The following is a 556,645-nucleotide window of genomic DNA, read 5'->3' as shown; positions in this document are numbered from 1 at the left end:
AACTGTCAGAAAACCAGGAATAGAATGGAACTCCTCAGTCTCATAAAGGGCATCTACAAAAAAATCTACAGACAACATCATACTTAGTGTGAAAGACTGATTGCTTTCCAGACTAAGATCAAGAAGACAAGGATGTCTATACATACCACTTCTATCCAGTATTGTACTGCAGGTACTAGCTAATGCAGTTAAGGCAAGAAAAAGAAAAAGCACACAGATTAGAAAGGGGGAAATACAATTTTCCTTATTTACAGGTGATACATCTATGTAGAAAGTCCTAAATAGTCAACAGAAAAAGCCACAGGACTAATAAGTGAGTTTAACAAAAGTTATAAGGAATATAAGGTCAAAAAACCAAAAAATTTTAAATTAAAAAATTAAAAAAATTTTTTTTTTGCTGCACCACATGGCTTGCAAGGATCTTAGTTCCCCAAGCAGGGATTGAACGCAGGCCCATGGCAGTGAAAGTCCTAACCACTGGACCACCAGGAATTTCAAACAAAAATCAATTTTATCTCTCTATATTAGCAGTGAACAATTGGAAACTCAAAATAGCATTTATGTAAAAATATGAAATAGAGATAAAGTTTATCAAGATATGTGTAATATTTGTACACAGAAAATTACAGAACTTTACCAAGGGAAATTGAAGAAGGCCTAAATACATTGAGAGATCTACAGTGTTTGTGAATTAGAGAACATGGTATCGTTAAAATAAAATGTCAGCTCTCCTCAAATTGATTTATGGATGGAAGGAAATGGAGCAGGCAGACTCTCTGAGCCAAGGAGAACTTCAATGGGAAAATCCTGAGACTGGCTCTGCATCTCTATCTCCAGTATCAGCCTCAGTCCATCAGCAAGCTACTCTTTAAGGCTTGGCTGTTCCCGATCTTGGGCAACCAGCACTCTTCAGGGGGAGGACAGTTCCCTGGTCACTGGACCCCACTGACCACTCAGACGTCCATTCAGTTTCTGTGCGCCTCCCAGCTCACTGGCCCTCAGGACATCCTTCAATTGTGGCTCAGGAGCTGCAGTCTTCTTGGACTTCTTCCCTGGACATTTTGGCCTTCAAAGGAATTCCTAAATTAATCTCCAGCATCCTTTTCCTAAAGTAGGAAGACGATGCTCCCCTCCAGACCTCTTCCTCTCTTTTCTCTGCCTCTGGGTCTCTGCTCCTCCGTGACTGGAATCTGTTGGGACATGACTTCACTCTCATTTCTGGGTCATGTCCTGCCATTATTTGACTTGGAGTGACTCCAGACTGCTTCTCTCATCCCCCGTACATTCCCACTCTGCCACAATTTGTCCATGATGATGGGTGTGAGAAGCTAAAAAGTTTGTTTGCTCTTCTCCTCAGACTTAAGGTCCTGTGTGGACCATGGCCAACATCTCAGGACCATCTGAGCTTCCTTGTTCACAGCTGAGCAACCGGGAGAGGACTGTCCAAGATGGGGGCTGAACTTTTGTGATCAGCTTGTCTCCTGACCTGCCAAGGGTTTCTCCCTCAGCTTAGCCATCCCTCATCCCATGGGTGGCTGAGAGAGAAAGGTGGGCTGAGGAAGAGGCCATGATTGAGTCTCTATTAACTAAATGGTTTATGGATTCAAGGAGCTTGAGAGGTAAGCCCTAACTTTGCTGTAGCCCAAACCGTGTAATCTGGGCTTCTGGTGCTTGTCTACCATCTGGATCAGGCAGGAAAACTTCCAAGAGGGTAATTCCCTGATGGTACAGTGGATAAGAATCCACCGGCCTATACAGGGGACATGGGTTTGATCCCTGGTCCAGAAACATTCCATGTGCTGCAGAGCAACTAAGCCTGTACTGCACAACTAATGAGCCAAGCTTTAGAGTCTTCAAGCTGCAACTCCTGAAGCCCATCTGCCTAGAGCCTGTGCTCTGCAACAAGAGATGCCACCACAATGAGAAGCCCATGCACTGCAGCAAAGAGCAGCCCCTGCTCACCACAGCTAAAGCCCCCACACAACAATGAAGACCCAGCACAAACAACAATAAAGAAATCATTTTTTTTTTCAAGTTTCCAAGAGGTATTCAGATGGTGCTCCTGACTCCCAGGAGGAGGCAGTGTACGGGTGGCCACACGCCATGAACTACACTCACCTATAGGGCTCCTGCCAGAGTCATCTACTCAACTTCTTGTCCAGGTGAATCTTCAGGCTGTTTTCCAGTTGCCTCTGATCTAATTTCTCCCTTGAATCCCCAGGTGACATACAAAGTCACTTCCTGTCTCCTCAGAGTCAGACCCCGTACTCCTCACAGGGTGGCTTTCTAAAAACCTAGGTTGTTTGAGAGCTCTTTCTCAGGCAACATGCCAGGGTTCTTGTGGGTCACTTTGCCAGCACTTTTACATGGAAATTCCCTGGTTCCCTCAGTGTCCTGTGGCCAAGATTCTCCCTTGCTGCTTTGGCCCCCCACAGAGGGCTCTGAAGGTTCATAATTCCCTGCCAGTTTGCCCCAAGGCTGTCTCTGTACCAGGCAGGCCCAGTGTTGGATGAAACTCTTTGAAAGGTGGTGCTCAAGCTACCAGCAGATCTCAATGCTAGTAGGAGATTCTCCAGCCAGTATGGAGCCTGGTACTTGGGGACAAAGAGGCCACGTTACACTGAGGAATATTGGGAGTGAGAGGATGAAAGTTTTCCTGAGATCTTTGGACCAAGAGTTCCAGCTGCTTATGCTGTAAGTCCTGCTCTGGGAGTTAGGCCTGAGAGACTGTACTTCATCCCGGGGTTCAGAGAAGGACACTAGGCAGGCCCTGTCTGGGGTGGCAGAGTAGGAGAGAGGTTGAATGTAGGCCTGAGTTAGGGGTGGGATTCAAGATCAGAGTGGACTGGGGCTACAGTGGGGATTCTTTAGCCTGAATATGGACTGGGAATGTACTGAATAAGACAAAAGGAGACCCTAGTGGGGACCAGCCACCCAAGGCCAGGACAGTAGCCCCAGGGACCCACTGTGCTGAGAGGGGAGACCCTGAAAGAGCTGGCTCCATTTCTGCTGCAAACAGTCCCTTTGAACTTCGGGACTTGGGAACTGCCCTGGCCTGCCGCCCCTGTGGTTTGTCTATGATGCTCTACAGGGCTTGGGAGTCTGTGGGTGTCCTGTGTGTCCACAAGAGACTCTGAAGTAGTCCTGGAAGATTTCCTTGGTAGTCTGCCTCAGTTGCTTGGTAAGTTGCTTCCTCCTTTTCTCTGTCCTCCATAATTTGGAAATGAGCTCTTTTTGTGACTTGTGTCTCCAGGAGCCCCTGGAGGTCAGGGCTGAGGAAGATAGGCTACCAGCTCAGCACACGTGCTGGCTGAGTTCCCCAGCGACAAGGAACCTCTGAGGGAGGGGAGGTCTCTGAACTGTGGAAGGCAAAGGAATGTGGAGGCCACTGCAACTTCCCAACCTCCCAGACATTGGAAGGTGACTGCTACAATCACCCTATCATGATGCTCCCAGCAGGGATCTTCCACAAACTGTCCTCATCAAGAAGCCTGCCCAGATGGCTGCACAAACAGGATGTATAAACTACGGCTGGGAGCAGGACGGGGATGTGAGGGCTCAGCAGGCTGGGCAGGAGCCACCTTCTCCATACCACTGACTCGAAGATGCTACTTTTATTCCTTGAGGGTTCCTCTCACATTCCCTTCCCTGTAGAATTACCCTCCCATGTCAACCATGGTTGCACGGGGGCCCTGCAATCACAGAATCCATGCTAGGAAGAGGGGGACAAGATAAGAGATTCGTCAATACCTGCTTTCCCAAAGAGCAAGCAGGTCCCATGTCATGCGCACTCCTTTCTGGAAAATTCTCCTAGGAAATCAGAAGACTTGGTCACATGTAGGGAAGGAAGGAGCAAAGAATCTTATAGGAGACTGAGCAAAACCAAATGAACCAGTCTTCTAGATAATTGGGGAAGCTTTTGATGCATCTTTGAATCTAGCACAGCTCTGTGCTCAGTGGCTTATGTATCGCAGATACTTGGTGTTTTTGTTAAAGGGAAAATTTTGTGTAAATGAACAAAGGAACAAAGAATAGATGAATAAATGATTAGGGGGAAAAAAAACTGCCCTCTGAGGGAGGCTCTTGGGAGACTAGACTTCAAGAGCCCCACGCATTAGCATGCAAGGTCAAACAGTGACAATAGACAGGCTCAAGTATGGGATAGATGTGAGGGATGAAGGCCAAGTGTATCTCGGAGGAATCTGAGCCTTAGAAAAGTTAAAACAATCTGTCCCAAATCAGGACCCCGAAGGTCTGCCTCCGGATATCCATTACACTGTGTCTCACACTGCCACCTGCTGGGCAAGACCCACCGGCCAGCTCCACCGTTCTTCCACGCCTAGGACGGACCTAGCAGGGAACCAGCGAAGTGCGGTAGGTTGTAACTCCTTCCTGTGACTCTCTCCGATGAGGGCTTTGCTTTCTAAGAGGATGAGCTCTAGCAGACTGTGGATGTCTACCTGGGTCTCAGGAAAAGGAGAGATTAAGGTTAACCCTGGAGTACTATGGACTGAATAGTCAGAACCTTACCTACCACATGCTCCCTCTTTGTTCCTCTTCCTCCCGCCACACTGATGCTGAAAAACAAGAAGAGAATGAGGGGCTTGGACTCAATTCTTATTCTCCCCTCTTTAGACAAATTATTATTCACAGATAAATCTTTCTACATTGCATTAACAGAGCTCTATGTTTCTATTTCATTCATATATAAAATGGATATATATATATATATATTTTGAAATCTCAAAAGTTGACTGTGTGGGGTTCCCAGTTGATTTTCTTCCATTGGTAGACCTCTCCTGAACAAAGGGACAAACTCTCAGACAGGATTTACTCCAGAAGGTGAGGTTCTGTGCCATGACAGCACTGTGGCTCCAGCGTCTGATTAGAGGCTCAGCATTGCTGTTTAGATCAGCTCTAACACAAAGGAAAGGCTTGGCCAAGACACCTGGATGCAGGGTTGGGGTGGGATATGACTGATGAACCAGTGTTGAGGACTGTTCTTCAGTTTTTCTGAACTCTCTTAATAATCCAATCCATGGCCCCTGAATTGCATGGTTGGGTTTTTTCCCAGAGCCAGTTACAACACCAAACAGATGGTCTGGGGTATTGGACAAAGGCCCCACTAGTCTCTATTCTAGCCTCTCTCTCTCCCACAAAGATGATAGTGTCTTCTTTCATGAGAGTTCTCATCTCAGTTGTTTCTCTGGGCCAACATAGTTAACTTAGAAAACTGGGAAGAGGGACAGGAAAGAAAAACCCTCGATTTCTGCTGGGGGCTCATTCTCAGTTTCTCTAGGGTGGTGGTTGGGGAGTAGGGGATAGCCTCTCAGCCTAGTAGTCCCTCAAGCTTTTCTAAATTCTTCCACTCTTCTCTTGGTCTTTTTTACTCTCCACTCCATATTTTCATGATATCATTTATCTTATGCTATTTCCTATTTCTTCCACCTAGAACTAGATATTAACCGGATCCTTCTTTACCCCTGGGAAATCTCAACTTGAGCTTCATCACTTCCATAGACTTTGAAGCTCTTTCAGTTCTGGAATTTTTTGCTCATTTCCAGGGATTTACACTGAAGTCTTTAGCTCCAGCATCTCCATGTAATCTGTTTTTGCCTTGCATCAACACAGACGCACAACTCATGCTTTGCTCCCTTCATTATTCTCAGAAAAATCCACTTACACATAAAAGAATTAGCAATGCAGCCCTTTTTAAAAGACGGTGTGGGAGTGACCAGAGGGAGACAGGCCCATAAACATATACCATAGTAAACAACTTAAAAATCCTCTCTGATGAATTCCCTTTCTTTCAAAATCCCTTTGCGTTAGTGTGCTTCCGAGGGCTCTCGGCTCTCCCTCCCTCACCCCTGCAGTGTCCACCTTGCTGGCCCCTCCCTCCTCTCTCCCAGGTGCCTCCCCTTTTCCCAGCATTATAATGCTTCTCCCTTACTACACAGAGCAGTTCCCCTCTCCTAAAGCCCTGCCCAAACCTGCACATGCAAACCCATCCTGATTTGAAGACTAGGTGAGGCCTTCTCTTTAAGCATTTCAACTTTTAAAGGCAGTAGTTGGAGTTACACATGAAAATATACTTCAGTAATTTTGAGTCAGGCTTCCCTTGTGGCTCAGCTGGTAAAGAATTCGCCTGTAATGCGGGAGACCTGGGTATGATTCCTGGGTTGGGAAGATCCCCTGAAGAAGAGAAAGGCTGCCCACTCCAGTATTCTGGCCTAGAGAATTCCATGGACTATGTAGTCCATGGGGTTGCAAAGAGTTGGACACAACTGAGCACTTCCACTTTCTTTCCATTTTGAATCATGCCTAAGGTTATTTCTTCCATGAAGGATTTCTTTATTTTTATCATCTATTTTTTATATTTTTACCACCTTCTCTATTGAAATAATCTCAACATTTTTTTCTTTTGAGATCATGCATTTCACATTGTCAAATTTTCTTTTTTAACAGATTTATGAGGCACAATTGTTTAAAACGTACAATTTGATGAGTTTTGACATAGGCATATACCAGTGAAACCACCACCACAATCAAGAAGATGAGATAATTAGTAAAACTAATTAGTAAAACAAGTTCCAATCAAGAAGTCCAACTGATAAACTGTAATATATATTCCCATACTGGTATCTTCATATGAGATTGAGCAGGCGTGACCCTGCAGAGCCCAGAGGTGTTGGGCTGGGAAGCACAAAGATGCATATAGTAGGACACTGGGACTAATGGTGGAGCCAGCGCTGCCTCCCAGGCCATCTGTCCTTCCTGATGGGGTGCACACACTATAGAGGTCTCTGATTTAATAAATGCACTGCATCCTGAAGAATGGCACTCTGTTCTTTCAGTGTGTTGCCTGGTATATCAGTTGTGCCTTTAGAAGGGCATTTCAGTATTCTGTGAGGCTGGCTGCCTCCAACTTCATTAGGTGATTATCAAGCTATTCATCCCATGACCACTGGCCATCCCCATACCACTTTTACAGGTATGACCCAGCACAGGTCATATGCTATGCTGGGTGGAATTCCATGCCTGTGGATTAGGCAATTCTTATGCCCATAGGTGGAGAAGGCAATGGCACCCCACTCCTTTACTCTTGCCTGGAAAATCCCATGGACAGAGGAGCCTGGTAGGCAGCAGTCTGTGGGGTCGTGAAGAGTCGGACACAACTGAGCGACTTCACTTTCACGCATTGGAGAAGGAAATGGCAACCCACTCCAGTGTTCTTGCCTGGAGAATCCCAGGGACAGGGGAGCCTGGTGGGCTGCCGTCTATGGGGTCGCACAGAGTTGGACAGGACTGAAGCAACTTAGCAGCAGCAGCATGCCCATAGGGGCTCAAAGTAATAGGATGAAGATAATGGGAAGCGTATTGAGAAAACAGCGGGTGTCGTGTATAATAATAGGCAAGATGAGCATCTATATAAAGCAAAGGGAAGGAAAAAGGATTCTGTAGAACCAGAAAGTTAACCCTGTTCTGTCAACTTGGATAGAAGCTAGCCACTTTCAAAGTCTGCCAGTTTTGGAAAATTCCTAAGAATCTTGTCTGTGGTCTGTGGTCCTAAGAAGGACTGGATGGTTGATAGTCGGGAGAAAGTGAGGCGTCTTTTCAGCTGGCAGACGTGTATCCAAGGATAACACATTGGAGGTTTATGCTGTCAGTTTAAAGTGGCTGATGAGACCCTCTCTTTCAAGGCTCAAGGGCAGTTTTCCTTTGATGTCTTTTCCAGAAACCAAATCTCCATATTTCAGATCATGCAGAGGTTGCTTGGAGAAGGCAATGGCACCCCACTCCATTACTCTTGCCTGGAAAATCCCATGGATGGAGAAGCCTGGTAGGCTGCAGTCCGTGGGGTCGCTAAGAGTCGGGCACGACTGAGCAACTTCACTTTCACTTTTCGCTTTCATGCATTGGAGAAGGAAATGGCAACCCACTCCAGTGTGCTTGCCTGGAGAATCCCAGGGACAGAGGAGCCTAGTGAGCTGCCCTCTATGGGGTCGCACAGAGTCGGACACGACTGAAGCGACTTAGCAGCAGCAGCAGAGGTTGCTTAGGTGGGTAGTTTGAAAATTTCTAAAAGCAAGACCAAAAAAAATTTTTTTTTGTTTTTTCCAGCCACCGTCTCGTCTCTTACACCCATTTCTTGTACGGCTCTCCCCAAGACGGGGAATGGGGGAAGTCATTTCTTAATCCTATCTGACTTCCTTCTTCTCCAGAGACCCACGCAGAGCGGGTGCAGGTAAATATTTAGAAAAAAAAAAAAAGTTGAACCGCATGGCATGGTGCCCGCTGTGCTCGCAGTGGGCTCGCTCTCTGCCAGCCGCCGCTCGTTCTCTCCGCGTGTCCAGCCCGGTGGATCTGTGCCGTGGCATGCACCGCCTCAGTCCTGAGAGCCTGGCCACCATCCAGGACAGGACTCACTGCTTGATGAAGCCAGAGGAATGCCTGCAGCGGATGAGCACATACCCAGCCCAGGTGCGAGCGGTAGTGAAATCACTGCAGCTTCCGGTGAGGAGTGGAGCTCCATGACCCCAACGGGAAGGTGGTCAGGGACACTTTAGTAGATTTTCCAGACTACAAAGCCCCTTGCATCTTACTCTATCCAGGGTCCTCACCATTGAAGAGTTGCTGTTTTCTCTTCTTTTGACTTCCAGTGTCATGAGATGGCATTTATAAGGGAAGGTTTATTCTTGTCTCACTTGCTCAACTGTGGAATGGGCTGCCGTGGGAAATTTGAGTTTCCTGCCTGGGGTGCTGGATACCATCTTGGCGGAGCCGTTGTGGTGGTGGGAAGAGAACTCGCTGCCCCGAGATGCTATGAGTCTTTGGTGCCCGTTGTCCCTATGACGCCGCCAGAGGTACGCAATCTGATGCGGATTTCGCAACTCAGCCTTGAGGTTAGTGATGCAAGTTCATTCAGGAGGAAACTGTGGCTGGTGAGTTGGACCCCTGGATGCTGCTGGGGCTCGGAGGGCCTGACTCACGCCTCACAGCCCCCGCCAGCGTTTCAGAGGGAAGCGATGTTGTCTCTTGTTCCTCTTCCTCCGCTCATCCCCTCAAGGTGGGCGGCTGGTCTTCAGCCTCCTCTGCATTCCACACAACACCTCCTGGGAAACCTCAGCCACACCCCTGGCTTCAATTCCTGTCTCTGTGATGATAAATTCTAACGTTGTGTCTCCAGCCTTGACCTCATCCTTTAGCAAACAGACCAGGTAGCCAGCAGTTTATTGGACATCATCATCTCATCAGCCCTGCATCTCAACACAATGTGTCCCAAACTAAGATGTTTTTCTCCTGCCTTCAACCTAACACCCCTCACCCAACCAGCCACCCCGTACAGGAACCTTTCTCTCTCTCTCTCTCTCTCAAGTACACTTCTCCCTTGCCTCCTCATCTGACATGTTCCACCCTATAGTGCCTTTTTATCAGCCTTTTTAAATGTCAGTTCTGTTGCAACTGATTTCATTATGCCTCCCCAGGGCTGTATTGCTTGGCCTCCTGGCTGGTTCCTGTGTGCCAGCTCCCCCTTTTCTAAGCACTACACTCTGTGTTAGGTGGGTGTGTAAATGGACAAAACAACTGTAGAAGACTAGTAGTATCTATTCAAGTAGACATATGTATACCCTATTCCGTGCTTAGTTACTTCAATCCTGTCCGACTCTTTGTGACCCTATGGACTGTCTACCCTGCCAGGCTCCTCTGTCCATGGGGATTCTCCAGGCAAGAATACTGGAGTGGGTTGCCATGCCCTCCTCCAGGGAATCTTCCCAACCCAGGGATCAAACTGGGACCTCCTGCATTGCAGGCGGATTCTTTTCCAGCTGAGCTACCTGGGAAGCCCATGCATACCCCATGACCCAGCAATTCCACTCCTAGATATGTACCAAACAGATGGACATCCATGAAAGTACCAGAAGTCAGATGCAAGAAGTTTTATAGCCCCAAACTGGAAACCAGGTGATGCTCATTAATATTAGTAATTGTCGTATCTTCATACAATGGGATATTAACATAAAGATGAAAAACAAACTACTTTTATATATGGCAACATGGATGAGTCTTGAAAACATTGTGTTCGGTGAAAGAAGCCAAATACAATAAAATACGGAAAACTATTTTATGGTGTTAAGATCAGGATACTGTTTTCTCTTGTGATTGGGTAGTTCCTGAAAGAGTGCTATTGGGTTTTTAGTAATTTCTTTCTTTCTTTAGCTGGATGCTGTTTACAGAGGTGTGGTCAGTTGGTGAAAATGTTTGCACTTCTCTGTATGTGTGCTATACTTCAATTAAAAGTTTACCAACACCCACCCACACACCAAAGCAAAATTCCTTCCATGTTCCTCATAACCAGCAGAAACATTTCCAAACCCTAGCAGTACACTCAGTGCCCTCTGTGATACGACCCAGGGCATCTCCCTCCCACCTATGGCGCGTGTGCCATCCACACTGAGTCACACCTGTTCTGCTGGCACATCTCTGGGCCCTTGCTTTTCTAGTTCCTCTCTCAATCTGTTTCTGTGCTGAAAATGCCACCTCCTCTATGAAGCCTCCCTTTATTTTTTAGGCCAAACAGATCTCTCCTGGGCTGTGTTCACATGGCATGCTGTTTTCCCCTCTCTCAGGGCCCTTAGCTCTCTCTGCTTACACGTGTTTCCTTGATTGGTGGTAAACTCTGCGGTGGCAGGAACAGTGTCTCATTCACCTTTGTAAAATCTCCTGGAGCCAGTGTTGTGGCTGCTATAGTGCTCGAGCTAATGAATATCTGACAAGTGATTGAATGCATGCTCTGAGTTAAGCCTCAGTCAGTACTGCCAAAAAGCCAAGACACCCAGCTTGCCTGCAGAAAGCTTTTGCTGAGAGCCAAGTCACTTTGGAAGGAAACACATCCTGCAGTCCTTTATTGGCTGTTGACAGCCAACCAAATGTAAATGTGTTGTGCAGCATTGTGGGCGTGTCCAGTTAGACTGAGCAGCCCCACTAACATGAATAAGCCGTGCAAATATGTGTTTAATGACCATGTTGCTCCGTGTCAAGTCTTAATCCCAGATAATTAGCAGATAGATAATTGGTAGAAGAATGGGAGGTGCCGATGGATATCCCATCACTTGGGTGAAGCTAGTGATCCTCTATGGATTAAGACCCACCCTCTGTAAGTGTTGATGGCTCCTATTTGAAATGCTCCTTTCGAAAGGGCCTAGGTCCAAGAAGTGTCAGGAGCTCCAGAATGGGGCGTTGGCATCAGCGCTAATTCCCTGGGCTGCTTCCATTCAAGGTGGGTGGATGGGCCCCACTGCCACCAGCTTAGTGCTGACAGCTCAGAGTCCTGTACTGCCACTGACCTGGTGGGTCGTCTTGAGTAGGTCCCGTCTCCTTTCTTGCCATTTGTCTACTGGCAAAGGGTAGAAGGAATGGGGTGGACATGCTGAGTTGAGAACCCATTGTAGACAAGATTTTCCCTACTCTGCTCCTTCCTGGTTTTGTCAGAGGCGTGGTTAGTTGGCCTGGATGTTGGGGTGCCTTGAAGAGGATGTTCTGGGAGTGAAAGCAGACATCTGAGGTGAGTGTTGACAGTATTGTATTATGTGCATGGTGACCCTGGAGTTGCACAGCCAGGCAGCACTGGATTGAATGACTTTCACCTGTCAATTTAACAAACTAGTCATGCTCAAGAGAATGGAACTTAAAAGCAGCTCTGCTGTGGATCTGGGTGTAGAGGAATGAGCACTTGACTACAAGTCAGGAGGCTAGTTTTGAGGCTGTTATCATAGGAAGTTTAGTGTGAACAGAGTCTTTATTTCTCTGGGATAAATGCCCCTGAGTGCAATTGCTGAGTTGTATGGTTGTTACCTATTTAACTTTATAAGAAACTGCTAAATTGTTTTCTAGAGCAGCAATACCATTTTACATACCCATCAGCATTGTATGACTGATCCAGTTTCTCTAACTCCCTACCAGCATTTGGTGTTGTCACTGTTTTTTTTTTTTTTTTTTTGTAGTCACTGTGATAGGTATGTAGCAATATTACATTGTGGTTTTAATTTGCATTTCCCTGTCGACTAATGATGTTGAACATCTTTTCATGTGCTTATTTGCCATCTGTGTATCCTCTTTGGTGCGATATCTCTTTTGTCCATTTTGTAGTTGGATTGTTTCCTTACTGGTGAGTTTGAGATTTGTCTATATATTCTAGATAGGAATCTTTTGTCAAATATGTGGTTTGAAAATACTTTCTTCTGGTTTGTGGTTTGTCTTTTCTTCCTTTTAACAGTCTTTCCTAGACAAATGTTTGTAATGTTAACAGTCCTATTTAACAATTTTTTTCTTCTATGCATTTGTGTCATTTCTAAGAACTTTTTGTTTGCCTAATTCTACATCCCAAAGATTTTCCTCCCATTTTTTTCTAAAAGTTATCTACTTTTACATTTTGTGTTTAAGTCCATTATCCACATAAGGTTAATTTTTGCATAAAGTATTAGATTTAGATTGAGGATCAAATTTCTTTCTTTCTTTCTTTTTTTTTGGCCTTTGGATGTCCTGTTGCTCCAGCACCATTTGTTGAAAAGGGTGTCTTTCCTTTGTTGGACTGCTTTTTCACCTTTGTCCCAAATCAGTTGGTTATTTATGTGTGGGTCTATTTTGGGGTTCAATGGCACCCCACTCCAGTACTCTTGCTTGGAAAACCCCATGGACGGAGGAGCCTGTTAGGCTGCAATCCATGGGGTCGCTAAGAGTCGGATACGACTGAGCGACTTCATTTTCACTTTTCACTTTCATGCATTGGAGAAGGAAATGGCAGCCCACTCCAGTGTTCTTGCCTGGAGAATCCCAGGGACGGGGGAGCCTGGTGGGCTGCCATCTATGGGGTCGCAGAGTCAGACATGACTGAAGTGACTTAGCATAGCATAGCATTCTTTTTCATGGATCTGTGTGTCTGTTCCTCTACCAATACCAATATGGTCTTGAATACTATAGGATATAAGAAGTGTTGAAATTGGTTAAATGATTCCTCTCCCTGAAATGGACTAAATATTCATGTCCCTTCAAATTTCAAATGTTGCAATCCTAATTCCCAATGTGAGAGTATTAGGAGATGGAGCCTTTTGGAGGTCATTAGGTCAGGGTAGCGCCCTCATGAATGAAATTAGTGTCCTTGTTTAAGGACCCCAGAGAGCTCTCTTGTCCTCTTTCCACCATGTGAGAATACAAAGAGAAGTCGGAAGTCTGCACCTGGAAGAGGGTTCTCACCGGAACTTGGCTATGCTGGCACTCTCCCAGGACTGTGAGAAATAATTTTTTTATTGTTTATAAGCCCCCCAAGTCTGGTACTTTGTTATAGCAGTCTAAACTGACTAAAAATATACTCTTTTTTCAAAATTGTTTTAACTATTCTAGTCCCATTGCCTTTACGTATATTTTAGAGTGATCCTGTCTGTATCAGTAAAAACTCTTGCTGAAATTTTGATAGGAATTACTTTAAACCTGTATGTCTACTTCGGGAAAAATCAACTTCTTCATATGTTGAGTTTTCCAACCGTGCATATGATCTGTCTGTTTGTTTAGACTTTCTTTGTTTTTTTTTCATCAGTATTTTATACTTTTCAACATACAAGCTCTGTACATGTTTTGTTAGATTTACCACCTGTTTTTTTGAGTGATTATAAATGGTATTATATTTTAAATTTTGGTATGCACACTTTCATTGTTACTACATAGAAATATAATTGTTTGATGTTTGTCTTATAGCTTCTAGACTTTTCTGGACTCACTTATTAGTTCTAGGAGTTTTGTTGTTGTTGTTTCTCCCTATGGAATCCCTTGGATTTTCACTGTAGACAGTCATGTCCTCTGAAAATAGAGACAGTTTTATTTCTTCTTTTCCATTCTATGTAACTCTTAATTTCTAGACTTTTTTTTTTTTTGGTACTGGGTAGAACTTCCAGTACTATGTTGAATAAGAGTGATGAGAATGGACATCTTGCCTTGAGCTTGATCTTTGGGAAAAATATTCAGTCCTAAGTATAATGTTAGCTGTAGATTTTTGGTACACATTCCTTGTCTAGTTGAGGAAGAACCCTTCTGTTCCTATATTTTTGAGAGTTTTTATCATGATAGGTATTAATTCTGTCAAATGCTTTTTATATAGTGATATGATTATGTGATTTTTCTCTTCTTTAGTCTATCAATATGGTGGCTTGTAGTAATTAATTTTTGCCTATTGAACTAGCCTCACATCCTCTGAAGTCAACTGTGTTTGGTTATGCTATATAATTATTTTCATATATCACTGAATTCTATTCACTAATATTTTATTGAAGACTTTTCTGTCATTTATGAGAAATACTGGTTTATGGTTGTTGTTTCATATGACCTTAATCTGATTTTGTCATCAGGTTAATACTAGCTTTATAGAAAATAAATTGGACGTATTTTTTCCTCTTCTATTTTTTGGAAGAGATTGTGTCATTGGTATTATTTCTTTAAAATTTTGATAGAATTTTCTAGTGAAATCATCTGGGCCTGGACATTTCTTTTGGGGAGTTTTAAAAAATTATGAATTCAATTTCCTTTATACTCAGAAGGCTATTCAACTTATCTATTTCATATTGAGTAAGTTGTGGTATTTTTTGGTTTTTTGACATTGGTCTATTTTATCTAAGTTGTCAAATTTATGTGTTTTTGGTTGTTTGTAGAATTCCCTTATTATACTTTGATATCTGCAGGGTAGTGGTGATAGCTTCCATTTCATTCCTAAAACTAGTGATTGCGTCTTTTTTCCTTAGTCAGTTTTGTCAGAGGTTTTTCCATTTTAATTCATCTTTTCAAAGAACTAGCTCTCTATTTCCTTGATTTTCTCTATTGTTTTTCCATCTTCAGTTTCAATGGTTTTGACTCTTTATTGCTCCCTCCCACCATTCCCTGATTCCTTCCTTCTTTCCTTCCAGCCTAATAGACCTACAACAGTATGTTAGTTCTAGGTATATAAGTGATTCAAGAGTTCTGTATGTTACAAAATAATGACCCTGATAAGTCTAGTGACCATCTGTCACCATACAGTTATAATATTACTGACTGGATTCTTTTTTTCTATTTTCTTGAGGTGGAGCTTAGGTTATTGATTTGAGATTTTCCATTTTTCACAATGTATGCCTTTAGTGCTATAAATTTCTCTCTTAGCATTTTATTTTTGCTATTTCCCACAACTTTGGGTATGCTGTATTTTCATTTTCATTCACTTCCATGTTTAATTTCTCCCCCAACTTCTAGACTTTCTCTTTTACCCATGGACTATTTAGAAACATATTGTGTACAATGTTTTCCATTCACTGATAAACTAAGTCAATTTCTGGATCTTTCTTTGTCTTGTATGCTTCATTTGTTTTATTGGCAAGCAAAGCCCTATAAGGGATGGCTTCCCTACTCTTCAGACTCATGTCCATCTTCATCTTGACTAATCTGGAAGTAATGAAGTTTATAAGTGTCCTTGTCAGATGCAACCCTTGAAGCCAGTCACCAAAATTGTTCTTTTTAAGATATTTCTTGGTAAGATATTTTAGATACCTTTTAGAGAACTGTTTCTCAGAAACAACCATGATTTTGAAGCATTCAGTGCAAACAACATTCCCAAGATTTGCAGGTTTTCCATTCATTTTAACCTTCTCACATAGAAATGGTTCAAAATTTCCAGAATCTTCTCCTGGATGATTAAGATCCAAATTAAACTTCCAGGTTGACTTCTTGGGCTTCCTTGTCTTTCTTCGGCACCATCTTGAAGGTTGGCCATGCAATCAGAGAGCAGCCCTGAGTCTTTTGACTTCTAGCCTAGTGCTCCTCTAACCCAGGAGCCTCATGATGCAAAGTATTATCACTTAGAAGTTCTGGTGCCCAAATGCCTGGCTTCAAACTGCTCCTCCTGTTCTACTTAACGGTCACTACCTTTCAGGGGAGTTTGTGGAGACTAAAAGCACTAGATAGTGCCCCCCACCCCCCCCCACCCCCGCTGCAGCTCACTGAATGTTAGCCATTGTGACTGGTATCAGAGACGGAAGGCATTGTTGTGCCCATTTTATTGTTGAGGAAGTTGAGGCTGAGACTTGCGCTGGTACTGGAGCCAGGATTTGAACCAGTGCATTTGTGACAAAGGTGGGCAACTGCTCAGAAAATAGGAAAGTACCGGTGTTCAGATTTGACCCTTACTAACAGTATATCAGACTCTAGATTCATTCCATGCATTTGTGTGTAGTGGGAGGAAGCCCAAGTTTCCTGAAGATAGATTCAGGAGGAAATCTTCAAACTGAGACCTGAAAGGGCTTACCTGGTGGCTCAGTGGTAAAGAATCCACTTGCCAATGCAGGGGACACAGGTTTGATCCCTCCGGAGTGATCCCACGTGATCTGGAGTGATGCCACGGAGCAATTAAGCCCATGCGCCACCCCTGTGCTCTAGAGCCTGGGAACCACGACTCCTGAGCCCTCATGCCCTAGAGCCCATACTCCGCAACAAGAGAAGCCACTGCAATGAGAAGCGTACGCACTGCAGCTAGAGAGTAGCCCCTGTTCACTGAAACTAGACAAAAGCCTCAACAGCAAGGAAGACCCAGCACAGCCAAAATAAATAAATACAATTTACAAAAAAAGAGAGAGAGAGATTTGAAAGCCACTTACTGAGAAGCGAGGTGTTTGCCAGGGCATGTAACTCACCAGCCAACCAACCTTGTAGTAGTGTTTCGGAAAAGTCATTTATGTTCATTATAGTTTGGGGTTTGGGTGGAAAGCCTGTTTCAGTTCTGGGGTTTTGCTTTCCTATCAGGCCGGCTGCAGGCCCAGACTGGCCCCTGTTGGAAGGAAGTCGGCCCTCCTCCCCTCAAGGAGGAAAGGCCCTCCCGTCTGTGGTCGCTGCATTGTACTTGCTGGATTCCAGGCTGTCAGTCTCATGGAGAGCTCCTGGGACGCTTAGCCTGCAGATTGTTTTGTTAGGTTTCTCCTACAATTAATTTGGAAATCACCCAGCTGCCCACAGCCTCTCCCAGGTGTTCTGTAAACCACAGGCCTGCTCCTGCAGCCTTTGCCTTGGTGGGACCATCGCTAGCTGAAGCTGGGTGGGTCAGGGTGGGGTGATAGGAGGGTGAAAAGAGGCCCATAATGGTAGAGCTCATTTAAAGCCACGTCCCCCTCAGCTTTGGCACTAACCGTCCTGCTTTGTAGGATCTGGAGCAAACAGATCCACACACTTTGCAAACTTTATCTTTAAGCCTCACACGCCCCAGGAGGTAAGTCAGGGGCGTGTGGAGGATCCACCCTACTTAACGAGAAAGGATTTCCCCCAAGCTGCAGTCAAACCAACACGCAAGCCTCCCGTTTCCCATATCCAAGGAGCACAAATCCTCACATGCTTGATTCATTTTACTGTGAACTTTGTTACACCTGGATTGAATCCCTTGCAGACAAAGGTCTGTGACCTTGCGCTTGCCCTCTTTTCTTGGACCTTACTTTTCTCATCTGAAAAAATGCACCTGAAAACTGCTACTTCCCAGGGCAGTTGTGAAGATCTAAAGGAGAGCATATGTGGAAGTTCTTAGTACAGCATGAACAAAGCCACTCATGGATAATGTGAGTTATGTTAGTCAGCTGTGCCATGGCTGAGCCACTTGAAGCTAGGGAAGAGCAATGGTGTGCTGAGAGCCCTGGACAAGGATCTAAGATGTTAGCTCCTTGTACAGCTGTGGAAAGTCACCTTCTTTATTTATGTGCTCAGTCGTGTCTGACTCTTTGTGACCCCATGGACTATAGTCCACCAGGCTTCTCTGTCTGTGGAATTTTCCAGGCAAGAATACTTGAGTGGGTGGTCATTTCCTTCTCTGGAGGATCTTCCCCTCCCAGGGTTGAACCCATATCTCCCGTGTCTCCTGCATTGCAGTGGGATTCTTTACCTGATGAGCCATTGGGAAAACCCAACCTTGTTTTTTCCTTCTATAAATCAAGGGGTAAGATTAGATTACCTTTTAGCTGTATGTTTGTTTTTTTGTTTTTGTTTTTTTAATATAAGAATGGCAAAGGAAATCTCAACGGGAAAACGAAGAATCAATTTTTTCCTGCCTCCAAAAGGGTCACCTTCTTTAGTTAGGATGTATTTGGCTGCAAGTAACAGAGAGACCAAAGATAAGAGGTTTAAATGGCAGGATGTTTGTTATCGCACACAGGTATAATGAATTGTTCCAGGGTTGGTTCTTTCAGTAGCTCAGCGATGTCATTAGGTACCCAGGTTATTCCCACCTTTTGGCTCTGCCATCCTCAGCAGGTTGGCTTGTTCTCTTAGGCTGGTACCCTCCGAGTCCAACATGTCTGTCACACTTGCAGGAGTCACACCCTAACAACATTAAGAGGAAGAAAATGGCTATTTATTTCCCCCTGTTGCTTTAAAAACAAGGAAATATTTCCCAAAAGTCTTGAGCAGACTTTTCTGGACATCTCACTGGCCCGAAAAGTATCCTGGGCCTGTTTCTCAATAATCACTGGCAGGAGTGATGGAATCATCACCATGTCTACCTTAGACAAGTCCAGATTGAGCCAGTGGGCACTCCAATGGGTGTAAGACATCCCCTACAACACATGACCAATTGCAACCTGAACAAAATCAGAGTCTTGTGAGCAGAGAGGGGGCAGAATGACAACTATCAGTATCTGGCACACCTTCTTCTTGAATAAGCCAGAAAGAGAGCGTATTGTTTTACTCCTGTCCAGGGTTGCCCACTGTTCAGTTGTCCTCAGTAGGCTGCATCTCAGCTCTACCATAAAGACCCCTTTGTCCAGTTCCCTTGATAGGACACTGTTCTTTCTTTTGAGCATCAGTACAGAGAAAACGTGAACACACCCCAATGTTGAGTAGTTGTATGAAGCTTGGATGAAATCTAGGATAGAAGCAAAGTGTTACATGGGAGGGGGAAATTTTGAAAATGCTCATATTAAGTATAATTTTCTCATAGTGGAAGAAACCCTTGGACTTCCCTGGTGGTACAGTGGATTAGAGTCTGATGCCAGTGCAGGGGACATGGGTTCAATCCCTGGTCCAGGAAGATTCCACATGCCTCAGAGCCTGCGTGTCACAACTACTGAAACCCATACACCTGTGCTCCACATCAAGCGAAGCCACTGCAATGAGAAGCCATTCCACTGCAATGAAGAGTAGCCCCGGCTTGCTGCAACTAGAGAAAGCCTGCTCTCAGTAACAAAGACCCTGCGTAACCAAAAATAAATAAGTAATTAAAAAAAAAAAAGACCCTTCACAGGGCTGCTCACGAACACACCATGCTTCTAATCTCATTCCCTTGTCCTGAGGTCTGGACCTCTGCAACAGAATAACATGATCCATTCGTATTTGAGCTGAGTTACATACTGGCTGCTGTGGGGAATGAGTGAGGAGAGCAGTGGAGGGATCAGGGAGCTCTGTGTGTGAGGCTGATGCTGTGATCCAGGAGAGGGATGATGGAGGCTCCTGCTAGGTTTTGTCCTTGGAGGTGCAAGATGGGATTAGGTGGTTCCTGGAGAGGTAATGATCAAAGCAAATTTGGGGTGACTGGAACACATAGGAGTGTCTAGGAACAGCAAGTGGGGTGTTGGCTGGAGCCTAGAGGTGTAGGAGGGCAACTGTGGGAGATGAGGCCAGGAAGAGGGTTGGCATAAGGATCATGGAGGGCCCCAAATGCCAGGTAAGGAGTTTGGGCTCTCTGGTACAGACAAAAGGGAGCCTGAGCCCACAGGACTGGAGCTCAGCTTCTGGAAGTGAGGCTGGCAGTGTGGGCAGAATGGGGGGTGGAGGTAACAGCATCCAGGGGCGGGCTTGGCTGGCTACAGGCGGCTGAGAGCGGTGGAGAGAGTTGGGCTGTATGAGGCTGTGCTTCTCATACTTCATCTCTGGTTGCTGATTGCCTCCATGCATGAAAAATCATAGCTGGGAAGCCGCTCCAAGTTCTCAGATAATGAGATAAGCCGATGTTCTGACCAGGGCAGAGATCCACCCTGATTCTGGCTCCCAGTCCCTTCCTCAACCTGGGAGGGGCTGACAGTTGATCCCCAGCGCCTCTCTGACTACTGCCTCTGCACCTGGTTAACCCTTCTGGGCTGAGCTGGAAATCCAAGCCTCAGCTCTCAGAAGAAGGGTTGTGGGGCTGGCAGAGGGGTATGGGGAGCTCCACAGGGAGCAGTCGTCCTTTCCATCCCAGGAGTTCTGCTAGCTTTGGCCTCTACCTGGAGAGAAGAGGGAGGGCCTCCCATCCTCTTCTGCCCTACCTGTCTGCCCTGCTTTTTCTTTAGTTCACTGCTCAGTTTGGGCTGAAAAGCACTAACCACACTGCCTTCCCTCTGGGTAGTTCTAAGCTATGTATTTAACTGATCCCAGGCTCGCTTTACCCATCCATAGAATGGAGGGCCCCCACCCAGTTGCACTCCTTCTCCATCCCTCAACCCCCACCTTCACAACCACCCCCATCTGATTACTTCCATTTCCACATTGCCTTTTATGAGGATGATAATCAAATGTAGTCTCCCTCGAGGGAGGCATAGGTTTTAGTCAGGCTTGGACACTTACAGCTATGAGTTAAGTCACGTGTCCCTTTAGCTCTGTCGAAGCTCTATACACACACATCGTATTCCTATTTATTCTTATTATTGAAAACTCATGTGAGCACTGAGATGAGAGTCCTGGTTCTTCCACCGAGCTGCTCTGTGATCCCGGGAAGAAAATCCAGTCTGGTACATGCCCCTTGTCTGAACAACTTTTCATCAGGGACCTTCCCCGCCCCCTCCAGTTATTCTGTCATGCCAGCCCCAGCAGTCAGCACTTCTCAGGAACAGGATGAGCACAGAAACTGAATTCTCTAGAAAGCTGTGTGTATTGGGGGTGGGAATAGGGGGACTGTGGGGATGGCGGGGGTGGGGGGGATTCATTAGGGCACTCATAATCTTGGGCTGTTCAAGGGACCCTTAAACTGCTTTACTGGAGGATCCTTCAGCTCTTCCTGCTGGCTATTGGGTCCTGAAAAGTGAGCTTTATTTTTCTCCTAAACCCTAACTAGCCCAGACTGGGGGTTAGAGTTGCCAAGCTTAATCCGTATTTAGGCAAATGACTGCTGCTTAGAGGATACAGAGACCAGAGCCCAAGGTCTCCAAAGTGGCTCAGCAGGGAGTCAGGAGCCTGGATTCCTGGCCAGGCTCTGACACCCCAGCTTTCAAGATGGTTTCAGATACACTCTCATTGAAGTCACTGTCACAGTCACACCCATCAGACAGGGAACATGAGATGAGATGCATTCGAAAGGTTAGGATTCCAAGACTGTAAAGTATACCCAAGGGTGGAGGTGAAGGGCTCTACCCCAGCCATCTCTCTCTGCAGCCATCTCTGGTTGGGGTTCTTGCCCAGAAACAGGAAGTTTCTGGAAGTTATTCTGGGGTCTCTGATCAACAACGTACGTAACACTTTACCCCTCACCGACACCCCGCCCCACACTTCTCTAAAGCTTTGCCTCTCTACGTAGGGCAGAGAAATGCTTCAGGTCTTGTTGAAATGCAGTTTGTGTTTCAGTGAATCTGGGTAGAGCTTGAGAGTCTGCATTTCTGTCGAGCTCCCAGGGATGCCCACGTTGGTAGTCTATAGCCCACACTTAGAGCTACAAGGCCTTTGTCTCCTGTGCAGGACAGCAGGGACAGCAAGCCTGCTCTCAGCCTTTCTACTGGCTCTTGGAGAACAGCATCCTGGATTCAGATGACCAAAAAAAGAGGAGTTCAAGAATGTGAGCATGAAAGGGGACCTGCCACCTAGGTTTGCAGATAGTGCAACATAGGCTGGTGCAAGTTCGATCAAGATCTCCAAGTATTTCAGTGACAAAGTTGGGACTCAGGCCTCTTGCAAAGGAAAAACAAAAACTAGAAAAGATACTCACTGAGGTGTTTTCTGTGCTTTCTCTGGGTGAATTAATGTTACCTTGACTCTTCTTTCTGTGGTTGTTGTCTTTTTTTTTTTTTACAATGAAAGTGTACCAATTTTGTAATAAAAATGTAATTTTAATGAAAACATTCTCACAAAGTTCTTAGTAAATGAGATTATGTTTATGAGTGTTCTGGATAAACTATAACTGTGTACAGCAGCTTCATGTCATGACTGTGGAATTCAGCCCAAACGCTCACGAGTTCATTTCAGCGAGGTTACCCTTACTCTTCCAGGTGCACGGGTCGTCGAGTTGAGGAAGCCGATGCCGTCACCATCCACAGCCGCCGAAAGCAACTTCCTACTCCCCCTTGGCCTCTGCTGTGGGAACGCTTCCCCTAGCGCTGCAGGAATCTTTCCCCTTAAACCGGGGAAGATTCCTTAATCCGTTTTCGTGGTAAACGACCTCGGGCCAAGACTCCTTTTGTTGCTGGTTTCTTAAACTTAATTGCAAGCAAAGTTAATTTGAAAGAAAATAAATGTTACAGCTCTGGGGCGAATTCTAACGAGCCTTGGGAAATTAGAGAAGAACGCATCTAATTACCCACAGCCCGGGGGGCGCCTGCACACTACGCTGGGGGTGCAGAGCCCAGATAGGGGCACACAATTTTTTTGGTTTCAAGATAGGAAGAAGAAAAAAGAAACACACCTCCCGACTCTGAGCCCCTAGACAGGGAGGTCCTGTTTCGCGGTTTGGGGGTTCGGAGAGTTGGACTGTCGCTAGACGCAGCAATGAATGCTCTCAAGGTCCTAGAATCGCGCGGACGGCTCGGCCGCGTGGAGGGTAGACTCGGCTCGGCCCGTCTGTGGTTGAAGCGCCCGGATGGCCCGCGAGCTTTGGGTGCCGCCGGCTGGCAGGAGGCCGAAAAGCGCCGACATTCTCCAAAACCTCGACAGTCCCGCTGTCTTTCCGGGCTCTCGCTGTGCGCACCCAGTTCCCAACTCGCAGCGTCCCCTCTCCCGTCACATACTCTGGCTTTTGGCGCCATCTCACCCGTCGTCCCAGTTTCCAGAGAGAGTTGGGAGTGAAGACGCGTGCACTTTGCCTCTCCATCTTTCTCGTTCACCCGGGTTTTACCTCGACGCTCCAGGAGGCTTCGGGATAAGCTGGCGCTTTTTAATTGTAAAGCCCTTCTTCCCTCGTGTGCCAAGCGCTTTACAGTTTACAGCGTATCTACCTCTCTTGATTCGTTTAACTTCAGGAGGACTCTGAGCGAGGGGTCACAAATTACTACTCACAAATGAGGACCCTAGAGAAGGGACTGGTTAATGGCGCTGTCAAAGCAATGGACTTGCTAAATAAAACACAGAGAAGGGTCAACCACCGCATTAACCGGGCACATAGACTGCCCTTTTCCAGCCCTAATCCCCTAGCTGGGCTTTAGGCAGCCAAGGACAAGACCCTGGCGTGGAAGCCTTTCAATTTCTGACTACTGCCAGCTAAGGAAATGGCAACCCACTCCAGTATTCTTGGCCTGGAGAATCCCAGGGACGGGGAGCCTGATGGGCTGCCGTCTATGGGGTCACACAGAGTCGGACACGACTGAAGAAACTTAGCAGCAGCAGCCAGCTAGGCAAGGCATCCTGATTTCTGCCTGGGAGAGCCAGACTGTCTAGCTGCACATGAGAACCTTTGAATTTCAACCTGCAAGGATCCATAGGGAGATAAGGGAGGCCTAACACCTAGGCATTTCCAAGGTCACAGGGCTAGGTCTGAAATCTGGACCTACTGGTCGTAGGGTCAGTGCTGCAGCTGCTCCCTGCCTCCAGGTGGTTCATTACTACCAGCAGAGTTCAGAAGGACCAGTGTCTAGACTCCTGCTAACACCATAGCCATCAACCACACACTGCTATTGAGCACTTGGCTTGTGGTTAGTCCAAACTTGAGCTCTAAGTGTAAAATACACTCCAGATTTTGAAGACTTAGTATGAAAAACATACACTACCTCAACAATTTTTACACTGATTATACCTTGAAATGATAGTTTGGACAAATTGTGTTAAATACAGTATATTATTAATCTATTTCACTTGTTTTTAAAATAAATGCAGCCACCAGAAAAATCTTAGTTACATGGGCAGCTTGCATGATATTTCTATTGGGCAGCACTTTTTAGACAGATACCCGTCTGGACTGAATCACATTCACATGTCTTTGTGAACAGGATAGAGCAATCCACGAAATTAAAAATTACCAGTGGTTTTCAGTCTTCTTTCCCACACTCCCCAACTCTTCCCTAGTAAATTAATTACACAGAAAGAGGCTGCCTTTCTCTTGCCAGAACTCACTTACTCAAAGATCTTTATTAGAAACAGTTCATATGAACACTCAAGTTTATCTGAAACTGCACAACGAGCTTCTGAAATATTTAATGCTTGAAAGTTTTGCTCCAGAATCAAAACTTACAAGATATCTCCTGAGAAAGGTGGGGAAATGGTTGGATTTATTATGTTTTTTCTGATCTTGGTCATCTTGTAGCTTAAAAGAAATAAATGGAAACAAAGTTAAATACCAGTTTCTTTCTAAGCCTGCCTAACTGCCCGGTTTTTCTTTCTTTTTTGCATGAAAAGATGCCAGGGATGGAAGGGCCAGCCCACAAAATGAAAGCCCTCACCAAGAGACTCAAGAGAGTTTTGTTATCTCTTTGACTTTTAACTCACCCATTGGGTCCAGGGCTTAATAAAAAGAAAGAGTGGGCAATGGACAAATGTATTTCTACCTGCCTCATTGGAAAACCACATTTATGACCCAGCAGTAATAGCTGCCGAATGATCAGCACATCATGCTGAAATTGTGACATAATTGGGGCCTGGAGCTAATCCAGAGTTGCTTGCCATGAGCTCTGTTCCCATTCCCTGGAGTAAGGTTAGGCCTTGGGTGGCCCATCCATGCTGCCAAATATGCAGGGCGGCAGCAGCCCTGATGGGCCCTTAAAGATCATATGGGGCACGGTTGGATTCTACAGCTCTCTTGTATATCACATGGGAACCCTGCAGGGTGTGAGTGATGGAACTGGGTCACACTGTGGCAACCCAGCACAGTCCGGATTCAGAGCCAGGTTTGCAGTTCTCAGAGGCTGGGAAAAGCAGGCCTCGGTCAAGCTAAACAGAGATCTTTCCCATTTTTTAAAAAAGTTACTTCTTTTGCAAATTTGTCCTCCTCATCTTATGTGGGAAGACGCTATAGGAGTCTTTTATTGTAATAAGACAGTCAAAGGCACAAGAGGTCGAACTGTGTAAAAAGAGCTTTGAAAAGTACAGGGAAGAGTGAAATCATGTGATTCTTCACCATTCCTCTAGACTCTGGAGTAGACGCTACCTTGTGCCCCGTTTAGAGCTAAGGGCCCTCCCCGGTTAGAATGTCCAAGGCAAGACCTTTGGAGCTGCGCCTCTATGAGGGTCTCTTGTCCCAGTCCATGGGCCTAGGACGCTTCTCCCCACCTCCCATTTTCAAAGCCGCCCGGTAGGCGCCCGGTGTACGCGGTGCACCGGGAGTCTGCCCCTGTCACGCCGGCTCGGTCCCTGCCACGTGGCTCTCAATTCGGCCCTCTGTCCAGTCCTGTCCTCAGGTTTCGTCGATACTTAGTTCGTAAGGACAGTCGAGGTATCTATGAATTTTCGCCTGTATGCTCCGCTCACATGGCGGACACGAACCGATCCACTGCGCCTGGATAGGCAGCCGCGTGGCGAGCGTGGTAGGCGCCTCCACTGCCCGCTCCGAGCTGCCCACCAGGATTGTAGCAGGGCCCCAGAGCTCCGAACTGGCCGGGCGATGTGCGCCCATAGAAGTCCACCGCAGTCTCGACGCCGCCGCTGCTGCCACCCGCGGGGGGCGAAGCGGGCCCGGCCAACCGGCCAGTCGCTGCGAAGAGGGCCCCGCCGGCCCCTTGCGAGTACGTGCCGTCGGGGCCAGCGTACGCGGCCGCATAGGCGGAAGTATTGGCGGGTCGGGCACCGGCGCAGCCGGCCGGCTGGTAAGCTGTGCTAGCGGCAGAGCCGCCGGCCGAGGCAAAGGAGCAGGAACCGGCGGGCCCCGATGGCGCGGGGCCCAGTTCTGGGCTGAGCGGCCGTTCAGGCACCAGGCCGAACACGCGGCACGGGCCTGGCGAAGCAGCCGGGTAGTACACCGGGGGCGGCGCGGCGAGCGACGGTGCGGCATAGCCTGCATAGACCGCGCCAGGGTAAGGAGGGCGCGCAGCAGGCACCCCACCCGGGAAGATGGCGGCAGCGGCGGCGGCCGCAGCGGCGGCGGCGGCGGCGGCCGCGTCGTGCATGTAAGCCGGGTAAGTGGACAGGTCAGAGCGCTTGAAACGCTTGCGGCGGCGCAGGAAGCTGCCGCTCTCGAACATGTCCTCGGCGTTGGGATCGAGCGCCCAGTAGTTGCCCTTGCCCGGGCGGCCGGCCTCGCGCGGGATCTTGAGGAAGCAGTCGTTGAGTGTGAGGTTGTGGCGGATGCTGTTCTGCCACTTTTTAGGGTTGTCGCGGTAGAAGGGGAAACGCTCGGTGATGAACTTATAGATGCCGCCCAGAGTGAGGCGGCGCTCCGGCGCGTGCGCTATGGCCATGGCAATGAGCGCGATGTAGCTGTAGGGCGGCTTGCCCCGCTGCAGGGGGCGCTTCCGCCGCCGCCCACCGGCGCCGCGACCCGCGGCCTCCGCTGGTACCCCGCCGGCCCCCGCCTCACCGCGCTCCTCCTTCACGGCCGCCAGCGCCTCCGGTTGCGGCGGCGGCCCGCTCTCGGCCGTCATGACGCAGCCGTCCCGCGTCCCCGAGGCGTCCCCGCTGCCTTCGAGGATCGGGCGGCGGCTTTGGGAGCTGCGGGGCCCGGGACACTGGGTCGCGGGGACCAACGCTGGTTCCCTTTGCAAAGAGCTGAGAGGGTCCTCGCAGCTGGCACCGGGAGCTTCCCTGGCAGGGGCTCGCAGGAGGCTTGGCGCCCGCGGTTTCCGGACTGGCGGTCTGCAGACAGAGGTTCAAGTGTCCGGCCTACCGACGGCTCTGCTCGTGTTCTGGACCTCGAAGCCAGGCGCCGGCAGCGACGCTGGTACTGAAACTAGACTCCTGTCTAGGGCTGAAGGGTCCTTTGCGCGCTGGTGCCAGGCGGTCAACGGGTCTGGAATTGGTCCTGGGGCTGAGGCGCTGGCATCAGTTCTGGGCTTCCCGCTGATTCTGAGGATAACCGTCGAGGTCGCGAGTGCAGAGGAGGTTGCGGGCCCAAAGGCCTGAAACGGTAGCAGTTAGTGCAGGCGTGGGCACTGTGTTGGGGGCGGCCTAGGCCGCGTCCCTGAGGCCGCAGCCGCTGAAAGCGCGGAGGGCAAGCAAGGAGTCGAGGCGACGGTAGCGAGGTCGCGGCGCGGGCCAGGCGCGGTGGCCGGCCACTGTTCCTCTCCGAAGGGTTGGCCTCCAGCCGCCAATACTTCTGGCGAGGCGCTCCCCTGCACACACCCGGACCGGCTCCTCCCTCCGCGGGTTTCTCCTCCTTAAAGGCGCCGGGAAGCTCGGGGCGGTGCCGGTTCCCCGCCCGCCCCCTACCCCCCGACTACCCGCCCCCTGGGCCCCGGCGCACCTCCCCAGGTAGGAGCAGCTGTGGCGGCGCGGCGGGAACCACACTATCGGAGCGCCGAAGGCGCTTGGAGATCTCCCCGGCCGGTTCTCTCTGCGCACCGACGGGGAGAAAGAGGCCGAGAGAGGCAGGGACTGTCGGCGCGCAAACTCGGCGCTTCCGGACTTTACCAGCCTGTATAGAAGGCTGGGACCCACAGGTGAAAGGAAGGGCTCGCTTCACTTTTTTGGCTGGAGAGGGTGAGAATTGACTGAGGGGGCTCTTGGTTCTTGTGGGTGGGGGCGAGGAAGGGAGAAAAAGTCCCAAGTGATTGGCTCCCAAGGTCTTTGGGATGATTCTCAAACCCTAAGTCAAGGCTTCCCTGGCCATTCTCCATCCAGTCCCTTGTCTTTCAGACAGAATTCCTAGGTCTTATAGAGGATGTAAGTTGCTACAGTTCCACCGCGACTTCGCGGATTAGCCACCTCACACCTGCCTACGTCTGTGTTAGTGCGTTTCCTCGCCATGTGCCAGAGGCAGCCACTTTACCTCTTTGGGTGCTAGGCTCCTCGACTGTACCGAGGTTTTGTATCTCATGTCCTTCCATTGCTGATATTTAGGGAAACACCGCACTACCCCCACCTCCAATCATTTATCTTTGGGTGGCTCGGGACCCCTCTCTATATGATGGGGAGTGAAGCACAGTTTAAAGAGGATGAAGGCTGGGCTTCTGCCCTCTCGTGGTGATCTCCTCCAGTTCTCTCAGGCCAAGAAGGCTCCAAGCAGCCGAGCCGCTCCATCCCGAAGCGGGGCGGAGGGCTGAGAGAAGTGGGGGCCGGGGGAGGGGGAGCTGTGGCCGTCCGCCGGCGCGTCTCCTTGGAAAGGGGCTGGCACGGGGGACCTGTTTGCTTCGAGGGTGTCTGGTTTCTGAGTTCGTTTTCTGCCACTCCCCAAGACCGAGCTCGGCCTCACCCAAGATTTCCTGCGTCGGTGGTCCCGCAGATCTGTATTCTTTTTATGATCTTTTGCAGGGAGACCTTGGGCCAGTCCCTTCCCACCCGCAAGCCCACAGTTTTCTTTTCTGAGAATTGAAGGAGGAAAAGCACGTGCAGATCTTGGAAGGATAAGGAGGAAGGCTTTTATCCTTAGGATTTCGAGACTCGGTGCCGACAGCCAGAGGCTCCGGCCGAGATGCAGCTTTCCAGCTGCGGATGCAGGGTTGGGGGAACGAGCCGCGAGAGCACGGGCGGCCAGCTTTCAAGGGTTTTAGTCGCGTTCTTCGTGGCAACGAGCTCCGGGCAGACCCAGCCCCACCAAGCACTGGGCAACTGCCTTCGGAAGCAGGAGGCAGAGAGTCCAAGTCCTCGCTCCGCGGATCCGGGTATGGAAGCCAATCGAACAATTTACATGAGGACCTTCCTCCGCGGATGCACACTCGAACGACTGGAGAGGCTTTTCACTTGCTCAAAACACTCCCAGCTTCCTTCTTCCAAAGTAACCACGCTTCGAAAATCCAGGTTTCATCCTATTTTTTTTTCAAAGGGGGAAAAGGTTTAAAGTTGTTAAATTTTAACCAGATTACATCCTAGCAGTCTTTTAATACTGAATTTTATGGTTCCAAGATTCAGATTTCCAAACGTTAAAATTTGGACTACTATCCTAGCATGAATCCCTAAATCAAATAATGTGTTTCTGTAATTCTAAGATTCTATGACCAGTGTCTAAATTCTTTGACTGTGATTATATCTCTATGACTTTAAACTTCTGTTCAGAGTGTAAAAGCATATTCCTTATATCTTAAGATGCTGGGAGTAAGATTTTGTGCCTGAAAATATGATGCCACTGTTGGCAGTTGTAACTTCTCTGTTTTAGACATTTTTGCAGCTCTAAGGTACATATTGCTTAATTTTAATTCCTGTCTAGGAATGTCTGATTGGAAGATTTGGGTCCTATAAATCCACATCTCTCTTATTTCATTCTAAGATATTAGTACTAGATCCACTATTCTATAACTCAAATAATCTAACAATTCTTATAATATTTGTGACCATATGCTTTAATGACTTTTTAAGCTCCAGTTACTATGGTTAGAAGCCTCCATGTCTCAGGATGTTTTGATTCTCATTGTTTTGTGACTGTGGACACACTTTTCTAGAAATCCGATTCGTTTTTCTCAAACTTTTCAGCTACTGAGCTCTGCCTATGCATCAGACCAAGCGTTAGCATCCTGAGATTAGAATTATTAAGACTGTGATTCTAGAATTTCATAAACAAAGAATCCTTAAAATGCTGTTCCATAAATGTTTTATTCTAATAACACATTTCAAAATTCTGTACTTTGAAGATGTAAAATTTGAATTAAAGGATTTGAGTGAACTGGGACAGTTAACCCGTTTGGATCAAAACTATACAGAAAGATCCGCTCAGTGCCAGGCCACTTCCTCAGTTTCCTCTCATCCAGTCTTCACCTCTTCTCTGGGGCAGTGCTCCTTAATATGTATAGGATTAACAGACCCATTGAGAACCATTTGAGAGCTACAGAGTTAGCTCTTGTCCCTTGGAAATCATTCTTTTAGTCCAGCTGGGGTGAGTTGATGTTGATATGAACAGATGCCGGGTGCTTTCCATCCTCTTCTGACTACCTACAGCCCTGAGTGTATCCTCAGCACCTTTTGGAAAAACCTTCCCCCTCACAGGCTATTTTACGTTAAATTCTGGGGGGAGAGGAGGAGTGCTGCTGATCTGTAGAAGATGCTAGAGCTCTTCCCCTGACTACCGAGTTTTGAAGTGCCCTCGGAGAGTTTCGTAAATATAAAGGAGGGGATTCTAGGAGTTATGGGAAATTCCTCCACATCTTTGGACCCAGATGCAGAGGTACCCTGCTCTTAAGGAAATCTTGGAAATTCAAGCTGGAAGGAAACCAGGCCCAGATTGTCAAAGGGGCTTGCTTAAAGTTGTGTAGAGGAGGTTCTACACTGAAAGGGAAACGCAGGTATTTGGGGCCTTACCTCCTGGGCCTGCAGCCTCTCTGTCTTTTCCTGAGTTCTCTGTCCTCACTTGTGCTTGAAGTCCTGGCCCTCACCAGTCTCCTTACAGGGGGACAATGGAAGCCCTAGGCCCAGATGCTTGCCAATCAGATCTAAGAATCTCGGGGCAGCTAGAATACAGGGACTTCTGGATTACTCTGGGACAGTCAGTCAGGGTCAGTGGGTTGTAGGTATGGCCTCAGAGTGCCACAAAGGCAGTCAGTCCTGTGTCACGCTCAGCCTAGCCGCTGGTTGCAGAAGTGGCACCGAGTGAGAGCTGTCACTCAGCCCAGCAGCTTTGAACTATTTGTTGTCCTTCTTAGGCCTCAGTTTCTCCATCTGGGAAGTGCCGGACTTCCTGTCATTTCATTTCCACGGAGTCAAGAGGATGAAGTGGGGCATATCGCCAACCCGTGATCATCTTGTCTTTTAAATTGTTTTCAAGACAAAAATGGTTGTTTAAAAAAAGGCTGCTGGGGAAAATTAAAGTCGTTCCCACTCATACGCGGGAATGAGATGCTGTCCTCAAAGAAGTAGTTTAAAGTAAATTAAATTGTTTTCTGCCCGCCTAGAAGGCAGTATGTGTGTAGGGAGAGTGTTGGAAGTTTAAGAGTTCGCAAGAGTGTGACCTTATTTTGCTCCACGGAGGCGCAGGGACCCCCGGAGCTTAGTCAGGACAACACGGTTTCTAACGCTTTCTCCTGCTGGTTCACTTAAATACCGTGGACAGAGAATTACCATCATCGGGGCAGAGAAACTGGGGCCCAGAGAGGCGAGCTTTCTGCTTCCCTGCTCCTAATCCCTGACTCAAAGCCCTCTCCCAGCGCTGCCCCCTGGTCTCGGAATGGGGAGTTCAGGAGCCGGCCGGGACAGCCCAGGAGCTCCGCGGCGGCTGCAGCGAAAAGGGCAAACCTTCCGGGGGACGCGGACCTGTCCCGCTGCGTACAGCGACTTGGGGTCTGAGTGGAGCCTGAGCAACCCCCGCCCCTAGGTTAGCTCCTCCGCCCTTTCCCAGCCGCTGTGAGCATTCCTGAGCCGAGGACAGAGGAGCTCAAGGTAGATTTTGCTCAGAACCAACGGGAGGGAGCTGGGCTGTGGCTGGGCCCTCTCCTAGGAAAGCTGTGCCCGCCCCCCCGCTACCCCCCCACGGCCGGAGGAGGAGGTGAGTTCTCAGTAGGCTCACGTCCTCCTTTGGGTTCGAGGGTCTGTGGGGCAGGAGTGGCTCTCCAGAATCATCTGGCATCCTGATGTCTTGGGTAATCTGAGCTCTACGTGTGGCCTTGGGACTCGAAGAAGCGGGGAAAATTGTGAATGTTCATTTCAGTGGACAGAGTTCCCGGTTTGCGGTACGATCTCAAAGGGCCGATGATTATCCTCTCCCTCTCAAAGCGGAAATGCACCAGACTGGGTTCAAGTATTGTCTGAGATACAGGAAGAAACAGTGATTTGACCTCCCTCTCTAGGCCAGGCTCAGCCCCAGGCCTTTGATTCTACTCCTTGAGGCCTCCTGCCCCGCTGTGACCATCAGGGCACTTCACCTTGAAGCTATCTCGGCTCCCAGGGTCGGGGCGGGATGCAGACCCAGAAGGTTAGAGCGTGGTGCAGTGCTCAGGCAAAGACCCAGCCCAGCTGCTGGTTGCAATGCCGCGGGGGCAATAGTGAGGGAGCCCAAAGACACTTGTCTGTGGATGCATGCGTGCATGGGTGGCCAAACTCGCCTCTGGCCTCTTTCCTTCGGGCTTTTTTGGCACTGTTTCTCTGTCTAGCCTGAGGGTGTATATCTTTCTTAGTCTTCTTTCCTTCGCTCAGTCGTGTCCGACTCTTTGCGACCCCATGGATAGTAGCCTACCAGGCTCCGCCGTCCATGGGATTTTCCAGGCAAGAATACTGGAGTGGGCTGCCATTTCCTTCTCCAGGGATCTTCCCAACCCAGGGATCGAACCTGGGTCTCCTGCATTGCAGACAGACGCTTTGCCGTCTGAGCCAGCTTCCGCCTTTCTTGCCTGTCTGTATGAACCGGCCTTCACATCCTCCCTTCCTGGATACCTTTCCCCAGAATCGCTTGGAAGAGAGCCTGCACACTTCAGCCAGGGTTGGGCTGCCCATACCAGCCCCTTCCCTCCCAGAGGATGGTGTAGACAGTATCAGGGCTGGGACAGACACAGGTTCTGTCCTGATCCTCAGCTTTTCTGCCCCGGCACCTTGGAAGCTCTCAGCTCCCTGAGCTCTGCTGAGCCTGGCTGGGGAAGAGGGGAACACAAAGTATTCAGACTTTGGAAATGTCGAGTTCCACATGCCAGCCTTTTGGAAAAACCTAGGAGTCCAAATAGTCCTCATTAGCACAGTTCTTCTGCTGATTGTCTCTGCACAAACTGGGCTACTTGGCTGCTCAAAGACCCTCAATGACTCCCCTCCTCCAGGGCAAGATCAAGTACACCTTCCCTGGCCTGGCAGGTCAGAGCCCTCCAGCACAATGCAGCCCCTTCCCACCCCTGCTGTCTCCCTTGGTCTTCTCTGTCCTTAGCTTCAGAGGACTCCCTGCCAAGTCTTCTTCCATTCTCTCACATAAGTTCTTGCCCTCAGCCTGGACCGGCCCCCCTCCACTCCCCCATCAGCCCAAATGGGCTGGGAGTCATTGAGGGCCTATTGAGCAGCCAAGTAGCCCAGTTTGTGCAGAGACAATCAGCAGAAGAACTGTGCTGATGAACTGTGCTGGGAAGTCCTCCCTGATCTGCCCAAGTCGAACACTCCCTCTTTCAGCCTGCCCCAGCATGATTGGATTTTGGCACTTGTCACACATTTTTATGGTGTAGTAATTTGATTATGTGACTGTTGTTGTTCTTCTCTGGGAGTTTCTTGATGGCAGGAAGTGTAGTTTCCTGCAACTGGGCACCTGGGTCATCGGCACAGAGCCTGGCCCAAGAAAAAAAATGTGGCCCTGCTGTGAGAGCCAGTTACTCAGAGTCACCCAGGCCTAGGTCAGTTCCTATGTTTACCTCTTCTCAGCTGTGTGACTTTTGGCCACTTATTCACTCAGAACCTCAGCTTTTTGATCTACAAAATGGAGATATACTAATGTCATAAGAGAGCTGTGAAGGTAGGTTTTATTAACTGCAAATACTTGCAAAACTCTTCTGTTTACAAATACGGTTTTAAGCAATTTTGTGCATGAAGTACACTAACATGCCAGGAGACCTGGCAGCAAGTCTCAGGCCTATGACTAACTGGGCACTGGGGGGACATCCAGGAGAACAGGCAGAGCGCTGGCTTTAGAAGGTATAATGACTTGATATGTCATCTAGGCAGGAGGACAGCTGCAAAAAAGCCCAAAAGCAGGGGTCTCACAGGTAGTAGACGGGGCCTAAGGGAAGGTTCAGATGCTGAACAGCATCTTCTGCCCTAGATTCAGGTATGGAGGCCCCTGGGATGAGCCTGGGGCTATCTGAGAGGCACAGTTGGTCCAGCTTGATCCTGCTGGACTGAAGTCTGAGAGTGTCATGGGGCAGCCTCTCCCTCTGGTGTCCTGGTAACTTAGGGCCTTGGATCTGTTATGCATCTCTGGTTTCTGTCTAGGCGGATCTGGCCCAACTTTTTGGCACAAGGGTTGAGGAGAGCTTCAGCATGGAGCTGGGTATATTCAGAGGCATATTCTTCAGTCCTGAAGACATGCCACCCAGTAGGGTAGGAGTCTGGGGGCCATGGGCTTACCCTCCTGATATGGATTTGGACGTTCACCAAGAGTAGGGAAGAGGTGAGAGACTGCTCCTGGGGTCCCTTTAGGGGTTCTCATCCTTAGTGAGTGTTATATGTGGCTCCTTGTCTTCCTTGAGTCCCGGCCAGGCCAAACTGACCCTAGGTGCTGGGACCAAATGGACTGCTGGAATTTAGCACTGGGTCAGTGCAATAATATAATAGCTTCTATCTACAGGCTTCTATCATTTTTTTCCCCCGCTAAGTTCTAACTTTCTCATATATAGCCTATATGTAGTTTGTGGAGCTGATTGTGGTGGCATTTGCTGGCCTGGGATCATTGATGCTTATTTTACTCAATGAGTGATTCATACAGTCCAAACTCAGGTAAGCATCTCTGCCTCCTTCTCAGGTTCACTTTGCTTCCCATCTCCTAGTCCTCTCCCTTGGGAACTGGCTTTTAGTCAAATATGGAATTGAAATAACATAAGCAGACCAACAGCAATGGAGGAAAAGAGTGTGCTCGTCACACCACACCATAGCTCTGTTCAGCATTTTATCAATGATACAGAAGAAGCCATAGAAGGGAAGCTGATTGGGCTTGTGGGCTGACCACACTGAGGTGCTGATGCTGGTAGCTGACAGATGCAAGACTCAGAATAATCACCAGGTTGGGAGACTGAGCCAAAACCAACAAGAAGACATTTAAAAAACTGTTATGAAAACATCATAACATTACAGAAGATAAAGCTGGAAGGAAAAAGTCACCCACATACCAATTACCTATCATTCATCTACTGAGGTTGTTATCTATGTTCTGTTTTTTTTTCTCCTTTGTGTCCTTATGCATCTATATATTTTTGCATAGGTGTAACGATAGAGTGTGTATAATTCTATAGTCTATACACAATTCATTTACAATATTTTGTAAACATAACTGCATGTTGCGCTTTACTTCCCATCTTTCATCTTTAGTTGGGAGTGACATGGTCTTGTGCTGATTTAACCCTTTTATGGTAGATAGGCAATTAGGTAGTCACCAATATCTCTGATACAGGCGATGTGGCTATGTGTTTGTATAAAGAACTTGGTGTTTACTTTGAACTGTCCTTAAGATAAATTCCTAAGAGTGAGATTTATGGAATAAAGAATATTTTTGTGTTTTTTAATATAGTTCTACCATGTTGTCTCCAGGACATCTTGCAACTCACCACAATCAAGATAATTAACATGTGCATCACCCCTAAACGTTTCCTTGTGCCCCATGTGATTGATTCATCCACCCCCCACCATTATCTGTAGGCAATCACTGATCTATTTATGTCACTACAGACTAGTTTGCATTTTATAGAACATTATATAAATGGAATAACAGTGTATTTTTTGTCTGTTTTCACTGAGCGTAATTATTTTGATATTCATCTATGTTATTATAATAATCAAATCCTTTTTTTTGCTAGATAATATTCCATTACATGGACATACCACAGTTTGTTTATCCATTCACTTGTTGCTAGACATTTGGGTTGTTTCCAATTTTGGCTCTTTTAAACAAGCTGCTATGAATAGTTTTGTATAAGTCTTTGTGTGGCTAAATACCCTCAATAAATACGTAGGAGAAGAATATCTGGGTCAGATGGTAGACATCTATCTACCATCTGACCAATTTCTTAAATTTTTAAGAAATTGCTAAACTTTTCACAAAGTGGCTGTATTTCTTTTATTTCTGTTAGCAGTAGGTGAGTTTGAATTACTTCATCTGTTCACCAAAACCTATTCGTACAATCTTTTAAATTTTACCCCTTTTAGTATATAGTGGTATCTCATTATAGCTTTAATTTGCATTTCCCTCAGGACTAATGATATGTTTATTATCTAGTGCTGTGTAACAAATTACCCCCCAAAATTAGTGGCGTAAAACAACAAATATTTATTCTTTCACAGTTTCTATGGATCAGGAATCTGGGTGTGGCTTAGCCAGGTGTAGTTAGCTGAACTGACCCATCTTAAAATGGGTCAAAGCTTTAGATTTAAAGCTGCTTTGAAATAGTGCTGGATTTGAGGAAATTGGGGAGAAGAAGAAATGAAAGAACAAAGCGTTGGAAAAATGGACAGAATTGTCATTTTTGACAATTTGACAAAATTGACAATTTGTCAGTTTTGACAGTTCTGGGGGAAAAAAAAGATTTGTCAAGCTGTAGTTTTCCTACTGGAGAGGAGTTTGAATTTTCCTAATGATTCTGTGAAACGGAACATTTGTTGAACAATGTACCTGTATCAGGCTTTGATGTAGTTCATTTAGTCAGTCCTCAGAACAGTCCCATTTTACAGATTTAGAAATTGAAATCTGGAAAGTTAAGTAAAACTCCACCAAGGCCATAAATCTAAGAAGGATTTGAACCCCCGCTCTATTTCCTATTGAAGCCCATAGACTTTCATTGTGGTACCCTAGTCTGTTCACATGCTATTACATTTTCAGCTCTGCCTCACAGTGTCCTTTGCCTCCAGGGCTCAGAAGACCTCTTGGAGTAAGTTCTAGTGGACAGTAAAATATGCAGGGCCTCTGATCACTCAGTTTTAGCTAACAGCCTGGGTTCTCCTTAGAGACTGAGCTGTGTTGCAAAACCTCCCTGTAGCCTCTACTCTAAAAGACCTGAGTGGCCTCTGTCAGGTTGACCTCCAACAGTGAAAGACAGTAAGTCTCTACTCTGGCTATCTTCATGAATGATATCTGCCTTATAATGGAAGAGTCACCTGTGGCCCAGCTTGAGATGTCTTCTGCCCAGTCAACACCTCCTATTTCAATGCCCCTAGATGCAACAAATTTTGGTTGTGAAACTGCTTCAAGTTTTAACTTCAAATAGTGAGTGGGTGTATGATCAGGCCATCCAGGATGGCTGTCCTCTCTCTCTACCTCCCCTGCTCAATCAGTCCCTGCCTCACCTATACTCTACTCATCTGACTGACCTTCCCTCTTGATCATAGAACCTAATCAGTAAATGCCTAGGTACTTGCCCGCTGGCCCCAGCTAGTGATTGTTCTAAACTTTAGATCAGAAGGTCTCCATTAGGACAGTTTATCAAAGGGTAGTGAGGGGCACGTGCCTCTGATCATTTCCCTGGTAACCAATGAACCAACCTGATGTCAGTTCCCTCCATAACTGGTAACCTCCCTCCCCCCACGGTAGCAAAGATGGCTGCCTGTTGTCCGCATCCACAAAGGAATGTCATTCCAGGACCATTTTGTGATGAGATCTTCTGTCCAATAAAGCATTGTGTCTCTGTCTCTGAGCTCTTTCTTCTGTCTTGTGGCTGAGCAAGTATAGGGCTTACAGGCCTGCAGGTGCAGCCCAACAGTGCGTTTGAGAAGGTTCTGTTTCCTCTCCAGGCTGCTTATTTAGTCATCGAATGGGAGGGGAAGATTTGGTTGGCTTAATCAATAGTTGTTCTTACCCCATGGAAGAGAAGAATGCAAAGTATGCTCCAGTCCACAAGATTACTAGGCATTGTCTATTGATTAAGTCATTCATAGGTCTTGCCTCTATATGTATGACTAGTTTTTAAGTGTCTGTAAAGTTTTGTCTTAAATAAAATACAAATCCATTTAAAGATGTTACTGAAATGTTGGTAATTTTTTGGACCTGAAATTTATCAATCAATGTTTACCAAAAAATATGTCTACCTTATATGTACATATGTCTACCTTATATGCATTTTGTGAGAACTGTGGAATTTATAGCTGTTAAAAAGTATTCTCACACTCAAAATAATTGAAAAGCACTAAAAGACTCCGTATAGTCTCTCTAGCCAGATGGAGTACTAGTAAACATATTTAACAAACAGTGTGTTGTTCAATGGGTATAAAATTACAGTTATACAAGGTGAATCAGTTGTAGAGATTTCCTGTAGGACATAGTACCTATAGTTGTGCACTTAAAATTTTGTTAAAAGGGTAGATTGCATGCTAAATTCTTATCACACACACAGAAATTAAGGGATATAATGAATCTTTCTGAGTTAACAGATATATCTGTCACTTTGAATATAGCGATAGTATCACAGATATATGCATATGTCCAAACTCATCAAAATAATGCATTAAACATGCACAGGTTTTTGTGTACTTATTGTAGCTCAATAAAACTGTTTAAAAAAAATCAGTAAGCGAGGGGTATTGACCAATTAGAGTAAATGTGCTGGACCAGGCCCAATCAGAATGGAAGCCTGCTAGGACAATAGCCACCCCCCTCTTCTTGCTGTTTCAGGCTTTAACCTTTTAGTTACAGAATCTTAGGGGCATTCCAGGGAATTACAGGGGAAGGACAGCTTGGGGTATGGAGGCTCAGCAGTGGCTGTTTATTTATGGGGCATCACAGCATTTCAGTATCTTAATCTCCAGCGGCTGCATGGAGATAGCATACAAAGCCTGGACGTGGGCTTGGACTCTTCCTTCCTACACAGCTGACTCTCTGTGGCCACAAGCCCACCTAGTATCAGTGCACTACACCCTTCTGCCCCCAATTTGACTTTAAAATGCTCCATCGTGCCAGGCAAGTTTTACACCCAGATGGTAAACTTGTGGATGGTAAACCCTCCAAATCTTGTTTTGGTTGATTGAGGTTGTCTCCTCACTTCCTGTGTACAAGTGAGCCCTGTGAAGGGAAGGAAGTAGACTTTGAGGTCAGGAATTGGTTCTGGGTTCATATCTCAATTCTACTACTTTTCCTCCTTATACCCCTGGGGGCAAGTCAATGAATGTGGTGGTGACATCTGCCCTGTCCCCTCATAAATCTGTGCTGAGGTTCGAATGAGAGAAGGGAGAGGAGGTGCTTTGCAAACTGTAAAGTATTGGGCATACATGAGTGAGTCTCTGTTCCGTAGACCAAAGGACCTGACTTAAGAATGTTGCTTGTCTGCTTCTGATTGAACCAGGGATTACAGATCTGCCATCTATTTAGAATGTTTCCTGACTAACCTCATTATGTGACTGTGGTATAGCTTTAGCTTTTAATGGACGGGGGAAGATCACTGCAGAAAGTGTGATCTTTCTTTCCTCTTAACCCTATAAAATCAGAGCTGATATGGGCTGCTGCTGCTGCTGCTAAGTCACTTCAGTCATGTCTGACTCTGTGCGACCCCATAGACAGCAGCCCACCAGGCTCCCCCATCCCTGGGATTCTCCAGGCAAGAACACTGGAGTGGGTTGCCATTTCCTTCTCCAGTGCATGAAAGTGAAAGTGAAAGTGAAGTCGCTCAGTCGTGTCCGACTGTTAGCGACCCCATGGAGTGCAGCCTACCAGGCTCCTCCATCCATGTGATTTTCCAGGCAAGAGTACTGGAGTGGGGTGCCATTGCCTTCTCCGGATGTGGGCTGCTAGAGAGTACCTAATTCGTTTTGTAAATGGGGTCACAGGTCCAGAGAGGGCCCAAAGCCACATAGTGAGTTAATGGCAAAGTCAGGACCAGGTGTTCTGTTGCCCAGCTCCTTTCATCACAATATGTGATATATCTCGTGGCAAACCATTCATTCATGTTTTTGATCACTCAGTTAAGTCATTAGTAAATGCTGGGCTCTGTGCTGACGATTTTGTGCATAGACAAGTTGGATGCAATTCTGTTCTCAAGGTGCTCATGACACTGGGCAGAGAATGTTTTTTCAGAATGCTGAGAGGGGACCAGTGAAAGTTATTTATGTAGGTCCAGTCCATTCTGAAGGAGATCAGCCCTGGGATTTCTTTGGAAGGAATGATGCTAAAGCTGAAAGTCCAGTACTTTGGCCACTTCATGCGAAGAGTTGACTCATTGGAAAAGACTCTGATGCTGGGAGGGATTGGGGGCAAGAGGAGAAGGGGACGACAGAGGATGAGATGGTTGGATGGCATCACTGACTCGATGGACGTGAGTCTCAGTGAACTCCGGGAGTTGGTGATGGACAGGGAGGCCTGGCGTGCTGGGATTCATGGGGTCGCAAGCGACTGATCTGATCTGATCTGGCCTATATATATATAACCCCCCCGCCCCCACCGCCCCAGGAATGGAGGTGGTTTTTTGAGAACAATCAATAAGTGTGATGAAGGAGTAAAAAGTGGGAAGGAGGTTCAAGAGGGAGAGCACATATGTATTCATATGGTTGATTCATGTTGATGTATGGCAGAAACAATATTGTAAAGCAATTATCCTTCAATTAAAAAAGAATAAAGACAACCACTGATTAAAAAGAAAAGTGTGATGAAGCCCAGAATCACTGACCCAACACCACTGAACAACTAAATATCCTCAACATCTATCTCATCCAGTATTCCCAAGAGCCTTACACTACAGATGGGGTTACTGAAGCCCCAAGTAGGGAAGGGATACAACCAGGAGCACAGGGCTAGAGAGTGCCAAAGCCGCTTTGATTGCAAACATGGTGTGAGTCCGGGGCCTGTGGGTCTTATGAACCAGCTTTTAGGTCGAAAGAACATACATCTTGGTGCTGAGGAGACCTGGGTTCAAATCCTAGGTGTACCATTTCCCAGCTGAATGATTTTGGGCAAGTTCCTCCTTGGGAGATTGTTTTCTCATGTGCAACATAGAGATAACTTAGCTTGTAGGGCTCCTGTGAGGGTGAAATCAGTGTCTGTGGGGGTGAAGCCGTTAGTGTCGGGCATGTGGTGGGCACTCAGTACCTGTTCCTTTGCTGCCTCCACTAGCCCCTGGTGTGGGCAGCTTGACCAGTAACCAAGGCCTCAAGTACTCCCGGCTCTTTACACCTGCATCCTGTGTCACATGACAAAGGCTTGGAATGTTTTCCTTGATTGAACAATAAAGAGGGCAGTGGTAAAGGTGAGGTTTGCTGCAGATTCAGGCCTGAAAATTGGGGCCTCTCTCCCAAAGCTCACTCTCTCTCCCTCCCTCATGGGTGGGGCCCAGTCAAAGCTCCTGAAGGCCCAGTTTGGATGCCGGAGACACCTGCCATGCCTGACTGCACGGGGTGTCAGTTCTGCCTTGTCCCTGCTGCATTCCGGCTTCATATGTCAGCACCTCATGAAAATCTTCCAGGCCCTGGCTTTGAATAGCCCCTTGGCTGCCTGGGAGTGAAGAGGCTGGCTCTGTTTTGCCTGTCAAATCATCTGCTTTGTCTGTCTACAGGCAGGTAAGCTGGGTCTCCTTACATAATACCGACTGGGCCATCACTGTCAGGGCTGATTCTGCCTGGCTCAGGCTGAACAAACAGCCATTCAGCCCCACCAGCTGAGGCCGAGGCTGTGCAGTGGCAGGAGCTGCTATTCTCGGGAGCAGTTTAATGACAATCTAAGCAGGTGCCATGCACTCTAGTGAGGAAGGGGCTAAGCTCCGACTTGCCTCACACGGCCAAGGCAAATCCTCCTTTCTCAGCTGAGTCAAACCTTCCAAAAGGACTCCCATTTTCAATTCTGGGTATGTGATATCACAAGTGGGCTAAGTGAAACAAGAGGTAGCCCCTGATATACAAAGAGCCCTCAATATATACAGAGAATCTGATATCCCTGCCACATTTCTTCTTTTGCCTTAACAGCTAGGAGACTTGGAACAAATTTAGTACTAGAGCAATAGTTAACTCATCCCAATTGCCTGGTAACATCCTCTGCTCCTTTTAATTGGTTTCCATCTTAGTCTTTAATCTTTTTTTTTTTTTGGCTGCACTGTAAGACAAACTGGATCTTAGTTCTCTCATTAGGGATCAAATTGTGAACCCTGCAGTGGAAGTGCCGGAGAAGGCAATGGCATCCCACTCCAGTACTCTTGCCTGGAAAATCACATGGACGGAGGAGCCTGGTAGGCTGCAGTCCATGGGGTCGCTGAGGGTCGGACACGACTGAGCGACTTCACTTTCACTTTTGACTTTCATGCATTGGAGAAGGAAATGGCAACCCATTCCAGTGTTCTTGCCTGGAGAATCCCAGGGACGGGGGAGCCTGGTGGGCTGCTGTCTATGGGGTCGCACAGAGTCAGACACGACTGAAGTGACTTAGCAGCAGCAGCAGCAGTGGAAGTGCAGATTCTTGACCAGTGGACTGCCAGGGAAGTCCCTTATCAGTCTTTATTTAATGTATTTTTTATTGTGATAAAATATATACAACATAGAATTTACCATTAGGGGCATTTATTACACTCACTGTGCTGTACAACCTTTGCCACTATCCAAGTTACAGAACATTTTCCTCACCCCACAACAGAAACTGCTTACTCATTAAGCTGTTATTCCCCATTCTTTAACTTTTAAGATATCAAACGATCCTTGTAAAGTGAGTAGAAGGTATGGATTTGAATAAATATAATAAAGAAATAAGCAATTCAAATTTCATGTATTAGCTAGACATATTCACTTTTTGTTTTATCATATTTTTCCACATTCACTTGTGTATCGTTCTCTTTGTTCGATTAGACATTGAGTTGTGGCTCATTTCTGTTCTGCATATGTCATTCCCTATTCCCTTCTTTCTTTTCCTCTCCTCCCCTATCTTCCATCCCTTTAGATTTTCAAATCAACTATTATCTACCAGTCTTCTATCTAGCAATAAAAATCTGTATGAATTATTTGTGACTTATCTATGAATTATCTGTCTATATATCTATCATTTGTCTATCTTTCTACTCTCCATCCATCCATCTGTGCTTCTCTTTGCAAATCTAGATCATTGGTTCTCAGCCCTGCATATTAGAATCACCTGTTAAGGTTTTAAAATCTACTGATGCATGATCCCATCTTGGTCCACTTAAAATGGATTTTTGTGGGACCTTGGCATCTGCATATTCTTTAAGTTCTCATAGGTGATTCTAGTGCATAGTGAAGATTAAGAATTACTCACCTAAATTAACTTCTCTTAATACTTAACCTTCTGTAGAAACTTATCTCAGTTCTGGTCCTCAGCTGGTCTATTTTTTACATAAATGCCATTGACTACACATAATGCTGTTTAATTGGCCTTTTAACAACATGTGTAAACAAGTTTCAACGTACTTAAATATTTTTCAGGAACATCATTTTAAAACCTGCTGAGGGTTTTATTAACACATATGTTACATTTATTTAATCAGTTTCAAAATTTTGATTAGGATTGTATTGAATCTATAAATGGATTAGAGAAATTCTGTGTATATTTGATATACATTTAATCTAAAATTAAAAACTTTGAACATATACAAAATAAATGATATGATGTACTCTCAAGTGCTCAATATTGCAGACACTGGTGCTCCAAAACCATCAGTTCTGTTCACTTCTGTCCCATCTGTATCCCTATCTTCCCCTACTATCACATTATTTTGGAACAAATTCCAGACCTCATATACACTCAGTGTAAGTAATTCAATATGTATTTGTAAAAGATAAAACCCCAATATCATTGTTGAACAACAACAACAAAAATACCCAAAAAAGAAAAGCCGTAATAATTCCTTAATATTATCAAGGGCAACTTGATGGCTTATTAAAAGTAAAGTTTCAGATTTCTGATTGCTCATGAACATAATTATGTTATTTTTATATTTTGGGGGGATTTAAACAATTTTTAAAATTGTGATAATACTTGGGATTAGTCTTGATTTGTCTTGTCTCATTTAATATAGAAATTTCCACTCTATCTTTAATTTTTTCCTTCGACTTTGTTGAAGAAACTGGATTGTTGGTTTTATAGTGTTTTTCATGTTTTGGATTGTGTTCTTATGGTATAATTTAACATGTTTTCTATCTTCTGTATATCCAATACATTGGTGACTAGGGCTAAAAGTTTACATGACGTTAAAACTTCCAATTTATGAACATGTTTTACTTATCATTTTAATTTAGATTTTCCTTGATGTCCATCAATGATATTTTCTATTTTTCTCCATAAAGATTATGCACATTTATTAAAATTATTTCTAATACTTTGTCTTGTTTGGATAAAATTGGATATGTTCAGTGTTCTTTTTTTTCCTCTCAGCTTTATTGAGATACAATTGACATGTAACATTATGTAAGTTTAAAGTGTACAGTGTGATGATTTGATACATGTGTATATTGCAAAATGTTTTTCACAAGAAAGTTAGTAAACACATCACATAATTACCATTTTTTGTTGTGTGGTGGTGGAGAAGGCAATGGCACCCCACTCCAGTACTCTTGCCTGGGAAATCCCATGGACAGAGGAGCCTGGTAGGCTGCAGTCCATGCGGTCACTAAGAGTCGGACAGGACTGAGCGACTTCACTTTCCCTTTTCACCTTCATGCATTGGAGAAGGAAATGGCAACCCACTCCAGTGTTCTTGCCTGGAGAATCCCAGGGACGGCGGAGGCTGGTGGGCTGCCGTCTATGGGGTCGCACAGAGTCGGACGTGACTGACGTGACTTAGCAGCAGCAGGTAGTAAGATCATTTAAGATCTACTCCCTTAGCAACTTTTAAGTGTACAATAACGCATTGTTAACTATGGTCACCATGCTGTATATTAGATCCCCAGAACTCACTCCTCTTATAAGCAGAAGTTTGTACCCTTTGACCAACATCTCCTCATTTCTCCCACCCCCCAGCCCCTGGCAACCACCAGTCTACTCTCTGTTTCTATGAGTTTAGCTTTTCTAGATTTCACATATAAGTGAGATCATACAGTATTTATCTTTGTTTGTCTGACTTAAGAAATGTTAGCTGTTTTTAAACTGCTTTTATCTACTTGTTTGTTACTGATGGATAGTAATACAACCTATTTTTTTTTTTAAAAGATTGATTTGTATCCAGTAACTGGTTCAATTCTTTTAAAAAATCTAATAATTTGTTCTCAACTTCTTTTCAATGTAGATAATCCTATAATCTGTGAGTAATGACACGTTTATTTCTTATTTTCAAATATATTAATATACATACATATATGAGATATGTATCACCAGGCTTCTCCTCCACCACATCTCCTTACTTGCCCTTTTTCCCAAAGCATCTCTCTGGCTTTTCTCTTACCTGGTTCTGACCTGCTCTCACCTCTCTGTCCCAACCATTCACCAGGTGGCTCCTCATGTGCCACCTCTTCAGGGAAGCTGTCCCCTTCTGGTACCAGATGATTGATTTGTTTTTCTGGACTCGACTAGAAGTTCCTTGGTGCCAGGAATGGGTCTGGGTTCACCACTGTGTCACCAGCACTTACTGCAGGGCCTGGCCCAAAGCAGCTGCTGGGTAAATGTTTGCTAAATTGTCAGATAATTGGATGAATGAAAAGGAATGGAGGACACTTGTTGATCACCTTGAATGAGGATTTGTTTGCAGATCAGCAGTCAAATTATTTAAAAACCCAGATCCACAGAGAGCTAGGGAAATGAAGCAAGAGTGACAGGGAAAATGGCTTCTAAAAATACCAGAGCCTCAGGGTCTTATTTTCACACCTGGCCTGGCTAGTTTTGTTTATTCACAATTTTCTTATTTCCATGTAAATCACATCCCTTGTATCAGTCTGGCTTTGACACTATGTCTTCCTGCCTTTGGGTTAAAAAACAAACACTATGGTTGGTGACCTTCTGTATTTAACATGCTGCTATGATTAAGAGCTACCATTTACTGGACCTTACTGTGTCAGGAAGTGTGTGGAGTGCCTGACATCTGATATCTAATTAAATCCTCACTGGTCAGTGCTATTTCCCTCATTTTGTAGGTGAGGAAATAAGTCCAGAGAGGTTAACGATTCATGGTCACCCGGGAACCGAACAGTGAAGCTGGGATTTGAACCCGTGTCAGACCCTTTAGTTCTTCAGTTCTTTTCTCCCCAGTTTACAGACTGGCTCCATGTTCATCATCTCAATGGATCCCTGAAGACTCTCATGAAGGAAGGAAGCAGGCCTCTCTAATCCCCTGTGGAAGGTGAGGGAGTTAACGACAAATTTAGAACTTCAGCTCGGTCCAGCAGACCCTGTGCTCAGCCTTTGGCAGGGCTGTGACTGTGGACAATGTGTTTTCCCTCTCCCAAGTCTCGGGATCTTCATCTGTAAAATGGGAATGAGGGTTTCTTTTTCTTCCCCTCACATCAAATATATGCTCTCTTTTCCAGTACTCCTTCTTCAGAAGAGCTCTCTGGCACCAACTACTTGTCCTGCAATTCAATTCAATTCCAACACTGACTACCTGGAGCCAGTGTCAGATTTCCCAGGCTAAAGGCTCAGTCCCAAGACTGCCCTCACTTTGCAAGTAGTGGGTTCCCAGGTTATGTGCCACATCACTTGGCTACAATGTCAGGGTTTCCCACAATTCCTCTCCTTGGGTTTAGTAATTTGCTAGAACAATTCACAGAACTCCAGAGAATGCTATACTTACAACTGCAGTTTATTAAGAAGCATATAAATGAACAGCCAAGTGAGAAAGTACACGGGATAATATCCCAGAGTCCAGAGTTGAGGTGATTCTTTCCCCATGGTGTGAGGGTGCACCACTGCCTGAGTGCCTTGATGTGTTCCTCAACTCAGAAGCTCTCCAGACTCATCTTTTGTTGTTGTTTTTTCCCTAAATAGAGGCTTAGCTTGGCTGGTAAACAATCTACCTGTAATGCAGGAGACCCCAGTTTGATTCTTGGATCAGGAAGATCCCCTGGAGAAGGGATAGGCTACCCACTCCAGTATTCTTGTGCTTCCCTGGTGTTTCAGATGGTAAAAAACAGAGGTTTTATTACATATAATTGATTGTATACACTCATACAAATCATTGACCAGTGATGATTGAACTCAATTTCCGGCCAATTGCCCCTCGCCCCCTCCCAGGTCAGGGGTGGGAAGGAAGGGCTGAAAGTTTCAACCTTCTCTAATCAACTCTCGTTCTTTTGGGTAACTAGCCTTCATCTGACGGAGAAGGCAATGGCACCCCACTCCAGTACTCTTGCCTGGAAAATCACATGGACAGAGGAGCCTGGAAGGCTGCAGTCCACGGGGTTGCTGAGGGTCGGTCACGACTGAGCGACTTCACTTCCACTTTTCACTTTCATGCATTGGAGAAGGAAATGGCAACCCACTCCAGTGTTCTTGCCTGGAGAATCCCAGGGATAGGGAACCCTGGTAGGTTGCCGTCTATGGGGTTGCACAGAGTCGGACATGACTGAAACGACTTAGCAGCAGCAGCAGCAGCAGCCTTCATCTGAAGCTATTTGGAAGTCTCAAGCATGACCTCATTAGCATATACTCAGTATGGTTGAAAGAAGTAACAAACAACTGCCGTGTCATCCCTATCACTCAGGAAATTCCAAAGGTTTGAGGTGCTCTGTGCCAGGAACTGGAGGCAAAGACCTATTTGGTCTTTACCAGTATATTTACCTTTATACTTAGGGAGTAATCATGCTCCCTACCTGCAGAGTTGCTGGAGGGATGAAATAATAGAGGTAAAGCAGCAAGCAGTCACGATGTGTCCCCAGGAAGCCCAAACCTTTCAGGCAAAGGGAGAGCAGACTGAAAACCACCGAGGTTGGCATGGGTGGGAATTGAGCTGGAGCGTAGGGCTAGCAGTGGGGTAGGACAGTGAGGATGGATGCTCCACAGGCTTATCCTCGATTTCAAGCTGAGATCCACACTGTTGGCTGAGAGAGGTTAGAGCTGAGAAAATGACTAAATCCAAACTGCTTGGATCTCAGCCTCTGAAAGGCTCCTGCCTCTTCCTTCTGCCTTGCTAGTCCCACCTACACATTCTCTCCTGGGACTCACACACTCTGTTTCAGGAACTAACCCATTACTTCTCCCAACAGTTAGCACTAGTAGCCTCCTAAGCAGCTCTCAGGATCACTTACCCATTCACTCGCTCATTCATTCATTCACCAAGCTCTTCCCAAGCTTTAGGTACCTTGTGCTGGCCTCACTGAACTGAACAAATTATGTTCCCCTTCCCACTAAAGGAGCTACCCATCAATCTAGCCAGCTCTCCGCTGTTAACCCTGTCTCCAAATATCCTTCTACCTTGCTGCCCTCATGAAATTCTATCATTGCCACCCTGTTTCTTATCCTTAAAATCTTTTAAAATTACTCTTCAAAGAATGTTGAATAATATTATTAAGATGGTACTGGCTTCCCCAGTGGCTCAGTGATAAAGAATCCACTTGCCAATGCAGGAGACATAGGTTCGATCCCTGGGTTGGGAAGATTCCCTCGAGAAGGAAGTGACAACACCCTTCAGTATTCTTGCCTGGGAAATCCTATGGAGAGAAGAGCCTGGTGGGCTACAGTCCATGGAGTTGAAAAAGAGTTAGCAACTCTTAGCAACTAAACAACAACATTACCTCTTTCCTGAACTTTCAGCTTTAATTTTCTCTGAGAATACTACTTACAGAGTTGGTTTTGCTAGAAGATGGTATAACAAAGTGGTTAAGGGCTTGGAGTTTGAGGCCACCATAGACCACCTGGGTATGGGTCATGCCTGTGTCTCTCACTATGAGACCTTGAGCATGGTACTTAACCTCTACAAACCTCTGTTTTCTTTTCTGTGAAAGTGGAATTATAATACCTAATCCAAAGAGTCATAAGAAGTAGGTGAGAAAATGTTTATATACTGCTTAGCATTTAATACACGTTGATAATTAGATCTGTAGTCAGAGTGTGTAACATCTCTATGACCTACTTTCTCTGCTTAACTTCAATTCATAAAACTTTTCTGTCTTGTTACTCATTGTTCATGCTCGTTATTTTGAATGGCTGCAGAATATTTCATCAAGCTTCATTGTAATTAATTCAGTCATTTTCTTATTGTTATTTAAATTACTTTCAGTTTTTCTCTAGTATAAAAATATGGTTAATATTTTGGAATATAAAATATTTTTTTTAAATAGCAAAACAATTTAGTTAAACAAAATCACTGCAGATGGTGATCGCAGCCATGAAATTAAAAGACGCTTACTCCTTGGAAGGAAAGTTATGACCAACCTAGATAGCATATTCAAAAGCAGAGACATTACTTTGCCAACAAAGGTCCGTCTATTCAAGGCTATGGTTTTTCCAGTGGTCATGTATGGATGTGAAAGTTGGACTGTGAAGAAAGCTGAGCGCCAAAGAATTGATGCTTTTGAACTGTGGTGTTGAAGAAGACTCTTGAGAGTCCCTTGGACTGCAAGGAGATCCAACCAGTCCATTCTAAAGATCAGTCCTGGGTGTTCTTTGGAAGGAATGATGATAAAGCTAAAACTCCAATATTTTGGCCACCTCCTGCGAAGAGTTGACTCATTGGAAAAGACTCTGATGCTGGGAGGGATTGGAGGCAGGAGGAGAAGGGGATGACAGAGGATGAGATGGCTGGATGGCATCACCGACTCAATGGACACGAGTTTGGGTGAACTCCGGGAGTTGGTGATGGACAGGGAGGCCTGGTGTGCTGCGATTCATGGGGTTGCAAAGTGTCGAACACGACTGAGCGACTGAACTGAACTGAACTGATTTATGTCTCAGTCTTGAGTAAAATTTTGTGATACATACCCTGGATACAAAGATGGTTCAGCCTTGGTCCCTTGCTTCGGGGAGCTCATGGTTCTGAGTGGAGAGACACCTCGGTTATATAAAGCAGGGAGTACTCAGTGCTGTTAGAGAGAGGAACAGAATACAGATGCATGAAATGAAAGGGAAACATTACTGTGCAGGAAGTATTTGTAGGTCTGGAAGCTCCAAGAAAGTTCAACTCATCCATTCAGTCGTGCACCCAGCACGTTAGGCACCTCTGCTAGTGGGGTTGCATCCTGCCCTCAGGAACTCATACACTGTTGGACTTTAAAACCGGGACCCTAATCCTAGATAGAAAGGCCACAGAGAGACTCTCAGCTCTTCTCAGAAGCAGAAGAACTGGAGGCAGCCTGCCTGGAGATAGAACTGGAGGTAGAGGAGGTCTTCTGAGAGCAGGGCTTTGGCCTCAGCTCTGAAAGAAGAAAAATGGAGTCCTGGAGGAATTTGCAGCTAGAAGAAGACTCAGGTGGGAGCCCCCTGGCGGGGAACATGTTGGGAGTGATGACAACTTGTTTCACTGCTGTGGTGCAATTGTTATGAGTTCAAGTCCCGATAGAGAGGGAGGAACTCCTATATGAGGACATTTTGCCTCCAGGGAACCTAAACCAACTACCAAGGCTGAGTGCTGACTCCCCAGTCACTTGCGCTCATCAAACCATGGCAGAACTGGACAGCAAGTGACTGCAGCTCTCCCTGAGTGCCAGGAATATAGAAAACTCCACATAACATAGATATACCACCTTACATGTGCAGTTCAGCAGTAAGTCTATTCACATTATTGTGCAATGTATCTCCAGAACTTTTTCATCTTGCACCTCTGAAACTATGTACCCATTAAACAACTCATCATTCCCCTCTTCTCCCAGACTCTGGGAACCACCATTCTCTTTTCTGTTTCTATGGATTTGACTTCTCTAGGAATCTCATATAAGAGGTATACCTTCTTTTTTTTTTTTAGCTTATTTTTTTGGCCACACTATGTAGCATGTGGGATCTTAGTTCCCTGACCAGAGAACTTAGATCCGTGTCCCCTGCAGTGGAAGCACAGGCGCCTTAACCACTGGACCGCTAGGGAAGTTCCTCATACAAGTGAAATCGTATTTGTCTTTTTGTGATTGGCTTATTTTGGTTAGCTTAATGTCCTCAAGTTTCATTTGTGTCATAGCCTGTGTCAGGATTTCTTTCTTTTTTTTTTTTTTTACCAGGTATACTTTGAGGCAAATTATGCACATTGCTTTATGCACATTATATCATGTAATCCTCACAATGGCCTTGTGAGGGAAGTACTAGCCTCACCTTCCCCACATTGAAGATGAGGATATCTGGGCACAGTGAGATTCTGTTAACTGTCTCACGGACCCCTAGCTGGTGGTGGAGCCAGGACTTAAACCCAGGCAGCCCGGCTCTAGAATCCACGCTGTTACCCACTCCTCTGGGTTACCTCTCTCACTGTCTCACTGGGGAGCACAGAGGTAATCAGAGATCAGTGCATCCCAACAGACAAGATACCTGTGTCATCAGCATCTTGTTAAAGGGAAAAGAGCCTTGGGTAAGGATTAGAAGCTTGGGGTGTGCGTCTGGTTTTTGCTCTTGATGTTCTGTGACTATGAATGAGCTTCCTCCCCACCCCTGTAGGGTGTCATTTTCCCCATTGGTAAAGTGAGGAGGTTGGGCAAGATCATTTGTAAGATGTTCTGTGGGCAAGTGAATCTGGGAAATCTGCTGAGGCTAAATATGTTTCCCTTTAAAAGAGAAAAGGGTGGTCATGGTGAATACATGGTTATTGCAGTTTTCTTTGAGAATCTTTCAGTGTGGGGGAGGAGAGGAAAGGGATTTAAAAATATATTAATTCATTTGGCTGTGTCAGGGGGGGTCTTCGTTGCAGTGCTAGGGTTCTCTAGTTGTGGCACATGGGCTCTAGGGCATATGAACTTAGTTGCCCCACAGCAGTGGGACTCTTAGTTCCTCCTAACCAGGGACTGAATTCGAGTTCTCTGAGTTGGAAGGCAGATTCTTAACCAATGGCTCACCAGGGCAGTCCCAAGGAGACTATTAAGGCACTTTTGGAGGAGCAGGAAGGCAAAGACCACACTCTTTTTCATAATGTGAAAGAGCATCTATTTTTTTTTTTTTTTTTTTTTGGCCCCTCCTGCGAGGCTTGCGGGATCTTTCCCAACCAGGGATTGAATCCAGGCCACCTCAGTGAAAGCCCAGAATCCTAACCTCTAGGCCACCAGGGAATCCCTGAAAGAGCATCTTGAGGGTGGGGTGCATGGGCAGTTCATCTCTGGATCCTCACTATCCTTGCAGCTTCCTCCGTGTAGCTGGTATCCAGAAAATATTTGAGTATGTCTGAGCAACTGTGTCCAGCTAATCTGAATGCATCCCTAACTTACACACCTTTGTCTCCAGGTGGGGCCTGGAGAGTATTCACAGAAAAGTGGAACTGGTGGGAGCGTAACTCAGGGGTATTGAGGAACTTCTCTGAGCTAGGTGCAGTGTTACACATTTATTTTTTTAAAAATATTTACTTAATTTTTGGTTGTGCTAGGTCTTTGTTTCTCTAGTTGTGGTGAGCTGGGGCTACGCTGTAGTTGCAGTGCCTGGGCTTCTCATTGCAGTGGCTTCTCTTGTTGAGGAGCATGGACTCTAGGCACTCGGGCTTCAGTAATTGTGGGGCCTGGACTTAGTTGCTCACCGGCACATGGAATCTTCCCGGACCAGGGATGGAACCTGTGTCCCCTGCATTGGCAGGCAGATTCCTATCCACCATACCACCAGGGAAGTCCCATGTTTATTTTTTAAAGAACAACTTTATTGAGCTATAATTCACATACCATAAAATTCATCCAGGTAAGGTACACTTCAGTGTTTTTGGTGTAGTCACAGAGTTGTGCAGGCATCCCTGCAGTCAATATGAGAACATTTTTATCACTTCACCTAAACCCTGTATGTATTAGCAGTCTCTCCCCATTCCTCCCCACCCCACCCACTTCTTCTACATCCCCATTCCTAAGTTTAGGCAACCACTAATCTTAACTAATAGATTTCTCTATTTTGGACATTTCTTAGAAATGAAGTCATACAATATATGGCCCTTTGTGAACTGCTTCTTTCATTTAGCATAAATGGATGCCTTTGAGATTCACCCATGTTATAGCATGAGTCAGCACTTAATTTCTTTTTATGGTTGAACAATATCCTATTGTATGGAAGTACCACATTTTATCCATCCATTCATTAGTTGATGGACATTTGGGTTCTTTCTACTTTTTGGCTATTATGAATAATGCTGCCATGAACATTCACGTACAGGTTTTTGTGTGGACATGCTTTCATTTCTCTTGGATTATATATGTATAAGTGAAATCATGGGATCACGTGGTAACTCTATGTTACCATCTGACTGCCAGACTATTCTCCAGAGTGTGTGTATCATCTTACATTCACATCAGCAGTATATGAGGGTTCTAATTTTTCCACATTTTTGCCAACAGGTTGGGTTGAAAGGGAGCCCCCTTTCAATCATGTCCATGTCCTAATCTCTGGAACTTGTGAATGTTGGAAAAAGGGTCTTTTCAGATATAATTAACTCCAAGATGTTGAGATCTTGGGTAGGCCCTAAATCCAATGACAAATGTCCTTATGAAAGAAACCCAGAGGAGAGACACGAAGAGAAGAGAAAGCCATGTGCAGAAGAAGGCACAGACTGGGGTGAGCAGCCCAGTTCAAGGAATACCTATGGCCAGCAGAAGAGGCCACGAGTGGACTCAGATTCCCCTCAAGCCTCTGGAGGGAGTGTTGCCAACACCTTGATTTTGGACTTCTAGTTTCGTGAATTGTAACCATCTACTTACTGGGCTCCTGTCTCCAGCCTCTGCCCCCTTAAGTCCACCCCCACATACCAGTTGCCAGAGGAGCTGTCCTAGAGCACAGCTCTGATTATGATACGTCCACCTCAAAAATGTGCAACGACTCCTATTACCCACATGACAAAGTGTAAACTGTAAGCCTGACATTCAAGGCCATCTCTCATCTGGCTCCTTTATCTCTCTCCAAACTCATTTCCTTCTTCCGTGCCCTTCACACATCTTTTGCTCCAGCCAAACAGAACTACTCACTCTTCCACAGATGGACATCTTGCCTTTGTTCTTTTTTTTTTTTTTGGCCAAGTAGCATGCGAGATCTTAGCTCTGCAAGGATTGGGGAAGATTGAACCCATGGCCCCTGCAGTGGAAGCACAGAGTCCTAACCACTGGACCACCAGGGAAGTCCCTACTTTTGCCCTTATTATGCCTTCTGCCTGGACTGCATCTTTGCATCTTTGTGGGCTGAAGTGTTTCTGCTCTTCATGGCTTGACTCAGATGTCATCCCTCCGTAAAGTCCTCTCTTTCCTCTCAGCTGGAAGTGATCTTTATTGCACTGTGTGTGTCAGTCCTTGATTTCCTCGCCTGCAGAGCCAGGGCTGCAGTAGTACACATCTCTGGACATGGGGATGAGGGCGTTCACTTCATGGTCTACGAGACTGGTTTTCCTTAGAGGTGTACAGGAAAAACCACCGGTACAGCTCTATGTGGTCATTCTGGGCAGGGCCACTTTATCTCCTGGAGTCCAGATGGATGGTCTTATGAGCTCTTCAAGCACTTTTGAAAAGTGTATTAGCTCCCAAACATAAAAAGAAAACTGCAAATATGAAATTAATAATAAGCTCTAAAAAATTACTTTATGCTGCTGCTGCTGCTAAGTTGCTTCAGTCGTGTCCAACTCTGTGCGACCCCATAGATGGCAGCCCACCAGGCTCCGCCGTCCCTGGGATTCTCCAGGCACGAACACTGGAGTGGGTTGCCATTTCCTTCTCCAATGCATGAAAGTGAAAAGTGAAAGGGAAGTCGCTCAGTCGTGTCCAACTCTTCGCAACACCACGGACTGCAGCCCACCAGGCTCCTCTGTCCATGGGATTCCCCAGGCAAAAGTACTGGAGTGGGTTGCCATTGCTTTCTCCAACTTACTTTATACTAAAACGTTTTTACACTAAAATGTAAAATGTTTATGCTAAATGTTTTTATAGTACAATATTTTAAAATTTAACTGGCAGGATAAAGGTTCCAAAGAAGTAATTAAGGTTGTTGGTGGTGATGATGTTGATGATTGATGATAGGTAACATTTACTGAGTGCTTATTGTACTAGGAGAGAAGGCAATGGCACCCCACCCCAGTACTCTTGCCTGGAAAATCCCATGGACGGAGGAGCCTGGAAGGCTGCAGTCCATGGGGTCGCTAAGAGTCGGACACAACTGAGCAACTTCCCTTTCACTTTTCACTTTTATGCATTGGAGAAGGAAATGGCAACCCACTCCAGTGTTCTTGCCTGGAGAATCCCAGGGACGGGGAGCCTGGTGGGCTGCCGTCTATGGGGTCACAGAGTCGGACACGACTGAAGCGACTTAGCTGCAGCAGCAGCAGCAACACTTATAGTAGTCCTGTGAGGTTGTGCTGTTCTCACCACTTCAAAGATTTGGAAATGTATAGCATGTCAACGTCTTAAAATGGCCCCTCTTGCCTGAATTGTCCTCTAAATCATAGAGTACAGGGGCCAAGAATGCCCCAGTGCTATGTCATCTCAGGCCATAACATAGAATAGGTGCTCAGGGGCTACGAAATAAAGGAATGAATGAATCACTTGAGTTGAAGGTCTTCCACAGCATATTAGATGTGCGATGTACATATTTATGGGATGCATTGCCTCCTACCTTATGGGTTTTTTTTTGTTGTTGTTCTTCTATTAGTAGGCTCTGATAATTCAACCACTTCAGGTGGTAAGAAGAGTTTAGGTTACTGCTTTGCTAGTAGACTATTGTGAAGATTCATAGGAAAGGAAAACAGAAACAGGAAACTTCTTAATGGTCACACCACCAAGACTTATGGAGACCTGGTGCCTCATTCTGGATACAACAGGTCTATTAGTTGTCCTGTGGAAGTGGGCATCTGATGTTTTTAACATAGTCTATGCAAATAATGAGCAAAAGAGCACTGGGATGGCTACAGTATTATTGAACAAAATAGATTAAAAATTTTTAAATAATTAAAAAAACTTTCACTAATGAAATATTGACTTTTTGTTTTTTTGCCGTGCAACACAGAATATAGGATCTTGGTTCCCTGGCCAGGGATCGAACCTGTGCACCCTGCATTGGAAGCAAGGAGTCTTAGCCACTGGACCACCAGGGAAGTCCCAGATCAAAATTTTTTAAACTTATTTTTTATAAATAAAATTATATATAAGGTCTACAACATGTTTCTTTCGTATATGTGTATACATATATACATGTAAACTAATTATCCCTATAAAATTAATTAACATATACATCACCTCCCATAGTTACCATTTTGTGTAGGATTTACTTTCTTAGGATTTACACTTGGGATTTACTTTATTAGCAAAATTCAAGTATATAATATGTTACTGTTAACTACAGACATTAGTTTTCTAGAACTTATTAGGCTTCTAGAATTTATTCATCTTGTAACTGAAAGTTTGTACCCTTTGATGGAAGTCTCTTCGCCATTCTACTCTCTGTTGCTATGAGTTCTGCTCTTTTTGTTTGTTTGTTTTTCAGATTCCACATATAAGTGAGATCATGTGATGTTTGTCTTTCTGTGTCTGGCTTATTTTACTTAGCTTGATCTTCTACAGGTTTATCCATGTTGTTGCAAGTGTCAGAATTTCCTTGTGTTTTAAGGCTGAAAAAATATGCCATGGTATGTATACACCACATTTCTTTACCGATTCCTCGGCTGATGGACTTCTGTTGTTTCCATGCCTCGGCTATTGAGAATAATGCTGCAGTGAACACTACAGTGCAGACATCTCCACAAGGCAGTGATTCTATTTCCTTCAGATGCACACCCTGAAGTGGGCTTGCTGGATTATATGATAGCTCTATTTTTAATTTTTTGAGGAACCTTCATACTGTTTTCCACAGTGGCTGCATCAATTTACATTCCTACCAACAGAGCACGAGAGTTCAGTTTCCTCCGCATCCTCACCAACACTTTTTATCTCTTGACTTAGATAATAGCCATCCTACAGGTGTGAGGTGTTAGCTCACTGTGGCTCTGATTTGCATTTCTGAGATGATTAGTGATGTGGTGCATCTTTCCATGTATCTGTTGGCCATCTGTATTCCTGTTTTGAAAAAGTGTCTATTCAGGTCCTTTGCCCATTAAAAAAATAGGGTTATTTGCTCTTTTGCTGTTGAATTGTATGAGTTCTTTATATACGTGGGGGTATTAACTCTTTATCAGATTTGTGTGTGCTCAATTGCTTAGTTGTGTCTGACTCTTTGCGACCCCATGAACTGTAGCCTGCCAGGCTCCTCTGTCCATGGGATTTCCCAGGCAAGAATGCAGGAGTGGTTTGCCATTTCCTCCTCCAGGGGATCTTCCTGATCCAGGGATGGAACTCACATCTCCTGTGTCTCCTGCATTGGCAGGTGGATTCTTTACCACTGAGCCACCTGGCAAGCCCTTATCAGATAAATGGTTTGCAAATATTTTCTCCCATACCACAGTTTGCCTCTTCATTTTGTTGATTGTTTCCTTTGCTGTGCGAAAATGTATTAGTTTGGGTCTCATTTGTTATTTTAGCTTTTGTTGCCTGTGCTTTTGGAGATAAAATAGGTTCAAGTAAGAAGTTTACAAGCGGTAAAGAAGGACAATACATGTTAATAAAAATGTAATCCATCAATAAGTATTAAATTAGGTAACAACTATAAACATGCATATACCTGCAAATAGAGTCCCCCAGTATATGAAGAATAATGGATAGACTAGAGGGGAGAGAAGGACAAGTCTATGGTAATAGTTGGAGACTATTTGTATTTGGAATATCATTTTTCTTCAACTAGTTCAGGCAATTCATTGTTGAAGAAAGAGAGTTAATTGCAGAGCAATGAGTCACCATGGTTTTCAGAAACAGGATGAGGGGGGAATAAGGGCAGAATAATTCAGAATAAGTAGATGGATTTGCAGCACACCTCTGAAGTTGAGAGCTGGTGTGCAGCTGGTGTACAATCATGGGTTTGATAACAAATTGCTGTATTCACATCATTGGCAGTGGGCATGGGGAATAGCACCTCAATCATCTCGCAGCTTGGGGATTGACTGGAATTTCTTTGGTTCATAGCTGCTCTCATTTTGGAAGGTCTTCTGGTCCCCATGTGAGAGTCCTCGGCCCTTTACTGTGTACCTACTATGTGCTGGGCTCCGGTAGGATACCAGGGATGTGAAATGAATGAGATAAAAGTACTGACACATGCCACAACATGGATGAATTTCCAAAAAAAAAAAAAAAAATCAAGGTAAGTAAAAGAAGCCAGACACAAAAGACCACATATCATATGATTCCACTTATATGAAGGGTCCAAGAAAAGCAAGTTTACAGATACAGAAAGCAGATTAGTGGTTGCCTGGGGCTGGGGCTGGGAATGGGGAGTGATGGGCATGAGGGAAATTAGGGGGATGATGGAAACATCCTTAAACTGGACTAGGTGGTAGTTGCACAGCTCTGTAGATTTATGTTGTAAGTCTTGAATTATGCACTTAGAATATATTAATTTAATGGTGCATAAATTATACTTCAATTCAGTTTAAAAAAAACTCATGAGGTCCCTGCCTCTTCTTCAGGAATATGGACCTTCCTCAGGAAGAGGAGCTGGCAGGCCACACACTGGACATCCTGAGGTGGAGCTGGCATGTATCAGACACAGAGCTGGGTGCTGAGAGGAGGAGGGGGCAGGCGGGAGATGTGTGCTTGACTCATTTTCACTTTGGGAAATATGTACTGCACAGTCTGCATGTTTTATCCTTCCCCCACCAGCAAATGTTTCATGCCTAGCCTGGGACAGGACCACTAGGACCCTACTTGTGTCTGCAGTGGTTGGTCTATGCTATCCTCATGGTTTTTTGATGGTCAGCCAAGGGTGGGAATTTCAACCCACTCCAGCCAGTCTCAGAACATGGAGGCCTAGAAGGGGAAAGGTCTGTGACTCTGGTTCAGACAGCAACTGGGTGAATTTAAACCCAGATCTCCAGCACCCTGTGCTCCTACTTCTTCCCAGCAGGTCTCTCTGGACTCCTGCATTGCAGGCTGTTTAGGACAAGGCTGGGAGGACCTGGACTTTCTCTTCTGAGATGGTGGAAATCTGGACTTGAGGTCAAGCTTTCTCTCGGGGACCAAGGATCTGTGTTTGCACAGTGGGTGTGAGATGAGGTGAGCTCTCCTGAACACTGATCTTTTTTGAATAAAGGCCTTACTCTAGGGAGCTTGGCAGTTCCAACCTGCCCAGGAGCTTGGGACATCCCAGCCCCTGGGCCAGCTCTTGGAGGTGAGTCACAGGGAAGGAGAAGATAATTCCATTATGGAAGGGGGCCACCCACTGGGGCTTTATTATCCAGCATAATAGAAAAGTAATTGCCTTCATTTATCCAGTGCCTAATATGAACCAGACACTGTGGTAGGTGCTTCCCTGGCTTTATCCCACTTAATCCTCACAGTAGCAGGCAAAAGGTAGGTGGTAGGATTTGTATTTTACTGAAGAGGAAACTGAGGCTCAGAGAGGTGAGGCAACCTAGTATGCACTCCCTGCCCACATCTGCCTGTTGAAATCTTACTCATGGCTTGAGACCCATCTCTGGTACCATAGCTCTCCTTGGAGCCACCTCATTACCTCCACTGTATCTCTCCCCCGTGGCACTCAGGCTGTCAGCTGTAGTTCTCTGAGTTTGTGTCCACTTGCCCCACACGACTGGGAGCTCCTGGAGGGCAGGAAGCTGGTCAACTGGGTTCTGTCTTCCCAGAGCCTGGCAAGGCCTTCTGGGAACATGGGTTGGATTGACTCTCAATATACAAATTGAGCCAAGATTTACAGGTTACAATAAGAAGGAAGAATACAAAGTCAGCAATGGTGAAAGTAAGTTGTAATCCTTTTATCCACCCTATGAAGTAGGAATAATGATCTTCATTAAAAAACAATAAGGATAGCATACCAGAGAGCCTGAATTAGTTGACTGAGGTCATGCTGCCAGCAAGTAGTGGGACTAGATTCAACCCCTGGCCTGTCTGACTCTGAAGCCTATGTTCTTTTCATTGTTCTGGGGAAGTTACTGGATTTTAGTCTTGTGTCCTCCTTTACAATTTGCACCATATCCATCAACCACCTGTGAGACTGCTTAATATTTGTTCTTTAAACCAATTCATTATTTAGGAGACACAAATTTATTCTAAAAAGAAAGTTAATCCATTGTATATTCTTGCCTCCTTTGTCGAAGATAAGGTGTCCATATGTGCGTGGATTTATCTCTGGGCTTTCTATTTTATTCCATTGATCAATATTTCTGTCTTTGTGCCAGTACCATACTGTCTTGATAACTGTGGCTTTGTAGTAGAGCCTGAAGTCAGGTAGGTTGATTCCTCCAGTTCCATTCTTCTTTCTCAAGATCGCTTTGGCTATTCGAGGTTTTTTGTATTTCCATACAAATTGTGAAATTATTTGTTCTAGCTCTGTGAAGAATACTGTTGGTAGCTTGATAGGGATTGCGTTGAATCTATAAATTGCTTTGGGTAGTATACTCATTTTCACTATATTGATTCTTCCAATCCATGAACATGGTATATTTCTCCATCTATTAGTGTCCTCTTTGATTTCTTTCACCAGTGTTTTATAGTTTTCTATATATAGGTCTTTAGTTTCTTTAGGTAGATATATTCCTAAGTATTTTATTCTTTCCGTTGCAATGGTGAATGGAATTGTTTCCTTAATTTCTCTTTCTGTTTTCTCATTATTAGTGTATAGGAATGCAAGGGATTTCTGTGTGTTGATTTTATATCCTGCAACTTTACTGTAGTCATTGATTATTTCTAGTAATTTTCTGGTGGACTCTTTAGGGTTTTCTATGTAGAGGATCATGTCATCTGCAAATAGTGAGAGTTTTACTTCTTCTTTTCCAATTTGGATTCCTTTTATTTCTTTTTCTGCTCTGATTGCTGTGGCCAAAACTTCCAAAACTATGTTGAATAGTAATGGTGAAAGTGGGCACCCTTGTCTTGTTCCTGACTCTAGAGGAAATGCTTTCAATTTTTCACCATTGAGGATAATGTTTGCAGTGGGTTTGTCATATATAGCTTTTATTATGTTGAGGTATGTTCCTTCTATTCCTGCTTTCTGGAGAGTTTTTATCATAAATGGATGTTGAATTTTGTCAAAGGCTTTCTCTGCATCTATTGAGATAATCATATGGTTTTTATTTTTCAATTTGTTAATGTGGTGTATTACATTGATTGATTTGCGGATATTGAAGAATCCTTGCATCCCTGGGATAAAGCCCACTTGATCATGGTGTATGATTGTTAATCTCTTTAACAAGTGGTGCTGGGAAATCTGGTCAACCACTTGTAAAAGAATGAAACTGGACCACTTTCTAACACCATACACAAAAATAAACTCAAAATGGATTAAAGATCTAAACGTAAGACCAGAAACTATAAAACTCCTAGAGGAGAACATAGGCAAAACACTCTCCGACATACATCACAGCAGGATCCTCTATGACCCACCTCCCAGAATATTGGAAATAAAAGCAAAAATAAACAAATGGGACCTAATTAACCTGAAAAGCTTCTGCACATCAAAGGAAACTATTAGCAAGGTGAAAAGACAGCCTTCAGAATGGGAGAAAATAATAGCAAATGAAGCAACCGACAAACAACTAATCTCAAAAATATACAAGCAACTCCTACAGCTCAACTCCAGAAAAATAAACGACCCAATCAAAAAATGGGCCAAAGAACTAAATAGACATTTCTCCAAAAAAGACATACAGATGGCTAACAAACACATGAAAAGATGCTCAACATCACTCATTATCAGAGAAATGCAAATCAAAACCACTATGAGGTACCATTTCACACCAGTCAGAATGGCTGCGATCCAAAAGTCTACAAATAATAAATGCTGGAGAGGGTGTGGAGAAAAGGGAACCCTCTTACACTGTTGGTGGGAATGCAAACTAGTACAGCCACTATGGAGAACAGTGTGGAGATTCCTTTAAAAACTGGAAATAGAACTGCCTTATGACCCAGCAACCCCACTGCTGGGCATACACACTGAGGAAACCAGAAGGGAAAGAGACACGTGTACCCCAATGTTCATCGCAGCACTGTTTATAATAGCCAAGACATGGAAGCAACCTAGATGTCCATCAGCAGATGAATGGATAAGAAAGCTGTGGTACATATACACAATGGAGTATTACTCAGCCATTAAAAAGAATACATTTGAATCAGTTCTAATGAGGTGGATGAAACTGGAGCCTATTATACAGAGTGAAGTAAGCCAGAAGGAAAAACATAAATACAGTATACTAACGCATATATATGGAATTTAGAAAGATGGTAACAATAACCCGGTGTACGAGACAGCAAAAGAGACACTGATGTATAGAACAGTCTTATGGACTCTGTGGGAGAGGGAGAGGGTGGGAAGATTTGGGAGAATGGCAATGAAACATGTAAAATATCATGTAGGAAACGAGTTGCCAGTCCAGGTTCGATGCATGATGCTGGATGCTTGGGGCTGGTGCACTGGGACGGCCCAGAGGGATGGTATGGGGAGGGAGGAGGGAGGAGGGTTCGGGATGGGGAACACATGTATACCTGTGGCAGATTCATTTTGATATTTGGCAAAACTAATACAATTATGTAAAGTTTAAAAATAAAATAAAATTGGAAGAATAAAAAAAAAATTAAAAAAAAAAATAAAAAGAAAGTTAGATGGAAGCCTAGTATCGTTTATGATAATTAAATTAATTAGTTATTATAAGTAAGTTCACCCCAGTTTCTCCTTTGCTGGTGTGTGCCTTGGCTCTGGGGAATCCAAATCACACCCCCTCTCCCATGTGTTTCACACTGTCCCCACAGTCCCTTTTAAATCTCTTCTCGCCTCCTCTCCTGTTTACTGTCCATTTTCTTACATGATGCTCAGAGTCCTGGAGAGTGAGTATTAGAAAGGACACGGAAAGTTTCATCGTGTCAGTGAGTCTGAACGAGCTTGTGACTTGCTCACAGGCACATGTGAATCAGTGGTCATGTGGCTAAGTTCAGGGGTTTTCACTGCTCACATTTCGTTGACCAGAAGTAGTCACATGATGCCACCTTACTGCAAGACAGCAGGAAGTGTAGACTCCCATGGAAGGAGAGGAGAATCAAATAATGGTGAGCATTAGTAATGCTCCTACAAATCACTCCTCATACATTCCTAAGGGAGGGGTGCCTGCGTACGTGCTAAGTCACTTCAGTCACGTCTGACTCTGTGCGTCCCTATGGACTGTAGCCTGCCAGGCCTCTCTGTCCATGGGATTCTCCAGGCAAGAATACTGGGGTAGGTTGCTGTGCCCTCCTCCAGGGGATCTTCCTGACCCAGGGATTGAACCTGTGTCTCTTATGTCTACCTGCATTGACAGATGGGTTCTTTACCACTAGCACCACCTGGGAAACCCAAGGGAGAGGTACTAAGTATTATTTCTCTCCTATTAATGAGGGAACTGAAGCCCAGCCAGAAGTTGACCAAAGCCACACAGATGTAAAAAGGTGAAGCCAGGATTTGAACCCGGGCAGTCTGGCTCATGTATAAAACCCACTTAGGTGACCTTAGACAGTTGTGCTTCATTATTCCATGTATTATGTTTGCACTGTAAAAATAAACTACTTGCTTAAGATATGACTGAGGAAAAAAACCAATTAATGCCTAACATATAACCAGTTATTCTATTTGTATAAGGTTCTTATGGCTCCTGAAACAAATCACCATAGGCTTGGTGGCTTAAAACAGTATGGATTAATTGTTGTATAGTTCTAGAGACCAGAAGTCAGAAATAGTTTCATTGGATTAATTTCAAGGTGTCAATAGGACTGGTTCTTCCGGGAGGGTCGCGTGGAGAATCCATTTCCTTTTATTTTCTATCTTCTGGAGGCAACCTGCATCCCCTCATTTTCGGCCCTTTCCTGGAAATATTCTAACCTTTTGCTTTCATCATTACTTCCTCTCGGTAGTCAAATCTCCCTCTTAACAAAAATACTTGTGTTTACATTTAGGGCCTTACATTAAAGTACATTATCTGTGTAATTTACTACAAAGATAATCCAGAAATATATCCCCATATTAAGATCCTTAACTTAAACACATCTGCAGAGATGTAAAATGATATTCACAGGTCACAGGGTTGGCATGTGGGCCTCTCTGAGGGCCATTATTCAGCCTGCCACACTCTCTGTGTGAGCTCTTAGTACTTGGATTTCAATTGTCATTGTTTTTTTTCTTGGGGCTGTGAGCACTTTCTACCTTCAGGATAGCAATCTGTCATTGCTGATTTCTTCTTCTGGAATTCATGCTTCCTGAGGGCAGGCCTGGGGCTGATTTACCTTCCTCTTTACAGAGTTGGACATATACAGATAATACAGAATTGTGGATGAAAGTGATTAAATTGAGTGCACTAAAAATTTCAGAAACAACTGTAGGGAAGGAGAAACCAGTGAATGGTGGTCCCCAATTAACCACCTTGTTTAGGGTGGAGAGAGGGTGACCCACGGTCTGCCAGGGCACACTGCTGCTTTGCCCTGTGCCACTGCCTCATACTGCAGGTTGAGGAGCTGATAGTCGAGGGGAAAGTTGGCTGTCATCTCACTAACACCTTCAACTCATTGACTCATTCAGCAAACGTTTATTGACTATCTTTACACATTAGTAGAGGAGGAGGCCTTACAAATAGCTGTGAAAAGAAGAGAAGCAAAAGGCAAAGGAGAAAAGCAAAGATATACCCATTTGAATGCAGAGTTCCAAAGAATAGCAAGGAGAGATAAGAAAGCCTTCCTCAGTGATCAGTGCAAAGAGATAGAGGAAAACAATAGAAGGGGAAAGACTAGAGATCTCTTCAAGAAAATTAGAGATACCAAGGGAACATTTCATGCAAAGATGGGCACAATAAAGGACAGAAATGGTATGGACCTAAAAGAAGCAGAAGATATTAAGAAGAGGTGGCAAGAATACACAGAAGAACTGTACAAAAAAGATCTTCATGACCCAAATAACCACAATGTTGTGATCACTCACCTAGAACCAGACATCCTGGAATGTGAAGTCAAGTGGGCCTTAGGAAGCATCCTTATGAACAAAGCTAGTGTTTTAATGCCATTCAGAAATGAATTGCCAGTCCAGGTTCGATGCAGGATACAGGAAGCTTGGGGATGGTGCACTGGGATGACCCAGAGGGATGGTATGGGGAGGGAGGTGGGAGGGGGGTTCAGGATGGGGAACATGTGTACACCTGTGGTGGATGCATGTTGATGTATGGCAAAACCAATACAATATTGTAAAGTAAGATAATAATAATAATAATAAATTAAAAAAAATAAAATTTGAACAAAGCTAGTGGAGTTGATGGAACTCCAGTTGAGCTATTTCAAATCCTAAAAGATGATGCTGTGAAAGTGCTGCACTCAATATGCCAGCAAATTTTGAAAACTCAGCAGTGGCCACAGGACTGGAAAAGGTCAGTTTTCATTCCAATCCCAAAGAAAAGCAATGCCAAAGAATATTCAAACTACTGCACAATTGCACTCATCTCACATGCTAGCAAAGTAATGCTCAAAATTCTCCAAGCCAGGCTTCAACAATACATGAACTGTGAACTTCCAGATGTTCAATCTGGTTTTAGAAAAGGCAGTGGAACCAGAGATCAAATTGCCAACATCTGCTGGATCATCGAAAAAGCAAGAGAGTTCTAGAAAAACATGTACTTCTGCTTTACTGAATCTGCCAAAGCCTTTGACTGTGTGGATCACAACAAACTGTGGAAAATTCTGAAAGAGATGGGAATACCAGACCACCTGACCTGCCTCCTGAGAAATCTGAATGCAAGTCAAGAAGCACCAGATAAAACTTGACATGGAACAACAGACTGGTTCCAACTTGGGAAAGGAGTATGTCAAGGCTGTATACTGTCACCCTGGTTATTTAACTTATATGCACAGTACATCTTGAGAAATGCTGGGCTGGATGAAACACATACTGGAATCAAGACTGCTGGAAGAAATATCAATAACCTTAGATATGCAGATGATACCACACTTATGGCAGAAAGCAAAGAAGAACTAAAGAGCCTCTTGATGAAAGTGAAAGAGAAGAGTGAGAAATTTGGCTTAAAACTCAACATTCAGAAAACTAAGATCGTGGCATCTGGTCCCATCAATTCACGGCAAATAGATGGGGAAACAATGGAAACAGTGACAGACTTTATTTTTGGGGGCTCCAAAATCACTGCAGATGGTAACTGCAGCCATGAAATTAAAAGACACTTGCTCCTTGGAAGAAAAGCTATGACCAACCTAGACAGCATATTAAAAAGCAGAGACCATCTAGTCAAAGTGATGGTTTTTCCAGTAGTCATGTATGGATGTGAGAGTTGGACTGTGAAGAAAGCTAAGCACTGAATAATTGATGCTTTTGAACTGTAGTGTTGGAGAAGACTCTTGAGAGTCCCTTGGACTGCAAGGAGATCCAACCAGTCCATCCTAAAGGAAATCAGTCCTGAATATTCATTGGAAGGACTGATGTTGAAGCTGAAACTCCAGCACTTTGGCCACCTGATGCAAAGAGCTGACTCATTTGAAATGACCCGGATGCTGGGAAAGATGGAAGGTGGGAGCAGAGGGGATGACAGGGGATGAGATGGTTGGATGGCATCACTGACTCAATGGACATGAGTTTGAGTAACCTCCAGGAGTTGGTGATGGACAGGAAAGCCTGGGGTCAGTGCATGGGGTCACAAAGAGTCAGACATAACTGAGAGACTGAACTGAACTGACATGTTAGTAAGATCTTCAGCTAAGGCAGTCATGGCCTTAGGAGTCTGTTTTTGGTGCCATGTGGAAAGACTTTGGGTCACACCTTTACGTGCCCTGGGCAAATTACCAGTGGATTAGGTGGGCTAGAGTCTTGGGATACCTGGGCTCAAGTCCTAACTGTGCTGCTCCCTTGGAAAGTCATACTCACCCTCAGTGTCCACACAAATCTATGCTACTGCATTTACACATTATTACACTGTAATTATATATGGTTTCTGCAGTCGCTTTCCTGTACTATGAGTTCCCTGAGGAGAAGACAGTGTCTATATCATCTTTGTTTTCCCATTCATTATCTTGTTGTCATACCTTGTGCATAGTAAACTCTTAGTAGTAGTAATAATGGTATAGTAATGATGATGGTAAAAGTTCTTCACTTACAGAGAGTTAACTGTGTGCCGAGCACTGTTTTATGTGCTTTTGTTGTAACTCATTTAATCCTTGTAACAAGTCTATTAATTAAACAGTATTATTATCTCTGCAGGCAAGAAATATGAAGCCCAGAGAGGTTAAGTAACTCACCCAAAGTCACACAGTAAGTGGCAGAGCCAGTTTAAGTTCCTCTGCCCCACAGTTCATGGTATAAACCATTCATACAACATGACCTGTTTGAAGAATGGAACAAACTGTGAAATGACGACCTCCAAGGTCTCTTAGCTCTGATTTCCCATGAGTCTGAAAGATGCCTCTCAGTAGACTACAAAAAGGGACACCTGCTCTCGTGTGGCAGTGCATACCAGGAAAGCGGGTCCACATTGGTACATGGCAGGTTCTATGCAGTGTAGGAGCTTGAAAGCCCTGAGATAGTTATTTAACCTCCTTGAATATCAGTTTCCTCACAGGGCAAAAGGACAATATTAGCTACATTGTAGCACTGTTGGAAGAATAAATTAAAAATACAAAAAACAAAAACAAAAACAAAAAAACCCCAAACAAACAAAACCCCAAAGAAAATATCTTATGGAAAGTGCTTAGCACAGAGGACTCTGTTTACAGAAAACTGTGGAGTTTGGAATGTAATTGTTACAGAGTTGGATATGCTTTAGAACAGAGCTTGGTGGGGGATTCAGATGGGTCAGCTTCTCAAAGATTAGTATGAGAGATCATAAAAAATTAAGTGAATTCAAGGGTGGTCTGCTTTCTGGATGTAAGGACTTTGGATGGAAATCCAGCAGGTTGCCTCGGTGTGGTGTGTGTATGTGTGGAGTATGTAGGGAGTCTTGGGGTCGATTGCCGGGAATGGGGTGGGAACATAACTTAGACTGAGCAGAGACCAGGGAGTGAGAAAACATATTCAAATTCCAGCCCTGCCACTACCCTCCTGTATGATGGAACAGGTTTGGAAAGTCACCAATCATTTTTGGATTTCCAGCTCCCCAGTTCCAAGATGAGGGGGTGGAATTTGAAGATCTCCATAATCTTAGTAAATACCACCAGTCTAGAAATTCCCAAGCCAAGTTCCTCAAATGAATGAAAATTCCTCTGGTATCCATTTCTACTGAAAGAGCAAGTGTTTTATCTTTCCATTGGCATTGCTATGTATTTAAATTGGATACAAAGAAGAATATAGGCATTTTAAAGGCTTTTGATATACATTTCCTTTTGTTTTCTAGAAAGCTGGTATCAAAACAAATTCACCATGAGATAAACTTTCATGTATTCCTACTTTAAGAGCAAATAGGAGGGGTCCCTAAGGTAGTTAGGGGTTTGAAGCGCAGGGGAAGCTATGCAAAGGAAGTGTCCAGGTGGAGATCTGTCGAACAAGTTAGACTGAGCCAAACGAAAAGGGAATGTCTGTCCTGACAGAGGGAACAGCATGTGAGAAGGCACAGAGGCATGGTAACCTGAGACCAGAAATAACTTCCGTGTGGTTAGAATCTTGAGAGAAGGTGAGTAACACATGGAGCAATATGGTAAGATTTGTATTTTAGTAAGGTCACTTTGGCTTCAGTGTAGAGGACTGAGTGGGGGCAAGACTACAGACAGAGTAACAAGTTAGGGGGCTGCTGCAGTCCCCCAAGTGAGCAATATAGCAGTTGCCAAGACTGGGACAGTGACAGTGAGAACGGAAAACAGACTGAAGGGACATTAAAGAGGCAGGAAGGACGGGACACAGGGATTGCTTGGATAGTAAGAGGATGGGAGAGATGGAAGCCTTAAGGGTGGTTTTCAGGTTCCTCACTGACCTGGGAAGAACAGAGAGCCTGGACATTGCCGTCTGATTTTGGGACAGGGAAATGATGTGTTTAGTTTGGAACATGCTGAATGTGAGGTTTCTGTGGTACCCATATGAGTGGAGGTGGCCTGTAAATATTGGGATCCATGGAAGAGAGGTCTGGCCTTCATGCAACTGCTGGGACCCGAGGTCTTGGAGGGGATTCAGTCACCAAGTCACCCCTCAACAAGGAACAGAGGGATGCCTAAGAGAGAACCCCAAGGCACACCAACTCCTAAGGGATTTGTAAGGGAGGAGGAGCCTGCAGTGTGACTGCGAAGGAGAAGCCAGAGAAATGGGAAGAAAACCTAGAGTGCCTGTTGTCATGGAAGTCAAGGGAAAAGAATTTTCCAAGGACAGTGGCTGGCAGAATCTGATATAGATAGGTATGACCCTCACACTTTTCAAGGGTCACCTCATTTAATTTTCCCATCAAATTGTCAAAGTGGGGACTTGCATCACGCTGTTTTCAAAGGGAAAACTGAAGAACAGAGAAAATAGGCAAATTTCCCAAGATCATCCAGCAAGCCAGTGGCAGACAAAATTTGATCCCAGGCCTTGATAGGCAGTGTGTGGGCCAAGCAGGAGAGGCTAGCATATAGAATTTTAGTGTGAGCTCCTGGAGTAGGTGATAGAAGTAATTAGTGGCCATCAATCACCATGTACACAGCGTGTGCTTGGCACTGCTCTAGGCCTCGCATGCACTGTCTCTTAGCCTCATTACCACAAGGAGAGGTAATGATTTTGCTTCTAGTGCACAGAGGAGCCTGGGGACCAGAAGCGAAGTGACTTATGCGAGATCACACACTGTGGCAGGTGGCAGGGCCGGGCTGGGAACCCAGGTCTTCCTTATTCCCAGTAAGGATCACAGCTGTTCTTTCCCGAGGAGCAAGGCAGAGTCTCCAGTGGGAACACCTGGAGGCGCCCCAGGGACCCCCGCCCATCCCTCGCCCCCGCGCGCATGCCTGGCCGCTGAGGCGTGAGAGCGGACGCCCGGGGCCCTCGCTCCTGCGGTCCTTGCACAACCTGCCCGGATAAGTGCTGCGTCTCTGGGCAATTATCGCCCTCCTGCCGCCGCCAGGACTGGCCCGGCAGAAGGCCAAAGGCTAAGGGACTCGCAGCCACCCAAGGAGAGCGGTACCCAGCGGTAGGGCCAGCCACCAGCTCTGCGCGCCGCGCGATTGCACAACACCGCCGGGCCTCGGGGACCGAAGGCGGGGAGGCGCGGTGATGTCACGTGGAGCAGCCCCGAAGCCAAGGCTCTCGCCCCTCGCCTCCCTTTCCCCACTCCCTCAGGTAGCAAGCCGTGTGGGGCGGTGTGTACACTGCCAGGTAATCTCCTGAAAGGCATTCTTTTCCTCCTTTTATCTTCATTTCTTCCCTTCTTTTCTTTATCATCCCTGCCATTCCTCCTCTTCCTCCTGCCTTCCTCTTACTTCTTTTCCTGTCCCGCTTCTTTCCTTCCTCCTTCCCTGCTCCCTTCTCCTTCCCTCCCTCTCTCCCTTCCTTTCCTTTCCTTCTTCCCTGCTTCTACTTGCTCCCCTTTTCATTTCTTCACTTTTGAAAATAATTTTTAATTTCTACCTATGTAAAAAAAAGTTGGAGAAGGAAATGGCAATCCACTCCAGTACTATTGCCTGGAAAATCCCATGGACAGAGGAGTTTGGTAGACTACAGTCCATGGGGTCGCAAAGAGTCGGACACGACTGAGTGACTTCACTTTCACTGTTAAAAGCACATAATATAAATTTACCATCATAACCATGTTTAAGTGTACAGTCAGTAGTGTTAAGGACTTTCATGTTGTGCAACCAATCTCCAGAACGATTTCATCTTGCAAAACTGAAACTCTAGATCCGTTGAATAACATCTCCCCATTCCCCCATCCCCCAGCTCCTGGTCATCACATTCTTCTTTCTTTTTCATTTCTTCCTTTTGTCTCTGTGTGCCCTTCTTTCTTTTCCCTTATCTCTCTTTTTTCTCCCCCCTCCTCTTTCCATCATTTCTCTCTCTCTTTCCTTAAAAACCTGGATGGCCCTGCTGCACCCTTGCCAGCCCTCGACATTCTCTGCCAGGGGCTGGGCCGCGAGCCCTGTCATCGAGGCTGTTAGAGGGCTGGTGACTCATCATTCCTCCCAGGGCCAGTGGGCGGCCCCTGGAAGCCTCACCTGGCTTTATGATGGTAGGCAAACATGTCCAGCAAGGAACTTTTGCCAGGAAGAGTTAATTAGAGAGAGGCTCTGACTCCAGGGTCAGGCTGGGAGCCCCTCTCTCCTCTCAGCCTTCCCCCAACCCTGGGGCTCCCCTTCTAGACAGTGCGAGACAGCCATGATGATGGTGATGGTGGTGATAAGTTGGCCTGACAAAAAGTTTACAAAGCAATTCCATAGACATGATCTCATTCTTGTTCTCACAACAATCCTGGGAGGTAAGCCTTACTATTCCATTTTCACAGGTGAGGAAACTGAGCCTCGGAAAGGCGAAGGGGTTTGCATATGGCCATGGAGCTGGTAAGTGACAGTATTGGTACTTAGTATCACAAAAACAGGAAAAGATGGGACAGGTCAGAGTTTAAAATATCTTTTAAAAAATTCGTTGCTTCCCCTTTTGTTCATGTAGCACCTTGTTTAGACTTCTTGAGGACAGGCCCCACCTGATGGGTTTCTTCAACACCTGAGTGTTAAGGAGCAGATACTGAAGGAGTGACTGGTGGAGGTATTTGATGGTATGCATAGCAAGTGTGAAAGAGGTGATATCTAGACAGCTAAGAGACTTTTAAAAGTGAAATAGAGTTGCCACCCAGCTGTCCCTGGGTTATCTGGAACTGTGGCTCTCCATCCAGGGAACATACTGAGAGAATAGAGGACTTCTAAGTGTTGATGGAGCCACAATTTCCCGCCTTTCCTGGGTGGAACCTCTGAACAGTTCATATTTTTTGAGTATGTTCCATTTCAGTCTTTTTGTCGTTTGGTGTGAAAATAATTTTGTGTTTTGGGTAATTGTGATAGATTATTAATGTTTACCAATATCCACTTCTCCCCTGTGTCATGCAATCTCCAATCTTCTTGAAAGAGTGGTCATGTGACTATTTTTGGCCAATAAATGCGATTGGAAGTGCTGTTCGTCACCTGTGGAATGGAACGTTGAGTTGCAGGTGCTTAACTCTTTAGTCCTGTCTTCCGCTGCATTGACTAAGGAGGTCACATTCTAGGACATTGGAACTTTATTGGCCTGGTTCATATCAACTGTTATGCATGCACAGAGCAAGTGAGAAATAAACCTCAGTGATATTAAGCCACTCAGATTTGAGCATTTCTGTTACTATAGCTTAATCTAGCCTATTCTGACCAATACAGTCATCAATACAGCAATCAATCTAACACACTGAATGCTTAGTCAATTTTTTAAACATAACTTTCAACTTTTGAAACAAGATTTATTTATTTAAAAATAGACTTACAGCTGCACAATCTAATAGAAAATACAAGCTTGATTTCCGTTTCTTCCTTATATATATCTTATCACATATATTTAAAAATGTTTTTAAGAGCTTCATTGAGATGTAATTAAAATATAAACTCCACATACTTAAAGTATATAGTTTGATAAGTATTGACATATGTATGTACCTGTGAAAACATTACTGCAGTCATGATAGTGAATATGTCCCTTTCCACAAAAGTTTTCTTGTGTCTTTCTCTGTCCTGTCTCTTCCCACCAGGCCCACCACTGAACTGCTTTTGTCACTAGAGCTTAATTTGCATTTCTTAGAATTTTAAATGGTATCATATAGTATGTGCTGATTTTTGTCTGTCTCCTTATAACTTAGTATAATCCTTTTGAGATTTTTCCAGATTGTCAATAACTCATTCTTTTTATATTGCTGAATACTATTCCATTGTATAGATAGACCACAATTTGTTTATACATCTTCTATTGATAGACTTTGGTTATTTCCAGTTTGGGGATGTTTAGAGTAAAATTATTGTGAACATCTATGTACAAGTCTTTGTATGGGCACGTGCTTCCATTTTTCTTGAAATACCTAGGAAAGGAATGTCTGGATCATATGGTAGCTTGTGTATGTTGAACATTCTGAGAAACTGTCGGACTGTTTTCCAAAGTGATTATAGCATACATTCCCACCAGTGGTATATGGAGAGTTCTGGTTCTTCCACATCCTTGCCAACACTTAGTATGATTAGTTCTTTGGTCTTTTGTGTGTCTTTTTTCTTTTGAACTTTTAATTTTGTATTGGGATATAGCTGATTAACAATGTTGTGATAGTTTCAGGTGAACAGCAAAGGGACTCAGCCATACATACACAGGTATTCATTCTCTGCAAACCTCCCTCCCATCCAGGCTGCCACATAAGTCCTTTGGTCTTTTTAACCTTAATCACTTTAATAGATGGGCAGTGTAGTTCATTGTGGTTTTTAAACTTGGGATAAAATACACAAAAAACATAAAATAACCATTTTAAAGTGTGCAATCCAGTGGTATTTAGTATATTCATAATATTATAAATCATTGTAGTTACAGAATATTTTCATTATCCCTAAAGGAAACTCCATATTCATTAAGTCACTCTCCAATCCCCTTTTCCCCAGCCCTAGGCAGCTACTAATCTGTTTATTGTCTCTGTAGATTTGTTTATTCTGGATAGTTCATGATGGAATATGAAATAAATGGTGGAAAAATGCAACATATAGTCCTTTATGTCTGGTTTCTTCCATTTAGCTTGTTTTTGAGGTTCATCATGTTGTAGCATGTATTAGAACTTGATTCCTTTCTGTGTCTGAATAATATTCCATTGCATGTGTATACTATATGTTGTTGTTTATCCATTCATTAGTCGATGGACATTTGGGCTTTTTCTACTTTTGGGGTATTGTGAATAGTGGCTACAAGCATTTGTGTATAGCTTTTAAAAATTGTTAAATTTTATTGTGATAACATTTAACGTGAGATCTACCTTTTAACAATTTAAAAAAATTACTTATTTATTTTTGACTGTGCTGGGTCCGTTGCTTTGTGCAGGTTTTCTCTAGTTGCAGGGAGGGGAGGCTGCTCTCTAGTTGCAGTATGTGAGCTTTAACAAAATTTTAAGTGTATAATACATTATTGTTGACTATAGATACTGTGTATAGGTTCACTTAACATGAGATCTGCCTTTCTAACACATTTAAAAATATATATATTTATCTGACTGTGCCAGGTCTCAGGTGTGGCACGTGGGCTCTTTAGTTGTGGCAGCGGAACTCTTAGTTGGAGCATGTGGGATCAAATTCCCTGACCAGATGTCAAAGCCAGGCTCCCTGAATTGGGAGCTCACAGTCTTAACCACTGGACCACCAGGGAAGTCCTCTAACAAATTTTTAAGTGTATAATAAACACATTTATTGTTGACTAGAGGTACTGTGTCTAGGTTTTTATTTGAACATCTACTAGATAATATTGTCATTTTATGTTAAATTTTTTTTAACACTTTTCCACAGTGGCTGTATCATTTTACATTCCTACCAGTGAGGCATCTGGTAGGGTTCTGCTTTCTCCATATCCTCACAAACACTTGCAATTTTCCTTTTTTTTTTTTTTTGGATAATAGCCATTTTAATGGGTATTAAGTGGCATCTCATTGTTTTGCCTGTTTTTGAAAGACAGTTTCCCTGCGTGTAGAATTCTGGATTGCCTGTGTTTTCTTTCAGATGTTAAAATATTTTGCTGTACTGTCTTCTAGCTTGCATTGCTTTCAACAACAATTTTGCTGTCATCTTTGTCTTTTTTTCCACTGAATATATTATGTATCATTATCAGAGTACTTTCAAGATTTTCTCTTTGTCTTGAACAACTGGGTTATGATATGCCTTTATGTAGTTTTCGTGTTTGTTCTATTTGGAATTTATTTGGCCTCATGGGTCTGTATATTTAGTTTTCAGTACAAATGATTGGAAAGTTTTGGGCCATTGTTTTTAAAACAGATTTATTGAGATAGAATTTGTGTAACATATAATTAAGCCATTTAAAGTGTACAAATAAATGTATGTTATTATCTATGTGTTTGATGCACATCCATCACTACAGGCAGTTTTAGAGCATTTTCATTATGCCAAAGAGAAGCCCTGTTTTTTAGCTGTCTGCTTCCAACTCCCTGGCCCCCCCTCACAACTACTCTGGTTTTTATCCCTGTGGGTTTACTTATTTTAGACATTTCATATAAATGGAATCATATAATATGTGGTCCTTGGCCATTATTTCTTTAAATATTTTTTCCTGTCCCTTACTCGTTCTTTCTCCTTCAGGTACTCCCATTTGTTTTAAAATTATATTTCAGTATAATTAGTTTCTGTTGTAATCCCAAATACATCATTCTAAGATGTCTGTTGGCTCTGCTAGACTGCTAGAGAGATCCTTGGCACAAAAATGTTGAATAAAGTATTTTTATTCTAGATAGCATTATACATGAGTGTTTTAACTTTGGTTTTTCAAAGAAAGCTATTCCTCAGGATATTACTAGTTCCTGCAGTAGAGGTATTCTTTACACAAATAAGCTTGGGAAACACGGGGTGAAATGACATTTGGTATATTTTTCTATTGGATTTCTCAGAGCCTTTTATTTGATAAAATGCCACGGATATATATGTGACATCATCCTGAATTCCCCCTCCCACCTCCCTCCTCATCCTGTCCCTCTGGGTTGTCCCAATGCACTGGCTTTGAGTGCCCAACTTCATGCATTGAACTTGCACTGGCCATCTATTTCACATATGGTAATATACATGTTTCAGTGCTATTCTCTCAAAGCATCCCACCCTTGCCTTCTCCCACAGAGTGGGACTGACCTTTTAAGGGGAAGGTTCTTTGGGCTCCATCTTGCCCATATTACTGTGTGTATGAAATGACTTAATTCTCCCACAACTTTCTCCATTTGAACTGCTGTAAGCTTATAGGCCTATGATATTTTAATCTTCAGTTAATACCTTGAGATTAGGCCTGCCTCTCTCTTCTCATTAACTGTTATAATTAAAATACCACTGCCTAGTTCCACTTCCCTCAAAAAGTGCACACGTGGGCACTGCAGTGGTTAATTTTACATGTTAACCGGACTGGCAGACATTATTCTGGTATTTCTGTGCTGGTGTTTTTGTAAGAGAGAAACATTTAAATGGATAGACTGAGTAGAGCAGATTGCCCTTCATAATGTGGATGGACCTCATCCACTCAGTTGTAGGCTTGCCTAGAATAAAAAGGCTGACCCTTTCCTGAGCAGGAGAGAATTCTTCCTGTCTGACTGCCTTTGAACTGGAACATTGGCTTTTCCCCTGAATCTCAAACCTGTAAGCCTTTAAACCAGAGCCACACCATCAGCTCTCTTGGTTCTTAGGCCTTTGGACTCGGACCAGAACTGAACCACTTGGCTCTGCTTCATCTCCAGCTTGGTGCCTCGCCTTGTAGATCTCTGGAGAACCCTGCCTGATACAAGCAACTGACATCATGTGGCAGGAGTCAGGGATAGGCTATAATTTTTTTGTAATAAGTATGTCCCATGCAATAGCTGGGAGACATTATACTAAGAAGTCATTTATCTGAAATTCAAGTTTATCTGTGTCTTGGGTTTCATCTAGTATCCCTGCCTCCAGATGAAACTGCCCACTGCGGCACTGCACGACCCAGGAGCAAAGTGACAGAACATGGACTTGTGCTCCAAATCTCCATTGCATTGAATCACCAGGGAGAAAAGTTGACCCTGAGGATCTGGTTTCAGGGCAGGTGGCCCCTCCCCAGGAGTCTTCACAAAGAACTCCAGTGCTGGCCACTTAAGAGAATAGTCCCCCGGGGGCTCGCTTTGTGGTTTCTGCCCCACTTGCTGGCACCGAAGAGAATTGTTGCCCACCGTGTCAAATCTGCCTTCCCCTAGGAGACCCTCAAGACTAATTCTGAGATGCTTGGAACACTGTTTAACCTCAGTCATCTTCAGAAACCCAAGCTCCTCAGGGCGATGGGACTCTAATCCCCATGGTACTCTGAACAGTCTCTAATCTGACTCAATTTCCCACCGCTTCTGGTATGCCCAGACCCTTCCTCTGTGGGTTTGGGAACTCATGGAGTCAGTTACACTCTCCAAAACCCTCAGCTTCTTTTTTGACTGTTCACTTCTGTTTCTGTATCAAATGAAAGCTGAGTGTCTACTTATGATTGTCTTCTCAGCCCTTCCCATTGGAGGGTGTTTTTCCTCTTAGATACTGGGTACTGAAGAAGAAGGAGAAGGCAATGGCACCCCACTCCAGTACTCTTGCCTGGAAAACCCCATGAATGGAAGAGCCTGGTAGGTTGCAGTCCATGGGGTTGCTTAGAGTCAGACATGACTGAGTGACTTCACTTTCACGTATTGGAGAAGGAAATGGCAACCCACTACAGTGTTCTTGCCTGGAGAATCCCAGGGATGGGGGAGCCTGGTGGGCTAGCAGCAGCAGAGGGCCTGGAGGTGACGTAGGTGGGGTAGGTGAGGTAAGAGTGGTGGATTAGGTAGGGCCACCTTGGTTTATGTTGTTGATTCTAAATCCAGTTCTTCTCCCTTTTCCTTTAAAACTACACTCCCTTGAAGTTCACATGAACCCACTCTTTATCCCCATTCACTAGTGTCTTTAGCAATGGCATGCTGTCTTCCTCTCTATCCTTTTTCCTGACATCATTACTGGTGACTTCCATATCTATGTGGGTGAGCCATCTAACATGTTGGCCTCTTGGTTTCATGCCTTTCTTTGATTTTTTTCCTTTGATCTGTCCCACCCTAGCTACGCATTCCTTTGTCACACTCATGACTATATCATCACCCGGAACCTAGACATCCTGCTCTCTGACCACCACCTCCTCTCATTCCAGCTCCCAGAGGGTAATGTTTCTACACTGTCTCATCAAGACTTCTAATGCACTCCCCCTCCCACTTTTCACATCTGTCATTTCCCTTAAGTTCTCTGTCTTCCTTAACCAGCAAGTATTTCTGCATTTGTTGCCATAACTATTCTTTTCAGTTCAGTTCAGTTGCTCAGTCGTGTCTGACTCTTTGCGATCCCATGAACTGCAGCATGCCAGGCCTCCCTGTCCATCACCAACTCCCGGAGTTCACCCAGACTCACGTCCATCGAGTCAGTGATGCCATCCAGCCATCTCATCTTCTGTCGTCCCCTTCTCATCCTGCCTTCAATCTTTCCCAACATCAGGGTCTTTTCAAATGAGTCAGCTCTTTGTATCAGGTGACCAAAGTATTGGAGTTTCAGCTTCAGCATCAGTCCTTCCAATGAATATTCAGGACTGATTTCCTTTAGGATTGACTGGTTGGATCTCCTTGCAGTCCAAGGGACTCTCAAGAGTCTTCTCCAACACCACAGTTCAAAAGCATCAATTCTTCTGTGCTCAGCTTTCTTTATAGTCCAACTCTCACATCCATACATGACTACTGGAAAAACCATAGCCTTGACTAGATGGACCTTTGTTGACCACTTCTTTTCAAACACTCCTAATTCCCTTATCACACCTTTCTTCATTCTTATTTACTCTCTTTAAAGCCTACATCTCTTCCTACTACATGCTGTAACTCAAGCATAAGAGAAAACACACACCCAAGCCAACTGGCCTCACTTTAAATTTATGACAACGAATCTCAAGTGATCATTCAATCCTGTTCAGCAATCCTACCACCCTTCTCTAGGTGTTCACTTCCCATCCTCAAAGACAGTTTTTTCACATCTTTACTTCCTTCTTGGTAGGAGCCACCCATTCCACACCCCTCTTCCATCTTTGTCTGATCACCTCATCTCCTATTTCATTGATAAAATAAGAAGCAGGTACAAAGGAACACCCTATCCTTCCATCACACCTCTTAATCCATCTGAATTTGTGTTTCTCGTTCCCTCCTGCCTTCATATTGCTATAGTTGAAGTTTCCTTACTTGTACTTGTGAGCGGAATCCTCTGGCCTCTAGTTTTTTTCAATTCTCCCATCTCTGCTGCATCCCCAGTTTCTTTCTCTCCACTCAGCATTTCCAACAAAATTCATAGCTGTTCCATCATTTCCACTCTCTGCAGAGCTGTTCCTTTACCCCGTCTTCCTTCAGCCGATGGCCTATTTCCCTGCTGTCCTTCACAGCAGCCTTTCCCATGGACTTGTCTCCTGTCTCTCCTTCCTCACTTCTGTTTTCTGCTCAGCCCGCTGTAGTGGGCTTATCTTCTCTCCAGTCCACTGTTTTTGATGAGGTCGCCAATAACCTCTGGTGGTCACTTCTCTGTCTTCACTTTCTTGAACTACTTTCTTTACTTGGTTACTGGAATATTGTATGCTTTTGGGTGCCCCTCTGTGGTCTGCTTAGCTGGTGATCTCATCTGCTGCTTGACTTCCAAGTGTCCGAGTGCTCAAAGTTTTGGCCATAGTCCTCTTCTCTAGCTACTACTTCTCCATTGGTGATCTCCTCTGGCCCAGACTTTGAAAACACTCTGTGCAGCCATGTCTCCCCAGACTCCATCTCCAGCTCTGTCTGCCTCTTGGAATGTGACTCAGAAGCATCCAGCCTCATATTGAGTGCCTCCACTTGGATGTTTAATAGGTGTCTCTATCCTGACTTGTCCCAAAGCAAACTCTTGGCTTGATACTCTGACGTGTATCTGTATGACCAAAACTGAGTCACTGAATAATGGTCCCACTGGGAACCAAAAATCATTGATGTGACCTGAGAGGGGTAAATGAGTGAATGAACACATGTAGAAACCACTTCAAGGTCTTCAGTCTCAGCCAGACTCTTAGTGCTACTTGTTAATCTTTGTACCCACTCCCCCCCAACTTCTTTCAACTTTTATTCATATCCCATTTTTAGTTTCCCATTTTCTCTGTGTGGTCTACTTCATGGAGAAATTGAGATCATCGAGTGTGATCGTTCCTGTCTTCCTAAGTTCCTGTTTTCACATCCAGCACTGCTCCCTTTATCTTATTCTCAGAGTATCCTTCCTTCTTTTCAAGCTAATGTGTCCCTCTATGTTCTGGACCTCTTCTATTCTAACTCTCTCTACAACCTTGTTCCAACAATTATCTCCTTTCTCTCCTGTATCTGCCTTTCAGCTGGTTTACGAGTCTTACCAAATTTCTTCAAAGAGTGGTCTAAAATCACTATTTCTACTTCTTCACTGCCTATTCACTCCTCAGCCCACTGTACCCTGTCTACTGCCCCTGCTCTAAGTTTCCCTAAGGATACCAAGAGCCCCTAGTAGCCAAACCCATTAGAAACTTTTCAGTTCTTATCTGATTCAACCTGTCTACTGCACTGGACAGTTGAGGAGTCTCTCCTTTTGGTACTATTCCTTTGGCACATACAACACTGAATTTTCCTGCTTCTACTCTTACTTGTCTGCTTTGTGGGCTCCTCCTCTGTCCTTTCCTTAAATTTTTTGTTCTTCAGGATCTGTTCTTGTCTTGTAGCTCTTGTCAGTCTACAGACTTTCTTTGGGCAATCTCACTCACTCCTGTGGTTTTAGCTACTGTCCATATGCTGAGGAGGCACTGGAGTACATTGGTAATCCTATGAGGTCAGTTGTGGCAGCAGTTGTGGCATTATTTCCATTTCAAAGGTGATACAGTTGAGGCTTAGAGAAGGGAAGAAGGAAGGTACGAGGTTAGAAGCAGAGCCGGGTCACAGGTTCTTTCCCCCACACCAGTTGTCTCCCTAGATAGGACATTCCTGGCTTTTCCAAGCACTGTAAGCAGAGGGCAGCCAGGAGCTTAGTCGTGCACACAGACTGAGATTCCCAGGGGCCCTTCTAGCACAGTCCTGACCAATCTTTCTGCGTGCTTGGTCTCCAAGCCCCTAGTTCCGCTGCTACCCTAACAGCAGCCCTCGATCTGCGCTGGTTTTCGGCTCTCCCTTTGTTCTGATCTTGGAAATACCCTTACTTTCCCGTGACACTTCCTATACATTTCTAATGGCTAAAGCAAACACTACCCGGCATTTCTGGATGTTTGGTAGCAGGGAGCTTTGAGAATATTTAATCTCCATCTTTGCCAGTGGCCCCTCTTCCCAGGCTTAGTCTTCATCTCCTCTGCTGCTTCTGCTCCATCTTGGTGTAGTTTCTCCACAGTGAAGGGCAGGTGTGCAGAGAAACCTAGAGGGTTGCCTCTCTTGACCCTAAGGTTGCTGCTGAAGCCATTATGGAAAGATTCAGTCTCAGGGCTGAGAAATTTATAGTTGGGGCTTTCCGAACCTGGGAGGGTGCTGGGCACTGTCCTGGGAGAGGGTGTGGGCAGGCCCTGGGAGGAGGGCCTCACCCCGGCTGGGTCCTCTCTCTAAGACTGCTCCAGGCCTTCAGCTCTTTACTGGCTACACACCCAAGCCCACTCCCCTTGGCCTGACCTAAGACCATTGCCTCCTGGCCCCAGTGACTCTCTAGCCTCACCTCCTGCTTCAACCGACCGTGTGGTCCGCCTGCTGTTACTGAGACACAGCCTACATTTCCTGCCTCCAGACTCTGCCTCTTGCTGTCTCCTCAGCCCAGATTACCCTTTCCCTAATGTCTTGCCCCCAGGTCTTCTCTGTCCTCCAAGGGTCAGGTTCAGTATCATCACCCAGGAAGGTGAGGGCGCTCTTTCTCTCCCCTGCTCCTCTTAGTCCATCTCTGAGCCTTCCTGTGGCCCTCTTGACCCTACTTAACTGTGGCTGGAGTCTGCATCTATATGGTCCTGGGCGACCCTGAACTTGATGGAAGGTGTCCCTTGAGACTGCCCTCCATTTTCTCATCCAGCACTGGGACTCAGGGCTCAGAGGCAGAGGAGGGAACACAGCTTTGCTCTGAATGGAGGAAAACTTAAGGCTTTCATGTTCTGGGTCCTGGGTGGAGGGAGACAAGATGAAGTGTCCTGAAAGACCCGTCAGCCACTGTCACGGCATGGCCCAGACCATGCTGCTCTTTTAACCAGCAGCATCTCTGACAGCACCTCTGAATAGAGGAGCAAATGATCGGGAGGTCCGTTGATGGTGGAGGAATTCTCAAGAGTAATTTTGAGTATGCAGAGTTTTTGCCTTATATGCTGGCTTTACCGCCCCCCCCCCAACTCCCATATCAGGGGTCTCCACCTTAGCACCAGCACCTGGTGTGGGACTTGGAAATAAATGGTTCTTGCATAAATGAATGAATCCTCAAACACTGGAATTAAGAGGAACCATAAGGATCTTTAGATCCATGTTTTATGGAGAAATAAATAATAGTAATAACCTTTTATTGAGAGCTGACTCAGTGGTAGGATCCACGCTGAGTCCTTCACATATATTTATTTTATCCTTTCAGGAGTAATGTGAGCTGAAAGTTATCATCCCTACTTTTTTTTTTTAAGGTTAAATTTTTTTTTTTTTTTGTACAAGGAGCTAGCATTGTTTTGTCAGGTAGGCGTCTTGGATAATCCATTCAACGAAGATCACTTAGTTCTACTTGATGATGCCTATATCCTTCGTGGGCTGATGGAAATACTGGTGGCCCATAGTTAGGCTGTATTTCCTGATCAGTCAGTGTCAGTTTGAGCAGATGCAGTAAGAGTTAGAACTCTGGTTGATTTTTGTGGGTGGCTCCAGAGGAGCTGCTGATGACCTGTGTAACTTTCAGGGGTGCAATAAGGTACATTTGCACAGCTGGTGACTTGCAGAACCAATTGTGTCCAGAGGCCACTGGCAGACCCTAGGCTATACTGCTTCTCATTGCATGTGCAGGAGGTAGAGACCCACAGAAAGACAGAAGCTTGACCTGTCCCCCCAGCCCCTAGAGCTACTTTATCCAAGGCGCCTTCTTTCCTAGTCTTTCCAAGAGCCCTGCCTGCAAGGACATTATGAAGAGGAAAAAAGAATTTGAAGTGCATTCTAAGAAGCCCCTCTGTTCTCTTGCTGTGGAGGGCAGGAGGGTGCACTCAAAGACTCAGCCAGGGAGAAAGACTTGATCTCCTGGGCAGGATCACTTCCCATGGCGACGCCTTCTTGAGTCGAAGCTCTGGTATGAAGTAAGACTCGTTTAAAGCAGTTAAAAGCAGCAATCCCCATTGTGTCGAGTGGTGACAGTATAATCCTCCTTAATGATTTCGTTCCCTCTCCAAACTCCCCTCCATTATGCATCCTTAAAATGTGACTTCAGATGCCTCTGTAGGTTTCTGTAAGTGCAGGGGGATTTGGTGAGAAGGGACGAGGTAAAGACCATCTCTGTTACACTCAAACCACTCAGAGGTGCATCACAGGAAACACTTTCCCCCACTTTTTTTTTTTGGCTAGAGCTATGTGTGTTAAATGAATTTTAAACGAAAATTTAAATTATATATAAAAAGTAGAGGTATTAGTATGGAATATATTACACCTCCATATCCCTATCACCTAGCTTTATTTATTTATTTTTAAAATATATCAATTATTTATTTTATTTTATTTTTTAATATAAATTTAATAATTTTAATTGGAGGTTAATTACTTTACAATATTGTATTGTTTTTGCCATACATCAACATGAATCCGCCACAGGTATACACATGTTCCCCATCCTGAACCCCCGTCCCTCCACCCTCCCCGTACCATCCCTCTGGGTCGTCCCAGTGCACCAGCCCCAAGCATCCAGTATCATGCATCGAACCTGGACTGGTGATTTGTTTCATATATGATATTATACATGTTTCAATGCCATCCTCCCAAATCATCCCACCCTCTTCCTCTCCCACAGAGTCCAAAGACTGTTCTATATATCTGTGTCTCTTTTGCTGTCTCGCTTACAGGGTTATCATTACCATCTTTTTAAATTCCATACATATGCGTTAGTATACTGTATTGGTGTTTTTCTTTCTGGCTTACTTCACTCTGTATAATAGGCTCCAGTTTCATCCACCTCTAGATGTCCATCAGCAGATGAATGGATAAGAAAGCTGTGGTATATATACACAATGGAGTATTACTCAGCTATTAAAAAGAATACATTTAAATCAGTTCACCTAGCTTTAAAATATCAATATATGGCCAATCATTTTTTTCCTTTCTTTCTTTATTTTTTTTAAATTTTATTTTATTTTTAAACTTTACAATATTGTATTGGTTTTGCCAAATATCGAAATGAATCCGCCACAGGTATACATGTGTTCCCCATCCTGAACCCTCCTCCCTCCTTCCTCCCCATACCATCCCTCTGGGTCGTCCCAGTGCACCAGCCCCAAGCATCCAGTATCGTGCATCGAACCTGGACTGGCGACTCGTTTCATATATGATATTATACGTATTTCCATGTATATGGCCAATCTTGCTTCATTTAGATCCTGTCCACTCTTACCTGCCCCACGCCCCCACTGGATTGTTTTGAAAAAAAAAAAAAAATCCCAGATATGTTGGAATACATGTATCTTTTATCTCTAAAACATAAAAGGTCTTTTAAAAATTATTTATAAAACCTATCACACCTAAAAGTTAAAAATGACTTAATATCAAATATCCAGTCAGTTATCATATATATATATATATATAAAATGTATATATTTCAAATGTATAAATGTTCATAGGGCTTCCTGGGTGGCTCAGTGGTAAGGAATCCACCTGCCAATGCAGGAGACACAGGCTGGATCCCAGGTCTGGGAAGATTCCATACTCCATGGGGCAACTAAGCCTGTGCACCACAACTACTGAGCCTGGGCTCTAGAGCCCGTGAGGTGCAGCTACTGAGCCCACGCATTGCAACTACTGAAGCCGTGCATCCTAGAGCCTGTGCTCTGCAACAAGAGAAGCCAGCTCAATGAGAAGCCTGTGCACTGCAACTAGACAAAAGCCCCTTTAGCAACGAACACCCAGCACACCAAAATAATAAATGAATATGTTCAAATAAATAGATATAAGAATCCAGAGATAGTCTGCACATTGAATTTGGTTGATATATCTCCTGAGTTTCTTCCAATAAATAGAGTCCCTTTCTTCCTCTATTTAAAAAAATTATATTTTGATGAAATTTAGTTGTTTGTCCTATAGAACTTTCCATGTTTTGGATTTTGTGGATTGCATTCTGAGGGGATTATGTATTGTGTTCCTCTGGTCCCTAGGATGAAATCTAGAAGTGTTATCAGGCTCAGGTTTGATTTGGGGACAAGTTTAAAGTTTGTGCCATACACTTCTCGACGCCTCACATCAGGAGGCACAGAGTGTTTAGGTTTCTCTCTTCTTGTCTATTAAGAAGATATTGATCAGCAGGTTGAGGTGTTTTTAGCCTAATCTGTTATAATGTTCCTTGTTGGGGTTTTGCCTAATGATTTTAGTAGTCACTGATGATTGCTGTTATTTAATCAGTGATTTCAAAATGGTGGTATTCTAATTCTGATATTCACTATTTATTAGCTATAATTATTTCATAAAGAAGAGCTTGATCTCATCAACTGTTTGGTTACACTGAAGTACAATTCATAAAGGAAAGGCAAGATAAATGTTTGTTTCTTTACCGTTACCTATTTCTGGAATTATGAGTTTATTTTTAAGCATCCTCCAAAGGTGATGCGCTACTTAGGTATTATTGTGTTTTAATTACCCTAAAACTTAGTGGCTTAAAACAACAACCATTCAGTTATGTCTCATTATTTTGGTCCAGGATTAGCTGATCGACTTGTCAGCTCCATATGGTACTGAAGTCACTTGGAGGCGGATTCAGCTCTTGGATGGGCTGGTCTGAAGGATGTGTGATGCCTTACTGGGAATGACTGAAAGGCTGAGCTTTGCTGGGATTGTCAACCAGGATACCTAAAAGTGACTTCTCTAAGATGGCAGTCATGCAGCTCCTTACATGGTGGCCTGTGACTTTCAGAGAGTGTTCCCAACAGAAGATTGAGAGTTTTTCCTAACCTAGTTTCAGAGGCACTTTTCTTAACCTAGTTTCAGAAGCTTCACTTCTGCCATATTCTGTAGTTACAAGTGAGTAAGTACTAGGGCCAGTCCAGGTCAAGAAGAGGGTACTGTACAAGCACATGAATACCATGAGACAGTTCATGAGACCCTTTTACAAATACAGGGAGTCCAGTGTCAGACACCCCTCCTCCCCCACCTGGTATCTTTGAATGCACTTGACTCCTCTCCAGGGAGTCTTGATTTTGGTTAGGAGCTGGCTGCAAGAGACACAGCCTTGCTCCAGGTGTCCATAGTCTCCCTCAAGGTCAGCAGAGTATGGACAGACTCATCATGAACAGAGTCAGTAGTAAGTTACTAAGCTCCTGAAATATTAGTATGCCCATTGCCATCACTGCTAGCATTGTGTAGGCCCTGGCTTTAGATGAACACTTTCATCAGTAACATCTTGGAAAACTTGGCCCTGAATGCTTGAGGACTTGAGAAGGGGTCTGTTCTGAGAGCTTGGACTTCCCTTGATAATGAAGAAGCTGTCAAGCAGGACTTACGAGGAATTTTTTTTTTCTTTGTACATATTTTACTGAAGTATGTGTATATGTGCTTAGTCTCTCAGTTGTGAATAGTTGACTTACAACGTTACAGGTGCACAGCAAAGTGATTCAGTTGTACATATACACATATATTGTCTTTTAAATTATTTTCCGTTATAGGTTATTACAAGATATTGACTATAGTTCCCTGTGCCAGACAGTAAACCTTTGTTGCTTGTTGCATATCTGTTTTTTACATTAGAAATTAGCATTCTATTCATACTGAGTCAAACAAGTGAAAGCAAAATGTCATCAATTTTTTAGTTGGGCAAAAATTCATAAGTTTTCTAAAATCACAGGAGTTTTGTGGGCAAGACTAAGAGTGCTGTGGCCATTCCTCCATAGAGATTGCTTTTAATGGTGTAAAATATTTCATCCCATGGATGCAAGATGCTTTACCAAATGGTTTCTCATTGTTGTAGTTGTTTGCGCTTTCTGATGATTTATGAGTAATACTATATGTTTTTGTGCACAAAACCTTATTATCCTATTAAATTCTTCCCTTAAGATAGATTTCCAGGAATAGAATTATTTTTAGCTCTTGATGTATTTTATCAATTTTATTTTCAAAGAAGTGAACATTTTACATTCTGACAGCAGTGTATGTGCCTATTGGCTCTTCTATAACCTCAACTGCATGGAGAATTATTTTAAAATGTTTTTTGTTAATTTAGTAAGTATAAAACTAAAGTTTTCTTTGAATATTTTCTTTTACTATTCTGTTCTAAATTGTTTTCCCTCTTTTGTCAATATTATAAAGGATTCATTTGTTTAATTTATGTCAATTTGGTATTAGTCACTTAAGTGAAATTTAGATTATTTTTATTAGTGCCTCCAGTACAGTGTTCTCTAAAACATTAAAAAAGATCAAAACATTTAACTTCTACTCTTTTCAGAGATGAGCAGCAGCAACATATTTCTTCTTGTATTCTGTACCTACAGGAAATTCCCAAGTAGGAGCAATACCTAATTATATTTAAAATAACCAGAGAAAATGCAAACAAAACAAAAACTCCAGAACGTTTAGCAGTAACTCTTTACATGTGTAGAACAACCCAGAGGTTATAAATAGCTTTCACATTTATTATCTCATTTGTTTTTTATATTCAATCCTGGAGGTAGACTGGGAGGAATTCACAGATGAGAACATTGAGACTCAGAACTTAAGTGCATGGTGACCCAACTAGTTAATGGCAGATCTGAATAGAAAGAATCCAGGCTTTCTGACTTCAAATGAATTTGTTCCTTCATTTGTTTAAAAAGTCATTAGTCATCAATTCAGTTCAGTTCAGTCGCTCAGTCGTGTCTGACTCTCTGCGACCCCATGAATTGCAGCACACCGGGCCTCCCTGTCCATCACCAACTCCCAAAGTTCACTCAAACTCATGTCCATTGAGTCAGTGATGCCATCCAGCCATCTCATCCTCTGTCGTCCCATTCTCCTCCTGCCCCCAATCCCTCCCAGCATCAGAGTCTTTTCCAATGAGTCAACTCTTCGCATGAGGTGGCCAAAGTACTGGAGTTTCAGCTTTAGCATCATGCCTTCCAAAGAAATCCCAGGGCTGATCTCCTTCAGAATGGACTGGTTGGATCTCCTTGCAGTCCATTAGTCATAACTTACCATATTTCAGGAAATAAGCTAGGAGCTGGGGATGCAGCCATAAACAAGAACTCACTCTCTTGAAATGTATAGTCTACTAGGAGAGAAGAGCAATTGTCATAAATTAGGAAGCACGGGAAACCTAAACTACCCAGAGAATGGACACTCAGCCCAACCTGGAGGGACAGGAATTAAGGTAGACATCCTAGAGGGGGTCAAGGTTAAAGTAAACCCTGAATAATGAGCTACCCAGGATATGAGGGATGGGGTAGGTTTGATTTAAAGGCCAAGGGAAGTAATGGATTTATCCAGGGGTGATGAACCTTGATTGGATGTGGGTGGTGAGAGAAAAGGATTCATTGAGGATGATGCCCAGGTGTTTAAACTGAGCAACTTGGAGAATGGGGGTAGGGGTGCCACTCACTGAGAAGGGGAGTTAGAGGAGAAAGAATTGGTCTGTGTGTATGTTGATCGTCAAGCTCCCCAAATCCTCAGGTATTAATAAAAGCCTTTTCTTAGAGGAATCTGTATTCCAATGAAAGAAGCAAAAACATAGAAAATATTTCTGACATAAAGTGAGAGGTGCTGAGTGGTAGAGATCCGTGTGAGGTTTGGGGACCACAGAGGAGGGCAGGGCTGTGGGGCAGGAGGAATCATTCAAGGACGTTTCCCAGAGGTAGTGATACAAATGTGGACAAGGCAGGAGGCTTCCATTTAGAAGAGATGTGAGAGAACTAGTGAATTTTGGAGGTAGCCGTCTGGCAGCTTCTGTTTGATGAGGTGTAGGTTATGAGTGGGAATTCTCTTGGAGCTGGAGAGGTTGGCACAGGACTGAGAGGTATGGACTTCATCTCACTGATGATGGGCTAGGATTTAAAAAATCCTTCTTCCGCCACTAGAATATAGCTATATCTATTAGACTGTGAGTTACACAGGGGCAGATTGTTCAATAGTGTCTGGCACATAGTAGGTACTCAGGAACTCTTTGTTGAATGAATGAGTGGTTGGAGATATTGAAATATTTGCCTCATCTTCCATATTGGTGGAAATTTCTGAACACCATCTATTTCTTTTGACTATATACATTTCAAAATAAGGATTAATATAAAATGTATATACCAAGTTGAAAGCAGATTTTATTCATATATATTTTTAATTTATTTAAAAATAAAGCACAAAAGAGTCAGACACTGGTTACTGACTGAACAACAAGACTATATTGTATCCTGAAAGCAGCAGTTTAAAAGCTAGGTAGGTTTAGTAAGTATTTTCAAGTGTCATTGTTGGAAACATGAATAATACTTAACAACCAATCAAAAGTTATCAACTATTTTCTTTGTACAGGTGAGAAACTGGGGCCCAGAGAGGGAAAGGGACTTGTCCAAGATCACATAGCAAGTTAGAGGCAAGCCACGAATAGTATACAGATGTTTGACTGTTAGTCCAGCATTTTATTATTCCATGCTGTAGTGGCTAGTGTTTTTCTCTATCCAGAACCTGCTTCCTCCACTTCAGGGAACAGATTTCATCCCTCTCTCCATAGGTGTAGGCATTGACCCAGGCAGGGTCAGTCATTGTAAAGAGCACTTCACCTTCTCTGGCCTTAGTTGGTTCAAGGGATGAGGATGTGATCCAAGTTTGATCAATCAGAATCCTTCCCTGGGATTTATGATTGTGGATCTGGGAAAGGAAAGGATCTTTTCCTTTCTGGAAGTTGTGAGGATATGAGCTCAAAACTAGGATGGATAAGCCTGTGTCATATCAAAAGAATGAAAACAGAAGGAAGACAGGAAGTAGAGGTAGTCCAGATGGGAGTTGAATTACTTATGCTGATTTCCAAAGTGTATCCATCCTGAATTTTTTCTTAGGTGTCTCTTTTTAAAAAAACAGTGATAACATTCTTCTAATAATTACCCTGCTTTTGTTTTTGTTCTTCTTCTTTTACTAAAGCAAGTTGGACTTGAGTTCCTGTCCCTTTCAGCCAAAGCGGCTAACCCAGAATTTTTCAGTAGCAGCAGTATTGGCATTTTGGACCAGATAATTCTGTGTTGGGAGGGGTGGCTCTGTGCATTCCAGGATGTTTAGCAGCACCCTGGACTCTACCCCACTAGATGCCAGCATCACTCCATCCCAACAGTGGCAACCAAAAGTGTCTCCAGTCATTACCAAATGGCCCCTAAGGGTTGGGGCAAAATTGCCCCTGGTTGAGAATCACTGGTGTAGTCTAATACTCATGGTGATTATTACTAAAACAAACAGACAAAAAACCCTAACCAACCAACTAAACAAACAAAGCAGATAGGGAAAACTGAAATTCAGTGAGCTGTGGGACTTTTTTCAAAGTGGCAAAGACAAGACTACTAAATCGGGCAAAACAGATCCAGGAAGTGATACTCCACGGAGATGTTGGTACATGCAAATGTTGGCTCTCATCACTGTTGGAATAATAACAAACTCCACAAAATGATTTGGGATTTTACACATGACACAGGCAGTAACTCTCTACCTAAGAATTCTCACGCACCTCATGAGATGGTGAGACAAAGTAATGCCAATTAGTTTTATTTCTGTTGTTTTAGATCTTTCTGGTGAATGACTTGGAGTTTGGGTTCAGTGAACTTTTTTTACTGGGTGTCTCCAGAAAGCTCACTGCATGCCATCCTAAAGCAGATATCCAGGAAGCCAAACATTGCTACAATTAAAATAATAATGCTTCATTGCACAATAATGATGTGTCTACTTGAGATCAGTAAAATACCATGAAGAATGAACTTCATTTTTGCTGAACTATTTTTTGAGGAAGTGCTCTTCAGAGGCAGGATTGTGAGGGAAAGATTACAGGAATCAAGATTACAGGAATCAAGAGGTCTGGAGGTGAGCCTGACTCTGCCTCTAATGCTGTGCAACCCTGTGCAAGTGTCTGCCTGTCTCTGGGCCTCAGTTTCCTTCTCTGTATATTGAGTAGTTGGATCAGACAAATGCTGAGGAACTTTCTAGCACTGAATTTCAATGATTCTTGTTGGCAGGCATTATGTCATATCCATTTTGGTTCCTTTATCCCCAACCCAGACCTGGTACAGCACCAGAAACAGGTACTAAGCAAATGCTAATTAAATACACAGATAAATGAATTAGGTATGAGATAAATGACAAGGACACCCCAGCTTCCACAGATGGCATGGAATTAGAAGGGATCTTAGAATTAAAAGGGATCCCTAAGCTTATTTAGTAAAGCCCAGCCAAAGCTAAAATTCTCTACCTTATTTCTGACAGATGGATATATCATTTCTGTTTAAATGCTTCTAATGACAGGGAATTCAGTATCTGCAGAGGTGCCGTTTTTTGGGTAGATCTAGATGGCTCAGACGGTAACAGCGTCTGCTTACAATGCGGGAGACCTGGTTCAATCCCTGTGTTGGGAAGATCCCCTGGAGAAGGAAATGGCAACCCACTCCAGTACTCTTGCCTGGAAAATCACATGGACAGAGGAGCCTGGTAGGCTACAGTCCATGGGGTCGCAAAGAGTCAGACACGACTGAGTGACTTCACTAAATATTAAAAAGTTCTTTCTTATCTGGAACCTAAATTAGTCTCCTTGTAGCTGTACTTGCTTCTTTTTTTAAAATTAAGTTTAATTTTAATCTAAGAATATATGCACACAACTTGAAAAGTAAAATAATACTAAAAGTCTTATTATAATAAATAAGAGTCATTTTTGACTCTTCTCCTCCTTTCTCATTCCCCAGGGCTGCCCCCTCCAACATCTTATACTCTCTTTTTTCTGTTACTTATATCTGCATTTCCCATTGGTATACTTATACTGTTATTTCTTGATGACATTGTTGATTTTCTGTTTTAAAGATGAGGATGTAGCCGTCTTAACTAACCTCCACTAACTCCCTCTCCCTTTATCCTCTTACTATACTATCACAATATTTGCTTCAATCAGTGTTCAGTGTTTTCAAAAGTGTGACTTCATAAATATTGTTTAATGCTAAGCCAAGTAAAATTCTGTTTCTCTTCTTTGTACTTAATTTTTCCTGCTTTGATTAGTTTTCTATGTACTTTTCTCTAGTGATTCTCTAATATTTCAACTGAACTGTAAAACAGCTATCAACACATAATTTTAAAAAGTTTTTATTTTTATCAAAGTTATACAGTTACAGGTTAAGAAATGGAAAGTCAGAGAGGGAAAGTGCCTTCCCTAAGGTCACACAGAAGCTAGAGGAGTAGAGCCGTTAATGCAGCTCAGCACTTTACCAACTACATTTGTGTTTGGAAATATCACTTTGAGTCCAAACTGGTCAGTGGCAGAATGTGTCCCAAAGATAAGGGGTTCCTGGGATGTGACTCATTTTTAATAGACAGGAATAAATCACTTCTCTGCAAAGCAGAGCTCAGCAACTGGCAGGACTGAGTGGGTTTGGCAGCCTCATTGTGAAAGGCCAAGAATGTCTCCACACCCTGTAATCCTGTAGAGGGTCTCTACTTTTTAAATTCCTAAACAGTGTTACACAAACCCTCCAGGGGCTTAAACTTGACATACAGACAGGTGAGCAGGGGCAGGTAGGTAATCTCCTCACACCACCTCCCTACCTGCTAGAGAATAGGATGGCCTTAATCCCCACCAGGCAGATCTCTTCTTGCTCCTGTTGAGAACCAGGAGGGAAGGAGTGAGAAATGGCCCCAGGCCTGAAGTCAGATCATTCTTATTTTGCAGAAGTAAGTTCTACAATATAGAAAGGAAGCCACTTTCAGAAACAAGTAGAGCAATCCCTGTACAATTAGCACTGTGGAGAGGGCCCCTTTGACGCATGACTGAAGGAGCTGCTTGGGAGCCACTCCTGAGTCCCTGGAGGTAGCAGGGTCTTCGGCTGTTTTTACCAGAAACAAGGCCGGAGGACTGGACTCCCTGGACCTGTAGGGCAGCACTGCCTGGCATGTGATGCTGCCCGTGCGGCCCCTGAGCTCCCTTACCCTGGTCTCCGCGTGCTCCCAGGCTTTGCAAGGCCCATGGTCTCATGATTTGCAGTCACTTGCAAACCTTTGGAATAGCACAGGATTGACTCAGCACCAGCTGTGGGGATGGACAGACTGCCTGCTTAGGGCACTCACACCCAGAACATCCCAGAGCAGGTGTGTGGAGCTGAGGGGGCGGCAAGCAGCCTGGCCTAGAAGGTGACAGAGGCTTCCAGCCCACTTTGCTGACTCTTGAGTCTACAGTTTCATTTAGGTTGGGAAAGGCTGGTGGTAGAGACCACTGAGCTCTGGAGTTAGAAATCTTTGTGATGTCTCATTAGAGAGAGAAGACTAGAAGCTTAGAGGGGTTAAGGGCCCTGCCTCGGGCTATCCAGTAGATCCAAAGCTAAGCACAGAGCAACCCATGCACTCTTTTGATCATCCCAGCAAGTCTATGAGTGGGGTACTATTGCTTGTTCTGTTTTTGATGCAGACTGAGGCTCAGAGTGGTGAAGTAACTTGCCAAAGCCATGGGGCTAGAATGAGGTGGAGACAGGACTTGAATCCAGGCCTCTCTGCCCCTGAAGCCTGCGCTGTGGACTCTAGTGAGATAACAGGCAGAAAGTATCTACTTTAGATAGAAAGTAGAGCATTCCATTTCCCTCTATTCCAGTGTTCACATGTTACTCACCTCTAATTAAAGGAAGAATCTGGGAGGCTGTGGTGGAGCGGGGAGTCAAAAGGTCTTGAGTTCCAAACTCCTGCCATGTGACTTGAAACAGTACCTTCCTTCCCCTCTCCAACCCTCAGTTTCTTCATCGTGGGGGCCATATCCTAAAAGTGCCTTCTGTGCTATAAACGGGGATGGCCATGTGTCGTGGACATACTCCTGTCCAGTCCTCAGTGGCAAAAGGGGAAGGGCCACCAGAGGAGATACTGAGTGGTGGCGCAAGGCCTGGCCTCCCCAGAGGCTAGGCTGCTTCTAGCCCACCAGCTAGGCCAACACAAAACCTCAGCTTTTGTTTGACTTGGCTTCTTGCATCTTGTTTAGTCTGCAGAGCAGGCTCTTTATCCTACTGCCTTTGTCACAGGCCATTACTACGCATATAATCCCTGGGGGCTTACTGCTTTCTCTAGGAATTCAGGGAGGGCCACAGAGGGAGCCCAACTCCTGAGAGCCATCTGTCACCCGCCCCGCCCCCGCCCCAGCCCCCTTCAGAGCAGCCTCAGCTGAGGACCCATGGAATAGTGTGCTCCTGGTCTGTGATTCTGGCTGACCTTGGGCCACTCTCTCTCCCTCTCTGGGCCTCCATCTACCCATCTGTGCACAGAGAGAACTGGTTCAGATGCCCTGGAAGGGACTTCAATTCCCTGAGGTTCAGAAGTACATTTCTATGTGGTTTTTCCCCTTTGAGGCCTCCCTCATCCCTCTGCTGAGCCTTCCCCCAATTCTGAAGCAATTTGTAGCATTTTCACTGATCCCATCCCTGCCCTGAGCCTGGGGCCAATCCCTCTCTCATTCAACCTCCTGCTTGTAAATTGGGGATAATAATACCTGATAACTCACCCTGCTGCTGCGGGGATTAAGTAATTAGTGGTTATTAAGGGATGGAGCAACACAGTGCACTGTTTCCATTTAGGGCAGTTTTCCTCCTCTGAGCTCCTGCTACAATCTCAGAGTTAGTTGAAAAACCCCAAGAGTCTGACTTTTTACTCCCGCTCTATGGATGGAGAAACTGAGGCCGAGGGGAAGGAGTAAGAGTGTATAGCCGCTCCGCAGGGCAGCGAGGACCAGAGCTCAGGGCTCTGGACATTTGTCCAGTGTGCCCCTGTCGCACACAGTGGTCATGGTCCCTCTCCTGGGATGGAAGGTGAACCAGAAGGCTGCCACACCTTTCACCTGGTTCACAGGGGTTCCGCAGCTGGGTATCAAGGAACAAAATTTGGCTTCAGCCAGTCCTGGGTACCATTCCTGGTATCTTGGCTTCCTGAGTGAGCTGGGGCGTGTCACCCCATTCACTCTGAACTGTCAGTTTCTTCATCTGTAAATGGGGATAATGACAACTTCCTCAGAGGTTGTGTCAGGATTGGCCCAGAGCAGGAATTCAGGAAATAAGTATTATGTTATTATGAGGTTGTTTTTGTTGACTGTGGTGATGGCCAGAGCTCACTAGACAGCTGTTTGGCGATACTTTAGGGGCAGACCCTCACTAGGTGCTCCCATGGGTGACACCCTGGCTGGGGGCTTCCATGTAAGCAGCTCCTTTGTCCTCACCCTAAGACAGCAAGAGTGTTGTTACCCCATTTGACAGAGTTGCACATGGAGCCTCAGGGAGGAAGAGAACTTGTCCAAAGTTGTGTTTGCTTTAGAAGTGAGATATCCTCATTTTTAGTCTCTCTTCTTGCCATGTCCAGTTCCTTATTTCCTGTGTGTTCTCCTGTCCTTTCAGTGGAGAAGTATAGGTGATGCCGGCTCATCTGAAGAGCAGCCCAGGCCCTCAGACCTCCTCATTCCCCATCCCCATCAGCACATCTGAACTCAGAGACCAGGCATTTTCTGGGAGACACAACAGGATACAAAAAGCCACTGGGTCTGACCAGACTCAGTGTGGGAGGGTAATACTGTGAGGTACATTTGACTTGGCCCTGGGTATGGTGTCTCCAGAAATAATATTGATGGTAATGGTATCAGCTCCCGTTGCTGAGAACTTACTTGGTGCCATGCACAGTGCTAAGCTTCACTGTATCCTTGAGCTCTGTGTCTCGTACTGCTGGAGAGCTGATGTGACCTTGCTCAAGGTCGTACAGCTGGTAAGAGGCTGTGTAAACCCAAATCTTTTGCCCCTATAGCCTGTGCACATTACTTTTGCACTCCTACCCTGCTTAGGGCCTGGGGACCTGGGACTGACTCAGACCCAAATCTGGGTCATCTCGGGTTAAATCCACCCTGCAATTGTCCTCTCACCTGGGGTGACAGACATATACACAGGCTGTCAATTCATCTTTGAAATGGGAATAGTAATGATCACCTTGCAGGGTTTTGGAGATGAAAGCAGAGCACTTTGAAAGTTGCCTGGTGTATGGTGAACACATAATAAATGGCAGTGATTATTATTATTGACATGATCTTGGCTTCCTACGGGGCCCATGGAATAAGGGGGTTGTTGGGGGTGCAGGGGTGGGGGGGTTCATGTGCTAATGAGAGAGGGAAGCCAGAGGAAGAGGTCATGTGCTAATAGAGGGGAGCATCCTGTCTCTGATGATGAGTATAGGTTGCAGTCAGGACAGAAGCAAAGTAGGGGGCATGGTCATTGTTTCTGAGGGGGTGCCCTGGGTAGAGAGAGCAGATACAGTCAGGGACTCAGAGGGCAAAGCCAGTGGGGAGAGCTGCAGGATTGAGGTTGGTCTTCAAAGGACCAAAGACGGGAGGGGTTTCCCTGAGTAGTGTTGAGCTCCCCAAAACTGGAGGTGTACAGGGAAGCTAACTGGTGTTGCAGAAGGCCTGTTAGTGGCTGTATCATGTGATTTCTAAGGTCTCAGGACAGAAAAGCTACAGGAAGTCTGATTTTGACTCAGCATAAGCAAGAGCTTTCCAGCAGCGCTATCTGAAGGTGGATGGCACTGCTTCAGCGGACGGTGGTGAGGATCACATCCTCGGGAGCACTTGAGCAGAAGCTGGGTAAACACTTGGAAGGAATGTTGTGGCGTGGGTTAGTGCCTCAGATGGCAGGTTAGATTAGGTGACTCCTTAGTGAGAGGTGATGTGACACTGGTGGAAAAGAAGGGGCCAGAGTCCAACCTGAGGTCTGTTCCAGATACCAGCATTCGCCAGCTGGGTGACCTTGGGCTAGAGTCTTCACCTCTCTGAACTTTTGCTTCCTTACCTATAAAATGAAAATTTTAATCTCTATCCTGCTTAGCTTCCAGGAATGGAGTGAAGGGTCAGAGATACACAGACAATAAAAAGGCTCTGAGAACTCTGAAGGCACTATGAATTATTCTTCTGAGCCCGTGGGGAGATAGGAAGATGGGTGGAGAGGGAAGAGAAATGAAGAGGTGTCTGGCTCGGTGCTGGGTGCTGGGTTGGAGGGGAAAGGAGTTTGTGGCAGATGGTCTGCTCCTCTCAGAGCCGCAGCAAGTTTGAATCTCTTAGAACAGTGTTGTCCACTAGAACTTTCTGTCCTGATGGAAATGTTCTGTATTCGCCCTATCTAATCAGTAGCTGCTGGCTACAACTAGCTATTGAATGCTTGAAAAGCAGCTAGTGTAACCGAGGAACTAAATTTTAAATTTTACTTGGCTACAGTATTGGACTGCTCAGCTCTAAAGGAACCTCCTTGCTTCCATCTTCTCTATTCTTTCATCCTAAGCAGGTGCTGTGGCCCTGCACTCCCTGGGCACTGCAGAGGCCACCAAGGTGAACAAGGCAGGGTCCTGCCCTGAAGAGCTCACATCTCCTCCTGGACAGATTGGCATGTACTGCAGACAGAAACTACAGCCCAGGGTGAGGCATATAGCTCTATGGCTGTGTGGGCCTAAAGGGAGGGAGCCACTCACTCAGGGGGTGCTCTAGAGACTGAATATGAAGGATGGCATGGGCATCGGGGCAGGAAAACTTTCCTGTGGAGGGAACAGCATTGGCAAGGGCTTGGAGGCAAGAAAGAGCACAGAATGTTCGGAGAGTGAAGGCTGGTATGAGGATGGAGGAGAGCGCATGTGGCAGGAGTCAAGCCCCAAATTCTCTGTTGCAGTCACCCAAGGTACCAGTGAGCTGATGGGTGGAGGCCGTCAGGGGCAGGCCTGGTGAGGGCCTGGCAGTATTCAGGACAAGTTAAGGAGGTGGCTTTGGAGGGGGTCCCCTCCCTCTGCACCTTACTCAGAGTCTCATCTCCCTGCCTGGCCTTGATGAAAGAGCTCAGGGTCCTGCTATTCACCTTTCACAGAATCCCTGAGAGTCCTCTTCTGAGAACACGCCCTTTTTGCCCTCACTCTACCCACCGAAAACTTGCTCATGACTCAGGCTTCTGCATTACCGGGCTGGCCCGTTTCCTCATTTCCCAGGTCCTGAGCCGACAGCCTGGCTGACTTCCTCACTGGAACTCTTGCCCCTAACATTGCCTCACCCCACTCCAACTTCTTGCAGAAACTAGTAGGAGAAAAGGATTAGCCGTGGCCCAAGTTTAAGGAAAGCTTCAGCGAGGGTAGCCTCTGGATGTAGGGCAGCACACATCACTGGCTGCCAGCCCAATACTTGCCTCTTCTTGCCCTCTCTCTCTCTCTTTTTTTTTTTTTTTCCAATTTTTATTGGAGTATAGTTGATCTACAATGTTGTGTTGGTCTCTGCAGTACTGTAAAGTTAATAACTTATACATATATATGTATATGGACTTCCCCGCTGGCTCAGACAATAAGGCGTCTGCCTACAATGCAGGAGACCCAGTTTCAATCCCTGGATGGAGAAGATCCCCTGGAGAAGGAAATGGCAACCCACTCCAGTATTCTTGCCTGGAAAACCCCATGGATGGAGGAGCCTGGTAGGCTACAGTCCGTGGTGTCGCAAAGAGTCAGACACGACTGAGCTACTTCACTTTCACTTTTCACACACACACACACACACACACACATACATATATGTATATATAAAACCACTCTTTTTAGATTCTTGACCCATATAGACTATAGATCATTATAGATATTGAATAGAATTTCCTATGCTCTACAGTAGGTCCTTATTAATTATCTATTTTTTCCTCTGGCTCCCTCTTAATAGAAGCCCCATCACACATACAAGGTCAAATCCATCTGCCCTTGGGAGACTCTGATCTACGCCTCATTCAGAGATGAACCTGATTGGTCTCAGAAAGACTCCATTTCACTTGCTATTGTCCCTGCCTCAACTTGTTGGTTGAGGAAAGGCATGAGATCCAGTTTTGGCCGGTGAAGCACAGAAAATACCTGCTGGAGACAGTTTCAGGAGAAACTTACCCCCACGGAAGAGATATAGTAAAAGTTGGTCCCTCTACTTCCTTGGGTTGATGTCATGTGGATGTGATATCTGAAATCAGATATCGTCACCTTGTTTCTGAGCAGAATGGGGAGTTTGAAAGAACCTGAAGACATCATTAAATCCTTGAATCAACTCACCCTGAAGTCCATCCCATGTGAGATAATACATTTCTGTTATTTGCAGCTAAAAGCTTCTTAATCATTTCAGAGAGATGAGGTACATTGGTCAGGACTCTTTCAGTTTCAGTTGATAGAAACTCAGTTCCAACTGACTTGAGCCAAAGAAGGGAAGTGGTACTGCTTTGCACGATAATATGAGATGGATCCCTATGTGGGCATAGAAATCCAGCAGATTACGTGAATTTAGAAAAATGACTTTCTTCTAATGGTCTAGAGCCTATAGTGACTTTGAGAATTACGATTTTTCTTTGGAAAATGGTGTGTATGTGTGTGTGTGTTCCAAGCATTACCATTTGGAGGATGATGGGAAGAATGAGTAGGCCTTTTTATCTCATTCTAGTGGAGACACATGGATGAGCATCATCCTTTGAGGGCCCAAGCCCACACCGTGTTTTGCTGGGCCCTACATGGTTATTCTAGATTCAGATTCTTGGAGAGATACTGTCAGAGGGTTACTACGTACTGTGGATCTCCTTGATTCTGTTAGTGCCATCCCTGTGATCAAGGTTGAGCTTTTCCTAGCCGCAGAGGCTCCCCTGGTGAAGGACTGACAAAGTAGTTCCTTTCTCAGACAAGGGAAAGGGAAGTGGTCTTCAAGGCAAGAAACACAAGGAGACCTCCTGTAGAGGGTTGATACTACTATGCTTTGGACTCTTGGAAGAGTTCTTTGAAGTTTTCTGGATGCAATTCCATTGTTCTTCCTGACCTTCAATAGAGGCTGGTAGACATGTACTTTGTGGGTAGGTTGTAGGGTGTCGAGGATGGGCTGGGGGTAGCTAGATGACTTTTTAACAGTTCTCATATGGTGAAGTCCTGCAGTGATAGGTGACCAGAGCAAAGCAAATAGAAGCCCAGCAAGATGCTGAGAGTAGTGGGAAATTGAGACCCTTTGAGATCCATTCCTCAGCCCCTAATAGGCCTCAAAATATTTCCCTTTTAGGCATCAGGGGTAGGGTGGGGCTTGAGGGTAGGCACAAGATCTAAGAAGACATACCTCCCCACCCAGCAGCTCCTCTGCCCTCTTACATCCTCCAAAGCCACTTCCCCCTTGGGATCTGAGCTGGGGCCCAGGGTCTCCACAAACTGGGATATCTGTCTTCCACAAGGGGCAGTGATGCCTGTTACTTCCCTTATGCCAAGAGGTTTAGGGACTTATATAACTGTTGAGAAACAAAGCTGATTAAATGATGAGCATTATATTTTGATCCACACCATGTATGTTTCCAAAATTCCCTTGTAGATACCATCAAGCAAAGTCTGGCAAGTATCTTTCTCATCCAAAGGTTGCTAAAATTGCTTGGTTAGATATGATACAAGAAACCATTTTCTTTCATGTTGTTGGGTTCCTCTCTAATCTTTGCCACTGAGGCCACCAGTTTGGAAGCTTTCTGGGTGCAAGAGGAGGGGGCTGCTCCTTGATCCTTCTGCCTTAGCCTGGTATTCAAGGCTCTTTTTCATAAACTGGCCTTCTTAGACTTAGCTCCAGCTACTCCCCAGCATGTGCTCTTTTTTGTTTTTTTTTGTTTTTGTTTTTGTTTTTTTTAAAAGCAAAGATGTTTTTATCTTTAAATCCAGAAACCCATAGTTACCCTCCTCCCAGTGCTATTCCTTTAATTTATTCCCTTCCACATCCCAACTTTCCCTTTTCATGTCCAAAGTCTAACAGCTTTTAAAGCCCAGTGGGAATACCGCCTGTACTACATAGCCCTGCCAGAGCAGGGACTGGAAACATCAGAGAGACCTCTGTTCAAATCTCAGCTCCACCATTGTTAACCATGTGACTCCAGACAAGTGCTTCCTCTCCCTGAACTTCATTTTCCTTGTCTGAAAAGTGGAGATATTTACCTCGTAATCTAATATCCACCCAGCAGCCAGAGGGGTCCCATGGAAATATAAGTCAAGTAATGTCACCTCTCTGCTCAAAATCCCCCTATGGCTCTCATTCACCTGGAGTAAAAGCCAAGTCCTTGCACCAGCCCTCCATGCTCTGACTCCCATCTCTGAATCCCTGACTCCTACTTTCCCACCCCAGATTCCTCACAGAGCCTCCAACATGCCTGGCATTTTCCTGCCTTAGGAACTTTGCACTAGCTCTTCCCTCTGCCTGAAACACTCCTCCCTGTGAGTGCTCTTGACCCTTTCTTCAGTTCCTTCATGTATTTGCCCAGATTTCACTTTCAGGGTAAAGCCTTCTCTGATCAGCCTATTTAAACTTATAAACTCTCCCCTTCTTGACTTCCCTTCTGATTCCCTTTGCTTGCTTTATTCTTCCCATACACATGTTACCTTCTAATACAGTGCATGATTGTCTTATTTGTTATGTCTCCTCCTACTAGAAAGTAATCTTAAGGAGGACAGAGAGTTTTGTCTGTTGAGTTTTCTGATGTATCCTCCAGTGCCCAGAACAGTGCCCTCATAGTATGGCACTCAATAAATATTTGTAGAAGGAACGAGCAAATGAGACAGTGACTGATCTCTGATGGCCTTTGAGCCCCATGAACCACTGAGAGCTGTCCCTGGTGCTGCCCTGGCCCAGCCCTTCCTGCAGTTCTGTGCTGACCTTAATTTGTCTGGTCATTCTCAGCTCTTCTGGCCCCATCTGTATTTACTTCCTCAGCTGCTGATCCAGACAGTCAGAGGGCAGAAGAGGAAAATGCAAGACATAAAATGAAGGGTTTGAGACCCTATGAATTCAGTTCCCAAGGACCCTCAGGATCAAGTCCAGACTCCTTGGCATTTGCTCCAAGGCTCCTCCCTCCTTCTTCAGCCCATCGTGTACTGCTTTCTTCTGGTGCCTGCACTCCCAGTTTCTTTTTGTTCCTTGAACTGTGTTCTGTTATGTTCCTTGACCACCTGTGGCTCCGGGTTTCATGTTGTTCCCACTCCTCCTGATCTTGTCTGCCTAACTCTCAGTCAGCCTTCAGATTTTATTGCAAAGACTACTTTCTCCTGAAGGCCTTGTTTGATTCCCAGATAAGGTTCACATTCCCATGAGGCTCTGATCCCCTACTTTGGCAGTAGTTGCTATGCATGTTATTATTCTTCACTGCTTTCCTTCCCAGTAGACTGTGAAGCTGTGAGGGAAGGCTCCAGGTCAGTTTTACTCCCAATGTATCTTTGGAGCTTAGCACAATGCCTGGTACATAGAAAGGGTTCAGTAAGCCATTGCTGAATGAAAGACTGAAGAGGAAGAAGGAAGCCATAGAGGGCAATCAAGAAAGAACACAGGCTCCCAGATGGCCTGGGTTCCAATCCCAGCCCTGTCACCCTCTGTCCGTGTGACTGTGGATAACTCACCACCCCTCTCTGACCCTCCATTTCCCATCTCTAAAAATATAGCTAATAAGAACATTGTCATTATGGTTGTAGGAAGAATTACATATGATACTGGATAGATACGTGGTACTTTGAAGATGCTGAATAAGTAGCCTTTACGTTAATGATGAAATTATGGACTTTGCCAACAAAGGTCCGTCTAGTCAAGGCTACGGTTTTTCCAGTGGTCATGTATGGATGTGAGAGCTGGACTGTGAAGAAAGCTTAACGCCGAAGAATTGATGCTTTTGAACTGTGGTGTTGGAGAAGACTCTTGAGAGTCCCTTGGACTGCAAGGAGGTCCAACCAGTCCATTCTGAAGATCAGCCCTGGGATTTCTTTGGAAGGAATGATGCTAAAGCTGAAACTCCAGTACTATGGCCACCTCATGCGAAGAGTTGACTCATTGGAAAAGACTCTGATGCTGGGAGGGATTGGGGGCAGGAGGAGAAGGGGACGACAGAGGATGAGATGGCTGGATGGCATCACTGACTCAATGGACATGAGTTTGAGTGAACTTTGGGAGTTGGCGATGGACAGGGAGGCCCGGTGTGCTGCAATTCATGGGGTCGCAGAGAGTCAGACATGACTGAGCGACTGAACTGAACTGAACTGAAATTATGAAACAGTAGTAATCATCTTCAGTTTCTGTCTGCAAAGTACTTACAAGCTGATTGTTTTGTTTCACTTTTAGATAGCTCTTGGAGAAAGGAAACTGAGATTAAGAGGTTAAGCAACTTGTTCAAGGTCACCCAGCATTGTGGGATTAGGTGGAGACTGGACTAGGCAGCGTGATTCTGGAGTCCCTCTTCTAGGACCCTGCCAGTTTCTGCTGTTTTTTTGTCTACTTGGGCCCAAATCTTGCTAAATTATAAAGAGCAAACATCATGCCCAGTTTACTACAGACTCCCTAGCCCCCTTGTGTAGAGTCTGACAGAAAGCAGGAAGTTGGTGAATATTTGTTGAGTAAGAAAATGCATGAGTTTATCCATGACTCTCTGCTCACCCAGACCCTTCTGGCTGCTTAGTTCAGGCAGGACCCCTCTCACTACCTCCCTCTGGATTCTTTTGGCAGGGACAAAGGCAGTGTGCCCTCAGAGGAAGCATCCATGGGTGTCACTGGAGCATGTACCTGGCTCCAGTGAGAGACAAGTCAAGTGTCCCCTGGAGCCCTGGCCACCTCTTTCCTAGCACCTGCTTGAGTACCCACTCACCTGTGACAACTGGTCAGGGGCAGTGCTAGAGAAGGCATTGTGTGCAGCCAAGTGCCCTGGGGTCCCCATGCTTGGCTCTACCCAGGGACTCTGGGGTTGAATGCCATTCCTGAGCCTCATGGGCAGAAGTGAGGTAGCCAGGCCAGCCCCCTGGGAGACATCTCAGCCTTGGGTCCTTTGTGGTGAGGAAAACCCTGGGCATCAGTGTGGCAGAGTCCTTGCCTGCGAAGGGGCAGAGTTTATAGTGGAAAGTGCATTAGACTTGGAGCCTGAGCAGCTGGATGTAGTCTCAGTCCACAGATGACTGTGTGAGCTTGGACAAGTCATTTAGTCTCTCACAAACCCCATTTTTCTCATCCGTGGAGGCACTGATGTGCAGTGGTTACATAGTCCCACATATGAAGACTTGGATTATTTGTACAGAGAAAGGACTCCATAAATGTTAGCCATTATCTGTAAGTGGGATGAAAGTTCCCACATGGCCACTGTCATGTGAGGAAAGATTGGATATCAATGTCCCTGGAAAGGGCCCAGTCCTCTTGCTTATAAATGGCAAAAGATAATTACAATTTACACTGTCCAAGCCTCAACTCTGCTTTAGGAGCAGAAGATTAAGGTGATCTCTGGAGATTTATTGGCAGCAGCTTTTGTGTAGTGAATCATCCATTCATTTCTATCCATGCTGTAAAGGACTATAGGAAATGATGTAGCCCTAGGGCCATACATTGTAATGATAATGATGATAATAATAATAATAATGAACATTCACTGAGCACTTATCTATGTCAGGGATTGTGCTGGGTATCATATTTGCTCATTTAATTGTCGTATCATCCCTGTGAGGTGGGCACTAACTCGATCCCTATTTCCAGGTAAGGAAGCGGAGGCACAAAAACATAAACAACTTGCTGTATCAGTCTCAATAGGAAACAGAATCAACCGGATGGTTCACAGAGAGACTTCAATAAAAGGGCTGCTTGCAAGGGGCCAGTGATAAGGGAATAAATAAGAGATGTTGAGGTACAGAGGCTGGCCACCATGGGGAGGGGCAAAGGGAGGACCTGGAGTTCATCATGCCCAGAGAGGGTTGGGGCTGTAGGGGAAGCTCCTCAGCAAGAGCAGTCAGTGGTCTTGGAGGGCTGCAGCCACTGCTGGACAGAAGGGGCCCAAGCTGTGGGGGGAGCATGACGGGAGTGTGCGTGGGCCCTCTCTCGTCTCATCTTCTGGTCTCCCGCCAGTTCTCCTGTAGCCAGACCCACTTGGAAGACAACCAGTAAGAGAACCTGGGAGACGCAGTCTATGCAGACCCCAGAGCAGGACAAAAAAACTGTAGAAATAGGATTAAGGGATAGGAAATGGTGCAAATAGAAAACAGTCAGTACATTTGCTTGAAGTCACTCTGCTAATAATATGAAAAAAATTCAGTCTAAATGCTCACCTGTTTTCCTGGTGGTCTAGTGGTTAGGATTTGGCATTTTCACTGCTGTGACCCAGGTCCATTCCCATGGTTTGGGAAATGAGGTCCCACAAGCTGCGTGCTGCAGCCAAAATTTTTGTAAAAATCGGATTGTTTAAAAATAGATAAATGCTTACCAGGAACTGGCAGGTCACATAAGGAAGGCAGGAGGTGACAGTAATGGGCAGGTCACCCATGCTTTATCCAAGAAGGCCTGATGCTATTCAGTTCAAGCCATTTTTTTGCCATCTGGAGAGATAGGCCCAGTGTTAAGGATCTTCCTGTTTTTAAGAGAAGCCGAAAATAGGGATTTCAGTTTAATGCCTTCCATTGTTAACTATTGGCAAATAATCCCAGCTGAAAATTATTCTGGTGAATGAATAAAGAAGCCGTGATACATGCATACAATGGAATATTATTCAGCAGTAAAAAGACATGATGGATGAAGCCATGAAAAGATATGGGGGGGGGGGGGAAGCAATGTATATTGCTAAATGAAAAAAGCCAGTTTTAAAAGGCTACATACTATATGGTTCCAAGCATATGACGTTCTAGAAGAGAGAAAACCACAGAGACAATGAAAAGATCAGCGGTTGCCAGGAGTTTGTGAGGAAAAAGTATGAATAGGTAAAATGTAAGGGATTTTAGGGCAGTGAAACTATTCTTATGCTGCTATAATAGGGAATGCATGACATTATATCTGTCACAACCCACAGAACCGTCCAACACAAAGAGTGAACCCTAATATAAATGATGGGCTTTGACAATAATATGTTGACTTATCAGTGGTAACAAATGTACCACATTGATGAAGATGTTGACAATAAAGGAAACTGGTGAACAGAAGATGGGGGTCGAAGAGGGGGCACATGGGAGCTCTCAACTTTCCACTCAATTTTCTGTAAACCTAAAGCTGCTGTAAAAGCAAGGGCTATTAATTAAAAAAAAATACTGAAAGAGCCCCATGGGCCAAGTATAACATGTGCCTGCTGGACCCAGCTACCAGCTTGGATGGCTGACCTAATCCAACACCCTCATTTGACAAATGAGAAAACTGAAGACCAGAGGCGGGAAGGGGGCCTGCCAGTCTGCAAAACACAATGCGAACAAAGATTCCCATCTCAGGATGCTGGGGATCTTCCCAACAAAGTGGGAGAGAGTCCCCCCCGACCCCCTTGGAAAGGTCTGCTGCTTGTGTAAGAAAAGGCAGCTGAGGAGAGAGAGGCCAGTGAAGCGCTCTGGCCAGGTGGTTGGGCTGAAACGCCCCAGCAGGTAGTGAGAGCCTCCAAGAGCCTCATTGCTCTCAGTGTTTGTTTAGCCAGAGACCAGTCTCCCTCCCAGCTTGGCCTGGATCAGACTCACTGAGTTGGATGCAGAAAAGAGTGGACACTTGTGACCCTTGTATGTGCCTTAGAGCAGGATAAGACTCAGGACAGGAGCTGCTATCTACAGGACCCAACCCTGGAGCGCAGTGACTGTGATGTTAAGATTACATCAAACATTTGAGGAGTGCGGGGCGATTTTCCTGAGCCCCTTTGTATGTTTTATCTCCTCTCGTTCTTCCCTCCCTATCAGGGCGATGAAGCAGATAGGCTATTATTTTGGTTTTATAGATGAGTACATAGAGATGAAAGTGATGTTAAGTATGTTCCTCACACTGACACAGTCAATGAGTGGCTGAGATGGGATTTGAATCCACACATTCTTTTTTTTTTTTTTAATTTATTTGGCTGCGCCATGTAGGATCTTTGATCTTTGTTCAACACGTGGGATCTTTTTTAGTTGCAATCTGCAGGATCTTTAGTTGCAGCACATGGGATTTAGTTCCCTGACCAGGGATCGAACCCTGCCCCCACATTAGGAGCTCAGAGTCCTAGCCACCAGGAAGTGCCCTGGGCATGCTTTTAAATATTAAAAATTGTGTTTGGGTAAAGACAAAAAGAATAGAAACACTGTACTCTAGTTGTTAAATGTATTTGTCATAGGAATAGAGGTTAGCATTCTGAAGCTACATGTATATGAGAGTTAAATAAGTGAATGAATTGTGGATAATGGGAGCTGGGTTTCTCACGTCAGAGGAAGAAGTCCCCCATGAGCATAGGGGAAAGACTAGAATGAACTCTGTGGGGATAGAGTTAGAAATCTCAGTATGAATTCATGTCTATTTTAATATATGTACAGATAGACACAGGAACAAATGTAGATACGTGTGTATGCATGGGTTAGCATACTTCAGCATTGCCTTGCTCTGGCTGCTGAGAAATAGATAGTGACACCCCAGAAGCGATGAACTCAGACCTTGGTTCCTAAGGGTCATTCTCCAGTGAAAGGAACCAACCGCCCCAAGGAGAAATGGCCAGTTACAGGACTAAGTCAGGGAAAGTACAAGGTAATTCTAATGCCTAAAGTAGTGTCATAAAGTAAGGAAGTGTGTGTGTGTGTATGTATATGTATGTGTGTGTGTGTGTGTGTGTGTGTATATATATATATATATATATAAAAGATGGAGTATGAAAAGAGGACATAGAAGTCAGCCTGAAAGAACTTCCAGTGGATTAAGTAAATAAATATAATACTAAGTTATAACCCAGATTATATTAAAGATCCATGAGTCTGTATTGATATAGACAAATAGTTAATAAATAAGGAAGAGGTGCCAAATCTTCACCATAGAAGAATTCCAGGTAATTAATATAGAAGGAATGAGGAAAGTAGAAAATCACTAGTAGACACCACAGTAGTAACTGCAAGAAACACTGAGTATGGTAAAATTGGTAGGCAAAACTTTAAGGAGAAACAGGACATTTGTATTGCCTCAAGGGGCCTTCCCCAAATGTGGTAGCTTTAACATATGTCCACAAATTCTTTGATATTCTTCTCCCAGAAGGTAGAACTTAATTTCTCACCCCTTGAACTGGGTGTGGAGTGTAGGTTGAACTCAGTCTTTCTCATCTCTGAGTAGGATATGGAAAGGGAAAAATTGTAATGTGGAGAAACCTGGCAGATTCCACCTTAACCAAGTGCTCAAGTTTAACATCACCATTTATAACATGTATATCATACCCTGATATGGGGCTTCCCTAATAGCTCAGTGGTAAAAGGATCCGCCTGCAATGCAGGAGACACAGGAGACTCAGGTTTGACTGTGGCTCAGGGAGATTCCTCGGAGGAGGAAACGGCAACCCATGCTAGCATCCTTGCCTGAGACATCCCATGGGCAGAGGAGCCGGGCGGGCTACAGTCCATGGGGTTGCAAAGAGTCGGACACAAAGTGATGCAATGAGAAGAAAGCTTCATCTTTGTGATATTCTTCCTAAAAACTCATTAGCTCTGTTGTATCCTGAGAAAACATCAAATGCTCCCAAATTCATGGCATTCTACAAAACACATGAGTGGTACTCTTCAAAAAATGTCAAGGTCATGAAAGAAAAAAAGAATCTGTCACAGATTGAGGAGACATGATGACTAAATGTGATGTGTTGCCGTGTATTGGATTTTGGAACAAAAAAGGGACACAAGTAGAAAAATTGGTAAAATCTCAATGAAGTCTGTAGTTATCAGTTTGATACTTTTGCAGTAGTTATGTAAGATATTAATATCAGGGAAAGATGCAGTTAATGATGAATGGTAACCCTCTGTTCTGTCTTTTGCAACTCTTACATGAAAGCTTTTCCAAAATAAAAACTTATAAAATATATTTGTTGCACAAAGAAGTTCATAGCCACCATCAAGGATATCTCGAAGCCAGTGAGAATGTGGAATGGCTTTATGGTTCTAACGCATCCGGTTCTAACACAACAGTACTCTAACACAATGCTGACAAACGTAAGCCTTCGTTTCTCAGATCTAGTTTATATTATTCCATGTTGATCTTTCTAACAGCCAAGAGAGTGAAGTCAGATGGCATAGATGAGGAAACCGAGACACACAAAATAGTTCCCACTTTCTCATTGAACAGATGAAGGGACTCTATCCCAGAAAAAGGGAAGGATTTGTCCCAGTCACAGAGCAGGTTAAAAGGCCAGTCCAGGAGTAAGATTTCTGGCTCCGCTTTCTTAAAACCATCTTGGCTGCTGTTTCAGGGCAGCTGTAGACAAAGCTTAAATGTGGACTCTTTGGGAAGGCAAAGCAGAGTAATTCTCATCTTGCCCCCACCCCCTTCTCACCTTTGAGTTAAGCAATAAAGCTGAAAAGATCCTTCAACAAACAAATCCCTCCTCATTATAGAATCCACAGGCACATCAGCTCTTAGGAAACCTGCAAGGCAAGCTCTTTAGGAGGGAGGGCTGTTCAAACATGCCTGTCTAGGTGCCCTCTTTCCTGTTCACTCTCAAGAAGACAGAATGTCTGTTTCAGGAGCAGCAGTTCAGTGGACATCTGGGCTCCCAAGCCCCTGTGGTGGACCTGGCTGGGGGCGGGGGCGGGGTAGGTGGAAGCAGTAGGCCTGCAAGGCCAGGATGCACCCTGGCCATGGCACAATCTACACTTTTCTATTCCAAAGTTGAATTCTTTCTCAATGTTGGAAAATGCTCCCAACTGTTGTTGATGGAGAAGGGCATTTGTGTAGAGTCAAGACTCACTGGGTGATCAGATAAAGATCATCCCCAGTTCAGAGGATGAGTCTAGAGAAGATGAGCCTCATTTCTTCAAAGCAAAAGTCAAGCCTCACTGTCCCTTTTAAACTCTGAGAAAACTGGATTAATAAGAAATGGTGTTCCTGAAATCGGGGTCAGGAACTCTGGGCAAGGCCTGGCTGCACCAAGAGGTGGAGTTGCTTTAGAGGAGAACGATGTTTGCTTAAGTCACAGAAAGACAGAGAAAAGACCTCAGTTGGGCATCTTATTTGAGAGATGGAGAATGGTTCCTCTATTTGCATAAACAAAATATTAAAGAAACCTATATCTCAGGGGAAAGGAATGTGATCATTCCAGTAATTAACAGTTCTCCCAAGAAGTGTGGTTTGCATCATACATGATCTTCTCATTTCGATCCTCTTGGTTCCTGGAAAACACAGTGTTTCTTCTGCAGGGCCCCATGGAGGAGAGATGGAGTTGACAAGAAGGCTCTGCATACCTATGATGTCAGAGTCCAAAGTTTCAACTCTTGGCTGATCAGCTTTTAAGATTAGAACATACATCGTGGCTCAGTGAAAGATTCTGGGTGTTGCTGTCTCACCAACCTGGGTTTGAATCCCAGTCCTACTTGGTAGCTGTGTGGCTGACCTTCAGAGAATTGGCTAGCCTCCCTGCGTCTTCAGTTTCTCCTCTTTCAATGGGGATAAAAGCTTCTGTTTAATAGTAATGTTGGGAAAGCCCCCTAGAGAGTTGCATCGTGTAGTAGGTGTTCAGGACACACTATCCTTGAGTATGTCTTGACTGTCTTCTCTCTAATTTACTCTTAAGTAGTCTTGTTATCTAGGAATATGCGTTAGTCAATGATTACTTTGTATTTCCCTCAGGTAAATAAGAACTTCTTTCTTCTTCCTTTTTTTAAAAAAATAACTGCCATATGGAACTATGGAAAATTTGATTTTAATGATGGCTTTCAAAACGTTCAGCAGATTAACTGATACTTTCTACTCTGAGCAAGCTAATCACACTCTCTACCTCTCCTTTGTAGCCATTACCATCATTTTAATTGGCTAATTAATTGTGAAATGAATTGTTGAATGATGATCTGTCTTATTAGAATGTCAGTTTTTAAAAAATATTTATTTTAAAATGTATCTGTTTATTTGCTGTGCCAGGTCTTGGTTGCAATATGTGAGATCTTTAGTTTTGGCATATGGAGTCTTAGTTATGGCATGTGGGATCTAGTTCCCTGACCAGGGATTGAACCCGGGCCCCCTGCATTGGGAGCACAGAGTCTTAGCCACTGGACCACCAGGGAAGCCCCAGAATGTAAGGTTTTTGAAGGCAAGGTTAGTAGGGACAATATCTGTCATGTTTATTATATCCCTCATAGCACATGCTGGCTGGTGTGCACGTGCGTGCATATGTGTGTATGTGTATATAATCCAATAAGCATTTGCATGAACAAACGAATGAATAACTTTGGAACAAAAGTAACAAACAAGAGGAAGATATTTCACAGGATATTATGGAAGATGATAATGCATTCGTTTTTACTTAAGTTTTGACTGAATTGTATATTGCGTTTTAGCCGTAAGTCATGAGATGACTCTGGGCATACCACTAGAACTGACTGCTTCAAATCCCAATTTTATCACTTCCTAGCTGTGTGGCTTTAGGCAAATAAGTCCTTTTATACCTCTGAGCCTCCAGTGTTCTAGATGCAAAATGGAAAATAACATTTATCTCTGGGCTTTGCTGTGAGCATTAATGCAAGTGATGCTTTAACATAGTACCTGGAGCATCTTATATGTATGATAAAGATAGGACCTTCGAGAGGTAGTGGTTTGTGTGTTAGAGTGCTCGGCTGGGTTCAAATCCTGATTCTATTATTTATTGGCTGTGTTACTCTACGCAAGTTACTTAACTTCTTCTGTCACATTTTTTCTTGCATACAAAATGGGGATGATAATTATATTGATAAAATACCTACCTTTTATGGTCACTGTGAGATTTAAATATAATTATTATAGGTAAAATTCTTAGGGTGGTGTTTCATGTGTATGTGTAGATGTGTGTGTATATACAAACATATATATTAGGCATACTACAGGTGTTGTTATTCTTTGGTAGAGTATGTTTACCCTTTGAGGGTACAGTCATTTTCAGAAGCAACCATTTAAGTGATAAAGCTGAGAAACAGAGTTTTGGGTAAAAATTTCTTTAGCCCTAAGTGTCAGGAGCCAGGAAGTCAGGCATGACTTGGACACTGTTTTGACTCTCGATGAGCCTCTGGCCAGGCTGAAGAGACAGACACACACATATCAGCATTTCAAGAAAGGCCAGCCAGGTGCTTGGAGCGGGAGGCAGGAAGCTTAAATTCTAGTTCCAGCTGTGCTTTGAACTTGCTGTGTGGCCCTGGACAAGTGCCTTTCCCTCTCTGGGCCTTTATGTTGGAAAAGTTAAGTTTGGTGTGATCTGCGGAGCTGTCCTGCTTTGTTGGTCCTTGGAACTTATGATTTTTATTCGTAAAGTTGGTGCTGCTTCCAACAGTTTCCATCTCCCGAAGCCTGTGCGGCCTCTGCAGGAAGGTGTGTGAATTCCACCTGCTGAGAGAATTCCAAACTGCAAGCCTCACCTGCCTGCCTTGAGTAAAGGCCTTTCTCGGGAGTCATAGACCTGTTCCCTCCCTCACTGACCGTGACAAGGGAGAGCCCGGGCCAGTGTATGGTCTTAGAACCCTATGTGTATAGTACAGAGCTGTGCCCAGAGGTCTGCGGGGCTCCTTCCTCCACCTGGTGCTCTCAGATTGTTAGGACAGAGCTGCAGTCTTCCAGTGCAGCATTTCCCAAGCTGAGTTTGCATTCTGTGGGATGTGAGTAGGATTCAGTAACATAAAAGGTGATGGTGAGGTTCCAGCCTCAAAGAGGGTGGCAGAATATTTCATTAAATTTAAATAAGGATCCTCAGGTCTTAGTTACATCTGGAATTTCCTCAAGGAACAGTACAGCAGATAAGACAAAGGTAGTCTCTCATAATAAGAGCACAGGCTGGGTTTTGGATCCTGGTTCTTCTCTTTCTAGCTTTTGTGACCACGGGAAAGCTCACTAGCCCTTCTGAGCTGCAGTTTCCTCATTTGTGGTTCAGAGGAAATAAAGTGGAGCCTACATTTCAGGATTGTTGTGAGGATAGAATGCAGCATTGTGTGCAAAAGACTCTGCACAGGGCCTGAGACACGAACACTCAGTACATCATTCCTGTTGTCTCGTTCAGGGGGCTCTTTGGTGGAAAAATAGTTCTGAGCGTCTCTCAGGATGTTGGTGTTCCGTGAACACAGTGTGGCAAATGCTGATTGATCTGCTTGTTTTGTGCTGCGCGGCTCTGTCACCCTGATGTGGGAGGACTCCTGTCAACATCTGCCCTACCTCTTCATCCAGTTGCACTGATCACATGATCAGTGGTAGGGACAGAGTCTGGGCACCCTGTACTGGGTTCTGAAAAGTCAGGTGAGCCCAGAGAAGGATGAGTAGGCAGGTGTGGTGGGAGCAGGGGCATGTGAGAGGGAATCGTAGAGGAAGAAGGTGGAGAGATGGGCTTGAGTGAAGACCTGATGCCGGGATGAGGAATGTGGATGTTGCCCTGGGCAGTGGGAAATTGTGCTGGGGTATTTGAGCACAGCTGCTTGCTCCAGTGTGCCCGGAGCACTGGCATCTGTCATGGCTCCTCTGCCCTGGGGCATCCAGGGTCTGTCTTGGAGGGCAGCAGCAGGAGCAGTGCACTGCATCAGGAGACAGGAGATATGGGGAGAGCGTTAGCCACCACTCAGTGCTGGGGGCTTGGAACCTGTTGCTTTACCTCTCCGTGTCTCAACCTCCATGTCTGTAAAATGGGAGGAACCATCATTCCTGAGCAGCCTAACCCACGGGGCTGCATACTTTCCTTGAGATAAAGTATTTCAACCATCCCACTAAGTGGCGATGCTACTGTATGCCAGGCCCTATGTTCAGGCCTGCAGAGGGTTAGATGAACAGCATTGATCCCTGCCCTTGGGTGCAGGGTGGGGGCTTACAGTGTGCTGGTTACCATGCAGTGAGATGTGACTATGGCCAAGTTAAACCCTCGAAAGGGCCCTTTGCCCAGTGTGGGGATTGGAAGGCTGTGGGAGGAGGAGGCGTTCACCAAGATTCCTCAGAGGAGGTAGCACCCCTAGTAGTCAGCGGGTAAAGAAGGAAGAAATGAACTTCTAGGCAGAGGAAACTGAATGAGCAAAGGTGAGGAGATACGATACGCCACAGTTTGTATGGGCAGACAAGTAGCAAGTGAAAATATCAGCACATTACGTTTAAAGTGTGGAAGGAGATTAATGGACACTGCTGACAGGAACAGTGCTTGCATTTAAACAGATGCATCACCTAAAGCTAAAGAAGTGAAGCTCAAATAGGATAATTTCAGGAATTAACTAGTATAACGCTTTTTTTTTTTTTTGGTCTCCCTTGAAATTGTAGCATGGTGCCTTTGGTCTCTATGATAGGTTACATCAGTGGTGGTGGGCAGACTGCAGGTCTTGAATGCCAGGCTGAGGGGTTTGCTCTGCAGTCTGTAGACTAATGGAAGAATTAGCCACAAAAGCCAGGGGATTTAGAATGGAATCCATGGCATTCTCTGCATGTGTAGGGCTGGCTAGGCAAGGAGGTTCCCAGAAGAAAAACAGAGAGACCTTTGCCCTCCTCTTGCACTTAGGCAAAAAAGTAGAATTAGGATAAGGTTGGCTGAGTGATCTGGCTATTGTGCCTGCCCTCTGGGTGTCAGCAGCCAATCTGCCATAGTGCTGGGGGCTTAAGGCTTGCTGCTCAGGAGGCGGCGTGGTGAGCCCCAGCCACTGCCTGGGCTTTGAGGAGCTCCTGCATGCAAATAAGCCTGAGCCAAGGAATTAGTCCTGTTGTTCCCTGGAGGAAAGGGCTTGAAGGTACCTCCCTAGCTGGGGATGCACACTTTCCAGCCTGCTGCCACTGGTGGAGAATCTCTCAGCCCGTTTGTCCGGGCTCTTCTGGAGCCTCTGAGCCTGACAATTGACACCTTCCATTGTGAGGTCCCTGGGGTGGAGAGAAGCAAGGGCTGGGGCCACGGGGCCTGGGCCAGGGCCTGGCTCTGCCTCTAGCCCGTTGTGACACCTTGGGCAAGTCTCTCCACCTCTGTGAGCCTCATTTCTAGGAGGACGAACATCCTCCAAGAGCACATATGAGCATTAAATAATGTGTTTGGAGAGCTTTACCGTGAAAGAGGTGTCATAATTTTATTATAAGAGGCAGAAGGGGAGAGCAGAGAAACATGACAATAGTTAGAAATGTGAACGCTCCCTTATTAATTTTTTTTTTTGAACTTATTTATTTATGGCATACTGGGTCTTCGTTGCTTCACAGGCTTTTCTCTAGTTGCAGCCAGTGGGGGCTACTCTCTAGTTACAGTGAGTGGGCTTCTCACTGCAGTGGCTTCTTTTGTTGTGGAGCGTGGGTTCTAGGCTCTTGGGCTTCAGTAGTCTTGGCTCCTGCACTCTAGAGTACAGGCCCAATAGTTATGGCACATGGGCTTAGTTGCTTTGTGGCATGTGGGATCCTCCTGGATCGGGGATCTAACCTGTGTCTCTTGCATTGGCAGGCAGATGCTTTTACCACTGAGCCACCAGGGAAGCCCACTGAGTGCTCCCTTACCATTTGATAATCTTAAATGGTAAAGTTTTTAGGAATAGTAAGTCTGTTTTCAGCAGGCTTCAACAGTATGTGAACCGTGAACTTCCAGATGTTCAAGCTGGATTTAGAAAAGGCAGAGGAACCAGAGATCAAATTGCCAACATCTGCTGGATCATTGAAAAAGCAAGAGAGTTCCAGAAAAACATCTACTTCTGCTTTATTAACTATTCCAAAGCCTTTGACTGTGTGGATCACCACAAACTTTGGAAAATTCTTGAAGAGATGGAAATACCAGACCATCTTACCTGCCTCCTGAGAAATCTATATGCAGGTCAAGAAGCAACAGTTAGAACTGGACACAGAACAACAGACTGGTTCCAAATCAGGAAAAGAGTAAGTCAAGGCTGTATATTGTCACCTTATTTAACTTATATGCAGAGTACATCATGAGAAATGCCAGGCTAGAAGAAGCACAAGCTGAAATCAATATTGCCGGGAGAAATATCAGTAACCTCAGATACACAGATGACACCACCCTTATAACAGAAAGCGAAGAAGAAAAAGAGCCTTTTGAGGAAAGTGAAAGAGGAGAGTGAAAAAGCTGGCTTAAAACTCCACATTCAGAAAACTGACATCATGGCATCTGTGCCCGTCACTTCATGGCAAACAGATGGAGAAACAATAGAAACTGAGAGACTTTATTTTTGGGGGTTCCAAAATCACTTCAGATGGTAACTGCAGCCATGAAATTAAAAGACGCTTGCTCCCTGGAAGAAAAGTTATGACCAACCTAGACAGCATATTAAAAAGCAGAGACATTACTTTGCCAACTAAGGTCCATCTAGTCAAAGCTATGGTTTTTCCAGTAGTCATGTATGCTGCTGCTGCTACTGCTAAGTCGCTTCAGTCGTGTCCAACTCTGTGCGACCCCACAGACAGCAGCCCACCAGGCTCCGCCATCCCTGGGATTCTCCAGGCAAGAACACTGGAGTGGGTTGCCATTTCCTTCTCCAATGCATCAAAGTGAAAGTGAAGTTGCTCAGTTGTGTCTGACTCTTAGCGACCCCATGGGCTGCAGCCCACCAGGCCCCTCCGTCCATGGGATTTTCCAGGCAAGAGTACTGGAGTGGGTTGCCATTGCCTTCTCCAAGTCATGTATAGATGGACAATAAAGAAAGCTGAGCACTGAAGAATTGATGCTTTTGAACTGTGGTGTTGGAGAAGACTCTTGAGAGTCCCTTGGACTGCAAGGAGATCCAACCAGTCCATCCTAAAGGAAATCAGTCCTGAATATTCATTGGAAGGACTGATGCTGAAACTGAAACTCCAATACTTTGGCTACCTGACTCGAATAACTGACTCATTTGAAAAGACCCTGATGCTGAGAAAGATTGAGGGCAGGAGGAAAAGGGGACGACAGAGGATGAGATGGTTGGATGGCATCTCCGATTTGATGGACATGAGTTTGAGCAAGCTCCAGGAGTTGGTGATGGACAGGGAAGCCTGGCGTACTGCAGTCCATAGGGTCGCAAAGAGTCAGACAGGACTGAGTGACTGAACTGAACTGAAGTATGTTTTGGTTATGTTTTTTAAATTAACTGTATCACTTAAAGGCCTACACTGAAATGTTTATGGACAAAAATATATGATATTTGAGATATGCTTCAAAATAAGGAAAGGAGAAGACTGAATTGCCAGAGCAATCTTAAGAAAAAAGAATGAAGTTGGAGGAACCATGGTCCCTGACTTTAGACTGTGATCCCACGAAGCTGCAGTAATCCAAACAACATGATACTGGCACAAAACATACACACAGATCACGGAGCAGGATAGAGAGCCTGGAAACAAACTCAAGCACCTACGGTCAAGTGAGCTATGACAGAGGAGGCAACAGTATGTAATGGGGAAAAGACAGTCTCTCAAAATAAGTGGTGCTGGGAAAATTGAACAGCTTCACATAAGAGAAAGAAATCAGAACATTTCTTCACACTGTATGTGAGTGAAAGCCAGACTCTTTGCAACCCCATGAACTATGCAGTCCATGGAATTCTCCAGGCCAGAATACTGGAGTGGGTTGGGTAGCCTTTCCCTTCTCCAGGGGATATTCTCAAGCCAGGGATTGAACCCAGGTCTCTCACATTAAAGGTGGATTCTTTACCAGCTGAGCACAAGGGAAGCCCTGGGAGCTCAGAGGGTAAAGCATCTGCCTACAATGTGGGAAACCTGGGTTCTATTCCTGGGTTGGGAGGATCCCCTGGAGAAGGAAATGGCAATCCACTCTGGTACTCTTCCCTGGAAAATCCCATGGACGGAGGAGCCTGGTAGGCTATAGTCCACAGGGTCGCAAAGAGTTGGATATGACTGAGCGACTTCACACTGTATACAAAAATAAACTCAATATGGTTTAAAAACCTAAATGTAAGAGCTGAAACCACAAAACTAGAAGGGAACATAGGCAGAATACTCTTTGATGTAAATCATAGCAAAATATATTGATCTGTCTCCTAAGGGAAAATAAAAGCAAAAATAAACAGATGGGACCTAATTAGACTTTAAAACTTTTTATTATGGTTTATTGCAGGATATTGGATATAGCTTCCTGTGCTATGTAGTTGGACCTTATTCTTTATCCAGCCTGTATATAATAGTTTACATCTGGTAGTCCCAAATTCCCGTCTCTCCCTCCCCTGCGCCCTGTCATGGCCATCACTGATCTCTTCTCTCTGTCTGTGAGTCTGTTTCTGTGTCATAAATAAGTTTATTTGTGTCATAGTTGAGATTTTACATATGAATGATATTGTATGGTATTGGTCTTTCTGACTTACGCCACTTAGTATGATAATCTTGAGGTCCATCCATGTAGCTGCAAGTGGCATTATTTCATTCTTTTTTATGGCTGAGTAATATTCCACTTGGAGAAGGCAATGGCACCCTACTCCAGTACTCTTGCCTGGAAAATCCCATGGACGGAGGAGCCTGGTAGGCTGCAGACCATGGGGTCACGAAGAGTCGGACACGACTGAGTGACTTCACTTTCACTTTTCCCTTTCATGCATTGGAGAAGGAAATGGCCACCCACTCCAGTGTTCTTGCCTGGAGAATCCCAGGACGGGGGAGCCTGGTGGGCTGCCGTCTATGGGGTCGCACAGAGTCGGACACGACTGAAGCGACTTAGCAGCAGCAGCAGCAATATTCCACTGTGTGGGTGTGTATACACACACACACATATAGATACATACACCACATCTTTATCCATTCATCTATCAATGGGCATTTAGGTTGTTTCAACGTCTTACCTATTGTAAATAGACCTGTATGAACATAGGGGTACATATAGCTTTTGAAATTATATTTTTGTCTAGATTTATGCCCAGTAGTAGAATTGCTGGGTCATATGGCAACTCTGGTGGACTTCCTTGGTGGTTCAGACGGTAAAGCGTCTGCCCAATGCGGGAAACCTGGGTTCTATTCCTGGGTCAGGAGGATCCCCTGGAGAAGGAAATGGGGACCCACTCCAGTACTCTTGCCTGGAGAATCCCATGCACAGAGGATCCTGGTAGGCTACAGTCCATGGGGTCGCAAAGAGTCAGACATGACTGAGTGACTTCGCTTTCACTTTTCACTTTCATGACAACTCTATTTTTAGTTTTATAAGGAATCTCCATACTTTTCTCCATAGTGGCTGCAATAATTTGCATTCCAACAACAGTGTATCAGGGTTCCCTTTTCTCTACACCCTCTCCAGCATTTGTTATTTGCAGACTTTTAAACCATGGCCATTCTGTCCAATGTGAAGTGGTACCTTATTGTAGGGGACCTAGTAAAGCTTTTGCAAAGCAAAGGAAACCACTGACAAAATGAAAAGACAGCCTACTGAAAGGGAGAAAATATTTGCAAAGTTATGATTGATAAGGGGTTAATATCCAAAATCTATAAACAGCTCATACAACTTGATATATAATGTCCCAATTAAAAATGAGCAGGAGACCCTGAACAGACATTTTTCCCAAGAGGTTATACAGGTGGCCAACAGGCACATGAAAAACTGCTTAACACTGCTAATCATCAGAGAAGTGCGAATCAAAACACAATGAGATATCATCTTCAGTTCAGTTCAGTCGCTCAGTCGTGTCTGACTCTGCGACCCCATGAATTGCAGCACACCAGGCCTCCCTGTCCATCACCAACTCCCCAAGTTCACTGAAACTCACGTCCATCGAGTCAGTGATGCCATCCAGCCATCTTATCCTCTGTCATCCCCTTCTCCTCCTGCCCCCAATCCCTCCCAGCATCAGAGTCTTTTCCAATGAGTCAACTCTTCGCATGAGGTGGCCAAAGTACTGGAGTTTCAGCTTTAGCATCATTCCTTCCAAAGAAATCCCAGGGCTGATCTCCTTCAGAATGGACTGGTTGGATCTCCTTGCAGTCCAAGGGACTCTCAAGAGTCTTCTCCAACACCACAGTTCAAAAGCATCAATTCTTCGGCTCTCAGCTTTCTTCACAGTCCAACTCTCACATCCATATATGACCACTGGAAAAACCATAGCCTTGAATAGACGGACCTTTGTTGACAAAGTAATGTCTCTGCTTTTGAATATGCTATCTAGGTTGGTCATAACTTTCCTTCCAAGGAATAAGCGTATTTTAATTTCATGGCTGTAATCACCATCTACAGTGATTTTGGAGTCCACAAAAATAAAGTCCGCCACTGTTTCCCCATCTATTTCCCATGAAGTGATGGGACCAGATGCCATGATCTTCGTTTTCTGAATGTTGAGCTTTAAGCCAACTTTTTCACTCTCCTCTTTCACTTTCGTCAAGAGGCTCTTTAGTTCCTCTTCACTTTCTGCCATAAGCGTGGTGTCATCTGCATATCTGAGGTTATTGATATTTCTCCTGGCAGTCTTGATTCCAGCTTGTGTTTCTTCCAGCCCAACGTTTCTCATGGTGTACTCTGCATATAAGTTAAATAAGCAGGGTGACAATATACAGCCTTGACGTACTCCTTTACCTATTTGGGCAAAGGCTAATAGAGTTTTGCCAAGAGAATGCACTGGTCATAGCAAACACCCTCTTCCAACAACACAAGAGAAGACTCTACACATGGACATCACCAGATGGTGAACACTGAAATCAGATTGATTATATTCTTCACAGCCAAAGATGGAGAAGCTCTATGCAGTCAGCAAAAACAAGACTAGGAGCTGACTGTGGCTCAGATCATGAACTCCTTATTGCCAAATTCAGACTTAAATTGAAGAAAGTAGGGAAAACCACTAGGCAATTCAGGTATGACCTAAGTCAAATCTCTTATGATTATACAGTGGAAGTGAGAAATAGATTTAAGGGACTAGATCTGATTGATAGAGTGCCTGATGAACTATGGACGGATGTTTGTGACATTGTACAGGAGACAGGGATCAAGACCATCTCCATGGAAAAGAAATGCAAAAAAGCAAAATGGCTGTCTGGGGAGGCCTTACAAGTAGCTGTGAAAAGAAGAGAAGCAAAAGCAAAGGAGAAAAGGAAAGATATAAGCATCTGAATGCAGAGTTCCAAAGAATAGCAAGAAGAGATAAGAAAGCCTTCCTCAGTGATCAATGCAAAGAAATAGAGGCAAACAACATAATGGGAAAGACTAGAGATCTCTTCAAGAAAATTAGAGATACAAAGGGAACATTTCATGCAAAGATGAGCTCGATGAAGGACAGAAATGGTATGGACCTAACAGAAGCAGAAGATATTAAGAAGAGGTGGCAAGAATACATAGAAGAACTGTACAAAAAAGATCTTCACAACCCAGATAATCATGATGGTGTGATCACTCACCTAGAGCCAGACATCCTGGAATGTGAAGTCAAGTGGGCCTTAGGAAGCATCTCTATGAACAAAGCTAGTGGAGGTGATGGAATTCCGGTTGAGTTATTTCAAATCCTGGAAGATGATGCTGTGAAAGTGCTGCACTCAATATGCCAGCAAATTTGGAAAACTCAGCAGTGGCCACAAGACTGGAAAAGGTCAGTTTTCATTCCAATCCCAAAGAAAGGCAATGCCAAAGAATGCTCAAACTACCGCACAATTGCACGCATCTCACATGCTACTAAAGTAATGCTCAAAATTCTCCAAGCCAGGCTTCAGCAATACGTGAACTATGAACTACCATATGTTCAAGCTGGTTTTAGAAAAGGCAGAGGAACCAGAGATCAAATTGCTAACATCAGCTGGATCATTGAAAAAGCAAGAGAGTTCCAGAAAAAACATCTATTTCTGCTTTATTGACTATGCCAAAGCCTTTGACTGTGTGGATCACAATAAACTGTGGAAAATTCTGAAAGAGATGGGAATACCAGACCACCTGACCTGCCTCTTGAGAAACCTATATGCAGGTCAGGAAGCAACAGTTAGAACTAGACACGGAACAACAGACTGGTTCCAAATAGGAAAAGGAGTACGTCAAGGCTGTGTATTGTCACCCTGCTTATTTAACTTATATGCAGAGTATATCATGAGAGATATCATCTTACACCTCTTAAAGTGTCTATCATTAAAAAGTCTAAAAATAACAAACATTGGCAAGGATGTAGAGAGAAGGGAACCATAGTACACTGTTGGTGAGATTGTAAATTGGTGCAGCCATTGTTTAAAACCGTATAGAACAACCGTATTTAGCAATTCCACTGCTGAGTATATATCCAAAGAAAATGAAAACACTAACTTGGAAAGGTATGTGCACCCCAGTGTTTATAGCAGCACTGTTTACAATGATGAGATATGGAAACAACCAAAGTGCCATCCAATGGATAAAGAATGTGTAGTATATATACATAAGAGGGGCCTTCCCAGGCAGCTCAGTGGCAAAGAATTGGCCTGCCAATGCAGAAGATGCAGGAGATGTGGGTTCCACCTCTGGATTGGGAAGATGCTCTGGAGAAGGAAATGACAACCCGCTCCAGTATTCTTGCCTGGAAAATCCCATGGACAGTGGAGCCTTGAGGGCTACAGTCCATGAAATTACAGAGAGTCAGGAACAACTGAGCATCTGAGCTTTAGTATACATAATAGAATATTACTCAGCCATTAAAAAGAATGAAATTATGCCACTTGCAACAATGTGGATGGACCAAGAAAGTAGTATACTTAGTGAAATAAGTAAAACAGAGAAATACAAATACTCTGTTGTCACTTATATGTGGAATCTAAAAAAATAAGAGAAGTGAATGTGTATAATAAAACAGAGACAAGCCCACAAATACAGAGAACAAACAAGTGGTTAGCAGTAAGGAGAGGGAAGTGGGAGGGGCGAGATAGTAGTTTGTGTCTCTTAAACCCATACCCCTATGTATAATATAAATAAGCAACAAGGGTACATTGTACAGCACAGGGAAATATAGCCATTATTTGGTAGTAACTTTAAAAGGTATATAGTCTATAAAAATTTTCAATCACTATGTCATAAACCTGAAACAAATATTATGAATCAATAAAAAAATAAAAAGGGAGGTAGGAAGAAACAGAGAAGAGGATAGGGATGAGGAAGGTGGAAAGAAAGTGGCTCCAGAGGAATGGGAAGGAGGCTGGAATGTGGTGAAGTACAGGAAGAAGATGAATCTAGGGAAAAAAGAGGCAGCAGAGGGCATGGGGTGGGGAGAAAGTGAGGACGAAGAGCAGAAGCAGTCAGCCCCACTTCTCTTTCTCTTCCTGGTCCCTAAGGGTCAAAATGTCTCCAGACACCTCAGTCGCTGGTTGTGGAAGGTTGGGAGATGGGGAGGCCAAACCCACCTCCCTGGGGTTCCCATCTTTTCCCAGCAACCAGAAGCAGGTCAGCACTGTGGGGTGGACAGCGCCTGACTGGGCGGGGCACTCACTCCTAGATCCCTCTGTGAGGTGCTGGGTTTGAGCCCCCCCAGTCCAATCTTTAACTCCTCCCTTTTTGGCAGCTTTCTCAGCTGGCTTGGGACCTGATCTAAAGGACCAGGCCAGGGTAGGGCTGGGGCATGGTTTCTCATGGGGCAGGGCCTGACACATGGAGGGACATCTTTCAGGACCACCCCAGGTACCAGGGGTTTCCTAAGAACTATGAGAGGAAGACCCTTCTTGCAAAGGCTCAGGGTGCTTGGAAAGATACAACAGATGGACATGAAACCCTTGGAGAACAGTAGGAGGGATGTAGACTAAGCTCCAGCATGCCTGGGGGTCTGTTCTTGGAATCTCACTGAAACGCAGCCCTGCCAGTCACAGCTATGTGACCCTCGGCACTTTCTTCACTTCTCTGGGCCTCAGTTTATACATCTGTAAAATGCACATTATACTCTCTGCCCTTCCTGGGCTCAGGAGCTTTTGAACACAGCTAGGATGGTGGATGTGGAAGCACTCTGTGAACTCTGGCACCCTCTATCCATGTGCACTCACACCCCTGGATTCCAGCCTGCGTGGCCAGGGTGTTGAACTGTGTTTTTCTGTTGGGCTGTAGTTTTTATCCAAGGATTACATGAGAAACCTCCACATGAGGGCAGTCTCTTGACCTTCTTAAGTTACTGTTGACATTTTATCTCTTGTTTTGTTCAGTGTATGAAGACATACTTGCTCTGTTATTTTTAGAATATAATATGAGGGAAACATGTGTTTTTCTTGAAGAACAGATTCCTTTATCAGAAAGTGAAAATTATGTAATCCATCCTTATTTTCTTTTAGTCTCAGCTACTAGGAAGATGAGAGTAAAATTTAAGCTCAGTAACAACAATATGGGGCTTCCTAGGTGGCTCAGTGGTAAAGAATCCACCTACCAATGCAGGAGACACAGGAGACATAAGTTCTATCCCTGGGCGAGGAAGATCCCCTGGAGAAGGAAATAGCAACCCATTCCAGTATTCTTGTCTGGAAAATCCCTTGGGCAGAGGAGCCTAGCAGGCTATAGTCCTTGGGGTTGCCAGTGAGTCAGACATAACTTAGCAACTAAACAGATAACAATATAGGTCATTTTTATACATTTTCTTCCATTTCTTTAAACCTGATTTTAATTTGCTGCTGCTGTTTCAGATTGAGTTGATGCCAAGCTGATCCAAAGATGAGAAGCATGCTAACAAACCAGAAACACTCCATTGCAGTCCTCAAGAGCAACACTGTTGAATAGGGAGATAGAACACATTTCACCATCTTGTATTAGTTTCCTGTGGCTGCTGTAACAAAGTACCACAAACTTGGTGGCTTAAAGCTGTAGAAATTTATTCTTTTATGGTTCTAGAGGCCAGAAGTTTCAAATCAAAGTGTCAGCATGGCTGTGCTTCCTCTGGAGGCCCTAGGAGAGAATTCATTCCTTGCCTCTTCCAGCTTCTGGTTGTTGCCAGCACTCCTTTGCTTGTGACTGCATCACTGCAACCTCTGCCTCTGTCTTCACATCACCTTTCTCTGTGTCTTCTCCTCTTCTGTCTGTATCAAAACTCCCTCTGCCTCTCAGGAGGATACATGTGTTTATGTGTAGGGTCTACATAGATAATCCAGGATTAAGCTCCTCCTCTCAACATCCTTAACTTAATCACATCTTTTGCCATGAAAGGTAGTAGTCATGGGAAATTAGGAAATGGACATATCTTTGGTGCACTCTTGAGCCCACCATTCCATCTGAGAACCCTAGATTCATGGGCTCATCCACTGCCTCTCATTCATTGTGTAACGCATTGGTTAGGAGAAAAAGCTCTGGGTTTTTGGGTTCCCATCATAGCTCTGTCATTGGCTGTGGGACTTTGGGAAAATTCCTTGATCTCTCAGCACCTCAGTTTTCTTGCCTGAAAAATTGTGGATAGTAGCTCTCTTGTAGGGTTTTTATAAGGATTAAACAAAATGCTCTGTAAAAACACACAGCAATAGCACCTGGCCCATGGTAATCACTCAATAAATGTTAACTACTATTACAGTTGATGGTTTTAGGATATGCCAGGGACGGGGGAGCCTGGTGGGCTGCCTTCTGTGGGGTCGCACAGAGTCAGATACGACTGAAGCGACTTAGCAGCAGCAGCAACAACTTCTTTAATATTCCTGCTTTCAAGAGGTGAGGCTTAATTCTCCTCTGGAGTATTGACTGGACCTAGTGCCTCACTGACAATGAAGAGAATAAAGCAGAAATAACAATGTGACTTCAAGATCTAGGTCATAAAAGATGCTGTGGCTTGGCCCTTTCTCCTTCAAATCACTCACTCTGGGGAAGCCAGCTTTTATGTCATAAGAACCTTGTGGGAAGGAACTGAGGTCTCCTGACATCAGCCCACAGTAAGTGATTTCAGAAGAGGATCCTCCAGTCCCAGCCCAGCTTTCAGATGACTGCAGCCCTGGTCCATACCTTGATTGCAATCTCACGAGGGACTCTGAGGCGGACTACCCAGCTCTTGGCTCTCTGACCCACAGAAACTCTGAGATAGCAAATGTTGTTTTAAGCCACTGAGCTTTAGGGTAATTTGTCATACAGCAGCAGCTAACTGATAAATTAGTTATTTATTATTTAATCTTTAAACATTACTTACCTATTGCATGCCAGGCAAGGGAGATTATACGGTTGGCAGAATATCTGCTTTTAAAGAACACTCAGTCTAGTGGGGATTGGAGGGAGGCATGGAATATAAAACAATGTTTGCAATGGAGTGTGAGACAATGCCTGTGTGGTCTGTAGCACAGACAAGGTAGAAAGATGCTTTCTTAAGACAGCATTCTATAGAGGGGGCTGCTGATCTGGTTAGGCCTGGCTGGAATATCAGAATATAGGCTGAAGTTCAGGCAGAATCCAGTCAGTGTAGGGATCTGTATCTAACTACCCGGAGGGACTTTGCGAAGGAAAAAAACCTCAGTAACTTATTAAAATCCCATACTAGAGCTAAATATACACCTATCCCATGATCCATAAATTCTACTCTTGAATATAAATCAAATAGAAATGTAGCTCACCCAAAGATGAGATGACTCATAGCAATGTTATTCATAATATCTGTAAACTGGAGGTGTCCTAGTGTCTATAAACAAATTTCAGTATGTTCACACCATGGAATGTTTCTCAGCAGTGGCAGAGAGCAAACAACTGGTATATACAATAATGTGAATGAATCTCAAAAATATGCTGAACAGAGAAGCCAGGAATATATCGTATTTAGAGGAATGTTGTTCAGTTACTCAGTCATGTCTGACTCTGTGCAACCCCATGGACCGCAGCCCTCCAGGCTTCCCTGTCCATCACCAACTCCCAGAGCTTGCTCAAACTTATGTCCATCGAGTCAGTGACGCCATCCAACCATCTCATTCCTTGTCATCCCCTTTTCCTCCTGCCTTCAATCTTTCCCAGCATCGGTCTTTTCTAATGAGTCTGCTCTTTGCATCAGGTGGCCAAAGTATTGGAGCTTCAGCATCAGTCCTTCCAATGAATTTTCAGGATTGATTTCCTTTAGGATGGACTGGTTTGATCTCCTTGCAGTCCACGGGACTCAAGAGTCTTCTCCAGCATCACAGTTCAAAAGCATCAATTCTTTAGCACTCAGCCTTCTTTATAGTCCAACTCTCACATCCATACATGACTACTGGAAAAACCATAGCTATGACTAGACGGACCTTTGTCGGCAAAGTAATCCCTGCTTTTTAATATGCTGTCTAGGTTGGTCATAGCTTTTCTTCCAAGGAGCAAGCAAGTGTCTTTTAATTTCATGGCTGCAGTCACCATCTACAGTGATTTTGGAGCCCAGGAAAATAAAGTCTCTCACTGTTTCCATTTTTTCCCCATCTATTTGCCATGAAGTGATGGGACCAGATGCCATGATCTTAGTTTTCTGAATGTGGAGTTTTAAGCCAACTTTTTCACTCTCCTCTTTCACTTTCATCAAGAGGCTCTTTAGTTCCTCTTCATTTTCTGCCATAAGGGTGGTGTCATCTGCATATCTGAGGTTATTGATATTTCTCCCAGCAATCTTGATTCCAGCTTGTGCTTCCTCCAGCCCAGCATTTCTCATGATGTACTCTGCATATAAGTTAAATAAGCAGGGTGACAATGTATAGCCTTGACGTACTTCTTTCCCAATTTGGAACCAGTCCATTGTTCCACGTCTGGTTCTAACTGTTGCTTCTTGACCTGCATGCAGGTTTCTCAGGAGGCAGGTAAGGTGGTCTGGTATTCCCATCTCTATAAGAATTTTCCAAAGTTTGTTGTGATTCACACAGTCAAAGGTTTTAGCATAGTCAATGAAGCAGAAGATGTTTCTCTGGAATTCTCTTGCTTTTTCTATGAACAGTTCTATGAAGACTTACATGACCTTCTAGGAAAAAAAGATGTTCTTTTCATCATAGGGGACTGGAATGTAAAAGTAGTTAGTCAAGAGATACCTGGAGTAACAGGCAAGTTTGGCCTTGGAGTACAATGTGGAGCAGGGCAAAGGCTAATAGAGTTTTGCTGAGACCACACTGGTCATAGCAAACACTCTCTTCCAACATTTATAGGAATATATAAGCATATACCAAAATCAAGATAAAAGACATTTGCAGTACTTTATGCATTTAATACCTTAAATAAATGGACTACTGAAAAAGAATGAAGCATATTATTAGGCAAGAATTACATGTATTTTAACATATTTATCATACATAAGAGTATATGCAGTATACTACAAATCGGTGATCTCTGACATAAATTTTCAGCTCCTTGTCAGAGGGTCTCATTGGCTTAACTGTATGGCTAAGACAGCAATTCCTAACTGGTGTACACTGGAGTACCACAAAGGTGTGAACTCAATTTCAGCTACAGTAATTCCAGATGTGGTTGGAATACTGAGCTGGAGAAATTATAGGATCAAGGGTAGCCGGAGTACAGCTCACTGGGAGTAAGAAGTAGGGTCACACACAAGAGCTCTTCTTTGTGGGTATGTAAGGGCTTACGGGGCTTCCTGGGTGGCGCAGTGGTAAAGAATCTGCTTGCCAATGTAGGAGGCACAAGAGATGCAGGTTTGATCCCTGGAGTAGGAAATGGCAACCCACTGCAGTATTTTTGCCTGGAAAATTCCATGGACAGAGGAGCCTGGTGGGCTATAGTCCATGGGGTTGTAAAAGTCAGACATGACTTAGTGACTGAGTGCACGCGCACACAAGGGCATACAGCCTGGGTAGCCATCAGTCCTGTTAAACAATGTCATGATGCTGAGAGACCAAAAAGTAAATGCTGCACCCCTGGGATACAGTATAATCCCTCAGCTATGCCTCTAGAAACCCTGTAGTTGAGAGTATGTCCCAGTCTCCAAAGATCAAGAACCACTTAACTATGGGAGGGCCTCCTTTTGAATCCGTTATGGGTCTGCCTTGTTCCACCTATCTTTCTCTGGACTCCTGTGCCACCTGCAAGTGGGGGATGTTTTCTTGTCTCGTGGCCTTATTAATATTTGAAGACCATCTTTAGGCTTATCTTATAAGAGCTTGTGACAAGTGCAAGCCTAGGGCAGTGTTCCTAGGGAAGTGTGTTTCCTCTGTTCATTCTTCAAATCCCGGCACCCTGCTCCATGCCCATATACTGGGTTATGGAATTCCCATTTATCCTGAGGTTTCTGGAGAGCCATGGAAAGAAAGCTTTTGAGCAGTAAAGAGACATGATTAGATTTGTATTCTTAGAAACTATCATGGCTGTCATTAATGGAGTGTTTCCTGTGTTCCAGGTGCTTTAGGTATGCATGGCCACAAGAGTGCTCTGGCTGCGGGGCGGACAGTGGATTGGAGGCAGTCAGGAGGTGCAGGCAGACCAGCCAGAGCTGCTGCTGGGTGAAAGTGGGTGAAAGCCTGAACCAAGGCAGTGGCCCCCCAGTTGGGAGAGGTGTTCAGGAGGCAGGATTGCCTGGGGACTACCTCAGAGGAGTGAGGAAGGAGAGAGAGTCTGGGAAGGACTCTTGAGGGTCTGGCTTAGGTGACTATGGAGAATTTTGGAATGAGTGGCATTGAGGATTCTCAGTATCCTATAAACCCAGTTCCCAAAAGTTGAAGGGGCCCTAGAGACTACCTAGTCTCATTCTATATCACTTATCTCTGATAATTCCCAAGCTGACTGTAGGTAGGCTATGGACATACCATTTCTTATGGTTTGGGAGACTATTTTTATTGTATTAGTAAACACTAGCCTGTGAGACCCATGATTTTATAGGTTTTATTGCTTAGCAAAAGGCTAAAGAAGCTATTTCAATTTAAAAAGTAAGTTTATAAAAGGAAGAATATTGTCAGTAACACCACACTTACAAGGTGGCACCAGTAGTAAAGAACCTGCCTGTCAATGCAGGAGACGTAAGAGACATGAGTTCAATCCCTGGGTTGGGAAGATCCTCTGGAGGAGGCCACAACAATCCACTTCAGTATTCTTGCCTGGAGAATCCCATGGACAGAGGAACCTGGCAGGCTACAGTCCATAGGGTCACACAGAGTTGGACATGCCTGAAGCAACTTAGCACGCACGCACAGAGATATGGCTGAAATTAGGCATGAGTGAAGTTCAGGGTACCTGCCACCACCTGGAGCACTAATCTCCATAGGATGCTATGTAGTGAATGCCCGTATTTCCCTGTGGGACCCACCTGAACGGAGCCTAGCTGTCCAATCAGCTCTGGCCGATCAGCCTAGGGGAACCCACAGAGACATCTCTGAAGTCGCCCTCAAAGGCAGATCCGGCTTCTCCTGGTTAAGGATTTGATGGCTGCTGTAAGAAGGCAGTGACGATGAACATGCTGTTCCCCAGAGGCCTTCAGGAGCCTCTGGCTCAGGGAGGTGAACTTGTCCTTACCCGCCTGCCCTTTGTGCCGGTCTCTGCCTCGTGCTCAGAAAAGACTGCTACACGCAGGCTGGAGCTTCACGTGAGGATGCAGGGACTTTGTCTCAGGAGGCGCTGTAAGGGATGGCACGCGTGGTGCTCCTGGGACCCCCGAACCACTCACTTGCAGGTGGAGGGCGGCCCTGGGCACCCTGGCCATTGGACAGTGCATTCTTGCCTAGATGAGGCCTTCCCTGATGGGCTGGGCCTCCCTTTGTGCCATTCCCCAGCACAATGCATGTAATCCTGCCGACCTGCCCAGCAGAGGCGGGCAGGCAGGAGCAGCTTGGTTTCCTGTCTTGTTGAATGGCTTGAATGGGTGCTGGGCCGACTCTTAATCCCCCAGTGGCTGACTGTGCTGGCAGCGGGGTAGAGGAGGAAGTAGAGGAGGACAGCCGCTCTCTTGTCTTCTTTCCAGGCAGGAGGCTGGCGTAGCCCTGCCCGGCACAGTTCCACCTACGTTTAAAGGCAAGATGTGAGACCAGCCGTCGGGCTGCTTGCCAGAGCCCGTTTAGAGCGCTCTGCCCTTCTCCAGCACTGTCCTTGGCCAGAGCTGGGTGAGCTAGGATTACAAGCAGGGAGCTCAGGGTGGAGGAAAGGAGCTTCAGGACCCTAGCATGTCAGAGCTGGAAGCAGCCTTAGGGATTCCACTCCACCCTCTCTTTTAGAGATGGGGAAACTGAGGCCCATACAGGTCAGGGACATGTTTAAGGTCACACAAGAAAGGGACAGTAGCTGACTTCAGCCGGGTGGCCTTTCCAGTGGACACCAGTTGTTTCCTAGGCTGCTTCTTGGAGCATCTGCAACTACTGGGAGACATTTAGTGCTCCTGACAAAGACTTATATGGTCAGATGTGCTGGGAGATGCTGCCTGGGGACCAAGTACATGGAGGAGTGGAGGGCATGACAGGTCCTGCAGGTCAATGTTAATGCCGCCCTTTCCAAATATACTTGGCAGTGCAGTTCTTTTTTTCAGGTGGCACCTTTTCTCACATAGAAGTAGTACCTATTCTAAAGCACACCATCTGGAAATTCTGCACTAGTCCATGCTACAGACTTTCCAGAAGTGATGATGAAGATGGTGAGGACACTTCTATTTAAACTCTGGAGTTTAACCCATGTGGGAGCCTGTACAATGGGAGGGATCGCCTCTTAGACTGAGACTCACCTGGTGTTGAGCATCTCTTATTAACCAGGTGCCTTCCACCTCCCTTATCTCTGCTGAGCCTCCCAATAACGCCTTTAGAAAGGTAATAGAATCTCGACTTTACGGTTGTGAAAACTGTGACACGTGAAACCAAGTTAGTTGCTTAAGGTCACACAGCCAGCAGTCAGTGAAAGCAGGTTTTAAGCCGAGGTCCGCCTGCCTTCAATTTAGTGCTCCCACTCTTTTGCTGTGCTCCCATCTCCTTTTCCCCTACAGTCTGATAGTGAGAAGCAAATACATCAGACTAAAAAAGAAAGGAAAAATGCCTAGGTTCATACCCTATTCCACTCTTGATGCATTGTGTGACCTTGGACAGACCTTGTCCCCCCACTGCTCCCCCCCCTCAGCCCCTCCCCTTACCAGTCCCTGGGACTCTCTCCTGCTTCGGCATTCCATGACCCATTCCATGACCCATTCCACGACTCTGGTCTCAGGCCCGCAAAGGTCATCCTGTGGGGGACAGTCAGTCCAGGAATGGGTGACATGAGGCTGAATTCATGTGAGTTCAGGCCAGGCCAGCCGCCTGCCTGAGAAGGCGGAGTGTGCCGACTCACTTCTGACAGCTTGTGAGAGCCATGGGAAACTGTCACCCAGGGCTCAGGGATGGAGTCAGCCCTGCATGATGCTGGTTCTCAGGAGCATGACCTGTGGCACTCTCACATGTAATGACCTCCTTAATGGGTGGTGGAGAAACTTGCAGGACTGGTGAGGGTGGGGCCGGGAAAGGGGCAGGCAGGCATTGTGGCATTCTAGACCTGACCTCAGCTCACTTCTTATAGTCTATATTTGTCACCACTTAACCAATTGGTCCACCTTCTTTTATTTTAAACTAAGGCGATTGTCTTAGTTTAGGTTATCTGAGAAGGAGACTCTAAAACAAAGATTTGACTTAGACTTTGTCAAGGCTTTGTCTAAGACTCTAAGGCAAGTGGTTTCTTTGGGATGGGATCCCAGGAAATGCTGCCAGGGAGCCTGAAAGTAACGCAGGGATGGAAATGACATAGTGAATGACATGCTCTCCAGCAAGTGGCCCCTGTGAGCAGCTGGAGCTTGACTGTCCTGCAGGCTCTGGGAATGAGTGTGTATGGCCTCGTGGTTGACCTGTCTGAGGGGCGAGACAGTACCCCCCAACTCGTGTCAGCCACCGATGGAGAACTGCTGCCAGGGAGGGACTGTCAATTCCCCAGCATATCTGGCCTGTGCTGGGAATGGCCAGTAGAGAAGAGCCCCCCGGCAGAGTGGCAGGAGCTGTGGGCACGTGGGCGGGGAACACAAAGGACTGGTAGGCCGAAGCTGTGACTCCTACACCAGAGAAGGGGTCTAAGTGCCTCCAGAGTTTGCTGGGGGGCAGGGGATGGGAGGATGCTGAGTAAGTCAGTTGTCCTCTTGGAGTTTCAGTCTTTTTGTCTAGCAGGTGAGAAGGGAGCCCCTGCCCTGCCTATCACACACAGGGCCAAATCATAAATTGTAAAAAGATGATGCATATTTATTGGCCTTAGCTTCACTTGGCTCAGCAGTAAAGAATCTACCTGCCAGTGCAGGAGACTTGGGTTCCATCCCTGGGTCAGGAACATCCCCTGGAGAAGGGAATGGCAACCCACTCTAGTATTCGTGCCTGAAGAATCCCATGGACAAAGGAGCCGGGTGAGGTATAGTCCATGGGGTCACAAAGAGTCAGACACAACTGAGTGACCAAATACCACCACCATCGTGTATTCACTTTGCTCCCTGTGTTTCTCATCATCTGCCTGTCCCCATTACCGCACACCAGTTCTCAGTCACTTCAACTGGGATTGTGAGCATTTTGGTCATTCCTACCCTTCCTCTCCCTTGGAAAGCATCTATCCTCTTTAGAAAGGGAAAGGACTTTAGATTTAGAAATTAAGATTTTAAGCTCAAGAGGAAGCAGAATAATATGGAATTAGGAGGCCAGAAATATTCCTTTATTGAAGACCTACCATATCCATAGGCTGAGGGTGCTCAATGATGACACAGTTCCCAAAGGAGCTCTGTGTCCATGGTAGAGGGGGCAAGCCCCTTGTCCTCCTGTGGCTTCAGTCTCCCCACCTGTAAAATGGGTCAGGCAGTTCCTGCAGTCCCTTCTAGTGCTATCATTTTTTACTTTAAGTAAAAAACCCCCAGTCTTCTCAAGATCTACAGCTTGGGGTCAGTGGAGGAACCAGAGGCCAGGGCCCCTCTGTGTCTGGAGGTGATGGGTGGAGGCAGGGAAAGATTCACTCTGAGCCCTCCAGGGAGACCGCCATCACGCCTGGGCTCCATCTGCCATGAGCACTGTGTAAGCTCTGCAAACAGCGGCTGAAGATGGTGGATTTGGGCAGCATTAAGCTGTATTAAGTTGAGCTGTTTCTACAAAGAGTACATTTTAGGATAAACATGGCACCAAAGATACGCTAAGAGGATGTAGCACTTGTATTAATAAGCAGTGGCTTCATGCCATGCGCAGCACCTGGTGCAGAGAACTGTTCCCTGACTCCACCCACCCACATGTTGGACTCTCGAAGGAAAAAATTGCACAGCATCTCCTTCCCCTGTTTCTTCTAGGATGAAACACCTCTTGAGGCCCTAGGCACATGATCCAGGCTGAGCCAATCAGAGGACTCCAACCTCCTGGCTACCATGATTGGGTCAGTGATGACCATGTGACCCAAACCAGGCAAATTAGAGTCCTTTTCTTGGAGTTTCTTTTAGCTAGTTGGAAAGAATTCTCTCCTGGTATGATGGAGATGTGAAATTAGAGCTTGTGGAAGCCATATCCTCACTCATGGTGAAGCCTGTCTGTGGCAGGATGGAATGAAGCCAACAGTTAGAGATGAGAAGCTGAGAAGACAGTGTCTTGGTGTCTGAGTCCCTGGTCCCAGACCTCCGAGGCCAGCTCTACCCTTGCCCTTATTGGTTACTTAAAACAATAAAATGCCTTCTCTACCTAAGCCTTCTTTGTTAAGAAACAAAACTTTACTTGAGCTTTATTTCTCTCACCCCTAGGCAAGAGAATCTGAAATGAGACCAGAACCTTCCGTTTATTGAGTTTATTGTGTGCCAGGAGCTTTTCACTGCATCCCCTTAGGTAATCCTGCACACAGCCACGTGGGCCATGATTATAATGCTCATTTCACAGATGAGGAAGCGGCGATGCAGAGGGTTGAGGGACTTACTGAAGGTCAATCAACTGTTAGTAAGTGGCCAAGCATGGATTCAGACCTAGGTCTGGCTAACACCAAAGGCTGTGTGCTTAGCCCTTTTGCCACAAAACTCTTTCACAACCTTAAGCCTCTCTGGTTTTCATCCTCTGGGCAGCCGCCTTCAGAACAGTTTCCTTGACTTGACATTTTGTGTCTTGGTTTGCTGGGTATGACTGAATTGCAAATAAAATTAGCACCGTAAGTAAACTTTTGGTATTGAGGTCTTATGATTGCCCTCGGCAGCTTAGAGTCAGCCTCCATGTTTGATTTCTGCTCACACTTTCACCAAGCTGAGCAAACGCTTTTTAATCAACATCCTTGGGAGTGTGACATTTCTGATCCTAGGAAATCCTAGTCTTAAGAACTGCAACCAGTGTTGTTCTCTCCAGAGGCTTAAAGACATAACTTGCCAAGGTTGCCCAGCTTGTCAGGGCAAAGCAGAAATTGGAGCCCAGTTCTGCATTTAGTTTATTCCTTTTCCAATAAATTTCTGAGTCCTTACAGCCCTCAGGCTTCCCCCTCTGCCACAAGACGCTTGTGTCCAGACCCAGGTGGCAGTGATACTGATGCTATCAGTGGTAGAGGGGGCTGCAGAAAGCCCCACCTCCTTGCTTTTAACCAGCGAGAGCTTGAGTTTCCCGCATTAAAACCTCCCATGGGACCTTAGACAAGCCTGTGGACAGGGAGTTGGGGCAGAGTAGCTGCCTTTCCTTCCAAAAACAGAGGGTTCCCTTGAAGCCAGTGTAGACTGGAGGCGATACAGGAGAGCTCAGGGCTAGCCTTGGCACTGGCAGTGACCTTGAATCTCTAAGTCCATCAAAAATAGCCACTCTTATCAAGCAGCTTTGAATGTGCAGATGTTCACAGCTGTTGAATGAAGTAGGTACTGTAGTCACCCCACCTGACAGTGAATCTGAGGCACAAGGCAATCAATAGCACATCCGAGTCAGTGCGACCCAACTAGCAAGTGACAGACTGCGAGTAGAAGCCAGGAAGTCTTATTCCAGAGTTCATTCTGTTAGCCACCCCACTGTTTCATCTCCCTTTTGAATTGTGAATCAGAGTGTTTGTTTAGTCTCTATGTCACATCTGATTCTTTGTGACCCCATGGGCTGCAGCATGCCAGGCCCCTCTGTCATACTCACCAAACAGTATGATTCTGAGGTTGAAATCACAAATTTTGTATTAAGATAAAACCAGAGTAAATTTATGTAGTCTCCTTCAAAGGAAGCTCGTGTGGCTTCTTTTGTAAGAAAAAGGAAAAAAGTCCCATTCTCTGCTATTCAATGGATGAGCATTATCTCAGCAGGGTCTTTCCCAGCTCATTACAGGTTGCAAAGTTAACTGCAGTATCTCTGAACTCAGAAGGTCCTCTGGCAAGGCAAAGAGAGTTCTCTCCCATTTTACTGATGAGAAAACTGAGACCAGAGTGGGGAAAAATAGTTGTGACATGCATGTGTGTATATATGTGTGTTTGTTCCTGCGTACATGTGTAAGAAGGGCCCTGGGTGCTCCCGCAGCCCTGGACCCCAGCTGTGAGAGGAACTCATAGCTGTGATGCTTGGAGGGAAACGTTCCAGCTCACTGCCCATGTATGGAGTCACTCAGACTTAGCTAAGTACACAGCAGTTAGGAGCCTGCGCTGCAGCAGTTGAAATCAGCGGGCAGGAGAAAAATGTGGGTGTAGCTCCCTTTCCGCTCCTCCCTTCCCCTCTTCTCCCCTACTTCTTTCTCACAGGGTGGAACTGCCTGGAACAGGCCTGGCCCAGCCCATGAGCCTGCACACGCAGCATCCAGGAATGACTGCAGGGAGCTCAGGGGCACATGTGGGAACATGCTTATTTACTTATGTATGTATGTATATATGTATGTATATACATGTGTGTACATACCCACATATGTGTGTACATGCACATGTGTACATACGTGACTTTCTAGAACGAGTACTCAGGAAAGGTCTGGGACTCTGGGTTCTGACTCAGCCTCTGAATCTCTGGTGACCTGTGAGCCTCGTCTCTCCATCTGTATAATGGGCACAATGATGTTTGCCTCCCAGGGCTGTTACAAGGATCTAAAAAAAGAAGGCACGTCTAAGAACTCAACCAGAAGGAGCCTGGGAGGCAATTAGCCTAATGCTCACATTTCAAGACAGAGCTGCTGAAGCCCAGAGAGGGACCTGGAGCAAATTAGACACAGATGGCTAGAACACAGGCCTCCTGACTCACCAAGCACAGCCCTGAAAAGAGCAAAGTGCTGTTTAAGGCGAGTTCTTGCTCTTGCATTTGAGCATCCACGTGGATGTGATTTTGAGACCAGAATGCTTTGTAAACAGCATTTATTAACACAAATTCGCATGTACTGTGCCAAGGTGGGGAGGGTCCTCTTTCTTTGTGAAATATTAGCTCAGATAGACATACAAAAGACTGTGAATCTGTGCTTAACATATTTGATCTGCTTTCTGCCTACAAGTTCGTACTAAGCCCTTGCATATCTGTCAGGCTTTTTATTGACAGTGTATCAATTCAGCTTTCCCTAAAAGATAAACTCCGAAATAGAGGCAAGGCAGCTGGGTTTTAGGGCCACTAGGAGTGTTTGCCTAAGACCCTGACCCTGGGCTTCCCCATTTGTAAACTGCCAGGCTTATGCTCATTGCTCTTCTTGGCTCCCACCTTCCCTGGCCCCTCAGGTCCGCCCCAGCCTCCACTTCCTCCCTCCAACTCTCAGTTTGCCCTCTTCCTGCAGCTTTCCATACACACGCCCAAATGTCTGTCAGCTTGGGTGCCCCTCCCAGCAGGAACCAAAACTCCAGTGCCCCTCACAGGACCCAGCCCGCAGTCACTGCTCAGGAAGTGGGAGGGATCCCAGGTAAACTTGGAGTTGAGGCATGCAGGTCACAGGAGGAAGGAAGATAGTATGTAAAGCCCTGGGAAAGCCAGCATTCCTTTGCCTCTCAGCTCCTGCCACCCAGCCTATGTAGCAGGTGGCAGAGTCTCCTACTAATGATCACACCTGTCTATTTCACATACCATGTGCCAGGCACTTCATATATGTTAATTCTAATAAAGATTGAAGGCAGGAGGAGAAGGGGATAACAGAGGATGAGCTGGTTGGGTTGCACCACCAACTCAATGGACATGACTTTGAGCAAGGTCCGGGAGATGATAAAGGACAGGGAAGCCTGGTGTGCTGCCGTCCATGGGGTCGCAAAGAGTCAGACACGACTGAGTGACTGAACAACAACAATCTTAATCAGCTCTAATCCCATTTTCAAGATGGAGACCTGAAGCTCAGAAACCTCCATTTATTTGCTTCAGGGAGAGGAAGTGGGATTGGACCTCAGGTCTATCTGATTCCCAAGGCCATGCTTATTCTGTGATAAGACAGACGTCTTCCTGATGCTCCCGGGAGACTTGGGACTAGGAGATCACCCTCTGCAGGGATTTTTTCTTATTATAGAGGTAGGGAGGAGAGGCTCTTCCCGGACCCTGCCTCTTCATGGGCTCTCCTTCATCCTCTGACCTCGGTTTTCCTATGAGTACAGTGAGGAAAGGGACCAGATCCACCAAAATTTATCAACAGTTCTGACAGATCATCCACTTTCACCACTCAAACTTTTAGGAGCACAGACAAGGAGGCAGTGGGGCAAAGGGAGGACCCAGTGGTAACAGCTGTCCTCAGAAGGGGACAGGGAAGGACTCAGGCTGCCTGGGATGGTGACAATTCACCTTTTTGGTCCATAGCCCATGGAAACTTGGAACCCAGGAAGGCTTGCACATCTGATGAGCTGCAGAATCACCAGGGATACTTGCTAAAATGCGGATTCCTGGGTTCTGCTCCTGGAGGATTGGGGTGATAGGTTTGGGGCAGGAGGAACAGGATTGTGCATTTTTTTCCTGATCATTTCTGTTTCTTTTTTAAAAAAATTTTATTGAAGTATAGTTATTTACAATATTTGTTAATTTCTGCTATATATGTGTACTCAGTTGTACACATATATATTCTTTTACATATTCTTTTCCATTATAGTTTATCACAGGATATTGAATATAGTTCCCTGTGCTATATATGGTAGGACCTTGTTTGCTGCTGCTGCTGCTAAGTCGCTTCAGTCATGTCCGACTCTGTGCGACCCCATAGACGGCAGCCCACCAGGCTCCCCCGTCCCTGGGATTCTCCAGTCAAGAACACTGGAGTGGGTTGCCATTTCCTTCTCCAATGCAAGAAAGTGAAAAGGGAAAGTGAAGTCACTCAGTCGTGTCCGACCTTCAGCGACCCCATGGACTGCAGCCTACCAGGCTCCTCCATCCAGGGGATTTTCCAGGCAAGAGTACTGGAGTGGGGTGCCATTGCCTTCTCCTAGGACCTTGTTTATCCATCCTATATATGCTAGTTTACATCTGCTAATCCCAAACGCCCAATCCTCCCCTCCCCTACCTCCTTCCCCCTGATAACCATAAGTCTTTTTTCTGTGTCAGTGAGTCTGTTTCTGTTTCATAGATATATTCATTTGTACCATATTTTATTTTTTAAAGTTTTGAAATATTTTTTAACATGGCAGTAAGTTTTTACCACAGAAAGGATACTTGTTTATTTGTTTATTTTTGGCCACACCATGCAGCATGTGGGATCTTAGTTCCCCAACTAGGGATCGAACCCACAGTCCCTGCACTGAAAGCACAGAGTCTTAACCACTAGACCATTAGGGAAGACTCCCATTTATGTCATAGTTTAGATTCCACATATAAGTGATGTCATATGGTGTTTGTCTTTCTCTTTCTGACTTACTTTGCTTTGTATGATAATCTCTAGGCTCATCCAAGTAATTGCAAATGACATTATTTCAGTCTTTTTATGGCTGAGTAGTATTCCATTGTGTGTGTGTGAGGGTGTGCCTCTTCTTTATCCTCTCGTCTGTCAATGGACATTTAGGTTGTTTGCATGTCATGGCTATTGTAAATAGTGCTGCTGTGGACATAGAGGTATATGTGTCTTTTCACATTGTAGTTTTGCCTGGGTATATGCCCAGGAATGAAATTGCTGGATCATATGGCAGCTCTGTTTTTAGTTTTCTGAGGAACCGCCATACGGTTCCATGATGGCTCTAATGTACATTCCTACCAACAGTGTGAAAGTGTTCCCTTTCCTCCACACTCTTTTCATCATTTATTATTTGTAGACTTTACTGATGGCCATTCTGACCAGTGTGAGATGGCACCTCACTGTAGTTTTAATTTGCATTTATCTAATAATTTGTGATAGTGAGCATCTTTTCATGTGTCTAGTGGCCATCTGTATGTCTTCTTTGGAGAAATGTCTGTTTAGGTCTTCTGCCCATGTTTTGATTAGATTGTTTGTTTTTGTTATTGAGTTGTATGAGCCCTTTGCATATTTTGGAAGTTAAGACCTTATTGGTTGCATCATTTGCAAATATTTTCTCCCAGTTTATAGGCTGTCTTTTTATTTTGTTTATGGTTGCTTTTGCTATACAAAAGCTTGTAAGTTTGATTAGGTCCCATTTGTTAATTTTTGCTTTTATTTCTATTGTCTTGTGGGACTTACCTAAGAAAACACTGGTATAAAAAAAACAACATTGGTATGATTTGTCAGAGACGGTTTTGCCTGTGTTCTCTTCTAGGAGTTTTGTGGTGTTATGTCTTATATTTATGTCTTTAAGTCATTTTTAGTTAATTTTTGTGTATGGTGTGATGGGGTAGTCTAGCTTAATTGATTTACATACTGATCCTAAAGCAGCCAGGTAAACCAGGAATTTTACAACAACTCTTTTAGAGAGAATAAAGGCAAATAAAAGAAAACAAGTCAACCCTAGATATATAAATACAAAAGAAAAGATATCAAGAAGCAAAAAGAATCATACATATATATTATATACATATATCATATCTTCTTTATCAATTCATCCGTTAATGGGCCTTTATGCTGCTTCCCTATCTTGGCTGTTGCAAATAATGTTGCTGTGAAATTGAGGTGCATGTATTTTTTCAAGTTAGTGTTTTCGGTTTTTTTGGATATATACCCAGGAGTAGAATTGCCAGATCATATAGTAGTTTTATTTTTAGTATTTGGAACTCTGAGGGGTATTAACTGGAAGGGGGCAAGTAGTCTTCTGTCGTCTAGGTAATAAGGCATAGACACAAGTATATATATTTGTGAAAACTCATCAAGCTGTACGCAAGTAATGCACTTTACTGAGAATGTATTATACATCAATTTTTTTGACATTAAAAAATAGTAAATAGTGGAAATCTCAATGAACTACAGAATGCTGCCATCAAGCAAACTGTATTCACTTACAGAATGCAAAACTAGAATTTTAGTTATTGACAGATAGCTCCTTCTTGCAATTCCATACTGCTGCTGCTGCTGCTAAGTTGCTTCAGTCATGTCCAACTCTGTGTGACCCCATAGACAGCAGCCCACCAGGCTCCCCTGTGCCTGGGATTCTCCAGGCAAGAACACTGGAGTGGGTTGCCATTTCCTTCTCCAATGCATGGAAGTGAAAAGTGAAAGTGAAGTCGCTCAGTCGTTTCCGACCCTCAGCGACCCCATGGACTGCAGCCTACCAGGCTCCTCCATCCATGGGATTTTCCGGGCAAGAGTACTGGAGTGGGTTTACACCTGGAAACAAAAAACCCTTATAAATAACTCTTAAGTTAAAGAGAAATCCAAGTGGAAATTATATTATTTAGAACTGTATGATAGGAGCACCATTTCTTAGTTCCTAGTACATAGAAGGAACTTAAATATTTGTTGAATGATCGGATATCAGATCTGTGAGATGTTGCCAAGGTAATACTCAGAAGGAAATTTATACCATTTACTGTCCTCACTATTAAAAGAGAAAACTTTAAGGAGTGGAATCACCAAACTTTCAATCCAAGAGGCTAGAAAAACAGTAAAATAAACCCAGAGAAGTGTAAGGACGAAACTGATAAAGTTAAAAGGAGAAATTATTGAAAAAGAAACAACTAAATCAAGCCAAAAAACCCAGTACAAATGATCAACAAAACAAAAGCCAGTTCTTTGAAAAGCTGATAAAATAGTTTGGTCTTAGGGATAACTAAGGGGGAAAAAAAACACAAACAACACCAAGAACAAAAATAAGGGCAGGGGTTAAAAGAAGATCTGACTATAGACATAGAAATTGAAAACTGTAGAAAACAAGCAGTGCGGTAACTACGGTTACCGCATAGGTAACTAAGGAACTTAAGGATGGGCATGTCCAGTGAGCTTCCTGGAGTTTCCTGTCTCACTGAGATTCAAAGTAATAATTGCAGGAGAGGGATGGGGGGCCGGGTGAAATAGGTGAAGGGGGTTAAGAGGAAAATTTCCAGTTATAAAATAAACAAGTCTTGGGAATGTAGTATACATAGGGAATTTAGTCAGTAACATTGTATGGTGCCAGAGGATTACTAGACTTACTGTGGCAATCAATTTGTTTTAGATATAAATGCCTAACCACTGTGTTGTACATTTGAAACTGATGTAATTTTGTATGTCAACTATACTTCAGGTATACAAAAACAAAAAGCAAAATACAAACTGGTTTGCATCAGATGAAGTTCCCTTTATCCACCCCCAATATTAAAAAAATCACAACAAAATGGTGGCAGAATCAGGCAAGAAAAGCAGTGCAGTCAGGGGTTACAGTGTGTGTCCTTGAAGGGCAGAAGCACAGGTCCCAGACAGGGTGTGCAGGGCCTCCTGGAGACAGCTCAGCCAGCCAGACCTCCCATCCCTGCACTTGTTTCCTCTTTGACCTAAGAGAGCTGGCACTCTGTGCAGAGATCTCTGGGCTGTCCTCGATCTGGCTGTTTCACCTCTAGGATGCTTTGGATGTGTAAGGTCCCTCTCTCCAGCTGCCCCAGGGCACTTACTCCCGGGGTGGTCGGGCTCACTCAGTGGGAGGTCGGGAGCCGCCACACCCAGGACCTCCTCCTTCCTCCTGGAAACTGTTTGGGCCAGGGACCCAGGCCAGAGGAATCTAGGGTGGTGAGGATTCTGGCCCTCAACTGTTGAGAGAGAGCAGCCACATCATCTCCCACAGTTTCGCTCTACTACAGAACCCATTGAACAATCCCTACTGTATGCCCTTCTCTACCCATGCCCGCCCTGTCTCTTCCTGACTGAGCCTTGCCAGTGGTATGTTAATAAATGTTTAACAAAAACTCTCTTAAAAAAAGATACTGCATAGATATCTGTGCATAAGTTTATATTTTCCCGATATAAAGGATGTATGGCATACAATTTACAAATAATAATATGAAATACTCTTTTTTTGTAAATTCCATGCACCTTAACTTTAGTGCTGCTCTTCCTTGGTGGCTCAGTTGGTAAAGAATCTGCCTGTAGTGTGGGAGACCTGAGTTTGATCCCTGGGTCAGGAAGATCCCCTGGAGAAGGGAATGGCAACCCACTCCAGTGTTCTTACCTGGAGAAGTCCATGACAGAGGAGCCTGACAGGCTGCAGTCTATGGGGTTGCAAAGAGTCAGACACGACTGAATAACTAACACTTTCACTTTCATTCCTTGTGAAATCCACTATTAGTGTGTACAACTCTATGAACAATAATAGTATCACAAAATCACACTATAAACAAATACTTGATTACCATAGGATTCAGCCAAGAAGTCACTCATGTCACAGAGTCAAGTTCTTTCATAAATGTTGGCTGGTATTTTCATTTATATTAATGAGTAAGACAAAAATGAAATAATGAAGAATAATTCATAGAACTCCACTTATTCATCAATGACAAATATTTTGCTGAATCAGATAATAGTTTGAGTATTAGAAGTATTTCCTCATATTTTGGTGCTATTCATAATGTTTAAAAAACCATAGACATGACTGTCTTTAAAGTTAATCTGCATTATTAATTTTTTCTCCATCACTTTTTAAAGTCCAGAGTCTAAACTCTAGAAAGCAACAGAGCGTTACACCAAGTCCTGATTTGGATTACTTGCCCATTTCCGTGGTGTAGACACTCCCACCACTGCCAGTTTCAGGCCGCAGACATGGTGTCGCTACAGCATGGAGTTGGGGGCAAATGTGTGGATGCAGACCATATGGTTAACAACAGATGAGAACAACCTCAGGGACATAGGTCACAGTGAAATAAAGTAAAATAATGTGGAAGTGATTAGTATCGAGTATTACCTTTGTTTCAAATCTTATTTATGAAATTACAGGTTCATATAATTTATTTTTAATAATGGCTATGTTTAGGCACCAACACTCGATATCCCTGAAAATCTAGCAGTCCGCTCTCACGAGCTGGCATGCACTGGCTCTGGCATGCCAGGTGTCCTCACTCTGATTCTGGGTCCAAACGCCACCTCCTCCTTGATGTCTTCCCTGATTAATTCAGGCAGAAGCCTTCTCTTTCTCCCAGTTGCTCTGAGGATGGGCACCAGGTCTGATTTACCTCTGTCCTTCAGGGCTTGGTATTGAGGAAGCATGTGCCAAGGCCACATGTTGAACCAGTCCTCTCCACCCCAGCTCCAGAGGCCTTCTATGACCTGACTCTCCTGGGCATGGTCAGCACTCCTTCACTCTGCCCCTTCAGCTGTCCCTGTAGGCCACATGGAAACTGTAGGGACAGGTTCTCAATGACAGGGCAGCCACTTGGCCTCAGTCTCCCTATATGTAAAGAGGGGATGGAAAGAAGGAAGCGCAGTGATATTCCTTCCAGTCTCTTTTTCTTAGGCATATAGTTATGGGCTGTTATTAATACATTCGGTCTGGGCATGCTATTTTTTTGTGTGTGTCTTATGGTTTCTCAAGTAGTATCATAAGCAATTTTCACATTCCTGTATAGTTTTCAAATTTTTCGCTATTCGTGAATGCATAATATCATATTTAATTAAAATTCACCTTACCTTTCCTTTGAGAAATTTATACAGTTTTTGTTTTCCGTGTAGAACCAGTTTTACCTGATCATCACCAGCATTGAGTGTTTTCATTTCATAAAATACATGCAAATTTAAACATCACAGACTTTATTATTGTTTAATGTGCTTTTGTTTTGGTTTCCAGTGTTGTTGGACATTTTTCTGTCAACTATCCCAGCACCCCTTTTTTGTCTTTTAAATTTTTATACAATTTTTAAGATTACAATCCATTAACAGTTATTGTAAAATCCTGCACTCTTAAATAGCACTGATCACAAAGCAACTTGATTCTTAGTGTCTTGTGTCATTACCAACACCAGGAGCTCTGGAATGTGTAGACTTCAATCCAGAGTGTGATTCTGAGTGAATACAGCTGTCATTTGTACTCTTTTGGACATTTCTCCTGTCAGGCTGTTAAATATTGCTTTTTCCTAGGGTCAGTAGGCCAGCTTCTTGAGTCTTTGTTTGCTTCTACTCTAAAAAGCCAGACACAATAAGGACGCTTGTTAGAACTGCCTAGAAGAGAATACCCTGGGCATTGGAGCCCAGTTGCTTCATTGTGAAGAAGGTGCCTGTCATGTGGTATAGCCGCCCAGAGGCCTTACAGGTTTATATCCTAACTCCTGGCTGGCGTCTGCGAGTCTGACGATGTTGGATCAATGATCCCAAGAAAGAGGAGTGACCGTGTTTGGTTTTGTAAAAAATCACACCGGGAGGACAAATGTGGATAGCAATATGTTTACATGTGCATTCAGCTTGACACTTTATGAAGCCCTTGAAACATGTCATAGATCCTCACAGCACCTGTATGGGGTAGTCATTGCTTTAACCCCTTTATGAACTAGGATGCTCAGGCCTGACGAGATTCTCTGACTTACCCGAGATCCCTCAGCTAGTTTGTGGGGGTTGGCCATGGACCTGGGGCTCCAGACCCTTTCTCCCTACCTAGATGCAAGGTCTGCGTGACTTGAGCTCCTGTGTGTCTGCTCCTTCACATGTTCGCTCATGTTCAGAGTGCAGGATGTGGGGAAATTGCTCTTAAGTATTAATACAACAAGGGAGAACCAAGCAGGTGAGCTCACTAGGTCTTTTGTTTGGGATGGTACCTGTTTATCTAACTGACTCTCCCCAAATCACTAACAATGTCTCTGCAGCCAGGAGACAGGCCACCCTGTACTTGAGACATGGGCGTCTCTTTTTGGAATTCATAAAGTCATGATTCAGTCCATCCTGGTGCCTTGTGTTGGACAAATTCTAGAAGAGAAGGGTTACTATGGGGAAAGAGTCACTAATGGCATCCTGGGACACACATAGTGACTGGGATTTCTGACGGCAGGGTGGTCTGTGAGCTTCTGTGGCACGTGAAGGATTCCCTGTTAAGTAGCCCTCTATAGGAAAGGCATTAGTCCCAGTGTAGTGAGGACACAGCATACAGTAGGGCATGTGGGCTGTGGTCACATCAGAGGGACTTCTCCCAGACAGCCCAAGACTGGAATCTTGCGTGATCACCTGTGTGACCCTGGGCAAGTCTCTCAACCTGTTTTGCCTGCACCCAGGAGACCCGGAAGTGACCAGGAGATTGCCCACCACCCACCTCTCCCCCATAACCAGGGGAAACCAGGGATACAGAGGTGTAAACACTCCAGCTCCTTACCCTTTACTAGGATGGCTCTGGGGTGTGACTTTCACCAGAATTCCCTTGAAGGGTGAGCCAATGATGTTTGATAATTACCTTTGCTGGGCCCCCTTTCCTCTCTGATCCTTCTTCCGCATGTCCTTATCAGTTTGCTCCAGATCTCTTCCTAGTAAATCACTTGCACATGACTTCTCCCACCAAGGTTGCTTTTACAGAACCTGATTTAAGGGGCAGCCGTGGAGATGCTGCTGTCTTGGCTGTAAGATAGAACTCAAGCAGGCTCACAGAGACTCCACTGTTTTTCTGTCACTCACTTTAAAAAGAAATCTGCTAGGGTTTTGAAGGGAGAAGGAATTGGAAAAGGTGTAAGCTTTCAGTTATAAGTAAGTACTAGGAATGTAATATATAGCATGATTAATTAATATTGCTGTGAAAAGAGTAAATCTTGAGTTCTCATCACAAGGAAAATTTTTTTCTTTTATTTTGTTTCTCCATGAGATGTTGAATAGTCACTAAACTGATTGTGGTAATCATTTCATTATATATGTATGTCAAATCATTACGCTGTATACCTTAAATTCATATAGTGCTGTAGATCAATTATATCGCAATAAAGCTGGAAGACAAATACCAAAAAAGGAAACTGCTAAAAGTTTAGCCTTTCAATAAAGCATTAAGCAAACTTTTTTTTTAAAGCTCTTAAAAAATTTACTTTTGTAGTGTTTTAAAGGATTTTTCACACACATGGTTTCATTTGAGCCTCATTACATTGCTGATAGAGGAAGAAATTAGTATATCTCCTTGCTCAGATGAGGAAATTGAGGCCCAAACTGATTAAGTGAATTGCCTGAAGTTACCCAGACATACAGGGCAGAATCAGGTGTAGCAGCCCAAGTTTTCTATGCCCTGGTGTGTGTGCCACAGGGCCTTGTTTTCAAAGAATTGTGGATGAATTGTTTTCACTGATTTTTAATAGAGTTTGTTTGCATACTTATAAATCCTTATGTAATGTTCCCAGAGGTTGGCTCAACCCATTATTTTTAAGAAAAAAACCCTTTTAACAAATTTTCCCATTAAAAACATAGTGTGTTCTCACTACATAAGATCTGGGATATGCAAAAAAAAAAGCAATATGAAAAAACTTTTCATAATCACTATAGAGTGTCTTTTAGTTTTCTAGCATTTTCTTCTATTCCTTTCTTTTTTCTATGCATAGTTATTTCTTTATGTGTTAAAAACTTAGAATAATTATTCTTGGTTACTACCATACTTTGCCAATGCACAATCATCTTTATTGATCTGTAAATGCCCCTTTCTCTTTTCCTAATCTCCATGCTTTTTTTCTACAAGATGAGCTTGGTATATCCGGTGCTAGAAAGTAAAGCAGTGCTCAAAAAAAAAAAAAAAAAAAAAAATGATGGGGGGAAGTCAAAAGGACACGGGAATCAGCTTGAAGAGGAGCCCGCCAGCCAATCTGGGATAATTTGAGCATCAAAATAATTAAGAAAATAAGGAACAATAAACCATTGAAAAATAGGATTCTGTGAATCTGTACTGATAATAAATAGATCAATAATAAATGGATGAACAAACAGAGAAGAGGAAAGGGCTCTCGCTTACAGTAAAATGCCAGCCAGTAAATGTGAAGAGAATGTTAGGGTTGGAAGATTTTTGTTTTGCAACCGTCATGGTCAAGCTTGATTGAAATAAGAATCATCATGCTGACACAAGTTCTTCAAGCTTAAATGAAAGGATGCTGCTTAGTAACGTGAAAACAAACGAAAGTATAAAACACACTGGTAGTTCCCAGGAGACCTCCCTATAGTTATCTTCATTCCGGACTTATCTAATCTGTTGTGAGTGAAAACTGATGGACTCTTTTAAATTCTACTGAGTTTAATTATCCATTTATTTCTGGCATCTCTAGCTATAAAATAAGGGAAACAGTGTTGGATCTCTCTAGTTGCTATAGGGTTGGGTGGCCAATCTCCTCTCTGCCCATTCCTGCTAATTCAAATACCACTCCCCTCACCCCCATCAATGTAAACAGCCTTGTTTTCCCAGATAGTATATTCTATTGTTTTATTTTGAATAATAGGTAAAAAGAGAGAACATATTTCATTTTGGATGGTGGTAAACATTTATTAGAAACTTCCCAAGTTATTTTTAAGTTTCATACAATTTGGAAAGAATCAAGTCCAAGTCAGGGAGACAGAGCTTTGAGAGCTGTGTGTGGGTTTAAAGAATGTTTACCCAGCCCAAGTAAGAATTATTTGACACTAAAAGATTCCCAGGAGTGGCCACAGGGTTGGAAAAGGTCAGTTTTCATTCCAATCCCAAAGAAAGGCAATGCCAAAGAATGCTCAAACTACTGCACAATTGCACTCATCTCACACGCTAGTAAAGTAATGCTCAAAATTCTCTAAGCCAGGCTTCAGCAATACGTGAACCATGAACTTCCAGATGTTCAAACTGGATTTAGAAGAGGCAGAGGAACCAGAGATCAAATTGCCAACATCCACTGGATCATTTAAAAAGCAAGAGAGTTCCAGAAAAACATCTATTTCTGCTTTATTGACTATGCCAAAGCCTTTTTCCACAATAAACTGTGGAAAATTCTTTAAGAGATGGGACTACCAGATCACCTGACCTGCCTCTTGAGAAACCTATATGCAAGTCAGGAAGCAACAGTTGGAACTGGACATGGAACAACACACTGGTTCCAAATAGGAAAAGGAGTACATCAAGGCTGTATACTGTCACTCTGCTTATTTAACTTATACGCAGAGTACATCATGAGAAATGCTGGGCTGGAAGAAGCACAAGCTGGAATCAGGATTGCTGGGAGTAATATCAATAACCTCAGATATGCAGATGACACCACCCTTATGGCAGAAAGTGAAGAGGAACTAAAAAGCCTCGTGATGAAAGTGAAAGAGGAGAGTGAAAAAGTTGGCTTAAAGCTCAACATTCAGAAAACTAAGATCATGGCATCCAGTCCCATCACTTCATGTGAAATAGATGGGGAAACAGTGGAAACAGTGACTGACTTTATTTTCTTGGGCTCCAAAATCACTGCAGATGGGGATTGCAGCCATGAAATTAAAAGACGCTTGCTCCTTGGAAGGAAAGTTATGACCAACCTAGACAGCATATTAAAAAGCAGAGATATTACTTTGTCAACAAAGGTCCGTCTAGTCAAGGCTATGGTTTTTCCTGTGGTCATGTATGGATGTGACAGTTAGACTATAAAGAAACTGAGTGCCGAAGAATTGATGCTTTTAAACTATGGTGTTGGAGAAGACTCTTGAGAGTCCCTTGGACAGCAAGGAGATCCAACCAGTCCATCCTAAAGGAGATCAGTCCTGAGTATTCATTGGAAGGACTGATGTTGAAGCTGAAACTCCAGTACTTTGGCTACCTGATGTGAAGAACTGACTCATTTGAAAAGACCCTGATGCTGGGAAAGATTGAGGATAGGAGGAGAAGGGGACGACAGAGGATGAGATGGCTGGATGGCATCACTGACTCAATGAACATGGGTTTGGGTCAACTCCAGGAGTTGATGATGGACAGGGAGGCCTGGCGTGCTGCAGTTTATGGGGTCGCAAAGAGTCGGACACGATTGAGTGACTGAACTGAACTGAAAAGATTCCCTGTGCCCTGTCTGCATCACCATGTCCTGCTGCAGAAGGTCAAGTGGCCTTGCACATAGGCGCATTCCCTGCATTCCTGATCCAGGGGCACACAGGTTGGGGAGTAGCCATTGGGAATTAGGACCAGAGGCTCATGGTTCTTGTCAGGGTAATTCATACTCCTCCTTAAAAGGCTGAAAAGCAGAAGATTGGGGCTTGCATCCATTTTGAATAGAGCTTTAGAAAAAGAAACAGGGAGGCCAAGGTCTAGCCATCCTTAACACCAGTGACCTCAAATGACATTTACATAGTATATGATGGTTTATCACCTATGTCTCATCAGTCTGCTAAAGAGAAAAGGGCTGTCTCTCGAAGGCCGAGTTTCAGCCTCATCTACGGACTCCTTGGGTAAACTTGGGCAAGTAATTTGTCTTTTTTTGGTCCCAATTTCCTCATCTGTAAAAGTAAATGGCGGCCTAGGTAATATCTAAGCTGGTCCCTGGCTCTTCCTTTGTAACCCACCTGACAACTCTAAGTAGATAGGGAAAAGAGCATTATTCCCATTTTATAGATTAAAATGACTGAGGCGCACCGAGTGGAAGCGTCCTGGCCAAAGCTGCAGTGTAAGCGGGTTTGAATTCTCTAACTCTTCTGTTGTTTCTATTATGCCGAAGACCCCAATGCAGAGTTGTGATTGGAATTTTTTGTACTCCTTCACCTGTACTCCTGCAAGTGAAGGAACAGTGTGGGTGAAGGCCCAGAATCCTGTCTGTGTAGCCCAGGCACATCTGCTTACCCCTCATGTTCCTCACTTTCTCTTTATGGTTTTAAGAGTTGGCTTATTGATGTTACATAACCCTGGTTTTCCAGCAACACTGAAAGAAGGGCCCACAGACAGACAGATCGTCAGAAATAACCCTGGAATGACAAGAATGCAGCCATCTCTCAGGCTTGTTGGCAAAAGATGTGCTGACTGATTCTAAGTGCTGAACTCAGAAGCCCCCCAACAGGCCAGGTAAACAGCAGCGACAGTACTTCACAAGATGGGAACTGTGCAGCCACACACCACTCTCTGCTGTGAGCTTCACCCACGTCATCTCATTTGATCCTCATCGCAGTCCTAGTCTCTACTTTACAGAGGAGAAGACAAGGTCTCTTCAAGTTGGGGAGCTTGTCCAGAGAGTCTCTGTATATGGGTTGGAATTGGGGTGGAATCTGAACCAGGTCCATCTGTCTGTCTGCAAGGATAAGGTCTATTTTTGTTACCCCATGACCACATGCTACCTTCCACAGAATATTTGCAAATCTGTAGGTGCACACACACAAGATTTAATGTTCATCTGATGAGGAAAATGGTAACTGGTGGGCATGGAAAAGAGGGAGATTTCCCTTCCAGTATTTATCCTTTACCCTTACAGTGTTGACCCTGTATGCATGCATTACCAATTCAAATGAATTCATTAAATTTAACAAAAAGTGATCTGTGTGTTAGTTTCTTGTGGCTGCTGTAACAAATTACCATTGCCTTGGTGGCTTAAAACAGCAGGAAGTCTGTAGTCAGGTGTTGCAAGGCCACACTCTTTTCTGAAGTTCTCGGGAGAATCCATGGCTTGCCTCTTCCAGCTTCTGGTGGCCCCAGGCCTTCCTTAACTCGTGGTCACATCGCACCAATCTCTGTGGTCACATTGCTTCTTCCTCCTTTTCTCTGTGTGTCTGTCTTATAAGGATGCATGTGATTGCATGTAGGGCTGTCTGAATAATCCAGGATAAATTCCACCTCTCAAGATCCTTAATTTATTCTTGTCTCTTGCTACACAAGAGGCACCAGGGATTAGCATGTGGACATATATTTGGGGGGTCAGCTTTCAATACTTAGGAATTAGGAAGTAAATCTTTAGCCCTTCCTGGCAGAGGTTATTTTCCCCTAGTGTATCCTTTTGGATAGGATGCTGGTGTCTAAACAGTCTAAGCAGTTGTTGATTTGAAGCTTATCTAGCGTGTTTCTGTGGCTTTCCTGGAGAGTTATATGCCCAAGCTTGGGAGTCAGCCTGGGTGGGTTCTGCTACCAGTGCCTCCATTTGCCACCTGGGGGGACCTTTAGGAAAACCACAGGCCCATTTTGCCAGATTCATATTCCTAAAGTACGATTCTGATGACAGTACATCTCTTCCTTCAGGCCTTCAGTGGCTCCTCAATACCTGCCAAATGAACTGCACACCCCTTGCCTTAGCATTCAAGGCCAGATCCCTCCTTCTACCACTCTTTGGCCCTCTGCATCCCTTGACTGTGTATATACCAGGCTTGGCTTTGAATCACAAGCCTCTCCACTGGTCTCATCCACCCCCAGTGAACAGTGGCTCCTTGTGGGTAGGAAACAAGCATCTTCTGCATGATCAAAGCCAGGAACAAGAAATGACCTAGGATAAGGGTTCAATGGTGTGTGTGAAGTTGAATTTATGTAAAAATAATAGAAACTATACTAGAAGGACCCTGAGTGGTTGTGTGTTCAAAGTCCTTCCATGTTATAGACAGGGGAACTAAGACCCAAACTAGGAAATTACATGTTCTAGCCCAGTCTTTCAGGAAAACTTGAAGGATTAGAATAAAAAATGGAAAGATTCCATTTGGGAAACTATTTATTTGTAATGATGTCAGATGGCAAAGAGCATGCATTTCATGGTCAGGTTTGTCTGTTTTAAAGAAAAATACAAACAATTTGGTTTCTTTCTTACTATTCTCTGGCCATCACCAGCAAATTTCAACCCTAGTCTTATACGTGTCCTGGTTAGACTTTTCTTTATACTTCACTCTAATTTTTTCCTAATGTTTTCTTACTAAATTTAGAGCCTGAACTGGCCCCCTCCCCCTGACTCAAAGTTTTGAAGCTATTTTTTTAAGAGTCCCACTTTCCCAGGGCAAACACAGGCAGGCAAATGAAAGCTGCCCCACAGAGCACATCCTCCTAGCTGGTAACACCTCAGAGTGGTAGACCAGTCTTCACCATCATCCGTGTCATTTGGCAAAGCGTATAAAGGGAGATGCAGCGAGGCAGAGCAGAACACCTGTGGCCATTGTGAAAGCCAAAGCCCCCTTCCAGTTCTGCATGCTTTTTATTCTGAATGTGCAGCATCTGTCAGCCACAGGTGGACACCCAACAACAGAGAGCCCAGCACTGGGGCTCAGACAAGCTGACTGAGGAATTACAAGGATTTTGTAATAAGAACCCATTCATTTTGTCAAGTTGAAAGAAAGAAAGAAAAGAAAGAAAGTGAAGTCGCTCAGTCGTGTCCAACTCTTTGTGACCCCATGGACTGTAGACTACCAGGCTCCTCCGTCCATGGAATTTTCCAGGCAAGGATACTGGAGTGGGTTGCCATTGCCTTCTCCAGGGGATCTTCCTGATCCAGGGATTGAACCCCAGTCTCCCGCGTTACAGGCAGATGCTTTACCACCTGAGCCACCAGTGATTTTTTGTCAGGTTGAAATATCTTCTAATGGCACACAGGCAAAGACAGCTGTACTTTGGTTTAACAATTTTTTTTAATGTGGGCCATTTTCTTAAGGTCTTTATTGCCTTTGTTACAACATTGTTTCTGTTTTATGTTTTGGTTCTTTTGGCCATGAGGCATGTGGGATCTTAGTTCCCAGACCAGGGGTTGAACCTGCACCCCCTGCACTGGATTGCCAGCGAAATCCCTGGTGTAGCATTTTATATGGCATTTATGCCTGCCTGAAAGCAGGGTGCAGGTCTGCACGGCGAGGGGCAGGGCCAGAGATTAGGATGCCAGAGTCCAGGGCTGGGATTCTGAGCTCTCACTTACCAACTTTAACTTTGGGGCCCACAAAGCAGAGTTCATCCCTCTCTGTTGTCATAGAGCTTCTATCTGAAGCTCAGGTGCATGTCACAATAGACCCCTGAATGTGTCATGTCCCCCAGGTCCCACATCGGGTTGAGTCTCATTCTGTCATTCCCTTGTGGAAGCTGGGCGCTGAGAAGACACCAGAAGACCAGAAGGGACTTGTGAGCTTCATCACATGTTACGTGCTTTGACGTCCTTTGTAAAACGGCTCAGGAATGACATGCACTTCTGAAACTCACCCCTCCCATCCCCCAACACACATACGCACACCCTTTGCTGGCATGCGAAGCGTGCTTAGAAAGGGGAAGAAAAACCCAAACCACAAAACTCCACATTCCTTTTGAGGGCTGTATGTGTACACACCCTAGACCTCTGACCCTCTTTGCCTGCTGAACGGGGGTTTTTGAGGCTTTAAGTCAGGAGTCCTGGACTGTTAAGATCCCACTTTACCAGGTCCCAGGCTTATGGTTTCAGCATTTCCCCTCTTGGGGGTTCTGTTTCTTCATCTGTGAAATGGGGCTAATAAACCCTGGTCCTGTCTAACCTCCCAGGATTGTAATAAGGATAAAACAGAATAAAAATGGGGTGAAAATTTGGAAGTATGAGGCTTCATTACACTGTTTCAAGTGGAAATAGTCTACTTTCTGTTTCTGAGGTGGTGGGTAGAATTAGGAAAAAACAGAGGACAGGCTGGAAAACCAACTGAATGTTCCCCAGAGACTCCCACCCTCCTCTTAGCCCTTGCTAATCCCTTCAGCACTCATCCAAACAACCTTTGTCTTCCTACCGAGCACAGGGTTTCCCTTCACTCTAAAGATGACGAAAGCAGGAAAAGACAGGACACACAAAATCAAGTGTGTCTAGAACACCATCCACATCCTTTTCTCCTCAGTTCTGATAAAATGTTTATACCGCTGAGAAATGCATTCAGATGAGCACTTTAAAAATCCTATGTCAGAAAGAAAAAAGACATATGGCTAGAATTATCTGAAACAACCATAAAAAAAAAAAAGAAAAGAGTCTAGTAACAATTCACCATACCTCCAAATCTGAGGGAAATTGCTGTTAATTATAAGGCAGACAGAACTGGATGAAGAAATCTATTAAAAAAAACAAAGAGTCTATTAAAAATGGCAGAGAGAGTAGGAAGGCCTGGCATTGTATAATGTAGATTCCAAGTGGTTGTTTAAAGTTTCTATTTACAAAAAGGAGAAACACAGAAGTACTAAAAGAATGAGTGTGTGTGAGTGTATAGGAGGCTATTTCTATAATTTTGGAATGGTGAAAGTCTTTCTAAGAATAACTCAAAGGCAAAAGCATAAAAGAAAACATAGATTTGACTTATTTTTCTATGTAAAATTAAAAATTTTAATTTATTAAAAAACCATAACATCTCATACATGGCTGGTGGAATTTTTAAATGATGTGGCCATTTTGGAAAATAGTCTAGCAGTTTTTAAATGTAGAATTATCATATGACCCAGAAATTACATTCCTAGGTATATACCCAAGATAAATGAAAATACACATCCCCACAAAAACTTGCTACTTGAATGTTCATAGCAGCATTATTCATAATAGCTAAAAAATGGAAACAACCCACTTGACTATCAACTGATATAAATCTGATCTGCCATACCATAGAAGGGGGTATTATTCTTCCATAAAAGGAATAAAATAGTGATACCTGGTACGACATGGATAAGCCCTGAAAACATGCTGATGTATACTAAACGCCACCAAAGTCTCTACTTTAAAAAGGGTGAATTTTATGGTATATGAATTTTCCTCAATAAAGCTATTATTTAAAAACAAACATAATGGCAAAGCTAATGACAAATAAAAAATTGTAACGTTTCACAGAGATGGGTAATATCTATAACACATGAGTGCTTACATACAAATTTGAAAATAAAAAGGCCATTAAAATTGGCAAGAACTAAGATATGCATTTCATAGGAGAAGCAACACTAAAGGCCAATAAGCATTTTAATATTTATGCTCATTTTGGAATTTTGATGTTACTGTGATTATTAGACCTGCTGCTAGATGTTATCATTTAGCATGTTAATAGTAAAGTCATATTTTACTATGTCATATTCGGAGAAGGGCTCCTCAAGCTTTGTCAGAACATCAGTGTGTCTATGGCCCAAAAAGAGTTAGGAATCCCTGTACTACAGGAAACAGGTAAAAGAAAGTATGGCATATTTGTATAAAATAGAAATGCTATATGGCCATTAAAACTGAGTTTGTAGGTGGAATGTAGAGGAGTTGGAACTCTCAGAAGTCAGGAGAGAGTTTAAATTGGGGTGACCATTTTGGAGACTTTTTTTCTTCAAATGCTGAATATGTGCATATCTATGACCTAGCAGTTACACTCCTAGCCATGTATGCATCAGAAATGCACACATATATTCACCAAAAGACATCTACAGAATGTTCATGAACAGCTACAACAGCCAAAACCTGAAAACATCCCCTGTGTCCATCAACAGCTGAATGGATAGATAAATTGTGATGTATTTATACAAAGGAATATTCTATGACAGTAAGTGTGAATGAAATGTTGCTGTATGCACTGACATGAATTAATCTCATTCATATACTGTGGAGTGAAAGAATACAGACCTAAGAATAAACACTGTGTAATTCTATTATTAGTATATAAATAACGTGTAAAGATTAAAAAAAAAAACAGGCAAAACTCACTAGAAATTAGAAGTCAGGATCACAGCTTCTTTTGCAGGAGAGGAGAGAGCGTTTAGGAGACACTGGGAGACAGTGAAAGGTTTTTGGAGTGCTGGTAGTGACCTGTTGCTTTATATTCAGTTCAGTTCAGTGGCTCAGTCATGTCCGATTTGTTGTGACCCCATGGACTGCAGTATGCCAGGCTTCCCTATCCGTCACCAACTCCTGGAGCTTGCTCAAACTCATGTCCATCAAGTCAGTGATGCCATCCAACCATCTCATCCAACCATCTCATCCTGTTGTCCCCTTCGCCTCCTGCTCTCAATCATTCCCACTATCAGGGTCTTTTCTAAGGAGTCAGTTCTTCACATCAGGTGGCCAAAGTATTGGAGCTCCAGCTTCAGCATCAGTCCTGCCAATGAATATTCAGGACTTATTTCCTTTAGGATGGATTGGTTTGATCTCCATGCAGTCCAAGGGACTCTGAAGAGTCTTCTCCAACACCACAGTTCCAAAGTATCAGTTCTTCAGTGCATAGCTTTCTTTATGGTCTAACTCTCACATCCATACATGACTACTGGAAAAATCATAGCTTTGACTAGATGGACCTTTGTCGGCAAAGTAATGTCTCTGCTTTTTAATATGCTATCTAGGTTGGTCATAGCTTTCCTCCAAGAAGCAAGTGTCTTTTAATTTCATGGCTGCAGTCACCATCTACAGTGATTTTGGAGCCCAGGAAAATAAAGTCTCTCACTGTGTCTATTGTTTCCCCATCTATTTGCCATGATGTGATGGGACCAGGTGCCATGATCTTAGCTTTCTGAATGTTGAGTTTTAAGCCAGCTTTTTCACTCTCTTCTTTCACTTTCATCAAGAGGCTCTTTAGTTCCTCTTCGCTTTCTGTCATAGGGTGGTGTCATCTGTATATCTGAGGTTATTGATATTAATCCCTGCAATCTTGATTCCAGCCTGTGCTTCATCCAGCCTGGCATTTTGCATGATGTACTCTGCATATAAGTTAAATAAGCAAGATGACAATATACAGACTTGACGTACTCCTTTCCCAATTTGGAACCAGTCTGTTGTTCCATGTCCAGTTCTAACTGTCGCTTCTTGACCTGCATACAGATTTCTCAGGAGGCAGGTATGGTGGTCTGGTATTCCCATCTCTTGAAGAATGTACAGTTTGTTGTGATCCACACAGTCAAAGGCTTTGGTGTAGTCAATAAAGCAGAAGTAGATGTTTTTCTGGAATTCTCTTGCTTTTTCTATGATCCAGTGGATGTTGGCAATTTGATCTCTGGTTCCTCTGCCTTTTCTAAATCCAGCTTGAACATCTGAAAATTCTTGGTTCATTGGTACTGGATATAAAAGTAGATTCAATATATGGAAACACTTTGAACTTTACACTTATAATTTTTGCATATTTTAGATTTTTATGTTCTACTTGAATCAAAAGTTGCTTAAAAATGACACTGTAGAAAATTTCAATAACATGGAAAGATATTCATGGGATATTATATTAAAATATAGATTAATACAGGTGAAAATTATATGTAGAGTATGCTACCATCTTTCCCTTCATGATCATCTCACATATATTTTTGTAAAAGCATAACATATCTCCAGGAGGATATACAAGTGAATGATGGGAGTAATTGCTTCTAGAGAGGAGACTGGGAAAGATTTATTTTTTACTTTATGCCCTTTTGTAATTATGTGCCTATGTTGGCTATTTAATGCAGAAATAAATTAATGATAATGCAGATTATTATTTCATTTCTGTGATAATAAAGGTCTGGCACTAGCCTTATCGAAATGATAACCATGTTTACCTCTGCGTGATGGGATTATGGATGGTTTATCTTTATTTTTTTTTTAAACATATCTGTATTTTCTCAGTCTTCTAATGTGAACATAGTTTTTTGGGTTTTTTTTTGGCTGTGCTGTGCATCTTGTATCTCAGTTCCCCTACAATGAAAGCCTGGAATCCTAACCACTAGGTCACCAGAGAACTCTCAACATGTATTTATTTTGATAATAAGAAAGTCATTAAACTTGTTTTTGTTTGTATTTTAACTGGACCATGTGGCTTGTGGGATCTTAGTTCCCCGATCAGGAATTGAACCCAGGCCCATAGCAGTAAAAAATGCTGAGTTGTAATCACTGGACTGCCAGGGAAGTCCCTAAACTTGTTTTTGCAGTTCAGTTTTTTAATCAGTGTTATTGAAATATAATTTGCAGACAATCAAACACAGTGATTTTATGTAAACAGTTCAGTTTTACAAAGGTGCACCTCCTCATCATCACTCAATTAAGACATAGAGTTTCCACCTCCTTGAAAGTGTCTCTCTGTCCCTTTGCAGTCAGCTTCTCCCCCTCTTAAGGAATCAGTCATTAATCTAATTTCTTGTACCATATAGCCAAGTTTTATCTTCTCTAGAAGGTCACAGAAATGGAATTATACAGTATGTAATCTTTTGTGTCTGGCTTCTTTCACTCTGTTTGAGGTTTGAGATTAATCCATGTTTTGTGTGTATCAATAATTCATTATAATTTTTTTAAATGAACAGTAATGTGCTAAGCACTTACTGCTTTCTGACCTGTAGAGTACAACCCCATCTACACAGGAAATAATCCTCCACAGCCTCTCCAGGCAGGGCTACTGCATGCCAGCTGCTGGCTTACACCCTCCACGTCCTGGAGCAGAGACAGCAGTAACCCCCCTTCCCCAGCCCCTCGGCAGCGCCAGTCTCAGGTGAGAGCCACCCTGCTCCTTGCTATTGTTTTGCAAGTGACAGCCTCCGGGGCAAATGGAAAACCATCAACCTGAAGGCTGTCAAGTGCAGACAAGAATTCCTTTCTTTGTCAGGCTGGGTGGTCTCTGTGGCTTCATCATCAGCCTGCACAAAAGATGATAAGCATCATGTGTGCTTGTAGAAAAACTTCGCCACCACCCAGCGACTCTAACCGCACTCCTTTGTGAGGCTAGGATTAGCCCGTGTGAGGCTTCCCGTGACTGTGTACAAATGTCAAATTGCAGCCGCAGGAGGGCATTCAGAGGTCGTTCAGTCCATTTCTCCCCATCGCAATCCCGACCACCTGCATGCTTCGTGAAATATATGTCCCAAAATCTTAGTCATAGACATCTAGAAGGTCCCTTAGAGATCAACTGGTTCAACCCTCTTGGGCTTCAAAAAAGGGTCCAGACTTTCCCAGGGCCACAGAGCACAGGACAAGAACCCCTGTCCTAGGATGGGTTTCCCTTCCTTCTGGGGTGCTCTTTCCATTACCCCAAGCTGCTTTTGTTAATAAATGAACCCCCTGCCCACCCTGCCCAATAGTACCATGTAAAGTGTAATTTCTAACTTTTCAACGAAGATGTGCATGAGTGTGTGTGTGTGTGTGTGTGCGCGTGTGTGTGTGTCTGTGTGTGTCCCACTGGCTTTGCATAGGTAAAGGCTTGCACCTGTGGTGAGTATGGCAGGCCAACCGCCAACCTCATTTACGGAGTAGTTTGGTGCCCTCTACTGGTTACCAGTTACATCACCACCAACAGCTTACCCTTTCCGGGGCGCTTACTGTGCAGGACATTCAGTGTGTGGCATTACTGCTAATTTCAAATTCAAAAAACAGGCCTCCACTAGGCAGTTCTATGCTTATTTTATAGATGAGGAAATAGAGGCTCTTAGAAGTCAGATATTCTGCCCAAAGTGTCTGAACCTGGATTCAAACCTAGCCTTGTGGGATCCCAAGTTCCTTCCATGCCTCTGTGTCAATACCATTTGTCGCAATCCTGACACTGTGTGTAGCACATTCCCATTAAAACAACCTGTATATCCCTCAAAATCTGCCAGGATGTGGATGTTAATGCCTGTTTACACAGTGGGGAGGCCTGGGCTGCAACATCAATGACATGTCCAGGGTTCATGTCCAGTAGACCCCGTAAACTCACTGCCAGGCTGCTGCCCAGGAGAAGCACACACAGGGTCCACAAGGGAACTTCTTCCCGGGGCAATCTTCATACAGGAGAGGGGTTGGGAGACCGTGTTTCCACCCAGGGAACCTATCTGTATTCCAGGCCCCAAGGGACTCAAAGGTAGAGAAAGCACATATTCAACTTGTGGGGAACCCTATCCACTGGATTCCAGAGCCCCTGGTGTGGTGTGTGTGTGTGTGTGTGTGTCTGTCTGTCTGTCTAGTGAGTGAATGGATAGACGGAGTGGCTGAGTGGCAGAGGCTATGCAGGTCAGGGGTGGTCAGGCCGGTGTATTGAACACTATAAAGAGATTGATTTCAGTTTAGTTTGAAGAATCTGTTCCTATCAGTTGCAGCAGTCTGCATACAGAGATGGCTAAATTCGTAGGCTTGGGGTCCAGTTCCCAGATATGCAAGCAGAAGAGTTAAGATGACCCCAGCAGAGATGTTGTAGGGATTTCCAGCCCCTGTATGATATTTTCTTTTTTAAATTAAAAACTATATATTTTAAAATTTACTTTTTAATTGAAGGATAATTGCTTTACAGAATTTTGTTGTTTTCTGTTAAACATCAACATGAATCAGCCATAGGTGTACATATGTCCCCTCCATCAGCATCAAGATTTAGAAATTGGATGATTTCACATAAAAATCCCAATTTTTAGCTCCTCTTTAACAGAGTGGGAGGCCTGGCTTCACTGGCCCTGCTGCACTCCTTTCACGGCTGTCCCCTCATTTCCCTGTTGTCACCCCAGAAATGAGGATGACTGGGATGCCATTTCTCATTGTACATTGCTGTTTTTTTAATTATAAAAATAAAACATTTTTTTTTAGTTCTTTCTGAAAAAAAGGAAAAATAAAAGACCAAGTCAGCCAGTCCAGGTTCGATGCAGGATACTGGATGCTTGGGGCTGGTGCACTGGGACAACCCAGAGGGATGGTATGAGGAGGGAGGAGGGAGGAGGGTTCAGGATGGGGAACACATGTATACCTGTGGTGGATCCATTTCGATATTTGGCAAAACTAATACAATATTGTAAAGTTTAAAAATAAAATAAAAAATTTTAAAAATGGAGCCCAATATATTTATCTGTGAAAGTGAAGAAACTTGTATACATTTAAAAGGCAGGTGTTCATTTTAAAGGTTTACATTTAAAAGGTTGGTTTTCCTTGCCAGCCTGGACCCCAGGACAATTTGTATTTGCTGCCCTAGAGTGTCTTTGGCGTCTCCTTGTTCCTGCTCTGTGGACCTCAGGTCAGATTCTCACCTGATTGCCATTTGGGTCTTCAGCTTCCAAGATGAGGGGCCATTGGAATTGCCATGAGTGTATTCCTGGGTCTCATGGTATATGGTAAGAAGAAATCCTGCCCAGTGAGCTGCTGTGAATTTCCAGTTAAGTGAGATGATAAAGGCCTGGCAGACCACATTGATGCCTCTGCCCAGGGAAACCCTCCAGAGATGTAGTGGCTTCATCACGACTTTTCTGAAGTGGCCATCCTCCCAGCACTTTCCTCCTAGCCCTTCCCTCCCCAACCCAGCCACATAGATGGTGCTCTGGTTCCTGGAGTGTTGTTCAGAAGTGGGAACATGCTTCGGGTCTGGTCTGAGCAGCTCAATCAGCAGGACAAACCTCTCCCTCAGTTCAGACACGCTGCTTTGATTCTTGTCATCTCAGATCACATCCACTCTTTTCATCAGTCACATCACATGCTGATCCCCACTGAGTCTGTGAGACACCAAGACTTTCAGATTGCTTTTTCATGAACCTTTGTCAAGAGAATTCTACCCCTACCTTAACTGAAAATCAAAGACAGTGAAGGTTGAGCCTGCAGGATATCATCTAATTTCAGCTCCCACTTATGCAGAAAAAGATCACTTCATCAAACATCCTGAGAAAATTGTTGAAATGAGGAAGTTCACACTAACACACTGAGTATTTTACCCATAGTTCTGCTCCTCCAAGAATGGATCTTGATTTTGTAAAACAAAAAACCCCAAGTACATTAACATTCTTCCTAATTTAATATCATTCATAAGTTTGATTAGTATGATTTCTACATTTTCATGCAGGTTAGTATCACATTTTAGATATTCTGCTTATTAGAGTCACTCATCATTGTAGAAAACTTAGAAAATACAAAAGCATAAGGGAAACAATTAGAAAACTGGGATATCTATGATATAAAAACTTACAATTCAATAATAAAAAGACAAATAATTCAACTTTAAAATGGGCAAAGATCTTGAATAGACATTTCTCCCAATAAGATATGCAAATAGCCAATATGCACATGAAAAGATACTCCACATAATTAATCTTTAAGGAAATGGAAATCAGTTTCTTGAGAGGAGCATCATTAATTTGTTGCTGTATTCCTGGTCCTCAGCATAAGACCTCGCTTGGAGCATGGGGTCTTAAATTTGCTGATTGAATGTATGAACAAATGCAAGAATGAGTGAGTGTATGAACAAAAGAATTGCAGGGAGGGAAATAGTCCAGAGGCAAGAGGAATGCAGGACCAGCCTAGAAGATAGGAAGACAGAGCATAAAGTTCAGTGAAAATTCATGGAGGGTGAGTACCCCCAAAGGCAGCTGGAACAGGTGATGGGGATTAACTGCAGGCTTGGTGTCAGATGCTGCAGTCCATGGAGTTGCAAAGAGTCAGACATGACTGAGCAGCTGAACTGAACTGGGGTCAAATGATTTTTGAGCAAACGGTTAAAGATGTACTCTTTTCTTGGGGAAGTGCCACACTGTGCAGCTTGTGGGGTCTTAGTTGCCTGACCAGGGATTGAACCCAGGCCCTTAGCAGTGAAAGCATATGGAGTCCTAAGCACTGGACCACCAGGAAATTCCCTAAAGCTGTACTTTAGAAAAATGAAACTGTAAGACCAAGTATAAGATGGGTCAGAAGGAGAGACTGGGAGACCAGCCTGGACGCTGTTCAGGCAAAAGGCAATGGGAGCTGAACTAGGCCTGCAGTCGGACCAGAGAAAGGATGGAAGCCAGAGACACTCATCCAATTTCCAAACATTATAAAAACTGTAAAAACAAGTGTGTCTCGTGACAAATAGTTCACTGTTCAGTGGGACTCCAACTATTAGAGGAAGTACTTGCCAATAAAATTTAAGTGGTTTGTGGTCTGAAGTTGCAACCACACTTTTTATAAAGGTAATTGAAAGGAAAACAAAAACTCCAATTGAGGGTAGTAAGAAAACAGGGAACCACAAGACTATCACCCTATTATGTGGATTGGAGTTCATCCACACAATGAAGGAGCCCTGGGTCACATTCATCCTCCTTTGGCCCTATTTAAGACTGGCAACAATAACTCTCAAACCAGGCTTCAAACAGAGACAGCCCTGTCTGTTTCAAGCCATGAAGGGCATTGCAGGGACTATGTATTAGGGTATTAGCCATGTAGAGTATTGCAAGGACCTGGTTTCTGATCCCAGCTGTGAATGAGTACTAGTGGAGAAGAGGAAGACATTGTGTTAATAATGTTGAGACTTAGAGTTTAGTGGTTGAGATTATTGATATCAGGGCTGGGCTGTGCCTGGTTGAACTCAGCTCTGTCACTAGATTATGACCTTGAATAAATTATTTAACATCTCTGTACCTTATAATCTCATCTATAAACTGGGATTAGTGAACACAATCATTGAGTAGCTACAAAAATTAATAAATTTTATTTTTTATTTTTTATTTTTTTTATTTTTTCTTTTTTTATTATTTTTTAATTTTTTTTTTACATACAAAAAGTAAGCCTTGAAGCTTAAAATTGTAATTATGTTTTTTGCTTTTTATCTATAAAGAATTTCTTTTTTTTTTCTTTTTTTTTTTTTTGTCTTTATTTTTATTTATTTATTTATTTATTTTTAAAGATTTTATTCAGATATACACATGCTCCCCATCCTGAACCCTCCTCCCTCCCCCCTCCCCATACCATCCACCTGGGCCTTCCCAGCGCACCAGCCCCAAGCATCCAGCATCGTGCACTGAACCTGGACTGGCATCTCGTTTCATACATGACATTTCACATGTTTCAATGCCATTCTCCCAAATCTTCCCACCCTCTCCCACAGAGTCCATAAGACTGTTCTATACATCAGTGTCTCTTTTGCTGTCTCATATACAGGGTTATCGTTACCATCTTTCTAAATTCCATATATATGCGTTAGTATACTGTATTTATGTTTTTCCTTCTGGCTTACTTCACTCTGTATGATAGGCTCCAGTTTCATCCACCTCATTAGAACTGATTCAAATGTATTCTTTTTAATGGCTGAGTAATACTCCATTGTGTATATGTACCACAGCTTTCTTATCCATTCATCTGCTGATGGACATCTAGGTTGCTTCCATGTCCTGGCTATTATAAACAGTGCTGCGATGAACATTGGGGTACATGTGTCTCTTTCCCTTCTGGTTTCCTCAGTGTGTATGCCCAGCAGTGGGATTGCTGGATCATAAGGCAGTTCTATTTCCAGTTTTTTAAGGAATCTCCACACTGTTCTCCATAGTGGCTGTACTAGTTTGCATTCCCACCAACAGTGTAAGAGAGTTCCCTTTTCTCCACACCCTCTCCAGCATTTATTATTTGTAGACTTTTGGATCGCAGCCATTCTGACTGGTGTGAAATGGTACCTCATAGTGGTTTTGATTTGCATTTCTCTGATAAAGAGTGATGTTGAGCATCTTTTCAAGTGTTTGTTAGCCATCTGTATGTCTTCTTTGGAGAAATGTCTATTTAGATCTTTGGCCCATTTTTTGATTGGGTCATTTATTTTTCTGGAATTGAGCTGTAGGAGTTGCTTGTATATTTTTGAGATTAGTTGTTTGTCGGTTGCTTCATTTGCTATTATTTTCTCCCATTCTGAAGGCTGTCTTTTCACCTTGCTAATAGTTTCCTTTGATGTGCAGAAGCTTTTAAGTTTAATTAGGTCCCATTTGTTTATTTTTGCTTTTATTTCCAATATTCTGGGAGGTGGGTCATAGAGGATCCTGCTGTGATGTATGTCGGAGAGTGTTTTGCCTATGTTCTCCTCTAGGAGTTTTATAGTTTCTGGTCTTATGTTGAGATCTTTAATCCATTTTGAGTTTATTTTTGTATATGGTGTTAGAAAGTGTTCTAATTTCATTCTTTTACAAGTGGTTGACCAGATTTCCCAGCACCACTTGTTAAAGAGATTGTCTTTAATCCACTGTATATTCTTGCCTCCTTTGTCAAAGATAAGGTGTCCATATGTGCGTGGATTTATCTCTGGGCTTTCTATTTTGTTCCATTGATCTATATTTCTGTCTTTGTGCCAGTACCATACTGTCTTGATAACTGTGGCTTTGTAGTAGAGCCTGAAGTCAGGTAGGTTGATTCCTCCAGTTCCATTTTTCTTTCTCAAGATCGCTTTGGCTATTCGAGGTTTTTTGTATTTCCATACAAATTGTGAAATTATTTGTTCTAGCTCTGTGAAGAATACTGTTGGTAGCTTGATAGGGATTGCATTGAATCTATAAATTGCTTTGGGTAGTATACTCATTTTCACTATATTGATTCTGCCAATCCATGAACATGGTATATTTCTCCATCTATTAGTGTCCTCTTTGATTTCTTTCACCAGTGTTTTATAGTTTTCTATATATAGGTCTTTAGTTTCTTTAGGTAGATATATTCCTAAGTATTTTATTCTTTTCGTTGCAATGGTGAATGGAATTGTTTCCTTAATTTCTCTTTCTGTTTTCTCATTATTAGTGTATAGGAATGCAAGGGATTTCTGTGTGTTGATTTTATATCCTGCAACTTTACTATAATCATTGATTAGTTCTAGTAATTTTCTGGTGGAGTCTTTAGGGTTTTCTATGTAGAGGATCATGTCATCTGCAAATAGTGAGAGTTTTACTTCTTCTTTTCCAATTTGGATTCCTTTTATTTCTTTTTCTGCTCTGATTGCTGTAGCCAAAACTTCCAAAACTATGTTGAATAGTAATGGTGAAAGTGGGCACCCTTGTCTTGTTCCTGACTTTAGAGGAAATGCTTTCAATTTTTCACCATTGAGGATAATGTTTGCTGTGGGTTTGTCATATATAGCTTTTATTATGTTGAGGTATGTTCCTTCTATTCCTGCTTTCTGGAGAGTTTTTATCATAAATGGGTGTTGAATTTTGTCAAAGGCTTTCTCTGCATCTATTGAGATAATCATATGGTTTTTGTTTTTCAATTTGTTGATGTGGTGTATTACATTGATTGATTTGCGGATATTGAAGAATCCTTGCATCCCTGGGATAAAGCCCACTTGGTCATGGTGTATGATCTTTTTAATGTGTTGTTGGATTCTGATTGCTAGAATTTTGTTTAGGATTTTTGCATCTATGTTCATCAGTGATATTGGCCTATAGTTTTCTTTTTTTGTGGCATCTTTGTCAGGTTTTGGTATTAGGGTGATGGTGGCCTCATAGAATGAGTTTGGAAGTTTACCTTCCTCTGCAATTTTCTGGAAGAGTTTGAGCAGGATAGGTGTTAGCTCTTCTCTAAATTTTTGGTAGAATTCAGCTGTGAAGCCGTCTGGACCTGGGCTTTTGTTTGCTGGAAGATTTTTGATTACAGTTTCAATTTCCGTGCTTGTGATGGGTCTGTTAAGGTTTTCTATTTCTTCCTGGTCGAGTTTTGGAAAGTTGTACTTTTCTAAGAATTTGTCCATTTCTTCCTCGTTGTCCATTTTATTGGCATATAATTGTTGATAATAGTCTCTTATGATCCTTTGTATTTCTATGTTGTCTGTTGTGATCTCTCCACTGTCATTTCTAATTTTATTGATTTGATTTTTCTCCCTTTGTTTCTTGATGAGTCTGGCTAATGGTTTGTCAATTTTATTTATCCTTTCAAAGAACCAGCTTTTGGCTTTGTTGATTTTTGCTATGGTCTCTTTTGTTTCTTTTGCATTTATTTCTGCTCTAATTTTTAAGATTTCTTTCCTTCTACTAACCCTGGGGTTCTTCATTTCTTCCTTTTCTAGTTGCTTTAGGTGTAGAGTTAGGTTATTTATTTGACTTTTTTCTTGTTTCTTGAGGTGTGCCTGTATTGCTATGAACTTTCCCCTTAGGACTGCTTTTACTGTGTCCCACAGGTTTTGGGTTGTTGTGTTTTCATTTTCATTCGTTTCTATGCAAATTTTGATTTCTTTTTTGATTTATTCTGTGATTTGTTGGTTATTCAGCAGCGTGTTGTTTAGCCTCCATATGTTGGAATTTTTAATAGTTTTTCTCCTGTAATTGAGATCTAATCTTACTGCATTGTGGTCAGAAAAGATGCTTGGAATGATTTCTATTTTTTTGAATTTACCAAGGCTAGCTTTATGGCCCAGGATGTGATCTATCCTGGAGAAGGTTCCATGTGCGCTTGAGAAAAAGGTGAAATTCATTGTTTTGGGATGAAATGTCCTATAGATATCAATTAGGCCTAACTGGTCTATTGTATCGTTTAAAGTTTGTGTTTCCTTGTTAATTTTCTGTTTAGTTGATCTATCCATAGGTGTGAGTGGGGTATTAAAGTCTCCCACTATTATTGTGTTATTGTTAATTTCTCCTTTCATACTTGTTAGCATTTGTCTTACATACTGCGGTGCTCCCGTGTTGGGTGCATATATATTTATAATTGTTATATCTTCTTCTTGGATTGATCCTTTGATCATTATGTAGTGACCTTCTTTGTCTCTTTTCACAGCCTTTGTTTTAAAGTCTATTGTATCTGATATGAGTATTGCTACTCCTGCTTTCTTTTGGTCCCTATTTGCATGGAAAATCTTTTTCCAGCCCTTCACTTTCAGTCTGTATGTGTCCCCTGTTTTGAGGTGGGTCTCCTGTAGACAACATATGTAGGGGTCTTGTTTTTGTATCCATTCAGCCAGTCTTTGTCTTTTGGTTGGGGCATTCAACCCATTTACGTTTAAGGTAATTACTAATAAGTATGATCCCGTTGCCATTTACTTTATTGTTTGGGGTTCGAATTTATACACCATTTTTGTGTTTCCTGTCTAGAGAATATCCTTTAGTATTTGTTGTAGAGCTGGTTTGGTGGTGCAGAATTCTCTCAGCTTTTGCTTGTCTGAGAAGCTTTTGATTTCTCCTTCATACTTGAATGAAATCCTTGCTGGGTACAATAATCTGGGCTGTAGGTTATTTTCTTTCATCATTTTAAGTATGTCTTGCCATTCCCTCCTGGCTTGAAGAGTTTCTATTGAAAGATCAGCTGTTATCCTTATGGGAATTCCCTTGTGTGTTATTTGTTGTTTTTCCCTTGCTGCTTTGAATATTTGTTCTTTGTGTTTGATCTTTGTTAATTTGATTAATATGTGTCTTGGGGTGTTTCGCCTTGGGTTTATCCTGTTTGGGATTCTCTGGGTTTCTTGGACTTGGGTGATTATTTCCTTCCCCAGTTTAGGGAAGTTTTCAACTATTATCTCCTCAAGTATTTTCTCATGGTCTTTCTTTTTGTCTTCTTCTTCTGGAACCCCTATGATTCGAATGTTGTAGTGTTTAATATTGTCCTGGAGGTCTCTGAGATTGTCCTCATTTCTTTTAATTCGTTTTTCTTTTATTCTCTCTGATTCATTTATTTCTACCATTCTATCTTCTAATTCACTAATCCTATCTTCTGCCTCTGTTATTCTATTATTTGTTGCCTCCAGAGTGTTTTTAATTTCATTTATTGCATTATTCATTGTATATTGACTCTTTTTTATTTCTTCTAGGTCCTTGTTAAACCTTTCTTGCATCTTCTCAATCCTTGTCTCCAAGCTATTTATCTGTGATTCCATTTTAATTTCAAGATTTTGGATCAATTTCACTATCATTATTCGGAATTCTTTATCAGGTAGATTCCCTATCTCTTCCTCTTTTGTTTGGTTTGGTGGGCATTTATCCTGTTCCTTTATCTGCTGGCTATTCCTCTGTCTCTTCATCTTGTTTAAATTGCTGAGTTTGGGGTGTCCTTTCTGTATTCTGGCAGTTTGTGGAGTTCTCTTTATTGTGGCTATTCCTCGCTGTGTGTGGGTTTGTACAGGTGGCTTGTCAAGGTTTCCTGGTTAGGGAAGCTTGTGTCAGTGTTCTGATGGGTGGAACTGTATTTCTTCTCTTTGTTCAGTCGCGCTGTGGGGAGGGAGGGAGGGATGCTGCAAGCAACTAACACTGGCGTGCGCTCGCAGTACCTCAGCCACACTGGGTCTGCCCCCGCTCACTGCGCGTGTAGCCTCTCTGCCCACACTGCTCGGGCTCTAGGTTGTTCCGCCGGGAACAATCCGAAGCTGGCCCTGGGTTGCATGTACCTCCCAGGTCCAAGCCGCTCAGGTTCAGGCACTCGGGTAGTCCTCAGAGGCGCAGACTCAGTTGGGCCTGAGTATTGTGCTCTTCCCAGGTCCGAGCAGCTCAAGTGATGAGGTGTTTGGCGAGCGCCAATGCTGCGACTTATCGCCTCCCCGCCACTCGGTTATCTGGGCACAAAACCGGCGCACCTTCTTAGGCAGATGTTAACCGTCCAGACCCCCAAGAAGTTTTAGTTAGCAAAGAAGCCTGCCTACAGTTTTATAGATAATGTCTCTCTGGGGCTGCGATTGCCCCCTTCCGGCTCTGGCTGCCTGTCACCGGAGGGGGAAGGTCTGCAGCAGGCTATCTCTGTTCAATTCTTTGTTCTGTGCGCGGGCCTGGCGGTGTCTTAGGTTGGGGCTGGCTTTTCGCGTGGTAGATATCCCACAGTCTGGTTTGTTAGCCCAAATTATTTCGCTCAGATAGTACTCAGGGTATTCAGGCCAGATTCTTACTCTAAGCGATGCAGCCCGCGCTGCGCCTCCCTGCCCAGCCCCCGCTTGTTAATCAATTAATAAATTTTAAATGCTTAGAAACACCTACTATATACTAAGCACCATAGAAGTGTTTACTGTTATTATTATTATTGCAAAAAATAATGGCCAAAACCAGGCAACAGTGGAGTGGGCTGTTCTGAAGTGGAGTGTTTCCTGTTTCCACAGGTGTATAAACACCAGGGCTGAGTTGGTTGTTGGGTTCTGCTTTGGACATTGAGTTTTCAGTGCTGGTGAGGTGAATAAACCTCTGAGTAGGTTTATTCAGCATTATTCATTCTGTTTATTTAATTCCACAAACATTTAATGAGCAGCTACTCTGCAGATGCTGTGCTGGCGATACTGGGATGAACCAGAGGGTCCCAATTCTCAAGGACCTGATAATTTAGTTAAGGAGGCAGGTAGGTATCACTTCTTATGTGGAGAAGCCACAATACCAGCACACATGAGGTTGACAGGAGCCCAAGGAAGGAGACAGGGCAAGTTTCCTGGAAAAGGCAGTAAGAAGCAAGGTCCCTTGGCCCACATTCAGGACCTGGGGAATGCAGAGTGGGAAAAGATCTGCCCTTGCTGGTCAGTGGGTGACTAGATTTTGGCTTTCAGCACTGATAATCATCTTTCCTAGTTCCTGTCTTTAGTTGAATTGTTTGGACCCTTCTACTTCTTATTGCTTCTGGAAAGAATATTGTTGTTAGTCTTTAAGATGTTTTCTAAATCCCTTTGCATATACATTTTATTGATCAAGGTTTCAATATGATGGTTTTGCCTCAATCGCTTTATCTTTTGGTTCAGGGAGGTTGAAATCTTAAGTTTTTCCAGAAGGGTGTCAGTTACAGACAAAGGAGACCGCGTTTCCTGGGTTACTAAAGCAATACAGCTTAGGTCTGTAGGATCAGGCTAATTTCTGTGTTCCTGTGTGCTCATCCCAGACAGTTACCCAACTTGGTGTGCTCCTTACCACGGATGTTCTACGATTATAAATTTATGCCAGTGATGTTCAAAGTGACCACATTAAGAGGTAAAGCCCAGCAATCAGGGGTAAAAATGCAAGTAAGAAAGAAAGCCACACACATGTACTATTTACTAGATGATACTGACAAATATGTTCACATCCTGTCCTCTCAGGCATGAATAACCCCAGTACTGCTCTCAGAGAGGAGGTCTACCAGGAAGTGCTGCCAAGGTTTTCATCCCCCTTGCTGGCTTCCATTCTTACCTGCCTGCTCCTTATCAAGCTCTGTTAGGGCTTTCAGTTCTTCCTGTGCTTTGTTCATAACTCCTCTTTCAGCCAGGATCACAGTTGGTCTGGGAGGTGAGAGGCACAAGCAGGAATACAGATGTAGTCATAGATTTCTCCTGACACTGAATGGGGTGAGGCAAGAACATATTTACTCTATTCTCCTGCTTGCTTTCCTTTTGTGCCCCCACCAAGATGACTCACGCTGTTGTGCTCTGGGCAGGCCCTGCAGCCTTTGTCACTGTGTGGGATGTGCAGATTGGGGCATGTACTCCTCTTTTCTCTTAAGGAGGAGCCTTGGTTTAGCTTGGTTGAGGCTTCAGCTAACAATTCAGACCCAGTTACACTAAACTTGCTAACAAAGGTCAGGAAGCCCAAGGAGAGGGAGCTACCAGTAAAAGGAAACCCAAAAGGTTGTCAAGAGTTAACGAAATACCAGGACTGGTACGGCATCTGAGCTATGGTCCATGTCTTTCAGCATTCAAGCTTGGAGTGCTTTCTTGGGGAGGAGGCTCTAGGGGCTAATTCTTCTCAAAAGGTTACCTTGGGAGAGAACAGTTATCTTGTCCCACACAGAAATATCGCAGTCTCAAAAGCTCTTTGTCTTTTTTGTTCAGTCGCTCAGTTGTGTCTGACTCTTTGCGACCCCATGGACTGCACCTCGCCAGGCTTCCCTGTCCTTTACCGTCTCCCGGAGTTTGCTCAAACTCATGTCTACTGAGGCTCTTACAGCTGCATAGTCTGCTGCTGCTGCTGCTAAGTCATTTTAGTCGTGTCTGACTCTGTGTAACCCCATAGACGGCAGCCCACCAGGCTCCCCCGTCCCTGGGATTCTCCAGGCAAGAACACTGGAGTGGGTTGCCATTTCCTTCTCCAGTGCATGAAAGTGAAAAGTGAAAGGGAAGTCGCTCAGTCATGTCCGACTCTTCGCGACCCCATGGACTGCAGCCCACTAGGCTCCTCCATCCATGGGATTTTCCAGGCAAGAGTACTGGAGTGGGGTGCCATTGCCTTCTCTGGCATAGAGTCTAGGGGGGGTCATTAGGGTGCTGACTCTCAAAATGTGCTGCCCATTAGAATCATAGGGGTGGGGGAGAGGGTGCTTTATAAAATCCTAATACCCAGATCCCACTCTTGACCAATGACATCAGACTGTGTTTTTCAAATTCCCCAGGTGCTTCCAGGGTGCAGCCAAGTTTGAAAACCTGTGGACCTGACCCTTACTATTAGACCTATGGTTGGTGGAGCTGCAACTCAATTAGGGAGCTCATTAGAAATGCATAGCTCGAGTCCCACCATGGATCTACTGAATCAGAATCCGCATTTTAAGTGGATCACCAGGTGACTTGTATGTGCTTTACAATTTGAGAAGCAGTTACCTCTCTTCAAACATTGGGCAGTTGGCAATAAGGGGCCCAAATTCTGTCTACTCACTGGAGCTACGCAGTAGCTTTTCCCTTAGGGGGCCCTCACATTCCACTTTACAGAGTGTGACACCTGGATGGATTCATTAACTTCATGACCTGCCTGGGCCCAGTCAGAATTTGAATTTTTAAAAAACTTGTTATGAAATTTACCATTAGTAACATGTAGTACATTCACAATGTTGTGAAACTGTCACAACAGAACATTTTCATTACCTCCAAAGGAAACCCCACACTACTTAAGCAGTCACTTCTCATCTCCTCCCCTCAGTCCCTGCCAACCACTAATGCTTTTTATGTTACTATGGGTTTGCTTATTCCAAATGTTTCATATAAAAGAAATGCATAATATTTTCAAGGTTCATTCGTGTTGTAGCATGTGTCAGTACTTCCTTTCTATGGCCGAATTATTTTCCTTGTATAGATATGCCACGTTTTGTTTATCTGTTTATCATTTTACGGACATTTGGGTAGTTTCAGTCTTTTGGTATTGTGAATAGTGCTGCTATGAGCACTTGTTTGCAAGATTTTGTGTAACACCTGTTTTCAGTCTTTGAGGACTTCAGTTCTTTCTATCCAGGAGTGAAATTGCTGACTTACGTGGTAATTCTCTGTGTTTAACTTTTTGAAGGATAGCCAAACCCTTTGCCACCAGCAACATTGTTTTACATTCCCACTAGGACAATGCCAATTTTTCTACATCCTTGCTAACACTTGTTATTTTGTTTTCTTTTTTCTCTTAATTCTAGTCATGTAATTGATGTGAAATGGTTTCTCACTTCACTTTTGACCTGATGCTTTTCCATTTCCATTTCACTAATAATATCTTTTCATTGTGCTTGTTTGGCCATTTGTAGAAAAATATCTACTTAAGTCCTTTGCTCATTTACAAACCATTGTCTTTTTGTTACTTAGTTGTAAGAATTCCCTTTTTAGATACAGGTATATCACTTGCTTTTCAAGTTTGCTTTATGTCATTTTGCACTTATGAAAGACCTTCACTAGTACCCATTTTTGCATTAAAAAAATTAACTTGTATTTGAGTATAATTGCTTTACAATGTTAGTTTCTGCAAAATGAATCAGCTATCCATATACATATATCCCATCTTTTTTGGGTTTCCTTCCCATTTAGGTCACAGCAGGCATAGAGTGGAGTTCCCTGTACTGTACAGTAGCTCGTTAGTTATCGTAAGTTATCTATTTTACACACAGTAGTCTATATTTGTCAATAGCAATCTCCCGGTTCATCCCTCCCTCTCCCCCCTTGGTATCCATTCCTTTGTTCTCTACATGTGTCATGTTTGGTTTGCAACGAGCCATTATAGAGGCAGCACACTTTGAGAGAGTGACACCAAGCAGCTCCTTCCCCTGGATCTACCCTGAGCACCTTGGCATCCAGTCACCGTAGCTGTGAACTGTCTCTGCGCATATGTGCTTTATCTTCACTTATTTTGTGCATACGCATTCATTAGCAAGATATGTTCTAAGCTAATTGCTTCTTTGCTTTGTGGCATTTTGGTTTACAACAGATTTCTTAGGAATGCTCTACTTTTGGATAGGGGACATGGAAACCTGTATATGATTTTCCAAGTATCTTCTCCCATTCTGTGAGTTGTCTTTTCACTTTCTTGACAGTGTCCTCTGATGAACAAAGATTTTTAATTTTGATGAAGTTAAATTTAACTGATTTTTCTTTTGCTGTTCATGCTTTTGGTGTCAAATAGAATTTGAGATTTTATCACCTGGACAAAATCAATGGCTAGGGAACAATCTGAGGGAAAGGCAGTAGTGATGGCTTGAGGTTTCTGTCTCCAGTTCAACCAGAAAATCTCAGCATTTATATGCTTTATATAAGGTCTTTCAGCTTGAATATACATATAATTGATAGAACCACTAACTTAACATTTCTCAAACTTTAATCATTGAATATTAAGGGAAACTGCAGTGTGCCAGCTTGCTCTAAAACCTAGTCCCAAATGGTATAGATAGTATTTAGAACTTAATGTTTGCTGGCTTTAGTTAAGTTTTATTTGTAATAAAGAAAGAGCATACATTTTAAGAAAATCATGCAATGTTTCTTTTGCTAAATTTTCCACACATTTGGGAAGTTAGGATTTGGCTCAAATTCCAAACCCTCTGTCTGCTTGGTGGCGGCTCATCCACACTGAAGAAATATTCTAGGAAAAGATAGCCGAGCTCATGCTTACCAGCGTTGGGTACCTGGTGATCTGCATGACGTCATACAGCAAGTGAAAACCCAGGTGTTCTTGGCTGTTTAAACCAAAATCTAAAAAGACCCCGTTCCCCTAGGCCAGGCATTTAATGTATTCAGACCAATCATCTATTGATCTCTCTTGAATTGGCACTACTGTTACTACTAGCTGCCATCATTTTGGAAACTTTCTGTGTGCCAGGGATTGTGCTAAAAGGCTACATCTAATCCTCCCAACAACCGTGGAAGTGGTTCTGTAATTATCCTCATTTTACTACTGGAGAAACTGAATTCAGGTTAAATAACTTGCTGAAGTTACGCTGACGGCAAGTGTCAGGGATAGGGTTTAACCCAAGTCTGACTCCAGTTCCAAAGAAAGGCAATGCCAAAGAATGTTCAAACTACAGCGAAATTGCACTCATCTCACACGCTAGCAAAGTAATGCCCAAAATTCTCCAAGCCAGACTCCAACAGTACGTGAACTGAGAACTTACAGATGTTCAAGCTGGATTTAGAAAAGGCAGAGGAACCAGAGATCAAATTGCCAACATCCACTGTATCATAGAAAAAGCAAGAGAGTTCCAGAAAAACATCTACTTCTATTTTATCGATTATGCTAAAGCCTTTGTGTGGATCACAACAAACTGTGGAACATTCATAAAAAGATGGGAACACCAGACCACCTGACCTGCCTCCTGAGAAATCTGTATGCAGGTCAAGGAGCAATAGTTAGAACCGGGCATGGAACAGTGGGCTGGTTCCAAATCGGGAAAGGATTATGTCAAGGCTGTATATTGTCACCTTGCTTATTTAACTTATATGCAGAGTGCATCATGCAAAATGCTGGGCTTGATGAAGCACAGACTGGAATCAAGATTGCAGGGATTAATATCAATAACCTCAGATACACAGATGACACCACCCTTATGGCAGAAAGCAAAGAGGAACTAAAGAGTTTCTTGATGAAAGTGAAAGAGGAGAGTGAAAAAGCTGGCTTAAAACTCAACATTCAGAAGACTAAGATCATGGCATCTGGTCCCATCACATCATGGCAAATAGATGGGGGAAACAATGGAAACAGTGACAGACTCTATTTTCTTGGGCTCCAAAATCACTGCAAATGGTGACTGCAGCCATGAAATCAAAAGACTCTTGTCTTGCTGCTTGGAAGAAAAGCTATGACCAACCTAGATAGCATATTAAAAAGCAGAGACATTATTTTGCCAACAAAGTCCGTCTAGTCAAAGCTATGGTTTTTCCAGTAGTCATGTATGGATATGAGAGTTGGACTATAAAGGCTGAGTGCTGAAGAATTGATGCTTTTGAACTGTGGTGTTGGAGAAGACTCTTGAGAGTCCCTTGGACTGCAAGGAGATCAAACAAGTCGATGCTGAAGGAAATCAGTCCCGAATATCATTGGAAGGACTGATGCTGAAATTGAAACTCCAATACTTTGGTGATCTAATGCGAAGAACCGACTCATCGGAAAAGACCCTGATGCTGGGAAATATTGAAAGCAGGAGGAGAAGGGAACGACAGAGGATGAGATGGTTGGATGGCATCACCGACTCGATGGACATGAGTTTGAGCAAGCTCTGGGAGTTGGTGATGGACAGGGAGGCCTGGAGTGCTGCAGTCCATGGGGTCACAAAGAGCCGGACACGACTGAGCGACTGAACTGAACTGACTGAACTACCAAGGGAAACTATTATTTTAGAGATGACCAGGTTCTGATCATTGATGTCTCACTGGCTCTTGCGCTGTATTATAAACCAGCAGGTAGCTTCCGCGCCAACGCGTGCGCAGACTTCACCCTCCGCCCTTTCCTTCCCCACTTCCTTCTCTAATTGCGCAGGTGCGCTCCCGATAGGAGGCGGTGCTGGCGACTCCGCGAAGGGGGGCCTTGGGCACGCTTTGGGCCAGCAGTGCGCGTGCGCGGGGCTAGAGCCACCGACCGTCACCGGCGGAGATGGCCGCCGCCGGGGAAGCTTCGTCGGAGCCGGCGGCTTCAGAACAACCAACGGAGCTGTCTGCCTCAGTGCGGGCGAGCATCGAGCGGAAGCGGCAGCGGGCGCTGATGCTGCGCCAGGCCCGGCTGGCGGCCCGGCCTTACCCGGCAACGGCAGCTGCAACTACTGGAGGTTTGGGCCCTTGGCGGCGCCTGCCTCTTCTCTTTTCTGGGGGACCGGGGGCCGCATCCTGGATGGGGCGTCCCTCTCGCGTCTGAGTGCGGACGCTTGTGCAGTCCCGGGTAGGGGCGGGTGGAGGGGGTAGCGGAGGGGGTAGGGAATCCGCTTGTCGGAGATTGTCACTGCGGACTGCCCAAGACCACAAGGCGACCCTGACTCCCAGCCCTGGCCTTTCCTCCCTGCCTTGGGTGGTCCAGCTACCGTCCTTAGTTTGGGGATACAGCCTCCCTCGCCGTCTGGAGGTGCCAGCCAGTGTCTTAGCTCTCCCTCTCTGCTCTCTTCCTGCAATTGCCACGGGTCCCAGGGGGTGGTCTTTGTGTAGAGCTTTTAGACCTTATAGCACATTTGAGTAGTAGTCCTGCACCAGCTCCTTCGTGCCTCCGTATAACACGGGCTGATACTCAGTGCTTGCTACGTGCTGGGGGCAGACAGACACTAGCTCCTGCCTTCCTGGGGGGAACAGAGTGGCACCTGTTGTGCTTCACGTTTTTCAGCTTGGCTAATTTGATTCAAACAGCTAACCTGGAATTATTTAGGGCAGGGCTTGTTATCCGTATTGTACTGAGATGATAATTGAGGATCAGTAAAGGAAAGGGGGTTTGCTCAGGTTCATCCCAGTAAGTGCAAAGGCTAATCAGGACTAGAACTCGGGTCTAATCTGACCCTGGATTCAGGGCCTTTCCTTGCTCACTAGTTGCCTCTGCTATACTAGGCATTTCTCTCACTCTTAGGATGAAGGGCTGTTATTCTTGCTTGGATTTCATCTTTTTTCTTAGAGCAGCACTTGGCTGCCTATTTCTTTGCCTATCATGTAATTCTCCAGTGGGGGTCAACTAATCATTTTCCCCAGAGAAATACAGTTTGGTTGACATGTGGTTCTTCAGCACTGCCTCTGTAATGTGAAGCACCTGTGTTCGTAAACCTGTGTCTAAACCTACTTGAGCAGTTGAGCTCGGTCAGAAGTGTGTCATCTACTCCCCCTTCTCATCAGCCAGAAGAAAGGCAGAGTGAAAACAGCTAGCTGCATGTCTATATTCATTCATACTGACACTGAATCTGCACATTTTGACCACTTTTAAGCATTCTAGGGTCAGGACAAAATGTTCTTCATCTGCATGGATTAATTCATGTTCATGATTCCATATAGATTTCTAAAATGTGTAAAATGGCTATGGAACAGGGGTGCAAAGTAGAGCATAAAGTGGTATTAAATGTCTGATAATGGAAAGCAAGGCAGCATGAATATCTTGTAAGATGTCTTGGGCATTTACCAAAGAACTGAATTGTGTTGTTGCATTGTAGACAACCTGTGCTTCGAGTTAGTTAGGTGCTGAGATTTTTGTTCTTTGTAATACTTTTATTTCCATATGTATAGTTTTCATACTCTGTGTGTGCTATGACATATGCCTTGAAAAAGACCGAGAACTTGCTTAGAATGTGTTGCTAAGAGTAGTGCTAAGGTCCTGGGGAAATACAGGGCATAGCAGTAGAGATAAATGGGGCTTTGTTTTTGGCATGATTTAGTATCGCTCAGGATCCTGCTCTAATTATAGTCTTAATAACTACAGCTTCCCTTCTTCTTATAACATTCATGAAATCAAAATCATATTCTGGTACATTTTCTATCCAGTCAGTAAATATTCATGGAATGCTAAACTATTTTTCAGAATGACAGAGATAAAAGTGCTCAGGCTGATGCAGGGATATAAGGAGATAAATGGGCAATATAGTAAAGTATGAAAATTGCTGTTAACTGTAGAAACAGGCTTATTATACTCTAATCCCTTTATATAATAGAAAAAGAAATTGAGGCCAGGGAAGGTGCGTGATTTAAGCAAAATAATACCTCTTTGTCGTAAAGAATTAGTTACACCATACATTAATGTAAAATGCACTTATCTGAATTTTACCTATGTGAGTGCTCATATCTAATACCACGGCATCAGTGTAGTGTACTGACACTTCCAGAACCTTAGGCGTTTCCCCACTGTCACTTCCTAGTCAGTTACTCACCCTCAGAAGTGACTACTCTTCTGACGATTTGATTAGTACCATCTGTTTTTGAACATTATATAAATGGAACCATACAGTATCTGGCTTCTTTTGCTCAAAGTAACACCTGAGAGCTTCATCCCTGCTGTTGCATGTGTTGGTAGTTTGTTCATTTGTATGTTCTATAGTACTCTTTTATGTTGTTACATTGTAGTTTTCCACTTCCTTTTGATGGAAATTTGGGTTCTTTCCAGTTTGGAGCTATTAAAAGGAAAACATTTGTGAGCATTTTGGTATATGTTTTATGGTGGACATATGCACACATTTCTATTGCGTATATACCTAGAAATGTAATCCTGGCTTCTAGGGGAAATGTATATTTAGCTTTAGTATATGCAGAATATATCATGAGAAACGCTGAGCTGGAAGAAGTACAAGCTGGAATCAAGATTGCCGGGAGAAATATCAATAACCTCAGATATGCAGATGACACCACCCTTATGGCAGAAGGTGAAGAAGAACTAAAGAGCCTCTTGATGAAAGTGAAAGAGGAAAGTAAAAAAGTTGGCTTAAAGCTCAACATTCAGAAAATTAAGATCATGGCATCCGGTCCCATGACTTTGTGGCAAATAGATGGGGAAACAGTGGAAACAGTGGCTGACTTTATTTTTTGGGGCTCCAAAATCACTGCAGATGGTGATTGCAGCCATGAAATTAAAAGACGCTTACTCCTTGGAAGGAAAGTTATGGCCAACCTAGGCAGTATATTAAAAAGCAGAGACATTACTTTGTCAACAAAGGTCTGTCTAGTCAAGGCTGTGGTTTTTCCAGTAGTCATGTATGGATGTGAGAGTTGGACTGTAAAGAAAGCTGAGCATTGAAGAATTGATGCTTTTGAACTGTAGTGTTGGAGAAGACTCTTGAGAGTCCCTTGGACTGCAAGGAGATCCAACCAGTCCATCCTAAAGGAGATCAGTCCTGGGTGTTCATTGGAAGGACTGATGTTGAAGCTGAAACTCCAACACTTTGGTCACCTGATGCGAAGAGCTGACTCATTTGAAAAGACCCTGATGCTGGGAAAGATTGAGGGCAGGAGGAGAAGGGGATGACAGAGGATGAGATGGTTGGATGGCATCACCGACTCAATGGACATGAGTTTGGGTAAACTCTGGGAGTTGGTGACGGACAGGGAGTACTGGCGTGCTGCAATCATGGGGTCGCAAAGAGTTGGACACGACTGAGGAACTGAACTGAACTGAGGCATTGTCAAACACTCATTATATCAATTTAGAATCTTACCAGCAATGTATGACAGTCTCAATACCACATCTTCATTTGGTATTGTCAGTCTTTTTCATTTTGAGTATTCTGGTGGGAGTGGTGGTATTTCATTATGGTTTTAATTTGTATTTTCCTAATTTCTAATGATAGACATTTTTCTTGTGGTTACTGGATATTTGCATGTTTTCATTTGTGAAGTTTCTCTTCAGGTCTTTTGCCTCTTTTTAAGGCTCTGTTTTTCTTTTACTGAAGTGAAAGTGTTAGTTGCTCAGTTGTGTCCAGCTCTTTGCGATCCCTTAACAGTCTGTCAGGCTTCTCTGTCCATGGGATTCTCTAGGCAAGAATACTGGAGTGGGTTGCCATTCCTCTTCTCCAGGGCATCTTCCTGACCCAGGGATCAAACCTGGGTCTCCTGCATTGCAGGAGGATTCTTTACCATCTGAGCCACCAGGAAAGCCTGTTTATAGGATTTCACTGTATATTCTGGATATGAGTCTTTTGTCAGATATACATATTGCAAATAGCTTCTGCCAATTTTCATCTTGTCTTTTTACTCTCATAATGGTGTCTTTTGATGAATAGAGGTTCTAATAGTTTTTTTTTCTTTATATATTTTATTGAAGTATAGTTGACTTACAATGAATGTTTCAGGTATACAGTGAGGTGGTTCAGTTATACATATACCCGTGTGTTATTTTTCAAGTTATTTCCATCATAGGTTATTACAAGGTATTGAGTATAGTTCTCTGTGCTGTACGGTAAACCTTTGTTGCTTGTTGAATATCTATTTTTTTTAAAATTAGAAATCTAGCATTCTGTTCATACTAAGACAAGCAAGTGGATTCAAACTGTCATAAACTTTTTAGTTAGGCAAAATTCATGTTTTCTAAAATTATTATACATACTGTTTATATATTTGTATATAAAAGCTTTTCTACTACACTTGATAAAGGCTTGAAAAAGAACATAAAAAAAAGATGGAGAAATTGGAAAATTAAATGAAATGGGAGCACCGAATATGAAATAGAAGTGTGAAACAAACTCGATAAAAGTAAAAGATCATCATTAGTCCAGTTGTTTTTAAACATGGCTGCTCATTAGAAACATATCTGGAGCTCTGGCAAAGAATAGCAATACCTGGGCATTTGTATTTTTCAAGAAATTCCAAGATAATTCTGATATATATCTGGATTTCAAAAAGTGATTACAGGTTTTTCTATTAAATGGTAGTTAGGGTGATATATGGAGAAGGCAATGGCAACCCGCTCCATTACTCTTGCCTGGAAAGTCCCATGGACAGAGGAGTCTGGTAGGCTGCAGTCCATGGGGTCACGAAGAGTCGGCCACGACTAAGTGACTTCACTTTCACTTTTCACTTTCATGCATTGGAGAAGGAAATGGCAACCCACTCCAGTGTTCTTGCCTGGAGAATCCCAGGGATGGGGTCTATGCGGTCGCACAGAGTTGGACATGACTGAAGTGACTTAGCAGCAGCAGCAGGGTGATATAGAATTCTATTATTTTTCTGTTGCCCAATCATGATACAACAGTATTGAGTAATAGTTACATAATCACAGTAGTAAGAGATGTTTGTCAGTTTTCACAGTCAATAGCCAGACAAAAAATAAAAAATAGTTACAGTTGCAAGCCATAATGGGAACAAGATTAACTTAACAATATAATTACATACAACTTGGGAGGTCAAGCAGAGTGATGTGGTAAGTGGAAGTGTGTACATGAACATTTTCATCTGCCTAACCAGTCTGTCTTTTGCTTGATGCATTTAATCCATTTACATTTAAGGGAATTATCAATATACATGATCCTATTACCATTTTCTTAATTGTTTTGGGTTTATCTTCTGTAGGTGTTTTCCTTCTCTTGTGTTTCCTGCCTAGAAAAGTTTTTTTAGCATTTGTTGTAAAGCTGGTTTGGTGGTGCTGATTTCTCTTAACTTTTGCTTGTTTGGAAAGCTTTTGATTTCTCCATCAAATTTGAATGAGAATCTTGGTGGGTAGAGTATTCTTGGTTGTAGGTTCTCCCCTTTCAACACTTGAAGTATATCGTGCGGTTCCCTCTAGTTTGTAGAGTTTCTGTTGAGAAATCAGCTGATAACCAGATGGGAGTTCCCTTGTATGTTATTGGTCACTTTTCCCTTGTTCCTTTTAATATTTTATCTTTGTCTTTCATTTTTGACATTTTGATTACTATGTGTCTTGGTGTGTTCCTCCTTGGGTTTATCCCGCCGAGGACTCTGTTTCCTGGACTTGGTTGACTATTTCGTTTCCTATGTTAGGGAAGTTTTCAACTATTATCTCTTCAGATAGTTTCTCTGGTCCTTTCTCTCTCTCTCTCTTCTCCTTCTGGGACCCCTATAATGCGGATGTTGGTGTGTTTAATGTCCCAGAGGTCTCTTAGGCTGTCTTCATTTTTTTTTTTTTTTTTTTTCCGTTCTGTTTTCTATATTCTGTTCTGCACCAGTGATTTCCACTATTCTGTCTTCCAGGTCACTTACCCATTCGTCTGTCTCAGTTATTCTGCTGTTGATTCCTTCTAGTGTATCGTTCATCTGTGTTCATTTATTTTTAGTACTTCTGACTCTTTGGTAAACCTTCCTTGCGTCTTCTCCATTCTTTTTCTGAGATCCTGGATCATCTTCACTATCATTCTGAATGCTTTTTCAGAAAGCTTGCCTGTCTCCACTTCATTTAGTTGTTTTTCAGGGGTTTTATATTGTCCCTTCACCTGGGACATAACTCTTTTTCATCCTGATTAACTTTTTGTCATGTGATTTTTGTTCTAGCCGCTGTGGGATTGTGGTTCTTCTTCTTCTGATGGTCTTATACATGTGTTCCCTGGAGAAGGAAATAGCAACCCACTCCAGAATTCTTGCCTAGAGAATTCAATGAACAGAGGAGCCTGGCAGGCTACAGTCCACGGGATTGCAAAGAGTCAGACATGACTGATTGATACTTTCACTTTCTGGTGAATGAGGCTAAGAGGCTTCTGTAAACGTCCGTCTCCTTGTGGCTTCTTTGTCTTTGGACATGTATTTTTTTTTGGTGGGTTCTAGTGTTCTCCTGTCCTAGTTGTTCAACAGCTAGTTGAGATTTCTGTGCTTTTGCAGGAGGAGATGAGTACACATCCTTCTACTCCACCATCTTGTTAAAATTTGAAGTTATAATAATTTTCAGTCAAGTTCAATTAAACAGTTTTTCTCTTATGGTTGATACGTGTATGTCATGTGTAAGAAGTTTTTGGCTACCTCAAGTTCATAAAGTTATTTTATGTTTTCTTCTAGAAGCTTTATTTTACCTTTTATGTTCAAGATTGTGATCCATTTCAAAATTGTTCTGTGTCTATTGTATGTGATAGAATCAAAGTTCATTTATTGGAATGACCATCTTTTCCTCACTGTTTTGTAGAAGTGCCTTAGTCATAAATTCTAGCATCATTTATTGAAAATACTATCTTTTTCTCACTGAATTGCCTTGGAGCCTTTGCTGTAAATACGTGTAGACCTATTACAGGACTCTATTATACTGGTCTCTTTGTCTTTGTTTCAGTACTACGCTGTCATAATTACTGAAGCTTTGTAGTAAATCTTTAAATCTGGGTAGTGTAAATGCTCTAGTTTTGTTCAGGATTATCTTGGCTATTCTGTGTTCTTTGTATTTACATATAAGCATTAGATCAGCTTGTCAGCTCCCATTATTCCTCCCCACCCACAACACACACATGCAAGCACCTACTAGGGTTTTGAGTGGGATCACATTGAATCTTTAGGTGAATCTGGGGAGAAGTGACTTTGATTTCTGTTAGTGGTGTTTTTGACGTTTTACACGTCTATTCCTAGGTATTATTTCTTGACTAATTGCAGATTCCTGTGGATGTCCTCTATTACACAATCACATCATCTGTGAGTAAATGCGGATTTACCCTTTCAGCCTTTACGCTTGTCTTGTTCTCTTGCCATATTACGGTGACTGGGGCCTCAGTATAACGTTGAATAGAAGTGATAATAGTGGACATCCTCGTCTTGTTTGATATATATTACATTTTTGAAAGTTCCTGTTTATACACAAGGGAGCATATGGGCTTACCTGGTTCATTTCTTGACCACTTCTTAACTTTTATAGGCATGGCTAATGTAAAAGCAGCCCCAAAGATAATTGACACAGGAGGAGGCTTCATCCTGGAAGAGGAGGAGGAGGAAGAACATACAGTTGGAAAAGTTGTTCATCAACCAGGTAAAGTGGGTTTTCAAAAAACAGATATCTAGATTGGTCATTTTGAATAACATGCGTGATTTTTTGCAAACTGATGTTAAAAAATGACACATTTAGTCAGTGAGCAAGTTGACTTTATAAGAATGATGAAATTTGGCAGTTTTGCTAGTAGATTAAAAATTAAACAAATTTGGCAGATTCATTTAAAAATGTGGTTTATATGCTTAGAGTTGATGCTCTCGGTCTTATAATAGACAGGTTGATAGAATAAATACTTAAAATTATCTTGATAGGTTGAAATGGGGGTCTTGAATGCAAGAGATAAAATTTAGCACATTCTTTCTTATGTTTAGAGGAAAAGTGGTTTCCCCATTTCTCAAATATTCTTTCAGGGCTTTCTTTTTAACGGCTACATAGTATTCCATTTGATGGCTGTACCATGGTTCATTGAAATGCAGCTCTTTTGTTTCTTTTCTCTATTCTAATAATTATTACTGCAGTGAATATATTTGGAGATAAACTTTTGTCCAACTCTCTGATTCACAGCAGTAGGGTAACTGACCCAAAAGTATGTATACTTCCAGTAAAGTTTACATATTTAAAAAAAAGTTAACATGTATAGAAGCAGTAAACAACCTAAAAGCAAATAAACAAATGGATGTATTTTTCCAAATGAATTAACACATATTGAAGAGGGGGAGGACAGAAGGAGCTAGTCCAAATGATTTATGAGCATAGCATTTGACAGTGTATCCTCAGTTTGAGATAGGTGGGGTAAGGGGAAAAACTACAACATTCCTGAACTCCTAGAGTGATATGAGGGAAGCAATTTTGAAATTATTTTAGACGTATTATTGGCTCAAATAGACGAATGTATTTCTTGATGTTGGGAGCCAGGGTTCTCATTGTGGAAGAAAGGACATACAAACGTAGAATGGGAGAAGGCAAGAAAGAACCCTATGGAAATGGATCAAAATTAGATAGATTAAAATCATGGGTATGAACTCACGATTTCTGAAACATGTATATCTGTATGTATAAACTAATAAATGTACTCAGTAAAGTTTCAGGAAACAAAATCAATACACTGAAATCTGTTGCATTTCTGTACATTACTAGTGAACTATCAGAAAGAGAAATTAGGAAAACAGTCCTATTTACAACTGCCTATTTATCAGAAATAATAAAATACCTAGGAATAAATTTAACCAAGGAGGTGAAATACTTGTACACTGAAAACTGTAAGACAAAAATGAAAGAAATGGAAGAAGACACAACTAAATTGAAAGACATTCTATACTCTTGGGTTGGAAGAGTTACTAATCTTAAAATGTCCATAGTACCTAAAGCAATGTACAGAATCAGTGCAGGCCCAGCCAAAATTCCAATAGCATTTTCCCACAGAAATAGAAAAAATTTTAAATTCATATGAATAATGAAAGACCCTGAATGGCCATTGAATCTTGAAAAAGAAGGACAGAACTGGAGACCTCATGCTCCCTGATTTCAAATTATATTTCAAAGCCATCATAATGACAATAAGTATGATATTGGCATAAAAACAGACACATAGATCAGTGGAACAGAAGAGAGAGCCCAGAAAAAACCTACACGGATGGTCAGTTAATTTATGATAAAGGAGCCAAGAATATACAATAGAGAAAGGACATTAATAAATGGAGTTGGGAAAACTGGACATTCACATGGAAAAGAATGAAACTAGGCCACTGTCTTACATCATACAGTATAACTCAAAATGGATTAAAGATTTAGATGTAAGACAGACCGTAAAACTCCTAGAAGAAAACATGAAAAGCCCCTTGACATTGCTCTTGCTAATGATATTTTTGGATATGACACCAAAAGCAGAGGTGATAAAGGCAGAACCTTCATAATTGAAAATCTTTAAATAAATTATAGCTGATATATTTTTAAAAAATTAAGGAAAAAACCCAGAACTGTTAAACAAGTGGGACTGCATCAAATTAAAAAGCTTCTACATAGCAAAGGAAACCTTCGAAAAGACCACCTACTGAAGGAGGGAAAATATTTGCAAATCATACATCTGATAACTTGGATTTTGTTAGGGTTTGGAGATTAGTGAGATTAAGAAGTGCTAGAATATTAATTGACCTTCTTGTATTGGAAGTAGGTAAGGAGAGGCAGTGATAGGAATATGTTGAATGAATTATGAACAAATGACAACTCCATTTTTCTTCCCACTGGGGTTAGTGGTAGTTCTCAGAGTTGGGGCTTGGCAGTGGCAGTCATCCTAAAGACTTATTAGTAAAACTTTCATATTTGCTGATAAAAAGAAAACAGTTCTATAGGATAAAGATCCTTAGCTAGGTATTTGAAATCTTTTAAAAAAATTCTGCTTTACTTTACCTGGAGTAGTTTCTGTAGTGGGTGTTGAGGTTGTATAGCTAAGTACAATCTCTACCCTTTAGAGATTTTCAATCTAGTAGTGGAGACAGATGAAGAGGAAGCCATTTACCCTGTTGGTAGGAGGTGGAATGGAGTTTCCCACTTGAAAGTGAATTCTGTATTGTCTCTCTTTTACTCTTGTTTTGCTCTTTACTGTTCTTTTCTGTGTTGTATGTTATGTCCCTTATGTGTAAGCAGCTCCCCCATCTTGCTTCCGCCTTGGGACTAATCTCTGTACTCTCAGCAGTACTGTGGTGGGCTGCATAATGGCCCCCAGCAATGTCCACATTCTAATCACCCTGGAATCTGTGAATTTACTACCTTACAGAGTGAAAGGCACTTTGCAGATAAAATTAAGGTTAAAGACCTTGAGGTGAGGAGCTTATTCTGGGTTATCCAGCTGTAATCACAAGCATCCTTAAAAGTAGGAGAGAGGCAGGAGAGAGTCTGGGGTGGTGTGATTATGGAAGAAGTCATAGTGATATAAGAAGCTACAGTTGCTGGCTTTGAAGATGGAGGAAGGGAGCCGTGAGTCAAGGAATGCAGGTGGCCTCTAACTGGAAATGGCAGGGTGGTAGATTGTCCCTCCAAAACCTCCAGAAAGGAGTGCAACTCTGCCAACAACTTGCCTCTAGCCCACTGAGACCTGTGTCAAATGTATAAACTACAGACTGGGATAAAATAAGTTTGTGTTATTTTAGCCACTAAATTTGTAGTAATTTGTTATAGCAGCAATACAGAAGTATTAATAATACAAGTACTTTACATGTGGTTTGTGTTCAACAATACTGAATGAGTTGATAATTTTTTCCTTTATATTATTTCCTTTCTCATTTCTTTTTTCCTTCAAAATTTTTTTTAATAAATGGGAGATTACTTAAAGTTTTATGTTGTCTTATGTAAATATTTGTATCAGTCATAAAATACATTTGTAAGCTAATACAAATAAAGGGAAATGTATTCTAATTACACAAAAAAAGGAAACTTAAGAATGAATTTTCCATTCTTTAGGACCTGTTATGGAATTTGATTATGTTATATGTGAAGAATGTGGTAAAGAGTTCATGGATTCTTACCTTATGAACCACTTTGATTTGGCAACTTGTGATAATTGCAGGTACTTATTTTTATTTCAGAGCATGTTCTAAATTACTAAAGTTTAACATTTGCATGTAGGTTTAGGGCAAAATAATGATTTGCTCCATTTGGATTCAGCATTTTCATAATAATTTTGTTTTTCGTTTTGGAAGTTTCCTAAAATTTCTGTGTTTTTCATTTTGCCAAAAAAATACAGGAAGCCTATGCTTAGCAGTCATGCCATATCAATAGGAAGGATGGCCCTGGGTCTGCCGTGGATACGTCCTTTTGCTTTTTTCTTTAACCATCTCCTAGTAGCAGGTTCCTAATCCTTCTCTTACCCCACCCCTAAGGATCCATTTGTTTTTTTCTTTCTTTGACCACCGTGTAACCACCTTGGTCAGAGGACTGGCACCTTCATTGAGAGGAGGAAAGTATAACCACTCTCCTGGTACGTAGAACACCTCTTTCCGTTCATTTTCTGTTCTTCTGAATTGGCAGGGAAGAGAATAGATGAGGAAAAATCAGATTCCTCTGTCATTCCCTTTTTTCTCCTAGCCTTTATTTCTTTTTTTATATCACCACAGATTATCCCTCACTACTCTACATGGTTCTGTCCCTACTGCTTACCTCCACAAGTCCTGCGTTGGTGTCTTTCACACCTGAAGATCCCACCTTGGATTCTCACTCAGCCTCTTATCTGCTCCCTGTGCCCACTTATATGTTCTGCCCCAGATCAGCTGCTCACATGCCTGGTGGACCTGCCCTTTCAGAGTCCCTGCTGCAGACATTGAGAGCTGGCACCATTGACTTGTTGCCAAGTAGAATCCTTAGAAGATAGAATGAGAGCTATTTCTGATCTCATGATCAGTGATGGGAAATGTTCTGGTATCCCTTGGAATTATGAATCATAAACTCTGTTCCCAGTGTTTATGCATAACAATGTCATCGATGCATACAGTGGTTAAGGTCCACAGTATTATCTCTTTAAAGTAGATAGCATTCAGGAACTAGGAAGAAAGTGAAATGAAGTCACTCAGTCCTGTCCAACTCTTTGTGACCCCATGGACTGCAGCCCACCAGGCTCCTCCGTCCATGGGATTCTCCAGGCAAGAGTACTGGAGTGGGTTGCCATTTCCTTCTCCAGGGGATCTTCCCAACCCAGGGATCGAACTCGGGTCTCCTGCATTCCAGGCAGACGCTTTAACCTCTGAGCCACCAGGGAGTTACCACATATAACCTTTTTCCATGAGAAAGTGGAAGCCAGTGATTATCAACTGAAAGTTATGTAGTAGTCTGCTGGAGCAGGAAACAGCAACCCACTCCAGTATTCTTGCCTGGAAAATTCCACGGACAGAGGAGCTTGGTGTGTTCCATGGGGTTGCAAAGGGTTGGATATGACTGAGTGACTGAGCACAGCACATGTAGTAGTCTGGAAAAATATTTGAAAAGGTTAAACATAATTAGGGATATAGCCATCCATTCTGTTTTTTTCCAACATCTTTGACAATTATAGAATTCATACAATGATAGTTTTCCTTCCTTTGGTTTATACTTCCAAATTGTTTGGTCATCTTAAAGTTATTCTTGATTATTAACTGTCCTCCCCCTCCCCTCTCCTGTCCTATACCTGCCTCTTCAGGATTCACTGTTGCAGTAAAGGGCAGCTTCACTCATTGGTTGTTTCTGTATTCCATGTTTAATTCCAGATCTATTTGTTTCTGTATTTAAGGTCTTAAACCATATCCTGAATCTGTTCATTTCTCATTCTCTGTACAGTTATGCCTTAGACTGGTCCCCTACCAGCTCTTACCTGGATCACCGCAGTGGTAGTCTTCTAACTGGCCTCTTCTCCCACTTTTGCACCATTAGTCTCTTCTCCTATAGCCTTTTACTCAAGGCTTTTTAACAGTTTCTAATTCATTCAGATTCAACAGTACATGAATCGTGAACTTGCAGATGTTCAAGCTGGATTTAGAAAAAGCAGAGGAATCTGTATGCAGGTCAAGAAGCAAGTTAGAACTAGACATGGAACAACAGACTGGTTCCAAATCGGGAAAGGAGTATGGCAAGGCTGTATATTGTGATCTTGCTTATTTAACTTATATGCAGAGTACATCATGCGAAATGCTGGGCTGGATGAAGCACAAGCTGGAATCAGGATTGCTGGGAGAAATATCAATAACCTCAGATATGCAGATGACACCACCCTTATGGCAGAAAGTGAAGAACTAAAGAGCCTCTTGATGAAAGTGAAAGAGGAGAGTGAGAAAGTTGGCTTAAAACTCAACATTCAGAAAGCTAAGAGCATGGCATCTGGTCCCATCATTTCATGGCAAACAGATGGGGAATCAATGGAAACAGTGACAGACTTTATTTTGGGGGGCTCCAAAATCACTGCAGATGGTGACTGCAGCCATGAAATCAAAAGACGCTTGCTCCTTGGAAGAAAAGCTATGACCAACCTAGACAGCATATTAAAAAGCAGAGAGATTACTTTGCCAGCAAAGGTCCATCTAGTCAAAGCTATGGTTTTTCCAGTGGTCATGTATGGCTATGAGAGTTGGACTATAAAGAAAGCTGAGCATTGAAGAATTGATGCTTTTGAACTGTGGTGTTGGAGAAGACTCTTGAGAGTCCCTTGGACTCAAGGAGATCCAACCAGTCCATCCTAAAGGAGATCAGTCCTGGATATTCATTAGAAGGCCTGATGCTGAAGCTGAAATTCCAATACTTTGGTCCCCTGATGCGAAGAGCTGACTCATTTGAAAAGACCCTGATGCTGGGAAATATTGAAGGCAGAAGGAGAAGGGGATGATAGGGGATGAGATGGTTGGATGGCGTCACTGACTCGATGGACATGAGTTTGAGCAAGCTCTGGGAGTTGGTGATGGACAGGGAAGCCTGGCGTGCTGCAGTCCATGGGTCACAAAGAGTCAGACATGACTGAGTGACTGAACTGAACTGCACTGAATCCATTCAGAATAAAATTGTCTTCACCATCGCTCACGAGACCCTTGCCTATCTCTGACTTTATCTCCCATCACTCCTCACCATCACTGAACTTCAAGCATTCTGATCACACTAGCCCTCTTGCTGTGAACTCTATTTGCAAAACATACTCCTATCCTAGAGCTTTTGCATTTACTCTTCTCTCTGCTAGAAATATTTTTTCTCTAGCTATTCGGAATGTTCTCTGACTTCTTAAAGGCCCTGCTCAAATGTTCCCTCACCAATGGCCTTCTCTGATTACCCAGTCTCTGGAAATTTCTATTCCTTTACCGTGCTTTGTGTTATAGTACTTTTATCTGTCGTCATGTTTGCTTATTGATTGTCTTTTCCTAAATAGAATGTAAGTTTCATGAAAACAAGGTTTTTTATTTCCTTTATTCTGAGTGCCTTAAACAGTACCCAGCATATAGATGGAGAACAAATGAATGTGAAGAGCTGTGTAATTGTCTGTGTCCCCATTTTCCCTGGGCTTTCAGAAAGAGCCAACTGGAAACTCATCTGTGCTTGGTGCAGTTGGACCTTGTGTCCTTGTGGAAAAGAGGAACTTAAGTAAAAAGAAATTCTTAAAAGGTTAAATAACATGGATCTGTTGCTGACACAGCTTCTCAGAATTAATATTTTCCTGTTGGAATTCTTATGCTGCTAATTTGACCATGAGAGTTTTAGGAAAAAGCATTTATATGTTTCTTTTGGCATGTATGCCCCTAGGTTTTGGGGCTACTTGAAAATTTATTTACTTTATGTAATGGATTTAATCTGTTTTCAGAGATGCTGATGATAAACACAAGCTTATAACTAAAACAGAAGCAAAACAAGAATACCTTCTGAAAGATTGTGATTTAGAAAAAAGAGAACCAGCGCTTAAATTTATTGTGAAGAAGAATCCTCATCATTCACAGTGGGGTGATATGAAACTCTACTTAAGATTGCAGGTCTCTAATAAGTTATATTCAGTCATTTAAAATCTTGGTTTAGGTGATGTTTTAACAACGAACTAGCTATTATTAGTTTAGTTTTTACTTACCGACTTAAAAAGATCCTGTTGTTTTATTGTTTTGCGTGAGTCATAGTCATACATAATGACATTAAATAACATGTTTACTTATTATGTTTTTTGATGTAGCACTTTGGAGCAAATATATTACTTTTGAGTCATGTTAGAAGTACAGTTTGGAAACTACAGAAAGCTTGAAGTAGAGATGTCAGCCCGTGTTTCCCTTGCCCACCCACCCCTCAAATAAAATCATAAAAAAAAAATTCAGGAATTTCCCAAATGCCTAGAATCTAACTCCAGTTTTCTTCATCTATCTCAGAATGGCACAGATACCATAATCCTCTTTTTCATGCCGTTATGTGAAAAATACCGGGAGGCATTGCTTTAGAGCATGGTTTGATTGGAATATACTAGAACATCCTGTGTGTTCTAATAACGAAGCCACGTGTAAAACCAAATGTATACTGAATTTTCACTAAGTATTAGACACTGTTGATTAAAAGATTCACTGTTATGTACCACTGAAAATGAAAAAAAAATACTGGTATTTAGACAAACCCAGTGGAGAAGGAAAGGGCAACCCACCCCAGTGTTCTTGCCTGGAGAATCCCAGGGACGGGGGAGCCTGGTGGGCTGTCATCTCTGGGGTCGCACAGAGTCGGACACGACTGAAGTGACTTAGCAGCAGTCCTCTCTTATCACTTGGTGCTTTTATTTTACTGAACTAATGTCATTAGACTTACTGTAGTTTTTTTTTTTCCCCTTTTGCTATAAGTCATGCTTGTGTGTACTTAAAAAGGAAAATGCAGCTACCACAGATTTATTAAGGTATTCCTAAACTTCCTTACATTCAGAGTCCAATTCTTCTGAACCACTTTTTGACTCAGTTGCTAAAATACCATTAAGTACATTAGTGATGCAGCATTTTCAGGGATGTTAAATTGTGGAAAATGTGATATTAGAATTTATGAAATAACAGTATATATCACTTTGTGTTAAGAAATTTCAGTTTGGCTTTATTGATGGACATTTTGGTCCCCTTAACATATTGAGAGAGATACCTTGAGCAAGTTCTCAGTGTGTATATTATTTCCCTAAATGTAAATAAATGTTTGCAAGGAGTATTTCTATGTATATACTCTTTATAATATTTAATATATTATGTATTATAGATATATAAAATTCAAAGGTTTTAAACTAGAATAAAGACTTTTTAGATCATTCAGCTACAAAAGTTTAAAAAAATTCATATTTTGAAGATCAAAAATTAGTTGAATGGATGTAAACTGTTATTGATTCAGAAGTAGAGTAGCATTGATTGATTTCCTATGATGGGAGATTTTTAGAGATGACCTCATATTTAGATCTGCTATGGCTAATTGGTTAGCAATTGTTTTTTTTGGTGATCCTGCCAAAATTCATCAAATTTTTGATTCATGTGAATACAAAAAAGCAATTGCACTCAGAGGGCAGCTTTATTTATATATACACAGGCATCCCTGGTTCTATTGTGCTTCACAAATACGTAATCTGATTCATCATTTATTTACTGAGGGTTTGATAAGTTTAGATATAGATATTATTAGAGTTTTTTTCTTATCAGTATTTAAGATCTTTTAAATTTCAAATAAATATTTATAAAGTTTCACTTGATTATTCTTTGAGACCTATGGATTTAATAATTATAACTATTTTACAGCAATGAATCACAACTAATTTAAATATGGATTCTGTATTTCAGATTGTGAAGAGGTCTCTTGAAGTTTGGGGTAGTCAGGAAGCATTAGAAGAAGCGAAAGAAGTTCGACAGAAAAATCGAGAAAAAATGAAACAGAAGAAGTTTGATAAAAAAGTAAAAGGTAAGTGGCTGCATTTACATCATGAAGGACTGTGCTCTACTGCTTTGCAAAAAGCCTTTAGCTAAGTTCTTCCAGTTTAAAGATATAATTGAATTTTATTTTTTTCCCCATAAATTTAAGAACAAAAGGCTTAAAGTTTGGGTAGGTTGGTGTTTGAGAGTCTTAAGTCCAAATTTCACAATACTGCGATTCTAAAAAAGCATGTAAGCCCTCATCTTAAAGTGAATCATAGTTTTGTATAGGAATGGTAGTAGGGTCAGGGATGTGCCTCTGGTTAAAGATTTGGCATTAGTTCAGTCTTGAATATGACCCGCAGGGTTATCCAAAGTGAGATTTCTACCAGGAAACCTCTCTAATTGCTTAACGTGAAGGAGCGATGTCTTTAAGTCTTAGTCATCTAACTTCACAACTAGAAGGTGCCTTCTAATGTCAGATAGTCTGTCTAATCATTTTTATTTTTATATGAAAAAAAGTTCTGGAAAGGTAGAGTGACTTGTTACATAGTTTCTGGAAAGTTGGGACTGGAGCCAAGATGTCATGACTGAGAGTCTGCATTCATTCCTCTGACCATACATCTGTCTATCTGTGTTACTCTCCATTCCTTTGTCCATCTGCCTCTGTATTTATTTGTCCATCCATCCATGCATATGTGCAGAAGTCTGTCTATCCATCTGTCCGCCAGTGTATCCAACAGTTACTATGTCCCAAGCACTGTGCTGATACAAATGCTGAAATCACAGGTTATCAGAGGAGAAAAACTGGTAAAGTCGTCATCATGTGGTAAATACTGTGACAGTGATGAGCATAAGCTGTTAGAGGAGCGCAAAGAGCACTTGTTGCTGTGGCACAGAAGCCCCAAAGAGAGTCTTAAGTAAGTAGGCATAAATGTTCTTCAGTAACCAGAGTCCCACTCTGGTGTCTAGTTTATATAGATAGCATGTATTCTGTGTATATACAGGGTTATACATATACTAAATCGATCCATTTAAAATGAGTATTTTAGCCATCATAAGTAATTTTGCTTATTTTTTAGGATTTAGAAGAGGTTTTGGAGGGTGAATGAAGATAGCTGAGATGTCTTAAAAACAAAAGAGCAAAAAAAAAATTGAATGTCAGCGTACTTTGTTTCTTCTTATTGTGAGGGACTGCTTTCCACCTTTTCAGTATAAGAGTAATTCATGTGCAGTACAGAGAAGTTAGAAAACTACAAAGAACTTATAGCCCATAATTATACTACCCAGAGACAGTCATCAGTAACAGTTTAATGTCTGTTTTTCCAGTTCTTTTTTATGCATAGGCCCTTACATTTTTTTTTTATAAAAATGGAAGCACCATTGGACATTTATGAAATTCATAAAGTTTATCGATCCTTTATCTCTGTATCTCAGTTTCTTCAACTATAAAAATGATGATAATACCACCCACCATATAAAAGTTTTTGTAAGGAATCAATGAGACATTATATGTAAGTTGCTTAGACAAGAACTAGGGCAGAGTGATATCCCGTAGGTAATATTACTGTGCGATATTATACCTGTTATAAGAACGTGGCAGCTCTGCATGTGCTGCTTTAGAAGAGCACTCTTTAGAGAAAAGTTTCATTTTTTCCCCCATAGATACGATATAATGGAGGCAGGTAAAAAATTCACTTATATATCCTTGGACTTGTTCATATATTTATCAGTTATTACTTTATTCTTTGATTATGGGATGGGAAGAAGAGTTAGGTGTGTTTCAGGTTTCCAATTTGACATTCTTAATTTTGATTACAAATGAAAATTTTGATATATAAATTGATTGACTTAACAGTGAAGAATAAAAATCAAAGTTGAATTTAAAAGAAGTTAAGACATAATCTCATGATAAATACATCTTTATATAAATTATAGTTACTTAACATACTTCCTAAATCAGAGAGTAAGCACATTTTTCTTTCTTTGTAGAGAGCTTTCCTATAGCATACTGTGCCATGTAAGAGGATTTCATTGAAGGATCATCCCCACATTGGCCACTGCTGTACCACCATCTTCCAAAATACCTGTGGGGCCAATTGAGAGGATTTGGAAAGGCTTCTTTTGAATTTGGTCCTTTTCTTTAATCTCTTCCATGTTTTACCCCAAGCCTTCCTCTCTTCCAGCATCAGGGAATCCCTTGATGGGAGGGGTAAGGTAACAGAAGGTACCTTAAGGGGTGTGAAAGAGGAGGGCATATTTATAGACTAATCATATATCAGCCTAAGGCTTTTGTTAACTCCAGCTCCTTGAATCTTTTCAGCTCTTCCCTTTCAGCTGCCTCTTTAAACCACTTCCCCATGGTCTTTTGGCATAGACAATAATATACAGATAAAGGAATTAGGAACTTGTACCTTCAGAGTAAAATACTTTTTGAAAAGGGTCTGTCTGTAATTTTACTTAGATACTGTTTCTGTAGTTTGGTCAAGATGTTCACTAAAGGCGGCTGAATTCTGATAATTTGACAACAAAAGGCATCTGTTTAATTTCTTTATTTTTTTAATAAAACAGTTCTATTAAGATATTCACACCTACTAAATACCATGATTAGAACATTTCTTTCAAGATTTACACAATTAGCCTAGATAATTTTTTTTAAAAGTATAAACTCAAATATAATTGGCTATATTTCTCACTATGTTAAATTTCTGCTATTAACCACCAGATGAAGTACTATGCATTTTCCTCATCCTTGAAGAGTTTGGATTTTCCCTGAAGTTTTTCCTGGAGCTCTTAAGACTGGTTTCTTTAGTTTATTCCTTGTTTGGATGAAGCATGTTTTTTGAGGAAATTTTTCCAAGTGGTTACTAGAGGGGTATATTTTCCAAGACCCTGTTAACAAATCTAAGAATGTTTTTCTGTTTCTCTTGCATTTGAAAACCTGAGTTCCCTCTGAGTTGTATAAGCATTGTTCCATTGTCTTCTGGTGTTTAATGTGCAGAGGTCAATGCCGTGCCTTCTTTAATTATGGCTTCTTCTTGTTGATTTGCTTTAGAAGTTGGTGGATATGTTCCTGTCCTCCTGACTAGGCCACAGAGGGCTGAGAGTGGAGTAGACACTGTAGAGATTAGAAACAAGGAGCTTACTATGCAGTTTGCTCAGAAGGCTCAGGACAGAGAGGAATAAAAGCAAGTCTAAAAGTTTTCTTAGTTGAAAGAATTGGAACCTGGTTCCTCTTGATCTTCTGATTTTGATCCACAAAGAAGCTGACACAAAGTTTACTTCTTTATAGAAAGGTAAGAGATTACATTTACCTGCTTTAGAATATGGTCTTCTACTTTAGCAATTTGAGAAAGAATTGATCTTAACTAGAGAAGAAAATTATAGATGGTATATAAGGGGGGTGTGTGTGTGTGTGTGTGTCTGTATAAATTTAGATAAAGTGAAAGAGAATTTTCTCATTGGCAAATTCAAATTGTTCAAATTCGCATTGACTCTCTTAGATCTGAGAAGGCAGAAGTAGAAATGATGGCATTACTGGTGCTTAGTTTAACTAGATTTTTATAAAGGCAATGTGTGTTGGCCTTGATATTGGATGGAAACTTTGGTGCAAATACACAGAACATTCTGGGTTTGGATGGCTCCTTTCCACAGATAAGGTGGCTGTAAAGTTTTTCTTTAAAGTTATACTCAGCTTTCTCTTAATACTGGTAGAGGTTCAGTTCAGTTCAGTTCAGTCGCTCAGTCGTGTCCGACTCTTTGCAATCCCATGAATTGCAGCACGCCAGGCTTCCCTGTCTATCACCAACTCCCGGAGTTCACTCAGACTCAGGTCCATTTAGTCTTCTTAAAAAAAAAAAAAAAAAAAAAGGATTAATTTTCATTGTTTGTTAGTGTGCACTTTTTTTCCCCAAAAGAAGTGGGTAAGAAAATCCCATGTGGGGCTCCTTCTCAGTTTGTGAAAAATACCTGGTGGCTCAGACGGTAAAGCGTCTGCCTGCAATGCGGGAGACCAGGGTTCGATCCCTGGGTCGGGAAGATCCCCCGGAGGAGGAAATGGCATCCCACTCCAGTACTTTTGCCTGGAAAATCTCATGGACAGAGGAGCCTGGTGGGCTCCAGTCCATGGGGTCGCAAAGAGTCGGACACGACTGAGCGACTTCACTTCCACTTTTTTCACTTTCTCACTTTCTCAGTTTGTGAACATTTTACGTTCTGGGCCTGTGGTTATATTTATGGATATTTTGGGGCTTCTCGGAAGAGTTTGAAAGACAGAGTTTCCTATCCTTGGTTTCTGGAGGACAAAGATCAAAGCTTCTTAAGTTTTGTTATTTCTTGGCGATTTTTCCCCCTCTAGTTACTGGTGGGCACCCTGTGTCAAAACTTCCTGCCCTCCCATCAGGTATTTAGCTGTACGTGGTCTCCCTCCACTAATTATTTTATTGTAAGTCTACCTCCTAAGCAGCTCTGGGCTTCTTTGAATACAGGCTGCCTCTTTTGCAAAATTAAGATATTAAGCTGGATGAAATACAAATTTTAGAGTGGTATAAAATATATTTTTCACTGAAACAAGCATTTAGGGGAAAATGCCTTTGGGTAAAAAATAGAAGCGGTCTCTGAAGCTAATCAGTAGTAGCAAGACTGATGGTTACCATGAACATTTTTGTAACCTTCCAAGAGAAGTAGTCCACAGTTTGCTGTGTTGTGAAATTCTAGGCCAGCAGGACCAGGAGGTGGCAACATGGCAAACTGCTGTTCTGTTCGCCAGTCTCAGGCTTTCAGGCCTGCTTGGCACATCCCTTTCCACCCCCAGGGTTTCCCTAGCTCTCCTGAGGCCTAGCAGACCTTTTCTCACTCTTCTGAAGTCTCTGACCTTACTACCCTCTTTTCAATCTCAGCAGTAGTAGTTGACCTCTACTTTCCTAAGTTTTAAGTTGCTTAAATGAAGTAATGTGAAAAGCTATTACTAATCTGTAATCAAACAAATGTTTTATTTCACCAGATGTTGACATTTTTCCACTTGCTTTTTTCTCTTTCGTTCACACACATATTTTGCTGAACCATTTAAGAGTTATTTGGAGACATTGTGATTCTTAATACTTCAGCATTTATCTACTATAAATGAGGACATTTTTCTACTGACTAGAAAATACCACACTCAAACTGTACATTAATACAACACTGTTACCCAGTATATAATCTACATTGTCTTTCCCCAAGTGTTCCAATGTCCTTTATAGCTTTTCAGTTGTTGGATCCAGGGGCCTGTCAAGGATGATGCATATCCAGAGTCTCTTTTTTTCCTCAGCCTTTTTCTTTTACAATTTTTGAAGAGTCCAGGCTACCCATTTTCCGAAATGTCCCTCCATTTTATTAGCAGCTTGTTTCCTCGTGATTGTATTTGGATCAGTCACCTCAGGAGATGCGTGGTATCACTGCAGTATCTGCCAGATTTCCCCATTATAAAGGTACCCTTTCCCCTTTATAATTAATAGGAAATCTGTGGGGTGACTCTTAACACTATGTGAATTTCTCATTCCTTAAGTTTCATTCAGTGGTTTTAGCACACAGGTTGAATCTTGTCTGAGTCAGTTATTATTAGGGTAAATATAAATGGTGACTTTCTATTTCTGTTATTTCTACAGTTCTTATTTGGTTTCTTTTGGAAAGAAGAGCTTTTTTTAGTAGCAGTTGGAACCAGGATTCTTATTCTCAAGTCAGTGGTACAGTGTGTCCACTCCTTGTTGTTTAGTCACTTAAGTTATGTCTGACTGCAACATCAGGGACCGCAGCACGCCAGGCTCCTCTGTCCTCCACGATCTCCAGGAGTTTGCTCAAGTTCGTGTCCATTCAGCCAGTGATGCTATCTAACCATCTTATCCTCTGCCAGCCCCTTCTCCTTTTGCCTTCAGTCTTTCCCAGTATTAGGGTCTTTTGCAATGAGCTGGCTCTTCATGTCGGGTGGCCAAAGTATTGCAGCTTCAGCAGTAATCCTTCCAGTGAATATTCAGGGTTGATATCCTTTAGGATTGATTGATTTGATCTCTTTACCATCCAAGGGACTCTCAAGAGTCTTCTCCAGCACCACAATTTGAAAGCATCAGTTCTTTGGTGCTCAGCCTTCTTTATGGTTCACTCTCACACCTGTACGCAATTACTGAAAAAACCATGGCTTTGACTATACGAACCTTTGTTGGCAAAATGATGTCGCTGCTTTTTAATATGCTGTATAGGTTTGTCTCCACCCACAGTGATTTTGGAACCCAAGAAACAAAATCTGTCATTTCTTCCACTGTTCTCCCTTCTGTTTGCCAAGAACTGATGGGACTGGATGCCATGATCTTTGTTTAACGTGTTTCAAGCCAGCTTTTTCACTCTTTCACCCTCAAGAGGCTGTTTAGTTCCTCTTCACATTCTGCAATTAGAGTGGTATCATCTGCCTATCTGAGGTCATTATTTCTCCTGGCAATCTTGATTCCAGCTTGTGATTCATCCAGCCTGGCATTTCACATGATGTACTCTGCGTATAAATTAAACAAGCAGGGTGACAGTATATGGCCTTGTTGTACTCCTTTCCATTATTCATCTTAATGCCCAAATTTTGCCAGTGGACGTCCCTTCAATGTAGCTCCTGTCTTTTAAAAAATGTTTTTATTTGGAAATGATTTCAAACTTACATAAAATTGCAAGGATAAGAATGGTACAAGGGACACCCATATATTCTTCACCTAGATTTACCTATTATTGACACTTCATGCCATTTGCATTCTCTCTGCACATTTCTTTTTCTGAACCGTTTAAGAGTAGGTTGTGTACATTGCCAGCCTTTTTTATCCCTAAATACTACAAATGCGAATTTCCTAAGAATAGAAAGATTGTCTTATGAAAGTATAGTATCTATATTTTTACTTAGTCATCCAATTATGTCCTGTGTAGTTTAATCAGTTTAGTATAAAATCTAGGCTAGGACCAGGTATTGGCTTTAGGTACCAAGTCTTTCTAAATTTCTTTATTCTGGAGTATTTTCATAGCCTTATCGTTTATGACACTGGCATTTTTGAAGAAGTCTTTCCCCTTCCTCTATCTTTTTTACAGTAGTATTTTCCATGTGGGGTTTTTCTGATGTTTCCTGATGGTCAGATTCAGGTTATTCATTTCAGGTTGGATAGTACACAACTGATGTGACTTTTCCAGGGTATCATGTCTGGAGGCATGTGATATCCATCTGCCCTTAGTGGTGATGTATTTATTTTTTATTAGATAGGCAAAAGTCCTGTAAGACCATGTAAGTGCCTGCTTCTGTTCAACACTCCCCTTAAGTTTAGCATCCATCCATGGGTGGTTCTTGCCTGAACCTAGGATGATGGTTGCAAAAACTGTTTTCTAACTTCAGCACTCATTCCACATTTAACAAGTTGGAAGTCAGCCCTGATAGCATCCTCTCCCCTACTTATTTTTTACTGGTATGGATTCATTAATTCCTGTTCTTCTCAGTGGCTTTTGGTTAATTTCTGTCCTCAATTATTTTGGTGGTCAAATTGCCTCAGATTTGGGCCAACAGAAATATCTCCAGACTAGCTCTTGTGTCCTTTTGGCATGTCTTCATCATTCTTTGAGCACATCTTTCTAGCTCAAAATACACATATATGTATCAGTTCAGTTGAGTCACTCCGTTGTGTCTGAGTCTTTGCAGTGTCCATCGAGTCAGTTATGCCATCCAACCATCTCATCCTCTGTCATCCCCTTTTCCTCCTGCCTTCAATCTTTCCCTCCTGCCTTCAATCTTTCCCAGCATCAGGGTCTTCTCCAATGAATCAGCTCTTCACATCAGGTGGCCAATATATATACATTATATATCTATAATGTATGAGTTCACACCCAGTTCTAATCCAAAATTTAGGGTTTATTCTGGTTTTCTCCCTTTCCTTATTTGTAACTCCTTTCTCTGACAGTCAGAATCCTGATTTCCCTTATCCTTTATAATATGTGTAGTTCTTTGATTGGTGCTCCTGAATGTAACTAATTCCCCTTCATGTCTGCCTCCTCTCTAGGAGACCCTCCTTATTTAGCTTGGGCTCTGCCCACCCTACCACAGATGCTCACTTTACCTGTTACTCCTCATGGCTTTAGGTCTAGATTTTTCAGGTGGAGAAAGAAGTGGCAAAAAAGGAGACAGCAGGTTTTTATTAAATTTTTTTATTACTTCCTTTCTAGCACAAGTCTTTTCAGGACTGTCTAGTGAGTATTAAAGACAGGCTTTGTTCCTGTCGTTATAGACCTTGAGAGGTTAGTTGAAGAATGGGAAGAAAAGCCATAAAGTCAGAGTAAAACATTATGTTCAGTTGTGACAATTATGGACAGTAAGGTAGATTTTTGTTAAGTATTCTTTTAGTGTTAAGAAAACAATTTTCTTCTCTCTCAATTTCACAGAATGCTCAAATGGGGCAGAGGTTAGCTTAGTGATTGGCATGCAGTCACATTTTGAGGGATTTTCTTCATTGGGTAGTAAAGGAAAAGTGGCTGGAATAATCAGAACGAAGTTGAAAAGTAGGTATTGGAACTTGAACAGAAACATCTTCTTGTCATTATCTGAAACCATGAGGCATCTGTGCAGTTCTGGTTAGCATACTATTTTAAAAATATCCCACTTTTAAAATAAAATAAGGTTCTTCAGAATATGGGAGGATACAGGAATAAAGATTAGAGTTTAGACCATGATAAACTATCATGAAGTGTACGCACTGAAGCTTGAAAGCAGCCTGAAGTAGAGCGCTTTTCATACCGGAAGTGTATGAAAAGGCAGCGCATCTTAGTGGTGAAGAACATGGACTGAGCTGGACTGTGCCTCTGCCTGTTTGACCTTAGGCACAACTTATGTAACCTCTCTGTGCGCTAGTTTTCTCATCTGTAAAATTGGGAAGATAGTTGTACTTATTACAAAGTGTTGTGAGGATTGAATGTGTTTAAATAAAGTACTTAGAACAGTGCCTGATACACAGCCTTATTTGTTTGCTTATCCGTATGATATAGTAAAGGCTAAACATAAAAAGATTCAAGTGGTATTTTGATACTACTTGCAGTAAAATGGATTAAAGAAAATGTGTGATTACTTGGTGTACTTTGATTTTTAAGGTTGAGATTATAGAAGGTAATGATCATACTCTCCCTTAGGTAGGGCAGCCATCAAAGACAATGCTGGATCATTGGTCAGAGTAGAAAAAATTTGCTTTTTTTATTCATTAAACCAGAAACTGAGATGTTATTAGCTTATTTTCTAATTAACACAAAGCATTTGGTAACATGCAGTGTGAACTTTATAATGTCCTGGTTGCTTTTCAGAGCATCCAACACAATTCAATTCTTTGTGAAAATGCTGTTTTGTATGATGTAGTAGGAAAAGTTCTCAACAATTGAAATACATGACCTGGGTTCCCCTGCTATTCATTGTTCAGTTTTCCTACTTGCAAAATAAAATGAAGTAAAACAACTCTATAGTTCTTTCCAGCTCTTAGTAGCCAGTGATTCTTTTCTTTGTTGTACTTTGTAACAATTACTGTAACAATTACAATTTGTCTCCTAAAATACTGCTGTCATTCCATAAAATAAAGAATTCAGTAGATATAAGGTCAGTTGCAGAAGCAGCTTTTCTAAGATGAAACAGCAGAGTGGCTGGGTTCTTGGCTTTCTAGTTTTCTTGCAGTTTGACTTGCCTCTTAGAGAAGTGGCTCCTGACTATGAGGAACTTAAATCCTTATCCTCAGTCGTCCCAGCTGATTCCCCTCTCATTCTTTGGCATCCTGTTTTCCATAGTCAGCTGCTTAAACTATTCTTTGCCTGTCTTCTGAATCTAGTTTCTTGCTGTTCTTCTAATCCACATAACTCCATTTCTGAACCTCCTGTTTCAAACTAAAACCAACAGTGACTTGAAAGATTCCACAGACCAAACTAGTGAGCTAGGAAAGTAGGCTTGCCAAAACTGTATCATTAGTTTTGACTTGTTATAAAATTAAGGCATAAACCATATTCGGTTAAACACAGCTGAAAAGCAATGGACTTTTAATTCAGCTGAATAGCACCACTGAACAATTGGCTTTTATTTTTTCCTTAGAATTACGGCGAGCAGTAAGAAGCAGTGTATGGAAAAAGGAAACAGCTGCTCATCAACATGAGTATGGGGCTGAAGAAAAGCTAGAGGATGACATGTACCGGAAGACTTGTACTGTGTGTGGCCATGAACTGACATATGAGAAAATGTGATGTTAAGTGATCTGTTCTACAGTGTGGAAATTTAGATTGGTCCTGTTCAAAATTCACCAAAATGTAAAGTCTTCACAAATGAATGAAACACTTGTATAAATAATGCTCCAATAATTATGTATGTTATGGCTTAACAGCAAGTTTCAGTTAAGGTCCAGCAGGTCTGGTGGGCAATACACTGAGTGTGTGACCATTTTTTCTATAATAAGGCTGGGAGCTGAGCAATAGAATGGGTTTAAAAGTGTTAGCTTAGAGCTAAAACTGAGAAATAACGACCAAGGCAAACCCTCGATTGAGGTTAAGAGGAAGAGCTTTTAGCAGTAAAGGCAAAAGCTGGCCGAGCTGGATTCATATCCCAGGAACCAGCAGGGATGGTGGTAGACCACTGCACCCCAGACCCTGGGCCAGGTCTTCTAGACCATGTCTGTCTCTAAGTCAGGGTGCGAGGGAGCTTTGCTGGGACAAGTTTTCTGTATCCTTAGGGTTTATGATAGATCTTAATATCAGTGTCTGGATATCCCTTTTCAAATCTGGGTAAAATAGAAAAACATCTAAACTGTTTGTTGATCAAAGGTAATGATAACTTGTTAACATTTGCTGAGCATGTTCCATGTGTCATGCAAACAAACACTATGCAAAGTGCCTTACAGGTATTCTCATGTAACCCTGGGAGGGAAGACCGCTTGCTTCTATGTTTATGTAGCACTTCTAAAGGAATGGTAACCTACAACCTGACATCACCCCAGACATTTGGATCAAGTTTCAATAGTCGAATATTACCCTATCTTGTCAAATGGGTTACAAGGTAGTTACCTGGTAAGAGCAATTGATCCCAAGTGCTTGATTAACGGGTGTATGCATTTTTTTTTTTTTTATAAAAACAAATTCAAGATAGATAATTTCAAGTTGTTCTTTGACAGGACTTTTTATCTTACTGCTACAAATAGGAAGTTTTTATACATTTTCATGTTTTTCTTCAGATCAGCTCTTGGAGATTATGCTTGAAGAAGGGCAAAAGTCAAAACAAGTCAAAGCCAAAGACTTGAAACTGTAATTACTAATTGTTCCTCTATAAGTATTCAATACAGAAATGTCTAATATGTTTTTCGAATGTTGATTTTTTTCATGTGCTATGCTGAATATTACAGCTCAGTAAAAACCAATTCTGAATGGGCAGCAAGACCTTCTTTGGACTAAACAAAAAGCTTCCAGCAAGTAATTAGGGGTTCAGGCTGCTGACCACTGCATTGGGAGATAAGGAACCCTTGAACCACCACATGGACATAGTTTCAGATTCCATTTACTAGCTGTGGACCTTGGGTAAGTTATTCAGTGGGCCTGTTTTTATCTGTCATATAGGCATAATAATCTAATGACTGTCATGATGATTAAATATGGCAAATCTATAGCAAATGACACGTAAGTTATTAATGAGCATGTATTATCGAGACCAGTATAGCTAAGACTTGTCTCCTTGAGGTGGGCTTCCAGTCAGTCGCTCTTTACCTTCATCAATTTAAGACAGTCCTGGTGTCCAGATATCATTGACAGCCAGATATGCTCTACTCAGGTCGCCAAGTTCTGTCCTCATCATTCATTTTCGGATATAACTGTAGATTATTAGTAAGTTATAGAAATCACTGCTAAGTACTTTTCAGGAAAAGCAAGCAAACTTTATCTTCATTTGAAGTGCTGAGTAATTCCTGTGAGATTTAGAGTCAAGGAAAACAAAAATTATGTTTACTTGGACAAAAGCATGTTAAATGGCATCAGTGTAGTTTAATATTGATTTATTGCAAGGTGCGATGTACAGTGTGACGTGCCATTCTTTTGTCTCTGGGAGCTTCATTTTTGGGGAGAGCAATTGTTGAATGTTTGTTTCTTCAGAATTCAATCTCTGGTTTGGTTTTTCCATACACCTAGTTTGCCAGACTGGATCAGAGCAGGGTCACATCAGTGAGCAGTTGTTAGAAGCAACCATTACATGTGAAGAGAGGGTCTAAGAGAAAGGAGGTGGATCAAGTAAAAGTGTAAATAGCCACACTTTGCAATACATTATGAAAGGATCACAAAGCAGCTTCAGGGTCAAAGTTACCAAAGCCTTAAATGGTTATCCTTTAGCTTCTTGAGGACAGGAGCTGTTTCTAACTCATTACATAGTTTGTGGGAAGGAGGAACAGGATAAACAAAAGAACATTAGCTAAGCGCTTGGCTTTTAGTTCCTGCCAGTAACTTGCCGTGCACCTGTAATCTTGTGATTATTTGTCTTAAATGGTATGGTGTTTTAAAATCCTAGGAATTTCCATCTACTGAGTAGACTATATTCTGTAGCCATTAAGTATATGGTAAACCAAAGAGACCCCATATATTATGCACCATAAACTTATGATGTACAAAGTTTAAAAAAAACACCTATATTGTATAAATGAACAAAGCTACTTCAGTTGTGGGATTATTGCTAAATTTTTTCAAAGGTTCAATTAAATAAAAACTAAAAATGCTAGAAATGTGGAATGTCAGATAACCCCTTGTTATTTTACAATGTACTTTTCTTATCTTAGTTAAGCCTCAACACCATATAGGAAACAGGTTTAGGAATTAGTAGTTACTTGGACCAGATTCCACAGAAATAAAATCCAAACCTACATCTAACACTAGGCATTAGTCAGTCTAGCTACTTCTAAGTCACAATTTAACACGAAATTCACTATATGAGCTGGGATAGATCTGTCTCAGATTTGAGATCACCAGATATTCTAAGATGATAATTCCAAACTTGTCTGCATATTGCAATTACCTGGGAGCCTTAAGAACTACCAGATATGTCTGTGTTTGAAAGACTGTGGTTTAATTATTAATTTAAAAATAACTTTAGAGAGCCCCAGGTGATTTATGTTCAGATTTAGGAATTGCTACTCTGGTAACTTTTTAAATAGTATCTTAAAAATACTACAGTAATTAAAAGTATTTTGAAAAGAAAATTTCAGATGGAGGTATTTTACAAAGAAACCACTAAAGTAGACTGAGATGATAAATCATGAAATACCAAAAGTTTAAAAAACATTTTTAGTTTTATTTCAGCCATGTTAGGTTATTACCCACGAGCTGTGAAAAGCTATGCTACTTGATAATAAATTCATCAGTTCTATATACTACTTGGTAAATAAGCTTGACCCTCTAGTGTTTCACATACCTCATATTAGTTATCTTTTGTGCCTTAAGGAGAAAAAAAAATCAGAGAAAAGTTGTATTTGTCACATATATGATACATCCTATGTATTATCACATTATTGTCATTAGGGAATATCTGCTTTTTAGGGGAAACTAAGGGTAATCAATACCATATTTCTTCACTGTCCTCCTCTCTCTGTTTCTTTCAGAAAGTGACAGGATGCTACAAGAAAGCAAGCATTCAAACAATCAAAAATAAGACAGATTATTTTGAGATCTTTTAAAAAAATCTTGAAAGGGAAAAAAAAAATGACCCTTAGGCCTGCAGGGCACAGAACTGCTGGAACACAGCCAGGATGTGAGGGTCTAATTCAGCAGTGAAGAGCAGGTTCTCCAGGGTCACCATGTACTGCTGGATTATTTGGTGATGCTGTAGACACAGAAAAGGGCGTAAATGTTTAGGTTAGGAAAATAGCACATAAGCAATCTCAGAGAAGATTCCCCTAAAGCCCACCCACATTGTGGAGTGATGCAAAAGAGCAGAGAAAAAAGTGGTTTAACTGGTAGGAATAACAACCCTGGAAAACCCGAATATTGAGAAAATGTAGGGGGAAACGAAAAAGAAAAAAATGATGGTCAATAATTTAAAAATTCAGTTCTGGTCTGTTTCTATGCAACTCATAATTCAAAGCAGTGGCAGCACCACCTGCTACTATTCTAGATGACTTCAGCTGGTTCTTTGCCCTAATTGAAAGTGAAGTCGCTCAGTCGTGTCTGACTCTTTGTGACCCCATGGACTGTAGTCTACCAGGCTCCTCAGTCCATGGAATTTTCCAGGCAAGAGTACTGGAGTGGGTTGCCATTTCCTTCTCCAGGGGATCTTCCCAACCCAGGGATCAAACCTGGGTCTCCTGCACTGCAGGCAGATACTTTACCATCTGAGCTACTAGGGAAGCCCTTCCCCTAATTAGGACAGACTATATAGTATGACTTTTTTAAAGTTGCCCAGACAAGGAATGAACTATGAAAAAGAAATTTTGGAAATCATTTCCTTTTTTGGTTAGGGCATTAAGCAAAGAGATGTGTTAAGAAAAAAATATTTAACCTATTTATATTTCAGAATTACCCAGTGATCTGTTAAGTATTCCACAAAACAGGAAACCCAAAACTCACTGTTTTTTTTATCTTTTAAAATAGAGGTCATCTGTTTTACTGAAAATCAGTGACTTATTGAGCCTAACTGGAAAAAATTGTCAGAAAATCAGAGTTTCTTCTACATGTACATATATAAACTTTAATATACTCAGATTCCTATAGGATCAGGCTTTACTCTAGATTTTTCAAGGAACTTTTTTCCCCCTTTAAGCCTTCTGCTTTAATCACTCTTGTCTGGGACAGATAAGGACTTGCTTGGGGTGTTGGTGTCTGAGGATACCACTCTACTTCAAATCTTTAACTTAAATCTAACAGAGGATGTGTTGCAGTCTGCTTTCTGTAAGAACCTCAGGGAACTATTAATAGCGCCTCCAGAAGCACTGTTACCATTTGAACTTTGGATTTATAGAGGTTCTTAAAATCTTATTACTCTTCCCTTAGCATTTTTCTATTTTATGTTACAGCCAGGCTCTCCAACAAAGAGAATGGCAATTAGGAGTCTGAGTGATATAGAGCCGATTTTAAGCCTAAATATTCTGATGAGCAATGGTAGGAACAAATGGACACTAACTAAAGGGCTTTACAGGTACTATATAACCTAACAAACTTTATGCTTTTTTTTAAAACGGAGGATCCCTGTGGCTGAGAATGTGCTGTGTTTAGTGGCTCAGTCATGTCCAACTCTTTGCAACCCCACCAGGCCCCTCTGTCCATGGGATTTCTCAGGCAAGAATACTGGAGTGGGTTGCTATTTCCTTCTCCAGGGATCAAACCTGGGTCTCCTGCAATGCAGGCAGATTCTTTACCGACTGAGCAACCACTGCTTAAGTCATGTCATTTTGAAGCTCTATTATTTACAGATTGCATTCTAACTGAGCTAGGAGAGAATTCCCATGGCTGAGATTAGTGATGTTTATTATTCCTAATCAAAGTTTTCCACAAACCTGTAGGAAGATCTGTTGGAGCCTCTCTATACAGTTCTTATACCATGGTGTTAACACACTGGTCCCGTCAGTTTCACAGCGTACTAAGTGCTCAGTCAGGATCATGATAAAACGCTGGAAATAGGGTACAAAGTTCCAGAGGTGTTAGTAAAAAGTCTTATACTTCAGAAACAATCACACTTTTGACCAAGAGACCTCGAAGGTATTGCTTGTTTCACCCTGTCTTTGTGGTGTGTATCCCTTTCTTGATTCAGTAAATACTGAAGTGTAGAAAGGCAGACCAGTGGTAACATGAGTTGTTTAGTCTTTAGTCCCTAAGTTGTTTTTGACTTTTTGCAACCTCATGGACTGTAGCCCACCAGACTCCTTTGTCAACGGGATTCCTGGGTAAGAATACTGCAGTGGGTTGCCCTTTTCTTCTCCAGGGGATCTTCCCTTTCCAAGGGGTCAAACCCACATCTCCTGCATTGGCAGGAAGACTTCTTTACCACCGAGACACCTGGGAAGCCTGATGAGGTGAGCAGCACATCATTTTGGCAATACAAAAGTAATCTAACCGTTAATATTTAGATTACTAATGCTAGTAATTCTTCTTAGAATCTGTTTTAAGGACATAATCAGAAATGTTAACAGGAATGTATACACAAAAATCTTCAGGACGGAAAGCAATCATCTAAACGGATCTACAAGTACTTAATAATAGCATCCCCCATTTTTTTTTAAGCAAGAAGAAATATACATGCTAATAACAGAATTACCTCCAATTAGTGAACTTTTATTTCCTGTATAAATTTTTATACATTTAAGACCTTACAGATAAGCATGTATTACTTCTAATGATTAAAAACATTTTTTAAAATTAAAGAAATATACTGGTTTTTTTGAACCTATCAATGTCCCAAGTCACGATACCTGAAATATGACAAGGAAGAGATTCTTTTGTTCACTCTGAGCAGATTCCACTTTTTCCTGCAGTCTTTCTATTTGTTCTTCAAGAGCCCCATCTTTCCTGTCACTGCTTCTGTCATCATCATCACTTCGCTACAGAATGCAAAGGAACAAAAAGAAACGACCATTTAGAATTCCAGTGTATTAAAACCCCAACAAGCAGACCTGAGGATTTTACTGTGCATGATCAAATACTATCTGAAGACTTGCATTCCACAAGAAAAGAACCAAACATACAGGCAAACATCCAACATCTTGTAAGTGCTTATCTAGGCCAGGGAAATTCAATGGCACTTGTCCTGGGTAATGGCATTGGGTTTCCTATATAGCAGAATGAATTATGCCTTTTACAGGATAGTCCACTCAAGGAGGAAATGTATGTCACAGTCTTCATTCAAAATGAAAACAGCTTTGGAAAATGTACAGTTGATTCTTGTTATTCACGATGGTTGTTTTATGAAATTGCTGTGAACTCTGAACAGTGAACTGTTGCTCCTAGGAGAAATATAGGGCTAGGGTCTTGGGAACCTCTCATCACAAAACTTTTTTGTTAACATAAATCTGCACTGCCCTCACAATAGCCACACGTGACTACTGAGCACTTAAAATGTGGTTAGTGTGACTAAGGAACTGAATTTTACATTGTATTCAAATTTTATTAAAGTTACATGTGGCTAGTGGTTATTACATGGACACCACATATCTAGAGAACAGGGTGGCGTGAAGTCAAGTCTCTGGAGTAGGTACACGTATAAAATGGGGATGATGCCATTTACCTTAACAGTGTCTTAGGTTTGTGTAAGTCATTAAACTTGCTTTTACCTTTTTCTGGTAAATGTGCGTACCACTGGAAAACTGTCATGAAGAACACCAGTACTATCTGCTAAATCTCAGGATACCTCCAGCTCACTGCTTCTGCCCCACATGACTACAACACTAAACATACTAATAATACGAGGAGTATTTTATGGGTCCGGGAAAGACTGTCTCCTCTTGCCCTGCTCCCTCCCCACCCCTGTACCAGGGAAGGGGTGAACACCATCAGTCTTCTCTCTCTTTCCCTCTTGCATCACAAACTTTTATAGAAACACAAGTGTCCTCCTTCCTTCTCCTTCGGGAAGGCAATAGGATGGTAAAGTATGGAAAAAGCAAGCTTTGTGGCTTGCTAAACAGGTTCACCATGCAGGAAAACGAGAGCAGCAGACACCAGTCCTTCCCTTTCCTCCATTTCTACAAACAGCTCTGCATGATTTGGTCTCAAAAAAAAAAGCTCCCATCAAGGCAGTAATATTCTCAATGATTTCTTATTTTCTTTGACCATTTACAGTCGACACAAGACTTACCCGTTTGTGTTGTCTTGCGAGTTTTTCTTTAGCCTCTTCTAGCTCTTTCTGGATCTTCAGAACGTGTTTGTTCATCTTGCGAATTGTGGAGTGCAAGATTTCCCAAACAAACAATCTTAAAGTAATAAGGCATTTGGTTACTGTATGTTAAACCATAAAGAAAATAAGACCTCTCAACTTTTGTAATCTACACATACTTAAGGTCTGATATAGCCTTCTATTCTTTAGGCAGAATAAGGTATATTTCTCCAGCAAGATAATTTTTCCTGTACTATCAATCATGCACACAATCTAGCTCTACCCATTAGATTCAGATGAGCTTCCTGAAGGCAATACTGGGTCCTTGTCATTTTTCTTACGTTCTATACTTCCATCCCCTACTAGACACACATAGAACATATGTGTACACAGTCAATGAAATGGCAAACCAGAAAAAACACCGTAGAAACAAAAACACATTTTTCTCTCTTTTGAGTGTAAACACTATGTATTGTGGTTTTTTTGAAATGGAAACCTAATCTGAGGCTCATTCACATGCTTTATACTAGCACAAACTCAGCCAATTCTCTTGGAACGTGTAAGAACCTCATTAGTTGATAATAGCTATCAACTGCTGGGCCTTTAGGAATGAGATACTTAGGTCAATTTTTCAAACTACTCAAGTACCAGGATCACCTGTAGGTGCTTTAAATGTTTATTGCATAAATATGAGTGTGTTTTAAGTAGCTTCTTAACTCCTTTTTATGTCTACAACATTATGTCTCCTAACTCCACGATATACAGCACAGAAGAGTACTTCCTTCTACAAGTTTTAATCTGGATGATGACAGTTTAAGTGGAATATAATAAAACAAGGTCTAGAATGTTAGCAAACAGGGTAAAGGAGCAGAGTACTTTAACTCTGCATCAGTCAGCTGGTCAGGAAAGGCTTTGCAGAATTAGAGTTGCAGACTAACTGTTTACAACTAACTAGTTGTAAACCACTAAAGATGATGGCTAACACATACTTGAGTGGTCAGTTTTCTGGGATGCCACACATCTGAGAATATCCTTCTGTTGCTCTCATTTCTGAGTGCCAACTTGGCTGGTATGATAATCTTAGACCACACTCCTTCACCCTAAAGATTCAGCTGAGTCCTAAGCCAATAACAAATACAGTGAAGAGGATAAAGGTTGTGATGGATATTTATGTCTTTGCAAGTAATGGGTTTCCTATTTTGTGTCATCTCCTGTTGTCCTAGTCCTGATCAGGTATAAACCCTGTGGACCCTGCTTCATGTATAAGAACCAAACTTAATGAAAGTCTCTTTCCTTTAGGAGGAATGAGTCAAGAGAGAATTTTCTGTGTATTACATCTAGGATTTTTATGACTGAGACCTCCTTCCCCCAGTGGCATTCAGGTGCCCACAGGCTTTCCTCAATCCCTCATAATGTGCACTTAACCTACAATGGACTGATTCCTGCCAGTTCCTAATGTGAGCTCCTGCCATACAGCCTGATCTCCCCACCCACAGTCTGGATCCTCTGTAAGCATTTCCACTTCTAAGTCCTACTTCACCTTGTGTGCGTCCCTGAGAGACGCTGCAGCCAGACTGGTGTGTGTGTTTCCACTGTGCAGGACTCTCTGCCACGTCCAGACTGCACCACTGTGATACGAGTATTAACCTGGTCTGAACCAGAACTTGGAGCTCATGTATAAGAATTCTTAGAGAATAGGAACTTTGTAAAATTACCCATTTTACCTAGTAAAGTCACGAGATAATTCTGAAGAGAAGATCCAATTTGCTACTGCAGCACAGTCAACAATCTGTGTACGAATCATCTTATCTACTAGTACAGCAATCATCTACAGTCAGAGGAAAGAAGTTATTCAGGTAAGTCACAGTTATATGTAGGCCACAATAATCCCACTGCTACAAAAGTTAAAATAGGATCGCTGTGAACATTCAGTAGCTATGGAACTGAACAATTTGACCATTAGGTCTCAAGATTTGTTTTCCCTTCTGCTTGGCTCTGGTACTTTTTGTAAGAATACAATAACACAAAGACTGAGCAAAAAGAAACTGTGAATGTTAACACTTAAGACATACTGACCAGATATTTAGTAATACATCTTTTGTTACCTGGATGTTATTGACTGTAGATGTTTCAGTATTCATTTATATAATAAACTGCTGGCCACAAGCATTAGTTAGTGCAAAAATATCCTGGTTAATAATGTGTCAAAGTTAACCCTAAAGTTTTATCGTGAAAAATGTCTTAAATATACTCCAAAGTTTATTTTAATGCCTCTTTATAACACATGGTATTAAAATAGTACACTGAGATTTGAGAAATCTGGGGCCTGTTTAAAAATAAAACTGGATAAAGAACTATTTCCTACCCAATTGGAGAACCTTCCAAGAAATAAGCATTCTTACTTAAAATGTGTTGAGATATTATAATATCAAACCAAATCGTAACACTTGCTCTTTAAAGAATGACTCAAACATCATTACTTTCACAGCACTAAAATTATAGATTTAAAAACTGTTTGAAGGGCACAGTCAAATTTCGTGTTCTACAACTAAAACAATGATATCAAGTGCCTTCTTTTTATAGCTAAACAATCAGCATCTCAACATGTCTAATTAGTTTTTACCTGTGGATGGTTCCGCCAGACCTCAAACATGACTCTTAGAACATGTAATTTTCCTTCATCACTTTCAGCTAGGGTTTTGAAGACTTCATGAAACCTGTTCATGGTTGGCGGGGGTGGGGGCAGAAACAGCACATATAAACTTATTGAGCATCTTAATATTTTCAAAGCTTTACAACGTTACTCAACTTCCAGTGCAGTATATAGATACAAAATAACCAAACATCGTTAACCGTTAAAGAATATAAAAGGTATGATTAGGAATTCAATTTGAATGGCATTTGTCTCAAAATCTTAGGAGAATTACAAAATACTATCATTAGCCAAGGACTCTAGTTTACTGTGTATTTAAGGATAGATGAGGGCTAAGGAATAATCTCCTAACACAAGTATAGTATTTTGCCTGCATCTGTGGTAGCCCTGCAAGTCTCATAGACTTGGAAGTTGAGACGGGGTGAGGAGTCTAGTTTCTCTGCCTGATTGGGAAGAATATATGTTCCTTCTTCATTTAGACTGTATGATGAGTTAAAAAGTTCTGTCTTTAGATGCCAACCTTTGGGTGGCTCCCAAAAATGCAGCTGGCTTTCAATTCTGCTCACCCTCTTTTTAAGAAGATCCTTGGACAAGCTGCGTTTGACTGTCCTATGGACCCAGGTTTTTGTTTCTCTAAAGGTTTATGTGAAAAAATGTACACTTTATATATACATGCAAACCACAGACAGGAGCCATAGGATGGGAATTTTAGCTACCACAAACCAAAACCCATTGTATCAAATGATATGATACTATTAAGATCTTTATATTCAATAATCTTAAGGTAAAAACTACTACACCGCTGGTATTCATCCAGCAAAGTTTTAAACCCTCAAGAGAGCATGTGTGTTCTGGTTGTACTTACTTCGCAAGAGCACTGAAGGAGTGGCTGAATGACTTGGCTGCTAAGTGTAGCAGAGTCTGTACAAAGACTTCTATTTTCAGTGGGTTAAAGCTGAATCCTTCATCTGAACAACAGTCCACAGTAAAGAGAGTTAAGAAGATTAAGTATAGCAATTCTTTGGCCCCTAACCTGTATTGCTAAACAGATGGCACACTCATATCCAAATACTAAGTCCCACGTTCAAGCAATGTCTCAGAGAACTAACAGACAATAAAAGACCATCACTGATTAATCGCATATCCTCAAAATATAAAACTAAGCATGACCTTAATTCTGAAGTTTTGGGGGATTGTTTCCCAAATTCTTCTATATGATCCATTTCTTTTTACAAATACCACATAGATTTCTTTGTTCTTATCTCTCTACATGGTGGCAAGATAATATAGTAAAAGAAAAAAATACAGTAAGCCCTTTACACTGTAGGTCCATGTCCTAAGATGTCTGACAATGTCTAGATTTTAACACTCTGAATTATACTTTCTAAATATATTCTAACAATACAAATTTCTTAGAAAAATATAAACAAAATCTGAGTTAATACTCTAAACACCATTAATATTTTAAGTCATTTTTCTCTGCACCTCATTATGTACAGATCTAACAAAATTTCCCTCCTAAATGGTTACACCATTGTCCCAGTAGACTTTATCTGTTTCACTAATTTGTCTTTTTTTGTTTGAGTTATTGTAGTTTCCAAGATGTTTTAATAGATGACAAAGCAAGTCCCTCTCATGGCTTTTTGTCTTATATTTTGTTGATGATAAACTTATAGTTCAATTTGGAGATAACATCCAACTTTATAATACACCAAGTCTTCCTGTGCAGGAACCTCTCTAAAGTGAAAGCAGGCAATGTTTAAGGGAACAGATACCTGTGTTCTGGGGAATAACTGACAGGCTGTCAGGCTAAACAAATATACTGTATGAGAATTATGTTTCTACTTAAACCTAGCCCATACATAGTTCCATTCAACAAATATTTAACTCCCTTACCATCATCATCATCCTGATTAGGATTAGGGACGTCTTTCAGAATGCTGAAGATTTCATCATTGGTTGCTTTACTTTTAAAGGCAACAGCTAAACAGAGGGCAACTGAATGTCCAGGAAGAGAGTCTAAGCACAGAATGCAAAGAGTTAAATAACTGAAAAAAAAAAATCACTTTCTTTTAAAACAGAGTACTCTCTATCCTAAGGTCAATATTTACTCTGTGTAAAGATAACCACATATGAAAGTTTCATTCAATATGTCAATGGCTTTTCACCTAAAATAAGGCGTAATAGGTTTCTTGCCTCAATATTTCCTTAAGAACACGGAGCTAAGTGAAATTCAGAGTGTGAGGCAGGTATGGATCTTCCTCAGGAAACACAGCTGCAACTCTCCTTTGATGGTCTCAAATCCCTAGGCCTCTGTAAGCTGAAAGGCTGAGAATCAATGTATTTCTCTTTCATTTTGGTCAATGCGCCTCCTTTTCCCTAATACAGTGGAAACTAAGTTTAGGTTTGAACAAGGTGAAGGCTGCCAACTTAAGACAGACTCTTTGCTTTTCTCTTTTGCTGAATCCACATACATGAATCTACAAAAGCCAGATGCTCGTGTGCTGTGACTCCATGTTTACTGTTGGTTAGTATCTGTCAGGTCCTTACTGTCTACTATCTGTGCTAATACATATTGTATGGCATCACCAGAGCAACTGGAAATCTACTTTTAATGTAAGATAGACAAAGAGATAGCAAAAAAGGCAGTTCTGACACAGAATATGAGTTACTAAGCACTTGGAATGAATAAAGTCAGTTCCAACAATTCATATGTACTCTACTTTTCTTGAAAGTGGGAGAGAAAGGGAAGAAAATTCCTCCACCATCGACAAGTCTACATTCTAGGTAAGGAACCAAGATACTCACATAAAAAGTAGCCAGAGAGTAACATGAAACTGGCTTGCTAAAGGTTAAGAAAATATTTACAAGAGTGGAGCTTGGGCTAGATCCTGGAGAGAGAACAGGAATCTGAGAACAGAAAGGGATAATGGTACAAACAAAGGTAAAACCAAGAATGAGAAGCATGGAAAAAACAAAGGAAGTGGGCTTGGCTGGAGTGGAGATTCATTTGAGAAGAAGTGACAAATCATAAAGTAGAAACAACAGTTAGGTGGGCCTTAAATGCTAGGCTGAAGGCTGAGTTATTTCTGTGGGGAAAAAAGAAAGCTCAGTGTTCAACAGAAGTCTGAACTCTTTGATATCAAAGATGTATCTTATGGTTCTCTGAGCCAGCACAAAGCAGAAATCAAAACGTGGCACTTGTAACTACATCAAGCTTTGCTCTTTGCAGAAAACACAGTGATCAAGAACAAGGCTGCTCAGTATTTAAGTCTGGGCTTTACCTCTTTGAAGCCATTCCCTCATTGTAAACTGGTGTTAAAAACATACCTATTTCTCAAGACTTGTTTTAAGGAATAAGTGACACAGTAACACAGGAAATGGAATACTCAGCACTGGAACCGAGTTTTGTTTCAAGGAAAACAGGTGTAGTCTGAAGTGCAGGTGGAGAAGCAGGGATGCAACATGACAAAGCAAGGGAGAGGAGTGAGTTTTAAGATACAAAGAACTGCTACACAACATGAAGTGGAAGGCTCACAGAGGAGCTGAGTTCAGTGCCATGTAAAAAGACTAACTTGGTAACTCCACACCTACCTCTCTACCACTGCTCACCGGCACACAACCTTCCCTCCAGGAAGTGTAAAGCACAATATGGCGTATCAAATTAAACAGTCCCTTTGATTTACAGTCCAAATCTCAGAAGTGACGTGACCAAAAAGAAAAGTATGTTTAAGAATTTACTTCTAGACTAGGGGCACACTGCAGGTAAAACACAGTCTCTATGTGCGCCTATGTTCCACACCTGTACTGTTAGCAGACGATAAATCAATGCATGTAATCAAAATTGCCATGACAAACACATACGTTCATTTTAGTAAGTTCTGGCTATAAATTCATCTTGCTATACTTAAAAACACTTAAAATGTCATGAATAAAACATTATGAACAATATTAAAAACAGTTACAAGACAGTAATAACTAAGTAAATCACAGTAAATGTTTAACATTATGACAGGGCAAATAAAACAAGAGGCTGGTGAGAGATCACCTTGCAAACAGAGAAAATATAAACCCAAGAAGAGAAATAATTCACTTTCTCCACCTTAGATAACTGACTTAATACTTGCATTAGTACCTTTGAAAAACAGGATTCATTACTTACTGCTACTTTCATCTCCATATTTGTAAATGCAGGTTGGGTTTGCAGGACATAGAGCTGAGAAGGTAGGAGGGACAAAATCTAATATACGCTGATGGTAAGACAACCTACAACACAAATAAAAGCCTCAGAAAATACCATTCACCAGTTTCATTCTTTGGTAATAACCAACTTTACTCAGAAGATAACACCCTGCACTCAGTTGACAACCAAGAAGTAAAGGGGCAACAAGTCGTTTTAACTCCTGTCTGGCCAGCACACCAGAACTCACGTCTTCTTCAGAACTTTCTGGTTTGTACCGAGATGTGGGCCAGTGGGTCCACAAGCCGGGTGGCCAAGGATGTGAGGTGGTAATGGTAGGGTGGGATGAGGTGAAGGAAACAGTTTTGTATGGTTGGGAGATTGGTTATATTGTAATAGATAAATACTTACCAAGACTGTGGGAGACAAGTTTCTTAATGTCTGCCAAGGTATTTAGAAATCATGGCAAAGGGGAAGGCAAGGAAGAAAAATGATATGGTGGGTTGGAACTGGAAAGATACACACATCTAGGTGGATATAAAAACAGATGTATGTATGTATGAGTATATGTGTGCATAAATATATTCACTATGCTTGTCCATCTAGAGGGCAGAAACCCAGTAACACCCAATAGCAATAAACACATCAAGTGTCCAGACCTTGCTACTTAAATACCACGCTCCACTAAAAGAAACTCCGCCTCTTTGAATGAGTAGATGATTCCAGGAAAGGGGCAAGGAAACGTAAGAAGAGCCTGGAACGTCTGTGCCAGAAATAAGGAAATGCTCAATGAATGGAGGGGGAACATTAAAGAAAGGAAAAAAAGACACAGAAGGCACAAAGGACTCCCAGTGGACAGATCAGGGGCAATCTGAGCATCAAATTAGTAATGACAGCAATGAACTATAATCCACTGAATGAAATAGTCTCTACTGACATAAACACAGGAATTAATAAACAGGTGAAAAAGGAAAGCTCGCTCTTACAGTAGAAAGCAAACTAATGAATGTAGAAAGAATAGTGGAAAAAGGGAATCATCTGAGGATCATCATAGTGGTGGCAAATAAAAGTACGAGTTGCAGTGGAGATCTGATGTAAGACGGGAGTGTTACCTCAGGATATTTCCCACAAAATATTAATCAACTACAAAGGGAAAAATGGGGAGCTTGAGGTTGAGAAGCCTGACATGGCCATATAATCAAGATTAACATCTTTAGTGCTGGACAATGCGAGACTTGAGTCCTGAGGATGCACCAAGGCAACACAACGAAGTAAGGGCTGCATTCTTTAAAACTGACAATGACGTGAACGAGAAAGAATAATAGCAGTTCAAGGTGAAGGAATCAGAAGAAAATGACAATTAAATGCTATACATGCTCCTGGATAGAATTCTGGACCAGAAAGGAAAAAAATATTGTTGGGGTGGTTGGCAACATTTCAGCAGCATCTGTGGACTGCACACTGGTGTGACTGTGTCAGCTCACATCCTCATCTGGAGAGCTGTGTGCTGGTCATGGAGAGGTGTTTTTTTGTTTGGGGGAAATATACAACCAACTATTAAAGGGTGATCAGACATCATATCTACAACTTGTTTTCAAGAAGTTCAGAAAAAGACCAATATAAACGGTAGATATTATACAGAGGGAAAAAGGACTAGGCATTAGAACAAATGTAGTAAAATGTTAACTAGGGGATCTAGACGAAAATGATACAGAGTTCTATTTTGGCAACTTTCCTAAAATTTTAAATTATTTCAAAGTATATTTGACAAAAATAAACTTTTTGACTTAATTCACATAGAATCCAGATGGCACGGCTGCCCTAATTTTTCAGCCTAAATCTGAAAGGGAAGAAAGACAGGTACTTGGATTTTAATCTGGACATACATTCAGATAAGGGAAACCTCCCCCACAGAAATGAGACAACCTAAGCTAAGGAGAAAACACAAAGAACTTACCTCATACATTTTTCTAGAACTTCTCTTACAAACTTTGGTTTGGGACTTTCTGGATCTTGAGTAAGACAATCTGACCTAATGACAAAATACAGTTTTACAAGTTCTTACAAATAATCCGCATCTATATCTACCTTGTATTTAGCTGCAAATAGTTCCCTTCTACCTAGATTATTTCATTTATGTATATATATAAAACTAAATCTTTCAGATCACAAAAAAGATTGCTTTTATATTATAGTTTTAAATATTACTTTTTAAAATGGTAAACTGTAGAGAAAAGACAGATATAACACTACTTACCAATCTTCCCAGCTCCAACGGAATTGGAAGTTACTTAGATGATGGGAAAACCAATTAATAAACCTACACAAAGAAGGGGGGGAGGTGGAAAAGGATGAATGGTTGCAGTTTATAATAGGAATTCACATAATTCTTCAGACAAATAAGACCCTATTTTCACCCTACCTATAGCTGTTACTTTCTCCTGCCACCTACCCTTCTCTGTGCAAATCCTGCAACTCATCATCTACTTCAAAAAAGTAACAGTCCCCATCTCACTCCTCCTAACAGTGCTATCCTTTTCAAGAGAATAACAGATACGACTCAAGTGCCTGTTTTATATCAAGAACCTTATATATGTTTATATTATATAATTTAATTCTCACAGTAACTGCTGAGGGATATATTATTCCATTTAATTGACAATGAAACCGAGCTGTGAGGTGCAAAAAAAGATTAAAAACATTTTATAAATGCAAGAGCCAAAGCACAGTCTTTCATTATCATACCATGCCCTTTTTACCACAAACAACAAAACATACCATCAAAGGCCCTTTTTCTCTTAAAGACACCCCTGATCTAACTAGATAAGGATCACTTTAGTATACTATATAATGCTGTGAAATTTGTAAGAGCCCAGTAAATACTTGCTGAATGAATGGCATAGTTGGAATGCCCAGAGCAACTGGTAGTTTATTAATTAGACTGGATAAAACCTCAGCAGACACCTTAAAGCATATCCCTATGTCCCTATAATTTCAATCATTAAAACTACTCAAGATAATAGGTCAACACTCAGGGTAGCCTTTTCTGATAGTTTTCAAATACTGCATTTGAACAATGGACATGACAGATTATGGAAAATATGCACTATCTGTTCTGAGCTAATTTGGGAAAGTGACAGAGTAAGAGAGCATATTAGCTAACAGAGGCAGTAAGATCTCACCCAAAAGACAACAGTGGGCATGCCAATTAACACGGCTGTAAAAATCCAATATGGTCTTTTGTATAAACCAAGTCTTGAAGTTGTAGTCATAGAGAAGTTAATTATTTTAGAAACAGACACTATCTATAAACAAATACATAATATATAAACATAATAAATATACAGGATTAGACTCTGCTTCTACATATGAATTAGCATAAAGTCTATTTTAAAAGCTTACCTACCTAATACAAAGGGAAAGTGTAACCATACCAAAGCACCAAACAAATAAGCAATGAAATTAAAGAAAACTTCAGCAAGGGTATCATTTCATATTGAAAATTAAGACTAGAAAGTGAAATGCTATATTACAACAAGTATGAGCTTTATTATATATAGGATTATTTGGAGGAGGCAAGAAAGAAAAACCAACTTGGAAATTCTTAAAAGGGCAAATATTTTTCTGATCAAATACTTTTATAAAGTATAGGGAGTAGAAGCTGCTAACACTCTATAGAAATAAGGCAGGGACTTCCCTGGTAATACAGTGGCTGAGACTCCACGCTCCCAATTTAGGGGACGTGGGTTCGATTCTTGGTCAGGGAACTGGATCTCACATGCAGCAGCTAAAACCCTCCGCAGCCAAATACTAAAAAAAAAAAGGCAGGGGGGGGGGGGGGGCAATACTATACCTGTCTACACATGTAGTATTCATTGTGTCCAAACGCATATATAACATTTCAGTTGCCTGTGCAAGCTGTGAATTTCAGGATAAGGAAACCATACCCTCTTTGAAAATAAATCTGTGATAGAAAAAACGAGTAACATTTCCTAGAAGTCTATGAAATGACTAGTAATTCTTTTCAAGTAACTGATCTTTGAGGTATCAATGATATACAGTAACACCTGACCTTATACACCTACGAAATCAAGATAATAAACATTTACATCACCTCCAAAATTGCCACATTCTTCTTATAATCCATCCTCCCTTCTTCCCATTTATGCCCCCAAGCAAATATTGGTCTGTTGTCATTACATTATTTGCATTTTCTAGGATTCTGTGTAAATGGTATCATATACTATAAATTCATATTTGTTTAGCATCTTTTATTCAACATATATTTTGCAATTCACTCATGTTGATGCCTGCATTGAAAATCTGTTTGTTTTTTTTTAACCTGAGTAGTATTCCATTGTATAATTGTAACAAAATTTGCTTATCCATTCATGTATTGATGGATATTTGGACGGTTTCCAGTTTGGGGTTGTTACACATAAAGTTATAAACATTAATATTCTTAGGCCAACAGTCAAAGAGTAGAGTGGCTGACTATATGGTATATGTGATCTTTAACTTTTAAAGAAATGCCAAACTGTTTTCATGAAGTGATTTAAACCTACCAGCAGAAATATTTAATAATCTTGTAAAGCCAGGCCAAATAGAGTATGTTTAAAAACAAAGGAAAGGATACAACTTGGGGTAGAGAGCCAGGCTGAAGTTTGCACAGTTCAATGAGAAGTGTCGTGTACATCACATCGATATGAGGCGGTGCCGGAAGTTGAAACAGCTCTGCAAAGATCACCTAAAAGGGAATCACAAGTCAGCACTCAATTCGACAGCTATCCATGCATTTCTACTATTTAGAAAGACCTCAGTGTTCTAAATTTTGTGATATTCATAATTTTAAAAAGTAACTTTCTAACCTTAAAAACTATGCTCTCTAAAACACAAAGACCTATGATTGAATACCATAATGAAGATTCCTTATCTCTGTAACTCAATCAATAAGAATATGCAAAAATTAATGCTTAGCTGATATTTCCAGAGAATTAAATTTCAACTGTGAAAGTATCAGAGTTAGTTCAGGGAGGTAGTTTACTAAGGACTCATAGAACCATCAGAATTTCAGCTCTATAAGAAATAAAAGCCTTCTGTAGACTCTGAGGATGGGATCAGGAGATAGTTAAGTCATTCTGCACAGTTAGTACCTTTTTGGTAGTCCCAGACATTTTGGCCATGCTCTTGTTCAGAAACTTGTTTTCATCCTCCATATATAATTTGTGGGCCACATACCTAGACTTCTAAAGCCTAGTTCGCATTCCTCCTCCTCACTCCCATCTCCCACACTTTTGTATGAATTTCTATACATTTTGCAGATTTTAAAATGTGACTTACGTTTTGCACTTCAATTGACATGTCAGTGAGTGAAACCCATTAGCCTAAGCATGCTCTCAAGTTTTGTAAAGACAGAGCAGATGCACTGTCTGTCTACAGTGCCCAGATGCACTACACCACTGTTCACATGGGTGGAGTATGAATAAAAAGTGAAGTAAAGAATACACTGTAATTATGTTCACGCTGAGCATTTTAACATAAAGGAATAATATAATTGACAGTTTGACTCATGTATCAAGTGAAAATACTGTTTTTTGGGAAATAAATTTCTATAAGGTGTTCAACTGTACTAATATCCTCCTCTATATGAGTTAATATGAAATCAAAAGCATTATCTATTCTTTTCACTTCCAAAACAATTGGCTCTTTTGATTTCTAAGAATAAATAAGGATTCGTATTTCCCTACCCTTGTGATACAGGAAATAATATACTAGTCCAGACTACGATAGTAGTAAGAAACCAGGTAAATACAGTTAAAAAATGGGTTATCTGCCTAAAGAATATTATAAAGTATTTAAGCCGCTTATACATATGTTCCCTGGAAAAGGAAATAGTAACCCACTCTAGTATTCTTGCTTGGAAAATTTCACGCACAGAGGCGGCCTGGAAGGCTACAGTCCATGGGGTCACTAAGAGTTGGACAAAGCTGAGAACAGACATGTGCACACACACACACACATCTGTTAAGTGGACAATGTACTGCTAGAGTTACAGGTAACTTACATTATCCATGATAACTATCCTTGAATGAAGACATACTATATAAATAAATTATATGCAACTCAAAATTTTGTTTGGTTACTGGGCTTAACCTCCTCTTTTCTCTTGACTAACATGGTTAACAGAGCTCCAAAACTGAAAGCAATTTCCTCTTTTCTCTGTTAATTTTCATTGTCTGACAAGCAGCAAGAACAATAACAAAAGGCTAAAAGTAGATTACACTTTACAGTCAACAGAAAGATTCTGAGACTTTGAAACAAGCTCCATCTTGGAATGCATACCTCAACTATGTGGTAATTCAAGGGGATCTTGTTCTTCCCAGGATAACTCACTAGCTGTGCAGCACTGTAAAAAGTGTAATTTAAGTTTAGTGAGTATACACAGATATATGAAAAACTAAATAAGCAGTTTCAAAAACAGAGTGTGTAGATATAAAGGAAATATTTTCTGAAATGTTCTAGATTTCAGTTACTTCACCTAACTACAGCACAAATTATTTTTTCTACCCTAAGGGAAACTCTTTAATGTATATCCAAAACTCCTTGAAAGATCAGAAAGAATGTAAATAATAGTAAGGAAGTACATTCAGGTCTACGAACTTAAAAAGTTTTATATGGTAGACTATCCCCAAAATGCCATATTCCTTTCCGTCTTAAAATCCAAACTGAAACTTTCCAAGGTTTTAGAAAACATTAAAAATAAACTTTTCCAAAGCTTGATGTCTAACTGCTATGAAACAGAGCAAAACCATTAGTATTCATTTATTCCTGCAACATTCATCCCCAAAATAGCTTGTCACTCAAATTAATTTATCCAGAACATATGGCAAATATCCACATAAAAAGAGCAGGCATCATATGCATAACACTGTAAAGCACTACAGTACTACTCAGCATCCAGAAAGTACTATCTGAAGGTGAAGTGCCGCCAGAAAGCAAGTCAAGTGTTTTCGAAATTGGTCTTAGTGAGACGGAAACCAAGAAGAGGAAGACTTTCTTACTCTTAACATACATTTTGCTCCTTGAAAATCATCAAGATTGCTACTTTTTCGCCACACTAGTAAAAGTACCACGAAAAGCATCTTACCAAGTCTTCCTTTCCTTCCAATGGGACTTAATGATGCAGTGAAGATTCTCTTCTATTACAAATCTTTCCACTGAATGACTCCCTGGCATTACAGGACCCTGGAACCAAAACAACAGCTATATACTACAGACCCAGACAAATATTTTTCATTTAACAAAATATATAAGAGCTTATTATGTTCCAGATACTTTTTATATTGGATGCTGAGGATAAAAGTTCACAAACATGAAAGCTCTGTATTTCAACAAATTTTATTTGTGTTCACCTACCTACAAGAGAACTAGAATATCAGTTATAGTTTTTCTTCTACCTGACACTACTATCTCTGCCCACCTCAAGTCTTAAATGATTAACTAAATCATTAACTTAAATGCAAACTAAATAATTTTTTGTATATTATTGGCCATTGATTTATTTTTTTACACAATGTGACTGGATTACTTCCATAAAAAACATGGAGAGGGTGCTTCCATGGTGGCTTGGTGGTAAAGAATCCACCTGCTAACGCATGGGACATGCATTTGAGCCCTGATTCGGGAAGATCCCACGTGCTGCAGAGCAACTACGACCGCAACTACTGTTGTGCACCACCACTACTGAGCCCAAGCTCTAGAGCCCAGGAGCGGCAACTACTGAGTCTATGTGCTGACTACTGAACCCTGCATGCCCTAGAATCTGTGTTCCGCAACCAGAGAAGCCACTGCAATGAGAAGCCCGAGCACTGCAACACAGAGGAGCCCCCACTTACAGCAACTAGAGAAAAGCTTGCACAGCAACAAGATCAAGCACAGCCAAAATAAAATAAATTAAAAAATAAAACTGGAAAAAAAAACCAAACACATGGAGAGGGGGAGATTTTATTTAAAACACTGTGTAGACATAAAAAATCACATATATGTTGAAAGATATCCACACTGTGTTGTTTTTGAAAAGGTTAAAGAACATTATCTATGTATTGTTTAATTTTTAAAAATATGCATAGCAAACAGGTTCAATGCATTTATTTTTATTTACTTTTTTAGTCACCACTGTAGACTCTTAATGGTGACTTTTACTTTATAATTTCTAATTAAAAAAGAAAAACAAACTTTTTTTGAAAGACCAGAACTAAACAACCAAATCCTCTTAAGATATCTTGTATATTTATGCTCTTCTGGCAAAGCATGATGGGCACATCACAGAGGCAATACCAATTCCAAACAGTACAGGAGAGGCAGATTTTGAGGTCCTATTCTAATGTTCCCTTTGCACAAATAAATGCCTAATCACAAAGATTCTAATAGTCTTATTGTAAAGTAGACTTCCAATTACATATACCTAATTAGACCATTACATAAAGTTGACTAAAAGCATTTTATTATATATGGAATACTGCAAGTGGGTAGCAAGTTGATAATTCTGTATTTATAACCAATTACCCTGGGTCGGGAAGATCCCCTGGAAATGGCAACCCACTCCAGTATTCTTGCCTGAAGAATTCCATGGACAGGTGAGCCTGGCAGGGCTACAGTCCATGAGTCAGACATGACTTGAGCAACTAACACTAACTAACCCATTACCCAACAACTATTTAATCTAAGATAGGGTACACATATACTAAAATTTCACTGATCAAAAGCAACTTTCCATAGAATAGAAGAGAGAAGGCGGGGGAAGAAAACTCAAACTTGACCTTAGGTGGTAATACGGGTTCTTATGCCAGTGGTTCTCAACCAGGGGCAATTTTGCCCCTAAGGGAACATCTGGCAACCTCGGGAGACATTTTTGGTTGTCACAACTGACATGCTACTGGCACCTAGAAGGTAGAGGCCAGGGAGAATTTTAGGCATCCTACAATTCATAAGACAGCCTCATAACTAAGGATTCCCCAGCCCAAAACATCAATTGTGCTGAGGTTGAGGAACTCTGCTCCATGCTGACTGGAACGTACAAGCAACAGGTGTGACAGAGAGCCTTGTGGGCTACAGTCCACGAGGTTATGAAGAGTCAGGCACGACTACACCACCACTATAACATGGCACTTTAGTTAGGCGAGTTTCTATTCAGCACCAATCCAGTGACCACTATGCTTGCTGCTTGGGTATTAAGGTTAATACAATTATTTGCATAAATGGGATCGCTAAGAGTCAGACACGACTGAGCGACTTCACTTTTACTTTTCACTTTAATGCATTGGAGAAGGAAATGGCAGCTCACTCCGGTGTTCTTGCCTGGAGAATCCCAGGGATGGGGGAGCCTGGTGGGCTGCCGTCTATGGGGTCACACAGAGTCGGACACAACTGAAGTGACTTAGCATAGCCTAGCATAGCAAAATATAAAGGCTATCAACAACTTGATCTCATAATAAAAAATATATATATTTAAGAACTATAAAGTCAGCTTATACACATCTTTGGGATTTTTAAACACTACTGAGCACTTACCATGTGTCATATATCATTCTGTATACCTTATGTGTGTATATTAATAATTTAATCCTCATTACAACTTTGTGAGCTATATACTAATTATTATTCTATTTAGGAAACTAAGGTAAATAACTCACTCAAGAACGCACAGCTGGGATATGCCTAAATCGGGATTAAAACCCAAACCAACCTGGCTCTTGAACCTATACTTTTCAATTGTACACCATGCTGTCTCTTCATTTATACAAGCTAAATACGATTTCTCACATAATGAGGTGATTCCATTCACTGAATTAGACGTTAACCTCACTGCCACTGACCCTCTGAGACAATGAACGACTCAAAATTGAAATGTCCTGCAGGCATAATTCCAACAAGATGAAACCGTAAGTACAACATAACCCAGGCCCTTTGAAAGAAACCTTTGCTGACCATGCACGTACCTCAGGATCATCTGTGTAATCAAACATTCTGAAGATGACCCTCGGCATCGGGTACACCGAGTCTTCAGTGTGAGGCGGCGGTGTGAATGGAGGCAGGTTGTGCTGCAGGGCTTCACACAGGATGCTGTCAAAGGCAAGATAAGGTCTTAGGATGTGCCGCTCCTGCCAGCGATCCTTTTTCAATTTCTGAATCTGGGCCCAGAGGCAATCTAAATACTAAAGACAGATTAATGTTTAACAATTAATAGATATTTGGAGGCTAGGTGAAATAACATTTTGACCAGACAAAACCAAAAATCTACTACCTTCTAAAATACAGGATACAAAAGTAAGCTAACTTATTAAACACAATACAAAAGAATAGTGCTATGTTTCTGCACACGTTTTAATTACTTTACAGAGTCTGTCTGGGGCTGTTCTATCTTATTTTTTCAAGTTGGGCATTTAAGTAAAAAATACATCAATTCTATGATATCTGGAATCCCACAGAATAGGTAACGTTCTAAGGACATTCTAATATTTATTAAAAATACACTATATGCCTAGGGCTATAAGGAGCTGAACCCCTGATATGAAGTGTGAAAACACAGCTATAGTATACAAATGTGATGACTGAGTATGTCAGAGATTAAGAACCTACTCTGACTGTGCTTGTATCTATCACAAGAGACTGAAGTCAATTTACCTCTTCTTGCGGATGTGGTTTCTCTGCAGTCCATACTTGTAACATGGGCACATGAGTCTTTTGGCGTCTTCTAGAAGTTAGAATGAAAATCTACATTTAGGTTTTTAAAAACATGAAAAGATGTTCAGTTGCTTTCATAATTAAGAAAATGCAAATTATGGGAGTAAAACATTTTAACCTGTCAAATTATCAGATATCAGAATTGTTGATAATGTATTGCCAAAATGTAGGCAAATACACAGTTTTGAAAACACTGCTGGCAGAAGGCTAACTGATAAATAATCACTTTAGAAGAGATGTGCAAGAGTAAAATCTCTTTCAAAGGCAATCTGACTAAACAATCTATCAAAATTAAAACTGTTAAAAGACACTTCAACCTAGTAATGCCATTTCTAAAAATTCACATAACCCACAAACACATTTGCACATGTACACAAAGACATACGTACAAAGATATTCACTGAAACGCAATTTAAAATAGCCAAAGACTTGCAATAGGCTCAATGTCTACCAACAGGAAACGAATTAAAGAAATTATGGTACATTCAAAGAGTTGAATACCATACAGCTGTTAAAAGAATGACGTAGAGCTAAATATTTTACACAACAAATCCAAACTATATTAAGGGGGGAAAAGAAGTGTGTATAGAAGAACAATCCGTATACTGGACCATCACTTGTATAAAGGAGAGAAGGATATATTCAAATGTTAGAACATTCACACTCTTATTTTCATTCTTCTTTTGCAAACATGTATATATTATTAAATATAAAACTACAACTTTTGAAAAATATAAAACATTTAAAAAATATTGAAGGTAGCTTAGTATAATGAGAAAGCAAATTTTTATCTTTAGACTTCTTCAGCTTTATTTGTAACTATGTAGATATTAACAATATCCAAAGAGGTACCTACTAATAGAAAACCAAACTTAAAACAGAATTCCCTGGGCAAAACCTTAAGGGGACACAAAACCATTACCATGCTGCTGTGCCCTTACTTAAGATAGTTTTCAGTGCTGGCAAAGATTCGGTCCATCTCTGCATCTTTCTTTTCATACAATTCCTTTCCAACCCAGGGCAAGGACGACAGAAACGCATACACGTACCAATCCCGCCGCACCTGAGGAAGTTTTTAAAAGGTGCCTTTAAGATAGGTGCTAGTGAAGTTTCATTCACGTCATATTTATTCCTGAATGAAATCCTATGGACACTATTTAATAGGGCTAATGAAGACGGCTCATTCAGAGCATTTTCAGATATATTAGTTTTAATCTTATTAGGCAGAATCATTTAACTAATATACATATGTCATGAGGATCGACCATTATGCCAGTTGGCTTAACTTTCAGGTATTAAAAATTCATAATGTAATATCTATTAATCTGTTTTTGTTTTTTGCTAAAGGGCTATTAGTGAAAAATCCCTCATAGCATATGAATGAAATTCAGCACAAGGGGTTTTCTTACCTGAGGCACATCTTCTTCCTGAGTTACACTTACAAAATTTTCAAACATAGCAACCATTGATGGGGCAGCAATGACATGACAATTCACAAGATCAGATAGAAAACGGACCTATTGGGGAAAGCAATTTCTATTAAATCTAAATGTCCTTTATAATATTTATAACACAAGCATTTTGCCCAAGGACCAAATCTAGACCACTACCTGTTTTTTAAGGAACCTGTAAATTAAGAATGGTGTTTTAGATATTTAAAGGCTTGGAATAAACCAAAGTAATATTTTGATTCCTACAAATTATATGAAATTAAATTTCAGTGTCCACAAATCAATTGTTACAGAGCCACACTCATTTGTTTACATGTAGTCTTCGGCTGCTTTTGTGCTCTAACAGCAGAGCTGAGAAGTTGTTAAAAGAGACTATATGAAGGACAGGAATCCACATGTACAGCTTTACATTTATACTAGCCTAGGAAGTCAAAGTGAAAGTCGCTCAGTTGTGTCTGACTCTTTGCAACCCCATGGACTATACACAGTCCGTGGAATTCTTTAGGCCAGAATACTGGAGTGGGTAGCCTTTCCCTTCTCCAGGGGATCTTCCCAACCCAGGGATTGAACTCAGGTCTCCCGCATCGCAGGCAGAGTCTTTACCAGCTGAGCTACAAGGGAAGTCCACTAGACTAGGAACCTAAACTGTAATATTCTAGCTACTACAACCAATAATTTTTTTTGTTTGGTTGTGAAAATTCTTCACTGGACCACAGAAATGGAAACGAACAAAAATTTATTGGGTGTACTCTGTGTGCCACTGCTAAGTACTATTAAAGTCTCTGTCAAATGGGAGCTCACAGACTAGTGGGACGTGCAAATCTTGACCCAAAAGGATGACTCGTATACTAGAAGATAAAGAAAAGAGTGCTCTAGAAACAGGGATAAAGGGAGTAGGGGAAAACATCATAAAGCAAGTAACAATCAAACTAGGTCATGAAAAATCAGTAAAGTATCCTCAACTGGAGAGGCTTCTAAACAGAGAGGTTCAAACACAAGGTGTGTTCAGGGACCCACAAGCAATTCTGATAGAGCTGGGAATATATGGAAGGCAAAGAGAAACAGACAGGGGCAACCATGACAGGTCAAGCTTAATGAAGTTTGAACTTAATCTTATAGTCTAATCAGTGTCCAACTCTTTTGATTGTATATTCAGTAGAAAAGAATTTGATCACGTACCTTCAACATGCACATATATTTATTACTAATATACTGAGGCCCACTGTCTATACATATTAATAAGGCTGTCAGTCTATATGTTACATATTAATAAAGCTTAATTCCATATCCATTTAGGAAGGCATGAACTACACTAGAGGCCCTGGAGACAGAGGAGAAGGGACAGACTGGAGAGAAATTTATGAGGTAGAACCGACAGGGCTTGGGGACTGCTTAGAGTATGACAGGGCAAAGGGAAGACAAAAATCAATGCTCAGGTTTTTGGGCAGCTATCCAGTAAATACCAGCCACTTGTGTGGGTTGGGGTGAGGACTGAGAAAAGGAGGTATGAATAATGTATTAATTTAGGGATTAACTTTCAGGCAAGATACCTTAGGGCTATCTAGGAAGTATCTGGAACATAGGTCTGGAGCTCAGGGGAAATGTTGAAGCAGGAGTTAAAACTATAGTGGGGAGGGGGCGGTCATCAAAATAAATAGTTTACAAACCTATGAGAGAGAATGGGAATGCTTTAAAAGAGAATATATGAAAGAAAGTGAAGTGAGGACAGAATTCTGAGAAACACAGAAATTTAAAAGGGGCAGAGGAAGCTGACCCAGAAAAAGGAGCCTGAGAAATAAAACACAGGTGGCAGCAGGAGGTCCTGAAAAAAGTGGTGCAGCAGCAACCAAGAGCTAAGAAGTGTAAAGCATCGTTTATTATAAGGAGGTCAACCTGGATTTAGAGTTAAAAGAAGCTGTATCACTGGATTGGTAATGAGCTCTGTATCTTTAAGAAGACTGGTTTCAAAAGGGCAGCTGTTATGGGTGAGTGGAGAACTGTATTTCAAGAGAAAAGAGAAATTATTTGGTTGTAGCTTACCTCTCTACTCCATTCCAACACTAAGTTCATAACATACCAAAAACTTCTCAAAAGTCAAAAAGCCAAAAACTTACCAAATATACAGCTTCATTATAATTGTTTGATTTCAATGATTCTTTCAGTTGGCGAATCATGGCTTCTACAAATTCTCCACCAAAGTTGTAATTCCTGGCATTCAGTAGTCCAACTAATGTTGTATAAATGGTCAACTTCTCAGGTAACAGACGTGCACTGATTTCAGAAGCCAGTACGACAATAAGATCCAAACACAACATTAAGTTGCTGAATTTTATACAATTTTTTTAATCATTTTATTAACTTTAGAAAAGCAATACATTTAACTATTATTTTAAAACTACTTCGAAAAAGGCATAAATATTGAAAAGAGTTGTAGACAGAGCTACCTCAATTTTTTCACTTTGATTCTATCAGTTAATCCTAGAGTTAACAAAATAAAACACTCTAACTGTGAAGTCATCAAACTAAAATAGACAAAACTCTAGACTAGCTTTTCTTCCAATATGCTTAGTAGAATCAAATGGCAGATTTACAGAAAATGGTTTCTGTGGTAAAATACCTGAGAATTGTTGAATGAAACAAGTTTTTTTAATACAGAATCATTAAAGGGGAGACAGAGCAATCAACATTTCTAAACTCAGCTGACCAAATGTCATGGGATCAGAATTCCACTTTGAGAAACACTATTCTAGTTTCTTATAAAAAGTTCAGAACTAATGCCAGGTCCTATTAAACTGCTGAATTTTTAACACAGTACTCTAATATAGTAAAATTTCTTTACATCTCAATTTGCTTACTCAAGTGTGTTAGTTTTCATTAAAATTATTTGAAAAGTAGAGGATCACAGTAATAAATTTTGAAAAAAAGCAAATGTTGATCCCTAATTTAGGCAGCCTTTAACAATTAGCTAAAAAAGAAAAGCAAATGGGAACTCATGATCATTCAGATTCTCTTAACATTTTTTGCATTTTCCCAAGGTTCCTAGCAGTGTTAGGGACAATTCAGTCTTAAAAAAATACTTGCACTGATAGTAACCATTCTCCTCAACCCATCCTCACCTCAAAGTCATGGCTTCCAGAGTTTAAACATGAATCTACTCCATTCCAATAAATGCTTTCAGAACTGAAAGAATCTATGGATAACTATAGCCAAGTTAGTTTTCTTAGTAGTTTCCTAGTGTGAGGACATGTCTTCCTGAATATTAATTGGATTCCTTCAAAAAACTGTATCTGAATTTATTTATACTTTATGAGAAGTTAAAAATCGACCTATAGTTTCAATCTGTGTGTATATTTGTAAATTTAAAAACTGAGTTGTAGGCAATTTAAGACAAAAACAATGTTTTAAAATAACTGAAATAACAATGAAGTCACTTTCATAATGAAGACTCTTTTATCCAGAAACCATAGCTACTTCTCTGCAAAGCAGACAGTTTAGAGTAACCACTGTCTACTTGAGTGATAAGAAGTCTGGATTGCTAATTCCACTGTTGCGAGAGACTGTTTCATGATCTCACATGAGACTTTCCCACACTAATGGCCTTACAAATTAAGTACTGAAACTCATTCTAGCTAACCTAACTCAGAGAAAGATTATGCCTATTATGTCACAGCTCCAAAAGCATCTTCAGCCTTCTAGAAGGGCTATTACTTGAGTGACTGACTAGTTCTCAAATTTGTTTGATATTACTGATTAAAAATATAAATTAAACTCTATCATATACATTTAATTGTATGTGCTTAAAAGAAGATTGCTAAACGTGAAGTTGTCTGCTTTCTCACTTAAAAGCAGTCAACTCAAATGAGTCTAAGGATCCAAGAAACAAAAAAAAATGCTCAATTTTCATGCTATTTATCTCTCAGAGTTCACCAAAGGGCCAAAGTTCATTTAATTTGACAAATTCCCCATGGAATGAAACTAGATGACATATGGAACATAAACACATCTTCTGAACATTCCCAAGCATTTAAGAGTAGATAATACATTATCACCTGGATTCATAAATCTTTTGTATACATACACTGTACAAAGAAGCCTTAAGATCTTGCTCTTGTAGTTAGGAAGATCAGCTTCCAAAACACCAGCCAAGCCTTCTAGGTTGCTCTCCAAAGAGCAGGCACTCTGTAGAGGATAGGATAGCATATTAAATACCTGTCAGGTAACCAGCAATTAGTGCATTAAAATTTTCCAGGTGATGATAAAAAAGTTACACACAAGGCACTCTGACAGTTTAGTATAAATAAATTCTGGTTGTTATTATTCTTTAGAAAACCCCATAAAGAAAACAAATGAAATTTAAAAAGCAGCGTAGCAAGTGTTAGATGTGGGAGAACATCCCAGGCTCTGTCTACTGATACTTTTCTAATGAATTCACTCATTATATGACTGGGCAAACTACCTCAAGTATCCAGAACTTACTTGGTCTTCATTTGCAAATTGAGCAGACTGGTTTCTAAGGTCTCCTCTAAGACTTAAATTCTATGAAAATTACTAAAAACATGTAACTCTCAACTATCTGCATTCCAAAGCTTTTAATATGCCTCTACTTTGGGATGTAGATGCATGGCCATACAAACTTTGACCATAAGTTAGAACATCAAGTTTTCAGATGCAGAAATTAATCAAGCACAGTCAATTAACACTCTAAGCCCATCACAATCTGTACCTATTTTGATCATACCTTTTCTCCTACTTTGCATATTAAAGATTCCAAGTGATCTTCAGTTTCATTTGCATCAGAGGTCTTTCTCCTTTTGTGAGGTTGTCCCCCTGTTTCAAGAATGTAAAAAAGTGAACATTACAGGATGACTCTGTTACCAAAAACTTTAACTTTTTAATGCTATAATCTCTTTTCTACCTGAAGCCCTACTGTTTATGCACAGCAGAAGCGCTTAGTAACTCAGACAAGGCTAGATACAACCAATAAACAAGGCTAGACACAACCAACAGTCTCCATACCCTGGGGCATCATAACTCCGAGAGGCATTAAGTTTTGTGAGAAAAGTGTCCCCACAGAACTATGCAATGCAGCAGCCCTGTCCATTTCTTGGATAGGTAGCAAAGGTGCCCGTATCATGCTAGTCACTAGCAGTGAGAAAACTCCCTATAACACGCATCAATGGCTATTCCCATTCATTAAGGGCTTAACTTGAGTTGTTTAATCACCCTCAGCTGCTCGTTCCTAAAACCTGTCAGTGTTAGTAGTACTCATTATTCTAATAATGAAAATTATGTAAACTGATGAAATATGGGTATAAAAACCAAGTTGAACATTTTGCAAAGATCTGATGAGGGGGTAAGCTTTTGTTTAAAAACAAAAGAGGAGGAAACTTCAAATGATGGGAAAGGAAGCATAAAACATTAGGACTAGTTTTACAAAAGTTTCAGAGCTCTTAAGTCGTCAATTAATAGTTTTGGTTCTATAGACCATAGAGGCACTAGGGTCTGGTTTATCCCAAACAATGAGAATTACAATCAGCAGACATACTCAAAGAAATGTCCTGAGCATGATATCAAACAATTGGTGGGGAAGAAAGTACACGATTATCATCCTTAAGTACCGGACGATCTATCATTTAGTCTTGGTGTTAGCAATCTCTTACCATTTTGTCTAAAACCTCAATACTCCTACCTCACATTCTTTTACAGAATATCATAAGGCTGAAAAAATTTCAAATACTAGTGTTAAATACGGAGAAGGCAATGGCACCCCACTCCAGTACTCTTGCCTGGAAAATCCCATGGACTGGTAGGCTGCAGTCCATGGGGTCACTAAGAGTCAGATGCAACTGAGCGATTTCACTTTCACTTTTCACTTTCATGCATTGGAGAAGGCAATGGCAACCCACTCCAGCGTTCTTGCCTGGAGAATCCCAGGGACAGGGGGAGCCCGGTGGGCTGCCGTCTATGGGGTCGCACAGAGTCAGACACGACTGAAGCGACTGAGCAGCAGCAGCAGCAGCAGTGGTAAATACGAAAGATGATGCTGTTGCTACACACAGTGTGGGCCACTCTCCCAATATAATTCAATTTTTCACTTCCACCAATTAAATTATTAGGACAGCAAGCAGACAAGCAAGCAATAATCTGTAACTCTACCAGGGATCAGTATTAATAATGAAAATCTGCAGATACAGGGTCACCCAGAGCGACTTCACTTTCACTTTTCACTTTCATGCGTTGGAGAAGGAAACGGCAACCCACTCCAGTGTTCTTGCCTGGAGAATCCCAGGGACGGCGGGGCCTGGTGGGCTGCCGTCTATGGGATCACACAGAGTCGGACACGACTGAAGCGACTTAGCAGCAGCAGGACCAAGTTATATTTTTAATCTCCAGACTTGTACAGCCAGAGGAACTGAACCATTTTTAGAGTTCCCAACTACTTACTTACCACTGGAACATCTAACAGTGAAAAAAAACCCAATGATTTCCATAAAACACAGCACCTGGCTATTATAACATGGGATGTTAAAAGCTTTTCCAATGTCCGACATGATCTTCAGGTACCTACCACCCGAACACAAGCTGAATAAAAGAACCAAAACGCAAAGGAGAAAAAGAAAGATATATCTGTCCGAATGCAGTGTTCCAAAGAATATCAAGTAGAGAGAAGAAAGCCTTCCAAAGTGATCAATGCAAAGAAACAGAGGAAAACAATAGAATGGGAAAGACTAGAGATCTCTTCAAGAAAATTAGAGATGCCAAGGGAACATTTCATGCAAAGATGGGCACAATAAAGGACAGAAACGGTATGAACGTAACAGAAGCAGAAGATATTAAGAAGAGGTGGCAAGAATACATAGAAGAACTATACAAAAAAGATCTTAATGGCTCAGATAACCACCATAGTGGAAGTGATGAAATTCCAGCTGAGCTATTTCAAATCCTAAAAGATGATGCTGTGAAAGTGCTGCACTCAATATGCCAGCAAATTCTGAAAACTCAGCAGTGGCCACAGGACCGGAAAAGGTCAGTTTTCATTCCAATCCCAAAGAAAGGCAATGCCAAAGAATGCTCAAACTATTGCACAATTGCACTCATCTCATACGCTAGCAAAATAATGCTCAAAATTCTTCAAGCTAGTCTTCAACAGTATGTGAACCAAGAATTTCCAGAAGCTCAAGCTAGATTTAGAAAAGGCAGAGGAACCAGAGATCAAATTGCCAACATTCGTTGGATCATAGAAAAAGCAAGGGAATTCTAGAAAAACATCTACTTCTGCTTTATTGACTTTGTGTGGATCACAACAAACTGTGGAAAATTCTTAAAGAGATGGGAATACCAGACCACCTTACCTGTCTCCTGAGAAATCTGTATGCAGGTCAAGAAGCAACAGTTAGAACTGGACTGGAACAACAAAATGGTTCCAAATCGGGAAAAGAGTATGTCAAGGCTGTATATTGTCACCCTGCTTACTTAACTTATATGCAGAGTACATCATGCAAAATGCCAGGCTGGATGAAGCACAAGCTGGAATCAATATTGCCAGGATTAATATCAATAATTTCCGATACACAGATGATACCACCCTTATGCCAGAAAGCAAAGAAGAACTAAAGAGCCTCCTGATGAAAGTCAAAGAGGAGACTGAAAAAGCTGGCTTAAAACTCAACATTCAGAAAACTAAGATCATGGCATCCGGTCTCATCACTTCATGGCAAATACATGGGGAAACAATGGAAACAGTGAGAGACTTTATTTTCTTGGGCTCCAAAATCACTGCAGATGATGACTACAGCCATGAAATCAAAAGACACTTGCTCCTTGGAAGAAAAGCTATGACAAACCTAGACAGAATATTAAAAAGCAGAGACATTACTTTGCCAACGAAGGTCCATCTAGTCAAAGATATGGTTTTTCCAGTAGTCATGTCTGAATGTGAGAGCTGGACTATAAAGCTGAGCACCGAAGAATTGATGCTTTTGAACTGTGGTGTTGGAGAAGACTCTTGAGAGTCCCTTGGACTGCAAGGAGATCCAACCAGTCCATCCTAATGGAAATCAGTCCTGAATATTCGTTGGAAGATTGATGTTGAAGCTGAAACCTCAGTATTTTGGCCACCTGATGTAAAGAACTGACTCACTGGAAAAGACCCTGATGCTGGGAAAGATTGAAGGCAGGAGGAAAAGGGCACGACAGAGGATGAGATGGTTGGATGGCATCACTGACTCAATGGATATGAGTCTGAGCAAGCTCTGAGAGTTGGTAATGGACAGGGAAGCCTGGCATGCTGTGTTCCATGGGGTCACAAAGAGTCAGACAGGACTGAGTGACTGAACTGATTACCACCTAGATAGAATCAGTGTTATAAAAGGCCACAGGGCAAAACACTGTGTGCTTTGACTGCCCAACCCCTCAGTGATCATTGCTGCTGCTAAGTCGCTTCAGTCGTGTCCGTCTCTGTGCGACCCCATAGGCGGCAGCCCTCCAGGCTCCCCCGTCCCTGGGATTCTCCAGGCAAGAACACTGGAATGGGTTGTCATTTCCTTCTCCAATGCATGAAAGTGAAAAGTGAAAGTGAGGTCGTTCAGTCGTGTCTGACTCTTAGCGACCCCATGGACTGCAGCCTACCTGGCTCCTCCATCCATGGGAGTTTCCAGGCAAGAGTACTGGAGTGGGTGCCAAGTAATCACTGAATATAGTTTAGAAGAGATAATGTCAAAAAAAAAAAAAAAAATACAACAAGCATGCAACACAACTGTTGCAACATATTCCTGAAGACACCTGTCCATGTAAAGATGTGGACATGTGCAGTATCATGGTATCAGTGACCCTGAGTCTCTAGTATACATCAAGCTGAAGGCACAGAATCTGCATAAAGGTTCCACCACCCAAAGAGCCAAACCCGACACAAAAGGACTTCTATTTTCAGAATTCATTCACTGAAAAAAATTGCATATCTGAAGGAACATTTACATAAGCTATCAGCCAGGACATTAAAATAGCCGTATCCAAGAGCAATGGTTCTCAACTAGGTTGGATTTTGTCCCCCAGGAGCCACTTGGCAATCTCTGGAGACATTTTTAGCTGTCACACGGGGGAAGTGCTACTGGCCTCCAGTGGGCAGAGGCCAGGGATTCTACTAAACATACCACAGTGCAGAGAACAACTCCCACCAACAAAGAATAATCCAGCGCAAAATGGCAGCAGTGCTCATGATGAGTAACTGTTCTAGGAAGCAGAATATACTCAATGTTCTTCAGAATCAGACTCCAGTAAGGTTAGGAGAATGCAGATGCTACAAAACGACTGAATCAGAACAGTGTTTTTTTTCCTTTTAAACCTTAACCATTGTCCATTTCTTTCTGGCCCATCTACTTTGCTAACTCACATCCCACCTCCAAGCCATCTCTAAATTAACCATCCAGCTGGCCTGTTTTCAAGTCAGTTTAGAATCATACCCCAGACTTTAAAGCAGCCTCCTAGGCACTCTTGTAAGACTGGACAGAAGAAAATACTGACGTGGGGAGAGAAGGCAGGATTTTTGAAGAAAAACTAGAAAATACAAGTATTCAGTCCTATCTCTGAACTGCAACCCTTCTTTCCTCTCTTCTTCCTACTTTTAGTATGTTTGAAGAATAAGAGGCACAAAGTGTTAAGAAGTAGAAGATGCCCGACTCTCAGCTGACACTGGAGAGACTGTAAGGGGGAGGGGGACTTAACAGACACCAGGTGAACTCACACGGTAACAGGATACTGAGCTCAAGAGAGCGTGGGCAAGATCACAGGCAGGGAGAATAAAAACTTTAAGAATAAAATCTGTGCAATCAGCTGAATATTTTCACCTATCCTCAAGAAAATATACCTAAGGTAGTTCACAAAAGAAGAACAGATTTTATATTAACAAGTACCTAAGTAGAAGTTTTACAGTGGAAATTAAAGTTACACATTAGCACTTCATTCTGACACCCTTGGTTAGTATAGAAGAGAGAAGGAAGTCTCTATTAAAACCCATCAGAAAAAATCTTAACAAGCTGAGTAATTTCCGCCCCCCCCCCCGTAAGGTGATCCTAATTCTATATGGATACATTATACTACGTATTTTATATCCTTATTTAGAATTTACACGCATTACAAAAAATTTTAGACCCACAAAGTGGAAACAAAAACCAACTAATGTGAAAGAGAAAGTAAAAAAAACCAACAAGAGAAAAGGGAAAAGTAAAGTACCTTGATCCTGCAGATTTAAAACAGAGGTATAATAGTCACTTCTGAAACAAACTATACTCTTCCTCAGAGTAACAAATCCCTGCACTTCTATTTATTTTTTTCTATAGTTAAGTATCAATTTTAAGGAAGAGTCACATTCTAAAAGGTAAGGATCTAATACTAAGTAGCTTAAAAGGGACTAACATGGGGTTTGGGGCCAAGGTTATGGACAATATAAATACTTTCTTACAAGAATAAAACAATACACTGAACAGCTACTGTATGCATATCCAAAATAATTGAAAAGCTTCAGATATTCTTAAAAAGAGTCTAAGAAAGGAGTTAGTTTTAGCACTGAACCAGTATCCACACACATTTATTTCCATTTTCATTGTCTATAAATCCACCTCCAGGTGAACTTCATTGGTATAGCCTTGGATCCTGGACTCTGAAGTCTCAACAGATACAGTTTTAAGTTGTATCTGTGAGCTGATCCTCCCTTACCTCTCTGACCTCATCTCCTACAACTCTCCCCCTTTCTCACTCTACTACAGCAACACTGACCTTCTGGCTGTTTGAAGATGACAGGACTATTCTAGCCTTAAGGCCTTGGAACTCAAAGTTCCCTTTGCTTAGACTACTGCCTTCCCCCACTTTTAAATTAATCAAATGTAAATATACCCTCATCTTCTGCAGGTTTTTGATCAGATGCCATTCTCAGTGAGGCCTTCACTGACAAACCAATACAAAACAGCAACTCCTCCCCAACAAGAGCCTTACCCTCTTTAACTGGTTTTATTTTTCTCCACAGTACTTAACACCATATGATACACTATATTTACTTGATTGTTCTCTGCCTGTAAAAGGGAGACTGCACCTTTTATCATCCACTGCTGTACTGCCAGGAGTTAGAACTGTGCCTGGCACTGTTAAATATTTGTTGAATGAATTACTGTGTCTAGTCAAACACGTGGAGAGTCATGGCAGTTAGGGACTGGTAAGAGCTGACAATAATCCAGAAATGCTTAGGTGCATCTATTTAACACAACAATAATTTGGCCTATTTTAAAATAGCCTTCTATAATACTTAAGTTTTCAAAATTTCTGGTTTAAAAAAAATTTAGTAGGCATTTAACCAAAAGAAAGTTTTCTAAAATATTTGACTCAGATCACCGTTTAGAATAAACCCTAGCTGATGATTACCCAAATTGTGGCAATTTACGAAAGCTCCAAACTTGGTGTAGTATCTAAGAGGGGTTATAAACTGCCCTTCAACTACTAAGTTATTTATAGTAAACGCTGCTTAATTAACTCCTTATTTTATTTTGTTTTGTCTTTATTTATTCTGAGATTCCTGCAGCAAGACCCAAATGGACAGTGATTTAGCTGCCAGAAACTAACTCCTAAGAACGTTATACCAGCATCCCAATAACCAAAGCAAAAGTTGTTTTTCTACAAATTTACATCCAATTCTCCAGGATGCCCCTTGGAAAGATTTTCTCTCCCTTTAGGGACACCCTAGAAAGGAGAAGATGAAAGAATAGAGAAAGCATGAGAAGAACAAAGACAATGGGAAGAAGTTTAAAAGACCTAAGTTCTCCAAATCCCAAGTGATGACTTCTAGGAGATTAAGTTAACTAATCAGATACAAGGCACATGAAAACTATTTTCTGTGCCCTGTATGTACATTATGTTGTGTTTAATAAAAATCAAAAATACAGCATAGTAAGACCTGTGTAATGTAACTCTCGACTTGCTTTCACTGGTATCTGGGCACTGCTAATGCTGTCTCCATGCTAATTACACTAAAACTGTAGACCTCAGGTGTGAGGTGATAAGGCTGGGGTAGAATATCCTCCCAAGCCAAGCTCCAGGAGAAATCTGATACACTATTAAAACTAAGTGGGGGACATCCTTGGTGGACCAGTGATTAAGACTGCAGGCTTCCACTGCAGGGGGCACAGGTTCAATCCCTAACCCTAACTAAGATCCTTATACCACGGCCAAAAGAAAAAAAAGAAACAAAACCCAAACCAACAAACCAAACAAAAAACCTTAAATTAGTGGGATTCTGCTCCTACCCTTAAGTTACCCCAACATTCAAGGAGAGAAAAATGTCAGTGGAAAAAATTAATTCAATTTTTTTTGTTCTGTACGTTTTCTTCGAGTCACCATCTGCCAATGTTTATCAGCTCTTAAGCATTATCAGGTGATAAAATACACATCTTCATGAGCAATTAGTTACACGTGTTATCTCTCACAAAGCCGAAATGTCTGTATCATTATTTCTAAGTTACAGACTAAGGTTTAAAGAGGTAATATAACCCAGGCAAGATCACAAAGTAAACAGCAGGGTCTGGCTTTGAAAAGTCCTCTGATTCCAAAGTCTGGCCTCTTAACCACCAAACTACACTCTACTCGAAGAACAATACCCTAAACTATTAATAACAATAACTGTTAGGTTTTCAGTTTGTTGGATGTGTGTTCTTGACTGATTTTTGCAAGATAAACATCTTTTCTATTTTTAACTAGCAAAATTATTCTTGGTTTTTATTACGATGGCAACTCCATGATCCCCATGAGCGCAACCATCCAAACGGTTGATCAAAATCTCTAGGAGCTCTCCAGTTAGTCTTCCGACACTCTTTATTACACAAGGGAAATATGCTTACGGTCAGCTCAAAATGTAACACAACAATCTACGTACATCTCTTTCTTAAGAGACCTCTTGGGTGTGGATAAGACACCGATTTCTTTCCCTATCGCTTGGAAGAAGGCAAGATGACGAATGACGGGTACAGGAGAAAGCTCAGATCGGGATTCAGCAGATCTCTCATCTTCTGAGTCCTTTTTAAGTGCAATTTGAGGGTCAAAACGAGACACTGGGTAGAGTGGGTCCCTAAGAAGCGGAGGCACAGACACAGACACTCTTAGCATTCCCTGCTCGGAGATGCTAAGAGCCAAATTTTGAAGAGTTCCTAGGGACCGGGGTCCACCAGGCCTCCCCGTGGCCAACGACTGAGGAACTGGGACCGGGGGAAGCAGGGGACTTTCCCAAAGTTGCCCGGCCGCACTCCCACCGTGCCACTCCTTCTCTACGCGGCTCCCCGAACGCCCCTGGAGGAAGAAGGGCTTCCCGTCCCTTCTCTCGAGACCTGAAAACCAGGGAAGCCAAACCTCGGCCCACCTGAGGGCGGCCTCGGCGGCCGGGCTCAGGGCACTCACCATCGTTCTCGTCGCTGTGCCGCCGCCGCGACATGCCGCACGCAGGTGCTCCGCGGAGCTGAGACACCGGTCACGAAGCGCGGCAGGAACCGTCAGGCCGCCGGCCGGTGGGCGGACAGCGGCGAGGCGCGCGGAGTGGCCGGCGCGCAGGCGCTTTCGGTCGCGGCGGCTCCCGGAAGCACAAGGCAGGATGGCTGGATGGCTCCGCGAGCTCGGATCCAGGAGAGCCGGTTTTGGAAGCTCACCAGGCCGGTAGCTTCTGCCCCGCACGCAGCGACCCTCTCAGGTTACCTCCGCCTCTTGGCTGCTTCCTTCGCCCGCCTTCGCTGAAAGCCCTTCCGGGGCCACGCGGAGAGCACCGCCTCTTCCGCCAGGCCGAACCCCGCAGGTCGCGAGCCACGCCCGGAGGCGGGTTGTCTAAGAGGGACCCTCTAGTCCCCACCTCCACTTCAGTCCCTCTCTCGGGGCCTCCCGGGGTTTTCCCGGCGGCCCTTTCACCAACTGCCTAACTTCCGGAGCGAGGTGCGGTACGGCGTTCCTTCCTAAATACAGGAGGGGGCTGGGAGTGCGAGGGCTGCGAGCGGTGGCAATTTCTAGGCGGAGACTGCTCGGTGAAGAGAGATCTGAGAAAGGATCAGGACGGGCGGGTACGTGCTCATCTTTCTCCCACTTCCCGGCCTTTGACGGCTGGGGAAATCTGGGCGGAGAGATTAGGCCAAGACCGGTGCGCGGGTAGAGGCCGGGGTGCGAGGTGGCTCCAGCGACCCGGGGACAGAAGGACCCTCCGAAGCGTGAGCCAGCTACTCCAGGGTTACTCTCTGGCCGTCATCTGATCTCTCGCTCCTCTGACCTGTGGTTTAGGAAAGAACGCGTGATTGCTTTAGTAACGTTTTCAATAGTTATCGGGTACCTTCATACGTGTATTTGAATATCCCTCGCTCTGACATCTCTGGTGAGCGCTGATACTGCTGCTGCTGCTAAGTCACTTCAGTCGTGTCCGACTCTGTGTGACCCCATAGACGGCAGCCCACCAGGCTCCCCCGTCCCTGGGATTCTCCAGGCAAGAACACCGGAGTGAGCTGCCATTTCCTTCTCCAATGCATGAAAGTGAAGTCGCTCAGTCATGTCCGACCCTCAGCGACCCCATGGACTGCAGCCTACCAGGCTCCTCCGTCCATGGGATTTTCCAGACAAGAGTACTGGAGTGGGGTGCCATTGCCTTCTCCGCTGGTGAGTGCTACAGCTGCGTATCTAACTGCCTGGTCTTTCAGATCAGATCAGTCGCTCAGTCGTGTCCGACTCTTTGCGACCCCATGAATCGGAGCACGCCAGGCCTCCCTGTCCATCACCAACTCCCGGAGTTCACCCAGACTCACGTCCATCGAGTCAGTGATACCATCCAGCCATCTCATCCTCTGTCGTCCCCTTCTCCTCTTGCCCCCAATCCCTCCCAGCATCAGTCTTTTCCAGTGAGTCAACTCCGCATGAGGTGGCCAAAGTACTGGAGTTTCAGCTTCAGCATCATTCCTTCCAAAGAAATCCCAGGGCTGATCTCCTTCAGAATGGACTGGTTGAATCTCCTTGCAGTCCAAGGGACTCTCAAGAGTCTTCTCCAACACCACAGTTCAAAAGCATCAATTCTTCGGCGATCAGCCTTCTTCACAGTCCAACTCTCACATCCATACATGACCACAGGAAAAACCATAGCCTTGACTAGATGAACCTTTGTTGGCAAAGTAATGTCTCTGCTTTTGAATATGCTTTCTAGGTTGGTCATAACTTTCCTTCCAAGGAGTAAGCGTCTTTTAATTTCATGGCTGCAGTCACCATCTGTAGTGATTTTGGAGCCCAGAAAAATAAAGTCTGACACTGTTTCCACTGTTTCCCCATCTATTTCCCATGAAGTGATGGGACCAGATGCCATGAACTTCATCTTCTGAATGTTGAGCTTTAAGCCAACTTTTTCACTCTCCACTTTCACTTTCATCAAAAGGCTTTTTAGTTCCTCTTCACTTTCTGCCATAAGGGTGGTGTCATCTGCATATCTGATGTTATTGATATTTCTCCTGGCAATCTTGATTCCAGCTTGTGTTTCTTCCAGTCCAGTGTTTCTCATGATGTACTCTGCATATAAGTTAAATAAACAGGGTGACAATATACAGCCTTGACGAACTCCTTTTCCTATTTGGAACCAGTCTGTTGTTCCGTGTCCAGTTCTAACTGTTGCTTCCTGACCTGCATACAAATTTCTCAAGAGGCAGGTCAGGTGGTCTGGTATTCCCATCTCTTTCAGAAGTTTCCACAGTTTATTGTGATCCACACACAGTCAAAGGCTTTGGCATAGTCAATAAAGCAGAAGTAGATGTTTTTTCTGTAACTCTTTTGCTTTTTTGATGATCCAGCGGATGTTTGCAATTTGATCTCTAGTTCCTCTGCCTTTTCTAAAACCAGCTTGAACATCTGGAAGTTCACGGTTCACATACTGCTGAAGCCTGGCTTGGAGAATTTTGAGCATTACTTTACTAGCGTGTGAGATGAGTGCAATTGTGCGGTAGTTTGAGCATTCTTTGGCATTGCCTTTCTTTGGGATTGGAATGAAAACTGATCTTTTCCAGTCCTGTGGCCACTGCTGAGTTTTCCAAATTTGCTGGCATATTGAGTGCAGCACTTTCACATCATCATCTTCCAGGATTTGAAATAGCTCAACTGGAATTCCATCACCTCCACTAGCTTTGTTCGTAATGATCCTTTATAAGGCCCACTTGACTTCACATTCCAGATGTCTGGCTCTAGGTGAGTGATCACACCATCATGATTGGGTTGTGAAGCTCTTTTTTGTACAATTCTTCTGTGTATTCTTGCCACCTCTTCTTAATATCTCCTGCTTCTGTTACCATATCATTTCTATCCTTTATCGAGCCCATCTTTGCATGAAATGTTCCCTTGGTATCTCTAATTTTCTTGAAGAGATCTCTAGTCTTTCCCATTCTGTTGTTTTCCTCTATTTCTTTGCATTGATCACTGAGGAAGGCTTTCTTATCTCTCCTCACTATTCTTTGGAACTCTGCATTCAGATGTTTGTATCTTTCCTTTTCTCCTTTGCTTTTCGCTTCTCTTCTTTTCACAGCTATTTGTAAGGCCTCCTCAGACAGCCATTTTGCTTTTTTGCATTTCTTTTCCATGGGGATGGTCTTCATCTCTGTCTCCTGTACAATGTCACAAACCTCCATCCATAGTTCATCAGGCACTCTATCAGATCTAGTCCATTAAATCTGTTTCTCACTTCCACTGTATAATCATAAAGGATTTAAGTCACCTGAATGTTCTTCCTTCAGTCTTACCCATTTCACTAAATGGCACCATCCAGTCTACTGCTTAATCCAAAAAGTGGATAGGAGTCATTCTTAGGTCCTTTTCCTTCACTTCCTAAAGAACAATCTACCTGGAAACCCTGCCAGCTCTACCTTCAGAACAGATCTGAATCAGATCACGTTACTCCTTTGTTTACAGCTCTCCAAAGACTTTCTATTGTAAACTCCATAACCTCTTCTACAGGGTTTTACTCTCATCACTGTATTCCAACCACTCTGACTTCCTGCACCTGCAGTAAGTCAAGCTGTTTACCACCTGAGGAATTCATACTATTTCCTTTGCCTGAAGATCTCTGCTCCTAAGTCTGCATGGATGGCTCCTTGTCTCAGTTCAAACATCAGGCCCTTAGTGAAGTCTTTCCTGGCCACCCAATCATTCTTACTTCATTCGACAAATATCTTGTATATGTCATGTGCCAGGCAGTTTTCTGGATGCAGAGATGAACAAAAGAAAACTCCTGCTTTCTTAGTGATGATGACTCATTCAGGAACCAGCAAACAATGCAATCAGGTAGTGAGTAAAAGTGGGAGAAGATGAGATTAGGGAGGTGGTAGATGGGGCTTTGTAAGGACTTTATCCTGGTACATTTAGAAGCTTTTGGAGGGCGATTGGACTTAGTTTTTAATCGTTACCTCTGAGATTTCCCTGGTGATCCAGTGGTTAAGAATCCACCTGCCACTGAGGGGACACGGGTTCCATCCCTGGTCCGGGAAGATCTCAATGCCGCGTGGGGCAACTTAATCCTGCTTAAGTTTACTGAGCTCTTGAGATCTAGATCCAGCAAGCCACAACTACTGCAGCCTGGGGGCTTAGAGCCTGCGCTCCACAACAAGAGAAGGCACCACGAGGAGAAGCCCCTGCACCACAACCAGAGGGGGTCTGCGTGCAGCAGCAGAGGCCTAGCACAGCTAAAAGGAAGATAAATAAAAGTTTTAAAAGTTACCTCTGTGGCTTCTACAGGAACAGGGCAGTTGGGCAACTGTAGTCATTCAGTCAAATGATGGCTTGAAGGAGGCTGGTAGTGAAGGTGGTGCATTGTGGTTGATGTGATTGTATTTCAGAAGCAGAGTTGATAAGCTTTTCAATCATCTGAAAAAATAAGGAAATGAGAATCCCAAAGTTTTTGTCTGAGTAACAGGAAGAATAGAATTGTTGTTTACTGAGGTAAGGAAGACTGAGGAGCAAGAATTTGGTTTTAACAGTTGCATTTGAACAGCTTCCTAGCTCTCACCACAGTCCTGCAGGGTAGATACTGTCATCCCCATTTTATGCTTTTGGGAACTAGAATTCAGAGAAGGTAAATATCCTGCCCAGGTTCACTTACTTGCACCCAGCTGCACCATAATCCAAAGCCCATACTTTCCCTAGTCTTTCTTGTTATTCTTCACATTTATCACTTGTAACATTTGCTTTACAAAAGAATGCATCATGTTGGTGTACTGTGTTCCTTTTGACAAGATTTGGCCATGGTAGCAGTTTGTGTATTTCTTTTGGCTCATTTCTTGAGCTTCCCTGGTAGCCCAGCTGGTAAAGAATCTGCCTGCAATGTGGGAGACCTGGGTTGGGAAGATCCCCTGAAGAAGGGAACGGCTACCCACTCCAGTATTCTGGCCTGGAGAATTCCATGGACTGTATGGTCCATGGGGTCGCAGAGTCAGACATGACTGAGCGATACAAAGTGTCAGTTTGACTCATTAAAATGAGGCTCTCTAGATAGTTATTTTTTCTAAGGAAGGGAATTTGACCAGCTCAAAAATTAGAGGACAAAAGAGAAAAGTATTTATAATTAAAGGTACTGCTGCTGCTAAGTTGCTTCAGTCGTGTCTGACTCTGTGCGACCCTTCAGACGGCAGCCCACCAGGCTCTGCCGTCCCTGGGATTCTCCAGGCAAGAACACTGGAGTGGGTTGCCATTTCCTTCTCCAGTGCATGAAAGTGAAAAGTGAAAGTGAAGTCGCTCAGTCGTGTCCAACTCTTAGCGACTCCATGGACTGCAGCCTACCAGGCTCCTCCGTCCATGGGATTTTCCAGGCAAGAGTACTGGAGTGGGGTGCCATTGCCTTCTCTGAATTAAAGGTACTAACACACAGCTGATGTTGAGGGAATGGGGGCAGGAGGAGAAGGGGACAACAGAGGATGAGATGGTTGGATGGCATCACTGACTCGATGGACGCGAGTCTGATTGAACTCTGGGAGTTAGTGATGGACAGGGAGGCCTGGCGCGCTGCGATTCATGGGGTCGCAAAGAGTCTGACACAACTGAGCGACTGAACTGAACTGAACACGCAGCTTGGTTGATTTTGGTTGTACCTCGTACTTTTTTTTGGTGTGTTTTCCCCTAAATGTTGGCACGGCTTACCCTCTGATTCAGGTTTCTGCTGAAATGCTTCTGCCTCAAAAAGACCTGAACTACCCTCTGAGTTCTAAAGAGTCCTTCCATCACTCTTGTCTCCTTACCTTGTTTATTTGTCTTCATAGCCCTTTCTACCATCTGACTTTAAAAAAAAAAAAAAAAAGCAGTTTAATTCATTTGTTTACCTCCTCTCTCTCCCCACTGGAAAGTAAGCTCTAAGAAAGAAGAAACTTTCTCTGTTTCTTTCACTACTACATCTTCAGGGCTTAGAACAGTGCAGGGCATAGAGTTGGTGCTAAATAAATATTTCTTAGATGAACAAGTGAATGAATGGATAGTTTGGGCTACTGGGCCATGCTCATTTGCATGACTGATTTACTTCAAGTAGTAATCAAAGACTTGGACGTTGTTGTTTTTCCCTTGCTTACTTCCTAGGTGATAGTTAGCAGAAAGGAACCTACCCCACGGCTGGAGCCAAACCAGATGCCTTCTTCCACTTCACCAGACCAAGGAGATGATGACCTGGAGGCCTGTGTTTTAAGGTTTTCAGACCTGGATTTGAAAGACACGAGTCTTATGAATCCCAGTAGCAGTCTCAAAGCAGAGTTAGATGTCAGTGCAAAGAAGAAATACTCATTTGCAAAGAAAAAGGTAAAATTGCCGTTGATGTTTCAGGATCATGTAGGTACAGTTAATGCAGATATGTCCAGAAGTAACTCATCAAGGTTGTCCTCCAGGGAGTGGAGCACTGGTGAGACACCAGGCTGCTGCCACGCTCACGGTAAGTTCTAGTCAGGTCTGGTCACATTTGTCACTTGTAACATTTGCTTTACAAAAGAAAGACTGCATCATGTTGGGTACTGTGTCCAGTGATTAACCAGTTCTTAGTTAATCTTAGTTCAGTGCCAAGCAAAGGAGGATCATAGGAAACACCTAATTTACAGTGGAGTACTTGACAGATTCTTGATAGATGGGCTCGATTCTTTTTCCCACCTGGGGTTATGGGAAGAGTCCCAGGAGCCTCAGTTATAGGAGAACAGACAGGTGTCAGGGCAGCTGCTGCCTAAGACCCCAGGTCCGGCCTAGCTTGCAGGGCTCGGTTGGCTGGGAGAAGGAACAGAGTGGCTTGGAATGCTGCAGGCCACTGAGAACTGGCTCACAGTGTGGTAGATGGATGCTGCCCTTCTGGGCCTTTGATGCTTTTCTCAGGGATCACTGACTAAACCCTTCTCCTGCTGAAGCTCAAAGGAAAATGACTTGACTGAAGAAATACAGTTGAGACTTAGTTTTCTTACCTCCGGGCTTTTGTTCCTCTTGCAAAATCATCTTATATTGGCTCCACGTCAATGAAGAATAGATGTCTCTTCTTATAGCTTCTATACTCCACCCTTCTGCCTGCATCCCACACAGATTTCCTTGAAAATGAAACCCAAAGGATACAGACATTTTGTTGTTGTTGTTATTTTGCAATAATTTCAAACCTACAGAAAAGCTGCCAGAATTCTACGGAGGATCCCCTTTGCCCAGCAGCTCCATTCATGTTTCTTCAGTTGTCTCAAATGGCTTTTATAGATCCACTCTAAGGTCACATGTTTAGTTGTTATATCTCAAAGGTCTTCAGTCTGGACCACTTTTTCATTTTTTTCCCCTGAAATCATGACCGTGACTTTTTAGAAGGAGATAGTTATGTGTAGGACGTCTCTCATGATTTTTCACTCATGTTTCCTTGTGATTAGATTCAAGTTGTGGATTTTGTTAACAAGACTGCCCCACAGGAGACACTGTGTTCATCCAGCTGCATTCAGTCAGGCAGTCACAGTGCCAATTTGTCCTGCTACTGGTGATGTTAACTTCGGGTACCCAATTAAGGAAGTGCCTTGTCAGATTTCTTTGCTTTAAAATTATTCTTTTTTCCCTTTAGTTATTCAATATTTGAGGGAAAATAGTTTGAGACTATGTAAATAGCCAAAGAATTAATACTTTTGAACTGTGGTGTTGGAGAAGACTCTTGAGGGTCCCCTGGACTGCAAGGAGATCCAACCAGTCCATTCTAAAGGAGATCAATCCTGGGTGTTCATTGCAAGGACTGATGCTAAAGCTGAAACCCCAATACTATGGCCACTTCATGTGAAGAGTTGACTCTTTGGGAAAGACCCTGATGCTGGGAAGGATTGGGGGCAGGAGGAGAAGGGGATGATAGAGGATGAGATGGCTGGATGGCATCACCGACTCAATGGGACATGAGTTTGAGTAAGCTCCGGGAGTTGGTGATGGACAGGGAGGCCTGGCATGCTGCGATTCATGGGGTCGTGAAGGGTCAGACGCAACTGAGCGACTGAACTGAACTGAAATAGCCTATTTCACAATGAACTTTCATCTACTAGTTTTAGATCCATTGGTGTTTCTTTGCTTCAGTTGACTATTACTGTGATGATTTCTAAATGGTGACTTTCTAATTGCTTCATTCCTTCTATATTTCTTACTTGGCAGTCTTCTGTAAGGAAGAGCTTTCTTTGTTCCTAGTTTATTTGTATCAGTGTGTATTCAAGAATGCCATTTTATTCAGTGGGCGATAATCCATTATCATAATTTTTTATTTTGATTCTCAGATCATCTCAGGTTTGGCTGGGATTCCAGCTAGTATCTATGTCTTTTTGACTTACCCCATCATTCTTTGAGCATTTCCTTACTTTCTGATTTAACAAGATGTTTCAGGGTCATGTTCTTTCTCTCTCTCATTCTTGGAGTCAAACATTTCTTCAAGGAACACTGGTTCTTATGGAGGTGGAAAACCAAAACCAAGGGGCTAGATAAACTCATTTCTACTAAGGTGCTGCTTCTTTCAGGACATCTGGTGGACAGAGCTGAGAATAGATGGTGGATAGAGCTAATATCTCGGAGAAGGCAATGGTAACCCACTCCAGTACTCTTGCCTGGAAAATCCCATGGACGGAGGAGCCTGGTAGGCTGTAGTCCATGGGGTCACAAAGAGTCCGACACTTAATGAGCGACTTCACTTTCACTTTCATGCATTGGAGAAGGAAGTGGCAACCCACTCCAGTGTTCTTGCCTGGAGAATCCCAGGGACGGCGGAGCCTGGTGGGCTGCCATCTGTGGGGTCGCACAGAGTCGGACACGACTGAAGCGACTTAGCAGCAGCAGCAGCAGCAGAGCTAATATCTATATAGATGAAAAACACATAAAAAAAAAAAAAAAAAAACACATACATTTCTATATATCATACTTTTATATTTACTTTCATATCAGTATAAACCAGATGAGTTCATACTCATGGAACCTTTAGTTCTGTTGCCATATCACAGGTTTATTCTCTCCCCTTATATTTATAACTTCCCTGTATGATGATGTTTGATAGCAAACCCAGCTCTCTTCAGTCCCAGTGTGTATACTTAATTGCTTATTCCCCTGTATGCAGTCAGTCTCCCCACTCTTTCAAGCTGCCTCTTCCATCAGGGCCTGCCTTCCCCACACAGGCCTCACCTGCTCTTAGCTACCTTCCTAGCTCTGGCCTGCCTATCTCTCCGGAGCGGACCCCACATGGGCCCTGACTGCTGCTGGATCCTCAATGCCTTGTTCAGAAGGCCCTAAGAGACCAGTGGCAGGCCACATTCACACTGGGCTTCCCACCTCACTCAGGCCTGCCTGAGGACTTTTGATGAAGGAAAAAGGGAGGAAAGAAGGAAAAAAAATTCAGATTATATACTGCATTTTTTTAATGATCATGACTTCTTGAGGCCTCGATGCTAATGAGGCCTTGGATGCAATGCCTTACATTTATATATAAACTAATAGTCATAGTAATTATTGATGTACAATAATTGTCAACTGAAATAATTGTGTAATGCTTTTTACAAGCCTGTTCCTTGTAAAAAGTGTTCTTCTTTCCTTCTAAGTGTTTCCTTCTTAGTAGCCTCAATTAGAGAACAAGATTTGAAGTTCTAAGTATAATACAAAGAAGCACTCAAGTTGACATACTGCTCTTTTTATTGGCCTATACAGAATGATCAACTGCATGAGAGGCTAAAAAGTGCCCTCCAGTGTAATTTCAGACTACCCTATCCTGCTTCAGTCTGGGACAATCCAGATATGGTTGTGTACAGATTGAGGAAGATCTAAAAATGATGCTCCATATTTATAATTATTATTCTTCAGAGTGCCCAATTTTGGATGCTTTACAGTAGTCTTCAGATGTATTAAGAAAATTGTTTAAATGTTACATTAATATAAATTGTTATTTATATATTTTGAACAATTTTAAACTATATATAAGTATTGTGTGTGTATGTGTGTATATATATATATATATAATGTAAAAATATTAATACCGTTCTTTCTAGAAACCAAGAGGGAAAATATCTTGAAAGACTGATAATCATAGATGCCATAAACTGTACCATAATGTATAAACTTCAATTTTGACATCAAAAAAACACCATAAACAAAGTTGAAAAACAAATGACAAGTAGAGAAACAAATTTGAATAACTATGATCAATGAAAGGTCACTAAAACTACTTACAAATCAATAAGATAAATGCCACAGTAGAAAAATAGGCAACAGGTATGAAGAGGCAAACTAGAACATAGAATCAATATGAAAAAATATTCAACCTTACTGCTAATCAAAGATTGGAAAATAAAAACAGAGTATTTGCTTTTTATTTGGGTCAAAATTGAAAATACTGACTACAAAAATTTTAATACTGATAAAATGCTGTGAATAAAATGGAATCCTCATGCATTGCTGCTGAATGCATAAATTGGTAATGATTTTTCAGGTAGTCACTACTTAATCACAGTTTAATATTTATGCTTCTTCACCTCCAAAATTTTCTTCTAAATATTTATTCTAAAAAAAAAATTAAAAAAAAATATTTATTCTATGTAGATGGTTAAAGAAGTATACAAAGATATGCTGACATGCTCCTTCACCACTGCTTATAATTGCAAATATTGGAAACCAAAAAAGCTCATTCATTTAGAATTGGTTAAAAGAATTATGGTACATCTATAATTTTCTATTGTGTTTAATTTTTTTAACAATTTGCCTAAATCCTCTTTATAATAACAATAAAGTTATCTTCCAAAAACCAAATCAAAACATTTGGTACATTTCTTCCCATGCTTTTCAATATACTTTAAAAAATTTATTTATTTGGCTGCATTGGGTCTTAGTTGGGACACGCGGCATTTTCACTGTGGCTTGTGGCTCTAGAGCACACAGGCTCAGTGGGCTCAGTTATCCCATCGCCCATGGGACCTTAGTACCTGGACCAAGGATCAGACCAGGGTTCCCTACACTGGAAGGTGGATTCTCAATCACTGGATCACCAGGAAGTCCCTCAATGTACTTTTTTATGTAATTGAGATTACATGATATAAGGACATTTTATTCAATTTTTTCCATTTAACATTATACCATAAATATTTTCCCATGTAGTTTGAAACTAGCTACTTAATATTCCGTAGTAAGTATATTCCATAATTTCTTTGACCATTTCCTTTTTGGAGGAAGTTCAGTCTCAAGAAGTTCTGCAGAATTGTAGGACCTAAAACTAGAAACCCCTATGGAAAAAATTTCACTGAGACTTTCATTCTAACCTAAAACCTAAGGTTATTTACTAGTGACATATTTGAAATGTAATTGCAGGCATTTTCCCTTTTCGTTAAAACTAAAGAAGTTCCAGCACCTCCTTGTGAATGTAAAGAAAAATGGTGGAAATGCTGTCAGCAACTATTTACAGACCCAACCAGCATACACAGACACGTGGCAACACAACATGCTAATGAGATTTGCCATGAGACCGCTTCTGTTTTAAAGCAGCTGGCTGTGACATCGAGCACCTCCAAGAGTCTTGAGTCTACAGACAAAAGGAACCCTTTCAAAGAGGACTTTACCCGTAACCAAGAAGTGTCTACTTGGCTCCCTGATATAAGCTGCTTTAACCCTGATGAGCTGATAAGGTAAGGATTTCATTCTGTACCTTTTGTTTCATTGAAAAATGTTTTTCCAGTTGGAATGAGATACCACCTATCCACTAAAATGGCAGATCCTTAAGGCACAGAATTTCTCTACTGTCTAAGCTAGGCCGATAAACGTGTGTGTAATAGAAGACCACAGCCTATGCAGTAGTGTATACCCATGCAGCTGGCAGTGCACTCTAGGTATCTTGGAAGGCATCCCATGTTTTTACTTCTCTCAGGAGAGGTAAAGAACAGAAAATGTTATTTCCAAAGAGAAGCCTGAAGGCCCAGAGATGTTCATGATTCCTCAACCCTGAAGTGTCAGCTTAGAAAGGGGTTTTTATTACCAGATGTGTTTTTCGGAGCTGAATATGCTTTAGAAAGTAAGTTAACTTTTAGAACTAATGCATAGGGTTAGAAGTTTAGATCTGCCTTTGAAAACCTCACCGCATCATAATATTATGTTAATTGTAGAGGACAGATTTAAGGAATCTTTAAGGAATTCCTAAACTACTCAGTGAACAGAAGATGCCCACATTTGATACACTTTTGTCACTGGTCTTAATACCAGTTCCTTTTGCTTATCAGAAAGAAGAGAAAGAGAACTACACTTAGAGTTAGACTTGAGCCAGTCACTAAATTCTTCATACCTTTACATCCTTACCTCTAAAACTGGTAATAATGCCTGCTCTGACTACCTCACAGAATTGCTCTAAGAATTACATAAAATGATGATGGTAAGAGCTCACGTGAACTGTAAAGTGACACAAATGTGATCTCTTCATTTCTGTATGGACCTGCTTTTTAGTTAGAAAAACAAAGAAAAAGGATACACAAAACATTTAGCAGATGGTGTAAGACAAACTATGCAATTATCACTTAAAATTGTGTGGCTCAGACGATAATTTGTTATAGGAATTTAGAGAGAGGAAAACAGATACACTAATAGACAAGCAGGTGTTAGAAGAGACTAGGCCCTGCAATAAGAGGGCATTGATGAGAGAGTCAGAGAGTTCAGAGCTGGATGGGACCTGAATTACCATCTATGACAGCATTCTCTAAAATATCTCTATAGCACTAGCTCTGGAGGGTGCTCTCAGGTATTGAAAAGAGGTGCTAAAGACAATTAAATTGGGGAGACATTAGGTTAAAATGTTCTTTTTTTGCAGAGCTTCCCAGAGCCTTCAATATATGATGGGCTTTCACTGTGACTTTCAAAGAGGGAGATACTGTCTGCAGGATTTCTCAGGTGATTTCATGGAACAGCTTCAGAGCACACTTTGAGAAAGGCAGTTTATGTCAGTCCTCTAGTTTTACAGTTGAGGAAATCAAGGCTCAGGGATAAGACACCCACCCAGGGCCCATGACTAGTTAAAGTCAGCATAGTGCAGTGGGAAGAGTATGGATTCTAGTGTCAGAAGACTGGTGTTCCAGTCCTGACTGTCACTTTGCGTCTATTTCATGCCGGATGAACTGGGCTCAGTTCACTGAGCTATAAAATGGTGATGATAATAACCTGTCTCATGGGTAAGAGGATTATATGAAAAAATGAAAGTGAAACCTTTTTGTACAGAGAGAGATTCAAAACAGATACTGCCTTTTCGTAGAGGATAAGCCAGAATGGACTCAAATTTAAAAAGGGGTTATTAATATCTGTTTCATGGATATGATGATTAAACAAGGAAATCAAAGTAAGCTCACTTCTTAGAAAGGAAGGAGTTTGGTGCAGGTATTGTCTTCTTTAGAGCAAATACAGACCAGAGTTGCTTCTCAATACAGGAGGAGAATGATAGTTAGGAACCAGGGCAGGCATGAGTAGCTCCATTAGGCCTTCCCTCTTGACTCTGCCTGAATCTACTTTCTGAATTGTAGCCTCTTCATGCCAGTGACTCATTTGCTCTTTTCCCATGGTTTTCTTTTTATAGTGGCCAGGGCAACGATGAAGGGGAGGTGCTACTTTATTACTGCTACTGTGACCTGAAGGATCCCGACTGGGTCTGTGCCTGGCAAACAGCTCTGTGTCAGCACCTGCACCTCACGGGCAAGGTAACACTTTCTCCCTTATCACTTATCCTTCACAGGGCTTATCTTGCCTCCACCTTGGTTTGCTTGTTACAAAAAGGATTCACCAGTTGGGTTCTCAGAAATTAGCGAAATCCTGCTAAGCATTTAAATAGAATACTAAATAGCTATTAACATGATGTTTTCTGTTGGTGGGAATGTAAGTTGGTACAGCCACTGTGGAAAACAGTGTGGAAAGTCTTCATAAAACTAAAAATAGAATTACCATATGATCTAGCAGTCCCATTCCTTACAATAATATATATCCAGACAAAACTAATCCAAAAAGATACATGCACCCTTGCAATCACAGCAGCACTATTCACAATAGCCATGAACAGATGAATGGATAAAGACGTGGTACATATACATATACTGAGATATTACTCAGACATTAAAAAAAGAATGAAATAATGCTATTTGCAGCAACATGGATACAACTAGAAATTATTACAGTCAGTGAAGTCAGACAAATACTGTGTGATATAACTTACATGTGGAATATAAAATATGATATAAATGAACCTATCTATGAAACAGACTCATGGACATAGAGAACCTCTTCCCAAGGGGGAAGAGGTTGGGGGGGGGATGGAGTGAGAGGTTGGGGTTAGCAGATGTAAGCTATTACACATGGAATGGATAAATAACCGAGTCCTACAGTATAGCACAGAGAACTACAACCAGTATCCTATGATAAACCATAATGGAAAAGAATATTAAATATATATATAACTGAATCACTCTGCTGTACAGTAGAAATAAGTGCAACATTGTAAATCAACTACACTTCAGTTAAAAAGAAAAGTGTTTTATAAGACTATATAAAGGCATAGACCAAGGATTAGCAAACTTCAGAGCCACATAGCAAATATTTCAGACTTTGCACAAAACGACTCAACCTTGGCATTTTAATATGAAAACAACCATAGACAATATGTAAAAGAATGGGTATGGTCAGGGGTTTCCCTGGTGACTCAGTAAAGAATCTGCCTACAATGTGGGAGACCTGGGTTCAATCTCTGGATTGGGAAGATAACTGGAGAAGGAAATGGCAACCCACTCCAGCATTCTTGCCTAGAGAATCCCAGGGACAGAAGAGCCTGGTGGCCTATAGTCCATGGGGTAACAGAGTCAGACACGACTGAGTGACTGAGCACAGCACATGTTCCAGTAAAACTGTAAAAGTAGGCATTATATTCTGATTCTTTGCCTGATAGCTCAATTCGTAAAGAATCTGCCTGCAATGCAGGAGACCCTGGTTCGATTCCTGGGTTGGGAAGATCCCCTGGAAAAGGGAAAGGCTACCCACTCCAGTATTCTGGCCTGAAGAATTCCATGGACTGTATAGTCCATGGGGTCCCAAGGAGTCGGACACGACTGAGCGACTTTCACTTCACTTCAACTGGAAAAATGTTTTATAGAACTGTACATACAGGTGTGATACCAAGATACTTCTTAATTTTACTAGAACATGTCAGTCCTTTGGAGAAGGCAATGGCACGCCACTCCAGTACTCTTGCTTGGAAAATCCCATGGACAGAGGAGCCTGATGGGCTGAAGTCCATGGGGTCACGAAGAGTCAGACACGACTGAGCGACTTCGATTTCACTTTTCACTTTCATGCAATGGAGAAGGAAATGGCAACCCACTCCAGTGTTCTTGCCTGGAGAATCCCGGGGACGGGGGAGCCCGGTGGGCTGCCATCTCTGGGGTCGCAGAGTCAGACACGGCTGAAGTGACTTAGCGGCGGTCAGTTCTTTACCGTTTTATGGTTTTGTTTCCTTTCTCTCTTGAATTCAAGAGGACAGGAACTTCGTCTTAACTGATTGATGTACTGTCAGTGCTAGAACAGGGCCTCGAATATAGCAGACAGTAAATATTTGGAGAGAGTTGAATAAGAAATAAATGTTTGTAACAAAACCACAAGCATGTGTGTAAAAAGATAACAAGTAGTAAATATCAAAATGTTAGTCATGATTATCTCTACATGATAGGATAATTGATAATTGCATAATTTGCATAATTACATATATATATATATATATTCCTTCTGGTTATGACACTAACCTTTCCTACACTTGTCCCAGGTTTTTATTCCCTGAGGCAATCACTTGATCAGTGATATTTTTCACACCCATGTTTTCTTGCAGATAGTGACTGAAAGTTGCATTTACCTCATCAGTTCATCACCAAGTCCTGACATTTCTGCCTCTAACATATCCTTTGATCCTCCATTTCCACCTCCTTAGACCTAGCCCCACCCTCTCTTACCTCATTCATTTCAGTAGCTTCCAGACTACTCTCCATTCTTCCATCTTTGCCCCCATTAAATCATTTTCTACACAGCAGCCAGAATGATTTTAAAAAGTAAATGAAATCCTCTCCCTCCCTCTTCACAATCTTTCAGCGTCTATGCAATGTATTTAGAGTAAAACCCAGATCCTTAATGTGGCCTTAAGTTTCCTGCATACTTTGGCTACTTCCACCTTTTCTACTTATCTGATGCCATTCTTTAGTCATTGCTGCTGCTGCTGCTAAGTTGCTTCAGTCGTATCTGACTCTGTGCGACCCCATAGACAGCAGCCGACCAGGCTCCTCCGTCACTGGGATTCTCCAGGCAAGAACACTGGAATGGATTGCCATTTCCTTCTCCAACGCATGCATGCATGCTAAGTCGCTTCAGTCGTGTCCGACTCTGCGACCCTATGGACAGCAGCCCACCAGGCTCCTCTGTCCACAGGATTCTCCAGGCAAGAATACTGGAGTGGGTTGCCATTTCCTTCTCCCTTTACTCATTATACTCCAGCAAAAGAGCCTTTCAGTTTCTTGGAGCCCACAAATTTTATTTGGTGCCTTTGGGCCTTTTTACAAGAATACTTTCTTCAAGGAACTTTCCCACACCCACTCATTTCTCCTAATTTTTACTCAGTCTCCACTTCTCAGTTTTAATGATACTTCATCAAAGACATCTTTCCAGACCTTTAATCTAAATTCAGTTTTCCAGATATACTATTTCACTGCATCTTGTAGTTATTTTTCATAGCACTTGTCAGTTAGTGACTTTTATCTTAATATCTGTGACCTTCCTTAGTTTGTAAGTTCCCAAAGGGCAAAACTATGTATTTTTTAATCACTATGTCTGCAATTCCTGGCAAAATTGCTGATGCATTGTGGAAAAAAAAGAACATTTGTGGCTTATATACATATATCATCATCTGTATTTAGAGAACACCTTGAAAGATGGAACGGAAACCTGAGTGCACAAACAGGCAATCAATCTCGCTGTAGTTTGGGGCAAGGTGAACTGGCAGTGAGGGTCTCTGCCCACAAGGTGGCAGCACCTGCCTGGTTCTTAGGTTTAAATTCTAAGGCTTCAGGGATACATGCTAAGTTCTCAAGTTTCGTGTTGGTAGGAGATTTGGAAGAATGTTGGCATTTGTAGGGAAAGGGGAGAACTTGAAAATTCTAGAATTATGGAAAGAAGCTTCTGACCCCTTGCTATATACTTCTTACTGCCTCAAGAAATTTGAGCAGATGCATTAGAGGCTTTAGAAAGGAAAATTATAAAAGGTGGACCCCAAAAGATCTGGTATTGAATCCCAGATCTACCACCCCCAACTCTGTGCCCTTGGGTAAATTACTTGATTTCTCTTAAATTACTTGATTTCTCTAAGCTTCTGTTTCCTTTTCTGTCAAGTGGGAATTATGATATCTACCTTTCAGGATTATAATATAAAGACAGGAACTTTATAATATAAAGGTGCTCATTAAATGTTAACTGTTGCTCTTCATCTGTGAGGTATAAGGCTTTCCTCACCTAGCAGCTACTTTGAAGGGTTCAGTTGAGGAATCCTTCAACAGGAGTTGAAAGTCTAATGCATGGGTTTTAGAGGTTGCCCACCTCAGTATTCAGGGAGTGCACATACTTATATTTTATTTGGGTTCTGGGATTAAAATAACATAGGAAAGAGTCTTCTGGCTTACCCAAAAGACAGTTACACAGAAGCCTGTACCTCTTCCTCATACTTGCCCCTGTCAGAGACAGTGTTAGGGTAGATTTTTGGTTAATGCTGGCTCAGCTCTATTTTTCTATGTTGTCCCTTAAAAAAATGAGTTGGTAACAGGTGCAGTAGCCTGTACAGCAGAGATGGCATATGCTTCCTGCTTCCCTCTGTCAGCCCAGATCAGGCGGAGCCTGGATGTGACTCAGAATCATGGAACTCTGGAGAGCTACTGCTAATGAGTAGGCCCTGGCTTGTGAAATGAATCCCATTTCTATCCATGCTCTAAAGAATTGAGCCAAGTGAGGCAACAAACAAGTACCTCCTCTAGGCCCTAATAAAAGGGGAGCCTTTAAAAGTTTTCAAATTCTAATGCACTGGTAGGTATCATTGTTGTAATTGTTATATAAGTAACAATGTAATAACACAGAACTTTGCTCTAAGCTACTTCTCTTTCCAGAGAATACCATGATACACAGTGTTGCACTTTCGAAGTTTAGAAAGCTAGCTCTTCTAAAGATGATCCATCTTAAACTTACTGTAAGGGTTTTGTGGTACCAGAACAAGTAACTTTGCAGGCCCCCCAGAGCATTGCCTCTTAGGGTAGGGGCCTTAATCCAGGCTTTAATGTCCCCCAACCAGTGAAGCATTTCAAAGAGAACAGAGGGTTTGAGAAGCCAGAAAGCCTCAGGTTTGGATTCTCACTCATTTGCTCAGCAAATACATATCAGATGTCTACTGTGGGCAGGTACTACTCTAGACACCGAGTATGCAACAAAGAACAAAACAGACACAAGCTCCTCCCAGTGGGTGGGTTTGCCGTGGTGGGCTTACCTGCCCCCGCCCCCCACCCCACCAACCATGCAGAGGGTGCTCGTGTGCATTCCCGGCCCTCAGATGAGCTCTGTGCTTTAGGACTTGAGGAATATCTCCTCTGCAGCTTTTCATTATTGCTTCTTTTTCATCTCTCTTACCAAGATGAAGAAATTGAGGTTCAGAAAAGAGAATTTTCTCAGGGCCACTTGGCAAGTTAAGTGGCAAAGGTGCATCCTGATTCTGGATCTGCTGCCCTGAATTTAGGTTAAGCTTTGGCCACAGGACAGCTGGAACATCATAGCAAATGGGGCTTTCCAGTTGTTTTATCCATTTTATTCTCTGGTTCAGCATATGTTAACTGAGCACCTCAGCTGAGCTATGGGCAGTGCCATTTCAGAAAACTACAGGCATCTTTGTGTGGCAACACTCTGGTGTTCATAGCAGAGTTTCTGCTTTTCCTGTTAAGTTCACCAATACACATGAACCTGTTCTGCCCTGCAAAAATCCAAACTGAGCTACAAATATGGGCTTCCCCGTGGCTCAGTGGTAAATAGTCTGCCTACCAACGCAGGAGACTCAGGTTCGGTCCCAGGGTTGGGACGATCCCTTGGAGGAGGGCTTGGCAGCCCACTCCAGTATTCTTGCCTGGGAAATCCATGGACGGAGGAGCCTGGCAGGTCACGGGGTCACAAAGAGTCAGACACAACTTGCCAACCAAAACAAAGAGAAACTTGGACGGCTGCATTCCCTTTTTCACTGTTTTATGTCTCAGGTTCGAATTGCTACGGAAGGAATCAATGGGACTGTTGGTGGAAGCAGACTGGCCACCAGACTCTATGTCAGTGTCATGCTTTCCTGCCCACTGTTTAAGGATTACCTGTGTAAGGATGATTTTAAGGTAAGAGAGATTGAAAATAAAATGGATTGAGAGCCATTTGCTTCTGCTTCAGTGCCTCTTCTCACTCCAGGCTATGGAGATCACCATAAAGAAGTAAGCCGTGCTGGACAGAATACCACTTCCCCTCTAGGTCTTGAGGCAGCTCAGTAGAAAGAGTATGCTCCTTCCAATCCATCTTCCAAGCTGCCACCATGTGATCATGGGCCTTTTTATATAGACTAAGGACATTGCAGCTTACACACACTAAACTCAAACTTAGCCATAATTGCTCACCTGAGAGACCACCTGTTTCAGGGGATCTCTGCGTGTTTAGTAAACCTGGTGGGATCAGATCAGCACTCATACCACAGCGGGACTGAAGCTCTTGCTGTCTGAAGGAGACTTTATGCAGAGTGACTTTATGCTTTCGTGTCATGGGTTACAGAGGTGGTGGGAAATACCTTGCTAGTAAGTGTTAGTGTTGGTGATGATGATATGAAAAGAAAAGGTTGTGACTCCTGAACAAAAGCTTGGATGCAATCTTACATATAGAAATTGCTTGGTGGTGTTTCAGTTTTATAGTTAAATGCTTATTGCTATAGAAACACCTTTTCAATTTGACATTTCTACACATGGTAGATACGCAATAAAGAAGTGCCAAATATAAGATTACATCTGTTGTGTAATAATAGGGTAGCTGAAGTATTAAGAAACCTCAAATTAGGAACAGCTCTTTCAGTGGGAGAAGGAACTTAGAGCATAGAATGTTCCAGATAATTCAACTTAATAAATATCTTATACCTGGAGATGGGCAAGAAAGACTATATTCTGTTTTGTTTCTCATTGGCTAGACCAGCAAAGGAGGAGCTTGCTGTTTTCCAGAATTGCGTGTTGGTGTGTTTGAAGAAATTGTGCCCATGGGGATCAGTCCCAATAAGATCTCCTATAAGAAGCCTGGTATGCTTGCTTTAAGAAGAAACATTTTCCTTTTCTTCATAGGGACAAATTTTAATATAGAGACAAATGTGAAAGCTAGACATTCTGATCAGCGAGGGCTGTGATGAATTCTCTCTTCAGAATAGCCGTGGGGTGGCGGACACTCGTGTTACCTGGAGCTCACATTGGCTCTTCTCTTTGGTGCTCTGGTGATGGGAGACTCGCTGCTTAGAATGACCCGGCTTAGTTATTCTTCTTGGTGATGGTTTGGAAAGAAGTTGTTTTCTCTTTCCAAAGATAGCAATTTGGGAAGAGTATAATTATTACTTGTAAATAGTTCATCAAATGGATAAGACATACAGACTTTTCACTACAGAAAGCAAGCAGCTTTCAATACGAAAGCAGTCTGTTTGCAAGTGCTCTAGAATGTTCTTTTCCCCCTCACTCATGGGTATCATAGGTGGTTGAAAGACATTTGTTTGGCTGGGGTTTTTGGTTTTGTTTTACTTTTTACTATGAAAAATTTCAAACATTTTAAAAAGTAGAAAAAATATTATAGTGAACGCCCGTGTTCCTATCCTGCAGCTTCAACAATTACAGATTCAAGGCCAACTTTGATTAATCCCCACTCCCTTCCCCCAACCTAAATTACTTAGAAAACAATCCTGCTGTCATGTCATTTCATTCCTATTTTAGTAGATATTGCTAAAAAATAAAGGATTTTTAAAAAATAAATAATTATAAAACCGTCATATCCAAAACATTTTAATAGTAATTACTTAATATTATTGAATATTCAGCCAGGGCTTAAAATTCCCAGTTATCTCATAATTTTTAAAGTTTGTTTATATCTGGATTCAAGTAAGGTCTACTCGTTGTGACTGAGCCTTTTAAGTGCTTTTTAACCTAGAGCCTCCATCTTTTATTTTCCCATGCAGTTTATTTTTTGAAGGAATTAGAAAATTTTGCTTGTACTATTTCCCACAGTCAGGATAATGCTGACTGCATCTCCGTGTAATGTTCCTCTGTCTTTCCTGTGAATTCTAGTCACATTTATGGTAGTGCTGTCTAGCAGGAATATTATGTGTGCCACGATGGAATTTTACATTTCCAGTAGCCACATTTTAAAAAGTAAAAGGAAACAAGTGAAATTAATTTCACTAATACCATTTATTTAATGCAGTGTAGCCAAAATATTATTTCAGCTTGTATTCAATGTAAAAAATTATTAATAAGATATTTTAGGGGCTTCCCTGGTAGCTTAGTGGTAACGAATCCGCCTTGCCAACGCAGGAGATACGAGCGTCCCACCTGGCTGCAGAGCAGCTAAGCACAACTACTGAGCCTGTGCTCTACAGCCAGGGAACTGCAACTACTGAGCCCACGTGCCGCAACTGCTGAGGCCGGCGTGCCCTAGAGCCTGCGCTCTGCAGCAACAGAAACCACCACGCGAAGCCTGACACCGCAGCTAGAGAGCAGCCACTGCTCACCACAACTAGAGCAAAGCCCACGCGGCAACACAGACCAGTACTGCCAAAAATAAATACTAATTATAACAACAACAACAAAGAGAGATGTTACTTTTTTTTTTTTTGTATACTAAATCCTTGAAATTCCACGTGTCACCCTTATTACAGCACATCTCAAACCACATTTCCAGTGCCCGTTAGCCACGCTGGCTAGTGGCTGCCATATTAGACAGCTCACATCTCGAGACCTGATCAGATTCAGGTTTGATTACCATTTTTCTTTTCTTTCCTTTTTTCCCCCACGTCTACTTCATAGGTAGTACTGTCTCCTTTCATCAGGAAACAGAAAGGTCTGGCTGGCTCTATGTTCATTTTTTAATATGTAAATATTTAAAAGGGATAAGAGTTAAACCAGAGGGAAATGGGAGTAAGATACAAGCATCTGGGGAAGGAGATCATGTATGAGAACAGAAGGCCCCAAAGGGCCGTGTCTGCTTAGTGTCCTTACCTTGGCAGGAGACCTCGTCGGCATTACAGGACCTCGCCGTGGAGGTGAGGGGAGAATGGGCTCCATGTAGTGCTGTGCTGCCTTCATTTGAGCTGCATTGTTTGAAGGCACTTCTTCTAAGCAGGTCTATGTGAGTCACTGTCTGATCAGGCCTCCACAGGGCCAGGAGAGCAGCACAGTAATAGCAGCAGCCGGAACAGGTTGGGTTCCCTGCAGCTCCCTGTAAGGGGAAGGCTCAGCAGATTTCCATGCTTGTCATCACAGTTTTGAACCTCCCTTTCCACCCCACTGTTTTGGTGACTGTGTAATTATGTGACATCACATATAAAATCCAGCCCTGTTACATTCTCCATGCAGTCCTCAGATGGGCAGGCAGGAATCTAGATTCTTTGGTCATGCTCTGGGTCTCTAACCCCATCTGGTACCCAGCAGCTTCAGGGGGCTGTTGGGATCCATCACTGCGTGGTGCTGTCAGGATCGATCATGAGTGGTAACTGACGCACCAGAGCCCCCACCTATGAGGTGTGGTTGCTCCCCTGTCAGATTCACCAAAAGTTCTTCACAAGCTACTGAGATGTCTGGACCCCTAAAGGTATAGGAATATTTCTCCCCTGGAGAGTAGAGAAGGCAAAAGGCCCCAGCAGACAGGTTCTTTCCTTTTAGTCTCCTTGTATTTTACTTCATGTCCTTTCTTTCCTTCTTCTGGCCTTTCATCTTTTCTCTCTTGCTTCTTTCTCGTATTTCATTCCTGCTGTCAACCCCTTTTCTCTTTTACTCACACACACAAACTTAGACACATTCTTCTCTGCTATATTTTTTAAAGACTTATTCAAACTTTGTTCCATAACCATATGCTCACACTTGGACTTGATGTTGGTATAGAACAGTTTCTAAAGCCTATAGTCAAGCATATACATGTCCAGGCCCCTCCACATACAGAACAATTGAACACCGGCCATAACATGGACCAGCAAACCCACGTGGCAGTTTACATCTCTACAGTCTGGCTTTTATCACTGGGTTAGGCCAAGTATGAGGATGCAGAATTCTTTGATTAATTATTTCTAAACTGCCAGGTCTCTACAGCACTCATCTTAGGAGGGAGAGTGACGACATAGATTTACTAAATTCTGTCATTATGCTGATCAGATAGCATTATTTTCAGACATAATTGTAACTATGAAGAGGAAACGTTTAGGTGGGGAAGAACAAATGGAAATCATTGGGCTGGGCCCTGTGTGATTTGGTTTTGTTTTTAACCAATTTTTTGTTTGGTTTTAGGAATCCATTTATCCCCAGGTGAATTTCATAAAGAAGTAGAAAAGTTTCTGTCTCAGGCAAATCAGGAAGAAAGTGATACTATCCTATTGGACTGCAGAAACTTCTATGAAAGCAAAATAGTAAGTAAGAAAACCACAACCGAGTTCCCACAGCACAGCGTGTTTATGAAGGGGACACTGTGCCCACTGTGGCCCAGTCAGTGGCTCTCCTCCCGCTGCTAGCAGAGAAAACCCAAGCCTTTGAACACAGAATCTGGTGAGAAAGGCTAAGAAAATAGGGATTAAAGACATCTTGCACAAAATGAACTGTCTCCCATATGCCTACCCCTAGACACATGCCAGGATCTTGTCAAGTTTGCCTTGGGCAACCTCTCCAGTTCCCCAAGGTCTCTGAGAGGGTAACCGACAGCCCACCTAGCCTTGTTTCTAAGTTTTAGCTCTTGAAGTTTGAAAGGTCAGAGTATGGGATGAAAATGGCAGTGAGCCATTTTCTTGGCATTTCCTTGCCAAGGCAGGGCTGGGGAGTGGTGGTTGACGCAGAAAGAATCTTTGTTCTTACCAGGTATGTTTTTCTGATTAATTTTATTTCTGCTGCTTCTATATTGTAGGGACGATTCCAGGGCTGCTTAGCCCCAGACATCAGGAAATTCAGTTATTTCCCTAGCTACGTTGATGAAAATCTAGAACTTTTCAAAGAGAAGAGGGTGCTGATGTATTGCACTGGGGGCATCCGTTGTGAGCGGGGTTCAGCCTACCTGAAAACCAAGGTGAGTTCCCAACCTCAGGGCACTGCAGGCTTGGAGGCGAAGGAAGCTCCCACCCCCAGCCAGCAGGATTTATTGTCCCCTTGTATGGTTCCAGCATAGAGTTTCTAAGTATAAAGTCTGAAGTTCTTAAATCTCAAGATGTGAAAAGCACTCATCAGTCTTAGAGACTCATCAAGTACAAAAGGGAAAGATTAGTTGACATCTCCCTTTTCCTAATCCTTTTGCTTGATCCTGAGAAGAGCAAATTCAGTAACATTACATGTCCCAACAGGTGTCTACCTATATTTAGGGAGCCACAAAAATAGTTGGGCTTCCCAGGATCTCGAGAGTGAAGGCCCTGACTGCTGTCCTCAGCCATCCCCCTAGCGGGCAAGGTCTGGCCAGTTGGTTCCTCGCCCCCCTTGGTCAGCAGTTCTTCAGTGTCCCACAAGGGAACCAGGGGCCCCATTTTGGCATTCCTACCACATGTCGCTTCTCTGTGGAGCTTCCTACTGGCCTCTGCTAGTCTCCTCAAATTTCCTGTTGTGTTTCCATACACAGGGAGTGTGCAAGGAAGTGTTCCAGCTCAAGGGTGGCATCCACAAGTACCTGGAGGAGTTTCCTGATGGTTTTTACAAAGGGAAGTTGTTTGTTTTCGATGAGCGTTATGCCTTATCCTTCAACAATGACATAGTGTCGGGTAGGTCAGCACTGGCTCAGAACCGCAACTCCTGAGCAGGCACATCCTCTGTATTAACCTTCTGGAAGGCAGGCCAGTACTGATTGCTTGATGAATAAAGGGGAAAGGACTGCACAGGACCACCATTTCCCACCAGAGCTGGGGATGCAGTGCTGGGGCAGACAGAACCCTGACCATTAGGAGCCCTGGGTTGGGATCTGACTCTATTGTTTACTAGTTAGACAAGTCCTTTAAAATGGGAATAACCGCACTCTGTCCACCTGCTAAGAGTTGAACTAATAGGCTAAATCTAGGGTCTTAACCTGGAGTCGGTAATATTGTACTAAAGGGGCCTGTGAATTTGGACTGGAAAATAATTTCATCTTTGGTTTCATAACCCTTCACTAAATATAGCACTTCAATTATGAATGTAAGAAGCAAATCAGGTGTATTGGATGTACTTGTGACTTTGTCATCAATAGAATCACAGTATTTTCATTATTACAGCTGCTATGAATATTTCAAAATAGCTTTTATGTGCATCATTGCTTCAAAATGGAAAGTTATTAGGCTCATCACTAAATCTTTTTGTGTGTTAAATACCATACTGTATCCCAGACTTTGAAGAATACTGTTATTTTGTATTTCTGTATAGTTGGTTTCCTTTGTGATCCTATGTATTTTATTTTCTGCATTTTAAAAACATTTTTCCAAGAATAGTCTTCACTAGGCTGTAGATTCATGGCACAAATAAAAGAGCCCCTAGTTAGATGGTGTGTGGACACATGTGTTATGCATGTTTAGAGTGGTGGGTGGGGCATTCCAGGGTGGGAGCTGACCCCAGGGCCAGAGGCAGAGTGGCTACAGGAAGCCTGTGGTGAGACTGTAGTCCCGAGTCCACAATAACACGTGGTACCAGACGAAAACAGTCAGGAGGAGGAAGATTAAATTAATCTTTAAGAAAATGGATCTTCCTCCTGGAGGCCACTGTTCTGAATGGGAAAGGTCATAAGCAGACAACCCTAGTGACTGTCAGAATTTTTTAGAACTTCTTTGAGCAGGGACCGAGATTGAATTAACACCTGGATAATAAATAAGATGGGAGTCTGATTTCTTCTCCCCTTTCTTCTTGATCTTTTTATTCATTTTAATGGTCTTATTTTGTCTCTTATTGGAAGCAACTTCAGATCTCTAATGGCGCTAGAGGGAGAAAAAAGTGGGGAGAGAGGGCCCAAAGGTAGCTTAGATAAGCTGGGTAAGGGGACTTGAAGAATGATGTTATCAGTGGTAATAGGAAGTCAGCAGGCAAAAGGGGCTGAGAAAGTAGATACATGAGCTTTAGGACTTGTGTGGCTGAGTGTACCCTGGCAACAGCAGATCCATAGGCCTGGGGAGACAGGTGTGGACTGCAGAGTTTCGATGTGCAGTCACCTGTATTCAGGCGTGTTGTGTCTCAGTGCAAAAGGGAATGGTGTTAAGGAAAAAAGCCAACAAAGGGTGTTGGCCAGCTTGGGACTAGTTAATGAAACAGAAAAACATTACTACCTGTTTTCTAAATGGGGAAAAGAAAAATGGGTCCATGAATGCTAGAATCAAAAGACAAATCCCAGAAGCAACCTAACCCGAAAAAGTGGGGATGGGTGGGGGAGCCTTGTTGGTTAGAAACCTTCCCCAGGCCCGAAAGGATACATTAGATGCTGATGAGCAAAGGGCTAGGTTTAGGAACTGGAGAAGTGCCTGTCTATGTGGTGTGTGCACACACATGTGTGCTTGTGTTTTTATAACAAGGCTTTTCTTTCTTCCCAGAATGTTCCTACTGTGGCGTCCCCTGGGACCACTATAACCTCTGCTCCACTCCCCAGTGCCGCCAGCTCGTCCTGACCTGCCCTGCCTGCCAAGAACGAGGATTCACAGCCTGTTGTGTCACGTGTCAAGACAAAGGGAACAGACAGGCTGCAAGCCCCGCTCAGAGCAGCTTTAAAGAAGAATGCGAGTGTACAGCCCGACGGCCACGTGTACCGAGGGAGCTCTCACGGCGGGGGCCTCTCACAGCAGGCGCCTCTCCCCTCAAGCCTGGGGCCCAGGCTGGATGTTGATGGGAGCAGCCCCCTCTGTTCCCCCAGGCCTTCACACAGCTAGGTCTGGGGCCGCCATGTATTGGGGAACGTTAGGGCTGCACTAACAGAGAAATGGGGAACTTCAGAGCTGCCAGAGCCACCATGGTCAGCTGGTCACGTTAGCACCTGTCCTCCACAAGAGAAGGGAAGAGGAACTTGGGTGCTCACCTCTTACCACAGACATTCTGGCTCAGAAGGTGCTAGAGCACAGAAAAAGGCGGGCTTTGTGTGATCCCAGAGTTCCTAAGAGAGAGCCTTGAACCTGGTGACCTGCCCTGCCCCTTCTGCACCATGCAGCAGGGCTGGCAGTACTCATTTTTCTTATCAGCAAACCTGTCTGTCCTGATGGCAAAAATGAAAGCTGTGTGGCCCTAGAAGTGGGCTTCTCAGAACTGGGCCTCTTAGGTCAATCTACCATCCACCCCTACCTTCCTCTTTTCCCTGCTAGCCTCAGAGCACTGGACCAGGATCTGCCAACTACAGCGTATGGCCCACCTCTTTCTGTAAATAAAGTTTCACTGGACTAGCCACAGCCATTCACTTACAATGATCTTTGACAGAATTAAGCATTTACAAGAAAGACATTATGGCTTGCAAAGCCTACAGTATTTACATGTGTACCTTGGAGATGCAGATTCAGTTCCAAACCACATCAAAATGAGTTACACGAACTTTTTAGTTTCTTAGTATATGTAAAAGGTATGCTTACATTATGCTGTAGGCTATTAATTGTACAATAGCATTGTGTCTAAAGAAACAATGTATATCACCTAATTAAAATTTTGTATTGCTAAAAAATGCTATCATCTGACAATGTGGGGTTGTCAAAAACCTTTAATTTGTAAAAACCGAAATATCTGTGAAGCACAGTAAAGCAAGGTATGCCTGAACTATCTGGCCCTTTACAGACAAAAAAAAAAAAAAACCTTGCCACCTCTAGTCTAGATGAACAGCTCATCTGGTGGAGGAGATAGTCTTAAAGATGTGGCTGTCTTCACTTTTTATGGATTTCTTTTCTGAGAGATTTCCCTGTAATAGTTTCTGCTTCCCTCAACACCCACCCTACTAGCTCTGAAGCGTCTTTGAGAGAACCACATTATGAGCTTGAAGACCCTGACATCTGGGTAGTAGTTTTTAGGTAAACACCTCAGAACACAAGACAGCCTGCGTCAGGTTACTGAGCACTGCTGTGGTGGTTTCCCAGCCTCTGGCCAACACATCAGGCGCAAGTCCCAAGAAACACATGAACAGCCATCCATAGACCAACAGATTTAATATTACATTGCAGTTTCCAGTGATGCAGAATACAGCTGCAATTGTGTTTCAAGGAGAAGCCGAATGGGGCTGGCTGTCCCTGCAGCACAGAGCCACTCCTGCAGCCTCAGTAGACACTCCTCCATGGCGGTGAGGCCCTGGCTCCATCTCTGGTTACCCTGTACTGTCCACATCGTTACAGTTCAGTATGCAAGACTTTTTTCATCAAAAGCCTCTCTGCTCAGTGCTCCGCAGCTTAGTCTATGTTCGTCTGGTCTTTGGCCTGTCCTTTGTTCTAAGATTTGCTGAATCGCTCATGAAAATAACTCCCCAAGCAACAGAAATACTAGTTTAACTGGCACTGTGGTATATTAAAAGGCACAAGGGCAGTGTGGCTTAACATTTTTGCTGGATCCCAGGAGATGCACGTGATGTTAAAAAGGGATCTGGCAGAGATGCCAAAATTACATTTTCAGAATTCACCATCTTGGGTGGTTTGGCCAGGTTTCCTAATTCTTAAATATCTAGATTTTCTTCACCATTGCCCTTGAGAGGCTTCATTTACAGGCGAGATCAGTGGTGACTTTTCTAATAAGTGATGTGACAGGGTGACTGAAGTCTGTAAGCATAAGCCATGATGGACTGGAAATTCATCTCAACAGTGATTTACCTCACATAAGGCATTGGCCCACTACTGACTGTGCAATTATGAGTGTTTTCAAGTATTTGGCCATAGGTTTTCACATCCATTGTAAGGTTGGCATCCGGTAAGGAAACAATTCTGACTCCAGTACTGTAAATAAATCCCAGATGTTGATAAAGAACACCCAGGAAAATGCTTGTTGCCTGGAACTGGTTTTTGTTTTTTTTTAAAAAGGATGGTTTTTAAAATTTGAATTTTCATTATTGGCTTTTTCTATCATTCCCTGGTAACCAGCAAAAGGACTGTTCTTTGATTGCTGGCAAAGCTCTGTGGGCTTGTCTTTAAGTAAAAAAAAAAAAAAAAAAAAAAAACTGTTCTTGATCCAGAAATCAATTTAGCAACTTTAATCTTGAGGTTCTTAAAATTTAAAGGAGGATTAAGAATGATGATTTGTTTGTTAAAGAGCTAAGATCAAATTTGTAATAAAATATTTTATAATGTTTTTCAACCATGTGGAAGAGGGTGCTGTTTGTTCCTGTTACACATTTTAAATATACCTGAAACACCACATACCAAGGTCACTGAAACTGGACTTCTGGGGTTAAGTCACTGCTGCACTAACATCGTCTTCACTAAGATCTGCCGGTTCAGGGGCTTCTTAGTTTTTAAATAATAAACAGACTGAATTTCTGTGACTAAAGAAAAACTTCACATTAACCATAGTTTATAAAATTCTCAGCTACAACCACTAGCTAACCTAAAACCTTAGTGCATGAAGAACTGAACCACAACGGGGTTTGTGCTGGCATTCTGCCTTCTGGTTCCCACCGCAGAGCACAGCTTATCAGTAGAACACGTCCAGTTCAAAGGCGTGGTCGGCACCCGCACACACTAGACGCCGCTCCGGCACTTGGGGATGATGGGCCCGGTCAAGTCTGCCAGCCTCCTCTTCCTCACTGGAAAGGAATGGAGATGAGACGTGAGCAGCTGTCCCTGGGCCCCAGAACCACCACCGTGGCTTGGAAAGCACCAGGAAGCTTCTTGACAACTTTGCTGAGCACACTCTGAAGTCTGTTGTTTTTAAAGGACAGCTTGTGAGCCTTCACTGAGAGGAGGGCCTGTAGTGGTGTAGATTCGTTCAAAAAGTACTTGTGAAGCACTGGCCACACAGGTGTAAAGCCCGCTTTATCCAACTCTACTGTCATCCTTCATGTACAGAGGCCCCATGGTTGAAGATCCTTACTCCAGGTCAGATCGAGGTTAAGTTCAGTCCATCTTAATGAAATTTTAACCTGCTGGTAAGGTTTCCCTCGGCCCTTCCTCAGAGTTCTCGGCCTGCCTGTGTCAACAACAGCATCTGCCCTGATGATTACTCTGCATTATCTGTATCCCCTTATGGTTAACCTTGACATTTTCCCAGAGGCAAGACAATATCAAGTCCAAACACTGTTCACATAGCAAGGGAGTTAAATGTCGCCAAGAGGAAAGCATTAGCCAGGGGGTTGCAGGCGCAGTCATTAGCTTATGAGATGGCGGCGATGGTGGGGGGCAGGGGGAAGGGTCCCCTTTGTTGTAATAAGGGAGAGTGTTTGAAACAAAACAGTGTCTGCAGATGAAAACCAAGCAGCAAGTCACATCAGCTATGAGAGAAAGGCAGGTCAAAGGCTGTAGAGCCAGTGGGCGGCAGTCAAGGGGGCTGCAGGTGTGGCAGACAGGATGCTATTGTGAGAGGGAAAAAGTCTGTCTACACTTAGACACCTTCCGGTTCCTGAGCTAAACAAATTTAGATCTCAGATGGATGCTTACAAGCTGTACCAAGAACCGAATCGGCCTGTGTATGACACTGAGCGTATAAAGCAGAACCACCCAGGAAGGTGTGTTACTCTGGTTATGGCTAGGAGCTGGTGGGGAGACACAAAGTTTGCCCCATCTGGGGCCTAGAGTTTAGCCTTTGCCTGGGCTGCTCCTCTCCCCTGCACCTCCCTGGAAAGAGCAATGAACGCAAATCAGCGGGCTGTCTCCTGGAGAGAAGACAGTGTGTCTGGCCAGATTCCTGGAGACCATCAGAATGTGTAACAGCTTGGGGGGAGATGTGGAGGGAACCACCACCAAAGCCCAAAAAGCAGAAGAGGTTTGCCCAGAGTGATGAGAGGGTTTACACAAACCAGGCTTGGCAGCATCTCCATGTTAGCTGAGTAAGCATTACACCCCATTTACACTCAACCCCTCACTGGAGCCCCTCCAACAATTCCAGAGTGTCAGCGTAGTCACCACTGCCATGTCATGGATGAGGGAAGTACGGCAGGGAACAAAGCAACAGAGCTGGTACCAGACGGAACCGAGGCTGTGACTCATCTTGAGCCTCAGTCCAGCGCCTCCCTCGGTACAATCAGGCCCTGTCTATGCAGGCTGTACACATACACGTCTCATCTGGGTCTCACAAGGGGACAGCTCCTTTCCCCTGGAGAAGACAAGGGAGCCAGGGTTCCTGAGGGCGAGGCAGCAGAGCCAGGACTGGTTCCTGAGGCCCCAGTCCGTGGCTTGAGGTAAGAAAGGGACCCCGTGGGGTCTCCCGCAACTTGCCCTCAGTAAGTATGCTGGGCTGCATCTGCACACGGTTCCCCAGGCACTGGCTTCTACAGGAACTGGATGGAAGAAAAGAAAGGCACCACTTTGGTATTATTTTCCCCATTTTAATAATGAAGAAAATTGAGGTCAAGAGAGGAAAAGTATCTTGCCTCAAGTCACAGTGAATAAGAGACACAACTGGGAGCAGATGCCAGGTCTTCCAGGTTCCTTCAAATCAACCTGCTTTTTACTTCCATTAAAGCAGACTCCTCTACATGGCTCATCATTACAACTGCCAGAGACTCTTTCACTGTCAGAGCCTTCCAGCATCTCAAGCCATCTGGACCAACCCCCATCAGCATCTTACGCTCCCTCCACCACTTGCCAGGCTTTATACCTCCATCATGCCTTTGAGGCATGTCTTATATACATTTATATGCAGCAGCATTGACTGAGTGCTGTGATGTGTCAAGCACAAGGGTAAGAAATAAAGATTAACAGGGGACTAAGATAAACCTATAAGAAATTAGATAAAACATCACAAGTATGCTGGTAGATCTCATCAAGTATGAGAGGCCCAGTGAACAAAGTAGTCAGATCTTCCAAGGATGGTGGGTAAGTTGTCCACTGAATCTCAAACGATAAAGGGGTAGATGGTGGGAACGTGCAGGGAGCATTAGGAGTAATAGTTTCTGAAAGGGCAGCTTTTGCCTAGGTCACTGGGAGACACTCAGCCTTCCTGGACTGGTTGATACCAATATGACAAGGCAATGGCTTGTTGGGGTGTCGAGAGATGAATCTGGCAGGGCCTCAACTGGAGGCGGACAGCACAGGTGCTGGGGCCAGAATGACTACCAGATCCAGTCCCACTTCCGCCCACTGACAGCAGGTAACTTTACTACTTCTCTAGGTCCCATCTCCTTACCGTAGGATGGGGATGACAACAGTATCTGCCTCACCTGGTTTTGGGAATGTTACATGAGTTAGTAAGATTGAAGTGTTTAGGGCAGTGCCTGGCACACAGTAATGGCCATGTAAGTATCAGCTGTGATTGCGAAGGGACTTGTAAGCCATGTCAAGGAGTTTAACCTGAGAGCAGTGGGAACACGAAAAGGGTTCTAAGCAGAGTGGTGGGATATGCTGTGGGATGAGCACTGTGAGATGCCGGCCCTAGAGGAGCTGCAGGGGCGCGAGGACACTGCAGAATGCTGGGTAAGGGTGATGAGGGCTGGACCAGGGCCCAGGGGACATGGATAGTGAGGAGGTGGCTGGCCAGGTTGGGGAAGCACAGACAGAGGTGGCGATTTCTGGCTTGAAATGGTGAGGAAAGTAGTATTCTTTCTGAAGATGATGAAAGTGATTTGGGGGGTACGTGTGTGTGCTGTGTCTTGGGTGCCTGTTAGGTCTACCTTGAGAAAACAGTAAAGGAGTGACTTTCCCAGAAACGAATGTTTTCTGCTTTTAAACATGTTACTCTCTCCCCACCCCACCCCCCCAAAAAACATATAACTGTCTTAACCTGGAGGCTGCAATTCAGATTTCATTAAGGGACGAGAGCATCAGTGGCAGCGTTACAGGACCCTGAGCAGCAGCCTGGCTGTCAGCTATAAACAGTGTGGAGACAGGAGTCACCTGAGGTACCACCTTGGGAAAGTAGGGATCCCCTACTTTCTCCATCTCATCCCCTTTGAGATGGGGATCCTCGGCTCCTTCCTGATGCCTTGCTCTCTCCCATGGAACACTGCTAAGAGCCCAGGGCGGGAAGGACCAAAGACACGCCAGTCAGGATGGGTCCTGGGCAGGCTGCCTGTCTGCAGAGCCACTGGCTGACCCATGGCCTTGGAGACTACATGTCTCCCGAGGAGCCCACCTGCCTTGCAGGCAAGCAAAGCCTAGGCCCTGCAGACCTGGCCCATGGCCAGGAGCCAGCTCAGAGGTTGGTCGGAGAGAGAAGGAAGCTGGAGAGGCCTGTTCCCTTCCATCTAGAGCTTGCCCCCTGCCGCTGGACTGCAGCATCAGATGAGTCACAACTGCCGTGGCTGGGCTCTAATGACAAATGGGTTCAGCTGGGAAATGCGGAAGCCTGTCGGCTTCATCAGAGCATCAGGAGCAGGATGAAAAAACCATGTTGGAAAGAAAGTCAGAATTTCTTTTAAAGGAGGACACTGATGCACCATCAAAATTGGAAGTGTTTCTTTCACAAAAAGTTAGAAAACAGGCACAATTTGCTTTTAAAGCTAAAAATCCTACTTCACCAACTGGTACTCTGTTGTGTGCAGTCACTTAGATCACTCTGCTCTAATTCCTTCTGTGGGAAAACCCAAGGGAACCGCTGAACAGGTCTCGGGGGGAACCCCGTTTTAATACCCTGTCATTCCCGCCTAGAAAACTGCCACTGTCCCACTACCCACCTGTTTTCCTCACCAAAGTCCTGAGCTCAGCATTAAAGGCCTTTGGCTCATAGCGTCCCATACCTACCCCCTCACCCCCATTCCCATGAACACCCCATGTGCCTGGTCATCATCCCTGCCTTTGCCCATGCTGTTCCCTCTGCTTGCAATGCCCTTCCCTCCCTTCTCTGTGGGCTCCTGCTTCTCCTACCATGTGTAACTTCCTATAACAGTTCCTCCTTCCTTTCAGAACTTCCTGTCTCTCCTATCTGGCATACTGGGTCCTATCACCCTGCCTTTGCCAGCAACCCCACCAGGAACTCCTGCCGACCTCCTGCACAACCTCTCTCTTCTTCACAAGGCTGACCCAGGCCCACCCCCACCAGGAGGCATGGCTTAACTGGCCTCTGTCCTCACAAATTATTTGCTTGTTTCGTCTGCATACAGTTTGTAGGCCTTCCTGAATCTAGGGGTCTGACTTTGAGTCTTCTTCTCCCCTAAGGGGTTGTAAAGGTTTCTGAGTCACGGACTTGGCTTTCTGCTACTGCTTATGTCACCTCGCATAGCCCTGGGCACACAAAAGATGCTCGCCAAGTACTCACAGTAACTAAGGTGTGACACTGTAACTAACAAAGGTGTGACTTGACCAAACCACTGCCCAGAAGTGCAGTCCCTCCCAGGCCTCAGTTCCTCCAGAAGAGAACGGAAGGAGGAGCCTGAAGTCCCGTCCAGCAATGGCATGCGAGGCTCCTGCCATGACCTCACCAAGTCCCTGGTGATAGGAACTGGACCTGCATTTTAGAACACAGACTCTCAGGACAGTGTCCTCAAGGGCCATTTCCTCTAGCCTCCAGCACTCCTGACTCATCTGGAAACTTCTAATCCTAGGAAGAAGCCCTCCAAGCCATCTTGCCACTGGAAGACCAAAGCTCAATTAGCCCTGAGACAGGCACTGAGGGACACATAAGATGTTTAATCTGAGATTTAAAAAAAAAAAAAGTGAGGTTACTGCATATCAGAATACAACTCAAGGCTTTTTAGTGCTGGGTCTGCAGCCAGATCACAACTGAGCCAACAGAGTCCAGGTTATGGGCCATCCTCAACAATTCAGTGTAGCTATCACTGAGAAGGGGGTGACAGAGGATGAGATAGTTGAATCAACTCAGTGGACATGAGTTTGAGCAAACTCCAGGAGATAGTGAAGGACATGGAAGCCTGGCATGCTGCAGTCCATGGGGTCGCAAAGGGTCAGACACAACTAAGTGATTTAACAACAATAACCTCTGTTACACCGTGATAATTATAATTCTTAGTGGTTTGTGTTTGCTCATGTTTTATTTCAAATAAGGACACTTCACAAACCAGGACACCTGGTGTGCGTTTTTGTTTGATGGACTTTTCTAGATCTGCAGCTCTAGAAAAAAGTAACAGCTGGGGTAAGGCTATGGTTTTTCCTGTGGTCATGTATGGATGTGAGAGTTGGACTGTGAAGAAGGCTGAGCGCCGAAGAATTGATGCTTTTGAACTGTGGTGTTGGAGACGACTCTTGAGAGTCCCTTGGACTGCAAGGAGATCCAACCAGTCCATTCTGAAGGAGACTAGCCCTGGGATTTCTTTGGAAGGAATGATGCTAAAGCTGAAACTCCAGTACTTTGGCCACCTCATGCGAAGAAGACTCTGGACACCTCATGGAAAAGACTCTGATGCTGGGAGGGTTGGGGGCAGGAGGAGAAGGGGACGACGAGAGATGAGATGGCTGGATGGCATCACTGACTCGATGGACGTGAGTCTGAGTGAACTCCGGGAGTTGGTGATGGACAGGGAGGCCTGGCGTGCTGCGATTCATGGGGTCACAAAGAGTCGGACACGACTGAGCGACTGAACTGAAGAAATGAATAAATAGCTTCTTAAGAACATGAACCTATACCTTCAACATCCAGTGCACTATAGGTCTTTGACAAATGTTTGTTGAATTGAGTAGCTCTGTGGCTCTCTAGGGAGAAGGCAATGGCACCCCACTCCAGTACTCTTGCCTGGAAAATTCCATGGACGCAGGAGCCTGGTAGGCTGCAGTTCATGGAGTCGCTAAAAGTCGGACACGACTGAGCGACTTCACTTTCACTTTCCACTTTCATGCATTGGAGAAGGAAATGGCAACCCACTCCAGTGTTCTTGTCTGGAGAATCCCATGGACGGAGAAGCCTGGTAGGCTGCAGTCCATGGGGTCGCACAGAGTCGGACACGACTGAAGCGACTTGGCAGCAGCAGTGGCTCTGTGAGTACCTGCCTCGTGCATACACACCTACACACTCACCCCCATTCTTCTAGGCCTTCCGTGTATTAACCTAGCTTCGGATTCATCACCAGGAAGTGACACACCTGAACTCTGAGATGTGCTTTAGCGTTAAGCTCCTTGCATTTTACTGAGTGTCAGAAACAAAAACTAAGCAAAAAGAAACACATTTAGAGCAGGTTCAAATTTTATGAAAAACTCACTGAACACATCATCCTTTAAAAACACAGTTAGCTCATAATTCAATCTCAGAAAGAAGCTTTCTTCTTTTTAAAAAATGCATTGTTTCCTTCTAAGAATAGTATAACTTGCTTTGTCTTCCTTCTGCCTTTGAGTCTAGGTAACTCACAGTTGAATATAATGATCAATTAAGTTAACAGGCCCACTCCTTTTCTTGTTTTGTTCCCCCCCCCCCCTTCTTATTTTCCTATAGCCTCATCAAACATACTCCTCTTTGGACACTATCAAGTTCTTCAAGCAGGCAGCAGGAAAACACAGGAGAAACAACTACCCACACAGCTTGAGAACAATTAGCATCTGGAACTAAGTCGGTGATTGGTCTCTCTTTTTGTTCAACTGACTTGTATTTCTATTCAGTATTTGCTAAGAAAGATTGTGACCTTTTCTTTTTTATTTTTTTAGGAAAAAATACAAACTATGCCTGTAACTGAGATTAAATGAATGTAACCTGTTATACTTTACTATGAAGTCAACATTTTCAACCTTTACTTTAAAAGCAATATCAAATCCCCCAGGCTTCAGGTGTGGGTAGTAAGGCTGATTGATGGCTTTGGGATCTGGGGCTTGGGCCAGACTGTATGATTTGGAGAGGATTCTGGGCTCGGACACGACTGAGCAACTGAACTGAACTGAACTGGGCTCCAAAAAAGGTATTCAGAAGAGGAAGAGACTCAGTGTTGGCTTTGTGCCTCCTACGTTTCACTCACTAGGCTAACAGGCTGAGGGTGCGCTCTGGGCCCACTCCTGTGCTGAGTTGAGCTACCTTTGGGGAGGAGGGCCTGGCCTCGGCGGCGTCTGCAGGCAGGGCTCTGGCAGTCTGGGGAAGGTTCCGGGGGGAAGCAAGACGCAAACAGGGAAAACAAGAGTATGGGATTAGGATGAAAACCGACAGTCAGGCCCAGGAAGAGGCCTGCCTTGGGCAAAGCAGCAGTGGAGTTTTCCCTGCCATATCTCCTCCGACAGGTACGAAGAATGACAGGCGGCGGCTAGGGGGCTTAGGTCCACTCACCAAGGTCGTTGTTGTTCATCATGGCGTTGGACGCTCGCAGCCGGGGTCCCTGCTGGGTGAAGTGGTAGCCGAATTTGAGGAGCGTAGCGTTTTTTTCCAACATGCTCACAATCTCCATTTCCACTTTGTTGCCCAGAGGCTGGCTCTTTGATTTAAAAAAGAAAGAAAAAACAAACAAACAGTCACTTCTTGCTCACTCGTGCGGCACCTAGATCTTCTCTACTCGACGAAACCCCGAGAGCTGGGCTGGGATTTTAGTACTTCCCTGCCCCCGCCCACTCCAAGAGCAGGGCAACCGGAAGCCGGAAGTGTGGAGAAGTTGAAAGGTCAGGCAGCCAGGAGTCAATGAGCTGGGATTCAAACCTAGGGTTGCTGAACGCCAAGAAGAAATTTTTCCGCTGCCCGACAGCAGCCTTCTTGGACTATCTAAGCAGGAAGGACCTTCATATCGTTTAGTCTCAGGGAGATTTAAAAATCCCACAACCCAGGCTATCCCTCATACTAATTAAATCATTGGCTGCGGTACTCGGGTGTGCACGGTTTTTAAAACTCCCCAGGTGATTTCAGTACTTTGGCCACCTCATGCGAAGAGTTGACTCATTGGAAAAGACTGATGCTGGGAGGGATTGGGGGCAGGAGGAGAAGGGGACGACAGAGGATGAGATGGCTGGATGGCATCTTTTAGACTAGAGATTTGTAAATCTCTTCAATTTACAAATGAAGAAACAGGCCCAGGGAGGGAAGAGGATTTGTCTAAGGTCACACAGAAAGTTGGGACAGCCAGAGTTAGCTTCCTAAAGCCTCACTCTGATTATGCTAGTTCTCTACCCCCAGATCCATAGTGATGATCTGACAAAGATGAAAAGGAAAGGAAAACATGACAATACATAGTGTTGGGAAGGATATGATGTGGATATTCATCCTTCTAGTTTATAATAGTGGGAATAAAAGGGAAACAAACATTCATCAAGAGGCAGTTTCTCAAATGAAAGATGGTTAAGCTTTACAGTAGAACATGGGCAGCTGTACAATAACAGTGTGACTCTTTGGGCCCAAGCCTGGAAAGATTCTGTGACACAATATTGAATAGATGAAGCCTAGTGACATGGCAACCCACGCCAGTATTCTTGCCTGGAGAATCCCAGGGACGGGGGAGCCTGGTGGGCTGCCGTCTATGAGGTTGCACAGAGTCGGACACGACTGAAGGGACTTAGCAGCAGCAGCAGCGACAAGATGGGTTGTACTTGTTACGTAAAGTCAACTGTATTTCCCACACACATACATATGCAAATGTATGGTGATGAGCTTGGGAAGTTTTTGTTTTCTTTTTGTATTGGGTTTTCTGTTACCATGTATAATAAGATATTAAAGAGTAAACATAATCTTAAAAAGGTTTAAAAAGACACAGAAGGAAAGCTAACATGGTATTTAATGATTAAAGACATTCCCCCTCATAACAAGAACAAACCAAAAAATGTCCACTTTCACCAACATTGTCTGAAGGACAATTAAGTAAGAAAAAGAAAGAAAAGTCACCATATAGAGAAGGAAAAAGCAAAACTATTTCTATTTGCAGGTGACACAGTATTGTATCTAGAAAACCCTAAGGAATCCACAAAAAGCAATTATTAGAGCTGATCACCACATCAGCAAGCTTGCAGGGTGTTTAAGATCAGTATTCAAAACCCATCTGTGTTTCTACATACCAGCAATGAACCACCACCTCAAAGTGAAATTAAGGCAATCATTTCATTTACAATAACATTAAAACACTTAGGAATAAATTCAATAAAGAAACAAAGACTTGCATGCTGAAAACTATAAAACAGCATTGTACATTAAAGAGGACCTGAATAAATGTAAAAACATCCTATATTCATGGATCAGAAGACTTAATACTGCTAAGAGGGCAATACTCCCAAATTGATCTAGAGAAGCAGCAAACAAACACAGAAGCACCACTAATGACTCCCCACGGCTGATAACTGCTGCCATTTATTGAGAGATTACTATGTTCCCCATGCCCTGTGCCCAACATATAGGGTCTCAGTTCATTCAATAACCATACAGGATAAGCCCTGCCTTCTCTGCAGGCTGGCACTTAGGCCCTGCACAGTTCTGTCCTCGCCTTCCTTTCCTCTCTCAATCTTTCCTCAGGCTGGTTACCCCAGGGGTGGAGAGTCTGGTACCCGATGCCTGATGCAGGCAGAGGTCCATTCTAAAGGTTCACGTGTCCTCTTGCCTCCATGTGGAATGCTCCTACCCTCCCTCACCCTCCTGTTGACGTGTCCGTAATGCTTTAATTTGTTGTTGTTCAGTCGCTCATTTGTGTCCGACTCTGCAACCCCATAGACTGCAGCACACCAGGCTTCCCTGTCCTTCACCATCTCCCAGAGTTTGCTCAAACTCATTTCTATTGAGTCGGTGATGCCATCCAACTATCTCATCTTCTGTCATCCCCTTCTCCTCCTGCCTTCTTCTTTCCCAGCATCAATGTTTTAATAGCTACCGGAGATGCCCCCTCCCTGATGAGGCCTTCCTGATCTTTACCTCTGGAAACCATCTTTCCCTACTTGACACTCAAGCATTGTTATGTCCCTCTCTACTCCCAGCCCAGTCAATCTGCATTATTGGGTCACCTGCCTCTGTAACTGTCTCTCCCACTAGACCTGTGTTGTTCAGTAGAGCAGTCACCAGCCGCACTGGGCTCTTTAAATCTTTTTTAATGATATAACATTAGTTTCAGACATACAGTCTAATGATCTGATATTTATATACACTGTGAAGTGATGACTACACTAAGTCTAGTTAACATCCATCCCCATACACAGTTACCTACATAGTTTCTTATTATGAGAACTTTTAAGATTTAGTCTTGGGAGTTCCCTGGTGGCCCAGTGTTTAGGATTCCGGATTTTCACTGCTGTGGTCCAGGTTCAGTCCCTGATCAGGGAACTGAGATCCCACAAGCCACACAACCAAAAAAAAAAAAAAGTACTCGCCTAGAAACTTTAAAATATGCAATATAGTATTATTAACTATAATCATCATGCTGTACATTACACCTCCATGTGTTACTTTTTTTCTTTTTTTAAAATTAATTAATTTATTTTACTTTACAATATTGTATTGGTTTTGCCATACATTGACTTGAATCTGTCATGGGTGTACATGTGTTCCCCATCCTGAACCCCCTCCCACCTTATTAATAGAAGTTTGTACCTTTTGACATCTTTCACCCATTTCACCCACCCCTTACCCGCTGCCTCTAGCAACCACCAATCTGTTCTCTCTTTTTTTTCTTAGATTCCACAGATGAGAGGATATCGTATCTATATTTCTCTGAATTCACTTCACACAATATCCTCTAGATCCATCCACACTGTCACTAATGGCAAAAATTAATTCTTTTTATGACTGAATAATATCCCATTGGACATACCACATTTACTTTATCTATTCACCCAGCAACACACACTTTGGTTGTTTCCATGTTTTGGCTATTGTAAATACTGGTGTAATGAATAGGGACACATATCTTTTCAAATTAGTGTTTTCATTTTCTTTGGATAAACACCCAGAAGTGAAATTGCTGGATCCTATGATAGTTCTACTTTTAATTTTTTGAAGAACAGCCATACTATTTTCCATAGTGGCTGCACCAATTGTAATTCCCATCAATGGTGCCCAATGGTTCCCTTTCTCCATATGCTTGCCAACACTTGTTAATTCTTATCTTTTTGATAACAGCCATTCTAACAGGTGTGAGGTGATAGCTCATTGTGGTTTGGTTTGTATTTCCCTGATGATTAGTGATTTTGTGCAACTTTTTATGTACCTCTTGGTCATCTGCATGTCTTCTATGGGAAACTATTCAGATTCTCTGCCCATATTTGATTGATTTTTTAAAAAATTTAACTAAATAAAATGTATATGGAATCTAAAAAAATACAAATGAATATATATAGTAAAAATAGAAACAGGTTCACAGATATAGAAAACAAACTATTGGTTACCAGCAGGGATAGAGAAGTGGGGAGTGGCAGTATACAGATAGGGGATTAAGAGCTACAAACCACCACATATAAAATAGATAAGCAACAAGGACATCTTGTAGAGCATAAGGAATTATAGACATTATCTTGTAATAACTTATAATGGAGTATAATCTATAAAAATACTGAATCACAGTACATCTGAAACTATAATATTGTAAAGCAACTATAGTTCAATTAAAAGTTAAATAAAATTTAAAATTCAGTTCCTCAGTTGCATTCAAGTGTGCAAGAGCCAGTGGCTAGAGGTTTCCATATTGGTGCAGATACAGAACACTTCCATCAACACAAAATTCTGTTGGATGGTTGCTAACCTAGACCGTGAGCCCTTAGGGAGCACATAATACCCTATCTCTAGGGCAAGGTCAAGGCATTGAACTGAATGGAAAAAATAGGAATATGATCAGTGCACAGCAACTTGGGGAGGCTGAGAAGATACATCAGCCCAATATCCAAAAGGACAAGTGTGGAACTGCAGTTGAGACTCTCGATAAAGAACTCCTTCCAGGTATCCTGAGTTCACCGGAGCTTGTGTGGGTTCAGACAGAGCCGGAACTGCTGACTAGGGCAGGCAGAGGGAGGACGGTAAGATTCCACCAGCCCATCTGGCAAGGCTTCTGATAGTGCTGGGAAGAGCTCAGGCCTGTCCTCGAAGGACCCAGCACAGTCCTGGGCTCTGGCCAGCTTGGTCTGGCAGATGATACAGACTGCGACCCCAGTAAGGAACTGGCATGTCCCCCGCCCACCCCACTAAGCAGGAAGCCTGGTCCCTCCTTGCTGTCACTTGTCAGGCAAGCTCTGCTAGAAAGCAAGATGGACTAGTCTTAAAAGCACCAGTGTCCCGAGTGGAGGGACTGCCAATGACTGCAGGGGCCGCTTCGCAAAGCTGACACATCGTGCCGCCTGGTCTAGAGCACAAAGCACTCAGATGCAAGCTGCCCCATTCGACTGCCCTCCTTCCCTGGGAGGTCGGCAGCCCTGGACTTGGGGATGAGTAAACTGAGCCCGTGTGTATATGGAAGCCAGGCTGTGCTTCCTCTGCTTAAATGAGAGCCAAGGCTAGAGCTGAAGCTGGAGCTGGAAGGACTTCAGAGGATGCTCCAGCACCACCTTCTCCGACAGCCCTGGAATACATGCAGACATGTCAGGTGTGTGCCAGAGGGAACATTAGATAATCACAGCCTGTCTGCCTGGAGTGTTAATCTCTGACCCAAACTACATTTTTACATTAAAATAGAAAATGTGCATACATCGTAAGAAGCTTCCTACTTACTACCTTCTCAAGCCCTTCCTTTCTCCAGGGACTCTGAGACTAGAAGAACGTCAATCACTTCATAGATGAGAGAGGGGGCCTTGCAGACAGAGTCAGGACTAAAACTCTGGTCTCTTATTATCTAGTGATCATTGTGTCCTAGGCATGGCATAAGCACTTTACATAAGCTAAGTCAATTTCTCTTCCCTATAAACCAATGGAATATGTAGTATTCTTAAAACTTTCATCTTATAAACAAGAGACATGATAAGCAGATATTAAGAAATTTCCCTCCGATCACAGAGCTAGTCAGTTGCAGAAAGGACTTGCACAGTGTACTCCAGAGCCTGAGCTAGTTCCCACTTCAGTCGAGTGCCTCTGAAAGAGCTCAGAAGGGAGACTTGGCTCGGCCTGCAGATTGCCATCAACAGTGGCTGGCGAGGTAGTGGACTGCTCGTCCCTGGAGGTGTGTGAAGAGATGGCAGACTGCATCCTGTAAGGGTCTCCTAGATGTTGCTGGGGGAAGCTTAGGCTCCGTGACCTTTAAGGCCTCCAGAGCCTGCATTGAGTCTATCACTAGCTTGCTTGGGATGGCATAACAAATTAAGACGTGACCTTGACAGTGTGTATAAGACACTTAGGAGCCTCTTGTGGGGAGACTGAAGTGGAGCAGCAGACTCTGGCAGTAGGGCCAGGGAGAGGAGGTCGGGAAGAACTTTTGCCCCACTTCAGACATGCTTGAAAACTAAATCACTTGTGAGTAAATATTATCTCATTATTAACAATTCTAATAATGATACTAAAGCAGATGGAGTAAATTAAAAGTCTCCCTTCACATCATTTATCGTCCTACCCGCTTTCCACAGAAGAAACCACCATGGCCAACAGGATGTGTTCCTATGGATTTTTTTTTTTCTATGCAATATGTAACAAAAATAGACAGATTTTTCTTATTTTTCATTTTTTCCCTTAATGGATTCATACTGTACTTATTGTTCTGTAACTTATCTTTTTCATTTAATGTTTTCTGGAATCTTTCCAGGTCAGCACATGGAGAACTACCTCATTCCTTCTAACTGCTTCATGGGATGCCCTAGTCGAGACAGATAATTTCATTTGCTTCCAGTTTTCCGTGTCATACACAATGCAGGAGTGGGCTTTGCTGGAGAGGTAGGAGTATTCTTCAGGCTGGATGTGGAGATATAGTATTGGTGGGTTAAAATGACAGGCATATTTTGAATTAAATGTGTGACTGCCCTCCCCAAAGGACACGAACACTGATGTGCCCTTCAGGAGTGTATGACACCTCTTGCTCCCTCAGCCTTTACTCTGACCATGTATTATCAATCTGAGGAGAAGATGATCAGATTCACTACTTAATGAAACCATCCAACAACTCAGGTGCAACTGAGCTGTGACCTGGAGCTGGACAGAGGTGCCATGGACACCGAGAAGCTCACTTGATACATGTCATGGGGCCAGTTTTGGCCTTTTCTTTAATCCAGAAAATATGGACAACTGAGAACACTTGAAAAAACAACAGAAAGGAGCCTTGGGAATTATCTAATCCAACTTCAGAGTCCCAAATCCTGGCTGATATTAACATTTCCTCCTTTATTACAGCTGCCAGATTGTTCTGTTCCACTTACACACTCCCCTGGGGATGGGAGTACACCATTCTGAGTTGCCTGCTCTATCCTTGGCTTGCTCTGCTGGTTAGAAAGGCCTTTCTGGTCAAACAGCAGCAATGAAAAAGGATAGAAATGATTCTCACTCTGCTGATTAAAACATGCCTGCAGGACTGGCCCAGTGGTCCAGTGGTTAAGAATTAGCCCGCCAATGCAGGGGACATGGGTTTGATCCCTGGTCTGTGAAGATCCCACATGCTGCAGAGCAACAAAGCCCATGCACTGCAACTACTGAGCCAGGGCTCTCTACAGCCCGTGCTCCACAATAAGACAAGACACTGCGATGAGAAGCCCACACAGCACAGTAAAGAGAAGCCCGAGTGCAGCAACAAAGACCCAATGCAGCAAAAAAAAAAAAAAAGCCTGCAATTCTTTGACACTCCTCCCTTCAAAAGGTAGAGCCTAATTCCTCTCCCCTTGAGGGTGGCTTTGCTTAGTGACTCATTTCTAACAGACAGAACATGGCAGAAGTGACTGTGTAACTTCCAAGGTTGGCTCATAAAAGGCATTTTTGGCTTGGCTTCCTTCTTTCTCTGCCTTGGATCACTAGCTCAGGGAGAAGTTAGCTGCCATACCATGAGGACACTCAAGCAGCCCTATGGAGAGGTCCACATGGCAAGTAGCTGAGGCTTCCTGCCAACAGCCATGGAAGAAGCCACTTGGAAGCAGTTCCTCTAGCATTGGTCAACCCTTCAGACTTGGTCAAGCCTTGACTGTAATCTCATTAGAGATTGGGCTAGATCTATGCAGTCAAATTGCTTCTGGATTCCTGACTCAGAAACTGTGAACTAAATGCATGTTCATGTTGTTTTAAGTGGCTGAGTTTTTTGGGGGAAGGGAGCATACTTTGTTACACAGCTGGAGATAACTGATAGACTCACAGACAGTGTTGACCAAAAAAAGCCAGACACAGAAAGATTCCATTTATATAAAGTTTAAGAACAGGCAAAACTCGTCTCTGATGGCAGGAATTAAAATATTCATGCATTTGCGGGGTGCTGATTGGCAAAGGGGCCTGAGTGAGCCTGCTGGGGTGCTGAAGTGTTCCACATCTTGAACTTGGTGGTGATCACACAGCTACACATAAATTCGTAAATCCACTGAGTCGTCTACTCAAGATGCATTTGCTTCACTATGTATAAGTTAACTTCAATAAAAAATAAACTCAAGTAGGAAAGGAAGAGAGGGAATAAGAGAGGAAAAGAAAGTGGTTAAAAGTTGTTCCTTGCATAAGCTAGAATCTCTTGGATGTCGGTCCTCCCCATCCCACCCTTCCACCACTGACTGGGCCTAATTAACAATAGAAACATCTCCCCCCTTGATTGAGAAAAGACTATATGTCAGATATATGAGGCATAGCCCTATTAGGCGAGTATGAGTATTATTCCCGTTTTACACATAAAGAAACAGAGGCACGGATACAAGAAGTGACTTCCCCCCATTACACAGAAAGAACATGACACAGCTGGGGCATAGCCAGGACTCCATCCCTTGTTTGACTTCAAATGTCAGAGATTTGAAGCCAGGGAGCCCCTGGGTCAGTCTGTCTCCTGCCTAGCTTCTCCAAACACAGCCTGCAGTGGGGACCTGACATGGTGTGAGATCGTCACTGTCACAAATCTTTATTCTTGTTTATTCTGATCTGCATAGGAAAAGGATTTTCTCTATTATTTCCACTGACTTCATTTCATCTTTCCCTTAGAGTGAGGTAAGTAAAAGAACATAATTGACATTTAGAGGAAGGGACAGTGACACATGCCTGTCCTCTCAAGGAGGCTGAATACTTCCAGACTGAATTACTTCAATGCAAAATGAGACTACAGACTCGAAAACTATGCACAGACGGAGAGCTGCTGCTTAGAAGCTAAAACTATAAGGAACAAAACAAAACACAGTTGGTCTTGCTCTCGTGGTTTTCAAGAGTGTGTTTTCCTTATATCTTGCAAAACCAAAAGTTATATTCAGCCTCATTTAAAAAGCTGCCCTGAGTGTGGAATCTAAAATTAATGGGTATCACCATGTGTGAAAACCTTCAGGATCCTATTCTAGCATAGCTTTTGTTTTCTAAATTTATTTCCACTAGGAAAACAATCCAATCTGGAAAAACAAGAAAACATGATCCACTTCCTTTAGCTCCTTTTCAAAATATTAAGCACATTCTCGCTGTCAAATATTGGAATGAAATGCGAGACACCCAGTGAAATCCCCCTAGACTTTGCACATGTCTTCATGTGGAGAGGGAGCCTATTTTCAGGCCTCGTCTCTGCTGAGGGGCAGGGAGAGTGTCCCATGCCCCAAGTGTCCTGGGAAGGGCCTGCTGGAGGGAGCTCTGTGGGAGAGGAGAGTGGCTCAAGAGCGGTGAAGAGCTGCTGCTTGGGACACGGTTAGCTTGGGATGGATGGGCCTGCAGGCACCCCATGTGTCCTGCCTGCCTCCTGGGTGCTGGGAGGGTCTCTCCTGTCTGTTCATTAACACAGCCTGTTTGGAAGCTGGGTGCTTCAGTTCCAGCCCAGTTCTGAGCCTAACTTGATTCGTGACATTGGGCATGTCCCATCCCTTCTCAAATCCTTGGTTTCCCCATCTGCAAAAGGGGGGCTGGACTAGGCATGTCCCAGCGCTCTCAGCGGCAGTCAGCCCCCTGCCCCTCCCCCCATGCTCAGGCTCACTACTGTACCAGGGTGACTCCAGGCAGCAAGAGCATGGAAGTAAAAGAGAGCCTGGCTGAGTCAACAAGCAGCCTCAGAGTCCTATCCTGAGTCCGTGTCCTGAACCAGCCTGTGAGGCTCTGTGTCACCCTGGGCAGAACTCCCCGAGTCCGTCTCCTTGGCCGAATAAGGAGAAGGGAGGACTCTGACACAGGTTACGGGCGCAGGGCTGAGGAGAAAGCTGTGGCCTCTGGGGACCTCGGTGACTAACAAGAACGAGGAATAAATCCAGCGCCACTCATCACCTCCTCTTGGCCACATGCCCCCAGAGCCCATGCCTCCCGGGGCACTGAGAGAGGTATGGATGGCCTTCCCCTAGCCTGAGCCAGCAGAGCCCCCTCCTCGAGTCCTGTTTCAGCCCCCCACCTCCCCCTCCAGGTCTCAGTCCAGTCTCTAGACTCAGGCTCCCAGGAGTACCTCCTCACAGGCACCCTGAATGTGGGTAGTCAAAGCCCCCTCTGGTCTCCAAGCCCTGATGCCCTCTTCCTGCCCCCAACCCTCTCCCATCCAGCCGGGAACCATCTTATGACAGCCCACAGGCCACTTCCCTTCGAACTACTCACTCCCAGCCCTTTGGGCTCCCCTCAGCTCCCTTTCTGGCTTTCCTCAGGCGGTCCCATTAGTTGATTCTGAATTGATTCTACAGCTGTCCTCTCTCCTTCTCTTTGTTCATGTGGTTCCCTACACCGGGGATGCCATGGCCTCCACTTAACCCTCTGACATACTTCCACCCTAGAGTTTATCTCAAATTCCGCCTCCTCCAAGAAGCCCTCCTTGATGCCTGCTCCTGACTGAAAATTTTCCCCACAGTACCCCACTGTGTGTGGCTTGCTAGAGCACCTGGCTGAATGATCAACTATACACATGTCAGTCATCTCATCCAGTGTGGAATCTCAAGAGGACAGAGCCAGTATTCACACACAGAGCCCCGTACAGCTCTGGGTACAGCAGGCACTTACTAAACCCTGAGATAAAACAAAGGGAGACACTCCTAGGATGAGGTGGGAGCAGGTGGTGACCAGTGCTCTGGCCTGGCACCAAGGGAAAGGGACAGCTGAGAAGAACTAAGACCTGCACAAAACTACAGTAGATTCAAGAACCCAGACAGGCACAGTTCATGGACTTTAGCGTCACATAGACCTGGATTCTAACCTTGCCTCTCTTACTTCCTGTATGACCTCAGGCAGGTTACATAGCCTGCCTGGGCCTCAGTTTCCTCATCCACAATACTAGGATAGGCTGTGACATCCATCCAGCGAGTCTTTGCCAGCCTTAAATGAGATAATGGATACATGGTACCTGCTCAGTACATTAACTCTTAGAATAATGTGTGAACTCCCTAGGTCACCTTCAGAGTAAATATAAAAGTGAACAACTTCATAGTATTCATCTCTTAGCTCCTTAGAAGTAGAGATTCTCATTATCCCCATTTTACAAATGAGGAAACTGAGGCTCAGGGAAGTGGATAGCCTTGCATGGATGTTTAGCCGGGCTGAGGGTGATGGTCAGCATGGGCTCTGTCTTTGGGGGGAAGCACTGGGAGGGGAAGTGGGCAGCTTGCTCCCTGTAAGCTGCCACCAGAATGACCTGAAGCCAGTGCTCTGGGTCATCTTTGGCCGACATTCTGTCCCAGGAATCAGGTTTCAGCTGAGACTCCCTGCCCGGGTAGGCCTGGTATCACATGAGTAGCCAATCCCAGGGCTTGGCCTAAGGCTACTGCCAGGCATGTTACATGCCTTTGTTCCATCTCATCTGCCCCCTCTGCCTGCAATAAAGCAGGGTCAGCAATGGAAGAAAGGATGGAAGCAATGGGGGCTGGGAATGGGTGCTACAGCAGCAGGCTACTGGCATGTGAGAGATGGAAAGAATTTAATGCAGCAAGTTCACATGACACGGCTGCTGCAGGCTCATATGGCCTCTCTTTATGAATTAGAGAAAAGTGCCTTCTCTGGATGAATAAAGTCCTGTATGAAGTTTTAAAGAGTAGATTATGAGTTGGGTTTTGTCCCCTGTCTCCTCATTGTACAGTGGACAACATATACAACCATCCAGCGCAGCCCTGTTTATCAAGTGCCACTGCGGGACCAAGTTCTGAACTGCGTATTGGGATATGGAGATGACTTAGACACAGCCCCCACTTCTGAGAAGTTCAGAAGGAAGCCAAGGTGCTAGGAGAACCAGGGAAGGAGCTCTTAAACTCTCTCTGCGGGGAGGCTCAGAGGCCCTGTGGCAGGCTGAAGGGAGAAAGCAGTTATATGCTGGCTCTTGTGGGGGGGAAATAAAGGTTGGATTTGTAGTGTTTGCCAACATCCACAGTGTTAATACTCTCACTAGGAGTAACTACCAGTGTGCCATCACTCAAGTGGAGTTGGGAAGGGATATATGTACAGTTAGCTCCAGCAAGGTGGTTCAGGCTGGCTCTAGAACCACTGGGAGGAGAGACTACAACCAAATCCAGAAGGAAGAGGAGGATTTCTCTAGGCAGAGAAGGGGTCAGGGCAGGGGAGGACGTTCCTGGGGAGAGAAAAGAATAGCTCTAAGTCATGGAGCCGTAAGAGTAAGTAGGGAGCAAACTGTGAAGAGTTGTGAAGGTTTAAGATTGGGAGAAGTGTTAGTCTCTCAGTCATGTCCGATTCTTTTTGACGCCATGAACTATATAGTTCACCAGGCTCCTCTGTCCATGGAATTCTCCAGGCTAGAATACTGGAATGGGTAGCCATTCTCTTCACCAGGGGATCTGCCCAACCCAGGGATCGAACCTGGGCATCCCACATTGCAGGCAGATTCTTTACCATCTGAGCCACCAGGGAAGGGACCGCCAAAGTCTTCTGGAAGCTGGTGATGCTTAACCTCTTGACACAGGTTACCTGCCTATATGAGTCATTAAGCTGTGGATTTAACTTCTATGCACTTTTCTATATATTTGTATAATTTTTTTAATGAGGATAAAAAGTAGAGATAATCTCATTCAGGGACAACCACTGTACACAATTTTGTTCTATTTCATCCAATCTTTTTCCTATACACACATTTATATGACCATTCAGCAAACATTTTCATGTAGGGAAAAAAAGCAAGTTCTCTATCAAACCATAAAGAATAAAGCATTTTAGCACTAGAAGCGACATGGTATACTGGAAAAGAGTGGGTTTCAGAGTCAGAGACCTGCATTCAAATCCTGCTTCTGAAAGTTCTCAGGGCTGCTTGGCAGCCCTGAGAAAGCTGCTAGCCTTCAGCTTCTCTGAGCCGTTTTGTTTTCTGAAAACTGAGACCGATAACACTCACATCCTGCAGGGCAGTTGGGAAGATCAGAGATGATGTGTATAAGGTACACAGCACATAGCCTGGCCCACAGGGAACCCTCAACATGTGCAACAGACATGATACTGTTATTAGTATCATCTTAGAAAGTTAGAACTGAAATGGTTGCCCTGAAGATAAATGACTGAACTACGGAAGTTATAGAGAAATGATAACCCTGTAAGGAAAAAGGCAAACTAGAATTTGCCCAGGGAATAACCTTGATGGTATTCAAAAGCCCACTGAGTGGTGTAGGGGGGTGATGGATAAAAATGGTGTTGTTTTGCCTAATGAGGAAGGCTCCAGTGGTTTATAAGATCTGTGCATCAGATATACCCTGTATGCAGCAGAGAACAGAATTAAACTCAACAAACAGGACTTATAGGGAGCTGACTTCTACTGGATATAAGGAAGGATATTCTCACTAAAAATGAAAGGGGTGATCTCAATAAAAAGTGAGCCTCCCATCATTAGGGGTCCCCAAGCAGAAGCTGGTGGAGCACTTGGTGGGAATGATGAAGAAGGAACTGTGAGCATGTAGAGGGTATGGACTGGATGACCTTGGAGGTCTCTTTAAAGCTGGGCTCTGGAGCTTTCATAAGCAGCAGCATCTGCTCTGTCCAGTCCATACAGCAGCAAATGAACAAGTGCAGAAGTGCAAGCATCAGGTGAAGGACACAAGGAGGCCCTTGCCCATCTCACCTGGTTATCGATCTTCAGTTCCACCAGAGAAGTGTTGTACGGAAGTGCTTCCACTAAGCGCAGGATCCCGGCTCCGGATATGAAGTTCGATTCCACGTTCAGTGTCTTCAACACCTTGTTCACCTTGAGCATCTCGGCAAGGGCCTTGGACCATAGGAGAAAAGGTAGGGTACCGTGAATTACCTGATCAAGGCTGGAACCCCTGTGGGTAGAACCTAAAATACTGAGGGAGCCTTGCTGGGAGTGAGAGTCCCTCAGACACAGTCAGGGACCAGGAAGAAGATCTCCTCAACTTCCTTCACCAAGCACCATTCTGTGTCTCTCCTCCCCTCTGGCTTGCTGTGGCTCCAAACCCCAGCTGGAGAGTTTCAGCTCCTTAACCTGCATCCAAATCTTCTATTACCTGGTTCCCTTGCCCTGATCAGCCTCAACTCCAGCTACCCTCTTGTTGGTGCTACTCTCAGTTCCCCCCGGCACCCAGCGCTCTCCCTCTGCTCTGCCTTTCCTCATCCTTCCCTACCACCTGGAATGCCCTTCCTTTCTGCTTCACTCATTGAAACCCTGTCCATCCTTCCAGGCCATTCTAATGCCCCTTTCTCTAAGAGTCTTTCCCCCTAGCTTGCTGTGCCTGCCTTCTTGAACCTCACAGACTTTATCCATAACCTCCCTCATGGAACTTGTGTTCCTGTGTTTAGAGTTGTTTTTATAGAGGTTTTGTCTCCTCCATTAGCCTATATACTCTTGGTGGGCTGTTGGTGCACCTCGTTCACCCCAAGGGAACCTCCCACCCATACAGTGCTCAGCACATAGTAGGTCCTCAGTCACTGGTCACTGGACTACTGGAGTTCCAAGTTCCCTATATACTTTCAACTTGTCTTTTCTGTGTCCCTGTTGGAATTCCATGGAGTTGTCATTCTCTTTGAACAGCAGAGAGGGGAGCCTGGGAAGCCATCCCACTGGGCAAGTGACCAGGGCAAATCGGAAGACAGGAGCTCGGATGGCCCCAGCATGTTGGAGGACTTCAGCCAGGGGGTGTAGATGACAATCAGAGCCTCTGGAGGAAATGAAGTAATTAGCAGGTGGTGGAAACGATGTGTCATGGTGGAAAGGAGACACCAGCAGCTGATGAGCCAGGATGTAAGATCAGTGGGTCCTGGTTGTCTGAAATGACGATCTGGTCCAGGAATGCCCGTCCCACTGGCCCTGCCTGCTGAAGCCTTCGCAAGGCTCAGCTCCTCGGATGCCTTCAGAGCCCAAATCCTCAGCTCCCCTGCTTTCGTGTGCCCCGGGATGACATGTCAGCTTCCTCTCCAACCCTGCGTAGGCTGGACCCTCCTGAGGGGATGGACCCAATCTGTGCCCACCCACAGCATCCCTCTTGCTCCCCAGGAAAGGTGTGGCCTGATAATCAAAATACTTGACAGCCAGTATGTAAGTATAGCAGGCTGATCCAAGTCGACATACTAGTGACTGAGCTGGTCCTATAGGCAGTGTCATACCAGGTGTCAACTCTGTCTGCTGGACCAGAGTAAAGAAATGGGCAGGAGAAGAGCTGTGGCAGGCAGTGCGGACGCTAATGGAGCTCCGGTAGCTTGTTACCAATTGTCCCAGAAGTATTTTCATCTTCAACAATGGGTATCCTGGTGTGAAGGGTATGACATCAGCTGTTGACCTGGCACAGAGTCAATTCCCCGTAAATATTTGTGGAGCTGAGCTGACTGCCAGCACAGATGGGCTTGGTTTCTGATCCAGTGACAGCAGTGGACACAGCATGTGACTGCCAGCTGTGCTGGAGACATCCTGAGGTCAGAGAACATCTAACCAGAGGTTCTCCACTGGCAGCAGTGAGAGACTATGAGCTATTTCTATCGTTTCGAAAACAACCAAGGAAATGTCCTATGTATTTTAAAAATGAGAAAATAATTGATTGCTATGAATGGACCTCAAAGTAAGGAAATTTATCAGGATAAAGAAGGATAGTATGGGGTCAATTATCCAAGAAGACATACCATTCTTAATGAGAATGTGCCTAATAACAGAGCATCAAACTATATGAGGCAAAAACTAATAGAATTGCAAAGAGAGAGAGAGATGAATCCACTATCATAGCTGCAGACTTCCATACACCTCTATGGATATGGACAGCTCTAGCAGGTCAAAGACCAGGAAAGACATAACTGAACACAACACCACCATCAGTCAGCTAGATATAATTGACATCTATAGACTATTTCATCCAGCAAAAGCAGAATACACATTCTTCTCACGCACATTGGAACATTCACCAAAATAGACCGCATTCTGGGCCACAAAACACACTATAACAAATTTAAAGGAACAGAAATCATACAATGTCTGTTCTCAGACCATAATGGAATCAAACTAGAAATTCAATAACAAAAAGATAAGTAGAAAACTCCCCTAATACATGGAGATTAAGCAACACACTTCTAAATAACACATGGATCAAATAAGAAATCTCAACATAAAGTATTTTGAATTATGACTAAGTGGGATATTCCATCACATCAACAAGCTAAAAGAGAAAAACCAGTCATTTCAATAGATGCAAAACAAGCATTTGACAAAATCCAACATCCATGCATGATAAAAAGTCTCAGTAAACTAGGAACAGAGAGCAATTTCCTCAAATTTATAAAGATTATCTACCAAAAAACAAAAAACCCTACAGTTAACTTCATATTTAGTGGTAAGAAATTTGAAACTATTTCTAAGATTAGGTACAAGGCAAAGATGCCCCCTTTCAACCCTCTTTTCAATACTGTAACAGAAGTTCTGTCCAATGCACTAAGGCAAGAAAAGGAAATAAAAAGCATATAAATTGGGAAGGTGAAATAAAACTGTCTTTGTTTGCAAAGATGAGATGGTTGGATGGCATCACCAATTCGATGGACCTGAGTTTGAGCAGGCTCCAGGAGTTGGTGATGGATGGGGAAGCCTGGCATGCTGTAGTCCATGGGGTTGCAAAGAGTCCGACACAATTCAGTGACTGAACTGCACTTGTTTGCAAATGACATTATTGGTTACACAGAAAATACAAAATAACTAACAAAGAAAACTCCTGGACCTAATAAGCAATTATAGCAAGGTTGTAGGATATGGTTAATAAAGAAAAGTCAGCTGCTTTCCCATAGATAGCAATGAACAAGTGGAATGTAAAATTTAAAGTACAATACCATTTACATTAGCAAACAATTTCATTTCAAACAATGAAATACTTAGGTATAAAGCTAACAAAATATGTATACGATCTATAGGAGCTAAACTATAAAACCCTGTTGTATTAAATCAAAGAAGAACTAAATAAATGGAGATATATTCCCTATTCATGTACAAGAAAACTCAATATTATCAAGATACCAGTTCTTCCCATTTTGATATAGATTCAATGCAATCCCAGTTGAAATCCCAGCAAGTTATTTTGTGGCTATCAACAAAACTTATTGCTACTAAATGGTTAATTGCCATGGCTGGTAGGCTAATTCATGTACCTTTTAACCTGCTATTAGTATTGTAGTAATCATACTGTACTGTTATTCTTTATCTGTCTACATGAACCATTACATTCATGAAAGTGGGAGCTGTGACTATCTTGGTCACAGTTGTATTCTCAGAGCCTAATTCAGTGCTGGACATAAACACTCCATAAATATGCATTGAATATTTTAAGAAAAGGAGTTGATGGCTACTTTATAATAAATACAATTTAATCTAATCAGAGATCAAATTTCCAATATCCGTTGGATCTTAGAAAAAGCAACATAATTCCAGAAAAACATCTACTTCTGCATTACTGATTACGCTAAAGGCCTTTGACTGTATGGATCACAACAAACTGTGGAAAATTCTGAAAGAGATGGGAATACCAGACCACCTGACCTGCCTCTTGAGAAACCTATATGCAGGTCAGGAAGCAACAGTTAGAACTCGACATGGAACAACAGACTGGATCCAAATAGGAAAAGGAGTACGTCAAGGCTGTATATTGTCACCCTGCTTATTTGACTTATATGCAGAGTACATCATGAGAAATGCTGGGCTGAATGAAGCACAAACTGGAACCAAGATTACAGGGAGAAATATCAATAACCTCAGATACGCAAATGACACCACTCTTATGGCAGAAAGTGAAGAGAAACTAAAGAGCTCTTGATGAAAGTGAAAGAGGAGAGTGAAAAAGCTGGCTTAAAAACTCAACATTCAGAAAACGAAGATCATGGCATCCAGTCCCATCAGTTCAGTTCAGTTCAGTCGCTCAGTCATGTCCGACTCTTTGCAACCGCATGAACTTCAGCACACCGGGCCTCCCTGTCCATCATCAACTCCCAGAGTTCACCCAAACCCATGTCCATTGAGTCGGTGATGCCATCCAACCATCTCATCCTTTGTCGTCCCCTTCTCCTCCTGCCCTCAATCTTTCCCAGCATCAGGGTCTTTTCCAGTGAGTCAGCTCTTCACATCAGGTGGCCAAAGTACTGGAGTTTCAGCTTCAGCATCAGTCCTTCCAATGAACACCCAGGACTGATCTCCTTTAGGATGGACTGGTTGGCCTTCCTGGAGTCCAAGGGACTCTCAAGAGTCTTCTCCAACACCACAGTTCAAAAGCATCAATTCTTTGGCACTCAGCTTTCTTTATAGTCCAACTCCTACATCCATACATGACTGCTAGAAAAACCATAGCCTTGACTAGATGGACCTTTGTCAGCAAAGTAATGTCTCTGCTTTTTAATATGCTGTCTAGGTTGGTCATAACTTTCCTTCCAAGGAGGAAGCGTCTTTTAATTTTATGGCTGCAGTCACCATCTGTAGTGATTTTGGAGCCCCAAAAAATAAAGTCAGCCACTGTTTCCACTGTTTCCAGTCCCATCACGTCATGGCAAATAGACAGGGAAACAGTGGAAACAGTGACAGGCTTTATTTTTAGGGGCTCCAAAATCACTTCAGATAGTGACTGCAACCATGAAATTAAAAGACGCTTGCTCCTTGGAAGAAAAGCTATGACCAACCTAGACAGCATATTAAAAAGCAGAGATATTACTTTGCTGACAAAGGCCCATCTAGTCAAAGCTATGGTTTCTCCAGTGGACATGTATGGATGTGAGAGTTGGACTATAAAGAAAGCTGAGCGCCAAAGAATTGCTGCTTTTGAACTGTGGTGTTGGAGAAGACTCTTGAGAGTCCCTTGGACAGCAAGGAGATCAAACCAGTCAATCCTAAAGGGAATCAGTCCTGAATATTTTTTGGAAAGACTGATGCTGAAGTTGAAACTCCAATACGTTGGCCATCTGATACGAAGAACTGACTGATCGGAAAAGACCCTGATGCTGGGGAAGATTGAAGGCAGGAAGAGAAGGGGACGACAGAGGATGAGATGGTTGGATGGCATCACTGACTCAATGGATATGAGTTTGAGCAGGCTCTGGGAGTTGGTGATGAACAGGGAAGCCTGGCGTGCTGCAGTCCAAGGGGCCACAAAGAGTCAGACATGACTGAGTGACTGAACTGAATGAACTGAATCTAATCAGAATTATTTTTAAGACACAGGAAAGATCAAATAAAATTGATCACTGGGAACCACCAATGAAGACAATAATTTTAGATATGGAGAAACTGAGGACCAGGGAGGGGCAGGCCCTTGTCTACACAAGAGTGGAGACAGAGATCCAACTTTAAGGTCCACGTGACTTGCATTTAAATCTCAACTCCACTTCTCACTTGCTGTGAAACTTTGGACAAAGCAAGTTGTCTGAGCTCCCTCTACCCCACGTTCTTCATCTGTAAAGTGGGGAGCCCTGCACCTCTGGGATCTGGGATGATTGTGGAGATTAACTAGGATAATGTACAGATGGTGCCTGGCTAATGGCTGTTCTGTCCACATTCCCTCCTGGCTCCTAGCCCTGTGTCTTTCACCACATCACACCTCACCACACAGGGTTCTTCATCGGTGGCACATGGCCAGTCCTGAGGCCACAAATGTCAACTTTCCTGTTTCTATGCCTCCCACTCTCAAGGCAACAGAACAGAAAGGTACATACAAATGCCACAGGGTCATTGCTCCGTGTTCCCACGATGCTGAACTTCTTCACATACGAGTTCTCTTTGAGGGCTTCTGCATACGCCTTCAGAGTGGGTATGGGGATATTCTGCAGAGAGAAAGTCAAGCAGTGATCAGTAGCCCTGCTAGGGGCAGGCAGGGCAGAGAGATGGGACAGTACTTCTCTCACCACCTGATGCAACCTGATGTCCAGCATGTCTCTGACCAAAGAGCTGAATGGGCAGAGGGTTCCTGCTTTGCCCCAGATGGCTGAGATTTGGGGAGAACTTTCTGGTAAACAGATTGAGAAAGTCCTCCCTGAACATTGCAGGTAGCACCTGTAGTTTTCTCTTTGTACATGCAGAGACCGAAGGAGCAGGAAAACATCAAGGCAAAGGTGCAGGAGAGTGTTGTGCCGAGAGCTCAGGCCTGTGGGTGTGTGCAGCAGGCAATGTTTCTGACTTGCTGTGTGACTCTGGGGGAGTCTGCCCCTCTCTGAGTTTGTTTCCGTAAACTAAGGTGGGGCATTGCCCTAGACAATCTTTAAGAGACATCTGTCCCAGAAAGTCTCAGCCCTACCACACATCGGAGGTGCTAGGGAACTTTCATAAAATGCTGATGCTCAGGCCTGCCCTGCACCAATAAAATCAGAATCTCTGTGGGGAGAGGGACTGGGCATTGGCATTTATTATTTTTTTAATCTCAAGTGAATACCACTGACCTAGTCCAACTGCCTCACATGCAGAGGGGAAATGGGCCTGAAAAGGGCGAGCCCTTGCCTGAGGCCCCACAGTGGGCCCTGAGGCCCACTTCTGAGGCCCCTGAGGCTCCAGAAGGCACAGGGCCGTGGCCAGGTCCCCCCATCCCACGCTTCTCTGAGCCCATAGACGTTGCCAGGGTGCACAGTTCTGAATTGTGCCAGTGTCTCCCACGGCGCACACGGCAGATAGCGGAGGCACCCGAATGGATCTCGCATTTCAGAGCGTCACTTTATCCCCCATGGGAGCAAAGCTCAGGGAGGCCAGGTGGAGGAGACACTGCAGGCGCAGGTTTCCAATCTGATTATGCCACGAGGCTGGCAGCCACTTAAAAGAAAGCGGAGAAGAAAGGAAAAGCGAGCTGGGAAGTGAGGGGCCCACTTCTTAGCTTACATCCACACCCCCTGAGAACTAATCTCTCTGGCTCCCGGGCTGAGCAGGTGAGCAGGCAGCTGGGCCTGCTCCTGCATTCCTCCCACAGCCTGTCCACCCGTCTCCGCTCTGCCTGGTGGTCACACAGGAAGGGTCCAAAGAGATGTAGGCCAACAGCCTAGAGTATGGCTTTGGACACTGGGCCAATGGTTCCCATCTAGGGTTGCAGAATGAGGCTGAATACGTGCAGGAGACACAGGTTCAGGGTTAGGCCCCTCCCCAGGCTTGGGTTACCCCACGAACGTGGTGGGCACCAGGCTTTTCCAGCCTTCAGATCCCGTGTAGCCATATGTGTCTGACTCATGATTTATCTCTGAGAAGCTCTCAGTGTTGTGGATAAGGTGGTGGGTTTCCAGAGTCGAACCTGGGTTGGCTGTGGTGAACATCTGGGTCTGATGTCAGGCCCCGAAGGAAACCAAGATGATGGGCTGTCCTGGTTTATACTGTCCTCCTACCCCAAAATTTTGCCTCTATTCCTGATCCAGAAGGACCCAGAGTCCAAGCAGGACACTGGTGTCTGTGTGCAGTCTGGTCTGGGCTGTCTGGGTCTGAGTGGACTCGGCTTCCCCCACACTCCCACAACAGGGGAAGTGGAGTGAAGGGGGCCTCACCCGGATGTTGTTGAGGTTGACCTCTTCAAGTTTTGGGTCATTGTTCTTTATCCTCTCCAGTGTTTCTTCCACGTCTGTGGCATTTGGTTCTTCGTCAGGCACAGGCTTGTACTGTGTAGGTTTGATCACACCTAGAGTGACCGACAACAGGGAGATGGCTCACAGAGATGGGGCGTCATTTCCCCTCGACACAAGGACATCAGAAGGAAGTGGCGGTGGAGCTCAGGGACATGGAAGGCTGGGCCTCTTGGGGGTTACTGAGGGGACGGGTTGGAGGAGGATGGCGATGGATGGGGCCTGGAGTCTGGGCCCTGCTTGGACAATGCATCTGCCAACCTGCAAGAACCAGGTGAATTCACTAAACTGCCTGAAGCTCGGTGTCCTCACAGTAGGGTGTGAACAGTCGTTCTACCCAGTGGGTTCCTGTGAGGATAAAACGAAGACTGGGTGGGAAAGAAACGTGTAGGCCTTCCAGAGGAAAGGGTAATTGTGCTGTGGGTGCCTTCATTTCTCTTTGGGGCCAAATTACCAGCTTGAAACAACACAGTGGAGAAATTCAGACAATGTAATGTTGGCACAGGAAAGGACAAGGAGACTTGTGGAGCAGGAGGGGCGCCCAGAGACAGACCCGTGTGGACACATGGACATTTATGATCCGGGTGGAGCCCCAAACCAGAGGTGAGAGGACGGACTTTGCGAGGAGTGGTGCTGGGACAATGGAATATTGATATAAGAAAATGAAAGCTTGATCTCATTTCACACCACACACAAACATGAACCCCAGGAGGATTAAGAAGTGGAGAATAAGAAGTAAATCTCTAAAACTTACAGAAGAAAATAAAGGAGGATGTTCTGATAATATTGGGATGGGGAAGGCCTTTGTAATCAAGTCACAAGGATCCCAGGAGAGTAAAAAGAAGAGGTGAGCAGTTTTAGCTAGTAGAATTTGAAATCTTCTGCAATGAGATTGCAGAGAGTGGGCGGAGGTAGCGAGACTCTGGAGGATTCCTCACTTCCGAGATGCCCTCGCAGTGGGCAGGGAGCGGGGCCGGTACTCACTGTTGAGTCCCTCCTTGTTCACGATGGAGCTGCTGCCCAAGGCCTGGTAGTACTGCTGGTTGCTCATGAGCGTGTGCATGCCGAGGATAGCTGCAGGGACACAAGGGCCCGTGACGCGCCTCTCAGACAGACAGCTTCCCAGGCACAGACATTCCACGCCCCAGGAAGTTTTGCTCACAGAAATGGCAAGAAACACTTTGGTTTTTACCCTTGCCTCTATTGATGTGGCTGTCCAATCTCTGTCCCCAGCCTAGGTGTCTCTAGTCCCTGGCCTCAGATTCCTAGGTGTCCCCCTGACATGTCCAACCCAACTTGACCAAAACAGAACTCCTGTTTCTCATCTCATCCTGCCTGTCCCCTGGGGTAGAACCTCAGTCACATGGCACCCTTCCCCCCAAATCCTCACCCTCCTGTACCGGGTCTCTCACTTGTCCCATCTCCCACTCCATCAGCTCTGTCCTGGTCAGGGCCCTATCAGTTCTCGCCAGTGATTCCAGCTGCGGAATCACTGGTATGCTGGCTTCGGTCTCTTTCGACCCTCCCCCAGCAGCATACAGCACAGAGCAGTCAGAAAGACCTCTCTGGAAATGCAAACCTGACTGTATCCCTCTCCTGATCAGTCATTCTTTCATCCATTCATTTGTTTGGCATCTACTGAGTGCCAGCATCACGTGTCCAGCTCTGGGTTGGGGTGGGGGTGGGGTGGGGATAGCGAGGAATAAGAGATACAGGGCCTCTGCCATGCAGCCTACAATCTGCAGGGAACTAGAGACTAAGCAAGTCACAACTGAAAATGTAAGTGCAGAGTATGCTGAGTGTTGTAAAGAGAAAGTTCAATGTGTTCTGGGAGAAGAGGACAGAGGGATGGGAGCGATGAGATGTTGGCCAAGTGAAAAGAAAGAAGGTAGAATATTCTGGACAGAGGGATGGTGGGTAGGAAGCCACCGGCCAGGGAGAGAGGGGGAAACTGAAGACAGACGGAGCTGAAGCTGGACACGTGGCAGAGGGCACCACACCCTCACCGGCTGCTTCTGTGGGGCTAGAGAGCACACGGTCCAGCAGTGACCCTCAATCACTGTGCACCCGAATCACTGGGAATCTTTTGAAACTCCTGATGCCCAGACTACCCCAGACCAAGGAAACCACAATCCCCAGGGCTGGGGCCAAGCATCTGCCTTTTTAAAAGCTCTGCATAATAACACAGCATTGTAAATCAATCAAAACTATACTCCAATAAAAATGTAAAAAGCTCTCCAGGTGGTTTCAGTGGGCAGCCAAGGTTGAGAACACTGCCTGACATCATCCCCCTGAATCTTTACAACAATGCTTTGGAGTAGATTTGATTCAAATAGGCCAGGTCACACCGTACAGGGCCTTCTAGGTCGAGATAAGAGGTTCAGATATCTTTTTCTAGGTGTGGCCTGAGCAGGGAGTGAGATGGTCTGACTCAGGTTCCTGCTACTCAGGCTGAATGCGGAGCGTTGACCACAGAGGGGAGGGACAGGCTTGTGGGACTGTGAGGCTGGTGCAATGTTCACTTGGGAGGACGATGCCTTGTGACCCCAAAGCCTGGCTTCAGCCACCATCCCTGGGCCGGCCCTGCTTCAGTAGCCTTGTTCCTCGCACAGGCCCTTTCTGCTCTGGCAACACCAATGGTCACTGCTCAGTGGCTGCTCCTGCTTCTGCCAATGCCACCCATTTGCTGGTGAGCCTCTTTCCATCTACACTACCCACTGCTGAAATGCAGCCCACCCCACCACCAGAGAGTTTTGAGATTTAGCAAATAAAATTATAGGATACCCAGTTAAGCTGTAATTTCAGATAAACAATTAATAATGTTCTGATATGAGTGTGCCCCATTCAGAATTTGAGAACTTTTTCCATGAGAAACTTATTGTTTATCTGAAATTCAAATCCAACTGAACATCCAGTATCTGATCCAACAACTCTACATCCCCATCCTTTAAGTCTAGAATAATGCTTCCTTCCCAGAAGTCCTCCTGGATTCCACCTTCCCTCTAGCTCTCTCACAGCATCTGGTGTCCCTTTCACAGTCATAGTCAACTGTGTTACAGCTATCTGGGTATATGTGTGTCTCCCCTACTGGATTGTGGGCTTCCAGAGATCAGGGAAGAGTATTCTCTGTCTTGGACCTCTTTCAGAAGATGATTTGGTAAACATTTGTTAATTAAAAAGAAAAAAAAAATTCCCCTGGCCATTTCATTAGATGCAATTTCTAGTTAGAGAGATAACATGGGAAGCTTTAGTGAAGAGTCAAGAGACCCAAGTTCCAGTCCTGACTCTGCCTTTGATGCTGCTGTGTCCTTGGATAAGTCCACTCCCCTTTCTGGGTTTCAGCTTCTTCTGTACAACGAGGGGTAAGACTAGACCACTGGTTCTCAATCATGGCTACACATACAAATGACCCAGGAACTTTACAATACCAGTGGTCCTCCTGGACAAACTGATCTAATCTCTGGAGATGTATTTTTAATCTCTTTGGATGATTTCTGATGCTCAGTGGGAGCTAAGAACCACAAGACAAGATGATCTGAAAGTCCCTTCTGTTTCTCACATTCTATGAGTCTTCTCTGCTAAAATTAGACCTGCCTGCTCATCGTTAAGAACTGGTAAGGAGAGAGGCTTCTGCACTGTTTTGAGCTCTTTGGGCCTTAATTTAGGCTGCATCTCCGTGGGCAGAGGGAGCTGAGGCTTGAGTCAGCAGCAGGTGCATCAGATCACCTGGAGTCACCTTCTGGGGTGGGCTCTTCCAGCCCCACCCAGACAGCGGCTCTGATGGTGGTTCTGGGCTGCTGCTGGGTTTTAGGGTTGGAAAAACAGTTTGTAAAGGTTGCTGGGAATCATAGGAAAGATGTAACCTCAGATGGCTTCTCTGGCTTAGAGTGTATAGAGTGGTGGGAAAATGGAAAATGCATTTTGTGCTTGAATGATAGCTTTCCATAATGGTCCAGAAAGAGGGGGCCGAGGCAGGAAGGTTACAAGGAAGTGCTGGGGGATGGAGGAAGGAGACCTGGACTCTGGGTGAGCCTCGGTACTAATTTACTGAGTAACCCTGTCCAGATGACTTCCACTTTTTGCGCCTCAGTCTATTCACCTCTAAAATGGATCATGTTTGAGGGATGATCTCTTACCTTCTCATGGGCCTTAATAGCCACATGACAATTTCTCACCGTCTTATAGTGTTTGATTTTTACGAGTAGCATCCAGGACAGGTACTGTCAACCCCCATTTTTCTGGCAGGCTCAAGAGGGTCAGATCAGATCAGTCGCTCAGTCATGTCCGACTCTTTGTGACCCCATGAATCGCAGCACGCCAGGCCTCCCTGTCCATCACCAACTCCCAGAGTTCACTCAGACTCACGTCCATCGAGTCAGTGATGCCATCCAGCCATCTCATCCTCTGTTGTCCCCTTCTCCTCCTGCCCCCAATCCCTCCCAGCATCAGAGTCTTTTCCAATGAGTCAACTCAAGAGGGTAATGGTTGGTCAAAGACGATTTGGTGAAGACCCTCCTGGCTTCTAAGTTAATGTTCTCACCCACACCTCCACATACTAGGTCACCAACTGGTCTAAAGTTCTAACATTTCCCCTCGACCTCAGAATTCTAAAGACAGACGACATATATTCTAGGAGGTAATGTATATCAATAGCAGTCATAAGAAGAAATAAAACAACTTTGCAATTCAGAGGAGATTAAAGTTCAAAGAGAAGGAAATGGCAACCCACTCCAGTATTCTTCAAATCCCATGGATGGAGGAGCCTGGTAGGCTACAGTCCACGGGGTCGCAAAGAGTTGGACACGACTGAGCAACTTTACTTTCACTTTTCAAAGTTCTAAGAAGGTGAGAGGGAGGACGATTGGACGGGGAGGGGCCAAGTAAAATCTCCACCACTGAGCAGACTGCCCGGTGGCTCCGAAGCCAGTATTCCCTTCTCCTGACCCAAGGACCAAACCATGACTTTCTCCTTGCTTGGTTTTGCACACTCCGTGTCACCAGGAATGAGTGACAGAAACACAGCACATCAACATTGCCTGCTGCTCCATTCTTTGTAGATACTGGCAGGGCTGAATTTAGCACAGGGGAATGTGATTTCTTACAAAAAAAAAAGTCTAGATCTTCCTCAAAACTTAAAAAGGCCTATTTTTGAACTCTGAAAAAGAACATCGAGTTCTCTTTCCTCACTCTGCCTTGGCAGGGTTCACTCAGTTGGTGATTTGACTTAGGACACAGAGAGACAGCAGCACACATCCTTGGCTCCCCCAGCTGCCAAGTGCTCGGGCTGACTCAGGCAGATGGCCAGAAGGTATTTCCTGCATCCTAGGAGCAGGTGAGAGAAGCTGGCTCTAGCCCAGGACCTCAGAGCAGTTGAACCAGCTACTCCTGAATAAGCCATACCCTGTCCCTTGTAGTGTCGGGGGAGAAGAGGTGTCTAAGGACATCAAGTACAGCAGAAGCTGGGTGGTCTGATTAAGACTGCTTCTGATCATCACAGGAGCTGGGGGTACCAACTACCCTGGGGTGGCCTTGGGGTTCTGAAGGGTAAGTATCCCTACCCTCAATTCCTTCTTGGGTACTGCCCTGCCTGAAAGTTCCCCAAAGGTGAGTCAAGGTCATACCCCTGACTGGGGAGGGGAGGCAGTGATCACGCACTTGCTTGCAGCTGACTCCCAGTGGCCTCAGAGCTACAACTCAAGGCCACGTGCCAAGGAGTTAGCACAGTCGGGGGCCAGCACATTGCTCATCACCTATGGTGACACTGCATGTTGATATTTGTATGTCTCTGTTCTGTCCTCTTCATCACATCCTGGGGCCCCCAGGTCAGGGACTGGATCTGATTCATCCCAGCAGTATACGCTGACTCGTGAGTGAATGCACAGATGAGAAAACAGTGAGTGAGTGAGAGTTCACAGGTCTGGCTCATTTGACACACCTACTGGGTGTCCCCCTACACATCCGCATCACAGCCAGGTATCAAGCCTGCCGCACGTGCACCTGTAAAGCAGCGGCTCAGAGGGGCTGCCTCATCCCCAGCTCAGAGCCTCCTTCCCACTGGGACCCATCTCCGGGCCTAGCTCACCTCTACTCTTTCTCCTTTCGGTTCAGCTTTGGTCCCCACCTCATCTTACGGCCCCACCACTTGACGAGTCCTCTTCTGCACTCGGCCCTTTCTCCCTAGGACACTTGCTTCCACCGGTCCCTGCATGTTGGCCTCGGGGATTGTTTAACCTCAGTTCTGCACGGGCAGGAACCAGGCTGCTTTCTTATGGTTAGTCCAGCGCAATTGGAAGCTTAATTAACAGAAATGCTCTGCCCGAGAATCGAGTTGCAGGACGCAGAGAGGACCTGCAGAGCCTTGTGCCCAGCACGCCCTCCTCTTTGTTCCCTAATGCATCACCCACTCGGGGCTCCAGCTACCACCAGCAACAGCCCTAGCACTCCAGCAAGATGTCCCACCTCCAGCGACTTCATCTCTTAAATTGACTCCTGGCTGGGCAGCTCTCCTCAGTCCTTGAAGGCACCCAGCTCTGTTTTCGGGAGCCTCAGGCCAAAAGCCCACACTCATCATCTCAGCCATCTTGTCCTCTGATCCAGCTCTAGGAGGAGCTGGTCTTTCAGAAACACATCTTAGACACAGGCCACCTTGGCCCTTGGCCTCACCTGGGGCCTGTCCCCTCCATCCCCTCATCCTCCCAACACCACCACCACTCTACCCAAACCCCTGCTTTCATCTGGCCTCTCCCAACACTCCCCAGCCCAGGCCTCAATGCTTTAGTGTGACATCTAGAGCCTTTCCTAATTCCTATCCTCACCCTGGCTGACTCTGAGATTCAGCCATGCACCCATCTCCCTACTCTGTGTTCACTTCCCAGGGTGTACTGGGTGGTGATGTTGTGAGCAGACCCTAGAACCCAGCTGCCGGAGTACAAACCCATGGGCAAGGATAACCTCACTATGCCGACTTTCTCTGTCTGTAAAATGGGGACTTCAATAAAACTCACTTCATAGGATCGCTGTGGTCAATAAATGCAGCAAGGTGTGGAAAGCAATGCCCACAGCAGCGAGGACATAGTTGGTGGTCAACAAATGTTCCACACCTTCTTCCATGGCCACCTTTCAAAAATAGCTGACACACAACAGTAGGCATCCAAGGCTAGCCAGTTAATGCTGGTGTCCTCCCGCAGCTCCCGCTCTCCTTTCTGGGCGTTGGAAGTGTATGGTATCATGAATAGATACTAGTAATTAGCCATGCCAACGAAAATAAAGAGGAATAGTTTCAAGAAATCTAGACAGAAACTTAGCATGATATTGCAGTTCTATTTTGGCATAGGAACTGGCGGTTCTGACAGTGGAGTCATTTGATGATCCCTCTGAACTGCCTAACGAGGAGCGTGACGTCACGAGGGTGATCAGAGGAGAAGGACCAGGACAAAAACAGTCGCTGGGGTGAGCCAGTGTGGAGATGCTGGACGACTGTGCCCCCCACCCACTGCCCAGGTGCACAGATGAACCGGAACGCAAGCAAACTCTGAGTCGGGAAGACAGTCCCAGGAGCCTAACGTGGGATCTAATGTGACAGGTGTGGGTTTTGATGAGCAAAGCAGTTGAGTATCCTGACCTAAGTGCTGCATTTCCAGGGTCACACCCTCACTGCTGTGTACTTCATAGTGAAAGAGAACACCTTTCTCTCTCAGCCCTGACACCCTTCAAGCCACCGCCCTTTGTCTTTTCCCAAATGTTCCGCCTCCCCAGGAAAGGCTATCTGGGTTAAGGGTCTACACATTGGCTCCCCTTGTTCACTCCTCAGGTTGCTGCAACCTGGCTCTGGTTCCCGGTCCCCCTCTCCCCTAAGAATGTCATCATACTGGTACATGACACGCACAAAACAGCTGGAGAATGCGAAAAGCATGACACTGCAGCCACCTGAGTCCCCTGGCAACAGCAGCCTCACTGGCCTCTGGCCTCGCCTCTGAGTCTCCCGGCAGGCCCTCAGTGCCAGAGACAGAACCCTCATACTGTCTCTCTAGCTCTTGCATTAGGCTCTGCCCATCTTGATTCGGCCTTGGGTTCCCAACCCATTCGTGGTATCCACGGTGGTTACCTTCATCCTATTTCCACTCTTCTCCCAAAGACTTCTACCCCAGCCAGGGCCCTAGGCTCCAGAGCCCCAGACCCCACTCCCACCAGACCCTAGAGCTTGACAATACTGATGACACCTACCTCCCTATCTCCAGTGGGGACCCTGGAAGAACTCAAGGGCTTTCATATACACCTGCCCGCTGTGGGTGGCCATTGGCCTTATTTTCCCTACACTTGTCCCTCCCTCACTGTTACGGCTGAATTTTGTCCCTCCAAAATTGTTGATTGTGTCCTGCTTTGTCCCTCTACTATATTGAATACGGTGATTTCTAGCCCCTTAGAATTTGTAACTGTTTTCAGAGATAAGGTCTCTAAAGAAGTGATTAAATGCCAACGAGGCTGTTAAGGTGGGTCCTAATGCAATCTGCCTGGTGTACGTACAAGGAGATTAGGACACGCAAAGGGACCCCGGGGGACACACGCACAGGGTGACAGAGAGATATGGTCATGTGCAAGCACGGGAGAGAGGGCTCAGAGGGAACCAACCCTGCGGACACCTTGATCTTGGACAGCTAACCTCCAGAACTATTGAGAAAACACGGTTTTGTTGTTTAAGTCACCAGCCTGTGGTATCTCGTTAGGGCAGGCTGGGCAGACTAGTGCACCCACCTTCACTAATGACACCAACTTAGACTCCGGAGAACTGGACTCCTCCCCTGACCTCACAGTTGACCCCGTCTTTCCTCTCCCCTTCCCACTTGCCTTGAGTCTCTCCCTATCCCATCCACCCGCCTGTCATCATCTGGGTGAGGGTTAGAAGCCCCCCAAGACTGCTGAATAAAAAGACCAGCTACCGCACTGGGCCAGGGAGCACAGCATGATGGTGGGCACGCTGCAGCCAGAGCCTGACCCCCGGCGACAAAGGGATACCAACAAGTGGGGCAGGGACCAGACAGTAACGAGGCGACAAGAGCAGGTGGTGAAGGGCTCTGGATGCCAGGCCACCTTCTGGAGTTTTCGGGGCTGTTTGTGGAGATCACATGGAAACACACAGGAAGATGGAGGGTGCTGTATGAACATGAGATGTGGGGTGATCAGCTCCAAGCCCAGCTCTCTGAACTGCGCAAAGTGCTAAAATCAGATGACCTGTTCCAGGCCTCTGTGAGCCCCCTTGACTGAGCTGCCGGCAGCCCTCTGTCTCCTCCCCTCTCCTCTTTCTTCCCAGGAGGCCTGGGCAGGGTTTGATGCAACGGCTGGTGAAGGGCTTAGGCTGCCTCCCACATTCCTCTAGGATGGGCTCCAAGGTGGAAAGGGTTTGGGTGTTTTTATCTCTATTTCACTCATTTCAGTTCTTGGTAATAGGTTTCCACCTCCTCTAGTCCTTTTCAGAAACAGAGAGGGTATTTATGTTGAAATAAATCACTAAGGCTCCCCTGCTGATGCAGGTCAAATGCTTTAGAGGACGTGGGGAAGCGTCAGGAGTGCCTCCTACCTGCGATGTCACAGAGTTCCGCATCCGAGGCATTCGCCAGGGCCTCCTCCAGCTCTGGCTCCAGTGTCACACTTTCCAGCACGGGGTCCATCGGCTTCTGCTTGGGGACCCAGACCTTTCCTGAAAACACATGAGATGCTTGTTACACAGAGCGCCACTGCACTGGGGCAGCCTCTGGCGATGACCCCAGGTGGACCGTCCAGAGTCCTGTGGATCCCTCCATGCCAAGATGCCCTTAAAGCTTCTCTCTCTGGGGACCCAGTGCCAAAGTGGCTCAGAGAAAGGGAATCAGAGATCTCCAACAAAGCACCCCTTATGTTTAAAAAGAAGAACTTTAGAACTTGGTCAGAGGAGACTGCTCACTATTGAAAATGCTGGTCATTAATTTTAACAATCAGTAAGTAGAAAAAAATGCAAAAGAAAAATATAATCGAATGCCAGGGTCTGGAATGCTCTAAACAAGGGTTCTGGTATGAGAGAAAAACTCAGAAACATTTCTAAAACAAATACATACACTCAGATTAGTAAAAGACGAATAGCGAGAAACTTGGGACACTATATTTTTAAAGTGTCAGACTCATAACTGAATGAGAGAGCAAAGAGGCACACACGGGGATGGTTGGCGGCTACAGAGTGCACCAAGATGGCCTTTTGAAGAAATTATGGGGCATCCATACAATGGCGATCCTGCAAAAGGATGATGGAGAGCTCTACTCACTAAGGAAGGAAAATGCCCAAGACAACATGTGTGAAAAAGTGAGAGGTTAACAGGCAGGAAGGCCAGGGGTCTCCAAATGGAGGAAATAGGCTGCAAGTGTCTCTTAAAATTCTGTGTTGCTATGATGACACCTGGTTCCACCTGAACTTAACTTTTCTCAAACCTTGAGCTAACCAATGCGTTTTTCTTCTGGAAATGTTTTCCTTAAGCTATGTTAATGAAAACTATGTATTTGCCTTTCTTCAAAATGGTTCCACCTAAGACTAACTTTTGGCCGACAATAGCTCAAAAAACCTGTACTCATATCAATTGTTTTCTGGCTGGGGGATGACACACCATGTGCCATCCTATCTCAAATCTGCACATTGTGGGACAGGGGCCTGGTGAAACTCCGTCAGCCTTGAGGTGTCTTTCTTATCTGATTAATAACTTTCTAACAGACATAAAACAGCTTGCTAACACTAGCAAGGGGGGCACTCTCCGTCCCCCTTCTGATGTCTATGTCAGAAGCTTTCTCTGTCCCTTTTCATACTTTAATAAAACTCTGCTACACAAAAGTTCTTGAGTGATCAAGCCTGGTCCCTGGTCCCGAAGCTAAATCTTCTTCTTCAGAGATCAATAATCCAACACCGTTCACTGTAAGCTATCAAAAGCAAGCTTACAGAATAGCATAAATTATTTCATTCCGGTTATGAAAAATTCCATGCATGCATGCCAAATTGCTCAGTTGTGTCTGACTCTGTGTGACCCTATGTACCCAGCAGGCTCCTCTGTCCATGGGATTCTGCACGCAAGAATACTGGAGTGGGTTGCCATGCAAGCCTCAAGAAGATCTTCCCGACACAGGGATTGAACCTGCGGCTCTTATGTCTCCTGCATTGGCAGGCAGGTTCTTTACCACTAGTGCCACCTGGGAAGCCTGAAAAATTGCATACACACACACACACACACACACACACACACACACACACACACACACACACACACACACACACACACACCTTTATTCATGCAACATGTTTATTGAGTTGCAATCAACCCTGAATATTTATTGGAAGGACTGATGCTGAAGCTGAAGCTCCAATACTTTGGCCACCAGATGTGAAGAGCTGACTCAGTGGAAAAACTCTGATGCTGGGAAAGACTGAGGGCAAGAGGAGAAGGGGGAGACAGAGGATGAGATGGTTGGATGGCATCACTGACTCAATGGACATGAGTTTGAGCAAACTCCGGGAGATAGTGAAAGACAGGGAAGCCTTGCATGCTGCAGCTCATGGGGTTGCAAAAAGTCGGACACAACTTAGTGACTGAACAACAATTAACAATTTATTGAGTCCTTCCTATGTTCTAGGTACTTTTCTTGGCACTAGGTGGACAGCAGGGAATAGTTTACAGTTTAGTGAAAGAAGACAGGTAACAAGCAAACGTGTAAAGATATCAGACAGTACTAAGCATCACAAAGGAAAATAAAGCCAAGCAAAAGATTAGGAAGTTCCAGGCTGGGGTGTGGGTGAGGTGGACTCTGCTCTTCGGGGTAGGGTGGTCAGGGAAGATGATCTGTGAGCTGGAATCTAACAGAGTGGGGGAATGAGACCCTCAGATCAGTGGCAAGGCGAGGATGCCCACTCTCACTGCTCCTACCCGACTGTGTACATAGAGTTCTAGTCAGAGTGAATGGACAAGAAATAAATGGTATCCAGACTGGAAAGGAAAAAGTAAAATTATCTCTGTTCTCAGATGATATGATCTTATATGTAGAAAACCCTAAAGATTCCACACACACAAAAAAAACAGGGTACAAGATTAACATAGAAATCTAAGTGGTATTTCTATACACCGGCAATGAAAAATCTTAAAGGAAAATTAGAAAAATAATTTCATCTACAATAGCATCCTAAAGAACAAAATACTTAGGAATAAATTTAACCAAGGAGGTGAAGGATTTGTACAATCTCCTGCATTGGCAGGCAGATTCTTTTACTGAGCTACTCAGAAAGCCCAGAAAACACTGCTGAAAAAAATTAAAGAAGACCTAAACAAGCAAAAAGGAATCCCAATTTCAAAGATTGGAAGGCAATATTAAAATGGTAATACTGCCCCAAACAACCCACAGATTCAAAGTCATCCTTACATCTTTTTTTTTTTTTCAGAAATAGAAAAGCCAAACCTCAAATTCATGTGATTGTAAGGGACTCTAGTCAAAAATCTTGATAAAAACAAAGTTGGAGGTTTCAGACTTCCTGATTTGAAAACTTACTATAAGATTAAGCAATGTGGCACTAACATAAGTATAGACATACAACACAATGAGGTAGAATTGAGACTCCAGAAATAAACCCATACATCTTAAGCAAACTGACTTTTGATGAACTTGTCAAATCCATTGAATGGGGAAAAATAGTGTCTTCAAGAAATGGTGCTGGGACAACATCAATAGGCAAAAAGATAAAGCTGGATCTCTCTCTCACACCATATACAAAAAACCAACTGGAAACAGACCAATGACTTAAGTATAATAGTTAAAACTATAAAATTCTTAGAAGAACACATAAACATAAATCTTCATGACCTTAGATCTGGCAAAGTATTCCTAGATATGACAAAAAAGAATAAGCAACTAGAGAAAAATTGATCAATTGAATTTAAAATTTAAAACCTTTGTGCATCAAAGGACATCATCAAGAAAGTAGAAAGACAACATATGGAAGAAGAAAAAATATTCAAAAATCATATATTTTTATAGGGTCTAGTATTCGGAATATATAAAGAACTTTAACAACTCAACTACCAAAAGAAAAACAACCTATTTAAAAATAAGCAAAGGGCTTATAGACATTTCTCCAAAGAGGATATACAATTGCCTCTTGGTATCTAAGGGGGATTGGGTGCTCAAGTCACTTATATAAAATGGCATAATATTTGCATATAACCTACACACATCCTCCTGTATACTTTAAATCGTCTCTAGATTATGTATACCTACTACAATGTAAATACTATGTAAATAGTTGCCAGTGTGAGACAAATTCAAGTTTTGCTTTTTTAAAATTTGTGGAATTTAAAAACATATTTCTGATTCATGGTTGGTTGAATCCATGAATACAGAACCTACAGATACGGAGGGTCAGTTGTACAGATGGGCAACAAGCACATGATAAGATGCTCAACAACACTGGTCATTAGGGAAATGCAAATCAGAATCAGAACGAGAGACCTCTTCACAATCGTGATAATGACTATAACAAAAACCAAAAGTTAAAATGGAAACTAACAAGCGTTGGCAAGGATGTGGAGAAACTGACCCTCATATATTGCTGGTGGGAATGTGAAACGGTGCAGTTGCTTTGGAAAATAGTTTGGTAGTTCTTCAAAAAATTAAATGTAGAATTACATATGATCTAGCAATTTCACTCCTATATACCCCAAAGAACGGAAAACAGTTACCCAAGCAAATACTTATACAGGAATGCTCATAGCAGCACTAATCACAATAGCCAAAAACTACCAAAATGTTTATCAATGGATAAATGGACAGACTGTGGAATATCATTCAGGAATAAAAGGGAATGAATGAGTCTTGAAAACAATATTCTAAGTGAAAGAAGCCAGACACACAAAGTCACATATTATATGATATAATTTAGAGGAGATATCCAGAATAGGTAAATCTATAGAAACAGATTGGTGATAGCCAGGGGTGGGGGACAGGGGGGCATGGAGAGTAACTGCTTATTGGGTACAGGGTTTTATTTTGGATGAAAATGTTTTAGATCTAGATAGAGATGGTAGTCACACAACATTGTGTATATACTAAATGCTACTGAATTGTTCACTTTAAAATAGTTAATGTTATGTGAATTTAATTTAAAAAAACAAAACAAAACTGCTCACTTTGGCTATTGATTGAGAATAACCTGAAATGGGGCCAGGATGGAAGCCAAGAGATGGTTGATGGTTAAGAGTCTCCTGCAAAAGTCTGGATGACAGATGATAGTGACTTGGACCACAGATGAAGAGGGATGGGAAGTGCAAAGAGAAATGTCCACAAGGATATTCACTAACATAGGACCAGGGGGCCATCTCTCAGTGGAAAGAATTACTTTATTACTTAAAATGTTTACAGCAAAGATCAGTTACCTATATAAGCAGAACAGGCAAGAAATCATCTGGGAGAAAATGTATAATAACTTTCACCAGAGGTGGATCTGGAAAAGGGCAAAAATGGCGGAAAAGAAAACAAACTGTGAAAGTGGCTAATGCAGTAACTAGGATGAACATTCAGTAAATATTTAAGACATAGTTTACTATACTACTGTAGCAGGTGTCTCCATAGAGGTGGTGACTCAGATATTACAAGACTCAGACTTCTTCCCTTCCTTCATCTTACTAGTTGGGATATGGCTATGATGACTGGAGCTTCAGCAGCAAAAAGAACCATGAGGACAAAGATGTATTGCAAGGATGGAAAAATGAAAAACTGGAAAAGCTCTTGATTCCTAACCCCAAGAAAGATGTCTTACCAACCTTGGAATGCCTAACCCTGCAGCTCTACTAAGTAAAAGAAAACTAAATTCTCATCTTAAGTCTCTTTCATTTTACTTGTTTCTTTAGCACATGCAGCCAAACCTGCGCAATGAAAATACCCTGCTTGGAACTTTGTTCTGATTCCCCCACTTGAATGAGAGTGAAGGAAAATCCAAATTCCTCAAGATTTTGCACCAGTTTATGGCCCCTACTACATCCTGCCAGATCTTGTAGTGACTGATATGCTTTTTCCCCTCAGCCCAGGCTCCCTCTAGGCCCAGTGTGGGGCAGGTGCTCAGCAGGGCTGGGCTGAATGGCCCTGAGTCTGCCTTTTACAGCTGGAATGTCTCCTTCCACACTCTCTCTGTTGAGACCTGTGCTTATTCATTATACATGGACTCCAACAATCATCATGTAAATATTTTATGATGATGCTGATGCTGGTGGTGATGATGTTAGTGATGATAAACCTTTTAGGCTTGTCATCGTTGTGAAAATAGAATAAATTATAGCTACCCTCCTTGGGTCAGCCTGGCCTTTGATGAAGGCATTCAGGCTCTGGGAGTCTGGAGAGCTGTTCCTGGCTCAAGGCCAGGTCAGCATTCTGCAAAGGGGCAGCAAGATTGGTTGGTGTGCCGCCCAGATTCTCTCCCCATCCCCCATCTCATCTCCAGCTCCTCCCCTGGGAGGGGGAGGGCTACACAAGGGAGCAGATGGCAGTAATGACTCACCAACTGTCCACCCAGACCTGCTCTTGACTCTCACAGCCTTGCTTTCCCCAGTTTTTAGATGTGTAGATGGGCTAGGGGGAGTTTTAAGACCTCTCGAAATCCAGAGATTTTTTTTAAATCTTTACCTGCTGCACCTGAAATCACTCCTCAAGGCACAAGCACCTTGCTTAAAATCAGCTTGCACCTATACTCTCAGCCGGGCACACCTAGGCTTTATGGTACAGGCTCCCTTCCCCTGCCTCCCACTCCAGGATGCCTCAGATCACACAATTTTTCCAAAGCTTTGTGTTCCAGATATCTCCTGGGCTTCCCTGACCTTCCAGGTTTTTGGTAAAATCTGGACAGCTCCAACTGCAAGCGCTGGATGGCTTGACATCCTCCCTGCAATGTCCACCCCTCCCTGCCCTTTCATTTTATTATTTATCAGGCAGTTACTCTGTGTACTGGATTTGCTAACACAACAGGGCATGCCTGCTCAGTTGACATAGGGACAAAGCCACAAACAGGGACCCTTGGCGCACCATGCTGACATCCTTGGGGGGATGAGAACGGAAGAGGCAGAAAATAAAGAATTACCCAATTAATTAATTAGAATGAATGCTTTCATTCAACAACTATTTACTGGGTGCCTACAATGTGCTAGGGCTTATGAGGTACAGGAATCTAATAATGAACTAGACAGATGTGGTACTAGTACCCATCGAGCTTATATTCTAAGGAAAAAGTCTACAAGATCCATTATGCATGTAATCAATTTGAACGTATTACTTTTCACTTTCATGCATTGGAGAAGGAAATGGCAACCCACTCCAGTGTTCTTGCCTGGAGAATCCCAGGGACAGAGGAGCCTAGTGGGCTGCCGTCTATGGGGTTGCACAGAGTCGGACACGACTGAAGTGACTTAGCAGCAGCAGCAGCATTCATTCAACACGTCTCTCTTGAGCCCTGCTGGGTGCTGCGGGAACTGTGTGAGCAAAAGTGTCTGAGTGCCTACCTCATGGAGCTTACAGGCCAGTGTGAATAAATTGTTCTGAAGAACACACAAAGGCTTCTGAGATGGAGACTAACCGAGGGGGAGTTGAATGGATGGAATGTGCTAACCAGTGGGGACAGGAAAGGCTTTCCTGAAAAAGGAGACAGTACAGTTGAGACCAAGAGGGTAATAATAGCTGATACTGATATTGCATTCATGATGGGCCAGGTGCTGTGCTAAGTGCTTTATATATATATATATAAACTCGATCTTCAGAACACCCTCAGGAGGCTGGTAATAATATTCTTTTCATCACCCCCATTTCACAAATGAGGAAATGGAGGCACAGCAGGTTTAAAAATGTACTTGAGGGAATTCCCTGGCAGTCCAGTGGTTAAGACTCTGAGCTTCCACCACAGTGGGTGCGGGTTCCATCCCTGGTCAGGGACTAATAAGATACCACAAGGCTTGCAGTGCGGCCAACAAACAAATGTACTCAAGTTCACACAGCTAGTAAGGGGTAGTGCCAAGATTGCAGCCAGAGTAGATGCAGCTCCAATCTGTGCTTCTAACCATCACATCTCTTACAGAAGAGGGGAGCCAGCCCTGAAGACAGCATGGAGCCAGACAGAGGACCTGCATTCCAGGCGGAAGGCATCTGGCAAGGGTCCTAAGGTGGAAAAGAGCTGGGAGTGTCTGGGGAACAGAAAGAGGCCTGAGGGGGCAGCAGGGCAGTGAGCAAGGATGAGCACAATCCCAGAGGACAGGAGGAGGGTTTGGAGTGTAAGGGAAGTTCTGGAAGGGTTGGGTAGTCGGGGTGCCTCTCTGTTCCCCGATTCTAGATGGTGTGCCTTAGGCTGGGGCAGAGAGTCATGAGGGGACAGATGAAGGAAGGGAAGCTGCAGCTGCCAGAGAGAGGGGCTGTGGGAAAAGAGCAGGGACAGTTAGGGTAGGGAGAGGGTATCTCTTGTTTCTGGTTGGAGGGCACAGGCTTTGCCTGGGCCTCGTGTCCTGATATCATTTTAATAGTTCCTTCTTTCCCTTTCAACTGTATCAGGTTTGGATGAAGAGTAATCAGGACACCCTAGTTAGAGGGGACTTAAGGGGAAGTGTTGCAGGCCTGGTTGAGCCCCAAACTTCACTAAATCTACCTCACACATTGATGCTTTTGGAGCTGGGCTGTAACTCTGGGCCAGGCAGGGATGAAGGCAAGGCTGCCCGGTCACATCTGGCCCGACACGGGGCCTGGCTGACAGCTGGCACTCAGTGATGCATGGAGGGGTGACGTACTCAAAAGCACAACATCGTCCAGTACCTCGCTTCTCCCCTGTGTAGGGGACCAGATCTTCTCGGTCCTTAAACTCCTTTGCTTGCTTTTCCAAGTGATCCAAGAGCTCCTCCCTTCTAAAGGGGCCTGTGGGCGCCTTGGTGGTCTGATCCTTCTGCCTCAGGCCCGCGGGCAGCAGTGCATTCTACAGTGGTGGTTGCGGGGCAGGTGCACAGAGAGAGAGAGAGAGGGAGAGAAAGAGAGAGAGCAGTCAGCTGCCGAAGACTCGCATTTCTCCAGAAACTCCTCACTGAACCACGGGAGCTCCATCTAAGTTGTTCATTCACAGGTAAAGAAACTAACACCCTGGGAGGGGCAGGGACTCGCCGAGGTCACGGAGAGACACATGAGGTCACAGCAGACAGGGGCGAGCTCGGCTTGGACTCAGGTCTCTTAACCAAACCCATTCCCAGTCTGGAACATTCTATAAAGGCATGAGGGTGAGGGTCAGCTGACCAGGAGCCAGGCACAGCAGGGGGCTGCCAGAGCATCTGCTGGGGGGGAAATAGGATATTAGGGTTTGGATGCATGAGGGTATTTCCAGTCGCTGTGTGGAAAGTAGCTGGGGAGAGAAGCAGCCTGGAGGGACAGACTGAGTTAGGGCCTTGGATGCAGAATCAGGCAGGAAGAGGCAGGCCCTCAAAAACAAGCAGAGAAAGCTGGGCAGGATGGCGGAAGGGCCAGGCAGGCTGTCGGCTGCAGGCCCCAGCTGGCCCTACCCGCTGCTTCCTACCCCCCTGACCGTTGTGCTCATACACGCTGGCTGTTAAATATTTTGAACGTTGCCCTTGGAGATGGGTCTCTCAAGAAAGATATCGTCAACCAATCCCCGTGATTTCTTCTTCAAACATGGGCAGGCTTCTAGGTGTGGGCTCACTACAAAAGCAGGCTCCTAATCAGGGTGGATTTGAATCACACGGGTTTCACTTTAACTCAGTAATGCAGAGATTCAGACACTCATGGTTGGAAAGGATGCTCAGAGATCAGCCAGTGCACACGCACTCCCTTCAGGAGGAAACTGAGGCCAAGGGCAGAGAAAGACTTGCGCAAATCTAGAACTCAAATCAGGCTCCTTCTTCAGACTTGAGGGAAGAGGGAAATCTTCTGGTCAGATCAGTGCTCTCCCCCACCCCCTTTCATTCAGGGCGGTCGGGAGGATCCCAGGAAGGGTGATGTGAGCAGTCTCACCTCACTTCCTGCTGCACTCCCACACTGGACAAATCAGAGAGCCATTCAATCTCCCATCTATGTACCATTCAATAAGAACATGCATCTCTTCAGTCACCCACTCACACTCCAGATCCTTTCCTAAATGCCCTCTCTGAGAGGAGAATGCTGTCAGGTACATGAAGAGAGCTCTGGGCCTGGCACGTGGAGGGATAAAGCTTGGGAGGGAAATACTACTGTTTGGCTGCAGTTTGATATTTTTTTTTACAGGATAGTTTACCACTGTGCCGTTTCCATAAGAGCACAGTGGGTGCGAGATCAGGACACTGAGTGTGAGCCCAACTCTGGGAGAATCGAGGTGAGCAGGGCCTGGCGCAGACATCAGTATCAGTATATACCAGGGCTCAGAGAGTGGGGCTGGTGTCCACACAAATGGACTTAGGCCACAAGTCAGGAGGGACATCTGGGAATTGGAGAGGACATTATGAAAGAGTGGCCAGTAGGTAGAAAACTGAGCCTTGATTGGTTTGTGGGTGACCGCCAAGAACGTAAGTGGTGGCACAGATACCCCAGCTTTCCCTAAGCAGCAGTCCTCAGACACTTTCCATGTGATGATGGTCCATGGATGAGCCATGTCCCAGGTGAGACGAGACTTCCTGTGGCTACCTGTGTGTGTCCACTCAGAGTAACGACATCTACTATAGCTCAGCTGAGTGAGGGGACAGGCTACCTGTCCTGCAAATGTCCATCTGCGATTACCCGTGATGAGCAATCAAATTCTTTGTGACATGCTGGCACCTCACAGTTGACCCCATCCCAGGCTTAATTCCTTACTCACTTGGAGTAACCATATCTCCAGCACTGTGATCTTGGGCAAGTCAGCTAACCTCATTGTTCCTCCATTTCCACAGTTGTAAAACATGAATAATAACAGTCACTCTCTCAAAACTGTTGAGAACACTCAATCAGATAAAGCAGAAGTGCTTAGCACACAGTGCCTGACACAGTGAGCACACAAATTATTGCTCATTATTGTTGCTGCTCTATGATCAGATAAAACACATTTTGCCAGGAGGTAGGCTACCCAAATATGTAGGTTGGACAGGGGATGTGTTATCCAAATATGTCTTAGAATTCAAAAAATGAATATATACAAATATAAAATGAATTAAGCATGTAAAGCAAGTGGTTCCCAATGACCCCCGCAAGGGAAGACCTGACAGATTCTCGTTACCATAAAGGATTTTGATGGTGGTGAGGTGCTGGGGTGCATTCTAGCCTCCGAAAGGATCAGTATTGTGGTGCTAAAAACCCACGAGGTTGTAACTGAGGGGAAAGGGGTTTGCAAACTTACATCTCTTTTTGAATATATCTGATAGAGGCCAGTGATTTGAAGTAGAGTTTTTTCAAAATTTTGTTTTTTGGTATCTACATGAGATAATGGATGTTCACTAAACTTGTGGTCTGGAGAAGGTGATGGCACCCCACTCCAGTACTCTTGCCTGGAAAATCCCATGGATGGGGGAGCCTGGTTGGCTGCGGTCCATGGGGTCGAGAAGAGTTGGACACGACTGAGTGACTTCACTTTGACTTTTCACTTTCATGCATTGGAGAAGGAAATGGCAACCCACTCCAGTGTTCTTGCCTGGAGAATCCCAGGGACGGAGGAGCCTAGTGGGCTGCCATCTATGGGGTCACACAGAGTTGGACACAACTAAAGTGACTTAGCAGCAGCAAACTTGTGGTCATCATTTCATGATGTATATAAGTCAAGTCATTATGCTGTACACCTTAAACTTCTATACTGCTGTATGTCAATTATATCTCAATAAAACTGGGATGGGGAAAGTAGGGTTTTCAACCTCGGCACAAGAGAGATTTGGGGCTGGATGGTTCCTTGTCATGGGAGCTGTTATATGCATTCTTGGCTGCTTAGCAGCATCTCTGTCCTCTGCCTAACAGATGCCACCAGCACTTCTCCGGATTGTGACAACCAAAATATCTCCAAACATCCCCAGATGTCTCCTGGGGGGGTCAAAATCACCCCTGAGTAAGAACCACTGTGTTAAAACTGAAACCCATATCATTATAATACGGGAGTAAAGATGTTTTTCATGTGTTTTAAAAATATTACGTATGTGGCATGTTAAAATGTAGTTTTATTTATCTTCATTGAAAGCAGATGATTTTTAAAAAACAAAAACATGACAGGCTTTTTCTAATGATTCTCTGCTTACTGAATCTTTAAAGTAAGTACTGAGAGTATTAGCCTTGTTAGGAGTTTATTTTCATTCCATTAAATGGTACGTTTAGTGAAATATAACATGATTTTCAACTAAAACCATAGCCAGTTGCATATTTTTAAACTCTTGATTATTTATCATTTTAACTTGTTTTCAAAAACAGCATATGATAGAAAAAACAGCATATGAACTCACCTGATATACAAAAATTAACTCAAAATAAATCAAAGACCTAAATGTAAGAGCTAAAGCTATAAAACTTTTGAAAGAAAACAGGCATAAATCTCTGTGACCTGGATTAAGCAGTGGTTTCTTAGATATGATTCTGAAACAATAAGCAACAAAAGAAAAAATAAATTTGACTTCACCAAAATTGAACATGTTTGTGCTTCTAAGGAAACTAAGAAGTAAAAAGACAATCCACAGTTTGGTAGAAAGTTATTACAAGTCATATATCTGAGAATGATCTAGTATGCAGAATACATAAAGATCTCTTAACTTAAAATATAAGACAAATAACAGAATTTAAAAGTGGGTCACAGATCTGAATAGACATTTCTTCAAAGAAGATATAAAAAATTAACACATGAAAAGCTTCTCAACATCATTAACTAACAAGAAAACACAAATCAAACCCAGAATGAGCTATTACACTTCACACCCTTTTACCCATAAAAAAGGCGGGTAAAAACAAGTGTTGGTGAGACTGTGAAGACATTGAAACATCCATACACTGTGGTTCAGTTCAGTTCAGTCGCTCAGTCGTGTCCGACTCTTTGTGACCCCATGAATCGCAGCACGCCAGGCCTCCCTGTCCATCACCAACTCCCAGAGTTCATTCAAACTCATGTCCATCGAGTCAGTGATGCCATCCAGCCATCTCATCCTCTGTCGTCCCCTTCTCCTCCTGCCCCCAATCCCTCCCAGCATCAGTCTTTTCCAATGAGTCAACTCTTCGCATGAGGTGGCCAAAATACTGGAGTTTCAGCTTTAGCATCATTCCTTCCAACGAAGGGAAATGTAAAAAGTGCATCCCCTTTGGAAAACAGTCTGGCAGTTTCTCAACAGATTAAAAACAGAGTTATCGTATGAGATAGCAGTTCCACTTCTAGGTAAACCCAAGAGAAATAAAAGAATATGTTCATACAAAAACTTATACATGAATGTTCATAGTAACCTTAGTTACAGTAGCCCCAAAGTAGAAACAAGTCAAATCTCTATCAATGATGAGTGGATAAAGAAATGTGGTATATCCCTACAACAGAATACTGTTTTGCAATAAAGAGAAACGAAGTGCTGGTGCATGCTACATCACAGGTGAAACCTTGAAAACGTCATACTTAGTGAAAGAAGCCAGTAGTAACAAAGGACTACATAGTGTCTGATTCCACTTATATGCAGTGTCCAGAGCATCAAATCTAGAGAGACAGAAAGTAGATTAATGGTTGCCTAGAGATGAGGAAGTGAAGTGAATGTTGTTCAGTCATGTCCAACTCTTTGCAACCCTATGAACTATACAGTCCATAGTATTCTCCAGGCTAGAATACTAGAGTGGGTAGCCTTTCCCTTCTCCAGGGATGGAACCCAGGTCTCCCACATTGCAGGTGGATTCTTTAACAGCTGAGCCACAAAAGAAGCTCAAGAATACTGGAGTGGGTAGCATATCCCTTCTCTAGCAGATCTCCCCGATCCAGGAACCGAACCTGCATTGCAAGCAGATTCTTTACCACCTGAGCTATCAAGGAAGCCCCAGAGCTGAGGAGGATGGTGAGAAATGCAAAATGACAGCTGTCAGGAACAGGATTCTTTTTGAAATGAAAATGTTCTAAAATTGACTATGGTGATTGTTGTATATTTCTGTGAATATACTAAGAAACACTGAATTGTATACTTTAAATGAGTGAATTTTATGGCATGAGAATTATTATCTCAAAAAAAGGTGTTTTTTTTTAATGTTATTGAGGGAAAAATTACAAAAATGGCCAATGAAATACATTAAGTGCCCACAGAATGCTAAGAACACAGGCTCTTTGTGTGTCAGTGGCCAAAAATGATGCTGAGACTGGGCAGGCTAGAGCTGGCCAGATTTAATGTGGCGTTTTGTTTTAAAGAGTGAGGAGCCATATTATGTAAACTGGTCATGGAGGCATTACATGGGTTAGAAAATATTGCCTTAGATCTCTTATAACTATCAGAACCTAAAACTGAGTCTCAGACCTAGCTATCCAATTGGTAAAGAAAGAGTTTCCACAACATTTTGTCATCACCTTTGACCAGGAGAATATTTGCTGAACATGTTCGTGTGGAAATGTATCTTTTCTTAAATTCCTTACTCATTTTACAAACACTTACAGGGTGAGTATTATAAAGCCAGGTAGTATGCTAAAACCCAGGGCCAGGACCCGACCAAGGACTCCGTAATCTGGAGTAACTGAGGAGACAGAAGGTAAACGGGGAAAGCAGGGTAAAAGGAGAGAAAAGTCTCAATTACAGCATGTATGCAAAACAATCAATTATTTTAGCTTTTAAGGTTAATCAAGATGCTAAAGTGGGGTCCACTTTACTGAATAGCAAAGAATAGTTGATAACTAGCCTCTACATTGCTGTAAAAGTCATAGCGTCCATGGTGCCTGCGGGTTAGTGGAAGCATCTCACCTTTAAGGCCCTTAAGTCTCGTTTCCCTATCTCACCGTCTGCACAGTGTAAATTTGCTGTGCATGTGCTTTCTTTACAGTTGGTTCAAAGGGAGGCAGCAGCCTGCTTCTCCAGGACGGATGTCACTTCTGCATGAGGGACTCCGTATCTGCATGCACACATCACATGTACACACATCTTCACTCCAAGACCAGTGGGTTAGGGTGAGATTTGCTTTGGGAGATAGCTTTGGGGTATACGACTCTGAGCATGCCTTCAAGGTCCTTACTTACAATTAGAAGTTTACTCATGTGAGGAGGGCAGTGGCTAATGTATGGGTGATCTCTTTGTTATTTCCAAACAGGAAAGTTGGTGGTGTTGTTTTGTTTTTGTTTTTAATTTGGCCAAGCCATGTGGCATGTGGGATCTTAGCTCCCGGACCAAGGGTCAAACCTGCATCCCTTGAATTGAAAGCAGAGCATCTTAACCACTGGACTGCCAGGGCAGTCCCTAGTGTTGGTTTTAAGGAGGAAGAATTTCTAGGTACTCTTTGATCTTAGCCAAAATAGAAAATTATAGCTGTTATACACTTGGGAGCGAGGAGGACTGTGGCACACTGGAGATTTCAATGCCTCCACACTACCCAGCTCTAGCTAAGAACTGCCGTGGGTGGTGTTATTAGATCTGCTGATCTTTATGTGAGAGCTCTTGATTTTTAAATATTGACACATGATCCAAATATTTTAAAAACAATGTTCAGACCAAATAAAACACAGCTGCAGGGCAGTCTCAGCCCAGAGGCTGCCATTTTGCCACCTCTGATCTGAGTTCCTATCAGACTAAAATTCCAGATAGAGAAAGCCAAGACATTCATTTATCCCTCAAATGTTTACTGAATATCTTGCTTGTTTCAGGCTCTGGGCTAGAGGAAGAAAGAGGTAGATACATGTTTTTATTTTTTTAATGCAGAGGTTTTAAAAATTGTTTTTAATAATCATAAGAGGTAAAACTAAGCAATCTCTTCCTATAGTTTCCTAGTTGTAGTTTTTTAAATGGTGATTTTCTTTTAAATGTTGTAAAATTTAAAAGTTGGATGTACAGCGTGATAGGTTAGCATCTTTGTTTAGTTTTCTCACCCACGCTCTGGAATCCAGCTGCCCAAAGGATGATGGAAACTTTGACAAATCCTCAACTGTGCTGTTAGGAGCTCTAACACCCTGTGAACAGGTGCAGTAAAGGCCAAATATTAAGTATCTGCACAATTATCACTGCTATAGATAGTTGGGGCTACATGAGGAGCTATCTCGGCTAGAACCACTGCAGATTGGTTAGCAGAGTGCATGTGGACAATGCACACACACACAGGCAACACATATGTGTGTGCATGCACACACACGCGCACACACAGGCACAATGTATTAAAAGGATCTCAGGTTGGCAGCTCAGAGCTGCAACGCCTGGAAGAGAGCCCCTGAGCCAACTCTCTCATCTTCAGTTGGGGAAACTGAGGCATGGGAAACTGAAGTCACTTGCCCAAAGTCACACACCTCGTTAGTCACACAGCCAGGAAGGCTGAGCTGATATATAGGTGACAGTGTACATAACTAGCATCTCAAGGATCCGTATGGCTGTCTTCAGACTGGTGGTTCAGCATATATACAATGTCTTTTAACCTGATTCTTCACAGCATGTCTCATGACACAAGGCAGGGCAAACCTGTCTCTCCTGGGCTTCTCCTTATCCTCCTTTTCTGCCTCACATTCAAGGAAGATGTTCCATTTCCCTGCTGTTGGGGGACACTGGGCATCCTGAGACAATGAATGAGTGATCACATCCCACAAGGGCTCTCAGATGGGGAGACACACACATGTGTGAGCAGCTTCCTTCACCTGGGGCTTCTGCAGGAGGTGGTTCCTGAGCTGAATGAGTCCCAGGGCACAGGCAGGAAACAGCCAGGTGAAGAGGAGAGAGAAGAGGGTTACAGGGGGACAGAAAGCACAGACAGAGGCTTGGCAGAATGAGAGTGCCTGACTTGTCAGGGGAAGGAGCCTGAGGCTACAGGGTTTAGAATCATCTCTGTCCCACAGGCACCAGCCTAGTTCAAGCCATGGTGTTTACTGCTGAGAGCATCAGGGGAGCCTCAGGCTGGCTCGTGTACCTGACCAGGCTGGCTCGTGTACCTGACCAGGCTGGCTCGTGTACCTGACCAGGCTGGCTTGTGTACCGCACCCACTTGTGTACCTGACCAGGTCACTCCCCAACACAGTCACAGATACTCAGCACCTCCACTAACCCACAGAATCATTATCAAATTCATCAGCCTGGCATGGAGAGCTTTTTCCTGATTTGACCTCAACGAACTCCAGCCTCCCCATCTTCTCGGTTTAAGTATTCCATGTTCCAGCCACTCCAGGCTGCTCCACATTCCGCAGCCTCGCCCCACACCATCACCCTGCCGGGGCATCACTCAAGCTATGCCCTCTGCCTGGAATTCTACCCCTCCTCCCCCACTGCATTCATCCTTCAAAGCCCTTCTCTCGGGCACCCTGTCCAGCCTTTGCAGTGCTCCCCACACCGATCTGGTAATTTTCTTTCCAAACACCCGGAGGCATCTTGCCAGGTCTTATATAATGCTCCTTCTAATTTGTCTTGGAGCACATTTATGCCATATCCCTCTCCCCAGAGAGACTGAGTGTCCCTCAAAGGCCAGCTGAGATGTATCCTAGTCTTCTCTGAATCCCCAGTCCCAAGTAATAGGTGCTAACATCTTTTGAATTGTCCAGAATCACACAGCACTGATGCTCCAGCAGGGAAAAGATGGTATTTCTTAGACGCCCTTCAGGTCAGCATCACACCTGCTACCCTGAGATGTTTGCTGGTCTACCCAGCTGCTGCCCCATGCAGGTCTGGGGAAGGGGAAACATTATGAAAGGTGCTAGAGTGGGGCTGCAGAATTTACTGATGGAGATTTTAGGAAATGCCAAACTAGAGAGTAAGACCTTTGTAATGTTTCCTTCAGGGATCTGGATTTGGTTAAATTCCTATAAACTGCTCTCACTTCCCCTCAGAACTTTCGGCAGAGCAGAACATCAGGCCATAAAACTGGCAAACTCACAGCGACAGACTTCAGATAGTCCCCAATATCATCTCTCCCCCTCTCCAGTAATAAAAGCACTCTACACGTAGCTGCGCAATGGCCACTATGGTAAAAGACTACATTTCCCAGGCTCCCCTGTGGCTAGGTTGGGTCACAGTATGAGAAATGTCCAGTGGCAATTTCCAGTAACTTTCCTTAAAAGATACTTGAAAAATGGCTTTTTTTCCTTTTCTCCCCACCTCCCACCCTTTCCCTCTATTCTAATGTCTGGACTGCAGTGATTATGGCCACCACTTTGGACCATGAGAATGGGGGCTACACCTTAGCGATGGAAGGAAGATGAGCTGAATGCTCCCTGGGACTCTAGGAAGTTTGGGGAGCTAAGCTCCGTACCTGCCCTAGACTTCCCACCTCTGGACTTACTTGAGAGATGAACAGAACACTGCTTGGTGGTGGTTTAGTCTCTTAAGTCGTGTCCAACTCTTGCGAGCCCATGGGTTGTAGCCTACCAGGCTCCTCTGTCCATAGGATTTTCCAGGCAAGAATACTGGAGTGGGTTGCCATTTCCTTCTCCAGGGGATATTCCAGACCCAGGGATCAAATCCAGGTCTCCTGCAATGCAAGCAAATTCTTTACTGACTGAGCTACCACTGCTTCAGTTATGTTATTTTGAATCTCTATTACTTATAGACAAACTGCATTCTAACTGACAACCTGGGTTCTCATCCCAGGGCTCTGAGGCCACACACAGGGCACTGGCGCTCTTGGACCTTGAATCCCCTTTCTGTAAAATGGTCAAATCATCTTTGGAAACTTCAGAATAAAGGTTTGAACTCTATATTAGAAGCAGATTATAGCAGTCAGTTTTGTCCCCACAGGGCATAACTGTTCACTTCCATTCAACTGAAAAGACAGCGCATTATGGGGGAGCCCTGTGAGCACAGCAGCATCTGACTGTGCAGACTGGGCGCTGCACAGCTCCAGGGGCACGTGTGTTCTCTGGCTTATACGAGCAGTGGTTCCTGGAGCTACGCAGTGCACAACTTGCACAAGTGTACGTGGCTGCCCTGTATCTGTGGTGGTACAATGTGGCTCTAAATTGCAACAACCCTAGATTCCAGTGGGCAAGTCATATATGCATGTTCAATAAACATGTATGAAGCACCCATTATGTTCCAGACACTGGGCTAGGTACTTGTCCATCTGTCTGTTTATCTAAAAATCTGTCCTGTGAACAGTCAAAATCGGAAACTGGGAGGTCTAAAGTCCAATCAAATGCCAAAACTTGGTTGCTTTTGTCTGTATATTTGAATGAGCTGGCCAACACTTTCAGACAGGAAACTTGCGCATAAAAATTCAGATTTCCAGCCTTTCTTGCAAACTCAGATGATGGGACAGTGCTGGAGAGCACCTGGTGGAGTGGAATAGCAGGTGCCCTCTGGTCAAACACAAACTCTCCCGTCTGCCTCAGTCCCCACCACTCCCCACTGTCTCTGACACAGAGGTCAACGAATGGTTAACAGTCATTGGCTCTGTCGTTGCTTCTATTCCCTGAGGGTAAAGTGGTAAATGAAAACTTCCTTACGTCCATATCTCTTTTTAAGAGCAGAAAAGTAAGAAATGACCCAAGATGGCCATGCGCCTCAAGAAAACTGGCCCAGCTTCCTTCCTTCATTATATTACCTACCTGATGTTGTGGGGGCTTGTCTGCTGCCTTTTGAGTAGAAAGTGAGGGAGTGAGAGAGATGGGGAAGGAACTGGGGGAGGTGGGAAGGCAGGGTTGAAACTTTACCATGACTTTTCTTTAAGGGTGATCTGAATCAAATAAAGCAACATTTTTACATTTGTTAAATTTGGATAATGGGAACATAGGTGTATTCTGTACCCTACTATATGTTTAACGTATTTCCTATGAAAAACATAAAAATCAAAAAGGAAACGGCTCACTGGGGCCCTCTTTGGTGGGGCAGGTGCTTCACTGGGAGCTTAGAGGGGAAGGGTCAGGAAGGGTTCCCAAGGGAAGGGTGGAGAGGTTGGGCCTCTTGAGAAATGGGAGGATTCTATCTTGAGAATAAAGGGCTCCAGATCCAAGAGGTCACCCAGAAGCAGAAGTGGGGAGGAGGGGGTTTTGGGGAGGCTGGAGGCCTGCCTGGGGGAAGGTAGTGGGGTGCAGAGCCGGGTGGGGAGGTGGTCAGGGTGCCAGAAGACGGAGGGTGGGCTGGGGACATGCCGACACCTGGCCTCACTCGCCCTCACCCCACCAGGCCCACCCTTGGCTCCGTGCACGGCTGGCCATGTTTCTAAGGATGTGTGCCTATTTTTAGAGCAGAGATTTATTTCTTTCCATTTCAACTGTTTACTTCTGTCCTGGGCTTGTGAATCTGCCGGCTTGTGTTACAAGGGAGAACCACAGCCCTGTGAACAGATATGGCTGCTTCCTGCATGGCCAAGAGTGTCTTCTGGTCTATAGGATAGGATGTGGGCCACGAATAGGGAGGGTTTATGATTTTGTGGACTGTGGTTGGAAGTCATGTAGTGTGATCAGAAGTCCCAGGATTCTGGTGTGTCCTGGTGCAGTGGCTGATTTGCAGTGTGACCCTGAACAAGTCCCTTCCTTTCCCTGGATTTCAGGCTGCTGTTGTTATATTGATTTCTCATCACCAAAGTGGCGATAATACTCCTAACCTCAGGAGTAATGATTCGATGAGATACAGAAAGCACCAGGTGAATGACATGTGTGTAGGAAAAACTCTGTAAACCAGGGTTTCTTTTACCTGCGCTGTGTTCATACAGGCAGGGATTGGGGTGGGGCTTAGATCATCTCTAAGGGTCCCTCTAATTCGGAGATCCTACAGTTCCAGAGGTTTTCTCCTCCATCATTTCTCCCTGCAATTCATGGTCCCAGAATTCTTAACACATTATGGGCTGGGGAAGGCAGGTCTGTCACCTACCGGCTGTGTGATTTCGGGCATCCATTTCCTTTTCTTAGAGTGGTTTTAACCCCAACCTGCAAGGATCAATTTCACAGAATCCTCGTGGAGATTTTATGAGACAAGGCCCATAAAACACAGGACAGCACCTGGCACGTAAGATGACCTCAACAGAGAATAGTTGTAGTTTTAAAATGATTGTTGCTGGCAGGGGCCTGTTGTTTTCTACTGTTGTTTTTATAATGTGTCACAGATTCCCAACTGCAGACTTCAGAATCAACTTGAAGGATCCAATTTCTTTATAAGTCTGGGATTATCTCTGCCTTCTTTCATGCAAATATTTTGATCCTTTTACTGAGACACTAAAAAATATTACTCCTTTTCCTCAAAGCCTCATTAACAAGTAAGATGTATAGTTAAATTCTTTAGGCTGGTAGTTTTTTTGTTTTGTTTTGTTTTGTTTTAAGATTTGTATTTATGTGAAAATAATGTAACAACTTCAAAAGACACTGAATTAGAAAAAAAAATTTGCTGGTAATTCCCAACTTTGTTCTCCAAGTTCCCTTCCAGGCTCATCCCACATACCCTCACTGGAGGTGGGAGTTAACAGCACAGGCTACTGGGTCTGACTGTCTGGGCTGGAGTCCCAACTCCTGGGCAAGCTACTTCATCTCTCTAAGCCTCAGTTTCCCCATCTTTAAAATGGGTGTGTGTGTGTGTTAGTCATTCAGTTGTGTCCAACTTTTTGCGACCCCATGGACGGTAGCCCATCAGGCTCCTCTGTCCATGGAATTTCCCAGCAAGAATACTGGAGTGAGTTGCCATTTCCTCCTCCAGGGGATCTTCCTGACCCCGGGATTGAACCTGGGTCTCCTACATTGCAGGCAGTTTCTTTACTGTGTGAGTCACCAGGAAAATGGGGCTGATAACCAAAACTTGCGGAGGACTAAAGAAGAGAATCCATGCAGGGCTCTGTCGCAGCAAATGCCGACTATCTATCGTTGCTCTAAGAACTCATACACTGTACCCTGCTCGAGTCACGGTGTGACCTGTCATCCTCAAACATGGCTATACATTACCCATTTTCCCCGCCGTCTGGTTCGGCCGAGCAGCTGGCTCAGCTTCAGAGCGGCATCCACTTAACTCCACAGAGACAAGAAAGGGCAGGTCCTCTTGGGGAATCAGTCAACAGCGGATACTTTTAGCACATGGAGCATTCCTCTCCCGTGGGAGTCCAAGTGCAACAATCTCATGATAAGCTCGAGTTTTTCCAGGCCGCAGACTAAGAAAGTTTTGAGGACTTCTTTTTTTTTTTTTTTTTTTTTTTACTGTGCACAAGTTTGGAATCTTCTGCTGCAAACAAAGCAGCTTTCCAATTCTGCGTACTCTACTGTGTCACATGACACTGAGGCTTAACAGTTGCATCACTGCAAACATAACCCCCTGCAACACTACCTGTTAACTGAATTCAGGTCATAAGACTGTGAAGAACTGCGCATAAAATCGAGATGCTTAGAGCTGGAGGGGGTGTCAGAGGGCATCTAGGCCAACTGTGTCCATTTTGCAGACTGGGAAACTGAGATCCAGAGAGGGAAAAGCACTTGCCTAAACTGGGAGCAGAGCCAGGATTGAGTAAGGATCTCTGCATCTCAGGTTGTTTCTAGGAGGAAAAGGGGACAATCTTTCATACAGTACCCTCCCCAACTATAAAGCCAGAGCACAGGCATGGCTCACACTATCTTCCTGAGGACTCCAGTGAAGCCTTTTAGTGTCAGGGCTAAGAGTGAACTCAGAGCTGCATCATGGTTCTGCCACCGCCTCAGTTCAGTTTCTTGGACAAGTTACTTCACCTCTCGGTTTTCTCATCTGCAAAATGGGATGACAACAATGTCTGTACCACAGGATTAGGATGACAGTTGAATGAATGAATATTTTCAAAATGCAAGAACAGTGTCTGCACATAAAAAGTGCCATCTAAGCGCTTGTTAAACTAGACTTAAAACAGGTGGGGTAGAGCATGTAAGAGAGAGGACAGTGGGCCCAGGACCTGGGCTGGTTCTCCTCAGACGTGTGACCAATGCAAGTCCCCTCCTCTCTCTGGGCTCGGGTTCTGCTCTGTGAGTTGGAGGGCTGGACACCCCCTGGTCTCTGTGTCCCCTCCAGGCCAGTGGCCCGGAGGCCTCTTGTGGTCTGCATACCTTTGGCCTCTCCCTGCGCTGTGATTTCAGAACATGGGTGGAGGTCAGGTGAAACTCAAGCTGGAATGTTTGTGCTCTCAGCAAGAATGGAGCCCCACTAGATCTTTTCAAAGCTCCCATCCTGACTTGCAAATCAGGTAATAGAGGCACCTCAGTGAAGGGCCAATTGTGAGGTGGAGACAAAAACCCCACTGGTCTCGGTTATCTCCTATCCTTGCTCTGATTTCTCTCCTCTTTTTCTTGAACTTAGAGAGAAAGCGGTCTTTGAAAATGTCCACTTGAAACCACAATGGTATGAGGATCACAGGTCTCAGGTTGCCAACTCTACTCCAAAATTCAAGTGTACTTGTACCTTCCTCCTGCCAGAGGGGGAGGTGGCACACTTTGGAGCCTGCTTGAAACCTGAGTCTCCGCACCCTGGTCCTGTGATGCATGGCAAGACAGTCAGCTCTCTGTGCCCCAGGCTCTCCATCCCGCCTGTGTTCAGGCATACCTTCTTGTTAACCACCTGCGAGGAGGGCTCAGGTGTGTAAGGGCACAGAGGCCCTGGGAATTTGCTTCTGGGGCCAGATATCAGGAGTGGGGCCATTTGCCAGTTTGGAAAATGGAGCTCCCAGCTGAGGCTCAAACAGGTCTCAGGGGCTCTACTCTTAGAGGGTTCCTCTATCTGCCTACTCCAACATCTGATGTCTGGCTCTGAACCTTGTCATTATGCATCCAATTTGCAGCCACAGCCTAATCCTAACTCATCTCTGTCCAGGGACTCAGGACAACTCCAACAGCCTGGAAAGCCAGAGGCAGAAGGCTTTGGGGGCTTCTTGGGGAGTCTGTGCTTCACCCTGGGAGCAGTAAAGATTCTGCAAGATGATGGAAGGGTTGCAGAGAAGGGCAGGGCCCTTGCTTATCTTCAGGGAAGATCTCTGTCAGCAAACCCACCCACTCTCTGTCCTCAGAACTCCCTGAGTTGCTGAGAGAAGTCCACAGCTTTTAGTCTGCCTTATACCCCCCTCTCCCCCCATGTCTAGCCCCCTTCCAGGCTCAGCTAGCCCTCCACCGGAACCCCACCTACACTCCCCGCTACGACTGCTCTCTGTGCCTGAGCCTCTACTTGTAGCCTTCACTCAACATAGAATTCTTTGTTTTTATTCATGGCTTAGAAAAATCCAGGGCCCAGTTTCAGTATCACCTGCTCTGTAAAGCCTCCTACCGAAAGAATTCATCCTCTCCCTGAGCTCCCTGTGTGCTCCCACTTGGGGTGTGGTTTATTGTGCCCGCTCCCCTCTGGACTGAGCACCTGAAGGTCAACTCCAGTGGCCTCGCCTCGGGGACCATCTCCTCCTGATTGGGTGTAGGTGTGGGCAAGGGGTTGTGAATAGCAGGCAGAGGATACATTCCTGGAGGGGTTTGTCACTCTGTGGGGCCTAAAACCTAGGACCCCTAGACAAGGATTCTGGGTTATCTAAAAGAAGACATTTAATCAAATCTGGAGGTAGGACCAGTTTATAAGCTCATGGAAACTTAGCCCTGAATGGAGCCAATGAGGCTCCATCATTCCATGGACTGGGACAATAAGGTCTGAAGGACAGCAACTGGCTCAAGGTGATGTGAATGAAAGAGAGACAGCCAGGGTTGCCCCTAGAACATCTAACCTCTTGTCTTGCATCTTCTCTGCTAACCTACACTCCCTGTACACGAGCTGTGGTTACTAGAGGGTTAGTGAAATGGTACAGTAGTATTTACTGTATGGATCACTATTAAACTAGGTTTGAAGAGTGACAGCTTTTTTAAAAAAGACATGAAATACCCCATTTTTAATAAAAATATATCAAATGGAAAATGTCCTTAATTCAGTAATATTCATTCTGTACCTTCTCTGGACTGGTCCTAGGCCAGGGTACCAAGGATATACAGATACAATGATAGTATAGCAGGCCACCTTGGAGTCCGTCCCTTGGTTCTGTCACAGCTCTGTGGTGACTGGCCAAACCACATATGTGACCAGTGAGCTTCCTGTCTTGTGATGCCATAACCTGGCTGCAGAGGCAAATTCTGAGCTTAAACACATTTATATGTACTACTTATGAAATGCAAAGATAAAGACATCAAACCAGTGGAAGTAGATCTTTGTACATTAGTTGTTTAGTTATGTCTGACTCTTTGAGACCCCATGGACTACAACCCACCAGGCTCCTCTATCCATGGAATACTCCAGGCAAGAATATCAGAGTGGGTTGCCATTCCCTCTCCAGGTTATCTTCCCAAACCAGGGACTGAAGCCATGTCTCCCACACTGCATGCAGATTCTTAACCATCTGAGCCACCAGGGAAGCCCTTTACTTCTCAGTTAAGTCATTCCATGGCAGACATTCCCTACCGTCCTGAAGCAGCTGGCTTGATGGAATGGTGGACAGGGCTTCTGAAAACTCAGTTACAGTGCGACCAGGTGGTAAAACCCTGCAGGGCTAAGGGTCGCTATGAGTCTGTACATGCTCTGATTCAGTGTCCAGTATGTGGTGCTGCTTCTCCCATGACCAGGACTCACGGGTCTAGGAGTCAAGGGTCGGCACAGGGATCCAGAAATTGCCAACATCCTCTGGATCATAGAAAAAGCAAGAGAATTCCAGAAAAACACCTACTTCTGCTTCACTGACTACACCAAAGACTTTGACTTTGTGGATCACAACAAATTGTGAAAAATTCTTAGAGATAGGAATACCAGACCACTTTACCTGCCTCCTAAGAAACCTGTATGCAGGTCAAGAAGCAACAGTTACAACCAGACATGGAACAATGGACTGGTTCCAAACTGGGAAAGGAGTACATCAAGGCTGTATATTGTCACCCTGTTTATTTAACTTCTATGCAGAGTACATCATGCGAAATGCCAAGCTGGATGAAACACAAGCTGGGAGAAATATCAATAACCTCAGATATGCAGATGACACCACCCTTATGGCAGAAAGTGAAGAAGAACTAAAGAGCCTCTTGATGAAAGTGAAAGAGAAGAGTGAAAAAGCTGGCTTAAAAGTCAACATTCAAAAAATGAAGATCATGGCATCTGGTCCCATCACTTCATGGCAAATAGATGAGGAAACAATGGAAACAGTGACAGACTTTATTTTCTTGGGCTCCAAAATCACTGCAGATGGTGACTGCAGCCATAAAATTAAAAGATGCTTGTTCCTTGGAAGAAAAACTATGACAAACCTAGACAGCATATTAAAAAGCAGAGACATTTTGCCAACAAAGGTCCGTCTAGTTAAAGCTATGATTTTTCCAGTAGTCATGTATGGATGTGAGAGTTGGACCATAAAGAAGGCTGAGCGCTGAAGAATTGGTGCTTTTTAACCGTGGTGTTGGAGAAGACTCTTGAGAGTCCCTTGGACTGCAAGAAGATCATCCTGATGATTCACTAGAAGGACTGATGCTGAAGCTGAAGCTCCAATACTTTGGCCACCTCATGCGGAGAGTTGACTCATTTGAAAAGACACTGATGCTGGGAAAGATTGAAGGCAGAAGGAGAAGGGGATGACAGAGGATGAGATGGTTGGATGGCATCATTGACTCAATGGATGTACGTTTGAGCAAGCTCCAGGAGATGGTGAAGCACAGGGAAGCCTGGCATGCTGTAGTTCACGGGGTCGCACAGATTCATACATGACTGAGACTAAAAACAACAACCCACTATCAACACTGGTACCCCTAGTGACCCACTGGCAAAAGTTTTGCTTCCTGTTCCTATGACCTTGTGCTCTGCTGGCCTCAGTCTTAGTTCCAAAGGGAGGAATACTTCTACCAGGAGACATAGCAATGATTCCATTGGACTGGAAGTTAAAACTGCCACTTTGGGGGCTCCTTATGCCTCTGAATGAATAGGCAGAAAGGGAATTTCTGTACTGGCTGAGGTGATGTGTGTTGATTACTGAGGGGAAAATTAGGCTGCTGCTCCAGAAGGGTGGTAAAGAAGGGCATCCCCCTGAAATACAAAGGATTCCTTGTATTTCTATAGGGCTTTCTCAGTATTACAAGGCCCAGGGATTAAAGTCGATGGAAAACTATAATAACTCAATCCAGGCAGGACTACTAATGGTCCAGGCCCTTCAGGAGTAGATCACTCCATCAGGCAAAGACTCACAGCCAGCTGAGGTGCTTGCTGAAGGCAAAGGGAGCAGAGAATGGGTAGTAGAAGAATGCAGTTATAAATGCCAGCTATGACCATGTGACCAGTTAGACAAACGAGGACAATATTGTTATGAGTATTTCCTCTGTATTTTTTATGAACATGTTTGTGTATGTGTGAGTCTATGTATGTGTGTATGCATTAAGTAAATATTTTGGTTTTCTTCCCTTTATTATTCTCTTAATATGTAACAAAGAATGTACTGATTTTATCTGGTGGCATTTAAGTATTGTTAATTTTATATCATAGTATTAAGTTTCAGGCTATCAAGGAGAAAATAAACATTACTCAAGGACTTTACTTCTTCTTCTGGCAGGTACCCAGGATAGTTGTATCACATGAGGCAGAATTATGGCCTTATTATTGTCCTATATGGAGATAAGTATGGTTTAAAAAGATGTGTATGGGTGCCAAGTTGACGGCAAGTGGACATGTGATGATTAATTTTATGCATCAACTTGACAGGGTCACAGGCTGCCCAAACATTTAGCTAAGCATTATTCTGAATATGTCTGTGAGGGTCTTTCTAGATGACATTAACATTTGAATTGGTAGACTGAGTAAAGCAGATGGCCCTCCCTAAGGTGGGTGGGCCCCATCCAATCAGTTGAAGGTCTGAATACATGTATAACAAAAAGGCTGAAACTCCTACCAGTAAGAGGGAATTTCTTTCTGCCTGACCTTTTTGAGCTGGGTAATTGCTTTCGTTTTGTTTTCTTCCTTTGGACTTGATCTGAAACACTGGCTCTTCCTGGTTCTTGAGCCTGCTAGCTATTGGACTGAAACTATACCATCAGCTCTGCTGGTTCTCAGGCCTTTGGACTCAGGCTAGAACGACACTTTCAGATGTCCTGGGTCTCCAGGTTGCGAACTGCAGATCCTGGAACTTGTCAGCCTCAATCATCATGGAAGCCAATTACTCATGACAATAAATTTCTTTATATCTAAATCTATATATCTATATATCTATATATATATCCTATTTGCTCTATTACTTTAGAGAATCATGACTAGCACACACCCCCCCACAAAGGCAAGATTACTCTAAGGCTATTGCCATGGAAGGAAAGGCGAAATGGTACCCCAGGCAGTCAGCCCGCCCCTCCCCCAGCCGCTAAGAGTCACCGTCCTGCGTGTGTGACAATGTGTCCCCTTTAGTGCCTACTCACATCAGGGTCCAGCTCATCCAGCTCATTTTCCAGGGTCCTTAGCTCCTCTTCTGTTAGGCCTCCAAGGATTTCATCTTCATCCAGGTCACGGTATTTCTCTAGTTCTCGTCTGTACGACATTGTGAAAGAACTTTCTGAGCTGACCTACTGGAAAGAGAAAAATCTTAGAAAGATCCTTCTTGGATTCATTCTCAGAGCAAGCAGATGCTTGTCACTCACAAGGAGGCCTGGGCATGTCTTATGAATTGTCAGGATAATAATTACTATAATGGAATCCTGAATTAAGTTGGATTAATTCTCTAATAAACTGTGCAAGGTAAAAGTCCTGAGGGCATGCGGCTTAACAAAATGTAGTTGTTGTAATTGGCAAGGCCATTCTCCAATGCATGAAAGTGAAAAGTGAAAGTGAAGTCGCTCAGTCGTGTTGGACTCCCAACGACCCCAGGGATTGCAGACCACCAGGCTCCTCCGTCCATGGGATTCTCCAGGCAAGAGTACTAGAGTGGGGTGCCATTGTCTTCTCCGTTACGAGTAATAGATGATTATAAATGGTCTATGAGTCCCTGAAAACTGTTTCATTCTTCAAGTAGTTCAAATATTTTCTGTACAACTCTCCACACTATATACCCTTACGAAAAACATGAATGCTGGACATTCTGCCAAGGCCTATCTTAAAAGCAGGGTGAACATCAGTGGTTCATCGAGCACCTGCTGTATGCAGGCTCTTCCTCTATAACATCTCATTCAATCCTCAAGAAGAACAGCTGACGCTAATAGCTACCTTATACTACCATACACCAAGCTGTGATTAAGTAATTCCCAAGGACATCCTATTAATAATTTAACCTCTGCGGCAGGCATTCATTCCCATCTTGCAGATGAGGATGTTGAGTTTAGAGAGGTTGAGGGACTCACAAATCACACTACTGAGAGGCAGAAGAATCACCATTTGAACCAGATCTGCTGTGTTCCAAGCCCGCACTGTTCTAGCCACTGCATCCGCACCTTTTCACAGAATCCGCTAACTTCATGGCCAGAAGGAGACCTCCTCGTCCAGACCTTTCATTTCACCTCTGAGGGAGCTGGCTCAGAGAGGAAGTGACAAATGGGAGGGAGGGGGTCTGGGAAAAGGGGTCCAGGTCTGCCACTTCCCAGCTGTTCTCCTTGCTAGAGACGCCTACTGCTCATTCCCTATGGCACAGAGGTACCTGACACCCATGTCTGGAGCCCATCTCTGCTACTTCCATAACTAGGACACTTTCACACTTGAGAATTCATTCAATCCTGGGGCCACACCCTGTAAATTGAGTCTTTTAACTAAAACCATTTTGTCAACAAAGAAACTGAGGGATGGCTCAGTTAGGCCTGACTCAGAATCCCTGTCACCGGACCCCAGTGCTTCCACGGTACCACACAGCCTCTCGCCTAACGTTGAACTGTGTCCCCTCCAAATTCTTATGCTGAAATGCTAACCTCCCCACCCCACCTCAGTAACCCAATCCCATGATCCAAGTAAGAATGTGACAGTACTTGGAAAGAGGGGTGTTGCAGATGTAATTAAAGTTCAGTGAGGTCATGCCAGAGAAGGGTGGGCCCCTAACTCAATAGGACTGGTGTCCTTATGAAAAAGGGAAATGTAAACAGGCACACAGGAAGATCATCACGTGAAGATGAAGGCAGAAACGGAGGTGATGCTTCTACAAGCCGAGGAATACCAAAGATTCCAGCAAGCCACCAGAACTTGGGGAGAAGCCTGGAACAGACCCTCAGCCCTTGGAAGGAACCAATCCTGCCAACACCTTGATCTTGGACGTCTGGCCTCTGGAACTTTAAGACAATAAATCTCTGCTTTTTAAATCAGTGTGTGGTACTTTATTATGGCAACCATAGCAACTAATACAATCAGCATCACCTTTCTTACAGCAGCTTGTGGTTTCAGACCCCAGCGCAAACAAATACAAACAAAACTGTGGCTCATCTGTGAAATGACTGATGGAATTTTCCAGAGTAGAGAAAAACAAAACCTAGGAAAAGAACCAACTTATCAATCAAAAATCTGGGAGTAATTGTTAATCTAAAACAAAGTAATTAAAAATAAACAAAAACCAAAGTTGACTCAGCTACCAGAAGCAGCCTCCATTTCAGGAAGAAGCAGAGATCCATGCTATTAGTGCAAGCCCGTGCCTGTGTGGGCCTATTTGTAGGAGAAGCCCGTGTGTGTGACAGCTGGCTTGATAAGAAAGGATTTGCTTCCCAAATACAGAAAAGGCCAGTGCTATCCCTTTTTCTAAGCATGGCTCAGCTTGAGCTGATGTCTCCCTCTGATCAGACCCCAAGATTGCAGCGTTCAGGCCATAAATGCCCCCCCGCCCCCACCACCCCTTGACTCATTTCTTGACTTGACTATTTGTTTCCAAAGAAAGCACAAGCAACTGACAATGCTCTGGTATAGATGAAAAAGAAAAACAACCCTTCCTGAAGGCTCTCAGAGAATAACCTAATTTGGATTTTCCTGAGTAGGGAGCCAGGAAAGGCCCTGTGATTTCCATCTCGGGGCCAAGAGGACCCTAGTGAAGGGCTCAGATGCTTCCTGACCATCACAGAGACATCTCCAAACTGGCATCTCTCAGGTGGGCTGCAAAACACATTTCTGGTGCTCAGACAGATCCTGGGTTGTACACAGTTGCACAGGACTCTGGACTCCCCCTGACTTCTCAAAACTGTCGGTGTGCTTGCTACGACAGAGGTCCATCACCACGATGGTGAGGGTGAGCAGAGCAACCCTGACCTCTGGGCCAGGAAACTACATCTCTGAGAAACCTCTCCTGGAATCGGAACTTCATGGAACAAAGTTTGGGAAACACAGCCTTGGCTTCACCTCTGGGTCACATGAGGGACAAGAAGGGACTGGGGGAGAGGACCAGCTGAGACAGGTTTGGGACCCTGGGAGCTGCCCATGCTTGACTCCTTAGCCAGTTGACTCATTTTCCTAGATGGTTGGCACTAACGTCCTTAGAAAAAGTCATGGACGGACCCTGGAGAAGGGACAAACTGGGAAAGGGAACAGACAGGGGAGAGAGGAATCCACGTCAAAACAGTCGGGGGAGAAAGGAGCTGGGAAGAGGCGAGAAGACATGTAGGTGGCAACCAGGGGCCTGCTAAAGGAGGCGTGGGGCTGGCTGGCAGGCACCTTCCGAGATGCCCTCCTGAGGGCTGCAATCATTAAAGTTCCTGGAGAAGGCTCCGTCTTAGTGCACACAGGAAAGTTACTGTTCCACTTACACACTCCGAGGTGCCAATGAATTTAAAAATCATATTTCAAAGGATTTAAAAGGCCCTTTCTAATGTCAAATGTCCTGTGAACAGAGTGACAAGGCATTTCATTAAATAAGCTGAGGGGAACGGAGAACTCCTAAGGTAAACTACGAAGCTGTCGGCTTCAAGCCACACTCATCCACTTGGCTCCCAGGGGTGGTTTCTCTAAAGTGAGATTCTTCTCCTGTGTTCAGTGACGTGTGGCTGGAGGTCAGAGAGAGACAGGGCTGGAGGGAGGTGAAAACACCGTGTTAACAAGAGCCCACTGAAAGCTCGGCTTTAAATGATGGCTTGGAAGAGAAGGTATTTTATAGCTGTTAGTAAAAGCCTCTGTTTCCTAGTAAAAGAGGTGTCACAGATGGACAGCCTGAGATTCACAGGACTTTGCCAGAGTGCTAGCTGAGGTGGTAACTCGCTGGGGTGACCCTCGATAAACCCCTCCCCTCCCCTGGGCCTCTGTTCGCTCATCTGTAAAATGAGTATAAATGGACCAGGAAGTTCTGCTTGTAACCTAGCCCCCAGGGGTGGTGTTTGCCCTGTGCTCAGGAGAGACCTCAGGTTCCGGGAAGTTTCTCCAGACCCCTGCAAGGGGGTTAAGTGGGAGAAGCTAAGCAAGGGTGCTTCCCCAGTACTGCCTGATTTATTGGGGGTTCCATAGAAGATTGCTCTTGACAAAAAGATTCACCTACTAAAATAAAAGGTTGATATCCACTGGACTGAGTTTCTTCATCTGCACAGTGAGGGGATCACAGTACTCAGGCTCTGAGTCAGGGCAGCCCCTGGAGTACCCACAGGTGCTATGATGATGAGCCTGCAGCAAGCAGGTAAGGGGCAAAAGCCTGGGGCTGGGGCGTGGTTAGCATGGGCACCGCACCTATCAGACACATTATTACGAGGCTCCCATGGCTACTGCCACTGCTGGGGCTGTTCCCTTCCCCCCTGCATCCCCTACACGCTCATCAGACTGCCATGCCCCCAGGTAAGGAGCTGTGTCTTATCCTTATGGTCCTGGTGCCTAGCCCTGCACCTGGGGATGGTGTTGGTTTGGCACGAGTACATCTGGGCTTTGATCTAGTGTCTTGGGAACTTGGGGCAAGTCCCTCTCTTCTCGGGTCCTCTACTTCCCCATTTTTAAAGTGGAAAGATCTCGGAGGGCTGGGAACCCAAGAGGGGAGGGATGGGCAGGAAGGGGTGATGCTGCTGCCTGCCTTACAGATGGGCTCCTGAGCGAGAGCTGGTGAGAAAAAGAAAAGGACAGCTCGACCAATTTAAAACACATTTAAAAACGTTAGTCTTCCAAGCCCTGTGTATTTTTACATGAGTGGCATGTCTGGCCTCCCAGCTTCTCAATGGCAGGAACCTTAAGTGCTGCTAAATATGCAAAAAAGAGAATTTACCACCTGTGCCAGGGAGTAAAAGTAGGCAGGGTGGACAGTAAAAATGAGTGGGTCAAGCACTGAGGCCATCCCTCAGGAAGCTTCAGGAATGGAAGCTCTGGAAGCGGTCCCTGGAGTACCAACAGATCTTTCCCAGGAGGTGGGCACAGTCACATCTGCTGATGGCTCCTCCAGCATCTGCCCCAGGGGACACTTGGGCAGCAGGTGCTGGAGCCACATCTTGATTTATAGACCACACTTCCCCGAGGTCGGGAAGAGCTGAGTCACAAATTCAAACGAATGTTTTCCAGTTATACCATCTTGTTATCTCAGCCACAGAAAAGGGAGGTGGATTTACAAAACAAAGCTGATTTCTCACAGCCTCTCTCCTCTGTTTTTGTCTCTTCTTCTCTTTGGGAAGACATTTTGGCCACACGGGATTTAAGCCCGTGATCCCTGCACCTCTCCCTTCCACTGGGTCCCCTGCCCCTCCTGCGAGAGCAGTCTCCCCACTGCCCTCCTCCCCAGGGCACCTCTGGGGGCAGCAATGCTTTATACCACATGACCCCTGACCTCCCCTGATGACTGGACAGAGTAGATGCTGGGTTCAAGGACAGCCGATCCATTGGCTAGTCAATGACCTATGTGGTGGCTTGAATTAAAAAAAAAAGAGTTGGATGAATGAGCTCCTTCATTTCCTGGCATTTTGTACTGGTTCCTGAGACTGCCCCAACAAATGGAGGGGCCTCAACAGAAGAAATTCACTGTTTCTCAGCTTAGGAGCTGGAAGTCCAGAATCTAGGTGTGGTGGGGTTGGTTCCTTCTGGAGGCTCTGAGGGAGAATCTAGATAGCGAGTTGAGAGATGGGCAACATGGTGTCCCCAGAAGAGCCCCATCCCTGCTCCTTGGGCCTGGATGGCTGCCGCTCATGCTGGATTCCCATCAGACCCTTGTCCCGCCACCATCCATACAAGGCCCAGCCCCTCCTCACGCTCCCTCGCTGCACTCAGGCTGAGTCCCTGTTCCTTGCAGCCTAACAAGTATGTGACTGTCTCCATCTGCCTCCTTCCTTTCTCCCCACTCCTTCTCAGGCTCCCTGATGACAGGTTCTTCTTGGCCTGCCTGTTCTCCTGGCTACTGTCCTCTGCTTACATCTCACACCCTCCCTGGGGGCTATCTCCGAGGTGGGGGGTCAGTGTCCAGTGATAAGCTGATGACCTTCCCATGGTCTCTCCAGCCCGGGCTCTGCTGGGCACATCTCCTGGAGCCCCTCTGGCTCCATGAGCCCAGCCCTGAGTGTGGCCAGCTTGCCACCACCACCACCTCACCCTGCTGCCATCAGCCACCCAGGCCAGACACCCTCCCCTCGCCTCCCCCAGCTCTGGTAGGTCCCCACACCTGTCAATCCTCTCGCTCATTTATTCTTTTGAATGTTACAGTTTTTGTTGTTGCTGTCATTTGATTGTGGTAAAATGCACAATACAAAATTAATTTAACAATTTTAAGCGTACAGTTAGTTCTATAGGATTAAGTACATTCACGCTGTTGTACAACCGTCACCACCACCCATCTCCAGAACGTTTTCATCTTCCCCAGTGGAAACTCTGTCCCCCTTGAAGCCCTAAGCCCCGCTCCCCTCCCCCAGCCTCTGAAGCCACCGTTTTGCTTTCAGCCTCTACCAATCTGACTACTGTAAGAGACTCTCCGTGCGGAATCACGTGCTACTGTCCTTTAGTGGCCGGACTCCCGTCTCTCTATCCTTCTCCTCTCCCTCGTCATGGCGATTGCCTATTTTGGATCTGTGTTATCACAGCCGGCTCCCTGCCTCAGTTCTCCTACCTTCTGTCCACATGTCCCTCAGCCTCCAAACGATGCTTGTGAAAGTCAGTTCTGATGCTGCTCCTGGGTTGAAGCTGTCTTGAACAGTCCCCATTATGACAGATGGAAGGCCAACTCCCCAGCCTGGGGCCTGAGGCACTCGGAGACCCGGTGGGCTCTGTGCCGCCCCAGCTTCCAATCCCCACAAGGCCCTCCCCTTCCAGCTGTACCCACCTCCCCTCCCTGAGCACCCTGACATCCTGGGTCCCCTCAGCATGGATGCCCTCTCTCCACCTCCGTACTGGAGAGCCGAGGCCTCTCTGCTGTGCTTCCATGCCCAGTGGAGGAGACCTTGGCCCCCACACCCTCCAGCCTGCAGGCTGGACTGGGCGGGCGTGGCACCCCACCTGACCAGCATCTTGTGCACAGCTCAGACTGCAGACGCCGTTATTGCAGGTCAGTCGGGGATACAGATGCCTGGAGCTGGGGGGACACCTGAATTCTAGCCCAGGCCAGTGACTGCAAAGGGAAGAAAGTCAACTGTCCCTTGACTGGACAGGGCGGGGTAGGCTGTGGAAGATGTAGACAAGTGGGTATTGGAGGGCTGCGGCAGGGCTTGCCTTCCTCAATGTCTACATTTTGGAACAGCATCATAAAACATGAGGCAACAATTACAGCAAAACAATTCCAAAGTGCAGATTAACTTTGCAGATCAACACAACCAAACCACAACACCACTCCCATGCCCGCAGTTTCATGTCCCCTTGCAAGGCAAGACACGAGTACCTCGGTGTGGTGTCACCTGTGATTGGGTCCAGAGAGACAGGAGAAGGAGAGCGCTAGACCGAGAGAGCCAAGTCTCCTGCGTGACAGCCTGAGTGCTCACCTCGCCCTGAGGAGGGACTCTCCCAGCCAGGCCTGGCTACAGAATCCACCGAGTCCAACGCAAAACAGGACTGCGGCGTCCTGAGTTCAAACAGGAAAAAACTGCCATTAGAAGTACCAAGACATAAAGTTTTCCCTTTCTCTCATGGTCTCTGTCCTGATCCGTCACACTGTCCTTAACATTTATGATTGAGTGTCGTGATGTACACAGGTGCCTGGGTGCTGTGACTCTGTGCATGCAGGCCAAGCCCTCTGGCTGCCAACTTCCCTCCCCTGGCCCAGGTGGGACACACACACTCTGCCCTGGTAGGGCACCTGCCAGTTGGGTCAGGTATCTCCCCTTCCAGTGGGGCCATTGTCCAATACCCAGAGATGGGTGATCCCCATGGTACCCCAACTTCTGCACCAGGACACCAAATGCCTGGATCCAGGGATGACGAGAGGCTGTCTTACAGAGCTGCCAGCTGAATGCACTGGGGGCAAGAGCCCCGGTAGCAGCTGGGTAGGGGTGGGAAGGAGGAGGCTGTTTGGATCTGGGGGTGTCAGGAGGCCAGGCAGCTGGAGTCTAAGAACCCGTCCCCAGGAAGCAGATAGGCAGCAGGGGACGGGACCTCATGTGAGCTCAGACTCAAAGCCCCAGTGTGTGCTCCATTGTCCACAGGACTTCACTTAAAAATATACATCCAAAATTAAAATAAAGAATTTCAAGAAAATGACTGCTGAGCACAGGGTACTTCTGAGAGCAGGGGTCCATACAGCTGTACAAACTGCAACCCGTTCCCAGCCCTCTTCCCAGGACACCTCCCTCCCCCAAGGCCCCAGGGCTAGACTCAGTCTTGGCTCACCTAGGAGGGTCCTTTCCTTCCCTAGTATCTTCCAACCCATTGGAATCTCCAGTCCCTGGAGTCTACAGGAAGTTAGAGACATTGCACAGTGGCAGAGGGCCACTGGGATAGGAGTCGGGGGCCTTGACTACCAGTCCTGACTGTGGCTGCGGGCTTGCTGTGTGGCCTCAAGCACGTTGCTCTACCTCTCTGGATCTGTTTCCACAACCTAATTCGCTGAGTGTTTACCGAGCACCCACTTTGTGCAGGGCACAGAGGGCCTGCTTGGGAGAGACAGACGTTAACAGGAGAGTCCCGATCCTCAGGAAGCTTACAGTTAAGTCGGGAGGATAAGACCCACATAGAAATTCCTGAAGTGGTGTCACACACATCCTCTCTTCACCCACCACCCTCAGGGGGAGGCTGAGCTGATGACAGGTGAAAGCATGGACTAGGGGTCACGCAGTCCTGGGCTGCCCTGCCTCTAACTGGCTGGGCAGACTCGGGCATGGTGCTCAGTACCTCTGAGCTTCATGGATTCATTTGTATGGTGAGGGCACAAACTGATTTCTTTCTTCTTTCTCAGTCCCACAGAGCTCCAGCCCAGTAAGCCTACCCAACAAGTGTTAGAAGGATGGTCATGGCTGGGCAACCATGAGGAAGGTTTGGGGGTTCTCCAGAGACTGTCCATTCAACATAAATCAATGTGGGCCAGAGCCACGGTGTGACCTCAGTTGCATTAATAAAGTTACGGTGGACAAAGTAAGCACCTAATGGTTTTGCTCAGCTTCAGGTTGGAGCTCAGCTCTGGGCCCCAACTCTTGCACTGGGAGTGTGACTTTTTTCTTCTTTTTTAATAAGGCATTGGCTATATACAGTCAAGTGGGTAAGTCTTAGGAGCACAGCTCACTGAATCTTCCCATATGCATACAACTATGCCAACACCACTCAGATGAAGATACAGACCATTTCTAGCCCAACAGAAGGCTTTCTCATCCCCATCCTAGTTCATCACCCTCAACGGTAACTAGCATTTGAACTTTTAACACCATCTAATAAACTGGCTTTGACTATTTTTGAACATCATATAAATGGACACATACATTGGTTATGTTCTTGTGTCTGGCTCCTTTCACTCAACATTATATCCGTGAGCTTCATTCATGCTGTGTGTTAGAGTGGCAGGTCATTCTTTTTCATTGATGCATAGTATTCCATTACCTGACTCATATAATTTATTTACTGTCAACGGACATTTAAGTTATTTCCAGTATTTGGTAATTATAAGTAGTGCTATGAATGTCTTTTGGTAGAAATAGTCACTTATTTCTAAATATGTACCTGGAGTAGAATTTCTGGATCATAGAATAGGCATATGCTTAGTTTCAGAAGATACTGTCAAACAGTTTCCCAAAGTAATTGTATAATTTTACATCCCCACCAGCAGTGTTTGAGCAACCCCATTGTTCCGCATCCTTGGCAACTCTTGGTATTGTCAGTAAGTTTCCATTTTAGCCATTACAGCAGTGGGTGTATTTCCCACTGCTGTAATGTGTCTCATTGTGCATTTCCCCGATGATGAAGCATGTCAGCTGAGCACATTTCATATGATTATTAGCCACATGGGTGACCACTCCTGTGAAGTGGGCCTTTTCTCTTGAGTATTTCTAGCTAAGTCCAGAGAAGGGGGCAGGGTGTCATATGAAGAACAGCTGAAGGACAGAGGGAACATGGTCACACTCAGCAAACTTCTAATGGACTGACCTGGGGAGGAAGGAACAAAAATGGTCTATGGATCGCAGCACTCAGAAGACACAGATTTAAAACTGAGGTGACCAGGGCGTGGATTTCTGATCAGCACAAGAAATTGTCTAAAAATAAAAAATGCCCGAGGAGGAGCTGGGCTGATTCAAGAGGTGGTGGGCCCTTGTTATGCCAGGCATGTGAGCAGAAAGCCGAGAGCCCTAAATGAGGTTTTCCAGGGAGGGCTGACGTCTTGACTGATGGCAGGTTTGGGGAATTGACAAGATGAGATTATAAGTCCCCTCAAGACCTGGTTCTATTATGAAAGATATGTTTGGGGCCATTGAGTAGAGAACATGGAGACTCAGAGATGATCAGTTCTCTTTGAAAGACTTGTTTTCTGGTTTGTTTGCTTTATTCTTCCTGCTGATCTCATTCTTTTACTCACAAGGGGCCTTCTGAAAAAAGCAGGGCAACAAAACACAGCGTTTGACTCCATCACTCTCTGCAGTGGCTATGAGCCAGATCCCAGTTCACATGTAGCCTCAAAGGTCCAAACGTCTAAATGGTCAACAGGTTTAAATTAGAAAAGTGCGCATATGTGTGTGTGCACCAGTGTGTGTTTTAATTCTGCACCTCCTGAGGCCATCACTGTGTCTGAGTCACCACATGAGTCATTGTAAGCAACAGTGTTTCAGGAAAAGATGCTGAACCCACTGCCCTGTCCCAGCTGGCCGGTCCAGCTGCCCTGCAAGTCCTGCCATACTCCACACTATAGTTCCTTCTTCCTACTTCTCTGAAACTGCCCTGACTCAGGCCACCACAATCTCTCACCAGCCTCTTGCCCTAACTCTAGCCCATGACATCTTTCTCCACACCAGCTGAAAAGGGTACTAGCAAGCTAAATAGCTAACACCAAGGGAAGGGGCCATCAGAGTTCTGCCATCAGAAGCATCATGTTATTGTACCCCATCTACCTCAAGCCTGAAAGCTTCTTGAATAAACACCCTTGTCTCCCACGGTCCATCATAGAGTCCTGCCTCTCTCAGGGGCTGAAATCAGGTTTGTTGAATAAGTGAATGAATGAATGCCTGGCATTATTACTGGCATTGACAGCCACAGAACAAAAGCCTTGGTGGAATTAAAAGGTGGCTTGTAGAAAAGCTTGCGAACTCACTCCTATTCTCACTGTCCATTTCACACCTGTGAACTTTGTCACCTTGCCTTACAGCAGCAGTTAACATACGTACAGCTTTATGAAGCACATTTTTGTATTTTCTAAAAAGTCAAGATGAAAAAGTAGCATGGGCAATGCCAAAAGGCAAGCTGTGGGAGGAAATATGTGTTGTACATTGAATAAGGGCTAACTTTTTTTAATAGACAAGAGTTCCTAAAATGAAAAAAAAGAAGAGCCCAGCAAAAATATGGGAAGAGGGAAAAAACAGGCAGTTCACATAAAAAGAAACAGAAATGGCTAATAAACCTATGAGCACAGAATGAAATCCACCCATAAGAGAAAAAAGTAAATCGAGAAATGAGACATCAGTTCTCTTCTATCAGATCGACAAAGATAAGAAGTGCCATCAATGTTGGGTGTTGGGTGGATGGATGGAGGAAAGAATGGAGAGAGGGGAGGAAAGAGAAAGGGAAGATTGGAGAAAGAGAGGGATGGACACACGGATGCATTCCCTTAGATGACTCCAAGGGAAACAGGGAAGGAAGACCATAAATTCTGGTTGAAAGTAAGACAAATAAGGAAGACTTCATAATTTGGGACCACCTGAGTTATAGCTAAAGGACGAGTTAGATTTAGTGAGAATCCCTGGTGTTCACAAGATGTGGAGATCAACATTCTCACACAGAATAGAAGGATGCTTTGGTACACTGTCTCTCAGGACAGATTAAGCCACATCTACCCAAATGCACACATGCTTTAACACAGCAATTCCACTTCTAGGAATTTATTCTTCTAGTTTAATCACTGAATTGTACAAAGATATACATACAAATTATCTGGTTATTGTCTGAAAGTGAAAGTGTCAGTCACTCAGTTGTGTCTGACTCTGCAACCTCATGGACTGTAGCCTGCCAACCTTCTCTGTCCATGGGGATTCTCCAGGCAAGAATACTGGAGTGGGTTGCCTTTCACTTCTCCAGAGGATCTTCCTGACCCAGAGACTGAACCCGGGTCTCCTGTATTGCAGGCCAGTTCTTCACCATGTGAGCCAGAGAAGAATCAGAATAACCAGAGAATCTGGTTATTATCTATATTATCCCAAAATTGTAAACCACACAAAAATTCATCAATAGGGCAAATGAATTATAGTGCAGATGTACAATAGGATGCTACTAACACCATCCTTGAGGCTACCATTGCCTGTTATGCCAACGTACCTTCTAATTACAAGCATTATTCTATATGTACCGCAAGCTTGGCCCAGTGCCAAACCCTTTATGTGGATTATCTCATGCAATCCTAATACGTCTGTGAAGTAGGTACTTTTTAACTCCCATTTTAGCTGAAGAAATGGAAAAGCAGTAATCTGACTGCAGCAGTTTCCTGGGGCTGCCATAACAAATAACCACAAACTGGATGAATTTGAACTCCAGAAATTCACCCTGCTGCAGTGCAGAAGGCCAGAAACTGGAAATTGAGACATGGGCAGGATTGGCTGTCTCCATGCTCCTCTAGCGTCCAGTGACGACCAGCAACCTTAGGCATTTCCTGCCTTGTACCTGCATCCCTCCAGTTTCTGCCTCCGTGGTCACAGAGCCTTCTTCCTTGGGTCAGTCCACTCTATGTCTCATAAAGACCCCAGTCATTGCATTTAGGGCCCTCCCCAACCCAGCATGACCTCATCTTAATTCATTACATATGCAAAGGCTCTATTTCCGAAGAAGGTCACCTTCTGAGGTTCTGGGTGGACACGACTTTTCAGGGGACACTATTTAACCTACTATAGTGGCCTAGGTAACAAGGCTCATAAATAGCAGAGCCGGGACTTGAATCCAGACAGGCAACCTGTATTCATCACCGCTGCTCCACGCTGCCTTCTCATAATAGCACACACTTTTCTAATATGAATAATGTTCCAGATGCTGGCTTAAGCATTTTACCTATAATAACTGAGTCCTCACAACAACCCCACTTCATATATGTGTGAACTGAGATCCCCACAGTAACCCTACATTATAGATAGGGAAACTGAGGCACACGGGGTTAACAGTTACCCAAGTTTACACAGCCAGTAACTGACAGAACTTAGATTTGAATCCAGGAAGGTATGTTTATAACCACTATGCAAAACTATCTCCCAAGACTCTGAGAACCAGGACTAAGAAAACATTTCTTTCTCCTGAAGGACTGGTGTTTTTCAATCAGACATGACGTGGCCTCTAATTCATCTCTTCTCCCTTTCCCCTTTGGCCATCATGATTTATCTCAGAGCTGACTGGAATGTCCATCTTCAGCTAGGATATGAAATAACTCCTCTCCTTATTCTGTGTTGTGCATTTTGAAAGGCCTTCAGAGTGACCCATGCAGCCACAGAAATGACATGCAAACTGTTGTGTGCATGGGTGTATTCATTTTCCTGGAGCAAGGGTCCACGACTCCCACCAGATTCTCAGAGTTTCATGATCTTCATTTTCAAGTTTTCTGCCATCTCTCCCTCCTCTCTTCCTTTCTTCTGTTTTTACCAATTATGTGGCTGGTGTGGGTTTATTTTAAGCAATCTCATAGCCTTTTAATGGTGTAAGTGAAATGCAATCAGTTCAGTTCAGTTCAGTCGCTCAGTCGTGTCCAACTCTTTGTGACCCCATGAATCACAGCACGCCAGGCCTCCCTGTCCATCACCAACTCCCGGAGTTCACTCAGACTCACGTCCATCGAGTCAGTGATGCCATCCAGCCATCTCATCCTCTGTCGTCCCCTTCTCCTCCTGCCCCCAATCCCTCCCAGCATCACAGTCTTTTCCAATGAGTCAACTCTTCGCATGAGGTGGCCAAAGTACTGGAGTTTCAGCTTTAGCATCAGTCCTTCCAAAGAAATCCCAGGGCTGATCTCCTTCAGAATGGACTGGTTGGATCTCCTTGCAGTCCAAGGACTCTCAAGAGTCTTCTTCAACACCACAGTTCAAAAGCATCAATTCTTTGGCACTCAGTTTTCTTCACAGTCCAACTCTCACATCCACACATGACCACTGGAAAAACCATAGCCTTGACTAGATGGACTAGTCTAATTTCTGCTTTACTGACTATGCCGAAGCCTTTGACTGTGTGGATCACAGTAAACTGTGGAAAATTCTGAAAGAGATGGGAATACCAGACCACCTGACCTGCCTCTTGAGAAACCTATATGCAGGTCAGGAAGCAACAGTTAGAACTGGACATGGAACAATAGACTGGTTCCAAATAGGAAAAGGAGTACGTCAAGGCTGTATATTGTCACCCTGCTTATTTAACTTATATGCAGAGTACATCACGAGAAACGCTAGCCTGGATGAAGCACAAGCTGGAATCAAGATTGCTGGGAGAAATATCAATAACCTCAGATATGCAGATGACACCACCCTTATGGCAGAAAGTGAAGAGGAACTAAAAAGCCTTTTGATGAAAGTGAAAGTGGAGAGTGAAAAAGTTGGCTTAAAGCTCAACATTCAGAAGACAAAGATCATGGCATCTGGTCCCATCACTTCATGGGAAATAGATGGGGAAACAGTGGAAACAGTGTCAGACTTTATTTTTTTGGGCTCCAAAATCACTGCAGATGGTGACTGAAGCCATGAAATTAAAAGACGCTTACTTCTTGGAAGAAAAGTTATGACCAACCTAGATAGCATATTGAAAAGCAGAGATATTACTTTGCCAACAACGGTCTGTCTAATGAAATGCAATAGAAAAATAATAAACAAATGCGCTCAATGCTGCCATTCAGTCTGATTTTTTAAGTCTTTCTGGATTTGCGAGGAGGAAGTCCGCCTTCCTGGTTCCCCTCTTTCTTGTCTTTTAAGGGTTCTGAGGCAGGAGTCGGGTTCCCACCCCTGCACGGGCCAGGTGCTCACCCTGGGTTCAGAGAGCCAACGTGTAAGCGATGTGCACTGAAAAAACTCAATCAGACACAGGAACCTGGAATTCTGGCACTCGGGGGATTCTAGGCTGACCAGGAACTAGGCAGCTTGACATAAAAGCCATTTCTGGATCTAAATTTCTCTGAAGAGGAAAGGAGAAGGCAGGAAGGTAGAAGGTGGAAATAACCCACAGCTGCAAGCCTGACCCTTCCAGCAGCCTGCCATTCCTGGGCTTTCTCCCTGCCAGTGTGCTCAGCACACATGACCCCAGCCACCTGGCCGCAAGGCCCTTCCCCAATCCCCTGCCCCTTGCTAGTCTCCGCCCCCTGCACATCGAATTAGCCGGGCTTCCCACATGCTCCGCTGCACACCACACGCCCTGGCCTTGTCATGCCGCTCACGCCCCCTTTGTGACAAAAACAAAACCAACCAAACAAACAAAACAGAAAGAACCCTGGATTTGTGATTTGGAGTCAAGGCTTAAATTAATTCATTTGTAGATTTTAATAAAACACTATCTTAATGCAATGGCCCATCAAGTTGGACCATACAGAAAGCTGATGCCTTTGACCCAAGAATGGATGCCTTTGAATTGTGGTGTTGGAGAAGATGCTTGAGAGTCCCTTGGACAGCAAGGAGGTCAAACCAGTCAATCCTAAAGGAAATCAGTCCTGAATATTCATTGGAAGGACTGATGCTGAAGCGCCAGTACTTTAGCCACAGGATGCAAAGGGCTGACTCATTGGAAAAGACCCTGATGCTGAGAAAGATTGAGGGCAGGAGGAGAAGAGGGCATCAGAGAATGAGATGGTTGAATAGTATCACCAAATCAATGGACAAGAGTTTGAACGAACTCTGGAAGATTGTGAAAGACAGGGAGGTCTGGCATGCTGCAGTCCATGAGGTTGCAAAGAGTCGGACACAACTTAGCAACCGAACAACAAAAAAATGCAATCACCAAGGGAAAACTGAGAGAAGTCATGGGCAGCTTGGTGCCCAAGGTTTGGTGGTCAGAGTATGCAGGATGACCCTCACATTATGAGATGTGCATTAGCCCTTATTAGGAATCATTAAGCTTATTATTTAGGAAGCTTATTAGAAATTCAGAGTCTCAGGCCCCCTCCTGGGCCTACTGAGGCAGAATCTGCATTAACAACATCTTAAGAGATTCTATTGCTAGAGACTCACTAGTGCAGAACACAAGGACTCCAATTTCTCAAGTTTACTAAACCCTAGAGAGCGCTTGGGTTTTTCTCCAGGGAGAGCACACGTGCACTGGATGGCCTGGAATGATTCCTGTTGGGGTTCACTGGGCTGTCTACAAAAAGGGGTCATTATACCAGCCCTTCCTCCCTTTACAGGATTACTGTGAGCTTCCAGTGAGATCGGGGGTTCATTCCATTTATTGTGAGAAGGCTGAAAGAGGTTGCAGTGTTGGTGGGGAGCAGAACAGGTGTGGTTTCTGCCCTCAGGGAGCCGACATGGTGGTGGGATGGGAAAACACGTAGCTGTTGTTGTGTAATTGTCACGGTTAAGGGCTTTCATTTGCTTATTCTTTTACATATTCATTCATTCAGTGATCTGTTATCGATTAAAACATGAAACACTTGCACTCTGCCCAGGGTTGAGCTCTGAGTTCAACAGTGGGGAAGCAGAAATAAATGAGCCATAAACTCTTGCCTTCAGGGACCTATCAATCTAGTCAGAGATAAGGATGACAATAGCTGATTACACTTAGAACTCACCATAGCTGGGGCTGTGGGAGCACAGGTGAAGCAACGAGGAGCTCTACTTTAATGGAGGATTACAAGTTTGCTGGGAAAGATTGTGGGCAAGAGGAGAAGGGGGCGACAGAGGGTGAAATGGCTGAATGGCATCACCGACTCAATGGACATGAGTTTGAGCAAACTCTGGGAGATGGTGAAGAACAGGGAAACCTAGCATGCTGGAGTTCATGGGATGGCAAAGAGTCAGAAGCGACTTAGCGAATGAACAGCCCAAGTTTGCCATGTAGATAAGGAAGAGGACAGCATTCCATGCAGAAGGAACAGCGTGGGCAAAGGCAGCAAGGCATCAAGTCACATATGTTTGCACCATGACCAGAAGGTACAGAGAACTGGGAGGAGTGTCCAGAGATGGCTTTGGAGTAGCAGCTTGGGGTCAGATCTTTGATGGTCCTGGTGATCAATGCCAAGGAATCTGGCAGGAAGTGGGGAGTCCCTAAATGGAGAGGAATAACACTGTCTAAGCTACGTTTTATTAATACAAAGATCTTTTCACAACAGCATGAGAAGAAAACACTGCGGCAGAAAGATTCTTAAGAGGCTCTGACGTTAGCTCAGGGGAGAGATGGCAAAGTATTCGACGGGGGTAGTGACTATGGGGACAGACATGAAAAGAAGAGGTACTAAGTAAGGTAGACTGACAGGACTGTTGACCAAATGAATGGGGTGGTGAAAGGTAGGGAGGCTTCTGGCTCGGAGCCTGGGTGATATTACTATTAACCAAGAGGTGGGGACACAGGAAGAAGACGGTACTGAGCCTGATCAGCCCTGTTGGGTGTGCAGTGCGTTTGGGACACCCTCTGGCTTTGTTCAATAGGCTGGGGTCATAGATGCCTAGAGCCGTGAAGAATGGTCCAGGCTGGGCACATGAATTTGGGAGTTTGAGTGTCGAGTGGGTGGTAGGAGCCCTGGGAGTGAATAGGACAGGAGGAGGGTGTGGGGTGAAAAGGAACAGGGTTGAGAGTGGCACTGAGATTCAAGAGATGGCAGAGATGAGTCCAGGAAGGCTGAGTGAGGCTCAAGGCCCTTCTGCTCATCACCCACTAGAAGCATCTCCCAGAAATGGACCTCTCTAGAAGCCCCAGAGTGAGTGGGGGCCAGGGCTGGGGCCCTCAGAAGAACCAAAACAGAGACAGATCTGTTTTTCTCCAAGAGGAAAACAAAAGGATGTAAGAAAAGGAGAACCAAAAGAAATGCTTGAGCTTGTTTAGTATCTCAGATGAGAAGTGATCTGGATCCAGCACATCCTAACATTGAAGAAAAACTCCCAGGCTGTCCTAGGTTGACTTCAGTGAGCTCACTCTTTCCTATTGTTAAAAGCAGAGAGTCTGGTCTTATCGTGATTAATCAAAGGAGGATTTTACACAACAAAACAAGAAATAGGAAATGGTCCCCCAATCCTGCCATGTGATTCATGTTATTCCATACAGACCATTTGTGGCTTTAAACTGGTAATAGCTCCTAGTGGCCAAATAATTGATCACTTGCTGTTCTGGCTTTAAGTGAAAAGTGAAATGGCCTCTTTAGAAATGTTGGCAGCCTGGCTGGCCCATTAGTACGACCGAAAAATCAAAACATTGCCTGGAAAAGGCCATTATGACTGGGCTCAGCAGGAGTCATCAATAGATGATGTCATCTCAGAAATAAGCCAGCCAAGGTCACAAGGCCTCTGGCAGCATCAAACGACCCTGCATGGCCCATCACTACCCCCCTTCACAGATACTAAAGTCTCCCAAGGGGACACCAGGTTCTGAGTCAGGACTGGCTTCATTTTACCCTTTCTTCGCTCAGCCTGAATCTAGAGGACTGCGATGTTTGAGAGCCTGTGACATTCAGCAGGTGGTGAAGGAAGGCCCTCAGCCTCCCATGCACAGTCCCTCAGACGCACACCTCTCCCTCTTCCCCTCTCCGGGGTCTGTGGTCTGGCTCAGCCTCTTCTCACACTCCTCAGCCTGGAAACCCCTCCTGTCAGCTCCTACTCCCTTCTCCTCCAAGCTTTTAGAAGATCTGTGGGCTCTGTCTCCACATCCTCAGCTCCCATTAGCTTCTGCCTCCTCTTGCCAGCATTAACAGCATCGCAGATACCAAGCACAGGACCAGGGGCTTTCCCTGCATCATCCCCCCCCCCCACCCCCACCCCCCGACACCAATCCCCACAGAAACCCATGTGAAATGGGTGCTCTTATTATCCCATTGTATGGAGGAGGAAATGGGCTCAGACAGGTTGGGCCACTGGCTTCAGTAAAGCAGTGGCAGATCCCGTTTTTGAACCCTCTGCAATGCCCTGGCCAAAGTCACCCACGATGCCTGCCAATCATGGTGGCCCTTTCCCAGCCCTCATCCTCTGTCTCTCTGCACCAACTGGCACTGCCAATCTCTCTCCTCCCTTGGCTCTTGGGAGCCAGCTTCCCCTTGCTCTTTCCTTCCTCTTCACAGGGTGGGTTCCCCTGAATTTTATCCCTGGCACTTCACTTTTCTCATGATAGAAAATCTTCCAAGGGAAACTTTGAATGCAGTGGAGACATCATGCCCACTTGCTCAAGGTCACTCTAAGTCAGTGGCAGGCAGAGTGTCCTAACATCCAGGTCGGCCTGTTACTCATAGCTGCCACTACCTACTCCTAGTTATGCTTTTTGCTGAGGAGCAGGAAGCAGCCCAACCCCAGAGGAGGGAGAAAGTGTGGGACCCTGATAAGGTGGGGCCAAGGCTATTTTTAGACAACACAGGCTTTCCACTTAAACTCAGGAGTCAACATCTTCTAAATCGTGGATCTGCAAGGCTGGTTCATTAAATAGAACTAACACATCAGAGTGACAGCACTCTTTGCTCTCACTCTCTGCCTACTTGATGTGTCTCTGCAAGTGAGGAGAACCTCACTATTTGTCTCCATTTCTTCTTCATTCTATCTGTGAGGCTTTAAAATGGCTTTAGGAAAAAAAAAAAGAGATCCAAAGTAAAGGAGAAACAAAAACGAAACTTCCAGATGAGGGTGCTGTTGTCTGAGTAAGAGAAAGTCCTAGACAATAGCAGACCAAAGAAGGGGGGCGCATTGGTGGGGTGCTCGTGGATCCCCAAGACCTGCCTGAGCAGCAAGTGTAACAAAAAAGTGAGAAAGGCTGGTGGAGACTGTCTGGCACGCCCGGTAGTGTGTGACCTTGAGCAGGGGGCTCTGCGTCCCTTCCCCAGAAACAAAATTGTTGTCACCACTGGGGGGAAAACGGGAAGTTTCCGGGTGCCCCTGCGGAGTGCCTAGAACCTGTGTTAGGGTCTGGTTTTGTGATTCAGACAGGGAAAAGCTTAGGCCAGGTCATCTTCAAGGGTCTGAGAGGGCCAAGGTCAAGGCCAGAAGAGATGGGGAGGAGGAGGAGGTGTGTGTAGGGCTCTGAGGCAGCATCATAGGCATCATACAGATGTGAAAACAGAGGGCAGAGAGCAGAGGGACTGGAGCCTCTAGCCCTGCCCAGTTCACTGGGTCTATAGCTGTTTGACTCACAAGCTTCTTTGCGAAGGTGATGGCTGCCACCCAGCAGAGATGCCTATAATTACCGTGGAGCGTGCTTCCTGGGTGTATATGGCCCAGGCTTTCCGAGGGTCCTACTAGGTCTAGTATAAGATCCGAGTCAGAGGGAGCGGCAAAGTCGCCAGTCTCCGCAGCCCCTCCGGATTTGCGCGTCTATGCCCCCCAGGGTCCCAGGCCTGGAACTGGTGAACAGGTGGGGGAGAACCGGCGGTCAAGAGCGCGCCCTACTGCTTTCGGCCCAGCCACCAGCTCCAGCGCGGAACCAAACCCTGCCCCCACAAATGGGGAAATCGAGGCCCAGAGAGGGAGGAGGCTTATCAAGTCCACCCAGTGGGTTGACGATACCCGGGGCGGGGTGTGGGGGGACTTCTGCCTTCAGGCTCTCCCCCTCTTCTTTCGGCCTCCGAGCGAAAGGCGAGTTACCGTGGGGCTTTAAACCTTGTCTCTTCCCGCAGTTTGGGAAACTTTTCCTGCCGCAACCAGGAGCAGCGCGAGCCCCAAGTATCAAGTCCACCTGAGCGCGTAGGCGCCCCACTCCCCCCTGCACAGCCTCGGTAGCCGGACCCAGGCTGCGCCTGAGTGCCGGCTCGGCTGCACCTGTACCGCTGAGCGCCCGGGGCGCCTGGCCCTGCCGCGCGCTGGCCCCGCCATGACCCCAGTCCTCCGGAGCTCCCAGGTCCTTCTCCCATTTACAGATGCGGCGCCAGGGTCCAGAGAGAAGGGCGCCCTGGCCGGGGCCACGCGCGCCGAGTGGTGGGGACGCGAGCGCCCAGCTCCGGACCCAGACACCCGGCTCCCCAGCCCCAGAGGCAACCCCAGGCGGCGGCTATTTATAGAGGGAGCCACGCTCAGTCCCTCTTGGCGGCTGCGGCAGCGACAGCTGAATATTTTGCCCAGATATGGCTGGGGCCCCGGCGCGGGGGCAGGGAACCCCGCGAGCACGAGGGGGACCCCTGGCCAGTAGGACGCTTACCGAGCCGTGGAGCCGCGGGGGCCGGCGGACGGGCGCGGGCGGCGGTTGGGCGAGCGCAGGCGGCCGGCGGACGGGCGCGGGCGAGCGGAGCGCGGGGCTGGACGAGCTCCCGGGCGGCCGCGAGCGGGCGGGCGCTGTGGGCTCCGGGGGTAGGAGCCAGGGGCGGGCCCGGCTCTGCGTTGTCACCGCGCCCCGCCCCACCCGCCCGGCTCTCCCTCCTTACCTCTCCCTCCACTCGGGGGCGCCGGGGCGCAGCGCACAGTCCCCCGCCGGGTAGGGACGTCCGCTGGTGAAGCGCGGGGCAAGGGCTCCAGCCGCCCGGAAGATGGGCTTCTTGACCAAGTGGGTGCACGTCACCTCCTGTCTTCGTCTCGGTTTCCCCACCAGGTAGTTGTCTAGAAAAAGGTGGGCGGATTTCATTCCTGCTGGGTCTAAGACCTAAGAATCGGTAGGTCCTCGGATGGAGCAAAGCCAGCCAAGCGGTTGCCACAACTTTACCTGCTTTAATTGAAGCAACGACCCATCCCGTCTCATCAGCAACCCAGCTGAGTCTTGTTTGAGCCCAAACTTTAGTCACGAACAATTTGTGAACACGTAGTTCCAACAGAGGTACATGGTTAAAATAACAACCACCCAAAAAAAGCCCCACCTGTTCTTTCTTCCAGTTTTTTTGAGATATAATTGACATACAGCACTGTTTGTTTAAGGTGTACAGCATAATGGTTTGATTTATAAACATAATAAATTTATTATTACAAGTTTAGTGAACATCCATCATCTCACATAGATACAAAAGAAAAACATTTTTCTTGTAATAAGAAATCAGGATTTACTCTTAAAAACTTTCATGTGTTAAGTATATTTATCCTGTACATTTTATCCTTAGTACTTACTTATCTTACAACTGGAAGTTTGTACCTTTTGACTGCTCATCCAACCCCCACTCCCCAAACAAAAAATGTTATCTTTTTTCCCTAGAGTTTATTTTTGATGTATAATTGACCTACATGTTAATTCCTTTTGCACAGCATAGTGGTTAGATATTTCTATATATTTCAAACTGATCACAAGTCCAGTGATAATGTCACCATACAAAGACATTACATAGTTGCTGACTAAATTCCCCACGTTGTACATTTCATACTTTGCTCACTTATTTTGCAGCTGGAAGCTTGTGCTTCTTAATCTCCTTCATCTATTTCTCTCCTCCCTCTATCCTGCTCCTCTCTGGCAACCACCTGTTTGTTCTCTGTCTATAACTCTGTTCCTGTTTTATATTTGTTCATTTGTTTTGCTTTTTTAGATTTCACATATAAGTGATATCAATAAAGTATTTGTCTCAGTTATTTTGCTTAGCACAATACCCTCTAAATCCATTCATGTTGTTGCAAATGGTAAGATTTCTTTTTAATGGCTGAGTAATGTTCTATTGTGTATATGTGTGTGTGTGTGTGTGTATATATATATATATATATATATATATATATATATGTATGTATACCACATCTTCTTTATCCATTCATCTATTGATGGACACTTAGGTTGCTTCTGTATCTTGGCTAGGGGTGCATGTATCTTTTCAAATTAGTGTTTTTGTTTTCTTTGTATAAATCCTGAGGGAATTTGCTGGATTGTATGGTAGTTCTTTTAATTCTTTTGAGGAACCTCTCAAAACTTCCATAGTAGTTGCACCAATTTACATTGCTACTCACAGTTTACTAGGCTTCCCTTTTCTCCACATCCTCAACAACACTTATTTCTTGTCTTTTTGATAGTAACCATTCTGACACGTGTAAGAGCTCATTGAGGTTTTGATTTGTATTTTGCTGATTAGTAATGTTGAACATCTTTTCATATGCTTATTGGTCATCTCTGTGTCTTCCTTGGAAAAACACCTGTTCAGATTTTCTGCCCATTTTTTAAAATTGGATTTTTTTTTTAAATGTTAGTTGTATGAGTTCTTTGTATATTTTGGGTTCAGTTCAGTTCAGTCGCTCAGTCATGTCTGATTCTTTGCGACCCCATGAACCTCAGCACACCAGGCCTCCCTGTCCATCACCAGTTCCCAGAGTTTATCCAAACTCAAGTCCGTTGAGTCGGTGATGCCATCTAACCATCACATCCTCTGTCATCCCCTTCTCCTCCTGCCTTCAATCTTTCCCAACATCAGGGTCTTTTCAAATGAGTCAGCTCTTTGCATCAGATGGCCAAAATATTGGCATTTCAGCTTAAACATCAGTCCTTCCAATGAACACCCAGGACTGATTTCTTTTAGGATAGATTGGTTGGATCTCCTTGCAGTCCAAGGGACTCTCAAGAGTCTTCTCCAACACCACAGTTGAAAAGCATCAATTCTTTGGCACTCAGCTTTCTTTATAGTCCAACTCTCACATCCATACATGACTACTGGAAAAACCATAGTCTTGACTAGACGGACCTTTGTTGGCAAAGTAATGAATGTCTCTGCTTTTTAATATGCTATCTAGGTTGGTCATAACTTTCCTTCCAAGGAGTAAGCGTCTTTTAATTTCATGGCTGCAATCACCATCTGCAGTGATTTTAGAGCTCAAAAAAATAAAGTCTGACACTGTTTCCCCATCTATTTGCCATAAAGTGATGGGACTGGATGCCATGATCTTAGTTTTCTGAATGTTGAGCTTTAAGCCAACTTTTTCACTCTCCACTTTCACTTTCATCAAGAGGCTCTTTGTTCTTCTTCACTTTCTGCCATAAGGGTGGTGTCATCTGCATATCTGAAGTTATTGATATTTCTCCCGGCAATCTTGATTCCAGCTTGTGCTTCATTCATCCCAGAGTTTCTCATGATGTACTCTGCATGTAAGTTAAATAAGCAGGGTAACAATATACAGCCTTGACGTACTCCTTTTCCTATTTGGAACCAGTCTGTTGTTCCATGTCCAGTTCGAACTGTTGCTTCCTGACCTGCATATAGGTTTCTCAAGAGGCAGGTCAGGTGGTCTGGTATGCCCATCTCTTTCAGAATTTTCCACAGATTATTGTGATCCACACAGTCAAAGGCTTTGGCATAGTCAATAAAGCAGAAATAGATGTTTTTCTGGAACTCTCTTGCTTTTTCCATGATCCAGCGGATGTTGGCAATTTGATCTCTGGTTCCTCTGCCTTTTCTAAAACCAGCTTGAACATCTGCAAGTTCACAGTTCACGTATTGCTGAAGCCTGGCTTGGAGAATTTTGAGCATTACTTTACTAGCATGTGAGATGAGTGCAACTGTGCGGTAGTTTGAGCATTCTTTGGCATTGCCTTTCTTTGGGATTGGAATGAAAACTGACCTTTTCCAGTCCTATAGCTACTGCTGCGTTTTCCAAATTTGCTGGCATATTGAGTGCAGCACTTTCACAGCATCATCTTTCAGGATTTGAAATGCTCAACTGGAATTCCATCCCCTCTACTAGCTTTGTTCATAGTGATGCTTCCTAAGACTCACTTGACTTCACATTCCAGGATGTCTGGCTCTAGGTGAGTGATCACACCATCGTGATTATCTGGGTCGTGAAGATCTTTTTTGTATAGTTCTTGTGTGTGTTCTTGCCACCTCGTCTTAATATCTTCTGCTTTTGTTAGGTCCATACCATTTCTGTCCTTTATTGAGCCCATTTTTGCATGAAATGTTCCCTTGATATCTCTAATTTTCTTAAAGAGATCTCTAGTCTTTCCTATTCTATTGCTTTCCTCTATTTCTTTGCACTGATTGCTGAGGAAGGCTTTCTTATCTCGCCTTGCTATTCTTTGGAACTCTGCATTCAGATGCTTATATCTTTCCTTTCCCCTTTGCTTTTCGCTTCGCTTTTTTTCACAGCTATTTGTAAGGCCTCCTCAACCCATAATTGCATGTATCATTTGTAAATATTTTCTCCCATTCAGTAAGTGGCCTTTTTGTTTTGTTGATGAATTTCCTTTACTGGGCAAAAGCTTTTTAGATTGATGTAGTCCCATTTGTTTGTTTTTACTTTTGTGTTCAAAAGCCTTACCTTCTTAAAAGCCAAATGTGTTTTCCAGAGCAAACCACTTAAACAGAAACTTAAAGTGTTTTAATTTTAAACATGGCTCATAAAAAGGAGTTTGTGTAGATGAAATGTATCTTTGGATTATCACAGGAAAGTTTCTGGTGGGGTAGAGCCTGTTAATATAAACTTCTTAATATTGGTGTACAGATCACTAATGAGAAACACCTTTGACAATTCATGCTTCCATGAAATGTATTCCTACATTGCAAAACCCTCAAGGCTATAAGAAAATTCTCTTGTCAAGGGGCACGTACCCTATATTTTTAAACAATGCAATGCTTTAATATTTCAGATTTAAAATTTTAAATCTTTTTGGTGGAATTGAACATTTGAGAAAAGGGCATACAATGTAAGTGTGCTGGTTCAAATTTTTCTTTTTCTTGGCTGCACTGGGTCTTTGTTGCTTCACGCAGGCTTTCTCTGGTTGCAGTGAGCAGGGGCAACTCTAGTTGGGGTGTGTGGGCTTCTCCTTGTGTGGTTTCTCTTGTTAAGGTGCACGGGCTCTACAGTGGGCAGGCTTCAGTAGTTGCGGCACACAGGTTTAGTTGCCCCGTGGCACGTGGGATCTTTCCAGACCAGGGATCACACCCATTTCCCCTGCATTGGCAGGTGGATTCTTAACCACAGACCACCAAGAAAGTCCAAAATTTTTATCATTCAAACACCTGTTGCAGGCAACACTGGCAGCAAAAGTCAACCTGTGCTCTTCTGGGTCACCACGCCCTCCTAAATTTCCCACTTTCTTTACTCGTATGGTAATCACTTCCTTACTTGCCTCTTTCCCCCACAGTTTATATTCATTTGCTCAACTCTGCGTTTTAACATTAGTCCATGTTGGTTCACATGACTGTAGTTTGTTTACTCTCATTGCTGCAGAGGTTTCCATTGAATGAATGTTATCAGTTTTTAAAAAGATCCATTTTACTATTAATGGACACGTAGGTTATTTCTGGGTTTTAGATATTACAGATGTTTAGCTGTGAACTTTCTTTACCAGCATCTCCCTGCACAAGTGCACACATCTTCAACACACTTGGAATTAACAGAAATAGAAACATTTCCCCCATTCTGGCACTTGAGCAGTGGTATCTCATTGAGGTTTGAATTTGCATTTCCCTGTGTCCTATGGGTTGAGCATCTTTCATGTTTACGGCCCAGCTGGAGTTCCTCTTTTGAGAAGTGTTTGTTCAGATGTATTGCCCATTTTGCTTTTGGATAATTTACTGAATACACGTGATCTATTTTTCATGTGTGTGTGTGTATGTATATATCCTCCAATCTGTGCTTTGCCTTTTCACCTTCATAATAATGTGTTCAATGCACAGATGTTCATTTTAATGTTGTCTAGTACAGGTGACCCTTGAACAACACAGGTTTGACTGTGCAAGCCCATATACAGATGGACTTTCTTCAACAGAAAATACTATAGTACTGCATCATCTCTGGACAGGTGAACCTGAAGATGTGGAACCACAGACACGGAGGAACCACATATATGAGGACGTCCAACCGTGAAGTCACACAGGAATTCCCCACAGCAGGGAGGGTTGGCACCACTAAACGCCCTCCCCTCACCATGTTCAAGGGTCAGTCTTTTCCTTTGTTAGCAACCTGTGCATCCAGTCTAAGGCATCCTTCCTGCCCCTGGATTATAAAGGTGTCATCTTCCTACGGTAGCCTTTCACTCTCAGGCTTTCAGTCTACCTGGAATGGACTTTTGAATATGCTATGAGGTATGGGGCACGTCTCATTTGTCTGTCAAACTGTTTCAGCACTAGGTTAACTTTTCCGTTATATCAACAATTGTTTTATTTTAAAAAGTAACAGAAACATTCCTAAAGTTAGTGAAGTAGTAGAAACCACCGTTTTCTTATCTGTAGACAATTTGAAGATATTTGTGGGTTTTTCTTTGGTTGTTGTTAGGGAAAGAAACCATTATTTAAAAAAAAGTTTATACTGCTTTATTTTACTTAAATATTTATGTATTGGAATGTTTTTGTTTTATCATAAATGATTATTTAAATCACTGGGATAATCATTTCTGAATTTTGAATCACTTTAATTATAAATACTACATGTAAATTTTAAAAAGCTAGAAAGATAATTTCAACACATTTTACATGAAAAATTTAAAACATCTGGTACTTTCTTTCTGTTCTTACCTTTCCTAGATGTTCACAAATAAAAATAAGCAAATGACTTTAAGAATTTTTATCTCTGGCCCTGAAATCCACTCAATATTTCTAATTATTTAAGCATATCTTCACACAGAGGTCAACTAGCCTAAACTTAGTATATGTTCAAAATGATAATTTTAAGCTTCCCAGTCAAACTGAGCTCACCATCCTAGAATTCATAAGAGCCACTTGGGTGCATCTTTTTCCAACTCACATTGTTACCTGGAACTCAACAACAGTAGGAATATTTATAACACGGGGGTCATCAGATACTACAAATCAAGGCTCACTGCCCCCATCCCCACACATACCCAGCAGAACCAGTTGTCAAATATTTACCAGGATATGACTGGACAGATGGCTAAGATACCTCCTTCCCTCCCTCCCTCCCTCAAGGTGCTCACAATCTATTTGGAGTGATTGGTGCAGACAACTATTGATATGGTAGGAAGCTCAGTGAGGTCTGGGCACTATGAGAGGCGGAGTTGGAAGTACAATGCAGTAGGAGGGGAATCGGGGAGTGGAACCAGATAAGCCTGGGAAGTCAGGGAGGATACCGACAGACAAGACTGGTGGAGACAAAATGAGCTGCAGGCTGAGGGAAGACAGCAAGAGTGGTCTGGAGGGGAGGAAGACTTGCTTTAGAACATCAGCAGTTCTGGATGAGCACGCATGGGGTTTGGGAACCAGATGAAGGTTCAGTGTGACTGGTGCAGGGAGAAGCAGTGGACAGTGCGGTTGGGCAGGGAGATGGTTCTCAGTCCACACTCTCTGGGCAATGAGAAGTTACTCGAGATTTGGGATGATCTGGGGTGAGGGATGTGCTGGTTTGCCTGGGCTGTTCCTCCAGCAGCACCACCAGTAGTAATGCTGATGTGCTGAAGACTTGGGAGAGACTTCACATGGTGTGGTGACCACCTGCTTTGGGACCCACCACTAGACTAAGGCAGGGTTAAATCATGAAATTCTCAAGCTAACTTGAGAAGAACTGAGCACAACAAGGAAGAAAACATGAACAGGAAAGGGAAAGGGGTCTTTAAGATCATAAAGCCAAGAAATTATAAGATAATCAGTTTTTGTATTGATAAACATTTTAATTCTAATATTATAGTAGTAATTCAAGTGCAATTCTCTTTGAAAGTCAACTCTGTTAAGACAAAACTTGTTAAATATCTTTCATCAAACATAAGCTTAAAAAAAAAAAAAAAGCATATTCTTTTCAACTTCCCACAGCAGTCAAAGCCATGTAGCAGAGGTAATTTTTTTTTAAAAGCCTACTACATTTTTGTTATTGCTAAAAAATCTGAATTAGTTGTCAAGGTCTCAGAATCAGTGATTAATTGACCTTTGAAAGCTCTACCAGATACTCTGACATAAAATCATGAATCCAGATATCTGTGTCTGGCAACGATGTGTCCACTAAATAGACCACTACTTTCCGGTCCCAAGGGTTAGTGTTTTCTATAACTGTCTGCACCAGTGCCACCAGAGGTTTCTTCTCCACATGATTTCGAAACACCATCGAAGCCTCCTCAGACCACTGGTTACACTTCACTCCTAAGAGAAAGACAAGGATTCAAAGATCAATGAAGGGTCAAACGAGCCTTTCTTTGATCTGTTATAATGGAAAACTATTTAGTCAGTTGCAAAGTAGCTTAAGCATACCAGGTTAGACTTGCCCAACTGAAAACAGAGATGCCAAGCAATCTCCAAATAGTCTTGCTTACAGTTTTTCTATTCTGAATGGGGTTACTCCTGTAAACCTTCAATTACAGACACAAATTTCATTCGAATGTTATAAAATGAAGTTATAATAAAGGCTGCCCATTTTCCTAAAGTATATGTAGATAACAGACTGATGATGAGAAAAATATCAATATCAATGACATTTCTCTTAGTCACATATTTTTTTCTGATGAACCAGATAGAGTAAAAAAAAAAAAAAAAGAAGAAGAAGAATCAATACACTTCCAGTGTTTAAAGTCACATACATCATCATGGTAAAAGCACTGGAATCAAAGTCTAGAGATTCAGTTACTATTCCCAGCCCTTCCTCTATGAAATGGTATGATCTTGGGGAAACCAGGTAATCCTTCAGGCCTCAGTTTACTTCTCACAAAATAAAGTGGTTGGACCAGATGAATTTAAAATCTCATGCATATCTATTAATAAATCCTCATAACTTTTAAACTTGAGAGCTCAAGTTAGAGAATTCTGAATTAGGTTTTAAAACAAAACTGAGACAAGAATTATGTATTTTTCAAGAAATACTATTAAGCTAATAAAAATTAAGTTCACTTATACTAGATTAGATAAACTATAAATTATGCCCCATAGTGATGAAGGTATGGGAGTTTCATATATAATTTTAAAGACCTATCAGTGAGTGGGCTAAACTCTTGGATTATTAAGAACTTCTGATGAGGGAAGCCTAGAATAGTCTGTAAACTATTGCTTCAGTGATGGTAACAGAGCCTAAACCTCCCAGCATGGTTCGAATTCAGCAACAAGAAGTGGCTGTAAAGTCCCCTGCACAAGGAACACCAGTGACTGTGACCATGAAGCCAGGGGTGGGGATGATGGCGCCGTGCACCCCTCACTCACAGGGACACCTTCACTGGGAGGTTTGACTGTCATGTTTAACAACAGGGGTTGACAGCAAAACCTGAACATTAAAAAGGGAAAATGAAAAATGTAACCATTCATTATTTAGAACTTTGAGTTCAGAGCAGATCAATGGTAGCCATGCCATGCATAAGATGCCAGTTTTGGTTCACATCTGCCTACCATGAGAGTTTCCTTTGAAGTCTAGGAGGAGACAAAGAAACTGGCAAATAAGACCATCTCTATCTATCTATCCCTATCTCTTTAATAAAAGCTGTCAATAAGAATTTATACACACAATTGCTCTCATTTCTGAGATCAAGTTAGTTCTGCCACTACTAAGTATATGGGGTGAGTGAGGGGCAAAGAATGACGGTGGCACATGTGGTCATAACTCCCCCATATCCCAGCACAGCAGGACACACAGCCCAGATGCTTGGAGATGTCAGCACCCCTCAGCCCTCTGGATCTCCACACCCTCTGCTAATGCTGCCAGCTGTCTGGGTAGAGCTTCAGCTAGGCACCCATGTTAACTACTGGTAGAGGGCACATGGAGGGGCCACCGACACTTGCACTGCTTTCACAGAAGATAAAACGAATCTCATCAGATACTATCATAAAGAAGCACCACTCTATGCCTATTAGTTTAGCTCCTCAGATTTTATGACAGTCAAGGGGCTGGTGTCAGTGTGCTAAAATCACACACTTCTGTGCTGTTAGTTGCAATGCAAATGTTGGCCATGAAAATGGTCATATTCTACAAGCCAGGAATGTTTCATAATTGTGAAAGTCCATTTTGTAAATGCATTATAATTTATGCAATAAATTATGAAATATTAATCATGCAATGTTCTCCTCCTGTTGGTTGTTTCATTGTTTCCATTTGTTTACTTTGGCTAGTATATGTAGCTGTGGGCTTTTTCTTAACACTACGATAAAAGCATAAACAACCCAAATGTTCAACAATACACTGGAAAACAATGACATTCAGACTCCCCAGAACTTACCTGCTAACTGAGCAGTGACCGCTTGGAACGGCAGCTTGCGGAACATGTCCGCCAGGGGCTGCACTTTTCTCATGTTGACTAATTCATGCTTGCCATAGTCCAGCTCGTACACGGACACCAGGCCATTGGTCAGGATTCCTTTTAAAAGCACCCTGTGCCACCTAGATGTGCATTGGATTAAAAGAGAAGAAAAACAAAGTCAACACTTGCTTTAAGGGCAACATTTTTTTTTTATAAAAAGAAAAATTAATATAAATGTCATTCATCAAAATATAAAACTGTATTGTTATAGAAGTTTTTAGGAGACTGCTTCTTCTTTTTCCAGAGGTTACTATTCTCTGTTTTGCCACTGGCTCATTTGATGGAATTTGTTCACTCAATACCCTTTTACAAGCCTCATGGAGCTGATAAAGGAGAACCACCTCTAAGCAGGAGGAAACAGTGGCGTGGAGGATGACCAGGGCAAGGCTAATGGATCCCTTCACTCTGACAGGGAGACAGGAGATGGCCACACGTTTGGAACAAGGTCCACATGTGGTGGGCTTTCCAGGTGGCTCAGTGGTAGAGAACCCACCTGCCAGAACAGGAGACACTGGAGATGCAGGTTCAATCCCTGGATGGGGAAGATCCCCTGGGGGAGGAAATGGCAACCCACTCCAGTATTCTTGCTTGAAACATCCCAGGCACAGATGAGTCTGGTGGGCTACAGTTCATAGGTTGCAAAGAGTTGGATGCAACTTCGTGATGCCATGTGTGAAAGATAGAAAGAGGAAAGCAAGCCAGGGCTGGCTGAGGACATGCAAGAGAAACAAACAAACAAACAAACAAAGAAGACTGTGTGGGGCAGGGTGGAGCAGTGAGGTGGCTACTGTGCAGCTGGAAAGTAGAGTGTGGAGGGATGGAAGAGACAGTCAGACTGGGAAGCCAGGCTGGGAAAAGAAGACAAGAAGTTTTGAACACTGATTGATCATTTTAATTTTGCCAAGTAAGGAATTACAAACCTGAGATAACATGAAACACAAAGTTTAATCCACCACCTAAAATAAAGAACCTATAAAGGACAGGAGAGCACAGCGTGTGTGGGGGTCGGGGGAGGGAGGAAGAAGAGTATGATTTCAGACCTCAAGTTCAAGATGTGAGAAAGAAATTCACATGAATATATGCTCCTCCTCTGGACCTACATCATCTCAATCAAAATGAGAAAAACCTAGACTTCAAAGTTTAGGTATGAAGGACCATTTTAAAGTCCTATATCTTGATCACATGATTAAAGAGTATTATTATACTAAGAAAAGGATGACTGTCGATAATGCCTAAAATGAAAGTGTCTCTGCTCCCGAAAGGTGTGGGTCAGACTCTGCCTTGGGCAGCAGACCCAGCCACCCCCTGAAACAAGATCATCAGCCACAAGCCCAGTGGAACAGCAGCCTCATCACTGCACCACACGCTGGGCTGGGGCTGGCTGGAGCCGCCGATTCTCCAGCCAGGGCACACTGGGCAAAAACAGGTACAGGAACCCACACAGAGATGCTGTAGCACCAACGCCAGTAAGAAAGCTAGAGACTGACTTCAAACATTCTATGTGATCGAGTTTCTGGGACGAACTCCAGAAGCCTTCAGATCAGCCCAAAGTGCAGCAAGCAATAATCCGTGAACCACAGAGACCACAGGGACACAAAAAGGTATCATAAAAAGTACATGAGCTTTGGGGGCCAAACAGACCTGAGCTGGTGTCCCATCTGGGCCATTTTACCATCATGTCACTCTGGGCTCTTCATTTAACCTCTCTGTGCCTCAGTCACCTCATTACCTCATGCGTAATGTTTAGTTTTAATTTACTTGCAGAAATAATACATTTTAAGTACCTAAGACATTCACTTGGCATATAACAGGCACTTGGCAAATGGTAGCTATTATCATAAGTATTATTCAAATGAAGATAAGCTGTGCAAATAAGACTTAGATTAATCTGAAGAGAAATTTCCATTTGTGGAAATGCCAGTTTGGTGCAGGCTGCTAATTTGTGTAAGTATAAAAGGAGATGAAATCATTTGGCTTCCACCAATATCACTGTCTTTAAACCGTACCAGGGAAATGACTGACAGTGGTCTGTGCTTTCAGTCTATAAAAAAGAGGTACAGAGCAGTGAGGAGAGACCATCAGAAAACCCTACATGTTGCTTTTCTATTTAGCTTTCAACTTTTAAAACTAACAGCTTAAATAAGGCTTCAGTTTTGACTACATTACCAATTTTAGTACAAGACTGCAAGTGGATCACCTGGAGAGTTTACTTAAAACAGATTCTGGGGTTCCACTGTCAGAGATTCTGACTCAGCAGTCCAGGGGTGAGGAAGGGGAGCCTGCACTTTAATAAGTTGCCTAGGTTATTCCTCTATTGTGGTAACTGTGGAAACCACTGTAATCAAAAGTATATGTGAAATTCCTAAGTCTTAACTTGCCAGACCTGAGAGCAAAGTTTAGTAAATAGTCCTGGGTTGTAAGCAAGATACAAGCTCTAAGCACTTTAAATGGATTCAGTTTGTAAAGTTTCAAAAAATATTAGACAATCTCTTCCTATAGATAAGGTATCCCTTGGTTATCTAAGACAAGTTAACTGATCTAACCCAAGAGTCCTGACTCAGAAGAGCTGTCAGACCCATGGAGGTGTCGGGGTGGAGTTTGAAGTCCTGAATACAGTCTCCAGTGTTTGGGTTCTCTTCACAGGACCCTTCCCTCCAATGGGACCTACCCACCGCTAGTCACCATTAATCTGCTCCTCAGATAACAGTGAGCATCAATTTGGCTTTAACTGTGATTAAATTATCCAACAGCAATTCTGAAGGGTAAATTTATACTATGTTCCTGTATTGAAACCCATTTATGCTTATGACTGTAAATAACATGACAAAGTAAAAATATTTTTTTAAAGATGAAAAGCTGTGACATATAACTTGAATGCTTTTCAGAATGAGACTATTATACTTTTCACTTTTGAGTTAAAAAATTTTTTTCCTCCCACAAAAATAACAAAATTCTATAAATACCTATGGTTAAGGTATTTATTGTAAGAATGAATGAAAGTACTTTCTAGAAAAAATAAGTAGTTGATCTTTTAAACTGAGTTTAGGGGTATGTGCCTGTGTGTATGCTGGGTCAGGAAGGGTAGGGAGAGAGACAGTTCTTTGTGTGGATCCAAAAGTGCAAACATGAGAAAACAGACTGAAAGTGTTAAACAAAGCCTCACTGTCCAATGGCTAAGAAAGAAAGTGAAGTTGCTCAGTCGTGTCCGACTCTTTGGGACCCCATGGACTGTAGCCTACCAGGCTCCTCCATCCATGGGATTTTCCAGGCAAGGATACTGGGATGGGTTCCCATTTCCTTCTCCAGGAGATCTTTCTGACCCAGGGACTGAACCCGGGTCTCCCACTTTGTAGGTACACCCTTTACCGTCTGAGCCACCAGGGAAATACAACAGCTAAAGAGCAGTGAAGTATGCATTGTTGTAACTTATAAACGGAGAAGGCACTGGCACCCCACTCCAGTACTCTTGCCTGGAAAATCCCATGGACGGAGGAGTCTAGTAGGCTGCAGTCTATGGGGTCGCTAAGAGTCGTGTCACTTTCCCTTTTCCCTTTCATGCATTGGAGAAGGAAATGGCAACCCACTCCAGTGTTCTTGCCTGGAGAATCCCAGGGACGGAGGAGCCTGGTGGGCTGCCGTCTGTGGGGTCGCACAGAGTCGGACACGACTGAAGCGACTTAGCAGCAGCGGCAGCAGCAGTACCTTATAAAGGTGGCAAAAGCTCTCTAGGAAGCAACCAACTGCCTATATCAGAAATCCTGTAATCTTTAAACAAGTGATTTCTCTTCTAGGAATCTATCCCATAAATAATCAGAGAGTTGAACAAAGATTTCAGTTCAACATTATTTACAACAGTGAAAAGTCTGGGAGGAAAAAAAAACCTATAAAAAAGAAAATGGTACGTAAATTGTGATTTCTCTTTATGATAGAATATTTAGCCATTAAAAATGTTTATGAAGAAATGCTATCACATGAAAAACGGTTCACAGAATTATATTAAAGTGAAAAAAGTAGGTATGAAATTACATATGCTGCTAAGTCGCTTCAGTCGTGTCCGACTCTGAGCGACCCCACAGACAGCAGCCCACCAGGCTCCCCCGTCCCTGGGATTCTCCAGGCAAGAACACTGGAGTGGGTTGCCATTTCCTTCTCCAATGCCTGAAAGTGAAAAGTGAAAGTGAAGTCGCTCAGTCCTGTCTGACTCTTCACGACCCCATGGACTGCAGCCTACTAGGCTCCTCCATCCATGGGATTTCCCAGGCAAGAGTACTGGAGTGGGGTGCCATTGCCTTCTCCGAAATTATATATAGTAACATACTAATTGTAGAAATATGTATACGAGAAAAACCTAGAAGAAATACATAAGTAGTTTAACGGGTTATGTTGGTTGGCTGACCTTGTTTTCTTATACTTTTTTGGATTTTCTAAATTTTCTCCAGTAAGTATCTTATTTTTAAGATTTAAAAGTCATCCATAAAAAAACATTATTTCCTAAATAATAAATATGAATACTAAATATTTTTTCTCACAGTAAAGTAGAAAAAATGTTTAAACCTTCACTTCTGATATAATTAGGCTTTAACAGGAATATGGTTATTAGATTTTCAGCTAAACGACATCATTTTAAATATTAGAAAATCACATAATTCACTGGTCTCGTTTCACATTCAGAATTCCCATTTGTGTAGTTCCAAATGGCACTCCAGTATCCTTGCCTGGAAAATCCCATGGAGTGAGGAGCCTGGTGGGCTGCAGTCCACGGGATCCCAAAGAGTCAGGCACGAATGGGAGACTAACACAAGTCCCCCTGCAGGGATTAAGGACTCTTGGTATCATTCTACAGATTTTTCTTAGGAGGAGAATAAAAGGCTCTGTCTAAGGACCTACTTATTTTCCACTTTGGCAGCATACACTTGGTCTTTCTCCACTGCCACATGGCGCTCCTCAGACACACTGTAATACAGAATCATCTCTTCCATCAGAACTTCCAGCTTGTGTATCTCCTGCCATGGCTGGATGACAAAGTAGCCAGGGTGACAGGCCACAGGCACGTACACATCCATGTGTTCCCCTGGCTTGGATAAGTGGACAGGAGGTGGCAGTTCCTTTGTAAAGAAAGAGCTGGGGTGGTTGACCACAGACTTCTTGAGGACATCTGTGAGGCTCTTTCTGAAAGTCTCTCCAGTGTTGCCCAAAATGGGGGTGTTCGCACTTTTGGTGTTGGGGGAGCTGGCTCCACTGGATATGGCACTCAGAAACACATCCTTCTGATGTTTCCATAAGTCTGCATTTGTAATCTGGCGATTGATACTGCGGTGAGGATCGGGGAAGTTCTTGGGGGTGAATAAATAAATATGTGCAATACCTCTGGTTTCATCCACTTTTGTAACCTTTGGAAAACACAAAACACCAATTTAAGAAATCCAAGTTCATGCTGGATTCCTAGAGATCATTATGTTAACTTTAAATATTAAAAAACAGTACTCTGCAAAAAACCCAACTTGCTAAAAATCAGTTTATTTAAGGTCAGATGAGTTGTCTACCACAGATGGAGCAAAGAATAAGCTCGTAGGTCCAAGCAGTCTAGAAACCAGTAACACCTTGTAGAAATGGAAAATTTACTAACCTCTAAAAACTGAAAATACCTATGACTTGCTAAAGGTTTGAGTCTGATTACCATGACTAATTTTTTTAAAATTAATGATACGTTAAAACACTCCAAGTAGAAAGAATATCATGATGAATCCCCATGTGCTCATCATCCAACTTCAACAATAAAAACAATAAAAATAGCAAAACATCCTATAAGCATTCTGCTTAGTGCTGGTGCACCTCAGACAGGGAGGGGAAGGAAAAAGCTTTGCCTTTCACCATATCTTTTGGGACCCTGGGTCCAAATTCCTTATTTGGTCCTAATATCTGCTCTCACCCCTCTTCCTCTTCCCTAGTTACATAAGAGGAGAGGGGCCTTGGGAGAAAAAGAGGAAGAAAGCTCCATTGAATAGGCCAAAATTAGTCACCATTTTGCACCTTTTGCCCAGGAGACCTCCGATGACCTGTCTACATTCTTCTGTTGGCAGTGGGAGAGTCTGTACAGAAGCCCCACATGCTGGTACCTGGGACTAGGCTGCTGTGTGCCCCCAAGGGCTGGGTGTCTGTTAATTCTTCTCACCAGCTCCTCTGGTTTATCTTAGGAACAACAAAAATGAGATACTTCTATCTTTTATCAAACTGGGCTAAGAAATTTAAGGCAGGAACACAAACGTGAAGACAAGGAAACACCAACATGGCAATCCTTCTAAAGTCATTTACTTTAAAAGTTTTCCTTGTAGCAAGAGGAGTCAATTTAAATTCATCCTTTTGAGGGTTTATGAAGTACTGACTGTTAATTCATTTTGATATTAGTGGTACAGAAACACTATTTCAAACATCAACCTCTAAAAATGTTTTTATTGACCAATACCCTGGCTTTAGGAGCTGAAAATTTAGCTGAGAAAACAATATTTGTGTGGCAACTGAAGAATACAAAATGGTACATAACTGTGTGACTGTACATGATAAGCCCTAGAGGAGAATGAAGACAGGAAAATCAGTGTGGGCTAGAATAACTGAGAGATCTTCATGAAGAAATTTCTCAAGGACATTTCACTGTTAACTGTTACATGCTTATATAAAATTATAACACTATTTACATTAGTTAAAATAGAGAAATACTATCTTACATTTCTTTTTTTTAATGTTACATTTCTATTCTTGGAAATATGAGCAGTGTTTTTGATATACAGACTGAAGAGTGTGAAAAAGAAACACAATAGTGAAAGAAAGAAAGCAGTTTATATAAGTTTTAGGAAAAGAGACAGAAAACCAAGATTATAAGCAAAATTTGTTTATAATTCATTTTACTTTAGGAAAAAAAAGACATACAGGACTTACTTAAATGGGCTTTAGAAACATTTATCAAGAAATATATGGTCCAGGGCTTCCCTGGTGGTCCGATTAAGAACCCACCTTGCAATGCAAGGGACATCAGTTCGATCCCTGGTCTGGGAAGACCCCACATGCTGTAGAGCAACTAAGTTCACGTGCCACAACTCCTGCGCCAGCGCACTAGAGTGCTTGCTCCGCAACAAGGAAGTAGCCCCTGCTCTCCTCCACTACAGAAAAGCTCGTGCGGCACAAAGATGCAACACAGCCAAAAAAATAAACACAAATAAATAAATCTTAAAGAAAAAAAAAGAGAGAGATATGTGGTCCTTTGTTGGGCACTTAATTCCTTATCATGGAGCAAATTAAGAGCTGAAAACTATCTGCTACTTTATTAATAATCAAAAAATTATATAAAAGGTTTAAACATAATACTGCAGATACAGGATAAATTCTTAAATAAAAATTAAACCATGAAATGTGTCATAGCTACACATGTAATCAATCTCCTAACTACAAAAGTGTGTCAGATGTGAAAGCATCAGTTTACAGAAAGATAAAATTCTTTCACAAAAACCAAATGAGTCCTTTTGGCTGACAAGCTCCCGTTTATCAAGACCATTAAGATAACTAACCTTAATGCTACAGTCTGAGCAATTCAAAACAGAATCTCTTAGCCAAAGCACAGCATCAGGGGTCCACATGCCAATAGATTGTGGAAGATCTGCTAAACAGCACTTGATAGCCTGAAAATAAAACACAATGGAAAAGAGGGCACACCATCTTAAAATAGGTACTTAAGAGTAATGTCAATATTATTTTCATACAAGTCAAATGTTTCCAAGATAGAAAGCAAGCAACAGCTAATAGTGACAATCACAGCTCTTGGGCTGGAGTGTCTGTGTTCCTATTTATATTACTACCATTATCTTTATTCCTATGAGCCAGGGTTATAAAGGCATGGTACGGACTTCTCACCCTACAATACAATACTACAATACTGGCAGGCTAGTGTTGCCATCTGATTTTACAGACGGTGAAACAGACTGACATACTAACCTGTGTAAGTAAGGTCACAAAGTCATGAAGACAAGATTAGGACTTACATTGAAGTCTTCCCTCTAAGTCCAACTTAAAAAAAAAAATGAAGTGTCATTTGGAGGAAACCTGACTCACTGTAGAACTCTTTGTGGAGATTTACTGTTGAATGAAGCATTTCTAGAGTACCCCAGGCACTTGTGCTCACTTTTTTGAAAGAGGGCTTCCCTTGTGGCTCAGCTGGTAAAGAATCCACCTGCAATGTGGGAGACCTAGGTTCTATCCCTGGGTTGGGAAGATTCCCCTGGAGAAGGGAAAAGCTACCCACTTCAGTATTCTGGCCTGGAGAATTCCACGGACCCATAGGGACACAAAGAGTCAGACACGACTGAGCCACTTTCACTTTTGAAGGAGGTTGTTATGAGAATTAAGCAGGCTAAGAAAAACTGAAACCCACTGATACCTAAAAGCCTCATTTTCCCTGATGCTTTCTACCTCCCACCATCACTGCACAAGCTTCTGGAGAATGTCTACCTCAGGGAGGAAAAGATAACCCCAGGGACTCCCTCCAGTCTCATGGGAGCCTTTGAATTGATGGAGGCCATTTTGTGAAGAATACTTCCAGGATTCTTACATTCCTCCTTTCCTCTCTGAGCCCCACCCTCACTGTCACACCTCTCTTCACCCTTGAGGGCCCCCAGTCTCCCACTGTGCCCCTTGGATGAGGCTCCTTTCTGCGTGGCAAGGTCACTGAGAGCAGATGCTACCTGGTGTGCATGGGGGAGTGAGGCAGGCCGGTTGAGGCCTGGGCACTGGAGAGCTCACTCTCTCCCCTACAGAGAATGGCACTCCCAAGCTCCCTTAGAGAGCTGTCCTATAAAAGGGAGTGCTCAATAGAGTCACATTTTCTAGATTCAGAAGATAGAAGCAAATGACTAACTCACATTTTAAAACACCATACGAGCCAACAGCTCAGATCCAATATTCATGGGTCAGCCTTGGCCAAAGGCCATCTGTTTGCTATTCTCAACCTCTTAGGGAGATGCTGTTAGCCAGAGGCTTGGCCTAGCTGGTTATAAGGGTTCTCCCAACTTCACAATTATCAAATAACAAATCCCGTAAGGTTAATAGAACAAATTATAGTGGCTTTTACCAAGAAGGTACACTTTGTATAACCTTCAGACACTCAGAAGCAGTAGGACAGACCCCCTTCCCCTCCAGCCCCGGGAACCTTTTCTAGGTAAGGCTGGCCCTGGATGGGTGTTCTAACAAGGGGTACAGAGGCCAGAGGTGTTCAAACTTCTTATCATCTGGATTTCTATCAAAAGAGGAATGATAGACTACGGTTAATCTTTTCACTGAAACCTATGGAAGTGAAGTGAAGGTCGCTCAGTAACGTCCGACTCTTTGTGACCCTGTGGACTATACAGTTCATGGAATTCTCCAGGCCAGAATACTTCTCCAGGGAATCTTCCCAACCCAGTGATAAAACCCAGGTCTCCTGCATTGCAGGCGGATTCTTTCCCAGTAGAGCCACAAGGGAAACCCAAGAATACTGGAGTGAGTAGCCTATCCCTTTTCCAGTGGATCTTCCCAACCCAGGAATCAAACCAGGGTCTCCTGCATTGCAGGTGGATTCTTTATCAACTGAGCTATCAGGCAAGCCCTCTAAATCTATGCAGAAAAGATTAAATATAAACATATCCAAGACAGGTTACTTAATTAAGAACTCTGGAAGTAAATATTGACATATAATATCCTGAAACTGTAGAAGCCAGCACAGTCATCTAATTATTAAAATAGAATCTCTAACTGGACAATATAGCCTGATGACTCGACATGCTTGAAAAAACATTTATCAAACAACATTCTCTAAGTCTGACTGCCCTTCCTGTTTAAGCAAAATTTTACATCTGAAACCCAGTCAGCCACTCCACATTTGGATCATTTCCAGTTTTGCTGTAAGCTCAATCATTATCAAAACCTGAGAGAGCATCTCACAATGTGATTATGAATGCGTTCAAATTCCCTCCAGTTAGTCTCCCAGGCTGGACATAAAGTACCTGAGGTGGCACTGAGATCATTTCTTGGAGAAACCGTGGGGGGATTTCCCTGAGCTCGGACACTTTCACAGACGTCACAGTGCCAGCATCCAGGAACTGAACGTCAAGGGCCCGGCTGCTGTGCACATTTGTGATCTGTGAAGAGACAAGTGTTGGCTGATTTATTAGCATATCCAACAGGCCAAAATAGTTCTGTTCAATTTCATTCCATACAACTCTAAAATGCATTATAATAAACAACAAAGACTATATGCTGGTTAAATTTTCTCTTATTTTAAAATGTACTTGTTTCCCAAATAGATATTCTTTTACAGTAGAATTGACATCTTGCTGTTAATTCATAAATATAGTAATAATTACCATGTTTGCAACTCTAGGACACTACTGATTATAAAACAATTTGGTGTGTATCATTATATGTTGTTGAGTATAAGATTCAGTTCTCCAAAATATTAGCAAATGAGGGAGAGAAAAACTATTGTGTCTCAGTAATCAGGAAATTAATAGAATTCAGAGACAGAATTTCACTTGTAGTAAGTAAATACTATATATTTTTAAAACATATTTTGCTATTTTGTTGCCTAGTCAGAAAGCCCAATGATAATGTGTATCATTTGGCCTAACTAAAAATTGGAACTAAGAAAGTCAGGTCTCCCACGTTGCAGGTGGATTCTTTACCATCTAGCCACTAGGGAAGTCCCAAAATACTGCAGTGGGTAGCCTATCCTTTCTCCAGGGGATCTTCCCCACCCAGGAATTGAACAGAGGTCTCCTGCATTGCAGATGGGTTCTTTACCAGCTGAGCTACCAGGGAAGCCCAAGAATACTAGAGTGGGTTGCCATGCCCTCCTCCAGGGGATCTTCCTAACTCAGGGATCAAACCCAGGTCTCCCTCATTGCAGGCGGATTCTTTACCATCTGAGACACCAGGAAAGCCCAAGAATACTGAATAATTACCTACCTGTGGTCAAATGGCAACATTACAATATAAGATTCTGGATGTATCTTTAAATGCCCAGTTTCCCCTAAAGTGAAGTCGCTCAGTCGTGTCCGACTCTTTGTGACCCCATGGACTGTAGCCTATCAGGCTTGTCCATCCATGGGATTTTCCAGGCAAGAATACTGGAGTGGGGTTGCCATTTCCTTCTCCAGGAGATCTTCCCAATCCAGGGATTGAACCTGGGTCTCCCGTATTGTAGGCAGACACTTTACTATCTGAGCCACCAGGGAAGTCCAGTTTTCCCTAATACGCCCCTAAAATACCACTGTGGTATTTACCACTGTTAAATATTTGTGTGTGTTTGTGCTTAGTTGCTCAGCTGTCCAACTCTTCATGATTCTTGGGACTGGAGCCTGCCAGGCTCCTCAGTCCATGGGATTCTCTAGACAAGAACACTGGAGTAAGTTGTCATGCCCACCTCCAGGGGATCTTCCTGAACCAGGGATTGAATCTGTGTCTGCTGTGTCTCTTGCATTGCAGGTGGATTCTTTACCTGCTGAAAGGCTTTCTCTTCACCACCAGAAAAGCCTGTTAAATATTTACACTGGCCAAATACAACCCCACTGGGGTGGTTATCTGGACTAAGATTTCACATCTACAACTGCACCAACTGCTACCTAAGCATGGTGGTGGTGCTTTCAATACGATGACTGTCAAGAACTGGGTCACTCTCAGCCTGAAGTCATATTCACCAAAAGTGAAGCCTTTTTCTACTGTCCCAGGTAATGCCTGATTAATAGCATAAATTTCTAAACCTCTTAAGACATGATAAACACAAACAGTCCCATGGAACAATATTTTAAAATCTATTCATTTATTCATGCACACATACCGAATATATACATTGGTATGGATGCTTGCCATATCCAGGCATAACTGGGCTACAGAGATATACCACCCCTTTTCAAAGAGCTCCTAGTGCTGTGAGAGAGGAGACAAATACATGCCATACTATACTGTAGTAAGGGTGATAATGAAGATATGCGTGGGGTATGATGAGAACACACAGGGTGGTTAACTGACCCAGCAGGAGGCAGGTGTTAGAGCTAGCTTTCAGGAGGAAGGAAAGCCTAGAATTGGTACTTTTTTTCCCAAAATTTACTTTTCTTATTTCAGTAAAATGCCTACACTACAGAACATTTAGATACTTAAAAAGAATGATATAAAAATTACTCTTCATCTACTATAGGTTACAGTTATCTGTCTAGTCTTTTATCTATGACTCACAAAAAATTAGATTTACAAAAATTACAACATGTTTGTAGATACTATTTCATAGTTCACTGCTTTCCACACAATGTCTCATAAAAATATTTCATGTCATTTGTTTTCTATGTAATTTTACCTAAGTCTATCCATTGTGACTTATCTAACAAATCACTTTGGATAATTTAAGTTGTGTAAATTTTTGTCACTTAAAGAAATAATCATATTTATTAGTCACGTGTATTTCCTTTTTCACAAACTGGTTTCGTAAATTTCACAAATTTATGTCCTTTCAGAGCTGGACCTTAAATGATGAATGGGAGTAAACCAGATTGATTGGTAGGAGTCTAGTTAGAGGCTAACTGCGACATTTCAAATAGAGGGGAGAGGATAGGCAAAGGCACACACATATTTCTCACATGTGGTGACTACAAGCATTGTGGTTACATAAGAGCATCAAGTGAGAGACCAGCCAAGGCAAGAGGTGAGGCTGGGAGACAGGCAAAGGGAAGGTCAGCAGAGCCAGACATGTCTTCAAGAACTGAGACTTCACCCTGCAGATTAGAAGCCAATGTCAAGCCTTAAGTAGAAGAATGAGGTGGTCAACTTTATAAAATTGCTAACCAGGGCTTTGGGATCTGATAGATTTTGTTTTGGGCTTCCCTGGTGGCTCAGACAGTTACATGTCAATTACCCTACTTATTAGCTGAGTTACTTTCCTCATCAGTACAAACAGGGATAATAGGGTTTTGCAAACATTAAATGAGATCAGTTTACCAAACAAGTAGTGCTGTGGAAACAGTAAATCTCATCATAAGCTGGACGTGTTACTATTTGCATTTTGGGTTGCTCACTCTTAGTGGTACAGAGCTTGACTTGAGGAAGACAATGGTGAAGGCAGAGGAAACGGTGTGGTACTGCAGTGATCTGGGCAAGAATTGACAAAGATGTAAAATCAGCAGCATTTGGTGATAAGTTACATTGCAGGGCTGAGGAAGATGTAGGATTCAAAGATAACTCTTAAGAAACAGCCTGAATGGCTGCACAAAGGGAGGTGCCACTAAAACAGAGACATGGGAGAAAGGTAAGGATTCAGACACACAGAACTTAGTTTGTGAAATGAACAACTGGGCTGGCTTTTTGCTTAAATCTACAGTTCACCAGGGGCTGGAAATTAATTTGGAAGTCATTAGGGCTGAAATGGTACCTGAAACTATGAGATAGGATTACCCAGAAGGATAAAGAGGCCAAGAAGACTGATAAGCCAAGACAGGACTTGGGGACACTGACACTGACATTTCAGAAGTGGGGATGGAGGGAGGTTTTGGGTGAAAAATAAGAGAAAGAATCATTAGACTATCACAAGGAAGATTAGCATTTGATAATATGGTACTTTAGTGAGAAGAGAATTTCAAGTTTCACCACTATTTGATGCAAAGAGGTTTGGAAAGACAAGACCTGGAAGATACTAATTTGACTGCATAATAAAGATGCTTTCACAAGAACAGGCTCTCTGATGGAGTGTGGGCAGAAGTCAAGTGTCAGTTCTGAAAATTGACTGGAAGATGGTACAGAGTGAAGGCTGATCACTTCTACAGGGAAATGGAGAGCAATGGCCTCTGCATTGAATAAAGTTGGCTGGATGTATGGAATAAGTTCAGAATATGTATGTGCTAAAGTTAAACAAGTTAAAATGTCAAGAGCAAATACATCACTTAAACACAGGATCTGCTTTTCACTAATCATTTTTCTTTCCCTTTCCATGCATCATTAAGAGAATGAATACCTCTGCTACCCTAAAGGTAGATAATCACAATTTGATAGCAATAAAAGTAATACTAGATATTTATCTAAAGTATTTGAGCATGCAATGAGAAAGTATTTGCCAAAAAGGTATAACCTGATTATCAGTTCAGTTCAGTTCAGCTGCTCAGTTGCGTCCGACTCTTTGAGACCCCATGAATCACAGCACCCTAGGCCTCCCTGTCCATCACCAACTCCTGGAGTTTACTCAAACTCATGTCCATTGAGTCGGTGATCCCATTCAGCCATCTCATCCTCTGTCGTCCCCTTCTCCTCCTGCCCCCAATTCCTCCCAGCATCAGAGTCTTTTCCAATGAGTCAACTCTTCTCATGAGGTGGCCAAAGTACTGGAGTTTCAGCTTTAGCCTCGGTCCTTCCAATGAACACCCAGGACTGATCTCCTTTAGAATGGACTGGTTGGATCTCCTTGCAGCCCAAGGGACTCTCAAGAGTCTTCTCCAACACCACAGTTCAAAAGCATCAATTCTTTGGCGCCCAGCTTTCTTCACAGTCCAACTCTCACATCCATACATGACCACTGGAAAAACCACAGCCTTGACTAGACGGACCTTTGTTGGCAAAGTAATGTCTCTGCTTTTGAATATGCTATCTAGGTTGGTCATAACACTCCTTCCAAGGAGTAAGCATCTTTTAATTTCATGGCTGCAATTACTATCTGCAGTGATTTTGGAGCCCCCCAAAATAAAATCTGACACTGTTTCCACTGTTTCCCCATCTATTTTCCATGAAGTGAAGGACCAGATGCCATGATCTTAGTTTTCTGAACTCTGAGGTTTAAGCCAACTTTTTCACTCTCCTCTTTCACTTTCATCAAGAGGCTCTTTAGTTCCTCTTCACTTTCTGCCATAAGGGTGGTGTCATCTGCATATCTGAGGTTACTGATATTTCTCCCAGCAATCTTGATTCCAGCTTGTGCTTCTTCCAGCCCAGCGTTTCTTATGATGTACTCTGCATATAAGTTAAATAAGCAGGGTGACAGTATATAGCCTTGACGTACTCCTTTTCCTATTTGGAACCAGTCTGTTGTTCCATGCCCAGTTCTAACGGACACGGAGAAACTAAAGTTGAGAGATACTCTACAAAATATTGCTATTCTTCAAAAGGCCACAAACAACAAGGACTGAGCAACTGTCAGGTTAGAGGAAACTAAGATAGGACAACTAAATACAACTTGGAGGACCAGAAAAAGGACATTTGGAAGACAATCTGGGAACGTCAGTATGTTCTGCAGATTAGTTAATAATGTTGTACCAGTGTTAATTTCCTGGTTTTGATAATGGTTATACAAGATGTTATCAACTGGCGATGGTGGGTAAAAGGAAAAGGTATATGGGAACTCTTTGAAATATTTTTGCAACTTTTTAAAAGTCTAAAATTATTTCAAAATAAAAGGCTTAAAAATTAAGCATTTATGCATTTCTATATTATACACTAGACAGCACAGAGCTTTAAAATTCAAATAATGTTGTGTTCTTTTTAACAAGTCACGCTTTAAAGTTTATAGCTAAGCACATAACTTTTAGTCATATACCCAGATCTCGACTTTCTAAGACACATTCACATTAATGACAATAATTATTTCAAAACTGATGCTTTTATTGAAGTGGTCATGATTAAGATTTACTAAAAGGGAAAATCAGTACAATTAAGTTATCAAAATGTTGCTATGTTGTATTAAAATTCGATAAAGCAATGATTCTTACCTTCTTAGGGTTGGCTTCTTTCAGAATCTTATGAAAATTATGAATACTTTCCCTCCAAAATACATCATACACACATACACATACACACGCACAATATGCATATGATTATGGTAGATGGGTTCAGGCACTCCCTGTAAGTAGAGGTCTTTGGACCTAGGTTCAGTTCAATTCAGTCACTCAGTCGTGTCCGACTCTTTGCAACCCCATGAACTGCAGCACGCCAGGCCTCCCCATCCATCACCAACTCCCGGAGTTCACTCAAACCCATGTCCATCAAGTCGATGATGCCATCCAACCATCTCATCCTCTGTGTTCCCCTTCTCCTCCTGCCCTCAATCCCTCCCAGCATTAGGGGCTTTTCCAATGAGTCAGCTCTTCGTATCAGGTGGCCAAAGTATTGGGAGTTTCAGCTTCAACATCAGTTCTTCCAATGGATACCTAGGACTGATCTCCTTTAGGACAGACTGGTTGGATCTCCTTGCAGTCCAAGGGACTCTCAAGCATCTTCCCCAACACCACAGTTCAAAAGCATCAATTCTTTGGTGCTCAGCTTTCTTCACAGTCCAACTCTCACATCCATACATGACCACTGGAAAAACCACAGCCTTGACTAGATGGACCTTTGTTGGCAAAGTAATGTCTGCTTTTCAATATGCTATCTAGGTTGGTCATAACTTTCCTTCCAAGGAGTAAGCGTCTTTTAATTTCATGGCTGCAGTCACCATCTGCAGTGATTTTTGAGTCCCCCAAAATAAAGTGTGTCACTGTTTCCACTGTTTCCCCATCTATTTGCCATGAAGTGATGGGACCGGATGCCATGATCTTCGTCTTCTGAATGTTGAACTTTAAGCCAACTTTTTCACTCTCCTCTTTCACTTTCATCAAGAGGCTCTTTAGTTCTTCTTAACTTTCTGCCATAAGGGTGGTGTCATCCGCATATCTGAGGTTATTGATATTTCTCCCGGCAATCTTGATTCCAGCTTGTGCTTCTTCCAGCCCAGAGTTTCTCATGATGTACTCTGCATATAAGTTAAGTAAGCAGGGAGACAATATACAGCCTTGACGAACTCCTTTTCCTATTTGGAACCAGTCTGTTGTTCCATGTCCAGTTCGAACAGTTGCTTCCTGACCTGCATATAGGTTTCTCAAGAGGCAGGTCAGGTGGTCTGGTATTCCCATCTCTTTCAGAATTTTCCACAGTTTACTGTGATCCACACAGTCAAAGGCTTTGGCATAGTCAATAAAGCAGAAATAGATGTTTTTCTGGAACTCTCTTGCTTTTTCCATGATCCAGCAGATGTTGGCAATTCGATCTCTGGTTCCTCTGCCTTTTCTAAAACCAGCTTGAACATCTGGAAGTTCATGGTTCACATACTGCGGAAGCTTGGCTTGGAGAATTTTGAGCATTACTTTCCTAGCGTGTGAGATGAGTGCAATTGTGTGGTAGTTTGAGCATTCTTTGGCATTACCTTTCTTTGGGATTGGAATGAAAACTGACCTTTTCCAGTCCTGTGGCTACTGCTGCGTTTTCCATATTTGCTGGCATATTGAGTGCAGCACTTTCACAGCATCATCTTTCAGGATTTGAAATAGCTCAACTAGAATTCCATCACCTCCACTAGCTTTGTTTGTAGTGATGCCTCCTAAGGCCCACTTGACTTCACATTCCAGGATGTCTGGCTCTAGGTGAGTGATCACACCATCGAGATTATCTGGGTCATGAAGGTCTTTTTTGTACATTTCTTCTATGTATTCTTACCACCTCTTCTTAATATCTTCTGCTTCTGTTAGGTCCATACCATTTCTGTCCTTTATCGAGCCCATCTTTGCATGAAATGTTTCCTTGGTATATCTAATTTTCTTGAAGAGATCTCTAGTCTTTCCCATTCTATTGTTTTCCTCTATTTCTTTGCATTGATCACCGAGGAAGGCTTTCTTATTCCTCCTTGCTATTCTTTGGAACTCTGCATTCAAATGGGTATGTCTTTCCTTTTCTCCTTTGCTTTTCACTTCTCTTCTTTTCACAGCTATTTGTAAGGCCTCCTCAGACAGCCATTTTGCTTTTTTGCATTTCTTTTGTTTTTCGTAAAATACATTTTACGATTTATATAAAATTTTAAAACATTCATTCAGTTATACTTTATTCACGTTTTTACTTTAAGTATTTATGTTTTTACTGTAAGTATTACTGTAAGTATGAGGGCGTCAGAGGATGAGATGGCTGGATGGCATCACTGATGCAATGGACATGAACTTGGGCAAACTTGGGAGATAGTGAGGGTCAGGGAGGCTGGCATGCTGCAGTCCATGGGTTTACAAGGAGTCAGATATGACTGGGCAACTGAACAACATTATACATACTATTCATTTCTGTATTTTGATTATTTCTATTTTGAAACACACAGATAGTAAAAGTGTGTTTGTATAGACACAAATATAGTAAAAGTATAAAGCAGTGAAGAGGAATGAGAAACACCACACTCAGCTGGTATGCCCAGGGGAGGAAGTAAAAACAAGGGCTGCCGACAGGCAGGGTCAACTGTAATAGTTATGTTTCATTTCTTAAACTGGTGATTTTTTTTTGAACAACAACAAAAAAATCTTGTTTGTACATCTGAAATAGTTCATCTTAAATTTAAAAAACAGTCAAGTGACTAATTTTACCTCTACTCGTAGCCATTTTCCTTTGCAGTGGAAGAGGCAGACTTTCCCACAGAAGGGTAATGAAACGAAGTACTCAGAAGTCATGTGCTGCAAAACACAAACACATGACACACTTATTACTCACAGCAACGTTGCCACACCACTGCTGTGGTGCAGGTCGACTGCCTCCCTGTCCACGGTCAGACTTCCAGTGAGGCCTGCACTGCAGCGGACACAGCCATGTGTACTGGCTTGTAGGGCTCCGGCCTTTTTCCTCCTGTGCTTGTTGGTGGCAGCCGTCTACTCTTTCCTTTACAGTGAATGTTTCTACTCTCCTTCCTTGCACATGGATCATAAATCAGCCCTGTTAACACGTCTAAAAATGATAGCATGGAGGTCAGGATGATTCATCCAGGCTCTGGCACCATCAGTTAAACACAAAGGAGGAGGATGAATCTGATAAAAAGAACAGCCTGGATGAGAGGGAGGTGGTTAGATTAGCTGTCCATTAGGCCTCCTCTTCTCTTCTGTTAACATTCAGATTCAAAGAAAAGATTTAATTCCAAAACAAAAGAAATGTTATCAACACAAATGTGGATATCAGTGGCAGTTCAGTATCTTCATCCTCCTCCTCTCTGTAGCTTGAAGCTGGGGACCTGCCATTGGTTCTTTCCTTCAGGGTAAATGTTTCTACTCTCCCCAAAGGCAATGTCTCCCTCCACTTGAGTTCCCAGGGCACTAAGAACTATCAAGGGTGCTTTTCATCACTATAGATAATAAGCACACGCATGTAAATGAATAACTACAGTCCACCTTCTGGGTGTCTCAGATTTCTCCAGGATAGATTAGCAAATCAAACTTAAGTAATGCTCCTGGGATACCTATAAGACATCTGCAATGGAGAAAGAGGTAAAGTTACAGATCTAATGTCTTGATTCTAGGCTGTAGTCTGAACACAAGTTTATTCCAATTCAGAAAATATTTTGGAATACTGATTTTATGTAAGACACTAGATAACATACTACAGTACCTAAATGAATTAGGTACTTACCAGAACCTGGGGAGGTTCAGTCTCTGCCCTCAGGAAGCCTACACTCTAGTAAAGCAAATAAACGTCCAAACAGCTGAAACAATGCTGCGTACAAGTGCTGTGAGGCCCTTGGGGTGCTCTGTAGGTTAGAGAGAAGCGTTCACTTCCAGAGTAAGGGGGTCAGAGTTGAAAGGGCACAGGAGTTTAGTCATTTGGAAACCACAGCATATTGTGGATTATGACTACAATGTCCTAATGGAGGTAAGGAAATCCCTTTAGGAACTTAAAAGAAAACCTCTATAGATCTTGATTCAGAGAAAATGATACTAGAATTAAAGGGCAATCTAAGAGTGAAAGTGAAAGTGGCTCAGGCATGTCCGACTCTTTGCGACCCCATGGACTATACAGTCCACGGAATTCTCTAGGCCAGAATACTGGAGTGGGTAGCCTTTCCCTTCTCCAGGGGATCTTCCCAACCCAGGGATCGAACCCAAGTCTCCTGCATTACAGGTGGTAAGAGATTATTAATAAGTATAACTGTAGAACCACATTTACCAGGGTACAGGTTCTCTCAGGGACCATAAAGAGCTTGGGGAATGATTCCTTGTAAGTTTTATTCTCCTTGTAAATTCCATGGTTCTGTCTTTGTTCAGGCAGAGGAGCCAGCTGCACAAGACGACAGTCACAGGCAGCTGCACTGTAGGCTCCTCAACTGCACCTTGACCCGTCATTGAGCACTTTCTATGAGCCAGGCCCTGTGGATACTCACTCTTATTATCCTCATTCTACCCTGCAGAAACCAGGGAGGGGTTCTGTTTCAAATTCTGAAGTCTGGGGATCTTACCCTCTATTTTAGAGATTCTACCTTAAACTGTTCAAAACTTACTACAAGAGTACAATTTAGTGACTCCTCTTGTTTGCAACGCTAGGACTCATCTTGGAAACAGATGCTGCTCAGCCATACCTTACAGTGGAAGTATTCCTCTATCTTATGCAGAAGGTCGTTGAGCTTGTTCAGACCCTTACAAGGCACCTGGCAGTAGAGTGTGCCATCGGAGCAAATGTTAGTCACTCTGACATTAGTGTACATGGCATCAACCTGGAACAAAGGACACACCAAGCATGCTTGAGAACAGAGTGCAGCTCTTACCTACCGAAGAGGTAGTTCACTGAAAGTCTCTCTGCATTTTACAATTTTCAAAGCAAGCAGGAGGACAGATAGGATAGAATGAAATTCATAATGCAAATGGGAAAAACTAGTTTGGCTATCTCTCTTTCAAAAGGAGTATCTGCTCTCAGTTGTATCAGGCACAGAGTAGACATTTTGTATATATTATATTATTACCACTTTCCCCTAATAGGCTAAGAATATCTTTAACTCTGGTTTATCTTCTCCCCATTAATTTTGTTGTTGTTCAGCTGCTAAGTCGTATCTGACTCTTTGTGACCCCATGCACTGCAGCATGCTAAGCTTCCCTGTCCTTCACCATCTCCTGGAGTTTGCTCAAACTCATGTCCATTGAGTTAATGATGCCATCCAACTATCTCATCCCCTGTAATCCCCTTCTCCTCCTGCCCACAATCTTTCCCAGCATCAGGGTCTTTTCTAATGAGTCAGCTCTTTGCAGCAGGTGGCCAAAGTATTGGAGTTTCATCAGTCCTTCCAGTGAATATTCAGAGTTGATTTCCTTTATGATTGATTGGTCTGAACTCCTTACTGTCCAACGGACTCTTGAAAGTCCTCTCTGGCACCACAATTCAAAAGCATCAATATTTTGGCACTCAGCCTTCTTTGGGCTTCCCTTGTGGCTCAGCTGGTAAAGAATCTGCCTGCAATGTGGGAGACCTGGGTTTGATCTCTAAGTTGGGAAGATCCCCTGGAGAAGGGAAAGGCTACCCACTCCAGTATTCTGGCCTAGAGAAATCCATGGACTGTATAGTCCATGGGGTTGCAAAGAGTCAGACACGACTGAGCGATTTTCACTTTCAGTTTCAGCCTTCTTTATGGTCCAACTCTCACATCTGTACATGATTACTGAAAAATACCACAGCTTTGACTATACAGAGCTTTGTCAGCAAAGCGATGTCTGTTTTTCAACATGCTGTCTAGATTTGAGACTACCCTGGTGGCTCAGACAGTAAAGTATCTAGCTGCAATGAGGGAGACCCAGGTTCAATCTCTGGGTCAGGAAGATCCCCTGGAGAAGGGAATGGCAACCCACTCCAGTATTCTTGCCTGGAGAATCCCATGGACAGAGAAGCATGGTGGGCTATAGTCCTTGAGGTCGCAAAGAGTCAGACATGACTGAGCAACTAACACTAGCTTTGTCACGGCTTTTCTTCCGTGGAGCAAGCGTCTTTAATATTGTGGCTGCGGTTGCCATTTGCAGTGATTTTGGAGCTCAAGAAAATAATGTCTGTCACTGTTTTCACTTTTTCCCCATCTATTTGCCATGGAAGGGACCAGATGCTAAGATCTTAGTCCCATTAATTTAGAAAAAGAATTATTATATAAATATTTTTGCAATATTAACAGAAATGAAAATAAACAACTCTCAAAAGATCAATCCCATTATTAGTCTACTTTCTAATCCTTGCCAATGGCCCACATGAATTTCAGTAACTTTAAACAAACAGAAAAGGTTTAATTTTAGCCACTTTTAGTCAAATCATAATATGAAGTATGAAGGAAATTCACTGTTGTTCTATTGATAATTAAAACAATACTTTACCAATGTTGTTATGAAGTTTCTAAAATAATCATTTTTAACACCTAATCCTATTCTTTAGAGTGGCTGCTCCATAATTTATTTAAAAGTGTCCTTTCCTGCAGAAATTTATGTTCTTCACATTTTAAAAATGCTAAAGCTAGCAATTCAATGAACATCTTCACTGATCTAATTTTCCCTTCTTTTGAATTATCTTCCCTTATATTTGCAAAATAATTTCATATAAAATTAATATATGCTCTTTGTAGGAACTCAGAAATAAAATAAAAATCCAATTCTTAACAATTACTCTTTATGGTTTGGCATTTCCCCCTACTTTTAACTCTCCTCTATCTTTTTTTCTCAATACATATGTATTCTGTCTGTATCTAATGTTAGCCTAAAATGTACCACATTCTATTCTGGTGAATTTCTTTCCTGTGATATGTGTGAACAGACAGCAGGGGTCATGGCGGTACCTGAAGGTGAACCTCTAGTGACTTGTCACATATGGCCTTTAAGCAGGTGGCATTGATGTTGATGTCATCTTCTCCTGAGGTATCATACAGAACAACCAGTGGAATGTCCGTTTTTTCAAGTATTTCCACTGCAAAGATCTTCCCACAAGTTAAAGATTCCACCACTTTCACTAAGTCAGGATCATCACTTAGAACTTCCAACCCTGAAAAATATTGAATATTTAAATTTCTATTTAATTAGAAGAAACATTTTAAGAAACACTGATTGAATTCATTCTGTCTACTTACTACAATTATGAATCTACTACAAAATTCTTAAACTTTATAGGGAAGCTTTGTTTTACAAACTTCTTTGTAGTATCCAGCCTTAGGTTTAAAAATATTCACTATAATGTGAAAGTCTTTTTGAATGATTACACTAGCTGCAGGCAATCTTACAGCACGAAGAGAAGTTGATGATCAATCTGAATTTCTACCTTAGGAGAAATAGCCTTCACTTTATTTACAAGCACATATTTAAAACAAAGAGACTAATGCATATAAAAAATTAGCAACCAATTATGTCTTATAGTCATGGGTTTATAACATTCTTCCTAAAAGTATAACCTTGGTGTTTTTTTTTTCAGTTTCTAAGTAAGTATACACAATTATTTCTTTCACAAACATGCATTTATTGAAAATTTAGATAGCCTCCCCTCTCCCTTTATTTTCAAGTACACCATGATGGCACTGAGAATACCAAAGGACTTTTTGATTTATGAAAGAAAGATTAAATATTGTTTAATGTAATATGGGTATTAGGTGAATTTTATCATAGTCTAATTATTCTTTATTCTTAGAAAATTGTAATTTCATAGATCATATATCAGATCAGATCAGATCCGTCGCTCAGTCGTGTCCAACTCTTTGCGACCCCATGAATCGAAGCACGCCAGGCCTCCCTGTCCATCACCAACTCCCGGTATTCACTGAGACTCACGTCCATCGAGTCAGTGATGCCATGCAGCCATCTCATCCTCTGTCGTCCCCTTCTCCTCCTGCCCCCAATCCCTCCCAGCATCAGAGTCTTTTCCAATGAGTCAACTCTTCGCATGAGGTGGCCAAAGTTCTGGAGTTTAAGTTAATCTATTAAAAAACTAATTAAACTAGGGCATCACTTCTCCAATGGTACTACAGTGTCTATTTCTATGTTTTCCCCCTTTAAATCCATAAGCAAAAGTTCACAGATTGCTTATGACATACCTTTCTCTTGTTCTTATCCTGTTTTCCATAGCTGCTGCTGCTGCTGCTAAGTCGCTTCAGTCGTGTCTGACTCTGTGCGACCCCATAGACGACAGCCCACTAGGCTCCCCCGTCCCCAGGATTCTCCAGGCAAGAACAATGGAGTGGGTTGCCATTTCCTTCTCCAATGTGTGACAGTGAAAAGTGAAAGTGAAGTCGCTCAGTTGTGTCCGACTCTTAGTGACCCCATGGACTTCAGGCTACCAGGCTCCTCTGTCCATAGGATTTTCCAGGCAAGAGTACTGGAGTGGGGTGCCACTGCCTTCTCCATAGTTAAGCTTCTATTAAACCTTTCATTTCAGCATCCCAAATCTTTACCTGTACTCCTGGTATGTTCTTTTCAAAACCAACTTCCACAAGTTTGTCACAAGATTTTAAAGTTACTCAGGATATATCTCACAGACAGAGCCGAATCTAGCTCCTCTGACGCAGAGACTTAGCCCTGCTGGGAGGAGGTATTTCTTCACAGGTCTAATTTTCATGAAAACAATTTATATCATTTTCTGAATCTAAATCCAGCTATCCTGCATGATGCACACATATTTCCATGCCTTTCCACAACATTAACATTTGTCTCTCAGACTTTTAGGCCATCCCGACACGTTATCCTCACACACATGCATTTCTCTATGCCTCCTCGAGGAGGAAAAAAGAAAAAACAGTAATACTTGACAGTGCCAGAGACTGACCGTGACCTACAGCCAGGCTTGTGCTTGAGTGCATGAGAGGGTGCTCCATGGTAATAAGCAGTACCTACAGAGTCTTTCTGCATATTTGACGTTATTGATATTTCTCCCAGCAATCTTGACTCCAGCTTGTGCTTCTTCCAGACCAGTGTTTCTCATGATGTACTCTGCATATAAGTTAAGTAAGCAGGGTGACAATATACAGCCTTGATGTACTCCTTTTCCTATTTGGAACCAGTCTGTTGTTCCATGTCCAGTTCGAACTGTTGCTTCCTGACCTGCACATAGGTTTCTCAAGAGGCAGGTCAGGTGGTCTGGTATTCCCATCTCTTTCAGAATTTTCCACAGTTTATTGTGATCCACACAGTCAAAGGCTTTGGCATAGTCAATAAAGCAGAAATAGATGTTTTTCTGGAACTCTCTTGCTTTTTCCATGATCCAACGGATGTTGGCAATTTGATCTCTGGTTCCTCTGCCTTTTCTAAAACCAGCTTGAACATCCAGAAGTTCATGGTTCACGTATTGCTGAAGCCTGGCTTGGAGAATTTTGAGCATTACTTTCCTAGCGTGTGAGATGAGTGCAATTGTGTGGTAGTTTGAGCATTCTTTGGCATTGCCTTTCTTTGGGATTGGAATGAAAACTGACCTTTTCCAGTCTTGAGAGTCCCTTGGACAGGAAGGAGATCCAACCAGTCCATTCTAAAGGAGATCGGTCCTGGGTGTTCTTTGGAAGGAATGATGCTAAAGCTAAAACTCCACTACTTTGGCCACCTCATGTGAAGAGTTGACTCACTGGAAAAGACTCTGATGCTGGGAGGGATTGGGGGCAGGAGGAGAAGGGGACGACAGAGGATGAGATGGCTGGATGGCATCACTGATTCGATGGACGTGTCTGAGTGAACTCTGGGAGTTGGTGATAGACAGGGAGGCCTGGCATGCTGCGATTCATGGGGTCGCAAAGAGTCGGACACGACTGAGTGACTGAACTGAACTGAACTGAACTGAACAGAGTCTATCTCAGTAGGAAAGCTGGGAGTCACTTCACAGCAGGTTGAATGACACAATTTAAACTGACCAAATCCCACAATACAGGGCCTCGAGTAGCTGCTGCTAGGGCAGTTAGGGCAACAACCACCAAACCCTCTCAGATGTCCAGTAGATTTCCGAATAATAACACTAAATATGCTATCTGTTATGTATGGTGGTGGTCTGAATGGTGGTTTAGTCGCTAAGTCGTGTCCGACCCTTTGTGACCCCATGGACTATAGCCTGCCAGGCTCCTCTGTCCATGGGATTCTCTGGGCAAGAATACTGGAGTGGGTTGCCACTTCCTTCTCCAGGGGATCTTCCCAACCCAGGAATTGAACCCGGGTCTCCTTCATTGCAGGCAGATTCTTTACCAACTGAGCTACAAAGGAAGCCCATATGTTATGTATAATGCAACAAAAAATATATAAAAACATTATAACATTTTTATAATGATCATATCCTATGGAGAGAACATTAAACATGAATTTACTTATACCTTTCAAGAAATAACACATTTAACACCTGGAAATACTTAGTATGCTTTAGGATTTAACTACCCCAAAGTACAATGATAATACACACCAAAGTGGAGAGCTTTTTAAAAAAGTTTCTTTTTACCTGCAAGCTTACACTTTGTAGCTTGGAATGAGAGTGAACAGAACTTCGGGTTCAATCTGTATGCTTTGCTCTTTTCAACATTTTCACTAAAACCATAGTCAACATAGCATACCTAATGATAACAGAAACAATGTTTAGGTTCAAATAAAATTCTTTATCCTTACTTCTTAAAAAAAAAACTCACGATGCATTTAATTGGCTTCAGTTTACTCCTTTACCAACAGGGAGCAGAGGGAAGACTGTGGAGCTCCGATGCCTTCTGTTAGCTTGTCAGCAGCACACATATCTGATCTGCCATCCCTGGCTGCTCCACTCTTGCCCTACTATCATAATGCCTACATCACCTCCTTCTTTTCTGATTTACACCCCTCCATTATTTGTTTCTAGAGGAGGCACACACTGGGGTATTTGTCAGATTCTATACCCTCAAAGCAGCACTTACGATGGCCTGCTCTCAGCTGTCATGTTTTCAGGGACTGAGACTGTGTCTATGACAGCAATTATGTTGCAGCTGGATAACATGAAATCCTACACTGTAAAAGTAGATAATTCCGTTTTTTCTCAGGGCTGGGAAGCTGGGTTAGGCTTTCATCCAGCTCAGGAAAAGATTCCAAGTCTGCTGGACAGAGTTCTGTGTTTACAGAAACCTGCATGATGCTTTCTCATCACCAACACAGATCACTTGAGAGCCTGGAAAGTATGTTTAGTGTATTAATAAAACTTTATTTGAAAAGGACTATATAACCAAAGCCTTTTTCCTTTTGGAGAAAAATAAAATCTAGAGACCTTAAGCTTTGATTTAGAATGACACCTAGGAATAGGAGGGAAAGTGCTGAAAATTTAGCATGCTTCTCTAATTAAAGCAGATGATAGTTATTACAAAAACAAGAGAAAACAAAGCAGGGCAAAGGCATGGCAAAGAAATACCAAAGAGTTTTACTTTCTGCAGTAAAATAAAGTCCACAGCTTCTGAGTACTGAGATTCTGGTATTAAGTATACAAAACAAAAACTCTCCCCCATCAGAGAATCTAAGGAAGAAAAGCACAGAGAGACAACTAGTCTTTCCCTGGCCACCTGATCACTGGGGCTGTGGGGCTTGTGTATTCCAGGTTGAAAAGGATCATCTGTTAGAGCTCACATCTTGACTCAGTGCTCCCTGAGGCCTCAATCCCTGGCAGGGTCCCCACACTGCAGCCAGCAATTTCTTCAACCCCAAATTAGCACCTGCATTTCCTTCCCCAAAACCTCAGGATCCACACAGCTTTTGTTTCCTTTAATAGTAATCACCACCCACAACTTGGATTCTGCTCTTCCTAGGCCTAAAATGGAGACAACATGTTCTGAGAATAGAACATAATATGTGAAATCATGATTCCCGGGCAATTCAGAATGTAATCCCAGCAGCAAGAGACAAAAGAATACTGTTCTAAATCTTCAAAGGGTTTCTATAACTCTGAAGCTTTTCTTTTCTTTCTTTATTCTTTGGAATCACGATACCATGTGTTCGCACGTCAGCTGCAGTTCATAAAACGTTTGCCCGTGGATGTCCGGCTAGACTCTCACAGCCCTCTGCCCTCCAGCCCCGGGATTAGCACACGCAGGCTCCCTAGCCTCGCGCTGGGCCCCAGTGCATTCCCGGCTCTCTGGCTCCCTCAAGTGGCCACAGGTCTCACAGTGCCTTCTGAGTAATAACCAGCAGACACCTCTGGGACGTGGGTCTGGACCAGGTAAAACTGGCACCAACCTGAGGAGTGATCGCCAGCTCCTGTTTCTCATGTTCACCAAAATCTGTGGAAATCAAGGAGGGGATGGATACTTGCTGTCAGGGATAGCAAAATTCAAGAGAAACAAGACTTGTCGAGTAGCTAGTGTTTCTCCTGCTGCTGCTGCTAAGTCGCTTCAGTGGTGTCCGACTCGGTGCGACCCCATAGACGGCAGCCCACGAGGCTCCTCTGTCCCTGGGATTCTCCAGGCAAGTGTACTGCAGTGGGTTGCCATTTCCTTCTCCTAGTAAGGGGTAAAATTCATCTCTGTCTGGTTCACGGGGATATGGGAACAAGATAAGGCCAGGATTGCCACAACTATTGCTGTCTTAAAGAGCTTACTATCTACAACACACCAAGCTACTCCTTTTATTCCTAACACCAGCCCACAGCTCTCAGAAGCAATGACACAGCCGGGTGCTTCCTGTTCTGTCTTCCAAGAGGCACTTTCCTGTTCTGGTTCCCATGACATGGTCGTCTTGGTTTTCCTCATTCTTTGGCCATTCTCACAGTCTCCTTTGCTCCTCTCATGCCCTCCATCTAAATGCTGAGGTGTTTCAGAGCCTGGTTCTGGGTACTCTTCTCTGCTCTATGAGTGATTCTTCCTCTAGGTGACCTGACCCAGTCCCAGGGCTTCAAGTGGCACTTACATGCCGATGTCCCCACCCCTGGTCCTGACTTCTCCCTGAGCTCCAGGCTCATCCAGGAAATCAGACAGCTATTCTCAAACCTAATGCTGCTGCTGCTGCTAAGTCGCTTCAGTCGTGTCCGACTCTGTGCAACCCCATAGACGGCAGCCCACCAGGCTCTCCCGTCCCTGGGATTCTCCAGGCAAGAACACTGGAGTGGGTTGCCATTTCCTTCTCCAATGCATGAATAGTCCTACAAAATTCTTTATTTTCCTATATATTGATTCTTTTCAATAAATGGCATGACCATCCACCCAGCTGCTCAAGCCTTGAATTCATCAGCCATCCTGAACCTTCTCCTTTCTTCTCTTCCACATCCAATGAATTAGTGTCCTGTCAGTTCCACCTCCAAACACATCCTGAGTCTGTCTTGTTACCTCTGTCTCCACTGTTTCCACCCTAATTCAGGTTGCAACTGCTGGTTACTACAACAGCCAACTAACTGGTCTTACTTTTGATCTTTGCCCTGCACTACAACCTATGCCCCACATAGGCACTGGAACAACCTTTGAAACAAATAAACCAGATAACATCTCCCTGCTATCCCTTCTTTCAGTTATTTTCTATTGCAGCACTCTGGTTATTTCCTTCACTGCTTTCCCCTGCCTTTTCATTTACTGTATACTTGTTCATTATCTGTCTTCTTTTACTGGCATAAAAGCTTCTCGAGGACAAGCCTTGTCAGTCTTGTCTCTTTCCCTAAGACAATGGAAAACAATGAATGACAAGTATAACAGGCAGATACCAGCATGATGATAGTGTCTGATTTTATAGGTAAGGAATCAGAGAAGTCCCAAGGTCACACAGCTAGAAGTGGCAGAGTTGGGACTCAAACTCAGGTCTAACTGACTCCAGAGTTTAAATTCCCAAAGCAGAGGTAAGGAAGGAAGGGAGGCCCAAGCGATTTTTGCCCTATAGATCTCAGACTGGGGGATGTCCTTGTGGAGGGTTCGCAGTGTTTACTATAAACCCTAACACACTAAACATATCATCAGGGTTTGTACGGTTCTTCTCTTCATAAGCAATCCCTGTGCATTCAAGCAGCTAAGTTTTGAACTTCCTAAGGGCAGGGAAACAGTCAGGAAGTGGACTGAGGCTGAGCTAACATCTAGGACAGTTATTCCCCATCATCCAGAGATCACTCGGGTTTCTCACTGAACACACACTAGTGACCGGGCTACATACTGACTGGGGTCCTAATCATCTGGACTGCCCACCCCCTGCAGTGCTACGCGTTCTGAGATGTGCTAACCCTGATTTTCAAAGTTTAGACAAAACTGTGCCTTGATGAGCAAGTTCTCATTCTGGGTCTATAAGGTGAAGGAAGGAAAAGGCAGCAGGGCAGGGGCTGGTCACCATGAATGTGGCCAAGTCTGGAAGTACTGGAGCCTCTGATGGAAGAGACTAGTGAGAGAGCCCTCTGACCTTTCCGAGATGACCATGAGGGCAAGACTTGGGGCATGGTCAAGTCTTATTTGGGGTTCCCCTCAGCTGGCTGTGCAAGACAGGAGAGAATGTCATCTCTTCCAATCTGTATGATTTCCCTCATTTCCAAGTATTGACCTTGATAAGAAGCCCCCAGAGCTCTGATCAGTATTCATTAGGTAACCCTGAGGAATAGGAATACAGGTTTGTTTTTTTTCCTGATTAATTATATCATGGGTTATGGTATTCCAATGGAGGAGAATTTTTTTCTTTGTTTAAACTAAAACTCTAAGATAATGTAACTATCACTGACTTAAAAGCTGACAGGGATAATTATTATTATTTTTGACATATACATATATTATCTTTTTAACTACCAGAGGAAGCTAAATACAGTTAGAGGATACCATATTAGAAGCAATATTTTCATTTGACAAATAATGTGTTTGTCTTCATAATACTTGCCTTTATCTTGCCCTCTTCCATTGAAATGACCTGTGCTCGTAACCAAGCATCCTCTTCAGCATTTACAGCCAGCAGCTGGCCAATCTGCACAGTCTGGACTGGGGTGACCTTAGAATTCTTACTGTAGTACTCCTTCATCTCATCTTCCATTAATTCTTGAGCAGCAGAGTAGTCTTTGCCCACGTACCTGAATTAAAGGAAAAGAACACAGATAAAGCAAACTGGAAGAAGGAAAGCTACAGGAATTCACTAATATTACTCTGTTTTTCTACTGTTATCTTTGGGGCCAGGCTCAGATTTGCTTACATCAACAGGGAGGAGAATGTGGATTTAGTAAACATTTATATCTTGAAAAAGGAGAATGCAATACTGCGGCTCATAAAACAAGACCAAAGTCCAACACATCACAAAGCAGAGCAAATGTTCAACAACAACACAGTGACCTCGTGGATGTAACAGTGAACAGTCAAGGAGTTTTAGAGGAGGTCTAGGCTGAGAGAAGACTCAAGGTAAGGGAAGAGAGAAAGTAGAAAGGAAGACACCAGAGGAGGCCAGATGAGTAGGAATCAACCTGAGATTCTGACTCGGGCTGCTGGAGATCTGTGTGGATTACTTAGAAGAGAATCTAGTTAATAGTTCTGCCTTAACTAAGGTGCATATGGACCTCAAGCTCTGAAAAACCAATGAAACTTAACTTCTCCAAGAGAAAAACAAACCCTAGAAAATAAACAAAATCATGTGACAACCCCTCCCTCCAACTTACTAACAAATCACAACAAAATGCTGAGTTCTGATACCCTTAAAGAGATGACATGTTTTAGATAAATGTCTCTTCAAATTGTACGCTTGCTAAAGAAAAATTTTTTTCAGGATACTCTTCTACCTCCTTCTATAATTTTCCGCTGTTGACAACTGCAATCACCTTGTTCCAGTTCACTATTTTCCTTTCTGCCATAAATAGGCTGTTGTTTCCTTGGCTTTAAGTCCTCAGAGACAATTCCAACAAAGGCCTCCTTCCAGAATGGAAAACCTGGCAAATCAAGTGTGGCTCCTATAACAGGAGCTATCTCAGCCATGGGATGAAGCCTTTTGAGTCTTAAGCTATGCTGTACCAGCACTAGAGTCACCTGGCCAGGGAGACGGGGGATATGCCACAAGAACAGGGCTTTCTGAACTGTTCCAGCTTCTACTTGGGGCCCAAACAGTCCTACTAGAGCTTTAACAAACTATTCCTTTAGGAGTGTCTTCCTATATTCTTGGTAACTACTAGCAGGGCAGAAAACACCAGAGTCAACCTATTTGTTACTAGCAGAAAAGAAGCTTTTAAAAGCCCCACACAGAATGGGAATAATGCCTCTTTTGAAGGCAAAGACTGTTTTAAACCCATATATGACATGCGTATTATTCACTCCACACTCTATCATTTGTTTATTGAGTTCTACAAATATTAAGGTACTGGCTGCACTCTTGGCTCTGGGGTCTCCTAGGACATCTTCATCTCTGCCTGAGTGCCCAATTCCTGGGACTTGGAGTCTCATGGGGACTCCTGGTAGCAATGGAGTCCTGGATGCTCCACTGGCAGAGGCCTAGGCTCCAGCGGTAGTTTGGTAGTTTGCCTAGCATGGGATCCTGCCAGGAAGGAGGAAGGTGGTGAGAAGCAGCATGGGCTCCACAGGCAGCTTTTGCTCTCTGCAGCCACCAGCAGAGAATGATGCTAGGTACATGCCTTGGGCGGGGTAGGGAGGTAATGTTACAGCTGGTTTAATAGTGGGTGGTGGCAAGAATGAGGTCATTACCCCAGATTACGTAGGCCAACTTAGGTGGGCCACAAATATAGGTTATACAAAGTTAATTTCTGAGCTTGGTGACAACAGATTCCCATACTTGACCTAAGGGTCCCGCCACAGCACGTCTGTGTAACTTTGAGAGTTATAAGCCTACCAGTTTCCAGAGTCTATTGCCTGCCTGGGCAAAGCTATGGGTACAGAAGAAGGCTCAGCCTGCTGGATCTGCTAAGTCTTCAGGGTAGCTGGGGGATACCAATAACCGAGGGTAGATATCACCTACCATGCTTGCTGGTTGCCTGCCACCCTGCTGAACACACAGAATGCTGACACTGGGATTCTAATTCATACTGAAAAAGCAGATTCAGGTAACCAGAGGACCCTGGACCTAATCATCCTGGAATAGACTGGAACCCTCCTACTGAAGTCTTGGAACTGATCCAGATTCCTGCCAACTCTTGGGAAGAATGTAAGAAATCACATGATTGATCCAGTCCAGAGCTGGGTGACTGGTCTCTGAAAGTAGCCCCAATGACTACTGGTAACACAAACCCAAGGATCCTTCCAAGGAAGCAGATTTAGACTTTTTCCTTTATAATGTTACATGGTAAATGTTAGCAATATGCTCCTCAACATCCTTCCTTTACCTCAATTTATCACTGACCCACAGTGGGAAGCCAAACCCTCAGCAAGCTCTTTCTATCCTCAGGCCATACTTCACCTTTCAAATAAAAGCTCCATACATTTACCACCCCTATATAAAACAGACCTCAACAAAGCTTCAGCATGTTTGAGTTTTAACATTCAAAGATACTTGATTCTCACTTCTTTATCAGACTTTGTTTGTTCAGATAGAAGAGCTTTAATAGTTTTGCTGCAATATTTTATTAAAGAACTTGCCACAATTCTTTGTGGCCTTTCTTTGGGTCTTCCCAGCTCAGCTATGACCCTGAGGAGGAGTGAGAGCCCACACCATAAGGGACATTTTGGTTGAAGGAGCCTGGACCCTGTTCTGCTTCAGCCTTTGCCCAGTCTGTCTATCCACAGCCACACCTTGGGCTGTTCCTTCTGGAGATCCAGCTCTACTGGTTCCTATTGTTTATCCCAAGTCAGAAAGGGAAAATTACTGTCTTTCATTTCCTATATAGTATACATTTTCTCCGAAAGTCCACATCAAGTGCCTGGAGCTGGACTGTTTTTTTTATAATTTCAGTAATCATTTGCCACTTAGGCAATAATTCCTTCTCCAAGGCAATGATATCAAAAGGCTCAAGGAACATAGAGAATGATCTCTGTTCATTTCCAAGGTAAATCATTCAATATCACAGTATTCCAAGTCTATGCCCCAATCAGTAATGCTGAAGAAGTTGAACAGCTCTATGAAGACCTACAAGACCTGCTAGAACTAACACCAAAAAAAGATGTCCTTTTCATGATAGAGGACTAGAATGCAAAAGTAGGAGGTCAAGAGTCACCTGGAGTAACAAGCAAACTTGGCCTTGGAGAACAAAATGAAGCAGGGCAAAGGCTAACAGCATTTTTCTAAGAGAACGCACTGGTCATAGCACACAACCTCTTCCAACAACACAAGAGACAATTCTACACATGGACATCACCACATGGTCAATACCAAAATCAGACTGATTATATTCTTTGCAGCTGGATTGAGAAGCTCTGTACAGTCATAAAAAACAAGACCAGAATCTGACTGTGGCTCAGATCATAAACTCCTTATTGCAAAATTCAGACTTAAATTGAACAAAGTAGGGAAAACCACTAGACCATTCAGGTACGACTTAAATCAAATCTCTTATGATTATACAGTGGAAGTGACAAATAGATTCAAGGGATTAGATCTAACAGATATAATGCCTAAAGAGCCAGGGACTGAGATTCATAACATTATAGAGGAGGCGGTGATCAAAACCATCCCCAAGAAGAAGAAATGCAAAAAGGCAAAATGGTTGCCTGAGGAGGCCTTGCAAATAGGAGAGAAAAGAAGAGAAGAAAAAGGCAAAGTAGAAGAGATATATACATCTGAATGCCGAGTTCCAAAGAACAGCAAGGAAAGATAAGAAAGCCTCCCTAGGTGATCAATGCAAAGAAATAGAGGAAAACAATAGAATGGTAAAGCTTAGAAATCTTTCAAGAAAATTAGAGATACCAAGGGAACATTTCAAGCAAAGATGGGCACAATAAAGGACAGAAATGGTATGGATTTAAAATAAGCAGAAGATATTAAAAAGAGGTGGCAAGAATACCCAGAAGGACTATACAAAAAAGATCTTCATGACCTAGATAACCACGATGGTGTGATCACTCACCTAGAGCCAGACATCCTTGAGTGCAAAGTCAACTGGGCCTTAGGAAGCATCACTACGAACAAAGTTAGTGGAGGTGATGGAATTCCAGCTAAGCTATTTCAAATCCTAAAAGAGGACACTGTGAAAGTGTTCCACTCGATATGCCAGCAAATTTGGAAAACTCAACAGTGGCCATAGGACTGGAAAAGGTCAGTTTTCATTCCAATCCCAAAGAAAGGCAATGCCAAAAAACATCCAAACTACTGCACAATTGCACTCGTCTCAAACACAAGCAAAGTAATGCTCAAAATTCTCCAAGCTAGGTTTCAACAGTACACGAACCGTGAACTTCCAGATGCTCAAGCTGGATTTAGAAAAGGTAGAGGAACCAGAGATCAAATTGCCAACATCCACTGGATCACGGAAAAAAGCAGATTTCCAGAAGAACATCCATTTCTGCTTCATTGACTACACTAAAGCCTTTGACTGTGTAGATCACAACAAACTGTGGAAAATTGTTAAAGAGATTGGAATACCAGACCACCTCACCTGCCTCCTGATAAAATTGTATGCAGGTCAAGAAGCAACAGTTAGAATCAGACATGGAACAATGGACTGTTCCAAATTGGGAATGGAGTACATCAAAGCTGTATGCTGTCACCTTGCTTATTTAACTTATATGCAGAGTACATCATGCGAAATGCTGGGCTGGATAAAAAAGTGAAAGTCGCTCAGTCATGTCCGACTCTTTGCAACCCCATGGACTACACAGTCTGTGGAATTCTCCAGGCCAGAATACTGGAGTGGGTAGCCTTTCCCTTCTCCAACAGATCTTCCCAACCCAGGGATCAAACCAGGATCTCTCCTGCATTGCAGGCAGATTCTTTACCAACTGAGCTATGAACATAAGTTGAAATCAAGATTGCAGGGAGAAATATCGATAACCTCAGATATGCAGGTGACACTATCCTTATGGCACAAAGCGAAGAGGAACTGAAGAGCCTCTTGATGAAAGTGAAAGAAGAGAGTGAAAAAGCTGGCTTAAAACTCAACATTCAAAAAGGAAGATCATGGCATCCAGACCCATCCCTTCATGGCAAATAGATGGAGAAACAATGGAAACAGTGACAGACTTTATCTTCTTGGACTCCAAAATCACTGCAGATGGTGACTGAAGCCATGAAATCAAAAGACGCTTGGCTCCTTGGAAGAAAAGTTATAACCAACCTAGACAGCATATTAAAAAGCAGAGACATTACTTTGCCAACAAAGGTCCATCTAGTCAAAGCTATGATTTTTCCAGTAGTCATGTATGGACTTGAGAGTTGGACTATAAAGAAAGCTGAGCACTGAAGAATTGATGCTTTTGAACTGTGGTGTTGGAGAAGACTCTTGAGAGTCCCTTGGATAGCAAGGGAATCCAACCAGTCCATCCTAAAGGAGATCAGTCCTGAATACTCATTGGAAGGACTGATGCTGAAGCTGAAACTCCAATACTTTGGCCACCTGATGTGAAGAACTGACTCACTGGAAAAGACCCTGATGCTGGGAAAGATTGAAGGTGGGAGGAGAAGGATGAGACGGTTGGTTCATATTTTTCACCGACTCAATGGATATGAGTTTGAGCAAGCTCTGGAGTTGGTGATGGACAGGGAACCCTGGCGTGCTGCATTCCATGGGGTTGCAAGGAGTCAGATACAACTGAGCAACTGAACTGAACTGAGTCTACATTTTCTCCAAAGTCCACATCAAGTACTTGGAACTGGACTGTTTATAATTTCAATAATCATTAGCCACTTAAGCAATAATTCCTTCTCCCAGGCAATACAAAAGGCTCAAGAAACCAGAGGGCTAATCTGATATTACACTAGGAAGGTGGTGATTGGCTATTCTGACTTTTCATAAATGCTACATAATTCCAGATTAAACAGTATTTCCTACATAGTGGGTGGTTGCTTTTACTATGGATAGGTATTGCTTTTGACATATTAATATATAGTTACTGTTAAGCTTTTGACATAGATTTTTTTTTTCAGGTTCAGACCATATCATCATTCCAATTTTTAAAACTATTAGAAATCTTTTCTTCCAAAATAGTTATTTTGAACATTTAACAAATATTAAGAATCATTATAACTATTTATAACTAAAATATATTATTTTTCCTCAACCAGCACCCATGTGAAGAAAAGCCAAGTAGCAAGAGTAGTGACAGTGAAAGTGTTAGCTGCTCAGCCGTGTCTGCCTCTTTGCAACCCCATGAACTGTAGCCTGCCAGGCTCCTCTGTCCATGGAATTCTCCAAAGCAAGAATACTGGAGTGAGTTGCTATTTCCTTCTCCTGGAGATCTTTACCAGGATTCTAAAGAATTAGAAAATAAACTTGCCTGATAACCACTTCATTTGTGTTGCTCAGTTCAACCACCAAGACTGATGGTGATGTCTCAGTTGGAATGATTAACGGAGGAATTGTCACAGTCTCCATAAAGGTGTCCGTACTTTCAGCAATGTTTTCTTCTATCTGCAAATATTCTTGTTCAACCGTAGACTTGATATCATAATTGCCATGTGCTTGCTCTGCATCCTTTAGGATTTTGTCAGCGGGCGATGGAAGTTTAGCATAGAGAATGGCCTTCTGGGGATTTCCAGAAATGTAGTCTACGGTGCATACGTCAGAAAGCAAGTCAAGATTTTTTAAGGCATCCTCGGGTAATTTCACTTTGTACATGTCCTCAAATGTTTTCGGGAGTGCACTGGCCCAAAGACCACTTGAGTATTTCACCAACAGCTCTGCAACTTTCTCTTTAAAGTCTCCTGGCATAACTGCTGGACACCCTTTGAGTGGTGGTATTTGTTTTGGAGCAGGTAGTGGGGATGGAGGCACTTTTTCAGCGTTCAGTTCACCTCTCAAAAGCTGCTTTCTCTTAGCTGGATACAGAAGTAAATCCTGACCACCACTGCAAGGTTTTTCCACCTGAAATTTTTAAATAAAGCAAATTACAGATATTTTAATGGCTATAAACAATGTGAAAACACATGAATGCATTTTAACTTTGAGAAAAACACTTTTCAAATTAATGAAGAGAACACAAAAGTGTACATTTTACTCTTCTCAATCACTGCCTTTACTTGTGAACATGATTGTCCACCGCATTTCAGAAAGAGGCAAGGAAATTAAATAATATGGATCTCCCTGTGAAGCACCTGACTTCCAACAACCCTAGGAAACCACAGGTGCTTCTGCCTTGTACACCACATCTCACCTCATTCCCTCTGACAAATCCAAAGCAACAGCTTAGAAAATTGACAGAATATGAGGAGGAATGAAACCATGGAAAGATATCAGGACTGTCAGGAATAAACCACTGGGAAGAAAGCTGGAAATATTCAGGCAAAAATGAAGTGCTAGCTCTCTCCTTCCTGCAATATCCTGAGAAAACCCTCAGCTTTTTATTTTGTAGAAAAAGGTCACTCTAGAGGTAAGGAATACTTTTTCCAACCACCACACTAGAAAGAACTACAAGTATTGCCCCTCTAATGAACAAGACTTAAAAATGCCCAGCATTTGTATCTAATATTCTTTTTGCAACATTCCAGAGAGGCATGGCATGATGGCATCTCCTAATGTAAGAGAAGGAGGAGAAGAAAAACATGCATGGTACCATTTCCCCAAGTTCTAAGCCTGTCTACTTCTAGACCAGGGGTCACACACTATAGGCTACAGCCCAATGCCTCAAGCCACCTGTTCTTGCCTAGTCTGTGACCTAAGAATGCCTTTTCTACTTTTTTAAAGGTGTTTCTTTTATTTATTTATTTATTTTGGCCTCACTGTATGGCATGTGGGATCTTAGTTCCCCAACCAGGGATCGAACCCACACCCCCTGCAGTGGAAGCACAGAGTCGTAACCACTGGACTGCTAGGGAAGTCCCTCCATTTTTAAATTGCTGGAAAAAATGAAAAGAATTACTTTGTGACATGAAAGTGAAATTCAGTGTACATCAACAAAGTTTTATTGGCACCCAGCCAGGCTCTATGTAGTGCACATAGCTGCTCTTGCACTCCAATGGCAGAGTCAAATAGTTGTGCCAGACTGTGGGTGACAGTCACATAGCTCATGGCCTGCAAAACCTAAAATACTTACGACTTGGTCCTTAACAGAAAGTTTCTCAACTTCTGATTACACAGAAATTAGTATGCACAGCCCTTTGAAAATTTTCTATTTTGTCAGATCCTATTTACCTATTCCTTAGCTGAAATTTAAGCCCTTAGGAGGCTACCCAGACCACTAAGGTGATAATGGAAGCTTATGAGAAATACCCTCTTCTCCCAAAAGAACAGACTATTAAAGTATGCTGGGTAGGTAGCTTGTCAGTAAATAACATTGACTTCATTTACTAATTTTCTATATAATACTTAGGAAGAGAGACCATAAATACAGTTTGCCCCTGAATAACACAGGTTTGAACTTCACAGGTCCACTTACATGCAGATTTCTTTCACTAAATATGCATTAGAGTACTACACAATCCATAGCAATCGTGTAGATCTAGCACAGCCAAAGATAAATAAATAAAATAAATTTAAATGCATTCGATGGTGTGTGAATGGCATCTCCACTGTGAAAATTCAGGGGCAAACGCTGCCTAATACATGTGGCAAGTGTGGATATGGAGGGATGTAAGGCTATAAAAGGGTTTTCAACTGTACATAAGGTTGGTGCCCCTAACCCCCATGTTGTTCAAGGGTCAATTGTATGTATGCATAAAGAAGGTATCTTCTTATTACCAGAGAAGAGTTTTAGTAAGTCAAAAGACATAAGTCAATTTAATATTAAATTAGATTCCTTTTAATCTTGCTATATTCTAGATAACACCTAAGAGGAGATCTTAAGAATGCTAATATACATGTAAAATGTTAGGTTTTCCTCCTCATTCTTCTGCCCATGTGTGCTTAAGATGTGGGAAAGATACATGCCTGACAAACTTGAAACATCAACGAAAGCAGAAGTAATATAGTCTGTGTTCAGCATCTGTAGGCATTCCCTGTCATCACTGGTGGACTCCTGCTGACACTATGAGACACTCGAGATGGTACTCTAGACAGTCTAGATGTGTCCCTAATGTTAAGGCCAGAAACACAAATATCTGGGACACTCCTCATCTTGCTCTCAATGGTTAGCCCACCTCTCTAGAGACTCATGTTTTAACATATGGTACCTTAAAATGCCAATCTTCGTTGTGCTTTAAGACACTTAAGATACATGAACACAGATCGGGTATCCAGAGAAAGTTTGAAAAACATACTTTTTGAGAAAAGGCAAAAAATAAACCAGAATTCTATTTTTATATGAGTTATTCACTTATCATGCAGAATCCCAGTTTGTATAATTTTAGAGTTAGACATGGCAATCCTCCATTATCCAAGTCACTTGAGCCTTCTGGGTCCATCTTAAAACCCTTCTCCAGTCTTCACCTAGCAGCATCTTCTCAACTCTCTGCAACAACTTCACTAAAGTGGATCAGTTCAGTTCAGCCACTTAGTCGTGTCTGACTCTTCGGGACCCCATGGAATGCAGCATGCCAGGCCTCCCTGTCCATCACCAACTCCCAGAGTTTACTCAAACTCGTGTCCATTGAGTCGGTGATGCCATCCAACCACCTCATCCTCTGTCATCCCCTTCTCCTTGTGCCTTCAATCTTTCCCAGCATCAGGGTTTTTTCAAATGAGTCAGTTCTTCGCATCAGGTGGCCAAAGTATTGGAGTTTCAGCTTCAACATGAGTCCTTACAGTGAGTATTCAGGACTGATCTCCTTTAGGATGGACTGGTTGGATCTCCTTGCAGTGACAGACTTTATTTTCTTGGACTCCAAAATCACTGCAGATGGTAACTGAACCCATGAAATCAAAAGACACTTGCTCCTTGGAAGAAAAGTTATGACCAACCTAGACAGCTTATTAAAAATAGAAGCATTACTTTGCCAACAAAGGTCCGTCTAGTCAACGCTATGGTTTTTCCTGTGGTCATGTATGGATGTGACAGTTGGACTGTGAAGAAGGCTGAGTACTGAAGAATTGATGCTTTTGAACTGTGGTGTTGGAGAAGACTCTTGAGAGTCCTTGGACTGCAAGGAGATCCAACCAGTCCATTCTGAAGGAGATCAGTCCTGGGATTTCTTTGGAAGGAATGATGCTAAAGCTGAAACTCCAGTACTTTGGCCACCTCATGCGAAGAGCTGACTCATTGGAAAAGACTCTGATGCTGGGAGGGATTGGGGGCAGGAGGAGAAGGGGACAACAGAGGATGAGATGGCTGCATGGCATCACTGACTCGATGGACGTGAGTCTGGATGAACTCTGGGAGTTGGTGATGGACAGGGAGGCCTGGAGTGCTGCGATTCATGGGGTCGCACAGTCAGACACGACTGAGCGACTGAACTGAACTGATGGGACTGGATGCCATGATCTTCATTTTCTGAATGTTGAGTTTTAAGCCAGCTTTTTCACTCTTCTCTTTCACTTCCATTAAGAGGCTCTACAGTTCCTCTTTGCTTTCTGCCATAAGGGTGGTGTCATCTGCATATCTGAGGTTATTGATACTTCTCCCAGCAATCTTGATTCCAGCTTGTGCTTCATCCAGTCCAGCATTTCTCATGATGTATTCTGCATATAAGTTAAATAAGCAGGGTGACATATACAGCCTTGACGTACTCCTTTCCTGATTTGGAACCAGTCTGTTGTTCCATGTCCAGTTCTAACTGTTGCTTCTTGATCTGCATACAGATTTCCCAGGAGGCAGGTCAGGTGGTCTGGTATTCTCTTGAAGAATTTTCCACAGTTTGTTGTGATCCACACAGTCAAAGGCTTTGATGTAGTCAATAAAGCATAAGTAGATATTTTTCTGGAACTCTCTCGCCAGATGGAGAGGCTAATTTCAGTGGAATATAGCCCATCTTACATTTCTAAAATAATTCTCACTAGCCCCATGACCAACTGTTGATATAGCTTCTTCTGATCCAAATGAGGATAATAGGTCTTTAGCTTTATGATCCTTTTGTTTCCAATGAGTTAACTGGGAATATGAGTTACTTCAATGTTTGTTTACTAGCCTTCCTCACTCTTGGTCCCAAAGCTTCCATTCCCATCTGTGCTCCAGATGTAATCAGAACCAATTACCTAACAATGTACTTTGTCAAAGCTCTAAGCATGACCTCTAAACATGACCAATACACTGAGTTCTTCCAACTAGGGCTTACTGTCTTAACAGAAGTTATGAATATTTGGTCCACTTGATGTGAATTTGTTCAGGGCAAGAGGAGAAGTCACATTTTTCTGGTCTTTATTCAAGACTAATGTTTAAAAATCACCTTTAAGTAGGAAGCTTCCAGGGCTCCATCTGGAGCATTTATATTAAGCTTTGCCAGTCAGCCCATCAAAGAGATTTTTGACCAATAAGCCTGAGTTTATCCAAAATACAAATAGCCAAAGAATCATCTAATCTAGAAGGTATCCTTGTTTCCTCAGCAGTTTTATTTTCATTGTTTAAGGTAGATACTCTATCCCACCACTGCCAATCCCCAAAATTACTAGTTCCTTGAATTGCAGGCACTTTCCAGTTCTTACTGACTTCTTTTTGATCTCTAGAAGGTTGGTTATATGCCTAAATCCACTTTGTTGGCTAGTGACTTGGCCTCCCTAAATTCAAATTAGCATTTACTAAGGTTAAACATAGGCCTGACTTTAGGAACTGAACCTGACACTTAACTGGAGTTGATTCAGAGGTCCTTCAACACGTTAGACAAATATTCATGGATAATTTAGTGACATGGAAAATATTCCCTGTCCACATACTTCATTAGCCAATCTTTGGGGAATGGCTGAAAGATCACTCAAAGGAAAAAAATCATGAAACTCATATTTTTAAAAATATATGTAATTTAAGACAAATATAATTTTTCCAACTTAAAGTCTTAAATTTTTTATAGAAGTGAAAATTTGTTTTTCTCAGGAATTCCAATGTGATCACCATCTGTCCTCCAAAGCATGTGTCTTTTTTTTAATTTGCTAGTCAACTGCCTTAGAAAATACACCTATTACCTGTCCCCAGCCTATGAGAATCTCTCCAAAGGCAAGAAATTGTGGGAATGTGGTTACAGTATGGTGTCCACTCTTCACTGTGCTTGGGTACATCTTACCAGATTTACATGTTCTATTGTAAACAAATAGAATAGCTGTCTTCTGGCCTTCACAAATGACCAAGGTAAGTCAACTGCTACTTGAAACACGGCTATTATTATTTCCTTAGTGTGATAACCAGCTGCTAAACATTCCCACTGGATCTCTCAAGAGGGTGCTTTTACAACTTCTAGTTCCTTTAGTCTACTTGATTCAGGTACATACCTGAGGAGGGGCTCAAAATGCCTCCTGTTCTAAATACTCAGGACCATAATCCTGCCATTCTCCTCTACATTTTCTTTGTTTTGGGCCCTACATTCTTTCTTTGGTTTTGGATATCCACTCCAAATATCACGAGTCCCATTACTGGGAACTAACATGATCTCCTCTGGTGATCATTAGAATATTCTAGAATCTAACATGTCTTAAACATTCTGTTTCCACAAGTCCATTGTATTTATTTGATTTCTGTCTCATTTGGAATCACAACTTGAATGAGATACTTCTCTCACATCCCTGAGTTTCTGTAAGTTTGGAGTTGACAGATTAGGTTTGGTAGGTATGAGACCCAAGGATTTAAAACTTCAACTTCTTCAGAAGCTCTGCACATTCAAAACACAAAAGCTTTCATCCTATATGCCTAGAAATTATCTCTTAATACTAAGAAGTCTTCACTTCTTCCTAATTTACCTGTGCTGTAAAGTTCTTGAAGCCAAACTCCTTTGAGTCTATGAAGATTCACCTGCTAACTCTGCAGCATGGGTTGCTAAGGTAAATTTACTGTTTCAAATGGAATTAGAATTTTCTTTGGGATTCTGTAACAGAGTTGGTACTGTTCACTTAAATCAAAGTTTTCAAAGCAGTTGTATGGGTCTTATTCAACCACAGCTTTGTTTCCATTGGGTAGTGGTTTCTTTGTGTTGAAGATTTTAAATTATGTTCTAAATTTCACTTTATATGGGTACCACTCAATACAAACCTGAGACAGTATGATAAATCACTATCCAATAAATAGGAAAAAGGAGCTATTTCAAATCCTAAAAGATGATGCTGTTAAAGTGCTGCACTCAATATGCCAGCAAATTTGGAAAACTCAACAGTGGCCACTGGACTGGAAAAGGTCAGTTTTCATTCCAATCCCAAAGAAAGGCAATGCCAAAGAATGTTCTAACTACCACACAACTGCACTCATCTCACAGGCTAGCAAAGTAATGCTCAAAATTCTCCCAATACAATATTGTAAAGTAAGTAACCTCCAATTAAAATAAATAAATTTATATATTAAAAAAAATTCTCCAAGCCAGGCTTCAACAGTGTGTGAACTGAGAACTTCCAGATGTTCAAGCTGGGTTTAGAAAAGGCAGGGGAACCAGAGATCAAATTGCCAACATCCTTTGGATCACAGAAAAAGCAAGAAGTTCCAGAAAAACATCTACTTCTGCTTTACTGACTACGCCAAAGCCTTTGACTGTGTGGATCATCACAAACTGTGGAAAATTCTTAAAGAGACAGGAACACCAGACCAACTTACCTGCCTCCTGAGAAATCTGTATGCACGTCAAGAAGCAACAGTTAGAACTGGACATGGAACAACAGACTGGTTCCAAATAGGGAAAGGAGTACATCAAGGCTGGATATTGTCACCTTGCTTATTATATGCAGAGAACATCATGTGAAATGCCAGGCTGGATGAAGCATAAGCTGGAATCAAGATTTCTGGGAGAAATACTAATAACCTCAGATATGCAGATGACACCACTCTTACGGCAGAAAACGAAGAGGAACTAAACAGCCTCTTGATGAAAGTGAAAGAGGAGAGTAAAAAAGTTGGCTTAAAACTCAACATTCAGAAAACTAAGATCATGGCATCAAGTCCCACCACTTCATGGCAAATAGATGGAGAAAAAATAGAAACAGTGACATACTTTTTTTGGGTGGGAGGCGAGGCCCCAAAATCACTGCAGATGGTGACTGAAGCCATGAAATCAAAAGGCACTTACTTGCTCCTTGGAAGAAAAGCTGTGACCAACCCAGACAGCATACTAAAAAGCAGAGACATTACTTTGCCAACAAAGGTCCATCTAGTCAAAGCTATGGTTTTTCCAGTAGTCATGTATGGATATGAGAGTTGGACTATAAACAAAGCTGAGTGCCGAAGAATTGATGCTTTTGAACTGTGGTGTTGGAGAAGACTCTTGAGAGTCCCTTGAACTGCAAGGAGATCAAACCAGTCAATTCTAAAGGAAATCAGTCCTGAATACTCATTGGAAGGACTGATGCTGAAGCTGAAACTCCAATACTTTGGCCATCTGATGCGAAGAACTGACTCACTGGAAGAGACCCTGATTCTGGGAAAGATTGAAGGCAGGAGGAGAAGGGGATGACAGAGGATGAGATGGTTGGATGGCATCACCGACTCAATGGTTATGAGTTTGAGCAAGCTCTGGGAGTTGGTGATGGACAGGGAAGCCCGGCGTGCTGCATTCCATGGGGTCGCAAAGAGTCAGACATGACTGAGCGACTGAACTCAACTGATGATAAATCACATTCACCTGGAGACCTGCCTTCCAGCATCCCAAGTATTAGCAATGGCTTGTAATTCAAAAGCAAACCAATTAAAAAATTCAATTTCAGCAGGGAGTAAAGACCCCTGGGTACCTAGCAATAACTAAAACATCAAAGAGTCCTTGACAAGAAGCCTGCACCTACGATTAGCCAGTTCACAGAAAGACAGACTGGTTGATGACCTCCTACAGAGCTCAGGCTTTTTGTGTTAAAGCTGAGAAGTTCTGGAAAGGTTGGTCAATTGAGAAAGAGATGAGGAAATGGTCCCCAGTGAAGAAAAAACTGATAGGTTAAGATCTGAAGCCTCTAAGGGCAGTGGGTGGGGCTTATACTTCACACTGTATAATACACGGAGATGAGTTAATACCCAACTTACCATTCCAGACCACCTACCCCTGTAGAGGCTCTACAGGGGTAGAGCCTACCCCTACCATTCTGCCACCCTCCCCTGTAGAGGCTCACACTCTGCCCAGGATAGTTCAGAAAATGTTAATTTTTAGTCACTTCTGTTTAAGAAAGTACAGGTGTTTGTGGTATATTCCACAGAGTTAATCAAAGGGAAAGGTAAAAGGTAAAAGACTGCCCTATCTGTTCACAGACCATCTACCCAGAAAAACTCTTTTTCCACCACCTAGGGTGAGTAGTTTTATAGACATTATATATTTCAAGGTCAATACTCTTTCACTCTCACCCCTTTCCTACTAAGGACTTCACACTGATGTTGACTACAATCATTTGTATTTGGATCAATTTCAAGCTGTTTTCCTTTAGCATGGCCCGAGGCTCAGCACTTGTTCACAGGTCTCCCCAGGAAAATATTATCCTGGTTAAATGTGTGCAGATCTTTGGGGGATGATCTTGGGTGGCAGCTCTGGCTTTCACTGTGTATTCTAAGCCAAGCAGGTACTAGATATGCTTCTCATTAACTCTAGGGGGAGCAGGATCTGGAGCAGGAAGCAGGATCCTAAAGGATCCCCCTTCCTTTAGGAAGGGAGAAATTCACTTCATCTAAGAATGTCATTTTCTTTATCCACTGCTCCTAATTTTTCAATTTAAGCTTTGTTCTGTCCTTTTTCTTGTTACCTCTGTTTTCATTGACAGAAGCTCCTTTGTAGTATTTTCTGGTAATGCCTCTGCTTTACCAGTGGGTTTTAACCTGCTTTCATTTAAGCTGGGCACAGAGTTGGATACGACTGAAGCAACTTAGCAGCAGCAGCCCCTGGAAAAAGAACATCTGTCTTTTCCTATATACCTGCTATGTTTCTATACTGTACTGGCAGCTGCTCTTTTATAATAAAGTTTGTGTAATTTAATTCTAACAACTCTAAGAGATGGAAGAACAGTCATATTTTAGAGCAGACTGAGGCCCTGATCTGTACGCTGAAAGTAATACCACTAAGAAATGGTCAAGGCAAAAACCAAACTCCAAAGACCAAACTCTATTGTATTATTGGGCCTATGGGTAGTTTTCTGTTTCAAGTTCTGGAACAGCAACATCACATTACTCCCCAAGTGTCCTATTCTGATTTCACTGCAGTGCAATTTTATCTTTCTCCTACTCAGATGGTCACTGAATTTAAATTTTAAAACTGTTCCAATGTCTCCATTGTGTGTTTCTTTTTACTGATGAAAAGTCAGAAAAGATACTGGATTCCAATTCGCTATTATGGCTGTACTTTCAAGTCCTGGCTTTACTTCTCAGTGCTGCTTCTGCTGGAATGGCCATATAGATTGTATCAATACTGTTAAAGCTGAGGATACATCACTGCTGTTTCATTTATGTTCACTTCCTTAGAATTCAAGGTATTTTTTACACAGACATATCCAGGCTTTTAAAAAAGAGGCAATTCATTTTGCATGGGCTGACGGGTGCTTTATTTTATGTAATTAATTATCATAATTAAAGTTGAGACAAATTCCTGAACGTACAGAAGTATGTAAGTGGCACAACTGCTGTTGCCACCTTTGATATTACAGAAATTGCAATCCAGAACTTCAGAAATTTTTAAGTCTGAGGTATTAGAAGGACTAAATGACTTAAAGCTCAGTGATTTCTAACAAACAAAAAATGACATATAAAATACAGACTAACAGTAAAACCTTTTTGTAAAAGCATGAATAATTAGCATCATTAGGTATTTTTCTCATTCATATCATGTTATTATTCACTAATGTTATGTTCTGTGATCAAGGCTTGATGTGCTTCTAGCTGAACTCAGAATGCTTCCCACTATCTTGAAGCTACCCCCAGTGCTCCTCTGATAGGCCTTTGAAGAACCAGCAGAGTCTTCTCAGCTAAATGCATCTGTTCCTGTCTGGCTCTAAAGCAGTCCCCACCCACCCCCTAGCTCTCCACATAGCTTCAGGCAAGGCACTGAAGACAGATACTCCATGTCATGCAGGAATGGAGAGGTTTCTCTTGCCACCCATGTTTCAGAAAATGTAGGATTTCAACAAAATCTCTGGTATTCAACAATCATTGTCAAAAGATTTGAAATTTTTGTGTAACAGCTACCTCCTCTGGGAAGCTTTTCTTGACTTGGCTGACAATGCCACACCCTCCTGTTTACATGTTTCCTTAGCACCCTACATTTCTCCTTCATAACAGTTGCAGGCTTACCCTTATTTGCTCATTGCTTATTTTCCCTGTTGGGCAGGGAAAAGTTCCTTAAGTTCCAGAAGGGCAAAGCTCAGGTGTGTCTGGTTTATTGTTAGTATTGGACCCAATATTTATTTATTTCTTTTATAACTTTATTTTTCACTACTTTTATATGGAATATTTTATATGACTGGGAGAGAAAGCACTTTTAAAAAAAAGAAAGAAATACAGTGCACTCAGATTTCTTCTTCAGTTACACAACAAGCCATATGAAGATACATATCACTAAGTCTTTCTCACCCTAAAATTTCTGCACTGTAGTGTGTTCTAACCTGTCTGACCTATTTGCAGTAGAATCAGCCGTGGGCATTCTATCAGTGTTCTTGCTTTCCAGCAAGGTGAAAAGCAAGAAGTCAGAAGAAAGGGAAAATAATCATGGTGTAGCTATTTAAAACTGTCTAAAACTGACCATGGTATAACATTTTCAAACTATTTACCAGCAGTCTGTTAAAAAAAAATCAGGCTACTAAAAAGACCATTTTGAAAAGTACTGATAGGTCTCATTAAAACTGGCAGTTTTGTCATTCTTGACACAATTCACTAATCAATTTCTCACACCTGACAACTGATAGTGATTACATCTAAACAGTCCTATTAAAATTGAGAGAAGCAGCATGGAGATAAGAAAGATAAAATTTTATTTCTGCTTCATGTTCCACCCTCATTGCCTAGACAGAAATAATCATGCAACAAAGATGCATTTGAGCAACCAAAAAATTAAAAATTATTTTAGCACCTGAAATTTAGTAGGAAACCACCTATTTTAGGTAAAGTTTTAACATCAAAGAGACAGGTATTCTGTCACCTGCAATCCTGGCAAAAGAAATTTTGAGGGTCTGTAGACTTTTGGGAAGATCCTCTGGAGAAGGGGATGGCAACCCACTCCAGTGTTTTTGTCTGGGAAATCCCATGGACAGAGGAACCTGGTGGGCTACAGTCCATGGGGGTTGCAAGGAGTAGTACACTATTGAGCAACTAACACTTTCTTCACTTTTTTGATTAGTTTGTTTTAAACTGCATGATACTAACTAGTATTTGTGTAGCTAAATTTATGGCTTTGGGAGAGAAATTCTCATCCTTACTACTTTATATGTCTGCTGCTGCTAAGTCGCTTCAGTCGTCTCCGACTCTGTGCGACCCCATAGACGGCAGCCCACCAGGCTCCCCGTCCCTGGGATTCTCCAGGCAAGAACATGGAGTGGGTTGCCATTTCCTTCTCCAATGCATGAAAGTGAAAAGTGAAAGTGAAGTCGCTCAGTCGTGCCCGACTCTTAGCGACCCCATGGACTGTAGTCCACCAGGTTCCTCTGTCCATGGGATTTCCCAGACAAAAACACTGGAGTGGGTTGCCATCCCCTTCTCCAGAGGATCTTCCCAACCCAGGGATCAAACCCCGGGTCTCCTGCACTGCAGGCAGACTCTTTGCTGTCTGAGCTACTAGGGAACCATCAACCAGAAATATACTACATTAAGAAGAATCTGTGAAGTTAGTTTAAAGTTCTTTTACTCCAAAGATAACTTCTTTTCGGAAACTTAATAGTGAGTTATACGTGTATCTTCACAATAAGAGGACTTAAAGTTCACTGAAAACATAAGTTCATGAATATCTATGGATTTAAAAAATAAAAGAACCATATGCATTTCAAGAAGAAGCTCCAGGCCCTGAACCTTCAGATGGAGCAGCCTGGTAAATCCTCAAAAGTCTCCTTTAGATTATGGAAACCTGAGAGGTTCCTCAATGCTGCTCAGCCTTCATCCAGTAAGAATATTTTTCCCAGAAAAGAATAAAAATGGAATAAATTGAATAGCGACCTTAGAAATTCCTACTACAAGAACAAACCCCATATTCAACATAAATCAAGGATAACATTCTTATGATCATTCTTGACTTTATAGGGAGGGAAATAGCCATATTTCCAGAGTTTGGTATTTCTTGTTTTCTCACTTTACACTGTGTATTCATCAGCATATTACATTGCCCTAAGGTGGTCTCAGTACCTAAGGCACTGCCTGGTACCTGCAGGTGTAGAGTGAATGATGTAAGAACAAACAAGATGGATAGATGGATGGATGGATGGATGGACACATAACCCTTGTCTGGAAAGCCCACGGGACCGGAGCAGGTGTTAGTGCCCTAGAGGAAGCAGTGGTTATAAAAATACATGCTGTCTTTAGGCCAGGTGCTTATAAGAGGGAGTGGCCCATACTGCACCCAGCGTTGGGAACCAAAATATGTATTAAGTTAAAGAAATGAAAGCCCTGTGTCAAATAATAATTGTCATGCATATTTAATTCTATAAGCTTGGAAGCACCAAGTAAAGCTAATGCTACTATTTAGAAGTTATTTTGTTGAATATAGTCTATGTAAATAGCATTAAGAAACATCGAGGGACTTCTTTGGTGGTCTAGTGTTTGGGAATTTGCCTGTCAATACTGGGGACGTGGGTTTGATCCCTGCCCTGGGAAGATTCCACTGCTGTGGGGTAAGCACATGTACCACAACTACTGAGCCCAGGCGCCTAAAGCCCGTGCTCCCAACAAGAGAAGCCATAGCAATGAGAAGCCTGTGCACTGCAACTAGAGGGCAGACCCCAATCGCCACAACCAGAGAAAAGCCTGCGAGCAGCAACGAAGACCCAGTGCAGCCAAAAATAAATAATTATATTAAAAAAGAGAAATATCTAAAGATTAGTTATTTACCTTTAGGAAGCTAGTTTTCTCTCTCTCTGGCTGAACTAAGATTTCTGATAAACTACTCTGATCCATCATTTTATTATAATAGACTCTCAAGTAGGAACAGGCATGAAAATTGATGTTAGTTCACTTTTCAATTTTTTTCTTCAAAGGAGCTTTTAAAAATTTAAAATCTGAATTCTACATTAATTTTTTAAAGGTATTCTATAAATAATTAGCCAAAATAACTAAAATCTGTTCAGCTGAATGTCTTTAAAAATGCTCAGGAACAAGCATATAAAATTTGAGGCCAACAAAAAATGTTCTATTAGCAGTTAAGTTCAAATTATTAAAATGACAAAGCCATCAGTATCTACTGGTAACAGTTCAATACTAAACGGTGTGTATATATATTTATGTGTGTATATATATATGATCATATATTAAATACACAGCAATAACAACACACACACAGCTCTCAACCTAGATGTATTTCTCATATAAATAAGAACTCATATGTGTTCATCTTAGTGATAAAAGATTAATGAAGCAATATTATGTAAAGTACTTCGTGCTCCCCAAATAAAAGATGATATGACTAATAACTTAAAATCTGAAAGTGGGGCAGGGAGGAGGCATCAAGAGGGAAGAATAAGAAGAAACGTACCGTGCAAATATGAGGCCAGTGTTCAAATTGTTGTAAAATTCCTTGATTTAGTTCTTCTTTATATAATTCTTTGTAAAAATGTGGAAGCTTAGATATCCAAATGCCATTGCTATGCTTGTTTAGTATTTCCTTTATGCGGTTTTGAACCTCATCCATTTTATAAGTGTAAGAGGCAGGAGGCGTGACATTTGGTTTTTCAACAGCCTGATTTAAATTATCTTTAAATTAAAAAAATGATAGAATTAACCAGAATGCTTAACATTTCAGATTATCCCTATTATCTAGTATTTGTGTCTTTAGGCTTTGTTGTACTTCAGGCTTGTGGGGGTTAAGGGACTTCAAAGGGAACAGGATTAGGAGAGCAGGACCATAACAACTTCATTCTGAGTTTTAATCCTGAAATAATCAGGAAGGTCAGTGGCCACTCAGAGAGGGAACCTAGCCCCTTTATTTAGCAAGGATATGTCACAGTTTAATTTAAACATCAGGATGATGTTTGCTCCATAATGAATAATGAAATTATTTAACCAATTATTTTCCAATTGCAACCAAGAAAGGTTAAACTTTAGACAATAATAGTATATCAGTTGAGTTCAGTTCAGTCGCTCAGTCGTGTAATGCTAAATTTAAAGCTGTATTTTACAAAGTGTAAGGATAATGCCTTAATAGTAAGATCAAAGAAACACTTTATAAAAAATAAACAACTCTCCAGGTTTTAAGACATGATGAATATGTCCTTTATTAATAAGAAAAAATAATTCAGCACTAAGCAAAAGTTCAAAAATTGATGCATGTGTAATAAACATCCTAGCCTCAGTTTACGAACATAAATAGAACATCTGGTGCCCACAGATAACTATTAATGATTTGCTTTTATTTCCCCAAAACAAGTCATTTATTTTACGTAAGTGAATATTACAGAGCTTTGGCTAGCTCTCTTACATTTATTTTTTATTTAAAACTTAGAATACCTGAGTTAATATCTTAATTTAAGTGTCCACAATAGCTGACATTTCTGGAAGAACTACGAAATTCATTCCACACCTTTTTAAAATTTTACTGGGATACAGACCAGAGTATATAAAAAATTACCATCTATAAACAAAATATGTTCATATCTTAATCATACAGTATTTCTGGTGGGATTCAATTTTTACTTTTTTACTTTATCTTATTTTAAAAACTGGCTTGTAGAGACACTTAGGCTGGTTTGGGGATGCTGGCCTCTGAGGATGCTAGGAAACAGAAGAGAGAGAGATTCCTTGAGGATGGCTGGATGCTGACTCTGCCTTACCCACCTGGCATGAGAACTGCCCTTTGCTGAGACTTAGCTTGGCTCAGCCAATAGAAGGTCCAGGATTTCCACATGTTTCCTATCAAAGGCACAGTTAATTTATAAAGTTCTTCCCAAATAATGTATATAAAAGAACCAGGAAGAAGGAAAAGATGAGTTTCTTGGAACTGGCCAGTCCCTCCCTTAAAGAGAGAGTCAGCAGTTGGCATGTAGTTGGAGTCTGCAAATGCACCTGCTCCATGGGGCTACTGGAGTTATTTAAGTTTCTGTGCCTTTTGTTCAACAAATCAAGGAAGTAATCTAGGCTGCCAGCAATTAGAAGAGGTTATGTGTATGAGGTTATTCAACGAGCCCCTGGGTGAATCGTAATCCTCCTGAAACAAGTCCTCTTGGTTCTGCAGAAAAAGCTTATTCTAATTTAAAAGGATTTACAACCTCTAAAGGGTATGTGGCTTTACCAAGTGGTCATTTTTCAGAAAATGCATATGTAAATATAATTGATAAAGAAAAAAATCAAACTGTTCCATCAATTTTCATGAGAAATACTGGAGATACATTCCTATGGAAAAAATGATTTCAACTCAGTAAGAATCACATGTAAAGCAGCAAATCATTTAAAACTACATGAATTTCATGCAGTATAAGTACTAATTCTGAAAACCATGTATTCCTCCGGTGGGTCTAACAGCAAGGGATTTACACTTTAGTTGGAGAAGACAAGTGTGTGCACTTCTGATCTTCAGATTCTTCAACTTTATTCTGTCTTTTATTGTCCTTTTGGATTGTATATATTCATATTTAGATGCTTACGGTCACTGCACACAGTTTATGAGCCCAGTTTTCACTTAGTGTTAAGTATGTGAAAGTATTTTATGAGTAACTGAAACTATTTTTTCAGTTAAGTCCCCTATTTATGTGCTTTAAATCTTACTCTCTAATGAGTGAGAGTGACAAGGGACACAAGGATCTCTGTAGGTAACAAGCGGAAGTGACAGAACAGGTCTGGTACGAGGAAAGCCTCAAGTAAGAACAATAATGATACCCTTGGAGGTATTACTTTGTCTTTAGATCACTACAATTCATAACTTAAAGAAATCAGAAAAGAGAGGAGGAGAGATATATTACAAGTGGGAGAAGGTGAGAACCAATGTCAAAAGCCACCACTAGACACTCTTCTTAGGGTTCTGAGGCTCCAGAAGCCATAATGTATCATAAAAATAATGTTTAGAAAACATACCACTCATTTCCTTAGTACAGGTTCTTGACAGATGCATCTGAAAACGTGGCGGAAGGGATGCCTTTGGGCTAAACCTAAGGTATAAAACAAAGGTAAATTAAAATTCAAAGGGCAAAGTCAGTACCAAGTTTCAAACGCTATACTTTCCATTTAAAGTTTCTGTGGCATTGAGCAGCAAAATAAGTCACTAAAGTATTTCAAAAGGGGAAAATTAAAATGATACCTTGTATCAGCTTTCATATTCACTGAAGGAAAGTATATTAAAGGTTGAATTTAAACTAGTAATTTAAAAAAAACTTGGAAGTCACATTTCCCCAATGGCTCAGTGGGTAAAGAATCCACCTGCAATGCAGGAGATGCAGGAGACTCAGGTTCAATCCCTGGGTCCGGAAGATAACCTGGAGAAGGAAATGACAACCTACTGCTGTATTCTTGCCTGGAAAATTGCACAGAGGAGCCTGGTGGGCTACAGTTCATGGGGTTGCAAAGAGTCAGACACAACTGAGCACACAGACGCATTAAGAAACTAGCAATACAAAACAAAGAAAGCTATGTGAAGAATAAACAGTTGAACATAAAGAATATTTTTGAATGTAACTAAAAAATGGAAGACTTGCATTACCAGGTACTGAAATGTGTTATACAGGTACAACATAGTTGGACAAGATAAGTAAAATAATAGAGTGCTTATAAATACTCAATTTACATTATATTAATATCTCAGCACAAGATAAAAGTGGTATTTCAAACCAGAGAGGGGATGCTCCATTCATGACTTAGGAAAGAAAGGTAGATTTCCCACCTCATACCCTCACCAAAATAATTTTTGTGTGAATTGTATTGGAAATATGTAGAAAATTTTTCTAAACATAAGGACAAAGAAATACCACCCCCCACCCACAAACAGAAATAATTTGTGTTCATGTCTGCCTGTCTCACTAGACTCCAAATGTCTATTACCTGAGTTTCTACTGCCTAGGGCACTAATTATTTGTTTCTAGCTTCTAATTACTTGTGTTTCTAGTACCTAAGGCAGTGCTTGGTACATGCAAGGAGGAGTGAATGCAGTAAGAAGGAATAGGATGATTGAATAAATCAAAGACTTCCCAGCAGTGGGTATGGGAGTAGAGGTGATTGTGACACAGTACACCTATTTCACAACTTTTCAACAATATGCAATATTCTAAAAATTAGATCAATTCTCTGAAATGAAGCACATCGGAGGCGGTCCCAAGATGGTGGAGGAACAGGATGGGGAGACCACTTTCTCCCCCACAAATTCATCAAAAGATCATTTGAATGTTGAGCAACTTCCACAAAACAACTTCTCAACACTGGCAGAGGACGCCAGGCACCCAAAAAGGAAGCCCAATCTCTTTAAAGTAGGTAGGACAAAATATGGAGAAGGTAATGGCACCCCACTCCAGTACTCTTGCCTGGAAAATCCCATGGACGGAGGAGCCTGGTGGGCTGCAGTCCATGGGGTCGCTAAGAGTCGGACACGACTGAGCTACTTCACTTTCACTTTTCACTTTCATGCATTGGAGAAGGAAATGGCAACCCACTCCAGTGTTCTTGCCTGGAGAATCCCAGGGACGGGGAGCCTGGTGGGCTGCCGTCTATGGGGTCGCACAGAGTCGGACACGACTGAAGGGCTTAGCAGTAGCAGCAGCAGCAGGACAAAATATAAAAGACAAAAGCAGAGACAAAAGATTTAGGGATGGAGACCCGCCCGGGGAAGGAGTCATGAAAGAGGAGAGGTTTCCACAAGGCGGGTTTGTGGGGAGTTTTGGAATCTCAGGGGACAACATAACTGGGAGGAAAAAAAAAAAGAAATGAAGCACATCTCTTATATTCTAAAAGAAATGATTAGACTGTAGGCTACAAGCAAACGCTTATTTAGTATATGATACTCTGCAATTATAAGAGCATCACATTCGTGTATTAATGCATCTGGATAATACAGAAGATGCCAAAAACATATCCAATTCCTACTTATGCAGAACTGGCAGGGAGACAGCCATCCTTTCCCTTGATTCAGAACCCTAAGAAATGTAAACTGTAATCTTCGCCTGCTTTGAGTCAGCAGTGAGGACTTGAGCAGGAAGCAGGGGGTTATGAACAAAGAATGAAAGAAAGCACAGCAAGGATATGGTAGGGGCTGCTTTGGTTCAAGCCTTGGTGGGTCTAATGCACAGGAAAGAAAACAGTTAACACAGCAAAAGAAAAATAGTCAAGGAAAACCACAGGGGCCCATGAAAAACAAACACAATAAGATAACAGAGGTCCAACCAGTTCTATAACAGTAAGTATAAAAGACTTATTACTTTGTTTCTTAAAAGACAAATATTTAGGCTGTCCCCTCCCCAAAAAAGCCACATTTAAACATACGCCATTTATTAGAGACACACTATTATCCCACTAATATTTAAGGACCTACTATTACGTGCCAGGCACTGTGTCAGAGCGTAATGATCAATGATACACAAGAGAAAGATACCATTAGTCTCATGGACTACACATACAGCTGAGAAAACTATGGCAAGCAGCTAGTAAATGGCCTCCCAATGCTTCCTGCCTCTGGTACCACAGCCTTGTGTAATCCCCTCCCTTTGAGTAACTTGCTTCTAATCAATAGGATACTTTAAGGTTGAGGGGATTATACATAATTAGACTACAGAAGATTCTAATTTCCACTTTGCTAGCATAATCTCTCTTTGCTAGCTCTGATGAGGTGAATGGCCGCGTTAGGGAGGCCTACATAGCACGAAATTGAAGTTGGTCTTTGGCCAGCCAGATGAATCTAAGGCAAAACTCAAAAGGAATAGATTGTACCAACAACCATGTAAGTGAGCCTGGAAGGGGATTCGTCTCAGCTGACCCCATCCACAGCTGACAGTGTGATTGCAGTTGCATGAGAAACTCTGAAACAGGAAACCTAGCTGAGTGGTTCTTAGATTCCTAATCCACAGAAGCTATGGGATAACAAGCATGTGCTGTAAACTGCTAAATTTGTGGTCATCTGTTACATAATAGATAATTAATGCATTGACTGAATATATATATATAAGAACAAAGTCTACTAAGTGCTGTAATAGGGGGAGTAGGTGTAATAAAAGCACATGACAAAAGCAACAAACCAAATTAGGAGGTACAGAGAGGAGCAAGTAGAAAGTAAAGGTTATGAACACTTATTATAAATTTATAATAACCTGAGTAGTTTGGCACTGTGAAAGAAGAGATAGGTATAGTCAATGATTCTAAACGGAAAGCCCAGAAATCGAATCATATAACAATTTAGTATTGGTAGAGACAGCATTTCAAACCATCAGGAAAAGAAAGTATTATGTCATAACTGATATTAGGACATCATAACAGGAAAGATTCCTACTCTCACACAATTTCAATGTGCATGCTCAGTTGCTCAGTTGTGTCTGGTTCTTTGTAACCCCATGACTGTAGCCCCCTAGGCTCCTCTGTCCATGGGATTTTTCAGGCAAGAATACTGGAGTAGGTTGCCATTTCCTCCTCCAGGGGATCTTCTCAACCCAGGGATCGAACCGGCGTCTCCTGCATTTCAGGTGGATTCTTTACCCACTGAGTCATCTCTCACACTACACAATAAAATAAATTCTAGGTGAATTAAAGGTTTAAATGGAAAAAATAAAACCATCAAAATTCTAAAAGTAAACAGAAGACATACTACATAAATTGGGGGTAGAAATGCTTTTTCAGGCATAACACCTAAAGGCAAAAGCCATAAAGGAAGAGATTAATAGATGTAACTAGAAAATTTTAAAGTTTTTGTATACCCAAAATATCATAATTAAATAAACAAGGGAGGGGCTTTCCTGATGGCTCTCAGTAGTAAATAGTTCGCCTGCCAATGCAGAAGACACAGGTTCAATCCCTGATCTGGGAAGATTCCACACACTGTGGAGCAAGTAAGTTTGTGTGCCACAACTACTGAGCCTGTGTTCTAGAGCCTGGGAGCTGCAACCACTGAGCCTATGTGCCGTAATTACTGAACTCACATGCTACAACTACTGAAGCGTGAGTGCCCTAGAGCCAAGAGAAGCCACTGCAACGAGAAACCTGTGCACTGCAACTAGAGTAGCTCCACTCTTGAAACTAGAAAAAAGCCTGCACAGCAATGAAGACCCAGCACAGCCTTAATAAATAAATAAATAAAAAGAAAGAAAGAAACGGAGGAAACATTGCCAACATATTACAGGATGAAAAGGTCAACATCGTAATTTATAAATCACTTTTATAAATTAGAAAGAAAAACCAACAAATGACAAAATATGTAAGTTATAAAAGATCCCCAAATGGGCTAATAAACATATAAAAACATAATCTCCTTAAGAATCAAAATCAAAAACATAGAAATTAAAGCACAGGAACATTTTTTTCTACATTTTAGAACACCAAATAAAAAACTGATGCCCAGTGTTGGCAAGTGCCCAGGTACACTATCATTCCCATGTGTTTCTAGCAAACTCTATCTGGTATCATTGTTTAGAGTACAAATTAATAAAGCATTAGTGTGTATACCCTCTTACCCAGAGAGTCTACTTCCACTAATTTATTCTAAATAACTAGTTGTGAATACAGGCAAGGATTATTCTACATATATGTTCATTGTAGAATTGCTTGCAATAGTGAAAATCATTTATATATAACAATAAATGTCTAGACTATGAACTAGCCTGACACTAAAAATGATACTGTAGATGTGTATTTAACAACAGAAAATGTTAGTATATTGTCTTTTAAAACAGGTTAAAAAACAGTAATATACATCATGACCCAATTTGTATTTTTAAAACTTTTATAAATAATATAGAAAGATATTTTTTAATGTTTACATTTATGTTTAGATTAGAGGTGATTTTTTTCTCTTTTACTTGCTTATACTTTGCAAATTTTCCATACAATACACATTAATACTTCTGTAATCACAACAATAAATGTATTTTAGAAAATGTTGCCTATAATTATTTAGTATATGACTTTTAAAGCCTACAAGATCTCAGAAACATACATTCATTTACTTTAGCTTAATACTTGCAAGATACCTTTACAATCATGGTTCCCATTGGCTAATGCCAAACAGTCCTTTATTTATATTCAAAGTCCATGATCTTACTATGATATACATACAGTGATTTCTTGTCTCATTCTAGGCCTAATGAAACCCTGATCTTCAGCACCATATTCACCTATGTTTCATGCATACATATATTTAAACATCCCATTTTAATAATCATCATTTTAACAAAATACAATGGTTGTGAATTATATTTCTTTAGTAATAAACATTTCCCAGAGAAACCACAAATCAATCATATGTCCTCACTTTTGACTCCTCTTTCTATTTCACTGTTCAGTTCAGTTCAGTCGCTCAGTAGTGTCCGACTCTTTGCAACCCCATGAATCGCAGCACGCCAGGCCTCCCTGTCCATCACCAACTCCTGGAGTTCACTCAGGCTCACGTCCATCGAGTCAGTGATGCCATCCAGCCATCTCATCCTCTGTCGTCCCCTTCTCCTCCTGCCCCCAATTCCTCCCAGCATCAGAATCTTTTCCAATGAGTCAACTCTTCGCATGAGGTGGCCAAAGTACTGGAGTTTCAGCTTTAGCATCATTCCTTCCAAAGAAATCCCAGGGCTGATCTCCTTCAGAATGGACTGGTTGGATCTCCTTGCAGTCCAAGGGACTCTCAAGAGTCTTCTCCAACACCACAGTTCAAAAGCATCAATTCTTCCGTGCTCAGCCTTCTTCACAGTCCAACTGTCACATCCATACATGACCACAGGAAAAACCATAGCCTCGACTACATGGACCTTTGTTGGCAAAGTAATGTCTCTGCTTTTGAATATGCTATCTAGGTTGGTCATAACTTTCCTTCCAAGGAGTAAGCGTCTTTTAATTTCATGGCTGCAGTCACCATCTGCAGTGATTTTGGACCATAGTAAATTTAGATTGATACCTACAGTGCTAGAGAATATCAGTTACATTATTTTTCTAGAATCTTCCAGTTTGTTAACTGGCAGATATGAGTTCTTTAAGCATAATTTTTGAGAATGGGCTTCTGGGGTCCATATATTTCCTGCATTAGTAGACGAACATGCATGCATATGTGTACCAATTAATTTTTCTGGGAAGATCACATAGCTTTCATTAGCTTCTCAAAAGATATGGTGACTTTAAAAAGTTTAAACTCATAATAGTTTATACTACTTAAGATTACTCCTTAATATTTCATAAGTTTAGAAATAAAATCTTTTGCTATTATTCTATTTTGGTAAGAGCAACTTCTTTGATTTTATAGTTTGAAAGGCAGCCCATACCCTCTGCCACCAGATGGTATTTAGATTTCTCTTAGGTAACTTTCAATTTGTATTATATTCTTTTAAAAAAGGTTTGATGAAGATGTTTTACAACAACTTTAATAGCTTTAATTAAAATAGTCTGAAATACATCCATGCAAAGACAGACAACTGAAGGCAGGTATGCAGTTCTAGAAATCACTGTACAAGAATGAAGACATTCTGTGCATGCACGCTCAGTCGCTTCAGTCATGTTTGCCTTTGTGCAACACTATGGACTGCAGCCCACCAGGCTCCTGTGACCCTGGGATTCTCCAGGCAAGAACACTGGAGTGGGCTGCCATGGCCTCCTCCAGGAGATCCTCCTGGAGATCCTCCCAACACAGGGATCAAACCAGTGTCTCCTGCACTGCAGGTAGATTCTTCACCCACTGAGCCACCTGGGAAGCCCAGAAGACATTCTACACTATATGGAATTCAAAATTCTTACAGTGAAACGTAAAAAACAAAAGCATATACTATATTAATTCTCAAAACTAAAACTATATAGAAAGCTTTTGCTATCAATTTTAATCTTTTGTTTTGAAATATGGCAAAACCAATACAATATTGTAAAGTTAAAAAAATTAAATTAAATTAAAAAACAAACAAACAAACAAAAAAGAAATATTTATAAATTCATGGGAATCTTCAAAAAAATGTATATAGAAGCCTCATGTACCCTTCACCCAATTTCCCCCAATGGCAATACCTTGCATAGTACAATATCAAAACCAAGCAGCTGACACTGGTATAATCCAGAGCATACTCAACTTTCACTTACATGTATGTGTGTATAATTCTACCACACACACAGGTGCATGTAGCCAGCACTACAATCAACATGCAGAACTACCCCATCACTACAAGGCTCCCTCTTGCATTGCCACATCCTTCCCCTTTCTCCAACCCTTGATCTTGGCAATCACTTCTCTGTTCTCTATCTCTAAAATTTTGTCATTTCAAGGATGTTGTATAGAGTCATACAGTATGTAACTTTTTGAGATTGCCTTCAACTCAGTACAATTCCCTTGAGATCCACTGATGTTGCGTATGTCCATAGTTCATCCCTTTATACCGTTGAGAAGTATATTCTGTAGTGTGGATGTATTAAGTTTGTTGAATCTTTCAACTTCTCAAGGACACCTGGGTTGTTTCTAGTTTGGGTCTATTATGAATAAAGTTACTAAGGACACCTGTGTACAGGTTTTTGTGTAAACTAAAGTTTTCATATCTCTGGGATAAATGTCTAGGAGTGGAATTTCTGTTTAGCTTTTTTTTTTTTTTTTTAAGGATTTCTAACTTATCCTCTATCTAACTTCTAACTTCTCCTCAACTATCTTCTAACATGGCTGTACAATTTTACATTCCCAAAAACAATGCTATGAGTGATCCATTTTCTCTGTATGCTTGCCAGATTCAGTGTTATATTTTTAAATTGAAGTATATTTGATTTGTAACTGTATTACTTTCAGAATGGTGATTTGATATTTTTGCAGATAATACTCCATTGTAAGTTATTACAAGATAATGGCTAATAAGATAATTCCCTGTGCTATAAGATAATTCCCTGTGCTATACAATGTTTTTCTAGGACTTTTATAGTTTCAGGTCTTAACATTTAGGTCTTTAAACCATTTTGAGTTTACTTTTGTACACAGTGTGAGAGAATGCTCTAATATCTTATTTTACATGTAGTTGTCCAGTTTTCCCAGTAACAACTTGTTAAAGAGCCAATCTTTTCTCCATTGTATATAGTTGCCTCCTCTGTCATAGGTTAACTGATCATAGGGGTGTGGGTTTATTTCTGGGCTCTCTATTCTGTTACATTGATCTGTGTCTGTTTTTGTGCCAGTAGCATGCTGCTTTCATTACTGTAGCTTTGTAGGATTGTCTGAAGTCTAGGAGGGTTATACTCCAGCTTTGCTCTTTTTTTCTCAAGATTGCTTCAGCAATTCAAAGTCTTTTATGGTTCAATATGAATTTTAGGATTATTTGTTCTAGTTCTGTGAAAAATGTTCTGGGTATTTTGATAAGGATTGCATTAAATCTGTAGATTGCTTTGGGCAGTACGGCTAGTTTAACAATATTAATTCTTCAAATCTAAGAGCACTTTGTCCATCTTTGTATCATCTTCAACTTTCATCATCAATGTTTTACAGTTTTCAGAGTATAGATATTTCACTTCCTTAGCTAGGTTTATTCCTAGTTATTTTAATTTTTGATGTCATTATAAATGCTATTGCTTTCTCATTCTCTGAAATTCCATTATTAGCATATAGAAATATAACAGATTTCTGTCTATTAATTTTGTACGCTGCAACCTTGCTGAATTCATTTATTATTTCTAGTAATTTTGGGGTGGAGACTTTTGGGTTTTCTCTATAAAGTATCATGTTATCTGCAAGAAGTGACAGTTTTACTTCCTCCCTTCCAATTTGGATACCTTCTACTTCTTTTTCTTTTCTGCAGTGGCTAAGACTTCCAATATTATGTTAAACAGAAGTGGAAAGAGTGGGCAGGCATTCTTGTCTTGTTCTTCAATTTAGTGGGAAGGGTTTTACCACTGAGTATGATTTGGGCTGTGGATTTGTCATAAACAGTCTTTATTATGCTGAGATAAGTTCCCTCTACACCCACTTTGATGACAGCTTTTAATCCTGAGTAGATACAGAATTTTATCAAATGTTTTTTCTGGGTCTATTGTGATGATCATGTAATTCTGAGCCTTCCGTTTGTTAATGTGGTGTATCACATTGATCTGCAAATGTTGAACCATCCCTATGACTCTGGAATAAATCCAACTTGATCATGGTATATGACCCTTTTTATATAGTCAGATTTGGTTTGCTAATATTTTGTTGTAGATTTTTGCATCTATATTCATCAAAGATATTGGTCTGTGATTTTCTTTCTCTCTGGCATCCCTGTCTGGTTTGGGTATTGAGATAATGGTAGCCCATGGAATGAATGTGGGAATGATCCCTCCTATTCAATTTTTTGGAATAGCTTGAGTAGAACAGATATTAGTTCTTATTTGGTAGGACTCCCCTTTGAAGCCATCTAGTCCTGGACTTTACTTCTAGCTTTTCTATTACAAATTCAATTTCACTTCTAGTAACCAGCCTGTTCAAACTGTCTTTTCTGCTTGTTTGTTTCAGTCTTGGCTGTTTGTATGTTTCTAGAAATTTGTCCATCTCTTCTGGTTTAGTTGCTAAGTGGCATCTGACTTTTGTGACCCCATGGACTGTAGCCTGCCAGGCTGCTCTGTCCATGGGATTCTCCAGGCAAGAATACCAGAGTGGGCTGCCATTTCCTTCTCCAGGGGATATTCCCAACCCAGGAATTGAACCCAGGTCTCCTGCACTGCAGGATGATTCTTTATTACTCAGCTATGGACTTCCCTCATAAGGGAAGTCCATCTCTTCTAGATTGTCCAATTCATGGGCACATAACTGTTCATAATATTCTCTATGATTGTTTTGTATCTCTGCAGTATCAGTTGTTATTTCTCCTCTTCAATTCTTACTTGGGTCCTCTTTTCTTCTTGGTGAGCCTGGCTAAAAGTTTATCAATTTTTAAATCTTTTTTAAAAACCAGCTCTTGGTCTCATTGATCTTTTCTATTGTTTTTATGATCTCTATTTTATTTCCTCTCTGATCTTTATTATTTCATTTTTCTGCTGACTTTGGACTTTGTTTGCTCTTCTTTTTCTAATTCTTTTAGGCAATAGGTTAGGTTTTTGAGGTTTTCTTTAATTGTTTCTTGTGAGAAGTCTCACTTCAGTTCAGTCATTCAGTCAGGTCCAACTCTTTGTGAACCCATGGACTGCAGCATGCCAGTCTTCCCTGTCCATCACCAACTCCCAGAGTTTACTCAAACTCATGTCCATTGAGTTGGTGATATATCAATATAGACATCAAGTCTATATCACTATAAACTTCCCTCTCAGAACAGTTTTTGACTCATCCCAACTTTGGAAAGTTATATGTCCATTTTCATTTGTCTCGAGATATTTTCTGATTTCCTCTGATTTCACTGTTGACCATTTTTTTTAAGTAGCATGCTGTTTACTCGCCACTGTTTGTTCTTTTCCCATTTTTCTTTCTGTAGTTGATTTCTAGTTTCATACCACTGTGCTCAGAAAAAATGCTTGATATAAATTCTTCCTCTTAAATTTGTTGAAGTTTGTTTTGTGACCTAGTATATGATCTATCCTGGAGAATGTCCTATGTGCACTTGAAAAGAATGTGTATTCTGCTGCTTTGGGATTAATGTCCTATAGATATCTATTAAATGAAAAGATGCTTGCCCTTCGGAAGGAAAACTATGACAAACCTAGATGGCATATTAAAAAGGAGAGACATCACTTTGCCAACAAAGGTCCACACAGTCAAAGCTATGGTTTTTCCAGTTGTTGTGTATGTGAGATTGGACCATAAAGAAGGCTAAGCACTGAAGAATCGATGGTTTCAAATTGTGGTGCTAGAGAAAATTCTTGAGAGTCCCTTGGAGAGCAAGGAGATCAAATCAGTCTATCCTAAAGAAAATCAACCCTGAATATTCACTGGCAGGCCTGTTGTTGAAGTTGAAGATCCAATACTTTGGCCACCTGATGTAAACAGCTGACTCACTGGAAAAGACCCTGATGCTGCAGAAGACTGAAGGCAAAAGGAGAAAAGGGCAGCAGAGGATGAGATGGTTAGATAGCATCACTAACTCAATAGACATGAATCTGAGCAAACTCTGGGAGACAGTGGAGGAGAGAGAAGCCTGGCGTGCTACAGTCCATGGGATTGCAAAAAGGTGGACAGAACTTAGCAACTGAACAAGATATCTATTAGGCTCATTTGGTCTGCTGTGTTAAGACCTCTGTTACCTTACTGATTTTGTCTGGATGACCTGTCCACTGATGTCAATGGGTATTAAGGTCCCCTATTATTACTGTATCACTATTTTTTATTTCAGCCATTCTGATAGGTGTGTCTCAATATAGGGTTTTTTTGACACATTATCTTATTACTATCTTATTATCTCATCTGCAATTAACAGCCTGTTCACACATAATCCAAGAACACTCAAATAATAAAGCAAATATAATCATATATTAAAGATTGGTCTTCAAACATCATAGCCAATGATGTCACAGTTGCCTACAATCTCACCAACATAAAACCACATCCACATCTCAGTGGTCACCACACCATTCAGTAGAGTTTCCTTAATTGGGAGCTGTTTGAAGCTACTTGTTTGAGCACTACTGATATTTTTTCCCCCGCTCTGAATAGCTGTAAGGATCTCAGCAGAGTTGGAGGAACCAGATCAACATTGGCATAGTGCCAAAAGGTGGCCAATCGAGGCTTTGAGTAAGCCACAGCAGTACTGGGACCTTCTCTATGAGGTTATGGACAAACTGGGTCATGGTTCTAGGATGGAAATCCCATGGCCCCAGCTGGCCAGCTGAATCTCAATGCAGCTTTAATTTACACTTTCCTAATAGCTAATGAAGCTGAACATATTTTTATGTGTTTTTATATTTAAAGTAATTACTGTTATATTAGGGCTTATGCCTGTACTTTCTGAAATTTCAAACCATTTTAGATTATTTCTGTTCTGTTGAGACAACTTCCTTTAGTCCCTCTTTAGGAGTAAGTCAGCTAATGACAAATTCTCCTAGTTTTATTTCATCTGAGAATATCTTCTTCATTTCCTTTTCATTTCTGGAGGATATAGAATTTTGATTGACAGGTTTTTTCCTTCACCACTAAAAATGTGCCATTTCTTTCCTTCATGATTTCTCCATGACTGTGAATGAAAAACCACTGTCATTAAAACTGGTATTCACCTATGGGTGATGTATCATTTCTCTCTGGCTATTTATAAGATATTTTCTTTGTCTTTAGTTTTCATAAGTTTCATTATTGGTGTGGGATTCTTTGAATTCATCCTCTCTGGGATTTCCTAAGCATCCTGAACCTGCAGATTTATGTCCTTAGCCAAATTTGAGAAGTTTCAGCTATTATGCCTTCAAATACACCTTCAATCTCACTCTTTGTTTTAAGGATCAAATACTAGATCTCTTCTTATTCTCCCTACAGGCCCTAAGACTCTGCTAGATTGTTTTTTCCCCCCACAGAACTCTCAGTCTCAACTAGTTATTTTGTTTTCTTTTGTTTAAGTCTATTTACTCTGTTGTCCAGATTGGGTAATTTCTACGTTCTAGCTTCAAGTTCTTTGATTCTGTTCTCTGTCATATTCATTCTGCCATTGAGCTCATATACTGAATTTTTATTTTGGTCATTCCATTTGGTTCTTTTTTTCCCCTCTTTTTTATTTTTAAATTATGAAAGTATGATAACACATTTACAGGAGATTTGGAAAATACAGAACAAAGTTATATATAATTCCACTATATATTACTATTATTTTTAAGTAGATAAATTAAGATTTTTAGTTGGAGTTTCAATATCAAACTCTCAAAAATTAATAGAAGGAATATGCAGAAAAGTAGGGGCTTCCCTTGTGGCTCAATGGGAAAAGAATCTGCCTGCCAAAGCAAAAGACACAGATTTCCTTCTCTGTTCTGGGAAGATTCCACGTGCCACGGAACAACTAAGCCCGTGTGCCACAACTACTGAATCTGTGCTCTAGCTCCCATGAGCAGCAACTACTGAGTCCATGTACTGCAACTAAGGAAGCCTGTAAGTCCTAGAGCCCATGCTCCACAAGAGAAGTTTCTACAATGAAAAGCCCGCAAACCACAACTAGAGAGTAGCCCCTGTTCTCTGCAACTAGAGAAAAAGCCTGCACAGCAATGAAGACCCTGCACAGCCAAAAATAAACAAATAAAATTATTTTTTAAAATATACAGAAAAGTAAGATATAGTAGACTTGAAAAGCACCATGAATATTTGGTTCTTTTTTGTATGTTCTCTTTCTTTGGTGAATTTTCTGTTGTTTTTTTTTTCCAAAAAGATTTGCAATTGCAAATTAAAGCATTTTTACAACAGCTGCTTTAAAATCATTGTCAGATAATTCCATCCTCTGATTCAAGATAATGCTGATGTCTGTTGATTGTTTTTTTCTCATTCAAGTTGTCATTTCCCTGGTTCTTTGTATAATGATTGATTTTTTTCATTGTAACCTGGATATCTGAACACATATTAGGAGACTCTGGATCCTATTTAAATGTCTGATTTTAGCAGGTAGTTATTCTGTTTAGGTTCATCATATACCTCCTGGCCCACTTTTGTAGGCTGTGGTTCCAATAAAAATTTAGTTTTCAGAGCCCTTATGGTACCATTCTGGTCTGGTACACTCACCTGTTGCTGATGGAGCTCCTGTTTACTGCTGGAGTTCCTGTTTGATTTCTGTAGGTGCTGCCCATAGAAGAGGAACACACTTCCCTAGGCCTAGTGCTGCTAGGTGGGAGGGTGGGAAAATGATATGCAGCAGGTCAGACAGCACTAACTTGGGCCCTCTGTAAGGGCTGCTTGGTGTGGCAAGGTCCTCTACTCAATCACTGCTGGTGCTACCTGCAGGAATGGAAGGCTTTTATCTAGGCCACACAGTGCCACTAGATGAGAAGTAGGATACCAGACCATGGGGTAGAGAGTGCTCCTCTGGGCCCACAATCCAGGATGCCTGGTTTTGCTGTCATCTTATAAATTCAATTCAAAATCTTGAAATTTAGGCCTAGAACCAGCAGAGACAATGGTACCTCAGTCACCAAAGTCACCAACCGTGCTTTGGGTCAAGATTCAAGTCAATTTTCTAGACTTTATAACAAAATTTATAATAACTAATCATAAACACATTAAATATATACCATTATGAAAAATATTTAAAGGTTGCTTTATTAAAAAATACTAAAATATAAAAAACTAGTACCCTTTTGCCTACTTAAAAATATTCTTTCTTTCTAAATATTCTACTGTGGGGGAGAGAACTTAGCGGGAGGGGAACTATCTTTTATACAAAATGGAATCTTTGAGCATTGATTTAAAGAAAAATGATACAAAAAAATTTGTTTTGTACAGGTACAAATAAGATGGAAGAATGTGACACTGACTCATCTACACCAGGAGATGGCAAGCTTTTGATGTGACGGGTCTAACAGTATATATTTTAGGCTTTGCAGGCCATACTGTCTATGCACAACTACTCAACTCTGCAGTTGTATAAAAGCAACCACAGAGACTATATAAACATAGGAATGTAGCTGTGTTCCAATAAAACTTGATTTATAAAAACAGTCAATGGGCCAGATTTGGTCCATATATTGTAGTTTGCTCACCTGAATTACCTCATGAAACCACAAAATTCAGACCCAGAAAAGAACTTTGAGATCACCGAGTTAACATTTTTATTGGGCAAATGAGGATACCACAGCCCCAGTAGATGAAATAATTTCAGTTATTTCACCTGGCCAATGAATGGCAGCATCCAAACAAAAACTTTAAGGCTGTGGTATTATTTCCAGTTCAGTATTGTGATGCATGGATGTGTAATGTTACTGTATTATGGATATGATTATTGGAACACAGTAGAGCATACAAATCAATGAGATTTTATTTAAAACTTACAAAATTAATTGGAAGAAAGATCTTCAGCCAAACTAAGTTATGCTGAAGTAGCATCTCAGAACAATTTGTGAGATCTTCTAAAATGAACGTTACAAGCAGAGACTACTAATGACGCACAACAAATACAAAATGGAGATATTCAGAAAATGATGTTTAGGCAGCCAAGAAAAGTGGAGTAACTAGTAATGAGGCATTTCTCTACTCATCTCTGTGTACGTTACACAGAACAAAGTATTTCCTTCTTCACCTGTACACACATGTTTAAGACTTATTATCCTAGGTTCACTACCCTTCTCCTTTTAGCTAGACAAAGCCCAAATACCTGTTGTTGGTAGACATGGTCATATGACTCTGCACCGGAACATCTTTGAATACTTCATTTCCAATAGTTGTTTGTAATGTGTAAGGCAGCACTTCAGCATCAGATTTAACTCCAAGAGAGATTCCTTTGTTTCTTAATAGTGTTGAATTAGGTTTTTTGCTGACAGAAAAATCTGAAGAAAATCCTGGTTGTCTGAGGGTTGCTTTTGGTTTTCCTATGAAGTCAGGCATACATAATGCAATCAATTAGCTTTCTAAAACCCTGGTTTCATAATGTCACTCCCTTGCCCAGATGTTTTCTGTTGGTCTCTATGCTCAGAACAGTTTGTAAGAGTATGAGGAGGTGGCCATTAGAGGGTCGGTCAGCAGGGGAAGAGCAGATTGGTGTATATTTAGCAGATGAGCTTCTCGAAATGTGGCTTCATCTGCTAGGCAAGCTTGTTACTTTTCCTCCACTCACCAACTAACTTGGTGGCAGTCACCTCACATTCTTACAAATGCAGCACACTCAGCGGTATCTTAGTCCTCCCATTGCTTCTCCACCAATTTGAATTCTTCCAATAGTTAGGGGTCTGGTTTCAAGTCTCCCCCTTGCCATGAAGCTCTCCACTGCCATTCTCAACAAGGATTGAGCTTTTGCCTAAAATGCTCATTGTGGTATTCAGCATCTACTCTTTTATACTATCATTAAACTATTTCTTGAGAATTTAATTTTAGAAATGATTATTTTATAAGCTCCTTGAGATAAATGATCAGTAAATACAGGCTGAGTTCCCTACATCTTTATGTACTATATAATTCATGTTTTTCTGAAAACAGAGGATTTATAGTAAAAGATATGATTTCCTAAATAAGACATTAACTCAGTTGGTTCATCCAACATTCTATATGAGGCTTTCCCCTCAAAAAAGAGCAAAACCACAATTTGCCATAGGAAATTATGCTGAGTTACTTCACTTAATAAGTCATGCTTATCATGTTCACTTAAATTCAAATGGACTAGCTTCAGGATTTCTCCCTTGACATATGAATGTTAACAAACATACGTGTTTATCATAAATACAAGCAATATTTTCATATGACGATGTATTCATAAACAGGCTTTACAATTTTAGCATGTGAAAAGATCTTACCTTCTAGAAAAAATGGCATGGTTTTCTTTACTCTCATCTGACAATTAACTTGCCGACCAGTTTTCCTTTTAGAACTCCTCTGTCGAGCCACAAGCTGAGCAATTCTTGCAGTTTCTGTGCAGGCCACGGCATAGCAGGTTACCTAATTATGAGAGGTAAGGGAGAGGAGAAACATTTCTCAGATTCACTGGTAACCAGAGGCTGACTTTTCAAAGTGTATCTTTGTGAGTTTACATGTCCCAAATCAAGCTGTATGCAAATATTCATGTCTCTCTCTTTCATAATGTTAGAGCTAAATTATATTTTCTGCAAGAGAAACCAAGCATAGTCCAGCACACTGAATAATCATTTTTCCTTAAACTGAAAAGTTCACTTATTTCTTAAACATGTTTTTATTAAGCATCAAAAATGTGCTAGGTATATAGGCTTAACAAATGAACCAAAAGAAACCTGTGATTTGTATATATTATCTCATATACTCTGTGAGATTTATTTTATTCCCATTTTATACATGGGAAAACAGGATCAGGAAAGTTAAGCAAACTTCTCAAGCCATGCAGCGAGGCTATCTCTCTGAATTCAAAGTACATACTTGTAACTGCTATTTGTACTACCTCCAAGAGACCACTAAATTCTAGTCTTGCCAATGAAATGGATTACCTGAGTGACTTAGGGCAAATCAGTTTACTTCAAAAACCCCAGTACTATCAGTTACAAAACAGGGAATAGCTTAGATCTGAGGTTTTCAAACTGTTCAGTGGAGTCATAGGATTCCATGGAGGTGCCTCAGGGGTGTGAGGGCAAGACAGGGCAAGCAAAGGCCCTGGAGCCTCTGGCATCTACTTAAAATACAGTAGCTCAGCTTTTTATATTAAAAAAAGAGATAGGATATACAGGATATTTGAAAAAGGATTTGAAAACAGAATGTAGACTGCTAAGGTTAGATGATCTCTAGAGCCCCATCTAGTGGGGCTTTAATTTTAAATTGAAATTAAGACAGGAAAGCAATGAGGCCTTACTCCACAGCCAAAACATGCTCGTAATCTTTGGTCCGGTATTTCTATTCCTGAAAATATAAGAATACAATTCAAAAGAAGAAAAATTACCTACCTAAATATGTGCATTAGGGGTTACTGTAATAGTCAAAACCTGGAAACATTAAAAATGTCCCAAAAAGAAGAATAAAGAGTTGAGTAATTTATAGCACAGTAACTATATGAAACACTATTAAATTACTAATTCATTCAGACATTTGATCATTTATACATTCAACACATATTTATTAAGCACCAAAAGTCAGGGCCAACAAAATAAAACAAAACAAAAAACCAATCCCTTATCCATAAGAAACTTATGAAGGAAAGAGAGGCAAAGAGACTAAACAGAAAACATTATGTCAAGCGTTATACTGAATGTATTATAAGAGGCCAAGCAGACAGAAAGGAGGGCTTAAATCTTTCTGGGATAACCAGGGACACTGAAGAAAGTTTTACTATTAATGTAATATTTGATAATTTATACCTTTTCCTTATATAAACTGTATTACAGATTAGGTAAACCTTTGCTGTGTGCTGTGCTGTGTTTGGTCGCTTCAGTCATGTCCAACTCTTTGTGACCCCATGGGCTGTAGCCTCCCAAGCTCCTCGGTCCATGGGATTCTCCAGGAAACAATACTAGGGTGGGTTGCCGTGCCTTCCTCCAGGGGATCCCCCTAATCCAGGGATCAAATCCAGGTCTCCTGCATTGCAGGTTGATTCTTTACTGTCTGAGCCACCAAGGAAGGCAGCTCTCCTAACCCTGGGCCCCTTTTCTCCTCTACCCAATGCCTCTCTGACCCACCCCCTCACCAGAGGAACAACTATTCTAATTTTTTGTGAGAAATACCCCAGACTTGTCCTACATATTTACATATGAAACATACCCCCAAAATATACTGATTTTGGTGGGGTGGACACCTTTCTGTCTTGGGTGGTAGTTTGTCCAATCTTTCATACTGTATATTGGGCAGACAACAAGAAGCAAAACTACTGAGTCATAGGGGATGTGTAATAAAAAAATTTTACTTGCTACCACTCAATTGCCCATGTTACATATAAAACATGATTCCAGAGGAACTAGAAGATTTAAAATTGTAGGATAATCACTATTACTAAAGTAAAGGTGAGAACAGGCTAGGGACAGAAGGGACTAAAGACAGGGAGAACAGTAGGGAAAGCCCTGTAATAACCAAAAGTGCTGAATGATCAAGTAGAGGCTTGACTAGGATCAAGACAGTAGGAACAGATAGGGGTCAGGTCAGATGATCAGAGGTTTAAAGTATCTATTGGATTCAGTAATCAGGAGGTCACTAGTAACCTAGGCCAAACAGCTGTGGCAGGCCTATAATGAGTGGTATGATATTTAGGCAGTTAAGGTCTCTAATACAGTTATTTTGTGTGGACACTGAGACTGAGTAAACTTGAAAATTTTTAACTTAATATGGTTAAAATCCTATTTTTATAACAAAGAATTTGAGGGTAAAATAAAAGACATGAGAATCTAGGCTGTGCTTTGGATGCAATTCTTTATCACTACTAACCTTGGCTTCCCTGATAGCTCAGTTGGTAAAGAATTCGCCTGCAATGCAGGAGATCCCGGTTCAATTCCTGGGTTGGGAAGATCTGCTGGGGAAGGGATAGGCTACCCACTCCAGTATTCTGGCCTAGAGAATTCTATGGACTGTATAGTCCATGGGGGTCGCAAAGAATTGGACATGAGTCTTTCACGTCACTTCACTTCTTCACTAATCTTGGCTAGTGCTTTTCACTTTGACTTCCATCCTAACTAAGAGACTGGAAGTACCAGACAGGCAATTAAGAATTGGCTTGCCTCTTTTGAAACACAGTTACCTTCTTACCTCTCCAGACCTACTAGTCTCTATCCTGACAACTGCTGGCACACTTCTCAGATAGGCTTCTAGTGTAGGATAGCCCAATTGCTTGAAAGGGATCCAGTCTCCAGTTAGGGATCTGTACTCTCCTTGGAGCCGGGGTAATGCTATTCCATTCTTATGAGACTGCAGAACAGCCCGTAGCATTTTTGAAACCAGATCTGCTTCCAGCATCTTCACCTATGAGAACATGGTAAAAGGTTACTATAATGATGCATTAGGCTGTGAATTCAAATGTATTTTCAGAGTTTTCACTTGTTTGTATATTTCATAAACTGCTACTGAATACTTTATGTACTATTACAATACAGGGAAATAACTGTTATGATACAGAAAAGCATGGAATACTATGAGAAAACAAGGGAAGTCAGAAAGGCATAAAGACTAGCCTGGGGAAAGGAAGATATCAAGGAATGTCTCCCAGATGAGAGGAGGTCTGATGGAGTTCTAAAGGACAAGGTGCAATCAGCCAGGCAAGGAAGAAAAGGATGTGTGGAGGCTGGGGTCAGGGATGGGGAAAGGTATCACCCCCAAGTAGAGGGAAGAGAAAATTTAAAAGGCACAGAGGTGAGAGAAGTACATGGTTGGTTCTGAGAACTCTAGGCAGTTGAGTGGTGGGACATGAATGAATAAAGACTCTAAGCTAAGGATTGAAAGACGGAAATGCGAGAAGTGAGAAGAGGCAGACCCAGAAGAGACTACTTACTATATTATGCTAGCATGTTTGCATTTTTGCCAAAATTAACGTGAGACCCTTGGAGGGATTTTAAATAGCAGAATAAAATGATCAACTTTGCATTTTAAGATCACTCTTTAGTATCAAGGAAAATAAACTAGAAGGCGAAAGATAAGTGAGTTGTAAGAATTGAAGATATGGAAGATCTGAAAATAGGGCCTTGGAATGCTGATAGAAAAAATCAGTATCAGAGCTAATCAGGAAGTGGGATTAACAGGAACTGATTAACTGAATTATAAGGGAAGCCTCCAAATTTCTAGCTTAGAAGCATGGTGGATAGTAATGGGAAGAGACAAGTCTGCAGGAGAGGAAGGGAGTGAAATAATTTTGGACATATAGAAGTTGGGATGCCTTTAGGGCAGCCATGTAGCTATATTCACTAGAAACTCAGGTTACAAGTCTGAGCTGCTTATAGATTTGTTGGTCTTCAGCATATATGTGGTATTTGGTGTTCAAGGAGTCAAAAATAAGGTTAAGGATGGACTCCTGTGGAAGGCTGTCATTTAAGAGATGGGCAGAGAAGGAAGTATCCATAAAAGGCCTTGAGAGGGGGCAGTCCCAAGATGGCAGAGGAAGAGGATGGGGAGACCATTTTCTCCCCCACAAATTCATCAAAAGATCACCTGAATGCTGAGAAACTTCCACAAAACAACTTCTGAACGCTGGTGGAGGACACCAGGCACCCAGAAAGGCAGCCTGTTCTCTTTGAAAGGAGGTAGGACAAAATATAAAAGATAAAAAGAGAGACAAAAGAGTTAGGGACCGAGACCTGTCCTGGGGAGAGAGTCATGAAGGAGAGAAGTTTCCAAACAGCAGGAAACCAGCAGGTCTGTGGGGAGTTTTGGAATCTCAGAGGGCAACATAACTGGGAGGGAAAAAAAAAAAAAACCCACAGAATACACACCTAACCACAACTCCCAGAGGAGAAGTAGCCCAGATGCTCACGTCTGTGCTGGACAGGGAGGCATGGGCTGCATGCTTAGGGTAAGGACAGGGCCTGAATGCCCTGAGAATAATCTGAAGGAGCTAACCTGAGATAGCAACTCAAACTATGGGATAGCCAGAGAGAGAAACAAAAAGAGAACTTTCCCACGAAAGGCTCTAACCTAACCCGCAGCTTGGCCCGCTCACAGAACAAAGGATTGAGCCAACACCAAAGGAGAGCTAGCTGGCTGCGTACAGGCCCCACCCCACCACCAGAGGCAGAGAGGCAGGTGTGTGACAGCCAGAGCCGGAAGACAAGGGACAATCTCGGCCCCAGAGACAGGCATCCTCCACCGAACTGTGAGCAGGCTCCCAGCTGCTAACCACATCTTCCTGGGATCCTAAACGGTTGACATCTGCCAGGAGGGTCACAGCCTGAGATCGGCTCCCCAGAGGAGACACATAGCACACCTGACACAATGTTCTCGCGGCTCACCTGGGAAACCGAGCGGTCAACTGAGCGGCCAGGACCAGGGTGGTGACTAAGACACACGGCCCACCTAGGACAGTGCACTCGCCAAGCACCTGGTCACCTGAGCTGCTTGGACCTGGAAAGGGCACAAAACGCATGCCCAACCAAGTCTGTGCCCTTGCGGAGTACCCGAGAACCTGAACCTGAGCAGCTGACACCTGGGAAGTGCATGAAATGCAGGGCCCGCATTGGACAGTACCCTGCAGAGCAACCTGGGATCTGAGCAGTGTAGACCCAGAAAGCACACGCTGCCCTGAGCTGGGGCAAACCCAGTGTGGTCCATACACTGCGAGCACTCCCCACACACGCCACTGATATCTGTTTGCAGTGTTCCTCCCTCCCCACAACACAACTGAACAAGTGAGCCTAAGTAAGTGACCACCTTCACCCCCTTGTGTCAGGGGGGAAATGAGATACTGAAGAGACCTGCAAGCAGAGGAAGCCACAATAAACTAAGAAGATGGAAAAGCTCTGGGAGTGACAGGTGCAACAGATTAAAACCCTGTAGTTAACACTGACTAAGCACTGGAAGAGGCCTATAGATCTTGAGAAGAAGTACTAGCTGGAACAAGGAACTATCTGAAACTGAACTGACCCCACACTGCCCACAAAAGCTCCAGAGAAATTCCTAAATATATTTTTACTATTATCATTTTTTTAATATTTTTAAGTTCTTTATTACTCCTTTTATTTTCATTTTAATAACCTACTATTACCTTGCAAAAAAAAGACCCTGTTTTTAAAACAAATTTCATACATATTTTTTATAATTTTTGATTTTGTTTTGTATTTCTAATATTGTATTTTTGAGAGTCTAACCTCTACTCTAGATTGTTAAACTTTGCTTTTTTGTATTTGTTATCAATTTTGTACCTTTAAGAATCTAATGTTTAGTATCTATTTTCACTTATGGGTGTGCTTACTGGCTAGATTGCTCTTTCCCCTTTTGACTCTCAGTTTTCTTCCCCAGGACACCTCTATCTCCTCCCTCCTCTCTGGGTGTACCAGGCTGTGGAGAACACTGAGGGAAATGATTACTGACTAGATTGGTCTCTCCTCTTCTGACTCTCCCTCTTCTCCTCCTGGTTACGCTCCCTCTCTCCTCCTTCGTCTCTTCTCCATGTAACTCTGTGAACCTCTTTGGGTGTCCCTTACTGTGGAGAATTTTTTCACCGTTAACCTAGATGTTTTCTCATCTGTGCTGTATGGATGGACAAGTTTTGAGGTTCCTGTAAGAATAAGACCAAAAGCCAGAGGCGGGAGGCTTAAATCCAAAACTTGAGAACACCAGAGAACTCCTCATTCCAGAGAACATTAATAGACAAGAACTCATCCAAAAGCCTTCCTACCTACACTGAAACCAAGCTCCACCCAAGAGCCAACAAATTCCAGAGCAAGACATACCACGTTAATTCTCCAGCAATGCAGGAACACAAGCCTGAGAGTTAAAATACAGGCTTCCCAAAGCCATGCTAAACCCACAGACACCCAAAAACTCATTACTGGACACTTCACTGCACTTCAGAGAAAAGAGATCCAGCTCCACCCACCAGAAAACAGACGCAAGCTCCCCTAACCAGGAAACCTTGACAAGCCATTAGTCCAACCCCACCCACAGGGAGCAAGCTCCATAATAAACAGGAACCACAAACTTCCAGCCTACAGATATGCCACCCCAAACACAGCAATTTAAACAAAATGAAAAGGCAGAGAAATGCTCAGCAGGTAAGGGAACATGATAAATGCCCACCAAACCAAACAAAAGAGGAAGAGATAGGGAGTCTACCTGACAAAGAATTCACAATAACGATAGTAAAGATGATCCCAAATCTTGAAAAGAAAATGGAGTTACAGATAAACAGACTAGAGACAAGGATTGAGAAGATGCAAGGAATGTTTAACAAGGACCAGAAGAAATTATTGCCAAATTCAGACTTAAACTGAAGAAAGTAGGGAAAACCACTAGACCATTCAGGTATGACCTGAATCAAATTCCTTATGATTATACAGTGGAATTGAGAAATAGATTTAAGGGACTAGATCTGATAAGAGTGCCTGATGAACTATGGACGGAGGTTCATGACACTGTACAGGAGACAGGGATCAAGACCATGCCCATGGAAAAGAAATGCAAAAAAGCAAAATGGCTGTCTGAGAAGGCCTTACAAATAGCTGTGAAAAGAAGAGAAGTGAAAAGCAAAGGAGAAAAGGAAAGATATAAGCATCTGAATGCAGAGTTCCAAAGAATAGCAAGGAGATAAGAAAGCCTTCCTCAGCAATCAAGGCAAAGAAATAGAGGAAAACAACAGACTGGGAAAGACTAGAGATCTCTTCAAGAAAATTAGAGATACCAAGGCAACATTTCATGCAAAGATGGGCTTGATAAAGGACAGAAATGGTATGGACCTAACAGAAGCAGAAGATATGAAGAAGAGGTGGCAAGAATATACAGAAGAACTGTACAAAAAAGATCTTCAGGACCCAGATAATCACGATGGTGTGATCATTCACCTAGAGCCAGACAACCTGGAATGTGAAGTCAAGAGGGCCTTAGAAAGCATCAGTAAAAAAAGCAAAAAGTCTAGTGTCAACTGGTGTTTTCCCTCGTGATGTTTACAGATCGCTGTCTGCTGCCCGGCCAGAACCCACTCAGTGACAAACGAACAGAGCCGGGTTCTTGCCACTCAAGTCCCAGGGGCGCGGAGCGAGCTCACAGCCCTCCTATGCCCGGCATCCAGCGGCCTCTCCATCAACCACTCTGCCTTGGTTTTTTTGTTTGTTTGATTTTCCCCCCCATTTTTCTGGCTTGATTTTGCACTTTTCTCCCCTGGGGACCCCGATATCTTGACTTTGTTGCCAAAAACAAGCCCATCAGGACCTTCTCCCCCTTCTTCCCATTTCTCCTTCCCACTTCCCTCCTGGTTCTGGTCAGTTCAGAGGATTTAACAATCACAAGTGTCCTGCAAAAATGCCTGAACGTTTTTCCTAGACCCCTGTGTATTTTCTTTTCTTTTTTCCAAAAAACTTAGACAAACAAAAGACTAAAAGGATGTGTACAGCTGCCCCTGTTTTCAGGTATTCTGTTTGAGAACATTTTAGCTGTTGATGTTCACGCGTGACATCAGTTCCGGCAAGATAGGTTTCTGTATTTATATATTAAAATCCAAAACAAAAAAAAAACAACCTTATAAAATGTTTTAAAAAATGTTCAAAGCTGGGGGAAAAGGCTTTCTTCATTAGTCAAGGTGTTTTGATATGGTATTAAAATAATGTCTAATAAAAAAAAAAAAAAGAAAGCATCACTATGAACAAAGCTAGTGGAGGTGATGGAATTCCAGCTATTTCAAATCCTGAAAGATGATGCTGTGCAAGTGCTACACTCAATATGCCAGCAAATTTGGAAAACTCAGCAGTGGCCACAGGACTGGAAAAGGTCAGTTTTCATTCCAATCCCAAAGAAAGGCAATGCCAAAGAATGCTCAAACTACCGCACAGTTGCACTCATCTCACACGCTTGTAAAGTAATGCTCAAAATTCTCCAAGCCAGGCTTCAGCAATACGTGAACCATGAACTTCTGGATGTTCAAGCTGGTTTTAGAAAAGGCAGAGGAACCAGAGATCAAATTGCCAACATCCGCTGGATCATGGAAAAAGCAAGAGAGTTCCAGAAAAACATCTATTTCTGCTTTATTGACTATGCCAAAGCCTTTGACTGTGTGGATCACAATAAACTGTGGAAAATTCTGAAAGAGATGGGAATACCAGACCACCTGACCTGCCTCTTGAGAAACCTGTATGCAGGTCAGGAAGCAACAGTTAGAACTGGACATGAAACAACAGACTGGTTCCAAATAGGAAAAGGAGTATGTCAAGGCTGTATATTGTCACCCTGCTTATTTAACTTATATGCAGAGTACATCATGAGAAACGCTGGGCTGGAAGAAGCACAAGCTGGAATCAAGATTGCTGGGAGAAATATCATTAACCTCAGATATGTAACACCACCCTTATGGCAGAAAGTGAAGAGGAACTAAAGAGCCTCTTGATGAAAGTGAAAGAGAGTGAAAAAGTTGGCTTAAAGCTCAACATTCAGAGAACTAAGATCATGGCATCTTGTCCCATCACTTCATGGGAAATAGATGGGGAAACAGTGGAAACAGTGACAGACTTTATTTTTGGGGGCTCCAAAATCACTGCAGATGGTGACTGCAGCCATGAAATTAAAAGACGCTTACTCCTTGGAAGGAAAGTTATGACCAACCTAGATACCATATTGAAAAGCAGATACATTACTTTGCCAACAAAGGTCCGTCTAGTCAAGGCTATGGTTTTTCCAGTGGTCATGTATGGATGTGAGAGCTGGACTGTGAAGAAAGCTGAGTGCCGAAGAATTGAGGCTTTTGAACTGTGGTGTTGGAGAAGACTCTTGAGAGTCCCTTGGACTGCAAGGAGATCCAACCAGTCCATTCTAAAGGAGATCAGTCCTGGGTGTTTATTGGAAGGACTGATGCTAAAGCTGAAACTCCAATACTCTGGCCACCTCATGCGAAGAGCTGACTCACTGGAAAAGACTCTGATGCTGGAAGGGATTGGGGGCAGGAGGAGAAGGGGATGACAGAGGATGAGATGGCTGGATGGCATCACCAACTCGATGGACATGAGTTGAGTGAACTCTGGGAGTTGGTGATGGACAAAGAGGCATGGCGTGCTGTGATTCATGGGGTTGCAAAGAGTAGGACGTGACTGAGCGACTGAACTGAACTGAGAAGAAATAAAATAGTCAATCAATAATGAATAATGCAATAACTGATCAAAAGTACTCTGGAGGGAACCAACAGGTGAATAACTTAGGTAAAAGATAGGATAAGTGAGGTGGAAGACAGAACGGTGGAAATGAATGAAGCAGAGAGGAAAAAAGAATTAAAAGAAATGCGGACAACCTCAGAGAGCTCTGGGACAATGTTAAATGCCCTAACATTTGAATCATAGGAGTCCCAGAAGAAGAAGACAAAAAGAAAGGGCATGATAAAATACTTGAGATAACAGCTGAAAACTTCCCTAAAATGGGGAAGGAAATAGCCACCTAAGTCCAAGATACCCAGAGAGTCCCAAACAGTATAAACCCAAGGCGAAATACTCCAAGACACATATTAATCAAATTAATGAAGATCAAACATAAAAAGCAAATATTAAAAGCAGCAAGGGAAAAGCAACAAATAACACACAAGGGGATCTCCATAAGGATAACAGCTGATCTTTCAATAGAAACTCTTCAGGCCAGAAGGGAATGGCAGGACATACTTAAAGTGATGAAAGAGAAAACCTACAACCCAGATTACTATACCCAGCAAGGATCTCATTCAAATATTAAGGAGAAATTAAAAGCTTTACAGACAAGCAAAAGCTGAGAGAATTCAGCACCACCAAACCAGCTCTTCAACAAATGCTAAAGGATCTTCTCTAGACAGGAAACACACAAAAGGTTTATAAACTTGAACCCAAAACAACAAAGTAAGTGGGAACAGGATCATACTTAACAATAATTACCTTAAATGTAAATGGGCTGAATGCCATAACCAGAGGACAAAGGCTTTCTGAATGGATAAAAAAACAAGACCCCTATATATGCTGTCTACAAGAGACCCACCTCAAACCAAGGAACACATACAGACTGAAAGTGAAGGGCTGGAAAAAGATATTTCATGCAAACGGGGACCAAAAGAAAGCCGGAGTAGCAATACTCATATCAGATAAAATAGACTTTGAAATAAAGGCCGTGAAAAGAGACAAAGAAGGACACTACATAATGATCAAAGGATCAATCCAAGAAGAAGATATAACAATTATAAATATACATGCACCCAACATAGGAGCAGCACAACATGTAAGGCAAATGCTGACAAGTATGAAAGGGGAAATTAACAGAAACACAATAATAGTGGGAAACTTTAATACCCCACTCACACCTATGGATAGATCAACCAAACAGAAAATTAGCAAGGAATCACAAACTTTAAATGATACAATGGACCAGTTAGACCTAATTGATATCTACAGGACATTTCACCCCAAAACAATGAATTTCACCTTTTTCTCAGGTGCACACGGAACATTCTCCAGGATAGATCACATCCTGGGCCATAACTCTAGCCTTGGTAAATTCAAAAAAATTAAAATCATTTCAAGCATCTTTTCTGATCACAATGTGGTAAGATTAGATATCAACTACAGGAAAAAAAGCTATTAAAAATATAAACACATGGAGGCTAAACAGCACACTTCTGAATAACCAACAAATCACAGAATAAAAAAAGAAATCAAAATATGCATAGAAACAAATGAAAACACAACAATACAAAACCTATGGGATTCAGTAAAAGCAGTGCTAAGGGGAAGGTTCATAGCAATATAAGCTTACCTCAAGAATAAGAGAAAAATCAAATAAATAACCTAACTTTATACATAAAGCAACTAGAAAAAGAAGAAATGAAGAACCCCAGGGTTAGTAGAAGGAAAGAAATAATAAAAATTAGGGCAGAAATAAATGAAGAAGAAACAAAGGAAACTATAGCAAAAATCAACAAAACTAAAAGCTGGTTCTTTGAGAAGATAAATAAAACAGACAAACTACTAGCCAGACTCATCAAGAAACAAAGGGAGAAGAATCAAATCAACAAAATTTGAAATGAAAATGCAGAAATCACAACAGACAACATAGAAATACAAAGGATTATAAGAGACTACTATCAGCAACTATATGACAATAAAATGGACAACTTGGAAGAAACAGACAAATTGTTAGAAAATTATAACCTTCCAAAACTGAACCAGGAAGAAACAGAAAATCTTAACAAACCTATCACAAGCACGGAAACCGAAACTGTAATCAAAAATATTCCAACAAACAAAAGCCCAGGACCAGATGGCTTCATAGGTGAATTCCACCAAAAATTTAGAGAAGAGCTAACATGTATCCTACTCAAACTCTTCCAGAAAATTGCAGAGGAAGGTAAACCGCCAAACTCATTCTATGAGGCCACCATCACCTTAATACCAAAACCAGACAAAGATGCCACACAAAAAGAAAACTACAGGCCAATATACCAATACCAATACCACTGATGAACACAGATGCAAAAATCCTCAACAAAATTCTAGCAAACAGAATCCAACAACATTTTAAAAAGATCATACATCATGACCAAGTGAGCTTTATACCAGGGATGCAAGGATTCTTCAATATTCACAAGTCAATCAATGTGATATACCACATTAACAAATTAAAAGATAAAAACCATATGATTATCTAAATAGATGCAGAGAAAGCCTTTGACAAAATTCAATATCTATTTATGATAAAAAAAAAAAAACCCTCTAGAAAGCAGACATGGAAGGAACATACATCAACATAATAAAAGCCATATATGATAAACCCACAGCAAACATTTTCCTCAATGGTGAAAAATTGAAAGCATTTCCGCTAAAGTCAGGAACAAGACAAGGGTGCCCACTCTCACCACTACTATTCAACACAGTTTGAATAGTAGTTTGGAAGTTCTGGCCACAGCAATCAGAGCAGAAAAAGAAATAAAAGGAATCCAGATTGGAAAAGAAGAAGTAAAACTCTCACTGTTTGCAGATAACATAATCCTCTACGAAGAAAACCCTAAAGACTCCACCAGAAAATTACTAGAGCTAATCAATGAATAAAGTTGCAGGATATAAAATTAACATACAGAAATCCCTTGCATTCCTATACACTAACCATGAGAAAACAGAAAGAGAAATTAAGGAAACAATTCCATTCACCATTGTGATGAAAAGAATAAAATACTTAGGAATAAGTCTACCTAAAGAAACAAAAGACCTATATATAGAAAACTAAAAAACACTGATGAAAGAAATAAAAAATGACACAAATAGATGGAGAAATATACCATGTTCATGGATCAGAATAATCAATATAGTGAAAATGAGTATACTACCCAAAGCAATCTATAGATTTAATGCAATCCCAATCAAGCTACCAATGGTGTTTTTCAGAGAACTAGAACAAATAATTTCAAAATTTGTATGGAAATACAAAAAACCTCAAATAGCCAAAGCAATCTTGAGAAAGAATAATGGAACTGGAGGAATCAACCTGCCTGATTTCAGACTATACTACAAAGCTACAGTCATCAAGACAGTATGGTAGGGACACAAAGACAGAAATATAGATCAATGGAACAAAATAGAAAGCCCAGAGATAAATCCACGCACCTATGGAACCTTATCTTTGACAAAGGAGGCAAGAATATACAATGGAGAAAAGGCAATCTCTTTAACAAGTGGTGCTGGGAAAACTGGTCAACCACCTGTAAAAGAATAAAACTAGAACACTTACTAACATTGTACACAAAAATAAACTCAAAATGGATAAAAGATCTAAATGTAAGATCAGAAACTACAACCAGAGGAAAGCACAGGCAAAACACTCTCTAACATAAATCACAGTAGGATCCTCTATGACCCACCTCCCAGAGTAATGGAAATAAAAGCAAAAATAAACAAATGGGACCTAATTAAACTTAAAAGCTTTTGTGCAATGAAGGAAACTCTAAGCAAGGTGAAAAGACAGCCTTCAGAATTGGAGAAAATAATAGCAAACAAAGCAATTGACAAAAGAATTCATCTCAAAAATATGCAAGCAGCTCATGCAGCTCAATACCAGAAAAATAAATGACCCAATCAAAAAATGGACCAAAGAACTAAACAGATATTTCTCCAAAGAAAATATACAGAAATTCAAATCAAAAATTTCTCTGATTGGTTCTCTGGTGGTTCGGCGCGGGGGCCATTGGCTCCAGACAAATAAACATGGAGTCCATCTTCCACGAAAAACAAGAAGGCTCACTTTGTGCTCAACATTGCTTGAATAACCTACTGCAAGGAGAATACTTCATCCCTGTGGAATTATCTTCAATTGCCCATCAGCTAGATGAGGAAGAGAGGATGAGAATGGCAGAAGGAGGAGTTACTAGTGAAGACTATCGCACATTTTTGCAGCAGCCTTCTGGAAATATGGATGACAGTGGCTTTTTCTCTATTCAAGTTACAAGCAATGCCTTGAAAGTTTGGGGTTTAGAACTAATCCTGTTTAACAGTCCAGAGTACCAGAGGCTCAGGATTAATCCCATAAATGAAAGATCATTTATATGCAACTATAAAGAACACTGGTTTACAGTTAGAAAATTAGGAAAACAGTGGTTCAACTTGAATTCTCTTTTGACGGGTCCAGAATTAATATAAGACACATACCTTGCACTTTTCTTGGCTCAGTTACAATAGGAAGGTTACTCTGTATTTGTTGTTAAGGGTGATCTGCCAGATTGCAAAGCTAACCAACTTCTACAGATGATCAGGGTCCAACAGATGCATCGACCAAAACTTACTGGAGAAGAATTAGCACAACTTAAAGAACAGAGAGTCCAGAAAACAGATCTAGAACGCGTCTTAGAAGTAAATGATGGGACAGGAATGTTAGATGAGGATGAGGAGGAATTGCAGAGGGCTCTGGCACTAAGTCGCCTAGAAACTGACATGGAAAATGAAGAAGCCGATCTCCGCAGGGCCATTCAGCTCAGTATGCAAGGTACTTCCAGAAATAAATGTCAAGATATCCCACAGACATTGGGTTCACATCCTACTTCAGAAGAGCTACAGAAGAGAAGAGAAGCCTACTTTGAAAGGTAAAGTAGTTGGTACCATATTAAAACTGCAGAGAAATTCAAATCAAAACCACAATTAGGTACTATCTCATGCTGGTCAGAATGGCTGCTATCAAAAAGTCTACGAACAATAAATGCTGGAGAGGGTGTGGAGAAAAAGGAACCCTCTTACACTGTTGGTGGGAATGCAAACTAGTACAGCCACTATGGAGAACAGTGTGAAAATTCCTTAAAAAACTGTAAATAGAACTGCCATATGACCCAGCAATCCCACTGCTGGGCATACACACCAAGGAAACCAGAATTTAAAGAGATACGTGTACCCCAATGTTCATCACAGCACTGTTTACAATAACTAGGACATGGAGGCAACCTAGATGTCCATCGGCAGATGAATGGATAAGAAAGCTGTAGTACATATACACAATGGAATATTACTCAGCTATTAAAAAGAATGCATTTGAATCAGTTCTAATGCGGTGGATGAAACTGGAGCATATTATAACAGAGTGAAGCAAGTCAGAAAGAAAAACACCAATACAATAAATTAACGCATATATATGGAATTTAGAAAGATGGTAATGATGACCCTATATGCAAGACAGCAAAAGAGACACAGATATAAAGAACAGACTTTTGGACTCTGTGGGAGAAGGCAAGAGTGGGATAATTTGAGAGAACAGCATTGAAACATGTATATTACCATATGTGAAATATATTGATCACCAATCCAAGTTTGATGCATGAAACTGGGCACTCAAAGCCAATGCACTGGGACAACCCTGAGGCATGGGATGGGGATGGAGGTGGGAAGGGGGTTTGGGATGGGGGACACATGTACACCCATAGCTGATTCATGTCAATGTATGGCAAAAACCACTCTAATATTGTAAAGTAATGAGCCTCCAATTAAAATAAATAAATTAATTAAAAAAATTAAAAGGCCTTGAGAAAAAAGAGAACAAATTATACCAAAAGAAAGTAGATACAAGGAATTAATAAAGATGAGAGCAAAATCAACACTGACACATGAGTAATGAAATAGAAAAAAAGAGTAAAGAAAAAAAATCATGAAGCCAAAACTAGTTTTTGAAAATATCAATAAAGCTGGTAAACTTCCAGGTAGATTAATCAAGGGGATAAAAAAAGAAGACACAAATTACAAATAATATGATCAAAGAGGGGGCCATAAATGCAGATTTAAAAAATAGACATAAAAAAGTTGTTCATATCATGAACAACTTATGCCAATAAATCCAGTAACTAAGATGAAACAGATGAATTTCACTGAAAACATAATTTCCAAAGTTTACTCAAGAAGAAACAGACAACCTTAATATCCTTATGTCTATTAGAGAATTTTAAATTTGTAGTTAGAAGCCTTCACACAAGGAAAACTCAAACCCAGATGGCTTTACTAGCAAACTCTAACAAACACTTGAGAAGGAATTAATACCACTTCTATACAAACTTTTCCAAAATGGAACACTTCTGAATTCATTTTATGAGGCCAACATTATACTGATACCAAAACCAAGGACATAACAAGAAAAGGCACAAACAGATCAATATCCCTCATGAAACAAAGTGCAAAAAATCGTAACAAAATATTAATAAATCAAATATAAAAATATGTATGAGAAATAAGACATCATGATTAATTATGGTTTTACTCTAGGAATGCAAGGTTGATTCAACATTTGTAAGTCAATCAATGTAAGTGACTATATAAATGCAGTAAAGGCAAAAGGAGAAGGTGCACCAGAGGTGGAGGTGGTTAGGTGGAATCACCGACTCAAATGACGTGAATCTGAGAAAACTCCAGGAGACAGTGGAGGACAGAGGAGCATGGCATGCTGCAGCCCATGAGGTCTCAGAGTCAGACACCAGTTAGTGACTGGACAATAACAACAAAGGAGAAAAATCACAATATCAATAGATGAAGAAAAGACTTTTGATAAAGTTCAAAATCATTTATGTAAATAACTCTCAGAAAATAAGAATAGACAGGAACCTCCTTAACCTGATAAAGAATACCTGTGAAAAACCTTCAGCTAACATCATACGTAATAGTGAAATGAATACTTTCTGCTCAAGAATGGGAACAAGGCAAGAATGTCTATTCTCTTCACTCCTATCCATTACCATACTAGAGGTCCTAGCTGGTGCAGTCAGGCTGATTTCAACACTTACCATAAAAGCATATTAGTTGAAATAGTGGGGTACTACTAAAGAACAGTCACATCAATGGAACAGAATGGACCCACACATAAATGGTCAACTGACTTTTGACAAAAGATAGCAAGGAAATTCAATGGAGGAAGTTCAATGAACAGTGCTAGAACACTATTCATCCACATACAAAAAAAATGAACCTCATAACAAAATTCAATCAAAGTGAATCATTAGGTCCTACATGACAAGGTTAATACTATAAAATTTCTAGAGAAAACAGGAATAAGTCATTGTGACTGCGGGATAGATAAAGAATTTTTAGAGCCATGAGGACAAAAACTGACAAATTGGATCTTATTAAAATTTTAAGTTTCTGCCCTTCTAAAGGCCATTAAGAAAATGAAAAGACAAGCCACAAACTAAGAGAAAAGATTTTCATAACACACCTGGTAAAGGTCTCTTAACTAGCACATTTAAACAATATACAAAAATTCAGTAATAAAAAAAAAGAATACAAAAATGTGCAAAACATCTGAATACATACTTCACAAGAGTACAGATATAGACAGCCAAAAACATATTAAAAGATGCTCAACAGCATTACTCATTAGGAAAATGCAAATTCAATCCACAATGAGGTATTAGTATACATCCATTACAATAGCATAAAATTTATTAAAACTAACAATATGAAGTGCTGATGAGAATACAGAGCCATCTCATACATTTCTGGGGGGCGGGCATGCAAAACAGTACTTTGAAAAATAGTTTGGCAATTTCTTATGAAGTAAAGCATACAATTATCATATAATCAAGCAAACCCACTCTTAGGTCAAAACCTGTACTTCAATGTCATAGTAGCATTAGTCATAATTATCCCAAACTTTAAACAATCCAATTGTCTATCAACAGGTGAAGAGATAAGTAAATATACTTTGAGACAATGGAATAATACCCAACAATAAAAAGAAGACTGTTGATACATAAAACCATATGAATGACTCTCACAAGCATGCTAAGTGAAAAAATCCAGATAAAAAGGCTATACATTGTATCATTCTATTAATTTAACATTTTGGAAAGGCACAATCACAGGCACAGAAAAATTTCATCAATGGTTGCCAAGGGCTTGGGGTTGCTAGGGCACAAGGCAATTTTGGGGGTGATGGAGATATTCTGCATCTTGACTGTGGTATTAGTTATACCAAGATAATGCTCAAAATCCTTCAAGCTAGGCTTCAACAGTATGAGAACCAAGAACTTCCAGATGTACAAGCTGGATTTAGAAAAAGCAGTGGAACAAGAGATCAAATTGCCAACATCCATCCATTGGATCATAGAAAAAGCAAGAGAATTTCAGGAAAACATCTACTTCTGCTTCACTGACTACACTGAAGCCTTTGTGTGAATCACAACAAAATGTGGAAAACTCTTAAAGAAATGAGACTACCAGACCACCATACCTGCCTCCGGAGAAACCTGTATCTAGGTCAAGAAGCAACAGTCAGAACCGAACATGGAACAATGGACTGGTTCCAAACTAGGAAAGGATTATGTCAAGGCTGTATACTGTCACCCTGCTTATTTAACTTATATGCAGAGTACATCATTTGAAACGCCAGGCTGGATGAATTATAAGCTGGAATCAAGACTGCTGGGAAAAATATCAGTGACCTCAGATATCCAGATGACACCACCCTTATGGCAGAAAGTGAAGAACTAAAGAGACTCTTGATGAAAGTGAAAGAGGAGAGTGAAAAAGCAGGCTTAAAACTCAACATTCGAAAAACTAAGATCATGGCATCTGGTCCTATCACTTCATGGCATATAGATGGGGAAACAACGGAAACAATGACAGACTTTATTTTCTTGGGCTCCAAAATCACTGACGATGGTGACTGCAGCCATGAAATTAAAAGACACTTGTTCCTTGTAAGAAAAGCTATGACAAACTGAGTCAGCATATTAAAAAGCAGAGAAACTACTTTGCCAACAAAGGTCCGTCTAGTCAAAGCTATGGTTTTTCCAGTAGTCATGTATGGATGTGAGAGTTGGATCATAAAGAAGGCTGAGCACAGAAGAAATGATGCTTTCAAACTGTGGTGTTGGAGAAGACTCTTGAGAGTCCCTTGGACTGCAAAGAGATCAAACCAGTCAATCCTAAAGGAAATCAACCATGAATATTCATTGGAAGGACTGATGTTGAAGCTGAAACTCCAATACTTTGGCCACCTGATACGAAGAGCTGACTCACTGGAAAAGACCCTGATGCTGGGAAAGACTAAGGGAAGGAGAAGGGGATGACAGAGGATGAGATGGTTGCACAGCATCACTGACTGAATGGACATGAGTTTGAGCAAACTCCAGGAGATAGTGAAGGACAGGGAAACCTGGCATGCTGTAGTCCACCAGATCACAAAGAGTCAGACATTGACTGAGCGACTGAACACCACCACCACCTGTAGACCTATAAACCAAAAGTGGTGACTTTTACTTTACATACAGTAGATCTCAATAAACCCCCCAAAAAGTTCCTTCAAGCTGTGCCCTTTTGCAGTCAACTTTCTCCCCATCACACATATACTGTCCTGGCTCCAATCTGTCCAGTGATCTGCTGTCAGTACAGATTAGGACTGACTAGTGTTCTTGAGTATCATCCATGTTACTACAGTTACCAGGAGTTTGTTGCTTTTTATTGATGAGTAGTATTCCACTGTATGGATATACCACAATTTGTTCATCCATTCAAATGTTGATAGACATGTGGGTTTTTCCCAATTTTGGAGTATTAAAAGTTCAGCTGCTTGCACTGTCTACAATAGCTAGGACATGGAAGCAACCTAGATGTCCATCGGCAGACGAATGGATAAGAAAGCTGCGGTACATATACACAATGGAATATCACTCAGCCATTAAAAAGAACACATTTGAATCAGTTCTAATGAGGTCGAGGAAACTGGAGCCTATTATACAGAGTGAAGTAAGTCAGAAAGAAAAACACCAATACAGTATATTAATGCATATATATGGAATTTAGAAAGATAGTAATGATGACCCTATATGCCAGATAGCAAAAGAGACACAGATATAAAGAACAGACTTTTGGACTCTGTGGGAGAAGGCGAGGGTGGGATGATTTGAGAGAATAGAACTGAAACATATATATTACCATATGTGAAACAGACCACCAATCCAAGTTTGATGCATGAAACTGGGCACTCAAAGCCAATGCACTGGGACAACCCTGAGGGATAGGATGGGGAGGGAGGTGGGAGGGGGTTTTGGGATGGGGGACACATGTACACCCATGGCTGATTCAAGTCAGTCTATGGCAAAAACCACTCTAATATTGTAAAGTAATGAGCCTCCAATAAAAATAAATAAATAATATTTTTAAAAAGGTCAGGTGCTTTCCACTATGCAAAACAGTACAGAGTTTCTTCAGAAAACTAAAAATAGAGTTATCATATGATCCAGCAATCCCATTCCTGGGCATATATTGGGACAAACTATAATTCAAAAAGATACTTACACCCTATGTTCAGAGCAGCATTATTCACAATAGCCAAGACATGGAAATAACCTTAATATCCATAGACAGATGAACAGATAAAGAAGATGTAGTATGTATATATTACAGAATACTGCTCAGCCACAAAAACGAATGAAATAATGCCATTTGCAGCAATATGGATACAAGTAGAAATTATCATACTAAGTGAAGTAACTCAGAAAGAGAAAGACAAGTATCATATGATACCACTTATATGTGGAATCTAAAATATAGCACAAATGAACAAATCTATGAGACAGAAACAGACTCACAGACATACAGAACAGACTTACGGTTACCAAGGGGGAGAAGTGGTGAGAGAGGAATGAACTGGGAGTTTGGGGTTAGCATTAATAGATGCAAACTATTACGTTTAGAATGTATAAACAATAAGGTCCTGCTGTATAACACAGGGAACTATATGCAATCTCCTCAGATAAACAGTAATGAAAAAGAATATATAAAAAAGAATGTATATATGTGTATAACTGAGTCACTTTGCTGTACAGCAAAACAACATAGAACAACATTGTAAATCAGCTACAGTTCAGTAAAAGAGTAAATAAAGCTGCTCTGCAAAGCTATTTTTCTTTCTCTTGTGTAAATTCAATTTTCTGAAAATTTAATATCCATAATAACTACACAAGGAAAGTATCCTCATTCTGCAGATGAGAAAACCAAATTCAGAGATATTAAGTAATCAAGATATTACAGGATATATGGAAGCCAGGATTTTAGTCCTGGTCTGTTTGATGCCAAAGCCCAAATTCTTTCTATCGTTTTACCCTGACTGGTACTGAAAAACAGAACTTACGCTTGACAAGGGGGAGAAGGTGGGACTACACTAAAGCCTTTGCCTATGTGGATCATAACAAACCTATCTTCTGAGAAACGGGTCAAGAAGCAACAGTTAGAATCCTGTATGCAACAACTGACTGGTTCAGGATTGAGAAAGGAGTATGACAGGGCTGTTGTTTGTCACCCTGTTTATTTAACTTTTACGCAGAACACATCATGTGAAATACTGGGCTGAATGAGTTACAAATTGGAATCAAGATTGCCAGGATAAATATCAACAACCTCAGATATTCAGATGATACCACTCTAATGGCAAAAAAAGATCTTCATGACCCAGATAATCACAATGGTGTGATCACTCACCTAGAGCCAGACATCCTGGAATGTGCAGTCAAGTGGACCTTAGGAAACATCACTACGAACAAAGCTAGTGAAGGTGATGGAATTCCAGTGGAGCTATTCCAAATCCCGAAAGATGATGCTGTGAAAGTGATGCACTCAATATGCCAGCAAATTTGGAAAACTCAGCAGTGGCCACAGCAATGGAAAAGGTCAGTTTTCATTCCAATCTCAAAGACAGGCAATGCCAAAGAATGGTCAAACTACCGCACAGTTGCACTCATTTCACAAGCTAGTGAAGTAATGCTCAAAATTCTCCAAGCCAGGCTTCAGCAATACGTGAACTGTGAACTTCCTGATGTTCAAGCTGGTTTTAGAAAAGGCAGAGGAACCAGAGATCAAATTGCCAACATCCGCTGGATCATGGAAAAAGCAAGAGAGTTCCAGAAAAACATCTATTTCTGCTTTATTGACTATGCCAAAGCCTTTGACTGTGTGGATCACAATAAACTGTGGAAAATTCTGAAAGAGATGGGAATACCAGACCACCTGACCTGCCTCTTGAGAAACCTGTATGCAGGTCAGGAAGCAGCAGTTAGAACTGGACATGGAACAACAGACTGGTTCCAAATAGGAAAAGGAGTATGTCAAGGCTGTATATTGTCACCCTGCTTATTTAACTTATATGCAGAGTACATCATGAGAAACGCTGGGCTGGAAGAAGCACAAGCTGGAATCAAGATTGCCGGGAGAAATATCAATAACCTCAGATATGCAGATGACACCATCCTTAGGGCAGAAAGTGAAGAGCCTCTTAATGAAAGTTACAGAAGAGAGTGAAAAAGTTGGCTTAAAGCTCAACATTCAAAAAACGAAGATCATGGCATTTGGCCCCATCACTTCATGGCAAATAGATGGGTAAATATTAGAAACAGTGGCTGACTTTATGACTAGACTCTGTCTAGTTAAGGCTATGGTTTTTCCAGTGGTCATGTATGGATGTGAGAGTTGGACTATAAAGAAAGCTGAGCGCCAAAGAATTGATGCTTTTGAACTGTGGTGTTGGAGAAGACTCTTGAGAGTCCCTTGGACTGCAAGGAGATTCAACCAGTCCATCCTAAAGGAAATCAGTCCTGGGTGTTCACTGGAAGAACTGATAGTGAAGCTGAAACTCCAATATTTTCGCCACCTGATGTGAAGAGCTGACTCATTTGAAAAGACCCTGATGTTGGGAAAGATTGAAGGCAAGAGGAGAAGGGGACAACAGAGGATGAGATGGTTGGATGGCATCACTGACTCAAAAGACATGAGTTTGGGTAAACTCCGGGAGTTGGTGATGGACAGGGAGGCCTGGCATGCTGCGGTTCATGGGGTCGCAAAGAGTCAGACATGACTGAGCAACTGAACTGCATGGCAAAAAGTGAAGAGGAACTAAAAGACTCTTGAGAGGGTAAAGGAGGAGAGTGAAAAAGCCAGTCCCATCACTGCATGCAAATAAAAAGGGAAAAGGTGGAATAAGTGGCAGATTTCCTCTTCCTGGGCTCTAAATCCACTGTGGATGGTAACTGCAGCCATTAAATTAGAAGACGATTGCTTCTTGGCAGGAAAGTTATGACAAACCTAGACAGTGTGTTAAAAACCAAAGACACCACTTTGTGGACCAAGGTCCATATAGTCAAATGTATGGTCTTTCCAGTAGTCATGTACGGATATGACAGCTAGACAATAAAGAAGTGTTAAGTGTTCGTTGTTCAGTTGTGTCTGACTCTTTGCAATCCCATGGACTGTAGCCTGTCAGGTTCCCCTGTCCATGGAATTTTCCAGGCAAGAATACTGGAGTGGGTTAGCATTTCCTTCTCCAAAGAATTGATGCTTTTGAACTATGGTACTGGATTAGACATTTGAGAGACCCCCGGAAAGCAAGATCAAACCAGTCAATCTTAAACGAAATCAACACTGAAAACTCTTTGGAAGGATTGATACTGAAGCTGAAGCTCCAATACTTTGGCAACCTAATGTGAACAGCTGACTCATTGGAAAAGACCCCGATGCTGGGAAAGACTGAGGAAAGGAAGAGAAGGGGATGACAGAGGATGAGATGGTTGGATGACATCACCAATTCAATGGACATGAACTTGGGCAAACTTCAGGAGATGGTGAGGGACAGGGAAGACTGGCATGCTGCAGTCCATGGTGGGTGAAGAGTTGGACATGATTTGGGGACTGAATAACAACTTCCTGACTTGAATGTAAGCTCATGGAAGCAGGGATTTGGATGGGTTTTGTTCACTGCTGAATCCCTAGTGCCTAGCCCACAACCGGAGCTCAGTAAATCCTGAGTGAATGAATGAAAAATTCTCCATCTAGCTAACACCATTCCTTTTCTCTCCTACTCACTAAAATAATAGCATAGTGTATGTGGGCAATTAAAGGAATAATCCTCAATTTAATTAAAAAATTATTTTCAAATTTTAATGGCTGTTGTAAACTGATTGAGACAGTTAATTATGTCAAGCTGTGATTGAGATCCATTACATAGATTATTTCTGGGCCTTTCCACTCTGAGTCCAAGTTCTCAGTGAGCAGGCTCAGGTCTGAGCCATAGAGTTACTGCAAGAAGTTCACACACCTTGATGTGTAAGCATGCATTGCTTGAACACTGGTAAATGTCTCATACTAACATGTATTCCTATTCCTCAAACAATATGCAGATATGGTTGAGATTCAAAAACACAACTTTGTGAATGAATTGAAAATTCATTTGTTTCAATTCATTCAGTTCAAAAGCTATGAATTTTCAGTAGCTTTTGGTAGTTATATATTTTGTCAACCAATGGATATTAGAAGTACAACTACTTATGTGTGAAGTTTCACGAAGTTTTTTTTTTTAATTAAAAAAAGTGCCTGACACTTGAGGAGACTGGGAAGCAATACTTGAGCACATGACTAAAATCGAAAGCATTTCTCTCCCTCCCCTTTTTTAGGCATGCTATTTTCTGGAATACTATAATTCTCTATTAGTAAACAATTTTTTGGAGGGAAGGGCAGTCCATTGGACTATAAGACTGAGGATTTCAAAGCTGGTGAGAAGTGTAATAAAAGCTGGAAGGTGAATGTGGTTGTGCATCTTGTTTGGATGGATGTCTTACTCTCAGGTCTCTGTTCTCAGGACTCATGTCTGTCCAGTTTGCAATTCCTACATTAGCAGTATCAGTTCAGGCGCTGAACAAAAACAATGTTACAACTAAAGCTCAAAAAACCGTAATGTTACTCTCTAACCTACTATACTGCTGTAGAATGCTCTAAATTTTGGTAATTCCTTGGTTATCATGGCATTTTCTCAGCTTTCCTGAAGATGGCAGTTATTCTCAAGAACTTTTATAAAAAGTATACACAGAAGAGACTTTCCTCTAACTATAAAAATCAAGTTTATTATCTTGGATGTCATCCATTAAAAGCGTAGAAGAAAGCTTACCATGGGAATTTCAACTCAGTGCAGAGCCTCAACAGCAATCCCTCCAAAGTGGTTCCCAGACTGCTTAAGCTGCCATTTTGTTCTTTCAATCTTCCTCCTTATTTCTACTCTCTAAAAGTGTTGTGATAAATATAATTTACAGTTTAAGAGAATTCAATTTATTTTGAGAATGTTATGCAAGCCCTGATGATGGTAAGTTAGGCTAGGCTGGGAGAAATAAGGTTGGTCATCTTTTAAAATTCAGGTTAGAATTCTTAAGGGTTTCCCTAGATAATAAAGGGGCTGCTTGAGCTGGGTAAGAATCCCCTGCTTAAGCAGAGTAAAGTAGAGGTGAATCTGGGGAATTATTTAATCAGAATACTTTAATCTCAAAAACTGACCAAGGTCAGCTAGCAAAGACCTCAGTCAAGGAGGAAGAAACCAGCCACAATGATCACAACAGACTGCACTTGACTTTCATGGCCTTCCTCTCACCCTTTCTCCTCCTTTCCTTGCCTCTCTTTCTGAATGATAAGTGTCAAAAATAGAGTTATATGTGCTTAGCACAATACTTGGCATTCGGTGGTTATATTTTCCTAGAAGCCTGGTATGGATGGGAAACTACCTATGAATATATGCATTACATGGCTAAGAGTGCACAGATACAGGCGTTGGCATACTGGAGACATTTTAATACAGCATCACATCTGAAACATTGTAAGTTTCCCAGTTTTTCTTACTTGCCTCATTAACACACTTGACCTGGCAAGCTTAGTAAAACCACCAGATCTCCTCTAAGATTTCTCACCTAATTCGTACACAAAAGTCACTTGACTGCTCTGTCAATACAATGTCCCTGAACCATTGTATGGCAGCACAGGGTGGTGGCCTGACCTCAGAGTTGGGAGCTGAGAGAAGCATGGAATGCTTGAGGGCACCTTCTCACCATCTCCAAACTGCTTAGTTTAAAAATGAGGAAACTGAGGTACCAGGTGATTATTCCAGGACTCACATATTTTTATGGCCAGAACCACAACAAGAATCCAGGTCTGGCTCCCAAACTTAGGGCCTGCTTTCAGACAGCTGCTCCAAATGTACAGCATTGGCTTCTGAAAGTAAATTTGACTTGGAGAACATGGAGAGCAACCTTGAGACGTATTTAGTGACTAGCTGTTAAAGTGGCATGAAATGGGGATCTGTCACATTCTGATTTAAGAGTGTGGCACTCAAATCCAAAATACTTTTCAACTGCTGTAAAAATTGAATCCTTTTACATCATTCCTTTTCTATTTTGCTACATAATTAATCATGAGTACACTGAAATGCTAACAATGTGCACCAAGTAGAGCAGGGAGTAGGCGAAAGTAATGACAATCTTTTGGAAAGCAAGGTTTAAACAATGTAAACAGCCTAAAATAACTTTCACTTTCAATATTATATTTTGTAAATTCACAGTTTTTCTAATACACCTGAAAATGGTCCCTGGAGAGTCTAATTCTGAAGAAGCAGGTTTTGGTGTCCTCTGGATACCTGCCTTTACCATTAGCTGGCCCTCCCTGGCTCAGTCATTTCACATCTGATCTGCTTTCCGTAGCTTCAGTTTCCTCACTCCTGCTGCCCAAAGACCTTTGGCCAAGCTGGTCATGCTCCCATCTATGCTTTCTCCTCTCAGTTTCTCTTTTCTCAACTATTTCCAACTATACAATTTGATTCATTTACCTTGTTGCATTTTTTGGTGTCATAAATTTGAGTAGAAGAGTGGCACTCAACCCTTAAATAAATCTAAAGAATTATTAGGGTAAACTGAAATCACCAAACAATCTCTCTTATCTTCTTTAGTCAGCTACTCAATTTTTAGTGTCTTCTTAGGGCACATTCTTCTGGTAAATGGCTGCCCTTCTCCATGAAGATACTACTTTAGCAATGAGTCAGGCCCCTAAAATCCAGAATGTGTGTGCTGAAAAGACTTTAGGCATCATCTAGTCTATCCCAAACCCCTCATTATGCATCAATAAACTGAGCCTAAAAGAAGGAAGGTTTTTGTCTAAGACTCTTTGGAGGCAATTTCTCATCCAGTAACAGTTTACATGTTATCTTTTATTTCCAATTACATTCTATTTGTTACCACCTGAGTTACTCCTTTACCAACTCTTTTTTTTTTTGAAGATAGTAATTAATGCCCTCAGGTGGTGATATACTTCCTTCAGAGAGCAGTTTTCTTTTTTATTACTGTAATTTCAACCTCCAAATTATACATGCATTACTAATTACATAGTATGAATAAATAACAGCTCTCCATAAATCTACATACTGGAGAAAAAGCTCTGAGATCATAAGTGGCTTAGTTAGGAGTTTGGGCCTTAATCCCAGTTCTGCTTCTAATTAGCTATGACCCTTTGAGGAAGTCACTTCAGGTTGTTTTTTTCATAAGAAACCTAAGGAGGATGGGCAAGATCCATGGTTCTCAACCTTCCCTGGAGTCCTTCAAGTGCTGAAATAGGGTCCAAAGATCTAATGAAAATGGGTTTGCTTCCTCTGGACAAAGCTAAAATACTGAGTTTGCTTTGGAGTCACATTGAAAAGCTCTAACTGACATATATCCTAACACACACCTTTAGCTAAAAATGACAATTACTTTTAAATAGTTTATTTGAAAGACAAATTTTTTTTTAAAATTGGCCCAATGAGGAAAGAGTGAAAAGACCAAAGCTTTTCAAAGCACAAAGGTGGGAACAGGAGGAGAAAGTTGGTTTTGCATAAAGAAAGAAAAATCAGTTCATATAAATATGAAATTAGACTGCACTCCAAGCACCAAGGAACTGTCCTTTCTGTATTTATGTGCTGACCCTGAAAGTGTCCAGAAGCAAAGTGCTCACTCTACGTCAAATCTTAGACCTTACAAACAGCAACTGATCAAACACAGAGTAGGCACTTAAGACTTAAAATACTATAAACTGTTTTTTTCTTACATTCATATTAAGTCCCCAACTAGATTATACTGCACAGAGAATTTAAAGAGAGAGAATTTAAAGAGAGGTCCTTCAAGGAGTTTAAATCTCTTGGTACAAAATACAATAGTTCATTCAGTCATGTTCAACCAATACACTTAAAAGGGCATTAGCAGGGATTACATTTCATTTCCAATCTACAGGGTCTGAAATTCAAAGGCACCACCAACTGCTGTTTCAGAGTCTCACTGTGTTGAACTAGCAGACAGGCTGTAGGCCGGCAAAGGGCCCTGCACAAAAGATGTGGGTTCTAATCCAACTGGCCCCAGAGCAATTTCCTTCCCCCAGCTGGTACTGTGCATGTAACTGACGCTCCATGAAGGTTAGTTGAGTGGAACTGCAAAAATCTCTACTATGGGCCATTTTATATTATACAGAGAACTTAAAAATGTGTCCCTGCATGCAAGAAAACTGAAATCCAATTATGTAAAATATAGGAAGTTTGGTGGAAGGAAAAGAGTTAACACTTCTTGGCTGTTATTCTGAGGCAAATGAGTTGCAGTAGTTATCTAAGAAAAGTCTTGCAGGGTAAGTTAAATATTTCCAATTGATTAAAAGAGAAAATCAGGCTCAAAACAGGCGTGTGATTTGTTCAAGAGCATACAATTTGTACGTGGAGAAACCCAGATTCCAACGTGAATCTGCAAAGTCCATGCTATTTGCAGTATGCAACACCTCCACATCAAAGCAGCCAGGAGTTGGTCTGTTTCACTTCTGTCATTAAGTTGTTGTATATCACTTAGGCAGGGCACTTTTCTGCAGTCTTTCCACCTGCACGAAAGGGGTGGCGGGTAGGGAGGGAGGGATGACCCAGGTCAGTGGTGTTATTGTTTCTGTTTTGTAGGTTGGCTTTCAGAATTCGGCCAAGGCTGTTTCGAATAAAGGTATTTCCCTTTCTGGTTCTTTGAAATTGTTTGGGAGGGAGTGGTCTCTTTGGTTATGTATGGCAATGTACCTACCCCCTCAAGGAAATGGGAGCAGAACAGTTGTGTGGGCTTCAAGTTCCTTCCCATTAAATGAAGACTGAGAACCTGATCCTGTTGGGGGATTTGGTGAAAGTTAAGAGATATTCACTATGGAGTCGTATTTCCCTCCTAACTTGAAGCTCTGTACCCACCCAGGGTTCAGGGTGCTCACGGTTTAAGAGAAACGGATAGTGTTTGTGTCCTGCATTGCTTAAGTGGCCTGCAGAGGCTAGTCTTAAGTTCCTCTAAGAGGAACTTAAAGTGGACGGTGTAAAATACGCGAGGTCCAACAGCCAGGGGCTCGGATATCCCTTGCTCCGGGCGGGCAGCTGAGGCCGGTCGCCCCGGTGCAGGGAACCACTTCCTGGTCAGCACCATCCGCCCCTTGTCCACACCCACCGCGCCGTATTTCCCTCTCTGCACTGAGCTTCCCAAGCGGCAGAGTCCGCCGGCTCCGGGGTGAACAGCCAGACGGTCCCGTCAGAGATTTAAAACACAACGCTCTGGAACTCCAACTCCCCTGGCGCCCAGCTTGCTTTGCTGAAGTGGGGACCGGGGCATCCTCTGCGGCTACAGGGAAGAGGCCCCAGCCCGCTGGAGTCCCCTTCGGGGTACTGTCCCGCTAAGAACACAGGTGTGCCGCGCCCCCCCGCCCCCCCCAAACCTCGTCAGACCTCGCCTGGCACCTGTCGTTCCCGCAGCCAGCAGGACCTGCGCTCACCTCGTCCTGAGGGCCCACGGCCCGTCCCAGTGCCTCTGGGCCCGGCTCCCGCCGCCCTCTTCTTCACGGCCACAGCCGCAGCAGCCGCCCACTTTCGGTTTCCCCGCACCGCCTGAGGCGCTGCCGCGGCTTGGGAAATCACCTCAAGACCCCGCCCCGCCCCGCCCTGCTCGGCCCCGCCCCGCTCCGCCCCTCCCCGAGTGCCGCCGGCCTCGGCTCTGCGCACGCGCGGGCGCCGTGACCGCGTCAGCCCACGCCGGCGTCCGCGCGTGGGAAGGGAAACCGACGCCGTCTAGCGGTTTTTGCGCGTGCCCACGCACTGGCCGACGGAGAAAGGAGACGGCGGAGGTGGGGGGGCATTCCTCGTGGACCATGCAAGGACTGACTGGCCGGGAGGGCCTTGGACCCAGCCAATCTTATTAGCATTTACGCGCTCCGGCTATTGCATTCACTCGTTATAAGTTTCATTTAAGTATTGCTCATTCTTTTCTTCAATTCTAGAGCAGTTACTTTTTATTCTCCTAGACACCCACCTGGCTCATTCATTTCTTTTAGATCTTTTCTCAGGCGTCATCCTGGGAGAAGGGTGGCCACACTCTCAAAAATGTCAGTCTCCTTCTCTAAGAGTCCTGGTGGCCCTTCTCAGCTTTTTCTCTCCTTGGCACTGTCTAGCGCACTAATGTGTGTTTTTTTACTCTCCTCTTCAAAACAAAGCTCTGAGCTCTGGGATCTTTGTTTTGTTCCCTAATCCCTGGCACACAATAGGCTGATTTAAACATTTGTCAAATTCATTCATTCGTTATAAAATTATTAAACACCTACTATTTATTCACTTGTTTCTTCTATATATTAATTCTACCAACGATTATTGAGCATATTGGTTTGTGTCCCTTAAACCAACATTGCACATTTCTCCACATTCATTCTATATGCATTTACAGAGGGCCTGCTCTTTATTCAAACAGTATTTTTCACAGCTTTATTGAGGAATAATTGACATAAACTGCACTTGTTTAAAAATATATGGCATGTTTTGACATATGTATACAGCTGTGATACTATCACTCCATAACAATAATGAACATATCCATGACCCCAAAAGAGTTTCCCCATGTATTTTTATCACTGTCAACCTATGTGCCTCACTGTCCTTTGCCCTCCCAGCTGCTGGTTTTCTTTCTGTTGCTATAGATTAGTTTGCTTTTGCTAGAATTTTATGTGAATGGACTCATACAGTCTGTGTGTGGGGGTCTTTTTCAGAGGGTGGAGTGGGGCAGTATCCAGCTTCTTTCACTCAGCATAAGCTTGTTAAGATTCATCCATGTTGTGTGCACCAATAGTTCATGTCTTTTTATTCCCTTGTGTGGATCTACTAAACATAACAGAGTGTTAGTGTTACTCATTCAGTTGTGTCTTGACTCTTTGTAATCCCATGGACAGTTAACCCACCAGGCTCCTCTGTCCATGGAATTCTCCAGACAAAAATACTGGAGTGGGTTGCCATTCCCTTCTCTAGGGGATCTTCCTTTTGACCCAGGGATCAAAACCAGGTCTCCTGCATTGCAGGCAGATTCTTCACCAACTGAGCCAGTATGACCCAGCAATTCCATTCCCAGGGTTTATCTGAGGAAAATGAAAGCATATGTTCACACAATGACTTGGACAAGAATATTCATAACATACATACATAACATACAAACATATTCTTTTTGTAATAGCCAAAAAAGAAAACAATACAAATGTCCATCAGTAGGTGAATGGACATTTGTACATATCTATAATACAACCAGTTTATACTGAACAACTGCTGTTAAGTAATAAGTGCTTATGGAGGACTACTTGTTGTAAGGCACAGGCCTGTGCTTGAGGAGCTTCTGCTTTAGTGAAAATGGTTAGTGGGCAATGAAGAGGGAGATAGAAAGTAGATTATGGAAGGCCGGATAGCCTATGATCAGGAGTTTGGGCTTCTTCTCAAAGGCAACGAGGAACTGTTCAAAGTCCCCTCTGAACAATGCTTGCTCTCTTTTATACTCCTACATCTAGTCCCGGACAAAGTCTGCTGAAATGTCTCTCCCTGGCACCTGTTTCTATCCCTGCTGCTGTATTTCAGTCTATTTCAGCTCTCTCTCTCTTCCTTCTCTCCCCTTCAGTCAGCTCCAAACACTGCAGTGGATTTAATAGATGTAATATACAACCAGACACAATTTGGACTCTGCAGTGCTCATAACACCTTCTGGCTCTACCCTGAAGATGGGAAAGATGAAAACAGCAGCTCCCAATTGAAAGAGTGCCAGTTGGAGTAGGAAATTAGGACAAACTCCAGAGTCCAATATGTAAAATAAATCATAAAATGATGTGCATTGACCCCAAGTCTGAGATCCTTTATCCTTGCAAAAAAGAATTCCCATGTTTGAACTGTCCTATATATAAAGTAAATGCTCAGCAGCTAGTTTAAAAAAAAAAACTCATCAGCCATGTTGATGAATAGTTTACATATAATAAATACTTTAAATTAGTTTGATGAATTTTGACAAATATATTTCATCATGTGTCTACCACCACAATCATTTATCAAACAAGTTCATCATTCCAAAAAAATTCCTTGTGGCCCCTTTACAGTTAATTTCTTTCTCCTACCTCCAGGCCCTGGCAGCCACTGATAATGATTTCTCTCACTACAGCTTTGCCTTTTCTAGAATGTCATATAAACAGAATCACAATTTGTAGTCCTTTTGGCTTCTTTCCCTTGGCATAATGCTTTTGAGAATCACCAGGTTGTAATATATCTCAGTAGTCTTTTCCTTTTTATGTTGTCAAATGTATAGATGTGTCATAGTGTTTTTATCTATTTACATTTGATATACAATTGTGTTCTTTCCAGTATGTGGCTGCTGTAAATAAAACTGCTGTACCAATTACATGCAGATCTTTGTGTGATCATGTACTTTTCCTGCATAAAGACTTGGGAATAGAATTGCTAGTTGTAGGATAAGTGTATGTCTGACTTTTTAAGAACTGTCAAATTGTTTTCTAAAGTAACTATATCATTTTGGGCTCCCCTTCTTCTAACTTTGAATGAGAATTCCAGTTATTCCAAATCCTCTCCAATACTTGGAATTGTCAGTTTTTTTAATTTTAGCCGTTTCAGTGGATGTATAAAGATATCACATTGAGATTTTAATTTGCATTTTCCCATAACTAATGATGGGGCTTCCCAGGTGGTGCTAGTGGTAAAAAAATCTGCCCACCATTGCAGGAGACATGAGAGACGCCAGTTCAATTCCTGGGTCAGTCAGGAAGATCCCTTGGAGATAGGCAGGGCAACCCACTCCAGTATTCCTGCCTGGAGAATCCCATGGACAGAGAAGCCTGACAGGCTACAGTCCATAGGGTCGCAAAGAGTTGGACATGACTGAAGCAATTTAGCACGCTTGCATATCTAATGACACTGAGTATCTTTTCATCTGCTTATTGCCCCTTTAGATATGTTTTTGGGTGAAGTGTCCATTCTACAGATTTTTGGCTGACACATATCAGGAGGTTTTCAGAAGTCCTTGGATAGCTGGCAGAGCAAGGGCAGACTAGGAAGCTGTGTTTTTGTTTTCTTTTAATTTTCTTTGGGACTGGTCCAAGGTCCAGGGAATTTAAACATTAACCTCCATGCCCTGAATATAATTGGATTTCAGGGGAATTAAGGGACATCAGAGATAACACAAATTGATTACTCTTTAAACAAAGTTTCTTACCATTTTGTGAGGGGTGGGGTCACAATATGTGAAAGCAACATATAGACACAAAATTTGACATATGATTTTAGAGGTTTCAGAGTTCTTGAAGCCCTACTATGAACTTGTGTTAAAAACTTCCTTAGATGAAAGCCTATGTTATGCGGCTGTGAAGCAGAATTTTCAGAATGGACAAGACTCAGGCATCCATTTTCTGCCTCTTGCAAAGGCATTCTCTCTCAGCAAAAGCTCAAGCTCAAGCTTGGAAGACAGGAGCTGGGGGCAGGAACATCTGGGTCACTCTTTCAGGAAAGGCAGACACACTTCCCAAGGGCTGTCAAGAGGTCCTTAGTGATCTGCTCAGGTGGCTTTCAAGGGTAGGCAAGATGGATAGTAGGAGGATCAAAAGCAGCTGGCCAAGAAACTATAAAACTCCTAGAGGAGAACATAGGCAAAACACTTTCCGACATAAATCACAGCAGGATCCTCTATGACCCACCTCCCAGAATATTGGAAATAAAAGCAAAAATAAACAAATGGGACCTAATTAAAATTAAAAGCTTCTGCACAACAAAGGAAACTATAAGCAAAGTGAAAAGTCAGCCTTCAGAATGGGAGAAAATAATAGCAAATGAAGCAACTGACAAAGAATTAATCTCAAAAATATACAAGCAACTCCTGCAGCTCAATTCCAGAAAAATAAACGACCCAATCAAAAAATGGGCCAAAGAACTAAACAGATATTTCTCCAAAGAAGACATACAGATGGCTAACGAACACATGAAAAGATGCTCAACATCACTTATTATCAGAGAAATGCAAATCAAAACCACAGTGAGGTACCGTTTCACGCCAGTCAGAATTGCTGCTATCCAAAAGTCTATAAGCAATAAATGCTGGAGAGGGTGTGGAGAAAAGGGAACCCTCTTACACTGTTGGTGGGAATGCAAACTAGTACAGCCACTATGGAGAACAGTGTGGAGATTCCTTAAAAAACTGGAAATAGAACTGCCATAGGACCCAGCAATCCCACTGCTGGGCGTACACACTGAGGAAACCAGAATTGAAAGAGACACATGTACCCCAATGTACATTGCAGCACTGTTTATAATAGCCAGGACATGGAGGCAACCTAGATGTCCATCAGCAGACAAATGGATAAGAAAGCTGTGGCACATATACACAATGGAGTATTACTCAGCCTTTAAAATAATACATTTGAATCAGTTCTAATGAGGTGGATGAAACTGGAGCCTATTATACAGAGTGAAGCAAGTCAGAAAGAAAAACATCAATACAGTATACTAATGCATATATATGGAATTTAGAAAGATGGTAACGATAACCCTGTATGCGAGACAGCAAAAGAGACACAGATGCATAGAACAATCTTTTGGACTCTGTGGAAGAGGGCGAGGGTGGGATGATTTGGGAGAATGGCATTGAACCATGTATAAGATCATATGTGAAACGAATCGCCAGTTCAGGTTCGATGCATGATACAGGATGCTCGGGGCTGGTGAACTGGGATGACCCAGAGGGATGGTATGGGGAGGGAGGTGGGAGGGGGGTTCAGGATGGGGAACATGTGTACACCCGTGGTGGATTCATCTTGATCTATAGCAAAACCAATACAATATTGTAAAGTAATTAGCCTTCAATTAAAATAAATAAATTTATATTAAAAAAAAAAAAAAAAACAGCTGGACAGTAGGCAGCAGCCTGACAGGCTCATCCAGATATTTTTCAAGAGAGATTATCATGGAAAGGGTATGCCCAGGTGAGAGGCCCAAGGATGAGGAAGGAAGATGGATTTGTTCCCAGTTTATCCTGGGCTGAGAAAGGTGGAAATATCTCAAGTGTGAAACCTTCATCTAAACCCCTTCAAGCATTTTTATCTCTATTTGGGGAGCCTATTCATTTGGAAAGAGCCACCACATTGAACACAAACACCAAAATACCTGTAAAAAACAGAAAAAGACAGAACTAAAGCTGTCGGTTGAGTTAAATCTCTTCCTTTTCTCAGTTCAGCAAGCACCCTTGCTGAATTGACAGTGACAGTGACAATGTTCCAAGAATACACCAATAGCTCACCTTGTTTTTATTTCACCTGATGGATGTTTTGGTGTTTGCAATACAGCCCAAAATTGAGAGTGGTGACTTCAGATACCCCTGGTTGCCCTCATCTCACTTCTCATCTGAACTTACCTGGTTCTCCTCTATACTGTCTCCAAAAAGAAGACCAAAACCAAAACTCTCTTTTCTATTACTTTGTTGTTGAGTTGCCCAGTTGTGTTGGACTCTTTGCAACCCCATGGACTGCAGCATGCCAGGCCTCTCTTCCTTCATCATCTCCTGGAGTTTGCCCAAGTTCATGTTCATTGCATCAATGATGCCATTCAGCCATCTCATCCTCTGGGGCCCTCTTCTCCCTCTGCCCTCAATCTTTCCCAGAATCAGAGACTTTTCCAATGAGTCATCTGTTCGCATCAGGTGACTAAAATACTGGAGCTTCAGCTTCAGCATCAGTCCTTCCAGTGAATATTCAGGGTTGATCTCCCTTAAGATTGACTGGTTTGATGTCCTTGCTGTCCAAGGGACTTTCAGGAGTCTTTTCCAGCACCACAGTTTGAAGATATCAATTCTTTGGTGTTCTGCCTTCTTTACAGTCCCGCTCTCACAACCGTACATGACCACTGGGAAGACCACAGCCTTGACTAGATGGACCTTTTTCAGGAGAGTAATGTCTCTGATTTTCAGCACAGTGTCTAGGTTTGTCATCACTTTCCTGCCAGGAAGCAACTGTCTTCTGATTTCATGGCTGCAGTTACTGTCCACAGTGATTTTGGAGCCCAAGAAGAGGAAATATGTCACTGCTTCCACCTTTTCCCCTTCTATTTGCCATGCAGTAAACTCCGGGAGTTGGTGATGGACAGGGAGGCCTGGCGTGCTGTGGTTCATTGGGTCCCAAAGAGTCCGACACGACTGTGCGACTGAACTGAAACTAACTAATGGGGTTGGATGCTGTGATCTTAGTTTTTTTTTTTTTAATATTTAGTCTTAAGCCACCTCTTTGACTCCCCTCCTTCACCCTCATCAAGAGGCTCTTGAATTCCTCTTTGTTTTCTGCCAATAAAGTGCTATCCACATATCTGAGGTTGTTGATGTTTCTCCCACTTATCTTGCTTATAACTTATCCAGCCTGACCTTTCTCATGAAGTGCTCTGCGTATAGGTTAAACAAACAGGGTGATAACAGACAGCCCTGTCATACTCCTTCCTTAATCTTGAACCAATCAGTTGTTCCATACAGGGTTCTAACTGTTGCTTCTTGACCCTCATACAGGTTTCTCAGGAGACAGGTAAGATGGTCTGGTATTCCCATCTCTCTAAGAGCTTTCCACAGTTTGTCATGATCCCCACAGTCAAAAGCTTTAGCGTAGTTGATGAAACAGAGAGAGGTGTTTTTCTGAAATTCCCTTCCTTTCTTTATAACCTGGTGAATGTTGGCAATTTGATCTCTAGTTCCTCTTCTTTTTATAAACCCAGCATGGACATCTGGAGGTTCTTGGTTCACATAATGCTGAAGCCTATGTATCTATCACTTTATGTACCACGAAATGAGCCCCAGGGACTTGACTGTGACATTATTCAGTGTCTTATGTAATTACTCTCCCAGGAAATCTTCCTTGAGGCCCCAACCTGAAAATGATGCCTCCTGTGGCTGAGCTCTTGGAGCCCCTTATTTATCCCTCAAACCTGCTCACTGTGGAGGAGGATGTAGGAAGTGATTCCATGTTTCATCTCCCTTACAAACAACTTGAAAAGACTTTAGATTTTATTCATCTTTCCCCCCTGAGTTATTTAACTGCAAATAATCTTTAGTAATAACAATTTTAACTCCTTCTTGAAACTAGACAACAACGTGTTCAAAGGTATGTATATGGATGAAACCCAATCTCCTGGGTACTTTTTGCTTTCATAAAAGGTCAGGAAAAATAGATCCATGACAAAAGGAATCTTTAGACAGATCTATTTTTGGTTAATCATTAACATTATGATCATTCCCTCTCCCATCAGGTATTGCTTCATGAACAAATGCAGAGAAATTTCTAGACAACTGCATTCATTTTAACTGAGTAAGGAGAAACAAAACAAAACAAAAAATAAAAGGGACAGATTCCAGGAACTCTGCTAAAATCCCGGCTCTGGTAAAGCTAAGGATGTGCTGATCAAGCAAAACTCCCTAATCTGCCCACAAAGGCCTCCAAGGTGAGTCAGCTGAAAGAGGCTAATCCCTAGAAGAGACTGATAGCTAAAGCTGTAGAGGCCACACAGGCACCGAATACCGAATACTGGAAAACAGGGGATAATGAAAGCTGTAAGCCATACTGTATAGAGAAAGTTCATAGACCAACAGGGGAGAGTCATGGCTCTCTAAGAGGTTGCCTCTATCCCTTCTCAAGCTGTGGGTCGTTTACACAGCTTGGCCTTGGACAAGGCCCATATGTAAAGATGATTCCAAGGATGAAACCTCTATGAGGGTCAAGAAGCAACAGTTAGAATTCTGTATGAGTTAGCAAAAGGTTAAGGGCCCAGTTGTGGGGTAGGGCACGAAGGCAGGGTAACAAATACTGTAAGCAAGGCAGTTAACTACGACATTACTGACTCTGTAACAGTCCATAAACCAGTTGGTACAAAGATTATACTGTATTAGGTGCTAGGGAGGAAGAAGAGAGGAAGCAGGGAGAAGAAACCACATAGGAGGTGCTCAAGTACAAGTTAGCTGACCCTGAAATCAAAGAAGCAGACAGTATTCACAAAGTGTGGCTTCAGATTAAAAGTATACTATTCAGTGAGGACCTTTGTCCCTGTGCTATCTGACTTTGGATAAATCATCTGGGGCTTGATCTTTTGTTAAATCAGGAGCCCTTTGGTCTTGTTCTAGCCGCAGATTCCCTTAAGTGGCCAAGTTAACCCAATAAATAGCAAAAGAGCTTCTCTTGGGGCTGTTTGGTCAATTCCCATTCATCAGTGGTTCTCCATGGGAGCAACTTCTCCCTTCAGGGGCACTTTGGATTTTCACAGGGTTATTTTTGGTTGTCACAATGATCAGGGGCATTTAGTGGGCCAGCTGGATGCTAATTGTCCTGCTGTGTACAAAAGAGTCCCCCACATCAGAAAAGTTTTCTCTAGCCTTGTCTTTGTCCTAGTCAACATGTGAATGTCTTGACAGTCACTCCTGTAGAGGAGAAAAGCTCTGCTTTACATATAAACACAAGTAGCTTTTTTACAGTTTCACTACACAACTGGTTTTCTAGATTATTTTATCTGTGAATTTCATTTCAGAGGAGTAGAAGAAGGCAATTACAAAATATTTGTTTTAAAAGAGTCATGTAGGGTTGGGTTCTGCTTTTAGAAACTCCCCAGCAGCCAATCCCACCCAAAGAGAAGCTGAACAAGACATTTTTATTTACTCCACAGACACAGGGATGGACACATGTATTGCTTAGGATTCTGCATGTCCCCACTACAAAATCACCTGACATTCCCTACCACTCACCATCAGTTGAGGAAGTTAAAACCACTCTTAGAGGAGTTCTTCCTGGAGTTCACTCTGCACTAAGTCGTATCTCCCCACCCTAAGTACAGGAGGTGGTCTCCTGCCCAACTGTCTTCTCATCCCCTCACACTTAAGTCTTTTTCGTTTAAAACTGGGGTCCTCACTCTCAGCAGCAACTTCCTTAAAATAGGATGTTTTATATTTGCAATTAGAAGTTTATAGTCCTGGGAACCAGCTATCGGCTAAGAAAGGAGCTAGCAAACTGCTGGCTAGAGTAAACCCCCAAAGGAGATTTCCTCTAGGAAAGTTGTACTTAATCTGAGAGCAGTGCAATATATTAGCATTAACATGGCATTTCCCACCCTTTGTGCAGTACATGTTGCTGAAAATGTGTTTGAAGGTTGATCTATAAGCCACTTGTAAATAGCACTGTAATTATGGGACCTCTATTTACAAAGCATATATATATATATACACACCTAGTCATAGTGACCACAGTGTTCCAGTACTTGGCATGTATCTGCTTGTAATAAATATTTACTCAACAAATGTCAAGTCTATCCTCCTACAATGCCATGCCACCTATTTGTATACCTGGTGAATTAAATAAGGGATTTAAGAAGCAAATGAAAGACATTGTATAAAAAGCATAAAGACAGAGTAAAAAGCTTTTTCCCCTATCAAAACCTCTAAAAGGAGCCATAGATCTGTATAATATAGGTTAGCAAATAGCTTGCACCAAATCCAGAAACCAATTTCTGGGCTGAAAATTGTTCAGAAAGAGCCTTGAGTTTTACTTTGTTACTCTTTATCCACAGAGTATCTCTTTTCAGATAGAGTTCAGAAAGTTTCCAACCCACTCTTTTGATTTTCTTCTCTGCACCCTTTCCTTCCTAGGGAAGTTAGATAGACTCTCTGTTCACCTCCAGGCCTGGTGGGTCTTGGGCGGTATAATGGAGAACAGGCTGGAGAACTGAGACCTACTTTTTCTCCAGACTCCTGTTGACATCAACATGTCAATCAACTGCGAGCCCTTCTTGGCTAGTTCCAATATGTCACACCTCTGTATGGACCACCTCTGTGTCAGTGGGGAACTTCCCCTTGTGTGTAAGCCCTGTCCTAATTGGGCAGGCAGTTCTGAAGGTTAAAATGCTATGTTGATCTCACAGACCCCTCTCTAGTGTGTCTACCCATGGGCCCTAATTCCACCTACTGGCTAAAGAGTAGAATCCTCCCTAAGGAACAGGGCTTGTCTGATATTTGGAGAATGCTGTCACAACTTTCCTATGTCTTATCTTGGCTATGTGCACACTTTCCTCTTCTAAGCAAGCTTTAATCAATCAAATGATGTCTTTCTTGAACATAGCACCCAGACAAAATTTTAAATTCCAGTTGGTCATTTCCTTGCAAATAAACAAGACCCATTAAAAAGATATTTGTAACTTAGTCAGACAGTGGCTGGATGTTTTAAATAGCAGAATTAGCAACTACTTGGTCAAGATCTTTCCTTGGAGTTATTTGGAACCATAATGCTAAAGCTGAGAAAAGCGTGGCTCTGGATGAGTTCAAGTCATCATCCTCTCTCAGTCCTGATCTTACAATGTATCTGAGAAGGTTAATTGGTCTTTTTATTGTTCAAGGTGGAAAATAAGGCAAGTTGTAATGACAGTAACTCAAACGATGGCTCGCTAAGATCAAAATCAAGTTAGGCCAACAATAAGTGAAAATGCAGACAGTTTACTTGCTTTGTCGGGATTTTTGTTTGTTTGTTTAAACAAACTATTACCCCTGTAGTTCAATTTTCTGGCTCAACCTCAGCTCTGTGAGGATCATCGTATCTACACACATCTAGTAAATCTCTGGCCCATTTTCCATGTTGTTTTTCACGGGCATATTATCATCTAAAGTTACCTGTTTACTGATTCTCCCATTCCTCCTCCCCCACCCCCAATACAAATCAGGAGAGGGAAGAAACTTGTCTATTTCTTATACAACACTGAATCCCTGGGACACAGAACACATCATAAATAATAAGTACTTGTTGAATTAAGTAATAAATTTACTTTGTAAACTTATTTTGCTTTTCAGGGTTGTATAAGGGACATAAGGACATGCTGTCTATATCCATTTAAGTAGTAGGATAAACATAATACGGTAGCTTGAAGCCACGCGTGCATGCATGCTAAGTCGCTTCAGTCGTGTCTGACTCTGTGTGACCCCATGGACAGCAGCCCACCAGGCTCCCCGTCCACAGGATTCTCCAGGCAAGAATACTGGAGTGGGTTGCCATTTCCTTCTCCCGCTTGAAGCCATATGGGAAAATAAAGATTGCCAGTAAAGGTAATTACATAGGTTAATATAAAAGGCAGTATTTTTGTACTTTTGGTTTGTAAATCTTTTTTCTTACATAATTTAAAATACAAACACAAGAAATAATTATAAATCTATGTTACTGGGCACATAATATAAAAGGCAAAATTTGTGACAACAGCATAAAGGAGAGGGGGGAGAGAAGGAGCTATATAAGGAGCAGAGTTTTGTATACTATTGAAGCTATGTGAGTCTCAATTCAAACTAGATTGTTATAAATTTAGAATGCCTAGCACTTACAGTATCTCCAGGCTCTACTGGCAATACCAACTTGCACATGATCACCATGCCACACTGGCTCACCTCTGAGGCAGTCTGCAGATAGAGGTCGATGTAGTCACTCAGGGACTTTCACAACCCAGCCCTGCATACCTCTTCCTGCAGTCCCTCCTCTAACCTCCTCATCCAAAGGCCATGTAGTCCCATGTCTGAGAACATTTGCTTATGTTTTTTCTTCTGCCTGGCAGGACTATCTTTATTCCTGTTGACCTCCTACTCACTGTGCCATGCCCAGTTCAAATATCAACTCCTCTGGCAAACTTTCATACTCTGCCCTGGGTGTGGATAATCACTTCCTCCTCTAGGTTACTACTGCCTTTGACATAGTAACTGTTGGCTCAGGACAGGTAATGATGACAACTTATGCAAGTGGTATTTTTTTCTTCCATGATGAAGGTTTCTCAAGGGTGGTGGCTAGAGATACTTCTGCCTCAACTTTACTCTACCTACTCATAGCTAGGACGCTGCAGGTGCCCAAGAAATATGTGTTGAATTGAGTGGGTCAAGAAATAGCACTAACCACACAGTATATGCTATTAGCCAGGCAGAGTACCTTGCTGTGGCCATCTAAGACTTACAAAGAAAAAAGAGAGTTAAGAAATACATATAAGATAGTTTTGAGGAGAACCACAACTCGTGAACTTCCAGATGTTCAAGCTGGATTTAGAAAAGGCAGAGGAACCAGAGATCAAATTGCCAACATCTGTTGGCTCATTGAAAAACAAGAGAGTTCCAGAAAGACATCTATTTCTGCTTTATTGACTATGCCAAAGCCTTTGACTCCGTGAATCACAACAAAATGTGGAAAATTCTTAAAGAGATTGGAATACCCATCTGACCCACCTGACCTGCCTCTTGAGAATCTGTATGCATGTCAGGAAGCAACAGTTAGAACTGGACATGGAACAACAGACTGGTTCCAAATAGGAAAAGGAGTATGTCAAGGCTGTATATTGTCACCCTGCTTATTTAACTTATATGCAGAGTACATCATGAGAAACGCTGGGCTGAATGAAGCACAAGCTGGAATCAAGATTGCTGGGAGAAATATCAATAACCTCAGAAATGCAGATGACACCACCCTTATGGCAGAAAGTGAAGAGGAACTGAAAAGCCTCTTGATGAAAGTAAAAGAGGAGAGTGAAAAAGTTGGCTTAAAGCTCAACATTCAGAAACTAAGATCATGGCATCCAGTCCCATCACTTCATGGGAAATAGATGGGGAAACAGTGTCAGACTTTATTTTGGGGGGCTCCAAAATCACTGCAGATGGTGACTGCAGCCATGAAATTAAAAGACGCTTACTCCTTGGAAGAAAAGTTATGACCAACCTAGATAGCATATTCAAAAGCAGAGACATTACTTTGCCAACAAAGGTCCATCTAGTCAAAGCTAAGGTTTTTCCAGTAGTCATGTATGGATGTGAGAGTTGGACTATAAAGAAAGCTGAGCACTGAAGAATTGATGCTTTTGAACTGTGGTGTCAGAGAAGACTCTTGAGAGTCCCTTGGCCTGCTAGGGACTGCAACCAGTCCATCCTAAAGGAAATCAGTCCTGAATATTCATTGGAAGGACTGATGCTGAAGCTGAAACTCCAATACTTTGGCCGCCTGAAGCAAAGAACTGACTCCTTGGAAAAGACTCTGATGCTGGGAAAGATTGAAGGCAGGAGGAGAAGGGGACAACAGAGGATGAGATGGTTGGATGGCATCACCAGCTCAATGGACATGAGTTTGAGTAAACTCTGGGAGTTGGTGATGGACAGGGAGGCCTGGCATGCTGCAGTCCATGGGGTTGCAAAGAGTTGGACATGACTGAGCGACTAAACTGAACAACTCTGATGAAAGAAACCAAAGAAGAGCTAAATAAGTGAAGCAGACGAGCCAATAGTGTGATTTTGATAACCTTTCTGGGAACTAAAAGCAAGAGTCCCACTCATATATCCTGGTTAGGAACCAAGACTTTTTGTTCTGTCTGTGAATGAAAACCACCAAGACAAGACAGGCTGTGGTAGGTGAACAAATGCTCAGTGCCTCCGAAAGTAACCCGTCTCCTACTCTTCATCTTGGAGTTCTGTGTAGGGAGAGAGCGCTGGTTGTTTCCATAGTTTTCATTCTCCCCTTGCTTAAAAACAGAGACAGTTTGATTATAGGCAGCAATTCACCAAATTAAAAGACTAGAGTTCCCATTCTCTCTTGCAGCTAAGAGTGACCAAAGTTTAGGCCAATGACATGTGAGCAGAAGTGTGGGACTCTGGGGAGGTCAGGTGGTCAGATGGAGCTGCCAGGGGTGAGCCAGTCCCCTTTGCCTTCATGCCTTCGCCCTCCTGTATCTGAAATGCAGCAATGGTGGCGGGTTCAGGCTGGAGCCCCAGCAGCCACTTTAGACCATTTTGATGATAGAAAGTAGAATCTTGGTTCCCCAATCAGGGATTGAACCGGGTCTACAGCAGTGAAATCCTGGAATCCTAACCACTAGGCCACCAGGGAACTCCCAACGTTTTAATATACAACCAAAAATCTTAGGAAGCCACCTCCCTTGGTGACTGAGATGGTAAAGAATCTGCCTGGAATGCAGGAGACCTGGGTTTGATCCCTGGGTGGTAAAGATCCCCTGGAGAAGGGAATGGCTACCCACTCAGGTATTCTTGCCTGGAGAATTCCATGAACAGAGAAACCTTGGGGGCTACAGTCCGTGGGGTCGAAAAAGAGTCAAACATGACTGAGCAACTAAACCACAACACACACACACAACTCTTAGGCAAGTCTATGATTAACCAGAAAAAATTTTTTACAATCACATGCTGCGGTACTGGAGCAGGACAGATCACCCATCACCTTCCATGAAGAGCCGCCCAGGATGAATACGGACTGCCTGCCTCTAGGGTTCTCTTAGATGAGAAAGATATAAATCTCTCTCCCTTGTTTATGCCATTGTTTTGGGTTTGCTGCTGTATATAGCCAAATCTAATCCTGGCTGAAGTATGAGCTTTGCCATTGGATCGCTATGTGACCTTGGACAAGACAGGTCTCTCCTCTGGCATATATCCCCTTGTCAGAGAGGCACAGGCACCACAAACCAAGTCCAGTGCCCAGGGACAGGACTAGTCTTTCTTGGACCCTCGGGGCTCTCACTTGGAAAGAGGGCGGGCCTCATTCTGGCCCAATCGAGGATGTCTCATGTGTGAAGAGGACACATGGGATAGACAGAGAGGGTGGCTAGTGAGGCTCCCAAGGTCCCTGGTGCTTCCCTTGGGGCCTGAAGGTCCTGCTTCTTTGCTCATCTGGGACTCAAGAGCCATTGCCTTGAAAGTTCACACAAGTTAAGTATGCTTGTTTGGTTTTATGTTCTTTCCTAGGGCTGCAGTTCTGGTTCTGGACACCAGGGGTCAGGCAGCCTCCTATGTCTGAGGTGCCCACTGAGCTTTTTCGGGGAGCAACTGGGGCAGAAAGAGTTATGCATAGGTCCTTCTAGCTGTCCCTCAGCCTCAGAGCTAACTTGATCTCCTGTGACTAGCATTCGCCTCCAGACCCAGCTGGTCAAAATCAAGAAAGGGTTTCCCCCGACTTCATCACCGAGCAGTCACTCACCTTGCTCCAGGTGCCCTGTAGGTCGGGTATGATGCTGAAGATGACTGAGTGGTCTCTGCCTGCCAGGAGCTCAGTCTGGAGGGATATGGACAAAAGCATGAAACCAAGGACATGTGAAAGGAGAGTGCCTTTCAAGTGCCTGGATTGAAGCTGTGAGGAAGGAGTCACTTGGTAGGAGAGTCTGAGAGACCTCCCTGGGGTGAAATTGGTAGGGACCAGATGGAGCTTCCCTGATAGCTCAGTTGGTAAAGAATCTGCCTGCAATGCAGGAGACCCCAGTTCAATTCCTGGGTCGGGAAGATCTGCTGGAGAAGGGGTAGGCTACCCACTCCAGTATTCTGGCCTGGAGAATTCCATGGATTGTATAGTCCATGGGGTCGCAAGGAGTCAGACATGACTGAGCGACTCACTTCACAGATGACAATAGGGAAAAGGCACCACTAGGGCAGAGAATGGCAGGCAGAGGTGAGTACGGCCAGAGGGGTAGGAAGGTAGTTGGGACAGCTGGAGTGAGCCCAGGGAGGAGGAGGAGGTCACGGGGAGGAGGGTGGGACTGGATCCTGGAGCCTGTAGACTGTGTTAGCTGTCGGTTCCTCATTGCTCCAAAATTTAACACCTTACAACTACAAATATTTAATATCTAACCCAGTGTGGTCTGGGTATCTGTTCATGGCTTAGCTAGGTTGCTCTGCTTCTGGGTGTCTCACAGGCAGGTGCTGTGGCTTCAGTTCAGCTCAACTTGGGGAGGATTTGCTCCCAAGTTCATCCACAGGCTGCAGGACTGTGTTTGGACTGAGAGTCTGAGTTCCTGTCTGTTGACCTGAGTGCTCCCTTGGTTCTCTCCTTGTGACAGCTACTCAGGGCAGCTCGTAACATGGGTGCCTACTTCCCCAGATCCAAAGATAGAACAGAGAGAGAGAGAGAGAAGTGGGAAGGGAGGCAGTGAGCAGGAAGGAGGGTCGGAGAGGGAACCCAGGAGAGAGCAGGTAAGAGGGAAGGGACAGATTTTTTGTCATTACATTTTGGAAGTGACCTCTCATCATTCTTGCTGTATCTTGTGGGTCAAAAGCCAGTCACTAACCACTTAGCAGTTGCACTGAAGAGGAAAAGTTAAAATTTTACATAACTTCTGCCTCTGTAACTCAGCTTGCTCCTTGCAAAGTCCGGATCACGTAGGTCACGTAGTCTCAGAAAGCGGGGACTTACAATGCTAGAAACTGGAGCTTATCTCACTCACCCTTGTCCTGCTCTTTGCAATCGCCCAGCCCCTGCAAACCCGCAAACCCACTTAATCATGCCTGTCCGTGTATAAAAACTCTGTAACCCCTTTGTTTGGGGCTCAGAGCTTGGAGTGTTAACTCCTCTGGGCCCACCGATGTAATAAACCTGAGTTCTCCAACTCTCCGAGTGTGGTGCTTGGTTTCTCGATTACTGGTTTCTGCAACAGCACAAGGAGTGGAGCTTCTTAGCTGGACATGGAACATGAACTGTGCCCCCTGGAGATGCCCAGGTGGTCGTGTTCAGGAGGCTCACCCCAGGACTGGGAAAAGTGGCCACATTTTGGAAATGACTCGGTGATGAAAAGTGTACCTTCACTCATCATTAGAAAAGTAAAAATAAGACTATGAATTAGATGTCATTCGTCATCTGCTGAGTCAGCCAAAAAAGAAAAAAGAAAAAGATTTTCCCCAAAGCTGCTGTAACTACAATGCTTGGTGTGGACGAGGGAAGCAGGCACTGAGTCATCAGTGGTGGGAGGGACCCCAAGTCTTCTCCTGGAGGGTGATTTGTGCCGGGTCCCCAGATGCCCTCCCCTTTGACTCAGGGAGTCAGCTTCCAGAAGCCAGAGGCAAGGGCTAGAGATGTGCACAGAGTCCATGTGGGTGGATGGATGCCTTGTATCTAAGAGCCTCACAATGGACACCCCACCTTGTCCGGGAGGGGACCTGGTTCCTCTGGCAGTGGGACACTGCAGACAAGACCCCTTAGTGGGCCATGAACTGAGTTAGTGGATTATGTTAGGGTCCAGAAAAAACAAAACTATTGGAGAGCAGTCTCCCCTGTAAGGATGGGTGTTGCTTCCTGACTCGGTCTCAGCTATGGGGGTGTGAGGACACTGACACACGTGAGGCCCACTCCACATGGTGGGTAGAGGCAGAGAGTATGAAAACCAGGGTGTAAGTGGCTACTCAAAGATACGGCGACCGTGTACCCAGCTGAAATCTGAAAACCAATTTATACAACAGAACTCACTTTATGATTCCATTTGGCAAATATCACACACACACACACACATGAAAAATGGTGTAGGAAACAGCTATCTCTGGATGCCAGGGTTTTTATAGTCTTCTTTTTTCTCCTTTGGTCTTTTATTTCCTATAACGAATGTCTTTTCCTTTCGGAATCATAAGGAAAACAATGAAAGGCGGCACACTAGGTAGGGAATAAGAAGTGGAATGGGCATGGCTTTTGCCTTGACCCCTCAGCTTTGTGGCCTCAGGTCCCAAAGGCTGGCCCAGCTAGGCAAGCTGGGATTCACTGGGTGCAGTGGGCTGGAAGAGTGGAGCCTGTGTCCCCATTGGAGAGGTGAGCAAACTGGACTCAGAGGGGCACACAGCGCTGAGGGGTCGGCCCAGGCCTCCCAGTTCTGCACCCCTTCTGCTCCCTGGCTCCGCCACTGTTTGCAGGCTCTGTCTGGGCTGTGGTGGGCCCCCAATACCCGCCCTAGTCCTCGTGTCCCCCTCCCAGTACTCCTGCCACAGCAGGCGTACTTCCTCGAGCCTTCTCTGCCAACTGGGACCTCACCAACATGAAAGTGGAGAGTGACTGACCACAGGCTGTCCTGTACCCACACCTACACCCTGTTCTCCATGCACGCTGCCCTGTGGCTGGCAGGAGGGGGTGGTGGTGCAGAGACTCCAAGGCTGGCAGACGGGAGAGGGAGCACCCCTCATTTTTCTGGGTCCTTTCTTACTTACAAAGCACCCAGGTGTATTCACTCCTGGCTGAGTTTCAGGGACAGCCAGAGCCAGGCTGGAACACTGGAGATATATTCTTTTCTCCAAGTTTCAGCTTCTTTATTTACAAAATAGGGGTTACATGGTGACTGCCACCCTGTCCATGGTAGGACTGAATTAGAACATGTACCTGCAGAGCATGCCACAAGCTGGAAGGGGCTGTGCAGACATCATTTGCTACTTTGAGGAGAGAGGGTGCCATGGCAGAGTGGTGCATAGGGGCCTGGCTTCAGGTTTGGAAAACCGGAGGCGGTGATGCTGCACTCACATCCCCTTGGCTTACCTGAGTCTATCTGCAGCTGGGGAGCTTGCTCCAGCCAATATAACCCAAGACTCCCCTGCCTGAGGACTCTTTCTGGTACCACAGGAGATTCCTGTCCTGCAAGCTGGCATGAGGGCAGTGCTAATGCCCGGGCAACTCTCCACCCACATGGACAGAGTCAGGTCAGGTGGGAGGTTGTTTTCCAGGGAGACAGAGCCTAGTCACCCACAGCAGGGGCCACTCCTGAAAGCCCCTTCCAGTGACTTTTCTGCTTTCAGGCTCCTTTTTCCCATGTCCACACTCATGCTTCTTGGAATCATCCCCAAAACAATGTGCCTCAAAGTCCTTGGCTTTGACCTTCTGGACTTGAGTCTCCACAACTGTAAATGCAGGCGATGCTTATCTCATCAAGTCGAGACAAAGCGCGTGGAACCTCAAACTGAAGCACCAACAACATACAAACCATACTGGCACAGCAGGAGCTCAGGAAGTAGAGGAAGGACCATGAGCCGCCTGCCCACAAGGCGCAGACAGCTGCTGACAACTGCCACTGGTCATAGTGAGGCTGCGGGGCAATCAAGGAAGAGAAAGGCGACAAGGAAGATGGTGGGAAGCAAACTTCCAAAGACAGTGATCTGAGTGTCACAGGACTAAAGAGACTGTTAGTCAAGTTAAGGAGGCCTAGAAGACTTCTGCCAAAAGGTTATCATCGGTCATACAAATAACCAGATACCCAGTCAACAGCAGATGAAGTCTTTGTTGTGTCTAGGAATCAGTGCACAGTTGCAATTAAAACTCGCATTTTGTTAAATGTGCAATATACTCTTTCCTGTAAGTTTTAAGTTTCAATTGTTTCATTTTCCAAGATGAAGTGCCCATCATGCCTTGTGGAAGTTATTTCCCCTCAACTATGGGTCTCTATTTAAGTTAGCCATCCCTGTTATCTACCATCCTAGCTGACCAGGTGGAATACCCCCTTTCACCTGTCTTCCTCATTGGAAGTAATCTCCATGTGGGCAGGAACCATGCCATATCCTCATCTGTGAGGCTACAGCACTGGGCAGAGACAGATGGATGGAAGGGTGGGTACAGGGATGAAGGAATTCTACACAAAATAAGCCGTTTATTTAGGGAGGGTTGAGAGTGTCACAAGTACAGGCCCTGGATGATGTTCACGGAGTGTTTCCAGCTGTCCTTCCAGCGCTGAGCCTCTTTCACCTGCAGTGCGGTGTGCTCCTGGACCTTCTTCAGCTCCTCTTCAAATGATGCCAAATATTTCTGGGAGCAAGCAGCAGAAAGAGGCCACATGAGGAAGGACTTCTGGACTGTGCCCCCTAGAGGACACTCAGTGCTCTAGAGGGATGCTGCAACCTGCTGGCGGGTGGCTTGGAACCCATTCCAGGCACTGGCAAGAGTTCCACAAGTCATTTCTCATGTACTATGTCCAATAAAGCTCAGGCAGGCCTTGCTGTTTTCCACATTTTATGGATTGGAAAACTGAGGCTCACAGCCTTGCCTGAGGTTATTTAATTGAGAAGAGACTGAGCAGTGACTAGGCTCCTGGTCCACCTGATTATGGACTCTGCCCTCCTTCCTAACCACCACACTATAGTCTCCTTGAAGCTCAGGGGTCCTGGCTTCCTCGAGAGGCTGAGCCCACTAGGCCTTAAGTCCTCACTGAACTCAGCAGTGGAATTGTGCCCACTGTCTGGGGCTTAGCTTGGTGGCTGGGGAAGGGCCTGCCTAGGCACTAAGGGGTCTCCAAATACCAGGGTCAGCATATCTCTGGGCAGTACAAGGTTCCTCTCTGGGGCACCAGAACCATAGGTCCAGACATCCTTGGAGTTGCAAGGTCCAGCAGGCACCCTCGGGTGCAGCTTCCTCTTTGGGCAGCCCTACGGGACTAATAGGCCTGGGTCCAATCCTGGCTGTCATTCTTGGTGGCATAGAGGGGACACACTTCTTTATGACTCGGTATCTTCTGCAGTAACATTGGGACCATTCTACCTTCCTCGTGGGCTTGCTACAAGGATCCAGTGGAAGCCCTGTGTTGAGAACAGAAGCTGCAGCAGCTGCTCAGTAATTATTCCACCCATCATCACTCACTGCTCCCATGGCCTCCAAGCCTCTGACTACTCTGTCCCCTCACACTGTCTTGACTGTTCACTGGAGAGCCTTCCTTTGCCCTCCAGTCTGGGCTCCTGTGGCTCTGGGGCTCACGCCATGAGACCTGAGCTACTGCTGGAACTGGACAGGAGCTGTGGCCTGTGTCCTGGTGCCTGAGAATGTTGGCTGTCACCAGTGCTGTGCCCTGGGGTACTCTGATGCGTGTCACCTGCTCCATCTGACCAGATGCCAGGGTGCCTGGTGACGACAAGCTCCCCCCTCCTTCCCAAGGCAGCACTCCCCGGGGTGCACCCCCTCCACCTCGTCTCGTCACTCACCAGGTAGACAGCATCTCGGGCTTCCACAGATGCCAGGTGGCCCAGTGTTGTTTTGGTGGTTGTGATACATGGTGTTTTCCGGAGGAGAATCTTGTTTTGGATGGTGACTTCAGTAGGTTTGATTCCTGGCCACTTTCTACAAATAAACATGCATGAAAAGTCCTGAAGGCTTAGCTTCGTCATTTACTGTGCACCCTCCATCTCTGGTGGAAATGGTTAACATTTCTTTAAAAAAAAATTATCATACTTTAATGCATTAAAAGAAAAACTCTTGAGCATTTAAGATTAAGCTTCTTCAAGTTCTTTTCGGCATTTTCATACAGCTTATATCCATGTGTATAGACAGTTGGGTTCTGCATGGGGAAGGGGAATCCCATGCCTCTAGGGCTTTCCCTTTTCTGGATCTCGGTTTCCTTATCACTCGCCCAGCCAGGTGCCAGTCACCAGTTCCTGGCTTGCTTTTCCTACCATGATAAAAAACCACTGCTGACAATTTAGCTGGGTAAATCACTGCCTTACTTCTTTGAGTCACATTCCTGGGGTACAGGGGATAAGCACTTCTATAGCTCTTGTCATACATGACAGACAGCTGTAGTGAATCCCAGTACTGACTGCAATCTGAGAAGGTACCCCACACTAGGACAGGCCTCTCTTTATTTCGGGGTCCCCTCATGGGTCCTTATCACACAAACTAACAGCTGCTGAGCTCTTAGTAGGTGCCACGGGCACTTCAAGCACAATCTCATTGAGCTTTCTCTTGATAATATCATGTAAGGGAGGCTGCCATGCCCATTTCACAGATAAGGAAATTGAGGCTTAGGACACAAAGCCTTTCCAAAGTCATCAGGTCTGTCCGACTTCAGAGCTCGTGCCCCTCACCATTGCACCACACCACCCCCAGCAAACACAGCCATGTGTGGTATTCACCCCTGCTCTCAGCTCTTACCTGCTCCCCCGTTCAATCAGGGGCTTCTCACTCTCTTCCTCCAGGGACAGCCCGGTGAGTTTCCTCCGTATTAGGATTGAAGTTTTCTGTTTGGGGGGCTCCATCTCTGGCAAGCAAGAGATGGGTTACTGATGGGGGCCTCATCCACAGCCTGATATTAAGGGGACCCCTGACCTTACATTTACAGAAATGAAACCCTGCTCCCCTCTTCCACACTTAAAGAGTCTCAGGCAGGAGGGTTAAAGCTGGAATATGTGAGATGTGGTTTGGATGTGCATCCCAGCTCCAAAATCCTACGTATGATGCTCTGACCTTCTCGCAGCTTCTATGAGCTCCTGAATATGCTCTTTGGAGACTTCTTTGGCTTATACTAGCTCAAAGGGGTCCTAAACTAAGAATTTCTCCTGGAATGAACACATTCAAGGTTGTCTCTCTCATGTCTGGCTCACTGACCTGCCGTTTGACATGGAGAGAAAGGGGCTCTGTTCCTGGAGTGAGACCAGCAGGCCAGAGCAGCTCTCTGCACCCTGGTCTGCAGGCATGGCAGGGCCAGGCCACTTGGCTCAGAAGCCCTATTTACAGAGCAGGTGAGGACCCCATGGGCCTGATGCAGGGGGTCTTCCTGGCCCAGGGGTTCCCCTCCAAGGTGCCGAGGCTGCCTCCCTGCTGGCTCCACTGCCTGTTCCTTCTCTAGTCTGAACTCTGGTATCTCTGCAGGCTCCACTTTCCCAAACCAGGCTCACACTTGCCAAAGAGGCCTCCACTACTAGACAGTGGCCAGCACCCCAGCATGCACATACATTTTGACCTAGAAAATCCACTTCTAGGAAGTTGTTGCCCCCAAATAGAGAAATATCGATGCAGATGTTCCTTCCAGTACAATTAGAGGAGTGAAAAGCTAGACATGGCCTGTATGCACCAGTAGGGGATTAACTAATAAAATAAGATGCACAGCAACTGGAAGTGCTCACGGAAATGGTGACTGGCTTGGCCTTGCATCCGCCCAAGGGGAAATTAGGTTACAAAGGAGCACACACCTGTGATCTACCCTCCCATCTCCCCACTGATATACACACAGGCCTGTGACCAAAGGGAAATGACCAGGAGGAGGACAGCCAATGTTACCAGCACCTATTTCTGGGAGGAAGGACCATATTCTTCTCTTTCTTTGTAACTCATATTGCATTTCTTATTTTACTATAAAAATAGTCATTGTCTTTGCAATCCAAACTTAAAAAATAAAAATAATATATTTTAATTACTTAATAGATGAGAGATAAATGGACAATATTTAATATATGATTTGAGTCTTTGCATAGTTATAAAAAGCAATTCACATAGTATAAAAAAATTTAAACATCATCTAATGGGGAAAAAGACTTTAGAAATCTCTCACAATGCCACTCACCAGAGGTGGTCATCAACAGTCGGGTACCTGTTTCTCAGGCTCTGCTTTTCTCATTTTGTCCCTCTTTGCCTCTGTTTCTCTCTCACACAGATTCATTTATATACAAGTGAGGGTGCATGTTTATGTCACCTATGTGTTTTTTAAAATAGTATTACAGGTAAGTATAATTGTCACCTTGCTTTTTCCTGTGACAGTATTCCTTCAGGTGTTTCCAGCTGGCACATAGAGACCTACCACACCCACCTGAACAGCTGCATAGAATTCCCTCCTATATCTGGACCATAATTTATCCAATCCTTTATACGTGGATATTAACACTGTTTCCAATTCTTTGCAATTTCAAGCATTGCTGTGAAGAATATGCTTGAAAATGTATCTTTGGAAAAGCATGCAAGTATTTCTGCCAGATAAGTTCCCAGGGTTAGAACAGCTAGGTCAAAGCACACACGTTCAGGACTTTGAAGTCACCGACAGAGGGTTCTCCAAGAGAAGGGGTGGAGGTACACTTTTCCGAGAGGCTCTGCGGTGCTGGGGCTTCCTGCCTCACCAGTGCTGAATTTAAAAGCTTTGCCAGGCTTTTGGTGAGAAATGGTATCTTAACAATGTTTATATTTGCACTTTTCATCATTGGTGAAGTCAAGCATCTTTCAACATTTATTGACCTTTTGAATTGCATGTGTTTGCCCTGTTTACAAACTAGACCTGTTAAGAATTCTTCATACCACAGGAATATCAGGCCATTCTGTGACCTATTAGTTATTAGAAATATTTTTCCAGTTTGTGGTTTGTCCTTCCATCTTTTGACATTTTCCCTTACTTTTGTTTTGGCCACAGGGAGGTACACACCATTCCTTTACAGCTCCTAGCTCTCAAACTTAGGAAAGTTGTCCTTACCCCCAAGATTATGAAAATATTTAGTATTAGGATTTCATTTTTTATATGTAATCTGACTCATTGGGGATTTGCTTTTTTAGTTACAAAAATATAATTTTAATTAAAAAAAGAAACAAAAAATTCATCAGTCCCCTCAATAGAGTATCTATTTTCATACTGGTGGAGTTGGGGGAAAGCAGACTCCTCCAGATCCATGACCTATGTCACCAACCCCCTGGGGCCAGGGCACAAAGGCCAGTGGGGCGCATACTTGCAACCTGGACATCGTCAATGGTGACCACCTCATCCAACTGCAGCAGGAACTTCTCGGTGAAGGTGGCCAAGGTGGCTATGAAAAACCGGGCGTACTTCCTTGTGCATTCCTGGAGGAAACACAGGGAGCATGGTGCTATGAGAGGGCCCTGTCTCCAAAGGCAGGCTGAAGATGGGTTTGGAGAGCAGTGCATGAGACAAAACCAGGGCCATGAGTCAACTGTGTCAAAGTTAACAGGCATCTGGTCTTTCTCCAGGAGGCTTCTCCTAAGAGTGACTTGAAGATAGGAAATGATTCTGCAATGGCCAAGGGACACACACAGACAATTTACCAAAGAGGAAAGAAAACTTGACATGGATCTTGGGAGAAAAAATTTCTCATTACTAATTAATTTAGAAAATTTTAAATGCAAGTTAAAACAGCCAATAAAGACCATCTCCACCTATAAAACCTGCCCACTTTCATGCCCTGCTTTGGCCAGGGTGCCAGCATAGGGCTGGGCTAAGTGCTGCCGGTGGGCTGTCAGATGGGGTGACCTCGGGAGGACAGGGCAGCCCTCAGCACCTAGACATGGGAGTAGAAGGCACTACTGACCTCCAGCTTCTCCTTGGTTACCACAATCAAGGCGTCCAAATCTCCCTGCCTCTTCTCTTCCACTTGACATAGAGACTCCATATCTTGGAGCTGTGCAGGGTGTCCGAGATTTGGGTGGAGCTTCTGGGCATTTTCATCCTTCAGACAATCCAGAAATCAGTGGGTTTTTTGACCTGGTCTTGAGGTCAGGACTAAGAAGTCACTGGCCTATGTCCTCTGCCAATTATGGCCATGATGTGTGCGTTGACCTGGGTGTGTGTGAAGGGCTGTGGATATGCAGAGGAGTGGCAGATACACAAGACTGAGGCATGGCTGGAGCCAACTCCAAGGGTTAGCAAGTGAGAGAGCTGAGCATCTTCCCCGGAACAATCAGGGATTCAGTCCAATACAATCAATACCATGAACGTCCCCTGGTTCCAAGGACCAAGTGGACAATCATTGTTGATCTCAAGGTCCACAGCCCCACAGAACCAGCCAACCTACCTGTTATATCCAACAAGGAACATGCTGAATCCTTTCCATAAAGGAGCTGTTGGCTCGGCTCTTACCCCTCCAGGGCCTATTGTCCCTCCCTCACCCCCACCCAATAATCCCAGGCCTGGCCCAACTCCTTCCTGGGACTCAGTTCTGCTGATGCCCCGCCTCTATGTCTGAACTCCCAGGGTGATCCCGGGGGCCCCACCTTCCTTTTCTCCAGCTCTTCCTGGTAGTTCAAGAACTGTTCTCTGATCTCTTTGGTGGAAGCACAACATTTTTTCCAATGGTGCTCCTTGAAATTCTCCATCACCAGCCAACACACCTGGGGCAGAAGCTCCTCAAATCTCCTCATCTGGGCCCGTAATTCTGTAGGAATTGGGGGTGGGGGCCAGGGGAGAGGACTGAGCAGAGCCAAGTTGCTGGGGCCATCTCTCCAACAAAGGCTCGATGCAGTTTCCCACAGAGAAAGGCCTGGTCTACAGTGCGGCAATAGCTATTCCATCAAAAGGGGTCCTGTGGGCAAACCGGTATTAAAGATACTGGATTAAGCAAGTTCAAAGGACTTCTCACATTGCAGGACTTGCCAGCACTTTATAAACTGCACTGCACCTTTCAGCAGTTCTATTTCATCCATTCTCTCTTCAAATATTACCTTGACCCAAGTCTCCTCCTCCCCTCTGGACCTCTAAGTAGCTGCATGCCAGACCTACTCTTTCCTTCATCTCTCTTCACCTCTTTCCTTTATTTCTAGTCCTTTGTTTTTCTGTGTTACATTTTTGGTTATTTTCTTTGGCACTAAAGCCATTCATAATTTTAAAATGTCAACGATTTATTTTTCCAATATACATAAGCTTTATTTGGTTCTCTTTATTTGGTTCTCTTTACTTGGTGGACTTCCTTGGTGGCTCAGATGGTAAAGTGTCTGCCTACAATGTGTAAGACCCGGGTTCAATCCCTGGGTCGGGAAGGTCCTCTGGAGAAGGAAATGGCAACCTACTCCAGTATTCTTGCCTGAAAAATCCCATGGATAGAGGAGCCTGGTAGGCTACAGTCCATGGGGTCACAAAGGGTCAGGCACGACTGAGCGACTTCACTTTACTTGGTTCATATTTACTTGCTCATTTTAATAGGCTTTTGCTCCTTACTCATATTTCTAATTTCCTCTTTTATTTAACTAGAAATAATTATTTATTTTATATTCTGTGTCTTGATACATTCAATATGTGAAGTCCTTACTGATCTCATTCTGTTGCCTCATGCTGAAGGTACTTTTTGCTGTGGTGTGTGTGTGTGTGTGTGTGTGTGTGTTTTGTTTTACAGTGAGCTCTTATTTGGGGCATTTTATGTGTGGGAATCCCTGGAGGCCTGAATTGAAAGTAGGCTTCTCTGGAGAGGATCTGTAGTATCTCTACTAAAGAAGCATCCGGGCATGACACACTCAAAATCACTTTAAGCTATCATCTAGAAATCTTTCGGATGACCCACAAACACAAAGTTGAATTCAGGTTTATCTAAGTGCAACTTCAGTTTAAACACCACAAAAGAGCTGACTTATAGATTCTCATTAGAGTTTTTCCCCTTTGTCCAGTGCCATGGTTTATAACAAGACACTTTCCTTCTAGTCAGTGGGGGAGGAGGTTTTGGTTTCTGTCTCATTCCCTTGACTCTGCAGATGGAGCCCTGTGGAGTCCCAGTTTTCTGTGGCTTGTGCCCTTTCAGGCTGCACACCTTGGGTGGTCTGGGGCTTGGTCTCTGTTCCCAGCGACCTGGAGGCCATGAAAACAGAGGCTCAAGTGGACCTGAGAGTCAGCCAAGCCCTCAAGGCAATAGCCAGAGTTACTGCTCAGTTTATCTGTGTTCCTATTCTCACTTAATCTTGAGGCCTTAAGTATTTCTTACTTTACAGCTAGCTCATCCATGCATTTAAAGGTTTATCACAAAACAGTTATATCCAGGATTTTTACATGTTTTCAGTGGGAGAGTTGCTCAGGATACTTGACTCCCTGTAGGAAATGGAAGTCTTCATTTCATGTGAACTGTCAGCCTTCCTGGGAGGGACATGATCTGCAGCATTTCCCAAACCCATGTGACCATGGAACCTTTCTTTTGAGGAAGATCACATAGGATGGAACCCCACAGAGTTTAAGTGGGGAAGCTCTGAGCTAGAGAAACCAAATGCTGCCTGTGGTTTCAATTCCAGTCATTCTACAACTACAGGAATGAGAGCCATTGTTGATTTCCCCTGTATACAGCAAGGCTGTGAGAGGTTTAGTCCTCAAAAAAGCCTTGCATGGTGGATGTTATCCTTGTCTCCATTTACAGGCAAGGGGAGGTGACTTGGTCAATGTCATACATCTGGGGAATGGCAGTTCTGGGTCTTGATCTCAGGTCTGGCTACCCCCTAATCCTCTCCCTCTTCTACCCCTGCTGCCCCTCAACCCATAGCAGGCCTGTAATGGGCCCTTAGGTTTCTTGCCTTACAAGTAGAGATAATTAGGACTTAACCACTGCAAAAACACAAGCGGCTGTGGACGTGGAGAATTGGGCAAGGAGATGGGCAGCTATGGGTGTATTTTCACAGCTCCTTTTATGTTGTTATAATCAACATAAATGGCAAGATACATCCTGCCTGCCTGTTTTCATGTCCCTGCTCTCTAGGAGGCTGTGTCTATCAAGTTCATCTCAGCCCACGCACACAGTAGACACGGTGGAAGGATTCTTCAAACGATTAAACACAGAGGCACCGTATGACCCAGCAATTCTACTCCTAGTTATACACCCAAGAGAAATGAAATCATACATCCACACACAACATGCATGTGAATGTTTAGAGCAGCGCCATGCATAACTGCCAAACGCTGGACACAGCCAAATGTCTATCACTGAACAAATAAACAAACTATGGTATATGCACACTATGGAATATGATTCAGCCATAAAAAGGCTACATGACACTAACACTGGATGAACAGAGAGGAGGTCAGTGGCTGCTGAGGGCTGGGAACATGATAGAGGGACAGAGGTTCTGCAATTCACAGTGGCGATGGTTGCACAACTCTGTGAATATATTAGAATCCACTGAATTGCAGAGTATCTTCCCACTAGCTATCTTACTTACATTTGTGTGCGTGTTCAGTTGCTTGGTCATGTCCGATTCTTTGCGACCCTTTAAATTGTAGCCTGAATTGTAGCAGGCTTCTCTGTCCACAGGATTTCCCAGGCAAGAACACTGGAGTGGGTTGTCATTTCTTCCTCCAGGGCATCTCCCTGACCCAGGGACTGAACCCGCATCTCCTGCACTGCAGGCAGATTCTCACATGGTAGTGTATATATGTCAATCCTAATCTCCCAGTTCATCCCACCCTCCCTTTCCTCCCTATTTCGTTGAGTGAATATCTCAATAAAGCTGTAAAAAATTTTCAAAGAATGAAACATTTTTAGTGATACAAATCACTATATTTCTCAAGAAAAATCGACTTTTGGGGGGGAGGGCATTGTTTTTTCCCCAGTTAAATCTGATCAAGGTTTTTACCTAATTCTAAGATGTCAGTTTTTCACAGGGAGGCTCTTCTGCCTCATGTGACCTCCAGGTCAGGAGGGCATCATTCTGGCTGTGAGTGGCCACCCCCTTTCTGTAGCCCCACCTGCCACCTGCCTATGGTGGTCACCTGGCCACACCTACCTATGAGGCAGGAGTTGTAGTAATCGTCTGTCTGGCTGTGGTACTCCAGGATCTTTTTGCAGATGTTCTCCGCGCACTGGTCGAAGGTTTCGTACATGCAGTCGGGCCTGGTGACTGAGCGTTTCTCTTTGCGGTAAAACTCCTACGGGAGAGGGTTGACAGTGTGGGCGCCAGACCCCTCTCCAGGGGGCTCTGGCCCAAGATCCTGGCATCCTCCTCTGTGCTCTCCTCACCCCTTGGTCTTCTCAACTGCTGTCCCCCACACTGGGGTCTCTCCTCCTCCCTGTCTGTCCTTGTCACCACTGTCAGTGTCCTAGGGCTACGCGAGGCACAAGCAAGTCAATGGTAAAAGTCTATGCATCCTTCACGACTAAGATGGGTCTTCACCCATGAGACCAAGAGCTTTCTATGGAGTGCCAAGCTGGGCCACTAACACAGATGACCCAGAGCTCTGCTCCAAAGACTCACACCCAGGGGTGCCATCACATGTCATTCTTGGCTGGGTGCTGGCCACTCAGGGACAGAGACCAGGCTTGTCCCTGGTATTGGGTATGTTAAATATCTGACACACAGGACCCAAGAAAGGTTTGGTGGCTGAATACATGGGTAATGGACGAGCTTTAATTCTAGGATGGAAAACACCACACAAGGTGACAGAAGCTGGGTAGCTATGGTCACGGGGGCTGTAGTCCCCTTTATTCAGTTTCACCCAAAGGTCATTACTGGCAGAAGAGGGGGGAGAGCCCACTGGGGGCATGTGGCCAGCAGATGGCAGAAGGGCAGGCAGGGCCCTCACCTCCGCGACCGCCAGCAGGTGCTCGTTGCTCTCCCAGAGCAGGCTCAGGACGATGCCTTTAAAATCCCTGCAACACACAGGAGGCAGATCCCTGAGAGGGCTTGTTTAATCACACTAAATGGTGTGGACAAGACCATATGGACACAACATTCCGAGTACTCAGCAGCCCAGCCAGAACTGGACTTGGACAACTTGGGATGCCCAAGCATGCTCCCACCTCGTATTTCTACTTGTCTAGTTGAATGCCTCTTGCTTGCGCCAAGCTGTGTTTGGCCCCTTCCAAGTGTCTCTGTTCTCTTTTGTTCCTCATTACTCCTTGGAATTACTCACTCTTGCCCCAGGGCCACTGCTCACACTGATTCCTCTCCAGGGAACACAAATAACTTTCTTCTTCGTTACATTTGCTTTTCCTCTGGCCCTGGCTCAGTGGCAATCCCTGACTGCCTCGTTCTAATGCCCTGAGCAGCTCTCAGCTTTATAGCCTCCCCATTGGGGCTCTGGGGATTGACATGTGTGACTGGCTGATTGATTAACCCCATCTCTCCTACAGTGTGTCTGTTTTCGTTCACCACAGAATCCCCTGTCCAGTGCCTGCACCTGTCAGTGTCTCTGTCTTGGTTGAGAGAAGAAAGAATGATTTCTTATAAATATTAATCAAATGAGCAGGACTGCCTGTAGGACCAAACATCCTCTTTCTGATACATCTGGCCACCAAACTAAAAAAAGGGACTTCTCTGGTGGTCCAGTGGTTAAGACCCTGTTCTTCCACTGCAGGAGGCACAGGTCCAATTCCCTGTTGGGGAACTAAGATCCTGCATGCCTCTTGGCCAAAAAACGTGTGTGTGTGTGTGTGTGTGTGATGTGCTCTTTCATTTACAAATTCACTCATCATAATTAAAGAAAATTAGAAATAAGCTGAAAAGCAAGATGGAAAAATTAATGCTAACATTTACTATATTTCCTTCTGCTGATGTTTAAATTGGTTTGGAATTAGGTTCTTGTGCTTTTTACATTCCGCGCCCTTTAAAGTGTTCCCCCTACATTATGCTATCATTTTAAATGGCTGTGTAACACCACTGGGTATGTATGTACTGTGTTTACAATCCCCTATTTTTGGACTTTAGGTTTCCCCGCCATTTTTAGCTAGGATAAAAAGCATTGCATGGTACATCTTCATGCAAATGTTTCCTTCCTGAGAGATGGTTTCTTTGGGAGAGGGACCCATGGAGCTGCACAAAAGGTATAATTCATGGCTTTCACCACTACTTTTCCCAACCCTTTCTAGGAAGAGAGTTTGCTCTCTGTTGACTTTGACAAAAGTTATCAAAGAACCTGAGAAGAATATCAGGTTCTTCTATATGCGTTCACTATACTTTTCCCAATTTCTGTTGCATGACTCATGCTTCTGGCATGGCTTTATTAAGGATAATGTGGAACTTTATTGGCTTCTTGGGAAAACAAGATCTCCCTAAACTGGCTCCTCTAAGACCTCTCCCTCCCCGCCCACACCGCCCCACCCCGCCATCAACACCTCTGCTCTTTCTTCCCCATTTTGCCACCTCCCACCTTCCCTTCAGTTGCCTGGTTTCCTCTGATATGTCCCCCTCTAAAGCGCTACCTCCTCCATCTCTCTGTTCTTCCTGTCAGACCTCTCCCTTCCCACTCCAGCCCTCAACTCCCTACAGCTGGCTGAACTAACTTTAGGCCCCTGACCCTATCAAGGCTCTCAAGGGACTGAGGCACTCCTGAAAGCAACTGCCTGAGGCTAAAGGGGAAAACAGGCTAGTGAGAAGCATGCTGGACATTTCACCCACTCATATGTGCTCTAGAATTCAAAAACTCTTAAAACTATTTATGTGAGTTCAACAAAAAATTGTCCTTCTTGCGATGGGACATAATTGGAAACACTGATAGATAAAAGAGGCTTTGACTGAAATGTCATATGGACAGCAATGTATAAGATCGGACATGATCAAACATTTTAAAGAAACTAAGGTTGACTTGATGGGGACGATGCTTTTAAGCCCTCTTTGGAAAATCAACCTGGCACCTGGTTTATGGGGTTCCCAACTTCAAAGGTGGGTAAGGAAAACCTTACAGTATGGTGGGGACCTTAAGAAGAGAGGATTTCATCCAAATCTATAGGTACTCTGGGTGAAATCTGACTTGTCTTCCTAGTCTCAAGAGGCTTTTAAAAGTCTAATCTGAGATTCTTTATGAAAAGTTCCAGCAATGCAAACATAAAAGTTTTGGTGATCAGTTACCACTCTTGCTGCATTTATGTAAATAATCAGGCCAAATCTAAAGAGACCAGACTTGTTTCATAAACAAGAATCAAAAAGAAGGGCAACAGAAATTTTACATTTCAATAACTATAGCACTCTCTCGTGATTAGTAAATCCTAACCCTATTTGTTAGCTTTGAGGATTCATGACTTCCCTGGAAACTGGACCAGATCTTGCCATCACGCATATTTTGTCAATTCTTATCAAATCTCAACTCTTCTGCTGTTGTTTAGTCACTGAGTCACGTCTGAGTCTTTTGTGACCTCATTTGAGGACTGTAGCCCACCAGGCATCTCTGTCCACGGGATTTCCCAGGCAAGAATATTGGAGTGGGCTGCCATTCCCTTCTCCAGGCTCAATTCTTCTAGCCTCCTTTATATCTGGCTACAACTCCTCATATTAATATTTCTAATTTTTCTCCCACCCTCCTGACTTTATGTCACTGAGAACTGAACCCTAAATGTCTAGGTCCCTGTTGGGACTTGCAATTGTTCTATAGCTGGCTTTTCCTCCAGGATCCAAAGAAGCACTGCCAGGTGGAACTGGGTGATGGGCAACTGGAATGCCAGGAGCTGCTCCCAAGTGGGCCACTCTGGGGCTTCAGGCCCCATGTCTATAAAGCTCCTTGACTGGCTGCCCTACGACCAAGCTGCAAGAGATGGAGCAGGTGCCCTTTGATAAACAAAAGGTGACTGAACAGAAATAAACAGATTGTTCAAAGGAAAGAAGAATGTCTTCTTGATGAATGCCTAAATTTGGTGAAAATGTCTCTCAATAAATTTATGTGAAATAGGCTGAGACAAACAGACCTTGGCCCTTACCAGTCCCCTCGCAGACCTGCTTTGTCCCTCTCCAGCTTATTTTCCCCTCAGTGGAGTCAGATTTAGCTGCCAAGTGACAAAGATGACAGGTTAAAATGGAGTTAAAGGAAATGGCATTGACACTTACTCTGCTGGAGGAGGCTTGTCACCGAGCACCTGGTACTTTCTATCCAGTCGGTTGGGCTTGGTGTACCGCGTGACGCTGTGGGGCAAAGGTGGGTTAATGCTCTGCAAGCTGGAGACAGACACAAGCAGATCTGAGTCTGTGGGAGCCCTACCCAGACCTGCCTGTGCAGCCCAGCCCTTCAAGCTGCTGCCCCACCCCTTGACAGCTCTGCACGCAGCCTTATAGTAGGGATGGAGCCCTACCCGCTGAAACCCACACAAGGCCGGGGGGAGGGACAGAGGGGCTCCAGCCCCGAAAGTAGAATCCTTGCTTCCCTGTGGTGAGGACCCAAAGAAACACAGGTTGAGAGGTGCAGGTAGGGATGCCAAATTTTCAAATAAAAGCACATATTAAATTTGAATTTCTTAACACATTATAAACCAACTATACTTCAATAACATAAATTTTTAAATAAACTTGAATTTCATATAAGCAATAAGCAATTTTTCACATACAAATCATGTATTATTTGGGACATACTCATATTAAAAAATGTGTTGTTTTTCTGAAATTCAAATGTAACTGGACATCCTGAATTTTCATCTGGCAGCCTGAGCAGCATGTATATTTCACTGGTAACCACTGAGAGATTGATTATACAAATGGACAATGGCTATACCATATATAAATAGAGAACTCTGGCTGATAAGCTGTAACAACCGGCCTAGGACACCAAGCCCTTAGCTACAATAAACAATTCAGGAAGCCGGCCTGCTGGAAGTCAGACTTGGAGGAAGACAATTGTTACTTTTAGTAACAATCCAGGAAGCCAATAATACCCCCTGTAACAATCAACCCCACAGGGCCAGGACCTGCTCAGTACCTGACAGCTCCCTTAGATTCTGTCCCTGCTTCCGATTCAGAACGAACAAGTCAAATACATACCCCTAACCATCACACAGGATGCCCACCGCTCTTGGGCCTCCTCCAGCCTTCCCAGGGCAGCCACCACCAACAGGGCACATCTGAAGCCTTCCCTTTTCTCCACTACACCCCTTTCCCACTCCCTTGCCTGCCTTTGTGTCTCTGCTAAAACGGAAGTGAGAGTGGCTGATTCCCTGGTTGTAGCAAGCTCTGCATAGTCTTTGCTTTTCCGATTTGGTTGGTCTTTATTTCCACACTGCAGATGGCAGGCCTGTTCAAAAAGACTTTCTGGATGTACGCAAAGCAGGAATCTCTTCAGTGTCACTTCTTCAAAACCAATAATTAAACTAGGTCAATAATGGCTCATCAAAGACTCAGAAAGTCAGGTCAGCCCTGTGGCTTCTGTCATCCACCTTCTATAAAATCGGTGTCAGGGGCCATCCAGGGCCCATACTCACTGAGCCATGAGTCTAACGACCCTGACAGGGCATAGTGGGCAGAACACAGGGCCAGGATGCAGAGACCCAGAGCTCCCAAGACTCCGTGATGTCATCCAAGGAATGCCACCTCCAAGGTCATGCCCTCTGACAGACACAGTGTGTATGGGATGTAGCTGTCACTGTGGCTAACCACCCAACGCCCTACAGGTTCTTAGGGTGGAGGGCTGTGAGAGTCAAGCCACTGGGCAGGGATGAGAATAGACCTGTCTAAAGCTGGCTTTGGATTTGGCCCCTTGCAGGGTCCCAACTTGGAAGGTCCCTATTTGGAGAGTCTGTGAGCACAGGAGACACATTCTGAGGACATGGGCTGGCAAAGGGTAGCCTCTGGCCTCCATCTGGGGTTGGGGTTGAGTCTGGGGAGGGGAGACTGCAGGCAGCCTGGCCTCTCTACCTTGCTACCGAGGTGGCACTGGCGATGGACAAGTCCTTCTTCAAGGAGTGCTCTGCTCGGTTCCGGAGTCGCCTCAAGGCTTTGGGTGATGGGTACCCAGGAGAACAACAGAGGATCCAAGGTGAGGAGGGACCAGGTGGCACCCCCAGCTACCCCACTGTCAGCACCTGAATCCACAGGCCTGTCTGCCCCTACCTGTCTGGGAGCGTTCTTTGTCACACTGAAGGGTTGAGGACTTTGAGTCAGGAAACCTGAAGCCAAAGGAAAGGATGTGAGCTTTTCCCCAATGACCAAGAGGATGGCTCAGGCCAGGCACTGGGCACCATCCTGGTTAGCCCACAATGCCACATGAATCTGCCCAATCGTGAGCTCCACTTCAGAGGAGGAAGCTGAGGCTCTGAGGGGAGAAAGAAGCCCCTGCACAAGGTCACAGCTGTTAGGGTGGGCTCACATGGGGACTGGCCCCTGAAGGCTTGGGCCCCACTGTTCACACCCGGGCCACTCACTGCAGGATCCTCTTGACCACCTCCACAGCTGGGTCTTCAATCATGGACTTCCCCATGCGGCTTGGCTGGGCAAAGGACTCAGGGGTGACCATGTCTACCTTAGCCTCTTCTTCATAGACTTCTGAAGATAACAAGATGTCACTATCTACCTCCAGGTCAGTCAAGACGTTGTCCTGCAGGCCAAAGAGCAGGGCCTGAGTGTGGGTGTCAGGGAGGCAGGCAGGCTGGGTTCCCATCCCAGGTGCTGCAGGCTGACCACGTTGAGCCTCTCTCGCCCCTTCTGTGAAGCAGCAGGGATCATATATACCTTAGACGGCCATTCATTCATTCATTCATGTGTGCATGCCGAGACCTTCAGAAGTATTTCTTGAGTGCCTGCTTTCTGCAAGGCTCTCCCTGGGCCTGGGACACAGGGTAAAGGGGCCACATGTGACTCTTATCCTCATGGAGCTTACAGTCTGGTCAGAGAGACAAGACATTTAATATGGACTTCTACAAATAAATGGTCAAGTTGGGGCTAGTGCAATGAAAACAAAGTTACAGCATCTTCCCTGAGGCTGAGAGTCATGAACTGGGCTACTCGCCAATGTGCCCCGGTGGTGTTTTTGAGCAAAGGACAAGTAAACAAATGAGTGCATGGATAAGTGCGTGGCCACCTCCACCTTGAGTTGGAGAAACAGTGAGTGAGGGACCCACCATGAGCCCCACCATGAGCACTTAGTTGAGCTATGCCCTGTTTTATTTTGTGTCTTGGCTGCACTGTAAACCCTGGAGGGAAGGACCCCAGCAGGACTCCTGAGTTCCGTCTCGTGGGGCTCAGTACTGTTGGTGTGATGAAAGCTTAGTGCTGGCAGCACAGCAGGAAGATCCTCCCCACAGAAGGAAGGGCTGGTCCAAAGCATGGCAGTGAGAGGCGGGGCCTGAGGGTGGTCAGAGCACAACTCGAGGGGCATCCACTTATGCTGCCATCGGCTCTATGACAGGTCCTCCTGGAAGCTGGTTGAGACCTCTCATGAAAGCTTGGTGAGAGAGGTTGAGTGTGGGGTGAGGGTGACAGGCTCTGTCCTCTTGGAGCACACAGTCTAGGGGAGACAGCTCCTAAAAGGGGGACCTCACTGAATGGTCTATGGGTTCACGAAGAAGTAGAACATGCCACAGGGGTCAGGAGATGCTGGCCCAAACTAGTGGGTGAGTGAAGGCCTGGGGGCAAGTGAGCTCGTAGAGGGACCAGAGAAATGAAGGGGTCAAGGAAGGCCTGGTGAGGATCTGGATCTTATCCTGAGGACAGGAGAGGGACACGGGCAGACTGGCCTTCTCCAAGAGGCCTGGCTGCAGCTCAGGGAACGGATCATAGGGGGAAGTAAGAGGATCAGGACAGGATCAGGATCTTTTGCACAGATGGGGGGCTTGGACAAGGTAGTGGGGGTGGAATGGGGAGAAGCCGGTGGCTGCTAATAGGAGCGGGTGGGAAGGAAGAGGCTGAGAGGTGAGACTTCCCTGAGAGCTGAGGGCCCTGATGGGGTGGGGAGGTGCTGCCAGGAGGTGATGGATCTCCAAAGGGACCAGTGCCGGGAAGTGGCCCATCTGGGATGTGAACCCAGATCTGACTCCACAGTCTGTGGCCTTTCTAAGGCATCCCTGCAGGCCTGATGTCCAGCAGGGGCCTGGGAGGTCTCTCCCTGGGATCTGCTGAACCCTGTGGGATACCTGTGAGCCCAGCCCCCCAGCTCAGATGCTCTTCACCATGGCTGCCCCATCCCATTCCTTACAGGAAAGGCCAGGTGAGTCATGGATAACATGTCCAGCTTGCAGTTGAGATACTCAATCCTTTGGCTCAGTTTTTCTTTCCAAGTTCGAATAAGGCCAAGGAGGTCTTCTGTGCTCACTACCTAGTGAGAAAATGGAGGGAAAAAGCCACAGGAAGCAGGCTGCAGGTGGGCAGGCTGACTCCATGTGGACTGCGGGAACCGGCTGGCTGGTGAGGACACCTCTTGGATCCAGGGAGGCCCCCCTCTTGCAGGGAGGGCCCTGGAGGAATGAGGAGCCCTGGGCCAGCTCTCTTGGGTGACTCTACTGGGCCGCGGGTCCTTCCTCGATGGGGCATCAGGAGTACTATTCCTGGTTCTATGGGTTTGTTCTGAGCCAATGGTTTAAACTTACTTGACTTCCTTGGTGGCTCAGAGTATAGGTAAAGAATCTGCCTGCAGTGCAGGAGACCCGGGTTTCGTCCCTGGGTCAGGAAGATCCCCTGGGGAAGGGCAGGGCAACCCACTCCAATTTTCTTGCCTGGAGAATTCCATGGACAGAGGAGCCATGGCCTCAGAGGCCATGAGGTTGCAAAAGAGTCGGACACAACTGAGCAACTGAACAACAACAAACAATGATAAAACTTCAACTCAGTTACTGAAACAAAAGAGAAAAGATCTTCTGGCCAGGACACCAGGTTTACAAGTGCCTGGCTGGGCTGGGGAGAAAAGTACTCAGGGTGGCCAGGACACGTTGGCCACAGGGGTGTCACGGGGGACAGAGACATGCACTAGAGGCAGGAGAACAAGCAAGTCAACGAGGTAAACATGCAGAGACCTGCTTTGCTGATCGGGGCCTGGCAGGCACTTAGAACCTCACTTCTCTCAGACTTCATTCCAATTTGGACTTATTACCATTTATATATAGAAAATGGAAGTAACCAGTTTATGCACACTGGTCAAAACAAAGGGAAAATCAAACAAAAGATGGTTGTTCAGAGGGCAGAGTCCTGATTCCGTTACTCATCCAGGGCTGCATTCTAATTATAAGGAGGGAGGCCTTGCGACATCAGAGTGGGAGGGAGGCCAGACTCAAGCCCCCATGCTCACTGGCCTCAACATGCCTGCCAGGGAGGTGCTGGGGGCCAGGGGCAATGGCTGGTTTCTCTTCTCTTCCTTAATTTCATTGAATAAAACAGAGATGAAGTAGGAAGACTCAGAGGCCCTGCTGGTGGTAGAGAAATCTAGACCACAGATGTGAGTTTATTCCAGTTAACAATTCTAGCATGCATCTTTACTATCCACAGCTTAGCATCTACTGAACACTTACTTGTTTATTCCTTTTTAAGCTTCGGCACATTTCTACCTTGCTTTGAAGCTGTTCTAGAGAAGAATTTAATCCCTCTGTCTGCAAATTGGATTTTGCCACCTAGAAAAACCAGAGGTTCAGAGATTTACTTCCAGAATACTTATTTAGATCAAGAAAAAGCTTAGCAAATCATTATCTCAGAGATGGATTAAATATGAGAAAAATGAAATCGGAGGGAAAATACAAAGCTGTATTAGAAACTAGTCCAATGCAAATTTAAAGGATTTTTTTTTCCTGCCAAATAAATAAGTTTCAAAAATAAAACTGGTGATCCCCATTACTGGTTGAGGGTGTTGGGAGGACACACTCAGGCCCTGTTGATGAGGGGGTATCTGTACAAGCTACCTGGAAAGCACAAAGAGCCTGAAAACACTCCTGCTCTAGCCCAGAAATTCTAGCTCTGGGAGGCACCCTATGGACATCATCAGGGCTTCCAGTGAAGGCATGTCTATCACACCACTGCGTGTAATAACGTGAAACCCACTAAGAATTCCTCCAAAAAGGAATGGTTAAATAAAAATGGCAACACATTTGGGAGACAGAAGCCATCAAAGTGATGTTTTTGAAGAAACTTTTCAGCTTAAACAAAGTTTTTACTGCAGCTTAAAAAACTGTAATCAATAGCACCCTTATCCCCACTGCCCTGACCCTCACTCCAGTGCCACCGAGCCCAGCTCATGGGACCCTGCTGAACCAGCCACGGCTCCAGCCTCATTGCACCCCCGCGTTTTCTTCTTTGAGCTCTCTCTCTCTCCTTGGCTCCACCTCCCCCAGGATTTTTTTGATGATGTCTCCAGGACACTGCTCCACACCCTCCTGCCTGGCTGGCTCCTCCTTCTCCATCAAGCCTTGGGAAGCACTACTTCCCCAGTCCAGAGGAAATCCTCTCCTCTATGTCCCCACGCACCTTATGCGGCCCTCTTGTCCTCTGTAGCCCAAATGGCCTGGCACTGCCTGAATTTCCGGTGTCACAGACATGGGTTCACATTTTGGCCCCACAATTTAGGAACATTGTGTTCTTAATGTCTCTCTGCCTCAATTTCTTTGTTTCTAAAACGGGCTAAGAACAGCTCTTGTGAGGACTCATATAATTCATCAAAATAAGCCCACTAAGATGCGTGCTGCATGATAACTCAGTGGATGTTAGAAGCTATTATGGTTTAATCTCTGACTTCCTGGCCGGAGTGCAAGTCCCAGAGGGGCAGAGACCACACTGGTATCCCCAGCATCTGGGACAGTGCCTGGGGTGCAAGTGTGTGATAAACATCCAGCAGATGAAGAACGTATCTGTCCTACCTCGCACTTGAGGTTTACTTGCAAATTTGTCAGCAAGCGCTGGATTTTCTCTATGAAAATAAGGTCCACAGACAGGTTATGGAATTTACTTTCAAACTTGCTGATGAACTCATTAGCCTTAAAGAAAGAGAAAAAAGTAAAGGAATGGGGCTTAATTTGGAACTTTTGGACTGTGGAAGCAGAGGGGGACAGGCCCACCTAATGGGTGGAAAGGGGGCTTGACCGGCCTATTAGGCAGTGAGCAAGGCAACTATGTAACCGGGTGTCACAGGAGTCTGGCTAGAGGTCAGGGTGTGGCCTACTCACCTGGTCCAGGTAATCACTCTCCATCTTTTCCATGTTGATCATGATTAAATTTTCAACAAACTCTATCCGGGCAGCTTCCTTCTCTAGTCGATGACACAGTGAGTCAATTTCTTCAGAAGAGAAGTTGCCTCCCTCTGAAAACAATCTGAAAATAATTTGGGAGAAATAAAAGCCATTGATCAGCCCATTCCACCCATCCCAACTACTGTGGTAGACAAGGCTTTAGATTAAAAGTACAAGATCATGGAAGAAGTTCAAGGACACAAGCAGGGAAACAACCCAAATGTCCATCAAGGGATGAATGATAAATGCATCATACACAATGGAATATTATTGAGCTTTAAGAAGGAATGAAATTCTGACCCACGGATAAGCACTGAAGATGTTATGCTAAGCGAAAAAGTCAAGCACACAGAACAAATGTGCTGTGATTTCACTTCTATGAGGCCCCTAGAGTAGTCAAATTCATAGAGACCGAAAATACTAATAGCATAGTGGTTCCCAGTGGCTGAAGAAAGGCTAAACAGGCAGTTAGTGTTTAGAGCTTCAGTTGTGAGGGTGAAAATGTTCTGGAGATGAATGGTGGTGATGGTTGTACAATAACATGAACATACTTAATGCCACTGAACTACACATACAATGGTTAAAATGGACAGATTTACGTTATGGATATTTTGTCATAATTGAAAAATGAAGAGGCAAACAAGACCACCTCTCAACAGAGAGAGCCCAGAGGCCCACAGGGGGCCCGGATGCTGGCTCCCACCTGCAGTGCTTGATGAACTCAATGTTGGTGTAGCGCAGCTTGCCCATGCTCTCCTCCAGGTACTGGCGGAAGCTGCGCAGGGACACCTGGATGACGTCGACGTAGCTGAGCAGCTCCCGCTGCAGAGTGCTGCTGAGAGTCGCCAGCCTGGGGGACACAGGAGGGCGGGGTGGTGACCTGGGCACGGGAGGGCAGCCTGGGAGATGACTTGAGCACCGTGCCCAGCTGTGCAGTCACCAGAACCATGCCTCTCTTCACTGGGTAGACAAAGAGGCCTTAGAAGGAGGTTCAGAATGCCAGTGTGTGCAGACACAGTGCGGGACTCTCAGTGAGCCGGGTCAGAGGGCACCTCTCTTCAGTCTGGCTCCCGCCACCAAATTGCTAAGAGAATCCCCAGGTCCTCCCCTTAGCACCACCCCCTCTTAACTCCCAGAAATGTGGCTCCTGTGCCCTGGGACTTCCGGAAAGAGCAGCCTGCGGGTTTCCTCTTTACATCCCAGTCTACCCTAACCAGCTGCCTCTTGGGTACCTGACCCTGTACAGACGCCTGTGAAGTTTCCTTACCTGTGACCAGATGGAGGCCTTCCGGGGCCTCACCTCAAACCCCTGAATGGCCTTCCAGGAAACCCTGGTTCTACCCTGAGCACATCCCCACCTGGAGCTGGGCCAGTGCTCCTCTCTGGTGGGAGAATTCTGCCTCCTCCTCACCTCCCTCCATTCCATGCACTAGGGCCTCCTGCAGGAAGCTCGTCCTGATTTCCCTGGGTCTTTCCCACCATGGATATGTCAGGGCCCATCATTTGCATCCCTGCACTCTGACATTTGCACCCTTTTCTCTCTCTGGCTGCTCCCCCACCCCCAGAACCAAGCCCCTGGCCAGATGCGTCACCGTAGCTGGACTCCTACTCTCAGGAAGAGATGAAAATCCTTCTGGAAACCCCGACTCTTCTGCTGTCCACAGCAGATGGGAGGACTGCTTCTCTGAGCACAAGCATCTGGCCAGGGTTCTAGGACTGCCAGGCCATGACTGAGTCCCCAAGACCCTTACTTCTGGCTCTTGGTGGCGTTCAAGAAGATGTGCTCCATGTCAGAAATCTTGCGGCGGAAGTGTTTGCTCTTCAAGTTTTGCTCTTCTTGGAACTGGCAGAACATCATCCTCTCCTTCCTCAGTGTCTCCATCACCCCTGCACAGTGGCTGTTCAGCCGTTCTTGATGAAGCAAGAGCTCAGCTGAAAGAGGACACAGGGGTGGGAGGGCTGAGGTCCTCTGGGACCCTGGGTCAGCTCAGGACAGTGTTCTCCTGGATAGTGACATGCCTCTCCCAGGCTAGCTACAGAGAAGGGACTTTTTAGGCCAAGGCCCAGTCCCCCCCTGCCCTCCCTAGGGCTCAGCCTGGGAGTGGACTCAGATCTCAGGGGAAGCAATCTGAGACAGTCCCAGTGTCCTTAATTGGAAAGGAGGCTCTGGTTGGCTGTGAGTGGTAGAAATACCCTGCCTGTAGCAGAAGGGAACAAGGCCTGGGAGCTAGGAGAGCATCTCCCACCCTGGGAGCAGGTGGGATGTTGGGGAGGGCAGGGATTTTGGTGAGAGAGTCTGGGAGCAAAAGGCCAACACAAAGTTTGGCAGTTGGCACCTGACCCTTTATATCAGTGGTTACTCATTTCCAATAAGCCTGGATTATGGCAGACTTTAAGAGCTCCATCATAGGCCTTAAGAGCCAGCAGAGAGCCTTGGGTTACCTCATCTGACCTCCTACTGCGTGGAAGTGGAGGATGTGCTGTGGGCTCAGCTCTGCCAAAAACAAATGGCGGGACTCTGGGGCTTCGCTTCTCTGGCCTCCATTTTCACATTGTACATTGCGCCAGGAGCCAGGGAAGAGGAAGGAAACCAGACTTCAGGGAGCATCTTTGTTTATATTTATATTTAATGCACACATTTCCAAGATGAGGACAACGAGGTCCCAAAAAGTCAAGCAGGTCTCCTAAGGTGACAGGAAGCTCTGAGGATCTATGATGAAGTTTAAAGTATGACCCAAGTGAAAACCTGATGGGCACCATTGAAGCTTTCAAATAAAAGTGCCCTCCCCCCAAATGATGGAGCCTTCTGCCTTAGAAATGGCATGTCTTTTTAAGTATTAAGAATTATAAGCTGAAAATAATGGCTACCACTTTTGGAGACTCTGGCTTATACCAGTTGTTCATGATTCCGCACTGTACCACTTCAAGGAGAGTTAATTACAACCACCAAAATGCCCTCAGGAGGTTAGGAATAGATCAGAGAGGTCACGTAACCTGCTCAGAGTCATAAAGCTAGAGAGGTTGAACCTATTAGCTCCGATTCCTGAGCTACAGGCCTGCCTCTAGGGCATCCGTCATGAAAGTGTGAGTGACAGTTATGGGAATGTATCTGGGACCCTTAAAGCTCAAATAAGACAATACTCTTCATCTCAGCATCTAACACCCTCTTTAAAAAGTCTTAGATGAGGATTCAGGGTACAACCTTCTCCGCCAGCCTGGGAGGTGTGAACCCTCACACACATCTTCCAGTGTGTGATGACAACACGCTAAGCACTGCTTGTTGCACACCAGGGCTGCCTAACAAATGCAGAGCCACAGTACCTGCTCTGACATTGTGGATGTCCTTCTCAACGTGCTGGGCTCTTGGCTGGTGCAGGTGCAGACGCAGCTCCAGTTCTGAATCCAGCTCATCAATCTTGCTGGCCACGATGACCCGAGCATTGAGGGCACATTGGTCAAACCATTTCTCCAAGTGCTCAAAAAAGCCAGTTCGAAGCCTGAGGGAGAGACCAGAGAGGGTCAGCAACTGTGACCAGGGAGTGATCTCTCCAGGTTGATATATAAAGTGCTTCCCTCTTCCACTCCTTCTTTCTTATTTAATTTCCCACTTCATTGTATTTCTTTGTCTGGACGGACCATCATTCATTTAGCCAGATCCCCTGGCTGGTGGTGGACATAGCGTGGTTTCCATTCATTTGTTCTTACCAAGAAGACTGTAACGTGTAACCTCATATATATGTCAAGTGCAGAATAATTTCTATAGGATAAATTCCCTGAAAGGGAATTGTTGAATCAAAACCTGAAATACATTTGTGGATCTGGTAGATATTGCCAAACTGCTTCTGTTGCAAGACAATGAATAAAAGTTCCTATTTCTCCATTTCTCACTATGGACAGTGACTGCAGCAATGAAAATAAAAGATGCCTGCTCCTTGGAAGAAAATCTATGACAAACTCAGACAGTGTATTAAAAAGCAGAGATATCACTGGGCTGACAAAGGTCCGTATAGTCAAAGATTTTTCCAGTAGTCATGTACAGGTGTGAGTTGGACCATAAATAAGGCTGGGTGCTAAAGAATTGATGCTTTCAAATTATGGTGCTGGAAAAGACTCTTAAGAGTCCCTTGGACAGCAAGGAGATCAAACCAGTCAATCCTAAAGGAAATCAACCCTGAATACTCATTGGAAGGACTGGTGCTGAAGCTGAAGCTCCAATACTTTGGCCCCCTGGTGCAAATAGCAACTCATCAAAAAGACCCGATGCTGGGAAAGACTGAAGGTAAAAGAAGGGGAGGAAGAGGCTGAGATGGTTAGATAGCATCACTGACTCACTGGACATGAATTTTAGTAGATTCTGGGAGATAGTGGAGGACAGAGGAGCCTGGCATGCTGCAGTCCATGGGTTAGTAGTCAGACACGATATAGTGACTGAACAACAATTTCTCCATAGCTTCAGATTGTATTGTCAAACTCTTGAATCTGACAATTTTGTCATATTATGACTGAGATTGAGCATATTTTTATGAATTCAAGACTATTAAATTTATTTTCCTGTCTACCATCCACTAATATTTTTGCCCATCATTCTAGTATGTAGTTGCACTTTTTCTTATTAATTTCTGGGAGCACTTTATATATTGGGAACACAAGGTCCTCTGACTGAGATGTGAACTGCAAATATTTTTGCCAGTTGATTATTTCATCCTGTTAGAAATGCAGCATGATTTTCTTGGCCATGTATTGTCAAGATGTTGGTTCTCTCCAAATGTATCTATAGATTCAATACAATAACAATTAAAAACTCAGCAGATGTTTTCTTACAGAAACTGATGAGTTGATTTCAAATTTATACAGAAATACAAAGGGCCAAGGATAGTCAAGACAATTCTGGAGAAATCAAGTCTGGAGGACTTACACAACCAGATAATAAGACTTAGTATTAAGCTATGATAATCAGTTGGGGTCCTTGCATCAGCAAGATCCTCTGGAGTAGGAAATGGCAACCCACTCCCAGGCAAATATTCTTGCCTCGAAAATTCCATGAACAGAGAAGCCTGATGGGCTACAGTCCATGAGGCAGCAGAGAGTTGGACATGACTGAGTACATGGCACACACACACCATCAGTCAGGGGAGGCCTAGCAGAGCAGTGGAGAGAGAAGAGTCTTCTCAAATGGCCCGGCCTTAACTGGCTATTCATACAGGATAGAAATGAATTTGACTAATACCACACACATAAGCAAAAATCAATTTCAGTTGAATTGTACATCTAACTATGAAAGTTTATAACATTAGATAACACAGGAGAGTATTTTCACGACCTTGGGGCAAGCAAAGATTTCTTAGAAAAGACAGAAATCACACTAACCCTAGTGGAAAAATTGATGTGTAAGACCTTACTAAAAAAGATATCTTTTCACCAAAAGATATCTTTACAAGAGTAAAAAAAGAAAAGCACAGAGAGGGTATGAACATTCACCACATATTTAACTAACAAGAGAACTTCAGTCTAAGGTAGACAACTAACTCACATAAATTAGTTAAGAAAAAAGATAGGTAATCTACAACAAAATAAATCAGCAAAGAATTTGATAAGTCATTTCACAGAAAGATGATTAAATGGCCAGTAAGTATATAACAAGGCGTACAACATTGTTACTCATCAGGAAAATGCTAATTAAAACCACAATGAGGCACTACTACACACACACACCAGAATGGCTAAAATAAAAACCACTGACAACACCAAGTGAGGATATGGAGCAACTGGAATTCTCAAATACTGCTGCAAACTGTTAAACCACTTTTGAAAACTCTTTGGTAGTATCTTTTGGTCATATCTCCTCAAGATGGACACACATATAAGCCAATTTCCCAATAACCCACTCTTAGTTATATATCGAACAGAAATATATATACACATGTTCACCAGGAGAAGCTGGATATAAAAGAATACACTCTATGTGATTCCATTTAAATAAAATTCACAAACAAGCAAAACTAATTCAGAAGTTAGAATGCTTGCTACCCCCTGAAGATAGGTACATCAGTACTGTCTTTCTAGATTTCATATATATGTGTTAGCATATGGTATTTGCTTTCTTTTCCATCTGAAGCTAGTCCAATCTTTCATTATTATATTTCACCTTGTTAATAAAACTTGAAGAGAATGAGAATAAAAGGGATTTTCACTCACTGTTTCTTAATCTCTAAAACTAGTCTGGATGGAATGATCACTTCTTCTAAGACCCTGGCACTGGAAATGTCCTTGAAGAGAGTGGCAGGAAGGTTGGAGTGGGGTGTCTTGCTGTTCTCTTCTTGTTTCAGGGGTAGGAAAACAAAGTAAGTGTTCCCACTGGAGGTTGTGAAGAACTCCATCTCCTCCTGGGAGATCTCCCCTAGACTCTCCTCCTGGGCTTTGACCTAAGCAGAAAACAAGACTTTAAACTTGACATCATTGAACAGACTTGGTAATCCTTACCATAGGTCCTTTGACATCAGAGGTTGTAAACCTGTGGGATGAAACTTGTCTATGGTTATATTTTGCCTATATAATGCTTTTAAAATAGGGAAATGCCACCTAAAAATCTGGATTTCTGATTTCTCTTAAATCAGAAAACTTGGCAATTCTGAGTCTACATTCCCATATGGCATCATTGGCTGGAACGAAATAATGGCTGCATGGTTGCCATACATTGAATGTTGGTGTCTCTCCAGAATTCATATCCCCGTTGTGTTGGTATTTGGAGGCAGACTTTGGGAGGTTATTAGGGCAAGTAGGCAGAGCCCTCCCTCATGAATGGGGGTAGTGCCCTTGAAAACAAAGTATCAGAGAGCTTGCCCCTTCCACCATGTAAGGACACAGAAAAAAAATAGAGCTGTTTATTGCCAAGAAGTAGGCCCTCATCACAGAGAAGGCAATGGCACCCCACTCTGGTACTTTTGCCTGGAAAATCCCATGGACGGAGGAGCCTGGTAGGCTGCAGTCCACGGGGTCATTAGAGTCGGACATGACTGAGCGACTTCACTTCCACTTTTCACTTTCATGCATTGGAGAAGGAAATGGCAACCCACTCCAGCGTTCTTGCCTGGAGAATCCCAGGGATGAGGAAGCCTGGTGGGCTGCCATCTATGGGGTCGCACAGAGTCGGACACGACTGAAGCAACTTAGCAGCAGCAGCAGCAGGCCCTCATCAGACACCGAAGCTGCCAGTGCCTGGATCTTGAATTCCCAGCCTCCAGAACTGTGAGAAATAAATCTCCGGTGTTTATAGGCCACCCAGTCTATGGTATTCCATTACAGCAGCCTGAACAGACTAAGACAGTAGTTTTTACCACGTCACTATTTTATACTTGGTGTCCAGCCATCTTTTCAATTACCTGCCTGTGGTCCCTGTTCAGAGGTCTCATATGCCAATTCTTCCATAGCACTATAGGAAAAGAGTCTTTACAATTTCATGATTATGGAATCCCAAATCACTGTTCTGTGACTCTGAATGTGTTTTGAGGATAGATTTATTCATATGAGAGTCATTTCCCTGCACTCTAAGGAGAGCTGTCTGCCAACTTGGATATGGATCTTTGTTCTTACACAATCAGACAATGGGAAGAGAGAAGGAATGGAGCAGCTAAGTTGGTCTCTACAATAAAGAGGAGCTGGGAGAAGAGAGAGGACCTGGGAGGGACAAGGAAGAGTCAAGGGGGCACTACAGAGGTTGCAAGATGGGATGTGAGGACAGAAAGGTGAAGTTTAAAAAGTATTGCTGGGACATGAGAACGGGATCTCTGTTGACAGCAATGAAAAGTGTACATACATTTGTTACTCTTTAGACATAGCCTAATAGAGACTGTGCCACTGGGGACCCTGTGCTAGGGACACAGAGAGTGAACACAGCACATTTTCCAAACCTAAGAGTGAGCCTTTTGCTGGCCTACCTCATCCACAGACAAGCTCCTCCGCTCCTCCTCCTCTTCCTCCTTCTCCTCCTCCTCTTCCTCCTCCTCCTCTTCCTCCTCCTCCTCCTCCCTCTCCTCCTCCACCTTTTCCTTCTTCTCCTCCTCTTCTTCTTCGTGAACTATCACACTGGCCTGGTTTGGGGGTGATCTCAAGGAGCTGTCTCTTTCAACCTGTATTTCTTCCAGTCCTGAAATAGAGTCCTCCCTGGATTCATCCATCTCTTCACTCAGTACGGACTTCTCCTGTGGGCTCACGGCCACCTCTTGTGTGGTGGAGGACTCGGCCTCTTGATCTTCTTCTTCTTCTATCTCTTCGGCTGGCTTGAGGGAACTCGTTCTCCCACTGTTGCTTTCGTCACCTTTGCGGGCGTTTGCTTTGGACCTTCGTTTTCCTCTCGGTCTTCTCATTCTCTTCTGGAACTGTTTTTCATGTGGCTCTGTTGATGATTAGCCCCAAAGCACAGGAAGAGACAGGTTACCAGTGCAGCCTGATTGGGCCTCCCTAGCCCCCAGATACACAAGCGTGAAGTTGGGGAGACTCAGACTTGAATTGTAAAAATGTTACCTGGTTCCCTCAATTGGAAAATGACTTCTCCCTCCAAGTTCTACAAGGCAAAAACATAGACACTGAATACATAGTGCTGCCTTCCTCCATGTGCCACTTCTGAGGGCGTCTCTTTTCTTTAAGGAAAAGCCCCCTCCTCCCTGCCTTCTACATCTGATGCAGGCCCTGACCACTTATTTCACAGGGGTGAGCAGGGTGTTCCTGATCATCTTTCCTTAATCCCAAGCACATTAGCAAAGTTTTTTATCATACAATGAAAATCGCAGAATAAACCCTCTTTCTGACATGGTTGGTAGTGATCTGGAGCAAAGAACAAGAAAGTAAATAGGGAGAGATGCATCCAAGGGGCAGGAATCTGCTGCACCCGTTGCTGGATGTAAACATACTCAACGATCAGGATGTACGTGACCTGGGAGCCCCCTCTTCACTCTACACATTCCCCGTTTCATTGGCTGTGGCTGAAGTTGTGGAAATAGTGTGTCACTGATAGCAGTGGATTGGAACTCTAGCTCCTCACAAGCTGGATGCCCTTGGACAAGCCCCTTAAACCCTGCAGACCCAGGTCCTTCCTGTGTTACTTTCACCACAGTGGCACCTCCATTTTAACCCAGGGAGCCAGGCTGATCTCAAAGCTCCACCTCTGGACAGCGTGAGTTTCACTTTAACCCAGGTGCCACACAATGCATTTACGAGCAACTGGGACAGGGATCTCTGCTGAGAGGAGGCTTCTCTGAGGACTCGGGAACCCCACATCTGTTGGAAACCCGAGCCCGGTTCAGCGTCCACCACAAGTACCTTCCGCCCTGGCCGTGCAGAACTCTGGGTGCATGTGTGCGGGAAAGAGCCACCTCTGGGAGTCAGACCAGGACACTCCAGGTGTTCCTGCATTTACCAGGAAGCACTCGGTACGTCTGAATTATGTGCAGGACACTGTGCTGAGGGCAATCAAAGCTGGACGAAAGACAGGAGGCCACACCTGCCTCACAGGAAACACCTTCCAGCAGGATGCCCTTCACTCCTGCATCTGACAACAACCAACATACAAGCACATGCAGAGAGGGGAGGAGGCGGGGCAAAGAAGGGGACGGAAGGTCAGATTGGGTGGGTGGGGTCTTGTCACTGGTGGTGGCTGGAGGTCTGTGGGGGTTTGGGGTGTGTAGAGACGGAGGAATCCCAGCAGAGGAGCAGGGTGAGGAAAGGGCAGGGGGCAGTGGCACATAAAGGAAGGGTGAGGAGTTCACTGAAGCGGGGAGTCAGGGCAGGAGTCAGATGCGGGGGCCTCCATGGTCATCCAGGGACTGTGGGCTGGGTTTGGTTGGGGCTGCAGACTGGGTGAGGGCTTTCTGAGCAGGAGAATGGGTAGGTCAGAGCCGGACTTTAGGATGGTTATGTGGCATGGTGAGTTAGATGACTAGTACTCGGAGTCCTATAAAATCAGCCTTTTAATTATAATTCCATTCAAGACCTGAGGCCTAGATTCTGAGCCTTTGACTTCTTTGAGTCTGAGAAAAAGATAGTCTCTTTAGGAGATGCTTTTAGTTTCTCACTCCTTGATATCCTGGCATAGACTCTAACGTCCCCTGGGTTATTGAGGCAAATATGAACTAGAAGTCATCCTCTCCTCTTCGCTTCTTGGTGAGCAGCTGGAATTTTTTTTATCCCTTTCCATACCTGTTCAAAGATTTCACGAACACAGAAGTGTCGGCTGAGGTGGGAGCTGTAGGAGTTGAGTTCCTTCAGTATGATCACTGGGTACTCCATCACTTCCTTTGTCAGGAGGCCATGAAAAGCCTCATACCTGGAAGGAAGGGAGATGAAAGTGCTGTCAGTGGGAGGGGTCAGCTGGGTGTGAGGGACCCCAGCCAAAACCCATGCCTCGGGCCTCATGGAGGTAGGCTAGTACCTGGCCTCGAGTTCTGTGCAGAGCTGCTGTGGAGGTTTCCTTTTATACTAACAGTCCTTGATTTGTTTTGCTATTTTTCTGATCATACAAAGAGTACATACTCTTTGTAGAACATTTAGAAAACACAGACAGAGAGCATTCTTTGCATATGGTAGCATGGGTTCCCACTTTCTGTCTACTGTCCTAACCCCGTCCTAGGACTTTACCTACATCATCCCATCAAACACTCCAAAACCAAGGCCCCAGATTTCATCTGTCCCTGAGGTAAGAAGACCAAGGTTCAGGGGGTTATTTATTTGCCTTAAAATGTACTTCTGAATCTAAGTACTGCAATCAAGTGGCAGTGCAATCCCATTTCTGTGAATAGCCCTTGTAATATTAGTTGTACTAGGGCACAAAGACGCAAGAGAGTTCACAGGGAACTGTCTTTAATATGGAGAAGCTGGCACCAGTCTTAAAAAGCTTATCAATCAGAGAATGGTTAAGTCATTATGAAGCATCCATATTAATCAATGGATGGTCATTTAAAAATGAAACAAAGTTATAAAACGATTCTTATTTTAAAGACACTTTACATGTGTATATATACCAACATTTATAAATGTCTATGTCCACAAAATGGATGAGTTGGGCAGAAATGAGGGGAATTTCCTTTATGTTTGTACTGGTTAATTTTTTTTCTTTAACAAAGCATGTATGTTTTAAAATTTAAGCAGGGGAGGACTCATGCTCTTGAACTTTAAACTACTTGACCCAGAAACATCCCCCCATAAATTTTTCTGATCAAAATTCTCCTTGAAAGCTTTTGTGTTGACCGAGGGCAGAGCTGCAAAGCACCACAGTGCTCTCTAAAGCTGGAGGCAACCTGAGGCTGGGCTCCTAGGCAGCCAGCCTCTGACCTTGAATATGAATTCTAGCCCATCCTCTTCTAGAGTCTGGTCTGCCTACCTGCATTGCATATTCTTCAGAAAATCCTTGGCCTTTTCCAGGTGTGACTTCAGGTTATTCTCATAGCTTTGCTGCCTCAGTTGGTCCAAGAGCTTGTCAAGATGAGCCTCCTGGGCCTGGCAGCCACACCAGGAACAGAAGGAAGCAGATGTGAGTCACCAGAGCTCCAAGAGAGGGTGTGACATGCAGAGGCCCTGCCCCTGGAGATGAGGTCCAGGTGCCCCAGGCAGGCTTTTCTACATAAGAAGCACGTTCTTACTCTCACTGCTCTGGGCCTATGGGCTCTTCTCCCTGCCTGGAATGTTCTTCTCAATTTTAAATCCCTGATGACCCTACTTAGATGGGACTCCTCAGGGACATGTCCCTTACCCTCACGTCTGGGCCGGCCCCCTTACACCTTCCAGAGACACCTACTCCTCACTCTCCTTCTCAGCGCTGTGCTTGATGTCAGATGCTGAGGGCGTCCCTTCCACCCCTAGACTATGTGAAGGCAGGTGGGTGGGGGCCAGCTCATGTCCTGGGGGTCAGGATGACTGCCAGAGGAAGATGTTCCATGCCCCCCAGTCTGTCTCTCAGGTAAGCCCCATCACAGACATGTCTGGATCCGGGACTCACTGCACAGTCCAGACCTAATTCCAGCAGAACTTTACTGCCACCCAGCCCCCATGACCAAGGTGAGCCTCAGCTTCTCATCTCAAGTTTTATAGCTTGAGGTTTTACGTTTGAGTCTAAGATACACTGGGGATTTATTTTTACATAAAAATAAAATACGGTGTGAAGTAGGTATTGAATTTCTTTTTCTTTCTTTTTTTTTTTTTTTGCATCTGAATGCTAGCTGAATTCATGGGCCCCCAGGCAGAGCCATGGGCAGCTGACAATCTGGGTGTGGCCCTTCGCTCCTCTCCTGTTGGGGTTACCTGGATGCCAGGGCCACACCTGGTTCTCCCGCCTGTGCTTCTGCCGCTGCTGCTCCATCCTCTTCTCGAGCTCCATCTCCTGCATCAACAGCACACTCTGATGTGTCTCCCATAGGTTCACGGCCTCCTGGAAGTAGCTGAAGAGGTCTGAGCTCTGCTGCTCTGTCTGCTTTGCCACGGTCTCGAAGGATTTCTGTGGTGGCAGAACCCAAAGGAGGGGCCTTTAAGTGTCAACCAGCCCCCGGGGTAAGGAGAAGGGCCCATTGGGCGGGGCTCCCTCACCAGCCCGTGGAGGCCCAGATCTCCAGGGACTGGTGTCTGGACACCATCCCTCAAGGTTATCTTCACATCCGGCCTTCCCTTCTCTGGGACAGCATTTCTGGTCTGTCCACGGCCACACCCTCAGACTGGCTGACATGCAGTCCCATCTCTAGACCTGTACCCCTGTCCACTGAAGAGGGAGTTCGGGGCCTGGAAGGAGAAAGGCACCACTCCGGCATCAAGTGGGCCATGCCCATCTTGACCTGGGCATCTCTCCTTCCTTGGAGCTCCCTGCCACAGCCCTTGAGCCAAACACCAGAGCCTACTGTTAAAGTCTCACCTCTCCCTCTTTCCTATGTGTCTCTTATACTCTCAAAGGGTCTGGGGTTGGCAAACTATGGCCCATGAGCTACATGTAGCCCTCTGTCTTTTTTGTTTAACCTTGGGAGCTAAGCACAGATTTTACATTTTTAAATGGCTGGGAAAAAAACAAAACCAAAAACAACCTAAAGAAGATAATCAATCATGTAATAATTAGGTGAAATTCAAACTTCAGGGTCCAGAAAAGAAGTTTTATTGAAACATAGCCATACCCATTTATTTCTGTGTTGCCTGGGGCTGCTTCTATGTGATAAGAGCAGAGTGAGAATTTGAGTCAGAAACCTGACACCCGACAGGGCTTAAAATATTTACCACAGGAAGCATTTGCTGAATCTTGCTCTAGACTCTAGGCATCTGGGACTTGGGCTAATTGCTCCTTGTGATCTCTAGCACCCAGACTTGACAAGGGCCTGGGGGGGCACTCGGCCCGAGAGTGTTTGACTGGAGTCTGGGGGTGGCTGGGGAGCCAGGGGTGAGCCCGGAGTGCCTGGCAGTGCAGGGGAATTGCTCCAGAGGGGCTGGCCATGACAAGGCGGAGGCACTTACCAGGGACAAAGTTGTAAGCCCCTGGACTCCCACTCCTCTCACAGCCCAGCATCCTGGGTGACCACCCTGCTCCCCAGCAGCACAGGTCCCCAGTTACGCACGTCCAAGACCTCCAGCTCCTCCTCCACCTTGCTCTGGAGACATCCCACCATCTGGAAGAAGGATGGGCTCACCAGGCTCTCTGCCTCCTCCTCAGTGAAGGCCTTCCAGTCCAGCAGCTGCTTCTGGAAGGGGGCGAGGCAGAGCCCGGCTTAGGCTGATGGGGGCTTCACCTCAGGACTGGTCCTGCCCCGAGACCAACCTCCCACCCATCTCCATGAACCTTGGCAGAAAGCCCCACAGTGGCCCAGTCAGGCCAGCTTCATCTGCCCACTGTGTCCAGGTGCTGAGTACCGCCCCTGGTCACTGACTCTGCCAGAGGTGTTCTCATTAGCCCCTCTTGGCAGATAAGGAAACTAAAGCTTGGGGAGAAGTGAAGGGACTTGCTGGAGTGCACACACCTGGCAAGTGGTGGGCCTGGGATCTGAACTCTCCTACTTCCGATCCTACAGGCATAAACTGCCATCCTACACACCCTCAGCATTGCTGTAAGCCAGACAGGGCTCCCATTTCCTGTCTGGAGTTATGCCAACTGGAAAGCCAGTTCTCTATATTAATAGACTTGATTTATGCACAAAATCTAGAATAAATCAACCTCCCCCAATTATTATAAAACATGAAATGTGTCTCCAGTTGAACACTTCCAATGCTGCTGCCCAGGAACACCAGGCGCCATCTGTCAGGCTCAAAGTGCTCCTAGGGTCCGTGGTGACCTCAGCACTCACACCCTGCATATGCCCAGCAGAGGGCCGTGAGCAGGGGCACGAGGAACTGACGCTAGGGCCACAGGGCTGTGGAATCCCAGGGGCAGGGGTGAGTGAGGAGGTGAGTGCTGGGGGCGTGGTCTTGGGGAGGCTCTCTAGAGCACAAGGCTTCCCTCCAGGCTTTACTCTTAAGGTCCGATGTCCCTAAAGGGCTGACTAGGAGGCATGTGATGGCCCCTAAGGCCCCCGAGCAAGCAGGCAGAGCCCTGTGGGCTGGGACAGCCCCTGGATCTTTTGCAAACTGGTCTTCTCATCTTCAGATGGGGCCAGCGACACCCACTCTGTAGGACCTTGGAGGATCTGATGAGAGTGGTGCAAGAGAGTGGCACAGCCCCCAGGGACCACAGCACCCACAGTGCCCTGGAAAGCCCTCTGCTCCCCTGAACTCTGTTCAGAGTCCTGATGGCAGAGCCAAAACTTGACAGACACACATGTGAGGCAGCAGGAGCGTCTTGGGGCCTACAGGCAAGACCGTCATGGCCTGGGGACTCCTACAGCCACAGCCAGCATGTTAGACCATATTCAAAATGATTAGGTGTGGGGGATTTTCATCTGAACAGTCTTACAAAGGAGGCGGGGAAGGGGCCTTTTGACATAATATGTCCTCATACCTCAGGAAACCACACCTTGTCATTGAAGGGGGTTGTGGGAGGTCTCACTGTCTCACACTCTAACAGCGGCGGGTGGGTGAAGAACAGAGGCTGGCGGGTAGAGAGTAAAGTTGGCTGTGACAGCAGTGGCAGCACTGTTTATAAAAGGGAACTGGTGGAATAACGTCCATGACATAATCTCCACTGAATAAATAAAGTCAAGTGATACAGAGGGTCAAGTGAAGGGTGAGGTGATCAGAGTGCTAAATTTTGTCTGTGGGGTCAAGGAAGGCTCCCTGGAGGTGGTCAGGTTGGGGGCCACGGAGGGGTAGGTGGGAACAGCTGGGGACGAGGGAGTCCAGGCTGAGGGAACAGCTTCAGAATGCCCAGAAACCAACGCGGAGGGAAAGCGGGGTCTGCAGGGTGGAGGGGCAGGGCTGGGAGGGACACCCACCCTGCACTTCTGCACTTGGGCTAGGCACTCCTGCCAGATCTTCTCGTACTGCAAGCGGATCCGCATCATGCAGTCCATGTGGTAGGCATCTCCATGGGTGGGTAAAAAGAACACATCAGCAGCTCTTCCAGAAGAGGGAAGGTCGGGAGGAGGGCTTTCCCATCTCTCAGGAAATGGCTTCTCCCCAGCAAAGTGCCTCCAGAGCAGGGATCATTTACATCAGGGGGTGCTGTCTCCCTCACCTCAAAGTCCTCAATACCCCAAGATAGGGACCTCAAACGAGGAACCACATTTTTCTGTTCTGATTCTGACCCCTGACTCAGTTTCAAGGCTGATGAAACTCTTTCAGGGTAGTTGTCCTGAGCGACAGAACAGTAACAAGGTGCAAATTAAGAGCATTTACAGATCATGTCTGGGATGAATCCCTCAAGAAGTGATTGGACCAGAACATTCGGAATGTGACCGACTGATCTTTCTCCTCTTCTTCCTCCCTACTGTTTCTGGTTTATAGTCACCTCAGTGTGACTCTTGGTTTCTAAGATGAGGAACTGAAGTTTAATGCTCCTGTCAGTTCCAGAAACTGAAAGATGACCCAGAGATGGTGTGGTGGCTGTTCCTTGACAAGGGCTGGGGAGGAGGGAGCTTAGGGGGCAGTGAGGACACTGGGGAGGGTGGATGTGCAGTGGAACTGGTGACGAGATGCTGTAAAGCTGGTTTCTGCCATCTCCAGGGCCACCGTCTAGGCCAGCACATCCCCACCCCTCCTAGGAAATCAGTGTGATGAAGACCCCCTCTCCAGGGTTTCTGTGCTTCTGTTTCTGTTCCCTTCTGATCTGCCCCCTACCAACCTTATCACTCCCAGCTCGGAACCTTCCACTGGGTTCCCACTGCCTTCAGGATGAAGTTCAGCCTCTCACACGCGGCCATGTGGCCAGCACAGCCTGGCCCTCTGGCCTCTTCTCTTTTTCCCCAAAGGTCCCAGCTCTGTTTGGCCTCTCAGCCTCCCCACATACTAGTCTTCTGGCTTGGAAAGCTACCCTGACCCCTGGACGTATCTAACTCGTACTCGCCTTGCAGGTTTCAACTGGATGGTCACTTCCTTGGCAAGGTCTTACATAACCCTCAACCAGGCTATGCCCCAAATCTAAATTAAAGTAGCTGGTCACTTGTTCACTCCCTGCTGTAACATCCTGCGTGGTCTGGACTGGAGGCACCCGAGAGAGATCTACTCCACTGGTTACCAGGGCCCAGCCCCTTGCTTACTCCTAGGCGGTGCCCAATGAATGGCAGCCATTGCTATTATTTAGGGTCTCAGGGCTCTTACCTTTGGTGTTATAATACAATTATAATATCTTTAGAATTATAACCCTGAGAGTCCCGGGAGCAGTGGTGGGTACTACTAACCAAAGCAGTCAGGTCAAATCCAGCTGTGACATTTCCTTAGCTGTGTGACCCTGAGCAGGATGCTTCACCTCTCTGTGCTTCTGAATCTTTCTCCATCATAGGGGGCAATGATACCACTGACTTCACTGGGTTATCTCAAAGGAGATGAAAGTATTATGTATATTCTACAGTAAGACTTGGCAAACTCTGCTAGATAGTAAATATTTCCAGCTTTGAGAGCCATACAGTCTCTGCCGCAACCACTCATTTCTGCTGTTACAGAGCAGAAGCAGCCAGAGACAGCATGTAAACAAATGAGCAGAGCTGTGTCCCAGTGAAACTTATTTACTGATGATGGGTTGGAGTTTGAGGACCCTGGTTATAGAGAATTTCTAAATATTACCATTTATTCTTGAGCGCCAAATAAGCCAGGCACTAAACTACAACTGGACCACAGGACTGTATGTGTTTCTTATGTTAACCTCACAAGGTAGGTATCTTTATTACTCCTGAGATCCCTACTTTATGGAAGAGAAATGTGAGACTGAGGGAGGCCATGACTTCCCCTAGGTCACATGGCAGGGACAGCACACCTCACACACGCAGGATCTGACCTTGGAGTCACCCCTCTAGCTCATGCTGTGGTCAGGGGTCAGAGCGTGGGGCTGCCATGGCTGTGGGCTGGGCAGGGATGTGGGAGGTAGTGGGAGGAGGGGGACTCTTCCAGGTAAGAACTTGGGATCCAATATGGACCCCCAGAGCTTACTCTTCCCTCCACTCCCCCACCACCCATCTTCCCCAGGAGTGACCTGCCACCTATTTCTGAGTTTGTAATAGACCCTGACATAAACAATTGGCCGACAGACTGAAATGGCTACAAAGCTACTGCTTGAACAGAGCTCTGGAGAGACCCGAGTGGGATCCCACAGACCTCACTCACCGATGTGCTTGTTCAACGAGTCGAGAGAAGAACGCCATTCCGTCAGCTGAGCTTTGCTGTAATTGGGGGGCAGGAGGTCACTGGGGAAGGAAGGTGTGACACGTAAGCCATGCTTGAGTAAAACACTCACTGACCAAGACTGGTAGCATCTTCAAGGAACAATGGTCCAGGGGAGTATCTACACAGATGCTGAAGAAATACATGACTCGTTGGGGATTTTCTGGTGCCAAACATATGTCATGAAAAGGTCTATTAATATCAGTGAGCTTGTTACTTAGAATAAAACTGAATTTTCCTAATGGGGAAAAAAATGGTTTATATCACACAACCCAGGAATCCACTTCAAGGAACCCAATCAAAGACAATATAAAACATATACAAAGTTTATGCATTAAGACAGTTGCTTAACAGTTCTGTTTATAAACACTCAAAAAATAAAAAACAACATTCATATCTAACAATAGGGAATTTCTTAAATAAAATACATGATTCTTTACTGTAGTAACTAAAAAGGATGTGGCGGATTGAAAAATTGTCAATATTGTTAGGTCCTCCCACCGGGAGGTCGAGTTTATTTCCCCATCCCAGGTTCTGGGCTTGGCCATGAGATTTGCTTTGGCCAATGAGACACTAGTAAATATGTCTCAGCATATTTACCAGTCTCAGGAGAGGCTTGAGACTTCTACTTGCCCTCTCTTGTTGCAGGGAGCTCTTTTCCCAGCACCAGCACCACCACCATGCCTACAAGCCTGGATTAGCCTCCTAGAGGGCGAGAGAGCAAGTGGAGAGAGGCCCCAGCTGTCCCACCCAAGGCTCCAGACACATGAGGAAGGCCATCCTGGACCATCTAGCCCCAGCCAAGGGAAACTGCCCAGCTGGCTCACAGAATCATGAGAAGCAAAAAATGATTGTTGGCTGCTTTAAGTCACTAAGTTTCAGGTGGTGTTTAGTGGTGTGGAAAAAATGAATATGACATATTATTTATTGTCCACATTAGGATATTTTGACAGTGAAAGGGGGATGCTAAGAACAATTATGCCAAGATAAGACATGTAGCCCAAGATGGTCTTTGGCAGCCTACTTAGAGTGGGATAGTAAAGAGCAAAAAACAAAGAACATGGCATCTGGTCCCATCTGGTCCCATCACTTCATGGCAAATAGATGGGGAAACAATGGAAACAGTGACAGACTTTATTTTCCTGGGCTCCAAAATCACGGCAGATGGTAACTGCAGCCATGAAATTAAAAGACACTTGCTCCTTGGAAGAAAAGCTATGACAAACCTAGACAGAGTATTAAAAATCAGAGACATTACTTTGCCAACAAAGGTTCATCTAGTCAAAGATATGGTTTTTCTAGTAGTCATGTATGGATGTGAGAACTGGACCATAAAGAAAGCTGAGCACCGAAGAACTGATGCTTTTGAACTGTGGTGTTGGAAGACTCTTGAAAGTCCCTTGGACTGCAAGGAGATCAAACCAGTCCATCCTAAAGGAATCAGTCCTGAATATTCATTAGAAGGATCGATGCTGAAGTTGAAGCTCCAATACTTTGGCCACCTGATGTGAAGAGCTGACTCATTGGAAGAGACCCTGATGCTGGGAAAGATTGAAGGGAGGAGGAGAAGGGGACGACAGAGGATAAGATGGTTGGATGGCATCACTAACTCGATGGACATGAGTTTGGGTGAACTCCGGGAGGTGGTGATGGACAGGGAAGCCTGGAGTGCTGCAGTCCTTGGGGCTGCAAAGAGTTGGGCATGACTGAGTGACTGAACTGAATTGAAAGAGCAAAAGGGAAATACAAGAGTGTGCAGGGCATGATCTCAAGTCTAAACATTGTACTAAATGCAATGTGGTGTCCTAGACTGGGTCTTGGAACAGAAAAAGGATATTAATGGAAAAATTGGTGAAATTCAAAAAAGTGTGTTGTATAGTTAATGAAAATGCATCAAAGTTAATTTTAGTGTTGACAAGCATCCAGAGGAAGGGTAAGATGACAACACTAGGGAAACTGGATTAGGAATATATAGGAATTCTGTGTGTTATTCTTTGTAACTTTTCCATAAATCTAACATTAATCCAAAATGAAAATTTCATTTTAAAAAATTATATGCACATGTATTTATTGGGTCCAAGAAAATCCATGGGAATTCTCCTGGGAGAGACCCTGAGAATCTTAATAAAACTCCCAACCCCTCTGCCATCACTACCCACAAGCCTACAGAGGGCCTGGCATGAGCCAGAACAAAGGTTCTTACCGGATGTCTGGGACTCTGGGGTTTCCAGAGGAAGGCCTGTAGCCATGGGTTGGGATGGGACGTGGGGCCTGTGTGAGGCCCCACGTGAGGCAGTTACCTCCCTGGACAGCTCCTCAGGCTTGATTAGAAGGCTCCCTAGCTGCTGATAGGCCAAGGAGAAATAAGTGGGGTCTACATGGTGTGCTTTGTGGGACCTGTCCAGACCTGCTTGCACAAACACCACAAACCCAAACCTTCGCTTGACACTCACTGGATTTCTGGGATCAGGGTTTTGCAACTTTACCTTTAAGTTGTATGTGTTTGCAATGCTTCCAGACACTGGAATTATGTCCTGACTTCACCTTTTTATATATCCCCACTGCTGGGTCCTATGTCCTATAAATGTGCTCTTGCTTCTGATACCCTAGAATTGCCCACAACTTCCTCCAAGCCAGGTCCTATCACACATCCAGTTCCACACGCTGCCTGAAGACACTGCCACTATACAATATGTCCCAGCTGTGGCCAGAAGCATCAAAGGACGCATTTTTCTCCATGTGCTTGGCCCCAACTTTCCACTCCACTTGGGCAGCAGCCAGATCCACATTCATAGCCTGTATGAAGGATGTGCTGGGGCAGAAAAGACATCAGCCTAGAACTCTTTCTGCATTTGGTTTACAAAAGTCTAAGTGCTTAGGGGAGTCGAGAGCATTGGTGAGGAGCAGGCATTTGAGGGACTGGGCAGAGAGCCCTGGGGAGGAAGAGGATGCTATGGACCAGGACTCTCTCTTCACCCAATAGAAAGGGGCTTGGGAAGGGGTGGACAGAGCAGGGTGGTGGGTGCCTGGCAGTGCCAGCAGGTGGGTCCTGCTTCCTGGTGGCACTGCTGGAGCAACTACAAGACCCAGGTCTCTGGAAAGAAATGGCTGCCTGGATGGGAGAACTCAGGGGCTCAGAGCAGTCTCCTCAAGATTCCTGCATCCAGCTGTGTGGAGGCAGTAGCAGTTGCCCAGTAGCATGTGTGATGCTTTTGAACTGTGGCATTGAAGAAGACTCTTGAGAGTCTTGAACTGCAAGGAGATCAAACCAGTCAATCCTAAAGGAAATCAACCCTGAATATTCATTGGAAAGACTGATGCTGAAGTTGAAGCTCCAACACTTTGGCCACCTGATGTGAAGAGCCAGTTCATTGGAAAAGACCCTGATGCTGGGAAAGATTGAGGGCAGGAGGAGAAGGGGACGACAGAGGATGAGATGGTTGAATGGCATCACTGATTCAATGGACATGAGTTTGAGCAAACTCCAGGAGATAATGAAAGACAGGGAAGCCTGAAGTGCTGCAGTCCATGGGGTCACAACAAGTTAGACACAACTGAGTGACTCAACAACAACGTGTGTGGACCAAACACTGATGACCAGACTCCCCAGGCTTGGCTCTGGGTGGGCTTCCTTGGCTTTCTGTTGATGGGCAAGATCCCCAAGAAAGACTAAGTTTTTCCCACCTTTATGAACAGGGACTCAATGTCAGAAATAAGTGAAGTCATGTGTGTGTGTGCTAATTTGCTTCAGTTGTGTCCAACTCTTTGTGACCCCATGGACTATAGCCTGCCAGCCTCCTCTGTCCATGGGATTCTCCAGGCAAGAATACTGGAGTGTGTTACCACACCCTCTTCCAGGGGATCTTCCTGACCAATGAATCAAACCTGCGTTTCTTATGGCTCCTGCATTGGCAGGAGGGTTCTTTATCACTAGCGTCACCTGGGGAAGCCCAAGTGGAGTCATAGAAAACAACAAAAGCACTTTTCCTTGTGTTGAGATTTTTATCCACCTTGTCAATTTCATGCTTGCATGAAGATATGGCTGCACCTGGGGCAGGAGATGCCCATCCTGGTGGAGTCTCTCTGGCTCGAGTTGTGTAGAGTCCTAACAGTCATTAACATCCTAGGAGAACTTGGGCCCTGTGGTGAGGTGATAGGAAAAACCTGTATCCCAGAGTGACCAGAATGAAAGGGACCAGTGAGGTGCATGGCTTCCAGCACATGAAATGTCTCTGCCTCGCAGGACCATGCAGGCTCCATCCTGCTGCTGAGGGTAGACGCTACAGACTCCCAGGGCTGTGGGATTCCAGATCTAGAACATTCAGCATGCCCCCATCAAGCAGCTTATCATGGGATCAGAGCTGGTGAACACAAATCTAAGCAAAGCATCTGTCCACAGCCTCTCACAGGTCCCTTGTCTGATGACAGCAGCCTCCTTATCAACCTCTGGGCCTTCAGCTTCATATCCCTCCATCCACGCTCCAAACTGCAGAGCTGATGGACCCACTCCATTCCTCACTGCCCTCAGGAAAAAGTCCACCCCCTGACCTGGCTCCCCCCCGACTCCCCCACTCTCCTCTGACCTCACCCATCGCCACTGCCTCCTTCCAAGCTCTTTGGCAGAGTCACACTAAACTTCTTTCTGCAGCAAATGTGTCACATTCCCTGTTGCCACTGGGGCTGGGACACCCCAGAACGTAGAACCAGGTGACCAGCCCAGGGCCAGAGAACTGGGAGATGGCCTGGTCTGGAGGATAACACCTCAAGAGAAAAGTCAGCAGTAAGGACTCTGCCTGCCTCCCCCATGGACCCCCAAAGGTGCCCTCCCCAGAGGGCCCTCCCCTCCTGCTGTACCAGATGGTGCACAGATGGTCCAGTCGCTTTTGCTGCAGGCTGCTCTGGTTCTTCATCATGGTCTCAAGCTCTTTCTTCACAGCCGGAGGAGTCTGGATTCTCTCACTGGCCATGAACTCACTGGGTGTCCAGACACATTGGACCATGGACAGAAGAGGAGGGGCAGGGTGGGTGGGAGAGAAGGCATGAGACTCACGGTAAGAACATTCAGCACCCTGACACCACTCCCAACCCCTTCCCCACATCCAGGCCCCAGGGATACAGGAAAGGAGGGAAGAGAGGGAGGGAGGGTGAGGGAGGGAAGAACAGAGGGGTCGGCAGGCACAGCTCAGGTGTGGATCCTGACTGCTGCCTCCAGCTCTGTGACCTTGGACAAGTCGCCCCTTCCCTGAAACTTGGTTTCCTCTTCTGTCAAGGTAATGACAATACCTTCCTCAAGTGGTACTTGTGAGGACCCTACCAGATAATGCGAGCAAAACCATTAGCACCATGCCTCACTCCTGGGAAATGCCCAGTAAATGTCACCTCTTCCCATCACTGTCCATGATGGTTACTGATGTCTGAACCTCCCAGATCCAAGCCCAGGCCTGGACCAGGTACTTTCCATAGAGCATCTTGTTGATCATCACCGAAACCGTCACCAGTCCATCATAGTATCTGCAGACAAAGCCTGCGAATGTTTAAGCCCTTGACCAAGGTCACAAAGAAAATACAGAGGCAGTCAGACCTCGATACACTTCTCCATCCGTCCTAGAGTCAGACTCCGGTGGTCTCCATTTAGAAATGTGGGTGGACAGCGGGCCTCCTGCCACCACACCTACAGCACAGACAGATACTCTCTGGTGACTTTAGACATCTTGGTTCCAAGTGTCCCTTTCTTAGCAAAAGAAAGCCTTCTTTGCTGGCCAAAACCTCCATGGCCTTTGTGTCAGTATTAACAAGAGTGCCACCTGATGGGGGAAGCTTGGAGATGGGCCCTCTCTTCACCCTCCCTCCCAGGAGTGAAACTTGCTCCCACAGGGTGGGAAGTGGCCCAAGCCTGAGGGATGGCCATTCTCCTTGGCCCAGTAACAGTAAAGAGTGGACAGTGGGCAGGTAATCAGGCTAACATTTTCAAACCACTTGTACAGTGGGCTTCAGCTAGTAAAGAATCCACCTGCTGTGCGGGAAACCTGGGTTTGATCTCTGGATTGGGAAGATCCCCTGGAGAAGGGTAAGGCTACCCACTCCAGTATTCTGGCCTGAAGAATTCCATGGACTGTATAGTCAATGGGGTCACAAAGAGTTGGACACGACTGAGCAAATTTCACTTTCCTTTTTGGGCTTCCCTTGTGGCTCAGATGGTAAAGAATCTACCTGTAATGCAGGAGACCCAGGTTTGATCCCCAGGTCGGGAAGACCCCAGAGAAGGCAATGACAACTCACTCCAGTATTCCTGCCTAGAGAATCCCATGGACAGAGGAGCCCAGTGGGCTATATACTCCAAGGAGTCACAAAGAGTCAGACACGATTGAGTGAATAGCACTTTCATTTTCAAGAAGATGCGTATGAGAAAATGTGTATGAAGAAAATAAGATACAAATCTACACACGCAGTATGGGTCTAAAAAAGCCTGGAAGAAAATACCAAAATATCAGCTGTGCTTCTCACTGTGATGAGAAATTAATGGTGACTTTAAATTTTTCCTTATACTTGTATCTATTTTGACTCTAAGGGAAAAAAAAAGCACCTATTACTTTTCCCATCAGAAAAAGCAACCGCATTTTAAAGTAATGACAAAGGAAGGGAGACCGCACTCTGCTCACTGACCCACGCTGGTGGGGGCACAGGGTGGGGTGGGGGGGGAGAGCCTCTGCGGTGTGGGCAGCCACTGACCTGAAATCCTGCACCAGATACTCCTTCTTGAGAGCCTTCCAGGCATCCATCAGGCCCTGCCAGCGGCGGTGGCTATCAAGCTCCTGCTGCAGCCTGGCTTCCATCAGGTTGACGAACAGCTTGGCGAGAGCCCTCCGGTTGCCCAGCAGGGCGTGGTTTATGATCTGCAGTCACAGGTGGGCAGGTTCTAGATGGAGCGGGGGCTCTCCAAGGTCAGAACAAGGCTCAGTAGGAGAGGGGTGGTGGGCAGCTGGAGAGGGGCCGGGTGAGCTGTGGGCTGAGTGCCGAGCAGGGTGGTGGGAGCATCTGAGGAGTACTGGGGAGGGGAGGTCACTGGGCACTCAAGGAAGCTGCCCGGGGCTCAGCAGCTACAGACAGTGACAAGGGTCTATCCTGAAGGCTTAACGGTGAATCCTGGTCAGGTGAGTTTCAACCCAGCTCCAAGGCCATCTCAGACTGTTTAAAAAGGTGATTCTAAATTCATTAGAGTTAAGCACTTCAGTGGGCTCTCAGTGTCTAGCTGTTCTTTTTATAAATTTGCTCCAACAACAGAATGCTCATGTTACCAGGGACCAGTCACACATGGTTGTGACGAGAACCAGTACCCAATGACCAAATAAGGTCAGAGCTAGAACACTCTTTAGCAGTCCTCCCAGCAGTCCTCACGAGGGCATGGCAGTGAAGATGATTCTTCACTGGGTGGTACTCATCTGCCATCCAGCCTCCACAGTCCCTCCAATGAGACTAGCCTCTCCCATGTCCCCAAGGACTGGAACAGCCAAAAATGTTCCATACATGTCCCAGAGCCCTCTGTGCACTGCCCTGGAGCAGGGCTGAGAACTGCTATACACAGCGGGCAGAAATTCCAGCACTGAAATTCCACTGGGAGCTGAGGTTTGATGCCAGCTGTTCCTAGCTGGGGGGCGTTGGCAAGTATTTCCTGAACCTCCATATCTGTAGCCATAATGTGAAGATGATGCTCTTCACAGCACAGGGTACTGCTGGAGTTAAAAGACATAGATGCACACAGAGCAAGGAGAAAGCACCGGTTGTTCCGTGGACGATAAGCCTAGTGAAGTCAAACGCTGAAATGTAACTGGGAGACTGCTAACTCTGACACACCTAGTCGAGCAAGTGGTTAATTCAAAGTGAGGAACTCTTGCATGTCTCAAATGAAAGCCACTGCTGAGCCCTCTCATGTAGCCCTCCCAACAAGCACTATCTTGTGATACTCAGATGCCTGAGTATCACTGTCCTCATTTTACGGACATGGAGTTCCAGGTGCAGCAATTTTGGGAGCATTCATGTCTGGACTGTGGAGGAGGGGGCCTGTGCTTACTCCCTGTCCATGCTTTGTCCAGGACCCCAAGGCACACCCCTGGGCTGGCACCCATCTGTGTTTCTGAACACTGTGCTGCTTCTACTCTGCGTGCTGCCAGGAGGGCCGTTACCTGACAAGCCCAGCTTTCTGCACCAGACCCAGAAACCCACATAAGAAAATGTGCCTCTGAGTAGCCAGAAGAAGTGTCCTGTCATAAATAACATTGATTTTCTTGTTTGTTTTTTTTTTTAATCCCAAAGGAAGCATTTGGGGGAGGCTGGGGTGTGGACAGTGAAGCAGTGGGAACAGAGCCAGAGGGGCAAGCATGGTTCAGCAACAGGCACTGACAGACAGCAGGAGGACAGAGAAGAACCACTGGAAAGACTGGACATACAGAGCGTCCTGAGGTCACTCATGAGTGCACACACCACCCTGAGTCCACAACAGCTGTGAGACCATGCTTCTGTCACACACTGCACTGCACATGGCAGCTGAGACACAGCCCCGAAGGTGCTCGCAGAATCAGCGTCAGTCAAACTGCTGACACTGTATTAGGTTCACTGGGATGAACATGGCAGGGAAGTACAAAATGTACTGCAGGGATTTCCATTGGAAGTACTTAACAAAGACTCTGGTTCTGAACTCAAGTGGCCAACCTGAGTTACTTGGAAATGTTACATATGAGAAGCCCATCATTGCTGAGACCCAGGCTCTAGGGCATCCTGTGGTCCTGCTCTTGCAGGCTGATCCCGTTCACGTGAAAACCACTCACCATGGCTTCTTTATTGATCAGCCTATACACGTCGGGCTGCATGAGGTAGGAAGTTTTCTCTATGATTTCCACATATTTCTTCAACACGCTTTTTAGCTAGAAATGACAAGGCACCACGGTGAGTGACTCTCTTCTCCTAGAGGACTGAAAACAGGTGATGCCCCATAAATTGCACAAGCGACAGTCACCCAGAGCCCATCTGGAGGCAAGCTCACTTTATCTACCCGGGAGAACTCAAGTGAGTGCAGTGTCTCATCCAGCTCCTTGATCTCCTGCTTCTGCAGCAGGAACTTCTCGGCCACCTGATCCCTCAGCTCCAACAGGGTCTGTGCAGAGAAGTTTGGGTTGGACTCTCAGAATGGGTGGGACACAGGGAAGGAGGAGCAGGAGCGGACACAAGCGGGGCAGGCCCCACCATGAGGGAGACGCCTACTTGGATGGTGTAGTCTTCGAGGTTGCTGTCGTTTTCCACCTTTTTGAAGAGATTGTTCACATCCTCATCAGACTCAGCCAGCTTTTTTAAAAGAAGTGCTCCTGGTTCCAAGATGAGAGGTTCCATTTCCTAAAAGAGGCCAGGGAGGGCGAGGGCTATGGTATCAACACCTCTGGGACAGGAAGGACTCCTCCCCAACCCTATAGTAGGGAAGCGCCAGCTGTGGTCCCCTCTCAAAAATAGTAACTCGTAACTAGACCTAAAGAGTTAAGGTTTACTCATTGTTCCCAGCCATAGCACAAGGGCAGCACCATTTGGGACACATATCACGTGTGAGCCCTTGTCCTCAGACTCACTTGGTCCTCATCACAGCCTGTGAAGTAGGTGCTGACCTTATGCCTGGCCTGTGGTTGGTGCTCAACAAGTATTCATTAAAGAAGTGGCCAAAGAAATAATTCCAAGAGTACTTCAGATGAGGGAACTGAGGCTCAGTTAGGTTGTGTGACCACAGGCACAGAGCTCATGGTGAGAGCAGAGCTCACGTCCAGTTGGGATTTATTAGAAAAGTGATGAGCAGGCTGGAAGAATGCCTTCTTGGTGCTTTGGGTCTACAGCCATCTCCCAGGATCCAGGGAATTCACACAGAAAGTGGAGAGTGTGATTTAGGGCCTAGAGATATGGACCCAAAAGGGCAAAAAAGGTCTCTTTAGGGAATATTCCAGGGATCAGTCTGGTTACAGACAAGGTCTCTGGAAAGGAATGGGGAGCCAAGTAAGGGCACTGCCTAAGGGCAGGACGTTTGGCCCATTGTTAGCAGGACTGAGCAGGGTGATCCAAGACTTGGCTTAAGCATCAGACCCAGAGTCCAATTCCCACTTGGCCCTTATGTGCCAAATCAGGCAGGACTTTCTGGGCCTTACCTGTAAAATGGGGGTTGTAACAGTACCTGACATATAGGGCTGTGCTCACCATCAGCACTTGCCATGAGCCATCCAAACATGACTCCTGCAATTCTGTCTACACCATTCCGTCTACACTGTGGTGAGCCACTGAGGACCTGGGGGGAGGGGCAGTGGGTGCTGTACAGAGCCCACCCTCCCGTTGGAGGCGCCCAGGAACAGAAGGGGAGTGAGAGGGAAAATTCTCACCATCCCAATCTGAGCGATCTCCTCCTTAAAGCTCGCCAGGGCACTCTCGTAGCCCCTCCTCTTGGAATCTCCTTGCTTTTGAAAGGTGGTGCTGCTGATCCTCTCAGGAACTAGAGAACAACAGAGGTGATGAGGTTGCCCTCAGAGCGTCAAGGTGAGGTCAGAGCACCCAGGGGAAGACGGCAAGTGCCTGGGTTCAGGAGATGCCCATCCCCAAAGCAGGCCAGCAGTATCAGAGTCTTAAGGAGAAAGAAGGTGATCCTTAAGTGCTATAGGGAATTAAGTCTTGCACATACAACTGAATGCTGGAAAAATGTTCCAAATGGTATGTATAGAATAGGGCCATCTAGGTTTTAATTAAAAGTTTTATAGAAGAAAATACATACACAGATAAGAATTACTGACACTTAACAGCACTTACCACTCGCTAGGTCTTATTCTAAGTCAATTACTCCTCGGGATGAAGCCGAGAGGCAGGTTCTATTTCCCTGTGCCCTGCTGTCCCCTGAATACCTGTGGGACCCTGGACACTATGTGGTCTCTTGGGCAGTGGACACTCTTGGGAAGAGAATGCGTGCTACTGTGAAGGTGGACTTTTCACTTTCTGCTTTATCTCTTTCCTTTGTTTTTCTATATTGAGCAAGTACTACTTTTTTAATCACAAGGAAAAAGAGCTTCCATATCGGGATAAAGTCAAACTAGGGTAATGTGGTATGAAGGAAAAGAAAGAAAGAAAGTGAAGTCACTCAGTCATTTCTGACTCTTTGTAACCGCATGCACTGTAGCCCACTAGGCTCCTCTGTCCATGGAATATTCCAGGTAAGAGTACTGGAGTGGATTGCCATTTCCTTCTCCAGGGGATCTTCCTGACCCAGGGATCAAACCTGGGTCCCCTGCATTGCAGGCAGACGCTTTACCATCTGAGCCACCAGGGAAGTACAATGTGTGTGTGAAGGTGTGAAGGAAGGCAATGTCAACTGAAAGATCCTTCCCTGAAATCACAGAAAATTGAGCTACAGTACACCCTTTACCAACTGGTCTCATCAGTCAGTGCTCCCTGTGCAGGCGGCCCCCTTCCTCCCCCAGCTCCCTGCACTGAGGAGAAGGTCCAGGGGAAAGGGTGACAAGGGTTCAAGGGACAAGGGTTCAGGGGACAAGGCTGAGGAGAGGAGGTTCAGGGGAAAGACCCAGAGGACAAGGCTGAGGGGAAGAGGTTCAGGGGACAAGGCTGAGGAGAGGAGGTTCAGGGGAAAGACCCAGAGGACAAGGCTGAGGGGAAGAGGTTCAGGGGACAAGGCTGAGGGGAGGAGGTTCAGGGGAAAGACCCAGAGGACAAGGCTGAGGGGAAGAGGTTCAGGGGACAAGGCTGAGGAGAGGAGGTTTAGGGGAAAGACCCAGAGGACAAGGCTGAGGGGAAGAGGTTCAGGGGACAGGCTGAGGAGAGGAGGTTCAGGGGAAAGACCCAGAGGACAAGGCTGAGGGGAAGAGGTTCAGGGGACAAGGCTGAGGAGAGGAGGCTCAGGGGAAAGACCCAGAGGACAAGGCTGAGGGGAAGAGGTTCAGGGGACAAGGCTGAGGGGAGGAGGTTCAGGGGACAATGCTGAGGAGAGGAGGTTCAGGGGAAAGACCCAGAGGACAAGGCTGAGGGGAAGAGGTTCAGGGGACAAGGCTGAGGAGAGGAGGCTCAGGGGAAAGACCCAGAGGACAAGGCTGAGGGGAAGAGGTTCAGGGGACAAGGCTGAGGGGAGGAGGTTCAGGGGACAATGCTGAGGAGAGGAGGTTCAGGGGAAAGACCCAGAGGACAAGGCTGAGGGGAAGAGGTTCAGGGGACAAGGCTGAGGAGAGGAGGCTCAGGGGAAAGACCCAGAGGACAAGGCTGAGGGGAAGAGGTTCAGGGGACAAGGCTGAGGGGAGGAGGTTCAGGGGACAATGCTGAGGAGAGGAGGTTCAGGGGAAAGACCCAGAGGACAAGGCTGAGGGGAGGAGGTTCAGGGGAAAGACCCAGAGGACAAGGCTGAGGAGAGGAGGTTCAGGGGACAAGGCTGAGGAGAGGAGGTTCAGGGGACAATGCTGAGGAGAGGAGGTTCAGGGGAAAGACCCAGAGGACAAGGCTGAGGGGAAGAGGTTCAGGGGACAAGGCTGAGGGGAGGAGGTTCAGGGGACAATGCTGAGGAGAGGAGGTTCAGGGGAAAGACCCAGAGGACAAGGCTGAGGGGAAGAGGTTCAGGGGACAAGGCTGAGGGGAGGAGGTTCAGGGGAAAGACCCAGAGGACAAGGCTGAGGGGAAGAGGTTCAGGGGACAAGGCTGAGGCGAAGAGGTTCAGAAACAAGGCTGAGGGGAGGAAGTTCAGGGGACAGGCTGAGGGGAGGAGGTGCGGGGAAAGATCCAGAGGAGAGGGTCCAGAGGGATGGCCTCCTATGAGGCTGAGCAGAGGAACAGTGGGACCTGCAGGTGCTTCTACATTAGAGCTCCCAGGAGCTCCCCACGGAGCACTCTCTGCCCTCACAGCTGAACACAGGCTCACCAATGGTGTCCGTGAGGCCCCGGACTTCTCTGGCGTCGATGGCGTTCTCACTCTCTTGAGCTTTTTCCTTTTTGGCTATTTGCTTTTCCCTGAGACACAAGCAGAGGAAAACACTGACCCCCACAGGCCCCTTACCACCCGCTTCAGGGTAGCTCTCAGTGTCCACAGAGACCCTGGGAATTGGCAATATCCTGGGGTTATTATTGGTGTAAAAACACCCAATTCCAGAATGCCCCGAGGACGTGCCCCCAGCAAACACTGCCAGGGTATCTGCTGCCAGCAGACACACCACAGTCCTCAGATGAGAAGAGGGGCCTGCCTCAGGGAGCTTGCTCCATTCTGGCTGCACACCGAGTGTGGGTGGTGGGCATGAGCCATCTTCCACATGTGGAAACTGAGGGCCACTGAGGGGTTGGTCAGCCTGGGAATGCTGGACCGAGGCTCAGCGTTCAGCAGGCCCTCATCTGCTTCTTCAGCAACCCATTAGATGAGGCACCTGGGGTGACCCCATTGTCCAGGGTGGGGGATGCAGGAGGGAAGTCCCTGGACAAACTGGCCCTGGGATTCCCAGATCCCTGCCTGTGATGCCCAGGTCCATGATCCACAGAGTTTGGGTGAGGGAGCAGAAAGCTGGGACCCCAGAACAAACTGTCTCAGCAGGGAGGACCAGGATGGGTGAGCACAACCTCAGCTTTGGAATGAAAATCCTGGAATGTGCTGTCCACAGGATAAGTGCCCCAGAAATGCAGTTCTCAGCAACACCTGCTGTGAACCACTTTTCAGACATTGTCTGATGCAGTCCTCATGTACACCTACCACCAAGGGAGACTGCAGGGCGGCAGCTGATGGGGCCCAGGCTGACCCTCCAGAGGCAAATCTCTCAACTTTGTCAACCAAATGCCTCTGGACCAAGGCAGCTGCACTGTAGCCAGGGTACCCCGACTATGGGAGCTGCTTATGGCTCTGGCTTCTCGGTCACTTAATCCGTCAACCTGGGGACCTGGTTTATGCTAGTGGTGATCTACCCGTACCCCGAGTTCCTCTTCTACTCACCCAGATGTCCTGTCCTGGGTGAATGAATGCACAAGTTGACTGGTTTAGCTAGCTGAATTTTCAAGAAGGGGACAAGGCCCTCAGAGAGGTGCTGATGCTGAGTTAGTGACCTCAGTCACTTTGAGGGTAGCAGGGCCTGGTTGGTTATAAACACATCTCTCTTCCTGGGCAGGGACTTGTGCTCTGGATTCACATCCACAGCAGAGTGGACCTAGTCGGCACCAGGAAGCTGGCACAATGTCAGCACCCTCCATGAGAAGTACCTTTCCCCAAATACTGTCCTGTGGGTGCAAAGAGCTCCTAACTGATGTCATATCCAGTTATGGGGATGATGGGTGGTTCAAGCCTAAACTAGGGGAAAAGGGGACCTTCGGGAAGCACAGGGAGACTTCAGAAGACCCTGGGCCTAATAGAGAAGAGGTCAGCGGAGAGGAGCCTGTCCTTTAAAGGATCCAGAGTTATAATCAGGCTGCAAGACTGTCACCCTGGGAGATGGGGGGATCATGGTCAGGTCCCAGTTGTCTGTGCCTCTGGATCCTTGCATTGGGCATCAGGGACATGGGCTGGAGAGTGCTGACCTCCTGTCTGTGCCTGGGCGGCTAATGGGTCTGCCCAACAGTTCAGGGTGCTGAGTCTCAGAAGCTGTAGGGGAACTTTGCCTGGAGAGACTCGAAGGGCAGGGCAGGGGAGAGACCTTCACCCAGCAGTGGGTCAATCCCTGCTCCAACAAGGTTAAAGGGAACACAAAGGCAGATAGAGCTGGACTGACTCCCTGTCACAAAGTCCCACACCTGAGAAGCATTTATGGTTGGTGCAGAGATGAAAGAACCTAGGGGCAGCTCAGCTCCTGCTACATTCTCCAAAGTGCCCCCCACCGAGGAAAATGCAACCCCTCCTTTTCCTTTCTTCCTACTTGAGGAGTGTGAGCTCAGGGAGCTGAAATGGCATGTTTGGGAATCTCAAGTTCAGCTCCCTGCTTCCACCCCACTGGCTCCCATCTCAGGGAATGGCTGTCCATCCAAGGACTCAGGCCAGAGACCTAGGACTCTCAGGAACCCTCTTCTCCCACCCAATCTGTCACCTGATGCCCTGGGTTCTACCTCCAAAATAAACCCAAAGTGCCCTGCTGACCCTCTCACAGCCCTACAGAGCTGACATGGACTACCTTGGCCTCCTCCCTGGCCTCTCTGCCTCTGCTTGCAGCCCCCCACATTCTGCACACCACTGCTTGAAAATCTTTAAAAAAACAACCCTGAGGGAAAGGGTAGGGAGAGAGGTGGGAAAGGGGTTCAAGAATGAGGGGACACATGTAAACCTGTGGTTGATTCATGTTGATATATGAATAAACTATCACAATATTGTAATTATGTTCCAATTAAAATAAATTAATTAAAAAAGAATAAAAGAAACCCTGTACCCATTAAAAAAAAATGCAAATCACTGCTCACTAGTCACTCCAGTGAAGTTCGAAATACTGACTGTGGCCAGCAAGCCTCTCCTGGCCTCATCTCCCACTCCTCTCCCCAGGCCCGCTGATTTCTTCTGGAGAAGATCAAACTGGTACTGCCTCAGAGCCTCGCCCTGTGCTTCCCTGCCCTCATCCTCTGGTTTCAGTGGAAGTTTCCTGACTCCTGTCCCCCACCACCCTGACCTCGATGTCAGAACCTTTCCATCTTCGGGGAGACCTGCTTATTTATTTACTGTTGAGTTCAAATTCCAGGAGTTTGGGATCTGCATACCTGGTGCCTGTCAAAGGGAGAGGGAGGGAGAGAAGGAAAAGCAAACAGCCCTGCAAAGTAGACATTATTATTATTTCCATCTCTCAGAGGAGGTACCTGGGATTTCATTCCCATCTGGTACTCATCTTGTGGGAGCTCTTCTTGAGTTTTTGAAAATCCTGACCACCCCTGGTGTGTGGGGTTGTGGCCTGGAAAGCAGGACCTACCTGTAAAGAACAGGGTTTTCTGTGGTCCAGTCATTGGGTAGGCTGCGCATCCACTTCCGCTGCCGAGGAGACATCATCTCGCCTTCACAGACATCCACCTTCTTCACCAAGGGCTTCCTGCTGTCCTTTGGGATCATGGAACGCTCCACAGCTCGCTTCCTAGAGGATGCCAGGGAGCGGACCAGCTGCACCTGAATCCATGCAAGAACCCGGTGAAGGCAGCTGGAACTGTAGACTCCCTAGCACCCAGGCTGCCTGCGCTACCTTAGAAGCTCAAGTGCGAGCCTGCCAGCAAGAAGGCACTTTGAGGGAGGCCCTCAACCCCAGGGGATACCCATGAAGGAGGGCTCTCTACTCCCCATGTTGGTCATTCAGACATTTTTGGGAGGGCATCTTTTAAGAAATTTTAATGAGAACCAAGACGTGCATTCCATCATTTTTTATAATCACAAAGAACTGAAAAAATGGAACTGTCCAACAATAGGGGATTGGTTAAGTAAACCCAGTATCTCCATTCAATGCAATGTTAGGAATTTATTAAAAATGAGACTTACAAAGGATTTTTTATGACATGAGGAAATGCTTATGATATGATATACAACAAAACCTAGTAATTAAGAGCATAAAAGAAAATTATGATGAAAATTATATATTGTGATTTCAAAATTTTAAACCCATGGAGAAACAATGAGGAGAAAATATGCCAAAGGTTAAGAATGGTTGCTTCCAGGGAGCAGGATCATGTGAGTAATTTCTACAGTCTCTTTATACTAATATAATTTCCAAGCCCTCCACAAAGAGCATTACTTAGGACTCAAAGTAGGAATAAAAATCCCCTTTAAACAAGCAGTACAGAACTTCAAAAGAAGGGTTTGAGTATGTTTTTCTTTTAAGATGTCATCTGTGCAGTTTTTTAGACATGACAAGGCAATGCCAACTGCTTATATAATTATCAAGAGGGCATTACTTTAATAAATTACAGGAAGTCCTATATCAAAAACTAGGCAGCCACTAAACATTGTGAAGTACATGACTTTGCACTGACACAGAAAGCTCTCTGAGATATTGCAAACAGGGAAAAAGGAGGTTTTAATGCACTGCTATAGAATCACACCCACTTTTTAAACAGAAAAATCAGAGATGCTTTCATGCATAGAAAAAAGATTCAGGACACCCAAAGGTTAATTTTGGCTATTTCTGAGTAATTTAAATTTTAATATAGATTTTGCAATTTTCAGGAACAGACATTCTAATTTTGTATTCCTACATTTTAGGAAACAGTAAGAATTATTTTTCATCAACACAATTTCAAAGCCCTTATTTCATCAGGTTCCCAGGCAAGGAAGTCTTCTAAGGGAGGGAAGCTTCCGGGAAGCTGAGGGAAGCAGGGGACCAGGAAAAGGGGAAATAAAAGGACAGGCCTACCTCAGCCTCGAAGATCTGCTGGTAGACCTTCCCGCTGGGAATCTGGGTCACCTTCCCCACGGAAGACATCTTGGCGTCGAGCTGGACACCCCTGCAGGGAAGCCGTTGTCTACGGGTTGGTCTCAGACCAGGCGGATACTGAAAAGCCTCTCCACCCGCCTCCAAGGAAAAGTCCTCCCTGGAGGACAAGTGTCTCCAGGCAGACAGGCTGGGCGAGCCCACCGGGAATGAGGCACCCCAGCTCTAGCAGAAAACATCAGAGCCCCTCTCAGGCCTCGGAGTTTATACTTTAAAAGAAGAATCGGAGGTGGGGGCGGGCGGAGGGGTGCGAAGAAGCAAAAAGGAAACAAACCTCAGGCACGAACCTAACTGGAACTCACGAAGGCTGGTCTCCCAGCCACGCGCCAGGTGCAAATTCGAGATTGACTCTGAGGGCAAAGTATGACGGTTACTGTTTTGTACTTGACTCTTTCAAACTCTTCCGGGAAAAGTCAACGTACCCAAAAGGTGTCAGCGCAGATCTCACCCTGGCCTTGAACTCCTGACTGGCGCTGAAAGCTGTTCGAGGACCTCCCCCGCCGCACCCACCTCCCCCAAATGGACACTCGGGTAGGAGGAGGAGGAGGAGGGAGCTGTCTGATTCTGGCCAGTTCCGTACCTACTGATTGCTGGGAAGCACAACCCCCTCCTCTCACGCCTGCTCCCCAAGCCCACCAAGGAGCGGCTGCGGTCTCAGGACAGGCCCTCTAAGCCCCACGAAGTGGAGCGAGGCCCTGTGTTCAGGGGCCCGGCTGCGGCCACACCTGCAGAAAGTACCACTCAAGCCAGCCAGGGCGAGTCCAACCTCAACTGCAACAAAACACATTTGGTCTCCAAGGCAACACAGAGGGGCGGGAGCTCCGCTGGCCCCGCCCTCACTTCCTTTCCAGGGAGGGGACTTGGTTGCCCTTAGGGACCTGAGCCCCCACATGGAGTAGTGAAATTCCGGCCAGTTTATCTGGCAGAGGGATACCTCAGGGCTGGCAAGAGCATCCAGAGCAGCATACTGAATGTTCTGAAAACTAATAGGAGACAGGAGACGCAGCTCTGAGCCGCTGTGGTCAAGAAAAACCTCCCTATCTTCTTTGTCTTGGTTAAAACCAATCTCTGCTGGAAAGTAGCATAGAGTGGTGCTTGGCTACAAATAAGAACTGGAAAGCATCTCTAAAAGAGACCATCTCTTTCTCATAAGGGCTTAGAATCCAGGCCTCAAGAGTTGAATGGAATTATAATGAAAAGGCTAATTTATAAGACCCTCGGAGAAGGCAATGGCACCCCACTCCAGTACTCTTGCCTGGAAAATCCCATGGATGGAGGGGCCTTGGTGGGCTGCAGTCCATGGGGTCACTAGGAGTCGGACACGACTGAGCGACTTCACTTTCACTTTTCACTTTCATGCATTGGAGAAGGAAATGGCAACCCACTCCAGTGTTCTTGCCTGGAGAATCCCAGGGATGGGGGAGCCTGGTGGGCTGCCGTCTATGGGGTCGCACAGAGTCGGACACGACTGAAGCGACTTAGCAGCAGCAGAGGACCCTGAGTTCCATTCACCCAACTCACCATGCCACGTAACTCTCCTTAAATACAGATCTCACCTATTCACTCTTCCTCTCAAAAGGCCCTCACTGCGGCCCCCACCAAACCCAGCCACAGTCCCTAGATGACCACGGAGGCCCCCGCATCTGGCTCCCACCCTGAGTCTCCTACTTCAGCAAACTCCTCACCCTTCCTCACCCTGCTCCTCTGCTGGGATCCCTCTGTCTTTACACACCCCAACCCCCCACATACTTTCAGCCACTAACAGTGACAACATCCCATCCACCCAATCTGACCTCCTCTCCCCTTCTTCACCTCACCCCCTCTCCTCTGAATGTGCTCATACATTCAGTTCAGTTCAGTCGCTCAGTCGTGACTGAGTTTTGCAACCCCATGGACAGCAGCATGCCAGGCCTCCCTGTCCATCACCAACTCCCAGAGATTACTCAAACTCATGTCCAGGGAGTAGGTGATGCCACCCAACCATCTTATCCTCTGTCATCCCCTTCTCCTCCTGCCTTTAATCTTTCCCAGCATCAGGGTCTTTTCAAATGAGTCAGTTCTTCGCATAAAGTGGCCGAAGTATTGGAATCTCACCTTCAGCATCAGTCCTTCCAATGAATATTCAGGACTGATTTCCTTTAGGATGGACTGGTTTAATCTCCTTGCAGTCCAAGGACTTCTCAAGAGTCTTATCCAACACCACAGTTCAAAAGCGTCAATTCTTCAGTGCTCAGCTTTCTTTATAGTCCAACTCTCACATCCATACATGACTACTGGAAAAACCATAGCTTTGACTAGACAGAACTTTGTTGGCAAAGTAATGTCTCTGCTTTTTAATATGCTGTCTAGGTTGGTCATAACTCTTCTTCCAAGGAGTAAGCGTCTTTTAATTTCATGGCTGCAGTAACCATCTGCAGTGATTTTGGAGTCTAAGAAAATAGTCTGTCACTGTTTCCACTGTTTCCCCATCTATTTGCCATGAAGTGATGGGGCCAGATGCCATGATGTTAGTTTTCTGAATGTTGAGTTTTAAGCCAACATTTTCACTCTCTTTCACTTTCATCAAGAGACTCTTTAGTTCTTCTTCGCTTTCTGCCATAAGGGTGGTGTCATATGCATATCTGAGATTATTGATTTTCTCCCAGCAATCTTGATTCAAGCTTGTGCTTAATCCAGCCCAGCGCTTCTCATGATATACTCTGCATATAAGTTAAATAAGCAGGGTGACAATATCCAGCCTTGATGTACTCCTCTCCCTATTTGGAAACAGTCTGTTGTTTCATGTCCAGTTCTAACTGTTGCTTCCTGACCTGCGTACAGATTTCTCAAGAAGCAGGTCAGGTGGTCTGGTATTCCCATCTCTTTCAGAATTTTCCATAGTTTGTTGTGGTCCACACAATCAAAGGCTTCAGAATAGTCAATAAAGCAGATGTTTTTCTTGGAGAAGGCAATGGCACCCCACTCTAGTACTCTTGCCTGGAAAATCCCATGGACGGAGGAGCCTGGTAGGCTGCAGTCCTTGGGGTCATTAAGAGTCAGACACAACTGAGTGACTTCACTTTCACTTTCCACTTTCATGCATTAGAGAAGGAAATGGCAACCCACTCCAGTGTTCTTGCCTTGAGAATCCCAAGGACGGGGGAGCCTGGTGGGCTGTTGTCTATGGGGTCGCACAGAGTCGGACACGACTGAAGCGACTTAGCAGCAGCAGCAGCAGATGTTTTTCTGGAACTCTCTTGCTTTTTCCATGATCCAGAGTTGGTAATCTCTGATCTCTGGTTTCTCTGCCTTTTCTAAATCCGGCTTGAACATCTGGAAGTTCACGGTTCACATACTCTTGAAGCCTGGCTTGAAGAATTTTGAGCACTACTTTACTAGTGTGTGCAATGAGTGTAAATGCAGTAGTTTGAACCATTCTTTGGCATTGCCTTTCTTTGGGATTGGAATGAAAACTGACCTTTTCCAGTCCTGTGGCCACTGCTGCATTTTCCAAATTTGCTGGCATATTGAGTGCAGCACTTTCACAGCATCATCTTTTAGGATTTGAAATAGCTCAGCTGGAATTCCATCACCTCCACTAGCTTTGTTCATAGTGATGTTTCCTAAGGCACATATGACTTCTCATTCCAGAATGTCTGGCTCTAGGTTGGTGATCACACCATCATGATTATCTGGGTCATGAAGATCTTTTTGTATAGTTCTTGTGTGTATTCTTGCCACCTTTTCTTAATATCCTCTGCTTCTGTTAGGTCCATACCATTTCTGTCCTTTATTGTGCCCATCTTTGCATGAAATGTTCTCTTGGTATCTCTAACTTTCTTGCAGAGATCTCTAGTCTTTCCCATTCTATTGTTTTCCTCTATTTCTTTGCATTGATCGCTTGTACATTGGTTGTTGTCAGATGCAGGAGTTAAGGGCATCCTATTGGAGAGTGTTTCCTGTGAGGAAGGCATGGCCTCCTATCTTTCATCCAGCTTTGATTGCCCTCAGCACAGTGTCCTGCACATAATTCAGACACACTGAATGCTTCCTGCTAAATGCAGGAACACCTGGAGTGTCCTGGCCTGACTTCCAGAGGTGGCTCTTTCCCACACACGCACCCAGAGTTCTGCATGGCCAGGGCGGAAGGTACTGTGGTGGATGCTGAACCCAGCACAGATTTCCTACAGACCTGGGGTTTCCTGACTCCTCTCAGAGGGATCCCTGTCCCAATTGCTCATAAATGCTACCTATGACAACTTCCTTAAACAAGTGGTCATTCTGTCCAGACTACTTTCAGAACTTAAGAAACAGTGAGAAGAAAGCCCTTTTATTCCCGTTCTTTGGTCCCAGGTTTTATTAACAAGGTGAAATATAACAAGTGACTGGACTCATTTTAGCTGGAAACAGAGAAAGTATGTTTACCTGAGGTTATGGATGAAAAACATGGTAAAAAATCGGAAATGTTCAGGAATTATTTGCAGTTAGCAAGATCTCTGTTTTGTCGAGGAGGTCCTACTGGCTTGGCACTTGTACATCAGAAGCCATATTTTCCCTGCCCAGATGCTTTCTGGCACATCCATAATGTGGGGGTTTTTAATTTTTTAATGTATAGATACAAATATGTAGGCATGGATATATCAGGTATGACGTTTTGTTCAGAGTAAGCAACACACATTGTTTAAAATAGAAAAAAAAAATTGAATGGAGAAAATAAAAATAACCCATAATATCACTGCTGAGAATTTGCCTTCCTTAATTCCCAGATTTCTGGGCCTTTGTGTTTGGGTTTGGATCAAACATGAAAATTTGTGTTTGGCTTTTGGATGGCATTTGCATTACCCCTCTAACTCAAAAGTGTTATAGTTGGAAAGAATAACCAGTTGGGGATCACCTGGTGAGCCTACCTCCTGTGTTAGAGAGGCACAGGAGGTGAGAGACAGGGAATGAAGGAGTGAAGCCAAGCCTTTGGACTCTCTTTTCCTGCACCTTAACATCATATCTTCCCCCATTTGAAAATGTCTCTTGACTCGAACCTCATCCTTTTCCTTCCTCTTCCATAGGCCATCATCCATCTTCTCTATAGTCCATAGAAAGAAGACCAAGAAGCACCACTCAAAGAGCTAATATTTATTGAGAGGGTTTAATAGTCTCAATAACTATGAGAGGGGGTACCACAATTAACCCATATTACAGATGAAGAAACTGAAGCTCAGAGAGTTGGTAACTTGGCCAAGATCTCTGAGATAGGAAATGGTTAAATCCAGGATATGAATCTAGACCATGTAATTCAGAGTCTTGAACCCAACACTATACCATCTGACTTTGGGATTTGCCAGAAAAAAAGTTCTGGATCCAATTGATAGGATTTTTGCGTTGAATCATAGTACATGTACTGAAAAGTATGGAAATCATAAGTGTATAGTTTAATAAATTATCCAGGGGGAAACACACCAGGTAACCAGTACCATAAGAAGTAGAACATTACCAGCTCTCCAGGAGCCCCCCATGTGTACCCATCCCAAGTCACTGCCCTTTCCTCCCCAAGGGTAGCAGATACTCTAACTCCTGAATTAGTTTTGCTTGTTTTTGAACTTCAGTGGAATCATACAGAATGTTGGACTTTTATGTTGGACTACTTTCATTATATTTCTAAGTTCCAAATATCTTTTTTAATGTGGCTGTAGTTCACTTTTATTTCTGTATAGCATTCCATTACAAAAATATATAACCCACTGCATAATATTTATCCTTTTTATTATTGATGTACATTCCAGTTTAGAGAATTACCAAATAATGCTGTTCTGAACATTCTTTTGCATGGTGAACATATGTAGGCATTTCTATTCTATTTCTATTCATATTTTCATATATTTAAGGCTATTTTCATTTCCTTTTGTGTGAACTCTGGGTTCATGTCTTTTGCCAGTTTTTCTACTGTGTGTTTGTTCTTTTTCTTATCAGTTTCTAGGAGCTGTTTGCATTTTTGGCATGTGAGCCCCTTTTTAATATGATTTGCAAATATTCACAGTTTATAATTTCTTCCTTTTTATTATGAAGGTTGGTTTGGGTTTTTTTGTGTGTGTTTTTGTTCATTTGTTTTGCTATGTATTGTTAAGATGTTGCTAAGTCGATTCAGTCGTGTCCGACTTTGTGAGACCCCATGGACTGCAGCCCACCAGGCTCCCCCGTCCCTGGGATTCTCCAGGCAACAGTACTGGAGTGGGGTGCCATTGTTAAGATGTTACTTCTCCACAAATTGACCCATAGATTTATATAATCACAATAAAGTATCTAAGCAGATATCTAGTGAAAGTGAAAGTCACTCCGACTCTTTGCCAGCCCATGACTACACAGTCCATGGAATTCTCCAGGCCAGAATATGGGAGTGGGTAGTCTTTCCCCTCTCCAGAGAATCTTCCCAATCCAGGGATTGAACCCAGGTCTCCCACATTGCAGGCAAATCTTTACCAGCTGAACCACAAGGGAAGCACAAGAATATTGGAGTGGGTAGCCTATCCCTTCTCCATATCCCGACCTAGGTATTGAACTGGGGTCTCCTCCATTGCAGGTGGATTCTTTACAAATTGAGCTATCAGGGAAGCCCATATTTGTCCAGATATCTGGTGAACACTGACTATTCAATTTCAAATTTTCCATAGAAATGCCAATTACCAAGAATAGTCAAGACAAGCTCAAAGAAGAATAAACTTGGATGGCTTACACAACCGGATATTAAGCCTTTGTATAAAGCTACAGTCAACAGGGTAAAATGCCGTAGTAGTACAAGGAAAAACACCAGGAGAAACAGAGTCCAGCCCAGACCCACATATGTGAACATTTATGTCATATATACTAAAGTGACCCAGCAGAGCAATGGGGAGAAGATAGTTTCAATAAATAGCCCAGGGTCACTGGTTATTCATATGGGAAAGAAATTAATCTTGACTTCCATTTCACACCATAGACAAAAATCAATTCCAGGTGGATTTTAAATCTAAATGGGGACATTTAAAATAATAGCAATTGTAGTAGATATCATAGGAGAATATTTTCAGGACCTTGGAGCATAAAGACAAAAATTAATAAACTTGACCTTATTAAAATTAAGAACTTCACTTCATCAAAAAGCACCCTCAAGAGAGTAAGAAAGCAAGAACAGAATGAGAATAAACATGTGTCATAAGGAAAAAGCCTCATAAAGGATATGTAACTGATTTCCATGAATTAATAAGATGAAAGAGACAATATACCTGAAAAAAAATGGGCAAAAGATTTGACTAGGTATTTCATAGAAAGATAACCAACAGGACATGAAAAGCTGTACAACATCATTATTCATCAGGAAAATGCAAATGAAAACCACAATGAAACACCACTACACCTATACCAGAATGACTGAAAAATGCTGACAATACCAATTGTTGGTGAAGATCTGAGCAACTGGAATGCTCATACACCGCTGTGTGTATAAACTCCTACAACCACTTTTGAAAATTCTTTGGTAGTATTTCCTAAAAATGAACTTACACATACTCAATGACCCAAAAATTCCACTCTTGGGTAAATACTTCAGCTCAGTAAGAATATGACAAAATTATGAAATTTTAAAGTGTGACAATACATTTTAAAGTTGAGGGAGAAATACAAATGTGATACCGCCTCTCCAGACTTTCCAGACTCACCAGATCCAGCACCGCATAGACTCCCTGCCAAGTGCTTTGGGGCGCCTGCGCAGCTCCAGAGACTTGGGGTACTCAGAGGTGGCATATGGTGGTGGTGGGTGGGGGAGAGGATGGCAAAGAACACACATCCTGAGTGGAGCTGCTGGTTCAGTGAGCAGTGTGCTCAGTAAGGCTCAGCGGGAGCAAGCTGGGCTAGAGCTCCCCACCTCATAGCTCACTCTCTTACCGTCCCCAGGAGTGCCAAACCTCAGGAACTTCTCCTCAGTGCATGACGTCCTTTCTTCTGGGCAGAGCACCTCCAAGTACCATCTAAAGAAGACATGGGGAAAAGTTTCCAGGTGTAGGCCTCTCTCCCTAGGAGTATCAGGTGGATGAGGAATCTCCCTTAGGGCTGGCACTGCCCTCTCTTTCAATAATCCAGACCTCCTGGGAGGCAGCAAACCCTGGGGACAGGGACTGGGCTGCTGGTGGAATCTCTAAGCCTCCCTAGGACCTTAGGCCACCAGTCCTGCTTCAAAACTCAGTTTCCTTAAATGTCAGAGCCTGGGTGGAGCCAAATTGGAGGTTCCCAAATGCTTCATTGATAGCAACAAACTCTATGTTCATTTGAAACTGCTCAGAAGAAACTGGAGTGGAGGCCCAAGGTGACTGACACAAGGGCTTCCTCTGAGGCCCACAGAGCCTTCTGAGCTCAGAGGAACCCGCTGGCATCTGGACGGTTTGGATCATTTGAGTTCTCCAATAGAAGGGATTTGCTCTCATACTGCTCCCATTATTCACAAATTTCTCCTTCCTTTTTTCCCCCTCCCTTGAGGAAGAGTTCCCTA

General features: G+C 43.5%; 8 protein-coding genes, 1 long non-coding RNA gene, 1 other non-coding gene and 2 pseudogenes across 31 annotated transcripts; 4 read left to right on the top strand and 8 right to left on the bottom strand.

Moving 5' to 3' along the window:
* Positions 1-15,420: 15,420 nt before the first annotated feature.
* On the bottom strand, positions 15,421-18,542 carry LOC109562524 (ribosomal protein eL22-like; annotated as a pseudogene).
* A 5,708-nt stretch (positions 18,543-24,250) lies between these two features.
* On the bottom strand, positions 24,251-27,430 carry FOXE1 (forkhead box E1). The gene has a single exon (XM_019966257.2). The coding sequence runs from the start codon at positions 26,727-26,729 to the stop codon at positions 25,617-25,619; it is 1,113 nt and encodes a 370-aa protein (XP_019821816.2). The 5' UTR covers positions 26,730-27,430; the 3' UTR covers positions 24,251-25,616.
* A 100-nt stretch (positions 27,431-27,530) lies between these two features.
* LOC139184570 (uncharacterized) lies at positions 27,531-29,903 on the top strand. 2 transcript variants are annotated; one of them, XR_011568107.1, is made up of 2 exons: positions 27,531-27,743; positions 28,555-29,903. It is a non-coding gene; the product is annotated as an uncharacterized lncRNA (long non-coding RNA). The 2 variants fall into 2 exon arrangements; XR_011568108.1 differs by having other exon boundaries at positions 27,531-27,783.
* An 80,954-nt stretch (positions 29,904-110,857) lies between these two features.
* On the bottom strand, positions 110,858-110,930 carry TRNAG-CCC (transfer RNA glycine (anticodon CCC)). Its single transcript has one exon. It is a non-coding gene; the product is annotated as a tRNA-Gly (tRNA).
* Positions 110,931-176,838: 65,908 nt separating this feature from the next.
* XPA (XPA, DNA damage recognition and repair factor) lies at positions 176,839-205,311 on the top strand. 2 transcript variants are annotated; one of them, XR_002181290.2, is made up of 7 exons: positions 176,839-177,084; positions 184,545-184,655; positions 188,073-188,178; positions 191,917-192,082; positions 193,886-194,003; positions 197,010-197,250; positions 204,063-204,199. XR_002181290.2 is itself a non-coding variant. In XM_019966256.2 (6 exons), exons 1-6 carry the CDS (start codon positions 176,913-176,915, stop codon positions 204,209-204,211), a joined length of 822 nt encoding a protein of 273 aa, XP_019821815.1. In that variant the 5' UTR covers positions 176,846-176,912; the 3' UTR covers positions 204,212-205,311. The 2 variants fall into 2 exon arrangements, 1 of the variants encoding a protein (XP_019821815.1); XM_019966256.2 differs by lacking the exon at positions 197,010-197,250 and having other exon boundaries at positions 176,846-177,084; positions 204,063-205,311.
* Positions 205,312-205,984: 673 nt separating this feature from the next.
* On the bottom strand, positions 205,985-244,542 carry NCBP1 (nuclear cap binding protein subunit 1). Of its 3 annotated transcripts, XM_019966250.2 has the most exons (23): positions 244,249-244,542; positions 235,556-235,644; positions 234,896-234,996; positions 232,932-233,088; positions 230,776-230,883; positions 230,308-230,429; positions 229,307-229,376; positions 228,622-228,837; positions 225,771-225,868; positions 224,966-225,029; positions 223,260-223,370; positions 222,477-222,541; positions 220,881-220,943; positions 220,581-220,655; positions 218,606-218,709; positions 216,340-216,462; positions 215,309-215,411; positions 214,414-214,507; positions 213,515-213,618; positions 211,773-211,887; positions 210,394-210,522; positions 209,482-209,595; positions 205,985-207,812 (listed from the first exon to the last, which is right to left on the bottom strand). In XM_019966250.2, the coding sequence occupies exons 1-23, from the start codon at positions 244,280-244,282 to the stop codon at positions 207,699-207,701; spliced, it is 2,373 nt and encodes a 790-aa protein (XP_019821809.1). In that variant the 5' UTR covers positions 244,283-244,542; the 3' UTR covers positions 205,985-207,698. The 3 variants fall into 3 exon arrangements, with proteins under 3 accessions (XP_019821809.1, XP_070650897.1, XP_070650898.1); XM_070794796.1 differs by lacking the exons at positions 235,556-235,644; positions 244,249-244,542 and having other exon boundaries at positions 234,867-234,998; XM_070794797.1 differs by lacking the exons at positions 234,896-234,996; positions 235,556-235,644; positions 244,249-244,542 and having other exon boundaries at positions 228,622-228,745; positions 232,932-233,063.
* Positions 244,543-244,639: 97 nt separating this feature from the next.
* On the top strand, positions 244,640-273,854 carry TSTD2 (thiosulfate sulfurtransferase like domain containing 2). Of its 5 annotated transcripts, XM_070794800.1 has the most exons (11): positions 244,922-245,478; positions 250,408-250,623; positions 250,710-250,753; positions 255,671-255,956; positions 257,882-258,002; positions 263,610-263,735; positions 264,566-264,671; positions 267,909-268,027; positions 268,516-268,674; positions 269,215-269,353; positions 271,139-273,854. In XM_070794800.1, the coding sequence occupies exons 2-11, from the start codon at positions 250,583-250,585 to the stop codon at positions 271,426-271,428; spliced, it is 1,431 nt and encodes a 476-aa protein (XP_070650901.1). In that variant the 5' UTR covers positions 244,922-245,478; positions 250,408-250,582; the 3' UTR covers positions 271,429-273,854. The 5 variants fall into 5 exon arrangements, with proteins under 5 accessions (XP_019821811.2, XP_019821810.2, XP_070650901.1 ...); XM_019966252.2 differs by lacking the exons at positions 244,922-245,478; positions 250,710-250,753 and adding an exon at positions 244,640-244,770 and having other exon boundaries at positions 255,643-255,956; XM_019966251.2 differs by lacking the exons at positions 244,922-245,478; positions 250,710-250,753 and adding an exon at positions 244,650-244,895 and having other exon boundaries at positions 255,643-255,956.
* TMOD1 (tropomodulin 1) lies at positions 272,706-341,078 on the bottom strand. The gene is made up of 9 exons (XM_019966255.2): positions 340,945-341,078; positions 321,315-321,471; positions 313,054-313,173; positions 304,464-304,553; positions 303,405-303,535; positions 301,605-301,712; positions 295,549-295,692; positions 281,847-281,991; positions 272,706-274,302 (listed from the first exon to the last, which is right to left on the bottom strand). Exons 1-9 carry the CDS (start codon positions 341,062-341,064, stop codon positions 274,238-274,240), a joined length of 1,080 nt encoding a protein of 359 aa, XP_019821814.1. The 5' UTR covers positions 341,065-341,078; the 3' UTR covers positions 272,706-274,237.
* TDRD7 (tudor domain containing 7) lies at positions 327,752-472,505 on the bottom strand. Of its 2 annotated transcripts, XM_070794795.1 has the most exons (20): positions 472,353-472,505; positions 445,405-445,617; positions 442,509-442,650; positions 441,377-441,590; positions 426,096-426,169; positions 423,565-423,782; positions 409,215-409,801; positions 402,742-402,928; positions 398,399-398,510; positions 394,785-394,987; positions 392,562-392,696; positions 390,589-390,675; positions 382,192-382,326; positions 379,726-379,836; positions 377,054-377,556; positions 372,086-372,246; positions 362,475-370,031; positions 340,945-341,088; positions 330,891-331,079; positions 327,752-329,289 (listed from the first exon to the last, which is right to left on the bottom strand). In XM_070794795.1, exons 2-17 carry the CDS (start codon positions 445,609-445,611, stop codon positions 369,811-369,813), a joined length of 3,297 nt encoding a protein of 1,098 aa, XP_070650896.1. In that variant the 5' UTR covers positions 445,612-445,617; positions 472,353-472,505; the 3' UTR covers positions 327,752-329,289; positions 330,891-331,079; positions 340,945-341,088; positions 362,475-369,810. The 2 variants fall into 2 exon arrangements, with proteins under 2 accessions (XP_070650896.1, XP_019821806.2); XM_019966247.2 differs by lacking the exons at positions 327,752-329,289; positions 330,891-331,079 and adding an exon at positions 338,427-339,091.
* On the bottom strand, positions 433,609-441,368 carry LOC139184569 (ATP synthase subunit g, mitochondrial pseudogene; annotated as a pseudogene).
* LOC109563061 (ataxin-3-like) lies at positions 456,463-457,365 on the top strand. The gene has a single exon (XM_070794801.1). It carries the CDS (start codon positions 456,489-456,491, stop codon positions 456,918-456,920), a length of 432 nt encoding a protein of 143 aa, XP_070650902.1. The 5' UTR covers positions 456,463-456,488; the 3' UTR covers positions 456,921-457,365.
* A 19,754-nt stretch (positions 472,506-492,259) lies between the features above and the next one.
* CCDC180 (coiled-coil domain containing 180) lies at positions 492,260-549,002 on the bottom strand. 13 transcript variants are annotated; one of them, XM_019966242.2, is made up of 40 exons: positions 548,735-548,973; positions 548,429-548,504; positions 548,077-548,167; positions 546,652-546,842; positions 543,654-543,742; positions 541,129-541,238; positions 539,981-540,109; positions 539,763-539,873; positions 539,548-539,643; positions 537,455-537,618; positions 535,580-535,699; positions 530,669-530,748; positions 528,346-528,434; positions 526,612-526,662; positions 525,270-525,443; positions 524,334-524,449; positions 523,154-523,280; positions 521,483-521,522; positions 520,897-521,354; positions 519,158-519,384; positions 516,284-516,459; positions 514,714-514,894; positions 513,666-513,812; positions 512,900-513,044; positions 512,594-512,710; positions 511,259-511,357; positions 509,953-510,072; positions 508,184-508,356; positions 507,873-507,928; positions 507,678-507,756; positions 506,126-506,197; positions 505,884-505,958; positions 502,651-502,717; positions 501,855-501,996; positions 498,378-498,538; positions 497,696-497,833; positions 497,099-497,210; positions 494,547-494,652; positions 493,601-493,736; positions 492,260-492,434 (listed from the first exon to the last, which is right to left on the bottom strand). In XM_019966242.2, exons 3-40 carry the CDS (start codon positions 548,143-548,145, stop codon positions 492,303-492,305), a joined length of 4,875 nt encoding a protein of 1,624 aa, XP_019821801.2. In that variant the 5' UTR covers positions 548,146-548,167; positions 548,429-548,504; positions 548,735-548,973; the 3' UTR covers positions 492,260-492,302. The 13 variants fall into 13 exon arrangements, 11 of the variants coding, with proteins under 11 accessions (XP_019821801.2, XP_019821797.2, XP_070650891.1 ...); XM_019966238.2 differs by having other exon boundaries at positions 526,540-526,662; positions 548,735-548,971; XM_070794790.1 differs by having other exon boundaries at positions 526,540-526,662; positions 546,652-546,810; positions 548,735-548,971.
* Between the last annotated feature and the right edge of the window lie 7,643 nt (positions 549,003-556,645).

The sequence above is a fragment of the Bos indicus genome, chromosome 8 (genome assembly GCF_029378745.1).
Source record: "Bos indicus isolate NIAB-ARS_2022 breed Sahiwal x Tharparkar chromosome 8, NIAB-ARS_B.indTharparkar_mat_pri_1.0, whole genome shotgun sequence".
NCBI lineage: Eukaryota > Metazoa > Chordata > Mammalia > Artiodactyla > Bovidae > Bos > Bos indicus.
This window is presented reverse-complemented; position numbering and strand designations above follow the sequence as displayed.

What these genes read in the sequence shown, in the direction of transcription:
- FOXE1 (XM_019966257.2), bottom strand. Translation starts at nt 26,729, where the DNA reads ATGACGGCCGAGAGCGGGCCGCCGCCGCAACCGGAGGCGCTGGCGGCC.
- XPA (XM_019966256.2), top strand. Translation starts at nt 176,913, where the DNA reads ATGGCCGCCGCCGGGGAAGCTTCGTCGGAGCCGGCGGCTTCAGAACAA. An exon ending in GGCAGCTGCAACTACTGGAG is followed by an intron (nt 177,085 to 184,544) that starts GTTTGGGCCCTT and finishes TAACTTTTATAG; the next exon opens with GCATGGCTAATGTAAAAGCA. An exon ending in GCAACTTGTGATAATTGCAG is followed by an intron (nt 188,179 to 191,916) that starts GTACTTATTTTT and finishes ATCTGTTTTCAG; the next exon opens with AGATGCTGATGATAAACACA.
- NCBP1 (XM_019966250.2), bottom strand. Translation starts at nt 244,282, where the DNA reads ATGTCGCGGCGGCGGCACAGCGACGAGAACGATG. An exon ending in AACCACATCCGCAAGAAGAG is followed by an intron (nt 228,838 to 229,306) that starts GTAAATTGACTT and finishes ATCTGTCTTTAG; the next exon opens with TATTTAGATTGCCTCTGGGC. An exon ending in CGTTGGAGCTGGGAAGATTG is followed by an intron (nt 220,656 to 220,880) that starts GTAAGTAGTGTT and finishes TTTTGTCATTAG; the next exon opens with GTCAGATTGTCTTACTCAAG.
- TSTD2 (XM_070794798.1), top strand. Translation starts at nt 245,350, where the DNA reads ATGAAAGTGAAGTCGCTCAGTCATGTCCGACCCTCAGCGACCCCATGG. An exon ending in CAGCCTACCTGAAAACCAAG is followed by an intron (nt 268,675 to 269,214) that starts GTGAGTTCCCAA and finishes TTCCATACACAG; the next exon opens with GGAGTGTGCAAGGAAGTGTT. An exon ending in CAACAATGACATAGTGTCGG is followed by an intron (nt 269,354 to 271,138) that starts GTAGGTCAGCAC and finishes CTTTCTTCCCAG; the next exon opens with AATGTTCCTACTGTGGCGTC.
- TMOD1 (XM_019966255.2), bottom strand. Translation starts at nt 341,064, where the DNA reads ATGTCGTACAGACGAGAACTAGAGAAATACCGTGACCTGGATGAAGAT. An exon ending in TCAACCTCAACAACATCCGG is followed by an intron (nt 301,713 to 303,404) that starts GTGAGGCCCCCT and finishes TTCTCTCTGCAG; the next exon opens with AATATCCCCATACCCACTCT. An exon ending in AACTGAAGATCGATAACCAG is followed by an intron (nt 281,992 to 295,548) that starts GTGAGATGGGCA and finishes TTTAAATCAAAG; the next exon opens with AGCCAGCCTCTGGGCAACAA.
- TDRD7 (XM_070794795.1), bottom strand. Translation starts at nt 445,611, where the DNA reads ATGCTGGAAGCAGATCTGGTTTCAAAAATGCTACGGGCTGTTCTGCAG. An exon ending in ACCATGTCTACCAACAACAG is followed by an intron (nt 426,170 to 441,376) that starts GTATTTGGGCTT and finishes TTTATACCTTAG; the next exon opens with GTTTAGCCCAAAGGCATCCC. An exon ending in CACTAGAGGTTCACCTTCAG is followed by an intron (nt 392,697 to 394,784) that starts GTACCGCCATGA and finishes CCTTTGTTCCAG; the next exon opens with GTTGATGCCATGTACACTAA.
- LOC109563061 (XM_070794801.1), top strand. Translation starts at nt 456,489, where the DNA reads ATGGAGTCCATCTTCCACGAAAAACAAGAAGGCTCACTTTGTGCTCAA.
- CCDC180 (XM_019966238.2), bottom strand. Translation starts at nt 548,145, where the DNA reads ATGTCTTCCGTGGGGAAGGTGACCCAGATTCCCAGCGGGAAGGTCTAC. An exon ending in CTACAACTCCTGCCTCATAG is followed by an intron (nt 498,539 to 501,854) that starts GTAGGTGTGGCC and finishes CAATTCCTACAG; the next exon opens with AATTACGGGCCCAGATGAGG. An exon ending in CCCGAGATGCTGTCTACCTG is followed by an intron (nt 492,435 to 493,600) that starts GTGAGTGACGAG and finishes GCTTGCTCCCAG; the next exon opens with AAATATTTGGCATCATTTGA.